The 576,716-nt window shown below is 42.4% G+C and overlaps 1 long non-coding RNA gene across 1 annotated transcript; it reads right to left on the bottom strand.

Annotated features, from left to right (window-relative positions):
* Nucleotides 1-100,343: 100,343 nt before the first annotated feature.
* LOC116974250 lies at nt 100,344-505,428 on the bottom strand. Its single transcript, XR_004412317.1, has 3 exons — nt 505,049-505,428; nt 255,742-255,786; nt 100,344-100,415 (listed from the first exon to the last, which is right to left on the bottom strand). It is a non-coding gene; the product is annotated as an uncharacterized LOC116974250 (long non-coding RNA).
* Nucleotides 505,429-576,716: the final 71,288 nt, after the last annotated feature.

Below are 576,716 nucleotides of genomic sequence, written 5' to 3'. Positions count from 1 at the left end.
CTTCCATTGACTCCATCTATACTTCACCCTGCCTCGGCAAGGCCACTAGCATAATCAAGGGCCAGTTAGACCCTGGTCACTTTCTCTTCTCCCCTCTCCCATCAGGCAAGAGGTGCAGAAGTGTGAAAACGCACACCTCCAGATTCAGAGACAGTTTCTTCCAAGCTGTTAACAGGCAACTGAACCATCCTATCCCTGTAATAAACTAAACTTAACTAAACACGATCAGCCATGATCGAACAACAGAGCAGAATAAATATTTCTATATCTTATGAAGATCAAAAATATGGTGTCAGTTAATTGGGCTTTCCTCCTCAGAGAGGTGTACTAAATCATGAGAGAATACGCACAGTCTCTTGATCAGAGTAGGGAAATCGAGAACCAAAGGACATAGGTTTAAGGTGAGGAGGGGAAAGATTTAATAGGAACCTGAGGGGTAATCGTTTCACACTAAGGGTGGTGGGTGTCCTAACCTTGAGTGCTGCTTGTGTGTTGTTTGCATGTTATCTCTGTGACCGTGTCATTTTTCCTCCAGATACTCTGCTATCCCTCTTGTGGGTTTTGTAAGTTAATAGGCCTCTCTAAATTGCCCTCAGGGAGGGCCAGAGCCTATATCCGTGCTGTATTTTTAAAATAAACTAAAATCAATATATGCTATTATATGGAAGGAACTAGGCAACGAGCCTTGTGGACCCAGCTACCTGCTGCAAAATCATCCATGAACCCTTACTGCTTACTATTGCGCCAATTTGGTACCCTATGCATTTTTAGCTATGACTAAAGACTGGTGAAAAACTGTAATACTATTTTGGTCCTGTTGTTGCTTGAACTTGCATTTGGCCAAAAAGCATGAGACTTGGAGTTTTGAACATTGTGCTACTGTAATAAGGAACATGTTGTGATCAGGGCTGGTTGCAGTAAGGCTTGTTGTAGATGTAGAAACATAGAAACATAGAAATTAGGTGCAGGAGTAGGCCATTCGGCCCTTCGAGCCTGCACCGCCATTCAATATGATCATGGCTGATCATCCAACTCAGTATCCCGTACCTGCCTTCTCTCCATACCCTCTGATCCCCTTAGCCACAAGGGCCACATCTAACTCCCTCTTAAATATAGCCAATGAACTGGCCTCGACTACCCTCTGTGGCAGAGAGTTCCAGAGATTCACCACTCTCTGTGTGAAAAAAGTTCTTCTCATCTCGGTTTTAAAGGATTTCCCCCTTATCCTTAAGCTGTGACCACTTGTCCTGGACTTCCCTAACATCGGGAGCAATCTTCCTGCATCTAGCCTGTCCAACCCCTAAGAATTTTGTAAGTTTCTATAAGATCCCCTCTCAATCTCCTAAATTCTAGAGAGTATAAACCAAGTCTATCCAGTCTTTCTTCATAAGACAGTCCTGACATCCCAGGAATCAGTCTGGTGAACCTTCTCTGCACTCCCTCTATGGCAATAATGTCCTTCCTCAGATTTGGAGACCAAAACTGTATGCAATACTCCAGGTGTGGTCTCACCAAGGCCCTGTACAACTGCAGTGGAACCTCCCTGCTCCTATACTCAAATCCTTTTGCTATGAAAGCTAACATACCATTCGTTTTCTTCACTGCCTGCTGCACCTGCATGCCTACTTTCAATGACTGGTGTACCATGACACCCAGGTCTCGCTGCATCTCCCCTTTTCCTAGTCGGCCACCATTTAGATAATAGTCTGCTTTCCTGTTTTTGCCACCAAAATGGATAACCTCACATTTATCCACATTATACTGCATCAGTGTGTAGGATAGTACTTGTGTATGGGGTTATTGCTGGTCGCCGCTGACTCGGTGGGCCAAAGGGTCTGTTTCTACGTTGTGTCTTTGAAGTATCTAATGTCTAAATTCCACAGTATACCACTACGTCTCTGTTCTATAACACTCCCAGTGCCTTACCATTTACTGTGTAGGATTTGCCTCACCAAGTTTGGCTCACCAATGTATCATTGCTTCTACATCTCCCACATGACCTTACCTTCCAGATCACCCTGCCATGCAGTCCCTTGTCAAATGCTTGCTGAAGTCCATGTGGCCAAGTTCATTGCACTGCTCTCATCGATATTCTTGATCACAACTTCCAAAAACCGAAAACATATTTGTGAGACATAATTTCCCATACACAAAACCATGTTGGCTATCCCACATCAGTGCTTGCTTTTCCAAATGCATATGGATCCTGCCTCACAGAAGCCTTCCCAACAATGTACCCACCACTGATGTTAGGTCTACCAGTCTGTAGTTCTCCGGCTTTTCCTTGCAGCCTTTCCTATATAAAGGTACAACATTAGCCTCACTCTAGTCTTCTAGCACCTCACCCATGGCTATTGATGGTACAAGTAGCTCTGACAGGCCCACACAATTTGTTCCCTAGTTTTCCACAATGTCCTCAAATATACATAACCATGTCTCAGCGATTTATCTACCTTTATGCGTTTTAAGACTCCAAAGCCTCCTCTTCAGTAAATGTGGACTATCTTCAAGACTTCACTGATTACTTCCCTGACTTTACCAATATCCACATTTTGTTTACACAATATAGAGAGATGAGAAATATTTGTTTTGATTTCACCCAATACTCGTGGTTCTACTCATAAATTACCTAACTGATCTGTAAGGAATCTTATTCTCTCTCTGTTTACTCGTTTGCCCTTAATATTCTTGTAGATTCTCTTAGGATTCTCAACCCTATCTGCCAAAGTTATCTCACGTCCCCTTTTTTTCACTCCTGATTTCCCTCATATGTGTACTTTCATACCCCCTATACTTCTCAGATGGATTAATTTTTATCTCAGCTACCTATATCTGACATTTAGTTTGGACACAGAGGCTGGAGTAACTCAGCGGGTCAGACAGCATCTTTGGAGAAAATGAATAGGTGATCTTTTGGGTCGAGACCCAATTACTCCAGCTTTTCAAACGTTCCAAAGGTTTCAAAGGTCTTTTATTGACACATGTACCATAAGGTACAGTGATGTGTGAATTACCATACAGCCATATGAAAAAAAAGCAACAAGACACACAACCACATAAAAGTTAACATAAACATCCACCACAGCGGATTCCCCACATTCCTCACTGTGATCGAAGGCAACAATGTCCAATCTCCTTCCTCTTTAGCACTGAGCACTATGTCAGTTCCACTTGATATTTTGTGTCTATCTTCATTTTAAATCAGCATCTGCAGTTCCTTCCGACACATTTGTCTCATTTTCCTTGACTGGACGCAAATATCTCGTCATCCTGGGTTACCTAATCCTACCAGCTTTGTCCTTCACTGTCATTAGAACCCGCTGGTCCCAAATTCTTGCATGTCACATTTAATACCCTCTCACTTATCAGATGTCCCTTTACCTGCAAACAGCCTTCCAATCAAACTTTAAAAGTTCCTGTCTATTGCTATCAAAATTGGCCTTGCCCCAATTTAGAACTTTAACTTGTGAATCTCTCTTATCCTTTTTTAGAACTATTTTGAAACTGAAGGAATGATGATCACTGGTCACAAACAGCTTCCGCACTAATATTTCAGTCGCCCGCCCTGACTTATTTCCCAAAAGGAGGTCTTTAGTAGGGCCATCTACGTATTGAGGGAGTTTTTTTAATACACTTGACAAGTTCTACCCCACCCAAGGACTGAGCACTACCAGTTGATATTTTGTAAGTTTAAATCCCCCACTATTACAAGCCTACTATTCTTGTAGCCTTGTGTCATCTCTCAACATATTTTCTCCTCTCATGCCTGCTGACTACTGGGGGACCCATTGTACTGTTAATATTGGCTAAATTGAAGACACCATAAAATGGAGGATCCCTGCACTTGACAGAATTGCTTAACCCTTGTCAGCTGAACTTTACAGGCTTTGATTGGCGCCAGCCAGTCTAGGCTTCAGACTGGTATGCAGGATGGTGAGGGAACCAGGTGTTCTCCCTGTTTCTCTTAAATTGATAACATGTATAGCGGTTTTGCAAACTAACCTTAAATGCATCATTTCTATTGGATCGCTGCAAAAGCATTGTAAACAGTATAAATAATGGTCATCCTGTTAATTGATGATTGGTCGAACTGTTGAGCCTTGGAGAAATTGTTTGAATATCAGGGCACATGTTTCAATGTTTGTTCTTGTTTGCTTCCTTCGAGAGTTTTCTTTCTTATACAATGTATTGAGCTGCTGTATTATTATGTTAGGGAAATGTCTGTTATGTATGGGGTTAATCAATATCTGTAATTGGATTATTAAGAGACCACTCCCATGTGGTTCAGCCCCTCGAGGTCCCCGGGACATATAAAAGTCCGCTACCACGAGGTCCAGGGTCGATCTTCTGGGAGAGCGTTTGGCACTGCATGACTTTCTGGAGTGTCTCTGCCTAAGCGAGGCCTAGAGGGCTTGAGAAGGCAGATACGAGGATCGAACCTGCAGTGGGATAGGTACAGTAGTTGAATTGTAATGCGCTTTTGTTAAAATAAAGATTAGATGTTTCAAGTGCTTGATTCAGTGTTTTTACTGAAACTAGACTGGGGGGAAGCTTAGAAACAAGCAATTTACAGTACAATTTCATCAAAGTGATCAACCTCTTCTTATTTTTCAGTTCCATCCATATATCCTCAGCTGAAAAATCCCTCAGGAATATCCTCTCCAAGTGCCATCTAGATGTTCCCCCTAATCAAAAAAGCAAGTTACCCCTTTCTTTTCCCTCCACCTTGATCTTTTCTGTGGCATCGGTACCCTAGAACATTGAGCTTCCAGTCCTCATGGATCCTCATCCATGTTTCTACAATAGTCGTAATATTCCAGTCGCCTGTACCTATTGTGGTGTTGAGGATGATGCCATGTTAACAATGACTACACCAACACACTGGTGGAAAATGCAGGCATGAGTACACTGGCTACTCACATGAGAATGCCAGAGTGTTTCATCCCTTCCGTCAGAAATCCCTACTTCAACTGTGCCAGTGTAGTCATTGTTAACCTGGCATCAACCCCGACGTCACACTATTCATACCCTAAATGTATCTCCTCTGCCTGTCAGGCTTCCTGCATTGAAATAAATGCAGTTTATTCCAAGAGTCTTCCATCACTCCCTGCCATGCTCCTGTCTTCCCTGCTCCTGTCTGCCCTGCCTCCTGAACTTCTCTTTTTAATTTCTACATTTGCCTCAGCCTTCCCATCCTCTCACATGGGATAAAAAACACCAAAGGGATTAAAAAAGGCCTGCACAATACTGGACTATTGGTTACTCTGAGCCAGAACAGTGAAGATTTGTTTAACTATGAGATTTAGTGACATCATGCAATGGTCATTGATAACTAGCAAGCTGCATGATCACAAAAAGCCATCTTAAGTGAAAGCAATTGTATATATAAGTAAACAACTTCTGAGCAGGTTGTTCAATTGAAATCAAATACAACCGAGGCAAATGATGGGTCTACTCACTGACATGCTAAAGGCATTGTAACTACTGATGGTTGGCATGTTTGCAACAAAATTAAAGTATTGCTCAAATCAACAAGTCTATTTGTGTTTTACTACTTTTGTTGATGTTGTTCAGATCTAAGCAATCCAGGATAGGGGAAATAATGTAATAACTTTGACAGACTCAGTTAGAATGACTTTTCTGTGGCCCGTCCATCATTTTTCAAAATGAAAACAAATGGCAAAAGAAACAGAATCCAAGCATTGTAAGTAAAATGGAAATTGAAAATGATTAGAATTGTGATTTATGAAGAGCTATACATTTAAGGAATTCTATCCAGAAAATGAGATCCATAAAATCATTCAAAACCCAAATAATATTTTTCAAAATCACAACATAGACTGAATTGTAAACCTGTCGGCAGCACATCTGATACATTTAACTTTCTTTTAGAAATGTTAAAATCTATTATTTGCAGAATGTGTCACATGGCCTAAGTGCAATATTGCGCAGAAAAATAAATGTTCTTGGTTTGATAATCTATTAGTTTGTGGATTATAAATGCCTATCGTTTATTTCCAGAGCGCTAAATTTTGCTGCAAAATGTCAAGAGCATTTCATTGCACTTTTCTAACTTGAACAATTCTGCCGACTGTTTTGACAGATTAACAATTCCAGACTTAACCATTATTCAGACCTCCCATTCTCGATTAAGCTGATAAATTCCACTCTGGGTGTGAATCAGTTCATTTTATGTACATTAATTGAAGGAATCAGTGAATAAACTGATGTCCTATCATAGATTCTCTTGACATTACAATTCCCTGAGATAATTGTGCTTCTTAAATTTTGGCCAGTGGGCACCCTTCATTTTAATTGCTGCATTACTGACATCCATACTTACAGCCATGAAGGCCCTGAGTTTAAGAATTTCTCAGCCCTTTCCCCCTCTCTTTCCCACTTTATGACTATCACTAATACTTCAGTGTTTAACCAAATCACTGCAGAAATATAGTTTTTGTAAAGCTGATTTCCAGACCCTTCCAACCAATAAACAACCTTTGAGCTGTGGTTCAATATGTATAGCACCAACATGAGGAATGGGCTTCAAAATGGGATGCAATGGGTGAGTTGTGGGTTCAGTCCAGACCAACAAGAGGCATCTTCCCAATTACATGGTGTCCCAGCAAGTTAAGCTTTTGTTATTTATTTACCAGGTCACCCTCATTTTAAGCACCAATTATTGCATTGCAATAACCAAACAGATCCACACCATCCCCAGAAATATTGGGCTTTAAAAATGACATTGGGTGAGAAATATAAAAAGGAATGAATTACTTCATCATTGAAATAAACCTACTATCTTAAGCCACAATTGAAGGTAGCCAGGGTGAAGGCAGTAAATAATACAGCCCCATTGAATGAACAGGAATGCATGACAATTCAAACAAGCCCCAGTTTACCTTGATACTCAGCTAGAAACTTAAAGAAATGCTTTCAAAGAAAGACACAATAAACTCTTTCCAGTGAATATCAGCAATTTCAGATCCCATAATTTTAGTGATCAGAAAGTGTTCTATTAAAATTTGACAGCAGGCAAAACAATAATGCCTTTATGTCAATGTTTCTACAGCCACTAATCAGTTTTAGCCATGTAGATTTTAATTTTTGCTCTTTGATCATGCAGTATTTACCATTTTGCAGCATTTTGAATTCTCTTTGTTGCATTATTAATAATTAAATTAAAATAAGTATTTTATTTATATTATGCATACAACAAAGGGAATGACCACAACAGAAAGACCATATAAACAAATGATTAACATGCAATGTGCAATCATGGAAGAAAAGGCAACTCAAAACTTGTCAGAGAATACTTCACAGAATCGCAGACATCGACCAGGGACATTCAACTAATTATGTCCATGCTGGATGACTAAAATGACTAATCCAACTCCCAAATCCCCAGTGTGTAGGTCTATGGCACATAGGACATCAAAGCTCTGCCAAACAATTTTAAAATGGTATTCAAGCTTCTGTCCCCAGCATTCTTTTGAACAATGAGTTCTAGATCCTCATTTCCTTTCTAATCCTCATATCCCTGTGTCATTTGATAATTGGTATTTCTGCAAAAGGAATACAACCTTTGCGGTCACCCTGTCTAGGATTTTAATGATTTGAAATCCCCAGAGTAACCCTCCTCATCTCCCTCTGTTGCAATAAAGCCATTGAGACATAGATAGGGTAGACAATCAGAGTATTTTTCCTCCGGTGGAAGCGACCAACACTAGATGTAAGTTGTAAGGTGAGAGGAGGGAAGTTTAATGGAGATGTGCGAGGCAGGTTATTTTACACAGAGAGTGGTGGGGGCCTTGAGCACATTGTCAGGGTTGATGATGGACACAATAGTGGCATTTAATAGGCTTTTAGAAAGGCATATGGAAATGAAAGGAATAGAGGGATATGGAAGGCAGATGAGATCAGTTTAACTTGACATCATGTGCAGCAGAACATGGTGGGCTGAAGAACCCGTTCCTGTGCTGCACTGTTTATTGTTCTATGTAAATCTGTCCCATTACTGGCCATCTGCAGGACTATCTACATTGTTCCAAATCCTCTTTTGTGCTGTCATTATTTTAATAAAGCCATTAAATTTGAAGATAGAAGAGTAATGACAAAACACTTCACGAAGGGTCCAGAAAGCCGGATGGAGCCAGCTAAGTGACACTGTCATCAATGATAGAATGAAGTGAGGAAGATTACGATGGATGTAGGATAGACGTAATGTACTGTGTGATCATGGAGGGAATTTCAAGAGAGTCATAGAGTCATATAGCGTGAAAACATGACCTTCGGCTCAACTTGCCCACGCCGACCAACATTGCAGTTACATATTCATACAAAATCAAATCAAAATGCAATGATATTTAAGGAGATGGTTCAAATGTTGATAGATAAGCCCTTAGAAAGCTTTTTTTTTTAATATGGAGAGGAAAAGGGTCCCAACAAAGCTGAGATCAAGGATGATTGAGTTGCCTCACAAAGGACATTTAGGAGTTGTTGGAACTAAACAAAATCTTCGTACAAAGGTATGGTGGCCAGGGATGGAAAAAGATGTGGAAGGGCATGTGAGGTCATGCCACAGATGTCAGATGGTAAGCAGACCCAATCCACCTGAGCCAATACGGAGTACATTGTTACCCACAGGTCCATGGGTAGATGTTGCTGTAGATTTTCTAGGCCCAATTCCATCAGGAGAATCAATAGTAGCTGTGATTGACAATACAGTAGATATTATGGGTATGCGATAATGAAATCTACAACATCGGAAAAGACTGTAGCAGATTTGATGGAAATCTTTGCAAGACATGGTCTACCAGTGACATTATATTAAGACAAAGGGCCTCAGTTCATTTCTCAGAAGATTGCTGACTACATGATGATCACAGGTGTGTACCATCACAAACGTACACCAAAGTAGCCACAATGTAATGGGGAAGTGGAACGTTGGAACCAATCTCAAGAGAACAGGATGAGAATTGACCAAGCAGAAGGCGAAGATTGGAAGGAGAAGCTATTCTCATGCTGTATGTAACTGCATATTGAGCTACACCAAACAGCACAACAGGAGTCTGGAAAAATAGTTGTTTAGAAGGAAAATCCGGTCAAGCATGCATGGGTCCGAGGAGGAGACTACACAAAACCAGATTTGAGATGAACTGGTGGAACAGGACATGACAGATCAGTATCCAGTACCAGCGCAAACGGATGTAGTGCTCAGACCAATGCTTTAGAGAAGGCCACCCAAGCGGTACGAGGACTATGAGGCATATTGACATGTGAAAATACTGCGTTATCAATGTAACGAACACCATATCCTAAAAGGTGTTGCAATGCTCAGTTTACAATAAGGTGATGTGGAAATCTTTTTTGTTTGACAAGGTGGGGATGTCATGTTAGTTGACGTCGTATTTAAATGTATCACGTGTTACTATGTCAGAAAGGTCAGAGGACACATGTGGCCGAGAGGTAAAGGAATTGCGGAGTAAAGTAAAGCGTTTATATTCAGTGTCTTTGAAGTACAATGACTGAAAGAATAGCTCTTTATGATCGAGTCACAGTGTGCAGCTATGCAAAGTAAATTGGAATTAACAAAGCCCAGAGACTGAATGACAACATTGAGTAGAAGGAAGTCACTGAGCTTTGCTGAAGATAGATGATGTTTAATAAATGATTTGTTTGATCATGGTAGTCAGTGGACACTGGCAAAATCTGTAACAATAAATATGTGGAGTCGGAGCTATGAATGATGAACTAAACATCTAATGAGGTCTCAACTGAATTGTCCAAAGCAACAACACAAAGACTAGATAGGAGGGCAAACATGGGTTGCAGTTTAGAGACATTAATGAAGAAACCTGTGCTTAGGAGAGGGGGGTCCTGATTGAAACTTACCAAACAGAGAAAGGTCTGTGAAGGTGATGTTTCCACTCGTGAGAGAGTATAGGACCAAAGGGCACAGCCTCAGATTATAAGGTTGTACCTTTAGAAAGGAGAAGGGGAGGATCTTATAGAAACACTAGATCACGTGCAGACCCATTCGGTCTGCTCCCCAACGCAAGATTCCACTACTCACCCGTTCCCCAACGCAAGCCGTTGCCCCAACGCAATATTGTACCACTCACGCATAGCCCCCAACTGCGCAGGCGCAGCTCATTTCTCCTAATCCCCAGCACTCCCTTCTCCTCCTCTTCACCCTCCCTCTTCAATCCTTAGAGAGGGAGGAGGCAGAGAGGGGTGGTAGAGAGGGGGAAGGGGTTGAGAGGGAGGGGGATGGGGTAGAGAGGGAGAGGGAGGGGAATAGAGAGGGAGGGAAGAGGTAGGGGAGGACCATAGAGAGGGTGAGGGGCAGAGAGGGAAGAGATAGAGAGAGAGGGAGGGGGTAGAGGAAGAGGGAGTCGGGTAGACTGGGGGGAGGGATGGTAGAGAGGGAGAGGGCGAAGGAGGGAGAGGGAGGCGATAGACAAGGAAGAGGTAGAGGGTGGGAGTGAGGGTAGATAGGGAGCGGGAATCTCCCTCCTCCACACCCCCCATCTCCATCTACCACCCCACTCCCCGCCCCATCTCTCTCCTCCTCATTTCCCTCATTCTCCCCCCCCCCCCCTCCAATTCCCTGCCCCAGGACCTACCAAGGTCGTGGAGCAGCGCCAGGGCCTGGAACTCGGCCTAGTTCTCGTACTCGACCCGGCCCTGGTTGTAAACTCCAGCCGTCAGCTTGGCTGCCGCATGGGATTTAGTCGAGGCCCCAACATCATCTCTGGGCTCGTCCTTGATCCCAGACCCAGGCTTGTCCTTGGTTCCAGCGACAGCTTCTTTTTCGGCCCCATCCCAAGCCACCAAGCTCGGCCCTCACTCCAGCTCCAGCACCACCCACCCCACCGGGTGTCGGGCGCCGGCAGCCGCCGCCACACGAACGCTGGAGTGCCCCTCCCTCCCGGGGTGTCCTGTCCTGCCTTGTGAGTGCATTATGACGTCATGGAAATGGGTGAGTTTTCAGGCTTTTTAAAACTTTAAACGATTAAAAAGTTCAGAAATATGTGGGAATGCGACGAGAAGATGTTTATCGTTTGGAAGAAACTAGGAAAATTAAGCAGATTGGCACACACACACACACACAGCCACAAACAAGACGAAGAGTTTTATTATTATACTAGACCAAGTGCAGACCCGTTGGGTCTGTTCCCGCAACACGCGTTTGCAAGGGGGGGGGGCGGCCTGACGTCATTGCGCAATGCCACGCGCTAGGCGTATGACGTCAAGATGCTGCGTACGGCCATCAAGACGCTGCATACGCCCTCAATGTGCCTGCGGGCCGACAGGCCGTTGACGCACGGGATTTTTGAACAGTGCTAGCCCGCGGGGACGGCGAAAATCAGCGGGGGACCAGCCGATCTGTGCCTTCCGCCAGCGTGACAGAGCCTGGCCGGGGGGGTGGGGGGGGGGGGGGAAGAGGGGGAGTGGAGGAGAGCCGGGCGGTAGCAGTGAAAATCGCTAGCAAAATGTGAAAAATGTCGGCGTTTTTGGAGGAGAGCCGGGCGGCAGCAGCCGTTATGGTGGCTGGCCAGCAGGAGGCGAAAAAATGAGTGAGTGGGGGGGGGGAAGGATTTTATTAAAAATGTGTACATAAAAACGACAACATTTAATGAGGAGTGGATTTGCGAGAGAGAGCAAGGGCTACCCGAAGAAGTATTCTCCAGCATTTTGTGGCTAACTAAAAAATTTATGGAATTTGACAGGCTAGATGCAGGAAAATTACTTGGAGAATTGAAATCCAAAGCTGTGCTGACCTGAGTCAACATTTGATCATGTGCATCCACATACAGCACCAAGATTAAAACAATGGCAAGCAAAAATGAATCAATATTTGAACAATTTGGCATTAAAATGATTTTTATGCTATTGAAATACAGAGTTTAAGGATAACATGGGGTTAATCTTTACTAAGATTTGAAAAACATTTTAAGGCACTTTTTTCCACTATGCAGCATGACATTTAATCAATAATATCAATTTATCACAGCCCATATAACAGTTCCTGCTGTGTTAATTCTCCCACAGACTGCTGTGCTAATTCTCCCACAGACTGCTGTGCTGCACTTCTTATAAATGTGCAGCATATCTACATATTAAACATGTAGGGTCCCTGTGAAAATAAATGGCATGCTGACTCTTAATTAGTATAAATAGATTAGATGGTCTTTATCACTTACAATGAATTGCATCCGTCACATAGAATTTTGTGATGGTTTTAGTATGGAAGCTCTGAATATTTAAAATATTATCTAATGGTCTCAGTTTTCAACATTTAATCTTGTATATTATTTTTTTCCCTATTATGATTGCATTTTTTCTGTGTGTCGAATGCAGCAAGGGAGCAATGACTCTGGCCCTGGGCAGTTGTTACTTTTCCTCACAATTGACCCCATTTGCTGCTGCCCTCTACATAACAGGTCATGGTGAAATATTAGTGAATCTGATGGAATTCATGGTCACAGAAGACTGTTGAGGCCAAGTCAATGGATATTTTTAAGGCAGAGATTGACTAGTATGGATGTCAGGGGTTAGAAGTCAGGAGTATAGGGTTGAGGGGGAAAGATAGATCAGCCATGATTGAATAGCGGAGTAGACTTGATGGGGCGAAAGGACTAATTCTGCTCCTTTCACTTATGAACTTATGATTCAGACAAAAGTATGCATCTCCATTCCCTGTCACCAAATTGAATGCAAGCCCATAAAAATAAAAGAGAAACTGTAAGAAAAAAAGTATGTCAAATATCATATTCTCCTTCAAGTGAACTATTGGATTGAAATGAAGCACATCATTGGATAGAGGTATGAAAATATTTGGACGCTAAACTGAAATTTAAAGTCATTTCATGCTGCAATATTCTACAGGAAATGGCTTCCTGCTGCAGAAGGACTTATTCATGACCTAAGCTATATCTGCAAATCTGCTACTACCAGGTATAGGTCTATCAATGCAAATTCCAGTTCTAACGTCACACAATTAGATGAAAGGAGCAAGTCGACACAGTTGGGAACTCTCAAGGTGGGAGAAGAGATGAGCATTGACATTTCTATTTCCTTCCAGGCTGGAACAGGAGACATTCTGCTCACAGTTAGCTAATTACTATTTCATCAGGGACTCTCTATTCAAGCATGCTGACGATATTTCATCCTCGCATGCAAGACCACAGGAGGCCGAGTGAGTGATTTGGCTTTGCTACATTACTGTGGCCTCCCAATGCTGTGGGCTGCCACTGACTGAGTGTGTCACTTAGCAGATGTTTGATCCCACCACTGCCTCAGCATTAATTTGGTGTGCGACCTGAAGTGACCAATTGTACAGGCATTATTCTCTCAGCCGTTAAATTGACTTCATTTTGAGCTAATCTGTTCTTCAACCAGATCGCCAATCAAAGGATGACTGCTAAATGGGAGGGTTATCTGTTGATGACATGTTCATGTTCATAAGTGACAGGAGCAGAATTAGGCCATTCGACCCATCAAGTCTACTCTGCCATTCAATCATGGCCAATCTATCTTTCCCTCTCAACCCCAATCTCCTACATTCTCCCCATAACCCTGACACCTGTACTAATCAAATTACTGATTAATTCAGTACAGATCCTACACATGGACAGGCAGCGTGCTTACAATTTAAATCTTGCTGCCACTTTTTAGGTTTGGGTGTATTATTCCCATGTGTACTGAGGTACAGTGTAAAGCTTTATTTTCCATGCCATCCAAACAGATCAGATGTACTTTACATAAATACAATCAATTCAAACTCAAGTACAGTAGACAGAGCAGAGATGAAGACACAGTGCAGAATATGGTTTTCATCATTGTAGTGCTTTGCAGCATATCTGTTCCATAGATAAAGTCAATCCTCTCCAGTAACTTGCCTACCTCAGCTGTTAGGCTCACTGGTCTATAGTTCTCAGACTTTTCCTTGCTGCTCTTTTTAAATAGAAGCACAACATTAGACACCCTCATTCTTCCAGCACATCACCCGTATCTAATGATGATTCTTATGTCTCTGCCTTCATACGCCTTAGGATGTCCGACACATCCTCGACCATCATGCAGACTGTCTTCCAGACAACTCAATTAACTCTCCCCTGTTCACCAATCCTCATGTCTTTCCTGATAATTGTCTCAGATATTGAGGCAGGGTGTCCTCCTATGCTTGGTGGGCTTCTTGCCAGATATTTTCGGCATGATATCCGCAGTCAGTTTAATTCAGAGCTACAAGTCCTTTGGCCCACCGAGTCCACACCAACCATCGATCACCCATTCACACGAGTTCTATGTTATCCCACTTTCTCATCTACTCCTGACACATAAGTAGTAATATTACAGAGACCAATTAACCTACAACCTGCACGCCTTGGGATGTTGGGGGAAACCAGAGCACCCAGAGGAAACTCACAAAGTCACAGGGACTGGTTATCATGCAACAAAAGCTTTTCACTCTACCTCGGCAGACGTGACAATAAACTAAAACTTAAACTGAAACTGAGAATATGCTAACTCCACACAGATAGCAACCGAGATCGGGATCGAACCTGGATCTGTGGCATTGTCAGGCAGCAGATTATCACCATAGAATTACGATCTGTTGTTGATATATTTTAAAAACATTTTTATAAGGTCCCACTTGCACTGAGAATATAGTTTGTGCTTTTTAGCTAAACTTATTGAAAATATTTTGTAGGATTTTATCCATCCAGGTCTGAGGCAGAATTATACCCTGTAACAATTCACCACCCAAAATCTCTACCAGACAGCAGGGTTAACTGCATTACGATAAACTTCAGGGATTTAATATGTACTAGACTAAGTGGGGACCTGTTGGAGGCCCATTGTTCACACGAGATGGGCTGGTCCCCCAACTGCAATATTCCACCTCTCTACAATTCCAATATTGGTGGCCATTGGGGGGGGGGGGCTTTTCTGGAGCGCTAGTATGCTGGTGTGTGGACATTGTGGGCCGATGGATTCTTAGGCTGGCAGCTCAGTCACTCAGCCTGTTGCTTTGGCAGCTCGTTCCACTCAGCCTGGTGCTGGCAGCTCATACACTCAGGCCTGGTGGGCTGGTAGCTCAGTCGATTCAGGGCTGGTGGTCTGACAGCTCTGTCACTCAGGGCTGGTGGCTGGCAGCTCTGTCATCAGGCTGTGGGCTGGGCTCTGTACTCAGGGCTGGTGGGTGGCAGCTCAGTTACTCAGGGCTGTGGGCTGGCAGCTCAGTTACTCAGGGTCGTGGGCTGGCAGATCAGTCACTCAGGGCAGGTGGGCGGCATCTCATAAATTCTGCCCAAACCATGTGAGGGACTGTGAGAGAGAGAAGGGGGAGATGGTGAAGAATCAATTTTAGACATTTTTCATCTTTTTCTACAGATCACAGCAATGAAGGAGGAAAGTCTATCCTGGCCTGGATCTCACAGGGAGCCAATGAAGGGAGGGAGAAAAATACTGGGCTGAGGTTTAATACTTACAGGGAGAACACTTACTGATGGGCTGAAGGGACTCCTCCTGGGCTAGTACATGCCTGATGGGCCAAGGGATTAAAATAAAATCTACCTAATTTTCTATACTATTACTGGGCAGTACATATTAAGAATATAATTTATTGGTTGGATAGTGCTGCTTAACAGTTGGAATGGATAAGAATGGAGAAAGAGGATTGCGTCCCCTACGATTTAGGAGCGATCATCTTTTCCCCAATAAAGCTGAATAATATGTTATATAAGAAGAACCCAATTATACAAAATACAATACGAATCTGGAAACAAATAAAATTAACTTTAAAATTAAGAAACCTATCAGTGCTAACACCAATAGTGAATAACCCAGTATTTAAACCATCTGGTGTGGATAAAACATATCAACAATGGGAAAGAGTAGGAATCAAAGAGGTAGGTGACTTGTATGATTTGGGAAATTTATTATCATTCCAACAACTAAAATCAAAATTGAAATTGAATAACAATCAATATTTTAAATACCTACAGGTATGTGATTTTATGAAGAAATATATACCAAGATCCCAAAGTTTAATTTTAGACCCACTGGAAGAAGTAATGAATATCAAGGCAGTCAAAAAAATTAATATCATACTTGTATAACAGTATTTTAAACATAGAATTACCATCAACAGAGGCAATTAGAGAAGACTGGGAAAAAGAATTAATGACAAGAATCTCAATAGAAACATGGGAAAAATATTTGATACATATCCATAAATGTTCGATCAACGCTGGACATAATTTAATTCAATTTAAAATATTACATAGATTATATTATTCCAAAACTAGGTTGAATACATTTTATCCAAATATTTCTCCCATTTGTGATAAATGTCTTTCTCAAAATGCCAATATTACGCACTCATTTGTCTCTTGTACAAAACATTATAAATTTTGGTGTGACATATTTGATATATTCTCAAAGCTATTTAAGATTTAAAAAATAGAACCTAATACTGAAATGATTATATTTGGAGTAAGTGGAGATGGGAACAAATTAAATACACACCAAAACTCATTTTTCAATTATGGGTTAATAACAGCAAAAAAAATTATACTTATATTTTGGAAAAATGCTAATATACCAACATTTAAAATGTGGATCAGTAATATGCTGGACACAGAACATTTGTAAGAAATGAGACTCCTCCTAATAAACATACAAGACCAATTCGTAATGAGTTGGTCCCCGGAAACAGGCCATCTCGGCCCTACAAGTCCGTGCCGAACAATTATTTTCCCTTAGTCCCACCTGCCTGCACTCATACCATAACCCTCCATTCCCTTCTCATCCATATGCCTATCCAATTTATTTTTAAATGATACCAACGAACCTGCCTCCACCACTTCCACTGGAAGCTCATTCCACACCGCTACCACTCTCTGAGTAAAGAAGTTCCCCCTCATGTTACCCCTAAACTTCTGTCCCTTAATTCTGGTCATGTCCTCTTGTTTGAATCTTCCCTATTCTCAAAGGGAAAAGCTTGTCCACATCAACTCTGTCTATCCCTCTCATCATTTTAAAGACCTCTATCAAGTCCCCCCTTAACCTTCTGCGCTCCAGAGAATAAAGACCTAGACATTTTATCGATTTATTGGATTCATGTGGTGACATAGTATCATGAAAACTAAAAGTTTCAGGTATGGGTGAAAGATGATTTAGAATATAACAAATTCATCTCCTTGTGGCGAATGAATAATCTCCCTCCTGCTTTCCTTCTTCACTTATTCCTTTTTTTCACTTTATCTTTATCTGTTTTTCACTCACGTTCACTAGTCTATTCTTCACTTTTCACAACCTCTTTTTCCTCTCTCTTTTCTCACTTCCCTCTTTAATAAAAAAAATTTTTTTTTAAAGGAAATTGAACGGAGAATGTAATATGTCAACATAATTTTTGTACCAATGCATTGTACTTACTTCTAATAAATAAAATTAAATTAAAAATTAATAAAAATACTTACAGGGAGAACACTTACTGATGGGCTGAAGGGACTCCTCCTGGGCTAGTACATGCCTGACGGGCCAAGGGATTATAATAAAATCTGAGTAAAATCTCAGTGAAGCATTTTTTGTGGACTTTTACTGGCTTGACATGAGCCTTTTGGGCCAAAGTGCTCCTTCTGGGCTAATACGGCCATTTTGGGCAAAAGGGAATGGTTTCTGTACTAAAGGAAGGCCAAAGGTGGGCTGCCAGTTCACTCACTCACGGCTGGTGGGCTGGCAGTTCACTCACTCGCTCACGGTTGGTGGGCTGACAGTTCACTTACTCATGCTGGTGGGCTGGCAGTTGACTGACTCATGGCTGTTGGGCTGGCAGTTGACTCACGGCTGGTGGGCTGGCTGTTGATGGATTGATGGCTGGTGGGTTGGCAGTTCACTCATGGCTATTCCTTGAAATTCCATTTCAAGCAGAGTGCTGGCTACCAAATTCATTTCATACCATTTCAAGCAGAGTGCAGGCCACCAAACTCAAATGCAATTTCATACCATTTCAAGCAGAGTGCAGGCCACCAAATGCAAACGCAATTTCATACCATGTGGGCATTATACTCCTGCTCCCCCCCCCCTCCCATCCGGAACGGGCATTACCTTCATCATAGTAAATGACTGGAGAGAGGACCAATCAGCTGATCTCAAGATTTTTTAAACATTCATAACTTTTTTTATTTTTAATCGATCGAAAAATTCCTCAGGGCTGCCTCAGCGGAGGAGGACTGTGAGTAAGATGTTCAAAAATCAAAGTGATATATGGTAGCGTTATTTCTAAAATCAATATAAAGCGCAGACAGGAAGTGGTCAAGTTGAGACTTTTAGTTATATATAGATAAGCAATACAAATCCTGAAAATCCTTGTGGAAATAAATAGCTTTCAGGTCCACAAAATATTTATTTTAAAGAAATTCCAGAAGAAATCTCCTGTGAGCCAACATCAATATCCAGGTCCAAGAGGGTAGCCAATAATTTGCATGATTATTCCAATCAAAACTGGACCATGGATGACTTGATAACCAAAAACCATGAAGAGATCAGTGATAATGACATTTAGAGAGCAAAGAACTGTAGTTCGCAGTTTACCTGAAGATAGACACAAAATGCTGTAGTGACTCAACGGGTCAGGCAGCATCTCTGGAGAAAAGAAATAGGTGATGTTTTTGTTCGAGACCCTTCTTCAGATTGAGACTCTCAGGCTGAAGAAGGGTCTCGACCTGAAACTTTACCTATTCATTTTCTCTAGACATGTTGCCTGACCCGCTGAATTACTCCAGTATTTTGTGTCTATCTTCAGCGTTAACCGGCATCTGCAGTTCTTTCCTACACACGTAAATTAGTTTCCTCTATTCTTTCATTCTCAAACATATTTAACTATTTACAAACCATATTCATAGAAACATCTATCTATCTGTACATAACTAAAACTCTGATCTTGTACTCTTCCGGTTTGTGCATTTTTTCTATTTGCGCGAAAAGGGTACACGATAGCGTCACGATTTTTCACCCGCTCACTCATGGTTCTCTTGTTAGTGAGGTTTAAAAATCTTAATAATCACACGTGCGCAGATCAATCTCCTCTCCTGCCAGTCAACGCCAGATTGGTCTCTTCTCCTGTCACTCCCCGGGACGGTCCACCCCTTCCTGCATCATCGCGTCTTTACTGGAGCTGAGGAACGCTGTGGATGGCGGGCGGAGGTCTCCAACCGGACACAATTTTCGGAGGGACCGGAAGCGGCACGGCGTGGTGCAGAGTCGGAGATGTCGCTGATGTCGACAAACGGAAAGCAGAGACTCTGATCCTGGCAGAGGAGAACGACCAGCGACCAGCGCGGCTGTGAGTCCCCATCGTACCGCCAGCTCCAACCCCTTCCCCTCTTGTCCCACTCGCTGGCTCCTGCCTCCCTCCCCTGTTTTACCCCCCTATTCCTCATGGCTCTCCCCCATCTTTTCTCTGAGCTCCATCCCCCACAACCCCCCCCCCCCACCACACACATACCCCTCCTCCCCCACAAACCCCCATGCCCACACCCCCGCTCCCCTCCACACCACTCCCACTAACCCCCCTTCCCCCACATAACTCCCTCCCTCCCACCTCCCTCCCACCCACATACACACCTCCCCCCCTCCATCACACCCCTCCTCCCCCTACACCACTCTCTCCCCCCTCCTACACACCGCCGCCCACACACACCCACCCTTCTCCCCACAACCTCTTGCCACACACCCCCTTCCCTCCCCCCCCCCTTTTCTCACCCCCTCCTCTCCTACACATGAAGTGGAGGGGGAGGGAGTGCTGGGGGATGAGGGGAAATGAGCTGCGCCTGCGCAGTTAGGGGCTATGGGTGAGTGGTGGAATATTGCGTAGGGGAACGGGTTGTGTTGGGAGAATGGGTGAGTGGTGGAATATTGCTTTGGGGAATGGGTTGCATTGGGGGACCAGGCCTCCCATGTGACTGGGACACAACGGACCCACTTAGTCCAGTAGAAAATAGGTGCAGGAGAAGGCCATTTGGCCCTTCGAGCCTGCACCGCCATTCATTGTGATCATGGCTGATCATTCACTATCAGAAATCCGTGCCTGTCTTCTCCCCATATCATTTGATTCCGCTAGGCCCTAGAGCTCTATCTAGCTGTATCAAATCATTTTTGAATTAGTCAGAGTGATACAGTGTGGAAACAGGCCAACAATGTCCCAGCTACACTATTCCCACTTGCCTGCACTTGGTCAACATCCCTCCAAACCTGTCCCATCCATGTACCTGGAGTAGACACCTGAGGTCTGAAGAAGGGTTTCGGCCCGAAACGTCGCCTATTTCCTTCGCTCCATAGATGCTGCTGCACCTGCTGAGTTTCCCCAGCAATTTTGTGTACCTTCCATCCATGTACCTGTCTGTTTCCTAAACAATGGGATAGTCCCATCCTCAACTACCTCTTCTAGCAGCTTGTTCCATACACCCACCACCCTTTGTGTGAAAAGGTTACCCCTCGGATTCCTATTAAATATTTTCCCCTTCACCTTGAACCTATGTCTCTGGTCCCCGATTCCTCTACTCTGGCAAGAGACTTTGTGCATCTATCCGATCTATTCCTCTCATGATTTTGTACACCTTTATAAGATCACCCCTCATCCTCCTCCGCTCCATGGCATAGAGACCCATCCTAAACCTCTCCTTATAGCTCACACCCTCCAGTCCTGGCAACATCCTTGTAAATATTTTCTGAACCTTTTCAAGCTTGACAATATCTTTCCTGTAAAATGGTGCCCAGAACTGAACACAATATTCTAAATGTGGTCTCACCAACGTCTTATACAACTGCAACATGACCTCCCAACTTCTATACTCGAGACTCTGACTGATGAAGGCCAAAGTGCCAAAAGCCTTTTTGACCACCTTATCCTAGGTATGTTGCAAAGCCTACCTGAAGCGTCGCTGAAAATCTGTCGCTGCGGGTGTGCGCGATTTTGGCGCCGTTTAGAGGGGGGCGGGTTTAAAACGCGATTTTCTCTAGGCTGTTCAAATCGAAGATGTTCAGCCTAGTTAATTATTAACGAAAAATCGCTGAAAGACCCCGTCGCAAAAGCTATTATTAGTTTTAAAGGCCTCGTATAATAGTTATAGTAGTTTAAAAATCAATCTCTAAACCCGCGACCACCAGCAACCGCAGGGTCTCATAAAGCAAATATCTGAAGGTATGCTGTATATTTTTACATTAAAAAGGGCTTCTAAAGATCCCTTTATACAAAGTTTAATATTGCGAGTAGCTCATTTTGGGCCCATTATATCCCGCAGTATTTTTCTGGGCATTTGAGGGCACAAATCTACCGCAATGTGAACGTTCTAAACCAGCGCGTTCACAGGGACCCACTAGAAAGCTGATTTAAATGGGCATTTATTTACAGCAATTGAACACTAAATTCCTTCCATTTGGTCTATAAATTAATGTAAATGAGATTTAAAAATCATGTTTTATTGTGAATTATTTGTGAATATTATTTGGACATTTAGGCTATTTAAAAATGTTAATCATTTATTAAGAAATGGATAGATGTTTAGATCTAGTAATTGAAGTCTGAAATTAGCTACAGTTAGGTAACTAACTAATTATATGCTTTAATTTCAGGTCATCCAAGTAAGATTATTTTATATTTGTTTCAGAATGCTTCAATCTATGATAACTGAAAATTTCATTCAGTTCTCTTAATTTTTAAGAAAGTTATGGGCTTTTGACTGTTCACGATCACAGCTTTTTTGTTATGTCCATAGAAAATCAATAGGGAACAAGATGCTCATTTCCCAGTATGAAAATGGCCATAACTTTTTAAATACTTGAGATATGAAAGTGAATTAGGTGTCAAATTAAACTTATTTTTATGCTTTATCTGATGGGATAAATTACAGGCTTGATTTTTAAAATCTCAACATTTTGTAACATTGCTACTTATCCACTTGTGACTCGACTTGATATAGATCATAAATTTTGTTCGGCATCCCACTGATACCGTTTCCCTCTATTAAAGCAGATATCATTTGTGGTCTATTGTTTTATTAAGAGGGATTGCAGTGGTTTAAAAGCGAGTCTCAATTTGGAGATGAGCAAAATAAAATTGCTTACCATGCCAACAATGGCCAGATGGAGTCATTGTCATAGCAATGAAAGGCCTTTTGGTCTAATTTGTCTCTTCCATCCAAGATGCACATCTACACTGGACCCACCTGCCTGAGTTAGGACAGTATCCCTCAAAACCTTTCCTATCCATGTACCTTTCCAACTGTCTTTTAAATGCTGTCATAGTACCTACCTCATCTATTTCCTCTGACAGCTCGCTTCATGTCCTCATCACCCTCTGAGTGAAAATGCTGCCCCTCAGGTTCCTATTAAATATTTCCCCTCTCGTCTTAGAAACATAGAAACATAGAAAATAGGTGCAGGAATAGGCCATTCGGCCCTTCGAGCCTGCACCGCCATTCAATATGATCATGGCTGATCATCCAACTCAGAATCCTGTTCCTGCCTTCTCTCCATACCCACTGATCCCTTTAGCCACAAGGGCCACATCTAACTCCCTCTTAAATATAGTCAATGAACTGGCCTCAACTACCTTCTGCGGCAGAGAAATCCAGAGATTCACCACTCTCTGTGTGAAAAAAGTTTTCCTCATCTCGGTCTTAAAAGATTTCCCCCTTATCCTTAAACTGTGAGCCCTTGTTCTGTACTTCCCCAACATCGGGAACAATCTTCCTGCATCTAGCCTGTCCAACCCCTTAAGAATTTTGTAAGTTTCTATAAATCCCCCCTCAATCTTCTAAATTCTAGCGAGTACAAACCGAGTCTATCCAGTCTTTCTTCATATGAAAGTCCTGACATCCCAGGAATCAGTCTGGTGAACCTTCTCTGTACTCCCTCTATGGCAAGAATGTCTTTCCTCAGATTAGGAGACCAAAACTGTACGCAATACTCCAGGTGTGGTCTCACCAAGACCCTGTACAACTGCAGTAGAACCTCCCTGCTCCTATACTCAAATCCTTTTGCTATGAATGCTAACATACCATTCGCCTTCTTCACGGCCTGCTGCACCTGCATGCCTACTTTTAATGACTGGTGTACCATGACACCCAGGTCTCGTTGCATCTCCCTCTTTCCTAATCGGCCACCTTAAACCTATGTCCTCTAGTTTTTGATTTCCCTACCCTAGGTAAAAGTGTCTGCATTCACCATATCACTTTATACTACTAGATTCGAAGGAATAAAATGCTAGCCTGTCTAACCTCTCCACATAGGTCTGGGAGTCTCTGCTTATAAGAGAGATGGAAGCAGAGGCAATCAGAGTTTTATAAAGGGAAATGGCTAAGCTCTGAGTGCAAATAGTTTGCAGGGCTATGAGGAAGGAATATTCACTTTCATATCTTGCTAATAAGTTAGTTAGCAGGATATTATGTCTTGTTCTGTGAATCAGTAATAGTTTTGAAGATGCTGCTTTCAGGGTTCCCGCCATGTTGACTTTAGTATCAGTTGACAACTTAAATGTTCCTCTAAATATTTTAAAATTTTCTTCTTTAATATTGAGTTTATATTTGGGTTTGTTATGCAATCAGGATAATTAATTAAAAATTGGAGGATAATAGAGCGGCATAGTGGTGCGGCTGGTAGAGTTGCTGCCGCTCAGCACCACAGACTCGGCTTCGAACCTGACCTTGGTGCTGTCTGTGTGGAATTTTCACATTCTCCCCTGTGGCTGTCGGTTTCTTCTGAGTGCTCCAATTTCCTCCCACATCCCAAAGACATGAGGGTTTGTAGAGTAATTGACCTCTGAAAGATTGCCCCCAGTGTGTAGGGAGTGGATGAGAAAGTGGGATAACATCAAACTAGTGTGTATGAGTGATCAATGGTCGGCATGAACTCAGTGGGCCAAAGGTCCAATTTCTATATCTCTTGTTTCCCTTATCCCTAACCAGTCTGAAGAGGGGTCTCGACCCAAAACGTCACCCATTTCTTCTCTCCAGAGATGCTGCCTGTCCCACTGAGTTACATTAGCTTTTTGTGTTTATCTCCAGTTCCATGATGTGTCTTTCAATCAATTCAATCAATCGATAATATAAATAGATATGCTGGACAGATGGTCAGCAGGAAAGGCAACATCTCTGGAAGGAGCATCCAAGCTCATGTTTCAGTCCTGGATCCTTCGTCAGAACATTCTGCGGATGGTTTGTCATTGGATTTGATGTGGATATGAGCAGTGGAACATCCGTGTCCTTGAATTCTTCACCACATACCCTGGAGAATCTCCCTGCTGAGCCTGTGATGGCTGTGCATTGTCTACCTTCAGAAACTACAGCCATTTCAATGGAGAGGAGTGGATGCCAATAAAGGTAGTGTCAAGCAATTTGGTCATTTTATCTGTACCCATACTATATGCAGTGCCAGTTGGATGGGGTGAGAATTATGCAGGACAGATATATTCCATGCTACTTCTTTAATAATGCATTAATACTCAAATTCCAAGCAATTCCTTTATTTTGGATTAATTGTCACTTAAAACAAAGAGATGATGTATGGTCTTATGAAGGAGTTACACCTACCTCAGGCATATTGAGTATTGCCTGTGCAATAAGTGGAATAGCCAACTGTTTGCAGAAGTCCAACATTCTGCATCCAAATGTGATACTGCAGTGGAGGGCCAGAGATGGACTTGGTTCTCCTGATGAAATTTGTTATCATTGCTCGTAAAAGACAAAACACCATGAAACAATTGTCAAACCCACAACATCCCCGCTGCAAATGCCACACATTTCTAACTTTGCAATATCTGTTTCCTAACCCCAGTTGCTAGCTTTATCACCTATAGAGTATTTGGAAGAGCCACTGGGCAGCTCAAATCACCCATCATGCTTGTATTTCACTCATCCAAGAGTGAACCATATCTTATCCAGCACTGTCCCCTGTCTTTCTATGCTGACTATCACTACTCCCTAATGGCCTCAGATTTAACATCTATCTACAGTGATTTTAAATTAGATCATCAAATAGGCGCGGTGGTTAAGTCCAGCTTCTTTCATTTAAGGCAGCTGGCAAAGGTGAAGCCCATTCTTGAGCGGCAGCATTTTGAAACAGTAATCCATGCCTATATCACGTCTAGGCTGGATTACTGTAATGCACTCTATTTTGGAGTTGCTCGATCTTCCCTGGCTCGTCTCCAGTTGGTTCAAAATGCTGCTGCTCGCCTTTTAACTGGAACTCGAAAGAGGGAGCACATAACGCCAATTCTGGCCTCCCTCCACTGGCTCCCGGTGTATTTTCGAGTTCATTTTAAGATTCTGTTATTTGTTTTTAAATCTTTAAATGGCCTCGCCCCGCCTTACCTCTCTGAGCTGCTTCATCCATACGCTCATGCCCGGTGCCTCAGGTCAGCTGATCAGCTGCTCCTGGAGGTACCGAGGTCTAAGCGGAAGCTCAGAGGGGATAGAGCCTTCTCTGTTGCTGCTCCGGCACTTTGGAACACTCTGCCATTGCACATCAGACAGGCCCCCTCACTGTCCATCTTCAAAACCAGTATTAAAACACATTTATATTCCTTGGCTTTTGACCCTGCATGAGACTTTGCTCCTGTTTTAGTTTTTAATGTTTTTATTTTTACTGTTTTTACTCTCTTTTTTAATGTTTTTATTGTCGTGTAATAATTTTTTGTCCATGATTAGTCATGTACAGCACTTTGTTGCAACAGTGGTTGTTTTTAAAGTGCTCTATAAATAAAGTTATTATTATTATTATTATTATTATTAATATTATTATTAATTATTATTATTTTTATTACTAAAAGTAAGATCTTGACCACTTCCTGTTTTTTGTTTCATGATTTTTGAAAAAACGCTGCCACTTACGGCTGTGAGTTTTGGCCATCTTACTCAGAGTCTTCTTCCGCTGCGCAGGACAAGAGGTTTTTCCCATTGATGAAAAATAAAAGAATTATTAATGTTTTTAAAATGTTGACATTCTCTCTGCTGCCCCTGCTGGTGGGAAGGGGGAGGGACTATAAAACCCGGGTGTGTTGTGCCTCACTCAGTCTCTGCAAGATGGAGGAAGCGAGAGGGTCACGTTTCTGAGCTGTGAATAACACTGAACACATGTCTAAGCAACTGTGAGTGCCCTTAATGCGGTTTAAAATGAAAATGTGGTTGCTTTGAAATGCTGCACTGCAAAAATGGTTGTTGTTGTTGGTGGTAACTGCCTTGAAATGCTGCACTGCAAAAATGGTTGTTGGTGGTGGTGGTAATTGCTTTGAAATGCTGCACTGCAAAATTGGCGGTTGTTGTTGGTGGTGGTAACTGCTTTGAAATGCTGCTCTGCAAAAATGGTTGTTGTTAGTGGAAACTGGACAACTTTCTGTTTGCACTGTGTATTGATTTTAGATAAAAACGCTACCACTTACGGCTGTGATGTTTGGCCATTTTACTCAGTCCGCCTCCGCTCATCAGGGGCAGAGGATTCTTCCAATCAATGAAAAATAAAAGTGTTATTAGTGTTTAAAAAATGTTGAGAATCTATCTCCTGTCATTCATGCAATGAAGGCCATGCCCCTTCCGTTTGGAAGGGGGAGGGATTATAAAACCCAGAAGTGTGGATGTGGCTCAGTCTCTGCAAGATGGGGGAGGGGGAGGGGGAGGTCACGACTTTGTCTGAGCTGTGAATCAACTGAACACACTGAATGTCTACTGAACAGTGAGTGTGATGTTTATGTGGTGTTTTGTGTGGTTTTATAGTGGTTTTATGGTGGTTTAACCCGGCTTGAAATGGTATGAAACTGCATTTGTATGTGGTGGCCTTGCACCTTGCATGAAGTGGCAGGAAACGGCACTTCAATTTGGTTGTCTTTTGTACCCTGTTTGAAGTGGTATTAAACTGCACTTGAATTTTGTGGCCTTGCACCCTGCTTGAAGTGGCATGAAACTGCACTTGAATTTAGTGGCCTTGTACCCTACTTGAAATGACATGAAACGACACTTGAATTTGGTGGCCTTTCACCCTGCTTGAAGTGGTATGAAACAGCACTTGAATTTGGTGGCCTTGCACCCTGCTTAAAATGGTAGGAAACTGCATTTGAATTTGGTTGCCTTACACCCTGCTTGAAATGGAATTTTAAGGAATAACCGTGAGTCAACTGCTATCCCACCAGCCGTGAGTGAGCTGCCAGCACATCAGGCTTGAGTGACTGAGCTGCCACCTAAAGAATCCATTTGGCCCTCAATGTCCATACTAGCCCTCTGGAAACCTGTCCCTTCAGCCCACAATACCCATACTAGCGCTCCAGAAAGCCCCCCCCACTGGCCACCAATATTGGAATTGGTGGAGAGGTGGAATATTGCGTTGGGGGACCAGCCCTCCCATGTGAACATGGGACCCAACGGTTCCCACTTAGTCTAGTACATGTTAAATCTTTCTATGATATGGCAGTTCCTTTTCACTGCCATCCTAATTAGCACAATGAATAGATTGGGTGGGCACACAGAGTCTCTTGCTCAGAGTGGGGGAATCGAGAACCAGGCAGCATAGGTTTAAGCTGAAGGGAGAAAGATTTTGTAGGAATTTGAGGGGTAACATTTTCATGCAACAGGTGGTGGGTGGATGGAACAAGCTGCCGGAGGAGATAGATGAGGCAGGGACTATCACAATGTTTAAGTAATTAGACAGGTACATGGATAGGACAGGTTTAGAGGGATATGGGCCAAACATGGGCAGATGTGAATAGTATAGATGCGGTATCTTGGTCGGCATAAGCAAGTTGGGCCGAAGGGCATGTTTTCATGCTGTGTGTCTCTATCACTCTACCACTCTGTGATTCTCTGCTTAAGATCAACTTATGCTTTTGGTTGTCCTCCCCTCATCTCTCTTTTCCAGCACCTGATTTTCTTCTGCAAGCCATTTTGAATTCCGACAATGTTTTTCCCCAACATTCAATGTAATATCACATCGATAAACGTTTAGTGAATTAATCGGACCTTTCTGCATATTAATTTGGCACACCTGAATATCAATTTTCAATTAGTTGTTTAAAATAATTTTGCACACCCTAAATGGTTCAACAATCTTCCCAAAAAGAACTACTGCTCTCCCTGTAAGAATGTTATCACTTTTCCTTCATCCTTTCCATAGTATGTCAGATGAATAAATTAGCCTACTTTATTAGCTGTGAATGACTGACAATGACATAGGAACAAACAGCTGCTGTTTGTATAAATTTTCTGTAGTGGCTTTTGCAATGATGTCCTTCTGGTGTGTACTTAAAAGACAGTGTAAGTATATTTTTTCACAGCTGTTTAAAGCATCTGCATGAATAACTGCTACGACTTAATTTCATCTGGAATCACAAAAGACTGCAAATGCTAGAATCTAGAGCAAAGCTCCATGATGCTGGTGGAACTCAGCAGGTCAGGCAGCACCTGTGGAGGGAAATGGACAGAAGACCTTTGGGACTGGGTCTACAGAAGTCTCACTCCAATATATTACCTGTCCATTTCCATTCACAGCTGCTGCTTGGCTTATTGAGCTCCTCCAGCCGTTTGCTTCTTGGTCTTATTTTCACCTGTCAGGTTTAATCTGCAAATACCTTGCCAGATATGGAGTTATAGAGATATACAGCATGGAAACAGGCCTTTCAGCCCATCTTGGCATACTAAGCTAGTCCCATTTTCCCACATTTGGCCCATATCCCCCAAAAACATTTATATCCAATTATCTGTCTTTTGAAACCTGTAATTGTATTTATTTCCTTATATGAGCTTCCTCTTGGCAATTCCTTCCTGATATGGACCAACCTCTGACTGAGAAAGTAACTCCTTAGATCTCTGTTAAATATCTCACCTCTCGCCTTAAGCCAATGCCTTCTAGTTTTAGGATCCCCTACTCTGAGTAGTAGATTGTGAGTATTTATTTTATCAATGACGATGATCTCGTACAACTCAGCAAGGTCACCCCTCAGCCTTCTGTGTCGGGCAGCATCTCTCGAGAAAAAGCATGGGTAGCGTTTCGGGACAGAACCCTTTTTCAGACTGGGACTATAGGTCTGTAGAAGGGTCCCGCCCCGAAAGTCACCCATCCTTTTTCTTCAGAGATGTTGCTTGACCCGTGGAGCACTTTGTATCTATCATCAGTACATTCCTTTTGAATGTATGTTAAAATAGATAATCATGTTGGGTTTTCTAGATCCAGGAAAAATATCATCAGATTCGAATCTACAAACAAAACGTGAAGTGGTAATATAAGCCTTCTTAATCAGCAATAACCAGCAATGGACCTTTGTGGGCTCCAGCTTCCCTGGGTCATCAGTGCTGGCTCTGATTTGTTCTTTACCTGTTCATACCTCTAGTTTCCCTCTTCCCTGACTCTTAGTCTGAAGAAGGGTCTCGACCCGAATCGTAACCTGTCCCGCAAAGTTACTCCAGCATTTTGTGTCTATCAGTATAAACTAGCATCTGCAGTTCCTTTCTACACAATCTTAGCAATTGGGACTTCTTTCTTTCCCAGAAATTATTTCTTGCAACCTAACATTTCACACCTTCCTGCCATTAGCTCCCATAAGATGCTGGTGGAAGATTTTGACCCTATGCATGGCGACCAACAACTACAAACCTCCTGAGTCTCACACACAGCTGATGTCTAGGCAGCTGGTTGCTTCCTCAGACCCTGCCTTCTGCTAATGTTTGAAATGATGCAGATTTAATGGTCTGTTAAGCACCTGTGTCTTTATAAAAAAAAGTCCAACTGTTTTATTGTCGCATTACCGTGCAGGCAGAATATCCTTAGAGAATATTTTTGCAATAAATGGGATATATTTGAAAATAAATAATGCATCTTACACAATGACACGCAATTCATGATAGCTATAAACTACCAACAGAGTTCCTGTTATTAACAAAAGAAAGTGGTTTCCCGAATTTATTCCACAAATACCAATACTGTATATCAGCATTTACCTCATTCCAGTTAAGTTCCTTCCTCCTATATTCTAACAATGTTAAACCCAGAGGTTGACGCACCCATTAAAATAATGTTGACAAAATTTCACATGAAAAGACGGGTCCTGACCTGAAGCGTTATCTGTCCATTCCCTCCACAAGACTATTCCATCTGAGTCTCCAGCACTCTGTTTCTCGTATCTCCATCAGTGTATTAACTTACTTCAGCATCTGAAAATATTCAGCATGCCCACGAAGATGCTCTCAAACCTATCAAATATACCATTGGAAGTATCCTGGTGGGTCATAGCTCAGCCTGGTATGGCAACTGCTCGATCCCTAATCACCTCAACTTACAGAGAGGGATGAAACAACCCAGTTCATCACAGGTCGTCACTTCCTTCCATCCAGTCCCTCTTCACAATACATTGCATCAGGAAGGTTGGAAGTATTGTATGGGAAGGAATTGCAGATGCTAGTTTAAACCAAAGATAGACACAAAAAGCTGGAGTAACTCAGCAGGTCAGCCAGGCTGGACCTACCTGAACTCCCGGTTACTAAACACTTTAATTCCCCTACCCATTCCCACACTGACCTTCCTGTCCTCAGCCTCCTCCACTGTTGGAGTGAGGTCAAACACAAATTGGAGGAACAGCATCTCATATTTTGCTTGGGCAGCTTACAACCCAGCGGTATGAACCTTGATTTCTCTAACTTCAAGCAACCCTTGCATCCCCTCTCTCTCCATCCACCCCCCTCACTCCCACCCGTCGTACCAGCTTCAAAGTCGTCTTGTTGGGTTGCATTTTCACCTAGCACACAGTTAATAAAGGCTTGTTTCTTTTAGTTAGATTTAGCTCTTCGGGCTAATGGAATCAAGGGATATGGGGATAAAGCAGGATAGGGATACCTACTTTAGATGATCAGCCATGATCATATTGAATGGCGGTGCTGGCTCAAAGGGTCGAATGACCTATTCCTGCAACTATTTTTCTATTTTTCTATGTTTCTATGTTTCTATCATTGTTAGTTTTTTGCTTATCTTTCATTAATTTGTTCTACATCTCTGTATATCACCGTTTATATCTTCCCTTTCCCCTGACTCTCAGTCTGAAGAAAGATATCGACCTGAAACATTACCTATTTCTTCTGGGAGAAGGTGCAAGAGCTTGATAGGCTGGATGTACAGGCTTCAGAACAGGTTATCCCCCACTGCTCTCAACTACTGAACAAATCACCTCTTTCAAAAACCCTTCATGGAGGTGCTGCCATGAACGCTCACTCTGAACTCTACTTCATTCAGTCGTTCCATTATTGCGCTTTGATTTTGTTTTGTACTACTTCAGATTGCACTGCAATCTCTGCACCTTTTTGCCACTTTGCATTTGCCATTGTATATATTATATTCTTCATTACCATATATACAGTTTACTCAATGTGCTTCATGTGAACAAGCAATTTCATTGCACCCAGGTGTATGTGACAATAAACCAATCTAATCTATGCAATCTAATCTAAAAAAAAGTCAGCAGGTTAAATTTGATTTGGGTCAACCTTGAAATTTTAGGAACACCATCAATTCTGTGCACAATTGGTAATCATCAAACAAAACAAAAACCTGCAGCGATTATATATTACTCTGGTGATGAATTATATATATATATATATATTTTGTTATTTAAAATGTTTTTACATCTGAGTGCATAATTGATGAATAGAAGGAGTCCAAAGATACAAGTGATCCAACTGAATAGAATTCCCTTGAACAACAACTAAAATAATTGCCTTTGGATGATAAAAGACTGCCGAGTATGTAGCAGAACTTTTATCTTTCTATTTGATTTTTATTCCTTCCCCAAGGTTTTTGTTGTAGTGAACGATGTGCTTTAGATAAATTAATATATTATTGAAAGAAAGATTAACCAATGCTTGGTCCGATGTAGCAAGAGTATTGCTGAATGCAATGTTTTGTTCTCTCGAATTAGTCTAAATGATGAGTCTTACTCTCAACTTTAAACGGAACACCCAATTTGCTCATGAGGCGAAGGCGAGAATTGGCAGGAAAAAAATGTGTCCAACAACGACATTCTTAATTTGGCACAATTTACAATGAAGAAACTCCTCTGTAAGCCCTTGACAAACATCAAGCCTTGCCCTAAATTTGCTATTTCAATAACCTTTCAAGTTTTATGCTTTTTTTTGTTGCTCTGAAACAAAAACTATTATGAAGCAAAGGATTACAGAGTTAAAACAAATATTTTTAAAGCATTGAAATCATATAAAACTCTGAAGAAAACATAAGCAATTAAAAAAATAATTAATAATTCTTCCCACTGTTCCACTTTATGTATTCATCATGGATGTAGTCAGCACGGATTTATGAAGGGGAAATCATGCTTTGGGGACTGGACTTTGTGCCTTCCCCCACAGTGGTATCCACTGTGGGAGGATGATTTTTTGTGTGTAAGTTAACATGTTAGCCTGTGTCCAAGATGGCTGTCGGAAGGGAGAGTGGGCTCTGGCGCGCTTTAGCTGCCGCTGCTCTCTCTTCACATTGTGTTTTTTGATTTTTTGATTTTGTGTCTTTGGAACGATTTCTATCTTTAATTTGTGTATTGATGATGTCCTTATTATTTATTTTTCTCCGACTATATGTTTTTTTTCTCTTCTGTTAACTTTTGTAAGGTGTCCTTGAGACTTTGAAAGGCGCCCGAAAATAAAATGTATTATTATTGTTATTATTATTATTATTATGCTTGACTAATCTTATGGAATTTTTTGAGGATGTAGCAAGTTGAATGGATAAAGGAGTGCCAGTGAATGTGCTGTATCTGGACTTTCAAAAAGCCTTTGGCAAGGTCCCACACAAGAGATTAGTGTGCATAATTAGAACACGTGATATTGGGGGTTGGGTATTGACATGGGTAGAGCACTGGTTGGCAGACAGTAAGCAAATAATGGGAATTAACAGTTTTTATTTAGAATGGCAGGCAGTGACTAGTGGGGTGCCACAAGGCTCAGTGCTGGGACCCAAATTATTTACAATGTATATTAACAATTGAGACAAAGGAATTAAATGTAACATCTCCAAGTTTGCGGATGACACCAAGCAAGGTGGGAGTGTGAGCTGCGAGGAGGATGTTATGAGACTGCAGGGTGACTTGGATAGGTTGGGTGAGTGGGCAGATGCATGGCAGATGCAGTATAATGTGGATAAATGTGAGGTTATCCACTTTGGTGGCAAGAACAGGAAGGTAGATTATTACCTGAATGGTGTCAGGTTAGCAAAAGGGGAGGTGCAATGAGACTTGGGTGTCCCTGTACATCAGTCACTGAAAGTGAGCATGCAGATACAGTTGGCACTGAAGAAAGCAAATGGTATGTTGGCCTTCATAGCGAGAAGATTTGAGTATCGGAGCAAGTTGGTACTACTGCAGTTGTACAGGGCCCTGGTGAGACTACACCTGGAGTACTGTGTGCAGTTTTGGTCTCCTAATTAGAGGAAGGACATCTTGCCATTGAGGGAGTGCAGCGCAATTTCACCAGGTTAATTCCTGGGATGGCGGGACTGACATATGATGCAAGAATAGGTCGACTGTGCTTGTATTCACTGGAATTTAGGATGAGAGGGGATGTTATAGAAATATATAAAATTCTTAAGGGATTGGACAAGCTAGATGCAGGAAAAATGTTCCCAATGTTGGGGGAGTCCAGAACCATGGGTCACAGGTTAAGAATAAGGGGTAGGCCATTTAGGACTGAGATGAGGAAACACTTTTTCACCCAGAGAGTTGTGAATCTGTGGAATTATCTGCCACACAAGGCAGTGGAGGCTAATTCACTGGATGTTTTCAAGAGAAGGTTAGATATAGTTCTTTGGGCTAATGGAATCAAGGGGTATGGGGAAAAAGCAGGAACGGGATACTGATTTTGTATGATCAACCATGATCATATTAAATGATCGAAAGGCCGAAAGGCTGAATGGCCTACTCCTGCACCTATTTTCTATGTTTCTCTCCCATCTACACCTGTCCCACCTGGCTGCATTTGGCCCATATTCTTCTAAACCTGTCTTATCCATGTTCCTGTCCATTTCTTAAACATTGCGATAGTACCTTCCTCAACTACCTCCTCCGGCTGCTCGTTCCATACACCACCACCCTTTGTGTGAAAAAGTTTCCCCTCAGGTTTCTACTAAATTTTTTCCCCCTCACCTTAAACCTATGTCCTCTGGTTCTTGTTTCCCCTACTGTGGGCAAGAGACTCTGTGCATCTACCTGCATCTGCACCTAAATAAGATCCCGCTTCATCCTCCTGCGCTCCAAGGAATAAAGTGTTAGTCTGCTCAACCTCGCCCTATAGCTCAGGCCCTCGAGTCCTGGCAACATTGTTGTAAATCTTCTGTGCACCCATTCCAGCTTGACAACAAATAACATGGTGCCCCTGAACTGAACACAATACTCTAAATGCAGCCTCACCAATGTCTTATATAACTGCAACATGACCTCCCAACTTCTATACTTGATACTCTGTCTGATGAAGGCCAATGTGCCAAAATCCATTTTGACCATCCTATGTATCTGTGGTGTCACCATCAATGAACTATGTACCTGCACTCATAGATCCCTTTGCTCTACAATACTACAGTAATTACAATTCAAAAGGATTCACAGATTTCGCATCAGGTCCCCGGCTCACATGTTGGGTAAACTAAATCATTTCCACGTCCATCACCTACCACCTTGCAAGGACCAGTTGGGGAACTGAGGGCGGAGCTGAGAAGTTTACGACTTCCAAGTCCTGAAATCTACTCCAAGCAGAACTGCCAACAAAACCCAGCAAAACCTGGCATATTTTGGTGATTGAATAGTTGATAGTGATTCATGTGGAAATGTCAGCTTGCCAAGAAAAAAAAATATCTATGTAATTGTCAAAGATCTTTAATTTTAAATGATGGCTGTCATTGGATTATCTTTGTCAGCAGTCATACTTTGAACTACAAAGCTGGGCTGGTGTTATAACTGCACGACAACTGAAGATGAAAGGATGTGCTTGGATTATTTTACATAGTTTGATTTTCATTCTAATTAATTTAAACAGCAATCCACAGAATTAAATGTATTTTGTAAGAGAAAACTGTAATTAACTCTAATTTACTGTGAATATATTATTGCAGTCGTCAAGCACGGATTTATAAGCAAGAAACGTTCTTAATTTGTTCAAACCAGTAACTCTCAGAGCAACTGCTGTTGTTAAAAGAAAATCTCATATTTGAAACAAATATGTTTGATCTTCAAGAAATAAGCTATGGTTATTCAGTAGACCGAGACACATCAAAAGATAAAAGACTGCATTTATAGCAACATCAGGGATGCGACTGGAAATGGTCAGTAAATTGTATGGTACGAGGCATTCAGCACATCTTCCCTGATCAGCAACATAAAATACATCTTTGGAGGATAGAACGTATAATTTTACTTTCAGTTTGAGAGAGAAGAAAATGGGTTCAGGACTCCATTGCAAACTTAAATAAGAACAACAGTGAAGGCATGAAAGAGAACTGGCTCAAACGAACTAGTAAACTAGGTTCAGGGACCAGTCTGTTGAGGTGCAGTAACAGACATTGAAGGATATCTTTTCGAATAAACAGGATGGATACAGTCCAATAACTAAGAAAGTTCCAATGAAAGGTCTCACATCTGTGTCAAATGAAAAACATTATTTTAAAGCATTGGTCAACTAAAAGTCTAAAAAAAATAAGCAATTAAAAAAAACCCCAAATTATTCTGAAACAACATATTATCAATTTCATAGGAAAAGCATAGCATATACCATCAATCAATGGTGGGTGAAAAGTAAAAAAATTAGGCAGATTATTAAAAAGGCAACCAGAAGATTAATTAGGAAGAAATAATTAGAATCAGAGACAAAGCTAGCAAGAAGTATAAAATAGATAATAAAATGTTAATACAAAAGTCGATTTGCAGTATCAAAGTCAGTCGGTTCTATAGTAAGCAAGTGTAGGAAATTGATCCCATTCCCAGAGAGGGGCCACACACATTCTAGAGGGACAGCACCGCGTATTCAGCTTGGGTAGCTCACGGGAGACAAGTGGAGCCAGATAATCAGACCAAACTGACCTATTGTAACACACTGTTGTTCCAGCAACACTATTACAGTGGTCATCTTGAATGGCTCGTGCATCTCCACAATTAAACCCTTTTCCCATTTACCAATATTGTTGGTATATGTGTGCACCCCCTGCAGGTTTGTCCTCAGTAACTCAGCAAAATGGGCAACATAGCTGCAGGTTTGTGTTGTTGGCTTTCATTAAACTCTATAGAATCCAATGCGCACGCATTAGTAAGGCCAACATATTTGTCAATCCCCAAGTATTCTTGAGAAGGCTGTCGTGAGCCATCTTCTTAACACTGCCACAATGTTGTTGGGTTTGTCCCATATTTAGAGTCAGTCATACAGTGTGGAAACAGGACTTTCGGCCAAACTTGCCCACATTGACCGACATGTCCATATATATTAGTCCCCTTGCCTGCGTTAGCCCCATATCCTTCTCAACCTGTCCTTTCTACGTACCTGTCTAAATGTTTCTTACATATTGCAATAGTACCTATCTCAACTATCTCCTCCAGCAGCTCGTTGCAGACACCTACCACCCTTTGTGTGAAAAAGTTACCCTTCAGGTTCCTATTAAATCTTCCGCCCCTCACCTTAAACCTATGTCCTCTGGTTCTCGATTCCCCTACTCTGGGCAAGAGACTCTGTGTGTTTACCCAATCTATTCCTCTCATGATTTTGTACACCTTTGGAGGTATCATCAGAGCAGTCTAACCAGGTAACTGCAGAGCAGTTTGTGGACTGTATGGAGTTTGAGCCAATCATGCGGGGAATTAAATGTTTTACATAGTGATAGCATGCTCATCAAAATGACTGCTTTGTCTTTAAGCATCTTGAACTTCTCATATAACCAACGGCATATTTATTTCAAAGTCTACCCACCAACCGCACAGACATAATTTATGTTCCTCTCCTCAATGAGATCTTCTAACTGGTGATGAGACAGGATATATTTTTCCCAGAAACCATAACAATATGTCGACAAACCTGTGCTTGTTCACGCCGATGTTGACAATCTTGCTCTGGTTAATTCTAATCCCAAACTGGTCACTAAATATTGCTTCTAATAACATGCCTGCGACACTTATGCATGGCTTAAAGTGATCAAAATGTGTGGTTTCAAAGGGTATTGGTGACATTTGTACTGAAACATTTTGAGAATTCTAGTTTAGTTTATTATTGTCATGTGTGCTGAGGTACAGTGAAAATAGACAATAGACAATAGGTGCAGGAGTGGGCCATTCGGCCCTTCCAGCCAGCACCGCCATTCAATGTGATCATGGCTGATCATCCCCATACAGTACCCCGTTCCTGCCTTCTCCCCATATCCCCTGACTCCGCTATTTTTAAGAGCCCTATCTAGCTCTCTTTTGAAAGCATCCAGAGAACCTGCCTCCACCGCCCTCTGAGGCAGAGAATTCCGTAGACTCACCACTCTCTGTGAGAAAAAGTGTTTCCTCGTCTACGTTCTAAATGGCTTACTCCTTATTCTTAAACTGTGGCCCCTGGTTCTGGACTCCCCCAACATCGGGAACATGTTTCCTGCCTCTAGTGGATCCAATCCCTTAACAATCTTATATGTTTCAACGAGAAACCCTCTCATCCTTCTAAACTCCAGAGTGTACAAGCCCAGCTGCTCCATTCTCTCAGCAGATGATAGTCCCGCCATCCTGGGAATTAACCTTGTAAACCTACGCTGCACTCCCTCAATAGCAAGAATGTCCTTCCTCAAATTAGGGGACCAAAACTGCACACAATACTCCAGGTGTGGTCTCACTAGGGCTTTGTACAACTGCAGAAGGACCTCTTTGCTCCTATATTCGATTCCTCTTGTTATAAAGCTTTTTATTGTGTGCTATCCTGTCAGTTTAAAGACTGTACATGATTAAAATCAAGCTATCCACAGGGTACTAACAGAGGATAAAGGGAATAATGTTTGGTCTCGCCAGCGGACCTGAATGAATTTGTCACAGTCGCTACAGACTTCATAAAGAAATGTGTGGAGGACTGCATCTCAACAAAAACCTTCCAAGTGTTTCCTAATCAGAAGCCTTGGATGAACCATGAGATCCACATTCTTCTGCAGACCAGAACCCGGGCATTCAGTTCTGGTAATACGGAAGTCCACAAGAAGTCCATATACGACCTTGGTAAGGCCAGCAAAAAGGCCAAAAGGGACCTGTTCCAAGCTGGAGGATGAGTCGGATGTTCGGCAACTGTGGTGGGTTTGAATGCCATCACCTCCAACAAGGCGAAATCAGGAGGCAGCTCAAATGTCAGCGAAACATCACTCATTAACGAGCTCAATGCGTTTTACGCGCGCTTTGATAGGGAGAATATTGATATGCATTCCCGAGCCCCCATTCGCCGTGATGGTATTCCTGTCACAGTCACAGAGGCCGACGTCAGAAGATCCTTCAGAGGGGTGAACCCTCGGAATGCGCCTGGACCTGATGGTATACCCGGGCGTGTCTTGAAAACCTGTGCGGACCAACTGACTTTAGTTTTTACGGACATTTTCAACCTCTCACTTGTGAGGTCTGAGGTTCCCACCTGTTTTAAAAGGGCATCAATAATACCAGTGCCCAAGAAGAGTAAGGTGATGTGCCTCAATGACTATCGACCAGTGGCACTAACGTCTGAGGTGATGAAGTGTTTTGAGAGGTTGATCATGGCGCAAATCAACTCATACCTCGACAAAATCCTGGACCCACTTCAGTTTGCTTACCGCCACAACAGATCAACGGTGGATGCGATCTTACTGGCTCTCCACTCTGCTCAAGACCACTTGGACAACAAAAACTCAGATGTCAGGCTGTTATTCATTGACTACAGCTCTGTATTTAATGCTATCATTCCCTCCAAGCTGGTTACCAAGCTATCAGATCTGGGTCTCTGCGCATCCCTCTGCGATTGGATCCTCGACTTTCTCATTCACAGGCCACAGTCTGTCCGTATTGGTGGAAATGTGTCATCCTCGATAACAATCAGCACGGGAGCACCTCAAGGCTGCGTGCTCAGCCCCCTGCTGTACTCACTCTATACTCATGACTGCATAGCCGGACATAGTGTGAACTCCATCATCATGTTCGTCGACGACACCACTGTTGTGGAACGTATCACTGATGGAGATGAGTCAAAGTATAAAAGCGAGATCGACCGATTGACCAAATGGTGCCAGCACAATAACCTGGCTCTCAACACCAGCAAAACCAAGGAACTGATTGTAGACTTCGGAAGGGGTAGGATAGGGTCCCACAGTCCCGTTTATATCAACGGGTCGATGATGGAAAGGGTCAAGAACTTCAAATTCCTGTGTGTTCATATTTCCGAAGATCTCTCCTGGTCCCAGAACACTGATGCAATCATAAAGAAAGCACATCAGCACCTCTACTTCCTGAGAGATTGCGGAGAGTCGGAATGTCAAGGAGGACTCTCTCAAAATTCTACACAGTAGCACAGTGCACAGTAGAGAGCATGCTGACCGGTTGCATCGTGGCTTGGTACGGCAACCTGAGCGTCCAGGAGCAGAAAAGGCTGCATAAAGTCGTAACCACTGCCCATTCCATCATCGGTTCTGACCTCCCTACCATCGAGGGGATCTATCGCAGTCGCTGCCTCAAAAAGGTTGCCAGCATTATCAAGGACCCACACCACCCCGGCCATACACTCTTCTTTCCGCTGCCATCGGGTAGAAGGTACAGGAGCCTGAAATCTGCAACATCCAGATTCAGGAACACCTTCTTCCCCACAGCCATCAGACTATTAAACACAACTTCAAACAAACTATGAACTATAACAACCTATTGCACTTTATCTGTTTACTGATGTGTAAATATATATATATATATATATATATATTCTATGGTATATGGACACACTGATCTGATCTGTAATTATGACTACAATATCCTGTTGTGTTGCAGCAATGCTATCTGGGACACATGACAATAAACTCTCTTGATTCTTGACTTGACTTATCCTGTATACAACAGGATGTTCCAATTTTCCAAACAGCCTGCAGTTTCATGCTATTGCCATTGGATGGCAATGTGGGTCAGATTTGTAAATCTGTATTCAAAATGTTTTGTTTATCTTTCCAACTTACAAATTAAAATTCCAAAAGAAAAATATGGCTTTAAATAACGTAAATATGATCATATATTTTGATTTGTCTTTTGTGTTATTTAAGTGACAGAGAATGAGGTTTCAATCACACAGGACCTTTAAGAGTTTCTACAGAATGCTCCTGAATGTAAATCATGTGCCAAAGGCTCTTGAAAACTTAAATGTTGTGTTGTTTAATCCTCGCTACGATTTGAGAATGTTTTTGCCTTTTTTTCTTAGTCTTAAACAAGCTTGTTATTGAGGACTAAAATGTTTCATTATACACGTATTGAGCTTGTAGAGAGCAAAACCTTCATGGACATCCCACAAAGATTCAATCATGAAACATGCCTAGAAAGCACTAGACAGTTCTCCCATCTTATGAAAGGTGGGGGGGTTCAGAGAAGGGGGTTCTACTCGATATCTTGCTCAAATTTACTTATGTAAGAATATCTTTGAAAGCAGTGAAATCGAGCAGAGTTATAATTGATTGCTGACTGCAACATGGGTTAGAGGTTATAAAAAAATTGAACTGAATTAATTTAAATCTAAATGCTGTCCTTGTAATTTTGTGGAGCAGAATTAGACCAATCAGTAATGTCAGCTGTGCTTAAAGAATTGATGAGCTGAATAAACTTTGAACTAACTCGAATGGAATTTGAAGTAGTTTAAAGTAACTATTGCATCATTAAAAGAAACAGACATAAGTACGGCTACAACTGATTGCTGAGCATAGTATTGGACTGTTGTAACCACGATAACTAAAATTTAATGTTGTGAGGACGCAACTAAACCTACTTCAAGAACATATTTAAATTCAGGAAATCAATATTAAATCGAAATGACGCAAAAGTGACCAAAATCACCATCTCAGTACAACATGAGGGACAAACGGAATTTTAAGGAGACCTGTTATATGGAGTATGTGGAAGAATCTGCAAAAAGTAGTCATTCTTAGAGAAACATGACTAAATGAAGGAAACAACTATCTTCTTTCTGTGATATGATTGTTCAGAGAATCTTCAGATCAACAGGATAACTAAACTGAGAACAAGGTGCCAATGCTCTTCCTCCCAAACCAATTGATGACAAGGATTGATTAACTCAAGAAAGGAATTGAAATACTTGGCTTATTTGGACACAATGATGCTATTGAGAGGGAGGCAGCTGCATCAATCAGTTGTTACGGACGTGCATTTTTCTGTTATAAAAATAATGTTTGGGAGCCAATATTTGATATCTTGTTAGAACTGCAGAAACGTTTGAACATCTGTACAGATGCAGGCTGTTTCGGGTGATCACCAATAGGAGTTGCATTCAGAGTTGAATGTAGATATGAGTATGGGATAAAGTTACAGTGAGGAATTAAATCAATGAAAAATTGTTAGAATATAGAGGCTTCACAGTCATGGTGTTTTGTGGTTAGATGCAGAATGTTCGAGTAACTCAGCGGGTCAGGCAGTCTCTCTGGAGAAAAGGAATAGGTGATGTTTTGAGTTGGAACCCTTCTTCTGTCTAACCTGCTGTGTTACTCCAGCATTTTGTCTATCTTCAGTACAAACCAGCATCTCCAGTTCCTTCCTACGCATGATATTTTGTTGTGGTATTTGACATTGTACAATTATTTTCTATTTTCCTGTAAAACGTAATGTGATTTTAGATATAATGCTTTACATTACATATGCTGTCATGATCACGTACTTTTAATAAAAGTTTTCATAGAGTAAGAATTCTTAGTTTTACTGCTCTGTGAATCTTGGCTTATTTTATCACCTCCCAAACCTAGTGATAGCTAATAGGAGGAACTTGCCAAGAAACCTCATACACGTACATGGAAACATTGCCACGTGTCCAATTATTTCTAAGTTCATGTCATAGGAGCAGAAGTCGACCATTCAGCTCATTGAGTCCACTCTACCATTCCAGTGGCGGCGCCTAGTGGCTGCGGCTCGCCTGCAATCCGTCTCTTTTTTCTTTTTTTTTTGCCTTGTTTGGATATGTTTATGGTTTATTTTTAGTTGTGTACCTTATTATTATTTGAGAGCTAGTACAATTCTCTTATTTTTAGTTGAGAGATAGTACAATTTGTGTGGTGCACAATAAAAAATACTTTAAAATGAACATAGTCGTGGTCTCAGTGAGCCAAATGATCTGAAAATCAGCTGGGGCAAAAGAGAGTCTGGAATCACTTCAATTTTCCACCAGTTGCAATCACAATTGTCCTTTGGAGTTCACAGTCACAATTCATATAATTATGTTAGCAGGAGTATCATGCAGTATGCCAATTAAGAAATAACATAATCGTCTGGAACATCCAGGTATTTGAGAACACTGAATAGATACTCTGCCTTGCAAATTAACCACTGACGCTATGGATTATATTAATATGCCACAAATAATGAGGATGGGATCACACATAGTTTATCATGGGAATTGATGACTCTGGCTTGGTAAGTTTACAAAGTTTGTAGAAGCATCATTGATTTTTCAGTCTTCCTGCTAATATTCATAAGGATTCCCATTTGTCCAGACAAGACTGACACCGACACGAATAATGCAGCATCCCATAGGCCAATAGTGACTACAGATCCAAGGTTTATCATTTGACCTTTGCTGATGAAAGGAATGAGACCACATGCCTGCCATGGGCCTGGGCATAAACAAAAAAGCTTCAGAATCATTCAGTTCATGAAGTTGTTGAATAGACATCTTTGTAAAGCAAACATTCTCATAGTTGTACAACCCTGGGGGACAGGTGGGCCCTTCGGCCCATCTCGTCCGTGCCTAGCTCATCTACGCCATCTACGTCAGCCCTATTTGCCTGCATTCAGCCTATATCCCGCGGAACCCTTCCTCTCCTTGTACCTATCTAAATGTTTTTTTATGTTGTCATTGTATCTGCCTCAATCACTTCCTCTGGAGACTCATTCCATATTCGTACAACCCGCTGTGTGATAAAGTCACCCCATGGGTTCCTATTAAATCTTTCGGCTCGCATTTTAAAACTATGGTGTCTAGTTCTTGATTCTCCAATCCTGGGAAAAGGACTGTGCATCCGCCCTACCTATGCCTCTCATGATTGTATATACCTTTATAAGATCATCCCTAGTCTCCTGCGCTCCAAGAAATAAAATCCCAGCCTGCCCAACTTTTCACTACAACCCAGACCTTTCCCTATCTCAGCCTCTTGAGACCTGGAGGTATCCTAATCTTTGTCCTGGAGTTTGAAGGAGAGGACATTGTTATGAGAACCATTTGCCACCCCTAAAACTATTGAAGAGCAACAATTTGCTTTCCTGTAATGTCTCACTCCCATTCCACAGATTCCATACAGCCACCACCTTTTGTGTGAAAATGTTACCTCTCATACTCCTATTAAATATTTTCCCCTTCACCTTAAACCTATGTCCCCTGTTCTCGATTCCTCTACTGTGGGCAAGAGACTGTGCATCCACCCAATCAATTATTCTCATGATTTTGTACACCTCTATGAGATCACCCCTCTTCCTCCTGCACTCTAAGGAGTATAGTCCCTTGCTGCTCAACCTCTCCCTGTAGTTTAGACCCTCAAGTTATGGCAACATCCACAAATATTTTCTATGCACCCTTTCCAACTAGACAGCAGTCAACTTGAGTTCTCTGACTGCAGTGTCAAGCGGCCTTTTCACGGGGCGATTTGACGCAAGAGTTAACCGGAGTTTAACATCGTGGGAACCTCGTGCGATAACAGTGCGGCATTCGTGGACCACCGTAGCGCTAACGGCAGGTCATCGTGTAACTTGGTCACTCGGGAGAAAATTCAAGAAAGTTTGAATTTCTCCAAGAGTGACTTGTACACTTGTGGTTGAGTATTGCAACATTATATGAACGTAGTGGCCAGTGCGATATCCGTAATAACTCTTGCGGGTACCGTGGGAACTCCTGCGAACGGTGAACCCGGAAGCTGGACAGAGGGGACAGAAGGTGAGTAAAAATTATCTTATGTGGGATTGAATTTAAAAAATAAATAAAAATAAAGATTTGCATCCGCATATGGACATCAACTTATTCATGAGTTATGTTAATGAGATTCAAGAAAATAACTATAATCTTTAAAAGGGACTTTAAAAGGGACTTTACTGAAAGGTTACGCATTTTTATGGTCCGTGAGAAATTTTTCACATGTACTTCTTTGAGAGATACAGGTCGGAGTCCTCGGGTCCAGGGGTCCGGAACGCTACCAATCAATGTTGTACAGAGACCCGTGTAAGGAGTGAACTGTACATGCTGGTTTAAACCGAAGACAGACACAAAAAGCTGGAGTAACTCAGCGAGTCAAGCAGCATCTCTGGAGAAAAAAAGCTGATGTTTCGGGACGAGACACATCTTCAGACTCAATTCCGATTAGGCTGTCTGAAGAAGGGTTCCGGTGTTGGGGGAGTCCAGAACCAGGGTCCCAGTTTTACAGTCTACCGTGGGAACTCTTTAACTCAGTAAAGTAAAGTAGCCTTTATTGTCATATCAGCGCACAGGCAGCAGTTGACTGTTGCTCTATTCAGTTTCCCAGGGGGTCGGGACGGGACTGGAGTTGGGAGAGAAAGGTGGGGGAGTCGAGGGAGAGGAGGGGGAGACAGATGGGGGTGTCTTCATTTACTGACGGCGGGTGTCTGTCACTGAAACAGGCAGGTGAGATTTCACATCCACCTTGTGTGTGCCTCTCTCTCTCTCTCCCTCCCTCTTACACAGGCTGAGAGACTCTGCCTCTGTGAGTGTACGTCTCTTTATCCCCCTCTCCCACACACAGTAAGACCGAGGTACTGTGCTCAGGGCCGGTGCTAGGAATTGCGGGGCCCAATTAGAAAACTGATGGCGGGGCCCCTACTCTCAGGGCAGGCCTTAGGGGGTGCGGGGCCCAATTGGTAACAATTTTGGTGAACCCCAGATTCCCAGCCAAGGTGTGTCAGCCCAGTTATTTAGTATATATTATGAAATTGTACACTAAGGTGTGATGGATTCTACACTGTGTGAATCTCTCCCGCTCCCTCCCGTTTCACTGTCAGTAGCTCCGCTGCTTCCAACCTTTACCGTAGCAGCTAATTACCATTAAACTGCATTATGTGATTGGACACAATGCCCTTGGAGACAGCGGCTGATTGGACGGGAGGAGATCTATTTGTGATTGGACGGGAATTTTAAAGCAAGCTGGTTGGTGATTGGATGCAACCCCCTTAGAGACAACGATTGATTGGCCGCCAAACAAAATTGTCAAATCTGTAACAAAAATCGCGGGTCGGTGCGAACTCAGTGGATCTGGTTGTATCTCCAAACTAATCTGGTTGTATCAACCAGACTATCTGGTTGTATCTCCAAACTAATCTGGTTGTATCAACCAGACTATCTGGTTGTATCTCCAAACTAAACAGTATAACATGCAGGTACATTCATTTAAAATTCAGTGATTATTTCACATGATTTCTCACTGTGTAAAGCTCAATATCTGACCAATTTCTGTTTAACACGTTTGGTCTGCCGTGAGCATTTTTCTCTCCCAAAATAGTTCACATCTAGCAAACCGATCAACGAACCAGACAGCAGTTGGATGCAGTCATAGAACCATAGACAATAGGTGCGGGAGTAGACCATTTGGCCCTTCGAGCCTGCACAGCCATTCAATATGATCATGGCTGATCATCCAACTCAGTATCCTGTACCTGCCTTCTCTCCGTACCCCCTGATTCCTTTAGCCACAAGGGCCACATCTAACTCCCTCTTAAATATAGCCAACGAACTGGCCTCAACTACATTCTGTGCCAGAGAATTCCAGAGATTCACCACTCTCTGTGTAAAAAATGTTTTTCTCATCTCAGTCCTAAAAGATTTCCCCTTTATCCTTAAACTGTGACCCCTTGTTCTGGACTTCCCCAACATCGGGAACAATCTTCCTGCATCTTGCCTGTCCAACTCCTTAAGAATTTTGTAAGTTTCTATAAGATCCCCCTCAATCTTCTAAATTTTAGCGAGTGCAAGCCGAGTCTATCCAGTGTTTCTTCATATGAAAGTCCTGACATCCCAGGAATCAGTCTGGTGAACCTTCTCTGTACTCCCTCTATGGCAAGAATGTATTTCCTCAGATTAAGAGACCAAAACTGTACGCAATACTCCTGGTGTGGTCTCACCAAGACCCTGTACAACTGCAGTAGAACCTCCCTGCTCCTATACTCAAATCATTTTGCTATGAATGCTAACATACCATTCGCTTTCTTCACTGCCTGCTGCACCTGCATGCCTACTTTCAATGACTGGTGTACCATGACACCCAGGTCTCGTTGCATCTCCCCTTTGCCTAATCGGCCACCATTCAGATAAAAGTCTACTTTCCTGTTTTTGCCACCAAAGTGGGTAACCTCACATTTATCCACATTATACTGCATCTGCCATGCATTTGCCCACTCACTCAGCCTATACAAGTCACCTTGTAGCCTCCTAGTTTAGAGGGGTTTAAACGGTTTAGAGGTGTTTAGAGGGCTTCAGATAGGTTTAGAAGTGTTCAGAAGTGTTGTAGAGGGAAATAGGGGGGGGGGGGGGATAGACGGGGTTTAGAGGTGTTCAGAGGGTCCCAGAGGGGTTTAGAGACGTTATAAGCCCCCCGTGAGAAATTGTATTTCTCTGAAATTGAAGATAGACATAAAGCTGGAGTAACTCAGCAGGACAGGCAGCGCGGCGACTCTGGAGAGAAGACCCTTCTTCAGACTGAATTGAACTCTCGTCGGTGAGAGTACTTGTGATTGTCTGAAGACGGGTCTCGACCAGAAACGCAACCCTCTCCCCAGAGCCCATGCCCGTCCCGCTGAGCCACCTTCAACTTCAGAGCCAAACAAAAAACACAGAGTGCTGGAGGAACTCAGCGGTCAAGGCGGCTGCCTCACCCGCTGGGTTTCTCCAGCATTTTTGTCTACCGCTAAACGTCAATGATTCCGGGAATGCTGAGGAGACAGGGTGATAGAGAGTGGGAGAGCTAGAGAGAGACGAGATGGTGAGCGGGAGAGAGAGAAGGAGGGAGAGAGAGAGCAAAGCACAGAGAGACACAACGTGGGTCGGTAGGTGAATGACTAACCTGCCCACCAGGAAGAAGCCCCTTCTCGCGGTCCGGGGCCCTCACTCATGATGGTGAGTTTAAAGAAATTCTCAATGTGTCATCGATCTACATTCCTCAGTAAATGTAATTGTGTTTTAAACAAGTATTTATGACGCCGCGTGAATTTTATAAAAAGGAACACGGCGTCATTAATACTCATTCAAAACACAATAACATTTACTGAGGAATGTGGATGGATGCAGATTGATATAACAACTTGTTAACAACTTCATGTTAAGAAGTGCTAACAGTACTAGTTAACAAATCGTTTGTGTCTGATGGCCGTGCAGCGGTTGTTATACATTGTCGTTTAAAAAAAAAATCCGCATGGCGAATTAAAAAATATAATCTTTATTTAACAAGGAGAATTCGTATTTCCGTACGAAATACGGAACATTAGTGCGGGGACCCCATTAGGCGCGGGGCCCAATTGGGGGCAATCGGTCAAATCGGCTTAAAACCGGCCCTGACTGTGCTCAGTCCATCTGTGTCTCCCACATACACAGTAAAATATGTCTCCAAATGAGCCAATTCAACCAAGGGAGAATATATATAGTGTGTGAAAAAAAAAGTTACATCATTTGTGTCACGTGTAGTTCACGATGTTCATTCAAGATTTAACGGGAAAGGTCGGGAAACGGACAAGTCACTCGCACAAATAGCAGAAATGCCGAGTACCGTGGGAACTCTTTATCTACTGCCGTTATATCGTGCGAGACTCGTGCTGGACCACGCCTCTTCACTCTGGTGACATCTTGCGTCAACTCGCCCCGTGAAAAGGCCGCTTCAGACTCAGGGAGTCCATATGTTACCAAGAATCAACCCCAAATATTAGGCACCTTCAATCATGGTGGAGACGGTGGCCAACTGGCCACACTGTGCCTGCCACGTTGTAACTAAAAGGGACAGCCTTAAAGTCTGCCATCAGAACCTGGCTCAGATAGATCCGCCTTAATGTTAAAAAAATGAAACTTCTCACACCAGGTTTTCCCAAGTCCAGTGGCACAGTGGTGCTGCAGTATAGTTGCTGCCTGACAGTGCCAGAGACCCAGGTTCGATCCCGACTATGGGTGCTATCTGTGTGTATTTTGTACATTCTCCCCGAGACCTGCGTGGGTTTTCTCTGGTTTGCCGGTGTTTTCACACAATCTAAAGGCATACAGGTTTTGTTGGTTAACACTGTACTGTATCTCTAGACTAAATGTCCTCTCCTCTCATCCCCCCAAACCAATCACAATCTTGCACCCCTGCACTGAGCAGCCATTTACAATGTTGGCCATCTGACCTGGAAGCCAATCATTATTGCAGCCTTATCACCACCAATACCATGGCCCATCTCTTCAAAAAGTCTTGATTTCAAAACCGAGCTTCTACACAAGCACCCTGCTCTGTGGCCAGGCACCTCTAATTCACGAACTGGGACAGCACAGTGGCACAGTGATAGTGCTGCTGCCGCACAGCACCAGAGAACCAGGTTCAATCCTGACAACAGGTGCTGTCCGTACAAAGTTTGCATGTTCTCCCTGTGACTGTGTGCGTGGGCTTTCTCCAGGTGCTCCGGTTTCCACCCACATTCCAAAGACGTGCTGGATTATAGGTTAACTGACTTCTGTAAATTGTCCCTAGTGTGTAGGATAGAGCTAGTGTACTGATGATCATTGGCCGATGTGGGCTGAAGGGCCTGTTGCCACGTTGCATCTCTAAAATAACTAAAGGAAAATGGATCCACAGCCCTCCCAATCCTTGCAGTGGTGGAGCAGGCATTGGAAAGAACTTTGGACACATTAGATTTTTGCAGTTGTGAGCCCTCAATAAAAGAGTTTGTTGGCCGATTCATAATGGCTATTTTATGTGTCAATTTACATAATACTCCTGTCCTTGTAAAATTTCCTTGTTAGTCTCCAGTATGTGATATGCTTTAACACCCAATGGTAACACATCCTTTTCCAAAATGATTCAGTGCTTATATATTAATCCAGTGACAATTTTATAACTGTGCTGCATTTCATCCCCCAATTTACTAGGCGTGTTTCTCATTCACCCTGAATCACAAGATTGTAATACCTACAGTTTTAACCTGGTTAAATTTCACTACCAGCAAGGAAGGTTAAAACCGCCAAGGGACCAAGATCCTTTCCTATGTGGCAGGCCCAAACAATTATTACCAATCTTTCTAGTATCTTGTTGGCAATATGCAGCATTAACTAAACCTGCCATTCTGGCAGAATTTGTTCGCCGATAATGAAGTGCTGTGATCTTCAAGGCCAAGTGCATTACTCATCTTTTCTGACATTGTTATCATTTTCCACATAGTACACCACTGCAAACAAGGCTAATCACAAGCAGCATCATATTCCCCTACCACCACTCCACTCTTCCTGAACCTGATTTGTATTGGAAGATATGGAAGCCTGGGACAGATCGAACTGCTAAATGTTTTTATTAACTATTGAATTTTCCATCATACCACAAAACAGTTTCCTGGCTGACTTCTTTATAAATCACTCGTGGGAAAGCTGAACATTCACTCAGATTTTTTTTGCCGCAGAATGATTCCAAAAATAAGAATCCACAATGAAATATTTATCAGTATTTTGAAGGGAAGAGCTGAGCCCCATGTAATAATCCAATTAAGGTAATTAGATTTGCTACATTTGGGATTCACACCCAAAGGGGCTGTCCCACTTGGGGGCCCTAATTGGCGAGTTTAGAAGAGTTTGAAAAAATGACATGTTGAAGACCTCCTTCGACTATGTTGAAGACCAGCTTCGACTAGCTACGACTAGCTATGACTACCTTCGGGAAAATTTTACACTGAATAGTGGAGCGTAAAGCCGACCTCCTTCGATCTCCTTCGACCTCCCTTCGACCTCCCTTCGACGATGAAGACTACCTACGACGGTACACAAAGATGCTGGAGAAACTCAGCGGGTGCAACATTTTTGTTTCTCCAGCATTTTTGTGTACCTTCGATTTTCCAGCATCTGCAGTTCCTTCTTAAAGACTATCTACGACTACCCTCGACCACCTTCAACTACCCTCGATTACCTATGACTAACATGATGACCTACTACGACCTACTACGACTAAACCTACGAGTTTAAAAAGTATTGATTTTTTCCATGGCGACCTTTTTTTACTCGTGGGCATTTTTTAACATGTTGAAAAAAACGCCGCGACCTAGCTGAGGCCTTGAGTACACGGGGACTACTTTCAAGCATGAAGGAGAGTTACGAAGACCTCCTACGACCTTGTGTTGAACATGCTGTGAGTATGAGTCGACAGAACTCGCGGATTAGGTCACCCAAGTTGGACAGGCCCTAAAATCTGAAAGTGCAGCTACATTCCAATGTTTGTTTTGGTGCCTTACTTTAGATTTTAGGCTTTAGAGATGAAGCGTGGAAACTGGCCCTTCGGCCGACTATGTCCGCGCCGAGCAGTGATCACCCTGTACACTAGCACTATCCAACACACTAGGGACTATTTACAATTTACAGAAGCCTGTATGTTTTTGGAGTGTGTGAGGAAACTGGAGCAACCGGAGAAAACACACATGGTCACAGGGAGAATGTACAAACCCGCACAGACAGCACCTGTATTCAGGATCGAATCTAGGTCTCTGGGGCTGTAAGGCAGCAACTCTACTGTTGCACCACTGTCCTGCATCTTTTACAATGACCGTTGAGGGCAGTCACTGAGATAGAAGATCAAATAAAATCAATATAGAATCAAAATGCTGGAGTAACTCTGCGGGTCAGGCAGCATCGTTGAGAAAAGGAATACCTATTCGTTTTCTCCAGAGATGTTGTCTGACCCAATGAGTTACTCGAGCATATTGTGTCTACCTTCGGTATAATCTGCAGTTCCTTCCTAAACAAAATGAATATATAGAAGGGCCCATTTATATTCGAATGGATGAATATCCTTTTCCATAATGATAGTGTTTTTATATCAATTCAGTGACAATTTTTAAAACTATGCAGCATTTTGTCCCGCAATTTCCTAGGCAGGTGTCAAATTCACATGGAAATCAGATACATGCCTGATCAGAAATCAAACTCTGATTCACAGCATTATAATGCAGCCAGTTTCTAGCAATTTTCTGGAAATGATTGTCAAAACAACTCCAAAAGAATACATAATCTGGATTTACTTAATCAGTGGGTGGAGATGTGAGGATTTAATCATGAGAAGTATGAAGTTCTGCGTCTGTCAACAGGAGTTTATGTGTCCAAATCTCGAGCAGGAAGAAAGGTTTAATTTAATACATTTGTATAGGAAGCAACTGCAGATGCTGGTATATACCGAAGATAAACACAAAGTGCTGGTGGGACTCAGCGGGTCAGGCAGCATCTCTGGAGAAAAAGGATGGGTGACGTTTCCGGTCGGGATCCTTTATAATAAATTTGTATCATTGTTCAGCTGTTATGATTACACGCACCTTCATTAAATTTAACATTGAGTCATCAAGTCATGCAGCGTGGAAACAGGCCCTTGGACCCAACTTGCCCAGGCCGTCCAACATATCCCATCCACACAAGTCCCACGTGTCTGCGTTTGGCCCATATCTCTCTCTACACCTGTCCTATCCATGTACCTGCCTAATTATTTTTAAAATGTTGCAATAGTCTCTCACTCCCTCCTCATATACCCACCATCCTGCTGAAGCAAAGCAAGAATTTCATTGTCCTATACAGGGACACATGACAATAAACTCACTTGAACTTGAACCCTTTGTGTGCGTGGATTAGAGGCATAACAACAATCAAATTAAAGTTTCTAGGTCTCACCAAATGATGACGGGGAGGTTCTCTTGCGCTGCATTGCAATACTGACCGGGAGCCCTTCAGTTTGAATTGTAACGTATTCACTTACACCACTAACCGCAGAAATTCATTCATGTCATTCCTCATCAATAGCAAAATGCTTCAAACTGCTCAGCATTTTTTTCTTTACATTTGGTGAGCTGAAGGTCTTTTTGACACAATTTTGTGATTGAACAAACTATCACACCAGGATTTATTTGCTGAAGCATAGGAGACCATTGCTTCATATTATACTTCCCCAATGGGATCATTGTGGATAACAGCATTGCTGCCTCGTCATCCTGCAACAGCTCAGTGCAAGTTGATGATTTTACCTGCTTAATCACTACTGGGATCTAGTGTAAATATTACACAGTACATCATACCTTTAAATGAAAATGTGACTCTTCTTGATGAATAGCTATCATGAAGAAATGTGTCTATCTGTTGCAATAATGACTGGTCTCTCAGTAATTACAATGATTATTAAATAAAATTGTTCCTAAATAGAAAAGTGCATGGTTGTAACTGGAGTGCGGAAAATATTACTTTTTATTGATTTTCTATGCCAATCAACTATTCTGTTTTTGAGGTTAAAGCTTCTTAAAACTCACTTTTATTTTCACAAAATTATTATGCGGAGTAACAAGAACTGGTAAAAAATTGGGTCATCAAATCCCAGCGTAGTGAAGCGCAGAAACAGGCACTTCATGGTGCTGGAATTGAATTCCTCTGGATTTAATGGTCCTAATTTTGGTTTGTAGGAAGTCTGATTATCCTAAATCCACCATAAAGTGATGATTGCCACTGAATTATCCAGTCCACTCGTTCAACACTCTCGTTTCACTCTCGCCATTGGGAAGAAGGTATAGGAGCCTCAAAACTGTAATGACCAGTGTATGTGGTGATCACTGGTCAGTGTGGACTCAGTGGGCTGAAGGGCCTGTTTCCATGCTGTATCTCTAAAGTCTAAAGCCCAAGGTCCTTTCTACAACCATCAGGCTATTAAACACTACAACGTCCAAATAAGCTCAAACTACATGGACTTGGGGCATTGTTTTTGTCATTTGCACTATTATTATTTGCTTGATTATAGACTGAACATGTTTTTGTTGTTTATTGTGGGTTTTACAGAGTACTACATTTACATTTCTGTTGTGCTACTGCAAGTAAGAATTTTATTTTTTCCGTTTCAAGACATATGACAATAAAACAAGTGTAGGAAATAACCTATCTGATCTCCCGGTTGCTCAGCACTTTAATCCCCCTCGCATTCCCAATCTGACCTTTCTGTCCTGGGTCTCCTCCATTGTCAGAGTGAGGCCCAGCACAAATTGGAGAAACAGCACCTCATATTTCACTTGGGTAGCTTAAACCCCAGCGGCATGAACATTTACTTCTCTAACTTCAAATAGCCCTTTCTTTCCCTCTCTTTCCATCCCCTCCCCCTTCCCAGTTCTCTCACCAGTCTTACTTTCTCCGACTACATTCTATCTCTGTCCGACCCACTCCTCTGACATCAGTCTGAAGAAGGGTCTCGACCCAAAACGTCACCCATTCCTTCTCTCTAGAGATGCTGCCTGTCCCGCTGAGTTACTCCAGCATTTTGTGTCTACTGACAATAAAACACTCTTGACACTTAAAATTACAAAGCCAGTGTACATTCATAATTTAGGAAGAAGGACATTAAAAATAAACATTTTTCTATCCTCCCAGAGCTTTTGGCTTCTCCAATCTGAGTGGCAGCATAATGTTTAATTTTCTGACACTCCTGCTCCATTGTGCCTCCCACTACATGGGCTGCTGGCTTTTATTTGAAATGAACTGGACCTTGAGAATGTTGTCACTGTGAACACATGTCTTCTGCAATCAGCTGGAAGGCCAGACTTCCCTGTACTTCCAGCTGGCGATCCATACTTCCAAAAATGTCGGACTTGAGATGCAGAAGGTAGAAAGGAAGTAGTAGCGCACAGGAAAGGTCATATTATATAATATGCACTTATTAATTATATTTTCTATCCATGTCAGCACTCTACCCCCAATTAGGGCACAAGGTATTGGGGGTAGTAGAGTGCTGACATGGATAGAAAATTGGTTGGCAGACAGGAAACAAAGAGTAGGGGATTAATGGGTCCCTTTCAGAATGGCAGGCAGTGACTAGTGGAGTACCGCAAGGCTCGGTGCTGGGACCACAGCTAGTTACAAAGATACAGCAATGATTTTGATGAAGGGATTCAAAGTAACATTAGCAAATTTGCAGATGACACAAAGTTGTGCGGCAGTGTGAACTGTGAGGAGGATGCTATGATAATGCAGGGTGACTTGGACAGGTTGGGCGAGTGGGCAGATGCATGGCAGATGCAGTTTAATGTGGATAAATGTGAGGTTAACCATTTTGGTAGCAAAAACAGGCAGGCAGATTACAATCTAAATGGTGTCAAGTTGGGAGAAGGGGAAGTAAAACGGGATCTGGGGGTCCTTGTTTATCAGTCAATGAAAGTAAGCATGCAGGTACAGCAGGCAGTGAAGAAAGCGAATGCATGCTGGCCTTCATTACAAGAGGAGATGAGTATAGGAGCAAAGAGGACCTTCTACAGTTGTACAGGGCCCTAGTGAGACCACACCTAGAGTATTGTGTGTTGTTTTTGGTCCCTTAATTTGAGGAGGGACATTCTTGCTATTGAGGGAGTGCAGCATAGGTTTACAAGGTCAATTCCCGGGATGGCGGGACTCTCATATGCTGAGAGAATGGAGCGGCTGGGCTTGTATACTTTGGAGTTTAGATGGATGAGATGTGATCTTATTGAAACATATAAGATTATTAAGGGTTTGGACATGCTAGAGGCAGGAAACATGTTCCCGATGTTGGGGGAGTCCAGAACCAAGGGCCACAGTTTAAGAATAAGGGGCAAGCCATTTAGAACGGAGATGAGGAAACACCTTTTCACACAGAGAGTTGTGAGTCTGTGGAATTCTCTGCCTCAGAGGGTGGTGGAGGCCAGTTCTCTGGATACTTTCAAGAGAGAGCTCGATAGGGCTCTTAAAGATAGCGGAGTCAGGGGATATGGGGAGAAGGCAGGAACTGTGTACTAATTGGGGATGATCAGCCATGATCACATTGAATGGCGGTGCTGGCTCAAAGGGCTGAATGGCCTACTCCTGCACCTATTGTCTATCATCTATTATTATCTATTATTATATTTAGCTTTTACAGTTCATCCCTGCCTCAGTTAAATTCCTACCTTGGAACCTCAGATCTCATGACATATTGTAAGTTTCCTCCTTAAAAAAAAAGTAATATTCTGGATTTAGGAATAGAGATGTTTCAGATACATAAGATCTTAAGACATTCGGGCCATCAAGTCTACTCCGCCATTCGATCATGGCTGATCTATTTTCACTTCTGAACCCTTTCTCATGCCATTTTCACTCACTCCTGACTAATCAAGAATCTATTCAGATTCAGATTCAGATTATTTAATGACCACACAGTCAAGCTGGTGGAATTCAGGTTCAGTACAGGATGTTACACAATAGGCTGATTCCCGTCAAACATAACATAAAACACAACAACATACAGTATACAGTACATGCACGAGGTGGCTATGTGATGTTGTCATAGAGTGTTCAGAATTCGAATTGCATGTGGGTAGAAACTGTTTTTAAATCGTGATGTTTTGGCGGGCAGTGAGCTGTAGCGCCTTCCTGACGGCAGCAGGTGGAAGATGTGGTGAGCTGGGTGGGAGGGATCAGAAATGATTTTCTTCACCCTTGACACGGACCGTTTGAGATTGAGTGATTCTATTGATGGGAGGGGAGTGCTGATGATTTTGGGTGCTTTGTTGACAATGCGCTGTAGTTTATTATGGGAGTGAGTGTCTAAACTGCTGTACCAGACTGTTATTGATGAAGTGAGCATGCTTTGGATGATGGCTGTGTAAAATCGGATTAGGAGATGTTTCCTCACTCTGAACTTCTTGAGCTGACGGAGAAAGAAAAGTCTTTGGTTGGCTTTTTTATAAATGTGATCTGAATTGATTTTCCATTTGAGGTTATTGCTTATGTGAGTGCCAAGATATTTGAATGAGTCAGTGGTGGATATGGGTTCGCCTGAGATGAGTAGGGGGGTCTTGGATTGTGCCTTACGTCTGAGATCAACGATAAGTTCATGTGATTTTGATGTGTTGAGTAGAAGGTTATTATCTGTGCACCAAGTGACTGCTTTGTGTGTTTGAGTGCGGTATTCTGTTTCGTTGTTGTTCGAGATGAGACCTATGATGGTTGTGTCATCTGCGTATTTATATATTTTAACTGAACTATACTGGGATGTGAGTTGATTTGTGTAGAGTGAGAATAACCAGGGTGACAAGACGCAGCCCTGGGGGGCTCCTGTACTGAGGTGCAGAGGGTGAGGTATGGTGTTATGTATCTTCACCCTCTGTTGTCTGTTCCAAAGGAAGCTATAGATCCAATGACAGATGCAGGGGTCAATGTTCATGTCCGTTAATTTATGGAAGAGTTTGACCGGGTTGATGGAGTTGAATGCCGAACTGAAGTCCATGAACAGGATGCGGGTGTAAGTGTTGGCGGTTTCCAGGTGTTGCAGAGTGTGATGAATGGCCAGGTTGACTGTGTCTTCCACTGACCTGTTGGCTCTGTATGCGAATTGATGTGGGTCCATGTTGGAGGAAGTGCTGGTTTTGAGGTGAGTGAGAATAATGCGCTCAAATGACTTCATGGCCACAGATGTAAGGGCAATCGGTCTGTAGTCATTGAGGCAGGATGATGTGTTAGACTTAGGCACAGGAATGATGGTGGATTGTTTGAAGCACTGGGGCACTGAACATTAGTAAAGGGAGGAATTGAAGATGTTGGTGAACACAGGGGCCAGTTCTGCTGCACAATGATGGAGCACTGCTGGGCTGATGTTGTCTGGGCCTGCAGATTTTATTTTTCTTCTGTCTCCTGAAGGTAGTCCTCACCTCGGTCTCCTGGATGTGGAATGGAGGGGGAGGAAGAGGAGAGGGGGACGATGGTGGAGGGACTGGAGACTGTTCAAACCTGCCATAGAAAGTGTTCAGTTTATCTGGGAGTTGATGATCATTGTCAGGGATGGGGGTGGATTTCTTTTTGTAGTTGGTGATTTCCTGAAGTTTTTTCCAGACAGTTCTAGTGTTGTTGGTTGAGATTTCTTGTTCTATTTTGGTGGCATAATTGTGTTTGGCTTTCCTTATTGTAGACCTTAATTTATATTTTGCAGCCATGTAGTCCTGCTTATTTCCAGATTTATATGCAGCATTTTTCTCAGTTCTTAATTGTTGAATTTCTTTTGTGAACCAGGGCTTATTGTTGTATTGTTTAACCGTTCTTGAAGGGATACAGAGTTGCTCGCAGAATTGGACATATGACGTCACTGTGTCCGTGTAGTCGTGGAGGTCACCAGCTGCGCGGAAAACTTCCCAATCAGTGCATGCGAAGCAGCCTTGCAGCTTTTCGATGGCGTCTGTAGACCACGACCTAACAGATTTTGGGCGAAGTTTTTGAGGATTTTATTTTTTGCTTGTACTTTGGGATAAGCAGCAGCATCGCGTGGTACTCCGGGGGGCGCTGTTCTGGCAGCAGCCATGTCAGCAGTGCGTCAGTTTTTTCAACGTTTTTTTTATTTTTTAGTATGTTTTAAAGTGTGTATTTAATGTTTTTTGTGTGTCTTGTGTGGGGGGTGGTGTGGGGGGATAAGGGGGAAACCGCTTCGGTCGCCTCCTCCATGGAGAGGCGACTTTTTCCAGCTCGCCTCCCCCGTGCCCTAACATCAAGGATCGGCGCGGCCTTTCCCGGAGACGTGCCCGGGGCTTCAGCGGCGGGCGCAGCGTGGACTCTCGGCGTGGAGCGGGTGAACCCTCGCTGGGGTTCGCTGGAGGGGAGCGCTCCGTTTCGCTGGCCCGGGGCAGCCGGCAGCCTGAAGTCGCAGCCTGAAGCCGCGGTCTGCAGAGCTCCAGCTGGTGCGGCGTCTACAGCCCGGGATCCCTCGCGGGGGACCCGGGGGAAGAAGAAGCCATCACTGCCGGCCCGCGGCCAACTTCTACCGCGGGGCCGGCATGGACTTGCCATCACCCCTGGAGGGGAGCTTCGACCACCGGCCCTGCAGTCTACGGTGCTTCTGGCTGCGGCGGGGACTTTAAATCTTGACCGTCGGCCTGCGGCCTACAACAATCTAAAGCCGCGGTCTCCGGTGAGGAAGAGCTGATCCTGGACTGACTCTGGACTCTGGTCCTGTCCATGGAGGAGGACTGGCCAATTTTTGTGCCTTCCACCACAGTGATGAATGCTGTGGTGGATGTTTGTGTTACATTTTGTGTGTTCTTTATTATTGTATCGCTGCTGACAACCCAATCCTTGCCGGGTCACTGCTCGTGCGGTCGACCGGTTGGTGCAGAGAGTAGCTTTGAATGTTTGTCTCTTCGTTGATTGTGTCCCTTTCTTTTTTTAAAAGCTACTGTAATGCGCCCTCTAAATTGCCCCTCGGGGATGAATAAAGTGCTTGATTGATTGATTGACTTGCCCAACGGAGCTCCTACAAAGGCACGGTAGGCCTCCTTAAACGTAGTATAGCAGTGGTCGAGCGTGTTGTTCCCTCTGCTGGGGCAGGTCACGTCCTGGTGGTAGTTTGGAAGCTCAGTGGACAGGCTGGTGTGGTTGAAGTCACCTAACACAATTATTGTTGCATCTGGGTATGAATTTTCTGTGTCGGATATGTGGCAGGCTAGTTCGCTCATGGTGGCGTTAGCATTAGCCTCAGGTGGAATATAAACACCGATTACAATGACCGATGCAAATATTAATCTCAACTTTAAAAATATCCTATGTCTTAGCTTCTACCACAGTCTGTGGCAATGATTCACCACCCTCTAGCTAATGAAATTCCTCCTCATCTCTATTCTAAAGGTATGTCCTTTTGTTCTGAGGCCTCTGGTCCTCGAATCCACCACTGCTGGAAACACCTGCTTCACATCCACTCTATCTAGGCTTTTTATTATTCAATAATTGAGGTGAGGTACAGGCTTAGTCTTTACACAACAGCCTGCTGGACTTTATTACAGCAGGACAGGTTTAAAAATTATTTATTCCATAATTTATTTGGGTGCAAGTTTCAATGGTAGCGTAAGGCCACAATTGTCCCTTTACAGTTTTTCAAAAATGTCATAGTCTTTAAATTTAGGTGTTGCACTAAACCTCTTCCACTAAGTCTAAAAAGTCGGTTAATGGAATCAATCACCTCATCCAACCACATCTGTTGTTCCAGGTGTGGACTCTTATATTTCGTCGAGACTATGCGTCGACTGGGCAATCGTATCGCTGAACACCTTCGCTCAGTCTGCCTTGGCCTGCGTGATCTCCTGGTTGCCAACACTTTAACCCCCCTTCGCATTCCCATACTGACCTTTCTGTCCTGGGGCTCCTTTGTCATAGTGAGGCTAAACGCAGAGAGTTATCTCCAAAACAAGGTGATTTGTGTAAGGAGAGAGCAATGGCTTGGGGAAAAAAAAAGACAAAATGGAAATTAAAGATGAAGTGAAGAATATAAAAATAAATTCAAAAGAAGTTTCAGTTGATCATCCCTTATAATCAATGAAATACTCGGATGCGTAATGACCAGTGTAACACATGAAACATTGGAGAAAAATATAATGCTTGCAGAATAAATATTGATCACGGCACGAGAGAGAGCACTGGCATTTCTACTGATTGTGTTTGCAACATTAAGAACTATGTACTATGTGGCATCACTTTGAATTTATTGCATCAATCACTGGTCAGTTGAAGTTTGTTTTCATCGATAAAGAATGCAGGTTACCTCTCTAAATGAACAGCAAAAAAGTGAGCATAGGCAGGTTATATGGGTGTGCCTGGAATATTACTGCTGCCTGTAAGTAAGTGTGAAGCAAAAAGGGGTCGGAGTTCTCTCGATAAAGAAGGACTGGCTGTAGGTCATGTACAAAGTGAATGTGTGGGCAAGCTTAAAAATATGAAAGGCAATGGCTGTTTGCTCTATCCATGGGACAGGTGGAGGTGCACCCTCCACACTCCATCCTCTAACAATGGAAGCTCAATACATATTTAGATAAATGTATTCTATGAATTAATAAAACAAAATAAATGTATTCTATCCAAGACCTCTGCTTCTGTGCATGGGTCATTAATTAGCACCACCTCTTACTTACTGCTTATCATAAGATCATAAGGCCAGAATAAGGCCATTCAGCCCATCAAGTCTACTCTGCCAGTCAATCATGGCTGATTTATCTCTCCCTCCCACCCTCCTAACCCCATTCTCCTGCCTTCTTCCCATAACCTCTGACACCTTATTCACTTATAGTGAATCAAATTTGGGTTCCCTTTTCGGGGCTTGAACCACCTCACCATTGTTTGTTGCCACCACTGACTCCCCCTTTCCTTCACCTGCCCCATTCACTAACAATTTCCCACCATTCCTCAGTCCACCTCTTTCTTTGCTCCACCATCCCTTTCTCACAATCAAACATTTGGATCTCTCTTCATTTCCCTTCACCATGCACCTCTCCTGCCTTATTTCCTATTGGTCTCCCTCCACTCCTTATGGGGAGAAGGAAGGAGAATGGGGTTGAGAGGGAGAGATAGATCAGACATGATTGAATGACGGAATGGCCTCGATTGGGCCAAATGGCTGAATTCTGCTCCTATGACATGAACTTCTCTCCACTGCGCTCTTACACTATCCGCCTGGCTCTCCACCATTTAGTGTTTTCCAGACTTGAGAAAAATGGTGGGTTAAGTTTAGAATATAGAAACAATGCACTGCAGATGCCAGTTTTCACAAAAAGGCTGAAAGTGATGGAGAAACCCAAAAAGTGAGGCAGCATCTCTGGAGAAAATAGATAGGTGATGTTTTGGGCTGGGACCCTTCTTCAGTCTGAAGAAGGGCCCTGACCTGAAACGTCTCCTATCCTTGTTCGCCAGAGATGCTGGCTGACTCCAGCACTTTGTGTCCTATTGGGTTGTGTGTTGTGCATTCAGTGCATGTGGTTATAATCTTGAGAAACAAAATGTCTCTGCTTACAATTTGTCTAAAGCAGCCGAGAGAATTTACTCTGTCTAAGATTACAAGCTGAGAGAATTTACTCTGTGACAAATTACAACATAACTTTATTTAATTCATCCAGTTGCAAAGATGATTATAGAGCTTTCAATGTCCAAAGGTCAAAACCCTACACGTCAATGAGTCTCAACTGATGAGAGCACATGGTGGAAGTGATTCACTCTTCCATCCAACAGCGGCGCAGCGGTAGAGTTGCTGCCTTGCAGCGCCAGAGACCTTGGTCCGATCCTGACTACAGGTGCTATCTATGCGTAGTTTGTACATTCTTTCTGTGATCGCGTGGGGTTTTTTCCAGGTGCTCTGGTTTACTCCCACATTCCAAAGATGTGCAGGTTTCTAGGTTGATTGGCTTCTGTAAAATTGTAAATTGTCCCTAGTGTGTAGGATAGTGTTCGTATATGGGTGATCGCTGGTCGGTGTGGACTCAGTGGGTCGAATGGACAGTTTCCATGCTGTATCTCTAAAGTTTAAAGCTTATTCCTGACCTCAACCTGAAGATAGAAATCTCGCTTTTAAAGTAAAGGGCTATTATACGTTTGCTAGCTGCCTGAATCTTAACACGGGGATCTACTTTCAATTTCTCATGGTTCTCACAAACTTCGGAGATTGAATCGCAATATATAAGTTTCTGGAAGGAAAATCCAATGACCAACCAAATAGTAACAGATTAGCCATCGCAGAAAACTCCTAGGCGAAAATACTGAATGATTAGCATCAATATTGACACGCTTAATGCTTCACAGGTAGTTATCTCTTAATACAGGTGAAGAATATGAAAAGTCACGCAGCTTTAATTTCAGGCATGGATAGAAATGCAAAAAAAAACATTATTTGTTTCCAAGCTCCATTTCCTCAAAAGAATGAGCTGCAACACTTCAAGATGATATTGCCTCTCGGTAAATGATGCTCATCAATTTGGTAAAGAAAGCTTTTGGTGTGCTGGCCTTTATAAATCAGAGCATTGAGTATAGAAGTTGGGATGTAATGTTAAAATTGTACAAGGCATTGGTGAGGCCAATTCTGGAGTATGGTGTACAATTTTGGTCGCCTAATTATAGGAAGGATGTAAACAAAATAGAGAGAGTACAGAGGAGATTTACGAGAATGTTGCCTGGATTTCAGCAACTAAGTTACAGAGAAAGGTTGAACAAGTTAGGGCTTTATTCTTTGGAGCGCAGAAGGTTAAGGGGGGACTTGATAGAGGTCTTTAAGATGATGAGAGGGATAGACAGAGTTGACGTGGATAAGCTTTTCCCACTGAGAGTAGGGAAGATTCAAACAAGGGGACATGACTTGAGAATTAAGGGACAGATGTTTAGGGGTAACATGAGGGGGAACTTCTTTACTCAGAGAGTGGTGGCTGTGTGGAATGAGCTTCCAGTGAAGGTGGTGGAGGCAAGTTCGTTTTTATAAATCATAGAATCATGCTGCATGCGCACAAGCCTTTTGGTCCATCACAACTATGCCGGTCAGTGGGCATCCATGTGTAATAATCCCATCCTGATTGATTGGGTGGAAGATACAGCAGGAAACAGCCCCTTCGGACCACTGAGTCCATGCTGATCATCGATCACCTATTCACACCAATTCTACGGTATCCCACTTTCTGATCCATTCTCTACGCATGAGAGGCACTTTACAGAGGCCAATTAACTTACGTCTTTGGAATGTGGGGGAGAAACCAAAGCACCTAGAGGAAACCCCTGCTGTCACAGTGAGAATATGCAAACTCCACACAGACAGCACCCGAGATCAGATTAAAACCCAAGTTTTTGGCATTGTGAGGCAGCGGCTCTATCCGCTGTGCCACAGAGCTGCTGTGCTCTTCCAGCACATGGCCCATAGGTTTCAATGCCTCGTTGACTCGTGTGCTCATACCTTTTTGTGAAATTCATGCTGTCAAAAAATTAACTATGATTAAAAATATGATTCAGTCATTTTATTTTCATTGTATCTATTGTAAGAAACTTTCCACAAAGTTTGCCTTTAGAACCGCAAGGAGAAGTCACGGGTGTATAAACTTAGTTTAGCTACTGGCAATGCAGCCTGAAGATGACTGGGGTCAAATGCTAACTCGAGCATCACCGCAACACAAACGAGGAAAATAGCTGAAATTAAAATCTCACGCTTTTATGTACAGTAACAGAATTAGACCAATTAGATGTTTGACCATCAAAAGAAGTGATCCTGCTGTAGCTATTTCATGTTTAACATATTTTGAGATTATTTTCTAAATTTCTACATTATACAAGTTCGGTGCTGGAAAATTTATTTAAATACTAGACCAGGTGCGGACATGTTGGCTCCCCCTCCCCCAACACAATATTCCACCACTCACCCATACACGAGGCGATGTTCAGTAAAAATGGCGATCCTGACCTGGGGATATTTTTTTTTTAAATGACGGCAACCATCAATGGCTGCATGACTTGGCTGCAGATCTTTTTAATGACACTATGAGATGGGGGGGGGGGGGGGGGGCGGGATGGGGGGAACGACTAATAGATTTAAGCCCGCTTCTAAGATTAAGTCTTTAAAATAAAAATGGTACTTTATGTGAGATGTGGAACTCTCCTGCAATATTAATGGAATACATACAAAGTAAACACTAATGAGATTGGAAGAGATCTGGAGTAATTTTCACTGCATTTCATTTGAACCTATGAAAGGTCATTTAATTCCATACCTTCCTTTGATTTTGTGATATGTTATTATTTTTGCGCAAGATATGACTAGCATCAATCGAGTACCCTTGTGATCTTGAAAGAGATTATTGTTCTCTTTATTTGAAGAACTTCACCCTTGATGGGTAAAATTACATCTGCAATATGTTGGCAAATGCACATTGCAACTTGCCAATAGAACATAATATCAGAGGGGTAACCCAATGTGCCATTACAGCTATATTGCATTTATGCCTTAGACAAGATTAATTTCTGATTCTTTTGATTTATGGCCCTGTGGCAATCATAATCATAATCATAATCATACTTTATTAGCCAATTATGTTTTGCAACATACGAGGAATTTGATTTGCCATAGTCATCCAATAAAAAGCAACAAGACACACAAAGTGCATTTTAATATAAACATCCACCACAGTGACTCCTCAACATTTCCTTGTAAAGTTATATATAAAAACTAAATTATAAATTAACAAGAGTATAAGCAATATGGAGCAATAAATTAACTATAACCTTGCAATTACTTAAAAAGGTCATCAACATCTTTTGATATTTTTTAATTGTGCAAAAGATTTACGCTATGTTTACAAATGATGAGGTAAAATTCCTATCTATAAAGTTGTGAGTCTGTGGAATTCTCTGCCTCAGAGGGTGGTGGAGGCGGGTTCCCTGGATACTTTCAAGAGAGGGCTAGATAGGGCTCATAAAGATAGCGGAGTCAGGGGATATGGGGAGAAGGCAGGAACGGGGTACTGATTGGGGATGATCAGCCATGATCACATTGAATGGCGGCGCTGGCTCGAAGGGCCGAATAGCCTACTCCTGCACCTATTGTCTGGTTATTGTCTATTGTATTGCAATTATTGTAAACATTACAAAGTCTTCATGTATTTATTTAATGTGTCTTTCTGTTCTAAATCATTGAATTTTAAAACGCATGCACTTTTAAGCTAAATTCCCTGTCAGATTATAATTGGATATATGAAACCATATGGAACTATAATTAAAAATTGTAGTGAGTTAAAGCAGATATACTAGGGCTTTTGGATGAAATGAGGAGTCATCTTTGTAATGTTAATAGACTTGATCTTCTGCGAGGTTCACCACCACATTGTGGTGGAGAAGCTTGCGTGTTGCTAAGCTTCTGAGAGCTAAACCGTCTCAAGCTTTGCTCCTGGCAGGATCACACATGGCGACATGGTTGAAGGGGAGGTTCCTAACAAAGTGCCACCCAAGAAGAAGACCTCAATGGTGAAACAGGTGCAGAATGGTGGGTGAGAAGGTGGAAGAAGGGTGCAACTGGGAGAGACTCCCAACCACTGGGGAGTCATTGCCAATGGACCCTAGCCTGTTTCTGTCAAGGACCTTGTGGTGGCTGTCCGTGCACCAGTCTACCCATGTTAAAAGATGCCATGCGAGGGCAACCACCTAGAGGTCAAGACCCACAGGGATGACAATCATACTTCAACTCCAAGCGATTGCTGAAGAATAGACCTGATGAGTACCAATGAGCTGCCTGGTTTCTACCATTGCACTATTGGTTTCCAAGGCAATCTAGGTTCACTCATCATTAGATGACTATGAATTATTATCCCAAATGGTGGATAGTATACAGACAGTGTTCACATCTACTGTTGTACCATTGTGAATTGAAGGTCATCAGAGAGATACAAGTAAAATTATTTGTATTTTTTAAATCCACTTCATGTCAAACCATAACAAGGACAAATACATCTCTGAAACAAATCCCCCTTAATTAGATGAAATAAGTAGATAAATGTAAATTGGCACATTTATACTGTGCGTCGAGGTTAGTCTTTGGGGTTTATATTGCCAGCATGCTCAGTTGTTAATTAAAAACATCGCTTAAGATAAATGAGCAAACTAAAGCTGTTTCTAAAGTTGATGAGGTTGAGTGAACAGATTGGATTTTGTCCGAGCTGTCAGGTCATTTGGGCAGGAGATATTGAACGATTAACACACCAGTCCATGATTTCACAAAAATATTGCCATCAAATTCATGAAAATAAATGTATCAATTAGTGTTTAGGCAATAGAGTGGTATGAGAAATATTTAGCCCAATCTTAATTGTACTAACAACAATTTGCATTCATTGTCCGTTCCTGGCAGATCGGGTGACTGCTTTGCAGATTTCAATCAGCAAGCGACCTTGAGATCCCTGTTGTCTGCCACATAAACTCTCCATCACATGCCCATTCTGACCAATCTCCCCGTGGCCTCAACAAGATCCAAAGTGGCTCAAGGAACAGCACCTTGTCTTCCATCCCGTTTGGGCACATCAAAATAGATTTGACAAATTTCAAATGACTCGTCTTGTCTTTGTCTCAGAACAATTTCTTCCATATCAGGTCAAGTCAAGAGAGTTTATTGTCATGTGTCCCAGGTAGGTCAATGAAATTCTTGCTTGCTGCGGCACAACAGAGTATTGTAAGCATAAATACAGAACAGTTCAGGGTGTCCATATAGCATAGACCATATATATACACACATAAATAAACAGATAAAGTGCAATAGGTTGTTATAGTTCAGAGTTTGTTTGATGGCAAGTTTAATAGCCTGATGGCTGTGGAGAAGAAGGTTGTTCCTGAACCTGGATGTACCAGATTTCAGGCTCCTGTACCTTCTACCTGATGGCAGCGGAGAGATGAGTGTGTAGCAGAACATAAGAACAATTGTATCAGATCATTTTCTTGATTAGTATGGGTGTCAGGGGTTATGGGGAGAAGGCAGGCGAATGGGGTTAGGCGGGAGAGATAGATCAGCCATGATTGAATAGCGGAGTAGATTTGATGGGCTGAGTGGCCTAATTCTGCTCCTATTACTTATGACCTTATGACCAGAACTGGTCAATCCTGTTGCCAAATTATCTATCCTTAAGGTACACAAAATTGCTGGAGGAACTCAGCGGGTGCAGCAGCATCTATGGAGCGAAGGAAATAGGCGACGTTTCGGGCCGAAACCCTTCTTCAGACTGATGGGGGGTGGGGAAAGAAAGAAGGAAAAAGGGGAAGAGGAGGAGCCCGAGGGCGGGCGGATGGGAGGGTGGGAGGAGACAGCTAGAGGGTGCGTACAGTTGGAGGGCAGGGGGGATCACAGAAGGTGTGCAGTTAGAGAGGAGGTTGTGAAACTGTCTCCGGAGAGAGGAGGAGAACTTCTTCAAAGTAGGCATACCTTGAAGAGATATCGCAGTGGAGTAGACAAAGTGTTCAAAAGGGAACTGCAGATGCTGGAATATCGAAGGTACACAAAATTGCTGGAGGAACTCAGCGGGTGCAGCAGCATCTATGGAGCGAAGGAAATAGGCGACGTTTCGGGCCGAAACCCTTCTTCAGACTGATGGGGGGTGGACCCCCCATCAGTCTGAAGAAGGGTTTCGGCCCGAAACGTCGCCTATTTCCTTCGCTCCATAGATGCTGCTGCACCCGCTGAGTTCCTCCAGCAATTTTGTGTACCTTCGATATTCCAGCATCTGCAGTTCCCTATCTATCCTTAATATTACCTCATGTTTTTTTTTTCTCTTTCCACAAACAATACCTGGTCTGTTGGGCATTTCCAATGTCCTCCTTTTCATTTCTGCATTCGGCTTCTGTTTTGACCTGCATTTCACTGCTTTTACAAGTCCACATGTTTACTTTTTCTCTCTCCAAATCTTTTTTTAAATCTATCAACCCATTGGTTGAAACAACCTATCGCCATAACAACTTGAAACAACCTATCACCATAACAACCCTGGCATCACCCTGCAATAGGTATTCCTTTTCTTCTATCTGGGTTTTGGTGAGACCACACCTGGAGTATTGTGTACAGTTTTGGTCTCCAAATCTGAGGAAGGACATTCTTGCCATAGAGGGGGTACAGAGAAGGTTCACCAGACTGATTCCTGGGATGTCAGGACTTTCATATGAGGAAAGACTGGATAGACTCTGCTTGTACTCGCTAGAAATTAGAAGATTGAGGGGGGATCTTATAGAAACTTACAAAATTCTTAAGGGGTTGGACAGGCTAGATGCAGGAAGATTGTTCCCGATGTTGGGGAGGTCCAGAACAAGGGGTCACAGTTTAAGGATAAGGAGGAATTCCTTTAGGACCGAGATGAGTAAAACATTTTTCACACAGAGAGTGGTGAATCTCTGGAATTCTCTGCCACAGAAGGTAGTTGAGGCCAGTTCATTGGCTATATTTAAGAGGGAGTTAGATGTGGCCCTTGTGGTGAAAGGGATCAGGGGGTATGGAGAGAAAGCAGATACAGGATACTGAGTTGAATGATCAGCCATGATCATATTGAATGACGGTGCAGGCTCGAAGGGCCGAATGGCCCACTCCTGCACCTATTTTCTATGTTTCTATGTTTTCTATCTATTTTGTCCATCCTCTCTGTACTTTAAAACCAAGTAAAAGCAAATTGCTTTCTCACTCTTTCAATTCTGATGAAGGCTGATCTGTTAACACTCTTTCCCTTTCTGCAACTACATGTCCTGCTGTTTATGCAGCACTTTGTGTTTATTTTTGGGCAGAAATTGGATTAAATAAAAGTATACTGATTTTAATGGATAAATCCAGCATTAAGTAACATTGATTCATATTTTAAAGTGTTTGCACCGTTTCCGGTGCAAGTCCCATTCATTTAGAATATATGCAAGCAATTTACCTCACATTGAGGCCATTTCAATTTTCATTCAGTAAACAAGGAGTAAACCATGCAAGTCACGAACCAAAGCTGAATTTAAAGGTGTTTGCTTGATGGCTGGTTTTAATATCACTTCACTAATTTCCTCATGCTGCCATTTTTTCCGAAAGATAGCACTGATAAAGATGGCAGCATCTGTGGCTTCCCAGAGTTAGATGTTGCGCCAGTGGCCCAATAGACTGCTCATTTGCAGGGGAATTCTCATCGCCCATTACTGCTTGACATAACTCTTCGCCCATTGAAATCCATCCTCCCTCTCTATATTCCCTCATCAGCATGGGGACTTCAACGTAACGATACTGATATACTTCCCAGCAGGCAAAACACAAATGAGCAATCTGTGCATCACCACTGGTAATTGGGTGGTACCCAAAATAACAACTCCTTAATGCATGAATTGTTCAATGTTATGATTTCTTTTTTCAGTCATCCCTGATTTGACATTAGGGCAAATCACAATACTTGCTTCGACATAACTTTAATAAGGAGATGACGAGGTTTTTTTTTGGTCAGAGGGCGGTGAATCTGTGGAATTAATTGTCACAGAAGGCTGTGGGGGCCACATCATTGGGTATGTTTAGAAACATAGAAACATAGAGGGAGTTTAAAGGGAGAAGGGAGAAGAATGGGGTTAAGTAGTAATAGATCAGCCATGGTCAAATGGCTAAGTTGGCTCGATGGACGGAATGAGCTTATTCTGCTCCCATAATTTATGAATTTATAAACTTAGCGCACCAAAAAATGGGCGAATTTCTATGTGATGGCTTCATTATGGAGAAACAGACCAGCATGATTCATTCCAATGTAACTGAGCAAAATGAACAAAGAAGAGGATGCTGGGAGGGATGACCAAAATCAAGGTCAGTTAGTTGAATTTTAGGAAGGTTCTCAGAGGAACCAGAGAGCAAAGAAATGGAGAGGGTATATTGAAGAGAATTTCAAAGTAACATTATATTGTAGAAATCACAATGAGGGTTTTAGACTGAAGGGTTGCAAGATGCACAAAGATGCAACTGCAGCAGATATAGATTGACAATTATAATCCAAAAATAAATTACAAAATCATGGCAGTTGCTGGGAATCTGAAATATAATGAATATGCTATAAAAATAAAATACATCAGGCATCAACTGTGCAAAGGGAAACATTGCAGGCTGATGATCTTTTATCATTTGTATCATATCATTTTTATCATGCACTGGCAGCAGCCTGTCGGCAGCGTGTCCGTTTTTTTCCAACTTTTTTTATTTTTTTAGTATGTTTAAAAGTCTGTTTTTAATGTTTCTTTGTGTGTTATGTGTGGGGGGTGGTGTGGGGGGGTAAGGGGGAAACCGTTTCGGCCGCCTCTTCCATGGAGAGGCGATTTTTTCAGGTCGCCTCCCCCGTGGCCTAACAGCAAGGATCGGCGCGGACTTTCCCGGAGACGCGCCCGGAGCTTCAGCGGCGGGCACAGCGTGGACTCTCGTTGTGGAGCGGGTGAGACCTCGCTGGAGGGGAGCGCTCCGTTACGCTGGCTCGCGGCAGCCGGCAGCCTGAAGCCGCAGTCTGCAGAACTCCAGCTGGTGCGGCGTCTACAGCCCGGGATCCCTCGTGGGGGACCCGGGTGGAAGAAGAAGCTTCCACCGCCGGCCCGCGGCCGTCTTCTACCGCGGGTGCGGCATGGACTTAACATCACCCCAGGAGGGGAGCTTCGACCGCCGGCCCTGCAGACTGCGGTGCTTCCGGCTGCGGCACGGCAGGTACTTTAAAACTTTGACCGCTGGCCTGCGGCCTTCACCAGCCTCAAGCCGCGGTCTCTGGTTGGGAAGAGCCGATCCTGGACTCACCTTGACTTTGACTTTGTCCCTTACCATCTGGACGCCCGCAGCAACGGCTGTGGAGGGTGGTGGTCCCGACCACGGGGGAAAATGGAGGAGGACTGGCCAAGCTCTGTGCCTTCCACCTGTGGTGGATGTTTGTGTAAAATTTTTATTGTGGTTGTGTTCTTTATTATTGTACCGCTGCTGGCAACCCAAATACCACCGACCTTGGTTGTGTGGCAATTAAATTATATCAATTATATCATTATATCATTTATGAATTTAACTCTTCGAGGTTGTATGAGTGACTTTATTGCCCAAGTTGTGCAGGTTTTGCTGTCACAAGCTTGAAGGTTCATGTATTCTTCCAATGTGTCCTATTTTATTATGAAAATAATCACTGCTTATCTTTGGATATGATAGCCAATTTAGTGTCAATATTTGCACTACTTTGTGAACTTGCATTCTCTTGGGTGCGGTTGGGAACATGCTAAATGCCCATGGGGAAACTTTGAAACTGGGAGAGACAGGAAATTTCTACCAATGTCCAAATGACAAACTGGAATTTAACAAATAAAATTATCATCCGCAGTATTATTGTAGCTATATGGCAATCACCCACCCAGTCTTTAACTTGGGATCACCACTAAGGAGTATTCCTAGACCACCACCAATATTTGCCTTTGTAGGTTTATTTTAAGAACTCTTTCGACCGCAGTTGAAAAAAAAAAGATTAATGAGTGCCAGGCTCAACCTCAGCACCCAGACTTGCCTCCCTCTGCTGGGTGAATCTCATGCATTTTCATCTCAGCGGTAGATTGCATGGCCCATGGAAGTGCTCAGCATATCCTTGATGAAGCACAAGAATATATTAATAGTAATTGCGAGAAGTATATGACTAGATTTTTTTCTTCACCAAAGGGGCAACTGACAGCACTGTGTTGAATTACAGGGGAAACTTTGGAACAGAGCCTCATTAAAATAGAGTGCAATGCCAATTGAATGCTTATCAATGTGGTCACATTTTCCACCTTCGAAGCCCGAGGGACTCGTAATAATCCTGTCATAGTTGGAGGTCAACGGCCCAGATTTTGCTGTATTAATGACAATGAAACTGTGTGTTCCCATTACTATTCCATGAATCTGGAATATCAGCGCATGTATAATTTAACATGCCAAATCCTCAAATTACAATCAATGATTCAATCTCCTTCATAAGGATTGTGTGGTTTGCAATCTTCTGTATCATAATCAAGGGGAGATACTTGAAATGCTATGAACGTAAGATAATTATGTACTAACCCCACTGTAAAATATCCTGAAATTGGTGGTTAACAGTGAGTTATATTCTTATATTCTTAAATATAATACAGTACTTCAATTACTGATGACACAATCTTTTTTCTAGGATACAAGATTGCATGAGGGAGATCTTGGCCTTTTCAGAAGCTGCAGTAAGCATGTTACAACAAGATCCATTGTTGAAGTAGCATTAGATATTAAAATGATGTGGAGAAAACCACTTTGGGATCAATTCATTCATTTCCCATGACTTTTACAGAATATATGAATTAAATAAAGCCATGCATAATCTAAGCAAGTAGGGGTTTAGAAGGATCAGGAGGGACCGGATAGTGAAAGTTCTGGATAGAGTGAATGTGGGGAGGATATTTCCACTAATGGGAGAGTCTAGGAGCAGAGGCCAAAGCTTCAGACTAAGAAACCCAAGTGTCTGGCACTGCAAAGCACCTAATCCACCACTGCGCCACTGTGCTGCCCTATCTTCTTAAAACTTTACTTACAACACAATGTTGTAAACTATTTGAAGAAACTTTTCTGCCATCTCTTATTGTCTCCACCATATAATCATGTTCCTTTTCTACTCAAGCACCAAATTCTGTAAGTTTAGTCCAACATTTGTTCCTTATTATTTCTTATCTATTTAATGCCTGATGTACTTCTTCACTACTTCAATCATGCATTCATATATCCTTTATGGCAGCAGGGGAAACATACTTATTTTAGGCCTTATATAAAAGATATGGGGCAGCTCAGTGGTGGAGTTGGTAGAGCTACTGCTTCATAACTCCAGCGACTCAGTTTCAACCCTGAACTCTTGTGGCGTAGAGTTTGTACACTCTACCTGTGACCACATGTGTCAGATTCAGTTCCCTCCACAGCCTTATGTGGCAAATAATTCCATAGATTCACCACCCTTTGACTAAAGAAATTCCTCCTCTTCTCCTTCCCAAAGAAACGTCCTTAAGCACGAGAAGAATTAAAAGGAATTAGTAAAAAATAGTCTAAGCGGGTGCTTGATGGGTATTTTACATATACTTAATGTATTATTTTGTTTTTGGTATGGTTGGCTGAGTCAATGGGGCAGTGATGTTGCTGCAAGCAAGATTCCTCTTTGTATCTGTACCGCGCTGTACTTGTGCATTTATAACATTAAACTTGAACTTGAACTGCCTTATGCCCAGTCCGTGGTGTTATGAAAACATCTCGTATGTTTTTTATCAGTTTGAAAGCCTTAAGTAATGCAGTTGAAAAGCAGATTTGAACAGCTTTTATGTATTTTTTAATTATCTTTCATTTTAACATGTTGCTGACATATATTATGCTTATTATTGACTATGTATAACAGTAAATTATTTCCCAAGCAATGAATTCCTCGTTTTATTCACTTAATTACTCTATTTCACTGTGTTGAAGTTATTGATCAGATTATATCAAATTAAACTTAATCTGTAATTACCCACATTGTGTGTAATGGCCTGTTATTAACAAAACAACTGAAAAATAATAGAGGGTTTTCTAATAATAGAATAGGATTCTATGCTCCCAATGTGCAGTTGCAATCATACGAATGTCCCAGTCAATTTTATAATTCATATTCCAATCAACTGTTCACCAGATGGAATTCATAAATCGACTGAAATATGATTCATTATTCAACCTAGAACAATATTATGCTAGATTAAAATGTGGAAAGCCATACTGTCATCATCAGGGGCCTTAGCAGGTATCTTCTTTTGTTTCCACAAGGATTTTGAGTAAATCATATGCAGCTCAGTGGCTGTTATTAATGAGAAAATGTTGAAGGTGCTTATCACCCAACTAGATATAAATTGGGAATTTTCATTCATCGTCATATTCCAACACTTCAAAATGGTAATTTCCAAAGGACAAACATTTATTGCACAGCAATTGAAAATTTGCGGCTTTGCTTAAAACTACTGCTGCAACAGTTTAAATACACAAGAGCAGGCTGCGCATATCTGAGCTTTCAGCAAGAAAAAGATCTTGCAGCTTGGTGTGAATAATCGGGGTAATCAATTGCATGACATATTTAATTTAGGAAATGTTACAGTATGTTTTTTGAGGTGGGCATATTTCTTTGAAAAAGTAGATATTTTGTCACAGCTCCATTTAATCTTAAGTAATTCCTTTAAATGTAAAAGGATGAAAGATAACAAAGTGTACTTTCCTTCAGGATTCTAAAATAATATTTTAAATTTCTCATGCTAATTTTTTGGAAATAATGATTACAGCACGCTGCTTATTTAAAGAATATTTAAAGAAACAATTGACATGCCATATTGAACAATGTTGAGTAAAGAACAAAGAGGAAGTAATGTAAACAAAATCTAATGTTGCTTCTGCAACATATGGTGTGTGCATCAACATATGGAAGAAATTATGTTATTGGGCGGGGGAGGGAGAGAGATAACTTTATACCTAGAAGTTGAAGACTTGGGAAGGCGTATTAACGAGATGCTGCATACAGACTACGGTTTAGGTTTAAGTTTAGGCTTATTATTGTCACGTGTACCAAAATACTATGAAAATCCTTGTTTTGTATGCTATCAAATCAAATCGTATAATACTGTAGTTTATTTCAATCAAGCCAATCTCAAGTACAATAGTTGGAATGAAGGGAAAGATATAGAGTTCTCAGAATATACATCTCAGCATTATAGCATTATAGCTCTATAGATCCAGAGACAAAGTTCAAAGTCCAATGTCCATAATGAGAAAGGTGAATCAGACAATACCCAGGGTATCCTTCAACAATACCCTGCCTTGTTGAAGGATTATTCAGAAGCCTAATAACAGAGTGGAAGAAGCTGTTCCCAGTCTGGTTATGTGTACTTAACCAGATACAGAAGATACCTCTGTATCTTCTTCCCCACAGGAGTGGGGAGAAGAAGGAATGACCAGGATGGGAAAGATCTTTGATTATGTTGGCTGCTTTCCTGAGGCAGCATGAAGGCAAAACAACATTTATTTGAAGGTCATCTGCTGCAAAGTTCGGGAGTGCGAAAGCCCCACCGCACCATAAAATCTCAATCATGTAGGAGAACATTCTGGATTGATAACCTGAAGGACAGAAAGACTGTGAAAGCTCTAAGCACATATCAGAGGCATCAAGGTTATGCAATTGGCTTGGGTCATGGGAATTGGTGGAGGATTGTGGTGAGTTTTGCAGTGGGTATGAAATCTGACTGTGAGATCAGTAGAGATGTTGGGCTTGGAGACTGAGGAAAACTAGGTTTGAGTAGGTATGGGTGAATTGCCACAACAGATAAGTATATTATCAATCTAAAGCAGGTTCCTTGTGCCATATTTCCTACTCGGGATCTTCGTCAGTTAGCTCCCCTCTAGTTAATGCCAAAATACACCTGACAGGCAGTTTGAAGGTCTGCTTTTAAAGGTCTATCTAATCTTGTTCACATATCTTGTGTATATTTCCCACATGGGTTTTTTTAACACATAAGTTCTGACTAGCTGGCATTGATTAAGAGCATAGAGCCCATTGAATGTCTGCTACCTCTCCACAAAACACTGAAAATCTTTACGGGGAGGAGTGAGAGAAAAGAAGGGGGAAAGAGACAAAAAAGAAATGGAAGAACAGGTGAGGATTTCACTTTAATTAATGCTACAGTGTCTTTCCCTCGTGTGGAGAGAATACTGTTTTTCCAGATAAGCTGCATAATAGGGAACTTCCTAATTTCATAAAGTGCTGGAGATTCTCTGTGGGTTATGCAGCATCTGCGGAGGGAATGGACAGGTAATGTTATTGGTCATGACCCTTTTGGCATCCATTGACTTCCACTGAATTATTGATTCCAACACGCAGTTCCCACTATGCACGTGTACTAACTACATGGAGGTAAATTATAAAAACTCGCTCTAAGAGCTGTCTTGCCTTCATGACAATTTTATGCTGTAAAAATGGCAGCCACTTGCTTATTGCTAACTATCTTTTCATAAGTCATTTTCATTCTTCAGGTCTGGGGTTGAATTTTTGGTCTGAATTTAGCTGTGAGGATCTCAGTAAACTTTAACATGCCAATAGTATTATCAAAGATTAAAATTCACTGTACATTCCTTGGCTGAGTGATATGAATCTCAACTCAAAGCCATTCTCAAGAAACTTGATGGTTTCTGCAGGTGAAGGTGTGGTGCACTGTCAGAAATGCCGTCTTTTGAATGAGACTCAAAGCAAAGCTTTTTCAATCTCTTAAATGGACCTACAGTATTTTGGCCAACAATTACTCCTCAATAATATCACTAAAATCTGTCAAATAGTTACATATATGAATTTGCTGTGTGAAAATTGGTTGCTACTTTTATTATATTTACCACAAACCATTATCAAGATTATATAATTGGCTGTAAAACAGTTTGAAACATCCCAGGTGTGTGAATGGTGATATTTAGATACAATATATTATCTTCTATTTTACTCATTTGCTTCTCATTTCAATTATAAATATTGCTCATGCAGACACAAAAAGATGGAGTTACTCAGTGGGACATGGCAGCATCTCTGGAGAGAAGGGATGGGTGACGTTACGAGTCAAGACCCTTCTGCAGTCTGCAGTTCCTTCTTACACAGTGCTCATAACATTCTCAGTGTTGAGGAATAGAAACCCTTCATCATTGAATGATTAACAATAAAACTTCCATTTCATCATTTAAGTGATTACCAGAAAGTCCACAGTCCTTACGTGTAAACATTTGACACAGTAAATTATTTCTCCCAAAGACATTGTTCAACAGCAGCGATCCCAAATGGGACAACATAGAACATGGAAGAACATCAAGGAGCATTGAGAGTATGAATAAATTACTTTCATTATCAATGTTACTCCAGTTATGTCCCTTTCACATATGAGCAGATTTGATAAATGTGTGTATATTTTTCCCTTTAATTCTAACAGTACATTGAGCTAAATAAAAGTATTGTGGCTGTTTTTCTTTTGGCAGATTTAGCCTAATAAGGTGACCTTGAGCATCTTGTGCCTTTATTTCAATTCCATTAATCATTGGTGACCCATTCCCACAAGAAAAACCTTAACTTATGTTGGTGCTTATTCAAGAAAATTATAATTAAACTACAGGTAATGTGCCATTTTATTTCAATACCACCTATTCCATGGAGAATTTCATGAATTTGCATGGCCTCATTAAAAAAAAATTATTAGATGATATAGGTAACACTGATATTTTTATTTTGAAGCTTTCTTTAAAATTTCGACGAAAACAGTGACTTTCTTCAAAATAATTTTATGCTATGCTGGACCATAGATATCATGGTAATGATAACATGAGATTTCTCCCTCCAGGGTGACAATGTTATTAGAAAATCTGCAGAATACAATTTCCACAATCCCTGCAGTAAATTTGGAGAAATCGTGTAAACATCAATTTATATCTGTTCCTCAGGGTGTCTGCAACAGACTGGGGGCTTTTATACAACATCCGCTCTCTGTTCTTTTGTTAAAATGGCTTACAGGAGAAAGGAGGAGTAGGATACAACCACTTGCTCCCACTAGCATTCAACATGGTTGATCTGATCTTCGACTCGAGCTCTACTTTCTACCCTGATCCCCATTACCCTAGATTTATCTGTGGTCCATAAATCTCCCTCAGCCTTTGAAATACTACAACTCCCTTGGGTGGGTAGTTCCAAGGATCCACCATCTATCAACGAAGAAATGCCTCACATTTTAGTCTTAAGTGCTTCAATAGCCCCTGGGTCATGACTCCATCACCAAGGAAAAACAACAAGAAACAACCAACTTAACAGGCACCCTCTAAATTGTCCATGGTTCAATCGTCTAAATCTCTGAGAGTTTAGGTCCATTACCTGAATGATTTAAGGGTTGAAGGGTTTCAGCCGCAACATTCAATACCCGACAGACAAGGGAAAATAATTTGCTAAGCTTCTGGAGAAAATAGAGGAGAATGCTTTCCAAATAGATAACATTGATGAACTTCATGGAATGAATGGTCTCCTGTGCTGTAAGTTATTGTGCTCATTCATTAATTCATTGTGCTCATTCTTTCTCCGTTGGACAACCTTCTCAGTCCAATAATCAATCAGTGTAAATCTTCACTGTACTGCCTCCAGGATAGTATATTTTCCCTTAAAAAATTAGACAAAAGCTTTTTGCATTAGTTTTTTGCCTATCCTTCATTCATTTGTTCTATATCTCTCTATATCATCATCTATATCTCTTGTTTCCCATGACTTTCAGTCTGAAGAAGGGTCTCAACCTGAAAAGTCACCTATTCCTTTTCTCCAGCGATGCTGCCTGTCCCGCTGAGTTACGCCAGCATTTTGTGTCTATCTTGCATTATCTGACTTACAAGCCCAAATTTATTGCCTATCCTTATTTTCCTGGAAGGTGGTGGACCGCTATTGTTTTGTACCAATGTAGTCCTCTTGGTGAAGGTGCTCCCACAATGGTTTAAGTAGAGATATCCATGATTTTGGTTTGATGAATATAGGGACAGGAATATACTTTCAAGTCAAGATGGTGTGCAGCCTGGAGGGGAACCAGTAGGGTGGTGATGTTGCCATACTGTTTTTGTCCTTCTTAATGGGAAAGTCTACAGGTTATGATAGGTTTAGAAGGATTCAGAAGGGTCTTGACCCGAAACATCACCCATTCCTTCTATCCAGAGATGCTGCCTGTCCCGCTGAGTTACTCAAGCATTTTGTGTCTATCTTAGGTTTAGAGGGATATGGGCAAAATGCAGGCAGGTGGGACTGGTGTCGATGGGGCATGTTCGTTGGCATCAACTAGTTGTGCCTGAGGGCCGGTTAAATGTTATATGACAAGATGACAATATGAATAATATGTTTATAGCACTCCGAAGAGTTTAAAGTACTCCGGACATGGTTTTGGGTGACGCATAGGGTGCCAATCAAGAGGGTTGCTTTGTCCTGAATGAAGTTGAGCTTCTTGAGTGTCGTTGAGCTGCACTCATCCAGGCAAGTGAAGAATATTCCATCTCCTTCCTGTTTGTGCCTTGCGACTTGGGGTGTCATGAGGTAATACACCTGCAAGACTCATCTCTGACCTGCATTTGAGCCACAGTATTTGTGTGTTTAGTCCAATTGAGTTGCTGATCAATGGTGACTCAGAATGTTGATGAAGGAGGACTCAGTGATGATAAATGGTTAGAAGCCCATTGGTTGACGATAGTCTTTCGCTGGCTCAAATGTTCCAGAATGTTATCTTGGTTTTTCTGATTGAGTTGTGGTTGGAATGATTGTGTAATCATCAACAATCATTCCCATTTTTGACCTTCTTGAAGAAAGAACATTTATAAGATGGTTGAAGATGTTCAAATCATTGGAGTCTTAAGGCAGCAGCTCCATTACCCACATCATTTTATCACCCCGTTTATAGCTAATTATTTCCATTATAACCATGTCCTCTTCCTTTCTATTAATTTTGCATTCAGAGAGACTTTATTCCTTCTTTACATTATTTGCTGCTTTATATCAGTGATCTCTTCTAATATGCATCTTTGGTTTTATTGATTGAGCAAGCTTAAATTATTTTCAGTTAGTTTTTTATTCAACACAATGTTTAATTTATTCTCTAAGCATAATTTTAGACAACTAAATCTCTAACTTCACTGTTTTTAATCTTTGGAAAATCTGGCAAATCATTTTATTTTAATTCCTGTCCTTCAAGAGAGTGTTGATTTTTTCCCATTAGAATGGTACTTAGGAAGCAGTGGGTTTATTCTAATGTTATATTTGTATATTATATTAGTATGCTATGTTAGTATACTATGTTTGTATAAATTGAAAGGAGTCACAAAGGCATTTGTCCCAAAATTTGATCCTGGGCTATTGCCTCGATTCTGTGCGAGATACTGTGTGAAAAATGCATGATGTTTCTCTATGTGCATCCATGAGATTATAAATCAACTAGCAGATTAATTCACGTGATTAAATTTTGTTTAAAACGACAATGTGATGACAGAATATGGGTCAGTTAGGAGCTTGAACAAATCGTGGGAGACGTGACATTCTGGGTTCAGGCCACATGGGATAGGTTGTGAATTGCTGGATATGCTTAGAAAAGAGGTATATGGATAAAGGGACAGGTCAGGCGGCATTCCTGGAGAACATGGATGGGTGAAGTTTCATGTCGATTCAGCTCCACTGCGATATCTCCTCAAGGTATGCTTATTTTGAAGAAGCGCTCATCCTCCTCTCATAATGGTCTCGATCCAAAACATCAACTATCCTTGTTCTCCGGAGATGCTGCCTGACCTGCTGAGTTACTCCAGCACTTTGTGTCCTTTGGTGTAATAACCCGCATCTGCAGTTCCTGAAGGATAATGGATTATGTGCATGTAGATGAGAGTCAGTCTTGGCATCATGTTCGGCACGGACATGATATGCCAAAGGATCTGTTCCATTGCCTTGCTGTTCTGTGTTCCCTGACGTGTTTCTGGGGATAGTGATTAGATGCAGGGAAATTTGCAGGTAGGATGAAGTAATGTGGTTAGATATCGCTAAGTAAGGCAAGGACATGGCCTATACTCTTCGATTTAGTGAAAAAGATTTTTGTTAATAACGTTAGCAGGGTGGAAAGCTAAATATAGTTCCACTAAAATCTATGTCTTGTTGCACACGTTACTTCTTTCTTTCACTCTACCTTGCAAACTCTACTCCATCACATCACTCTTCATATGCAGTAGTATAAAGTAACTCAGAGGAATTAATCTTCCACAGTAATATCAGCACACTGTTGAAAATGATCCACTTATGCACCATTGAATTTTGCACAGAAATGCAGAAGTCCCTTTTGGGTTCTTCTATTGCACAAACTTTACCGACCATTGTACCTGTACCATCCAAAGCTGGTGCAAAGAATTTCTCTGATTGTGGCTGATTGAGTTTCAGTGACTGGGAAAGGCAGGAGAGCAGGGTCAAAGTGACAGGGTCATTTGGCCAAGAAAGCAACCATGCACAGGAAATGTAGCTTCTTTAGTTTAGTTTAGAGATACAGCGCGGAAATAGGCCCTTCAGCTCATTGAGTCTGCACCAACCAGCGATCCCCGCATATAAAACATCGGCCTACACACACACTAGGGACAATTTACACTTATACCAAGTATACAAATCCAAGCTAATTAACCTACAAAGCTGTTCATCTTTGGAGTGTGGGAGGAAACTGAAGATCTCGGAGAAAATCCATGCGATCACGGGGAGAACGTACAAACTCCATACAGACAGCATCTGTGCTCGGGATCGAACCCGGGTCTCTGGCACTGAAAGCGTTATAAGGCAGCAACTCTACCATTGCGCCACCATGCAGGTTACTTCAAAGCCAATCCGTTCCAACAATCTAACACATGGAGAGGCAGAGGAGACAACTGAGAGAGGGAAGATTGGTCGGAGAGACAAAATAAAAGAGCAGGAAATGCAGTTATAGTAAAGATGGTAACTCTTCATAAATGGCATTGAGCTGGAAGCTATCAAGTTAGTCCTCATATTATCTTATGTGGCATTTGTGTTTCCTCATCTTTCTATTCACAAAACTTTCTCACACGTACTTGACCAGAAAATATACAGCAATTTGTATTAAACCAGCACTGCTGTTCGTTTGGTTACACAGAGGCTATCCACCACTTGACAGGAACCAGAGTGTTTTGAAATTCCTTTGTAGTGAACTGTATTTTGAGGATAAGCAGTTATAGCTGCTTCAAGAGTCAAGCCGTCTCCGTTATATATACAACTGAATGACCTGTGTGTTTGCTGTTCCTTTGTATCATAAAGGTAGAAATAACACCCTCTATATTCTTGTGTAGAAAGGATGCTGATGCTTGTTTATACCGAAGATAGACACAAATTGCTGGAGTAACTCAATGGGTCAGGCAGCATCTCTGGAGAAAAGGATCAGTGACATTTCAGTCTGAGGAGGGTCCCGAACTAAAACATTTTTTTGGCCAGAGTTTGACTGACCTGCTGAGTTGCTCCAGCACTTTGTGTCTATCTTCCTTTTATACTTTTTCACTATCGTGCCATGAATTTGAGGAGCTTTTAATAGAATTATTGCATGGCAGTACTCTGTTTATATCATTAATTTCAGTTACTACTTGCAAACCTCCTCTATCATCTCTCTCATTAAAGCCAGACCATCACAAAACACATGCATTACGACTAGCTCCTGGGAATCACCCCAAACCCACAAAAAAACGTTACCAGTGGTTGCACACCAGTGATGCATTAATTGAAGCAACACTATGTAGTTTACAAACACGGCTCATTGACCTGGACTACACACATTGCCACACGAGATAGGAAACTGAAAGGGAGGTTTATAAGGAATCACTAAGATTAATGAAGTAGCCAGTGTTAATATGCATTGATTCTCTTAAATAGTTCCTCAATGTGACTGCAGCACAACAAGCAAGAATCTCAAATATGTACAGGCACAATATGTAATGGACTAATGACACCACGAATAGCACCCTGAAACTGTGAGGCACAAGCCCAAATACTCACTCAGAGTTAAGACAATTTGTTTTCCTGCAAACAATCACCCTGACATAACTGTACATTTACATCCAGGCTTGAATGAGACATATTGTTGAGACCGGCAGTCTACCTGACAACCATTGATAATGTGTAGTCCCTAAAATGAGAGGAGACAAATTACTAAAAGCCTACCCTTCTGATGTGCTATACTCAGCTGTTGGAAGCATGTCAAGGAGATTGCACCTCTGACTGTAAACCCTGTTGTAGTGCCTCTTTGATGCATCACACCATCACATCACATCATTCCCTATAGCACTTTAAGGCTGTTGCTGATGATAAAACTGCTCCTTACCTTAAGTCCCAATTCCTTCAAAGTACCTATTCTGAACATGATACCAGTATTCCCACTAAATTGTTCAAAAATATCTGTTAGAATTAATGCATTCCTCTCTCTATTCTCTAATCTAGGCATCAATCAGGTAAACCTCCTCCAAATAGTCAGAAATTACTGACTATTTGGAGGATTAACTGACTATTAATAACTATTTAGAGGAATCAAAATTTGGCTTGCGACTGCAAGTAAAGAACCAGATCTAGTACATGTGCAACGATCGCTGAATGTTCAAGATCAATGCAGAAACTTATATGCCTCAGCTGATCATTAGTAAAATGTCAGTCTAAGTCAAAGGACCTTATTTTGACTATTTCGATTTCTGGTTGGAAAACAAGAGGAATATTGAAAATTACAAAAGGATTTTAAATGCTCGTTTAGTTAATAATAATAATAATACATTTTATTTATGGGCGTCTTTCAAGAGTCTCAAGGACACCTTACAAAGTAGAGGAAAAACATGCAAGCGGAATGAAATAAATAGTAGAGACATGACTAGTACACAAATTAAAGACAGAATTCAATTCAAAACACAATATGAGGCAATTCAAGCACAGATGAAAAGGGAGGGGGACGTGGGGCTAAGGATAGGCAGAGGTGAAGAGATGGGTCTTGAGGCGGGACTGGAAGATGGTGAGGGACACGGAATTGCGGATCAGTTGGGGGAGGGAGTTCCAGAGCCTGGGAGCTGCCCTGGAGAAGGCTCTGTCCCCAAAACTGCGGAGGTTGGATTTGTGGATGGAGAGGAGACCAGCTGATGTGGATCTGAGGGACCGTGAGGGTTGGTAGGGGGAGAGGAGGTCAGTGAGATATGGGGGGGCCAGATGGTGGAGGGCTTTGTAGGTGAGGACCAGGATTTTGTAGGTGATCCGGTGGGAGATGGGAAGCCAGTGAAGTTATTTGAGGACTGGAGTGATGTGATGCCAGGATTTGGTGTGGGTGATGAGTCGGGCGACTGCATTCTGGACCAGTTGGAGTCGGTTAATGTAGGTGGAGCTGATGCCAAGGAGAAGTGAGTTGCAGTAGTCCAGTCGGGAGGAGATGAAGGCATGGATGAGTCTTTCAGCAGCGGGAGGTGTGAGAGAGGGTCTGATTTTGGCGATGTTGCGGAGGTGAAAGAAGGAGGTTATAATTACATGGCGGATGTGAGGCTCAAGGGAGAGGGAGGAATCAAAGATCACGCAATAGTTAGTTTATTATTGTCACGTGTAGCGAGGTACGATGGAAAGCTTTTTTCTTGCATGCTACCCAATCAGCAAAAATACTATACATGATTACAATCACGCCGTCCAAAGTGTACAGATACAGGATAAAGGGTTTGGTGCAAGTTAAAGTCCAGTAAAGTCCGAATAAAGACAGTTCAAGGGTGTCCAATGCTAGAGGTGAAAATAGAAAATGCTAGAGCTACTCAGCAGATCAGGCATCTAAGACACAAAGAAACAACAGCAGTAGGCCATCATGTTATTCAAACCTGCCCTGACATTTAATATGATAAAGGATGATCCATGCTGGCCTCAACTCCTCCTATGCCAATTCCACACATCCCTCATTTCTTTGATCTTTCAAATATTTATCTATCTCACGGTATCTATCAGTGGTATCCACCACTCTTGGGGCAGAGAATCTGTTGAGACAGAATTCTGTGCCAGTGTCAGCCTCCTCAGGTTTAGTTTAGTTTAGTTTATTGTCACATGTACTGAGATGTAGTGAAAAGCTTTTGTTGTGTGCTAACTAGTCAGCGGAAAGACAATAGAATGATACAGTGTGGAAACAAGCCCTTTGGCCCAACCCTCCCACACCGGCCAACATGTCCCACCTACCTGCTAGCATTTGGTCCATATCTCTCCAAACCTGTCCTATCCATGTATCTATCCAACTGTTTCTTAAATGTTTGGATAGTCCCTGCCTTAGCCATTTCCTCTGGTAGCTTGTTCCATACCCCAACCACCCTTTGTGTGAAAAAGTTACCCCTCAGATTCCTATTAAATATTTTCCCCTTCACCTTAAACCAATGTCCTCTGGTCTTCGATTCATCTACTCTGGGCAAGAGACTCTGTGCAGGAGAGAACTGCAGATGCTGGTTTAAATCAAAGGTAGACACAAAATGCGGGAGTAACTCAGGAACTCTGGAGAGAAGGAATGGGTGACGTTTCGAGGTGAGACCCTTCAGACTCAATGAGTGATGTCTCGGGTCAATCTATTCATCTCATGATCTTTTACACATCTATAAGATCTTATACACTTCTATAAGTTAGTAAACAGTGTCCTTTGATAAGGACTTTAGTAAAGCATTAAACATGATTGCTGGCTTGAAAAGCCTCAGTGACTCAGTTAGAGTTAAGCATCTTGAGTGTACTTCATTTAAAACACTCCAAAAGCAATATAGAATAATTAATGAACAAGGCAGTGTCTACGTTGATAGATTATTTCCATTTTTCAGGTTGTCAATGGGGACTATAGGGGTTCGACATGCAAGTTGGTGGCCAAAATGAGAGAGCACAAACTCAATCTGAGTAAGAGTGCACAATTAGTCTATGGAACAAACCAGCAGATAAGAAGGTGGTTGTTCATCTCCATTTGCCTTAATGATACGACACGACATGATACAATATAATTTTATTTATCACAGGAGGGAAACTGATCTGCCAACAGTCATTAATCACAAAGTACATGAAACATGAAATTAAAGTAACAAGTGGAAAGGATTGGGGATGTGCAAAGATTGGGGGAGGGGGTGGGGGGAAAGGAGAGTCGGTCCACCCCACGACGGAAGCGGGAGGAGTTGTACAGTTTGCTAGCCGCAGGGAAGAAGGATCTCCTGTGGCGTTCTGTACTGCATCTTGTTGCTGAACATATTCCTCAGGTTGACCAGTGTGTCATGGAGGGGGTGAGCTGTATTGTCCAAGATGCTCAGCAGTTTGAGGAGCATCCGCCCTTCCAAGACCACCTCCCATGAATCCAACTCTGCCCCCAGGATGGAGCCAGCCTTCCTGATGAGTTTGTTGATCCTCAGAGAGGATCCATATGAGAGCTGGATTTCCCATGCAGAGTGGCAGAAATCTCCATGTAAAATGGATTTAATGATAATACCTCACCCATTTAATCTCTGAATTTATCGTGATTACCTGAGAAGATAAATAGGTTTTCCAAATTTAACAACTTTTTGCCTTACTTAGAAGAATAGACGGTGCAATAGTAATAAAATGCTTGTTGTGTGGATGAGCTGCCACTGTTTGTAATCGGATTGATGTCCCAACTCGTCTTTTAGTTTTGCTTGTAATTAGAATTAATGTCTTCAATTTATTTTTAAATATACCGACTAAATAGAACATATCATACACTTCCAAATACAATAATTTTCAACTTACTTACAGTAGAGGTTTTACCAGAATGCTGTCTAGATTAGAGGGTTTTGCCTATAAGAAGATTGAACAAACTTGGATTGTATTCTTTGGAATGGCGAATGTGGAGGGGAGTCTTGATAGAAGTATATAGTAGATCGGGTGAACAGTCAGAATCTTTTTCCCAGAGTGGAAATGTGAAGACTAAAGGGCATAGCTTTAAGGTGAGAGGGGCAAAGTTTAAAGGAGATACTGTATGTGAGGCAATTTTGTTTTACATAGTGGTTGGTGCCTGGAACTTGCTGCCAGAGTAGTGGTGGAGATAGATCTGATGACGGTATTTCAAAGTCTTTTTGGACAAGCACATGGATATAGAGGGAACAGAGGGATTTAGATCATGTGCAGGCAGAGGAGATTAGTTTAAATTGGCATCATGTTTGGCACAGATATTATGGATCAAAAGGCTTGTTCCTGAGCTGTACAATTCCTGCATATTAAATATTTCAAAGATGTTAGTAGATGGAGTAATAGTTATGGAGTAGGAGTACAATTGTATCTCAGTATAAACAAGGTGCATTGTGATTTTAGCAACCCAGTATAGGTGTGTCTAATGATTGAAGTCAAAATTAAACAGGTCATATTGTCATTATGTTGACTATAAAATCACAGTGCTGATACAGGAAGATTAAAAAGGACTAAAACGAAGAAATAGAAATGTAAGATATCAGCACAAACCACTACTTCCGTTTCATTTCTAAGCATCGTTTCCATGTACCAAACATTAAAATGTATCACTGAATAATATTGAAAATGGTCATTATTAGTGTGTGCCTTATTGCAAATACAACATGAGATTCATTCAGTGTTATCTACAAGAGAATTCTGACATTCAGTAAATTCATTTTCTAGTTGATTAACTGCCTGTGATGTATGGCCATTATGTTCTGGGTTCCTACAGCACGCAAGAGATAATGTGAAAGGGTCGTTAACAGCAGCACATTTGGCCCAATTTGTTGCAACCAACCAAAGGAATGGAGGATGACAAATGTCACTTGAATATCAAATTAATTCATAACAAAATTATGCTCTGGTAACTGCAGAAAATACTTGTATGTCAATTAGTTACTATAGTGATGAACAAGATAACACAACCTTACACTTTTAACCGCTTCATTCTGCAAAGTCCTTTTTTATTACAGAAGGTCAGAAATTCAACAATTGGCTATGCCACCAGCCAAATAGCAATGATTTAGTATACAATTTGTATTCAAATTTATCTCTTGACCTTTCAGCCAAGTTGACAGCCCCAAGAACTTATTTATTCCACTGGTGTGTGAGGAAAGCTATTAGCAGTGTTGTTCATCTGGAGATAATATAAATATAAGGAACTAAATAAGTACAATAAGAATAATGAGACAAGTGAAAAAATGAGGACGATAAAAGATTGGTTGAAGTTTGGTCCAAGGGCAAAATTCTAATCCATTTCTGACACCCGTAAATTAACAGTATGATATTCCTTAGTCAGAGAGTCATAGAGTCATAGATGGATACAGTGTGGAAACAGGCCCTTCAGCACAACTTGCCTACACCGGCCAACACGTCCCAGCTGCACTAGTCCCACCTGCCTGCATTTGGTCCATATCCCTCCAAACCTGTCCTATCCATCTTCTTGTATAACTGCTTCTTAAATGTTGGGATAGTCCCAGCTTCAACTACCTCCTCTGGCAGCTTGTTCCATACACCCACCATCCTTTGTGTGAAAAGGTTGCCCCTCAGATTCCTATTAAATCTTTTCCCCTTCACCTTAAACCTATGCCCTCTGTGCATCGACCCAATCTATTCCTCGCATGATTTTATACACCCATATAAGATCACCCCTCCTCGTCCTGCGCTCCAGGGAACAGAGCCCCAGCCTACTCAACCTCTCCCTATAGCTCGCACCCTCTAGACCTGCCAACATAGAAACATAGAAAATAGGTGCAGGAGTAGGCCATTCGGCCCTTCGAGCCTGCACCGCCATTCAATATGATCATGGCTGATCATCCTACTCAGTATCCTGTACCTGCCTTCTCTCCATACCCCATGATACCTTTAGCCACAAGGGCCACATCTAACTCCCTCTTAAATATAGCCAATGAACTGGCCTCAACTACCGTCTGTGGCAGAGATTTCCAGAGATTCACCACTCTCACCACGGTCCTAAAAGATTTCCCCCTTATCCTTAAACTGTGACCCCTTGTTCTGGACTTCCCCAACATCGGGAAAAATCTTCCTGCATCTAGCCTGTCCAACCCCTTAAGAATTTTGCAAGTTTCTATAAGAAATACCCTCAATCTTCTAAATTCTAGCGAGTACAAGCCGTGTCTATCCAGTCTTTCTTCATATGAAAGTCCTGACATCCCAGGGATCAGTCTGGTGAACCTTCTCTGTACTCCCTCTATGGCAAGAATGTCTTTCCTCAGATTAGGAGACCAAAACTGTACGCAATACTCCAAGTGTGGTCTCACCAAGACCCTGTACAACTGCAGTAGAACCTCCCTGCTCCTATACTCAAATCCTTTTGCTATGAATGCTAACATACCATTCGCTTTCTTCACTGCCTGCTGCACCTGCATGCCTATTTTCAATGACTGGTGTACCATGACACCCAGGTCTCGTTGCATCTCCCCTTTTCCTAATCGGCCACCATTCAGATAATAGTCTACTTTCCTGTAGTCTATTAGTAGTCTAACATCCTCATAAATCTTCTCTGTACCCTTTCCAGCTTGAAGAGATTGGAAGAGATTGATACACATTATAAATGCTGGAGAATTTGAGATTTGAGATTTCCCCTTTGCTTCATCAGAATCATATGCTCAACCTCTCTGTGATTTTCATGAAGTTTCTACATTTACAATTAATTAAACTCACCAGGAAACATTAGATTTAGTCATTAACAATGTAAGTACCTTTTTCAATGATGTGATAAGTGTTGATGACTCCCAAGAAAACTATTTTGCAGAGAAAATGAACAATCATAAATGTGTCAATTTATTCATTGGGTTATTAATTATGTTAAGGAGGTTTGAAAATTGGTCATTTTTTTATTTTCGGTTTCTTTCGGTTTCTTTCATTTTTTGTGTTTTCCAGTTTTTCCCATCCCTTTTATACAAAGGGTGGTGGGTGCCTGGAAGATGCTGCCAGGGATAATGGTGGAGGCAGCTACGATAGTAGCATTTAAGAGGCTTATAGATCGGCAAATGGTTATGCAGGGAATGGAGGGAAATGGATCACATGCAGGCAGATGAAATGCGCTAATCTTGGCATCATGTTCAGCACAGACATTGTGGACCGAAGGGCTTGTTCTGAGCTATACTGCTCTAGGTATCAATTTATTTCTCCTTGTAAGTTTAAAACAAGTCATCTATCTCATGTATTCCAAATTTGTTTGAAAACAGAAGATAATCAAACTCTTTAAATGTTTAACCTGTCATTACATTGTTATTTTCTTCCATCGCTTTAAATGTTCTTTTCTTTCTCTTCTTATTGAATTGTCTGGTACACTCATTCAACCAAACTAAAGTAACTTGTAGTTTGATATCTTTGGTTTCTATGGAAAGACTTTATAATATAATTCCTTCACAAATATGGACACTTTCAATGCTTTAAACTTATTTTGACAATTGGCTCAGGCAGCATAAGGATTCAACTGTTAACATTTAGATTTTTTTTTTGTATTTTATGAGCTTTTTCTTTTATTTGTAATATGTTCACATTTTGATCTCTCTGCTGAAAGCCTCACAAATATATCTCATCGTCCCAATGTCATGTCCAAAAGTAATACGAGGTTAAACGCTTATCCAACAAGCATATTTTTAAGCTAATTACTTACCTTTGAGATTTTATGGACTACTTTGCACTTTTTGTTCTTTGCACATCTCTTAGATTTTCCTTTGAAACAATTAGTCAAATTTGTTAGTGTTCCAGGTTGATATGTTCCACGAGGAGGAGGAGCCATCTTGGTGAACGGCTGCTAGCCAGCAGCCGTCCGTTTTAACTCGTTTTTTTAATAGTTTTTAGTGAGTCCTGTTTTTCGTTTGTAGGGGATATGGACTTTTTAATGTGGGGGGTAGGTCTCAACTTTATTTCTAGGTCCCTACCTGGTCGGTGTGGCAGCTTTTTCTCCGGGCTGCCCGTCGACACGTCCTCGTGGCCTACCAGCGGGCTTGGAGCGCCGTTTCCTGGCGGGGACCGCCCAGCGCCTCGGCCTGGGTGGCGGCACAGCGCTGGAGCGCTATCGCGGAGCGGAGTGGAGCGGGCGATGCCTTGCCTGTATCGCCGCGTGGAGCGACGTGCTGGAGCTCTGGACCGCCGAGATCAACACCTCCGGGCTGCGGGTCTGCGGAGCGGAGAGGCGGCGCCGACTTTAACATCGGCAGCCTGGGAGCTCCAAAACGGCGCGGCCTTGTCGGCTTCGGAAGCCGCGGTCTCCAGTTAGAAAGCGGCCGTTCCAGGTGGCCCAGCCGCCGAGAGGACTCTCCCGACGCCGGGGCAAGACCACCCGGTGAGAATGGCCAGGAACATCGGGCCTCCGTAGAGGCAATTGCGGTGGCCTCAATAGGCCTGACTTTGGGGTGAACATGGGGTGGGGACTGGACATTGTGCCTTCCTCCACAGTGCTATCCACTGTGGGGGGATGATTTTTTTGTCTAATGTAATCCTGTAAGTCTGTGTCCAAGATGGCTGCCGTGAAGAGAGAGTGGACGCTGGCGCGCTTTGGCTGCCGCTGCTCTCTCTTCACACTGTGTTTTTGATTTTCTGTTTTTGGACTGAATTCTGTTTTTAATTTGTGTCTCTGTGATGTCTTTATTACTTATTTTATTCTGATTATATGTTTTTATTTCTATGAATCTATGTAAGGTGTCCTTGAGATGTCTGAAAGGCGCCCATTAAATAAAATTTATTATTATTATTATTATTATATGTCTGGTTTTCAACCATGCAGATTTAATCAGAGGTAGAGAATATGCAATGCCTTAGAAGTCTGCTCCTTTTCACCCGCAACCATAATCTCATCCAACACTAATTCTGCCTAAGATACGACAAAATAGCTGGAGTAACTCAGCGGGAAGGAATGGGTGTCGTTTTGGGTCGAGACCCTTCTTGAGACCTTAATTCTGCCTCGTCTGCTAATGGAGCCAATGCATAAATAGAAAATATCTTTAGTTTAGGGGCAATTTTACGGAGGCCAATTCACCTACAAATCCACACAACTTGGGATGTGGGAGGAAAACAGAGCAAGAAGGGTCTCGACCCAAACGTCACCTATTCCTTTTCTCCAGAGATGCAGTCTGACCCGCTGAGTTACTCCAGCTTTTTGTGTCTTTCTTTCCACCTGGGGAAATCCACACTGTCACAGAGAGAATGTGCAAACTCTACACATACAGCTCCTGAAGTCAGGTTCAAACCTGGGTCTCTGGCACTGTGAGACTGTAGCTCTACCAGGTATGCCACGCTTCCACCCTATACATGGGTGTTGTGGAGAATGGAAGAGGTTTCTACTCTCCACATTACCCATGCAGTTCAAATACTTCCTGCCCATTTTTGCATATATTTTGGTCAACGCTTTGACTTATTCACTGACAACAAGAGTGATAGAGACAGAGTGCTACACACTGACTGAAAGCTAAATGCTAACCAAAGTGTACTATGCAGTAAATCTTCAAGGACTACGAACAGATGGCAAACATTTATTTAACTACTCAAATCAAAGCACAGCTAAATATAAGCCACAATGAGTTTATGAATTTTGCTTGGAGCAGTGCTTTAATATTTAATCTGATGAAACCTATACCGGTAGACTCATAGGTTACAGCGTTATAAATGTTACAAGATATCTAGTGTGAATGAAGATAGCCTGATTGCAAAACTATCCCTCCTAAATCCATACTTCAATTTCTTTCACTTTCTCTCTCTTTCTTTCTTTCCATCCCTTCTCCAACCCCATAGTCATCAGATGTGAATGATTCCTGGAGCAGGCCACAGTCGATGTTGCACCTTTCTTGACATTCCACGAAGCGCCCATTAAAAAATCTCCTCAGATACTGAAGTCCCAGAAATCCTTTGCAGAACACAAAATGCTGGAGTAACTCAGCGGGTCAGGGAACCCCTGTACCATTTAGGCCTGTCACTCCTTCTTCTACCCTGATCTATTCTTGATGTATTCAAGAGAGAGTTAGATGTAGCTATTCGGGCTAACAGAATGAAGGGGGTATGGGGAGAAAGCAGGAATGGGGTACTGATTTTGGATGATCATTTTGGATGATCAGGCAGAAGATTCATTGGTTTAAAAGCATTCAGGAACAACCTCTTTCATGCGGTCATCAGATTAAAGAAACAGCCATCTCATAAACTAAAGGTGTCCCAATCTCTCAATTTACCTCATTGCAACTCTTGCACTTGATTTTCCATCTGCATTTTCTTTATAACTGTAATGCTATAACACAGTAACATTGTATTCTGCACGATAGTTATTTTCTCTTTGAACTACTTGTTGTAATTGTGTAAGGTCTGATTATACTCAGGTATAGTATGATCTGACTGGCAGGGAGGAGATGGCTAAATTAACTGCAAAGGAGCCAGAGGCAGGTGCAGAGGCGGTCTATAATATCACTTAGGTTACCATTGCCATAGCCCCCATTAAATTGTGTGACCCGATGAGGTAAAATGGATCCAAAATTCTCTGAGGAACCAAGGGATGAAATTGGAAGAATTCTGGCACAAATCTTCCAGTAGTTCGGGAATACAGGGCAAGTGCTTGTGCTCGAGAAAGTCAAACGCCACCCATTTTAAGAAAATGAAAACAAAGTGAACCTGGAATACAAATACGCATATCTGTAATGTGAAGAATTATAGTCTCGTTCATCAAAAATGATTTAATGTAACAACTGGATGGAAGAGAGAACACACAAAAATTGCCTATTAGTATCTCCGTGGTCACAATGTTGCAGGTATTAAGCAACAATTGCAAAATGGAAAATCGTTCCCTATTGTACTGCACTCAATAACCACCAGATGGATTTATACCAATACATTTAGTGAACTGTGAAGGCAAAGCTTATGCAATATATTTTTCATGTTTTTATGTATCTAAATTGAAAACAAAATTAAATATTTCACAGCTGAACACATGAAGGAGCTTCATATTTCTCAAAAATATTCATGGGCTTGTTCCTATTTAAACAGTACCACACTCATTTAAAAGCAAACTCTGAATATTCTGGCTGTGAATAAAACATGTTTACAGTGCTGATATTGAAACAATCTTAGCCTTGCTCAGGGAAGGGGAAAATGAGCCTCTGTATTATTATTTTTTTACATCAGCCTTGTTGGGAATACATTTGAGAGAAAGGATGGTCTGGAATGGTCATATCCCATTAATGATTTTAGTTGTTTCCTGAAACAATTCATGAATTCTTCCACCCCTGATCTCAATTTTTTGCCACTCATGACATGAAGTAAAAATTTCAGAACAATTCTTTCCTAGAGTGGATAATTGGCACCTTGGTTTACCCTGGAAACCTTCAGAATTAGGTTTGTCGCCCTTATAACACAACCTATTTTCTAAATTCTCACACCCCTCCCCATCTCTTCCCTTCTCCTCTTGTTCTCCTCCACCTTGCACTCAATTTCCAACAAACAGAATGTTTCACTTTATTTTTAAACATGGCAAAAGAATTGCACACTTAAAACATTGAAGAAAATTATATCCTGTGTCCAGGGTGAAACAAATACAATCGCAATTTGGCAGAGGTAGGTTCAAATTAAGACCCAAAGTGCTTGAGTAACTCATCGGGGCAGGGAATATCTTTGGAGAACATGGATGGGTGCAGTTTTGAAACGGGGCCCTTCTTCAGACTGAATCTGAAGAATAGGTCCCGACGCAAAACGTCAATCAACCTACAAATCTGTACGTCTTTTGGAGAGTGGGAGGAAAACAGAGCACCCAGAGTAGCAATGTTACAAAATTTTGAGATTTAAAAAATCAAGTCTGTAATTTATCCCATCAGATAAAGCATAAAAATAAGTTTAATTTGACACCTAATTCACTTTCATATCTCAAGTATTTAAAAAGTTATGGCCATTTTCATACTGGGAAATGAGCATCTTGTTCCCTATTGATTTTCTATGGACATAACAAAAAAGCTGTGATCGTGAACAGTCAAAAGCCCATAACTTTCTTAAAAATTAAGAGAACTGAATGAAATTTTCAGTTATCATAGATTGAAGCATTCTGAAACAAATATAAAATAATCTTACTTGGATGACCTGAAATTAAAGCATATAATTAGTTAGTTACCTAATTGTAGCTAATTTCAGACTTCAATTACTAGATCTAAACATCTATCCATTTCTTAATAAATGATTAACATTTTTAAATAGCCTAAATGTCCAAATAATATTCACAAATAATTCACAATAAAACATGATTTTTAAATCTCATTTACATTAATTTATAGGCCAAATGGAAGGAATTTAGTGTTTAATTGCTGTAAATAAATGCCCATTTAAATCAGCTTTCCAGTGGGTCCCTGTGGAACATGCTGGTTTAGAACGTTCACATTGCGGTAGATTTGTGCCCCAAATGCCGAGAAAAATACTGCGCGATATAATGGGCCCAAATTGAGCTACTCGCAATATTAAACTTAGTATAAAGGGATCTTTAGAAGCCCTTTTTAATGTAAAAATATACAGCCAACCTTCTGTGGTTTGCTTTATGAGACCCTGCGGTTGCTGGCGGTCGCGGGTTTAGAGATTGATTTTTAAACTACTATAACTATTATTCAAGGCCTTTAAACCTAATAATAGCTTTTGCGACGGGGTCTTCCAGCGATTTTTCGTTAATAATTAACTAGGCTGAACATTTTCGATTGGAACAGCTTAGAGAAAATCGCGTTTTAAACCCGCCCCCTCTAAACGGCGCCAAAATCGCGCACACCCTCAGCAGCAGATCTTCAAAGACGCTTCAGGTAGGCTTTGCAACATACCTACCCAGAGAAAATCCGTGCAATCACAGGGAGAATGTACAAACTCTGTACAGACAGCACCCAGATTCAGGGTCGAACCCGGGTCTCTGGCGCTGTAAGGCAGCAACTTTACTGGTGCCGACCTGCTCTGACCACATTTAAGTAGTATCGATATGAGCATTAAATTTGCCAAGTAATTTAAAGGCTATGGGCCATGTGCTGGTTGATGAGATATGTAGGGAGTGGCAATTTATCGTCAGCATGGATATGATGGACATCTAAACGCTAAACATCTTTTTTTTCCATGTTTGGCTAATTGAGAAAAGGTGATGTGGTCTTACTTAAAGCAACCTAGAAATATTTAATACAATTATTCCATTACATTCATAGATTGGTATTCAATGATCCACTAATAATTTATGGTCACATTTACCTACGTGCAGTGAAATGGAAGCAGATTGCAGTAACACTCTGCCTATGCTGATAAGGCAAATTTTGCAGAACATGGCTAGAAGAGCAGAAGCTTAATATTACCTGGCAGGCCTTGCATCAACAATCAGAATCAATGCACTCAGCACAAGGAAACAATGTAGCCATTGGCATTCAAGGCATGTGCATGTGACTTTAAAACAAATAGCAGTACAATAAATTATGAGAAAGCGGCCACATGTTTTTTGAAATGTTAGTCCTGGCAATGCAAAATGTCAGCTAAAAGATATGAGCAATATATGTGCAGAACCCTTCTGTCCAACAGAGATCTGCTTTCTGTCCACATCGTTAAAAATTCAAATCCCCTTGGTTTGATTGATTGATTGATTGATTGATTGATTGATTGATTGATTGATTGATTGATTGATTGATTGATTGATTGATTGATTGATTGATTGATTGATTGATTGATTGAAAGATACAACATGGAAACAGATCCTTTGGCCCACCGAGTCTACACCAACTAGCAATCAAGATCCAGAGGACATGACATCACTTTGTTTGGTACTTTATCTCTTGGTGCTTTGCTTTAAGCTCCCACTCACTATCTAATTTCATAGAGTCATAGCCATACAGCGTGGAAACAAGCCCTTCGACTTAACTTGCCCATGACGACCAACATGTCCCATCTACACAAGTCCCACCTGGCTGTGTTTGGCCCATATCCCTTTAAACATGTCCTATCCATGTATCTGTCTAAATGTTTCAAAACACTTTGTGATAGTATCTGCCTTAACCACCTCTTCTGGCAGCTCACTCCATACACCCACCACCCTTTGTGTGAAAAAGTTACCCCTTCTGGTTCTCATTAAATCTTCCGCCCCTCATCTTAAACCTATGTCCTCTGGTTCTCGATTCCCCTACTCTGGGCAAGAGACTCTGTGTGTCCTTAGTATACCTCTATAAGATCACCCCACAATCTCTTGTGCAAGGAATAGAGTCCTAGCCTGCTCAACCTCTCCCTATAGCCCTCGAGTCCTGGCAACATCCTCGTAAATCTTCTCTGCACCCTTTCCAGCTTGACATCACCTTTCCTATAACATGGTGCCCAGAATTGAACACAATATTCTAAATGCAGCCTTACCAACATCTTGTATTTACTGCAAAATGACCTCCCAACCTCTATACACAATACTCTAACTGATGAAGGCCAATGTGCCAAAATACTTTTGACCAGTCTATCTACCTGTAGTGGCACTTTCAACAAACTATGTACCTGCACCTTCTATTCCTCAGCCCACCTGGCCAACCAATCAAGATTATGCTGCAACTATTGACAACCATTGGCAACATTTAGTAATTTTTGCTGTGCGGACAGAAACAATAAATTTGTTTAACATTCTGGAAAAAAAGAAATATTTACTCGTGGAATGGACAGCTTGAAGAGTCAAAATCTCAAAACACTTTCAGGTAGGATAGGAAGGTTGCACACAATTGTTCTTTGGTTATCTGTCAATGCATAATGTATGTGGCAGTTCCTCTTTAGTATTCAAGAACTCAAGAACAAAGGGGGGCCCGGTGTGAGGGGGGAGGGTACCGAGAACTAAGGGTACCGAGCCCGGCGTGGCATGGACAGAGATGGCATGAGTACTTTTTGTAACTTTGTCAATGCCTTTGTGTACTTTGTATGCAAAAGCAAATAATTTCACTGCACCTAGCTATGTACAAATGATAGTAAAGTATCATCATCATCATCATCACTATCACCATCACCATCACATGTATATGGGAGTCCACAGTTTGTGTGTGATTCCAGTGACTCACAGTGACACAAAATGCTGGAGTAATGCCATGGGTCATGGGGCATCGGTGCAGGAAAGGAATAGGTGACGTTTCGGGTCAAGACCCTTCTTCGGTCTGAAGCCTGAAGATGGGTCTCAACCCAAAACGTCACCTATTCCTTTTCTCCAGAGATGCTGCCTGATCCACTGAGTTACTCTAGCTTTTTGTCTCTATCTTCAGTGTAAACCACCATCTGCATTTCCTTCCTACACAGAGTGACAGTCAGCTTCAAACACCCCAAATCTGGGTCACAAATAACTGCAGGAGACGGTTTACTATTCAAGTGACAGCTGTATACAATACAATACAATACAATACAATACAATACAATACAATTTATTTGTCATTTGAACCCCATTGGGGTTCAAACGAAATGTTGTTTCTGCAGTCATACACACAAAAAAGAACCAAGACACAACACAATTTACACAAACATGCATCACAGCGCATCTCCTCCTCGCTGTGATGGAAGGCAAAGACTTATCTCTCCCCTGCACTTCCCATTCCCCTCCCGATGTCAGAGTCAAAGTCAAAGCCCCCGGCGGGCGATGGTAATTGTCCCGCGGCCATTTACGCCGCGCCGGGTGATGCAAGGCCACGCTCCGGGTCTTGGTGTTGGAGCCCCCGGCGGGCGCTAGCAAGGTCCCGCACCCATTCCAAGCCGCGCGGGGCAGTGATGTAAGGCCCCGCTCCAGGTACTCTTCAACCCCGCAACCCCGCATTTCAGGTTTACACTGGTTGATTGGAAAGAGCATTCAAACTATTTAGTATTTGTTCAAATCCACAAACACACGAGCGAGGCCCTGCTCCTGCTATCTTAATTATTCTTGCATTCATTTTAGGTTCATCAGTCTTATAGAAACATAGAAACATATAAAATAGGTGCAGGATTAGGCCATTCGGCCCTTCGAGCCTGCACCGCCATTCAATATGATCATGGCTGATCATCCAACTCAGTATCCTGTACCTGCCTTCTCTCCATACCCCCTGATCCCTTTAGCCACAAGGGCCACATCTAACTCCCTCTTAAATATAGCCAATGAACTGGCCTCAACTACCTTCTGTGGCAGATAATTCCACAGATTCACCACTCTCTGTGTGAAAAATGTTTTTCTCATCTCGGTCCTAAAAGACTTCCCCTTTATCCTTAAATTGTGACCCCTTGTTCTGGACTTCCCCAACATCTGGAACAATCTTCCTGCATCTAGCCTGTCCAACCCCTTAAGAATTTTGTACGTTTCTATAAGATCCCCCCTCAATCTTCTAAATTCTAGCGAGTACAAGCCGAGTCTATTATGGTATCTTCCAACTCATCACGTTTATCAATATTGATGGGGACAGCATGTGTCCACGACCTGAGGATCATTTTAATTCTATTTAATTAATCTATTTTGTTTTGCCCTTGATATCCAACCCTCTGTGAAATATTAGTGTTGTCTTTTAAGGGGAGAGTATCAATGAGACCAAGTGGAATTTGTGCCAAAATAGTCTTCTCTCCTCCCTGATCTTTTGATCTATCTTCATTGAAATATATATGATCTTACATTTATTCATGCTAAAGTCGAGGTTATATTTCTTAACTTATTTAATTGGTCTAAATCCTTTATGCATTATAATGATCAAAACATTCTTGGGGCCAAAATATTAAAAGGCAGAATAAGGTCAAAGTCAGAATAATTATGGCTCATTACTGGAAAAAGTAATCACAATGAAAAATTAATTTTAGATTTAATTGAGCAATATGCTCCCAAGTCTATTTCCATTGAATGATAGGGCAGAGCATTACTGCTGTGAATCCCCAGGCACCATCTCAACCAGGTCATTTGGATTGTTGGCAAGCAGTGGAACTGCATTGTTCATCATCGGAGATATAATGTATGAATTGTCAGAGGGAAGGAGAGTGAGTGTGTTCCGGGTGAGGAGCTGAATGGTCAGATCTCTGGTAAATGAACCGATTTGTTTGATCAAAATAGGCGGCAGGGCGTAAATATTGAAAACATTGATTAAAGTCTCAAATTCTCATTAATGTTGGCAAATTTTTCCGTTTTGTCTTATTCTCCAATCAATATCTGTCTGATTTCCTGATTCTGTTGCCTTTGAGGCTGTCAAAGAATGTTTCAAGTCTAAACTGAGTCCTTTCTTAAAGAGATCCTCTGGCTACATTTTATCACATGAACTACAGCTCATGGATTCAAGCATGCTAATATTGATGGTGTTTTCTGTTAATTGGAGCAAGGAGATGAAAGCACATTTTTCTCGTAAGCCTTCCATTTACCCTGCATACTTCTCCACAGATTATTACTGTTAACTTTGTTGCTCTGATCTTTAAAACGTGGTCTTTAAAACGTATGGATATGATTTTGGTCATGACAGGCTATCTATTGTTCCCTTTTCCCAATAGTTTATCGTTACTTTAGACTTCAGAGATACAGCGTGGAAACAGGCCCTTTGGCCCACTGAGTCCATGATGACCAGCGATCACCCCGTACACTAGTACTATCCTACACACTAGGGACAATTTACAATTTTTACTGAAGCCAATTGACCTACAATCCTGTACATCTTTAAAGTGTTGGGAGAAACCGGAGCACCCGGAGGAAACCCATATGGTCACAAGGAGGATATATAAAATCCGGACAGACAGCACCCATAGTCAAGATCAATCCCGCATCTCTGGTGCTTTGAGGCAGCAACTGTGCCACCCCATTGATTGCATTGACGTCAAGGAAATCCAATACCTGGAGCAAAGTACATCAAGCAGCTATCTGACACCCATTCAGGCTGAATTATGAATAGATTTTCCCTCATATCCATTTTGTTTGGACCTTGTTGACCATTCTGATATTGCACTTGGGGATAAAAGGTAACTCATAAGTTTGATTTCAGTTAGAATGAGAAACCTTGATGACTAAGTAATGTTACTGTACTCACATTCTACGTGTCCTTGATAGCAGACCGATCAAATAATACATAGTCAATGCACTGATAAATGAAGACATCAATATCTAACAAGAACCCAAGCATTACAACAGTGAAATATAAAAGGGCCATTAAACATATTGTGCTTTCACTTACCAGTTTTCAATCTTTACCTTTTCTCACATGCTTTCTTCCATAGATCTGACTGTAGGTGATGTGGAGCAAACCTATTAATAGGAACAAGAATTATTATAAAAATGGTAATATCACAGTTGTTTCAAAATTTATACTAGACTTAAGCAAGAACGTGAAGGAAAAAACCATTGGGCTGATTGTTAACTTATTGCCTTTTACTGAGCTTCAATCACAATAATGTTAGTGGTTCAGAACTGATTTGGATTTTTCCTGCAAAATAACAGTAAAAATTGATTGTGATCATCCCAGGATAAACATTTCTTATTTATCAACCAAATTTAAAACATGAGACCTTAACTTGTTTATAATTTAAATTGCTCCCAAATCCAATACTGGTTTGTTTAATTTTCTGTCAGACATGGCTTTGCAAGACAATTTGCAATGAAGGAAGCATCTTGAATGAAGCACCAGAATTTTCAGCTGTACTGATGGTGACACTGTCTTTATTCACTGCATTGCACTGTGAACGATACCATTGGAAATAATACAATTTAATATGAAGGAATGCCATAGGAAAGACTACACTAAAATATAGATACTATTTACTACTCGCAAATGGTATCTTTATTTTATCTATGGCATTCTTTCACATCAAATTGTATTTTTTCCTGTGGTATCATCCTCTGTTGTGCAATGGTGGTATTGTAGGTATGTGATTGCATCACTTAGCAAGAAGCCCAAATTTATACTCTATGGCTTTGCATTTCCAAACTCGTATGATTTAAAGAAAATCTTAACTGACTAGATATCGACAAAACAAGATTTAACCAGAATGTAATTTTTTCCACCTACTGATGTCTAACTTCATGTAACATTAAGTAATTCAAATTTTACCACTTTTGTTTAACTTCATCAATTATTTTACACAAAGATCATATTTTGAGTAAAGTCATTTCCTTTGCATCTATTTCAAGTTCATGCTGCACTAATTTTCATTTACTTCCTCATGCATTACATTTGTGGCCAAGTTCATAAATTCCTGTAAAAGGAAATCGCATGGAGAAAAAGAATATTAAAAAAAAGCATAGCCATCGAGAAAGAGAGCTGGATTAAATGAAGCGATTCAAATGGAGTAAATCATGGGTGCAGGCTTGATCAACCTAATATCCTGGGTTTGTGCTGCAGTATCCTATGTTTCTGCCTTGGAGAGTTATTGCAAGTCATTTTGAAGAGGAATTTGATACTGCACCCTTTGGTTCTGCTGGTAGGTCAATAATGAAATTTGCACTAAACTATTTAACTTTTGCTTTTCTGATTGCTTTTAAAATTACTCAATGATAATTTTTAAATAAACTTCAAATGGGGATTAAATAACTGCCGAGTCATGAATTACTTTAGTTGATGAAAACAACTCGTCCCAGGTGTGAATTTAAATATCTCAATTTAGTGATGCTGAAGAAATGAAGTAACTTTGTACATTTGTAGTTGCTGATTTTCCCACATGCTTGTCCTTCTGGCTAGTCAACAGCATTTGAGAGATGTTTGAAAGATATTGTGGTGAATTGTTGAAGTGATTTTGTAGATGGTTTGCATTGTGCATTTCAGCCACAGTAAGCCAGTGGCAGGAGTGAACATTTGGAATGAGGAAAAGGGTAGAAGTGAAGTAGGCTATTTTTACTTGGATTGTATCAAGTTTCTTGACTGTTGTAGGATCATGTGAGGTGGAGAATAGTCCATCACAATCTTCACAAGTGTCTGAATGAACGAGGAAAAGTCTTAATTAAAACAAATTGTCATTCAATAACTGCAAAAGAAAAAAAAAAAACTAGCATCTGATCTCCTCTTATAACCATGTCATTTGTGGTCCTGGATCAGTTAAAGTTATGTTGATCCCCAAGATGTTTATGGTGCGAATTTTAGCACTAGAAATGAAATTGAAAATCAGGAGGAGGGAGTTAGAATCTCTCTTGTTGGACTTGGAAAATTGCATGGCATTCATGTGGCATGTCTGACACTTGCTACTTAGTGTACGTCTAATTGTTGTCCTGATCTTGCTGTTGGCAGATGTGGATGGCTTCCTTCTCTGAGGAGTTCCAATCAAACCTGAACAGTAAGCAATTATCAGCAAAAATATTCCTTTTATTTTTAGGATAGTGTCCTAAAGAGGGCTTTCATCCTTTTACAGCCAGATATTCCAGCATTCAAACATAGAATACAGTGTTCCAGTATAGCACAGGAACACAGGAAAATTTATAACTTTTTGACCTAACCAAGGATGGTGGGTTCTCCCGTTGAATTCTTTTATTTTTTATTGGCATTTCTTCACCCTCAATTTTCAATGAGGAATAAAACAGTTACAACTTATCTTACAGCAGGTAGCTATGCCTGATTTTTGATGGCCTGACTAATGAGAAGAGCATAGAATCAAGGGTGATGCCTGGTTCGGGTGCATACCAATGTAAAGGCTTTTTACCAGAGGTGGACGTGGCATATCTCTGTTAAAACACCGACATGTGCAAGTCACCATGTCACTTGCCATACCACATGCTTATACTCATATTGCACCTCCAAAATGGGTCCAATTCCATGAGACTATGTCATAGGAACAGAATTAAACCATTCGACCCATCGAGTCTGCTCTGCCATTCGATCATGGCTGATCTATTTTTTCCTTCATTCTCGCATTCTCCAGCCTTCTCCACATAACCTTTGATGCCCTGACCAATCAAGAACCTATTGCAAAGCAAGTATCCCCTGTTGATATGTTTAAAGTCTTTAAGCAAAGCCCCATTACCCCTGCTCTGTTATCTCCTTCCTTTAATGAAATTCCAATATTTATTTATTTAACAAAAAAATATAAAGGAGAGCTAAAAAGAACTTCTCCTGGAACCTTATGAGGTAGGAAAGTACAAATTGTGAATTGCATCTTCACTCACAGTGCTCTGTATTTATTATCTGCGATGGATAGGTGTTCATTTCAAATAAGCTCTGATTCCTTCATTCAAATCACACAAGTTTTTTTTGCTAGTTGAATGAAAATTTCAAACCAACACCGAATATAGTATGGCCTCAGATCAGTTTTATTCTCCCTGAAACTCTACATCCTGGAGTGGCCGAAGTGTAATTTTTGCCCAGTGCAGGAGTGACACAGATATTAACGTAATTAAGCTTTAATCCCTTCCAACATATACATAGACTATCATATTATTTGTGTTGCCTTCTTTGATATTTTTGTTCAAATTTGATCTGCTATTCTTTACAAACTTTCAAGGGCTTCTGTTTGTTCATTGATGGAAACAATATCAATTTCCAAAGTGAATCTCTGGAATTCATTGCCACAGACAGTGGTGGAACACAAGACATAAGGTATTTTTAGAGCAGAGATTGATATGTTCTTGATTAGTAAGGGCACCAGAGGTTACAAAGAGAAGGATGTTGAGGGAAATGTAGATCAGCTGTGATCGAATGGCAGAGCAGATTCAATGGGCCGACTGACCTAATTCTGATCCTATGATCTTATGGTCTCCAAAATTAGCCTTTTGTTCCAGGTCAAGGTTTGGATTAATGACTGTCACAGATCGAAAATATTAGACTGCATTGCACCTGATTTTCTGCGGTGAACTGCTGGCCAGCTGCAGTCTGCATACCAGTGCATTCTGAGCTTTTGCACCTGCACATTACTGCAAGTCTGACCTCCTGCTCCACATCTGAACCATCATTGCCTCATCAGAAGCCCTGCAACTTACAGAGCTCATTACCAGATACATCCAGCAAAACCCCATTTATGTCAATCTGGTTGTGGCCTTCATTAAATGGGTGAGTAAAGAAAAGAGCTTATTTTCCAAACAGTATATTGATTCATATAAATATTTGTTTAATTTCCATTAGTTACATTTTATGTCAGATATTAATTTTAAATGTTTATTAATTTTGATATTGTAAATTGTGCTGCCTGCAAACAAGTCATAGATAGCTCTTGGTGAATAGAATGAGCACATTAGCAACACCACCAGTGCACTGAGAGCCAAGAAGGTTCTTAAAAGTACAGTAAAGGGCCTATCCCACTTGACGATTTTTTCGGCGACTGTCCGCATCATTGACTCACGTATCAGGTCACCGAAAAAGTTGCGGCGTGACACGACGTGATGACGTATTGACGAGCGGTGTTTCCTCAAATGTCACAACATTTTTTTTGTCGCCGCTGGATTTTGAAATGTTCAAAATCTTTCGGCGACCCTGACACCGGCAGTCGCCTAAATAATCGCCGTGGGACAGGCCCTTTGTGTGTCCATGAAGCTGAAATGGGCACTGGAGATACTCTGGCAGCCCTGTGTTATCCACCCCTATATCAAAGCAGTAAGAGTAATGAGCAGCACAGAGGAGTGTGATACCCCTTCACACAAGTTTAGTTTAGATAAGATGCTAGAATCTTGAACAAAACAGAAAGTGCTAAAGGAACTTAGTAGGTCAGTTGGGGCGGTACAGTGGTGCGGCAGTCGAATTGCTGCCGTACAGCGTCAAAGACCCGGGTTTGAACATGACAACGGGTGCTGTCTGTGCAGAGTTTGTACGTTCTCCCTGTGACCTCATGGGTTTTCTCCAGGTCCTCCAGTTTCCCCTCACACTCCACAGACATACAGGTTTTGAGATGAATGAAATTAAATTCTGTGATTTGTAAATTGTCCCTAGTGTGTCGGATAGTGCTAGTGTGTGGGGTGATCACTGGTCGACGTGGACTCAGTGGGCTGAAGAGCCTGTATCCATGCTGTTCCTCTAAAGTCTAAAGTAAAGTTTAGAGATACAGTACAGCATGAAAACAGGCCCGCAGTCCACCGAGCCCATGCTGACCATCTATCACCAGTTCACACTAGTTGTGTTATCCCACTTTCCCATCCTTTCCCATACACATTAGGGGCAATTTATTTTGCAGAGGTTGATTAACCTCAGGGAGGAAACCAGAGCACCCAGAGGAAACCCATGCAGTCATCGGGAGAACACACAAACTCCACACAGACAGCACCCAAGGTCAGAATTGAATGTGTCTCTGGTGCTGTGAGACAGAAGTTCTACCAGCTGTGCCACTGCCGCCTACATTATGACAACTTAATCAGAGCTAGAAGACACAATACTTCCAACTTTAGAGGCCATAGAATTGTGTTAGGATCCAGTTGTATTGTATAGATGCCTCGGGATCATCACCTGATCTTTAGAAATGTGTCTCAAAGACTGAAAGAGTCAGTCAATAGCCCAGCCAGTAAGTGAAGTATCTGAAGCCTTGAGTTTCTCTCCCCAAAAATCTGGCACAAAAGTAGAATTACTCACTTCATAGAAAACCACATTTTCTGAAAGTTTCAGATGAAAAGCTAAAATAACTTTATTCCTTCTTGCTGTATGCTGATCTTGTTGGATCAAGGCATTTGTCCAACGTCTGTCAGGAACTTTACTTGTGCAGCTTTGAATATATCTTGCTAACTAGTTCACCGAGACAGTAGCACTGGCAGATGTGTTGAAAACCAATTTATGAGTGTAGTCAAAGTATATATAAATATTTATGTACAAAGACTTACCAATGCTCATGATACTCGCACTATTTATGCTGAGGACCATTTCAGTTCACAATGCCTGAACCACTGTAAAGTCCACACTGGAGCAACCCACTGTAGTTCCAATTACTTCTCCCATCCTTCAGCATCATGATCCTTACATATTATATAAATACATTTCCATGTTCAAATCACATCTCTTTCTTTCTTACTGGCATTAATTAGTGCAACACAGAAAATGGCAGCAAGATGGCAATGTTCAAATGTATGGTGTACCACTTTAACAGAAGAGGACAGCTAATCTGAAACTGAAAATTGGATAGTGTTTTTTATGTATTACAGACATGTTCAACCTGATTCAGTCTTCATTTCAATTTGTCATGTATGGCAGTGTATCTTCTTTACATTTCTGGATTTTTTTTTTAATGAATCCAGATAACAATACAGATACCATTACTTCCAAAGAGTAAATAGTAAAAGAACTGTGCCTTTCTGCACAAACGGCAAAGTAGAAAGATTTTACAATTCCTAGTGATAATCCTTTGTGCTATGGAAAAGGAAATCCAAACATGAATATCCAGATCATATTTTATCAAATCTGTATAATGTCAATATAAAAGGAGAATCTAGAACCATAGAAAACAGCCTCAGAATAATAGGATGTACCTTTAGAATGGAGATGAGCAGGAATTTATTTCGACAGAGAGTGATGAGTCTGTGGAATTCATTGCCACAGATGGTGAATGACAATTCATTGGATATTTTTAAAGTGGAGATTGACAGGTTCTTGGTTAGTAAGAGTGGCAAAGGTTACGGGGAGAAGGCAGGAGTAGGCAGGAGAATGTGGTTGGGAGGGAAGAATAGATCAGTCATGTTCGAATGGCAGGGCAGACTCAATAGGCCAAATGGCTTAATTCTGGTATATGATCTTATGATGATGAAGGAAAATGTTTCAATAATACTAATGAAGACGTAGGATTTCAAGTAATGTCATTAAAGACACCCACAACACATTTAGGTTAATTTCCTTTAGACAAAATTAACTTGGTATTGTCAGTGATCAATGCAGTGAACCTTGTTTTCACATTTCATTTGCAGCACTCCACATGACAGTCAGTGAATTCATTGAGTAGTGAAGTGAGATTGAGGGTCAGAAAAAATAAGTAGCAGATGATAATATCAAAATAACAAATCTGGTTACCTCGCATTAAAAAGAGAAGAACTCCCAGCGTAGAATTAAATGAAATGAGACAGTTCTCATGTGCTTCAGGTGCATGTGTTATTACAATCTTGAGCATGAGCTTTAAACTTTAGAGATATAGCATTGAAACAAGCACTTTGGCCTACCGACCAGCAATCACCTTGTTCACTAACACTATCCTACACACTAGGGACCTTCTTTAAAAATTATCAAAGCCAATTAACCTACAAACCTGTACGTCTTTGGAGTGTGGGAGACAACCGGAGAACCCAGAGAAATCTGACGCTGGGAGATTCACTGAAAGATTCAGTCAAAATCTACCACGCTTCATCTACCATTGAATTCAAACAAATTGCATTCTATATGATCACAATTCAGCATTAGTGAGATATTAGATCCAGAGTCATGCCACTTGAAGCAAGGATATACAGGGGCAGCAGAACAGGCTCCCTGTTTTCTCAAACCTCTCTCCAGCTCCTCCCCATCACGCTGTGATGAAAACTCCAGGTATGGTTTGAAATATCGAACAGAATAACTCAAGAGCACCTTTGCTAAATTTACCGTGACTGAACCAACCATCAGAAAAGTGAACCATGGGGAAATAGGGTCAGTATTGTGCTGCTCACTCCCTCACCTGCAGACTTGGTCTCATAGCCCGAGGTTACTTTTCCTTCACTTTTATCCTATCTCCTTCACCTGAGGCCAAGACTGAAATTATCAAATAAACCTCCACACAGATGCGATAACAATACGATACGATAAAACTTTATTCATCCCTGGATGGAAATTGGTTTGCCAACAGTCACAACACACAAGATACACAAGAAATTCAAAGTGCAAAAAAAAAGGACAAGTGACTGTTGGCTGGGCACCGTGTGGACCTCGCCTAAACTGGAACAAACAACAAACCAACAAACGAACGCAGACATATCCCCGAGGCAGTGGATTCTAAAACTAAAGTGCCCCCACTTAAGATACAATACAATACAATACGGGTTTATTCGTCACATTGCACATAAAGTGCAAGTGAAATGAATGTCAGCAGCGATACAGTGAGAAAGAACACACAATACACAATAAAAATTTAACACAAACATCCACCACAGCATTCATCACTGTGGTGGAAGGCACAAAAATTGGCCAGTCCTCCTCCATTTCCCCCCGTGGTCGGGACCAGAGTCCAGAGCCAGTCCATAGTCGGCTCTTCCCCACCGGAGACCGCGGCTTCAGAATGGTGTAGGCCGCAGGCCGGCGGTCGAAGATTTAAAGTCCCCGCCGCGCCGCGCCGCGCCGCAGCCAGAAGCACCGCAGACCGCAGGGCCGGCGGTAGAAGCTCCCCTCCAGGGGTGATGGTAAGTCCATGCCGGGCCCATGGTAGAAGTTGGCCACGGGCCGGCGGTGGAAGCTCCTTCTTTCCCCGGGTCCCCCACGAGGGATCCCGGGCTGTAGACGCCGCGCCAGCAGGAACTGTGCAGACCGCGGCTTCAGGCTGCCGGCTGCCGCGGGCCAGCGAAACGGAGCGCTCCCCTCCAGCGAGCCCCAGCGAGGGCTCACCCGCTCCACGCCGAGTCCGCACTGCGCCCGCCGGAAGCCCCGGGCGCATCTCCGGGAAAGGCCGCGCCCAACCTCGTTGTTAGGCCACGGGGGAGGCGACGTGGAAAAAGTCGCCTCTCCGTGGAGGAGGCGACCGAAGCGGTTTCAATGAGATGAGAATTTTTCGATGAGAATTCGATGAGAATTTTTGTATAATTGTGTCAATTCTTATCTTTCAAGCGATACTCTAAAAAATGTTGGTAGCATCTTGCACCAGTGGTTCAATGGTTCTTTATTATCGCATGAACTGAGATACAGTGAAATTATTTTTTCATACAGTTTTCATCTCAGTTTAGGACTGAGATGAGGAAATGTTTTAATGTTTCTATAAAATTCCCTCTCATTCTTCTAAATGCTCCTTTATTCTGACATCTGCCATCGCCAACTCTCTCTACTCTACTCCCTGGTTGTCCGGTCCTGGGAGACGAGCAGGGGCCAGGCTCGAAGGCTTACTCTCCAGGTTAGGTTTCCCAGTTCCGCAGCAGGTGAGCCAAGCCTGCTACCAAGGGATAGCTGCAGCTACACGCCAAAATATACTCATAAAAATAAATACTTCTGCTATTATACTGACTCCAAAGCCTTTCTGCCAATTCCTACTTATGCTGAATTGTTTGCCTTCTGAAATATTGCATGCTTAGATACACAATTACAGTCCTGCAGCTGTCTGTTTTTTCCCCTTCTTTTTTATTATTTTTAGTTCGTTAAGTGTACAGTCAGGGGGTCTAAATCCTAAATCTTTTTATGTGTGGGGGGTGGTGGGGGGGAAGGGGGAAACTGCTTTTCTAAGTCCCTACCTGGTCGGAGGGGTTGCCTTCCTCCGAGCAGCGTCTTCGACCTGTCCTCGCGGCCTACCAGCGGGTCCTGGAGCGACGTTTCCCTGAGGGGACCTGGCCAGAACATCGGCTTTGGCGGCGGCGGCGCAGAACATCGGCTTTGGCGGCAGTGCAGCGCTGGAGCGCTATTGCGGAGCGGGCGATGCGTTTCCTGGGTCGCCGCGCTGGGACTCCAGTATGCTTGGTACCGCCGAGGAAAACATCGTGGAGCCGCGGTTCTGCGGAGCGGCCAGCTGCGACGTTGAACTTACATCTCGCCGAGATCACCAGTGTGCGGAGCTCCGTCTGGCGTGGTCTGTTGGCTTGGAAGCCGCAGGCTCCGGTGGGAAGGCGGCCGTTCCTGGCACCCCAAGCTGCTGGGGGTTCTCCCGACGCCGGAGTACCATCACCCGGCGAGAACATCGGGCGCCGTGGCGGCGACTGTGGAGGCCTCAATAGGCCCGACTATGGGTGGACAAGAGGATGGGGACTGGACTTTGTGCCTTCCCCCACAGTGGGAATCACTGTGGGGGGATGTTTTGGTGTTGAATTTCTTTATGAATACTGTGTTGTATTTTTATTAGTGTGCTGCAAGGACATCAGAATTTCCCCTGAATAAGGGGATTAATAAAGTATTTATCTATCTATCTATCTATCTACAGATGTACTGCCCATGATGATTGTGAGAGGCAAGCTTCGTAAAACATATGGGTCGGCACAATGGGGCAGCGGAAGAGTTGCTGCCTTACAGCACCAGAGAGCAGGGTTCAACTCTGACTACAGGTGCTGCTCTGTGGAGTTTGTACGTTTTCCCTGTGACCATGTGGGTTTTGTCCAGGCGCTCGTTTCCTCCCACAATCCAAAGACGTGCTGGTTTGTAAGTTCATAGAACCGCAGATGCTGGTTTATACCAAAGATAGACACAAAGTGCTGGATAACTCAATGGGTCAGGCAGCATCTCTGGAGAAAAAGGATGGGTGACGTTAGGGTTGCGATCCCTTTTCATACTGAACTCCAGAGATGCTGCCTGACGTGCTGAGTTACTCCAGCACTTTGTGTCTATCTCAGGTTTGTAGCTTAATTGGCTTCTGTAAATTGCCCCTGTAGTATGCAAAAGTGGGATAACATGGAACTAATATGCAGGTGATCAATGCCTGGCATTATCTCGGTGGGCCAAAAGCCTGTTTCCACACTGAATGTTTAAATTAAGCATTCAATACAACCCACACCAAACTAGATTTCTGTGTTTTAATATTGTTGGTCTAATATTGCAAAAGTTTCTACATTCCAAAGCAAAGTACTTTTCCACTTCAAAACCAATTACAGGAGAATTAAGAATGAGGTTCTAATGAAGCAATTGAGGAGAAAATTAAAATGCAGAATCTCATGACAACTAAAATTTGGGCTGTATGGTAATTAGCCTTTCAAGGCTTAAACAGGTTAAAAAAATTAAAACGTGGCTGCAGGTATGAAATCAAAGACAGAAGTTTTGATTCATGGGGCACTGGAATATCTACTAGAGAACGAGGGAATTAATCCCTTGGGATGAGTTCCATTTAAACCAGTCTCGTGACTGAATAATGTGGTAGGGCTTAAACATAAAGGTTGAGACAGGGAAAGAAAGGACTGATGAGGAAATAAACATTAAAAAGAATTAAAGATTGAAAGGTGATTCAAGATAATAAAACAAATTATTGATTTGTGCAATCAAGAATGAAGGAAAACGGGTCTAAACTCTGGAATGCCCTGCCCAACAGCACCAGATGGACTTTGATTCAAGAAGGTGGCTCTCCATCATTTTCCCAAGGCAATTACAGATTATGCAATGGCTATAAATGCCGGAGTTAGGCTCATATACTTACCTTTCTCCCTCAAAATCACATTACACTTCCAGGATTGACCTACATATCTATTGATCTTTTGGCCCAACCACTCAATCGATATCCCAACGCAACCATACGACTAATGCCTGACCCCCTCTATCAGACATCAGGCACAACCTCTTTACTCATCTCCTTAACCAACGCCCCAGACTAACCCTTCTACTAACCTCCCAGTCAGAACACTCACTGACCTCCCTAGTACACCCTCTCCACCGATGACCTTGTCTCCACTTCTTTTCCCTGTTAGCTCCGGATGTGGTTCCTGAATTCCTTTGTAGGTTCTGACATGGTATGCCTGTGAAGATAAAGTCTTTCGCAGGGGAAAATTGTTCAGTAGTACGCAAAACGTGAGGCTTCATAGACAACTGAAGTTTGATAGCACTGGGTACCTTTATAGGTCTGTCACTTCGTAATAGTTTAACACATTGGAACAAGCACCATTCAGTTTCCAGTTGGGAGAGAGGTTGAAACATACTACTGAGAGGGCCATCATTCCCATGCTGGCATTTCCATAAGTTTCATTATCACATTTCATTCACAAACCTGGACATTACTCATATTCAATATTTTTGCCAACTCACGTTTTGTTCAAGTATAGTGCAAAGACAAAGTATGGAAACATGCTCTTCGGCCCAATAGAGTCCATGAGACCATCAATCACCCTTTCACACTAGTTCTACCACATTTCCCTTTCTCATCCACTCTCAAAACATTTGAGGCAATTTATAGAGGCCAACTAACCTACAAACCCACATGTCTTTGGATGTGGGTGGAAAGGTGTAGGATATACATGGATAGGACCGGTTTGGAGGGATATGGACCAAATGCAGGCAGGTGGGATCAGTGTAGCTGGGACATGCTGGCTGGTGTGGGCAAGTTTGGACGAAGGGCCTGTTTCCACACTGTATCACTCTATGACTCTAAATCAGAGCAGCTGGAGGAAACTCGGGCTTTCACATGGGGAACATACAAACCTCCGAGGCACCCGGGGTCAGGATCGAACCTGGCCAGGTGCATAGTGCTGCACCAGGTGTATGGTGCTCTACCAGCTGCACCCACTCTGCTGCCAACATTATACATGAATGATCCAGATCTGAACAATGTGAGTGAATTTTTTCTGCTCATCTCCTACATGAATCCTATACCAATGGGCTAACTGAGAATTCTTTAATGTTACTTATTATATTCATTATTAATAGGGGAACAAAATCACTGTCATTTTAGTTGTGATATTTACTTACTTTTACAAGATAAAAAATAACATTAGGTTTGAATTAGGTAAATGTCCTGGTAACAATATGAATCTATAACTATAGTTGAACCAGCACACAGTAAAATTGTAAAAGACTTCAGACAATGGCAATGCACACAGAAAAATCATTTTCATTGTTAATGTATATGATAATAATCTCTGTCGCATAATACTTTACACAGTTTATTAAATCCTGTAGATAGTTTAATGTGAAGATGTGAGGTGATTTAAAGGGTTCTGACATTTGATCCAGTAGTTCCTGTGCTGGATCTCTGAAACACAGGGAGACACAATTCTTGACTCTTTCCCCAAGCAATTTTATCTTTTTGGTCTGCATTCCTCTCATAGATTTTCTTCCAAAATTCCAGCTGAAAGTCATGGATAGGATAGGTTTGGAAGGATATGGACCACGCGCAGGCAAGTGGGGCTAGTGTAGCTGGGATATTATTGGCCAGTGTGTGCAAGTTCAAGTTCAAGTTCAGGTTCAGGTTCAAGTTTATTTGTCACATGCACCAATTGGAACAGTGAAATGATTTTACCATGCAGCCATGATGGTAAAAAGCAACAAAACACAGAATGAACACAGTTTAACACAAACATCCATCACAGTGAATCTCCAGACACCTCCTCACTGTGATAGAAGGCAAAAAGTTTTATCTCTTCCCTGCTTCTTCTACCGCGGTCAGACAGTCAAACTGCCGCATCGAGGTGATCAAGACTCTAGATGTTGAAGCCCCCGCCGGGCGATGGTAGATCCCGCGGCTGATTTTAAGCTGTGGCAGGCGATGAAAGACCGCGCGAATGGTCCGATTCAAACCCAGCGATTCAGGGCACCCGAAAATCGGTCACCAACCAAAGACCTGCGAGCTCCCGATATTACCGTCCACAGAGGACCGAAGCCTCCGAAGCTCTGAAGTCAGGTCGCAGCCACAGCGCCACCACAGCCTCCGAGACCAGCCAGCTCCGCGTGGTAAGTCCACAGGCTCTACAACTGGAGCACTCAAGATCGATTCAAGTTAGAGGCCGCCAGCTCCACGATGTTAGGCCTCAGCGCAAACGGAGATACGACAAGGAAAAGGTCGCATCCCCGTTGAAGGAAGAGATTTTTAAAAAGTTTCCCCCACCCTGCACATATACACAATTAAAAATAGACTAAAACATACATCTAACAAGACAAAAAGAAGACAAAAGGAAGAAAGACAGATGGACTGCAGGCGAGCCGCAGCTGCTTGAGCAGCGCTGACAGGTGGAGTCCAACTCGTCCAAGTTTGGCCAAAGGGCCTGTTTCCACTGTTTCACTCTATGACTCTGTGACTCCATGACTTGACTCGTATCCCAACAGCACTGTGATGATTTTAAAAAATGTTGCCCTCTGGATGCTGATGTTCTTGTCGGGTGAGGGGCACTGACAAAGCGGTGAAGATTCAACTGTTTTCTTGAGTTTAGTTTGTGTTTGTGTTTGAGTTTAGTTTATTTGTCAGGTACAGTAAAAACCTTTTCTTGCTTGCTAACCAGTCAGCAGAAAGACAATCTATACGTGACTAAATGGTGGCTGACTAGGAAAAGGGGAGATGCAGCGAGACCTGGGTGTCATGGTACACCAGTCATTGAAAGTGGGCATGCAGGTGCAGCAGGCAGTGAAGAAAGCGAATGGTATGTTAGCTTTCATAGCAAAAGGATTTGAGTATAGGAGCAGGGAGGTTCTACTGCAGTTGTACAGGGTCTTGGTGAGACCACACCTGCAGTATTGCGTAAAGTTTTGGTCTCCAAATCTGAGGAAGGACATTATTGCCATAGAGGGAGTGCAGAGAAGGTTCACCAGACTGATTCCTGGGATGTCAGGACTGTCTTATGAAGAAAGACTGGATAGACTTGGTTTATACTCTCTAGAATTTAGGAGATTGAGAGGGGATTTTATAGAAACTTACAAAATTCTTAAGGGGTTGGACAGGCTAGATGCAGGAAGATTGCTCCCGATGTTGGGGAAGTCCAGGACAAGGGGTCACAGCTTAAGGATAAGGGGGAAATCCTTTAAAACCGAGATGAGAAGAACTTTTTTCACACAGAGAGTGGTGAATCTCTGGAACTCCCTGCCACAGAGGGTAGTCGAGGCCAGTTCATTGGCTATATTTAAGAGGGAGTTAGATGTGGCCCTTGTGGCTAAGGGGATCAGAGGGTATGGAGAGAAGGCAGGTACGGGATACTGAGTTGGATGATCAGCCATGATCATATTGAATGGCGGTGCAGGCTCGAAGGGCCGAATGGCCTACTCCTGCACCTAATTTCTATGTTTCTATGTTTCTATGTGACTAAAACTCTGATCTTGTTATCTTCCGGTTTGCATGTTTTGCGCAAAAACGGTACGCGATAGCACTACGATTTTCCGCCAGCTTACTCGCCGTTTTCCTGTGCTGCAAATAAACCAAATTTTGTTCTGATCGGTGGTCTAACGTAAAGGTTATCGAGGTTTAAAAATGTTTTTAAAATGTGCGTGCACAGATCGATCTCCTCTCCGGCTGTTCAGCAGCGCCTTCCTGCGTCATCGCATCTTTACTGGAGCGGAGGATGGCCTTGGAGGTTTTCAACTAGACACAATTTTCTGAGGGACCAGAAATGGCCCAGCCCGACACAGGAAATGTCGCCAAACGGAAAGCGGAGAATATAATCCTGGCAGAGGAGAGCGACCAGCGACCAACGATCAGCGACTGCTGTGAGTTCCCATCGCATAGTCAGCTCCAGCCCCTTCTCCTTCCCCTCCCCCTTTGGTCCCCCTCGCTGGCTCCTGCCCCCCAACCCCGTGATACCCCCCTCTCCTCCACAATCCCCGCAAGAGGGCAAGAGGCACAGTGGGGGAGTGAGGGGAGGAGGGGGGATCAGGAGTGTCACAACGGAAACCCGTCAGCCGCGCCTGCGCAGTTAGGGGGCTATGGGTGAGTGGTGGAATATTGGATTGGGGAATGGGTTGCATTGGGGGTCTAAGCCTCCCGTGTGACTGGGACAGATACATAATAAAGGGAATAATATGAATAACTAAGTGCAAAATAAAGTCCAGTAAAGTCCAATCAAAGATAGTCCGAGGGTCTCCAATGAGGTAGATAATAGCTCAGGACTGCCCTCTAGTTATTGGTAGGATGGTTCAGTTGCCTGATAACACCTGGGAAGAAACTAGAGGTGTGTGTTTTCACACTTCTACACCATTTGTCCGATGTGAGAGGGGAGAAGAACAAGCCGGGATGCGACTCATTCAGGAAAGTTGATCTCACTTCTGGTTTATGGGGACCTCAATGTTCATAATCACCAGGCTGGGTGCCCCTCCCTTATAGTCTGATAACCCATACATGTTGTCGTGGTGCCCATGTCCAAAGCCTGCCATCGTTCCCTTGAATCCAAAGCCAACAGCGTTGTGAATGCCTTTTTAAAGATTGTGTGAGGTCTTACACCAACAAGATCGAGGTGTTGTTTATGTTAAAATATCACTCCCTGCTGCCTCAGCCAAAACAATCTCCATAAAAATTTCTATCACTTAATGTGAACCAACAAGTTTGGAGGAGGAGCCATCTTGTCGTTTTTTCGGAGAAATGGACTTCTTATTGTGGGGGGAAGGAGGTAACCTTACTTCTAGGTCCCTACCTGGTCGGTGAGGCAGCTTTTTCTCTGGGCTGCCCGTTGACCCGTCCTCGTGGCCTATCAGCGGGCTTGGAGCGCTGTTTCCTGGTGGGGGCCGCCCAGCACCTCGGCTTCGGTGGCGGCAGAGCGCTGGAGCGCCATCGCGGAGCGGAGTGGGCGATGCCTTGCCTGGGTCGCCGCGCTGGATCGACGCGCTGGAGCTCCGGTGAGCTGGACCGCCGAGAGCAACACTTCCAGGCTGCGGGTCTGCGGAGTGGAGCGGGCGGCGCCGACATTAACATTGGGAGCCTGGGAGCTCCAACTCGGTGCGTCCTTGTCGGCTTCGGAAGCCGACAATCCCCTGCTAGGAAGCGGCCGTTCCAGGTGGCCCAGCCGCTGTGAGGACTCTCCCGACGCCGGGGCTAGACCACCCGGCTAGAACGGCCAGGAACATTGGGCCTCCGTTGAGGCAACAGCGGTGGCCTTAATAGGCCTGACTTTTGGGAGAACTGGGGTTGGGGACTGGACTTTTGTGCCTTCCCCCACAGTGGTAACCACTGTGGGGGGATGATTTTTCTGTGTGTAAGGTACTTTGTTAGTCTGTGTCCAAGATGGCTGTCGGAAGAGAGAGTGGACGCTGGCACGCTTTAGCTGCCGCTGCTCTCTCTTCCCATTGTGTTTTTTGTGATTTTTTGATTTTGTGTCTTTGGAGCGATTTCTATCTTTAATTTGTGTATTGATGATGTCCTTATTATTTATTTTTCTCCGACTATATGTTTTTTTTCTCTTCTGTTTAATCTTTGTAAGGTGACCTTGAGATTTGAAAGGCGCCCGAAAATAAAATGTATTATTATTATTATTATTATTATTATTATTATTATTATTATTATTATTATTATTATTATTATTATTATTATTATTATTATTATTAACAACAACTGTCTCAAACCATTTGTTAATGAATGGGATATTCTCAGGTTAATTTATTTGATGTTTATTGTTAACTGCATTCTTTTTCCTGAATTATTCATCACCTTCTGCTGCTGAAATTCTGTTGAACATGCCATGAAAAGTGGATGGGTGCCTCATTAAACATTCATGAAATGTATCTGTTGAATATTCTACTGACAATGCTTCATTGAATGACTTTGTATGTGATAAGTACAAGATCTCTTTTATGAGGAGAAACATGAAGCTTAGTTTAGTTTAAAAATATAGTGTGGAAATGGACCCTCCAGCCCACCGGTTTCACCGACCAATGATTGTCTGCATACTGGTTCATATTTTCCCACATTCGCAAATTACACTCCATGAGCAATTTACAAAGCCGACAAACCAGCATGTCTTTGGAATGTGGGAAGAAACCAAAACACCTGGAGAAAACCCACGCAGTCACAGAGCAAATGTACAAATTCTGCACAGACAGCATCGATAGTCAGGATGGAACCCAGGTCTCTGGCACTGCGGGGCATCAGCTATACCCCTTCACCACCATGTCACCACTTCAGAAGTGATTCACGCTTAAAGATATAACAATTTTTTTAAGATTTGAAAGACTTTTTGCTGTCTTCTCGGCTTTGACAGACCAATCGAAGGAATATTGAGACTAGTGTCAAGGATAAATGATGTAGAAATCCAGACATTACGCTATAAAATGGAGATGCATACGCAATAGGCTTCATATTCTATAGCTGTTACCTTTTCTTGCCTTTGTTTTGTTGTTAAAGCAAAACTACTGGACCTAATCCTTGCAGAGAGTTGCAGATGTAGCCCAATCCATCACACAGATCACACTTCCCAACATTGACTTCATCTAAATTCCCCACAGCTTTGGAAAAGTAGTCGACCTAGGAATCAAGGACTTGTCCCACCCAGTCATTCCTTCTTCTCACTACTTCCGACGGACTAAAGGTACAGAAGCTGGAAAACACATACCACCAGATTCAAGAATAGCTTCTTCCCCTCTGTTACCAGCCTTCTGAATAGTCCTTCCATAATGCTAGAGTTCCGTCTGATTCACCTCCACCACATTGAGGACATTGGATATTGTCTATGGAACTGAGTCATTATAATGCTGAGAACTCTATTCTACATTTCGTATCTTCCCCTTGCTCTATCTATTATACTTGAGTTTGATTTGATTGTATTCATATTATCAATACTATCTGATCTCTATGCACAGCATGTAGGCATGCAAAACAAAGCCTTTCAATGTACCTCAATACTCGTGACAATAACACACCTAAACCTATATATATGTTCAATGTTTCTTTCTGATTTTAATCATGTTGTTCAAGCATGTGTTTGTTAAATCAGACTGAAATGCTGATAATAAGAAAAGAATGAACTTGGATTCTTTGTAAAATGTAATACTTCAGATTTGGCCCCACCTGCAAGGCAAAAATCTGTGCTTAAACACGTACAACAAACGCTATCATTTGCCTTACCATTCAACAAATTCTATTCTTCCAGATTTGCTTTACCAAGTTCCAAGAAACACTTTTTTAATCACTTTGCAAGAGGTGAGATTCTCCATCAATGTCAATGTCTAGTTTTATGCACAGGTCAAGCTTATAGGAGCACTGCAATTGTGGCAGCTGCTTGTCTCAATGGCTCTCATGTGACAGTAATTCTACTTTCAGCAAGAAATGCTTCCCACTGTCAATCTCCATTTTGCAACAAATTGCTCAGCTGACAACCATTCCATTAATACAACAAATAACAGCGTTGGATGAATAATCTTGGGCATTGGCGAGAGTCCATTCTTTTGAAATATGGATTCCAAGCAAATAATTTTTGTTTCCACTAGTGTATATTTCTCTGTAAATGTAAACTATACAGTTGCTAGGAGATGGACATTTTACAAAATTGCTGAATATAATGTCATGCACAGGGAAGTACTTTCAGATCCCAAGGTTCGATTTAAGGAGATGAACAAGCAGAGTGCACACTACTCTGGAGGCATTTGCAAGAAATCTTGTTAGAGATGAGAGATATGTCATGGTGGTGGATTTTTCTACAAAACTACAGGTGCAGTGTCTTTATTGCATTAATATAGTCAAATAATTAATATTTATATGGCATTACACAAAATATTACTTAATGATTTGCTGCTTTGGTGTGAAAGTATGTGAAAAGGTTGTATTGTTGAGTAGCAGCCACACCACATAACGTGGTTTCCCATTGGGACCACAACATAATCTTGCACATAGATACACGTATAGACATATATTATGGCAGTAAACATTGAAAACAATCAATAGTTAGATATTGAATATATTATCCCACAGTAGAAATTAGGTAGATTTGATTATAGTTGAGAGAGAATTAAACACTCAGGAAGATATTGTGTGCAATGAAAGTCTCAGAAATTAGTTCAGTGTAAATAGTTCTACTGTGGAATTTGATACCATTTAGCAAAAAACATGTTGTGCTAAATGGTTTGCAATTGTGCTATAATGCCATGTTCTTTTATTGGCAGATAAAACATCAAGGTACTTTTTTCATTGAGGAAATACATTGGCATCAAAAGGAAGTTATTGAATAATGCATCTTCTGCTTTATATTTCCAATTGTATGTTAATTGATAAAGATGGAATCAATGCTGTTGAGTGAAACCATGGTCTAAAATCTGCTGAATAATTAATTATGTTGAACAATACTTTGAAGAAAGGTCCTAACCTGAAACGTTATCTGTCCATGTTTTCCAGAAATGCTGACTGACTCACTGTTACTCCAGCACTTTGTGTCTTCATTCCCTAACAGTACTCAATGTTGAAATATAAATGGGAGAATAACTTCCAGTGATTTCAAACTCACAGTTAAATATAACAAGCTGGAGATTACTGTTTGAGATGCCATTTTGCTCCAGAGGCTTCACCATTAAGCCAAACTGCTGAAAATATCCAACAATCAAACACATGGAAAGGCATGGTTGCTTTATTTGTTTGAAGATACCCATAAAATAGGAGAAAATTGTGACTTTAATTGTAAAATAGGAACATTTTCATGCCACAGTCAGTTTTAATTGCTATCAAAATGGCTAAAAAAATAATTTAATGTGATTACCAAGGTAACTCAATATACTTCCAATATTCTGTTACTGCTAATATCTACTTCACCTTTTAGCCTGCATCAAGTCTGAATCAAATCATCCTTGCTGAGCTACAGACTCGTCAACGTTCATTGAATCAAATTCAAACTGCTTGTCACTGATCTTAAATCACTTTGTGTCTATTATGAGAAAATTCAGAGCAATGTGGAAAAAAAACTAGCTTTAATTATTCAATTGTTACTCCATCAATATGGCTTACAATTCTGTTATCACTTTCTTTGTGAAGCCATTAAGGAATGGAAAGACAGTTTGACGCTGAAAAATTACATTAATTGGAAACTGAATTGAAATCTCCATTCCAAATCTATTTTAGTAATCTGAAATGCCAAACACTGATAATGGTACACAAATGGGAAGGACTGGCCATGTGTGCTCAGGATCCAATGAAGTCTCATTGCATCAACATATGGCAACTGTTTGCTTATAGTCCTCCCTGAAGTGTTGAATCAATGCTCCTCCACTTTGAACAACTGGGAAGAAGCGCTGAAACTAATACAAGTGCATAGCGTACTCTTGCTGCAGGAATTAAATGGCCATTACTAAGAGTGACTTGGCACTACCACCAACATACGTAAATCTTAATTCTAGTTTGCATCCTCACCAATGTACCTGCAACAAATGCTTCTGCCATGGTAGTATTTAGTTTAGTTTAATTTAGAGAAACAGTGTGGAAACAGGCCCTTCGGCCAACCGAGTCCCCACCGACCAACGATCCCCACACATTAACACTATCCTACCCAAAATGTAACATTTTTTATACCAAGCCAATCAACCTACAAACCTGTATGCCTTTGGAGAGTGGGAGAAAACTGAAGATCTTGGAGAAAATCCACGCAGGTCACGGGGAGAACGAACAAACTCCGAACAGACAGCACCCGTATTCAGGATCGAACCCGGGACCGGGGTGTTTGGTGCTGTAAGGCAGGAACTCTACTACTGTGCCACTGTGCCATAGATTGATGAAAGTGACTGCCCTAGAGTCATTGTGAAGACAAAGAGCTCATATATCCACTGCCATAGGAAGGATGTTGTTAAGCTGAAAAGATAAAGTGCAGAGAAGATTTACAAGGATGTTGCCTGGACGTGAGGGCCTGAACAGAGAAGTTGGGCATGGAAGGAGTTTAGTATGGAGCGCTATTATGGGTGTTGATGGCTGGGACTGGTTTCCAGAGGGCTAGTATGGACATTTTAGGTTGGATGGATTCTTGGGCTGGCAGCTCAGTCACTCAAGCTTGTTGTGCTTGCAGCTCACTCACTCACGGCTAGTGGGCTGGCAGTTGACTCACGGCTATTCCTTGAAATTCCATTTCAAGCAGGGTGCAAGGCCAACATATTCAAGTGCAGTTTCTTACCACTTCAAGCAGTGTGCAAGGCCACCAAATTCAAATGCAGTTTCATACCATTTCAAGCAGGGTGCAAGGCCACTAAAGACAGCGAGTCATGATCTCTCACTCCTCCATCTTGCAGAGACTGAGCCACACCCACACTTCTGGGTTTTATAGTCCCTCTCCCACCAGAAGGGGCATGGCCTTCATGGCGTGATTGACAGGAGAGAGAATCTCAACATTTTTTAAACACTAATAACTCTTTTATTTTTCATCGATGGGAAAAATCCTCGGCACCTAATGAGCGGAGGGGGACTCTGAGTAAGATGGCCAAAAATCACAGCCGTACGTTGTAGCGTTTATTTTTTTTTAATCAATGTAAAACGCAAAAAGGAAGTGGTCAAGATTAGACTTTTAATTATATAGAAGGCAATGCAACTTTAGTTAGGCAAGGCAACTTTAGTTTGACAAGGCAACTTTAATTAGGCAAGGCAACTTTAATTGGGCAAGGCAACTTTAATTCGGCAACACAGCTTTAGCATTTCAGGTTGAGACCCTTCTTCAAACCAATGCCAGGGGAGTGGGCGGGACAGAGATAGAATGTAGTCGGAGAGGAAGATTGGTGGGAGTACTGGGAAGGGGGAGGGGATGGAGAGAGAGGGAAAGCAAGGGTTATTTGAAGTTAGATAACTCAATGTTCATACCGCAGGGGTATAAAATATGTTACACCAAACAAAATATGAGGTGCTGTTCCTCCAATTTGCGCTGGACCTCACTCTGACAATGGTGGAGGCCAAGGACAGAAAGGTCAGATTGGGAATGGGAGGGGGAGCTAAAGTGCTGGTAGGTCAGGTAGGTTAAGGCGGACTGAGCAGAGGTGTTCAGCGAAACGATCGCTGAGCCGGCGGTTGGACTCACGATGTACAGGAGTTGACACCTGGAACAGTGTATACAGTAGATGAGGTTGGACGAGGTGCAAGTGAACCTCTGCCTCACCTGGAAAGAGTCTCTGGGTCCTTGGATGGAGTCAAGGGGGGAGGTAAAGGGGGAGAGGACGGTCTCTGCAGAAAGCAGAAAGGGGCGGAGAAGGGAAGATGTGGCCAGTGGTGAGATCCCGTTGGAGGTGGCGAAAATGTTGTACGATTATATGCTGTATGCGATGGCTGATGGGGTGGAAGGTGAGGACAAGGTTATAATCCTTGTTATAAATGTCCTTGTTATAGATGGGGGGAGGGGGAGCAAGAGCGAAGCTGCGGTATATCAAGGTGAGGACATCTCCGAAGACCTGGTATGGAAAACCTCAGCCTGGGCGCAGATGGAAGAATTGATGGAGGAATTGGGAGTTGGAAATAGAGTCTTTACAGGAAGCGAGGATGAAGCAGTGTAGTTTAGATAGCTATGGGAGTATATTTCAATAGGATGTTATGACAAGGGCACCAGGAATGGCGGCAGAGTAGCATAGTTGCTGCCTTGCTGTGCCAGAGACCTGGGTTTGATTCTAACTACGGGTGCTGTCTGTAGGGAGCTTGTTCATTCTCCCTGTGACAGAGTGGGTTTTCACCAGGTGCTCCGGTTTCCTTCCACATTCCAAAGCCGTGCAGATTTACAGGCTAATTGGCTTCTGTAAATTAACACTAGTGTGTAGGATACGAAAGTGGTATAACATAGAACCAGTGTACGGGTAATCGTGGACTCCATGGGCCGAAGGGCCTGTTTCCTAATTGTTCTAAACTAAATAAAACACCACTAACCGCACTTTCTCCACCAACTCATGTACCTTCCTAACTTGGAAATGTATTGTCGATCCTTCATTGTTCCTCATTGAATCTCATACCTTGCACTGTGGAATTAGCTTAATCTGAAGGACTGCAGTGATTCAAGAAGCCAGTTCATCACCTTCACAAAGGTAATTGGAGATGTCCATAATTGTCGGCCTTGCCAAAATTGTCAGATCCCAAAAACTGATAAATAGTAACGTAGTGACCTTTCTGCTTTGGATTGCAGTTTTATTCACAGATTTACATAATATTGAAAAATAACTGCATTATACAAAAATCACTGGAACATAGAACATAGAAATGTTCAGTACATGAACAGGCCTTTTGGCCCACATGTCTATTTGGCTTAATTTAAGGTACAGCATAGGCCCACCAAGTCCAGGCCGACCATTGATCACCTGTCCAGACTGTCTCTATGTTATCCCTCTTTTTCATCCATTCCCTACACACCAGGGGCAATTTTACAGAGGGAACTCTTCTGGTCAAAGGGAGAGCATGCGCACTTCACACAAACAGTACCTGAGGTCAGGATCGAACCCGGGTCGCTGGCGCAGAGGCAGCAGCTATACCTGCTGTGCCACTTTGTCGAATATAAAACCACGATAACTAATCTCATCTGCCTACACATGTCCATACCCCTCCATTCCTAACATATCCACTACTTCACAATTAATTCAAATCAATACTTCTGTTCATTTTAGATACGGTAGGGAGATCATGTTGCAGTTGTATAAGATATTGGTGAGACCATATTTAGAGTATTGTGTCCAGTTCAGGGCACCATGTTATATGAAAGATATTGTCAAGCTTGAAAGTGTTTGGAGAAGATTTACGAGGATGTTGCCAGGACTAGAGGGTCTGAGCTATAGGGAGTGGTTGAGTAGGCTGGGTCTCTATTCCTTGGAGCGCAGAAGGATGAGGGGTGTATAAGATCATGTGCGGACAGGACGTCGAAGAATGAGAAGCTGAAGCCAAGAAGTGGAAGCCAAGATTCTGAACGAACATCATGCCGAAAAGCCAAGATACCGAACGGACACCACACCGAAAGGATACGAAGCTGAAAGGATACCACGCTGAAAGGACAAGACGCAGAACGGACATGACATCGAAAAGCCGGCGAACGGACATGATGTCTCCGGAGACGGGATTTGTCCGAGACCTTGTCAGCGATTGGTCCAGACCCCCGCGTCCATCACATCACAGGACGCGGGGGAGATGGGAGGGAGAGGGGGAGCTTGAGCTTGCGTTTGTAAAATGGTGGCAGTGACTCTAAGCTGCTGCGATTGCCACAGAAGCTTTTCGACGTCATGTTCGTAAATAGTTAAATTGTTGTACCTTGCTACATTTTAAAATAGATAAATAATAAATTTGAGTATTCTTGCAGCAAATATAGATTTTTTAAAGTGTTTCAGTGTTTCATACCTATTTATCAGTATGGCTTCATGTGTGTTCAGCATCAGATTGTTTTTCGGCTTAACATCTGACAGGGAATGAACATGACGTTGAAAAGCTTCTGTGGCAATCGCAGCAGCTTGGAGTCAATGTCACCATTTTACAAACGCTAGTTCAAGCTCCCCCCCACCCTACCGTCTCCCTCTGGCCAGTGATGCACATCACTGCCTCTGTGGCAATCGTAGCAGCTTGGAGTCACTGCCACCATTTTACAAACGCAATCTCAAGCTCCCCCCCACCCTCCCATCATCCCTCCACCCTCCCGCCTCTCCCCCAGCCAGTGATGTGATGGACACGGGGGTCTGGACCAATCGCTGATAAGGTTTCGGACAAATCCCGTCCCAGGAGACGTCATGTCCGTTCGGCGGCTTTTCGACGTCATGTCCGTTCTGCATCTTGTCCATTCGGCGTGGTGTCCGTTCGTGTTCATATCCTTTTGGCGTCATGTCCGTTTGGCTTCGTATCCTTTCAGCATGGTGCCCGTTCGGTATCTTGTAGGTATGTTGCAAAACTTACCTTCAGCGTCGCTGCAGGTCTGTCGCTGCCCGTGTGCGAGATTTTGGCGCCTTTGAGAGGGGGGCGGGTTTAAAACGCGATTTTCTCTCGGCTATTCAAATCGAGGTTGTTTAGCCTACTTAGATGCTGATGAAAAATCGCTGCGACATTAGTTCGCTGCAGCTATTTTTAAACTATATTGGTTTATTTAATTGTTATAGTAGGTTAAAAATCATCCTCTAAACCCGTGACCGCCGCCAACGGGACGGATCTCATGTAGGGGACAACGCAAGGTAAGCTGTTTATCTTTACATTAAAAAAGCGCTTCTTAAGATCCCTTTATACCAAATTTTAAGTTGCGAGTAGCTGATTTGGGGGCCCATTAAATCCTGCAGTATTTTTCTGGGCATATGGGGTACAAATTCACCGCAATGTGAACGTTCCAAACCATCGCGTTCCACACGATCCCACTCGAAAGCTGATTTAGATAGCCATTAATTTACAGCAATTGAACACTAAATTCCTTCCATTTGGCCTATAAATTAATGCCAATGAGATTTAAAAATCATGTTTTATTGTGAATTCTTGTCTGAATGTTCTTTGGACACTTAGGCTATTTAAAAATGTTAATCTTTTCTTAAGAAATGGATAGATGTTTAGATCTAGTAATTGAATTTTGGAATTAGCTACAATTGGGTAACTAACTAATTATATGCTTTAATTTCAGGTCATCCAAGTAAGATTGTTTAATATTTGTTTCAGAATGCTTCAATCTATAATAATTGAAAATTTCTTTCAGCTCTCTTAATTTTTAATAAAGTTATGGGCTTTAGAGTGTCCTCGATCACAGCTTTTGTGTTAAGTCAATGGAAAATCAATAGGGAACAAGATGTTAATTTCCGAGTATGAAAATGGCCATAACTTTTTTAATACTGAAGATATGAAAGTGAATTAGGTGTCAAATTAAACTTCTTTTTATGCTTTATCTGATGGGATAAATTGCAGACTTGATTTTTTAAATCTCAAAATTTTGTAACATTGGCTTTTGGCTCTTGGCTTTTCGGTGTCGTGTCCATTCGGTATCTTGGCTTCGGTTTCTCGAACTTCGACGTCTCGTCCGGGTACCGTATAGGATTATGAGAGGAATAGGTCACGTAGATGCCATTATTAATTTTGAATCAAAGATCAATACATTATTGCCCCACATGGATATAAATGGCTATGGAGCCAAATAGGTGGGTGGAATTTAGATCCAAATCATTCATAATCACATTAAATGGTAGACTAGATGGAAGGACTGAGCTGTCGTCTCCTCCATTATGTGCAAGCTGGTACATTTAATTCTTGACACTTCAAGATCCCAGTAAAGAGTATTTGAACTCACTTTCCAAATTAAATGTATCATTTTATCTCAAAACTCACAAATAGCAGTAGGTTAAGAAGTGAAATTCTCAAACTGAATTGGTTTCATTGTTAATACGTAATTGCAATTAAAAATAAAAACGGCTATCAATATTCTGAAGGGACAATACAATACTGACTCAGATATATTCAGTAAGTTGTCAGTGAGCCATCCATTCATAGCACTTGCTCATTTTCATTATAGTTTGCATGCAACGTTTGGCAATTGCTGGAATTAAAATACCTGGGTTTTGAGCAATCAGGCTGATGTCAGAAATTCTGAAAATTGTAAGAAAAAGGAGTAGTTTGGAATATGCTTAACCCAAGAGGCTATAAAGTGGGGAAGCATGATGGGAAAAGAGGCCAACATAGTGAAGAGAACTTAAGGTTGTTAGGAAAGGCACTAAATTGATGTATCATGTGTTTAGATTCCAAGGCATAGCTAGCTGAAGTTAAAATAACGGTGGGGGTTGGAAACCAGGCCAACGGCAATACAAGTAATGCAGAGGTAAGGGTTATTTAATGCACTGATTGATTAATTATTTCAAGAATGTAACCATTGAAACATAGAATATAAGAGGCTGTGGGTGCTGTGAATTTTTGAAACTCTTTGGGTTCTCTCAGAGTGTTTCCCAGTGTGTTAAATCCCTGAATAAACCAACGTGTGAGAAACTCATCACTGAACTACTAGAGGCTCTTTGTGTCTGTTCCTATCTGCATCATCATTATGAGGGCGTGGACCCCACATGAAAGCCAGATTGAGGATGCAGGTTAAACAGAACATTCTTGCTGTCAATTGTGGCAGCAAGCCTTCAACAGAGGCCAACAATTGTCAACTGATCAGAATAAAAAACCCCAAAATGAATTGGATGAGCTCTGGACAACTGAATGTCAAATTAGTTGCTGCATTGGGAATTAGGAGAGATAAAATATTACAATTCACAAGAAAGGGAAAGTAGAGCAGAAAGAAAATTCAAACAAAATTTATAATGGACAATTAAGATGCATTGAATGAGACTGTGCATGCAATAGTTCATTTCCAGTGGCATTGAACATGACTGACAGTAATTAACACTTATCACATTGTTAAAATGGTACCTAAACTTGAAGCTGCCTGAAATTTTTAGTGGTGAGCTTCCTTCATATCTACTCTGTAATTAAGGAAGATAGACACAAAAAGCTGGAGTAACTCAGCAGGACAGGCAGCACCTCTGGAGAGAAGGAATGGGTGAAGTTTCGGGTTGAAACCCTTCTTCAGACTGAAAAGACCCCACTAAAACAAGTACAAATAATTAAGGAATCTAATGCTGATTTTAATGCATGTAAATCAGGATCAGCCCGTTAGATTTTATGAAGCTGATAGAGGATGGGTGCATCTTCAACAGCTTGAATTTCCGTGTTTAGTCACATTCGTGCCCTTTTTTGATGTTGCTATGACATTTGCATTTAAATGAGAGCAAGTGAATTCACTGCAATGTTATTTTGACAGCCCTTTTTCAGCCATTAGGTATTGCAAACATTTTGGCAAGGGATATTACCATTGACATTTCAAATCCCCAGGATTTATTTTGCATGTGGCTGCTGTTATATGTTCAAAGATCACAATAATAAAGGGCCTGTCCCACTGCAGCGACCAAATCTGCGAGTTCTGGTGAGTTTGCCCTCGACTCATACTTGCAGCATGGTCGACACGAGGTCCTAGGAGGTCTTTGTAACTCTCCTTCATGCTCGAGAGTAGTCCCCGTGGACTCGAGGCCTCAGCTAGGTTGCCCGCGAGTATAAAAAGATCGCCATGGAAAAAATTGATACTTTTTTTACTCGTAGGTTTAGACGAAGTAGGTCGTAGAAGGTCGGCATGTTATTCATAGGTAATCGAGGGTACTCAAAGGTAATCGAAGGTAGTCACACTTAGTCGTAGATAGTCTTCAACATAGCCGAAGGGAGGTCGAAGGGAGGTCGTAGGAGATCGAAGGAGGTCGTCTTCACTCTCTACTATTCAGTGTCCAATTTTCCCGAAGCTAGTCGAGGCTGGTCTTCATCATAGTCGAAGGAGGTTGAAGGAGGTCTTCTACATAGTCGAAAGAAGTCTTCAACATGCCTTTTTTTCAAACTCTCCTAAACTCTTCTAAACTCGCCAATTAGGTTGCCGCAGTGGGACAGCCCCTTAATAGATCTCTGTTCCAACGGTACCAGCAAAAGTCTCAGAATAGGTAATCTTTTGTAACTCGACTAACTGAAACGCCCGCACTAAAACAAGCACAAATAATATGGACTGACAGGCAAGACAAGTTAAGTAATGTTTATTGCTTATTCCATTGTTAATCGGGAATGTTAAACTTTTATGGGGCTTTCTCACGGGGCGACTTGACGCAAGAGGTAACCAGAGTTGAACATCGTGGGAACCTCGTACGATAACCGTACGGCATTCGTGGACCATCGTGGCGCTAACGGCAGGTACTCGTGTAACTTGTTGACTCGGGAGAAAATTCAAGCAAGCTTGAATTTCTCCAAGAGTGACTTGTACACTTGTGGTTGAACATTGAAACATTATATGGACATAGTGGCCAGTGCGATATCCGTAATAACTCTTGTGTTTACCGTGGGAACTCCTGCGAACGGTGAACCCGGATGCTAGACAGAGGGGACAGAAGGTGAGTAAAAAAGGTGGTCTCAATATCGCCAATGGAACATGTGTCCATCGAGGACGTCCCACCTCATTGTCATTGTTGGAGAATCTTTTTCACTGGAACACTTGCAGAGATGGCTCCCAGAAAAGCTCAAAGAAAGGGTGTAAAGCATGTCAGAAAGGTTTTTGCCATGCAGGAGAATGAGGAGGAGATGCAGCAAGAGAGACAGGTGGAGAGGCAACAGGAGATGCCACAGATAACACTGCCTGTGAGCTCCTTGGAGCAGGGAGAGGGTGAGCAAGGTGGATTTCAGATTGCCTCCCCAGTAGCCGTTGTAGGAATAGCCTCAACAGACGCGTATATAAAGGGAAGATGGCAGAAGGTAAGGCCATATAACTTCACCAGGGAACAAGAGGGGGAACTTGTAGAATGGTACCAATTCAACAAAATTCTTTACGATAAATCCAGAGAGGATTACAGAAACAGGGAGAAAAAACGGAACCTGCTGGAGACGAAGGCTGCGGAGTATCCCGGGTGCTCATGTGAGTATATATAACGATATATTAGTACATCAACAGGAAAACCATTTCATGTTATCCATGATTTAAAAACATACATTGCTATTGATGTAAATGTGCTGTTTTTGCAGTTAACTTAAACTTCTCTTATAAGTGTGTCTGTGCCCTGCAGCTGCAAAGTAAAAAAGTCGCAGACAGCTTTTACACGCTCTGTGTTTGAAGTTGGAATCATGTCTCCAAGAGCCATAAAATAAATTATGCATGAGGGCAGGCAATTTTCACTTGTAATGCTTGTCTTAAAAAAGGCTATCTGTATTTACAAACTTGTGCTCAGGTATCCAAGAAGCACAAGAAATACCACATTAAATGCGGAGGGCAGGCTCTTAAACAGGCCTCTATTTACTGTCCAGAACTTTTAATCTCCGTTGAAAGATGGGCTTCACCCAGTGAGACTTCCTCTTAAAAATCATTTTACTTTATCTCACCCTTCTGCCTTCACGCAAGCGTCCTCGATTCACATAGAGGGCTGCTGCATACAGCGCGTCAATGAAAAACACCACCATCCTGTACTCAAAACTACTTAGTACAGGCATGTCTCCAAATGAGCCAATTCAACCAAGGGAGGATATTTATAGTGTGTGAAAAAAAAAGTGACATAATTTGTGCCACGTGATGATTTAACAACACTTCACAGTTCACAATGTTCATTCAAGATTTAACGGGAAAGCTCGGGAGACGGACAAGTCACTCGCACAAATAACAGAAATGTCGAGTACCCGTGGGAACTCTTTATCTACCCCCCGTTATATCGTGTGATATCGTGCTAGACAACGACCACTTCACTCTGGTTACATCTTGCGTCAAGTCGCCCCGTGAGAAAGCCGCATTACTTCTTAGTATTAATCACTAAATGATATATGACAATTTTGTCGGAACCGACTGTAATCCAAAATAATTGTATTTAATTGATGTGTCTGACACATCTTCCACCAAAAAATTGAATACTCTTGAAGAAACACAAGTCAGTCGGAAGAAGGGACCTAACCAAAAACGTCAATGAACCAGATTCTCCAGACATGCAGCCTGACCTGCTGAGTTACTCCAGCAATTTGTGTTCTTTTGTGTAAACCAGCGTTTGCAATTTCTTGTTTCAACAAGAAACAAAAATACTATGAATGAGGAGGGTGGGTTGAGAAAAGATTGGGGAATATAAAAACATCTACAGAGCAGATGGCAATCTGTGCAGTGTTTGCCATGTAAACTACTAATCTGCTGTCACGATGCATCTTGAAAATTCAAAACAACTACCCCTAGTTAACGCTCCAGAAGGACAGGAAGATGGTTCTATGCTCACACAAGATGCCAATTATACAACAATTTTGCAAAGTGCGAGAGTGTCACAATCTGCTGCAGTTAATTTTGAATAGGGTTTTGTTGATCCCACAAAATTGCAAAATCAACTATTTGCACAATCAAGCTGAGTTTAGTTGATGCATTACCTGGCTTATCAAAAACAAGAATAAAAAAAATAAAAAAAATAGAACCAGTATCTGCAGCAATCAAATAATGAACATTTCATGGTGCCCAACCTCTTCTCGTGGTCGACCAAAGGTCAGAAAGATCATCAACTCAAAAATGAGTGTCCACACACAATGTTCACATATAATAGTCATACAGTCATACATGGAAACAGGCCCTTCGGCCCAACTTGCCCACATTAAACAACATGCCCCATCTACATTAATCCCACCTGCCTGCATTTGGCCCATATCTTTTTAAACCTATCCTATCCATGTACCTGTCTAAATGTTTCTTAAACATTGTGATAGTACCTGCCTCTGTTGTGATCGCACCTGCCTCACATAATAATGGAGAATTACTCAGTCAATTTTTTAATATATGTAATATAAAGCTGAGAGATTCTTTCCCAAAGCAATTCAGCAAAAGATATTATTACAGTTTGTTGGCAACATTTAGCAAGCAGCATTCAAACTTCAAAGAACCTGGGAAAAATACTGCTCAATAAGATTTGAGATTTCTAGGGTGACCATAAAACATCGCAAAGCACTACTCTTTAAAGAAGATAGACACAAAATGCTGGCGTAACTTAGCGGGACAGGCAGCATCTCTGGAGAGAAGGAATGGGTGACGTTTTGGGTCGAGACCCTTCTTTAGACTCTTTGAAGAAGCTCAGGGAATTCTCCTCATAGCTGAGGCTGAACCGGCATTAATAAAAACAAATTATCTGGTCATTATTGCTTTAGTGCTTGTGAAATCCACTTGGCCCCACATTAAGCACTGCCTTCTGGCATTACAGGATTGGCTACATTTCAGGAAAGCACTTGATTACATTAGGAGGTGATGTGGTTATGAAGTAGGATTATGTCCACATTTTTTCTTTCTTTCCAATTTCGGTGCATTCTTAAAACTCACCCAACAAATAAGATTCACACATCTTTCGCTGTACACCATTTTTTGTATGGATACATAATTCTGCTCCATTGTGAGTTGATTATAAATGTAATCTTTGGTAAGTTTTTGATTAACACCTTCACAAGTAAAATGGCCCCAGTTGGAACAGAAGGGTCAGCAATTTAGACAACAGAGCCATCTAGTGGACTAATCCGAGGACTGGATGAGGCATGACATAGGTAAATTTATTCTGAGATGTTGACGTGGCAATTTACTTCAGTAAATATATAAAGAATGTGATCAAAATGTATTTGAATTGCTCTTGGGGAGCTGAAGTTCCATGTGACTATTCCTGACAATGAACCAAAAGTTATTAGTAACCTGCAGTAAACATCCACATCAATGAATTGTTAATTAGCTCTAAAGACTCGGTGGTGGATATTTGTGTTTTCTGCGAATGGGCAAATTAATATGCACATCAATTTCCCCCAATTTTTCGGTGTGTTTACAACATTTTGGGAACAGCTCTACCCAAGAACGCAAGAAACTGCAGAGAGTTGTAGATGTAGCCTGGTCCATATCACAGACCAGACTCCCATCATTGTCTCTATTTACACCTCACAATGCCGCGGAAAAGCAATCATCATCATGAAAGTCTTATAATAGGTAACTCATTTTTCTCCCCACTCCCATCGGATGTAGAGTCACAGTTACACAGTGTGGAAACAGGCCCTTCAGCCCAACTTGGCCATCCGCTTTAAAAAAACTCTGCACTTTCTTCCTAACTGTCACATTATATTCTGCATTAATTTCTCTTTTTGCATCACCTGCTGGACTTGTGTACGGTGTGAGTGTACTCATACATGCATGATGCATCCGGAGAGCACACAAAACAACGGTTTCCACTGTATGTTGGGATACATGACATTAATGAACCACTACCAATACCGGTACTGCCTCGAATGAAGAATAGCATTGTCGGAGCATGCAACCGTTTGATCACATAGAAGCTAATCAAACCCAACTTCCTGTAATGCTCACGGCAACTCTCAAAGTGAGAGACCATTACCTCAGAAATGGATGGCGGTCACCTCATAAAGGAGAAGGAACATCCTACTGAATACCCCACTCTCCTGTATTGTATTTCCCAGATGAGTAGCATTGTCATTCTACTCCTGTTAATTCATAGATCACAATGTAATGCTAAAATGTAATGTTCAAGATCAATGAATGTTTGACAATGTCCAATATCTCAGCGCGTAACCTGGGATTTTACATCAAGTTCTGGCCCATCGTTTGAGATAACCCCATCTTTGATGGGCTGCCCATTCTCAACAGCAAACATGGATTTATCTTTTCCAGATGAACTGGTATTATTTTGTTACCTGCAATGTTGCACAAGGAAATGTTGCCCTGTAAGTGGCTCAGAACAAGCCCTGTCCCTGTCCACAAAGAGCAGATAAAACCTCTGCTGCAGGCAAGGCCCAGTACTGTTGGGATTCATCGTTGTTATGTTGAGAAGTTAGCAGTTGGATTTAGGTCCTATCAGACCTGATGCAGAATCAGATAACTTAATGAGTGGGAATTCTTGGCCTGAAGTTTGTTTTTTAATTATTGTGCTTACGTTTTATGCTGCATCTACGTGTTTTTAATGAACCTGGGAAACATGTGGAATAAATTGCTTTAAGTTATTTACATTAAATGTAATATTCATTTAAAAACTGTTGGAAGTAGTGACAGCTTTGACAGAAATCAAGATGTACCTCCTGCTACATACTGCCAAAGTCTTCCAAAGGATGGGTCCAAAGTCAGCACTCAAACCTGCCTCGACACAAAATTCTGGATGAACTCAACGGGTCAGGCAGCACCTCTGGAGAAAAGGAACAGGTGACATTTCTGGTCGGAAAAAGGGTTCCAACCCGAAACATCACCTTTTCCTTTTCTTTAGAGATGCTGCCTGATGCACTGAGGTGCTCCACTTTGTGCTTTTCTTCGGTATAAACCAGCATCTGCAGTTCTCTCCTACACATTCAAACGTGACTGTTGGATTCAGGGCTGCCATGCAAAGGGCCAGTGAAATAGCCCCTCTGCATCCAAAGCAGTTACCTGTGGCCATGCAATTTCGGATGGCTTGGTATTGGTCCAGCACAATGCATCTCAATGGCTTCTGTCTTTTCAATGCTCCTCAGGTTGTGATGCATAGTTCTGCTACACCTGGGCTTTCCCCAGGTAACATGCATCTATTACACCCATGCGCTCCCTTTTCTTTATCAGCTCCTTTCACAGGAACATCTGAGATTTAGATTTCTCAGATGTGTTGAAGTCCTTCTGTGGCCTTGCACCAACCATCATCTTTAACCTTCACCAGTCCATCAACTATCTGAGAACCCTGTTTTTCTCCAGTTCACACCTCCCAAGTCTCACAATTTTCCTTAAGACTCAGAACAACAATTGTTCTACAATGATCTAGGCATAAACTCCTCCATAAATCTCACTTGTGTCTTCCGCCCAACAGGAGAAGGGAGAGGAGAGAATGACCAGGGTACGGTCTGATGTTGGCTGCTTTCCCAATGGAGTGTGAAGCTTAGTATAGTATAGTATAGTATATCTTTATTGTCATTTTCCTGAGTACTCACATACCCAGAGGAAACAAAAAAAACGTTGCTCAACCAGTGTCCATTCAGTGTGCAGTAAAAAATAAATAGAAATAAAAATACATATATCATGAACAAATTAAACACTCTACTAAACATCAACAGGCATTCCGATCGGCAGCGGCACGACAGTGGCTCTGCTGCAGTGTGTCCAGGTTGGTGGTTGGTGTGCGATACTTTGGCAGGGGGCAAAGTCCGTTCATCAGTCTTATAGCCTGCGGGAAGAAGCTGAGGAGCATCCTGCTGGTTTTGCAGCCAGATGGCAGGATGGAGAATATGTGATGCGATGGGTGGTAGGGGTCTTTGATGATAGAGATGGCTCTGCTGGAGTCCATAGGAGGGGTGGTGAGTAACGAGCTCTATGGCAGACTGGGCTGCATCTACAACCTTCTGCAATATTTTGCAATCTTGGGCAGAAAAATTGCAGTACCAGGCTGAGGTGCACCTCGACAGGATGTTTTCTATAGTGCACCTTAAGGGTGGTGAGGTGGCAAAGTAGTAGAGTTACTGCTTTACAATGCCAGAAACCAGGGTTCGATCCTGACTACATGTGATGTCTGTATAGAGTTTGTGCATTCTTCCTGTGACTGCTTGGGTATTCTCTGGCTGCTGCGGTTTCTTCCCACACACCAAAGACGTGCAGGTTTGTAGGTTAATTGGCTTCTGTAAAATTGTAAATTGTCCCAAATATGTAGGGTAATGCTAGTGTACAAGGTAATCGCTGGTTAGCACGGACTCAGTGGGCTGAAGGGCCTGTTTTCATGCTGGATCTCTAAAGTAACTTGGTAAGAATCATTGGAGACATGCCAAATTTCCTTAACGTCTGAGGAAGTCAAGGCATTGGTGTGCTTTCTTGGTCATCATGTTAATGGGGATAAATGAGGTGATATCTCCACCTAGGAACTTGAAGCTCTCCACCATCTCTAGTTCAGCACCATTGATACAGACTGGGACTTGTACTCCACCCCACTTCCTGAAATTGACGGCAAGCTCCTTCATTCTGTTGACATCGAGGGGGAGGTTGGTGTCTTGATACAATTCTACAAAGCTGCCTATCTCGTTCCTGAACTCCATCTCATCATTCTATGGCATGCAGCCCATTGCAGTGGCATCATATACAAAGTTTAAAATGTAGTTAGAGCAGAATTTTGCAGCACCTTTGTGAGTGTATATTGGAAATATAATAAGGGGAAACATAGCAATGAATGTATGCATGGACTACGAAGATGAATGCAGCAAACACAGAGCGATGAATTAGCACTGTTGAAATGAAGAGGTTTTAGATTTGGATTTAGGTTTGAGCACACGATATGATATCTAGTGAATTCCCATATGCTGCTACCAGTGAGAAGACCAAGCACACAATTCAAAAGAATGGTACAAATGGTATTCTAAATTGCATTATAATTCCAAATAAAAGTAGTTATTGACTAAGACAGCCAGACCAATAAGCATTGAACGAATGGTGCAAAGGTCTAATTAACATGTGTCTTTTTTTCTCCAACTGTGATATTCTACGGTGTGAATCCAATCAGCTATTGTCATTGCCTGATGTATGTAATTTTAAAAAGCCCATTCAAACGAATGAGGAAAATGTGTTGATATCATCTCTTGCAGTCATGGCTCATTATTACATGTATTCACTTTATAAATTCTATTATATAGCGCAACTTTCCAATGTACCATGTAATGGGATTTTATCTAAAACCCGATTGCTCAATGCAGGCATACTTTATCATTTGCCTCTGCAGAAGCATAATTGCACAATTGTGTGACATGTGTATTCCAGTGTGGTAGAACATTGACTATCCACTATCCAACTCTTACTATACTATGCAAATACCACTAGTTTGACATACATTGATTGATTAATTGATTGATAGACTTTATTAATCCCCTTATTCTGGGGAAATTCTGATGTCCTTGCAGCACACTAATAAAAATACAACACAGTATTCATGAAGAAATTCAACACCAAAACATAAAAACATCCCCCACAGTGATTCCCACTGTGGGGGAAGGCACAAAGACCAGTCCCCATCCCCTTGTCCACCCAAAGTCGGGCCTATTGAGGCCTCCACACTCGCCGCCACGGTGCCGGATGTTCTCGCTGGGTGATGGTACTCCGGCGTCCGGAGAACCCCCAGCGGCTTGGGGTGCCAGGAACGGCCGCCTTCCCACCGGAGCCTGCGTCTTCCAAGCCAACAGACCACGCCAGACGGTGCTCCGCACACTGGTGATCTCGGCGAGATGTAAGTTCAACGTCGCAGCTGGCCGCTCCGCAGAACCGCGGCTCCACGATGTTTTCCTCGGCGGTACCAAGCATACTGGAGTCCCAGCGCGGTGACCCAGGAAAGGCATCGCCCGCTCCACGACAGCGCTCCAGCGCTGCGCCGCCGCCAAAGCCGATGTTCTGCGTCGCCACCAACGCCGATGTTCTGCGCCGCCGCCAACGCCGAGGTTCTGGCCAGGTCCCCTCAGGGAAACGTTGCTCCAGGACCCGCTGGTAGGCCGCAAGGACAGGTCGAGGGCGCTGCTCGGAGGAAGGCAACCCCTCCGACCAGGTAGGGACTTAGAAAAGCAGTTTCCCCCTTCCCCCCCACCACCCCCCACACATAAAAAGATTTAGACCCCCTGACTGTACACTTAACAAACTAAAAATAATTTAAAAAAAGAAGGGAAATAAACGGACAGCTGCAGGACAGGCAGCCGTTCAGGACAGCGCCTCCTCCGGAACTACATGAAGTGGTGGCAGAGGGAGGTGACATTTTGCAGGCAGATGAGTCTACTCTTCTTTTGTCCTTTCAAAGTTGAAATCTGTAGCTAGAAGTACAGCAGAATGGGACGGGCATATAACCCATTTAAGTGCATTACGGTCACCCAATAAACTCAGAACACCTGACCCTCTGGAACACAAGCACAGCACCTGAAAGAGTTGTGGAGTCCTCCATTGTATTATAAAACATGGTCACCAAGGAAAAGTAATCTGCCTCAATGATTACTGTCTGGTAGTGCTTAGATCCACTGTAATGAAATACTTGGTGTTGTTGCTTTTGGCGTGAATCAACTAGAGCTTCAGAAATGACCTGGATCTGCTTCAATTTGCCTATTGCCACAACAGATCAACAGCAGATACTATCTCTATGGCTCTCCATTCTGCTCTGGACCATCTGGACAACAGGGAGCAGTTGATGTTCATCAATTACATTGCTTGGCGTTTAACACACCTGCAAAGAATCACTAAGCTCCATGACCTAGGCCACTGTACTCCCCTTTGAAACCGGATCCTTGACTTCCTCATCAGCAGACCTCAATCAATATGGAATGGTAACAACATCTCCTTCTTAAGCGGCCTTTTCACGGGGCGACTTGACGCAAGAGTTAACCAGAGTTTAACATCGTGGGAACCTCGTGCGATAACAGTACGGCATTCGTGGACCACCGTGGACCACCGTGGCGCTAACGGCAGGTAATCGTGTAACTTGGTGACTCGGGAGAAAATTCAAGCAAGTTTGAATTTCTCCAAGAGTGACTTGTACACTTGTGGTTGAGCATTGCAACATTATATGAATGTAGTGGCCAGTGCGATATCCGTAATAACTCTTGCGGTTACCGTGGGAACTCCTGCGAACGGTGAACCCGGAAGCTGGACAGAGGGGACAGAAGGTGAGTAAAAATTGTCTTCTGTGGGATTGAATTTAAAAAATAAAGACTTGCATCCGCATATGGACATCAACTTATTCATGAGTTATGTTAATGAGATTCCAGAAAATAACTATAATCTTTAAAAGGGACTTTAAAAGGGACTTTACTGAAAGGTCCCGCATTTTTATGGTCCGTGAGAAATTTTTCACATGTACTTCTTTGAGAGATACAGCTCGGAGTCCTCGCCGACTAGCGATCGATGCCTTTCCGAAGCAGGGTTCGGAACGCTACCAATCAATGTTCTCCAGAGACCCGTGTAAGGAGTGAACTGCACATGCTGGTTTAAACCGAAGACAGACACAAAACGCTGGAGTAACTCAGCGAGTCAAGCAGCATCTCTGGAGAAAAATAGCTGATGTTTCGGGACGAGACACATCTTCAGACTCAATTCCGATTAGGATGTCTGAAGAAGGGTTCCGATTCGAATCGCCACCTATTCTTTTTCACCAGAGATATCAAGACCCTTCTGATATGCTGCTTGTCCCGCTGAGCTACATGTTGTGTCTATCTTCGTTTTAATCCAGCATCTGCAGTTCCTTCCTGGCCGAACCCGATTGAAAGATGAGAGGCTGGGCGATAGAGCACTGAGTGTGACAAGGATCAGGCTTCAGTAAGCAAAGTAAAGAGAGGTGGCAACGTTATGGAAATGAAGCGAGTAATCCGAGTGATGGCGAGACGGTATCCTCTAATGTGTCGGAAAGAACTGTAGATGTTGGTTTGCGCCGATGATAGACACAGCAATACTGGAGACAGACATAAAATACTGGACGGGCAGCATCTGGATAAAAGGAATGGGTGACGTTTCGGGACGAGACTCTGAAGAAGGGTCTCGAACCGAAACGTCACACATTCCTTCTCTCCAGAGATGCTGCCCGTCCCGCTGTGTTACTCCAGCATTTCGTGTCTATCTTCCGTATGCTCTGTGATGGTCATCTCGGGGTCAAGTGGCAACTCTGGTCTGTAGACACGAGGAACTGCAGATGCAGGAATCACGAGCAAAACACAGAGCGTTGGACGAGCCTGACCCTTTGAGTCCCTCCATCACTTTGTGTTGAAGTCAGGTCTGGACATTGCTTGGCTCAGTCTCAGGCGCCGGCTAACTAGGAAGGTCGAGTCAAAGTCCAGCACTAACACTCAAGAAATAACGTTTGTGGCCTGATGTTCCAAATATTTAATTGAAATCATTAATAAAGTAAATAAATAGATACCGGTCTAATCAGTATCTATGGGATTGGACAGGCTAGGTGCAGGAAGAATGTTCCCGATGTTGGGGGAGTCCAGAACCAGGGTCACAGTTTTACAGTCTACCGTGGGAACTCTTTAACTCAGTAAAGTAAAGTAAAGTAAAGTAGCCTTTATTGTCATATCAGCGCACAGGCAGCAGTTGATTGTTGCTCTATTCAGTTTCCCAGGGGGTCGGGACGGGACTGGAGTTGGGAGGGAAAGGTGGGGGAGTCGAGGGAGAGGAGGGGGAGACAGATGGGGGTGTCTTCATTTACTGGCGGCGGGTGTCTGTCACTGAAACAGGCAGGTGAGATTTCACAGGAGGCATCTGTAAAGACTCCATCCCCTACTCCCAATTCCTCCGCCTACGCCGCATCTGTTCCCAGGACGAGACATTTCATACCAGGGCATCGGAAATGTCCTCGTTCTTCAGGGAACGGGGATTCCCCTCCGCCACCATAGATGAGGCTCACACCAGGGTCTCATCCATACCCCGTAACACTGCTCGCTCTCCCCATCCCCGCACACGCAACAAGGGCAGAGTCCCTCTGGTCCTCACCTTTCACCCCACCAGCCGGCAAATACAACACATAATCCTCCGCCATTTCCGCCACCTCCAACGTGACCCCACCACTCGCCACATCTTCCCATCTCCCCCCATGTCTGCCTTCCGCAAAGACCGCTCCCTCCGCAACTCCCTCGTCAATTCTTCCCTTCCCTCCCGCACCACCCCCTCCCCGGGCACTTTCCGTTGCAACCGCAAGAAATGCAACACCTGTCCCTTCACCTCCCCCCTCGACTCCATTCAAGGTCCCAAGCAGTCATTCCAGGTGCGACAAAGGTTCACCTGTATCTCCTCCAACCTCATCTACTGCATCCGCTGCTCTAGATGTCAGCTGATTTACATCGGTGAGACCAAGCGTAGGTTGGGCGATCGTTTCGCCGAACACACCCGCTCAGTCCGCAATAACCTACCTGACCTCCCGGTGGCTCAGCACTTCAACTCCCCCTCCCATTCCCAATCCGACCTCTCTGTCCTGGGTCTCCTCCATTGCCAGAGTGAGCAACAGCGGAAATTGGAGGAACAGCACCTCATATTCCGTCTGGGGACCTTGCGTCCTTATGGCATCAACATTGAATTCTCCCAATTTGGCTAGCCCGTGCTGTCTCCTCCCCTTCCTTAACCCTCTAGCTGTCTCCTCCCACCCTCCCATCCGCCCGCCCTCGGGCTCCTCCTCCTCCTCCCCTTTTCCTTCTTTCTTTCCCCACCCCCCATCAGTCTGAAGAAGGGTTTCGGCCCGAAACGTCGCCTATTTCCTTCGCTCCATAGATGCTGCTGCACCCGCTGAGTTTCCCCAGCAATTTTGTGTACCAGGTGAGATTTCACATCCACCTTGTGTGTGCCTCTCTCTCTCCCTCCCTCCCTCTTACACAGGCTGAGAGACTCTGCCTCTGTGAGTGTACGTCTCTTTCTCCCCCTCTCCCACACACAGTAAGACCGAGGTACTGTGCTCAGTCCATCTGTGTCTCCCACATACACAGTAAAACATGTCTCCAAATGAGCCAATTCAACCAAGGGAGGATATTTATAGTGTGTGAAAAAAAAAGTTACATCATTTGTGTCACGTGTAGTTCACGATGTTCATTCAAGATTTAACACGAAAGCTCGGGAGACGGACAAGTCACTCGCACAAATAACAGAAATGCCGAGTACCGTGGGAACTCTTTATCTACCCCCCGTTATATCGTGCGAGACTCGTGCTGGACCACGACCACTTCACTCTGGTGACATCTTGCGTCAACTCGCCCCGTGAAAAAGCCCCATTAGTGACCATCAACAAGGGTAGACCTCAAAGCTGTCGACTTCACCCCCTGCTCTTCTCTTTTTACCCCCATGACTGGGTGGCTAAGCATAGCTTCAATGCCATCTACAAATTCACTGATGACACTACTGTTGTTGGGGGACTCACGGGTGGTGATGAGGCAGCAGACAGCAGAGAGATGGAACACTTGGTTGAGCGGTGCCGCATCAACCTCTCACTCTGCCCAAGGGATTGTTTCTATGCTGTACATTTCTATGACACTCTAAATGGCAAAAGTTAGAGGTTAGAAATTTTAAAGGGTAGGGAAAAGGTGGGGGTCGGTTGGGGAGAAGAGAATGAAAAGGTTGTAAGGCAGGTGTGATTAACTGACAAGAATAGTGATAAATGAGCACTAAAATGGAGGGTTAGCTGTTCTTGAGGAGAAAGGAAGGATTGGTAAGGCAGGTGATGTTGGCAGAGCAAATATGATGTAAATAGAGTTACATTATGATGTAAGTAAGGGGCGCTGTTGAGTATTGCTGCCCTGCCAGCAGCTGTTAGTCCTTTCACCCTTTTCTTTATTTTTAGTGAGTTAAAAGTGTTTGTTTTGGAGGTCTAATATTTTTATTTGGGGGGTGGGGGGAGGGGGAAGGGGGAAAGTCCCTACCTGGTCGGAGATGCTGCTTTTCTCTGAGCTGCATCTTTGCCCCTTCCTCGCGGCCTACCAACGGGCCTGGAGCGGCGTTTCCTGCCGGGACCGGCCAGGACTTCAGCTTCGGCGGCGGCACAGCGCTGAAGTGCCTTCATGGAGCGGATGATGCCTTACCAGGGTCGCCGTGTGGTGGCTCCGGAGTGCTGAGACTGCCGACTCCAACATCGCGGAGCTGCGGTCTGTGGAGCGTCCAGCTGCGGGGCGGCACTGAACTTTAAACACCGCGGAGCCTGGGATCTCTCGCCGAGATCACCAGTGTCGGAGCTCCGACCAGCGCGGCCCATGGACTCCGGGAGCCGCGGTCTCCGGGGAGGAAGCTGCCGTTCCAGATGCTCCAAGCCGCTGAGTGGGTTCTGCCGACGCCGGAGTTCCATCATCCGGCGAGAGGGCCTGAAGCATTGGGCTGCCGTAGCGGCAACTGCGGAGGTCTCAAATAGGCCCGACCATGGGTGAACAGGGATTAGGACTGGACTTTGTGCCTTCCCTCACAGTGGGAACCATTGTGGAGGGATGTTTTTATGTTTATTGTTAAATTCTTTAATGTTGTGTCTTTTTTTTATTGGTGTGCTGCAAATGGCAAGTCAAATTTCACTACACCAATTGGTGTATGTGATGATAAATGTTATTTGTCCTTGTCCTTAAAGTGGGAGAATGGAACAAACTTGTTCTATGGAGCTGTCTTTGAGGCACGATTTGAACACACATTGACTGGGTTTCATTAACCTTTCTTCTCAGGTGACCCTCTGATCTCCGGTTCACAAGCTGATTTCATCAAGTATGTCACGTTCACACTGTGCAACCAGCCTGATGTCACAGTTTCCGCACAATTACTGCTTCAGCAAATTTTGTGATCACTCACCTTTACCTCAATCACAGCTACTTATTTTGGTATCAGAATTCTTACAAACAGAACTGAAAGCAAAGGAGTAACACTCATTCTATATTTAAATATGCCTGTTCTGTGCAGCTACGTATGATTTTCATGGTGCACATTTTATAAGAGAAGCAAAATCAATATGCTTGTATATATTAACACAACGTTTAATTCAGTTCAGAGTTACAGCGGGGAAACAGGCCGTCTGGTCCACCTGAGTCCATGCCGACCATTGATCACCTGTTCACACTAGTTCTCTGTTATGCCACTGTCTCACCCATGACCTACACAATAGGGTGGTGGGTGTATGGAACAAGCTCCCAGAGGAGGTAGTTGAGGCTGGGGCTATCCCAACATTTAAGAAACAGTTAGACAGGTACATGGATAGGACAAGTTTGGAGGGATATGGACCAAATGTAGGCAGGTGGGACTAGTGTAGCTGGGACATGTTGGCCGGTGTGGGCAAGTTGGGCCGAAGGACCTGTTTCCACACTGTATCACTCTATGACTCTGTAACTAGGGACAATTTTACAGAGGCCAATTTACCAACAAACTAGCACGTCTTTGGGTTGTGGGAAAAAATGTGAGAATGAAATAATGGCTGAAATCAGCTCTTGGAGGACATCCAAGTGATTCCAGGGAGAACATGCAAACTCCACACAGATGGCTCCGGAGGTCCGGATCAAACCCAAGTCTCTGGCGCCATGAGGCAGCAGCTTTACTAGCTGCACCACTGTGCCGTCCTCAAATTCTTCCCAAGGTTGGATTTGAACTCTTGTTGCTGAATCAATAGTCCAGAGGTTTTGCTACCAGGCCAGCTGCTTAATCATTATGCCACCTCATTCCAGTCGGCAGTAAGATTATTAAACATAACATGAGTGGATGAAGTCATGAAGATGTCCATTAAATTCATTAAATTGTTTCAACAGAGGACACATAGTTCTACTCCTCTGATACGGGCGAGAATGGTTCATAAATGGAGCATCACATTTATTTAAGCAGAGAGCTGGGTTAAAGAAAAGCTGCACACAGTGTGGAAGCACAGAGTGCATCAAAATACTCACAGAGGAATCATAACGGTTAGTTAATGTGCTTTCTAAAATGCTATGACTCGTGTTAGGCAATGAACTCAAGTCCTGCGGGGTGTTATTTCTGCTGAATCCCATCTTTTCTGATGGCACCCTGAAAAATATCACCTACTGGCAACAAATGAGGTTTGGGAAATGGTTTCCAAACTGAGCTTACACACAAAGAATGAACATCCTATGGTGATTCGTGATTATCAGCAGTCACATACAGATTGCTTCCATCGTGGATTCCAGGATTTTTTTCTGATTTGATTCATTCTAAGGAGTCTCTATTTAAAATGGATTTGTCTGGATTTTCATTCTCTCGTCTCCAAAATTTAACATCTTAAAGACACGAGTATCAATCTACTTCTTGCATTGCAAGTTGTGGTATTTTAGTCTTACTCTCCCATTAACATTTAAGGATAATTTCTACTGCTGTCGTGAGCCATCCAGAACAATGACTTGGATCGAGCACATCATCTGGAACAACAACTGGATTGCTACTATTAACTATGCACCTGGTGTCATCAAGATTATCTTCTGATTTATATTTTAAATATGCTGAGCCTCTCCACTTTTTAAAATCATAAAATCCAACATTTTCTATTGGTGTTTTAGAAAAGCTATAAAATTGCTATTTCTATACCGATCAAAAATCATCTTCAAAACAAGGTCCAACTAAAAGAGGTTAAATAGATTCTTCAATTGTTTAGATGCAGTATGGCCAAGAAGTTTGATGTTTCCATTACTGAGACCCAATAAAATTTACATACATTTTGATAGAAGCATCCTGCTTACAATCACAATGAAAGGCAGGCTTCACCTTGTCATCACTGACTCTGTGATTTCATGACCATATTCTCATTTTTACAAACATGATAGACACAAAAAGCTGGAATAACTCAGCGGGACAGGCAGCATCTCTGGAGAGAAGGAATGGGTGACGTTTCAGGTCGAGACCTTTCTTCAGACTAGCCACAAAAAGCTGGAGTAACTCAGCAGGACAGGCAGCATTTCTGGAGAGTAGGAATGGGCACAAAAAGCTGGAGTAACTCAGCGGGACAAGCATCATCACTGGAGAGAAGGAATGGGCATGATGTTGTATATACAATACTAGACTAAGTGGGACCCGTTGGGTCCCATGTTCACATGGGGGGCTGGTCCCCCAACGCACAATTCCACCTATCCACCAATTCCAATATTGGTGGCCAATATTGGGTGTTGTGGGCTGAAGGGAATGGTTTCCAGAGGGCTAGTATGGACATTGTGGGACTCATGGCTGGTGGGCTGGCAGTTGACTCACAGCTATTCCTTGAAATTCCATTTCAAGCAGGGTGCAAGGCCACCAAATTCAAATGCAGTTTCTTACCACTTCAAGCAGAGTTCAAGGCCACCAAATTCAATTGCAGTTTCGTACCACTTCAAGCAGGGTGCAAGGTCATCAAATTCAGGTGCAGTTTACCTACACTTCAAGCAGGGTGCAAGGTCACCGAATTCAAGTGCAGTATCCGAACACTTCAAGCAGGGTGCAAGGCCACCAAATTCAAGTGCAGTTTCATACCATTTCAAGCAGGGTGCAAGGCCAATGAATTCAAGTGCAGTTTCATACCACTTCAAGCAGGGTGCAAGGCCACCAATTTCAAGTGCAGTTTCATACCACTTCAAGCAGGGTGCAAGGCCACCAATTTCAAGTGCAGTTTCATACCACTTCAAGCAGGGTGCAAGGCCACCAAATTCAAATGCAGTTTCATACCACTTCAAGCAGGGTGCAAGGCCACCAAATTCAAGTGCAGTTTCATACCACTTCAAGCAGGGTGCAAGGCCACCAAATTCAAGTGCAGTTTCATACCATTTCAAGTAGGGTGAAACCACCATAAAACCACCATAAAACCACACGAAACACCACAAAACCGGAAGTGGCGGCGCTGCCCTATCAGCAGCGGCTCGCCTGCAGACCGTTCATCTTTTCTTTTATTTATTTTCTTTTTGACCCATTGTCACAGTTTATTTTGGTTTATTTTAGTGTGTATGTGGGGGGGGGGGGGGAGAAACTTGTTCTAGTCTCTTCCTTCGGGGGGGGATGCAACCTCTTCTTGTCGTATCACCCATCTCCGTCTGCGCTGAGGCCTAATGGCGAAGCTGGCGGCCTCCAACTGGGACCGACCTTGAGGCTCCGGAGGCAGAGCCAGCCAGGACTTACCAATGCGAGGCTGGCCAACTTCGGTGCTGTGGCGGCATTGCGGCGGCGGCGACCTGACTTCGGAGCCTCGGAGGCTCTGCCGTGGGCCCAGTGGACGACATCATCGAGAGCTCGCAAGTCCCAGGTTGGGGACCTGTTTTTCCGGAGCTCCCGCAACAACAGCTTCGTCCACTGGACTGGAGGGTGGCAGCTCCGGCAGCTTCGACCGCCCCGGCCCTCGGAGTTTGAACCGACCCATTTGGGAGCTCGGATTCAGCCGCGGGACTTACTTACCATCACCGGGCGGGGTCCCAACACCGGAAGCCTCAACGCAGAGCAAGAACAAGGAGGGAGGAGAACAAGGGGAGAAGAGACAAGGACTTTAAATCTTTTGCCTTCCATTACAGTGAGGAGGGCCTGGTAGACTCACTGTGGTGGATGTTAATCTGTGCTTGTTGTGTGTTTTGTTATTTTATTCTATGTTATAACTGCAAGGCACGAAATTTCGTTCAGACTGAAACGTCTGAATGACAATAAAGGATACCTGATACTTGATACTTGAAAACACCACAAAACACCACACTCACAGTTCAGTAGACATTCAGTGTGTTCAGTTGATTCACAGCTCAGACAGAGTCATGACCTCTCCCTCCCCCATCGTGCAGAAACTGAGCCACACCCACACGTCTGGGTTTTATAATCCCTCCCCCCTCCCAGCAGAAGGGGCGTGGCCTTCATAGAGTGATTGACAGGAGATAGATTCTCAACATATTTTAAACACTAATAACACTTTTATATTTCATTGATGAGAAGAATCCTCTGCACCTGATGAGCGGAGGGGTACTGAGTAAGATGGCCAAAAATCACAGCCATAAGTGGTAGCGTTTTATCTAAAATCAATATAAAGTGCAAACAGGAAATTATCAAGTTTAGAATTTTAATCATTTGCCATTTCGAACCAACCACCACCAACAACCATTTGCAGTGCTTTATTTCGAACCAACCACCACCAACAAACATTTGCAGTACTTTATTTCGAACCAACCACCGCCACCAACCATTTGCAGTCCTTTATTTTGAAACAACCACCTCCACCAACCATTTGTAGCACTTTATTTTTAACCAACTGCCACCAACAACCATTTGCTGTGCTTTATTTCAAACCAACCACCGCCACCAACCATTTGCAGTGCTTTATTTCGAACCAACCGCCACCGACAACCATTTGCTGTGCTTTATTTCAAACCAACCACGACCACCAACCATTTGCTGTGCTTTATTTCAAACCAACCACCACCAACAAACATTTGAACAGCTTTATTTCGAACCAACCACCACCAACAACCATTTGCATTGCTTTATTTCGAACCAACCACCACCGTCAACCATTTGCTGTGCTTTATTTCGAACCAACCACCACCAACAGCCATTTGCTGTGCTTTATTTCAAACCAACCACATTTTCATTTTCAAACCTCATTAAGGGCACTCAAGGTCAGTAAACCACCCTCACAGTTTAGTAGACATGTGTTCAGTGTTATTCACAGCTCAAACTGAGAGACGTGACCTTCTCGCTCCCTCATCTTGCAGAGACTGACTGAGGCACTCAACACTTTTTATAGTCCCTCCGGAAGGGGCGTATCCTTCGGGAGAGAGAATCCCAACATTTTTAAAACTTTTTTAAACACTCAACACTCTTTTATTTTTCATTGATGGGAAAAATCCTCTTGTCCTGCACAGCTGAGGGTGACTGAGTAAGATGGCCAAAAATCACAGCCGTAAGTGGCAGCGTTTTTTCTAAAATCAATGTACAGATCAACAGGACGTGGTCAAGATCAGTTTTTTAGTAATATGGTAGTAACATGGTTTTTTTATTTTTATCTATTTTAGAATTAATTAAAAGATTAACAAAACAATTCGGCAGTGCCAGTTCAAAATACCAGACCAGATTACACTTTGCAAACATCGACCCCAACCACTGCTCAACACAGAAACACACACATATACACACACACCCACACATACACAAACTCACTCGCAAACAATACACCCACACATGCTCACACGCATACCAACACACACAAGGAAACAGGCCCTTCGGCCCACTGAGTCCGCACCAACCAGTGATCCCCACACATTAACACTATCCTACACACACTAGGGGCAATTTACACTTATACCAAGCCAATTAACTTACAAACCTGTATGTCTTTGGGGTGTGTGAGGAAACCGAATATCTCGGTGAAAACCCATGCGGTCACGGGGACTCTGTACAGACAGCACCCATAGTCTGGATCGAATCCAGGTCTCCGGTGTTGCAAGCACTAAGCAAATCTACCGCTGCACCACTGTGCCACCCACAAGGTTTGTAGGTCAATTGGCTTCGATAAAATTGTAAATTGTAAATTCTCCCTAGTGTATAGGATAGGGATCGATGGTCGGTGTGGACTCAGTGGACTGAAGGGCCTGTTTCCGCACTGCATCTCTGAAGGTATGGAAGTAGATAACATAGTGCGACCATTACTGCATTTAGCAGGTGGGCTAATATTAGTCCAAATTGAACAATCTAATTGGCTGACAACAACATCCTGAACCTGTGTGTGCACCTAATTATACCTTCTAGTAGGCAACTCTGCAATGTTTAAAATGTGTATTATGTTTCTATTATTGTTAAAAATAAACTGATCAGTATCTCACACACACATTTTATTTCACTATATGAAGCTTGAGTTGAAGTATATGATTTGTTTGCATCCTTTGCATTTCTATGAGTGTGCAATTTTTGAGATTTATCTCTTGAAAATCAATTCTGTCTGGACACGTCTCTGGAAAAATAAAACAATATAATGTTTGAAATAATAAATAAGTTAGTCAGATTTGCAAGATAGTGTCAAAATTGAAGGGGGAACACAATTGTAGGTGACAGATCCAATGTTATTGGATACGTCAGACACAATATCCAATGACAGATGAAGTTCCAAACACACAAATGGTGAAAACTTTGCAAAGCGGCAATTATGTTGTATTGAAATCGCAGAATATCTACCAATAATATCCACAGGGGAGCATACAAGCCTTCAGCTTTATGTAGTTTATTTTTAACAACATTTTAGTATTGGAAGCATTTTTTTTCTGAAACCTAATTTTTGTATTTCTTTTTGATGTAATTCTTCATGTTACCTTTCAACTTTGGTAACCAATTTGGCCTTTGGTCCTTATGCCTGATTTTGCCAATGAATACTTCACTGCAGTGATAATTTTAATTATCATTTTGTGTCTGCACTCGGTGTTGGACGTTTTTGGACTATGCACAGCCAAATCAATTATATTTTAATGCTCATGTTACCATTTTTGAATTGGTTACTAAATACTTTGCTTCGATGTATTGATATAACCCAAACAAACAATTAAATACTGCATGATGGAAAATGAGTTTTAACATTATACAATCATCATATGCTTGATGTAGTTGCTCATGCATTCATACCAGCTGTTGAAACAATATTTCTATAACATTAATAATTGTAGCCAGCCAATTAGATTGTTCAATTTGGACTAATATTAGCACCATACTATTCAACAGCACCTTAATGCTTCACTACTCACTTACTATTTTATTCCAGCGATTAGTACTGCCACATTTATCCATTGCTAAATGACTCCCTGCAGCTATTACTTCAAGCTGCCTCATCCAGACAAAAAAGTGTGACAATTTAGGTAATTAAAGTTAAACACTATTCAATGATTGCGATGTAAAATTGACCATAAAACAAGTGCACAGTGAACACTCTTCTCTGATCTACAGGGTAACCATACCTCCAAATGTGTAGCAAGGAACTGCAGATGCTGGTTTACACTGAAGGTAGACACAAAATGCTGGAGTAAATCAGCGGGACAGTCAGCATCTCGGGATTGGTGGATTGGGTGACATTTCAGGTTGAGACCCTTCTTCAGTCTGAGGAAGGGTCTCGCCCCGAAACATTGACAAGAGCATGTGCCACTTTTCATTTCCCTTGTAACACAGCTATTAATTATAACACAAACATGGTAAAATACAATGACTTTGCTAATCATATGATGTACCTATCAGCTCCAAGAAAAATAAAGGGAGAGGCACCTACCTCTGTCCATGGCCTTTCTCAACCCATCCAAGTTGCCCTGCACATCTCCTTTAAACTTTACCCATCTCACTTTATAGCTATGTCCTCTGGTTTATGACATCTCCAAAGGAAAAAGTTCAGACTGTCTACCTTGTCTATGCTGCGCATAATTTTAAATACTTCAATTAGGTTTCCCCTCTGCCTCTGACACTCAGAGAAAAATAATGCAAGTTTGTCCAATGTCTCCTTGTAGTTAATATCTTCTAATCCAGGCAGCAATCTGGTTTTCAATATTTCTTGCAACAAAGCTTCCTTACACCTCCAACTTCCCATTTATCCATAGGATCAGTGGGGAATTGTTCAATCTACAATGCTTCCTCAAAGTCATTCCAAAATCAGTATATGAGCTATAATATGTGGATTAAGTTTGTGTGTGCATGGATTCAGATTTGTTGACTTGTTCAATGATGCATACAAGAGGATGGGCATCGTGTTCAACTTCTGGATAACAGAGGTCCTCTACCAACCTGGCCCGACAGTACTATCTTAATCTGCAACAATAAAGGTCCATGATAAGACCTGGGAAAAGGTGTGATACTTCATACACCATGGGAACTATGCTGAATGAATGTAAACAGCAATGATAAAACCATCCTCAGTGCAGCAAGTGTCTTTGTCTATGAGAGGAAATGATTGTTGGATGATCAAGATTGCCATAATTTCAAAATATTCATCCACAAGTGGACAGTAGTGATCCTTTGGCTTCCTACATGATTCTGGGCCCTCGAATGCAGACAGAAATGATTGAAATATAGAAAACATAGAAAACTAGGTGCAGGAGCCAGCACTGCCATTCAATATGATCATGCCTGATCATCTAAAATCAGTACCCCGTTGCTGCTTTTTCCCCATATCCCTTGATTCTTAGCCCTAAGAGCTAAATCTCTCTTGAAAACACCCAGTGAATTGGCCTCCACTGCCTTCTGTGGCAGAGAATTCCACAACTCTCTAGGTGAAGACATTTTTCCTCATCTCAATACTAAATGGCCTACCACTTATTTTTAAACTGTGACCTCTGGTTCTGGACTCCTCCAATTTCGGGAACATTTTTCCTGCATCTAGCCTGCCCAGTCCTTTAAGAATTTTTTATGTTTCTATCAAATCCCCTCTAAATCTTTCTAAACTCCAGTGAATATAAGCCCAGTCATTCTTTCATTATATGTAAGTCCTGCCATCCCGGGAATTAACCTGGTGAATTAACCTCCCTCAATAGCAAGAATGTCCTTCCTCAAATGAGGAGACCAAAATTGCACACAATACTCCAGGTGCGGTCTCACCAGGGCTCTGTACAACTGCAGTAGGACCTCCTTGCTCCTTGGAGAGATACCACAGCTAGATACGTCTTGGAGAGATACCTCTTGGAGAGATACCACAGCAGTCCTGAGCTACCATCTACCTCATTGGAAACCCTTTAGACTGTTTTTAATCAGACATTACGGGGCCTTATCCTGCATTAAACATTATTTTCTTTATCGTGTAAGTGTACGCAGTGAACGGCTCGATTGTAATCACGTACAGTCTCCCGCTGACTGGGGAGCACGCAAAAAAAAAAAGCTTTTCACTGTACCTACGGTGTCAATTTGATAAAATTACATCTATTGCTGCTCCTGAACACAGTGAGGTAACCTGGGTCGTTGGGTGTTTCGGGTCTTTCAACATCAGACACCCTCACCCAGGCGACCCAGCTATGGTTGATCAGACCACGACTTGTGTTCAGGTGGCATTCGCTCCTCCCCATGGACCTTCTCTCCTGATCCAGAGCCATCTCGAGGCCTTCTCCACTGCCTCTGTGGTGTTCTTGATGGCTCTTCCCCTTGCCATTCCATTGATGCTCAATGCACTCAAGGCTTTGTAGAGCGATTGCCTTGCAAAACCTCTGCAGCCAACCTCGATGGGCATACACCTTGCCTTCCAGCCCTGCTTGCGGCAGTCTATAACCAGCTCTTCATACTTGGCCATCTTCCTATCGTGGGCATCCTCCAGACGGTCCCCCCACGGCACTATCAGTTCCAACAAGACAATCTTTTTGGTCACCTCTGAGACCAGGAGGATATCTGGCTTCAGGGTGGTCGTGGCAATGTGCTGTGGGAACTTCAGCTGTTTCACCAGGTCTACAGAAAGCTGCCAGTCCTGCGCAGTCGCCAGGATTCCTGACTGATCCCAGGCTGCTGTGATTCTTGGCAGCTCCACTCCGGCCTTCACGAAGGTGATCATCTGGGTGGTGGGGCGTTCTCGTCTGCAGCTGCTGATTCCCATGCTGATGGCATCTGCAATGGGTTTAAGAACCTGGTCGTCATGCCAGGTGTACCGGCCCTGCCCAAGAGCCTTTGGGCAACTGCTCAGGATGTGTTCCAACATCCCCTTGCCTGAGCATTGCGGGCAATCTGGAGATTCCGCTTTGCCCCAGATGAAGAGGTTCGATGGGCTGGACAGGACATCATACACTGCCTGGACCAGGAACTTGATGCGCTGTGGTTCTGCCTGCCTGAGCTCAGTCCATGTGACTTTCCGGTCCATGGCCTGCCCCCACCTTGTCCAGGCTCCCTGTGGCCTCAATCCAACTGCTCTGGTACACCTCTCCTCCTCCACCACTGCCCACACTTCCTCCTGGACCAATAAACTAAGCTAAACTAAACTAAAATAAACCGCACTAAATTAAACTAATCTAAACTAAACAAAGAGTTTCACTGTCGCAGACCACAGAACGGGCCCCTTCAGACCATCATGACACTCTCCCTTTCTCTTGGAACAATATAAACATACAATTATAAATTACTGTACTGTGAGAATTCAAGATGATAAAGTGGCTTTTCAATGGCTTCTTCAGTCTACCAGCACTTACAGTACATATGGTAGCCTTGTAGAACCCTTATCGGTTAGGTCTGCCCACATTGTATTTCATTCACCTCTGTTCTCACCAATCACTTATTTTCTCTAACAATCTATTATTTAAGCTCTGCCTTCTTTGATATTTCACCCCTTTAAATTTGGCATCATCTGAAAACCTGGCTAACCTATTTATGTGAAGGAAGCAAACTGCAGATGCTGGTTTAAACCGAAGATATTCACAAAAAGCTGGAGTAACTCAGTGGGTCAGGCAGCATAACGACAATAGACAATAGGTGCAGGATTAGGCCATTCGGCCCTTCAAGCCAGCACCACCATTCAATGTGATCATGGCTGATCATCCCCAATCAGTACCCCAATAGACACTTTTCTGGAGAAAAGAAATAGGTGACGTTTTGGGATGAGACCTTTCTTCAGACTGAGAGTCAAGGTAAAGGGAATTGAGAGTTATAGACAGTGACAGAGAGATGTAGAACAACTGAATTAAAAATATGCAAAAAGTAACAATGTTCAAGGGAAGATGGAGGCTACATTGTTGGCTATGGGCTCGGTGATAACGAATTATAAAGACAGTGAAACTCAACGGGATGACAGTGAAACTAGTACAATGATTAGGGTGGGGAGGGATGGAGAGAGTGGGGATGCAAGGGTTACTTGGTTGGAGAAATCAATATTAACACCGCTGGGTTGTAAGCTGCCCAAGCAAAATATGAGGTGTTGTTCCTCCAATTTGTATTTCCTCACTCTGACAATGGAGGACAGCATGGTCAGGATGGGAATGGGAAGGGGAGTTAAAGTGTTTGGCAACTGTGAGATCACATAGGACAAGGCAGACTGAGAGAAGGTGTTCAGCAAAATGATCGTCCAGTCTACCCATGGTCTCGCTGAAGTATAAGAATCTACACCTGGAACAGCGGATACAGTGGATGAGGTTGGAGGAGGTGCAAGTGAACCTTTGCCTAACCTGAAAGGACTGTCGGTATCCCTGGACAAGGGAGGAGGTATAAGGAAAGTGTGGCATCTCTTGCGGTTGCAGAGGAAGATACCTGGGGAGGGGGTGGTTTGGGTGGGAAGAGAAGGGTTAACCAGGGATTTGCGCAGAGAACAGTGAGTAACAGTGAGAACTGCGTAAAGTGGAAAGGGGTGAATATGGGTGAGCAGTGGTGGGATCCCATTGGAGGTGGCAAATTTCAAATTTTAAATATTTATTTTTTAATAAACTTTTTATTTTTGTTTTCCCCCTTACATAGTTGTCCTTGTCCTCTTTTTGTGCTTTATTAGACCCCACTTCCCCACCCCATCTTTCTTCTCAATCCCTGACATGTTGATTCCACTCTCACTGTAACCCCAAATGCTCATTGCCCTATTAATTTTAGCCCACATCCAGCAAAAGTATTTCCACTGCAAGCTTTGCTTAGTTTAGTTTAGTTTAGAGATACAGTATGGAAACAAGCCCTTTGGCTTACCGAGTCCGCGCTGACCAGCGATCACCCCATACACTTGCACTATCCCTCACACTAGGAATCATTTGCAATTTTTACCAGTCAAATTAACCTACAAACCTGTACATCTTCGGAGTGTGGGAGGAATCCGGAGCACCCAGGAAAACCCACACGGTCACGGGGAGAATGTGCAAACTCCGTAAAGACAGCACCCGTAGTCAGGATCGAACCGGGGTCTCTGGCGCTGGAAGGTCGCAGATCTACCGCTGCACCACTGTACCACCCCTTGGGCTGTGTGGTAAATATTCAATAGATTGTGCTCCAGCCTGCAGGCTCTTAATATCTCTCTCTATGCACTCCCCTTGCATTGCACAAGTGTTTTCCCCACACGGGCTGTCAAGGAATAGAATATTTATATCTTTATTTGCAGAAAAAATCTAAGAGGCATTTAACACTAATTGCCATCAAGGGAAATGCTGCAGGACTCACATAAGAGTTGCTAACTTTAAATGAGATTGTACGAAGCAGATTTATAACTGGAAACCACCAAAACTGTAGTAAAGATTGCTCCGAAGGGTCAGCTCTGCTTCTCTCTCTTCTGCACATATTATGTACAAACATGCACCAGTGTACATGGTTACTCTCTGCATTTTCAAAAACATGGCACAAGATTGAAATTTGCTCTTTTAAATTTTCTTCAAATTGCTTTTGGAAACAATTCACATTTGTCAAAGTTTACTGGTGCTCATGCAAGATGTGAATTGTGCTCACGTTCGGCTTTGGTCACAGGATTTCATTCAGCCATCAGTTTCACTACTCAAGCACAGTGTCAAATCTTAGCTCAGATTTCGGAGGAGGCCAAGGCTTCTGGGCACCGAATAAATTTGAGCTCATTCTGAAGAAAGAAAATTCACCTTTAATGACAGCTCTATCTTTCTCTCTGACCACACTACCTGATCTGCCAAGTATTAACTTTCTCAGTTTTATTTGCAGAATATGCTGTATTTCAAGTATTTAATTGTCATATGTACCGATAACAAAACAATGAAATTCTTACTTGCAGCTGCATTACATGCCGGTAAATGCATTGCACATAGATAATATATAACAAAAATCAATAGATTAATAACCACAGTACTGGTATAAAATACCCAAAGGTCCTAGTGCAACCTAAGACAGTCCACAGAAATTCATAGTTGATGTTAATGTTATGCCATTTCAAAAGCCTGATGGAGTCATAGAGTCATACAGCACGGAAACAGGCCCCTCGGCCTAACTTGCCCATGCCGACCAAGATGCCCCATCTGCACGTCCCACCTGCCCATATTTGGCCCATTTCTTTCTAAAGGTTTCCTATCAATGTACCTATCCAAATATCTTTTAAATATTCTTATAATATCTGCCTGAACTATCCCCTCTGGCAGCATGTTCCATCTACCCACCAGCCTATGTGTGAAAAACTTATCCCTCAGGTTCCTATTAAATCTTTTCCCTCTCAACTTAAATCTTTGACCCTAGTTCATGATTCCCTCCTCTGGGTCAAAGATGGTGAAACTACCTTATCTATTCCCCTCAAGATCTTATACACCTCGAAAAGATCACTCCTCGTCCTCCTGTGCTCCAAGGAATAAAGTCCTAGCCTGCCAATCTCTCCCTACACCTCAGGCCTTCAGGTCCTTGTAAATCTTCTCTGCACTCTTTCCAGCTTAACAACATATTTTCTGTAGCTGCGTGACCAAAACTGAACACAATACTCCAAATGTGGCCCCACCAACGTCTTGGACTGATTGTTGTTGGGAAGAAACTATTCTTGAAGTTGATGATCATGGTATTCAGACTGATACCTTCTACCTGATGGTAGGAGTACAATGAGGGTGTGGTCAGGGTGATGTGTGTCTTTTATTGTTATTGGCTGCCTTTTCAAAGCAGCACATCCTATGGATCCATTTAATGATGGGAAGGTCATTTTTCCTTTGATTAAATGTATCATGGATTTTTCTTTAAACCTTTTTAGAACTTGAAGGTCATTATCAAGAACAAATGGGCAACACAGTGGTGCAGCTGCTGCCTCACAACTCCAACCACCTTGGTTCAATCCTGATCTCCAGTGCTCTCCATGTGGAGTTTGCACATTTCCCCCATGTCCATGCAAGTTTTTTCAATGTGCTCTAGTTTTAGCCCATGTACCCAAACGTAGATTGGTAGATTAATTGGTCACTTTAGATTGTTCCTTGAGTGCAGGTGAGTGAAAGAATCTGGTGTCGTGGACAACATAGAACATTATAGGTAGAACAGTATGGCCCAGGAACAGGCCATTTGATCCATGATGTTTGTGTCAATCATGATGCGAAATTAAACTAATCCCATCTTCCTGCACATGTTTTACATTCATAAGTTTATGTCATAGGAGCAGAATAAGGACATTTGGCCCATCGAGTCTACTCCATCATTCAGTCATGGCTGATTTATATTTCCCTTTCAACCCTATTGCAACCCTATTTCAGCCCTTGTACATCAGTCGGAGAGTAAGCATGCAGGTACAGCAGACAGTGAAGAAAGCTAATGGCATGTTGGCCTTCATAGCAAGAGGATTTGAGTATAGGAGCAAGAAGATCCTACTGCAGTTGTACAGGGCATTGGTGTGACCACACCTGGAAGATTGTGTGCAATTTTGGTCCAATTTGAGGAAGGACATTGTTGCTAGTGAGGGAGTGCAGCATAGGTTCACCAGGTTAATTCCCGTTATGGTGGGTCTGACATATGATGAAAGAATGGATCGACAGCTTATATTCACTGGAATTTAGAGGGATGAGAGAGGATCTTATAGAAACATATACAATTCTTAAGGTATTGGACAGGCTAGATGCAGGAAAAATGTTCCTGATGTTGGGGGAGTCCAGAACCAGGGGTCACAGTTTAAGGATAAGGGGTAGGTCATTTAGGACTATGAGGAAAACTTCTTCATCGAGAGAGTTGTGAATCGGTGGGATTCTCTTCCACAGAGGTCAGTGGAAGCCAATTCACTGGATGTATTCAAGAGAGAGTTGGATATAGCTCTTAGGGCTAACGGAATCAAGGGATATCGGAAGAAAGTAGGGTACTGATTCTGGATGATCAGCCACAATCATATTGAATGGCGGTGCTGGCTTGAAGGGCCGAATGGCCTACTCCTGCACTTATTTTCTATGTTTCTATTCTCCTGGCATTCTCCCCATAACCCTTGACACACTTACTAACCAGGAATTCCTTTGTTTTGAGGATGAGCCTGTCTAAAAGCCTCTTAAACATTTCTATCATACCTGCTTCCATCACCACCCCTGGCATCATTATCCAGGCACCTATAACTCTCTGCTTAAAATATTAGCCTTGTAAATCTCCTTTTAACTTTCCCCTTCAACCATTGAAGTTATGCCCTCGAGTATTTGCTATTTCCGTCTTAGGGCAAAAGCCTGACTGGTTACTCTATCTATGCCTCATGATTTTTATATTCTCCCCTCAGGCTCAATTCAAGTTGTCACGTGCACAAGTACGGTGAAGTACAGATACAGAGAAAATCTTACTTGCAGAAGTTTTACTCAGGCATATAGATTCAGATAACACAAAACAAAATCATAAATTATACGTTAATAAATTAATTCAATGCTCCAGAGAAAACAATCCAACCTTGGATAGTCCAACCTCTCCTCATCTCTAATCCATGCAACATTCTGCTGAATCTCTTCTGCACCCACTGTGAAGCCCTCACAACCTTCCTGTAATGCAGCAAGCATGACGGTGCACAATATTCCAAATGTAGCTTAACTGAAGTTTTATTGGCATGTGACACGGCCTCCCAACTTTATACTTAGTGCCCTGACTGTCTAAAAACAAGCTGTATACTTTCTTTTCCACCCGACCCACGTGTCACGATTTTCAGGAAGTTGTGGACTTTCACCCAATATCCCTCAAAATATCAATGCTCTTGAGGGTAAGAAACACACATGTTAAAACAATCATAACTTTTCAAGAACCTTATTAATTGTGAATTACACTTAGAACATTTCATCAAAAATACAGTATATGTATCCATTACTAAGATGGATGCAGAAATGGTACAATCCAGTAACGCAGAAGTTTTCGAACTGATAAAATCCTTTGTCCATTTGCCATGAGAAATTGTTGGGGAGCAAATTACTCACTGGACACATTCGAGAAGAGATATAGGAAACTGTGGTGCACTTAGAAGATGCTTAAGCATTACCAAGTAGCAAAAGAGGAGGTGGTTTGATCTCACTGAAAATGCTTTATTGACATTTGGCACAAATTCAACCACCTGTGATCCCATTTCAGAGCAACAGAACAACTGGTACAGTTAAAGTACCTGCTCCTCCAAGCATTCAGAAGAGATTAGCTTGGCAGAACACTTTTTATGTTAAATTGAATACAGGAGTTGGTGTTTAACTGCTGAAAAATTATTGATTTTCCTAAAACCTGAGGGAACTGGTCACACTTGGAAGATTATTACCACAGATATTTCGATTAAAGCAGCAAAATGCCTCCATTCTATCAATAACCAATGTGGGAAATAATTGTATTCCAGGCACGCACAGATCATATGTTATGTACAACGGTGCTGGCTCTGGTGAAATTAAAAATGTATTCAAATGCAGAACAGAGAGTATTTTGGCACCTTCATTCTAGATGTCTTTTCCAGAAACATAACCAGATGCCACAGAATGTAGTTGAGGCCAGTTCATTGGTTATATTTAAGAGAGAGTTAGATGTGGCCCTTGTGGCTAAAGGGATCAGGGGGTATGGAGAGAAAGCAGGTACAGGATACTGAGTTGGATGATCAGCCATGATCATATTGAATGGCGGTGCAGGCTCGAAGGGCCGAATGGCCTACTCCTGCACCTATTTTCTATGTTTCTATGTTTCTATATTGTATCAATTGCAATGTGCAATACATAAATCACAAAAAAATGTTTAATCACTGGTGGACACTCACTGTCTTAGCAGAACAATTTGTCCTGCTCTTACGTTTAAGACAGCAAAGTTGCATGGTGCGTCAATTCCCAGTCAGGATAATAATTATTTTTTAATTGGCAAACTTAAATATCTGTTAGAGTGGTTTCTGCACAATTTCATGTGTAAAGATTTTACCCATGTGGTTCCTAAGATCATAGCTGCAGTGTCAGTGTCACCTCAATGCACAGTTAAGCAGGCATGAACTTAATGAAACCCTCCTTACATGGATCTATTGAACAGCTGCAAAGTAGGCTGCCATGGAGACTTGCGAAAACATTGGGGGAAAAGGGGAACTGGCTTCAGAGTGCCTGACCACATCAACATCACTACCAATATCTAAACAGATCTGCTGTGTGCAGCAAGTGGTTCACACTGTAGCAAGACACAGGCTGAACTCGCTGGCAGCAATCATTGTGTGTTTGTGCAGTGAATTATGTAGTATGGCTGTTATGGGTTCAGGGGCACCTAGCAATGCTGCTAGATATAAAGTGATGAAAAAAAATCAAGGCTAACACACCAAGAGGGAATGCAATCCATGGAACAGTGCGGTCCCTTTTATTCATATCTCCTTGCCAATATGTTGCAAGGTCATAGATTGCATATATAATATCCAATTTTTATTCGTAAACACAGAAATAAATGCTGAACACTGGCGGATGTCATAAGATGGGCATTCAATGTTCAATTCAAGAAAATGCCAAATGAGATACACACACAAAGTCACACATAAGTGAATCTAATTTCAAATCAATTGTTTCTAACACCCTTCAGCTAATCAAAGGTAGTGAAGATACTTATCACACATCAACATCTGAATCATTGAACATAATTTTTCTTACATTTCTTAAATACCTCAGATGCTGGAAGAAATTCTCACTAGTTCTTTTTCCATCAGAGGTATCCTCATCAGATCATTTGTTTTATCTTAGGCATGGTGTAACACCTTGCGTGTTTGGGATTATTTGGGAGTTATGGAATTATATGCAAAGCAGGCATTAGTACAAACAGGACCCAGTCTTCAAAAAAAACCCAGCTCAAAGATAAACTACAGACAGTAATCAGTTTTGAAATGAAGAAGACGGCTTTGTAAATGAGCAGTACTGTCTTCAGCTACAGCGAGACACCATGCAAGAGATTTGATTTGCAAACTGACATGACCATGAGAAGCTCCCATCAGTCAAATGTAAGAAATTGGGGGTATGTTAATTGGCCTACATTAAATCAGGCTGAGTTATCAGCTAAGCTATTAAGTGGTAACCAGCTAAGTTTTTTGCACTATTATGACCAAGTACAAGGAAAATTCCGATCCAAAATGATTTTCTCACTTCGCACATCGTACATGATTAAAGGCTTATTTGCTCGGTCTATGAATAATTGTAATACATGTGCATCCAGAGAGTCAGCCCTCACTGCATTAATTTGGGTGGGTTGGTGTGTCTGCCCTCAGAAGCTTTTAGACCATCTACATCACTTACTTTGGCTCAGCAAAGATGCTTGAGCATTCAGAGGTGCCTCTGTCATTTACAGATGACCCCCATTGTAAACGTGCAATTCAATGCCAGACTCAAAATATTGACGTAAACAATGTTGATTTAGCTGTTGAAATTGTATCTAATTACCTGCTTTTAACTTTTTTTTAGAAAGTATAAAACTTGATGTGTTTTGCGTTTGGGCAGATTTTGCCGAGGAGATCTCCAAGAGAATATTTACATGTCGCAATGAATAAAGACCTTTATATCAACCAGACTTTTGGATCTATCAGCTTCCTGTCACCAGTGACTCAGTCACAACACTAGAAAGCTAAACTAAGATCCCAAAAACAAAACGGGTCCTTTTACATGCCTCAATAAAATTAATAGTCAGAAAGCACAGTAATAGGCCCTATGGCCCAACTCAAACATGCCGACCAAGAGTCCCATTGCCACTATTGGCCCATATCGCTCTAAACCTTATCTATCCATGTGCCTGTCAATGCATCCTTTAAATGGTGTTATAGCACTTGCCTCAATTACCTCCTCTGGTAGCTTGGTCCATATACCCATCAACCTCTGAATGAAAAATGTGCCGCTTTGTTTCCTATTAAATCTTGTTCCTCTCAACTTAATGTGTTCTGGTTCCAGATTTTCCTACCAGGGTAAAGACTCTATGAATTTCAAATAATTGTCGAGGTTTGTAAGCACGAAGTAACAGTTTGTCAAAAATGCTAATATTTAGATGAAGGAGATTGAGGAAAAATAAATACACAAAAAATGATAATGATGGAATAAAATGGAGATTAACAGAGCTGAAGAGAAACATATTCTACGACAATTAAATTTTAGTACCAATAATTAAACTCTGAGAACAGGGATAAAATTTGAAACTGAAGGATAAGATGTGCGCACAAAATTTCATAATCAGAGGAGGGCATAAGAAGAGAATGCAAAAAGGTTTGGACATAATTCAAAAAGCTTGGGCAACAAGGTGAGACGTTAAAATCAAAGTCTATGAAAAATAAGGGTGTGTACAGACAGGGCCAATAAAGAATGTGAAAAATAACAGATAATAATTGGAAAAGGATGAATCTTGAACAGTTATTTTGCCTCATTATGTACTAAGGAGATTAATAAAGTAGGCAAAGATTTTAAGCTGAAAGCTAAAATGATATAATGGTACTTCAGGTAGAAAGATGAAAGGGAAGGGAAATGATAAACTAAGCAAAGCATTTTAAAGGAAGTGTGGGAAGAGATAGAGAGAAATTATTATTACTATATTAAAGTTAATTAGAAAAGGGAATAGTGGCACAGGACTGGCAAGAAGATAACATAATTCTGCATTTTAAAAGGCAAGGAAAGCAATTAACAATGTCTGGGACAGCAAAATACTAATGAAATCATTATTCAAAGATGAATAAAAAAGCGACTAGAAATAAAAATATGATAAAATAAAACAAAGGTTGGTCATCGCCTTACTTCTTTGAAGAGCAAATTAAGTCGCTGAGGATATTGTTACAGAGAGATTTTCAGAAGACTGTGTAACATCAATTCATGACTAAAGTTACAGTACATTCAGAAAGTATTCAGACCCCTTCACTTTTTCCACGTTTTGTTGCGTTACAGCCATATTTTCAAATGAATTTTTTTTTAAATTGTATCAATATGCACACAATACCCCATAATAAAAAAGCGAAAACAGGTGATTAGAAATTTTTATAATAAAAAGAAATAACTGAAATATCACATTTAACCATAAGTATTCAGACCCTTTACTCAGAACTTTGCTGAGGCACCTTTGGCAACGATTACAGCCTCAGGTCTTCTTGGGTATGATGCACACTTGTATTTGGGTAATTTCTCCCATTCTTCTCTGCAGATCCTCTCAAGCTCTGTCAGGTTGGATGGGGAGCGTCGATGCACAGCTATTTTCAGGTCCCACCAGAGATATTCGATAGGGTTCAAGTCCGGGCTCTGGCTGGGCCACTCAAGGACATTCACCGACTTGTCACGAAGCCACTCCTGCATTGTCTTGGCTGCTTGCTTAGCGTTGTTGTCCTGTTGGAAGGTGAACCTCTGCCCCAGTCTGAGTTCCAAAACGCTTTGGAGCAGGTTTTCATCAAGGATCTCTCTGTTCCATTGCTCCGTTCATCTTTCCCTCGATCCTGACAAATCTCCCAGTTCCCGCCACTGAAAACATCCCCACAGCATGATGCTGCCACCACCATGCTTTACCCTAGGTATGGTATTGGCCAGGTGATGAGCGGTGCCTGGTTTCCTCCAGATGTGATGCTTGGCATTCAGGCCAAAGAGTTCAATCTTGGTTTCATCAGGCCAGAGATTTATGTCCCTCATGGCTTTTGGCAAACTCCAAGCAGGCTGTCATGTGTCTTTTACTGAGGAGTGGCTTCCGTCTGGACACTCTAACATAAAGGCCTGATTGGTGGAGTGCTGCAGATATAGTTGTCCTTCTGGAAGGTTCTCCCATCTCCATTGAGGAACTCTGGAGTTCTGTCAAAGTGACCATCGGGTTCTTGGTCACCTCCCTGACCAAGGCCCTTCTCCCTCGATTGCTCAGTTTGACAAGGCAGCCAGCTCTATGAAGAGTCCTGGTAGTTCCAAAGTTCTTCCATTTAAGAATGACGGAGGCCACTGTGCTCTTCGGGACATGCTATGCTGCAAAAATAGTTTTTTACCCTTCCCCAGATTTGTATCTCGACAGTGGGATCACAGGTGTGTGACATTCCAAATCATGTCCAATCAATTTAATTTACACCTGGTGGACTCTAATCAAGTTGCAGAAACATCTCAAGGATAATCAATGGAAACAGGATGAACCTAAGCTCAATTTTCAGTGACATAGTAAAGGGTCTGTATACATATGTGTAAGTCCTGGCCAGAATGGAGCAGGAATAGAACCAAAATTTAGCAGAAGATTCATGCATTGCAAGACCATTTTGATCAAGTCTGTGTTTCTGTGTACAAAAGCCACAAGCTGCTGACTGGTGCCAGGAAGTCTAGGTCCCAGATCAATGTTGCATATAAGAAATGTATGAGATTCTTGCAGAGGACCTCCAAAGTATTGTAAATGTATGAAGTTGATTGGATTGCTGCAAAATAATTGTAAATAATGTAAATAATGTTGCAAGACTGTTACCCTGCTTTTTGTTGATTGGCTGAAGTGTTAAGCCCTGGCAGGATGTTTTAAGTTCCAGGGTAAATGTTGCATTATTCAGTTAGTTAGCTTCCTTCTAGAAGCTTCTCCAAGAAACAATGTATGGGAGACTCTGTAATTGGTTTGGGGAACTGTCAATAACATATTGATGTAATTAATATGTTTGATTGGACTGTAAAGAGGCCATCCCAATGTAGTTCGGCCCCTCAAGGTTCGTGGACCTATAAAAGGTAGCCTCATTTTAGATCGATGTCGATCTTCTGGAGGAACGGTGGGGACTGTGTGACCTTTTGTAGTGTGTCTGCTTGCATGAGGCTGAAGGGCTTGGCCAGGCAGAGACAAGGATCAAAGCCGCGGTGGTTTAGGTATCGTACAGGGGAATTTGCTGTTATCTAAATATAAAGTTTAGTTGTTCCAGTGCTTGAGTCAGTGTTTTTTTTTACTGAACTAGAATAGGGGGGTAAGCTTTAGAAGAGTGTATTTACATATGTAATTGTGATATTTCAGTTATTTATTTTCAATTACTTTACAAAAATTCCGAAACACCTACTTTTGCTTCATTCTGGGGATTGTGTGTAGATTGATGATAAAAAAAAAGAATTTAATCCATTTTAAAATAACTGTAACGTAACAAAATGTCTGAATACTTTCTGAATGCACGGTACATTTTATAATGTCAGTGACGGATAAGAGTCAAAAGTTAGTGGTTAAAAATTAACAACAGGGCAAAGGTGAAACAGAGTAGCCAATGGTGGGTACTACAATTCTACTTGGATCACTGCTGTCATTCTATTGTCCATAATTCACATGGTGACTTGGATATGTAATTGGAAACATAATGTATAAGGCGTATGTAGAATGAATGAAGAATTTGACAAAATCCAGAATACAGGCACTCCCCAATTTACATAATAGGTGACATGTAAACTTGTAGTTATGCAAGCAATTCTTTAAGCCGACTGCTTTATTTCCAAGTTTTTGTAGTCTCGGACATTTCTGCAAGCTGTCGTGGATGCTCTCATGTGGTCTTCATAAGTTCACAATTTATAGTAGTAGAATTAGGCTACTCGGCCCATCAAGTCTACTCCGCCATTCAATCATGGCTGATCTATTTTTCCCTCTCAACCACATTATCATGTCATATTCCCGTAACCTCTGACACCCGAACTAATGTTACAACTTTCGTAACATTCAACTTATGCAGGACATAACCCGAAGAGTATCTCTAATGTTAATGAACTTGGGTGGCACCTTGGTGCAGTGGTAGAGCTGCTGCCTCACAGCGCCAGGGACACCAGTTCAATCCTGACCTCGGGTGCAGTCTGTATGGAGTTAGCATGTTCTCCCTGCGACCGCGTGGGTTTACTCCTGGTGCTCCAGTTTCCTCCCACACCCCAAAGACGTGCAGGTTTTTAGGGTTTATTGCCCCCTGTAAATTGTCCCTAGTGTGCAGGGAAGAACAAGTGAACGTGTGATCACTGGTTGGCATGGAATAGGTGGGCCGAAGGGTGCTGTATCTCTAAAACAAAAATTGCAGAATAGCTGTGTGGGCAACAAATGAACTTGAATAAGTGTAAATCTAAGGTGGTGCAGTTTGGTCAGGTTACTGATGAGGCTACAATAAGATTACCTGGATAATAATGGCAAACATGATGCAGAGAGCTCTACATTTTAATCTGGACATTTAAAGAAAGGGGCGGCCATGGTGGCGCAGCGGTAGAGTTGCTGCACTTACAGTGCTTGCAGCACCAGAGACCCGGGTTCGATCCAGTAAGGAGTTTGTACGTTCTCCCCATGACCGCGTGGGTTTTCTCTGAGATCTTCGGTTTCCTCCCACACTCCAAAGACGTTAATTGGTTTGGTGTATGTGTGTAAATTGTCCTTAGTGTGTCTAGGATAGCGTTAATGTGCGGGGATCGCTGGTCGGTGCGCACTCGATGGGCCGAAGGGCCTGTTTCCGCGCTGTATCTCAAAAAACTAAATTTAAAAAACACAAAAAAACAAACTTCTCGAGTTCACTTTGAGAACAGATATGATAAATAACATGAAGCTATTTCAAACCTCCATCATATATTGACTTGCAGGACCATACAACAATTCTGGTTTCACTGAACATTCACAATGATACTATTAGGACTGCATGGATATTTGTCAATGGTCTAAAACTAAAGGTAAAAAGACAGGGTTTTTCTTTTCAAATTTCCCAAAGAATTAAAGAGAGAGATTTTTGTCAAAAATGGTAAGAATATGGAAACTACTGACACAGGCAGCCTTTGAGACAAACAAGTTAAGCATTTGAGGGAAAAATAATTGGATCCACTGTTAGAATGAGATGAAGAGTGTTGGAAAGAAAATCGCAAAGGACATAAATGCCAGGATTAATTGCTCGGCTAACTGCCTGATTCAGTGTAACCACAATGAGATGCATTTTAGAAAAACCACAATTATCTTCACGTTCAATTATTGTTATTATGTAATGACTCTTTGTAAGTCAATGCCAAATGTTATAGCTTTTGATAATTTTCTATGTTCAGCACTATTTCTGGTAGTCAGTGGTGAACACTGATTACTGACTCATTTATACAGCATGAGAACAGGCCCTTCGGCTCACAATGACTGTGGTGCCAAGACCATCAGTTAACTACCTGCATGTAATCATATCCTTCCATTCCTTGCCTTTCCTTAAAGGTCCTGCCCCACTATGGCAACCTAAGTTTCGAGTTTAGGAGAGTTTGCAGCATGGTCGACACTTGGTCGTAGGTGGTCACTGTAACTCTCCTTCATGCTCGAGAGGAGTTCCTGCATACTCGCGGCCTCAGTTTGGTCGAGGAAAAATTTTCAACAAGCTGAAAAATTTTCTGCATGTAAAAAATGGTCGGCATGGAGAAAATCGATTCTTTTAAACTCGTAGTGCAGTGGTAGTGGGGTTGCCATGTAGTTATAGGTAGTCGAGGTAGCCGTAGGTGATCTCCTTTGCTGACCGGGCATTTTAATTGGCTCACTGGGGGAAAAAAACGTAAGCATGTGTTTTCAGAACCAAGGAAAACAGACCGGTAATGTTAAATGCCTGCTCAGCTATGTAACTCTGGCTTATTAAAAAGTTGTCTGGCTTCTTAAAAGTGTCTCCACTCCTTCTAGCCCCTCCCCTCACTCTCCCTTCTCCCTCCTTCTCACCCTTTCTCCCCCCTTCTCTCCACTTCTCCCCCCTTCTCCCCTTCCCCCCAACCCGCTCTTTTAAAGGACTTACCGCACACTGTGCCAGCCGTCTTTAACCTTCCTGTTCATCACAGGTATCGCCTTGGCCTTGCACCCTGTGAATTTCAGACAGCGCTCACCTGCTTTCCCTAGCCCCTGCCTTTGCGATGTGTGTGTGTGTGTGTGTGTGTGTGTGTGTGCGGACGGTCGATCCAGCTCGCGGTTTCATTGCTGACGGTCGATCCAGCTCGCAGTTTTTCAGGCGAGTGCCCCCGAGCTTGAAGGTCGCAGACAGTTGCTGAAAAGTTGTGTGTGGGACAGGCCCTTAAGCCTATCCAAAGTCTTTTATATGCCAGTATTGCATCTATTTCAACTACTATTCCAGTTGTGCGTTCCAGGTACTCACCACCGTCTATATAAAAAGACATGCCTTGCACATCTCCCTTTAACTTTGCCCATCTCACCTTAAAGCTATGCTTAAAATTATACTTTATACCTAATGTTATGTTAAAGTTATATTCATCACTGCCTACTATTCAGATTCACAATTATGTAATGAATACTGTCCAAGTAATTCTAAAGTGCTTTACTTGAAGATAATTCAAATGTTTAACTATGATTCAACAAGAACTCCATGTTATTCTAATTCCTGAATATTATCCAGGATCATTAAACTAATGGGAATTTAACATATGTATCCATCTCAACAATAAAGAAAGTCTTTAAATTTACTGCCCCACCTGGTACATTAAGCTTTGAGATCAAACAATTCAATGATTCAATGATACTTTAATGTCACGTGTACCAGGGTACTGTGAAATACCTTGTTTTGCATATAACCTGCTAAAATCATACAGCAGTCCCCACCTTGGCAGTACACAAGAGTTTGCCATGTTTCTGGCTTCAACAGTTACAAAAGTTCACCGAACAGTCCAATCTTCTGCCTGCCCCCATCACGTGACAGCAGGTGGCGCCCCTCATTGTTGTTGACGGCCCATTGCCGGGTCAAGTAAAGGGCCTGTCCCACGAGCATGCAACTCCATGCGGCAAGCAAGATGGCGGCGCTGGCTTAACAGCTGCGGCCCACCTGCAGTCCGTCTGGTTTTTTTTCTTTCTTTTTGTTCCTTTGTCATGTTTTAGTTAATTTTGTTTTATTAAGTTGTGTATGTGTGTGGGTGGGGTGGGAGAAACATGTTTTGGTCTCTTCCTTCGGGGGATGCAACTTTTTTTCTGTCGTATTCCCCGTCCCTGTCTCCGTCTGCGCCAAGGCCTAATGGCGGAGCTGGCGGCCTCGGAGCTTTGGCGGCGGCAGCGGCAGCGGAGACCCGACTCGGCGTCGGAGCTGTGGCGGAGGCAGCGGCAGCTGAGACCCGACTCGGCCCCGAAGCTGTGGCGGAGGCAGCTGCAGCGGAGACCTGACTCGGCCCCGAAGCTGTGGCAGCGGCGGCAGCAGCAGCGGTAGTGGGGACCCAACTCGGCCCCAGAGCTGTAGCAGCGGAGGCAGCAGCAGCGGCAGCGGAGACCCGACTCGGCCCCGAAGCTGTGGCGGAGGCAGCGGCAGCGAAGACTGGACTCGGCCCCGAAGCTGTGGCGGCGACAGTGGCAGCGGAGACCACCCGACTCGGCCCCGAAGCTGTGGCGGAGGCAGCGGCAGCGGAGACATGACTCGGCCTCAGAGCTGTGGCGGTGGCGGCGGCGGCAGCGGTAGCGGCAACGGAGACCCGACTCGGCCCTGGAACCGTGGCGGCGGCAGCGGAGACCCGACTCGGTCTCGGAGCTGTGGCAGCGGCAGCGACCACCTGCGGAGTTTGAACCAGCCCGTTCGCGGAGCACGGCTGAGCCGCGGGATTTACCATCACCCGGTGGAGTCACAACATCTGGAGCCTGGATCGCCTCGGCGCAGAGGGAGAACAAAGAGGGAAGAGACAGAGACTTTAAGATTTTGCCTTCCACCACAGTGAGGAGGTGTTTGGTGAACTCACTGTGGTGGATGTTAAATTTGTGTTGATTGTGTGTTTTTGTCATTTTTTATTATATGTATGACTGCAGGGAAACGAAATTTCGTTCAGACCGAAAGGTCTGAATGCCAATAAACGAATCTAATCTAATCTAATCTAACGTGGTTGCTTGAACCGTACGGTCTCGCGGGGCCGGTCCCACTTCGATCTGCGGAGCCGTATGGAGTTGTGCTGAGTTGGTCCCGACATCGCGCGGGACTCCGAAAAACTGACGTGTTCAAAAATTCCGCACAGCAACGACTTGCCGGCCCGCAGCCACCTGAACGCCGTATGCACCGGGCATACGCAGCGTCTCGATGGGCATACGCAGCGTCTCGACGCCGGACGCAGCGTCTTGACGCCGAACTTCGCTCGAACTTCACGTCACTCACTCGACCTCCGCGCGGCCCCCGCTTCTGGTTTGGTCGCGCTCGCCACATGCAGTCGCATGCTGGTGGGACAGGCCCTGTACGGGGATCACTCGACCTCCGCACGGCCCATGCTTCCGGTTTGGTCGCGCTTGCCGCATGCAGGTCGCATGATCCTGGGACAGGCCCTTTAGTGTTGGTGGAACAGTGATGCATCAGGTAGAGCTGCTGCCTCATAGCGCCAGAGACCCGGGTCTGATCCTGACCTCAGGTGCTGTCTGTGTGGAGTTTTTACGTTCTCCCCATGAGTGCGTGAGTTTCCTCTGGACGCTCCGGTTTCCTCTCACATCCCAAAGATGTGCGGGTTTGCAGATAATTGGCGACTACAAATTGCCCCCTAGTGTGTCGGAAGTGGATGCAAAAGTGGGGTAACATAGAACTCGTATCAATGGTGATCGATGGTGGACGTGGACTTGGTGAGCCACAGGCCAGTTTCCATGATGTATCTTTCAATAAATTCAATTCAACGGCATCATTAGTTGAGCTGCTACTTCATAGTTCCAGTTAGTCGGGTTTAATCCTGACCCCCCCAGTGCTGTCTGTGCAAAGGTTTCCTGTTCTCCCTGTGAATATGTTGGCTTTCCTGAGTGCTCCAGCTTCTTCCCAAATATGTGCAGAGTGGCAGATTAATTAGCCTTTGTAAATTGCCATCCCATAAAATAGTTGTTCCTAAATATTTCAACGTCGTGCTGAATGTTTACTGACAAATGTCGAACAGAACCTAAGAATCCGGAACATATTGCAAAGGTACTAAATGAATAATGACATCCTTCCTTGAGATAAATTAATTTCCTCATTATCTTGCTTCATTCCTATCAGTGGTTGCCTTGGAACTAAACAAAATATCTATGTATTCCATGGCCTTGTTAAGTAATTGAAGAAGGCCTTCTGTCAGTAAGCTACTACAAGGTCCTTTGGAGACCCATACTCCAAAGACGTACAGCTTTGTATGTAAATTGGTCACCAGGTTATTTATTTCATCAGACTGAAGTCAAACACCTTAAGTAAAGAAGACGCATCATTCTGCATTTTAAGCAGTGTTTAAATTATTGAGAAGTAGCTATTACCTTAGAAAATGTAACTGGTTGAGTGAATGGGGAGAACCATTGGATGTGGTTTATTTGAACTTACAAAAGGCTTTCTACAAGGTCCCATATCGGACATTATTATGTAATGTTATAGTGCATGTGATTGGGGATAAAGTCCAGTCGTAGTCACAGAACTGATTGGCAGACAGGTAGCAAAGAGACAGAATAAACAGGTTATTTTATTGGTGTTTAGTTTAGTTTAGTTTATTGTCACATGTACAGAGGTACAGTGAAAAGCTTTTGTTGCGTGCTAACCAATCAGCGGAAAGACAATACATGATTACAATCGAGCCATTCACAGTGTAAAGGTACATGATAAGGGAATACAGTTTAGTGCAAGCTAAAGCCAGTAAAGTGGTGGGCAGTCACTGGTGAGATACCACAAGTTTCAGTGCTGGGCTCCTCCTCTCCCAACACCCACCACTATCTTCAGCAAAGAAGATTGCATGATAAATGAAAATAATGTTTGTCCGTATTGGTGGAAATATGTCATCCTCGATAACAATCAGCACGGGAGCACCTCAAGGCTGCGTGCTCAGCCCCCTGCTTTACTCACTCTATACTCATGACTGTGTAGCCAGACATAGTGCGAACTCCATCATCAAGTTCGCCTGTTATGGGACAAATCACAGATGGTGATGAGTCAGAGTATAGAAGTGAGATCGACCGATTGACCAAATGGTGCCAGCACAACAACCTGGCGCTCAACACCAGCAAAACCAAGGAACTGATTGTGGACTTTGGAAGGGATAGGATAGGGACCTACAATCCCGTTTACATCAATGGTGGAAAGGGTCAAAATCTTCAAATTTCTGGGCGTGCATATTTCCGAAGATCTTTCCTGGTCCCAGCACACTGATGCAATTATAAAGAAGGCACATGCGTGCCTCTACTTTCTGAGAAGATTACGGAGTGTCGGTATATCAAGGAGGACTCTCTCGAACTTCTACAGGTGCACAGTAGAGAGCATACTGACTGGCTGCATCGTGGCCTGGTTCAGCAACTTGAACGTCCAGGAGCGGAAAAGACTGCAGAAAGTTGTGACCACTGCCCAGTTCATTACCGGCTCTGATCTCCCCACCATCGAAGGGATCTATCGCAGTCCCTGCCTCAAAAGGCTGCCAACCTCATCAAAGACCCACACCATCCTGGTCACACACTCATCTCTCCGTTGCCATCGGGAAGAAGGTACAGGAGCCTGAAATCTGTAACATTCAGGTTCAGGAACAGCTTCTTCCCCACAGCTAAGAGGCTATTAAACACAACATCAAATTAGCTCTGAACAATAACAGTCTATTATTATTATTGCATTATATCTGTTTATTTATTGTGTGTATATGGTCTATGGTCTATAGACATACTGAACTTTTATCTCCCGTTCTGTATTATGTTTACATATTCTGTTGTGCTATCATTGTCCTATCTGGGACATATGACAATAAAACTCTCTTGACTCTTGACTAATGTTTTGATGGTTTGAATATAACAGTTAAGCTCATCCCGATTACTGTCCACATCTGATGCCATCATACGACATCAACCCTGTACCGCACAACTTGCTTAGATGGATGTAGACTTGACAATAAAAATGCTTAAAAATGATAAACAATAAATATGGCAGAGAGTAAAAAATATGTAAAATAATTTTAAATTGTTAAAGATATATTTAACATTTCAAAGTCATTGGGAGCTTTAAATTAAAGTGAAATATTGAAAAGAAAATATATCCATTAGTTTTTGTTTATCATGTTCATGGGTTACATGCAGGTGTGGATGTGATGGTCTTGGCATCATATTTAGCACAGACATTGTGGGCCGAAGGAGTTGTACCTCTCCATGATCTCCATATGGTTAGTTTAAGATTGGAGAGGCAGAATGCCTCATGTGATGTTGGAGAATTGCAGTAAGACTGGGCTCTGTCACAAATTTAACAAGTGGCTCCAGTGAGAGTGGTGTCATATACGTATGCGGTGCCACACCATATTACATCTGCCATGTATTTGCCCACTCATCCTACACATTCAAATCACCCCTGAGCATCACTTTTTCCTACTCACATGCCCACTCAGCTTCGTGTCATTTCCACACTTGGAGAGCTTACATTCCATTCCTTTATCTAAATAATGAATATACATTGTCGACAAGTGGACTCCAATCCGCAGTAAAGTACATGTCACAGACTGATTTTCCTTCTCTTTTTTTCCTGGTTGCCAACCAGCTTTGTATCCATGATAGGGTGGCACAATGGCGCAGCGATAGAGTTGCTGCCTTACAGTGCTAGAGACCTGGGTTTGATCCTGACTACAGGTGCTGTCTGCATGGATTTTGTATGTTCTCCCTGTGACCGCATGCGTGTTCTTCAGGTACTTCGCTATCCTCCCACACTGCAAAGACATACAGGTTTGTATGTTAATTGGTTTCTGTAAATTGTACCAAGTTCATAGGATAGTGTTGGTAAGGAGGCCAAGTTAGTGGGTATTTTTAAGGCAGAGATAGACACTTTCTTGATTAGAATGGGTGTCAAGGGCTATAGGGAGAAGGCAGGAAAATGGGATTTGGAGGCAGAGAACAGCCATGATTGAATGGCGGAGTGGCTTCGATGGGCCGAATGGCCTAATTCTACTCCTATAACTTGTGAATATGTGAAGTGTATGAGGTGATAGTAGGCCGGCATGGACTTGGTAAACCGAAAGGTTTGTTTCCACACTGAAAATCTAAAGTCTTAAGTCTAAAATTAAAAAAATACATTAGCGCCAATCCTAAGTACTTTAAGTTTGCCCCGAAATGTCAGATTTGTCCAAAAGCTTTCTTGGAAGCCTTATTCTTGCTGAGTAAGCCCAGGGTTTACAACTCAAGAATCAAGAGTGTTTTATTGTCATATGTCCTGAAACGGAATAATAAAATTCTTACTTGCAGCAACTCGAAAGATATGTGAACATAGTACTCTGTGCAAGTTTGAGGCTCATCAGCTTGAGAATAGCTGGATGCAATCGGTTCCCTTTACTTGTGCTCAATAAGATTCAGCCCATTATCCTCAATCCATTTCCAACTGTAAAAATGTGCGCTCTTTCGATTGCAGAAAGAAAAATGCAAATTCTTTCTAATGATGTGTAAGGTTTGTTTGTAATGAAAATCCCTGGTGAAAAGCCTGCATTGAGGAGAAGCAACTGCCTCTCTCGCAATTCTTGGACTCACAGTTTATAGGACCAGATAGTCATCTGGTGACAGCCATTGCACAGGATTTTGGTAAACAATGATTCTTTGCAGTTGTTACTGCCATTAATCAAAGTGAGCCTCCTTTAAAATAAAATTACACCTCATGCAAATTCATGAACATTTCAGTCACAGATGTCTCTTGCAGCTGGTGAAGTGGAGATGATAGGGATGCAAAAGAAAATTCTCCCTTGCATAATATAATAAAATCAACACTCTGTAGGCTAGTAACCTTTACTTAACTTCTGAAGCGTGAAGTATAAAAAGTCTTGTAAGGAAAGGGTGATGGCTACAGAGGGCTTTTACTAGTCCATGTAGATAATAAAGTATGCAAAAATGTTTCATCCAAGCAGCACATTATGGGAACATTAAGCTATAATTACAGTATTGAGAATTATTCATGCAGCAAGGTAATAGTAAAGCTGTGTAGAGCTGAAAGGTTCATCTGGTTTTTGAGAAGATAGTGTGCGTCAGGGATAAATGCTGCATTACAAAAAGATGTGCACATATATTAACACACTGATTGGAAATTCAAACATTGATCTTCCTTTTCAACTAGTTGTTTTTCAGATGTTTTTAACTCCAAGACATCATATGTGAGTTCCTAGGGTCCATGTAACTGGAGGGTAATCCAAGAGGGGTGGGTGATGAGCGGTGTGGGGAGGAGGTGCTGGGAGGAGGTGTGGGGTGGTGGTGTGGGCTGGAGGAGGTGGGGAGGAGGCATGGGGAGGAGGTGGGGGAGGAGGTCGGGAGAGGAGGTGGAGAGAGGAGGTGGGGAGAGGAGGTGGGGGAGGAGGTGGGGGGAGGAGGTGAGGGGAGAAAGCGTGGGGAGGAGGTGTGGGTGGGAGGAGGTATGTGGAGGAGGTGTGGAGAAGAGGTGTAGAGAGGAGGTTGGTGGAGGAGGTTGGAGGGGGAGGTGGGAGGACGAGGTGGGAGGACGTGGTGGGAGGACGAGGTGGGAGGAGGAGGGGGGGCTGTAGATGTGGGTTGGAGGTGGTCGAAAACAAACCTCCAACAGCAAAAAAAAAGCATCTCTGACAATATGGGGAATCATCTATTTTGACAAATGTATTTTTGTACGGACACTTGGAAGAGGAACAGAGCTCCCAAAAATACAGGTGCTGACGTCCTTAGGTCAGATTTCAGGAACTCCCTGTCATAATTGCCCTTTGCACAAGGAAATGGCTGACTGCATGCACTGATCTTCAGTCGTTGGTGCAGTTAGAAACTGCTTCCTGGGAGGACTCTGTCATCACCCTGCCCCCACTGTCCTCCCACACATTCTCCCATGTACTTGACCCTTACCCGTACTTCTCAGTGGCTGGAAGAGTGCTGCTTACATAATGCTGTGATCCTTTAGTATCTATCTCCTGAGTTTAGAACTGAAAAGGAAAGCATGATAGTGTGAGAACTTTGCCCTCTATTGCCCAGTGTTCCTTTAGCTAGAGTAGAACCAGACATGAGGGGTTTTAATAACGGGGATGGACTGGGAAAGCTGGAAGAGTTCTCATAGACAGAAATCCTGAGCATGGGTGGAGGGGGGTGCGTGGGCGGAGGAGGTGGGCTGGGGGGTGGACAGGGGCGCTTGTGGGGGAGAAGGATGTGTGGGCGGGGGTGGAGCAGTTGTGGGGGAAGAGAGGTGTATGGGCGGGGTGGGGGGGGGGGGGGAGTGAGCTTGGAGAAAAGATGTGGAAGAGTCATGGGGGAGATGGGGGCATCACGGGGGAGGGTGGGAGGAGCCAGCAAGGGGAACCACAGGGGTAGTGGCTGGAATTGGGGGTGCGATGGGGACTCACAGCGGGCGCTGGGAGCTGGCCGTTCTCCTCCATCGGGATCAGAGTCTCCGCTTTCCATTTGGCGACATCAGCGACATCTCCGACACTGGGCTGGGCTGAGTCTCTGACTCTGGGTTGAGCTAGGTCTCCTACACTGGTCTGGGTCGGGTCTCTGATGCTGGGCTGCTGCTCGGGGCGGGGCTACTGCTCGGGGCGGGGCTGCTGCTCGGGGCGGGGCTGCTGCTCGGGGCTGGGCTGGGCCTCCAACTCTGGATGAGCTGGGTCTCCCACGCTGGGCTGGGTCGGGTCTCTGACGTTGGGCTGCTGCTCAGGGCGGGGCTGCTGCTTAGGGCGGGGCTGCTGCTCGGGGCGGGGCGGGGCTGCGCTGCTTGGGGCGGGGCTGCTGCTCGGGGCGGGGCTGCTGCTCGGGGCGGGGCTGCTGCTCGGGGCGGGGCTGCTGCTCGGGGCGGGGCTGCTGCTCAGGGCGGGGCTGCTGCTCGGGGCGGGGCTGCGCTGCTTGGGGCGGGGCTGCTGCTCGGGGCGGGGCTGCGCTGCTTGGGGCTGGGCTGGGCTGCTTCGGGTCCCTCTGAAACTCCGGTTGGAAACCTCCGCCGGCCACCCTCAGTTCCAGTTAAGACGCGATGGCGCAGGAAGGGGCGGATCGTCCCGGGGAGTGACAGATGAAGAGACTAATCCGCGTGGTGCCGACTGGCAGGAGAAGAGATCGATCTACACACGCGCAGTTTTTATGATTTTTAAACTCGCTAACTTTTACGACATTCAACCGATCGGAACAAAACTTGCCGCACTCACAGCACAAGAGACCGGTGAGTGAACTGGTGAAAAATCGTAGCGCTATTGCGAACCATTTTTTTTGTGCAAATAGAAAGACCGCCAAACCGGAAGATAACAAGATCAGAGCTTTAGTTATGTATAGATATAGGAATGTTACAAAATTTTGAGATTTTAAAAATCAAGCCTGTAATTTATCACACCAGATAAAGCATAAAATAAACCTTTAATATTTACCTAATTCACTTTCATATCTTCAGTATTAAAAAAGTTATGGTCATTTTCATACTAGGAAATTAGCATCTTGTTCCCTATAGTTTTTATATTGAGTTAACACAAAAACTGTGATCGAGGACAAGCCTTGTCACAAGGGCCATTTTACACAGACATACATACAGATCAGTCATGGCTGCCTCCATGTTCAAAATAAACGTCCCATATACCTTTTGTTTTGTCCTGAACTTGCGATCCGTGAATTTGAAGGCCTTGAATTTGAGCCCTGACTTTCACAACCAGCGATTCAATAGACCAGCAACGTGTTGAAAAACAAATGTGAACGGATGACAGAATGGGATTTCCTCTACGTCATAAGCTTGTTGTATGAGGAAACGCCTCCCTGACAACAATGAAATACCTACAGTTTACTCACCCCCACCCCCCCCCCCCCCCCAATAGCCTCTCGAGTCCCGTGCACAACAGTAGGCAGATCTTGAGCGCCGCTGATTGCAGGGATATAACAACGCTAATAGATAGATACTAATGCGGACAGAGACAATGTGACAATTATTTTTAACCATTTACTTTTTCTAACAGGGGGGCATTGCCTGAAAGTTGCCGGAAGAATGACAGCCTTTATCAAAACAGTATTAGGTAAATACCTGAAGGGAAATATATTACAGGTAACAGTCGAAAGCAAGGGTTGGGATTAAATGGATGGCTCTCCCAAAGAGCTGCCATGTACCTGACATGATAAATGCTGAAGAAGGGTCTCGACCCAAAATGTCACCCATTCCTTCTCTCCAGAGATGCTGCCTGTCCCGTTGAGTCACTCCAGCATTTTGTGTCTACCTATGATAAATGCCCTTCCATATGCTAAGGTACTCTGGGTGAATTCTAATAACACTCGCCCACCTACAACATGTGGGGTTGGATGTAACCTTTCTTTTGAAGTTTTATTCCTGAACCTAACCCTTTTAAAATCCAGATGGATCTTATTATTCAACACCAGGAGAAGGTGTATCAAGCAGTCATTCACATAGAGCAGCCTTTCTCCACATTTACATTGCAGTTAATCCTGGTTAGAACAGTCCATGGGGGGAATGATGTCCATTGTTGTCGATTGTCCACTATAACCAAGTGTAGTATGTGGCATTTCATGTGTAGCGACCCAACAATGACATTTAGGCTGAGTGACAACTGCACTGAGAGAGGTGTCCTGTTTTTACATCTGAACCATTTTTAAGCCACAACCTTACCTGCCCCAAGCTACAAAACTCCAAGGTCTCAATACAGCAATACAGGTGGTGGTGGCTGTGGCGGCAGGCATGTCTGAGGAAGCAGCAGGGGGTAGTGTCGACAGGCACGGTCGGTAAGTTCTACAATTCAGTTTATTGTCACGTGTGCCGTGGTCTAGTTTAAAGCTTTTGTTGCATGCTATCCAGTCAGCGGAAAGACAATATATGATTACAATCGAGCCATTTACAGTGAGCAGATACTGATAAGGGATTAGCATTTAGTGAAAGGTAAAACCAGCAAAGTCCAATCACGGATAGCCCACCAATGCGATAGATAGCAGTTCAGGACTGTGTGGTGGGATGATTCAGTCGGGTAGGGAAGGCAGTGCGAGCTGAGGGTGGCTTTGGCAGCCCAGCTTGGAAGTAGCTAAAAAGGCAATGTTGGCCAGAGCTGGGGTTGGCAGCCCGGTGTGGCAGTGAAGTTCGGTCGGTCCGTGCGCCAAAACCGAAATCCATTATAAAAAGGCCCCAGAAAACAAGGGTTTACTGTATTTCAATTCTCAGTTGAAATCAGCTTCAGCACAGTTGCCGGCTGCCTTAACATACCATTCACCTGACCCACTCCACTAACAGCCAACAATCCATCAGACCCCGGTGACCATGCTCCATCCACCCTCCAACAAGCTCCAACGCAGAGGGTACGGGTTTTAAAAAATTGCCAATACCAACGGAGGCCACATGAAAAAAAACTTGCCAAAATTGAAGGACATTCAAGAAGGACACTTAAGAGATTCATTCACGCATTTCCAAAACAAAATCATGCCATGCAACAGCAACTTTGGCTTTACCAAGAGTATAGAAATGTGCAATTTCCTAGTTGTCTTAGCAACCGTCAGGAAATTTGTTTCCTAATTTTTCAATAGGATTTACATTCTCCCTTGCACCTTTGTTTTTCCAGCGTAAAACTCCCAGGAGTGACATCAGTTTAATTCAGATTAATGTGAGGTGTTACATTTTTGTAAGACAAACCAGGGAAGGACTGACACTGTAAATGGCAGGGCCCTGGGGAGTGCTGTGGAACAGAGAGACAAAGGGACTTGGGTATATAGTTCTGTGAAAGTGGCGACGCAGGTAGACAGAGTGATGAAGTAGGTGAACAAGCACTGTTCCTCACTGGCCTGTTTAAATCCTTCTAATCCTTTGCAGCCAACCATTTCCTCCTCACCTTTTCCCAGCCGCTTCCCCCATGCCAACTAGGCACGGTGGCACAGCGGTAGAGTTACAGCGCTTACTACATAGGAGACCCGGGTTCGATCATGACCACGGATGCTGTCTGTACGGAGTATGTACATTCTCCCCATGACCTGCGTGGGTTTTCTCCAAAATCTTCAATTTCTCCCACACTCTAAAGACAGATGTCAGCTGATTTACATCGGGGAGACTATGCGGAGGTTGGGCGATCGTGTCGCCGAACACCTCCGCTCAGTCCGCAATAACCTACCTGAACTCCCGGTGGCTCAGCACTTCAACTCCCCCTCCCATTCCCTATCCGACCTCTCTGTCCTGGGTCTCCTCCATTGCCAGAGTGAGCAGCACCGGAAATTGGAAGAACAGCACCTCATATTCCGCCTGGGTTGCTTGCGTCCGGATGGCATGAACGTTGAATTCTCCCAGTTTTGCTATCCCTTGCTGTCTCCTCCCCTTCCTTAACCCTCGAGCTGTCTCCTTCCATCCCCCCACCCTCGGGCTCCTCCCCCTCCCTTTTTCCTTCCTTCTCCCCCCCCACCCCCCATGTCTGAAGAAGGGTTTCGGCCTGAAACGTCGCCTATTTCCTTCGCTCCATAGATGCTGCTGCACCCGCTGAGTTTCTCCAGCATTTTTGTGTAATTCCAAAGACATACAGGTGTGTAGATTAATTGGCTTGGTATGAATGTAAATTGTCCCTAGTGTGTGTCGGGTAGTGTTAACGTGCAGGGATCGCTGGTCGGTGCAGACTCAGTGGGCCAAAGGGCCTGTTTCTGTGCTGTATCTCTGAAAGGAAGCTAATCTATCATAACTGCCGCATCCATTCATTTAACAGTGGCATTTCCCATAAGAGTGATGCTTGGATCATGGAATACTCTTAAGAGCTGGCTGCACAAACCTTGGACAACAACCTCAGCTCCAGGGTAACGTTAAACAGAATAACCCAGTGGGACAGCATGGTGGCGCAGCGGTAGTTGATGCCTGAGACCGCCAGCGACCCGGGTTCGATCCTGTCGGTCTGTCAGTGAACAGACTCCACTGTCTGTACCGCGTTTGTATGTTCTCTCCGTGACCTATGTGGGTTTTTCCTCCCACACTTCAAAGACGTACAGGTTTGTAGGTTAATTGGCTTTGGTAAAGATTGCAGATTGTCCCTAGTTCGTTGGATAGTGTTAGCATATGGGGATCGCTGGTTGGTGTGTCTCAGTGGGCCGAAGGACCTGTTTCCATGTTGTATCTCTGAACTAAACTAAACTAAACCCAAAAACAGTACTCTATAAAGTTCATCATTGAAATGGCCTGCATTGATACCAGGGGCAATAGGACTGCCTCTGTGTTGAATGACCCACATTTAAGTAACAATGATAAATGTGGGTGATTTTTCAATATCAACATTTACATTCATCCTGTTTGGTCACTCTATATTGCAATAGGGCTGGAGGAATAAAAATATGGGGATGGGTACAATGGTATGGTAGTTAAATTACAGGGCTCACTTCTAGAGGCCTGGATCAAGGATTCATAGCTATGAACCCCATCATTTCAGATGAGGTATTTCACAGCAAGAACTTATAAATCCTGAATATAAAGCCAATATCATTAAGGGTGACCATGAAACTATTTGAGTGTTGTAGAACCTCCTACAGTTCATCAATATTCTACAAGGAAATAATTCCACCTGCCTTACAGGTGTAGTCCATTGTGTGAATTCTGATTCACTATTAGTTCAGGGTCAATTGAGAATGAATAGCAAATATGCTGCCAAGATCCATATGAATTTAAAAAAAAATAATAACAAAATGACCTGTTGGGGGTGAAATATGCAGTCTTTCAGGCTAGCTTATTTTCCTTGCCATTCATAGAACACAGAACATAGACAGGACAGCACATGAACAGACCCTTCAGGCCATAATATCCATGCCAAATTCAACTCCTCTCATCTGCCTGCACATGATCCATATCTTTCCAATCTCTATATATCCATCTGCCTATCTAAAAGTTTCTTAAATGCCACTCTCATATTTGCTTCCACCACCACCCTTGACACTGCATTCTAAACAATCACCATCTTGTTTGTAAAAACTGGATCTGCGTGACTCCTTTAAACTTTGCCCCTCTCATCTTAATGCTGTGCCCTCTATTGTTTGACATATACACTCCAGGAGAAAGATTCTGACTGTCTCGGCATCTCATAATTTTATGCAATTCTATCATATCTCCCTTCAATCTTCCTCAATCGCCATAGATTCAATATTTCATCAGTCATATGTGATATTTATTCACAAAGAGCGGCAACTGATGCAAAACAGTCTGCATAATATAAAAATCAATAGATTTTGCTGGAAAGCACCTGTAATTTCACATTGAACTGTTTAAAAACAGTCGTAATTATTTGTAGTTGTTTTAAGATTAAATATTTAGAAGTGTTTGTAGCTTTTTCATTGCTTTTGATATCTCTAACAATTTTTAAATGCTTATTTATTTATTTCTCACACGTTAATCATGTCATGAGTATATTAAAATGCTCTGACAGCTTTGACAGACAGCAAAACTGCGGGTAGAAACAAAGAGCTGCAGACGCTGGTTATTCCAAAATTAAACACAAAGTGCTGGACGAACTCAATGGGTCAGGCAGCATCTCTGGAGAATGGGGGACCCTTCTTCTGAGGTCTGAAGACATTTTCAACCTCTCACTTCTGAGGTCTGAGGTCCCCACCTGCTTTAAAAGGGCATCAATTATACCGGTGCCCAAGAAGAGTAAGGTGACATGCCTCAATGACTATCGACCAGTGGCACTAACGCCGGTGGTGATGAAGTGCTTTGAGAGGTTGATCATGGAGCAAATCAACTCCTACATCGATAAAAACCTGGACCCACTGCAGTTCGCGTACCGCCACAACAGATCAACGGTGGATGCGATCTCGTTGGCCCTCCACTCCGCACTGGACCACTTGGACAACAAAAACTCATATGTCAGGCTGTTATTCATTGATTACAGCTTGGCATTTAACACAATCATCCCCTCCAAACTGGTTACCAAACTCGCAGAACTGGGTCTCTGCGCATCCCTCTGCAACTGGATCCTTGACTTCCTCATCCACAGACCACAGTCTGTTCGTATTGGTGGAAATGTGTCAGCCTCAATAACAATCAGCACGGGAGCACCTCAAGGCTGCGTGCTCAGCCCCCTGCTGTACTCACTCTATACCCATGACTGCGTAGCGAACCACAGTGCGAACTCCATCATCAAGTTCGCTGACGACACCACTATTGTGGGGCGTATCACTGATGGGGATGAGTCAGAGTACAGAAGAGAGATCGAGCAACTGTCCATATGGTGCTAGCGCAATAACCTGGCCCTCAACACCAGCAAAACCAAGGAACTGATTGTGGACTTTAGAAGGAGTAGGAGGGGGACCCACAGCCCCATTTATATCAACGGGTCGATGGTTGAAAGGGTCAAGAGCTTCAAATTCCTGGGCGTGCACATCTCTGAAGATCTTTCCTGGTCCGAGAACACTAATGCAATCATCAAAAAAGCACATCAGCGCCTCTACTTCCTGAGAAGATTACAGATTGTCAAGGAAGACTCTCTCTAACTTCTACAGGTGCACAGTCGAGAGCATGCTGACCGGTTGCATCGTGGGTTGGTTCGGCAATTTGAGCGCCCTGGAAAGGAAAAGACTACAAAAAGTAGTAAACACTGCCCAGTCCATCATCGGCTCTGACCTTCCTTCCATCGAGGGGATTTATCGCAGTCGCTGCCTCAAAAAGGCTGGCAGTATCATCAAAGATCCACACCATCCTGGCCACACACTCATCTCCCTGCTACCTTCAGGTAGAAGGTACAGGAGCCTGAAGACTGCAACAACCAGGTTCAGGAATAGTTACTTCCCCTCAGCCATCAGGCTATTAAACCTGGCTCGGACAAAACTCTGATTATTACCAACCACTTTCTGTTATTTGCACTATCAGTTTATTTATTCATGTGTGTATATATTTATATCATGGTATATGGACACATTGATCTGTTTTGTAGTAAATGCCTACTATTTTCTGTGTGCTTAAGCAAAGCAAGAATTTCATTGTGCTATACAGGGACACATGACAATAAACTCACTTGAACTTGAACTTGATCCCGACAAAAATCGTCATCCATCCTTTTTCTCCAGAGATGCTGCCTAATCCGCTGAGTTACTTCAGCACTAAGCGCCTATCTTTAGCAAAACTGTGGGCATAGATTTGCCAAAGGTTGTGAGAAAAAATTTGTGGGCCAGCCCTATCACCTAATCATATTAATTGTAAGGCTGCCTCTGTTCAGGACCTTCTCTCCATTTCAGAACAATCTGAAAGGTGGAGAATATGAATAGTATGTGCAGGCAGTACTGACATTTTTTTTTTTTATGCATGCAGATGCTGGAAATCTAAAATAGAAACAGAAAATTCTGCAGGTGTGACTTGACCTGTTGAATATTTAGAGCATGTTCTGCTTTATTTTAGCACCCAGGAAATTCCAGGGCAATAAAAAGAAAGAACTTATAAAATATAATTTCTTGCTGTATTTTTCTGGATATTCTGTCGCGTTTATCTAAATTTTCTTTTAACTTCGTACTTTCACAATGTATAGTGAGAAAGAGGAAGGTTCGTCAGCAAAACATTATTTATAACTATGACTTGAACCCTCCTGGAATCCACTGTTGCATTAACTGCATTTAATAATCCTCATACATCATTGTAAACAGAACAGTCATGTCCTCACATGTTTGCATTCATCTTATTTTTAATGCTTTACCAACTTACTGGACGCTAACTAAACAATTGGTTAAATACTGTGCATGAATCGGATGTTGGAAAAATGAATTGATCAGTAGCACATACCTGCTGAATTTGCAAACACTGAGATTGTTCTTCACAGCTCGAGTCAAGGTTATATTGTTGGCTGTTGTGATTTTAACTGAGCCACAGAGCGACCAGTGCTGTGTAATGGGACTTGATTCAGCACAAGCCAACACGCAGAAGACCACCAGTGGAAGATTATCCCAAAACTCAAAATGCATTGTTTTTAATCATTTTTATGTACAATGGTCATAAGGTCATCAGAGGCGATGTTGGCCAGAGCTGGGGTCGGCAGCCCGGTCTGGCAGTGAAGTTCGATCGGTCCGTGCGCCAAAACCAAAATCTTCTATATTACTAAAAGTCTGTTCTTGACCGGTTTTGGCCATCTGTGCTGCGATTTCCGAGAGAACGCTGCCACCTACGGCCGTCATTTTTGGCCACCTTGCTCAGAGCCCGCCTCCGCCGCATGTGTGCCGAGGATTTTTCCCGTCGATGAAAAATGACAGAGATATTAATGTTTTTACAAAATTCCCCATTCTCTCTGCTGTCCCCGCTGGAGGGAGGAAAAGGAACTATAAAACAAGGAAGTGGTGTGCCTCAATCAGTGTCTGCAAGCTGGCGGGCACTCTGAGCTCTGAATGACTGAACAAATGTCTACACAACTGTGAGTAAGCAATGCATGCAAATGGTTGTTTGGGGGGTTTGGGTTGAAGTAAAAAGGAATTCTCTCTCTCTCTCCTCTCTCTCTCCCCACATCTCTCTCTCCCTATCCCTCTCTCTTTCTCTCTCTCTCCCCCGTCTCTCTTCCTTTCTCTCCCCATCCCCCCCTCTCATCTCCCCCCCTCTCCTCCCCCCTCTCCTCTCCCCCCCTCCTGTCCCCCCCCCTCTCCTCTCCCCCCTCTCCTCTCCCCCCCTCTCCTCCTCCCCCCCTCTCCTCCCCCCTTCTCTCCTCCCCCCCCCTCTCCTCTCCCCCCCTCTCCTCTACCCCCCCCTCTCTCTCTCTCCCCCCCCTCTTTTTCTCCCCCTCCATCCCCTCCCCCACCGTCTCTCCCCTAAACCCCCCTCCCCTCCACACACCCCAACCCCCTTCCTTCCACCTTCCATCCACCGCCCTGCTCCCCACCTCTCCCCCCTCCCCCCTCCCCCCCCCTCTCCCCCCCCCTCTCCCCCTCCCCCTCTCTCCCCCCTCCCCTCCACACCCCCTACCCTCTTCCCTCCCCCTCCCTCCCTGCTCCCCACCTCATCCCCTCACCCCCCTCTCAGCACCCCCTCTCTATCCCCCTCACTCTCACTCTCTCTCTCTCTCCTCCTCCCCCACCTTTCCCCCCTCACCCACCCTCCCTCCCTCTTCTCCTCCTCTCCACCCCCCTCTCCCTCTTGCCCCTCTCTCTGTGTCTCTGTCTCTCTCTCTGCCCCTTCTCTCTCTGCCCTCACTCTATACCCCCCCCCCTCTCTAGATGTGACTGCAAGTTGGGGGCTATGTGTCAGTAGATAGGGTGGTTATGGGGTAAAAGGAGAAAATTAATAATATTAATATAATATCAAGGGGGGTAATTAGCGTGAGTGTGGGGGGGGGGGGATAGTTAGTGTGTGTGAGGCTGCATGCCGCCTCCCACCCCCCCCCCCCCCCCAACCACACATTGGGGGAACAGACCAAACGGGTCTGCACTTGGTCTAGTCCATTATAAAAAGGTCCCAAAAAACGAGGGTTTACTGTATTTCAAATCTCAGTTGAAATCAGCTTCAGCACAGTTGCCGGCTGCCTTAACGTACCATTCACCTGACCCACTGCACTAACAGAGCCAACAATCCATCAGATTCCCTACTCCCTGTGACCATGCTCCATCCACCTTCCAACAAGCTCCAACCCAGAGGATACGGGTTTAAAACAATTGCCAATACCAACAGAGGCCAAATGAAAAAAGACTTCAGCCAAAATTGAAGGACATTCAAGAAGGACACTTAATACAAGAGATTCATTCACGCATTTCCAAAACAAAATCACGCCATGCAACAGCAACTTTGGCTTTATCAAGAGTATAGAAATGTTGTGCAATTTACCAGTTGTCTCAGCAATTTATAAGGGATAGTAGAATTAGGCCTTTCGGCCCATCAAATCTACTCCACCATTCAATCATGGCTGATCTATCTCTCCCTCCTAACCCCAATCACCTGCCTTCTCCCCATAACCTCTGACACTTGTACTAATCAAGAAAATCAAAGATAATATCAGGTGATCAAATATAACGTTAATGATGAGAAATGCATGATTTACTGCAATATTTTGGGAGTGAATAAGTTGTACCACAAAATTAGACATTTTCAATGGTATACCAATATTGTACATCAATATTGTAAAAGCTTCTGAAGATAAAATGCAGGCACCCAATATATTCCTGCCTTTATCATTGATGAAGCTGAATTTTAGTTAAAATATAAGAAGATATTAAATTGGCTTCTGGGCTAGCTTACAGCTTATATTTAGTCTCAAATTAGGCTTGCCTCAGGTTGCGGGTGTGTGAGATAATAAATCCTATAACATTGTCTCCCAAGTGAGGAAGTGACAGAGAAAGAAACAGCTAGTCACATCTTTGAAGTAAGATGCCATAAACCAAATGGCCAATGTTTATGAGGGACCAAATGACAGAGAGGAAGCAGCGAAAGAGCTAGGGTGATCTCTGTGAAGATAAAATGGCATTATCCAAATAGCCAATGTTTATGAAGGCCGAGAGAGAAACCAGGGAAGTAGAAAGATAAAATGTCGTAAACCAAATGGCCAATGTTATCTTGTACTATGTAAACAAAAGGCCTTTGATGTGATGCATTCTGTGGAAACCTTTTCCTGTACCTCTGACCATGACTAATGTCTGTGAAATGTGCTAAGGGGACAAAAAAAACCTATTTAAGGCAATGTAATTCTGTTGTTCAGGAGAGGTGAACGGAGGACGGTCAAGTGTCTGTAATGGTTACTTGACTGGAGTTCTCCCTCCCTTCCATCGGCCGATAATAAGTAAAGTTTTGAACTGGTCTACCAAACAGTTTGTGTGGTGTCTGTTTATTAAGAAGCGAACCTGGTTTAGTAGTTAAGTAAGTAGCTTTTTCATTGGCGTAGTTATGAAGGCCTCGCTGGGACCACATCAATGGCTGACTGTGCAAGAGGTTGCAGAGGTTTCCGGGATTGGAAGGGAGATAACTGAGCTCTATCGGCCCCCTTGTAAGACCGACTCCCTAGAAACTCCCGGGAACATCTGTGATCCTTCATCAGACATTGAATTGGTTCCCTGCCGAGGTTCTTAGAAACAGACAAAGGTAAGACCAGTTAGGCTTTATATGTTTTTTTTAAGAAGGGATTGTGTATGTATTTTTAAGACAGAATTATGTATGTATTTTTGAGAAGGGATTGTGTATGTATTTTTAAGACAGAATTGTGCATGTATTTTTAAGAAGGACTTGAGCGGTTTCTCTGTCTATCTCTCTTTGTTTTCTCTTTTTCTCTATCTCTACTAAGGGCTCATCGGCCTTGTTGAGACATCCGTGATTTGTCGGGTTGAGATAAGGGGAGTTGAGGTGTGCATCTGGCTTATTGAGACATCCGCAGAGTTGTCTGATTCAGAAATAAGTGGCGTTGTATATTAAAGATTTAAGAAGTCTGCCAGGTTGAGAAACGGGGGTCCTGGTTAGTGGGTCTGCTTCGTTGAGACACTTGGGTCGTATATTAAAGGGTTAAAAAGTCAGCCAAATTGAGAAACTGGGGTCTCGAGTCGCGGGTCGGCCTGGTTGATATATTTGGAACGATTCGGAATTAAGAAGTCTGTTTTCTCTCTCTTTCTATCTATCTATGGGGAATGCTCTGGATAACAGTCCAACATATGTGTTATTTGAATCCTAGGTATAATAAGAAATTTAGAATGTTAAGTTACAAGTTGACCAAACGGTTGGGGGATGAAGCCTGGCCAGTAGGGGGCACATGGAATGTAGAGACAATTATATGGGAAAGGAAGGCAGGAAAGAAATGGAAGAAAGGAATTAAAACATGGGAAGCAGAAGCAGTGAAGAAGCATGAGGAGAGTATAGAGTTTGAAGTTAGATGGATACTGTATGTAAGAAGGGGATAGAGTTAAGAAACAAGGATAGCACTCGGAAAGGATGGAACGTATTGCAACTAGAATGCCAGTGGGCAGAGGAACAAGAGGAAATAATTAAAAGACAGACAGGAGGTGAGAAACAGGTGATGGTTAGTAAAAAATAAACCCAGTACTGGTAAATCCTCTGGAGGAGACTTCATGTCTGGCACGACGACCCTATTTGGTAATGAAGATGAGGAGTTAGATAATCTTGGGAGATGTCCACCTCCCTATGCCCTACCAGGAGCAATGGCATCTTTACCTGGGACAGTTCCGTCAGTAACATCCCTATACCTTGAAGTTCTGACCTTACAAAGCTCCCCAGGATTGGGAGCAGGGGAATGCCTTTCTGTGCGTAATTTGTTTAAGGCATTGGTGCTACTAGAACAGCTGGTCATTATTAAATGTACTGCACACACTGGTGCTGGGGACCCTATAGCAAAGGACAATGAGTTGCTGATAGTGTATCCAAACAGGCAGCCTGTACATCCAAATGCGTAGTGACAGCACGTAAACAGATGCTAGCAAATAGAACGGTCCTGCCAAACATGAAGGAGGTATGTACATTACAGAGGGACGCCTCTTATATATAATAATAACTATGGAAACAAGAGGGCTGTGCCATTGATTCAGCACACCCCGCTTGGACAAGTTGGTGTATTCGATACATTTTTACCCGTCTTACCCATGCTGGTAAGGAGGGAATGATAGGATAACAAAGGAAACGTGGTGGCAGGCCTCTGAATGTAAAATTTGCCAACAAAGTAATACAGGCAAATCAATTAGGGTACCCTCAGGGGTGAAGCCAATGCCATCACGACCGTTTGAATGCATACAGATTGATTTTATTGAAATGCCAAGGGCCCAGTGTTATAAATATTGCTTAGTGATTTTAGATTTATTTAGCAGGTGGAGTGAAGCTCTACCAACCACTAATAATACTGCTGAAACTATGGTAACATTGTTGTTAAGAGAAGTTATTCCCAGGTTTGGCCTACCTAATGTCATAAGCTCAGACAATGGTCCTCATTTTAACCACTATTAATAAGGAAATATGTGCACATTGTAATATTCAACAGCAATTTCACTGTGTACACCACCCACAGGCATCTGGGATGGTGGAAAGAGTCAATGAGGATTGCAAAACAAAATTACCCCGGAGGTAAATCCTTTTTCTGACAGGCAACTAAGTTATTAAAAAAATTGGGGAAGAAGGAAAATTTGATGGAGAAATGAGGATAAGGTAGGGAGACTGAAAAGTCACGGGGAGTCTGACTAATCATGATCTGGATCAATGCCCAATTAGGGTTAGGTAACCAGGATTTTGGTAAACTGAAGTCTTGTCAGAAAAAGGGAAAGTAAATTACAAAGAGACGTCTTTGAAGATGAAATTATATACTGCTGGTAAAACAATGTTTTTGTATATGTACTGATTGTAAAGCAATGTTTTTTGTATGTGGAATGTGTGAAATTCGAAGCAATGAGCAAAGTTGTGTGTCGCTTTAAGAAGTTTGTCCTTTAAAATGCAAATGGACAGTTTATGGTGTGCTCCGTTAAGAAACAGGCATGAATGGGGGGCGGAGCTATACTCGAATGATAAAATGTGTTGGTTGATTATAAATCTTTTGAACCAAGTTTAAAAAAAAGACTCTTCCCGATTAAAGTGTTAAATGAGATTGGAAATGTCAAAATTACAGAGAAAAAGAAAATGTATTATTGATTACTGATTCTGAGTGGGAAAGATTGTTTTGATATGATAACAGAGGTTGTCTTTTAAAATGCAAATGAAGCAAGATCACTGTTTTCAAGCAAACAAAAAGATGTTGAAGCATGTGCTGTGTGAGGGAAATTAGGTAGATGAAAAATTGTCTTATGACTTACAAAAGGGGGTTTGAGGGAAGTAGATTGGGGAAGAGAACATATTTGGAGAATTGAATATTTAGGTGGGGAGAGCCTCTTCGGATATTATCGAATTAAAGAATAAGTTCACAGGGAAGTGTTAAGAAGGAACTGAGATACTGAAGGATCAAAGGAAGACAAAAGTGCTGGAGAAACTCAGCTGGGAACAAGATTCACAACTTTTTATTGATACAGGAAAAGCTGCGGTGTCCACCCCCTGGAGAGTGGGGGGGAAGCCACCGACAGGCCCTGGGCAATTAACTAATTATGTATGGTCGGCAATTAACCCATGTCTTGCCAGGTCTACATTCCCAGGTTGGAGGAGTTTTTGCTGGAAACCAGTGACCAAGGCCATAAAAGCTATACGATGATGGTGCTGGGACAAGAAGAATTGAGACTGTGTTGAAAAGAACAACCAAGTGTTGCTAACAACATGAACTGCTGTAAAGATTGAAGATCATCGTCGCTGGATACATTTGATTGACTGTGAACAGTTTGTGGAAACAAGGACGATGGGCTATTGATGCTCCCTTTATTCTGGGGTGGCCCAGCCCACATGGACTGAACTTTCTTCAGAGTGGCAAGCTTGCGGACTAACCCACATTTAAAGGATGGTACACACCTCCTTTTAAACAAGATTGAAGTCAAACATGACAAGCGCAGCAAAGATACCCTGACTACAGACAGTAAGAGGTCTGCAAAGGCCAGTTAAATCTACCTGTTTTTGCCACAACCAAGGCACTGGTGTATTTTTAGGAAACAGTATATTTGTGACAGGCATTGTTATGTTGCAAATGCAGTGCCACACAAGAGAAGCATGAACCAGTTACACCAGCACAAGGGGAGTTCCAAGCGAAGCCGAATAAAGGCTGAGCAATTTTTATGATCCTTTTCCTGTCCTATGGTAGTATCTTAGTGTCACGTTCGGTGGAGGTTGGTGGCCATTTAAAATGTTTGGAGGGACTTGTGGAACGATTGTCCACTATGAAATGATTGTGTTACTAGTGTACTATTAATTTGTCTGATGAGATGCTTATGGTCTTTCGTATGTACTCAGCAAGGACTGTAGTTGTTATCAAAATTTTGATAAAAGGATGGAATGATGAAGCTGAATTTTAGTTAAAATATAAGAAGATATTAAATTGGCTTCTGGGCTAGCTTACAGCTTATATTTAGTCTCAAATTAGGCTTGCCTCAGGTTGCGGGTGTGTGAGATAATAAATCCTATAACATTGTCTCCCAAGTGAGGAAGTGACAGAGAAAGAAACAGCTAGTCACATCTTTGAAGTAAGATGCCATAAACCAAATGGCCAATGTTTATGAGGGACCAAATGACAGAGAGGAAGCAGCAAAAGAGCTAGGGTGATCTCTGTGAAGATAAAATGGCATTATCCAAATAGCCAATGTTTATGAAGGCCGAGAGAGAAACCAGGGAAGTAGAAAGATAAAATGCCGTAAACCAAATGGCCAATGTTATCTTGTACTATGTAAACAAAAGGCCTTTGATGTGATGCATTCTGTGGAAACCTTTTCCTGTACCTCTGACCATGACTAATGTCTGTGAAATGTGCTAAGGGGACAAAAAAACCCTATTTAAGGCAATGTAATTCTGTTGTTCAGGAGAGGTGAACGGAGGACGGTCAAGTGTCTGTAATGGTTACTTGACTGGAGTTCTCCCTCCCTTCCATCGGCCGATAATAAGTAAAGTTTTGAACTGGTCTACCAAACAGTTTGTGTGGTGTCTGTTTATTAAGAAGCGAACCTGGTTTAGTAGTTAAGTAAGTAGCTTTTTCATCATGGTATTGTGAGGGTGTCTCTTTGGATACACAAATAATACAACTATTGATTGACATAACAAATATGAATATGACCATATTGACATGCGAATGCTAAACGGTAAAATAGCCAATCTCGAACCACCCTTCATCTCATTCTGGGGCTGGAGACTGCTTTACCTCTTTCACAAAATGACAGATAAATGATCAAGATATCAGATGGCTGATTCGACGTGGTCCAATTATTATCTGTACAAATGGGCGGTGCATTTGAGAACGTCTCATGGTCATGTCCGTTTCCAAAGCATATCTCTTAGGTGGCCTCCTTCTGTGAAGGGTCACACAGTCTTCACAGAGAGCAGTGTTTGCTTATGCCACTGTCTTTGTACGTTTAAGTTCATAAGTTATACAGTAGTTCTACTGTGTTTAAATGGTTAATACACTTGATGGCCTCTAATTGAAATGAAACCAACCAAAATGAAAAGAAAAATAGTGCATGCACAGGCTTTCTTTAATCAAAATGCCCCAGTGGAGGGAATCTGCAAAAAACTGTGTGCGGGGCTGCTCACATAAATATCACTAGGTTTGGAATTCTTTCACATACACAAAAGTCCCACACTCGCTGGGTACTCTTTGGTGGTGATTCCAGTGTTGGACTCCTTGTGGAGTCCAGTGGAAGGACATTCAATTGTGATAATTCCCTTTGCAAAGGTATATCAGGGCGGTGCAGAGGCACATCAACAGAGTTGGTGCCTTACAGCGTCAAATCTGGGTTTGATCCTGACTACGGGTGCTCTCTGTACAGAGTTTACGTTCTCCCTGTGACCACATGGGTTTTCTCCGAGTGCTCCAGTTTCCACTTTCCCTTCACTCCAAAGAAGTACAAGTTTGTAGGTTAATTGACTTCTGTAAATTGTAAATTGTCCCTAGTGTGTACGGGGTGATCGCTGGTTGGCATGGACTTGGTGGGTCGAAGGGCCTATTTCTGCACTGTATCTCTAAAGTAAAGTCTAAAGTCCAAACAGTTCATTTCAATGGAAATTACCCACTGCAAGGGAGCAGGTTCAATGTTAGGTAATGGTGATTTTTTTTAAAGTAATTGTAATTTGTTCAATTTTCTAAAATGTTTTAAAAGTTTCTTAAGTGCATTTAGTGTTTGTTTTTTAAATTGATAAAATATTGATTGGTTTATTTCTGATTATCTTTTAATGTTTCCTGAATTGGAGACATCGAGAAATGCTCTAGGGCTTTGCAAGTGATTTTTAAACTGTGCTGTGAACCGGACCTGGGAGAGTTCAGGTCCAGAGGGCACAGCCTCAAAATAAAAGGATGAACCTTCAACATGGAGACAAGGAGACATCTCTTTAGCCAGAGGTGGTGAATCCATGGAATTCATTGCTGCAATTGAATCAAGGTCATAGATTTAAGGTAAGGGGGGAAATATTTAATGAGAATCTGAGAGGTAACTTTTTTACACAAAGGGTAGTGGGTGTATGGAACAAGCTGCCAAAGAGGTAGGAGAGGCAGGTACTATCACAACGTTTAAGAAACATTTAGACAGGTACATAGATAGAGTAGTTCAAAAGGCTATGGGCCAAAGGCAGGCAGTTGGGACTAGCTTAGATATGGCATGTTGGTCAGCGTGGGCTATTTGGGTCGATGAGCCTGTTTCCATGCTGTATGTCTCTATGTCTCTCATCGGCTGTGGAGACCAAATCATTGGGTACTTTTAAAGCAAAGATTGATGGGTTCTTTACTGGGAAGGGCATCAACGGTTAGGGGAGATGGCCAGAGCATGGGATCAATAGGGAAAACTAATGGCAAATCAATCCTATTTCATCTGTATCACCCTATTGCTTGCTACCCCTTGACCCACCCCCTCTCCACAAGCTCTTTACAATGGCTACTGTGCCTCCAGTCTTTTAGTGTAGATGAAGGGACTCAGAAATGTTTCCTTCGCAGAAGCTGCGTGACCCACTGAGGTTCTCATGCAGCTCTTAATTACTCAGATCTGGAAGGACCTTGTTCAGAGATTTGTTAAACTTGTGCTTAAATTGAACTGCAAAAAACTCTGATAATCCACGTGTGCAGTCGTGCCAATGGTTGGCATCCATCTCGCTGGGTATTTGTACTTGTGGCCTCTTTAATGTCAGCGGGACCTCATTTCTCACACTCCCTTTAAAGTTACCAGGCCCTGTTTCCATGCTAATTTTAAACTCCACAGGACCTAAGTTCTAAGTTTCCCTATAAGCTAAGTAGCCCTTGCTCCCCAAGTTCCTTCCAGCTCTCTGGGTTCACGGGAAACTTTATTACACAACTATGTAGCAGCTTTAGAAAAGTCAATGAAAAGTGCATTGAGGTATTAATCGTGAAAATATCTAATATTCTGGAAAAGTTTGCCAATCCGTTATCAAAGTTTTCAATATTAAATGATTAAATGATCCAGTGCTGGGTTATGAGTTTTTCAATATTAAAGAATACATTATAGTTGAGCAACGAAGAACCATAAGTTATAACTGTGAGAAGGATCTCTGCTAAATTGAATCCAGTTAGTTTCTTGAAAACATTGAATACATCGTGTGTGTGTGTGTATAAGGAGTAAAGAGGGGGCTGAGAACGCATGCTTGTGGAGTACCAGTGTTGAGGTGATGGGGTGATGATGCAGCCTCACTTGACACCAGTCTCCACTGCGTATGCACACATTTTTCCGATTATGTAGCTGAATCGTTTGTTAGGATGGTGACAGCAGACACAAGAATGGAGATGGATTTTTGTAGGCAGCCAGCTTTGAGAAGGGCCTGTTTCATAGTACCACAGATGGTAACTGCCTGCCTGTGGTACTTTGTCTGTTGGTAAATTAGCAACAGAAGGCAGCCAGAGCTAGCTGGAACCGCAAGTTGATTCTTTGCTATATATAAGTTATATGTCAGTAACTCCACAGGCCATGTAAAACAGAAAGATTGTATGAAATGAACCTGCTGCGATTCATTTAGTTGCTGCTCAGTTTCCTACCAGCCAGTGTATTAGTTTGAAACAACCTTTTATAGCAAGCTTGAAATTAGCCGAGGAAGCCAGCTTGAGCCAGGACCAAAACGCAGTTTCAAAAGATCATTAGCTATATTGTACAGTTACCTTTATATGATAAGCTGTCTGTGAAACTGTTGTTATCACATCATTGCAATTCCTGTGTTTTATGCTAAAAAGCATACATCCTATATTTTAACATTAAGCTGAAACTGTTTATATTTTCATTTGTGTAGAAAGGAACTGCAGATGCTGGTTTAAACCAAAGATAGACACAAAAAGCTGGAGTAACTCAGCGGGACAGGCAGCATCTCTGGAGAAAATGAACAGGTGACGTTTTGGGTTGAGGCCCTTCTTCAGACGTTCATTTTTCCAGTTCCTCTTGAGAAGGTATTGGTGAGCCAAGTTCTTGAAGGTTGCAGCTCTTGTGAGGAATGTTCACCACAGTGCTGAGGAAGAGTTCCAGGACATAGACCCAGCGACAATGAAGAAACAATGATATAGTTTCATGTCGGGGTGATTTAGTTTAGTTTAGTTCAAAGATACAACATGGAAACAGGCCTCTCAACCCACCAAATTCATGCTGACCATTGATCACCCATACACAAGTTCGATCCTACACCCGAGGGACTCTAAAGAAGATACACCCTAATTAACTTTAAAAAAACCTGCTCGTCTTTGGAGTGTGGGAGGAAATTCATGCAGTCACAGGGAGAACGTACAAACGCTGTACAGACAGTACCCGTAGTCAGAATCGAACACGTCTCTCGCGCTTTATGGGAACAGCTGTACCACTGCGCCACTCTGTTGACTTGAGGGGTACCTGGAAGTGATAGGGATTCCATGTGCCTGCTGCCCTTATTCTTCATGCTGGTGACCATTAAAGCTTAGGGAGATGCTGTTGGCGAAGCCAAGCCAAATAACTTTAGTGCATTTATCCTGAAAGCCACCCATTACCCCAGTGTGCATAGTCTATCCCACCAGTGGCAGTGGCAGTGTCTGTAAGCCATAAACTGCCTTCAGCCAATTCAGATGCAAAGACCCCCAGGGAATTCTTGTGGACCCAAGTCATTCTTGATCTGATGGTCTGTCTGTGAAATGAAGTAGCAGAAGCTCAAATGCAGCTCTTGCTGCATGCGCGAGTGAATGTCTTCTTGAAAATAAGTAAAAGATATTACTTGGCAATAGTAAAATTGATAAAAGCAAACAAAAGGGACCTGGTATTGGATTATGTGATTCTCCAGTCAAGGAGTGCAGGAAGAGGTATAGAAGAGATGGAATTATATATCAGCATTAGAGTGATCTGTACGCACTGATTTTCCTGAATACACTGGTGAGATGGCAATTGAACATTAATATCAGAGCTTTATTATTTATTCGAGGTTCGAACTGGCTGGATATACAAGTTGGGAAGGAAGGTTAAATGTAATCACTGGTGGAGCAGAGTTACTTAATAATCAGAGCTAAATGGTGAGTGACTTCAGTGACAAGAAAAATGGGTTAGTCAGCCATTTGAACTGTATTAACATAATTATTTTTTGAGCAACGAAAAGACTCGCTGCAGGCATTGGAAAAGTCAAATTGTCCTCCAGCGATGACATTTTCCTTAAATAAAAATTCCATTGCAGTCTCAATTAACTTCAGTGGAAGTATACAGACCCAGAAATTATCTCTGCAACTCTGGACTATGATGGAAATGCCTCGTTCATTTAAATCAATTTTAAAATTCATCCAAAATATTTGCATCTACCATAGATCAGTGTTGTTTAAAACCACAGATTTAATTTTGGAGGATTGTAGAAATGTTATATCATAGCACATAAACTATGTGATCATAGGACTGTGGAGGGAATGGACAAGCAGCGTTTTGTGTCGAGACCATTCTTCAGACTGATCGCTCCCGACCTTAAAGTCGATTCATTCTGATTCACGACTTGCCTTTAACAAGAAGGATGTTCATGTCCATGTACACATAGTTTTAATTTTGGACTAATTGTTCTGTGGTTACTTGCTTGACACTTCTCTCATGCTTGATCTTTACATGAACCATTTCCTGCTTTGACAAGTTTGCCACCTGATTCACAGAGGTAAATACTTAATCTTATACTGTTTCAACCTACATAACTGTCCACCTTTCACCCAGCTCTTTAGTCCAAGGGTCCAGGGCAACTTCAGAACTACTTGCACTATCATGGCCAGGATGTCATTGCCTAGTAGAGCCCAAAGACTAATTTCTGATTTTCCTAATAACTAGGCTACTTGCTCGATAAATTCACAAAGCTGCCAAAAAATACTTTTGTCGATGCAATATTCAACCAATTTACTGCTATCAACCATGTAAATCATTTGAAAAATTAATTTATTCTCATGATCTTCTTCCAGTTTAATTTGAATACAAGACATTTATATTTGTGTTTTGTCATCTCTACGATATTTATTTTGTTGTTTACTTAAGATTGAATTTTGTAAAGACAAATTATCTGGTACTCTGTAAACCAAATATTCATGTTTGCCTCACAGCCTAAACAATGCAAACTCGATATTCATTAATATTGCATTAACTACTGTAGTATTTCATAAGAGCTAACATTTGTTTATAAAATGCTACTGTGATAGGTAATTTATTACAGTAACTAGTTGATATAATCCAAGTTTTTGTTTAATTTTGAAGTGTTTGTGTTCCTCCCATAAGATAGAAGGCATAGCTTTTATCCATCTGCCATGCAAAATAAGACAGTAAGCAATTTATTTAGGGAACATTGACAACTGGACTTGAACTACAATATCAGATGAGTAATTTTCATAAAAGTATGCAGAAAGTGAAGATAAATAGAAACTCGATTTATAAAATGAAGCCTGCTTTTGGAGTATTTCTATCAAGGAGAACAGCGTTTTGAAATGATTTGCGGGTTAGCAGGGGTCAATTTAAGCTGTCAGTTTGTATTGCTGTAAAACAAATGTTTCGGAGTAACTCAGCAGCCTGGTCATGATCAGGGTCAGGCATTCAGTGCTGTGTGACTCTCTGTGGGAGAACACATTGCTTATGGGTTCAACACTTCATGGAGTAGAATTCCTGCATGAAACTAGACTAAAAGGGGTGGCCAGGGACTCTTTATAAAGGTTTTCATAGAGGCAATGCAAGCAGATAAAGTGCAAGAAAAAGTAAGCCTGTCCCTTTAACCTGTCCTCTTTGGACATGGTCTCAGAATAACCTTCATCCATCCATCCCCTTCACCTATCCGCACCAAATCCCCAATCACAATTTCAGCAAACAAACTAGACTTTCTGAGGAGATAAAGGTGCATGGAAATTGCTGTTACTCCCAACGACAATTTTTCAAGCTCTGCAGCAAAATATGATATAATAACTATGATTGTCCTTCCCTTTTAAAGTGTCTCGAAATGTTGCTGAATATCAGAATCTGCATTCAAGTAACTTTATTGAATGCTGATCCTTCATTCACTTGGTATAGCAATGTTACAAAATTTTGAGATTTTAAAAATCAAGTCTGTAATTTATCCCATCAGATAAAGCATAAAAATAAGTTTAATTTGACACCTAATTCACTTTCATATCTCAAGTATTTAAAAAGTTATGGCCATTTTCATACTCGGAAATGAGCATCTTGTTCCCTATTGATTTTCTATGGACATAACAAAAAAGTTGTGATCGTGAACAGTCAAAAGCCCATAACTTTCTTAAAAATTAAGAAAACTGAATGAAATTTTCAGTTATCATAGATTGAAGCATTCTGAAACAAATATAAAATAATCTTACTTGGATGACCTGAAATTAAAGCATATAATTAGTTAGTTACCTAATTGTAGCTAATTTCAGACCAATTACTAGATCTAAACATCTATCCATTTCTTAATAAATGATTAACATTTTTAAATAGCCTAAATGTCCAAATAATATTCACAAATAATTCACAATAAAACATGATTTTTAAATCTCATTTACATTAATTTATAGGCCAAATGGAAGGAATTCAGTGTTCAATTGCTGCAAATAAATGCCCATTTAAATCAGCTTTCCAGTGGGTTCCTGTGAACGCGCTGGTTTAGAACGTTCACATTGCGGTAGATTTGTGCCCCAAATGCCCAGAAAAATACTGCGCGATATAATGGGCCCAAAATGAGCTACTCGCAATATTAAACTTTGTATAAAGGGATCTTTAGAAGCCCCTTTTAATGTAAAAATATACAACCTACCTTCTGTGGTTTGCTTTATGAGACCCTGCGGTTGCTGGCGGTCGCGGGTTTAGAAATTGATTTTTAAACTACTATAACTATTATACGAGGCTTTTAAACCTAATAATAGCTTTTGCGACGGGGTCTTCCAGCGATTTTTGTTAATAATTAACTAGGCTGAACATCTTCGATTTGAACAGCCTAGAGAAAATCGCGTTTTAAACCCGCCCCCTCTAAACGGCGCCAAAATCGCGCACACCCGCAGCGGCAGATTTTCAAAGACGCTTCAGGTAGGCTTTGCAACATACCTACTTGGTAACGCCTCATTTGTTGAACTGTTCCAGCTGTTATTAGGGAGTCTCAGTGGGGCAGTGGTAGAGTTGCTGCCTTACAGCACCGGAGATCCGGATTCAATCCTGACCTCGGGTCCTGTCTGTACAGAGTTTGAACGTTCTCTCTGTGACCGAAAGAGTTTTTTCCCGGTGCTCCGGGTTCCTCCCACACTCCAAAGATGTACAGGTTTGTAAGTTTGAAAGTTAATTGGCTATGGTGAAAAAATTGTAAATTGTCCCTAGTGTGTAGGATAGTACTAGTGTACGGAGTGATCGCTGGTGCGCGCGGACTAGATGGCCCGAAGGGCCTGTTTCCGCACTGTATCTCTCAAGTCTAAAGTCTATTTGGTAGGGTTCTCGTGTAGGACAGAGGTACGTGAGAGGCTAGAAGTTGGTATGGAGGGTGTGGTGGGAAAGGTTAGTGGACAAAATAGTCAACGGGAATTAGAAGAACAAATGTGCCAGGAGATTGCAGACAGCTGCAGGTCAAATAAGGTTGTTGTAATAGGGGATTTTAACTTTCCCAATATAGACTTGGAAAATCATAGCATGAATTTAGATGAGGGTAGATGATTTTACAGAGGGGAAAGACAATAGGACAGACAAAATTGGAGCAGTCACTGGAAGTGTCTTGAGAGCAGTCAGGGTTACCGTTGAAGAAGTACTGAGGGTATTGTCGTGTTTGAAGGTAGACAAATCTCCAGGGCCTGATCAGATATATCTGAGGACATTGTGGAAAACTAGAGAGGAAATAGCGGGAACCCTGGTTGAAATTTATGAGTCGTCCTTAAATATAGGAGAGGTGCTGGAAGACTGGAGGATGGCAAATGTTGTTTTCAGTAAGGTCTGCAGGGAAAATGCAGGGAACTATAGGCCGGTGAGTTTAACATCTGTAGTTGGTAAGTTACTGGAGTGTATTCTGAGGGATAGGTTATACAGGCATTTGGATGGGCAAGGGCTGATTAGGGATAGTCAGCATGGTTTTGTCCGTGGGAGGTCATGTTTCACAAATCTGATTGATTTTTTTGAAGACGTGACCATAAAGGTCGATGAGGGCAAAGCTGTAGATGTGTACATGGACTTCAGTAAGGTCTACCATTTACTGTGTAGGTCCTGCCCTTGTTCGACATACCAAAATGCAACATCTCACACTTTTCTGTATTCCATCAACCATTCCTCTGCCACCTAGCCAATCGATCCAGATCCTGCTGCAATCTTTCACAACCATCCTCACCATTTACAAAACTACTAACTTTTGTATCATCAACAAACTTGCTAATCTTGCCCTGTATGTTCTCATCCAAATCATTGATGTAGATGACATACAGTAACGGGCCCAGCACCGAACCCTGAGGCACACCACTAGTCACAGTCCTCCAAGAAACTGCAGAAGCGGGAATCTTCGGGAAAGCACAAAGTGCTGGAGGAACTCAGCAGGTCGGGCAGCATCTGTGGAGGGAACGGACAGGTGTTTTTTCGAGTCAAGACCCTTCTTCAAAAGACTGAGTCTGTGCCGAAAATGGATCACCCATGCACTAATTCTATCCTACACACCACGGGCAATTTACAGAGGACAATGAACCTACAAACTTGCAAGTCTTTGGAAAGTGGGAAGAAACCGCAGTGCCCTGAGTAAAACCCACGCAGTCACATGGAGAATGTACAAATTCCGTACAGCCAGCACCTGTAGTCAGGATCGAACCTGGTTCTCTGGCGCTGTAATGCAGCAACTCAACCGCTGCTTCACTGTACCACCCCAAAGTTCCTCCAGCACTTATTTAACTTCCATCCTTGCCTCAGTGTCCCCCCATTCTTGACCAGCCCAGCCCTGGTCGCCATCGATCCCTTGATAAGGGAGATGGCCAGCGCTGTTAGTGCACTGGAGCGGGAGTGTTATGCTCCCTTGGTGAGCTTGCCCCAACATCGGGAGTATGCTTGAGGTACAGGATCAGGAAGAGCTGCTGGGTGTGAAGGCGTCTACTTAATGGTACTGGTGAAAGCTCGGGGGCCGCATGCCAGCCCCTGTAAGCCTTTTCAGGCCATGGTCCAGAGCGGGCCCCATGGAAAATGCGCCACCCCCCAACAACACCATCCTGACAGACAAGGCACCAGAAACCGAAGAAATGAACACACCACTAAACAACAGTGAAGGCAGATGAGTATGGTTCCTACCATCACATAAAAGGTGAAGGGTTTGTACTAACAGGGGGGGGGGGGGGGAAATCACACCTGGGTTTGGAAGCATGAAGAACTATCACACTTGGCAGTTATATACCAACAGTATTCAAGGATAACAATTGAATTAAGAAACTTGCCACCAGTTCAGCATGCACCCCAAAGGGGTTACTCTCCCACTAAAAAAGGAACATGAGGGACTAGCTAACTGGAGAAGATATACAAAGGGGTCATAAAGAACTCTAATATGAACCTTTGGTACCAAAAAACCCAAAGATGGTGAATGTCGCACCATCATTGACTTAACCACTTGAATATTTTCACCAGGTATACACACTTTATGGAAACTTGTAACTGCTAACCGTAGATTTCCTAGGATACTTTATGGTAGACATCGACTTAAAAGATGCATACTATTCAGTACCCATTCATAAAAGATCTTCGGAGATACCACAATTTACCTGGATGGGATAACTATGGCAGTATAAATTATTGACAATGGCTAAATATGAGCCAAAACTGTTTCCAAGATATTCAAACCAGCCCTGACACTATTAAGGAACATATCGTCATGGCATGTCTTTATGATATTAACGACAAACAAAACCATGGAAATAGCTAAATCAGCAGCATTAGCTACTAAAATGTATTTAGCCTGGGCTCTGTCATACAATCCAGATAGATCTACGTTGACACCATCCACAACTATGGACTATCTGGTATTCAATTAACTCTATCCACTTATCTATAACATTGCCAAAAGGAGAGTCAGCGTATGGCACAACCTGTAACAATTAATGGTAACAATCAACCAACCATTCAACATAGTGGCAAGAGTAATTGGGAATTAGTAGCAGCATTACCAGCTACTTAACTTGAACATTTCCATTAGAGCTAAGGTGCTAGTGTTTAAAAAAAATAACCCATACCCAGAACAGGTGGCAAATGGACTAATCTGGAGTCGTCATCACTACAGACACTGGGCATAAAACCTAGTTGGAAATTTTGAGTACGTTCTATGGGTAAAAGCATATTGTTCAGTAGTGCACCATTTTGCATGTTCGTTTATAAATTAACAACATCACAGTGGAGGCATATACCAAACCACTTGGGCGGAATAAAATCGGTTTCATGTGACAATTTATTTAACAATTGGTAACCGTATGTCGTCAAACATATTTGACCATCAGCAACTTACCTACCAGGTGAGCTAAATACTGTAAACAGGCATATTAAACCAAAGTATTTGCTGAAATCACAAAGCAATATGGAACACCAGATATCGATTTCCTTGTATTCCAATTGAATCACCACGTACCGATGTTTGTCGCATGAAACCAGACTTTGAGGCAGCGGCAATGGATACATTCCCGCTGAACTGATGGGGGGGGAATCTAATCTCGATGTTCTCCCCTTTTTCTACCTCATCAGTCAGGTACTACGGCCTCATCAGTCGGGTACTACGCAAAATACAGATGGACTCTGCTTCAGGTATTTTGATAGTACCCGACTAAACCTACACAGTCATGGTTCCCAGTGGTCCTCGACATGGTCATTAAAACCCTAATTATTTTCCCAGTAGCCCAGCCTTATCAACTCACCCAGTATCAGGCATAAGCCACCCATGCCACGATAAATTAAACTACTGGGTTGCAGATTTGAAAAGACCACTGCTGGGCCTGGGTTGCAGAATTGGGAAGACCACTGCTGGGCCTGGATTGTCAGACAGCACTATCGACACGGTGACAGCATCCCATCGCATATCCACAAGGCAACATACTTGGCGACATCAAGAAGTGGGAAGATACTGTTCAAATACAGGAACTACATATTCAACTACAACAAAACCTGTACTGGAGTTCCTGGCAGGTCTTCACCACAATGAAGGACTCAGCTACAGCGCCATTAATATAGCCAGAAGTGCTCTGTCAGCCTACTTAACTCAGGCACCAGGACAAGAGGCCATAGGGTACCACCCACTGGTGATCAAATTCAGGAGAGGCATATTCAACTCTAATCCCCCAGACCTAGGTACACCCAAATCGGGGATGTCAGTGTGGTCCTGACGTACCTTAGGGGATGGTCACCAGCCAGGTCCCTCACCCTGGAACAGCCTACCCTGAAGACGGTCATGCTGATGGCCTTGTCTCAGCACAAAGAGTCCAGTTCCTCCATCTACTACGATTGGACAAATATGGTTATAACACCAGACCGTGTCACATTTACCATTCAAGGGCTGGTCAAACAGAGCAGACCAGGAACATCAGGTCCAGTCATGGAATTCTGGGCATACCCACCTGAACCAGGGTTATGTGTCATGACCCACTTATTGAATTACATCGACACAATAAGAAATCCCAGAGGGAGAGAAAAGGCCTTATGGGCCAGCCACAAGAAACCTCATGGTCGGGTGATGAGCCAAACTATCTCGTCGCTCAAGCAGGTACTGGGAGTGGCTGGAGTAAATACTAACGTGTATAAATCTTACTCCACCAGGGCAGCATCCACATCGGTGACTAAGAGGATGGACGTGCTTATGGACCACATCCTGGCTACAGCGGGGTGGTCTAGGGATTATACGTTCCAAACTTTTATAATAAGCCGCTGGCAGAACCTGTATCGTTTGCAAAAAAAGTATTAGAATCTGCAAATATATAATTTAAGCCCGGGGGAGCATTTTGATCTTGTTATTGTTAATAACACCATTATTGTTTTACAAACAGATTCATGGTTGATTACGATAACATACTTCCTCCCTCGAATGACTTCGGCAGCGAGTGAAGTATGAACTGTTACACGGTTTGAAATCACAGAGCTTTAAAATCTTCACGTAGTCACTCACGTGACTCCGAAGTAAAATAGTAAGATTAAACGAGAACTTACCAGTTCGAAGTTTGATCTGTATTTTATGAGGAGTTACGATGAGGGATTACGTGCCCTCCGCTCCCACCCTCAATTATAGAGATCAACTGATATTTAAGTTCTCCTTTTCTTTACTATGTTTATTTCAATTATTGTGTCTTCTGTGATTCCACACCGCTGCTTTGAAGTATGTCGCGCATGCGTGCTGGACGGGTTCGTCACGTAATCCCTCATCGTAACTCCTCATAAAATACAGATCAAACTTCGAACTGGTAAATTCTCGTTTAATCTTACTATTATCCATCACATTATTCTCGACCTTCCCACTTCTTTGATGCCCTTTATTATACCATCTTTCTCCAAGCTCTCCTTACTTCCTAAAGATGCCTCATTCTAAGGTATAAAGTCACAGAATCATATAGCACGGAAACAGACCCTTCGGCCCAACTTGCCCATGTCGACTAACATGTCCCATCGACAGCTCCCACCTGCCTGCATTTGGCCCATATCCCTCTACATCATTCTGTTTCTCCTCATTTTTCACCACATTTTAAAATTTTACTTGTTACACAATACCAATTTTATTTAAACATATATTGAGGTGAGAGTGGGAAAAAATTAAGGTGAGAGGGGAAAAATTTAATAGGAACCTAAGGGACAACTTACAGAACAGGTGGAGGCAAGTACTATAATAACATTCAAAAGACATTTGGATTGATACATGGATAGGGAAGATTTACAGAAATATGGGCCAAACACAGGCAGCTGGGACTAATGCAGATGGGGCATTCTGTCGCATGGGCAGGTTGGACCGAAAGGCCTGATTCCACTATGACACATTGTCCCAGAGGTGGCACACAGGATTCTTCTGTCTTTGGGCCATCTTTGGCAACTGAATATCCCGCGCAAGGAAAAATATCCAGAATAATAATAAAATAATAATAATGTATTTTATTGTCATTGCACATCAGTGCAACGAGAACTGGATGGATAAGGAATGAAAGCTAATCGACCTGAAATGTCATCTTACTTTTATTCTTAGAAAATGTCTGATCTGTTTCCAATATGTTATCCTGCTCTGTGCTTTGTAATTTTATAAATGTAAACACTATTCTTTAAATTATCATTTCAATTATCTTAGTTTTAAGTTTCAATGATATAGCATGGAAACAGGCCCATCAGCCCACTGAGTCCACCTGGACCATCGATCACCCATTCAAACTAGTTTTATATTATCCCTCTTTGTCACCTTACGCACTAGGGGGAATTTAAAGGCCAATAAACCTGCAAACCCTCATGTTCTTGGAATGTGAGAGGAAACTGGATCAACTGCAGAAAACCCACGTGGTCACAGGGGGAACATGCAAACTCCACATGGACAGCACCCAAGATCAGGGTTGAACCCAAATCTCTGCTGCTGTGAGGCAGCAACTCTATCAGCTGTATAGACCTGTTATACCTGTTCTGAACTTGGTTTAAATGCAGCAATTTCAACCATACGACTAAGAATTAAAATACTGATATGTCATCAATCTACCTGCAAACTTTTTCATAACATGAACCATTTCCTCATTCCAGTACTCCATTCACTGCATTATTTGTTACAGATATAAATTGTTTTTCATGTGTCCCTGGGAACCAGCAAGCTGATACAGAAAAGTGCAAAGACCAACAATGTTTGATCTAACTACTGCCTTAAGGGCCTGTCCCATTTACATGTCCTTGGCACGCAAATTACGCGACCTCGTGGTCACGTTGAGGGCCGACGGTCCCGCGAAGGTCGGGCACGACTTCATTCGACCGCACAGCCGTCTGGAGCACGTGACGTTATTTGAAGATGGACACAAAGCTGGAGTAACTCAGCGAGACCGGCAGCATTTCTGGAGAGAAGCAATGGGTGATGTTTCGTGTCGAGACTCTTCTTCAGTCTGAAAAGAAGGGTCTTGACCCGAAACATCACCCATAGCTTCTCTCCAGAGATGCTGCCGGTCCCGCTGAGTTTCTCCTGCATTTTGTGTCTATCTCAAATTTTCTTGGCCCCACTCTGGGTGTCGAAGTGGGGGCGGATCCGGACGGCAACGGCCGTGAGCCCTAGACCGAGTTTGGCGATTGTTTGCCTGCTTCTGCTGTTGTTGAAGGCGAGACGTTGCGTCGCGCCAGGGTCTTGGGCCTGTCCCACTTTGGCCATCAGTTCTGCGACAGGCTGTTGGCACGCAAAGATTTTGTTCACTACAAAAATTTCGGAGCCCTGCGCGATGTCGCGCACAACTACATACCCCTCCACGTTTCTAAGTGGGACCAGTCCAGCACGGCCATACGATGCCCGTGCGCCTCAACGCGACCATGAGGTTGCGTAACTTGCGTGCCAAGGACACGTAAGTGGGACAGGCCCTTGAATTAAATGCTGCTTAATAATTATCAATTATTTAATCTTCTAAAGTACTTGTTTATTCCTGATAAAGAATACAACATTGCTATCGATTCTAAATCAGCTAAAACAATGACAATTACTTACATCAGGGAAGATACAGGTAACTACAATTCTAGCTACAATAGCACTTAGCTGTTTTATCAGGTAGCTGATAAAGTGATTTTGAAAAGACATCAAATACTTTCTCTTTAATTTGTGAATAGCGTTTCCTGCAAGATCTTCCAGTTTTTGTCAATGGATTATGTTACTCATTCCCATTAATGCCTGCCCATGTTTTATGACCTTCAATTTAGTTGAGATTAATTTAGTTTATTGTCACGAGTACCGAGGTACAGTGAAAAGCTTTTGTTGCATGCTAACCAGTCAGCAGAGAGCAAATACATGATTACAACACGATATGATAGACCTTACAATCAATCCATTTTTCAGTGTGTAGATACATGATAAAGGAATAACGTTTAGTGCAAGATAAAACCAGCAAAGTCCGATCAAAGATAGTCCGAGGGTCATCAAAGAGATAGATTGTGGTTCAGCACTACTTTCTGGCAGTGATAGGATGAGTCAGTTGCCTGATAACAGCTGGGAAAAAACTGTCCCCGAATCTGGTCGTGAGCGTTTTCACACTTCTATTGTCTCTCTGCAGTCACTACTGAAACTGCTGTAAGGATAGTTTCTGTATGCTGTTAGAGCATTGCCCTATACCTGTGGAGAGATAATAGCTCTGTTGATAGAGCCAGTATGAGACAGTGTCCCTTTACAATACCAAAATGGGAATTTGATAGAGGCATCCTTGGGTGTCAATTGCCTTCCAAAAATATAATGGGAAGAGAATTTCAGAAGACATTCACAGAGGGGAAGTGGGTAGTAGTCCGGAAAATTAGCTTCACTTGCAGCCCATTCATTGTCATAATTTCCCCTCACTTTTCTTTGTCCTTTCAAGTTCAGTAGCTTTCTTGCCCCAACACATTGGTATTTGTTCTTGTTTACTTATCAACTATCTTTTAAAAATTTCATTATATCATGATTTATCCTTCTTTCCAACAGCAAACTTTAATGATTCTTATTCCTTGATATAAAATAATATCTATAGGAAGGATAGTGCTGGAGTAATTGAGAGGGTCAGGCAGCATCCCTGGAGTACTCAACATCTGCAGTCTGAAGAAGGGTCTCGACCCGAAACATCACCCATTCCTTCTCTCCAGAGATGCTGCTTGTCCCGCTGAGTTACTCCAGCTTTTTGTGTCTATCTTCGGTTTAAACCAGCATCTGCAGTTCCTTCCTACACATCTGCAGTTCCTTGTTGTGGCTAACTAAGGGTCCCAACCCGAAACATCACCTAGTAAAGAGTCAAGAGTGTTTTATTGTCATATGTCCCAGATAGAACAATGACATTCTTACTTGAATTACACAACAGAATATGTAAACATAGCATACTGCAAATAATATAAATGAAAGAGAAAAAAAAGTTCAGTGTGTATATACAGTATACCTATCCATGTTCTCCAGGAAGGTGGCCTGACCCGCTGAGTTAATCCAGCATTTTGTATCTTTCCCTAGTAAAACAGCATCTGTGGTTGCTAATAGAGTAAGTATGAGTATGAGTATGAATAGTTCCTGGTTACTATATATATATTCTGCTCTTTAAAACTTACTTTGCAATCCCTGTTTGGATTTGAATACTAACTTGAATGACAAGTAGTCTCCCTCCACTTAGAAAGTGTTTATGATTTTTTGAACATTTTATACTGCCTACCTTGATTTGTTCAAGCCGTCATTCCCTGGAGACTGGCGGTTCTACAGTCAAACTGTTGAATCAGGCGACACAGGCATAAAAACTTATCTTGTGAATTGCTGAGCTGAATGGTAATCAAGGATGCATTTTAAAATGTTCCTTCTTATTTGCAAGTCCAACATGTGAATAACGCAAAGCATCCAGGTCTCGGATTTTGATAATTCAGTTGAGAAATATTACAAATAAAATGTAACATTAATGAATGCAAAAAATTGTAAACACAATAAAATTATGTTTAAAATGGCTCACTGTTTAAAGTAGCAATGTTTTTTTTATTATTTGGTTGTGCATCTTACAAAATGTCGTGAAATGCTAACCCTCTGGTACCCAGTATACCCTCAGTATGAGATTTCTTCTCTAATCCTCATGAGGGAACTACTCGGGATGTATCCATTAGTTTTATCGTTCAATGGCTGATGTTTGCCAGGACTGGTGAACCTGGCTGATTGATCTCCAACCCATTAGGTTTGCACTTACATCGTGCTGTTCATCAACAGTTAATCTGCAAGTCGAATCGGTAGTAAAGAAAGCATACTCAATCCTAGCATTTATTTCAAGAGGGCTTGTAAAGAAAGCATACGCAATCCTAGCATTTATTTCAAGAGGGATGTAATGATGAGGTTCTATAGGGTGCTGATAATGCCGCATTTGGAACAATGTGAGCAATTCTGGGCACTATATCTGAGGAAGGATATGCTGGCTCTGGAGAGGGCCCTGAGGAGGTTCAGCTGGTATAAGAATGATCCCAGGAATAAGTAGGTTAACCTATGATGAGCATTTGTCAACACTGGGCCTGTACTCACTGGAGTTTTGAAGAATGAGGGGGGACCTCATTGAAACATGCAGAATAGTGAAATGTTTGGATAGAGTGGATGTGGAGAGGATGTTTCCACTAGTGGGAGTCTAGGTATAGAGGTCATAGCCTCAGAATTAAAGAACGTTCTTTTAGGAAGGAGATGAGGAGAAATGTATTTTGTCAGAGGGTAGTGAATCTGTGGCAGCGATAGATAGATTCTTGATGAGTAAAGGTGTCAGAGGTTATGGGGAGAAAGCAGGAAAATGAGGTTAGGAGGGAGAGATGAGGTTAGGAGGAAGAGATAGATCAGCCATGATTGAATGCCGGAGAAAACTTGATGGGCTGAATGGCCTAATTCTACTCCTATCACTTATGACCTTATAACTGTCTCTGGCCTGGTCAGACAGGCCATGCACAGCCTGAAATAGTATCACCTCACATTGCATTTACAGGGAATTTGAGCAACACCTCTCACCCTCTTGCTTAATAAACTGTAAACGCTGTTGGTAAGTAACATAAATAAAAAGAACACAAAGTGCTGGAGTAACTTATTGGGTCAGGCAGCATCACTGGAGAATATGGATAGGTGACATTTCATGTCAGGTTCCTTCTTCATACTGATTATGGGGGTGGGGGGGAGAAAGCCGGAAGAGAGTTGGGGGTACGACAATGCATAGAGAGTGATTGGGGGATACAGGTGAGGAGGGTTGGTTAGCAGATGGTTGGACAAAGGACAGAGATGAATAAACAAAAAGTGTGATAGACAAGGATAGAAGTGAGAATTGTGAAAACAGAGAATTAATGCAGATGGAAGGAGAAGGGGGAAGGGAAGAAATACGTGTGAATCCAAGTAGGGCACAGGGAAGAGAGGGGAAAGGAACATTTAAAAAAATGAGAAGAGTTGTTTGTTGATTTGTTACCCCAAATTGGAGAATTCCATGTTCACACCATTAAGTTGTAGGTTACCCAAGCAGAACAGGAAGTGTTATTCTTCCAGTTTGTGTGTGGCCACACTCTGGCAATGGAGGAAACCCAGGACAGAAAGGTCAGTGTGGGAATGGGAATAGGAGCTAAAATGGTTAGTAACTGGGAGATCCAGCAGGCTTTGGCACCGAGCACGAGAATAACGAATGCTTGTGAATACATTCACAAACATTCATGGACATCCAAGTACTTAAATGTTTCCGGGGATGCACATCTCTGAAGATCTATCCCAGATCCAACACATTAATGCAATCGTAAAGAATGCCCATCAACACCTCTACTTCCTTAGAAGATTGAGAAGATGTTGTTCTTGAAGTACTGGTATACAGTAGAGAACATATTGACTGGTTGCATTATGGCCTGGTTCAGCAACGTGATCCCCAGCATCGAAGGAGATTGCAAAAAGTAATAGGCATTGCCCAGTCCATCTTGTGTACTGACCTCTCCAATGTAGAAGGAATGCTTATGAGGCGCTGCCACAAAAAGATAGCCAGCGTCATCCAAGTCACATCACCCTGGCCATGTTCTCATTTCACTCCTACCATTGCGAAGCAGGTATAGGAGTCTGAAAACCAAGACCACCAGGATTGTGAACACCACACTAACTGGTAAACGATGGACTCTCTTTGGCTGCACAAAGGAATCTGGGCTTATTTTTTGTATTGGCATTGAGATTTTAATTTTATGACTGAATGTTTATCAATATTATCTATGTATATTGTGTTACAGGCCTGCTTTCCTGCTGCAAGTGAGAATGTCATTGTTCTATTTGTCAGCCCATATGACAATTAAACTCTCTTGATTCTTGATTCAGTGCAGTATTTTTTAAATAAAATATATATTCCTTTAATTTAAAAAATAACTAAAAATCTAATTCAATAGGCTTAAGTAAATACTAATTCAGGAAACAGTTAATGGCATGAAATGTAAGTATCCTGTGTCATTCCAGTTAAGTGAACAGAGTTGCTTACACTATGCCTGGCCTAACTTCTGGTTTTTCAGGAAAATTCAGGTTCATAATTGCAATATTTATGTAGTGTGATATTTATTATAGTTTAGTATTATTGTCACCTTGGACTTATACTCGGCTGAAAAGACCCCAGATTGTTTTAAACTGTTTAAAGGAGGGAATGGTTTTCCTTAGAGAAGAAGCTGCATTCTTTCCAGACAATCTGTGGAAAGGTCAGTCAGACGACTATTCAGTTAAACAAGCCGCTTGATGGTTTATATGCACAAAAGGATATTTTAAGCATTAAAATGACTGATCCTGTAGATGTGATTCAAATGGGAAAAAAACCATCACGCCTGTGCCCCTGTCCAGAAAAAAAAAGATTTCCACATGCTGGGTATTGAAAGCAAGCCAACACTTTCATCCAGATTTAAAGCCTGTGGCATATTTGCTGCCTATTTCTTCCTTCACAGGACATTGTCAAAAGGTTTGACACACACCAGTTAATAAATCAGATAATTGCTGCTCTAACTTAAGTCAACAGGAAAACTGGCATGAAAAACTGATGATGTTGTCATCCATCATCCCCTTAGTACATATACCACTGACATCCAGAATACATCAAAGCTTCAATGTCATGCCTCTGATGACATAAGTTCATCTATTTACATAATATTTAATTCAAACATTAATCAAATATTCAAGCACCAGGGACTGTGCAGAAATAATGTTTTTCATATCTCCATAATACAGTTATAGGGCAAATTAACAATGTGATATTAATAGAAACATAGAACTATAGAAACATAGAACATAGGTGCAGGAGGAGGCCATTTGGCCCTTCGAGCCAGCACCACCATTCATTGTGATCATGGCTGATCATCCACAATCAGTAACCCGTTCCTGCCTTCTCCCCATATCCGTTGAGCCCCTAGAGCTCTATCTAACTATCTTTTAAATTCATCCAGTGAATGTGCCCAAGCTGACTCCACTCAGATAAAAATCTTTCTCTGTCTTTAGTACAGTAATCAATGCATTCCTCTTTCTTCAGTCGGCAGATTATTATCTTCAACGTTTAAAAAATGCAGTGTGGTGCTTAAATATTCTGAATTCATGTTACATTCCAGATTATTGTGGCATGCAGTTATTTTAGTTCTTTGAAAATGCTTATACTGCTTTATTCATCATATTAAAATATTACTTTAATTTAACAAAAGCAACTGGATCAATAAATCAATGCTTTGTATTGAAGATACCTCCAATTTTCAGGACCACAATCCCATATTGTGAACATTATATCTGTTTAATACTAATATTTCTCTTTGACCTCTTTAGATCAGCCTTATTGAATTAGATCTTGCTGAATAAGATTCTACTGTTCAGAAATGCCATCCACACTTCCACAAGTTCACAAGTCATTGGAGTAGAATAAGACCATTCGGCCCATCGATTCAACTCCTCCATTCAACCATGGCTGATCTCTGCCTCCTAATCCTATTTTCCTCCCTTCCCATAACCCTTGACACCCTTCTAATAAAGAATTTGTCTATCTCTGCCTTAAAAATATCCACTGATTTGGCCTCCTCTACAATTCTGCGGCTATGACCTCTGGTCCAAGACTCTCCCACCAGTGGAAACATCCATTCTACATCTACTCTATCTATGCCTTTCATTATTCTGTGCCTTTCTCCTTGGTGGTGTGGATGTACTGGTGAAATTGCATCAAGGTGCTGGACAGGTAGAGATGTGTTAAAGGCCAGTAAGTCCTAAACAGTGGTGGCATAAGGTCCTGCCCCTAACCCTCTCCACCGCACAATAAGGGCTGAGGGCAGAGATGTAGGGGAGGGGTGAGAGAGGGGTTTGTGGGGAGGGGATTGTGGGGAGGGGAGGGGGAGGTGGTGGTCTCCTGTCGTGAAAGAGTTGAAGTTTTTAAATATCTCTGATATTCATTGAAATTTTAAAGCCGTTCAATTATATGTCAATAATTCAGAAAATAAATGCTTCATTACATAAAATCACTCTCTAAACCTGTAAGGTGTTAAATTAAAATAAAATTAAAAACACGATGTTTGATGAATTCCTTATCTCCCTTATCTTGTTCCACATTTCGCTTTCAATACTTATCAAAATCTAGCATCTAAACCTCCTGTGTCTCCAATTCTCACTGTCCAGCCTTTGTTTCTCCCTCCACCCACATGGTTCAATCTATTCGCTCCTTATTTGTCTCTACCGACCACTCATCCGCTGCTGCCTCCCAGCTCCACCCCTTCCTCTCCCCTGCCTGGCTTTGTCAGCGCCAAAACGTGACGACACTTGGGTCCTAGTCCCTCTTTGTAGCATCAGTTTCCTCCATCCAGACTCACCATGTTCCTCTCTAAGAATCAAGGCATTCTCTCTTTTTCTTCTGCACCCTCTCTCTGGTCAATGGCAACTCACATGTATGTTGCTAGTTGGCTGGCTGCTGTGGGGACACTTCAGACTGAAGCCCCAATCTGCATGGCTAACCACTGACACCTGAATGAAGATTACAATGCAATTGTCGGGAACAACAATGATTGCAACATCAGGAAAAGCTTGTCACCACAGTTCTGACAATGAACCATTATCACAATCTTTCCATGGTGACCTGATACTATACTGCCCATTGTGCCATAAAATTAATTTTTAGCACCACAAAACTTGAGCAAAGCAACTTGTTAGCATTGGTTCATAGCAAAATAAAACAATCATTGTGTTTTATGTATCTAAAACTTGATTCACTTAGTCGATGAAGAAGGGTGTCGACCCGAAACGTCACCCATTCCTTCTCTCCAGAGATGCTGTCCGTCCCATTGAGTTACACCAGCAATTTGTGTCTAGCTTCAGTCCAACCAGGTTGTTGAGTCCAACATTTGATGTTCCATGCTTCCATTAATAATAATTCCAGCAATCTTCACACAAGGAATAGACACTGCAAATACCTTTCAAAACACTGTAGGTAAACAAAAAGCTGGAGAAACGCAGCAGGTGAGGCCACATCTATGGAGCGAAGGAACGGGTGATGTTTCAGGTCAAGACCCTTCTTCAGACAGTTTTTTCAAAACACTGTTAATATGAACTACTTTGAATATGCTTGCCTTTGACCAAAGTAAATTTAGTGTTAAGAATTGACATACTTAGTTCAAAATTGCACAGCTTCCATCCTCAATTCTGTCATTCATTCCATCCTAATTTTTTTCTGGCAGATAATAGATAATGGACAATAGACATAAGATTCTTAATTTTAGTTTAGTTTAGTTTAGTGTGGAAACAGGCCCTTAGGCCCACCGAGTCCACACCAACCAGTGATCCCCATTACACTAACATTATCCTACACACTAGGGACTATTTACAATTTTTACCAAAGCCAATTAACCTGCAAACATGTATATCTTTGGACTGTGGGAGAAAACCGAAACAATCAGAGAAAATCTACATGGTCACAGAGAGAATGTACAAACTCCGTACAGACAGCACCTGTCGGCAGGATCGAACCCGCGTCACTGGCGCTGTAAGGCTGCAGCTCTACCTACCGCTGCGGCACCATGCCAATGTTGACAATAATAATGGTGCATCATAAAAACTCTTTGTTGGAAGTGAAACTAAGAAACTATGAAAAGGCACTCAGGAAGGAGATAAATGTAGCAGATTTAAGAATATTAATGTACATATAATCTAACAATTTATTAACATTTAGGATGGATTTGGCATGCTTTGTGCAGCCTTGTGTAATTAGCTTTTGGAATCATTAACAGCTACCTGAGAGGGATGAGACTTATTTTGGAGTCCTGTGGGCTGAAATTAAGCATCTGCACAGTACAATGCATGACTGTTCATTAGTGAACAGATGGAGTTCCCTCAGGGCAAAAGCAGCTCACTCAGGTAGTTATTTAAAAGAAGTCACAATTTCAAGGATAGCTTACTTAAACAATGCTTATTTACAATGAAAATCTGTAAATGAAATCCTTGTACTATGAAACTATTCAGCACTAACTCAAGAGTTATGAGAATATCATATCTACTGCATGCAGCAGCTTCCACCTGGGAACTCATGAATTCATTAGTGAAAAGAATTCTATATTGCAAATCCTGAATGCAAACCATATTTTTTTTTCTAACATACCCATGTGCTGCAGCTCCATAGGATTCACTAGAGCTACAAGCTTGTAATCAGGCAGTGTTTGTAATGAATGGGATTTTGGTAAGAAGGTCTTTTGGGAGTTAGAAAAGGTGCTCTGGTTGCACAAGGTCTGGTTCACCTTGAGGAATTAGCTAAAGAATGGAATAGGTGGTGCCAGCATGAGTTGGTGGTATGGTCCAAAGTCATGGAAGTGATGAGTTGGAGTGAGTCAACAAGCTTCAAAGTTCCAAAATGGTCAAGGACACCATGGTCAAAGATGGAAAGAATAGTCCAACTGGTCTGAAGATGTGCAAAAGGTGAAACGTTATTTGGAGAGCTTAATAAAGGGTAGCACAGTGGCTCAGCTGTGGAGTTGCTGCCTTGCAGTGCCAGAGTCCTGTATTGGATCCTGACGATATGTGCTGTCTGTATGAAGTTTGCATGTTCTCCCTGTGACAGGATGGGTTTTCTCTGAGTGCCCCGGTTTCCTGCCACATACCAAAGACGTGCAGAATCGTAGGTTAATTGGTACCTAGTGTGTAGGATAGTGTTTATGGGTGATCGCTGGTTGGCACGGACTCAGTGGGCTGAAGGGCCAAAAATATGCTCCGAGTTACAGAGGCATGTACAGGCAGTTCGAGTCATACACCTGCAGCAACACCTGATTCAGGGTTGTAATATTCCTCCCACTCAGATAAAAGAGTGTCGGAGATGGTGGCACAAAATATGCTCCGTGTTACGGAGCCATACACATGCAGTTCAAGTCATAAGTTGTGGCAACACCTGGTTCAGGGTTGCAGTATTTCCCCCACTCTGTCGAGAAGAGTGTCAGAGATTAGTATGGAGCTGACTCCGAACATGAGTATGTGCCTGAATCCCATGCTTTAATGCATGATGTACGAGAGTCGCATAAGGAAGAGCTGCCTGCTTTTGCCTGTAAATTTGCTGTTCCCTCGGGGACGGGCAAGCCACTACAAGAGGAGTTGGCCAGCGACATCAACTACCTAACATCACACCAGCTGAAGGAGATGTGGTCAGACACTTCGCTGACGCTCCAACAAGCAGATCGACCCGGGTTCAGAGATGCTGGCAGGTAAGGTCTCTTTATTAACCTCCGTAAAACTCTGAAATGGAGCAGTCTGTCGGCCCAGGTTTGGGTTTACTGGCAGCATGGGCTGTATAGTATCATTTCAGTGTCTCTGGGATAGATCAGGTTGATGAAGAAACATTGGCAGGGTGCCTTGCATAGTAATCTCTGTAAGTTCCAAGTAGGAACAGTTTGGCTACCCTGGTTCAGGGTAGACCATCATGGAACTGGCTGGCCATATGGGTCATATTGACCAGGGAAGCACTGCCTCAACATGCTTGAGGTTATCAGGCTGCTCAGTAGAATGAAGTAGTTGAAGTCTCCATCAACACATTTTTAAATTTCTGCTCAGTTAGTGGAGTTGCCAGTTCATTGGAAACATCATTGCCATCCTCTCTGGGATAGGTAGCTACCTGCAGGAAGCTGGTCTGGCATATAATATTTTTATCTGACCTGCAGGTTCATGCTGTGAATCAAAAATTGATTTATAATAATCCATAGGCTCTCAATACCAGTATTCCTGATTGAACGGCGGGTCGAAGAGATTGTGTTGTGCACTCTGGCGACTCAGACAAGTGGTTTCAGTCAGAGGACTGCGAAGCAATTCCTGATTCAGGCTTGCATTATGCTAAATTCCACTCTGAGGAAGAACGCTGAGAATTCGTGGTAACTCTTATAGTCAAGAGTTGACAGGGAACTCGTATTCGCACATCAAGGGGAGACTGTGTTTTCAGCTCTAGTCATAGCGTTCTGATTATATGTTATCAGCAAAATGTATGAATAACTAGATAATGCATCTTCCGCAGCAAGAGAAGCCAAAAAATTTCCCAACGTATGGTCAATAGAGGAACAGTGGTTCCAAGTGGAATCAGTGACATCTCACGGTGGATGAGTGGTCTGCCCAAGAACAAGAGGGGTATATTTCTGATACTTCTCAAGATTACAGAAACATGGAGCATGCCGAATCAGGATTGGATTTGGCTAACCTGATCATGTGTTTGTTTACCCAGTTTAAGATGGATGATTGGCTTTCAGCAACTTAACTGATTTAGAGAATCGATCTTCGATGCACACTTTGCCATATCTATACACGTGAGGCACAGATTATCTGATGTTTTGATAACAAAGCCGGTGGTGGAAGCTAATGGTGCCTTACTCAGAGGGCATTGTGTCATCGAGTTTTAGATAATATGCAAAATTTGCAGCTGATAAAACTTAGGTGTTTATCAGTAGATACCTCTTGCGATATTAAGGATGAGGCAACATGAAATTTAATAGTGCCAACTTTGCCTATTCATTCAGGCCATGGTAAGGGGACTGAAGCAACTCCTATTTACTCGGTCACGTGTGAAAGCTGGGGCAGCCTGTCTTCTCGGGCAGCTAGCTCTGCACGATTGTATGGGAAGTTTGTGAACAAAATATGTGAGTTACTTTTAAACGAAGTAACAGAGGTTTGTGTGGCTTTCAGTTTTGGCCTAGAGAAGCGTTTGTGTGATAGCACAATTGACACTGCTTGTGCTGCTTTGTCATTCTCTATAGTACCATAAGTGGGACAAGAATGATTGGTTATTCACCCGCTGTTCACTAACGTTATGCATGGTGTCTTTTATATGACCACTCTAATAGCCTACACTAATTGTAGTGTGCGATGTGTATCAGTAAATTATTATGCAAATATTCTTCTACTATATTCCTAATGGGAGCTGTATTTTTAAGTTGATTATGCTTTCAGCAACTGATTTCAGCACAAAGAACACAGTCTGTACTCAATCTCTGGCTCAGTCTCTGGCTCATAACTGACATTAGGGTAGCTTGTTATGGGAATTATCTCATAAGCAATATGGGCATGATTGTGTACATTTGGAGTTAATGCATACCCACCAGAGCTGAGATTGGGGGTGTCATTAGGTATACATGTACACTGAGCTTGATAGTACCTATGAGATGAAAGATAGTTTCTTTATTGTTATTCAATAGTCTCAAGATATTGCTGATGGCTCATTAGCAGCCAATAGAATGGATAGTTCCCTTTCATCATACAGCAAGAGGCTTACATAGTGCGTGTTAATAAGTTATAACATTTGGTTGAATATGTCTGGATATTTGCAGATACTATTCTGCACAGTGTTGCATGAGTTATGGTCTAACTGAAAGTCAATTGGGACTATGGTCATGTATGAAAATTAAGAACAATGGCCATGAATGAAAGTTAGCATCATGGTATTAATAACCCAGGTTTTCTACCATTAATGGTTTATCTTTTTAAGTGTTTCACACACAGATTTGGTCACTGCATGAAACCACAAAGCTTTGAAGGCTTCATGTAGTCACTCACGTGACTTTGATATAAAATAGAAAGATTAAACGAGAACTTACCGTTTTAAGTTTGATCTTTATTTTATGAGAAGTTGAAATGAGGGAATACGTGTCCTCCACTCCAACCCTACTTCTCATAAAGATCATTCGGTAATTCTAAGGTTGTTAATATTTCTATTGCTTAAGTTCAGCAACTAGTCTGTGGTTTCATACAGCTGCTCTGAAGATTGACGCGCATGCGGGATGGCGGGGTCTTCATTTATTCCCTCACTTCATCTTCTCATAAAATAAAGATCAAACTTCAAACGGTAAGTTCTCGGTTAATCTTTCTATTATGTGCTATTAAAGTTGCTAGGGGTAAACGTGACAAAACAGGTTGGGAACCCCTGGCCTACAGATTATGAGACAGAAGTAATTAAGGTGCTGACAATAATGCAAGAAAAGCCTTCGATGGAGTGAGTTGCACCAAATGAGTGAATCTTATTCCTTCATTGCAGGTACATTGCAACCACAATATCGTTTTCCCCATATTTTTAGTAATGCTTGGTACACTAAGCAGTTAGGAGCATGGGCATCAGTAAGCAGAAAATCACATCTACATTTGGGTTTTATTTCATTTTAGCTTATTTCTCTCAAAACACAGCTTTGTAATTAAAGCACTCCAGAAACAGAGTGATCTCCTACATTGGCAGACGCCATCCTCACAGGAAGCACACCGAAGTATCAACTTTTGTTTAGTGTGTGTATTTTAGATTGCTTCATTCAGATTCAGCCAGTATCATTGCTGCCTGGAATAGGACTATCATAGGGTTCAGGGCACAGTTATTCCAGGCTGGCACTTCACTGCAATGTGGAGGGGGGTAAGGAATTAACGGCATTGACTTTTGGATGAGGTTTCAATCGGAAGCCTCATCCATCTTCTCAGGCAGATGGATAAGATCCAATTACACAATTTAAAGAAATGAGCAAGTAACCTTTTGCATTCTCCCGGCCAAAATTAATTCTGCAAACAAAATATGAAAGCAAATGAGTCTGATGAGCAAATGAGCAAATGAAAAAAGAGTCTGAAGAAGGGTTTTGGCCCGAAACATTGCCTATTTCCTTCGCTCCATAGATGCTGCTGCACCCGCTGAGTTTCTCCAGCATTTTTGTGTACCTTTGATTTTCCAGCATCTGCAGTTCCTTCTTAAACATGAAAGCAAATGAACTGATCATTTACCGTAGTGATTGTTGTCTCCAGCAACTTGCTGAATGTAAATCAGCTGGTGTATTTGTGTAAATAATTACAGTTATTGCAACTCAAAAGACAATTCTGTGGCTTTGATATCACGAGGGCACACAAAATGTCCACAGGCCTGGCAATATAATTAAGTAATTCCAAAATTCACGAATGGATTGAAAACATATAAAATAATTATTTTTAATTGTCATACATTTCTAGATATTTTTTCACAGAAAGAAACTAATTGCAAGTTGTTTCTAAACACATTTCAAAATTGAAGCTTGCTTTAAAGTGTTAGTATCTTAGGAAAAGCATGTGTTTAGATGCAAATTGAAGATAGATTAAACATGTCGCCAAAAGCAAAAATTACCAGTTGCTTAAAATTTCACAGAAACAGCTGCTTTCTTCTGTTCAACCTTTTGTTTCTTTTTAAATGCTGTTAATTTGCAATTATGTTCTTTGTTTCTTTAATGCTTTAATCTACTATTTAATGGGGGAGATTGTATGATGGTCCCTTCCTCAGTATTAACGCACTTCCCTCTTATTTTCCAGCCTGTGTCTGTGTGAAAAATTAACCCGTTTATTTCCATCACTAATGCTGCCTGTCTTGCTGAATATTTGAAACATTTCAAATAAAGCCGGCTCAGACAGCAGGGATTTATTAAAACTCTTTCCAGCAAACATTCAAACCATTGGGATTTAAATGTCCCTTCCTTCTGACCTTTTCACGAAAGTAATTGCAATACAGCTCTACGTCCAAACTGATTTATTTGGCATTACCTGCCGAAAGAATCCAGTGATAAACACCCCTTAGTTGGGGTGCGTCTCTGATTTGACGCATTCCTGATTATTTGATCATGTGGCACTCAATCCGATAACATCACTAATTTGCATGATCACGTAACATTGGAAGTTGTACCAAACACTGTAGCTAATACTGTTTGCAGATGGAATGTGACAATGACAAATTACAAATAAAGTAGTTGAGAGTGAGATGAGCAAGATAACAAATCAAATAAATATTCAAAAATCTATAAAGATTTCAGAAAAACAATTGTAAATAAATCTCTATTTCTGTTCAGGTACTTGCCTCTCAGCAACATCATTTGAAAGGAACATTAGCAGTCTCCATGTGTACACTGAACGTCAAGAGCAGAGTTCAATGCATAGCTAGTGTTCAAATGCTGATGGCCTTAGCAAGAATTTCCTCAATATTTATTTGTCACAAATAGAGTTCCCTAGACATTGTGTCATATCCCTTCACTGACAACAATGGAACAAACTGTTTGCAAACTTGATTTTATGTTTGAGCGGCAAAACTAAATTTGCATTGCATATTCCGGCAATCTGTTTGAACACCATTTAGCTTCATCTCTGAAACAGTGCCCAACTTAACCCGAGGCTCGCCTTTACCATCATCGATATTTGGTTGCCTCTAGATGCACCTATTCCATCACAAAGTTGTTGGCCTCTCATGTTATCCTCATGTCACAAATCTGCACATCACACAATGTGTGGTGGGTGTATGGAATGAGCTGCCAGAGGAGGTCGTTGAGGCTGGGACTATCCTAACATTTAAGAAACAGTTTGACAAGTACATGGATTGGACAGGTTTGGAGGGATATGGACCAAACGCGGGCAGGTGGGACTAGTGTAGCTAGGACGCTGGCCAGTGTGGGCAAGCTGAGCTGAAAGGCCTGTTTCCACATTGTATCGCTCTATGACTATGAGTAAATAAGACTATCAGACAGAAACTTCAAAAAGCAAAATATAATTCCTCCAGGAATATGGGTCTCCAGTGCTGCAAGCGCTGTAAGACAGCAACTCTATCACAGCACCACTATGCCACCCACATTTAGATGTTCCAGAGGTGAGTTTAAGCCCACGGACATTGTGTCTGCTGGAGACCTATTGCGATGGGGGTGTAAGCAAATTGCAGTGGATCCAGGCTGGCTGGGAGGCTGGAGTTAATTTGCACCATCAGCAGTCTTTCTAAGCATTTCATGATGATGGATATCAATGCCACTGGATGGTTGTCATTAAGGCGCGATACCTTATCTTTCTTTAGCACCAGGGTGACGGAGGTCTTCTTGAAGCAGATGAGAAATTAAAGATGTCTATGAATGCCTCTTCCAGATGATCCACACAGGGCCTGAGGATGCAGCCATCCAGGCCAGTTGCTCTCCTCGGATTCACTCTCAGGAAGGCAGATCTTACATCTACCACAGTAACAGTTAGTATAGGTGCACCTGAGACAGGTGGGCCAGTGATGTTCCACCACCAAACGTCTGTTAAAAGCGGGTGCAGAATGCAATGAGCTCATCAGGAAAGGACCCATTATTGCCAGCAATACTTGCTGCCTTTACTTAATCGCCCATTATAGTATGCAAGCCTTGCCACAATCGGAGGGTATCTATGTCAACACCTCAAGCAGCAGCATCAATGCTGTTGGCCACTATTTCAGATATCTGCAAAAGCACAGCAGAAAACTGAGAAGCAAATTGACAGCGTGTGCGAAATATGAGGTGATTATGAAATCAGCAGTGGAATTCCATTGTTTAGTGCACATAATAATTAGAAATATTTGTGCTAATAGAAATATTTATTCTAGCCTGAAGAGTGCCAACCTGAAATGTCAACTATCCATTTCCTCCAGAGATGCTGCCTGTCTCGCTGAGTTACTCCAGCACTTTGTGTCTATCTTTGGTATAAACCGGCATCTGCAGTTCCTTGTTATGAAATATTAGAAATTTGTTGCATTTTTATCTTCCATTGCTCATGTTTCTTCTGCCAACTCCGAGCCAGGTTATAGTTTTCAGTTATCGACATTTATTCCAGAATGCCTGTTGATCAAGAGATTGCAGCATCCTAAATAACTCATCCGCTCTTGATGATAGTAAGTGGACTCTTGGAAGTGTCTACAGTGTATTTTGCCTCCAACATTGTTCCACTGCTGCTACGACAGGACATGCACATTAGAACCATCAGCGTTAATTCCAAATCAGCTGATTCAGAAAGAACTATGATGTCCTCATCAAACCTCCAGAAGCAACCGAACAGCAAAAGTAGATGAACGTTTAAATAACACCAAGGTTCATAGCAATAATTAGTTTACTCACAAAGAACGAGTCAGGGGTACGGGTATGGCATTAGGCCAAGTGCCAGGTAGCAAAATGCCCCGTGACCTGCTTGATAAATGTAGTTAATTTAAATGGCAGCTGGCAACTTAACAATCCTTCAGGAAGCAGTTTCTAGCTCAAAGCTCATTAGTTAATACTGACACAGCTAAACAACATCAAGAGCCCACCTGAGCAGGTGTCCAGTACCTGAGGGATCCAGAGAATTGTTCCCTTTATGTATTCAAGTGTCAGATCAGGAGAGGAGCACCAAGCTCGAGAGAATGTTGCTGAGAGTCATAGAATTTTGGAGGCATACAGCGTGGAAACAGGCCCTTCGGCCCAACTTACCCATACCGACAAACATTCCCAGTCTACATAGAATCATGTCCCATCTACACTCTTCCCATAGTGGGTTGGCGGCGCGACCGACGTCGCAGCGGCCTCTGCAGTCCGTCTGTCTTTTTTTATTTTATTGTCCTGTTGAGTGTATAGTTTGTGGTGGGTTTTTGATTGTGTATGTGTGGAGGGCGGGGGGGTGTGTGAGGGAAACTTTTAGATCTCTTCCCTGTACGGGGACCCGACCTTTTCCCTGTCGGGTCTCCGTTGCCATTGGAGCCTAGCACCGTGGAGCGGCCTCCAACCGGAACGACAGCTCAAGTCACGGAGCCTGCGGAGCTGCGGAGCTGCGGACCTACCATCGTGGAGCTGGCTGGCTTCGGAGCGTGGAGAGCTGCGGTGGCTCGCTGCTGCGACCCATCCGGTGGATGGTGACGCCGGGGGCTCGCGGGTCCCTGGTGGGAGACTGCTTTGCGGGGCACCGGCAACGACGACTTCTCCCGCTCGAATTGCGGGGTTGAGGGTGACCTGGAGCGGGGCCTTGCATCGCCCGGCGCGGCTTTGGATGGCCGTGGACTTGCTGGCGCCCGCCGGGGGCTCCAACATCGGGACCCGGAGCAGGGCCTTACATCGCCCGGCGCGGCTTTAAGTGGCCGTGGGACTTGCTAGCGCCCGCCGGGGGCTTTGACTTTGACTTCGGGAGAGGAATGGAGAGCAGGGGAGAGACAAGACTTTGCCTTCCATCACAGTGAGGAGGAGATTCACTGTGATGGATGTTTGTGTAAATTGTGTTGGTGTGTGTCTTGGTTCTTTTCTTGTATGACTGCAGAAACCAAATTTCGTTTGAACTTCATGTGAGGTTCAAATGACAAATACACGGTATTGTATTGTATTGTATTTGGCCCGTATCCCTCAAAACATAACCTGTCCATGTACCTGTCCAAATGTTTTTTAAAAGATATGATAGTACTGGCCTCAACTACTTCCTCTGTCACTTCTTTCCATATACCCACCACACTTTGTGTAAAATAGTTGCCCCTCAGGTTCCTATTAAATCTTGCCCCCTCACATTAAATCTATGTCCTCTGGTATTTGATTCTCCCACTCTGGGAAAAAGACAGTGCAGTTACCTTATCTATTCCTCGCAGGATCTTACACACCTCCATAACATCACTCCCATCATCCTGCTGCACTCCAAGGAATAAAGTACCAACCTACTCCACCTCTCCCTATAGCTCAGGCCATTGAGTCCTGGCAACATCCTCGTAAATCTTCTCTGCACCCTTGCCAGCTTAGTTGGAGAAATTGACTTTTGGATGACCTGTTAATCTAAGGCTTATGTGCTCCATTATATGACTGTAAGAATTCTAACTTTACTCTTTGAGCAAGCAAAGCGACTTGTATCTCTTCAGGCCACCCATTATCCCATAAATAGAATGACTGTAACACCCGATCCACCCTTGCATCTCACTTACCATTTGTGGAACCTAACTTTGTACACAATTGCTGATCCTTTCCACGTTAGTATATTAAATAGGCTATGAATGTGAAATATGCTGTGTTCTTATTTCACTTGATGTACATTTATCATTCGTACATTCAACTGATTCCTTACTGATTTCATTGATTACTGTTAGAATCATAGACAAGGAAAATATCACATCTGCAGCCTTCAATTAAATTCATGTTGTTCCTTTTCATGTTTTAACATTTGATCCCAGATTCATTACTTTCAGGGAATGTGTCGAGTGATTTTTCTATCTGTGTTCTTTAGAGATTTATTCAGTAAGACCTCATGTTATATCTGTGAGGGATGTCAGTACAGGGGAATTAATTTTACTGTGCTCTTCATGTGTTGCTGACACTGAGCAGAGCAAAAATAATAGGGGCCGCACAGTGACGTAGTGGCAGAGTTACTGCCTTACAGTGCCAGAAATCCTGGTTCGATCCTGACTACGGGTGCTATCTGCACATAGTTTATAGATTTTCCCTGTGACCACATGGGTTTGGTCTGGATGCTCCAGTTTCCTCCCACACTACAATGACGTAGGTTTTTAGGTTAAATGGCTTTGGTAAAAAATTGTAAATTGTCCCTAGTGTGTAGGATAGAAACATAGAAACATAGAAAATAGGTGCAGGAGTAGGCCATTCGGCCCTTCGAGCCTGCACCGCCATTCAATATGATCATGGCTAATCATCCAACTCAGTATCCTGTACCTGCCTTCTCTCCATACCCCCTGATCCCTTTAGCCACAAGGGCCACATCTAACTCCCTCTTAAATATAGCCAATGAACTGGCCCCAACTACCTTCTGTGGCAGAGAATTCCAGAGATTCACCACTCTCTGTGTGAAAAATGTTTTCCTCGTCTGTGTCCTAAAAGATTTCCCCCTTATCCTTAAACTGTGACCTCTTGTTCTGGACTTCCCCAACATTGGGAACAATCTTCCTGCATCTAGCCTGTCCAACTCCTCAAGAATTTTGTAAGTTTCTATAAGATCCCCCCTCAATCTTCTAAATTCTAGCGAGTACAAACCGAGTCTATCCAGTCTTTCTTCATATGAAAGTCCTGACATCCCAGGATGGTGTTAGTGTAGGGGTGACCGCTGGTTGGTGCAGATTTGGTGGGCACAAGAGCCTGTTTCGTGCTGTATCACTCGTCTAAAGCCTAAATAATTTGCCACGGGGTTTTATGCTGCATTTACTGTTCATAAGGTCATAAGATCATAGGGATAGGAGTTGAATTAGGTCATTCGTCCCATCAAGTCTACTCCACCATTCAATCGTGGCTGATCTATCTCTCCCTCCTAACCCCATTCTCCTGCCTTCTTCCCATAACCTATGACACCTGTACTAATCAAGAATATATCTATTTCTACCTTCTGTGGCATATAATTCCACAGATTCACCTCCCTCTGAGTAAAGACATTTCTCTTCATCTCCTTCCGAAAAGAACGTCCTTTAATTCTGAGGCTATGACTTCTAGTCCCAGACTCTCCACTAGTGGAAACATCCTCTCCACATCCACTCTATCCAAGCCTTTTACTATTCTGTATGTTTCAATGAGGTCGCCCCTCATTCTTCTAAACTCCAGCGAGTACAGGCCCAGTGCCAGCAAATGCTCATCATTGGTTAACCTACTAATTCCTGGGATCATTCTTGTAATCCTCCTCTGATATGGTGTCCAAAATTGCTCACAATATTCCAAATGTTCCAAAAAATGTTCCAAAAAATTCCCAGAGCTATAGCGGCTCTGAACCGGCCCTGCTGAGTGCCCCCCATCCCACCTGGACTGTCTCCCTCAGATGGTCACGCCGCACAGTTTATTTATTTATTATTTTTTTGACATCGGTTGGAAGCTGCATACCAAATCTCGTTGCACTGATGTGCAATGACAATAAAATAGATTATTATTATTATTATTATTATTATTATTATTATTATTATTATTATTATTATTATTATTATTATTATTATTATTATTATTATATTATTAAGTGGCCTTATCAGCACCTTATAGAGCCTCAGCATTACATCCCTATTTTTGTACACAAGCCCTCTTGAAATAAATGCTAGCATTGAGTTTGCTTTCTTTACTACCGACTCTTGTTTGTCATCTACGTTAATGATTTGTAGTAGTTAATGTCGCGAGCAGAAGATGGTGGTATGGTGTACAGGGTGTGGACAGTAAGATTAAAAATGGATCTGGATCAACCAAGGCAGAATGAATTTAACTCTGACAAGTGTGGTGGCGCATATTGGTCAATCAGGTCAGGACTTACACAGTAAATGGTATGGCCCTGGAGACTGCTGTAGAGCAGATAGATAGGTAGGTGCAGATGCTCAGTGAAATTGGCGACATACGTGGACAGAGTGGTGAAGAATGTGTTCGGAAGGCTTGCTATCATCGTAGCAAGGTACCGAAACAGGAGTTGTGATGTATGGTACAGCTGTACAATACATTAGTGAGACCACAGTTGGATCTTGTGTACATTTCTGGTTGTCCAGCTATAGGAAGGATGTCATTAAAGTAGAAAGGGTGCAGACATTCTTCACCAGGATGTTAACAGGACTCAAGGGTTTGAGTTACAAGGAGAGGCTGAATAGGCTGGGACAGTTTATCCTGGAGTGTAGATGGTTGATGACTCAACTCATGGAAGCATATAAAATCATGATGAATGGAGATATGTTTCAAGCACTTTCTGCTTTTATTTTAGATTTCCAGCATCTGCATTTCTTTGACCTTCTTATGCCATACCATTCAATATTGAGTTGAATCCAAGTGGTGAGGAAGGTTCTAATGAATCAGAATTGTTTGTTTTTTGATAGAACATAGAACAGTACAGAAAAAAATGCCCATAACGTCTGTGCCGAACATAATGCCAAGATAAACTAATCTAATTTTCCACCACATGATTAATATCTGTCCATTCCCTGCATATCCATGTGTCCATGTAAAAACCTCTTAAATGGCATTATTGTATCTGCCCCCACCAGCCCTGGCAGCGTGTTCCAGGCACCTACCACCCTCTGTATTCAAAAAAAGACTTGCCCCTTAAATCTCTTTTAAACCTTGTCCTTTTCACCTTAAAGCTATCATGTTCTCCAATCTTTCATATTTCCACTCTGGGAAAAGGGTTCTGACTATCTGCTCCATCTATGTCTCTCACCATTTTATATACTTCTATTAGGTCTCTCCACAATATCTGGCATTCCAGAGAAAACAATCCAAATTTGTCCAACCTCTCCTTATGATCCAGACGTCATTCAGGTAAACTTCTTCTGCGCCCTCTCCATAGTCACCTCATCTTCCTGTCATGGAGTGATCATAAGTGCGTACAATATTCCAAATGCAGCCTAACCAAACTCCTACAAAAATGAAGCATGACTTCCTGATTCTAATACTCAATTCTGCCACCTCTGAACACAAGCATATCACAGACTTCTTTACCCCCCTATCTACTTGTATTACCGCTTTCAGGGAGTTATGGACTTGGACCCCAAGATCACTCAGTGCATCAGTCTGTTAAGGGTCTTGCCACTAATTGTATACTTTTTCTTCACATTCAACCTCCCAACATGCAACACCTCACACCTGCTCAGATCACACCTGATCTTAATGCAAAGATTATGGCAATCAATCATTTTGATCAATGTTTAATTCATCATTTTATGGTGTTAAGTCTGAAATATCCACATTGAAGATAGACATAAAAAGCTGGAGTAACTCAGCGGGACAGACAGCATCTCTGGAGAGAAGAAATGGGTGACGTTTCAGGTTGAGACCCTTCTTGACCCGAAACGTCACCCATCTGCAGTTCCTTCCTGCACATGTCCACACTGATGCATGTTTTTAATCACAGGATAGAATACAACATTATTAACTAATATTAATGAAATCAGCTGATAGGACTTCTTTTAACTGCACAAAATTTAAAAAAGTGCCGCTCTTTGCAACCTGCGTGTTTATTGAAGTATGTGAAGCTCATCATCACATTCATTGGATATTGTTACGTAAGTGAGTATCAAGATTCCTTACAATATTGTGAAAATCTGCTAATTTTCTTCAGCTTTTTAGCATTCAAAATCATTTGTAATTTGTTATTTCTTGCTTTAACGATCTGTTTTGCTAAATGATTGAAGTGTCTGCCGTGTTTCCGTTTGATGTTGTGCATCGACACTCCTCACTTCCTGCCAGCTTGTTGCCATCTATCAGTAAAGTCCCTCGCTTCTGTCAAACATATTGTTCAACTAGTTCTTTGGCTCTGATAGTTTCAATTACAATTAGCAGTCAATCGTTTTCTGAGATTACATAAATATAGATTATTTGTTCTTGGTAAATACCCCACATAAATTGCCGTTTATCCAACACAACTGCACAACTGTCCAACTGGACAACTTTTAATTATATCAGGTCCTTACTCAACTACCTGTATCATCAATGTCCATGTTCTTGATCCATTGACACCACCATTTAGGATTAATGATATTTGTAATTAAATCTGATTGTCACTTTGTCCTCCCCAAGTTTCCAACCTCCCCATTGCCATCTCCCAAATCTTCAGCTACTGGTATCCTTGCAACTCCATTCATCTTCCCTTGTGATCTCAGCTGCAGAGGCCTCTTTTCCCCCCTTATACCTGGTCAGTCTTCTTCTCTATCATTAAATCCTTCTGTGAAATGTAATCATTGGACCAAATGCTTGATCACCCTTTCTCAACATTGCTTTCTTTGATGCAGAATAAAGAGTGCCGAGAAACATTTTTTCACCAGAACACCAATTCATCAACATTCTGTTGTTAGATTTTCTGGTGTCTGAATCCTTCTTCAACTGAAGATGACAAAGGAATTAAAATTAAATGCAAATGAAAATCATAAAATGTTGCATTAAAAATTCTGCTAAGAGCACCAGATGCAGTTCATGGAAAATTGTTACTATGACAACATATGTTACAGACTTCAGATCTGTATTTATTTATTAGAGAATATGATCCTGTGAATGTCTATCCAAGACTAAAAATAAATTACCTGGTATTGTAATTATTTGTTAATAATGCTTTATTTTGATAAAGGCACAGAAAAAATCCAGCTATTGTTACCTGGTATGGTCTGAATAACACACAGATTGATAGCAATGCAATGACCTCTTACTTGTGCTCTTAAATGGAATTGGTTTGAACTGAATTGAATTGAATGACACAGTATGGAAACAGGCCCTCAAATCCCACAAAGTCCACGCAAACCATTGATCACCCGTTCACACTCTTTCTGTGTTATCCCCACTTTTGCATCCACCCACTGCACACGAGGAGCAATTTTTTTCAGAGTCAACCTACAAACATTTTTGGGATGCGAGAGGAAAACGGAGGACACGTTGGAAACCTATGCAGTCTCAGGGAAAACATGCAAACTCTACACAGGCAGCACCCAAGGTCTGGATCGAACCCGGAACTTTGGCACTGTGAGGCAGCAGCTCTTCCAGCCCAAATCATCTAGATATAGATATGACAAAGGCATGCCCAACTTAGTCAACTCTGAAAAGTCCTTTATATTAACAAAGTTGAGGGAGCAGTCATATAGTATGCACCATATTTATGCACTTTACTTATGTTAGTTAATGCCACCATCTACCCAATCACTTTCCCTGTGTTTACGAAGCCATTCACAAAAGTAATTTTTTAGATAACTCTTATTGGCAAAAGAATGGAGACTTTTTGAGCTAGAAAAAGCAAGAAGCCAGCTTATTGGGTATAACATGGAAAAGGAATAATAGGTCATTCAAATCTATATGAAAAATAGAAATAGGGAATGCTTAAATAGTGAGAAACTGGGTCATACGATGCAGAAAGTAAATACAAGGATCGAGAAAGATATTTGGGTGACAAAAGGTACATCGGTCTTTTTTCAATATGCTTCCAGTAAGATGTAGGAAATTCACATGCATTCTCAGAGGCCTTTCATGAGACCCTATCAGAGATATGATGTGCTGCTTAGGTATCTAAACCAAAGAAGCAAGCGAACAGGGACCAACCAATGTAAACTGATGATTTACCTCTTATACAAGTGATTAAACACATATATTAATGCTCAGAAAACCGTAACCATTAAGCCTGGTTCTTTATTGTCTTGTCCTTGCTGATGCACATGCTCCAATTTACATGAAATGTTTTTCAAGGGAAATGCACAGTTTTTTTAAAGCAGGCATAATTGCATAACACAGCAATATTAAGTTGGATTCTTGGACACAAAAGGACAGAGCAATCAGGTGATTGCATAGAGTCTGAAGAAGGTTCCTCTCTGTTATGTTGCCTATCTATTGTGTCCGATCCACTCATTTACTCCAGCACTTTGTGTTTTACTCAATATTCCAGCATCTGCTGGAGTTTGTACATTCTCCCCGTGACCTGCATGAGATTTCCCCGGGAGTTCCGATTTCCTCCCACACTCCACAGACGCACAGGTTTGTAGGCTAATTGGTTTGGTAAAATTGTAGCTTGTACCTAGTGTGTAGGATAGTGCTAGTGTACTGGGATTGCTGGTCGGCATGGACTTGGTGGGCCGAACGGCCTGTTTCCGAGCTGTATCTCTAAACTAAACAAAAATCTGCACTTCCTCGTGTCTCAATTGTATAGAAGGCTCTTTTTCTGCAATGGTATTGAGAGCTATCAGGCCTTGCAGAGCACCCTGGATTACTATTACCGCATCCTCCTTGCATCAGTGTTTCAGGGCTATCAAGTGTGCCCATTAATTTTTTTTTTTTTTTTTTTTTTTTTTTAATTTTTTCTTTTTTAATTTTTTTTATTTTTTTATTAAAAGATAGAAGTAAGGAAAGTAAAGAAGGTGCGCAAGAGTTGTGAAGTGCAGGAGAGTGTTGGGAAAAGAAAGCCCCTTAGAAAAGAAGTTAGAGAAGGAAGTAAAGTAAGAAAGTAGACCCTAGAAAAGAAAGAAAAAGAAAGTAAGGACAATCGCTCTATTATAACATTAAACTCCGCAGAAAGACTACCAACCAAGTCTGTTTTTGTTGTTTTATCTCCCAATGCCAGGTCCTGATACCATTTATTTATTTATTTATTTTTAAAATTACTATTGCACCTCATGCTTGTAATAGGTCCATAAACGTAGACCACGTCTTTTGGAATTGGTTTGCTTTATCTGCTAAGAGGAATCTCATCTCTTCCAGATGTAATGTTTCAAACATATTTGATATCCACATTTTTATTGTTGGTGTGGGCGCATTTTTCCAGAATTTAAGTATGAGCTTTTTTCCCATTATTAGCCCGTAATTGAGTAAATTCTTCTGATACACGTTTAATTCAGGGATACCTTCCGATATCCCAAAAATGATCCATTCTGGTTTTGGTACCAGTTTTATTTTAATTAATTTTGAAAAAATATCAAATATTCCATGCCAGAATTTTTGGATTTTTGTACAAAAAACAAAAGAGTGCGCTATGGTAGCTTCTTGACACAGACATTTATCACAGATTGGTGAAACATTAGGAAAGATTTTATTTAATTTAGTTTTTGAATAGTATAGTCTATGTAATGTTTTGAATTGGATAAGCGTATGTCGTACATTGATCGAGCATTTATGCACCTGTAGTAAATGTTTATCCCAGCTCTCTTTTGAAATTTTTATAGCTAATTCTTGTTCCCAGTCTCTTCTAATTCCATCTGTTGTGGGTATTTCTATGTTTAAAATGATATTATATAAGTACGATATTAAGTTAGCTGATTCCGCCTTTGTCTTCATTGCTTCATCCAGTAAGTTGGAAGGCATATTATGATAGTCTTTTGTGTATTTTTTCAAATAATCACAAATTTGAAGATATTTAAAATATTGGTTATTTTTCAAATTATATTTCAGTTGTAGTTGTTGAAATGATAGTAATTTTCCCACTTCATACAGATCTTCGAGCGTTTTGATTCCCATTCTTTCCCAATGTATAAATGATTTGTCTATGATTGATGGTTTAAACGATGGGTTATTGGCTATTGGTATTGAGAGAGATAGGTTTCTTAATTTTAGATTCTGTTTTATTTGTTTCCATGTTCTAATTGTGCTATGTATAATTGGGTTTTTATTATAATTTTTATTATTCAGATTTATTGGTGAGAGAATAATCGCTCCTATATTACTTGGGGAGCAATCCCCTTTTTCCATTACAATCCAGTCCGCCTGCTGGGCAGAATTGTCCAGCAGGTGAATCATATTTTTAATATTTACTGCCCAATTATAATACATAAAGTTAGGGAGCGCTAGACCCCCCCACTCTTTTCGTTTATTAAGGTGTGTTCTTTGTATTCTATGGGGTTTATAATCCCATATGAAATTTGTAATGTCTGAGTCCAATTTTTTGAAAAACTTTTTTGGGAGATATATAGGTATTGATTGAAATAGGTATAGAATTTGTGGTAAGAAAATCATTTTTATAGCGTTTATTCTGCCTATTAAGGACATCGGAAGTGTTTTCCAGAATTTAATCAAATTATTTAATTTCTTAAGTAGAGGATTATAATTGGCTTTAAACATATCCTGGTAATTTCTAGTAATTTCAATTCCCAAATATTTGAATTTTTCTGTAGCTATTTTAAAGGGGAATTTCCTGAGATGTGTTGAGTCTTTTGGTTTTATCGACATAATTTCACTTTTGTTCCAATTTATTCTATATCCTGAAAAGGATCCAAAGTCCTCAATTAAATTTAATATATTCGGTATACTAATTTGTGGTTTTGTGATGTACAGTAGTACATCATCGGCATATAGGGATATTTTGTTATTTGAATATTTTGTATTATAACCGTAAATATCCAGGTGTGTTCTTATTTTTTCAGCAAGGGGTTCAATTACCAAAGCAAATAACAGCGGAGATAATGAACAACCTTGTCTATTGCCCCTTGATAGTTCAAATTTCGAGGATAATATATTATTAGTTAGTATTCTAGCCGTAGGTTTGTTATATAATAGTTTTATCCATGCAATGAAGTTCTCTCCCAATTGGAATTTTTGCAATACTTTAATCATATAATCCCATTCTACTTGATCAAACGCTTTTTCTGCATCCAGTGAGATGATAGCTAACTCTTGGTCGTGAGATTTATGTGAGTGCATTATGTTAAGCAAACGTCTCAAGTTATTGAATGAATGTCTCTTAGGTATAAATCCTGTTTGATCCTCATTTATTAGTCTACTAACATACCTGCTTAGTCTACTGGCTAGTGTTTTCGCTATTATTTTTTGATCCGTATTTAACAAAGCAATAGCTCTATATGAACCTGGTTCTTCTATATTTTTATCTTTTTTAAGTATTAATATGATCGTTGATTCTGCTAGTGTTTCAGGTAAGCTTTGCCCAACTTAGTCAACTCTGAAAAGTCCTTTATATTAACAAAGTTGAGGGAGCAGTCATATAGTATGCACCATATTTATGCACTTTACTTATGTTAGTTAATGCCACCATCTACCCAATCACTTTCCCTGTGTTTACGAAGCCATTCACAAAAGTAATTTTTTAGATAACTCTTATTGGCAAAAGAATGGAGACTTTTTGAGCTAGAAAAAGCAAGAAGCCAGCTTATTGGGTATAACATGGAAAAGGAATAATAGGTCATTCAAATCTATATGAAAAATAGAAATAGGGGATGCTTAAATAGTGAGAAACTGGGTCATACGATGCAGAAAGTAAATACAAGGATCGAGAAAGATATTTGGGAGACAAAAGGTACATCGGTCTTTTTTCAATATGCTTCCAGTAAGATGTAGGAAATTCACATGCATTCTCAGAGGCCTTTCATGAGACCCTATCAGAGATATGATGTGCTGCTTAGGTATCTAAACCAAAGAAGCAAGAGAACAGGGACCAACCAATGTAAACTGATGATTTATCTCTTATACAAGTGATTAAACACATATATTAATGCTCAGAAAACCGTAACCATTAAGCCTGGTTCTTTATTGTCTTGTCCTTGCTGATGCACATGCTCCAATTTACATGAAATGTTTTTCAAGGGAAATGCAGAGTTTTTTTAAAGCAGGCATAATTGCATAACACAGCAATATTAAGTTGGATTCTTGGACACAAAAGGACAGAGCAATCAGGTGATTGCATAGAGTCTGAAGAAGGTTCCTCTCTGTTATGTTGCCTATCTATTGTGTCCGATCCACTCATTTACCCCAGCACTTTGTGTTTTACTCAATATTCCAGCATCTGCTGGAGTTTGTACATTCTCCCCGTGACCTGCATGAGATTTCCCCAGGAGTTCCGATTTCCTCCCACACTCCACAGACGCACAGGTTTGTAGGCTAATTGGTTTGGTAAAATTGTAGCTTGTACCTAGTGTGTAGGATAGTGCTAGTGTACTGGGATTGCTGGTCGGCATGGACTTGGTGGGCCGAACGGCCTGTTTCCGAGCTGTATCTCTAAACTAAACAAAAATCTGCACTTCCTCGTGTCTCAATTGTATAGAAGGCTCTTTTTCTGCAATGGTATTGAGAGCTATCAGGCCTTGCAGAGCACCCTGGATTACTATTACCGCATCCTCCTTGCATCAGTGTTTCAGGGCTATCAAGTGTGCCCATTAATTATAATGGACAATAATTCACTAGCTCCATATGCTGGAAGATTAATGGTGGCAAAACCATTGTCATTGCTCAGATCTGAATAAAATGACTAATGCTCCGATTTGCCCACCAGACTTGGCCATTATCTTAGCTACTTAATGGAAATGAAACAGCCTTGTCAAATTACATTAGATAATGTTCTGTGTAGCACCTTGAAAACCTCCACTGCATAAAGAACATAAGCTACCGGTGGCAGAAAAGGTCCATCGCCAATTAGAGTTTATCTATCTCTCTGCAAGATTAAATGTCATCACCGTAATTATATTCACTACCAACTACATTCTTTTTCTACCAACAGTATCCTTGAAGGTAACTATTGACCAGAAACTAGACAGTTAAATAAATTCATTGTGCACAAGTGCAGTTGAAAGATTAAATATTCAGGAGTGAGTGATCTCCTCCAGATTCTCCCAAAGCATTTTCCTTCGTGAAATATTTGACAGATACTCTCATCAAATGGGGCGTAAGAAAGTGACCCGCCACCAACTTCTACCTTCCCAAGGGCAATTGGGGAAGGACAATATGTATACGTCTTGCCCGTAATGCTTACATCCAATATATTTGAATAAAATAATTATTTGATTAATCAAATTTTTAAATTCCAGTCTCTATAAGGAACATTTTTTAATATTGTACATAGCTTGCATGCTTCCTAATAACGAGTACTTATTTAAAAACATTCAAATCTTTCTTCAATTCTTTAACATGCATCATTGATGACTTTGGCTGTCCCCAAACTCCTTATTTAATTGTCATTTTACTTCCAACCATTGTACGTGATAAGTACATTTTATCTTATAAAAAACTGTATTTATAAGCCAAATTAAATATCTGGTATAAATATAAAGGTTTCACTATGCTTTTCTAATATAAGCCAAAAAATCTCCTGAAAGGTTTTTGAAACATATACCAGGTTTGCTATATTTAGAATAAATGTGCCTTAACGCGCTAAATCAAAAGAATAAACATTTATACTAATGGATCATGCTGCTTAAAGTATTTGAGAGTGTTAAAACACCATGTCATATGTGTGTAACCTTTCATGAGAAAAGATTTTCATCAGCTCGGTGAACTATATTACTGATTTTGCTAATGATGCAGGTCTCAAGAAGCTCATCAATTTAAATTAAAAGCTCTGAAAGACCATGGCCTTATTTCCTTCTCCTTGAAAGGAAATAATCAGGTGTAATATAAAACTGAAAAAAATGGCTATAGTTATTAAAGGTGACTAATTTTGAATGATCTCCCAAGGCACCATATCACTGAGAATTTCAAAGGCACTGTGACATTGCCCAGCTTTAAAAATCTGATCAAAGAGGAACTGCATTTTTAAGTCCTAAATTTAGGAATAAGTCATGGTTATAGAAACATAGCATTTTGTTGGTTCACATGCTTGATCAATGGTGTATTATCATTAATGTTTTATTATTATTAATGTTTAGTGTTTTCTGAGTCATTCGTAACTGTCACTGTATGTCATGTTGTTACTTGTGTGCGGAGCACCAAGGCAAATTCCTTGTATGTGAATATTTGGCCAATAAACTTACTTACTTACTTATAGGAACATAGAAAATAGGTGCAGTAGGCCATTCGGCCCTTCGAGCCAGCACCGCCATTTAATGTGATCATGGCTGATAATCCAAAATCAGTTCCCCGTTCCTGCTTTCTCCCTATATACCCTGATTCCATTAGCTACTGTATATCTAACTCTCTCAAAGTTATGTTTTAATATGTAGTCTTAAATGTTTTTGTGCTTCTTTACTCAAAATCCAGTAAAACCAAAATAAGAAACATGGTCAAGTTCGTAAACAGTTAAATGTTCACATGGGTTTCAAGTAGTCAAATGGTAATTTGTATTCTGCTGATTTACCTTTATTAAGATACTTCGCATTTGAATAAGAGACCTGTGAAGTTTTATTCAAATTGCAGAACAGTCCTGCTAATTAGCATGTTGCTCCCATTAATTAAATACACTGCTGATCTCTAAAACAGCACTTCAAATAAAAAAATACAACATTTCAATGCCATTTCACATTATGAATCAGCATTAAATCATTTGAAGGTTGAAAGATTTAGTTGAGCCAAGCTAAATTTGAACCACTGCGTCTTTATGTGCATCCATTTCGTGATCAAGTTCTAGCTGTGTATGTAATATCACATCGAGACACATACAGACAAAGAAAACAGTATAACTATTCAGGTGAATAATTGGGTATGTACTTGGCTACAATTTGAATATGAAAGAAACTATCCATGGGAAAGAAAATGCACATTGCTATCTCTTGTCTGTCAACGGAGGTTGTGTGATCAAGGGACATCACTGTTAACCTTCACTCCTCCACAAACATTGAAGATGCAGTCCATACACTATCCTTTCTACCTATCACCCCCATTAATTATATTGATAACAAGTCCACCAATGTCTCCTCATTCTTGAGCTCAATTTCGTACATAACCTTCCTACTTTCCTAATAGAAACATAGAAACATAGAAAATAGGTGCAGGAGGAGGCCATTCAGCCCTTCGAGCCAGCACCGCTATTAATTGTGATCATGGCTGATTATCCCCAATCAATAACCCATGCCTGCCTCCCCATATCCCTTGTTTCCACCAGCCCCTAGAGCTCTATCTCTCTCTTAAATCCATCCATTGATTTGGCCTCCACTGCCCTCTGTGGCAGGGAATTCCACAAATTCACAACTCTCTGGGTGAAAAAGTTTTTTCTCACCTCAGTCCTAAATGGCCTCCCCTTTATTCTAAGACCGTGGCCCCTGGTGCTGGACTCGCCCAACATTGGGAACATATTTCATGCATCTAGCTTGTCCAATCCTTTTATAATTGTATATGTTTCTATAAGATTCCCCCTCATCCTTCTAAACTCCAGTGGATACAAGCCTAGTCTTTTCAATTTTTCCGCATATGACAGTCCCACCATCCCAGGGATCAATCTCGTGAACCTACGCTACACTGCCTCAATCACAAGGATGTCCTTCCTCAAATTAGGAGACCCAAACTGTGCACAACTGACCAATCCAGATGTGGTCTTACCAGAGCCCTATACAACTGCAGAAGAGACCACCAGCAAAGCAACAGAGACAAGACTTAGGAAAATGTAAACATCTGCAGGATTTAACTCCTCTTCCACAACTCCAGCAGTTGTTTACATTTTCCTAAATCTTGTCTCTGTTGCTTTGCTGGTCGTTTGCCTTTCAGTTGCAAAGACTGCTTGCACTAAATTAGAGAGAAGAATACCAAAGCAAAAGGGAGAAACAGTTTCATCTTATCTCTTTCTTAAATGGAAAACCACATACTTGTAAATAGTGACCCCCCCCCCCCTCCTCCATGACCTTCCATGAGAAAAATCATCCCATGCACATCCATCCTGTCAAGATTTCTCAGGAACTTGTATATTTCAATTAAGTTCTCTCTCTTCTAAATTCCAACAGATAAAGCCTGGCTTGCCTAAGCCTTCTAGAGACTCTCCAGTCTGAAGAAGGATCCCGACCCAAAATATCACCTTTCCATTCCCCCCACTGATGCTGTCTGAACCATTGAGCTACTGCAGCACTTTGTGTTTTACTCCAGTAAACCCTCTTTGAACTGCTTTCAACGACTAACATCCTTCCATAGAACATGGGGATCGATAGTGTATGCTATACACCAGATCAAGTCTCCCCAATGGCCTATGTAACTTAAACCATACCTTCCTACTTTGTTACAACTTGGAAGAAAATAGATTATTATTACTAAGCATTAGTATTTGAGGGTGACATGAATGTATTTATGTATAGTATTACCTGATCGAATTGGATAGTACACAAAACAAAACATTCCAGTGTATCTCTGTATACTTAACAATAATAAGTCCAAACCTTTAACTTTCCAAATTAGTTGATCTATATCATTCCTTTTCTACATCTCTTATTTTTTTGCCCCCTTTCAGAATGCTATTAAAATTACAAAGCCTTTGGTAATCTACTTTTGCAAAGGATGCTAGATTTCAAAAACTCCTGCAAAGAGCATGAAAAGTTTCACTGAGTTAAAGCACTTCATGAATGCAAGTCATTGCTAGAAAAGCCTTTAACTGTGCCTTTGACTTAGATTTGCATTAGTCTGATGTTTACATGTAAATTGTTCAGCTTAAATCTCAATTTGGTCTAAACATAATTGTACTCTGGAGATCTTGGAGAAAAGACGGGGGAAGAGTCATGGAGGAGAAGGAGGTATCATGGGGGAGGGGGGCAGGAGCCAGTGAGGGGGACCAGAGGGGACGGGGCTGGATCTGTGGGGCATTGTGGTGGCAGTGCGTTTTGGCCTCACAGTGGGCGCTGGACGCTCTCCTCCGCCGGGATCATGTTCTCCGCTTTTTGTTTGGCGACATCTCCCGCGAGGGGCCGCGCCGCTTCCAGTCCCTCCGAAAATTGGAGACTTCCGCCGGTCACCCACAGCGTCCCTCGGCTCCAGTAAAGACGCGATTATGCAGGAAGGAGCGGACCATCCTGCGAAGTGACAGGGGAAGGGACCAACCCACACAGCATTGACTGGCAGGAGAGGAGATCGATCTGCGCACGCTCGGTTTTTAAGATTTTTAAACCTCGCCAACTTTACCATATATACCACCGATCGGAACAAAACTTGTTGCACTAACAGCACAAGAGAACGGTGAGTGAGCTGGTGAAAAATCGTAGGGGTATTGCAAACCCTTTTTGCGCAAATAGAAAATCCGCGCAAACCGGAAGAGCACAAGATCAGAGTTTTAGTTATGTAAAGATAAGTAAATATATCATGGAGAGTCAAAGTCAGACAGAATAGAAACAAGTTATTCTGCCCCACACATCCATGATGATCAAAAAGCCCCAACTAATATCCTCCAAATAAACAATGCCTTTTAAATTCTGACGCCAGAGAAAGGCCAGTTTATTGAAGGATGTGGAGACATATGGGATCAATATTTGCATTTTGTAATGTTTCAAATGGAATTAAGAAAATAAATGTTTAAAAGGGAGATACAGAACCTTGAACCTTTGTCGGAGCTTTCAGCAGTAAAGGAATTTGTTACAAATTAATACACATGTCACAGGGTCCAGATGGCATACACTCGAGGCTGTTGAAAGAAGTCAGGACGAAAACATCATTGGTCATGGACATAATTTTTCATACTTACCTCAATATACAATTTGTGCTAGAGGGAGGAAAGTATTATTATTCATCCGAATGAGGAATAAATGAAGTGACTGCAGTCCATTTAGTTCAAAATCAGTGGTGGGAAAACTCAAAAAACCCTTGGCTTGAGATAATATCAGTAAGCAGTCTTCTTCTGAAGAAGGGTTCAGACCCGAAACGCGACCTAACCATGTTCTCCAGGGATGCCACCTGACCCGCTGAGTTACTCTAGCATTTTGTGTCTATCTTTCGTACGATTGTATTAACCTTCTACTAGAAGGTAAAATTGAGATATAAATTATTCTGCATATTTGCCATAAGTTAAGGGCCTTGGGCAACCTAATCTGCGAGTTTATAAGAGTTTGCCCTTGACTCAAACTCACAGCATGGTCGACACGTGGTCCTATGAGGTGGCTGGAACTCTCCTTCATGCTCGACGGAAGTTCCCAAATACTCGTGGCCTCAGCTAGGTCGCGGAAAATTGTTCAGCATATTGAAACATTTTCTGTGAGTAAAATTTGGTCGGCATGGGACTTTTTAGGGTCGTAGTGCAGTTGAGTGGGGTCGCTATTTAGTTACAGGCAGTCGAGGGTAACCATAGGCAATCTCCTTCACTGACCGGGCATTTTGATTGGCTCATTGGAGTTTCAGGACCAAGGAAGACTTACCGGTAGGGAAAATGCCCGCTAAATTTTATTATACTTCTTAAAAGTGTCTCTCCCCCTTCTCTCCCCCCCAAGGTGGAAATGTTCAATACTTGCAGGTGTAGCTTTAAGGTGAGAGGGGGAAATTTTAAAGGAGGTGTGTGGGGCAATAAAGTGGTGAGTGCCACATCACGTCTGAGCCTGCTCAACATCTCCCTATAGGCCGTTGAGTCCTGGCAACATGCTCGAAAATCTTTTCTGCACCCTTTCCAGCTTGATAACATTAAGCTGGTGTTTAAAAACACGATGAAACATGTGCCGTATCCAGACGGCATGCTTCCACTGATCTGCTGGATGGTTTAGAGATGCAGTGCGGAAATAGGCCCTCGACCCACTGAATCCGTGCCGACCAGTGATCCCTGCACACTAACACTATCCTACACACACTAGGGACAATTTACAATTTTACCAAACCAATTAGACTACAAACCTGTACATCTTTAGAGTGTGGGAGGAAACCAGAGCTTCCGGAAAAACCCCACGCAAGTCACGGGGAGAACGTACAAAGTCCGTACAGACAGCAACCGTCGTCAGCATCAAACCCTGTTCTGGCCCATTTGTTTCTGCTGTTGTCCCGGCAGCAGCTTGATGAAGGAACCAACCTCTAAAAGTCTTAACAGATCCCTGAGTGACAGCAGGGCCTTTAATGATGCTAATGGAATTACATCAGGTATTGTTGGACAGATGCCCAGAGCAAGCCTCGCCACAAGCAGCTGTAGAAAAATCCTTGACAGTTGACCAGACGTGACAGAAACGACAGAAATGACACAGTTTAACCCAATGGAGACTGGACCATTGTTTTACTCAGGTTCACATTGGCCTTGAACCAATTGAGGCTGACAGTGTCATGCTCAAATGACACTGTCCACTTATGATGAGGAAGCTGAAATGGTCTGTTACTTTGACCTCATTTTTTTTACCAGTGTGACTTGAAAGTAAAAATGTTTAATATTTAAATATTAGCCAAACGCACAGGAAATTTCAGAATGATCTATCTTCCACTTAATGCCATCGGAATCCTGCAGAGATTCTAATGTTCCTTTGGGAAATGTATTGGTATTTACATCAATTTTGCAATTAATGCATATTACGTGTAACTTTTCTCTCTAAATATCAGAATGTAACATGTTTGAATGCAGTCTCTCTTTATAAATCACAGTTGGATTAAAGCTCAAAATTGGATTGTGGCCATATGTTATACACTCACATCTCCCAGGCATTTACTGTTTTGAAGTTCTGATCTTAGTGGTTTTGTGCATTTAAACTTTTAATACCACAATTGACTAGGTTTATAAATAAAGATAATTATAATCCAAATGCTGCTTCAACATTCCTTTTACATATTACAAATGAATCATGCTTATTCTTGCAAGTCCTTCCATACTTTACCCATCTCTTTAAAATACAATTGAAATGCTCCAAGGTGGTTTCACACTCATGTTTTATAATCTTAATACAAGTTAACAAAACCTTACATTTCTTTTGCTTCAAAGTAATGACGTCAAAAAGTGGTTTTGAAAAGGCAAATGAGCAATTAGAACAAGCTATTCATTGCCAAGTGACCTGTTACTGTGTGGCAGTATTAACTTAATTTAACTCGACTTTTGCAGGGCAAATGTACAGAACACCGTGCACTGGGAGTAAAATCAACCTCTAATATAATTCAAGCCTCACAGGGGAACATGGTGGCAGCATCAATGCATACCAGCATTCTCCCTTGCCAGCTCACAAATCCAACCATAATTCTTAGAAAGGGAGAATTAAGGGCCTTTCCCATGAGCATGCGACTGCATGCGGCAAGCACGACTAAACCGGAAGCGGGGGCCACGCGGAGGTCGAGTGATCCTGTATGAGTTGATGTGAAGTTCGAGCGAAGTCCGCGGGAAGTTCGCGCGTGACGTACGGCGTCAAGACGTTGCGTATGACACCAAGACGCTGCGTATGGCGTTGAGACGCTGCGCACGCCCGTCGAGGCGGTGTGTATGGCCTCAATGCGGCTGCAGGCCGTCAGGCCGTTGCCGCACGGAATTTTTGGACAGTGTCAGTTTTTTGGAACCCCGTGCGATGTCGGGACCAGCTCCGCACAACTCCATACGGCTCAGGCGGTCGAAGTGGGACCGGCCCCGCGAGGCCATACGGCTCAAGCGACCATGCAGTCGCATGCTCATGGGACAGGCCCTTTACTTTTTGGTTGATTATCAGTCTCCTGTATACACTACGAGAATTGTAGAGTCATATGGAATGGAAACTGGCCTTTTGACACAACCAGTTGATGCCAGATAAGTTGCCTGATCTAAGCTTGTTCCATTTAGAGCAGCATGATAGTGCAGCGGTAGAGTTTGCTGCCTAACAGCACTTGCAGCACTGGAGACCCGGGTTCGATCCCGACTATGGGTGCTGTCTGTACGGAGTTTGTACGTTCTCCCCGTGACCACGTGGGTTTTCTCCGAGCTCTTCGGTTTCCTCCCACACTCCAAAGATGTACAAGTTTGTAGGTTAATTGGCTTGGTATTAGTGTAAAGTGTCCCTAGTGTGTGTAGGATAGCGTTAATGTGTGGGTGTCGCTGGTCGGTACGGACTCGGTGGGCCGAAGGGCCTGTTTCCACGCTGTATCTCGAAATGAAACTACATTTGCCCAAGTTCAACCCACATCCCTCTGAACCTTATAGGGCCTGTCCCACGTTCACAATCTAATTCACGACCTCTGCCGAGTTTGCCCTTGACTCATACTCGAAGCAACGTCGGCACGAGGTCGTAGGAGGTCGTAGGAGGTTGTAGGAGGTCATAGGTAGGTCATGATGCTAGTAGTAGGTACTCATGGCATCAAGTAGGTCGGGGCATTTTTCTAGCCTGATGAAAAATGTCCACGAGTAAAAAAGGTTGTGAATTAGGTTGTGAAAGTGGGACAGGCCCTTTCCTATCCATATATCTGTCCAAATGCCTTTTAAACAGTATAGTACCTGCCTCAACCACTTCCTCTGGCAGCTTGTTCCATAAACCTTCCACCCTCTGTGTGAAAATATTATCCCTCAAGTTCCTATTAAATCTTTTCTCTTTCATCTTAAACCTATGATCTCTGATTCTCGATTCCCTTACCCTGGTTAAAAGACTCTGTGCAATCCACCTATCTATGCAAACATTCCTCCAGCAGCTTGTGTTTTACTCAAGATCATCTAACATGTGAGTATTTGAAATGGCACTAACAGATCTCTATTCACCAGGTCTAAGAACAATTATCACCGTTTCTTAACTCTTTTAAACGTCCATGTCTTGCAAGTAATGGACACATTTTCAAATTAGCACAGTCAGCACTGTGAACATTTTAAAATTAGACAAAGACCAATTTGATTAAAAAAGCAGAGATAGAAAGTTGTGTTAATTAAAGACAATCAATTCATCCAAACAAAAAAGACATTTTTTTATTCCAACAAAGAGGTTATCTGCAAGCAGAATTGCTGAAACAAGACTTTCCATTTCAGAGACTAATATTGACTCTGAACTGAGTACTGCTCTTGACAGTACATTTTCTGAAGCTATTTTCCTTTGAGGTCAGTGTTTCTGAAGATAGACAAATCTGCTGTTTGTTTTCACATCTTATAATTGCAACCAGAGCATCCCAATATTTCAGTGAAGAGATACTATTATATAAAAGAGATAACAAAGTCTTGATTGTAGGAAATGAAAATGCATGTTTATACAATCAGGTTTAACGCAAGACATGATCAAGATTGTACATTGAGGTATCCAACATTTCCCCCCACCTCCCACCACAATCAGTCTAAAGAGAGGTCCGGAGCCAAAACATCACCTATCCATGTTCTCTAAAGAGGCTGAGTTACTCCAGCACATTGTGTTTTATTTTAAACTTCAGACATAGTTTGGAAAAGGTAAACTTGTGTTTGGAACTACAGGGTATTACAAAATTGAAACAATTTCGAGCAGCTGTACAAATCTTACCTGCTTGGCAGTTATTTTTTTTAATTCAATAGGTTTCACTCGATAAATTTACAGTTCACAGATTGGGATTAGTGACGAGCTTCAACGAAACAACCAGCACATTAAAAAAATAATTTGCCATAATTAATTGGCATTTGAAGAATTCATTTTAATCTCCTGCTGAGGAATGCAAATGCTGCCTGCCCTCCATTCTGATTAGAGGCACATCCCAAGCCCCTAGGTTAGGGCACAAACAACATCCCTTCAAGTGTGCTCTGCAATTTAATTTTTATTATTCCGTTTGTCATTTCCTCTTGACGATCATTCTATTGCAGACCAGTTCGGTGCATCTGATTCCTCAACATTTGCATTAAACAGCATGTTGATATATTGTTTGCAATGCAATATATGCCTTGCCCACCATTCAGCAACAAGGCTGTGTCACTATTTGAAATGTGCCACATCCACATAACCACCTTTTAATGCCAAAGTGAGATGTGCCTGCAGTTTACTGCTTCACATTTTCACTACATAACACCCTGTTTACTGCCTTGACCACTTGTCCTTCTCACCATGTCTGACTGGCAAACCATGTATTTCTCCCAGCGTGCTATCTCCAAGACCTGCTAGCATTACAAGATACCCCTGGCCTTTATTGCGGAAGGTAGTGGACAAGGCAAATTGCTGAGGCTTCAGAGTAACTAATCAATTTCTCCTGGCATCGGTAAATTTGGTACTCACAAAGGTTTCGAGTCTTCACCAGGATCGTAAGAGGACTGATAAACAGATCTCGGCAGTGTAGGTACCACTGAGCATATCAGTAAGAACCAGTTTAATGAAACAAACCTCACATCAAAACCCAGTCTCTCCCATCCTATCAATCATTCTGTGTGCTGCCTTCTCTACCCTTTCCAGCAACTACAGTATCATTGATCTTTTCTGCATCAACAAGCAATACACATCAAATTCAGACTCTGATAGTTTAGCCTAGTGTCAGGGTGATCATTGGTTGGTGCGGACTTGGTGAGCTGAAGAGTCCAGTCCATTCTGTATCTCTAAAGTAAACTAAACCCCTAATCCAGGCATAATTCTGATCATTCAGTCTCTCCTTGGTTCCACCTCTGTGCAACTTAAAGCTTGCTTGTTTGCTCACATTTCCAGTTCAGAAGAAAAGTTGATACTCTTTCTTTCTCCGTAAATGCTATGAAGAATTTTCTGTCATTATCTAAGACTTCTGGATTCAGCAACTTTTTTTGCTTGTCAAACTTTTGTTTCAAAGGTTATCCTTCCTTAAAAAAACAGTAACAATAAAAGTATTTAGTTTAGATTAGAGATATAGCGTGGTAACTGTCCCTTTGGCCCACCGAGATAACACCAACCAGTGATCACCCATACATTAGTTCTATCCTATACTCAAAGGGACAAGTTACAGAAGCCAATTAATCGACAAAACCTGCACGTCATTGCAATGTGGGAGAAAACCGGAGCACCTGGAGAGAACCCACAAGGTCACAGGGAGAACATACAAACTCTATACAGACAGCACCCATAGTCAGGATTGAATCCAGGCCTCTGGCATTCCAAGCTAACAACTCTACTGCTGTGCAACTGTGCCACCCTTTCTTCAGTTGTCAAATACAATTCCAATTTTAGTAACCTCTGGAAGCAATCATGCAGAGTATTCTTTGGATCGCCTCACTTCCTTCCTATCTTTAGTTCCTGATGAATGTAACCCTTTTTCTTTAACTCAAACATTGCATAGTTGTGTGATAACCCTGCTGGTAAGAACTTTACTTGTACCACAACTATTTTTTATCATGCTCTCTGTCTGCCATGACCTTCCATAACTGAAGGAAAGGGGTCAAATATAATTCTAACTTTTGCAGCTTGCACTGTACCATTGCAGTCTGCTTTTTATTTTCTATTGGCTTTAGTTTAGTTTAGAGATACAGTGTGGAAACAGGCCCTTCGGCCCAGTGAGTCTGCACTGACCAGCGACCCCCATACACTAGCATTATTCTATACTCTAGGGACAATTTACTATCTTTACCAAAGCCAATTAACCTACAAACCTGTACATCTTTGGAGTGGGAGGAAACTGGAGCGCCCGGAGAAAACCCACACTGTCACAGGGAGAATGTACAAACTCCGTACAGACAACACCCAAAGTCAGGTTCGAACCTGGATCTCTGCTGCTGGAAGAGAGCCATTCTACTGCTGCGCCACCATGCCGGCTTCTATTAATGATATAAATTTCAATATTATCTTTGATTTCTATTGCCCCATTTAAAGTGAAATCTTGCTTTGTTACACAAATGCTCATGCTGATTTTTTTTCAGGTTCTAAAAACAGTTAATTCCATGGACATTTCTTGTGTGGGATTTTGACAAATGCTTCTGTTTAGGGGTTGGAATAAAAACGCTGAAAACCATGAGTCAAGAACTTAAGGATCAATTACACAATGCTCTACTTCCCATCTTGACTTCATGAACATCAATAAATTCTGAAGTTTGGTGCACAATTCTTCTTTATGCCCCTTAAGTCCTGTCCCCATCAAATGTCAATGATCTCTGTGCCCCAGTGAATCACTTTCACACATTCTCTTTAAATACCTGCTTAGCTTCCTATCTGTTCCTGAAATTAATTGGCCAAAACACCTTCCCTGCATCATTTAAACTTTTCATTGTGGGTTTCTCTTTGTTTTAAGCAAGGAGGCTCGATTTCATTTGTTAATGCTTATTGAATTCTCGGAAATCAGTAAAGGAAAACGTCATTCACTCTTTTGTGCTTACGCCGTCCCTTTGCAAAAGCAAAGCAATTAGTCCCACTTCTGTACTCTTCTCACAGTTCTGAGTATGATTCCTGTTTATTTATCCAATTCCCTTGTGGAAGTTACAGTCGAGTCAGTTTCACCATCCTTAGGTGCAGAATCATTTCAGATTAAAGCTGTACTTTGCATGAAAAAAAATCTTCTAATCTCATATGCAGGAAGGAACTGCAGATGCTGGTTTACACCGAAGATAAACACAATATGCTGTAGTCATTCAGTGGGTCAGGAAGCATCTCTGGAGAAAAAGAATAGGTGACGTTTCAGACTGAAGAAAGGTCTCAACCCGAAATGTCACCTATTCCTTTTCCTCAGAGACACTGCCTGACCCACTGAATTACTCCAGCATTTTGGGTCTATCCTCTCATATTATTATAACTCTAAAGTTAGCATTTTTTTCAATGACATTCTCCAAAGTTTGTGCAAAGGACATTATATTCATTTTAAGCTGTCTTGCCTTTCAAGGGGCTTATTTTATATGTTAATGTCTGGGTGGGCGGCGCGACTCACGTCGCAGCGGCCTCTGCAGTCCGTCTGTCTTTTTATTATTTTTTGTCTCGTTTGAATGTAGTTTTTATTTTTTTTTAACTGGGTATGTGTGTGGGGGCGGGGAAACTTTTAAAATCTTTTCCCTATAAGGAGAACCCGACCTATTCTTTGTCGTTGGGGCCGAGCTCCGTGGTGCGGCCTCCAACCGGAACGACCTGGGGCTCCAGTCCCGGAGCCTGCGGACTTACCCACCATCATGGAGCTGGCACTCTAAAAGGAAAATGTGTAACCAAAAATTATTTAACTTTAGTTACTCCTTCTTAAGAAAAACAAATTATATTGCTCTTTTAACATCTTCAGAACATACAAAGCACCTCAGAGCAATTAAGTGGTTTATTATGTCGCCAGCTCAAGATTCCATAACAGCACAACTAAGATGGAAGAGTAATCCCAGTTAACCAAGGCTGCCATTCCTTGTTTTGGATTGATGCCCCTGTAATATCCAAGAGCTAACCAGCCAAGCACAAGCATCAACAGCGAAAGATAATATACCTGGAAATTCATCCGCCTTTCAGTAACAACGAAACAATACTTAGATACAAAATACTGGAGTAACTCAACGGGTCAGGCAGCATCTCTGGAGAAAATGAATAGTGACATTTGGGGTTGGGACATTTCTTCAGACTGATTGTGTGTGTGTGTGTGTGTGGGGGTGGGGGGGGGGGTACAAGAGAGGAAGAAAACAGAAAGAGCAAGAGAGAAAGGACAGGAGAAATGTTTAAGAAAGAACTGCAGATGCTGGTAAATCGAAGGTAGACACAAAATGCTGGAGTAACTCAGCGGGCAAGGCAGCATCTATTCGAAGGTAGACAAAATGCTGGAGTAACTCAGCGGGCAAGGCAGCATCTATGGTAAGAAGGAATTTGTGACGTTTTGGATCGAGGCCCTTCTCCAGTCTGATGAAGGGTCTCGACCCGAAACATCACCAATTCCTTCTCTCCATAGATGCTACCTCACCCGCTGAGTTACTCCAGTATTTTATGTCTACCCAAGGGCAAGGCAGGAGAAAGCCGAGCAGGTTTTAGGTGGATACTGGTGAGGGCTGGGGGTGGGGGTGATTGATAGGCAGATGGTTGATGTTTACGGTCGGGATCCTTTGAAGAAGTTACAGTTGTGCTTGCATGACACATGATGCCACCAAAATTCATTGCATTACAATTTTCCACCCTACTATATGTTGGATAGTTATATCCATAAAATACCATAGAACTTCTAAATCTTTGTTTGGGAAAGTATAATTCTCTATGTAGCTGCTGCACAACTCCCACAAGGCTCTCTGCAACTCTGCAACGTACTCATACAATAGCCAAATAAAATGTCCATAAGAAATGCACCTGTAAATCAGAAGCACCAGCATGAATTTTCATTGCCAGCTTTTGACACATGGGACTCACCAGCCCACGGATTCTTTGCAGTGGGCACATCAGTAGTGTCACCATTTCTAACTCAATTGCACGTAAAGCTGCTGGCCCTGATGGCATCCCCGGGCGCGTGCTCAGGGCCTGTGCTGCGCAGCTGACAGACGTCTGGACTGACATCTTCAACCTGTCACTTGCCCAAGCAGTTGTCCCCACGTGCCTTAAAACCACCTCCATCGTTCCAGTGCCAAAACACTCCACTGCGGCAAGCCTCAACGACTTCCGCCCAGTTGCACTTACCCCCATCATCACCAAGTGCTTCGAGAGGCTGGTCCTGGCACACCTCAAAAGCTGCCTACCCCCCACACTGGATCCCTATCAGTTTGCCTACCGCAGAACAGGAGTACGGAGGATGCCATCTCAACGGCACTTCACTCCGCCCTCTCCCACGTCGACAACAGAGACACTTACGTAAGAATGCTGTTCATCGATTACAGCTCAGCATTCAACACCATTATACCATCAAAACTGATCACCAAACTCGGTAACCTGGGCATCGACCCCTCCCTCTGCAACTGGATACTAGACTTTCTAACCAACAGACCCCAGTCTGTTAGGTTAGACAAGCACACCTCTTCAACCCTCACCCTGAACACCGGCGTTCCACAGGGCTGTGTGCTGAGCCCCCTCCTCTACTCCCTCTTCACCTATGACTGCACACCTGTACATGGTACTAACACCATCATCAAGTATGCAGATGATACAACGGTGATTGGCCTCATCAGCAACAATGACGAGTCGGCCTACAGGGAGGAGGTCCAGCACTTAGCAGCATGGTGCGCTGACAACAACCTGGCCCTTAACTCCAAGAAGACCAAGGAGCTCATTGTAGACTTCAGGAAGTCCAGGGGCGGCACGCACACCCCCATCCACATTAACGGGACGGAGGTGGAACGTGTTTCTAGCTTCAGGTTCCTGGGAGTCAACATCTCCGATGACCTCTCTTGGACCCACAATACCTCAACTCTGATCAAGAAGGCTCACCAGCATCTCTTCTTCCTGAGGAGACTGAAGTAGGACGACAGATGGCACAATGGGCTAAGTGTTCGGCTGGCAACCTGAAGGTGGCCGGTTCGAATCCTGCTTGGAGTGTGTACTGTCGTTGTGTCCTTGGGCAAGACACTTCACCTACCTTTGCCTGGGACTAGAGACGGAAATTAGCTACTGATTGGCTACAATCTCGCATATTTACATGTAAATGTTCATTAATATGCACTGTCCCTATAAACAAATTATTATTATTATTATTATTATTATTATTATTATTATTATTATTATTATTATTATTATTATTATTATTATTATTATTATTATTATTATTATCTGTCTCCTCAGATCCTGGTGAACTTCTACCGCTGCACCATCGAGAGCATCCTTACCAACTGCATCACAGTATGGTATGGCAACTGCTCTGTCTCCGACCGGAAGGCATTGCAGAGGGTGGTGAAAATTGCCCAACGCATCACCGGTTCTTCGCTCCCCTCCATTGAGTCTGTCCAAAGCAAGCGTTGTCTGCGGAGGGCGCTCAGCATCGCCAAGGACTGCTCTCACCCCAACCATGGACTGTTTACCCTCCTACCATCCGGGAGGCGCTACAGGTCTCTCCGTTGCCGAACCAGCAGGTCCAGGAACAGCTTCTTCCCGGCGGCTGTCACTCTACTCAACAACGTACCTCGGTGACTGCCAATCACCCCCCCCCCCTTATGCACTTATTATTATTTATTCAAATCATTTGCTATGTCGCTCTTCCAGGGAGATGCTAAATGCATTTCGTTGTCTCTGTATTGTACACTGACAATGACAATTAAAATTGAATCTGAATCTGAATCTGAATTGACTGACACCTTAAAGTTGGGATGTGTCTGGAGGACAGCAGAAGGTTGAGAACTTATTCAGACTCCACATGGATCTCCAGCATAACAGCAACACTTCCCCATCCTCCCCCATGGAAACTTTCATATTCCACTCTTCCGTATTGATATAGTTAACTACCAAGATTTCACCAGCAGAATGTTCATAAGAATATTTCAACAAATTTTAGCTCAGATTAACAAAAAGAAACAATGTGAAACAAACTAATGAATTATAAATACGCAAGTTTGTTAAAATTATTGAGGCTGCTATTGGAATTGTGATCAATAAATAGAAAAAACACCCTACATCATTCAAAATGCAACTACAAAATCAGACAAATAAGCACATAATTCCAACTATATCTCACCCTCTTCTTTAAATACTTTAATATCTTCCTTTCTGATAAGAACCCTTTGAAATAACTATGCTGAAGGCACCATTTAAATGCACATGGCTATAAATTTATACTCCTGAAATTTTAATATTAATAAAACTAATTAAAATTCCACAATTGGCAATCATATTGTCCAGGGACATTTCCCTGCCTGGAGTTGGTAGTAAAATTCAGCATCTCCGAACTGCACAGCATAATTTCTTCAGCAGGCAAGGAAAGCCTTCAAGTATCCTCTGCTAGGCAACCAAAGTATATTAGATAGTGTTGCACAGTGGAGATTAACATATGCTGCAATGTCACAGAACAAATCAACAAATAATATAAAGAAGCAAGAAATAATATGGTCACAATAATGAGACTTTGATGGGTTGGAGTGTGATTATTTCAATGCAAGGAGATGTGTGGAAAAAGCGGATGAACCTAGAGCTTGGATCAGTCCTTGGGTCTATTATTGGCTGTTTTCCAACTTCACAGAGCGAACCCTGAAGTGGAGGCAGCGGGGAAATCACGAGGTGGTGGAATATGCTTCAATACCAACCAGGACTGGTGCAGCAACATCACGGTACTGTCAAACTTCTGCTCTCCCAACCTAGAATCCTTCTTTATAAACTGCAAACCCTTCTACTCTCCAAGGGAATTGAACTCCTTTATTGTCGCTGGAGTTTACTTCCCCCCCCCCCCCCATGCCTGTGTACGTGAGGGGCAAACGCAACTCGCTGACCAGGTAATGAGGGTAGAGAGTGACTTCCTGGACTCCATGCTCATTGTTTTGGTGAACTTTAACAAAGTTAACCTCAGCCGTGATCTTCCAAAGTACAGACTTCAGGTTACCAGCCCACCAGAGGGGAGAGAATACTTGACCACTGTTACATGTCAATCAAGAATGCATATTGCACTGTTCCCCGGTTGGGTCTGGGTCTCTCTGTCTCGTTCACCTTATTCCGACCTACAGGCAAAAACTAAAATCTGCTAAGCCTATGGTCAGAACAACGAAAAGGTGGACAAGCGAGGGCATTGAGAACCTACAATCCTGCTTTGACTGCACGGATTGGAATATGTTCAGGGAAGCAACCACAAGCCTCGATGAGTATACAGACACTGTATCATCATACGTCTGCTTTTGTGGGGACAGTTGCATTCCAACTAGGACCCAGACCTGGTTCAACAATGACAAGTCCTGGTTTACTGCAGAACTCAGACAGCTCTGACAGTCTAAAGAGGAGGCCTACATGAGCGGGGATGCAGACCACTACAGACAGGCAAAGTACAAGCTGAGAAGAGGATTTCACTATAAGAGATTGCACTATAAGACCCACAATAGCAAGAGGAACAGATATGTAGACAGATTACCAAAAATTCCAAAGCAACATGGTTGTCTTAGTGGGTGCCTTTAACCTCCCCTATATTGACAGGGACTTGCTCAGTGCCAAAGACATAGAAGGGGCAAAATTTGTGAGGTGCATCCAAGAAGGTTTCTTGAAACGGTACATGGATAGTCCAACCTGAGAATTTTGGGGGGAAATGAGCCTGGCCAGATCACTAGTGTTTCAGTGGAAGTATATTTTGTGGAAAGTGATCACAACTTAGGGGAAGGTACTAAATGGGAGTACGGCAAATTACAACTTTATAGGCAGGAGCTCTGGAGGTTGCACCGGGAGCAATTATTATTGGATAAGACTACATCTAACATAAAATCAAATGCTAGAGGACAGAGCTTTCAGGTGACTGGCAAAGTTTAATGGAGACTAGACCAAGTGGGACCCATTGGGCAAAATTCCACCACTCACCCATAGTCCCCAACTGCACAGGCGCGGCTGATCTTTTTAAAGTTTAAAATAGCAAAAACGTGTGAAAAATAAGATCAATGTGAACGCATATCACTCTCCTTCTTCAGTCCCCTATTCCCCTCCTCCATTATCCTCCTTCTCCCCATCTCCACCACTGCTTCCTCCCCTCCACTGCTTCCTCCCCTCACATCTAAAATATAACATCAATCTGAACTAAACATTTTTAATTTACATCGCAGGACTATGCTGAGTAAGGTGGGCCAAAATTTGTAGTGCTATCATGTACTGTTTTGCTGGAGTTTCAGGCGAACACACACACATATATATATATAAACAAACAAACAAACAAGATGACAGTTTTATTAATATATAGATAGATGTGCGGCACAACTATTTTTACACAGGTGGATATGCAGGGAATGGAGGGATATGGATTTGGTGCAGGTAGATAAAATATATCACAAAAATCCTCTTGGATATGATGAGGTCAATAATAATCAACTATCAATAATCAACAATAATATTAATCTTTAACTGCAATGTTGCACAATATTGTTGTCGTCTTTTCTATAATGTAACTTGCAGATTACAGAACTGCCAATCAGCTAAATAAAGTGTTAAGTGCACTATTTAATGAACCTGAAGTAAATGTTCATTATTACAAATCTCAGTATATTGACACATTTGAAAACCATCTATCACGGCACAAATTTGATGCAGGAAAGTAACATGAGAAACAGATTTAATAGCCATACCTCATTCAGCTTCAATACATGTCGTAGCCCCAGGATTCTTGCTAACTGTTGAGATAAACAATTCAGGCCATTAATAGCTTCTCATTATAATGTTTTAATTTTAGTTTCTAACAGTAATTGCCATTTGTAAAACTCACACCAATGCAACAAAATGTCCCAAGGCATTTAACACAAACAATGCCGATAAAATCCATGAGCAACAGGAGTTTCCAGGGTGTATAACTAAAATCTTGGTCAAAAACAATGGTTCAATGGTATATTTTAACAGAGTAGTTTACCAAGGTACAGTGAAAAACTTTGTTGGTGCATGCTATCCAGTCAGTGGAAAGACTATACATGATTACAAACAAGTTGACCACAATGCATAGTTACAGGATAAAGGGAATAACGTTTAGTGTAACATAAAGTCCGATAAAGTCAGATTAAAGATACTCAGGTTCTCCAAAGAGTAAAAACATGAGTAAAAACATGGTTACCAATGGTAGATTGAATAAAATGGGAGATACACAGTGGCATGATTTTGTAGGCTTGTAGTGAGAAATTGGGAGCAATGGATCCTTGGAGGATAATGAAGACCGACAAGCAGAAAAGGTGAAGCTTGAACAAGTCATGAAATGAGCTAAAATTCAAGCGACAGAGTTGAGGGTGAACACAGTTTTACATACTGGAAGCTGGGAGGCTATGAGGTAGATCTAATGAGCACATGAATGAGTCATCACTACATATTCCTGAGGGCAATGTCTTGAACCCAACAAAGATGGTTGGTTCCATCCAAAATCATGTGAGGATGTTCATGGAAAATTGTGCAATATTAAATACCATTCACAACTCCTGACCAAATGAAGCAGACCATGCCTGCAAACAGGAATGCCCAGAGAAATTATGGAAGTCACAGAGTGATGGAGTAGCTCATCGGGTCAGGCAGCATATCAGGAGAACTTCAGACTGAAGAAGGGTCCTGATCTGAAACATTGCCTACCCATGTTCTCCTGAGATGTTGCCTGACCCATTTTCCAAAATGTGGTTGGGGAATGGAGCGGTAGGTACTTTTGATGGAGACACATTAAAACAGATGCCAGTTTACAAAAAAGGCACAAAGTGCTGGAATAACTCAGCGGGTCAAGCAGCATCTCTGGAGAACATGGATAAAAGACGTTTCTGGTTGGGCCCAATTCTTCAGACCCTTTGATGATTGTATAGCAGTGGTCAAGGACATTTGACCCCTAGTTGGACAGAAGATTTGCTAAGAGTATTTTGGTACTACACTCTTGAGGTTAGCCTAGGGTAAGTCCCAATATTATGACAAGATCTCGGGGTACTTTGATTCAAGACTATTGGTCGCGGCAGATTTGGACCGATGCCAATTTTATTGTAAGATTAAAACATTTTGGTTCTGATTAGTTATGGAACACAGGTATTTCGCACCATGATCAGCGTCACTCTGCATTCCATCTTGATATAGATAAATACAGTCTTTCTGCTCAGTCAAAATATATATATATATATATATATATATATATTGCCTGTAGTTTTTTCAACTTCCTTATTTGGATATTTTTACACACGTTTAAGGAGATATGCAGGACTTTGTTTTACACAGAAACCAGTGGGTGCTTAAAATATGCTGCCAGGAATATTGGTGGAGGCAGATATGATAGTGGTATTTAAGATGGTTCTGAATGGGCACATGGATATATAGGGATTGGGGGGATATGGATCACATGCAGGCAGGATAACTTAGTTTAACTTTGCATCATGTTCGGTGCAAACATTGTGGGCTGAAGGGCCTGTTCCACGTTCTATGCATATCTGACAATTGGCTGAAGGTGTGGTTCACATTTCTGCAATGAGATTCTCGGCCTGTTAACATAGTCCACTGTATAGGCTTTGTTTTCCACACAATTATTCATGCGGCATCCTTTGCACTAAATTTTGAACATTCGTGTTAAATAAACTTACGCAGTAGAAATTAGTTGGAGATTTAGCTGAACACAGATGGTTAACTGTTGTTATATCAAGCTGGGTTATGTTCATTTTTCAAACTCAAGGTCAGCTTTAGGAAAATATCATGTATTAGTGGGTGTGCACTCAATCTAATTTAATGTACAGATTTTTAAATTACCACCTACAGTTCCATTAGCTAAACCTTTCCTTTTACTTTAGCTAACAATGTGAAAGGTGTTGGGGGCGTGCTCATTTTCTTTCTGGTGTATCATTATCGAGAGAAAGGAACAGTCTATTCGTTCTTATTATCTGCCCCTTTTATCAAATGAAGAGTTTCAAAAAAATTGTCATGAAATAATCCTCTGTGTTATAGTTCAACTTGGAAGTATTGAGGTGAGCATTCTCTGGAATGTTCTGTGGAAATGGAAAATGTGTGTTCCTCTTGGAAAACCGAAAGATAGGAAGATCTGTTGACAGGGGTCATAGTTCAACCACTAAAGGACACAAAGTGCTGGAGCAATTCAGATGAGATGGTGCCTGTCTTGCTGAGTTACTCCAACAATCTGTGTCCTTTTGTGTATTAATCAGCTTCTGCAGTTCTTTGTTTCTACAGTTCAACCACTGTCAGGTTTTTTTTCCAAGCAAAACGATTTTGTGTATATCAATACCTGAAAATTGCTCTCAACGTTAATAAAATCATGGAAATGACTGTTGACTTTGGAAGAGGAAGATCAAAGATCCACAAACCTGTCTTCATCGACAGGACGGTGGTGGAGAGAGTCATAAACCTCTTTTGCTGGGCATGCATATCTCTGAATATTTGTCCTGGGCCCAGCGCATTGATGCCTGCATGTGGCCCATGTCCCTCTAAACCTAGTCTCTGCATGTACCCGTCCAAATGTTTCTTAAACGTTGTGATAGTTCTAAGGTATTTTGTACGATTGATGATAACCTACTTCCACTCTCGCGCGTTGTGAGGCGGCCATTTAGTCTTCCACTAATGGGATGGAGGGTCTCTGAAGGGTCAGTCTATGAGTTTGTGCACTCCTTCCTCCTATGTGCTCATGATGTACAACCTCATAGTTCTCAGTACCATCCTGAATGCTTCATCTCCTCTTTTGACTGGTCATGGCCAAGAGATTCTGTGTAATTGGAGGGGATTTTGCAATTCTTCAAGGAATCATTGAGCATGTCTTAGAATTTTTTTTTCGCTGCCCACCTGATAATCTGCTCCCAAGACAGAGCATGGAATAGAATGTTTGCGCCAAGAGTCTGATGTTGGGTAAGCGAGCATCATAAGCACATCAAAACACCAGCTAAGAATAAGTTGGGCCATAATGCTGAGGATATTGGCCTGGGAGAGAGTAATGTTATAGCTTCACATTATCAACAATATTTTATTTTGCCTTATATGGACACAAAATGCTGGAGTAACTCAGTGGGACAGGCAGCATCTCTGGAGAGAAGGAATGGGTGATGTTTCTGGTTTCTGACATTATCAATTCCTTCTCTCCAGTGATGCTGCCTGACTCGCTGATTTACATCCAGCATTTTGTGTCTACTTTTGGTTTAAACCAGCATCTGCAGCTCCTTCCTACACATTTTATTTTGCCTTCTTCTACACTTAATTCTTTCACTTGAAAACTAAATCTACAATAAATCTGTGTTTAGTCCATATCCCTCGAAACCTATTTTATCTATGTAATTTTTTTTGGACATCCTCACAGAAGGTTGCATGTCACCAAAAATAATTGTCAAACTGGGATGTCTTTGCTTTGAGAGAGCATTATCGCAATTCATTTCCTCGAATTGTTGAAACCTGACTTTGCATTTCACATACACTGCTTTTCCCGAGACAGTCGGTAGCCACAGTAATAGTTCTCTGACCCCCAGGAACAGCTCTGTGACGTTAAGAGACCTCTGAGACTGCCATCTGAAAGGAGGTCAACTGCTGGCATTGTGACCTGGCATGATCAACTGACACTGTGGCACAGCGGTAGAGTTGCTGCCTTACAGCGCTTGCAGCGCCAGAGACCCGGATTCGATCCCGGCTACCGGTGCTGTCTGTACGGAGTTTGTACGTTCTCCCTGCGTAGGCTTTCCCCAAGATATTCGGTTTCCTCCCACACTCCAAAGAAGAACAGGTTTGTAGGCTAATTAGCTTGGTGTATGTGTGAATTGTTCCTAGTGTGTAGGATAGTGTTAATGTGCGGCAATCGCTGGTCGGCACAGTCTCGGTGGGCCAAATGACCTGTTTCCACGATGTATCTCCGAACTAAACTAAACTAAACTGGAGCGGTGGTTTCTGAAAAACAATCCAAGAGGTGGGAATGTGGGAGAATGGGCTAACAGTGCTTGGGTTTCCTGAGAAAGAACAGGCCTATCTGGAACAGGCTGACAAAGGTTGTTAGCTGGAGGTCCTTTGACCCTCTGCCATCAGTGACAACATCAGATCACAGATAGCATGATCTGTGAGCTGCACGCATTGACGCACCAAAGCCCCAGTCTGTAGCAGGGCTGCTGGCAATTAAGATTTATGGCATACTTTGCTTGGCAGATGATCATCAACGGATAAAATAATATCCTGATGGACACGTTAAATCACAAAGGTTTCATTATTTCCTGCATGGACTCCCATGTTGGAATGCATATTAGCTGTGTAAGCCATAAATTACTGACTCTTAATCCTATTTCTGTTGCCACATAAATAATATCCCCTGCGAGCATTGTTGATAATATTATTATGGCAAAATACAATGGGGAAAATAAATTAGCTTAGGGTGAATCGTGAAAATAAGTATCATCTAATTTTCTAACAGGCAGGACATCACCAGTAAAGGCACAGTGGTGCAGCGGTAGAGTTGATGCCTCAACGCCAGGGATCCGGGTTTGAATCTGACTACGGGTGCTGTCTGTACGGAATTTGTCTGTTCACCCTGTGATCGCTTAGGTTTTCTCCAGGTGCTCCGGTTTCCTCCCACACTCCAAAGACATAGAGGTTTGTAGGTTAATTGGCTTTGGTAAGATTGTAAATTGTCCCTAATGTGGAGGACAGTGTTAGCGTACAGTGTGATGGCTGATCGACATGGATTTGGTGGGCCACAGGGCCTGTTTCCACGCAGTATTTCCAAGGCCTAAAGTCTAAAGAATTGTGTCTGAACACTCCAAAATGTGTTTTAAATTGAATATTATCAACTACTAATAAATTGAAAAAGCTGCAACGTCATAAAATTATGTTAAATAACATGGAAACAGGCCCTTTGGCACAACTTGTCCATGCTGACTAAGGTGCTTACCTGAACCAGTCTAATTTGCCTGTACTTGGCCCACATCCCTCTAAACCTTTCCTATCCTCGTACCTGTCCATGTGTCTTTTCAATGTTATACTTGTTCCCGTCTCTATGATTTCGTTTGGTAGCTCATTCCATAAACCCATGCACTCTGTATGGAAAACGTTGCCGCTCAGGTCTCCTTATGTCCCTTGTGATTTTATACACCTCTGCAATGCCACTGCTCAGCCTCCTTCGTTCCAGGGAAAACACATTTTGCCAGCCTATTCTGTCATTCCTTACAACTCAAGTCCACCAGTCCTGGCAATATCTGTGTGAATCTTTTCTGCTCCCACCTTAGATTCATGACATCCATTCTGCAATAGGGTGACCAGAACTGCACACAATACTCCAAGTGGTGTCTCACTTGTACATCTGTAAAATGATATCGTAACTCTTGTATTCAGTACACTGATCAACAAAGGCAAGCTTCTTCACCATCCTCTATTTTATTTGTATTTTGTTTTATCCAGTTTCAAGAGTTCTGGAGTGCACACATCATAAAAAACATTAATGCTTGAGTTAATCTGGGTTTGTGGAACTATTGAAAATATCTGAGAGCATTGCAATAATACATCTGACAAAGACATGAGACTTGATCTTAATTCCCCTTTCCTGGTGTAAACTGATGCGACTATTCGCTCGATAAATGACATGTTCCAAGGATATGAGCAGCACGCTGTCTGGTGAATTCCTCCTTAAATGTGCAGTTCAAGGTTGAATGACGTAATGTGAAGAACTGTGTGATTTTAGCCTGTGAACAAAGCATATAGGAGAAGGCTTTGCTCTAGACTACATCAGCCCAAAACTGGGCTCTGTGCTCAGAGGCCCTGCAAAGTACGTTTATAATCTACTCTGGATCAGCCCTACGCTTCCACTGATGTGGCTACTGGGGACCGATCCCAGGATATTACGTTGTGATCTGCTTCTGCACCATGGGCAGCCAGTAATTCCTCCCCATTTTGACTGAACATTTAGAGTCATAATATCCTACATTATGAAAACAAGCTCTTTGGCCCAACTGGCCCATGCCGATCAACACATCCCAACTACACTAGTTCCCCTGCCCATGTTTGGCTCATATCCTTCTAAACCTATCCTATCCATTGACTTGTCCACATGTTCATTAAACGTTGTGATAGTACCTGGCTCAACTAACTCCTCTGGCAGCTCGTTCCACATACCTACCACTCCTTGTGTAAAAAATGTCGCCCCTCAGATTCCTATTAAATCTTTCCCCCTCCCGCTTGCCCGCTGGTATTTGATTCCCCTACTCTGGGTAAAAGATTCTGAGCATTTATGCTATCTATTTCTTATTTAAGTAGGGGACAAATCAAATCTCTCCGGGCTTTCTGATGAAGGATTGTGGCTGTGACTTAACCAGGCTCCTTGGACCCACTGTTACCACCTAGGTTCAGAGAAATCTGCAATGTTTGAGGATCCTTAGGACTGGAGCAGGCAATAGAAATGTTTATTATTCCCAGCGAGCAATAATTTTGATCAAGAGATGAGGAAATATATTTTCACTTGGTAGGTGGTAGGGATCTGAAACTCACTTCCTGAAAGAATGATTGAGAAAGCCTTGCCATGGTACAAATGTGCACTTGAAGAGCTATGATCTGCTATTTGGTTGAAAGCCCTTTTTCAAAGGACACAGATATAATGGGCCAAATGGCCTCCTTCTGCACTGTTGATTTTTTTTTTAAGATTCTATGATTCTAGATCTAATCTGGTCAATTAACAACCAATTTGCTCCAATTCTAATCATGAGGAAAGGCAATGCTCATCAAAAATGCTGCTTGGCAGCAGCTGTGAACCTAGAATTTGCTGAGGAATACTCAGTTGGCCTCGGTCACAAATAACTTAGCTTTGGATATTATTACAGCCTTGGACCAAACATTGCATGTGGTGAGAGTGACTGAAAGTATGTCAGTAAGAAGTATGAACACAACCAACGTCAATGGGGTCAGATGGACAACTTTCAGTGGCTTGAATAATTGCTAGTTGGAAGGAAATATGGAGACTGTTCCCCTGAGCACACTGTTGGTGTTCAACTGGACAACTCATGGTCTAATTACTTTTAGTTGCTCCCTCAATGAATTTCCTTCCATTGTAAAGTAAAACGCTCCTTCTAAATATTAATGTTCACCTCCCCTTGTAACCCTGCAAATAAAATTCTGCAACTAAACTTCAATGGGGAAATTACTCATGGCACAAGTGATGTAAAAATGGCAAGTCCCACAAAAGAAAAACAATCAACTCCTCTCCACATTCAAAAAGTCCTGCTGTTGCCAACTTCCTTACCAAACATGTCTTGTGAAATTTGTGGTGTCACCATTGACCAAAAGCTCACGTGAACAACCAGCTGAATAAATCCTGCACCTCCAAGAGCTAATCGGTGGCTGGGTTGTCATCAATGCTGGAGTAACTCAGCGGGTCAGGCAGCATCTCTGGAGAGCATGGATAGGTGAGGTTTTGGGTTGGGACTCTCCTTCAGTCTGGGTATTCATTCCTTGCCTTGCCAAAGGTCTGCACTGCCTTCAAGACTCACATCAGGAATGCGATGATTTGCTCAGGAAGAGATCAAGTATTATCCACTTGAAATGAAGACGGCTGCAAACATTTCTGCTTTTTTTCCCCTCCACTTACATACTGACCTTTAGCTTTGTTGAGGAGAAGAATGGTTACACGCTTCTCTCATATTATGTGCTTGACTGTCCATTGACGTTCATGACTGGGTGTACAGTTTCCATCTACTAACTGTGGTATTGGTTTTCACTGTGGACAGCAACTGCTTGTGCTGCTTAGCATGCCTGTCGTTCTTAGTTCAGTTCAGAGATACATCGAATCCGCACCTGCCAGCGATCCCCGCACGTTATCACTATCCTACACACACTAGGGACGATTTACACTTATACCATGCCAATTAACTTACGAACCTGTAAGTCGTTGGAATGTGGGAGGAAACCAAAGTTCTCGGAGAAAACCCACGCGGTCACGGGGAGAACGGACAAACTCCGTACAGACAGCACCTGTGGTCAGGATCGAATCCAGGTCCACTGGCGCTGTAAGGCAGCAACTCTACTGCTGCACCACCATGCCACCCTTCTGGGTTGCTTTATCATCAAATTGCCATTTATTGTTCTAGTTCAGCCGCGTTGCTCTTAGCATAATTTCTACATCTTGTCCTAGTTGCCCAGCTGCGTTATAAAATAAGACAAGGCTCAGTCTGTGGCTTAATGTGCAAGATAGCAGGTCAGAAACACACAAGGTATCAGGTCAACACAATCAACCCGTTAAATGTTAGTGGTATTTTTTTAAATTAGATCTGCCAATATTCTAGTGCAAAGCTTCTCAGCTATTTATATCTTACATTGCAAACTAGCTTTGAGAACATCTCACCATAAAATCATTCAGATTGAACATTAGGCCCTTAGCTGCATTATGAGAAAATTACATAAACATATTGGCGCAGTGCCCAATAAGCACAAGGCACCCCGTGCTCACATCCACGCCCACGTTCCTCCCACATCCTGCAACAAAACGTATTGAAAGTATTGTCAGGAAAATAATCCCCTCACTTATTAGGCTCTTGCATCCCTTCCATTCTTTACACTTAGGGGAAAAATACTTAAAGAAATGTCAAACTGACAATAAGAAATTGAAAGAACCATTTATGCTTTCAAGTGTGGGTAGAGCTTTTAAGCAATCATTTTATATTCTCATGCTTGTGATTTCCTAATATCACACAAGCTTAATATTACATATGCATCACCAATCAGTCAACAAACATCCTACTCTGAAACTCAATGAAACTCATGCACTCTAATAGCGCTTTCTCACGGGGCGACTTGACGCAAGATGTAACCAGAGTGAAGTGGTCGTGGTCTAGCACGATATCACACGATATAACGGGGGGTAGATAAAGAGTTCCCACGGGTACTCGGCATTTCTGTTATTTGTGCGAGTGACTTGTCCGTCTCCCGAGCTTTCCCGTTAAATCTTGAATGAACATTGTGAATCCCCATTCATAAAAGAGAAGGTAATTGCGCTGGAGGGTTAATAATTGACAATCTGCTGCTGCCTGCCCGCTGAGTTAAAAAGTTCCCACGGTAGACTCACGATATACAGTGTATCGTGAGTCTTGCGTGGGAACTTTTTAACTCAGCGGGCAGGCAGCAGCAGATTGTCGCTCCCTTCAGTTTCACCCCACCTACACCCCTCTGCTTCCCGGCCATGTGTGTGACCCCTTCCCTCCCCTCTTCAGCTCCCCGCCCATTGCACCGGCGCGGGGGCTTTGCACTGTCTTCACGTCGGCGATGCCAGCAGGTCAGTGCCAGTCACCGGAGACGTCAGGACCAATGGGACACCGACCCCCAGGCCCACTGCAAGCACTGAGATCCCAGAGACCCACAGCCAGCAGCAGCGCAGCCCCGTTCCAACTCCAGAGGAACACGCTCCCCGTAGGGACAGAAGCTGATGGAGTGCAAGGTACGTCTTGTTCTTGGGATTGCGGATCAGGGGGTGCAGCTCGGGCTGTGACGTCTCCGGCCACCCCCCTGTACAGGAGCTGAGATTGGGAACTGTCGGGTTGTTTGCAGTTGCAGAGGGAGGGGGCAAGGGCGGTACAGTTCACAGTCTCAGCTCCAGTCCAGGGGGTGGCCGGAGACGTTAGGACCAACGGGACACCGACTGCAAGCACGGAGATCCCTTGTCGCTTGCCACTTGTCGCCGTAGCACCCCATCGGGGAGCGGATTCCTCTGGAGTTGGAGGGACAGGGAGACACAGCGGCTTTTGAGAATGGTGGGCAATCACTTCCAAAGTTCTGCCCACACAGTCAGTACACCTCTCCTACACTTGTCTCCCGCACTAAGATCATCTCGCAGAGAATGATCCCAGCCTAACAGCATGTTCATTCCAGATTACTCACCTTTTGTCCTCTCTGTCCAGCTTCCGGGTTCACCGTTCGCAGGAGTTCCCACGGTACACACAAGAGTTAATATGGATATCGCACTGGCCACTACGTGCATATAATGTTGCAATCTTAACCCACAAGTGTACAAGTCACTCTTGGAGAAATTCAAACTTGCTTGAATTTTCTCCCGAGTCACCAAGTTACACGAGTACCTGCCGTTAGCGCCACGGTGGTCCACGGTGGTCCACGAATGCCGTACAGTTATCGCACGGGGTTCCCACAATGTTCAACTCTGGTTAACTCTTGCGTCAAGTCGCCCCGTGAGAAAGCGCTTTAATGCTAAGAGTACAAGATGGAAATTGTGTAGAAATATGAAATTGCAGGCTGGTTTATAACAAAAATGCACGTAAAATGCTGGACTAATTCAGCGGATCAAGCAACACCTCTAGAGAACATGGATAGGTGATGTTTCTGATAGTGGGAGGGATGGGAGAAAGCTAGAAGAGAGGAGGGGAAGGACAATGCATGGCAGATAATAGGTGAACACAGGCCAGAAAGGTTTTTCACAGGCAGATAATTAGACGAAGGCCAATAAATGAAAAAACAGATGCGAGACAAAAGGAGTGAAAAGTTGCAAATTGTGAAGCCAGAGGAAGGAATGTAGGTGGAGGGGAGAAATAATTGGCAATCATGTGAGGAAGAGAAGAATAAATTCATGTAAGCTCTTATGACACAAACAAATACTACTGAGGCCAATTTGCATCTCCGATTTAGCACATTTTCATTTGAATACTTTCTTATGCAAAGTGAGAAAATCACTTTTAATTATATCTGCTTGTTTATCTACTTCTATCTAGTTTCAGTACATTTAAATTTAGACTGTAGCTTCTGGTGCAGAAATGTGAACATGTGGATGTGGTTTTCACGAGCATTGTAAAATTTTAATTTATGGGGTTCAATTGTGTTAATTACTGGAGCTGCGATTAGCATGCTTGCATTAGTGTTATGTGTATGACTGTGAAGAAAACTGCATTACAATTCCGGATAAGATGTGATTAACAAAGATTTTTGGTAGTTCATAAGAGGGATGCGATAAATTGAGCAGTGGCTGAAACGATGAATGCAGTTGTAGAATATGTGGATTCCACATGGATAGGATAGGTTTAGAGGTGATATGGGTCAAACGCAGGCAGATGGGACTAGTGTAGATGGTGCAGGTTGGCCGGTGGGGGCAAGTTGGGCCTATTTCCACACTGTTTGACTATGACTCTAATAGGTCACTTGAAGACGTTGTCCCATTTATGACTCAAGTGAGGCTGTAAAACTTCTTCCTGCACCTCGTCCATTCTCACCATGTTCAAAGAAAACATGAAATTTGAAGAAGGATATTCTTGCTATTGAGGGAGTGCAGCATACGTTCACCAGGTTAATTCCCAAGATGGCGGGACTAACATATGATGAAAGATTTAATCGACTGGGTTTATATTCACTGGAATTTAGAAGGATGAGAGGGAATCTTATAAAAACATATACAATTTTTAAGGGATTGGACAGGCTAGATGTAGGAAAAATGTTCCATATGTTTGGGAGTCCAGAACCAGGGTAGAGAGGTTAAGAATAAGGGGTAGGCCATTTAGGACTGAGATGAGGAAAATCATTTTCAGCCAGCGAGTTGTGAATCTGTGGAATTCTCTGCCACAGAAGGCAGAGAAGGCCAATTCACTGGATGTGTTCAAGAGAGAGTTAGATATAGCTCTTACGGCTAACGGAATCAAGGGATATGGGGAAAAAGCAGGAACAGGATACTTGATTCTAGATGATCAGCCATGATCATATTGAATGGTGGTGCTGGCTTGAAGGACCGAATGACCTACTCCTGCACCTACTATCTATGTTAATATGAAGTGTGGGAGGAACTGATTGGGTCATGCAGCATCTGCAGAGCAAATGAACAGAATACCTTTTTGATCATGTCCCTTCTTCAGTGTTTAAGGAACCTTATTTCTGTTCTTCATGCCTACTTCCAATTATCTCCTGACCATGTGTATGAAAATATCCCTACATGTCTCTGGGTGTACCATCCTCCATTTACCTGTCCAACAAGATGTCCATCAGATGTAATATCTGGCCAGCAACAGATGACATCAGGAAGGGTGGAGGCCATAATGGGCCATATTGTGCTGGAGAAGATGTGCTAATGAGAGGGATTTGAGGATATGTACAGTGGAACTGGTAGGACACAATGATGCAAACAATGGAACTGGTAGGATAGTTCCTTATTCTGGTACATGAATCAATTATGAAAAAGGTGTATAAAATCATAAGGGGAATTGATAGGGTGAATGCATAGAGCATTTTACCCAGGGTAGGGGAATCGAGAACCAGAGAACATAGGGTTCAGGTGAGAGAAGAAAGATTTAATGGGGACCTGAGGGTGGTGGGTATATTGAATGAGCTGCCAGAGAAGATGTTTGAGGAAGGTACTATAACAGCATTTAAAAGACACTTGGACAGGTACGGGGATAGGACAGGTTTATGGACAAAATGCAGGCAAATGGGACCCAGCTTCGATGAAGCATTTTGTTTAGCTTGTTTCCGTGCTGCATGACTCTACGATTCCAAATGAACAACACAGGTTGCACTGGCTTCAGAAACAATTTAAAAGAGCAGGCAGCATGAATTTCTTCCCCAAAGGTTTTCATGTAAAGAGGTGTTTAGTATTCATCCCCAGCAGTCATATCTCATCAGACCACAGGGTGATCATTAACAATTGAATGCAGAATAATTCTATATTTAAATTGGAATATTTTGTTATGTCAGCACTTGCGCGGAGGGCAAATGCTACTTCAAGGAAACATAATAGAAACAGAGCCGAGTCAGAGCTAGAACAGGGGTGGCACAGTGGCGCAACGGTAGAGTTGCTGCCTAATGGGCCTGTCCCACTGAGGCGACTTTTTAGGCGACTGCAGGAGACTATGCAGTCACCACATGGTCGCCACATGTTCACAGGGAGTTGCCTTCATGGTCATGAGAAGTTCCCACATTCAGGGAACTCGTCGCGGCCTCATTATGGTCGCCATGAATTTTTCAACATGTTAAAAAATTAGCGGCGACTAGAATGAAGCCGCCATGGAGAGTAGCGAGAATTCTCGTGCCGTAGGTGGGTTGCTAGGAGGTCGTAGTAGGTTGCCAGGAGGTTGAAGGTTCTCATAGATTCTCGTAGGTTGTAGCCGGTGCTTACCGGTGAATTTCATTGGGTCATTGGGAAATAAAAACGTAAGGAGTAGTTTTCAGAACCAAGGGTAACCGACCGGTAATGTTAAATGTCCGCTGAACTTCACAGCTATGTATCTCTGGCTTCTTAAAAGTTGTCTAACTCCTTCTCCCTCCTTCCCCCCCCCCCCCCCTCTTTTAAAGGACTTACCATACACTAGCGTGCTAACCATCTTAATTACAGCGTCAACCTTCCTGTTCATCGCGGTGTGTGTCTGTATCACCTTGGCTTTGACAGTCGCCTGCAGTCGCCTGAAAAATTGCCTAAGTGGGACAGGCCCATTACAGCTTTTACAGTGCCGGAGACCCGTGTTTGATCCCGATTACGGAGTTTGGACGTTCTCCCCGTGACCACGTGGGTTTTCTCCGAGATCTTTGGTTTCCTCCCATACTCCAAAGACGTACAGGTATGTAGGTTAATTGGGGTATGTGTAAAATGTCCCTAGTGTGTGTAGGATAGTGTTAACTTGCGGGGATCACTGGTTGACATAGGCTTAGTGGGCCGAAGGGCCTGTTTCTGCGTGTATCTGTAAACTGAACTAATAGACTTCTCTGCTAATCAAATGGCCATCTTTGAAAGATCTTTAAATCCTTCCTTAAATGCAATGAATCAGTAAGGATAACATTAAATACTTCCGATAACTGCTTTTTGCTTGTTTTCGTAGCTTCCTCAACCATCTTCTCTGGCAGCTCATTCCATAAACCCACTGCAATCTGGCTTGTTAAATATACACGTGGCACCCAAATCAATTATTTTTTTGCAAACTTGTCATATTCGTTCATTGTCCCATGATAGGAAGTGAGTTTTTCCATCAGACTGAAGAAGGGTCTCGACCCCATTCCTTCTCTCCAGAGAGGCTGCGTGTCCCGTTGAGTTACTCCAGCATGTCCATCTTGAGTTTATCCATCATCCCAGAATTTTGTTCCAGATATCCAGGATAAATAAATAAAGACATTGTTTTCATTTCTACCAGACCTTGTAGTAAGGTCCAGTGGTGCAAATTCAGCAAAACCAGAGCCATTTTAATGTCAATGAGTTAAGCTGATGGACATCACCAACTTCTGCTCAGATCCAAGGGCAGCTAGGAGTTTGCATCAGGGGGCCAGAGTAAACTGCAGAAGTTTGAGGCCAAGCTCGAATGCCACTGACCCAACTCGATCACCATCCCCTTCACAATCAATCCTGAAGGTGCTTGAGATCTGGTTCAGAGGAGCAGAAGCATGCAACAGTATTTGGCTGAAGCAAACAGGCAAGGTTCCAGGAAAGCTGATGCTGTCAAGAGTGGAGCTCCATCTCAATGACCACTAAGATCCCGGTCATCACATGCGAGGTGTTCTCAGTGTTGATGTACTTGGTGTAAATGTGGCCTGTACCTTGTTCCTCCATAAAGGCAGTCACCCAAGCCAATTTCTATTATAAATATAGATATAGAACGGTTCAGCACAGGAATGGGCCCTTCGGCCCACAAGGTTTGTACCAAACATGATGCCCAGCTAAACAGATCTCGTCTGCATGTGAATGCTCCTTATCCTTCCATTCCCTGCAAATCCACGTGGCTACCTAAAAGCTTGTCACATCCCACTATCGTATCTACCTCCACCTCTGCGAACACCAGTGTACAAAAACTTGCCCCGTACATCTCCATTATATTTTACCCCTCTCACTTTATAGTTATGCCACTAGCGTTGGACATTTCCACCCTGGGAAAAAGATTCGAACCATCTATACGATCTGTGGATCTCAGGATTTTAGAAACTTCTATCAAGTCTCTGGATTTGCAAGGAATGAAGGGATATGGATCACTTGCAGGCAGATGAGATCAGATGAGGCTTTATTGTTACATGTACCGAGGTACAGTGAAATGCTTTGTTTTGCATGCAACCCGTCAATGTAGCAAACCTCACCTAGGCAGTACACAAGTGTCGCAACTTTTTGGTGCAGACAAAGTTACAAACGATCACCGAACATTTCGATCTACTGCCTGCCAGCGCACATGGCATCAGGCCCCCCCACCGCCGGGTCCCCCCTTCATTCTTGATGCCCACTCCCGACCCCAACGTGGGTCCCCCCCTTCATTCTTGATGGCCACAGATGGAGATTGTGCACTGCTGATATAAATAGGTTTTTGTTTCGTGATACGCACTTTTTCAGTTTCTTGTTGAACAACGGCATGTTACCAGTCAAAAACGTTGCAAATATATGTCCATCTTATTATGGTGACAAATTGCTCTGTTTCATTGCAACCTTCAGGATTATGATTATGCAAGCACATTTTATCAGAAACCTCAACCATAACTTAATCACACAAGTTGTTGTGTTTTTCTGTGCAATTTCCGGACAGTGTCGACAACAGGAATTTAACCATAACATTAACTCCCACCGTATTCCTAAATTGCTTTATTTTGAAGGCTATATCACATCTCTACTCAAATTTATTTTCTTCAGCAAGAATAGGTTTAGCCATTTAAAACTTCCATGACTACTTAAACCCTGAAACATTAATGTCTCTTGCTCTGACCCATTCTTTACTTGAAGTATAGGAAGCATCGGTTTGATAATCTGGTGCCCTAATAATAAAAGTGGACTTGAACTCTGACATGACATACCAGTAAGGCTCATTCATTGTCTAAATATAGAGTCCTTGTTAACATCAGTTATTTTGTGAATAATTGTGAATAATTGCCTAGCGGGCAAGACTTCTGCACCCAGCTGAGATAGTGGAGTTTGAAGGCAGCCTGAAGCAACTACATAAATCAGCAAAACAGCTTGTTATAATTTTGGCCTGCCACAAAATGGTTGAAAAGTAAAATTAACTTCTACACTTCTTTAACACAGAAGAATTAACCACATTTTCCCTTTACATCTATATTACTAAAACTCTGTTCTTGACCGCTTTTGGCGATCTGTGCTGCGATTTCCGAGAGAACGCCGCAACCTACGGCCGTCATTTTTGGCCACTTCGCTCAGAGCCCCCTCTGCTGCATGTGTGCCGAGGATTTTTCCCGTCGATGAAATATGACCGAGATATTAATGTTTTTACAACATTCCCCATTCTCTCTACTGCCCCCGCTGACAGCAGGGGGAGGGAGGGGCTATAAAACCCGGAAGTGTCCTGCTTCAATCACTTTCTGCCGGACCACAAAGTGAAAGGGTCACGGCTCTCTGAGCTGCAGCTCTACTCCAAGGTGAGTCCCCTGCATATGCTTTTTCAGCCAATTGATATGTATGTTGTTCACCATTCACCATGGTCTGAAGTTTCATGGCATTTTGTTGGAAAGAGTTTGTAAATTTGTCTCTCTATATTGTCTTTGAAATGTGTATTGAAAATAAAAAGCATTTGCAAATTTGTCTATCTATATTGTGTTTGTCTATCTATATTGTGTTTGAAATGTGTATTGAAAATACAAACCATTTGTATATTTGTCTATCTATATTGTGTTTGAAATGTGTATTGAAAATAAAAACCATTTGTATATTTGTCTATCTATATTGTGTTTGAAATGTATATTGAAAATAAAACGCATTTGTATATTTGTCTATCTATATTGTGTTTGAAATGTGTATTGAAAATAAAAAGCATTTGTTATTGTTATAAAGCGTTTGCAAATTTGTTTCTCTTGGGTTTTAAAATGGTTGCACCTGTTTTCAGGTAACTAAAGCATGATGTCTTTGAAATGTTGATGTAAATTGAAATGCATTTGTTGCAACGTTTTCAGGCGAGTAATGCACGAATAAAGCTTCATATTTGGACCAGAACTGTGTTTAAATTTAAAATTGGCGCTCATTTTGTGATTTTGGCGGTTGCAAGATGGCGGCGATGACGTCATTTCCGGTGATCGGTAAGCCGATGGCGATGACGTCATTTCCGGTGATCGGTAACCCAGCGGCGATGCCGTCATTTCCGGTCGGAGGCGAGATGGCGGCGATGACATCATTTCCGGTCGGAAGCAAGATGGCGCTGCCTGCTGAAGACGGAGTGCACGAGGTGTTGAATGATTCTTCAGAACTGGTCAATGTTTGTGTGTTTGTTGCAGCCATAGCGACAATTGTGTTTCAGCAAAAGAGCTGCATTGTCTTTCAGCCACAGACTACAACAGGATTTGAAGATTCGTTCAAATATTCGGTTGCTTTCTCTATGGTAAGTCTGTGTTTGTTGGACGTTATTTAAAAGCAGCATTTTGTTTCAGCAAAAGGCTCTACAGCAGGATTTGAATTTTCGTTTTGCACAGTGTATTTTAGTGTTGTGTGTGTGAATGTGTGTGTGTGAATATATATATATATGTGTGTGTGTGTGAATATATATATATGTGTGAATATATATATGTGTGTGTGTGAATATATATATGTGTGTGAATATATATATGTGTGTGAATATATATATATGTGTGTGTGAATATATATGTGTGTGAATATATATATATGTGTGTGAATATATATATGTGTGTGAATATATATATGTGTGTGTGAATATGTGTGTGTGTGTGTGTGTGAATATGTGTGTGTGTGTGAATATATGTGTGTGTGTGAATATATGTGTGTGTGTGAATATATATGTGTGTGTGCGTGGATATATGTGTGTGAATATATATGTGTGTGTGTGTGTGAATATATATGAATGTGTGTGTGTGAATATATATGAATGTGTGTATGAATATATATGTATGTGTGCGTGAATGTGTGTGTGTGTGAATAGGGGGTTGCACGTAAGGTCACAAGGTCATAGGACTTGACGCACGGAGCCGCTCAATTCATCTGGAAGACATCCGTCACTTCCAGTATATGTTATTAATGCAAGAAACGCATACTTTCCTATCTGTTAAAAACCGCCAAAATGTTGAATTTGTGCTCTGAAAAAAATTGTGGAAGTTGGGGTAAGTGTGAGAGACATGTACCCAACATTAGAATTCCAAACGTGAAATGAAATGAAGGTAAAGAGAAGCGAGAATTGAAGGGACAACAGCAGCTAAAGTGCTTGGTAAACATTGGCTGTGCAGATATCGTAATTGAAAATATCAGAATTATCGTGTTTGCTCACTGCATCAACAGTAAGGCATTATTCGTGTTTTTTCTTGATTCCTTTGGTACCTAAAAATTCTCAGAACTGATAAATCTGGCTGTAAATTTTTCTTCAGATGCGTTTTCATTTTGTATGTAAAAACCTACTTGAGAACCATGGGCGATTTAAAAAAAAAAAAAAAAAAATACAGCCAGATTTATTACTTCTGAAACTTTTTAGTTGCCAAAGGAATCAAGAAAAACACAAATAATGCTTTAGTGTTGATGAAATGCAGTGAGCAAACGGCCAATGTTCGCTAAGCATCTCCCTGGAAGATGGAGTTGGAAACAATGGTAAGTGCCTACCAGCAGTACATAGCGTGTAATCCATTTGGTGTAGCGTGACCCGACTGCCGTGAAACCTCCCTATCTGTGTGTGTGTGTGTGTGTGTGTGTGTGTGTGTGTGTGTGTGTGTGTGTGTGTGTGTGTGTGTGTGTGTGAATATCTGTGTGTGTGTGTGAATATGTATGTGTGTGTGTGTATATGTGTGTGTGTGTACATGTGTGTGAGTGAATATATGTGTGTGTGAATATGTGCGTGTCTGTATATGTATGTGTGTGAGTAAATATGTGTGTGTGAATATGTGTGTGTGTGTGTATATGTGTGTGAGTGGATGTGAATATATATACGTGTGTGTGTGTGTGTGTGTGTGAATATGTGCGCGTGTGTATATGTGTGTGTGCATGATTATATGTGTGTGAATATGAGTGTGGGTGTGTGTGCATATGTGTGTGAGTGCATGTGAATATATATATATATGTGTGTGTGTGTGAAATAATATAGTATTTCGTAGTTCAGAGCTTATTTGTTATGTTTAATAGCGTGATGGCTGTCAGGAAGAAGCTGTTCCTCAATGTAGATGTTACAGTTTTCAGTTTACAAAAGTCGGACGTGACTCCAGAAGTCGGGCATCAGTCAGTCCACAAGCTGTGAGAGTCAGTCCAAAGGCCATGAGTTAATCCCAAGGCAGTGAGTGAGTTCACAGGTCATGAGTAAATCGCTCACTGCCCCCCTCCTCCACTGACATCCCCCACCTCAAGACGCTGCCCTCCGCATGGCTATAGGATGCACCCCCTACTGAAGCCGTCCACATCCCCTGCATCATCAGTTCTCATCAGTTCACGACAACCCCCGCCTGAAGCTGTGCCCCTCCCTTGGCTGCACAATGTTTACCACCCCCCACCCCACCCCGACAGCCCTTACCTCAAAAAAATGTTTTGCACAAAATCTTCAGTGTTCATTAACTGAAATTGTCTTTAGGCTGCTTTTTCAACATCATGTCAGGAAATGTTAGAGGTCAAGCTGATGTGGCTATTGCTGTAGTATCCTCTAGGATAGCAGATACATTTCTGGCTGGTGGAAGAACTACACATTCTCGATTCAAGATACCCATCCAAGTGGCCGAGGATACATTGTGCAACATCGAGAAGAACTCTAAGACGGCACATTTCACGAGGCAAGTGAAAGTAATTCTTTGGGATGAATGTCCAATGATTAGTAGAGAATGCTTTGAAGTTGTGGACAGAACTCTTCCAGATGTCTTCAGCAACACCAAGCATTTTGGTGCCCCCCCCCCCCCCCCCCCCCCCCTGCCAGTACAGGCCTCAGTGACTGAGCTGCCAGCCCTCAGTGACTGAGCTGCCAGCCCTCAGTGACTGAGCTGCCAGCCCAAAAATCCATTCCGCCCACAAACTCCATACTAGCCCTCTGGAAACCAGTACCTTTGGCCCAACATACTAGCTCAACAGAAATATGAAGGGAAATGTCAAAGGTTTCCTGAAGGATGAAACATCGCCCAAGAATGTTGTCATTAATAGCGTGCTTCGTTGAATGATGGCTTCTGAGATATTCTCAGATTTTCCTTCTTAAAATTTGACCGCTGACTTTCTCTATATTAAAATTGTCTCTTTTTATCAACAGGAAATAGTCATCAAGAGGCAGTGAGCAGCAGAACACAACAAGACGCAACAAGACACAACAAGTAAATATGTAATAAATCTCATCTTTAAAATTTAAATTGTTCTTATATTTTAAGAGTCATTCACATTTTAAACTTTAATAAAACCTTTTTGCACTTTTAATGCCTGTGTGTTCTTTACCACAATAGAACCTAATAGGCAGGAATGGCTGCTCTGTGGGAGAGCAACTAAGAGTGCATGGGGGGGGAGGTTGTTTGGAGATGCACTGAATGTGTGGGTGTGAGGGGAATGGCAAGGAGCAGAGTGGAGGGGGGGGGGGGGGTTGAAGGTAGGCGGAGTGACTGAGTGAACTGCCAGCGTACCATGCGTGAGCGACTGCACTGCCAGCTCATGAGCCGCGAGTTAGTGTACTGCCATCCCACCAGCTGTAAGTGACTGAACTGCCAGCCCAATAATCTATTCAGTCCACTGTCTTCCCCCCTTCTCTCTTACATTCTGTCACCTGTTTTGGGCAGAATTTCAGAATTGGGCATGTTTTCGGAGAGATGTTGTCAAGTGGAAATGGGTGCAGAAAAGATTTACAAGGATGTTGCCAGGACTCGGGGGCCTGAGCTATAGGGGGGTTGAGCAGGCTGGGACACTATTCCTTGGAGGGCAGAAGGATGAGGGGAGATCTTATAGAGGTGTACAAAGTCATGAGAGGAATAGATTGGGTAAATGCACAGTCTCTTGCCCAGAGCAGGGGAATCGAGAACCAGAGGACATAGTTTTAAGGTGAGAGTGGGAGGAAAGATTTAATAGGAGCCTGAGGGGTAACTTTTTCACACAAAGTGGGTTGGGTGAATGGAACGAGGAAGTAGTTGAGGCAAGGATTATTATGACATATTATATTAAGGCAAGGAAAATTAGATCTACTATTAACGAAGTTGAACATGTGGAAAATCATCGCATTCAGATTGTCACCTCATCTTTCTGAATTACATTCTGTGTAAGACATCGTTTTACTGTTTCTCAAGTTTCTGTAATTATCTATCTACCTTATTCTGTAATTATCTATCTACCTCCCACTCACCTAACATCAGTCTGAAGAAGGGTCTCAACCCAAAACGTTACTCCAGCATTTTGTGTCTATCCTCTGTAATTAAGACCTCATTTTACTGTTTATCACATTTCTGAGCAACATCTCGTTTTATTGTTAGTCAAGTTTCTGTAATTAAAACCTCATTTTACTGTCACTTTTCTGAGTAATCTGGTCGTCTGGAAATATAAAAGCTTTACCAAAGTCACACTTGGGAGATCAGCTTTGACTGGTCTCCTGGTGTGCACCAGTTTTAATAAATCGCCCGTTACTTCAAACACCAACTCCACGTGGCCTTTCCATTTTGCTCCTACAGCCTGTCTCCACACTATATCTCTGCATTAAATTAGAAAAAATGATCCCCATGTAACTGTTAAATTAGTTAAGTACAAAATGCTCCCCAAATGCTAAGAATTCAACAGCAAACAGATATAATAATGAAGATAAAACTTGCAAATAATTCATGAACTCTTTCCATTAACACTGGCAGGGGAAATGTAGTCCTTTGTGAATTGTAATGTTATGTTCAATGGAAAACTCCCAAGTTGAGGTTATATGCTGCAACAGGAATGTTAACTCCTGGTATTCCCAGATCAATTCTAAGTTATAGATTAAGACCAAAATCTATGTTTTTTATTACGTTTATGTTCTGACTACAGACCACATGCTGCCAAGATTTACACTGCGGGTTTATTCGACATAGAATACATTAATGATGATTTACAATGAACACAAAGTTGGATACTTGCACAGCTACGACAATGTTTACTATTCATTTGTGCAATCCTGTAACTGTCGTCATTGAAAATGGCCATACTTATAACAGATCAGTGGTGTACATTGATAAACGTCACAATCTGATCATTCTTCATGATGCAAGCGACTGCTTTCCAACATAAAATCAACAATATGATTGCTCATCTTGAATGCCATTTTTTAATATTAGGATGTGAAAAACCATCTAAAAACACAATTTTAAAAATAATTTCTCACCCCTTATCTGTAAAACAATGAACAAAATAACGGACTTGGTGGGCCGAAGGACTCGTTTCCACGCTGTATCGCTAAACTAAACTAAAATAAAACTATCATAGGTGAAGATTAAACTGCATTTCAGCAATGACCTGTAACAGGAAAATGAATAGACAAACAACATTTATGCGTGAAAATTCCCCTGAAGACTTAGAAGAGGGAGAAAAATCACTTAAGCAAAAAAGGAATTTAAAACTAATAAGGTAGAAATTTGCAATGGTGACTGAAAGCAATTTGCCAAAACACAATGTTTTAAAGATGGAACAAGAAACTGTGAAAAAGTGGAATAATTTGAGAATCAAAGTGGAATTGATGGAATGGCAATAAACTAGAATGAAAAGTTCTATTGTGTGATACATGATTATTGTGCGATGCACAGTACAGCTTTTTTGAATGAAAGTTTGGAAGATAAATTTGGCAACTTATACATTCTGTGAAGACCGAGATAGTTCTTCTTCGTTTTCTATATATCTGATGCATTGATGCTCCAATGCAGCAGTGGATGAAATTTCTGCAGTTTTTATCCATGCATGTCTAAAAATAAGTGGCTCCTCAAGGAGCCACTCATGCAGAATCAGCGTGAGGCCAGAGACAAAGTTCATCAAAGCAGAGTAAAGGGGGCCAACTCATGCAAGATTGTCATCAAGTTGATCAATTTTACATAATTACCCAGGCAACAGATTTCCATACAGTCCATATCCTTCAATTTCTAGCCTGACCCTTTCCAAATTACTAATATGACAATTGCTACCACCCTTCCTCAAATGATTCAACCTAATTATTGAAGTTCCAATGTCACCAGCTACAGATGAGGTGCTGAATCACCACAGAAGGGATCACTTTCTTGATTATCTAGACATGCAACATAACCATTTTCCGTCATGTGCTTCACAATAAAAAACTTCCAAGTGTACAAAGCATGCAAAGCCTGATCAGTGGCACACAATACCTTGGGTCTCATGTATGACACAATTGAAAAGGAAAATAGCTCATTGGCCATACCAAGACCATTAATTCAACTTGCCATTTCAGGTGCCATGGAGCCATTAGGTTGCTGATTGAAATCAATGAAAACTAATTTCAGAACCAGAATTCAATGCCCATTTGTTAAGGGGCTGTCCCACTGTGGCAACCTAATCCGCGAGTTCTGGCGAGTTTGCCCTCGACTCATACACGCAGCTTGGTCGACACGAGGTCCTAGGAGGTCTTTGTAAAGCCCCTGTCCCACTGTACGAGGTAATTCATGAGTCCTCCCGAGTTTTCCCCTGATTCAAACTCGGAGAATGTCCGTGGTGGGTCTGTAGGAGTCCGTGGATGTCTCGTAGCGGCTCGTATTGCTAACGGTAGGTACTCAGGCCATCCGGTAACTCGTGACATTTTTTCATCCCTGCAAAAAATGTCCACGAGTAAAAAAATACTCGTGATGAAAAAAATTGTTACTTTTTATAATTACCGTTAGTATTACGCGCTGCTACGAGACATCGATGAACTCCTTCGCACCCGCTATTCGGTGTCCAATTTTCCCGAAGCTAGTCGAACATAGTCCGAAGGAGGTCAAAGGAAGTCTTCTACATAGTCGAAGGAGGTCTTCAACATGACATTTTTTCAAACTCTCCTAAACTCTTATAAACTCGCCAATTAGGTCACCTCAGTGGGACAGCCCCTTTACGACACTTCACAAATTGTGCAACTGGGGACGAATTTCTCCCACATTAGTTGTGCAAAGAATGATCAGCAAGCCAAAAAGGTCAAGTTGCCGGATGTAAATGGGGTGTGAAAATGGAGTGAGGCAGAACCATGAATTAATTCGGAACTAAGAACAAAGATTTTATATTGTGTATTATGGAAAAGAAGAACCTATAAAGGTTGACTGATGGGCATAGTTATAGAGGACTGCCAGCCATCAAGCTGAGCAAAGGACATAAATGGATATGACAATAGCAGGGATGAAGGATCCAAGTGCAACAACTTAATGAAGTGATCATTAAGCAAGAAAGTTTCAGCATAAGAGAAATAAGATTTAAGAGCAGGAATTTCATAAACTGCTGAGTCCTAGGAGCTGATTATTTTTGTTCACCATAAGATAAGAGGTGAAGCTGCCCCAACCGACGTTGTGATACCTTTGATCGGTTTCTTTGACTTTGAGGTATTTAGCTTTGGTGTATCAGAATATATATATTAAAGATTCTTCCAGAATTTAAAAAAAGATCCTCTGAAAAATTAAACTTTTTGCTCATTTGTGCCTGGGAATTATTTAAAAATTCATGATGAGAATTTGAATATTTTGAAAAGCCTTTCATGTTCAATAAATAAGCTCATGGTCTGTACAAAGTAACTGTACAAAGTAGATACTTTAAAGCAGCAGAACGTTCCAAATTAAAATGCAATTAAAAAAAAAACATTTTTACTTTCACTGATCATCCTTATATCCTCTGACCAAGACATAGCAGAGCTTCCAAATATCTCATGCTGCAAAGAAACTGCTCTCTAACTGAGTACGATCACATGTAACAATTCTTAACACGATTACATAACTCCTTTCCCCGGTAGAGGAATTTCTACCACCTCTAAGTGGTCCGTCATAGTGAGAGCATTCCATAGTTCATGATTTGCACATTCCGACTTTGCCCAAAATTGCATTATTATGGCATATGGCCCTTGCAATGGGTTGACATTTTAAAACTCTCAAGATTCTGTAATGAAATTAGCAGAAGAAAAATGCAAGATGAAACTACATTTATGATGCATATATTTTTACTGGGGATGCAATCAAAGGTAAAACTTCCATGTAAGTTGCAGCCACCACCCTCCTCACCTCCAAATGATGCCACAAAACACATTGTCATGAAGGGTGAACGAAAAAAGGCTCATTGGCGGCACTCCAGTACTATTAGATACGATTAACAAGATCCACACATCTCACAGTGACATTTAATGCACAACGGACCATGAGAAGAATACCAACATGTGTCCTGTTGGAATGAGCTGAGCAGTCAAGCTTGCCAGCAGCCAGAAGAAAAATAAACCAACGAACAGTGCAGCACAGGAATGTTTGTGCCGAACATGATGGCAAGTTAAACTGATCTCACCTGCCTACACATGATCCATATCTCTCTCTTTCCTGCATATCACGTGCCTATCTAATAGCCTCTTAAAAGCCACTGTCATATCTGCCTCTATCACCACCCGTAACAATGCGTTCCTGCCCCCCATTACTCTGTGTAAAAAAACTTGCCCCGCAAATATCCGTTAAATATTCCCCTTCTCATCTTATTGCTATGGCCTCTGGCCTTAGGCATTTCCACCCTGGGAGAAAAGGCTCTGACTAACTATCCTATCTATGCCTCTCATAACCTTGTATACTTCTATCTCTAACTAAGACTACACTTCCAGCAGCATAGTTGAAATGACCAATGGAGTCACCACTAAAGACCAGAACATGACACATCTCCAAAGATCTAATTCGGACACCCACAGCTAGAGTGCGCACTATAAATATAAAGTACAATAAGCTTACAATCTATTGGAATAAGTAAAAAGATACCCTGAAAACAGGATTTAAAATCTGAAATGAATACAGGAAGGGTCGGAAATATTCTGTAGGTTAGGATACATGTGTGGACAGGAAAACGACAAGAGACAGTGTTTCAAGTCCAAGGCACTTAATTAGAGTTGTTTCTGCCAGACCACAAGTTTCTCCAACAATTATGTTTTTTTTAAAAATATTTCTGATCTCCAGCAGTTGCCAGTTTTTTAAAGATTTAAAATATATTCTCAATGCTATTCTCTGCACAATGGATAAAATAGCACACCCCGCTTGCTAATAGATATAAGTACATTTAAGATTTAAGTGTAAAAAGTCTGATCCTTCTTTTCCCCTCTCCCATTGGGCAAAAGGTATAGGAGAGTGAAAATGTACACCTCTAGATTCAGGAACAGTTTATTCCCAGCTGTTATCAAGTAACTGAACCATCCTATTACCAACTAGAGAGCAGCCCTGAGCTACTATCTACTTCATTGGAGACCCTCAGACTATCTTTAATCAAACTGTACTAGACTTGCACTAAAGTAAACATTATTCCTGTTATCCTGCATCTGTACACTGTTAACACTTGATTGCAATCATGTATATAGTCTTTCCGCTGACTGGATGGCACGCAACTGTGGGCCGAAGTGTCTGTTTCCATGCTGTATCTCTACACTTAACTAGTTTATCTCACTGGTAATATCCTCTATTTATTCTGTTATTAATTTTACAGATATTCATGATTTTTACCTCTATCCAGTGATGATGGAAGGATCAATTTGTAGCAAGTTGTGTATAGGTTATTCAAACCACGTGTTTGACTGGTATCCAAAGCGGGTATATCATTCAACGTTGCCTATTTCCTTTGCTCCATAGATGCTGCCGCACCCGCTGAGTTTCTCCAGCATTTTTGTCTACCGGGTATATCATTTAGTCTGGCTAGTTGCTTCTGAGAAGCATTTTGCAAATCTGAAAAGCAGGAGAGCCCCTTCATCCAATGGGAAGAAGCTGAAAGTCAAATAGCTTGGTATTGTAGTTAAGAAAAAAAACCTCTAAGAGCTGACTGCAGCAGTTTCTGCCTGCTTGTTAGTTTTTGAGAAGACAGTGACATTTAATAATGTCCTCAAAAATTGTGGTATCATGAATGTTGTCCATGTAATCTTCTACTGCTTAATACATCTGTTTAGTAGTAAAGACTTAACACAAAGCCTGATGTTATATTATTTTTCCATCACCCAAGTCAAGACCACTTAATAAATGATGAAGCCAGAAAGTCAAACTAAAGTGAAGACAGCTTTCCATTTTATCCTGGGATTATTGTTGATTCACTTGGATAACTGGGACAGTATAAATACTCTGGAGAGTGGGAGGATTAAGGATGTATCCATGCAAGTAGGTGAAACACTGAACCTGCAAAAGAGTCGAATAAGAAAAGAATTGCGGCTGTTGCTTATCTATGCAATTCAGAGCTCTACGCCAGCTGTGGGCACTGATCTTAACTTTCAGGGCCAAATGGACCTGGAGCATGCAATGCACACTTTATCCATTTGTCCAGATAATAGAATTCTCCAGTCCTTCAACATGCCCAAATTATTTGAAATAACACTGACTATGTCCTTCCTGTCCCAGAAATACAGGACTTGTCCGACACAGTTAAGGGCCTGTCCCACTTAGGCGATTTTTCAGCGCACTGCCGGCGACTGTCAAGTTCGCGGCACTCGCCTGAAAAACCGGGAACTGAAACGGCAACTGTCAGAGTGGAACACACACACACACACACACAAACATCGCAAAGGCAGGGGCCAGGGAAAGCGGGGGAACGCTGTCTGAAATTCACATGGTGCAAAGCCAAGGTGATACAGACACACACCACGATGAACAGGAAGGTTAAGACGGCTAGCACAGTGTACGGTATGTCCTTTAAAAGGGGGGGGGAGGGAGGAGCGGGGAGAAGTGGGGAGAAGTGGGGAGAAGGGGGGGAGGGAGGGGGAAGGAGTGGAGACACTTTTAAGAAGCCAAACAACTTTTAATAAGCCAGAGATACACAGCTGTGAAGTTTGTCGGGCATTTAACATTACCGGTCGGTTATCCTTTGTTCTGAAAACTTGTATTCAGAAGTTTTTTTTCCCCTATGATCCAATGAAAATGCCCGATCAGCAAAGGCGATTAAATAAAACTACCTACAACTACCTTGACTACCCATAACTACATGGCGACCCCACTACAACTGCACCTATGACTACAGGATTATCCATTTTCTCCGATTTTTAGTCGCAGAAAGTTTTTCAACATGTTAAAAAATTTGCGGCGACCATACTGAGGCCGTGACTAGTTCCCAGAATCCGGGAACTACTCGCGACCATGAAGGAGACTCACCAGAGACCACCAGCGACCATGTGGCGACCATGTGGTGATCATGAGGCGAGCGCCGAGCCTCCTGCACTCGCCTAAAAAGTCGCCTAAGTGGGACAGGCTCTTTGCAGTTATTTTATGGTAAGATGGTTTAACATGAAAATACAAACTACGTTTGAAGAATGTTGCAAATTTGTGATTAACAAAGATCAAACAGTAGTAAATTCAACCTAAACAATAAAAATAATAGTTTCCATTAAAAAAATGCTGGTTTACAGACAGAACACAGCAACACAGTGATACCACAAACATCTCCATAAGCCCTGATGGGTGTCAGGAGTATAGAGTAAAGACGGAAAATATAGATCATCCATGATTGAATGGGCGGAGTAGACTTGATGGGCTGAATGGTCTAATTCTGTTCATATCACTTATGCACATGAACTTATAAAAGGCAGCAGATTCGCTAGTAAATAGAGCTGTAAAACAATGATCTCCAAATTATCATCCTACTACATCCAAATATCCCCAATAGGGGCTAGTGGAGTCAAGGGATATGGGGAGAAGGCAGGCACGGGTTATTGATAGGGGACGATCAGCCATGATCACAATGAATGGCGGTGCTGGTTCGAAGGGCCGAATGGCCTCCTCCTACACCTATTTTCTATGTTTCTATGTTTCTAAATGTTTTATGGGACAATCTGTGGGTTGTGATTGTTTACTTCAATGAACCAGAAATATACCTTGACTGAGATTTTGCTTTGGCCAATGTGTTCCTAGGAAAGAATGTGAAATTTGAGGCGACTTAAAACCATCTAAATGATCAAGAAGTGGTGTCCATGAATCCACCCAGCCTCCGATTCTTGAACAAGTTTGTCATTTTGCTCAATCTTCTAAACACCAGAAATATTAAGAATTCTGTCAACTTGTATCCAGGATGGTCTACATACAAACCAGTGAAACAAAGTCTTCAGAATGTAACAATGTCCACAGCATTTTTACTTCCTTAGGTGTCTGAGAAGATTTGGCATGTCCACAATGACTTCTGCAGATATGCTATAAAAGTATTCCGACAATCTGGCAACTGCTCTACTATTGGCTGCCTGAAGCTCCACACAGTGGTGAACAATGCCTCGTCCCGAAGATAGACACAAAATGCGGGAGTAACTCAGCGGGACAGGCAGCATCTCTGGAGAGATGGAATGGGTGACGTTTCGGGTGGAGACCTTTCTTCAGACTGATGTTGGGGAGAAGGAGGTACATAAATAAGGAAGTGTAAGGGAATAGAGATCAACGAAAATGTAGAATAGATCATTGTTAGCTGGAAGAAGTTGTTACCTTCTCCCAGCTAACAATGATCCATTCTACATGTCCCTTGACCATTCCCTTTATCCTGTTTTCACACCTTACACTTCCTTATCTATTTATCTCCCTACACTCTCCAGAGATGCTGCCTGTCCTGCTGAGTTACCCCCGCATTTTGTGTTTATCTTTGGTTTTGAACAGCATCTGCAGCTCCTTCCTACACAATTCCTAGTCCAGCACAGGCTCATCACTTCTTTCCACCCAGTGCATCTTCACTGTGTGTTGCATTGGGAAGGCTGGAAGTATCTCAAGGAAGCCTGCAACCCTGGCCTTTCCCTCTTCTCCCGTCTATCTTCTGGGAGAAGATACAGGAGTTTGAAAGTCCGGATGCCGGACTTAAGAACAGCTTCATACACACTACTACAGACTGCTGAACCAATTATCTCATTCACATTTCCTTTCCAGAGGTGCTACCATGTATCCTCACGCATAACTACCTTATTTGGTCATTCCATTGGTGTACATTAATTTATTCTGTATACCTATAAATTGCACTGCAAGTTTGCACCATTCTGTTTTCATTCACTGGTGTATTTATTCTGTGAGCTTCATATGGAAACAAGGAATTTCATAGCATCCTGGTGAATATGACAATAAGCAGCTGAATATTAATCAGATTCAATTTGTTTATGTACATTTGTATATTAATTCCGGTACTTTGTTATAATAAAGGACCTCATGTTCCGAACTTCGCACCAGTCTATTTTCTTTTTATGATATTGTTGCCCTGTTTGACTTCAAGTAGTGTTTTGGAACTCACATCCTCTCGAGCAGAACAACCATCAGATTTCATCATTCCAATTCATGCTTCTCTCTTCTGGTCTCTAGCATTGACCTGACCAGGCTCCGAGCCATGACTGAAGATAAACACAAAGAACTGGAGTAACTCAGCGGGTCAGACAGCATCTCTGGACTAAAGGAATAGGTGATATTTTGGATCAAGACCCTTCTTCAGGGAGGGGGGAGGGGGATGTGGGAGGAGAACAAAGGTAGACCTGGCACAGATACTTTGTAACTTTGGAAGCGCCCTTTATGTGGCGACTATTTGCATACCACTATGACTTGTCACATGTGACAATAAAGTATTAATTCATTCATTCATTCAGTCTGAGTTACTCCAGTATTTTGTGTTTATTTTCGGTTTGAACTAGTATCTGCAGTTCCTTCCTACACTCTGAGCCACTACTGTGTTGCTTTTACAAAGTAACCTCCATGCCCATCCACTCCAGCCTACATTAATTCCCTAATGCCGCAAGATTTCAAATGGTTACCTTTGTGCTCAAATGTTTTCAGGATTCTTTTCTGCAAACCTCTCCAGCTACCCGTGAATTAGAACATAGAATGGAGTAGGAACAGTCCCTTTGGTCCACAATGTCCATGCCGAACTTGATGCCAAGGTAAATAATCTAATTTGCATGCATGAAGGATCCATATCCCTTTATTACCTGCATATTCATATTCCTATCTAAAAGACTCTTAAACACCTTTCCAGATACCCACAACCCCCTTGAAAGCATCCTTGCGGACCCTGCGCCATAACAGTACAGTACAGCACAGCAATAGAGTTCACAATGTCCTTGCCGAACATGATGCCCAGTGAAACTAATCCTGTCTGCCGGCACTTGATCCTTATCCCTCCATTCCCTGCATGCCCCTGTGTCTATCTAAACGCCTCTTTAAAGCCCCTTTTGTATCTGCCTTCAATATCACCCCTGCAGCATGTTCCATCCTCTGCAAAAAAAAACTTGCCCTGGATGCATATATATACATAACTTTTGTGTTCTTATTCTAGGTCTGCATGAAATTTGAGAGTTTGGAAGAATGGGCTGAAAGATGGCAGATGGAGTTTAATGCTGATAAATGTGAGGTGCTACACCTTGGCAGGACAAATCAAAATAGGACGTACATGGTAAATGGTAGGGAATTGAAGAATGCAGTTGAACAGAGGGATCTGGGAATAACCGTGCATAGTTCCTTGAAGGTGGAATCTCATATAGACAGGGTGGTAAAGAAAGCTTTTGGTATGCTAGCCTTTATAAATCAGAGCATTGAGTATAGAAGCTGGGATGTAATGTTAAAATTGTACAAGGCATTGGTGAGACCAAATCTGGAGTATGGTGTACCATATTGGTCGCCCAATTATAGGAAGGATGTCAACAAAATAGAGAGAGTACAGAGGAGATTTACTAGAATGTTGCCTGGGTTTCAACAACTAAGTTACAGAGAATGGTTGAATAAGTTAGGTCTTTATTCTTTGGAGCGCAGAAGGTTAAGGGGGGACTTGATAGAGGTCTTTAAAATGATGAGAGGGATAGACAGAGTTGATGTGGACAAGCTTTTCCCTTTGAGAATAGGGAAGATTCAAACAAGAGGACATGACTTCAGAATTAAGGGACAGAAGTTTAGGGGTAATATGAGGGGGAACTTCTTTACTCAGTGAGTGGTAGCTGTGTGGAATGAGCTTCCAGTGGAAGTGGTGGAGGCAGGTTCGTTGGTATCATTTAAAAATAAATTGGATAGGCATGTGGATGAGAAGGGAATGGAGGGTTATGGTATGAGTGCAGGCAGGTGGGACTAAGGGAAAATAATTGTTCGGCACGGACTTGTAGGGCCGAGATGGCCTGTTTCCGTGCTGTAATTGTTATGTGGTTATATGGTTATATGGTTGAGAGTCTTCAAGGTACAACAGAAGTCTTTAATATGTTACTCAATGCTGGCAGCGACAACACAAAATGGCTGCAGACAGAAAAAAACTACATGCAAAACATTGTCCTGTGCAGCGCCACTTGCTGCACTGGAGGAGCAACAGGTCATCCCACCGCACAGTCCACCAAACATCATCTTAGCGCTACGACTTTTGGCCCACCTTACTCACCATTGTCCTGTGCTGCAAATGAAGCAAGTTTTGTACAGATTGATGGTATATTTTAAAAGTTATTAACTTTAAAAAAAAACTTAAAACAGCGCCCCCATTCGTACATGCGCAGTTGGGGGAGAGTTCCCATGCTTATCTTTACTGGCATCGCAAAGTCCTTGCCGAACATGATGCCCAGTAAAACTAATCATGTCTGCCTGCACTTGATCCTTATCCCTCCATTCTCTGCATGCCCATGTGTCTATCTAAAAGCCTCTTTAAAGCCCCTATCGGATCTGCCTCCAATATCATCCCTGCAGCATGTTCCATCCTCTGCACAAAAAAACATATATTCTGTCTGTCTGTCTGTCTGTCTGTCTGTCTGTCTGTCTGTCTGTCTGTCTGTCTGTCTGTCTTTACATAACTAAAACTCTGATCTTGTTGTCCTCCGATTTGGTAGTCTTTCTATTTGCGCAAAAATGGTTCGGAATAGTGCTACAATTTTTCGCCAATCCATCACCGTTCTCCTGTGCTGCGAATGTGCCAAGTTTCGTTCCGATTGGTTAAATGTCATAAAAGTTAGCGAGGTTTAAAAATCTTAAAATCCGCGCGTGCGCAAATCAATCTCTTCTCCTGCCAGTCGGCGCCGCGCAGATTAGTCCCTGCCCCTCACTCCCTGGGATGGTCCACCCCTTCCTGCATCATCGTGTCTTTACTAGAGCTGAGGGTGGCCGGCGGAGGTTACCAACCAGACTTTCGGAGGGACCCGAAGCAGCTGACACGAAGCAGCGCAGCCCAGCCACAAGCATCCCAACCCCGCCCCAAGCAGCAGCCCTGCCCCAAGCAGCAGCCCCGCCCCAATCCCCCCTCTCCCATGATGTCCCCTCTCCCATGATGCCCCCCTCTCCCCAAGGCTCTTTTCTCCGAGCTCACTCCCCCCTGCCCACACCCCCCCCACACACACCCACCCCCGCCAACACACCCCTCCCCCCCCACAAACCCCCTGCCCAAACATCCCCACCACAAGCTCTCCTGCTCACACACAACCCCCCCCCCACGCCCCCACAACCCCACTCCCCCATGCCCCCTCCCCCACAAACCACCTCCCCATAACCCCCTCAATTCCCTAAAACCCCCACAACTGGCCCCATAACACCCCCCCTTGCCCCAACAACCCCTCCGCCCCAGAACCCTCTCCCGCTCACACACCCCTCCCCACACAACCCCTCCACCCGCATCCCCCCCTGCCCACACACACCACCCACACACACCACCCCCCACACACACACCCACACACATCCCTTCCCACACACACACCCTCCCCCACACACCACCCCTCCCATATCCCTTCTCGCCCCCTCCCACACCCCTCCCACACCCCTCCCACACCCCTCATGCCCACATACACAACTCCTCCCCACTCCACACACCCCCGCCACACACACCCCTCTGCCCAAACCACCCCCTCCTCCCCCTCCTACACATCCCCATCCACACACACCCCTCCTCCCCTCCCACCCCACACCCCCGCCACACACCCCACTTTCCTCCCCACTCCCACACATGAAGAGGGGGGGAGGGGGTGCTCGGGGATGAAGGGAAATGAGCCACACCTGCGAAGTTAGGGGTTATGGGTGAGTGCTGGAATATTGCGTTGGGGGAATGGGCTGTGTTGGGGGAACGGGTGAGTGGTGGAATATTGCGTTGGGGAGTGGGTTGCATTGGGGGACCAGTGTGACTAGGACCCAACAGGTCACACTTCGTCTAGTTTATTTTTTTATATATTTATTTGTTTTTATATATATAAATAAAACTCTCATCTCGTTATCTGCAGTTTTGCGTTGTACCTTTATTTGCACAAAAACGGTACACGATAGCGCTACAATTTTGGGCCAATCCTACTCACCATCGTTCTGTGCTGTAAATGACACAGTCTTGTTAGATTGATAGTATATTTTAAAAGATATTAAAGTTTAAAGAAAAATAACTTAAAACAACGCCCCCATTCGCACATGTGCAGTTGGGGCAGAGTTCCCATGCATATTTTTACTGGCGTCAGAAAGGGCACCTAACGGGTCCTCAGCCACGCTTGCACAGTTGAGGCCTTTCCAGAATTCAGATCACCATATTTTTTTCACGACGACGTCACGGGGAAGATTACTTCCATTTTATTGTTGCTCTGGGCACGCGGGGATCTGCTGCCTTAGCACCGAGTCTGGGGCTGCGTCTGCGGGCGGCGGCAATAAGCTCTGGGTGTGGGGAGAGGCCACGCTGACGACCGGGGCCTGTGCACTGAGGCTGGCACTGAGGCCGACGGCTGCTGCTGCTCCGGGCACGCAAGGAGGGAAAGGAGCGGCACCCTCGAGATCCTGGGGGGGTGAGGACGGAGAGTGGAGGGATTGAGAGAGAGGAGGTGGTAGGGAGGGAGAGGGAGGGAGAGGGGGGAAAGTGGGGGAGGTGAGGAGGGAGAGTGGGGGAGGAGTGGGGAATAGAGGGAGAGGAGGGAGGGAGAGGGCGAAGTAGGAAGTGGGGAATAGAGGGAGAGGAGGGCAGTGGGGGAGATGAGGAGGGATAATGGGAGGACAGGGGAGGTGAGGAGTGGGGGAAGTGGGGGATTGAGGGATAGGAGTTGGGTAGGGAGGAGAGAGGAGCAATGAAAGGAGGGAGGGAGGGAGTGACTGATGGTAGGGGAAAGGAGATTGAGGGAGAGATGAGGGGGGGTTGGGGAGGGGAGGAGGAGAGAGGAAAGAAGAGGGAGGATGAAGAGGACAGGGAAGGAATGCTGGGGGATGAGAGAAAATGAGCTGTGCCTGCACAGTTGGGGGCTATGAGTGAGTGGTGGAATATTGCATTAGGGGTTGTGTTGGGGGAACAAGTGAGTGGTGGAATATTGCGTTGGGGGAGCAGACCCAACGGGCTGAGACTGTGCCGAGGATCCGAGCTCAATGGGTCTGCACTTAGTCTGGTCTCCTTTAAAGTTCTCCCTCAAGTTGAAGTTATGTCTTCTGGTCTTTGAGATTTCCATCTTAGGGAAAATGGTTTCTGACTGTCCACTCTTATCTATACCTCATAATTTTATATACTTCTCCCTTCAACTTCCATCCTTCCAGAGGAAACAATGTCTTCATCTCTTAAGGTTCTTGTCCATTCCGGAATATCTTTAATTGTGTTGTAGTTTAATTCAAGCTATATTTAGAAATCACTTCAGCGAAGAATTTTCACTTCTGAAAATGTACTAATTTGAAAGGAAAAGGCTGCAGCAGGACTTTTCCCACATAATTTATTCATCCTTTATTCATTAGCTCAAAATAATTTGTACTCTATCGCCATTGCCTAATGATGCCTGGACCAGCATCCAAAGAGCAATTGCCAGCTCATTGGCTCTGTTGCTGCATAATGTCCTTTGAAATTACACTGTGGCAGTAAGTGATCCACTAGTCTTCTCAGTCCCATGGGCTCAAGAATACTTGTTTCCACTGCAGTTCTGTGTGTTCAGAGGCGGTCAATGATGTCAATGTGCAATCTGCAGACTTTTCAACAGATGGGCAGCGTGTGCTTGATCAGGAAAGCAAGGAAGGAATTTGTGAGGCAGTGTTTCATTGCATGCTTAAATAGTTGTAAGGCAATAGATGCAGAGCGAAAGGGAGATGTGCGGGACAAGTTATATTTTAACTCAAAGGATGGTGGGTGCCTGGCATGCGCTGCCAGGGGTGGTGCTAGATGGAGAAACAATAGTGGCATTTAGATCCTTTTCGAAAGGTACGTGGATATGCAGGGATTTGAGGAATATAGATGTATCTATATCCCTCATTATCCGAGATAGGGCAATGACATTCTTACTTGCTGCAGCACAACATAATATGTAAACAGTACATAACGGCAGAAGAGAAAAAAAAGTAAGTATATGTAAACACATGCACACGTACTCAATAAATAACAAATTTAGTGCAATAATAATAATAATAATAATACTCTGTTGCAGTTCAGCCTTGATGTGCTCCCGTACTGATTGTTAATGAGGATGAAGTGTTTCTGCCAATTCAAACTGACTGTGGTTTGTGGATGAAGAAGTTGCGGAACCAATTGCAGAGGGTATGCATCATGATTAGCACAGACATTGTGGGCCAAACGGCCAATTCCTTCACTGTACCATTCTATGTTTTACATTCTATGTGTTCTTGCTGCCATTAATACTGGCCGTACTCTCAACAAGTGATTCAAGATTCTCAGTGTCATCCCAAATGGTCCTTTTACATTTTGAATGGTCGTGGTCCAGGGATTCCCAGTAGTTAGTGCGGATGTTACACTTTCTCTTGAAAGCTTTGAGAACATCCGTGCATTGTTTCCTAGCTATAGTAGAGCTCAGATTTGAGTGCCTATTGCAGGATTCCAGTGAGGGGTATGTGAGCAATGTAGTCTGCACTCTGAAGAAGCCAGCATTTCACACAGTATCCCCATAATTATCACCTCTTCCACAGCCAATAATGGACCATTGTGTGCTCCACCTTTCCTGAGTCATCAGTGCTGGCCCTAATTTGTTCTTTACCTTCTCATGCCTTTAGTTCCCCTCTCCCCTGACTCTCAGTCTGAAGAAGGGTTTGTTCGGAAATGTCACCCATTGCTTTCCTCCAGAGATGCTGCTTGACACGCTAAGTTATTCCAGCATTTTGTGTCTATCATCGGTGTGAACCAGCATGTCCAGTTCCATCCTAATGTAATTAAGGCTTGTGGATGGAGACATCGACTTGGAAGAGGGTGATGACATTGGTTAGCTTATCCTTCCAATGGATTTGGAGAGGTTTATGGAGCCTGCATTGGTGGCATTTCTCCAGCGCTTTGAGGTGCCTCTTGTAGGTAGTCTATGTCTCAGACATATGTGGAAATGTAAAGATCACTGCTGCCCAGGAGACACAAGCTTTGTGCCAATTTTGATGTGGTGACCTTCAAATACTCTTTTCTGTAGAAGGACGAAGGCTGTGGTTTTGCATTTTGCACTCGATGTATTTATCATGACGTTTTATAACGTTCACTTTGCTAGCAATAAACTAATCTGAATCAACACTAGCCCCGCTATTTCATATGTTTTCATTATTTATTGTTCAATCAGATTCTCTTTCTTCCTCTCTGTCTCACACGCGACCCTTCTTGTTCCTTCCCCCCCACCCCCCCTCCCCTCCCCTCCACCCCCCCACACAGAGACATGGCAAAACCTCAAATGCTAAAGAGATCATCTGCTTGACCCCATTGGCAATAATCAAAGTGATGAGAGTAAGGTTCCAGTGGAGTAACAGCTTTGCATTGCACCAGTTGTTGAAATTAATATCATCACATCATGATTAGTCAATGCTGGAGCTAATTAATGCATGGCTTACATTTGCTATTGTGGATGTATTTAGTTTTAACAATATCTTACAGACAAGGTTCTCCGAGCAATTGTCTGCCATTCAGGTTCACACGAGAAACTCGGAAAGAGTGAGACGCTGGGAGGTGATAAGGCTCATTTATTTTATAGTCTTCATCAGCAGTTTCTTTTTGCTTAAAAGCTAACAATAGAATCCACTGATTTGGATCAGTGTCATATCAGAACTTAAATGTGAAATTCTGAAGGTGAATGAATGGCTGAAGGGCAGTCTGCCCATTTGGTATCAAATAATTATACTGACACCAAATTAATTATGTTATCCATCTTTAATTTGTTTCATCATTTCATGCAGAAATATATGTGTTGGTTTACTGATATATTTTGGCAAAGAGCATAGGAAATACAAATTCTTATCAGACAGACACAAAATGCTGGAGTAACACAGCGGGACAGGCAGCATCTCTGGAGAAAAGGAAGGTGTGATGTTTCGGGTCAAGACCCTTCCTCAGTCTGAAGAAGGGTCTCGACCTGAAACGTCACCCATTCCTGTTCTCCAGAGATGCTGCCTGTCCCGCTGAGTTAATCCAGCATTTTGTGTCTATCTTTGGTTTAAACCAGCATCTGCAGTTCCTTCCTGGACACTACATTTTGTTAAACACCCTACTCAAGAATGGGAGAGAAAACTGTTTACAATATGACCTATTCTTGTTGAATATATAACTTGCTGCATGTTCATATGCGATCACTTCTCATTGACGTGGATAAGATGGTTAGAAAATTAGGCTACAGGTTTTACAGCATGATATCAATTTTGTTTACACCTACCAATCAAACTTTTCGAACATCAAAATTAGAGAATCCAATGTTCATACCACTGGCTTGTAAGCTACCCAAACAAAATATAAGGTGCTATTCTTCCAATTTGCATAAACATTGAACTGATCAGTCAGCGTCTGTGGGAGAAACAGAGCTAATCTTTCAGGTGAAAGATTCTTCACCTGTTCCAAGTATTCCCAGCATTTTTTGTGTTTTTCTCGCTGCTGTATGTCTGTGTTTTTCTCTTTACAGACATACAGCAGCTTTTTGATTTAAATTATGAAGTGTTGACATTTTTTTGGATGTCAGGTGTGCAACAAATCTTTTAAGCTATTTAGGAGGCCAAGTCACTGGATGGATTTAAGAAAGAGTTAGATAGAGCTCTAGGGGCTAGTGGAATCAAAGGATATGGGGAGAAGGCAGGCATGGGTTATTGATTGGGGACGATCAGCCATGATCACAATGAATGGCGGTGCTGGCTCGAAGGGCCGAATGGCCTCCTCCTGCACCTATTTTCTATGTTTCTATGTTTCTATGTAGGATGTGCCATTAGGTTCTTTTGAATTAGCTGTGATAATATTAGAGATTGCCCAATGAAATATAATGCAAACATTTTTATAAATTCAGTTTGTAAAAGCATTCATTTTAATTTTATCTCGAGTCCATTAGTTTTCCATCCAAAAATTATTTATTTTTTTCTGGAATTTGTATAAGATCCTTTAAGAAGACCGGTGGTGTATGCCTGGGAAATCAAATCAGTCACAGCAGTGATCACGATCACTGCATGATTATGGGATTAACGATCACGAACATCGTTAATCCCATAACTCCTGTAACGTTGAATAACACAGATATTTATGGTAATACTTTTCCTGCTTCAGACAACTTAAAAAATGAAGCACATCACCCTCACTAATTCCATTATTTTTCTGCAAAAGTGGATTATAAAAATCCATAAATAGAATGATAACAGGGTATAACTTTAAATAACAGCTACTGCACAGTTACTTAATACATTATAAAAACCATTAAAGCCTACCTTAGCTTGAAGCAATATTCCGCAGCTAACACTTTTTATATCATTTAATATCTTACATCAATCTACAAGGCCTCTTCTCATTTATCTTTCAAAGCTAAAGAGCCCCTTAATGTTCCATGTTCAGTTCTCAGCCACTGTGGATTAACCTCTTGTTATGTTTTTGCATTGACATTGGCATTGTCAGGCTGGTGGGAGCAACATTCAATGATGCACAAAGGTTGATGCAAAAGCTATTCGCTCTCGTATGCCCTGGAGGGCTGTTAAGGTTCAGCCGTTAAGTTGATTCTGAACAAGGGTCAACAGATTCTGGGATATTGAGGCATTAAGGGATATAGGAATAGTGCAGGAAGATGGATTTGAACTAAATGATCACCCATGATCTTGATGAAAAGTACAGCATGCTTGAATGATCATATGGCTTACTCCCGCTCTTACTTCTTCAGTGAGAAATATTCTTCTTTCATTGATATTAAATGGAAATAATTATAACACTGTTAATTTGCAGATTTCCTAGTCCAGATCTTAGGCTTACTTTTCTTATTCAATGTTTTACTTTTGTTAATATAATTGTACTGTTGATACAATTTTGTTAATATAAGGACACGAGGAGGAATTCCTTTAATCAGAGGGATGTGAATCTGTAGAATTCATTGCCACAGATTACTGTGGAGGCCAAGACAATGGATATTTGGCTTCCACAGCCAGAGGTTCACAGAACCTTGATTAGGAAGGGACAGGGGTTGTGAGAGGAAGGCTGGAGTATGGGGTTGGAAGGAAAAGGTAGATCAGCCATGATTGAATGGTGGACTAGACATGATGGGCTGAATGGCCTAATTCCACTGCTGTGATTTATAATAATAATAATAATAATAATAATAACTTTATTTATAAAGCACTTTAAACAACTACAGTTTCCACAAAGTGCTGTACATGAGAACTCATGAACATGATTTATTGAGTTCGAACTCCTTCGAAAATACCTCCCAATCTCCGTTGTGCTCCAGCACTGGGCAGCTGCCTGCATTTCACAGCCAGCATTTTGCAAATCACATTCCTCTTCTTACCACGTAAATAGCACCTGTTTCCAGGCAGGTGATTGTTGTTGACCATTAAAGTCTGTTACGGCTGTTTGTCATATTTGTGGTAAAATCTTCTGCCACATAATATCCGGGATGTCAGGCTCATATATCCGAGGATGGATGGGGTGGCATTGGAAGAGATCAAGAGGACATTTCCAAGAATGATCCCGGAGATAATGGATTAACTTATCATGAGCATTTGACGGCTCTGGGTCTGTACTCGCTGGAGTTTAGAAGGATAAGAGGAGTGGGGGGGGGGGGGGGGGGGGGGGGGGATCTCATTGAAACCTACCAAATAATGAAAGGACTAGATGGAGAGGATGTTTCCACTAGTTGGAGAGTCTAGGATCAGAGGGCACGGCCTCAGAATAAAAGGACGTACCTTTAGAAAGGAAATGAGGAAGAATTTCTTGGTGGTGAATTGGAGGAATTCATTGCCACATATTGCTGTGGAGGCTAAGTCAATGACTATTTTTAAAGTGGAGATTGATAGGTTCTTGATGTCAAAGGTTGTGGGGAGAAGGCAGGAAAATGGGGTTGAGAGGGAAAGATAGGTCAGCCATGCTTGAATTGCGGAGTGGACTCAACGGGCTGCGGTCTAATTTTGTTCTCATGTCTCATGAATCATGAACTTATGATATTGTGCTCTTGAATCTCTGTCCAGGGGCACATCTGCTAATCTGTCATTACCCACGCTAGACTCCATAGATCTCAGCTCCCCACTCTGCAACTGGATCCTTGACGTCTATAGTGTAGAAAGGAACTGCAGATTTTATATCGAAGTCACGTGAGTGACTATGTGAAGACCCCGCCATCCCGCATGTGCGTCAATATGTCGACGCATGGCGCGGGAGTCGAGGTAGTTCGAAATTGCTCTGGCAGGTAAGTTAATTTTGTTTTCAGCGGGCTGCTGCGGGCTCCGAGCGGGAGCAGGTACAGCGGGCCCGGAGTAGCTGACGGGCGCAGCCTGTGCGGCTGCCGCCGTTGGAGCTCCGAACGGGAGCATGCGACCGGATTTGGAGGCTGCCGTGTGGTTCCATAAGGAGCTAGGATATGATATTGCGGCTGCCGGCGCAGCCAGGTCAGTGATCGCTGAAAAAGATTAGCAGCAGCCGGTGGGTTAAAAATAGCCACGGCCAGGAGCAACCGCCAAGTAAGCTCAGCTGCCGTAGCACCGAGCAATTTTAAACATAGATGCTGCCGGCTGAGATCGGCTCAGCTTACGCTGGAGCACCGTATAGTGTATGCTTTATTTTTAGGGCGGCTATAAATAGAGTTGGCAGGTTTTTAATAGCGGTTGCCACTCTGTCACGTTTGTGACTATGGTAGCAGATAGCATACAAAGGTCATGTTTAATACTTTGACAATATAACAATGTATCTTATCATGTCAATAAAGTTTTAAATTGAAAATGAATTAAATTGAATACAAAGGACATTTATATATCACTTACACCAAATGGTGTAGTGAAATTTGACTTGCCATTGCAGACCAGAGCTCCTGGCTTAGGAAGCCTTTTTTGAGCTGTGTCTATCAGACACCTGTGGAGCTACACCTGGTTCAGGAGAATCATTCATAAGAGACTCCAACTATGTGGATATCATAGAGCAGTCGAATCGCTGATCTAATGGGGATATGCTTCTTTTACTCATATGAACAAACTATGCTCCGTGTACTGGAGGCATTAACAGACGGCTCCAGCCATATGCCTGTGCTAACACCTGGCAGGGTTGCAGTATTTCTCCCACTCTGTCGTGGGGAGTATCAGAAAGAGGTGACTCCGATTATGATGCCGGCTCATCCAGGTCATATGGGGGCCAGAGGCCTGAGGTAGCAACACCTTGTGCAGGGTTACACTCTATTTTACTTCGGAGTCACATGAGTGACTACGTGAAGAACCCCGCCAGGACGCATGCGTGTCATATCGCTACACGCAATGCGAAACGTCAGGCGGGGTGGAACGACGTTCCCCCGCAGCGGCAGTTTAAAAAGCCGAAACCAGCAGGTAAGAGTTTACTCTGCGGTCTTTTTGTGTGTTTCCTATACCAACTTACAGGTGGGAAGCATGGACAAGTCAAAGAAAGCAACAAGGGCTGCGACAAAGCTGGTGGGGGAGGACCGCAGAGTAGCGGGCAGCCAGCAGCGGCCAGCGGCACTTGAATCACCGATAATGGGATCAGCTGTGCCCGATATCGCCTCCGCACCAGCCAGATCCACTCCTCGGCCGGGCGGTAAGGCAAGACAAAAAACTAACAAAGTCGTGGACTCAGAGGAGTCCGACTTTGAGCAACCGCGGGCGGCCAGCGACCGTGAGCGCTGGAGCCGGATGGAGCGGTATGTGGAGCATTTGCTCCAACGTCACAGGCTCCGGGAGATGGAGTCAAGTCACTCTGGTCTCTATGGAAAACCCACAGCAGCACCTCTTGTAGGGCTGCACAGTGCTTCTCCCTCATCAGAAAGGAGCACTGGGGGTCAGTGTTCAAAAGGGAACTGCAGATGCTGGAATATCGAAGGTACACAAAATTGCTGGGGAAACTCAGCGGGTGCAGCAGCATCTATGAAGCGAAGGAAATAGGCGACGTTTCGGGCCGAAACCCTTCTTCAGACTGATGGGGGGTGGGGAAAGAAAGAAGGAAAAAGGGAGGAGGAGGAGGAGCCCGAGGGCGGGCGGATGGGAGGGTGGGAGGAGACAGCTAGAGGGTTAAGGAAGGGGAGGAGACAGCACGGGCTAGCCAAATTGGGAGAATTCAATGTTGATGCCATAAGGACGCAAGGACCCCAGACGGAATATGAGGTGCTGTTCCTCCAATTTCCGCTGTTGCTCACTCTGGCAATGGAGGAGACCCAGGACAGAGAGGTCGGATTGGGAATGGGAGGGGGAGTTGAAGTGCTGAGCCACCGGGAGGTCAGGTAGGTTATTGCGGACTGAGCGGAGGTGTTCGGCGAAACGATCGCCCAACCTACGCTTGGTCTCACCGATGTAAATCAGCTGACATCTAGAGCAGCGGATGCAGTAGATGAGGTTGGAGGAGATACAGGTGAACCTTTGTCGCACCTGGAACGACTGCTTGGGACCTTGAATGGAGTCGAGGGGGGAGGTGAAGGGACAGGTGTTGCATTTTTTGCGGTTGCAACGGAAAGTGCCCGGGGAGGGGGTGGTGCGGGAGGGAAGGGAAGAATTGACGAGGGAGTTGCGGAGGGAGCGGTCTTTGCGGAAGGCAGACATGGGGGGAGATGGGAAGATGTGGCGAGTGGTGGGGTCACGTTGGAGGTGGCGGAAATGGCGGAGGATTATGTGTTGTATTTGCCGGCTGGTGGGGTGAAAGGTGAGGACCAGAAGGACTCTGCCCTTGTTGCGTGTGCGGGGATGGGGAGAGAGAGCAGTGTTACGGAGTATGGATGAGACCCTGGTGTGAGCCTCATCTATGGTGGCGGAGGGGAATCCCCGTTCCCTGAAGAACGAGGACATTTCCGATGCCCTGGTATGAAATGTCTCATCCTGGGAACAGATGCGGCGTATGCGGAGGAATTGGGAGTAGGGGATGGAGTCTTTACAGGGGGCAGGGTGGGAAGACGTGTAGTCCAGATAGCCATGTGAGTCAGTGGGTTTGTAATGTATGTCGGTCAGGAGTCTGTCCCCTGCGATGGAGATGGTGAGGTCAAGGAATGGTAGGGAAGTGCCGGAAATCGTCCAGGTGTATTGGAGTGCCGGATGGAAGTTGGTGGTGAAGTGGATGAAGTCAGTCAGTTGTGTGTGGGTGCAGGAGGTGGCACCAAAGCAGTCGTCAATGTAGCGGAGGTAAAGGTCGGGGATGGGGCCCTGGTACGCCTCGAACAAGGATTGTTCAACGTACCCGACAAAGAGGCAGGCGTAGCTGGGGCCCATGCGTGTGCCCATAGCTACGCCTTGTGTTTGGAGGAAATGGGAGGAGTCAAATGTAAAGTTATTGAGGGTGAGGACCAACTCCGCTAAGCGGAGGAGAGTGTCAGTGGCTGGGTATAGGTTGCTCCTCTGGTCGAGGAAGAACCGGAGGGCTCTGAGGCCATCCTGGTGGGGGATGGAGGTGTAGAGTGACCGGACATCCATGGTGAAGATGAGGGGGTGAGGGCCCAGAGAGTGGAATGCGTGGAGGCGGCGGAGAGTGTCTGAGGTGTCTAGAACATAGGTGGGGAGGGATTTGACCAAGGGGGATAGGATGGAGTCAAGGTATGTGGAGATGAGTTCGGTGGGGCACGAACACGCAGAGACAATGGGTCTGCCGGGAGAGCCGGGTTTGTGGATTTTGGGGAGAAGGTAAAAACGGGCCGTGCGGGGCTGGGGAACGATGAGTTTGGAGGCTTGATCAGGTAGGGCGTGGGAATTGATGAAGTCGGTGATGGTGCTAGAAATGGTGGCCTGGTGCTCGTCAGTGGGTTCATGGTCCAAGGGTAAGTAGGAGGAGGTGTCCGAGAGTTGGCGCGTGGCCTCAGCTTTGTAGAGATCGGCGCGCCAGACTACCACGGCACCTCCCTTGTCGGCTGGTTTGATGACCCAGTCTGGGTTTTTGCGGAGTGATTCGATGGCAGTGCGTTCAGAGGGGGAAAGATTGGAGTGAGACAGGGGAGTGGAGAAGTTGAGGCGGTTGACGTCGCGGCGGCAGTTCTGAATGAAGAGTTCCAGAGCCTGGGGGTCAGTACTGGGCTGATCCTGAAGAGAGGTTCGCAGAAGGAAAATTAAGTGTGCAGGGGATGCAGGAATGAGAAAATCTGCTGGACATGGTGTCCAACTTCATACAGCCAGACCAGACTGGCCAAAACCTGGAGCAAAAGCTTGCTGCCAGTATAGACTATATGTCTTTTAACCAGCTACAAGAATGAATGGATGTTGAATAAAAAAGTATTTGCTGATATTACAGCACGATATGGAACACCAGATAACGATCTATTCGCATCCAGGCTTAATCACCAGTTATCAAATTATGTTCCCTACAAAATACAGGGAGCATGGAGGTTGGGGGGAGATTACACTCCTTTCTGGATGCATGGAGCATGTTAACTACCGATACTTATATTTTAAGCAGTATCCAGGGATATACAATAGAATTTATACACAAGTACAGCCCTCCAGTTCAACATATACCGAACCAAATGTTCGTACTTTCTGGTAAAGAGAAATCAGAAGCGCATGCTGAACTGGAGAGGCTTTACGCAAAAGGTGTAATTGAAAAATCCCAACACGAACCGCTAGAATTCGTGTCCAATATATTTACCAAAAACAAAAAAGATGGTGGTTGTCACATCATCATAGATCTGACCAAATTGAATACATTTGTACAATATATTCATTTTAAAATGGAAACCTTTGTTACTGCTAAACAATTGATTTCCAAAGGTTACTTCATGGCTAGCATTGATTTAAAAGATGCTTACTATTCAGTGCCTATACGAGGTGACCACAGATGTTTCTTAAAATTCAACTGGATGGGACAGCTCTGACAGTATAGAGCGCTGCCAAATGGATTAACATCAGCCCCCAGGCTGTTCACAAACATTTTGAAACCAGCCCTAGCGTTTCTACGGAAACGAAAACACATGGTCATGGCATATCTAGATGACATACTTATTGTGGGCAAAACTTTGGAATTGGCCAAACAAACTGTAATAGCCACAAAACAGTTATTTGAAAAACTGGGGTTTATTATCCATCCAGTTAAATCTAAATTAATGCCTTCCACTACAATGGACTATTTGGGGTTCACCATTGACTCAGTTCACATGTCGGTGACTTTGCCAAAGGGAAAGGCTATAGACTTAACAGAGGCTTGCAATAACCTCATTGACATCAGTAAACCATCCATCAGATTGGTAGCTAAAGTAATTGGCAAAATGGTGGCTGCCTTTCCAGCCACACAATTTGGACCTTTACATTACCAAAATTTACAGAGAGCAAAAATACAAGCACTCAAAATCAATGCTGGTCATTTTGACAGATCAATGAAGCTACCAATCAAAGCTATAATGGAACTAAAATGGTGATTAGATAACATTTGGCTTTGTTTCAATCCAATCATTATCAGCAACCCTTCAATGGTGCTACAAACTGATGCTAGTGCACTTGGTTGGGGTGCCACTAATTCCATCTCCAGCTGTGGAGGTAGTTGGACTGCTCAGGAGGCATCATTATTACTCACACTGGGCATAAACTACCTGGAAATGTTGGGTGCATTCTATGCCCTAAAGTCATATTGTACTGGGTCATATCACCAGCATGTTAGACTACAGATTGACAATACCACCGTGGTAGCATATATCAACCACATGGGTGGAAACAAGTCAACCATGGTTCCCAGTGATACTGAACATCGTATTAGAACCATGTATCACCATCCTGAATAGACCAGACTTGTTGGTTCATCCCGTAACAAGGGATAGCCACCCATGCCATAACTATTTGAATTTATTAATTTGTAGAGTTTAAAAATACCTCTACTACAGCTGGGACTGACGGACCGAACAGTGAACATGATTTCAGCGGCCCAAAGATAGTCCACCAAAAAACAGTATCTGGTCTATATCAGGAAGTGGGAGATGTATTGTAACAAAAACAGCATCACCTACAGAGATATGAACATCCCGTCTGTTCTGGAATACCTGGCAAGCCTCCATTATGATGAGGGGCTCAGTTAGAGTGCCATCAACTGCGCCAGAAGTGCCTTATCAACTTATCTATGGCAAGGAACAGAGTGTCACTCTGTTGGAACTCACCCACTGGTAACAAAACTTATGAGGGGAATTTTTAATACCAATCCCCCAAGAACCAGGTACTCCCAAATATGGGATGTGAGTATTGTCCTGAAGATGCTCAGGAATTGGTCTCCAGCAACAGCTCCGTCCCTACATAGACTGACATTAAAAACAGTCATGCTAATGGCATTGGTCACGGCACAAAGGGTACAGTCATTACATAAATTAAGACTGGACAACATGACTTCTTCATCTGAAAACATTACGTTTCATATTTATGAATTAGTGAAGCAGAACAGACAAGGATCAGCGGGCCTCAATATCGAATTTAGGTCTTACCCTACAGATGATTGTCTCTGTATTGTAAAACATTTGTCGTTATACATGGACAAAACGAAAATCATCAGAGGCAATGAGAAGGCACTTTTAGTCAGCCATAAGCAACCACACAAAAAAGTGTCGGTCCAGACCATCTCAAGATGGCTGAAACAGGTTGTAACACAGGCTGGGGTGGATACTAATATTTTAAAATCTCATTCCACCAGGGCTGCAGCTACATCGGCAGCTATGCAGTTGGATGTACCAATGGACCAAATCCTCAAGGCAGCAGGATGGTCAGGGGAAAAAACATTCTAACTATTTTATAATAAACCAGTCATGAAACCTGGAACGTTTGCAGAAACAATTTTAAGTTCTGTACTCTAATTTACCCCATAAATAGGGGTTATAATTTGTGTTAATAAATTTCATGGATTTTAATGTCGGATTCATGTCTAAATTATGTTGACACAATTCCTCCTACAGTCATTAAGGCAGATGTGATGCATGGACTCGTTTCCACGGCATGAAATCACAGAGCTTTGAAATCTTCACGTAGTCACTCACGTGACTCCGAAGTAAAATAGTAAGATTAAATGAGAACTTACCAGTTCGAAGTTTGATCATTATTTTATGAGGAGTACGTTGAGGGAATACGTGCCCTCCGCTCCCACCCATGATCATATACTCAACTGGTATTTCTTTCTCTAATCTTACTATGTTTAAGTCATTACAGTTATCTGTGATTTCACACCGCTGCTTTGAAGAATGACACGCATGCGTCCTGGCGGGGTTTTTCACGTATTCCCTCAACATACTCCTCATAAAATAATGATCAAACTTCGAACTGGTAAGTTCTCGTTTAATCTTACTATTTCCTCCCCTGATATACTCCGTTGAGGCTCCACAAGGGAGCAAGGACTTGGAGTCACTAACAGGTGCAACCTGTCTGTTAAGTACAATTAATAATGATGATTTATACTGACAGCAGAGGACCACGGCAGTGTGGAAAACCAATGGCCACTTCGGAGTCGCTGGCACCGCCGATCTGCACAGCTGGTTCCAATTCGGCTCACAGAGGGGGCAGCTTGGCAACCCCGAGTCAGGGCAAAGCCAAAGCCAAGTCTGTGAGACAAGTCCTGTCGGACGATTTGGGACAAGAGGTTTCTGTCCCCACATCTATGGCAGATTGGCCGTTTGTCTCAATTGGAGCATCTGATGGGTCAGATTGTGGCACAAAATATGCTCCGTGTTACGGAGGCATACCCAGGCAATTCGAGTCATACGCCTGTGGCAACGCCTAGTTGAAGTGAGGGAATACGTGCCCTCCACTCCGAACCCTACTTCTCATAAAGATCAATCGGTAATTCTAAGGTCGTTAATCTTTCTATAGCTTAAGTTCAGCAACTAGTCTGTGGTTTCCTACAGCTGTTCTGAAGATTGACGCGCATGCGGGCTGGCGGGGTCTTCATGTATTCCCTCACTTCAACTTCTCATAAAATAAATATCAAACTTCAAACGGTAAGTTCTCGTTTAATCTCTCTATGTTGGTTTAAACCGAAGATGGACACAAAAAGTTGGAGTAACTCAGCAGGACAGGCAGCATCTCCGGAGAGAAGGAATGGGCAACGTTTAGGGTCGAGACCCATCTTCAGACCAGTCATCCATTCCTTCTCTCCAGAGATACTGCCTGTCCCGCTGAGTTATTACAGCTTTTTGTGTCTATTTTCCTGATCAATAGACCACAATTGGTGAAGTTAGTTGACAAAACATCCTCCCTGGTAATTCCCAACACTGGTGCCCCAGCAAGGATGCATTCACTGTACTCCCAATAGGCTCATGACTGTATGGCCAAATTCTACTTTTAACTCCAAATACAGGTTTGCAAATTACATGACTGTAGTGGGGCAATCTCCAAAAGCGATGAGGTGGAGTACAAGAAGGGTAACAAGACAACAACCTGCCTTTTGATGTTAGGCAGATGAAAGAGCTCGGCTTGGACCAAGAAACAGGACGTGGACATGCCCAGTCAGCATCAGTGAGATCACTGAAGCTGAGATTGTCAAGAACTTCAAGTTCTAAGGCATAAATATCACCAACAATTTGTCCTACACGAACCACATTATCAATGGTTTTCTGATGCAACCCATCAACCCAACGTCACTACCCATAAACAAATAAAGACCTTCCCTAATCAGAAGCCGTGGATGAGCAGAGAGGTCAGACTCTTGCTGAAGGCTCGCGATGCCGCTTTTAGATCTGGCGACGCTGAGGGATACAGCTCATCCAGGGCCAACCTGAAAAAGGTAATCAGGAGCGCAAAACTCAAATACAAACGGCAGATCGAGGAGCATTTTCAGAACAACTCCGATCCCAGACGCATGTGGCAAGGCATTAAGTCCTTTACCGACTACCATAAAGTTAACCCCAGACAACGCCTCCCTTCCTGACGAGCTGAACCACTTCTATAATAATAACTTTATTTATAATAATAACTTTATTTATAAAGCACTTTAAACAACCGCAGTTGCCACAAAGTGCTGTACATGAGAACTCATGGACAAAAAGTTATTACAAACCATTAAAAACCGTAAAACGAAGGACTAAAAAACAGTAAAAATTAAAAGACATTAAAAGCACTAAGAACAGGAGCAATGTCTCAGCCAGTGTCGAAAGCCAGAGAATAAAAATGAGTTTTTAGGGAGGATTTGAAGATGGACAGTGAGGGGGCCTGTCTGATGTGCAACGGCAAGGTGTTCCAGAGTGCCGGAGCAGCAACAGAAAAGGCTCTATCCCCTCTGAGCTTCCGCTTAGACCTTGGTACCTCAAGGAGCAGCTGATCAGCTGACCTGAGGCACCGGGCAGGAGCATATAGGTGGAGCATCTCAGAGAGGTAAGGCGGGGCGAGCCCATTCAACGATTTGAAAACAAATAACAGAATTTTAAAATGAACTCGAAAGTGCACTGGGAGCTAGTGAAGGGAGGCCAAAATTGGCGTAATGTGCTCCCTCTTTCGAGTTCCGGTTAAAAGGCGAGCGGCAGCATTTTGAACCAGCTGGAGACGAGCCAATGAAGCTCGTGCGACTCCAGAGTAGAGTGCGTTACAGTAATCCAGCCTAGATGTAATAAAGGCATGGATTACTGTTTCAAAATGCTGCCGCTCGAGGATGGGCTTCACCTTTGCCAGCTTCCTTAAGTGAAAGAAGCTGGACTTAACCACCGCGCCTATTTGTTTATCTAGTTTAAAATCACCGTCCATCCTAAAACCCAGGTTTAAAACTGTTGGCTTTACGGACAATGCCAGTGGACCCAAGTCAACAAAGGGAGGTTCACGGCAGCCATTGGGGCCAAACAAAATCACCTCTGTCTTTTTTTCATTAAGTCCCAGAAAGTTTAAGGCCATCCAGGACTTAATGTCCTCAAGACAAGACAGAAGTGATTTTAGAGAATAGTCGTCTTCTTTCCTGAGTGGCATATATAACTGGCTATCATCTGTGTAAAAGTGAAAGGAGATGCCATGCCTTCGTAAAATTGAGCCCAGATGAAGTAGGTATAGAGAGAAGAGCAGGGGCCCTAAAATTGAGCCCTGTGGAACCCCATATGCCAAGGGAGTGGAGGAGGATTCAAAGCCAGCAAGGCTTACACGCATGGTTCTGTCTGCCAGATAGGACCTGAACCATTCCAGGGCACTGCCACAAATGCCCACTTGGCGCTGTAATCGGGAAATTAAAATTCCATGGTCCACTGTATCGAAGGCGGCAGATAGGCCCAGCAAGACAAGAACCACATAATTACCGGAGTCGTTTGCCAGGAGGATGTCGTTAAAAACCCTTAGCAGAGCCGACTCTGTGCTATGCATAGCTTTGAATCCAGACTGGAAAACCTCCCGAATCTATGCTCGTTTTGACCAGGACAACAAAATACCAGCCATCAAAACTACCCCACCCCCGAACGAACAACCGCTCAGTCTCTCCACCTCTGCTGTACAAGGCGCACTGAGCAGAGTAAATGAGCACAAAGCTGCCGGCCCCGATGGCATCCCCGGGCGTGTGCTCAGGGCATGTGCTGGACAACTATCCCTGGTCTTCACTGACATTTTCAACCTGTCACTGGCCCAGGGTGTCGTTCCTACTTGCCTCAAGACCTCAACCATTGTGCCAGTGCCCAAACAGTCAGCTTCAGGGAGTCTCAACGACTTCCGCCCAGTGGCACTCACCCCTGTCATCGCAAAGTGCTTTGAGCGGCTGATCTTGGCTCACCTCAAAGCCAGCCTCCCCCCCACACTGGACCCCCACCAGTTTGCCTACCGGACCAACAGGTCTACAGAGGACGCCATATCTGCGGCCCTACACTCTTCTCTGACCCACCTGGACAACAACAACTCCTACATCAGGTTGTTGTTCATCGACTTCAGCTCTGCCTTTAACACTGTCATCCCTCTGCAATTGGACACTGGATTTCCTCACCAACAGACCACAGTCTGTTAGGACCAACAACCTCACCTCCTCCACTCTAACATTGAACACCGGCGTGCCACAGGGCTGCGTGCTCAGCCCTCTCCTCTACTCCCTCTTCACCCACGACTGCATCCCTAAGTATGGCATCCCTAAGTATGGCATCATAAAATTTGCCGATGACACCACGGTGGTAGGACTGATCAGCAACAACAACGAATCAGCCTATAGGGAGGAGGTCCAGAATCTGGCAGCCTGGTGTGCCAATAATAACCTCGTCCTCAACTCTAAGAAGATGAAAGAAATTATTGTTGACCAGGAAGAACAGAGGGGGCAGACATACCCCCATCCACATAAACGGGACTGAGGTGGAGCGCATCTTCAACTACAAATTCCTCGGGGTACACATCTCAGAGGATCTGTCCTGGTCCCTCAATACCACCAAATTGATCAAAAAGGCGCAGCAGCGCCTTTACTTTCTGAGGAGGCTCAAGAAAGCTCACCTGTCCCCCCAGATCCTGTCCAACTTCTACCGCTGTACCATTGAAAGCATCCTGACCACCTGCTTCACGGTATGGTACAGCAGCTGCACCACAGCTGACAGGAAGGCACTGCAACGGGTGATGAAAACCGCTCAGCACATCATCGGTGCCTCGCTCCCTGCCATGGATGCCCTCCACCGAAAACGGTGTCTGAGACGGGCCGGGAAAATCATTAAGGACCCCTCTCACCCTAACCATGGACTGTTTGCCCTCCTCCCATCAGGGAGGCGGTACAGGAGCCTCAGGTCTCGCACAAGCAGGCTGAGGAACAGCTTTTTCAACAACACCATTACACTGCTGAACTCCGAGTCCCGACGCTAGCCATCCTTAGACTCTCACACTTGTATACAGTTATCTGCCTATGTATCAGTTTTAATTCATCCACAATCCACACATTGTTAACCAGTATTTTTTTTAACTTTTATTGTATGCCAACTTTGTATTTTTATTTTTACTTCTACTATCTTGCACTATGACTATGACCAGACGCTAAACTGCATTTCGTTGTACCTATACTTGTATTTGTGCAATGACAATAAAGTTGAATTGAATTGAATTGAATTGAATTGAATCATGGAATCCATTTATCTAGTAATCTATAAATAACATTTATCTCATTAAGTCCTTGCAAAAACAAAGTGCTGTCGGAACTCAACAAGTCAGGCAGCATTTGCAAAGGGAAATAGACAGACTGCGTTTCAGGTGGGGAGACTGAAGCGGGGTCCCGACTAGAAATGTTGTCTGTTCATTTACCTCCACAAATGCTGCCTGGTCCATTGAGTTCTTTCAACACTGTTTTTGCTTAAGATTCAAGCTTGTGAAGTCGATTGTTTCCCCATTGGATCTTGCATTGCTGCCTCCATGCACTTCAATTTCATCTCAGTACTTTAGTAATCCAGCTCCAACAAAAACATTGAGAGAAAGAGTTGGCAATAAATGCGTCAAACAGCTGAAACGAGCATGGAGGTTAACAATAGAGTTGAAATAAAAATCGTTCACTTGAATTTTTGTTTCAAGATATTCACAGAACTGATACTATTTCCAATCTTAGTGTTTTGTTCTGGCTTTAAAGAAATGTATTGTTTCATTAAATTAAATGTTATATTATTATTAGGAATAGGTTTCAATTGTGCTGGTAATGTTCTCTCTAATTAGTTTGATTAAAATCAGAATTTCTCAGTTATCAAATCAAATCAACCTTTATTGTCATCTTGCAAAGCAACAGTTGTACAGTGCAAAATGAGAAGAAGTTTCCCAGGGAATACCGGAGCATCGCACATGAAATTTAAAACATTTCACACATAATAACAATAAAAAACAATCCAGTCCCTGATGAAACAGGATAAATAGTTAAAAGCAGGTAAAACAGCAACATTAAAATACAGTAAAACCAATCATTAAAATGTCCAGGGCAGCTGATTTGAGTGGCCAGTGCCAGAGTATATAAAATGTCAGTGCAAAGCCGCAGAATCAGGTGACTGTGAGTACAGAGTGACTGTTTAGCAGCCTCACAGCCTGTGGCAGGAAGCTGTTTAGCAGTCTTGTAGTCCGGGCTTTGATGCTACGGTATCTCTTGCCTGATGGCAGGAGATCCAGGTGTGTGTGGAGGGGGTGCAGTTTGTCCTTAGCTATTCTCAGAGCTTTTTTCAGACAGCAGCTCTGGAACAGTTCTTGTACCGAGGGTAGGGAGACGCCAATGATCCTCTCTGCTCCCCTCACTACCCTCTGCATAAATTGCTGAATTGCAATTCATAACTAGATATTAAAGAAAGATTTTCATTTTTATGTACTTTCACACTCTCAGGACATTGCAAACTACTTTACTGCTAATTAAATTGAAATGCAATCTCTGTGGTAATGCAGGAAATGAAATCCCAATTAAATACAGCCAGGTTAAAGTCATAATCAATTTTTTAAGCAAGTGGCTGAGGAATAAATATTTTCCAGAATATTTCAGACATTTTCACTACTCTTCCTCAAATTAGTGCCAAGGAAGAATTAGTCACATCTAAAATTAGGCTCATCTTTATTTTGTCCCATTCCCTTCGCACAACAATATATGTAATGTAAACACAAGGAACTGCAGGTGCTGGAATATTGCATAGAACACAAAAGTGTTGGAGTAACCAGCAGATCAGGCAGCATCTCCAGAGGAAATAGATAGGTGACAACTTGCGAATGAAGAAGGGTCCCGAAGTGAAACTACATGTCCTCCAGAGATGCTGCCTGGCCTGCTGAATTACTCTACCAATTTGTGATCTATATATATATAAGGAATGCATCCATAAAATGGTTAAAAGGTGATTCACAAATCAGCAATCAATGAAAATAGATGTCAATGCATTGTGGATGTAAATAGATGTCATCACATCGAAGTAGAAAGTCCATGTGGAAGGAAACAGTTATAGTTTCAGGTCATTAGCAGGGTCTGATGAAAGTTCATCCGCTCAAAAGGTTCAAAGCTCCCCTCTCCCCACAAACTGCCTTGCTGAGGATTTCAAGAATGGTTCTATTTATTCTATGCAGGTTCAGAAATCTTGATCAAAGAGATGGGTTTTGTGGCAAAGGCCTGTTGAGTCTATTTCACTTTTGGGAGGGATTCTCTGAATATGTCTGAAAGCATCCCCTGTAATAGTGGGACAACTGGAGATATGGTTACACAGAAGGCCAGAGGTGAACGTACCAAAGTGTTTAGGAAAGGGCGATGGACGTGGAAGATTCAATTACACTTTATTGTCACATGTACCTGAGTACAGGGAAATGCTTTGTTTTGTACACAACCCAGTAAAATCATACAGCAGACCCCACCTAGGCAGTTCACAATTGCCACCACATTTTGGTGCTTACAAATTGACAAAGGTTGCTGCAAAGAAAAAGAATAGCCAGGCCACAAGGCAATTAAACATAAAAGATATAATGGGTATGTGATCAGTTTGGCGGCATAAACTTAAGCCTTGAGGTCAGCTTTTCTTTGTGAACTGACATTAGGGTGTCAGTGCACAAAGCTTAAGCTTATGCCACCAAAGACCAATGTGGGCAGGTGAGGGCCATGCATAGTGCCTTTAGAGGTACCACTACATAGCTGGAGATGCTTGGGCTACTATCTGAAGAGAAATAAAGGAGCAGGAAACAGTCTACTTGCCTAGAATATAGATGGTGTACGTGGTGAAAATAAGCTGGAATGGCCGTATGTGTCAATGCTTTCTGGCAGTTGAGGAGGTGGAGAGGAATAATAAACCACCATCACAGACATTGCAATGTGTAACTGTGCTAAGGATAATACAGAAAGCCAGATGGATATGGCTTTACTTCTATGGAAGGCTGTAATCAATGACTAAACAAAATATCTTTATTTATTTTCGCTACTGGTGGTACCACAATAACTCTTCATGCACCTCTCTCAATCATCAGCAGACTGTTCTGTATATTGTTTCTTTTAAGTGAGGGATAGTGAAAGTTTAATTTATTACTTCACTGAGAAAGGAACTACAATAGCTATAGGCTGGTTGGATTGTCGAAAAAATGTGTCTTGCATTGAGTACCTTCCAATTCTTTCTTCATTCATTCCCTCAAACCCCTTTCACTCATCTTGCTGACTATGCATCACCACCTTCCCACCACCCGCTCCATTCTATTAAACGTTTGATTCCATCATTATCAATCTCTTTTCAGTGAATTTTCAACTCAGTCAGCATACCTTCCCCTTCCAGGTACCCCTTTGTAACTAATCTGACTTCACTCTCTATCATTTATTCATGGTCCTTCCAAGGCCCAACATACAAATGCATATGGAGCATCATTGCCTTCTATTCTGTTCTATTTCTCATCTTCTCCATGTGCGTCCAAAGACACTTTAAAAATTCAACAAAAATACCCATCAAAATGAGAAAAAACAGTTGGCCATCTAATCAGAATGAAAATTAGTCCATTTATCTTTAGTCTAACACTAACTTTCTGGGGAGGCCCAAGGTTTAGAAGGATATGAGCCAAACGCTGGCAGGTGGGACTTGTAAATGGACATCTTGGTTGGCAAGGGCAAGTTGGGCTGAAGGGCCTGTTTCCATGCTGTATGACTCTATGATACAAGAAACTGTAAATGATGGAATCTTGAGCAAAACACAAAGTGCTGGAGTAACTCAACAGGTCAGGCAGCGTCTGTTTTTCTACAGATGCTGCCTGACCTACGGACTTCCTCCAGCACTTTTTGTTTCAATCTAACCTTCAGTCTCTGACCGGGTTTCACCAAGAGTCTTACTCTTGTTGAATGGTGTTAGGTAATTGATTGTTTGCCCCAATGCTTCATGCTGGTCTTTGCTGTCAATGTGCAAAGTTAGAGAAAGGAAGTTGTCTTAAAAGCCTTTTGTTTATTTTCAAATTATTGAGAATACATAAAAGAACTAAATTTTCTGGAGCAGAACTTTCATTTGTCTTTGCACTTTTTGTCACAAACTGCCTGTTTTAAAAAAATTAAAAGCATGCAATAAAAGGTCTCACCTGAGTAGTTTTTGACATTTATCTTCATGTTTTAACTGGTTAAAAAGTGCTGGAGGAAAGCAAATATGTCCCTGTGGTCCTGATGCAGCTTAGATTAGGCAACCCAGGTGCAGCTCAAAACATCACACCTCTGGATAGAAACTTCAAGGAGGAACTCACAATTTTTGGGAGAGATTGAAAACTTAAAGGAAAACCTCTTAAGAACATGGCAAAATACATTTTTACCATATGATTGCAATTTCTATCCTTTACCCTACATTTTGGAAATGAAAAATATACAAAGAAGAAAATAACTTTATATTATTTGTGCAAATTCAGTTTAGTTTATTGTCACGTGTACCAAGGTACAGTGAAAAGCTTTTGTTGTGTGCTCACTACTCTTATGAAGATATTGGAAATTCAAAATTTAGACAAGTACATGGATAGGAAACATTGTCTTTGAGTTGAATCGGGGTTCCATGTTCTCCAGAGATGTTGCCTGACCTGCTGAGTTATTGAAGCACTTTGAGTCTATTTTTTTCTAAACCAGCATCTGCACTTCCTTGTGTCAAATATTATATCTCTTTGTTTTATTTTTGCTCAAATACAGAAATGACTGTGTCCGTTCGTCGCTTGAGTGTGACCCAACCCAGAGTATCATCTGTCCATTTTCCTCCACAGATGCTGCCTAACCTGCTGAGTTCCTCCAGCCATTTTATTTTTGCTGAAGATATCAGCATCTGCAGTTGCTTATATGGAGAAACAAGAATCTGCAATGTTGGTTTACAAAAAAAGGACACAAAGTGCTAGAGTAACTCAGTGGGTCAGGCCAGACCCATCCATGTTCTCCAGAGATGTTGCCTGACCCACTGTTATTCAAACACTTTGTATCTTGCCTTGTAAAATAGCATCTGCAGGTCTTTGTATCCATAGAAAAGTACAGTACAGTACAGTATGGCCCCGATATCTGTGCGCAACACAATGGCATGATAAACTAATCTCCTCTGCCTGTGCATGATCCATATCCATCCATATCCACGTGTCCATAGAAAAGCTTCTTAATGCCACTAACATATCTACCTCCATCACTACCTCTGACAGCTCAGTCTGCAAGAACACAAATGAGGATAAAAGAAAAGTTCAGAATGCCAAAGAATAAACAGAGCTAGTGGTAAAACATAAAATGTATCATTGAAATGACAATAGGGAAATGCAGACTACTAGACTGTTGCTATGGAAGATCACAGAGAAAATGCATAAATCCAGTCAAGTTTATTCGTCACATACGCATACAAGATGTGCAGTGAAATGAAAAGTGGCAATGTTTGCGGATTGTGCAAAAAAACTACTAAACAGAATGGAACAGAATCACATATTCACATATTACATGTTTGTGGGAGGAAAAAAAAAGAAAAAAAGAGCAATTTTAAAAAGACACCACACAACAGTAAATAGGTACAATAAGTTAGTCCCTGGTGAGATAGGTGTTTACAGTCCTAATGGCCTCTGGGAAGAAACTCCTTCTCATCCTCTCTGTTTTCACAGCATGGCAATGGAGGCGTTTGCCTGACCGCAGCAGCTGGAACAGTCTGTTGCCGTGGTGGAAGGGGTCCCCCATGATCTTGTTTGCTCTGGGTTTGCACCTTCTGATGTATAGTTCCTGCAGGCGGCGAGTGTAGTTCCCATAGTGCGTTTGGCCGAACGCACTACTCTCTGCAGAGCCTTCTTGTCCTGGGCAGAGCAGTTACCAAACCAAATTGTGATGTTTCCAGACAAGATGCTTTCCACATCCACTGAGTAGAAGCACTGGAGGATCCACAGAGACATTCTGAATTTCCACAATTGCCTGAGGTGGTAAAGGCGCTGCCTTGCCTTACTCACCAGTGCGGCAGCGTGTGATGTCCATGTCAGATCCTCTGAGATGTGGACTCCCAGGTATATAAAGCAGCTCACCCTGTCCACAGTATCCCCATTTATCTTCAATGGTGTGTACGTCCTCGGATGTTATGCCCTCCTAAAGTCCACGATCAGCTCCTTAGTTTTTTTGACATTCAAGAGGAGGCTGATGTCCTGACACCAGAGTGCCAGATCAGCCACCTCCTCCCGGTAGGCCTTCTCATCGTTATCAGAGATCAGGCCCACCACCACAGTGTCATCAGCAAACTTGATGATGGAGTTGGAGCTGAACCCAGCCACACAGTCATGTGTGTACAGGGAGTACAGTAGGGGTCTGAGGACGCAACCCTGTGGGGATCCTGTGCTCAGGGTGAAGGACTTTGATGTATTTCCTCCCATCTTGACTACCTGGGGCCTGGCGGTGAGAAAGTCCAGGACCCAGGCACACAGGGGGGTGTTGAGCCCCAATTCCAGCAGCTTCTCAGCAAATCTGGTGGGGACTATTGTGTTGAAGGCTGAACTGAAGTCTATGACAGCATCCTCACATAGCCCCCCTTCTGGCTATCAAGGTGAGAGAGAGCGGTGTGCAGAACCTGGGAGACCGCATCGTCCGTGGATCTGTTTGGACGGTATGCAAATTGTAGTGGGTCCATTTTGCGAGGGAGGAAGGCGCAGATGTGTTTCTTGACCAGCCTCTCTAAGCATTTCATGACTACCGAGGTGAGGGCCACCGGACGCTAGTCATTCAGACAAGCTGGGGATGGCTATGACTATGACTATGGCTATGAGGGAGAGAATAGATGCAATGGGGATGAAAAGAATCTACAGCACACAAAACTAAAATATAATGCTGAAGGCACTATGAAGATGAGCCTCCAACCATCGTTTTCAAATGACCATCTTTGTTGAGTTTTACTTATTTCAAAGTGAATTACTTAATAAAATTGCTGTTCTTGTCACAAAATGTACCTGTATCCATGGTGGTTTATTGTGGCCACAAGCGCCTGCTAGGTTTAGGTTTATTATTGTCACGTGTACTGAGGTGCCGTGAAGTGCTTTGCTATCCAATCAGATTAGATAATACATGCACAACATACATACATCACTATACATAAATAGAATCAAGCCAAACTGAAATACAATAGGTGGAGCAAAGGGAAATATACAGAGTGGAGAATATAGTTTAAATTTCAATTTCAATCCAGAAATCCAAAAATCCAGAGTGCAGAATATGGATTAAATTAAATCCAGAAAGTAGAACAACAAATTGGAAAACCATACCCGTAAACTCATTCTTTCAAATACTTTAATTTATCTGCTGATTTCTTAATAATTGTTGTTTATTGACAATTGCCCCATTCTAATGTATGCAGTATTGATCCATACATTTATTTAATCAGTAGAGCATTGCGAATCTCTTTAAAAAATAAGTTTACAACATACTTTTAACTTTTTAGAATTTATAGGAGTGGAATGATTTTAATCCATTCCTTAATATTCTGCTATTATAGTTTAAAGAAATAATATGCTATAGAAATGATGCATTTAATGCACAAAATCTGAGATAATAACACAATATGAATTGATCAGTGTACCAAAAGCTGATGGGTGTCCTTTCTCAAATTTAAATTACTGCCAAAGATAAAGGTCTTAGTCTAAAACGGCAGGCAGCAGAGCAAGGGTGCACACAGTGTGAAAGTGCATGGTAATAATGAGCTTTACTACAGCTCTCCCCAAGATATAAAGTGCTCCTTATTATTGCCATAATTCTTTTTATCCCTACTCAATAATTTGAAAATGAGTCTCAAGTCTTACATCTTACTCGCAGAAGTATAAATTAGTGATAACGTTTTGGGCAATCAGTAGATAACTTTTCTGAAGAGTTCTAATTCTCTCACATGTATTAGCGCTGAACATTGTTCAAGCCGCAGAGATAGGGTTGCAAATGAATTTCACCACGTCTCATAATGAGTCTTTAATTGACCTTGATTTCTGGTATTACCCGAACTAGCTTATGTCTTCTATGTTTTGGAGTAATGATACATTGAGAAAGATTTATTGAGTTAGCAATGAAAAGGTCAGCTTCTTTGTCTACATTATGAACATTGCAACAGGGTCAAAGAAATATTAAAAATGTGACCTTGAGAGTTAAGCATAGAGTTCGAATAAAAAGGACAAGTTTACTTAGGATGTCCTCACAACTATGATACAGAGGCATGCCTGCCCAGGGAAATAGTTTACTGCAGCTGGACATCTATTCCAATGCTGCTGCAATGGAATCAATTGCACAATTGCACAGAGCAATTTCACAAGCTTCTGAACGCTATGCTTCACATGACAAAAAAGTAAACCTCTGCCTTTGATGCAGTCTCACTGAGATTTTAAATTACACTTTCCAGGAGCAACCAATAATTTTTCCCCTTGACCGAGCATAGTTTTATCTGCCAAATAATGAATGGTTGTTTCTGTCCGTCTCTAAAAAATAACATTGAAAACTGCCCACTTGTGCTGTTGAATAAACACAGCACAGAGGCTGACTGTTTTCTCTACCAGTGAAATGTATTTCAAGTCATCATGTGTGGGTGAAAGGACATGTCACACAGAAATACACATACACATGCTGACAAGGCACATTCCTCCCTTTGGGATATTATGTCTGATTTGTGGCCATCAATTTATACCACAAATTATTCAAATTGATGTTTTTATTGTTTTTAATATTCCTACTTTTAAGTTGAGGGAGAATATGGTATTTTACACTTACACCAAAGGAAATTAAAAGAAAAACTTTTGTAAAATATCCTATAAAACTAATGTAATTTTGCTGTTTTTCATGAGGGAATCTGAGTCAAACACATGGCTTATACAGAAGGGTCTACACCCAAAACGCCACCCATTCCTTCTATCCAGGGATGCTGAAGTTACTCCAGCATTTTGTGTCTATCTTTGGTTTCAACCAGCATCTGCAGTTCCTTCTTACTCAGCAGTTGAGTTGAGTTGTACCGAGGTAGAGTGAAAAGCTTTTGCTGAATGCTAACAAGTCAGCAGAAAGACAATAGATGTTTACAATCGAGCCATCCACAGTGTACAAATATAAGATAAAGGGAATAACATAGATAACCTTTAGCGCAAGACAAAATCCAATGAAGTACGATCAAAGATAGTCCGAGGGTCTCTAATAAGATAAATAGTAGTTCAGGACTACTCTCCAGTTGTTGGTAGGATAGTTCTGTTGCCTGATAACAGCTGGGAAGAAACGCTTCCTGAATCGAAGGTGTGCGTTTTCCTGTACCCTGTACCTTTTGCCTGATGGGAGAGGGGAAAAGAGGGATCATAAGAGTGGAGAAGGGAGTAGGTCAGGATCCAATGATAGCAGGTAGAACTTTTGATTCCACTCATTCAACCTAGTCTTCAATCTCATTTTGAAATTCCATCATAACGCAGTGAAAAACAAAATGGAGGGGATCTTGACAAAATTGATTGAAAGGGACGGCATGGTAAAAAAATAAAGCAAGAAAAATTGGTTCCATGACAATCTCGCCCCACACCAGGGACAAATTACTATTTTACCGAAGTCAATGTACCTACTAACCTGCACGTCTTTTGTGCGGGAGGAAACCGGAGCGCCCGGAAAAACCCCTCACAGTCACAGGGAGAACATGCGAACACCGTACAGACAGCACCCGTAGTCAAGATCAAACCCGGAGCTCCTGCGCTGTAAAGCAACAAATCTACTGCGGTGCAACTGTGCCTTCTTATAATTCCTTCACTGTGTTCATTAATTGTGACAATTATACGATGCAGATGTATTTGATTGGAATGACAAAAAATCAGGAATTATGGTTCTGGGACAATTACATTTAGCTCGAGAGAGATTTTTGATGCATGATGAGAGAATCCAAGTTATCAAACATGAAATCTTAATGTGAAATATGCATAACTAGCCATTAATTCTGGCTAATCTACAATGAAATCTATACATTAAACAAATGACTTCATGCAAGAATTGTTGAAAGGATTTACATCTCATTCCACTGAAAGAATTGGTGAGGAAATGTGTAGATTCCTCACAGAGATTGCTTTGGATGTTTTTCTTTAACTGGAAGTTAAAGGGGTGAATCTTCAGGACAGCACAAAAGTTCTTAATCATTAATGTCAACCTACGTGGTGTGTGGGCTTTCAGTCCAATAGCTAAAAGGGTACTGAGATGCTTTTCTTTTATTCCGGTAGGTCAAAAAGTAGCAGAAACATAACTGCTGCTGTCATAAACAAAAACATTACAAATAAGGATGCTTTCTTCCTGACCGATGATTTTCTTTTGAGTTTCAAGTTTAGATATGCAGCGTAGAAACAGATCCTTCAGCCCACTTCAGCCAACCAGCGATCCCCATACACTAGCACTATCCTGGTGAATCTGTGGAATTCTCTGCCACAGAAGGTGGTTGAGGCCAGTTCATTAGCTATATTTATGAGGGAGTTAGATGTGGCCCTTGTGGCTAAAGGGATTAGGTGGTATGGAGAGAAGGCAGGTACAGGATACTGAGTTGGATGATCAGCCATGATCATATTGAATGGTGGTGCAGGCTCGAAGGGCCGAATGGCCTACTCCTGCACCTATTTTCTATGTTTCTATGTTTCTATCCTACACACTAGGGACAATTTACAATCTTTACCAAAGCCAATTAACTTCCAAACCTGTACGCCTTTGAAGGATGGGAGGAATCTGGAGCCAACAGAGAAAACTCACGCAGTCACGGGGAGAACGTATAAACTCCGTACAGACAGCACCCATAGTCGCAGCACCCACAGTCGCCACTGTGCCGCCCGGTTCTCTTTGGGTTGATATTCAAAGTTACAGGAAGGAAGTCATATATTCAACCCAAATTGCTCGACATTTTATATGTACACATTTTGAATTATTGTCATTGCTTTTATAATGCTTTCCCTTAGTGTTTCAATCATGTACCGCTGGGAAAAAAATAGGGAGAAAGGTTGGAATTACATGAAACAAGTTGTAGAAAGACAGCTACATTATGATAATAGGATTTCAGAAAATGCTTTTCTGAAGTTTCTGGACGAGAGGAGGGGAGTGAGAGGGTGGCGGAGTGTGTGTGGGGGGGGAGGTGGCTTTGAAGTCCTGATGTGTTCCTATTTTACATCCTGGTAAATGTTCGAGCTGAGAATGGGAATTTTGAAGATCTGCTTTTCGTCGACCAACAGCTCAGGTACAGAAATGCTTTGACAGAACCTTTGTGAACTGTTTCATTGGTGGCCGTCATTGGTCCTTGCTAGTTAAATGTTTTTACATTCATTGTGTTTGAGTTACAAATGTAGAATTGCAGCCAATGGATGAAAACATGATGGATACTTTATCCAGTGCAAGGACAGTAATGTGTTACAGGATCGGTCCATTTCCTGGCACAGATGCCTCCTGACTTGCTAAGTTCAACTATTTTTTTTTAAAGGCAAAATGTATTTAAGGCAAAGCATTAGTATTATTTTTAGATACGGCAGAATTACAAAGGAACAGCATGGTTTGAGCATATGCGGTCATGCAATTTTCGTTGGAAATAACATTCAGACAAAGCAACTCCAGCACTGACCTTACTGCAAATAATACGGTTAAGAAATTTAAATGGAACACCTGATGGCTTTGCAAGTTTTCCCGTCACCCTCTTAAATTATTGGGTCAGACATTTTAAATAGTCAGCAGTGGACAGGTTGTGAAAATCCAATTATAATACGACCAGCGGTAAGAATATAGATGGAAGTTGCAATCGGCCATTTAGCCCCTCGTGAGATTTTGGCGGATCTGCGATCCAGCTCTATTTTCCCATCTTGGCCGCAATTCCCTGAATATGTGTGCCGAACACAAAGCTATCAATCTCACATTTAAAGTGCAGCAAGGAACTGCAGCTGCTGGTTTACACCGAAGATAGACACTAAATGCTGGAATAACTCAGCGGGTCAGGCAGCAACTCTGGAGAAAAGGAATAGGTGACGCCGCCTATTCCTCATCTCTCGAGATGCCGCCTGACCCACTGAGTTACTCCAGCACTGTGTCTAACTTCACATTTAAGTGAGCAGGCAGGCCAACCACAGTTGCCACTTATAAACATTCCACATTGCGAATATCTTTCACATGTGATTTCTAACTTTGCAACTGATGGTTCAGCTCTCCTTCATATCATGAAAATTATTATCAATTTAACTTTCTAAATGTTACAGTTTTGAACGAAAGAATAATATTACATAATCTTAGTTTAACCCTGCATTTCTGAGCATTATTCTGGTACATCTGAGCTGTACATTCTCCATGGCCAATACATCCTCCCTCCCATGTGGTGTCTTGAACTACTCACATTATTTCAACATTCAGTTTAACTATAGCTGGGGTGTAACTTCATCCTGCTAGTCCTCTCGACAATAACATTTGCATTCCATTAGCTTTTTTATTTAGTTTCTGTGTTTGCCTGCAACATCTTAATGTTGGTACTCCTCCATATTTAATTTTTCACCAAGTTGGGATGGCGCAGCAGTGGTGTTGCTTCTTACAGCGCCAGAGAACCGGGTTCGATCCTGACTCCGGACACGGAGTTTGTACGTTCTCCTTGTGACTGCATGGGTTTTCTCTGGGTGCTCTGGTTTCCTCCCACATTCCAAACACATGCAGGTTTCTAGATTAATTGGCTTCTATAAAATATCCCTAGTGTGTAGGGTAGAACTAGTGTACGGGGATTGCTGGTGGGAGCAGACTCGGTGGGCCGAAGGGCCTGCTCCCACACTGTATCTCTAAACTATTCTGTTCTATTCTTTATTGTACAAAATAAATGGCTTTGCATATGCCTCTAATAAAATCCTTCAATATTTTACCCTTTCCATAATTTAAAAACACTTTATAATTTAATTTCTTCAATGCATTTTGCATTGCTGAATATTTTTGTATCATTGCAAAGTATAACTAGTCAGCCTTCTGTCATTCAATGTGTAAATTAACAAACACAATGATGAGTTGAAGCCCAACAAACGCTCATGCGAAAGACCACTGCTTACTACACGCTGATTCAATTATGTGCTCTCTGTTTTCAGCCACTCACTCTAAAGGGCCTGTCCCACTGTACGAGCTAAATCAAGATTTCTCCCGAGTTTCCCCTGATTCGAACTCGGAGAATTATGGCAATAGCCACTCGTAGGTACTCGGGGCTCTCGTGGACATTTTTCAATATGTTGAAAAATCTTCACGGGTCATCACGAGCTTACCGCGTTTCCCAAGTACCTGCCGTTAACGTTACGAGCCGCTAAGCGACGTCCCGAGCTCCGACGTACCCGCTACGTACATTCTACGTGCTTACCACGAGTTTGATTTTCTTTTTTTAACTCGGGAGAGCTCTTGAATGACCTTGTACAGTGGGACAGGCCCTTAACCTGGACAAAGATTTGCCTTCAGGTCTATGAGACTCCTGTTTAGCTAACAACTTTTCTTGTGAAAGTCAAATATAATCCTGCATAACTCACAACTAAAGACTGTCCTCAACTTTATTCACCTCTTCAAATAACTTCAATCATATTCATCAATCACTGTTGTCTATTGCATATCCAAACTGACTCTGTCCGATAAACAGAATATTTTCAGGGTGTTCAAATTCCCTATGTTTATCAATGAATGTTCCTGACAGAAAATGTCTGATTAGAATTAATCTGCTTCCTTCTCCACTTTACCATCCTCTTTCCCTCCCCTTCAACCCAATCCTAACCGCTCACTTCACCAACTAGTCTTTGACCTTTCCAACCTGGGGAAAAAGGTTCTGACTGTCTACCCTCCTACGCCTCTCATAATTTTACAAACTTCTATCAGGTCTCACCTCAACCTCCGACGCTCCCAAGAAACCAAACCAAGTTTGTTCAACATCTTCTTGTAGATAATACACTCTAATCCAGGCAGTGTTCTAGCAAACTTCTTCTGCACCCTCCAATGCCTTCACATCCAATAGAACCAAAACTCCATTCAGAAAGTTTACCACTCTGTCACAGTTTGGTAGGGGTGGAACAAGGGATTAGTAGCTTTGAACCACTGTGCTAAACTGTCGTGAGAATAAAGAACCATTAACTTGATACGTCCATAGAAAGCCAACTGTTCTGCACAGGTCTACCACATTCAGAATCATTGATGTATGAAAATTCACTGCTACCATGCAGAGATAGATGTAGAGGCGTTGAAGAGGGTGCAGAAAAGGTTTACCTGAATGTTGCCTGGATTAGTGGGTAATAGCTACAAGATGAGGTTCTGGATCTGGAAGTAGTACGCTGAAAAGCTCTAGGTAGAGCATCACTCAGCACTCAGGTTGAACAAACTGGATTTGTTTTCTATGAAACTTCAGAGGCTGAGGGGAGACCTGGCAGAAGGATGTAAAATGATGAGAGGATTAGATGAGTTTAACACTCAGCTTTCCATTCATCATTCTACTCATGCCTTTGGCTTCTCTGCATCGCACGTCCATTGAAAACGTGAAATAAGATTTCTAAAAATCTCTCTAGTCTCAGCAAAGTTTCTGTTTCTCGGTTGTTATCCGGGAAAAGATTCTTCAGAGTATAGGTTCATGAAAAAAAATCAAACAAAAGTACTTCTTCATCCAACATACGATCTAAAGCATTTAAAGAGCCAAACTAAAGTAACGCCAGCTGGCAATCCCTTTTCTTCTTATGATAACAGAGGCACTGAAAAGGCACAAAAGATGCACCAGGATAGTTAGTCTGTATTATTCTATTGTATTGGATAAGCAAAGTGCAACTTTCTAAATATGTAACAATATAACACCAGATTAAATGTTTGACATTCATTATTCTGGCTCTAATCATTTCTATCATTTCCGACTTGAAGTTCACATTTCTTTTGGAAATTGAATTATGATTCGAACATCAAATATATTCTTGAGAAATGAAGTGATTGAGAAATGATTAACACTTCAATCAGCCTTGATTTTGCATTACATCCAAGAGTAGCATTTGGGGGCTTAATCTAGTTTGATACTTCAATGCTCTTTTGAGATACAGATGAAAATAACATACTTGAAATAAATCTTGAATCAAGACTTCATGTGGAGTACAATCCCAGTGTGGTATTCAAAAACAGTCAGGTGAGTTCCCATAGTCAACATTTAGTCCTTACTGAAACCCCCACTGGAATAGATGGTAATAACTACATTGCATAGGAATGTGTAGGCAGGAACTGCAGACGCTGGTTTACACCGAAGATAGACACAAAATACTGGTCAGGCGGGTCATGCGGTATCTCTGGAGAAAAGGAATATATGACGATGCTGCCTGACGCGCTGAGTAACTCCAGCATTTTGTGCAACTTCATTGTAGTTTGTTGTACCTTGGTCAGGAAATGAGACCAAACTTCCAAAGCAAGATATACAGATATACAATGGCATCCAATGCATGTCATTTTGTCACTCCTTCTGTGATTATCATCCATATGTATGTGTATATGACTATTTTATCTATCATCAACCCTTACATTTGACATAATATGTTAAAAAACTGTAAAGTAAAAGTTTAATTTGCCAAGATATTATGGCTTTTATACAAATTTTATATGTCATCTACTCTTGATCATTCAAAGCTATTGCTGATGAAAAAAATAAATATTGCAACAAACTGAATTAAATATGGTAAGGGCAACACTGAATGTAAAAGATTTAGTGTTAAAGTAAATAACTTAAACAAAACGGAGTCGGCAACTTTGTTGGAAAAAATTAAATCAACAAACAGCACAATGGTACAGCTGCTGCCACACACACACACACACACACACACACACACACACACACACACACACACACACACACACACACACACACACACACACACACACACAGGCCTGAAGGGTCCGATCCTGAGCTCGGGTGCTGTCTATGTGAAGTTTACATGTTCTCCCTGTGACCGCGTGGTTTTCCTCCAGGTACTCTAGTCTCTTCCCACATCATAAAGACATATGGGAGTTTGTAGGTTAATATGCCTCTGTAAATTGCCCCTAATGAGTAGGGAGAAGAAGTGGGATAACATTGAACAAGTATTAACGGGTGATCAATGGTTGGCAAGGACTCAGTGGGACAAATAACCTGTTTCCATGCATTATCTCTAAACTAAACTAAACCACTTTTGTGCATGTAGAAACTGCAGGTGCTGGTTTATGAAAACTAGACACAAAGTACTGAAGAAACCCAGCGTGTCAGGCACCTTCTCTGGAGAACATGGATTGGTGATGTTTCGGGTCGGGACCCTTCTAGCGCATATAGACTTTACTGCAAAGATGTATCACTTTATAATAATTCATGAAGAACAAAAGTGTGATAAAGCAACCTCACTTTTCATGCATCACATGAGAAAGTCTGGCTCCCTTGAAAACAGATTTCCTCTTCTAGAAATGTGTAGGAAGGAGCTGCAGATGCTGGTTTACACCAAAGATAGACACAAAATGCCAGAGTAACTCATTGGGTCAGGCAGCATCCTGCCGAGTTTCTTCTTATATAATTACTTTCACAGCCCATTTCACACAAGCAACAATTAATAATTAATATACCTATTTTGAATTGAATTTAAAAAAAAATCAACATATTTAATTGATGGAACTTCATTCTTGCGCCCGGCAGGGATATTATTGAAACATGCTAAGTGGTATTTCAGAGAACATTGCTCTTAAGTCTACAAATCTTTGGGTGCAAACTGCCCACGCCTTCCCTTACAGATATCCAATGTGAACTTGCAGCAGAGAGAAAAGCAGAGCACTCCCCCGATGCCCGCAAATAATTACTTTTTGGCAAAGATTCAGTAGACTATTGTTTTGGTGTAAATCAGATGAACAGTTTTGAAGGTGCAGCTATTAAGAAATGTTCTTGTTGCTGTTTTACCAATAGGTTTGACTCCATGCAGCACATCATTTATCACAATACAACGTAGTTCACTGTGTTAATAAAATGATTATTATATTGACCTGCAATACAATATTAATCTAATAGTGGTGAAGAACACATTTCATGATTGTGATTTACCTTTACAATCTTCGAGAATAGTCTCGACCATTTATACTAGGTATGCATTCACATAAGAGTTCATGATTAATTGCAGCGTCTTATCTCAAGCAATGAAAAATGTGAAATACAAATCCAATCAATTACCCCAGCTTGGAGTAAAAAAGTTATCTTCAAAACATTATCATGTCACATATTTAAAACGTAATGGCAATATTACCTTTGGGTTTTGGGAGTCATTACAAGAGATGCTCATAATCTGCAGGCTGTCATGGTGCATATGATACAATGGTTCTTTCCAAATTTAACTGAGAGCAGACACTGTGCTGAGGAGAGGAACTGTTGTGAGTTGGAATCTCAGTAGAATGAATCTCCATGCTTCCCAGGGTCCCTCTCCCCTGCAATGTCTGTTGGTACAATAAGGGGTGTAAGGGGTGACCTTGGCTGACAAGGGAAGTCAAGGACAGTATAAAAATAAAAGAGAAGTATAACATAGCAAAGATGAGCGGGAAGCCAGAAGAATGGGAAACTTTTAAAGAGCAACAGAAGATAACTAAAATGGCAATACGGGGAGAAAAGATAAGGTACGAAGGTAAGTTAGCCATGAATATAAAGGAGGATAGTAAAAGCTTCTTTTGGTATGTGAAGAGGAAAAAAATAAGAACAAAGTTGGACCCTTGAAGACAGAAACAGGTGAATTTATTATGGGGAACAAGGAAATAGCAGACGAGTTGAACAGGTACTTTGGATCAACCTTCACTCAGGAAGACACAAATAATCTCCCAGATGTACAAGTGGCCAGAGGACCTAGGGTGACGGAGGGACTGAAGGAAATTCACATTAGGCAGGAAATGGTGCTGCGTAGACTGATGGGACTGAAGGCTGACAAATACCCAAAGCTTGATGGTTTGCATCACAGGGTAGTTAAGGAAGTGGCTCTCTAAATTGTGGATGCATTGGTGATAATTTTCCAATGTTCTATAGATTCAGGATCAGTTCCTGTGGATTGGAGGGTAGCTAATGTAATCCCACCTTTTAAGAAAGGCAGGAGAGAGAAAACGGGGAATTATAGACCAGTTAGCCTGACATCGGTGGTGGGGAAGATACTGGAGTCAATTATAAAAGATGAAATAGCGGCACATTTGGATGACAGTAACAGGATTGGTCCGAGTCAGCATGGATTTACGAAGGGGAAATCATGCTTGACTAATCTTCTGAAATTCTTGGCGATGTAACTGGGAAAATGGACAAGGGAGAGCCAGTGCATGTAGCCTTTGATAAGGTCCCACATAGGAGATTAGTGGGCTAAAATTAGAGCACATGGTATTGGGGGTAGGGTACTGACATGGATGGAAAATTGGTTGGCAGCCAGGAAACATAGAGTAGAGATTAACGGGTCCCTTTCAGAATGGCAGACACTGACAAGTGGGGTACCGCAAGGCTCGGTGCTGGGACCGCCGCTATTTACAATATACATTAATGATTTAGATGAAAGGATTAAAAGTAACATTAGCAAATTTGCAGATGACACAAAGCTGGGTGGCAGTGTGAAGTGTGAGGAGAATGCTATGAGGATGCAGGGTGACTTGGACAGGTTGGGTGAGTGGATGAGTGGGCGATTGCATGGCAGATGCAGTATAATGTGGATAAATGTGAGGTTATCCACTTTGGTGGCAAAAACAGGGAGGCAGATTATTATCTGTATGGTGTCAAATTGGTAAAAGGAGAAGTACAATGAGATCTGGATGTCCTTGTTCATCAGTCACTGAAAGTAAGCATGCAGGTATCACAGGCAGTGATGAAAGCTAGTGGCATGTTGACCTTCATAACAAAAGGAGTTGAGTATATGAGCAGAGAAGTCCTTCTGCAGTTGTACAGGGCCCTGATGAGACCACACCTGGAGTATTGTGTGCAGTTTTGGTCTCCGAATTTGAGGAAGGACATTCTTGCTATTGGGAGAGTGCGGCGTAGGTTCATGGGGTTAATTCCCGGGATGGCGGGACTGTCATCTGGTGAGAGAATGGAACGACTTGTCTTGTATACACTGGAATTTAGAAGGATGAGAGGGTATCTTATTGAAACATATAAGATTATTAAGGGATTGGACACGCTTGAAGCAGGAAACATGTTCCCAATGACGGGGGAGCCCAGAATCAGGGGCCACAGTTTTAGAATAAGGGGTAGGCCATTTAGAACGGAGATGAGGAAAAACATTTTCACCCAGAGAGTTGTGAATCTGTGTAATTATCTGCTTCAGAAGGAAGTGGAGGCCAATTCTTTGGATGCTCTCAAGAGAGAATTAGATAGAGCTTTTGAAGATAGCGGAGTCAAGGGATGTGGGGAGAAGGCAGGAAGGTACTGATTGTGGATGATCAGCCATGATCACAGTTAATGGCAGTGCTGGCTCGAAGGGCCGAATGGCCTACTCCTGCACCTTTTGTCTATAATGTTCCTGCATCTCCTATCTCACCACCATCCAGATACCTAAATAACCCTTGCAGGTGAAGCAGAGATTTACTACCACCTCCTACAATCCTGTCCTTTGCATTTGGTGCTCTCGATGTCGCTTCCGGTACGTTATTAAAACCAAGAGCAGATCAGGCAACCATTTTGGCAGCCACCTTGCACTCTGGATCTCTCGATTGCAAGCCATTTTAATTCCTCTTCTCGTTCCAACACTGACTTATCTGTCCTCAGGCATCTTCCAGCGGCAGGGCAAGGCCAAAATCAACTTGGATCCGCTTGGTTATAACTCAATGGCATGAACATTGGATTCTCCACTTTCAGGTAAACTTCTGCCTCGATGTGTTTTATTCTCTTGTTCTGATCAACCGAGGTCCTCTTACACATATCCTTCATTTCAACACCCCTCCCAGTCCATTATCAGCCAATTTCTTTCACTCCCACATCAACTTGAATCTGACCATAACCCACACACTGCGCCCATCTGGCTCCCTCTCCCTACTGTTCCCATCCGCCCACCCTTCCTCCCTCATTTACCATCTCTTGCCCCTCGCATCACTTTATTCTGGCTGTCTCCTTAGTTAAGGGTGGAACAGTGGCACTGCTGGTCGAGTCGCTGCCACATAGCGCCAGAGGCCTGGGTTTGATGGTGGAGTTTGCACGTTCTGTGAAAAGCAAAATTACAGCTGGATTTCTGAAGATATCATTTGTACAGATGTCACAATGGAGAGGGAAATACAACATCATCTTCTGCCTCCCACTGCGGCTATTGCTTTATGCCTGTAGGCAAATTGACTTTGAAGAGGCAGGGGGGAAAAATGAGCCTATTACCAATAAGAACAAAAAAGCTGAGAAAAATGTCTTCTGAATAGTTCTGATCCAGTATATTTTCTTACTACTTATACAGAAGTATTCTCCAAGGCTTTGCTCCACAAAATACTTTATAGCATCAGTACAAAATCAATTCTATATTTCTGCTGGAGGTCACCAGATCCAATCCTTTTAGTTGTTAGAAAAGATTTTATTATGCCTTTTCGGAATACATGAGACATCGATCCTTTGTAAGGATGCAAACAAAAAAAATGTTGATGAGGTATTAAACTAACACACAGAGCCATGCTCGAGGCTATAATTGACTTCAGTATATATTCTGTAGTCACACAACACAAGACTGATCCAGGTTATTAAACTAGCATCAGAGAAAGAAAAATAAAGGCGGCAAAATACATTTACTTCCCTTCTCCTGGCGTCTATAAATGCTCCTTCTCTTGACTGCATTGTCCCCAATTTGCATTGTGTAATGAAAAATGTAGCAAGATCCTTTCTCCATACTGACTTAAATTGCATACTTAGTGAGTGTTTTATTCAACTGTGACTCCTATTTTAAAGCAAATCATCGCAATAAAACGTGGAATAAATTACAAAGGACAAGTTGCTGCCTAATAGATGCACATGGCCAGGATGAACCGTAATGTATCTCACAGACCATTAAAGAACAAATTCCTTCATATTTCTAGATAATATTGCTTTAAATAGTTGTCCTTTAACAATCATAGCTCATCTGCAAGGGGACTGTAGTTTGATGGAAGAAAAATACAATATAGATTTGGGTAGAGCCAAGGTAACAGAAGGATTAAAATACAATGTTGAAAGTTTTACATTTGAAACCAATGTTAGTTAGAGGGACAGGGTGGCAAAGAGCGCAGCAGTAGAGCTACGCTCCCTTATGATGCCAGAGACCTAGGTTCGTTCCTGACTGTGGATGCCGTCTGTTCGAAATTGTACGTTCCCAATAGGTTGTCTCTGGGTGCATCGCTTTCCTCCCACACTCCAAAGACATACAGGTTTCAGGGTGAATTAGCTTTGGTAAAATTGTAAATTGTCCCTAGTGTGTAGGATAGTGCTTGTGTACGGGGTGATCGCTGGTCAGAGCAGATATGGTGGGCCGAAGAGCCTGTTTCCAAGCTACATCTCTAAACTAAAAGCCTTAAGACACCGGAGCTTGGGGAAAAAATCCTGTAATGTCCTATAATTGTTTCATATTTGGATTAACTGAAACTCCCAGAAAGTGAAATACAGGAAGCAAAATTAAATCAGCATTTGAGTAATTAAGAACGGTCTTGAGAAACACAAGCTTGGGAATGCCAATATCACATGAAATGATGAATGAGGTGGGACAGTGGACTTTGTTACAGTTGATATTGTCCGTCGGTCAACTTGGCCTCAGTCAGGAAGAAGGTTCTCGACCTTTTTCTCCAGAGATGTTGCCTAACCCACTGAGTTACTCCAGTACTTTGTGTCTCTCTCAGTCAGGAAGCCAGGTTTGGGAACAACTTCATTCAGGTAGCCTCTAGTTAAGTGGTAGAGATGGAGAGTGTGTCCTTTGGACTGTAAACTATGGCTCAAGTTGGTCAGATAGACAGCTGGAGGAAATTATAGCACAAGATTAGATGTCAGTTTAGGGCTCCAAAAGAACTTGGCAACAAAAGTTTTCAAAGATGCTGAAGAACAAGGGTGGAGCCAGGGAAACTGTTTTTCAGGGCTCACTGATCAAAACTGTAAAACTCTCACTAACTCGAGAGAATTCCTGGCTGGTGGCAGGTCAAAATGAAGCATCTAGGAAGGCATCAAGTAGTTCATAAGTTATAGGTGCAGAATTAGGCCATTCAGCCCATCAAGTCTACTCCATCATTCAATCATGGCTGATTTATCTTTCTCTCAACCCCATTCTCATGCTACCTTCTCCCAATAACCTTTGACACCCTTCCAAATCAAGGACCTATCAAATTTCCACTTTAAAATTACCCAATGCCTGGACCTCCAGTTATCTGTGCAATGAATTCCCCAGATTTGCACCCCTCTGGCTAAAGAAATCTCATCTCCTTTATAAAGGTATATACAATCTACTCAGTTGCAGCACATGGAAGCCCAGCATTACAGCAGAAAGGATGTACCATCTTTCATACAGACCATCTACTGAAACCATCAAGCATGTTCTGCTTTCCCTGTCTGTGGATCCACATTGGCCTCAGCAACCACTTCAGAATAGGAATGGAAGCACGTTATTCTCAACCCCAAGGAACAAGGAATTGCTGAGAGGAAGGAAGGCTTAAGACATAGATGTGGCTGCAGATAGTGGACTCACATGACAAAACAGTAGCAACAAAGTGATTAGGGCCGAGGTTTGTGCAAACAATTACTCCCAGGCTCCTTCTACAACATGCCACAAAGAACTAGGTGAGTATCTCCACAATGATTTATTTAATACTTCGTGATATAGGCAGAATTGCATCAATGCTTCTGAGAAAGCCAAGCTAAGAGTTAGAACTTAGTCTAAGGACAATCATGGGTGCAAAACGAAGACCGGTTGTTACGGGAATGCATTCAGACATTTTGTTAAAATTTCCACTAAATAACTACACAAACAATTTCAATGTAAGATGCAGCCGAACAATAAAGTTTAATTTCTTAGAAAAGTATCAAAATATTGCTGAAACATGTGCCGACTCCTGCAATGAACCAAATTTGACACGAACACGTTATTTTTCTCCAGAAAAAAAACAATACAATGACATACATTAAAACTGTAATTATATGTCAAAATATGTCATAGTTCCCACAATAAATGATCTATTCTATAGCTGTGCTGTAGAAAGCATTTTATTGGGATGCATCACAGCATGGTTTGGGAACAGCTCCATCCAAGATCGCAAGAAATTGCAGAGTTGTGGACATAGCCCAGACCATCACACAAACCAACCTCCCTGCTATTGACTCCATTTACACTGACGCCACCTTAGCAAGTCCAGGAGCATAATCAAGGATGAGTCTCACCCTGGTGACTCACACTTCTCCCTCTTGCATCATCAAGAGGTCCAAAAGTTTGAAAACACATACTTCCAAATTCAGGGACAGTTTCGTCCCAGCTGTTATCAGGCAACTGATCAGTCCTCTCATCAGCTGGAGTGTGGTCCTGACTTCCCATCTACCTCACTGGAGATCTTTGAGCCGTCTTTAATCAGACTTTATCTCTCACAAAATGTTGTACCTTTATCATTTATCTGTACACTGTGGACAGGTAATTATATTTATATGTAATCTTTTCTTTGACTGGATAGCATGCAACAAAAGCTTTTCAGTACACATGACAATAAACTAAACTAACTTAACTATTATTTACAGAGACAGTGAAAAATGTGGGAAGCATTCTTTTGCAGAATAAAGCATTCTGTTAACAACAGCAACAAGGAGAATGCAATACTTTGTTAACAGCAACATTTGAATCAATGAAGAAGAGTTGGCCCTTACATTGAACAACATCCCGTTCATGAAAATGTCAAAATATTAGTTATTTTCAGTTGAAAGTGTTACTACTTAAATTATTTAAATTATACACTATTCTAGCTTAATTGTATGAGCATGTTCAAATACACAATTGGAGTTCTCGTAATATGTTTTTCTTTTTGAACTTCTGACTTACCTAAGAGAACTCTTCAGAGCAGTCGGAATGTGTAGGAAGGGTTGGTTTACAACAAAGATGGACACAAAATGCTGGAGTAACTCAGCGGGACAAAATGCTGGAGTAACTCAACATCCCGTTCTTCGTTAAATTCATTCTCTCAATCAATCGAGGATTCCCTTAAGAATGGCAGGTGGCAGAAAAATGAAATGTTCTATTAAATGTTTCCAGTACATTGAGCAGAAGGAAAAGGCTAGTTTCCATCTCCCTTGGTGTGGGATCAGAGAGGGAGTGATCCCTGCAAAATACAAGGCACAGAATGTACTCATGACACCAAATATTCATTCATCAGAAAATGTCAACTTTACCCGAGCATTGCTGAAGCCAAAGTCAAGCAATAATTCAGTCTGAAGTCTGATCAAAGTAGCTAACTTACTTAAAGATGCAAGTGTTTGTTTCAATTTGAAGAGTACAAATATGAATAACATTTGTTACAAAATGTTAATGACAATGTTATGCCGAAATGCAACTAAATTACGGAAAGAAAAAAAAGAATTTTAACAAGTAACTAAAGTGGCTCATTCTATTTTTTTTCTCACTTACCATTACATTTATTGTCATTACTTAGTGCACTGTTTACTCTCTGAGCTTTATGCAAACAAGGAATTTCATAGCACACTGGTGTATATAACAATAATCCGATCTGAAACTCTTCCCAGCGACAGTCGACCATCACCCATTCCTTCTCTCCAGAGATGCTGCCTGACCTGCTGAGTTACTCCAGCATTTTGTGCCCATCTTTGGCTTAAATCATCATCTGCAGTTCCTTCCCACACATAGTCCAACTACCTTATGGGTGCCTCAGGGGAGATTAAGGCTGAGGAAGTTAAACCTTAACAGAAATTCCCCATAAATACCCAGCTGCTCAAAAGTGCTAACTTATCTCAAGTCAACACAAGTTGTTTGGGTTGAATTGTACTTTGTGCCAGAGACGAAGCTACAAAGTAAATTGGAGCCAAGGCTCACCACAGGTACAGTCCCTCACTTACGCTGGCCAAACATGCAACAGTGAGAGTGGATTATCAGCCACAACAGACAATAAGGCAATCAGTTAAGCTCAGCAGTGGAGAAAGTGATATAACCCCTCCAAGGAAGGTGTTCAGCTATAAAGCAAAAGACACATACAGATTAAATAACACATTGAAATGGCATTCTCCATCGCCAGGACTCTCAAAAATGCTTCACAGCAGTGAAGTACATTTGAAGTATATCTACACTCACAATGCAGCCAAACACAGTGGGCAATTTCAGCACAGCAAAATCCTGTAAACGACCATAAAATTGACTTTGGCGATATTGATTGAGGCCTAACAGTGGCTAAGGTACTCTAACTCTTCACTGAATTGTACTTATATATTTTTATATCTGCCCGAGAGGGGTGTCAGGGTCTCAGTTTAATGGTTCACATCAAAAGCAGCTCCTCAGATAACGGTTCACTCAATCAGTACAGCAGTGGAACGTCTATTTAATCTCTGTTCCAATGAGGAACTTCAACTCATCATCTTCCGAATCAGAGGAGAGAATACAGTCTCTGATCAAAGGGTTTGACCAAATGAGAATTGCACTTTATAAATATGCACAAAAATCCACTACATTATCCTGTTAATAGTTGTCTATATTGAGGTAAAGTGAATAACGAATAGAAATGGAAATATTATATTCCACGTGCAGACTATTCAATCCATCACAATAGCATCAACAATATCCCCCCACCAGCCTCACTGCCCTATACACCCAAGTCTTTTAATATTCCTCAATATGAAACAATCTTCCATTTTCTTAACAACAATTATATACTTTGCTTTATCTGGGACCAGTGGAGAAAAAGTCAAGATCATAGGAAAAAAGTTTGGATGCAGGAACTGCCTAAATGACCGTTGGATTCTCTCAGATTACCGATGCAGTTCCACTCTTTAGATTTTTATACTTTAGAGATACAGCGTGGAAACAGGATCATTTGGCCCACTGTGTCCACACCGACCAGCAATCACCCCGTACACTAACACTATCCTACACACTAGGGACCATTTACCATGTACAGAAGCCAATTAACCTACAAACCTCCATGCCTTTGGAGTGTGGGAGGAAACCGGAACACCCGGAGAAAACCCACATGGTCACAGGGAGAATAAATACACACTGTACAGACAGCGCCCAGAGTCAGGAACGAGCCCGGGTCTCTAGCGCTGTAAGGCAGCAACTCTACCGCTGCACCACTGTGCCGCACACTCCTGGTTATCTCTGGATTTTCTTCTGTAGTTGCATTCACCCAGATAAAGTGGGGAATGTTTGTCAATGTTTACTTACTCAGCTTTATTCTCTCCCAAGGTATCCAGAAGGATGTTGGACAACTTGCTGTAGCTTCAGATACTGATTCACATCAGTTTATAGTTATACACACCAGTGTGCTATGAAATTCTTTGTTTGGATATAGTTCAAAGAGTAAATGGTTTATGTGGCAATAACAATAAATGCAATGACAAATGTAAAGCAACAGAATGGTGCAAAGAATGTGGTGCAAAATACTAAAATACTATCATAGAATAATCAAATCAGGCAGAGTTAAGAATAAGAGTACGTGGCAGCAACTACAGGAAGGGGTGGGAAAGAGGTGATTAGTTCAGGAGTCTGATATTGAGGAAAAAGCTGTTCCAAATTTTGGATGTCCTGACCTTCAGGCTTCAGAACCTTTGACTGAAGGTAAAAATGAGAAAAGGGAATTGGCAAAGGGGTTGGCACCCTTGATACTTCCAGCTTTCTTGATGCAACACACAGTAAAGATAGACTGCAGAAATAAGGAACTACAGATGCTGTTTTACCAAAAAAGACACAAAGTGCTGGAGTAACTCAGTGGGTCCATCTCCAGAGAACATGAATAGGTGACGTTTTGGGTCAGGACTCTTCTTCAGACTGATTGTAATGGAGGGGGGGGGGGGGGTGAAATCTGGAATAGAGGAGGGGCAGGACCAAATGTGGCAAGTAATAGGTATACACAAATGAAGGGGAGGTTTGGTAGACAAAAGCCAGAGAAGGAAAACACAGAAGAAAGTGTGAGAGAAAAATAGATTGTAGAGTTGTGAATTGTAAATCCATAGGAAGCAAAGTAGGTGGAGGAGGGATGGAAGGGGAAGAACAGGTGCAAGTCCAATTGGGGCACAAATGGATTGGAAGGAAGGAAGTGATGAGCCTGGAATGGCTTAGGCGGTGTTCAATCTCTCTGCCGGTTCAGGCAGTCAAGAGCAGAGCAGTTGCCATACCAGGCTGAGATACATCCAACAGAATAGGCGGCACAGTGGTGTAGTGGTAGAGCCACCCCCTGTGGGTCACAGGGAGAATGCTCCTCCCATGTTCCAAAGACATACAGATTTGTAGGTTATTTGGCTTTGCTAAAATTGTAAATGGTCCAAAGTGTGTAGGATAATGTTAGTGCATGTTGTGATCGCTGATCAGCGCGGACTCGGTGGGCCACAGGACCTGTTACCGCACTGTATCTCCGAAGTCTAAAGTAAAGAATAATTTCTATAGTGCATCTGTAGAGCTTCAGAAGAATCTTGGTGGACATGCTGGATCTTCTCAGGCCCAAGAAAGTAAATTCGCTGATGTGCTTTCTTGATCACCTCATCACTGTGAAGGGTTGCTACTGTTTCTTTTTCTGATCAAAATATTTACAATGGTCATTCCTACTTTGCCATTAACATTATTCATAACGATTTTAGTTATCAACCATCCTAAGAGCTAATCTTGGAGAATCTATCTTTGCACACTTAACTAATTGAAACAGTTACAATTCTAATTAAACATTTGCATTAATCACCCAGTTTGCTGATACGACAAGTTACAGAAGCCTGGTATTTAAAGAGGTTCTACCATGTCTAGGGTAATTTTAATATATATATATGTTTTAAACTCTTAGTATCCACTACTTTGCTATTGTTTTATTCCATTACTTTAGGAAATATTCCATCTGCTCAAAAGCCTAAGAATGTTATGGTGCAGCTGTTAATTGGTGCTTATTATGCAATGAAATGTATTTCAAAAATCTGGTAATCCAATTAATACTTTCCAGTTAATAATATGCACTCATTTGCAATCTTGCGTAGTGAAAATAAAATCTGATAATGCAATTAAAGTTGTCCAGGACTAAGTAAGCACACTTTTTGAATCTTAATCTAGGTTATCTTTTGTATAAGAACAAGTGCACGGAGCACACATGCCAAGAGCAAAGAGCATACATTTCCTTGGACTATATTTGACTGCAAACACAAGACCCTCAAACTGCCTGCACTTTGAACACTGAGCAGATCCTAACTAGGTGGTTGATGCCTGCTTTGAAAATCGTTAATGGCCCATTTTTGCTGTGGGCACCAGATAGGAAATCCAAGACATCCATCTTCCGACTTAATTATGTTTTATAGTTGTTGATAAAACTCGGGGAGAAGAAAGGAAAAAGGAGGAGGAGGAGCCCGAGGGCTGAGGGAGAGATAGGAAGGGGAGGAGACAGCAAGAGCTAACAAAACTGGGAGAATTAAATATTCATGCCACCAGGATGCAGACTTCCCAACCAGAATATGAGGTGCTGCTCCTCCAATTTCCGGTGGTACTCGCTCTGGCCATGGAGGAGACCCAGGACAGAGAGGTTGGATACGGAATGGGAGGGGGAGTTGAAATGCTGAGCCACCGGGAGGTCAGGTAGGTTATTGCGGACTGAGCGGAGGTGTTCGGCGAAACGATCGCCAAGCCTACGCTTGGTCTCACCGATGTAGATCAGCTGACATCTAGAGCAGCGGATGCAATAGATGAGGTTGGAGGAGATGCAGGTGAACCTCTGTCGCACCTGGAACGACTGCTTGGGTCCTTGAATGGCATTAACTTAATATCATACCAATAACTTAGTATCATGTTCAACACAGGATTGGTAGGCCGAAGGGCCTGTTCCTGTGCTATGGTGGACTGTTCTATGTTTATCACGTGTGGCACGCAGAGAAATTATGTTCCTCTGTGAAAAGTTGCAAACTCACAAAAAAGAATGAACTTTCAGGAATCAGAGGGACTAACACACGAAAAAGTCCAGACACTCAATATCAGCTGGCGTACATCATTTGTTCACTAACAGAAAATAGACCAAATCCATGGTACTGACATCAAAGAATCAGTTTACTGGATCAGTTAATGGACCAAAGTATACCTGGAATCTGGAGCAAAACAGAAGGTGTCAGAGGAACTCAGCAGGTCAGGTGTCTATAAATGAACAAGCGATTGAAGGAGGGTCTCAACCCGAAACGTTGTATGTTCAGTCGCTCCACAAATGCGACCTGACCGACCAAATTCCTCCAGCACTTTGTGTCGTACCTCGATAGCTCGCACAACACTGCAAGCAGCTACATAGTATTGTTGCCACATTTTGATTCTAGATTAACCTTACTGTTAGAAAGGTAATAATTTGGCAATGCTACTGTTATTTTAATTGTCTGAAGTCAAACAGACTTCCCTGGATAATTCCTCGTGTCAATACATTTTTAATGAAGAGAAAATTGCTCACCTTTAAGAACCAAACTCTCCATTAATGGAATTCAGGGAATACACCACACACAAAATATAAAACCTTCTCCTCCTTCAGGCTGATCGGTAAATCTTTGCCAGCTACTCATACTGAATACATACTTCCCATATCAATTATTTGACAGCTAGACAGTTAAAGAATCGCATTTAGCAAACCTGTTTTCTATAGTAATGTTGGGCAAGGGTTAAATATTGGCTAGGATATTGCAAAATAGATCAGGACACTACACCCTATATTACAGCAGAGATTGCACTTCAACAACACCTTTATTGACTGCATGGCGCACTGGGACAGGTTATGGAATACACTATATAAATGCTAATCTTTCCTTTCAATTGTCTGCTATAAAGCATCGAGTTTCCTTTGACTTGTTCATGAATGATAATATTTCTGGTAGCCATAAAGAATTGATTGCTGTTATCCACAATTCTCATTGTGGGAAGTTAGATTATATGGTTGTGGCCTCAAACTCTCAAAGTGTCATGTGAGGATAACTATTACACCCAAACACAGGGACCAATTGATAAAATTGATCCATATTTTTTAAAGATTTCCCTCCCCGAGGGATAAATTGTTGGGTTGCTGTCTTAGAATAAGAGACATGTTAAATAATTCCATCTGTATATTTTAACACTTTCGTAGCATAGATCAGTACAGGAACAGACCCTACAACCCACAAACTCTGCACTGGACATGATCCATATCCAGATGCTCCAATCTCTGCATATTTACATATCAATCTAAACGCCACTATCCACTAACGCCACAGAAGTCTGTGGAGGCCAAGTCAGTGGATATATTTAAGGCAGAGATAGATAGATTCTTGATTAGTAAGGGTGCCAGAGGTTCTGGGGAGAAGGCAGGAGAATGGGGTTAGGAGAGAGAGATAGATCAGTCATGATTGAATGGTGGCATAGACTGATGGGCAGAATGGCCTAATTTTGCTCCTATCCTATATGCTTCCACCATCACTATTGACAGAAAAGGACCCAAGTTAGTCCAACCTCTTATTGAAGCTAATATCCTCTCATCCTGTAACATCATGGTAAACCACTTCTGCTCCATCTCCAAAGCCTCCACATCCTTCCTGTAATGGAGGCAATCAGAACTACACACAATACCCCCAAATGGAGCTAATCCAGAGTTCTTTAAAGCTACGACATGATGTATAACTCTTAACCTGATTGATGAAGGCAAGCATACCATATTCCTTCTTTATTACTCCACTCATTTACCTATTTACTAGAATAATACCTGGATTGTGGGGTAATATGTGCAGATAACTACAGGGAGAGTTTGGACACTTGGATTGTTTTCTGAGGAACACTGGAGGCTATGAGGAGACATAATAGAAGTATATAGAAATATGAGGGCTATAGATAGGGTAGACAGTCAGAACCTTTCTCCCATGATAGTAAAATCAAATACTAGAGGGCATAGCTTTAAGGTGAGAAGGGCAAAGTTTAAAGGAGATGTGTTGAGCTAGTTTTGTTTACACAGAGGGTAGTGAGTGCCTGGAATGCACTGACCAGGGTGGTAGTTGTGGCAGATAAGACAGTGGCATTTAAGATACTTTTTGGTAAGCATATGGATATGCAGGGAATGGAGGAATATGGATTATGTGCAGGCAGATAAGAATTGGGCTTAGCATTATGTTCATCGCAGATAATGTGGGCCAAAGGGCCTGTTCTTGTGCTGTTATGTTTTATGATGCAACTTTCAGGGACCTATGGACTTGACCCCCAAGATCCCTCTGTACTTCTATGCAGTTGAGGACTTCGCATTAAATGCAATTTCTCAAAGTGTAACACCTCACACTTGCCGATTAAACTCCATGAGTTTACTGGGAGGAAGCTTCAAAAGAAAAAGCATAATCAGTCATGCATTGCAAACTTAAAATCTTGTGCATCTTTGTTGATTACAGAAGATTCAAGCAAAAAATAGTAATGTTATGTACTTTTCAAATTTTTTTTTTGTTGCTTTGATCATTAAATCATTTATTTTTTCCCCATTGAAATCATATTTCTGTTTAGTATCAGATTTAACGGTTAGATGGGCTTGAGATACGACCATGAGGGTGAGCTATTGTGAACTTTTCCTGCACGTTTAAACCCAGGGCCAATTTGGAGAGAGTTTCTCCAATTTGGAGAAATATCAACCTGGCCAGAAAGTTGTTAAATCTAAACTATGAATAGTATTCAGTGTTTCAACTCAAACTCTGATCAGAGTGTGAAGATTCTAGTGCACATGATCAATGTTTTTTAATCGACATTTGTCCTTGCGTTTACATCCCACGTACTTCAAAACTGCAGTTGTACAATATCTGGTCACTTGGAGAACATCTCCCAATCTGTGGTCTCTGCCACCAAGGAGGACAAGGACAGCAGGCATTGCTGCTGTAGGTCCCTCTCCAAGTTGTACACCATCTTGACTACATCCAGAATATGTTACTTTCTGCCATCTCCAAGAACAGACCTGAATCTTCTTTCCCTCTACCACTGAGACTCTGTCCTTCATTGACGTGCTTATCCTATGCTTAGTATTTTCAGTTCCGGCGGCACAGCTGTCGAGTTGCTACCTTACAGCGAATGCAGCGCTGGAGACCCGGGTTCGATCCCGACTATGGATGCTGTCAATATGGAGTTTGTACGTTCTCCCAGTGACCTGCGTGGGTTTTCTCCGAGATCTTCGGTTTCCTCCCACACTCCAAAGATGTACTGGTTTGTCAGTTAATTGGCTTGGTAAATGTAAAAATTGTCCCTGGTGGATGTAGGATAGCATTAATATGTGGGGATCGCTAGTCGGCATGGACCGGAAGGGCCGAAGGGGCTGTTTCCATGCTGTATCTCTAAACTAAATTAAGTTCCATGGTCTGTAGCTGGGTAATTTTCCTGCAAGTCTTCTTCCGCCCCTGCTGTTGCAGACTCCAGGAGTATCTTTCCATTATCTGTCATGGGTTTTAGGGGTGCAGCGGGACTGTTTACAGACTAAGCCACTGGTGCAATGAGGTGTTAACCCATAACAGCTCCAGCGGGGTCTATTCCCTCCTGTCAGCTGTCTTTCTAAGTTATCACACAGACTTTCCCTAGTTGCCAGCTGCTCTCTTCACAGCCATCACTCGCTGGACTAGATGTTGAACTACTGTTAAAACACAAAGTAGTTATGCTGTAACAGGCTGGCACAGTGGTCAGGTTGCTGCCTTACAGCTCCTGACACCCGGGTTCGATCCTGACTAATGTTGCCGTCTGAAAGGAGTATGTACGGTCTCCCCGTGACCTGCGTGGGTTTTCTCCAGGAGCTCCGGTTTCTTCACACACTCCGGCGATGTACAGGTTTGTAGGCTAATTGCCTTGGTAAAATTGTAAATTGTCCCCAGTGTGTGTAGGTTAGTGTTAGTGTATGGGGATTGCTGGTCGGCGCGGACTCGATGGGCCAAAGGACCCGTTTACATGCTGTATCTCTAATCTAAATTAAACACTTGGATAAATGCTCAACTGAGAAAACCAAGCCCAATGCCAAAGTAATATCTATCTATAGGTGTTAAACTACCTATACACACTTATGCTATAGGACAATAACTACATTTATATTCAATAATGAGTTACCTACATATTAACAAGCATGTAACAAACATTGCCACTCCAGCATTGCTGGGTCTATGTCCTGCAGCTCCCAAAAGCATTGTGGGAGTATCTTTATGCAAACAACCACAGAAAATGAATAAAGTTGCTTTCCTTAAAGGGTAAGTAGGGTGGATAATAAGGGCTGACAATGCCCACGCCCTAAAAATCGATAAATGAAATGGATAATCAAACCATCATTGCCTTGTCCTGTGTACCCAACCACACTGCCACAAAACATTAATACGCGACACTTGAAGAAAATGACAGGTAATAAAACAATTCTTCCAGTCAGATGAAACCACGATTACAAAGTCTTATAATGGGAGCTAAATATCATGCTCCTTTATGTCATAAAATCCATGCCTGGCCTAGTGGTGCAATGATGATAAAATTGTCGTCTCCAGTGCAATTTTTCAATATTTCTTGTCTGACTCGTGCAAATGCATTATTAAAAATATACAGGCAGCAATAAATCTTTTTGCTGAAAATTACGGAAGGAGGTTTGGACATGGAAAATAAAAGGACATTAGTTGAGTTAGCAATGGCCATAATATATAATGTAAAGGAGGCTGTGCACTTCAATGGGTCTTCTGGGAATGATTGCAACAATGTTACTCTCTTATATTATCCCATAAATAATGTTGGTAAAGGAAATAGAAAGGACTGACAAACAATTTTGATTGTGCGACATTGCCTAAATAACTGATAGATTTCTTTGGAAAAGAATCACAATTGTAATCTTCTTGCCCGAATGGTAATATCAAATTAGTTTAGTTTAGTGGCACATCATGGAAACAGGCCCTTCGGCGCACCGAGTCCACGCTGACCAACGATCCCAGCACACTAACATCATCCTAACCACAAGGGAGAATACACAATTACACCAATTAGCCTGCAAACCTGTACGTCTGGAGTGTGGGAGAAAACCGGAGAACCCGTAGTAAACCCACGGAGGTCACAGCGAGAACGTACAAACTCCGGGCAGGCAGAACCCATAGTCAGGATCGAACCCGGCTGTCTGTAGCTGTAAGGTAGCAACTCTACTGCTGTGCCACCCTTAAATGCATAAAATATGATATATTTATCATGTTATCTAAATAGAATGAGCTCACTACACACCTGTCAATAAAGATGCAACGCTGGAGCATCTAAATACAATCTGGATGTCAAAGCAGGCAACTGCTACTGCCTAGAGATAGACACAAAAAGCTGGAGTAACTCAGCGGGACAGGCAGCATCTCCAGAGAGAAGAAATGGGTGACATTTCGGATTGAGACCTTTCTTCAGACGTGTCTTCAGAAGGGTCTCGACCTGAAATGTCACCCGTTCCTTCTCTCTGGAGATGCTGCCTGTCCCGTTGAGTTACTCCAGCTTTTTGTGTCTAAATTTCGGTTTAAACCAGCATCTGCAGTTCCTTCTTCCACAACTGCTACTGCCTTTTGAATTATTGAAGGGGTCAACAGATTTTCACTCAGGATAACTGCTGACGTCAGCAGCCTGATCTACAATTTCATAGACTTGGGCTGTTAGTCTACTGTAAATTTTGACACCTGAGTTTTAATCCATTACACCCTGGACAATATTAACGCTGAACTCTCCTGTGAATAAAGGGGTTGCAGGATGAACCTGGGTATTCATGGTTACCACAGGGACCCAGACCCATAATAGCAAAGACAAAGATTACAAGGCCAAGTGTTTGTCTTTAATTGTAGCAGGAGTCTCATGCTATTTGTGGTTTGTATCCCTTTGCATTGAAGGGAAAAGAGGACACAAAGAGGACAAAGTCACAGAATCCAAAGAAAAGCCATTAGTTCGTATTATCGCATAAAGAATAATCCTCTTCCATTCTCAAAACAGTAGGGACACAGAATTTCCTGCTCTTACTTCATCAAATCCATTTTGTCCCATCATCTCAAAATTAAAATTAAAAATGCATTCTTATATTCACTGGAAGATGAATATTAAACAGTTTATACCTATGGAAATAATAGATATTTCCCCCTGTCTTCAGATGATTTACAGAGTAATATTAATGAATCATGGAAGACTATTACTATGCAAATACTGAAACTCAGACATAAAACAGAGATGGCTGGAAATGTTCAGCAGGTCAAGTAGCATCAATAGAAAGAGATGTTAATGTTTCAGGTCAAGAACCCCTTTACTGTCCCCTTCATCTGAAGGAGGGACTTCAACCTAACACCTTTGTTCTGGACAAACATTAAATGGAATAATGTATATTAGCTAAAGTGAGATTTTTTTAACATTTACTCTTTAGAAGGGAGCAAATTGTGCCAATTCTACTTTTCAATAGAATATAGCAATTGTAATTTTAGTTGCATCGGAAGCATCCTAGTGTCAATTTTGCATAATCTAATGTGTCCTTCTTTCATTGGTGTTCTGCGAGAGGAAAAGGCTCAGTTTTACAACGGAAGGATGAAAGGTTATCAGCCTGAAGCATTCACTTGTTTTTTTCTCTATCCACATAAGCTGCCTGATCTCCTGAATGTTTCCACAATGGTCTGTTTCACGAGAATTTTGTTTCCCAAGTGTTCAGTTGTCTGATTCTTATTAAGAAGTCTTCAGATGCTAGTCAAAACTTAGCCCTGCCCAATTGCAGGTCAGTCCACACTGGAGCACATTAAAGCCACAGAACAGGACTGTCATTAAAAACATGTGTTAAAGCTTTAACAGATACTAAATGAAATGAATGGTAACTACTTTATCTTGAATATTTTTACTGATCAACAAATAACAAAGGCCTCACCAGGGCAAGCTCCTCAATTCACAATTTGTATGTAATTTGCACAGTCAAGTGATTATCTGTATATCCACATTCATATTTAAAAATCTGATATAGATCAATGATCATGTGAATATAATGTCTATTTTCTTCCCTGGACACAGGGATGAATTCAGATACACAAACTCCTCAACATCAATCGTACATGGGTCCTCTGGGTCCATGTGCACGAACACCAAGCAGTCAATCTACAGGCACTGAGGGGAGGACTCCACCATCAACTTTGAATTGCTGAGACTGATCTGCAAAATAACTAAAATCAATTTCCATCATATGCTTCTGACTGTACTGAGGCAGCAGGTGAGGAATAGCTATTCAAAACAATTCAAACTTTTGCCAGAAAAAACCTGAACCAGCCTGACCGCAAAACAATTGTTCTTCAATCCAAGGGGATCCAGTCATAGATTTAATTCCAATTGACTTTATTTTTGTTTTAGGGTTCTCTTATTTTATTTAGATGCAGATACATTTTCCAACTTTCATACACTTACTGTTTAATTTGATAGTTTAAATAATTCAGAATTACATAGCACAGAAACAGGTCTTCGGCTGAACTTGTCCATGCCCACCCAAGGTGCCCATGAGATGTACAGATCAGGTAGACACAGAGTCTCTTGCTCAGAATAGGGGAAATTGGGAACTAAAAGACATAGGTTTAAGGTGAGGGGGGGAAAGATTTAATAGGAACCTGAGGGGTAACTTTTTCATGCAAAGGGTGGTATGTGTATGGAACGAGCTACCAGAGGAGGTAGTTGAGGCAGGTATCTTCACAACATTTAAGAAACATTTAATCAAGTACATGGATAGGACAGGTTTAGGGGAATATGGGTCAAATGCAGGCAGGTGGGACTAATGTAGATGGGACATGTTGGTCAATGTGGGAAAGTTGAGCTGAAGGACCTGTTTCCACTGAAAGACTATCTGAGCTTGTCCCATATGCATGCATTTGGCCCATGGCCCTCTACAATTTCCTATTCATGATTCTGTCCAAATGTCTTTTTAAAATTCTAATTGTACCTGCTTCTACCATTTCTCTGGTTCCACATACCCACTACCCTCTGTGTGAAAATCATGCCCGTGGTTCCAATTAAATATTTACCCTCTCACCTTCAACCTAAGCCCTCTACATTTCAATTCCCCTTGGAAAAATACTGCATCCATCCATTTATCTGTGCCCCTCGCCATTTTGTAAATCTCTGTAAGGGCACCCCTCACACAGAGCCTATCCAGTCTCTCCAGAAAACTTAAGCTCTCCAGTCCTGGCAACATCCCCTCTCCTCCCTGCCCCTCTCTCCCCTCCTCTCTACCCCCCTCGTCTCTCCCCCTCCTCTCACCCCCCCTCGACCCCCTCCCCTCTCCCCTCCACCCCCTCCCTTCCCCCCCTCTCCTCCTTCCTCTCTACACTTCTCTCTCTCCCCTCCCTCCCCCTCCTCTCTCCCCCCTTCCTCCCCTCCCTCCCCTCCCTCCCCCTCCTCTCTCCCCCCTTCCTCCCCTCCCTCCCCTCCTCTCTCTCACCCCCTCTTCACCTCTCCCCTCTTCCCTCCCCCTCTCCCCTCCACCTCCCCGTCCCTTCCCCCCTCTCCCACACTCTCTCTCCCCCCTCTCTCCCCCCTCTGCCCTCCCTCCCCCCCTCCCCCTCTCACACCCCTCTCACCCTCCTCCCCATTCCCCCCCTCTCACCGCCCCTTTCCCCCCCTCTCACCCCCATGTGTGTGAGGGGTATTTAGTGTGTGTGTGACGCCGCAGCCCCCACCCCCCCACACACAACCGCGTGTTGAGGGGACGGGACCCAACGGGTCCCCCTTGGTCTAGTCATATATGAATATTGCTTGAAACTGTTAGTGATAAATTTGCACTGGACAGTGATAATTAAAGAGATATTTGAGTAAAGGTGAAACGAAAATCAAATGGTGTAGCAATTTGTATGGTTTTTCCAAATGTTGAAACACAGACTTAAAATATTTCCTCCATTTTTGGTTATTTATATAATCCACATTTCACAATTGAACATGGCAAGAATGAAATGAAAGCATGTTCCTCATATTATTGAGAATATTTGCTGTAATAATGAGTAGAATTATGTAATAATGAGAATACTGAATTATTTTAAATCTCACGTATGGACTGTCAGACACATGCAATGCCGATTATTTTTGAGGCAGAATTAGTTGCACAGAAATGAAGTGAACAAAATTTTAAACAATTTGCAATTCCTTTCTCCAGGGAAAAATCTGATTTATGTCAAAAATGCCCTGATGAATATAAGAAGGATTCATAAATACTTTCAAAAATGATTACGAAGATTACATGAAATCAAAGCAATCTGAATCCTAGAAATGCAGAAAGTGTATTTCCTATTTTCTTTTTCTTAACAGTGTCCAGGGTTAAAAGAAGCTAAGAATTGTTAAGATTTTACATTTTTATTTACTTTTCCCAATCGTCAACGAAAGGGACCATTTTTACTTTGGATCAATGAAAGCAAATAATAGAAATAAATAGTGCATGATACTGGCTGTGCTTTATGAAGGGCTCGGAATAAAGATCTGCACTTCATTTAAAGTAAGTAAATATTTAATGGCATGCATCCATAATTCATGAATAACTCATGAAGGTGCTTTTTTTATGGTTATTCCTTTTCCAACCTCAGTGGGAAGTGCAAGTCAGGCTGCGGATAAGGGGGAATCCTCGGTGAATTTATCGATCACCACTACGATCTCATGACAGCAAACACGATAAAGTTGAGTAGAGGATTGTGGTCAATTATTTGTGAGTGCACTTTCGTTACAATACCACTGCTGCAGCATTAAATGATCCTGCTTAATGAAGCTCAACTATTAAGCTGAGGCATAGATTTTTTAGTTTTAGTTTTAGAGATACAGCGTGGAACCAGGCCCTCCAGCCCACCGAGTCCACGCCGACCAGCGATCCCTGCACATTAACACCATCCTACACACACACACTAAGGACAATTTACTCTTATACCAAGCCAATTACCCAACAAACCTGTATGTCTTTGTAGTGTAGGAGGAAACTGGAGAAAACCCACGCAGGTCACGGGGGAGAATGTACAAATTCTGTCCAGACAGCACCTGTTGTCTGGATTGAACCGGGGTCTCTGGCGCTGCAAGCGCATTAAGGCAGCAACTCTACCGCTACACCACAGCCGCCCCTAAGTTTTTAAGGTGAGACGGGCAAAGTTTAAAGAAGTTTTTTTTTAGGTGGGTGCCTTAACAAGCAGGCAGGGGTGGTGGTGGAGGCCGATACAATAATGGCATTAAGGAAGCTTTTAGATAGGCACATGGAAATGCAGTGAATGGAGAGATAGGGATAATGTGCATGCAGACAAGATTAGTTTGTCTTGGAATCATATTCAGCACAGACATTGCGGGCAGAGGGCCTGTTCCTGTTCCTGTGCTGGACTGTTCTCTGCCCTAATGCATTTGTGAGCGGGGCCATGGAATGCAATCATGAAAATTGTCCACTGCTATCACAGAGTAATTGAATTAGGAAATGTGCAGCAGTAAGGAAAGTGTAATCATCTATATCTTCTATTTCAATAGTTCCTGCTAGAAAGTCACATTTATAGGGCTGGTTGAATAGCTCCCTCTATTCACACATTCGAACACCTTCTACAGTAAGACAACAGAGCCGTTATCTCCAGCAGGTTCCCCCAGAAGTTTGGAAAGAATACAGAAAAATCAGTTGATGTAAAATGTTGGTCACTGCACCATTTCCTGCTTTTACTTCCCCATCCCCAAAAAGGTCCAACTGAGATATTCTTAATGTTGTTACAGAAATATGGTATACAGAGATTTGGGTGGCAAAATGGCATGGCAATGGCAAGAGCTGCTGCCTTACAGCGCCAGAGATCCAGATTAGATCTGGACTGTGGATGCTGTCAGTACAGAGTTTATAATCTGGTTTCCTCCCACACTCCAGACACACAGGTTTGTAGGTTAATTGACTTCAGCAAAATTGTAAATTGTCCCTCATGTATAGGATAGTGTTAGTGTACAGAGTGATCATTGTGGTGGGGGACATGGTGGGGGACATGGTGGGCCTGTTTTCTCCAGAGTCTAAAGTCCAAATATACAAATTGATTCATTTTGCAATTGTATTGCATCATGGAATTACTCGAACATAAACATTACTGTAGCATAGATAGATAAAGAGCACCACAGTATTGTACATAAAGTAAAGTTTAATGGTCGTGGGTAAAAATTACAATACACCAGCATGCTCATGTGAAATATGTTTCTGCACACTTCAATCCTGGTTGCTTTAAGTTATTTAATACCTGCTGCCTCAGCACATAAGAAATAAGCTGATCAGGGCTCGATAGAACCTCATTAGGTCTTGGATCAGGCATTAAAAGCTGTCTAGGTACATTCAGTACCATTTACCACAGAAAGTAAAATGTTGCAACAAGCTTAAATATACCGAGGCATATTGTCATTATGCTCCCACATTTTAAACAACACTAGACCAAGGGGGACCCGTTGGGTCCCGTCTCCTCAACATGCAGTTGTGGTGTGGGGGGGCCTGCGGCGTCACACACACACATTAACCATTAGCCAACCCCCCCCCCCCCATACACACACACTAACCATCACCACCCCACGCACACACTAACCACCCCACTTGATATTATTTTAATATTATTTATTCGCTCCTTTTACCCCATCCCCGCCCTATCCACTCACGCATAGCTCCCAACTCGCAGGTGCGTCTGGAGAGGGAGGGGGGTAGACAGAGAAGGCAGAGAGAGAGGGCAGAGACAGAGAGAGAGGGCAGAGACAGAGAGAGATGGGGGCAGAGACAAAGAGAGAGAGGGAGAGACATGGAGGAGAGAGAGGGGGAGAGAGTGGGGGAGAGAGAGAGGGAGAGAGGGGGGAAAGGGGGGTAAGGGGGAGAGAGGGGGGGAAAGGGGGGTGAAAGGGGGAAGGGGGGAAAGGGGGAGAGGGGGGACTTTAGTGGGGGAGGGGGAGAGGGGGGGGAGAGGGGGGAGAGAGGGGGGGGTTGTTTTTCTGGAGAGAGGAGGGAGAGGGTGAGAGAGGGGGAGAGCGGGGGAGAAGAGAGAGAGTGGGGGGTGGAAGAGAGAGGGGGAGGAGGCCCGGGCTGAGGCGCGAGCATGCGTCGACCAAAGCTCTCGGGAGGTCTCGGGAGCTCTTGGGTATAGGGCCCGAGTTGAGCCGAGCCGCGAGCGGGCGAGTCACTCGCAGTGTGAGCAGTTGGCAGGCAGGCAGATCCTTTGTTATGTCATCAGCGAAAAACAGGCGTTTTGATTTCAAAGTTTGATCAGATTTATGAACATTTTCATATGTGAAGAAATAAAGCATGAAAAATTCAGACAAGATGATTTCGGACACCGGGGGGTAAATCTCTACCATAATATGTAAAAATTCTACCGTTAGAGCGACGTTTTTTCGAGAAGATGTGACAACACACAAACAAATAAATACACACACACACACACACAAGATCAGAGTTTTATAGTTATAATAAGGATAGCAGTGCACATACACACGACATTAAACTAAACTATCAGTCCAACTGCTGTGTGATGATCTGAGGATAATACTACAGTATAAAATCTGCTGGACAAATAAATATTAAAAATGTTCAAGAAAAGGCTGACACCTCAATTTTCAAAGTTATTGTTTAGATATATTAACACATAGCATAGGAGCTGATAGAGAATGTGCAGGTCTATAGAATGAAGAGAATCTTACCGATGGCAAGGACTGTTTATTTGTAACTAAATCAGTAAAGAGCAAACACGCTCATTGCACTGTTTAACAGACAAAGCAACAAATGTTCAACCTGTTGGTTTTGCATATTGAAAAGATTGTGATTTTACATTGTCTCTGCCTCAATTACCTCCTCCAGCAGCTCCTTCCATACCCCCACCACCCTTTGTGTGAAAAAGATACCCCTCAGATTCCTATTAAATCTTTTCCACTTCTCCTTAAACCTATGTCCTCGATTCAGCTACTCGGGGCAAGAGACCCGATCTCTTCCTCTCATGACCTTATACACCTCTATAATATCACACCTCATCCTCCTGCATTCCAAGGATTAGAGTCCCAGCCTACTCAACCTCTGACTATAACTCAGACCCTCTAGTCCTGGCAACATCCTCGAAAATCTTCTCTGTACCCTTTCCAGCTTGACAACATCTTGCTGAAAACACAGTGCCCAGAACTGAACACAAGACTCTAAATGCGGCCTCACCAATGTTTTATACAACTGCAAAATAAGTTTTTGCTCAACAAACACACACACTCACACACAAAATTAAGGAAAGTCTTCTTCACTAAAATAATGAATAGCGATAGCATTAGCTCTTACATACACACCGATGCATACACACAAGATATGGCAAATTGAACATCTCAATACTTAGTCGAAATAACCATTGATCTGGTTCCCACAGAAGGATTTCTTCAGGTGTCCTAACTCCAGCCAGACATGTGAGGTTCTGATTAGCTTAGATTAGCTTAGATTAGTTTAGAGATACAGTGCAGAAACGGATCCACCTAGTCCGTGCCAACCAGTGATCCCCGCACTATCCTACTCACACGAGGGATAGTTTACGATTTTTACCAAAACCAATTTACCGACAAACCTACACGTCTTTGTAGTGTGGGAGGAAACCAGAGCACCCAGGCAGAGAACCCACGCAGATCACGGGGAGAACGTATAAACTCCGTACAGACAACACCTGTAATGAGGATCGATCCCGTGTCTCTGGCACGGTAAGGCAGCAACTCTACCGTTGTGCCACCGTGCCGCATTTGAAAATTTCAAATCGTGCCTTTCCAATCACGTTGTAAGCCCTCCTCACAAAATTGCTTGAAAGCAAGACTGGCCACTCTCCCCCTTCTTATAACTGGCAAGGCTGCCAAAGAGATTGATGTTTTTTGTGAAAACTCTGACTACAAAAAAAACGATTTAAAAGTGTGTCATTACAAACTTTTCAAATAGAATGCAAATAGTCGAGAAAGTGCTTGAAAGGTTTACCTCGGCTAAATAAATGGAAGAATGGAGATTCAAGGAACTGCATGCAGATGCAGGTTTAAAAAAAAAGACAAGGTGCTGAAGTAATTCAATGGTTCAGGCAGCATCTCTGGGGAACATGGAGAGATGGCATTTCGGGTCAGAACCCTCCTTCAGATTGATTGTGATGGTTAGGTTGGGGGGGTGATAAGAAAGCTGGAAGAAAGGTGGTGGCCAGTCTGAGCCTGGCAAGTGATTGGGTTGGGGGGGGGGGTAAGGGGGAGGGACTTGATAGGCAGATGTTTACACAAAGGCCAGAGATCAAAAGACAAAAGCAATGAGATAAGGATAGCTGGTAATAAATTGTGAAGCTGATAGTAAATTGTGATGGCAGAGAAGGAATATCGGTGGAAGGGGAGGGAGAGGATTTTGTACTAACCTTTCTTCCACATCCCCATTGTTCTCCATTTTAATGAATGTTCCCTTGATATGGCAGGTCTATGTTGGTGCAGAGTCAATGGCCAGGCTTACCAGAGTAGCAGCTGAAAAATCCATAGAGGTTCTCCCTGGCATTCCAGATTCCCCAAGCAGCTTAGTGATAGAGCACAATCAGTAAATCCCAGGAAATCCATCATGTGGGAGCACAAGAAACTGGACACCTTGGTTGGCAGCTCTTCACGATCAAACAACGTATTTTTAATTAATGAATCAATTCATTGGGATGAACCCAGCATCCTCATTGCCATGCACATAAATTATAATGGTACAAATTACCTTTGATCATTGCCTAATTACTGATTTAGTGGTGGAATAATTATTAAACAATACAGAAGCACAGACCCTTATGATTTCAAAGCTCAGGTGTTTAACAAACACCAATAACAAAACAAAATGCTTAAAAGCATTAGACTAGAAAAGAACTTCAGGGAGCTTCAAACACTTAATGGTCGTTTATTGGAATTGTATTAAGGTAGCTAACCGTACCAAAATAGAAAATCTACATAAATTGCAACACACAATTAACAGGATAAAGAACTTTGATCAGCTGATAACCATATAACCATATAACCATATAACCATATAACAATTACAGCACGGAAACAGGCCATCTCGACCCTTCTAGTCCGTGCCAAACACGTATTCTCCCCTAGTCCCATATACCTGCGCTCAGACCATAACCCTCCATTCCTTTCCTGTCCATATAACTATCCAATTTATTTTTAAATGATAAAAACAAACCTGCCTCCACCACCTTCACTGGAAGCTCATTCCACACAGCCACCACTCTCTGAGTAAAGAAGTTTCCCCTCATGTTACCCTAAACCTCTGTCCCTTAATTCTCAAGTCATGTCCCCTTGTTTGAATCTTCCCTACTCTCAGTGGGAAAAGCTTTTCCACGTCAACTCTGTCTATCATTTTAAAGACCTCTATCAAGTCCCCCCTTAACCTTCTGCGCTCCAAAGAATAAAGCCCTAACTTGTTCAACCTTTCTCTGTAACTTAGTTGCTGAAACCCAGGCAACATTCTAGTAAATCTCCTCTGTACTCTCTCTATTTTGTTGACATCCTTCCTATAATTAGGCGACCAAAATTGTACCCCATACTCCAGAATTGGCCTCACCAATGCCTTGTACAATTTTAACATTACATCCCAACTTCTATACTCAATGCTCTGATTTATAAAGGCCAGCACACCAAAAGTTTTCTTTACCACCCTATCTACATGAGATTCCACTTTCAGGGAACTGTGCACAGTTATTCCCAGATCCCACTGTTCACCTGCATTCTTCAATTCCCTACCATTTACCAAGTACGTCCTATTTTGATTTGTCCTGCCAAGATGTAGCACCTCACACTTATCAGCATTAAACTCCATCTGCCATCTTTCAGTCCACTCTTCCAACTGGCATACATCTCTCTGTAGACTTTGAAAATCTACTTCATTATCCACAACCCCACCTATCTTAGTATCATCTGCATACTTACTAATCCAATTTACCACACCATCATCCAGATCATTGATGTACATGACAAACAACAGTGGACCCAACACAGATCCCTGTGGCACCCCACTAGTCATTGGCCTCCAACCTGACAAACAACCATCCACCATTACTCTCTGGCATCTCCCATTCAGCCACTGTTGAATCCATCTTGTTACTCCACCATTAATACCCAACCATTGAACCTTCTTAACCAACCTTCCATGAGGAACCTTGTCAAAGGCCTTACTGAAGTCCATATATACAACATCCACTGCTTTACCCTCATCAATTTCCCGAGTAACCTCTTCAAAAAATTCAAGAAGATTAGTCAAACATGACCTTCCAGGCACAAATCCATGTTGACTGTTCCTAATCAGATCCTGTTTATCCAGATGCTTATATATATTATCTCTAAGTATCCTTTCCATTAATTTGCCCACCACTGATGTCAAACTAACAGGTCTATAATTGCTAGGTTTACTCTTAGAACCCTTTTTAAACAATGGAACAACATGCGCAGTACGCCGATCCTCCGGCACTATTCCCGTTTCTAATGACATTTGAAATATTTCTGTCATAGCCCCTGCTATTTCTACACTAACTTCCCTAAATGTCCTAGGGAATATCCTGTCCGGACCTGGAGACTTATCCACTTTTATATTTCTCAAAAGTGTCAGTACTTCCTCTTCTTTGAATCTCATAGTTTCCATAGCTACTCTACTTGTTTCCCTTACCTCACATAATTCAATATCCTTCTCCTTGGTGAATACCGAAGAAAAGAAATTGTTCAATATCTCCCCCATCTCTTTTGGCTCTGCAGATAGCTGTCCACTCTGACTCTCTAATGGACCAATTTTATCCCTCGTTATCCTTTTGCTATTAATATAGCTGTAGAAACCCTTTGGGTTTACTTTCACCTTACTTGCCAAAGCAACCTCATATCTTCTTTTAGCTTTTCTAATTTCTTTCTTAAGATTCTTTTTACATTCTTTATACTCCTCAAGCACCTCATTTACTCCATGCTGCCGATAATTATTGTAGATCTCCCTCTTTTTCGGAAACAAGTGTCCAATTTCCCTTGAAAACCATGGCTCTTTCCGATTTTTACTATTTCCTTTCAACCGAACAGGGACATAAAGATTCTGTACTTAAAATTTCACCTTTAAATGTACTCCATTTCTCTTCCACATCTTTCCCATAAAACAAAATGTCCCAATTTACTCCTTTTAAATCCTTTCGCATCTCCTCAAAGTTAGCCTTTCTCCAATCAAAAATCTCAACCCTAGGTCCAGTTCTGACCCTCTCCATAATTATATTGAAACTAATGGTATTGTGATCACTGGTCCCGAACTGTTCCCCAACGCATACCTCTGCCACCTGACCCATCTCATTTCCTAACAGGAGGTCCAGCACCGCCCCTTCTCTAGTAGGTACTTCTATGTATTGCTGCAAAAAACTATCCTGCACACATTTTACAAACTCCAACCCATCCAGCCCATTTACAGAATGCGTTTCCCAGTCTATGTGTGGAAAATTGAAATCTCCCACAATCACTACCTTGTGCTTACTACTAATATCTGCAATCTCCTTACATATTTGCTCTTCCAATTCTCGCTCCCCATTTGGCGGTCTATAATACACCCCTATAAGTGTTGCTACCCCTTTCCCATTTCTCAGTTCCACCAAATAGCCTCCCTAGACGAGCCCTCTAATCTATCCTGCCAAAGCACTGCTGTAATATCTTCCCTGATAAGCAATGCAACACCTCCACCTCTTGCCCCTCCAATTCTATCACACCTGAAGCAACGAAATCCTGGAATATTTAGTTTCCAATCACAGCTCTCCTGCAACCATGTTTCACTGATCGCCACAACATCATACTTCCAGGTGTCAATCCAGGCTCTAAGTTCATCCACCTTTCTTACAATGCTCCTAGCATTAAAATATACACATTTAAGAAACCCACCCTCTCTTATTCTCTGTTTATTGTCTTTTTCTTCTCTCTCCCCTACATTTTGGGTCAGAGTGCTACCATTCTCTGCCTCCTGCCTCACACACTGACTGCTAGCTTTCCCAATTTGAGTCCCTCCCCCCAACCATACTAGTTTAAAGTCTCCCCAGTAGCCTTTGCAAATCTTCCCGCAAGGATATTGGTCCCCCTCGAGTTCAAGTGCAACCCGTCCTTTCTGTACAGGTCGCACCTTCCCCAAAAGAGGTCCCAATGATCCAGAAACTTGAATCCATACCCACTGCACCAGTCCCTCATCCACTCATTTATCCTCCACCTCGCTCCATTCCTACTCTCACTGTATAAGATAGTACCAGTTGTTATTTGGATTTTCCTTGATATTCATTAATTGGCTCAAGATATTGAGGAAGGTGATGAGGAGAATTATCTTTAGTCAGAGGGTGGTGAATCTGTGGAATTCTGCCACAGAAGGCTGTGGAGGCTACGTCAATGGATATTTTTAGGGCAGAGATAGATAGATTCTTGATTGGTACATTTGTCAGAGGTTATGGGGAGAAGGCCGGAGAATGGGGTTAGGATGGGAAGATAGATCAGCCATGATTGAATGGCAGAGTAGACTTGATGGGCCGAATGGCCTAATTCTACTCCTATCACTTATGAATTGACGACACTTATTTTCATTCACTTTGTAAAACGTGATCAATTTAAAATATTAGGAACATGTTTGGACTTTGGGATTTGGTGCAGAATCCCAAGTATAATATTAAAGCAAAATTCTGTGAAGGATTTCAGGTGAAGTTGTTTCTTTTAACCAGGTTACTTATTCATCTACAAAGATATTGTTCAATGGGTTTTCGAATTCTGCATTAGTGCACATACTGGAAGCCAGATGCTAGTCACATAGTTCAGACTCAGCAAGGGTAGAGAATTGCTGAGCTGAGGCACACGTTGTAGCTGGCCCTATAACATTCCGTCGATGTGTCAAGTGTTGGAATAGAAAAGGTAATCGGGACTAAGTACTTTATATCTTTCTTCTTTATTTCGCTTAATCTAAATGTTTTAATAATTTTACTTCAGCAAAATGTGTTTTTAAATCAATCTATTATTTTTAATCCTTAAATTGTTTTAATGCTTGTAAATGTCTCCGATTATTAGTGATTTTTTTTAACATAGATCAGTACAGCACACAAAGTAAGTAACTAAGTAAGTAAGTTTATTGGCCAAGTATTCACATACAAGGAATTTGCCTTGGTGCTCCGCCCACAAGTAACAACATGACATACAGTGACAGTTACGAAGGACTCGGAAAATACTAAACATTAATAATAATAAAACATAAATGATAAAACACCATTGATCAAGCATGTGAACCAACAAAATACCAGATCAAAGGGAGGCTTCAGATTTTTGGCTGTTGAGTAGAGCAACTACTCGTGGATAAAAACTGTTTTTATGTCTGGCCCTTTGAACACAAACTCCATGCTGAACATGATGCCATGTTAAACTAATCTCCTTTGCCTTCACATGATCCATACCCCTCCATGCCGTCCATGCCAGATGCTTTTCTAAAAGCTGCTGAAATACCCTCATCATAACTGCCTCCACCACCACTCCTGGCAGCGCATTTCCGGCACCACCACCATCTGTGCATAAAATAAACTTGTCCCGAACATCTAGAAATAGTTGAAAATATCCCACACTGATCATTCTGTCCGGGGTTTCCTCCGCTGTCAGAGTAAGGCCACATGCAAATTGGAGGGTCAGGACCTCGTATTTTGCTTGGGCAGTTTACAACCCAGCGGTATGACATGTTTCTTAATTTAAGGTAACCCCCAAATTACCTCTCACTCCATCCCTCCCCTAGTCGTCCTGCCAGTCCCACTGTTAGCATCCATATATCTCTACCTCTTCCTCAGCCAACAATGGACCATTGTGGGCTCCATCTTATCTTGGTCTTTGGTACTGGCTCTGATTTGTTGTGAACCTTTTCATAATCTAGTTTTCCTCCCCCCTGACTCTCAGTCTGAAAAATAATTTTGACCTGAAACATCACCCATTCCTTTTCCCCATAGGTGCCGCCTGACCCGTTGAGTTACTCCAGCATTGTGTGTCTATTTTTGATCTGCCCTCAGGAAAGTGTTACAGGTCCATCAAATCACACACCACAAGATTAACAAACAGTTTCTACCCCAAGGCCATTACCACTCTGAACTTTGCACTCAACAGACAGCCCCCATGGCCAATGTTTTGTACTGCCACAACACTATTGCACATTATTGCACATTATGACTACGTTTTCTTGCTGTTTTTGTATTCGTTATTCGGTATTATTATCAACCACTCCCTACACACTCGGGGCAATTTACAGAGGCCAATTAACCTACAAACCCACACGTATTTGGGATGTGGGAGGCAACCAGAACACCCGGAAGAAACCCATGTGGTCACAGGGAGATTGTGCAAACTCCAGCACATTCAGCACCCAAGGTCAGAATCGAACCCACATCTCTGGCACTGCAAGGCAGCAGCTCCACCAGCTGCACCACTGTGCTGCCCACAGTTTATAGAACTGAGACCAAGCTGACCTTGATAGATGCTGTTGGAAATAGGCTGAAGAAGCAGTAGTTTGGGAGAAGTGACACTGGGAGCTTGGACATCAACATATTCCTATCTGTAAATCCATCATCTACAGAAGCCCACAGTAAGGTTCACTCATTCTGTATTCAGCAGACCTTTTCCTCATTATGGGTCCACTTTGACTACATTTTAGGTACATACTGTTGGGAGCAATAGCAAGACAAAAACAAAATCCTTTATGTTTACTGCTGATAGAAAGTTATTATGTTTCTCTTCAGCATGCTGTAAGGCAAGGATACATGCAATATTATTCATGTCTGCAGACAGATTGCCATACTCGTTTCCAAATGTTACCAGGTCTCAGGTGCCCGGGAGCAACTAATGGGTTTCTGACATCAATTGCTGGCTTAAGTCAAGGAGAAAGAAAGGATGACAAGGTGTGAAAAGCAGATATTTTAGGATCTAATCCAGAAGAACTAAAATGGGCCACTAGGGTAAGATGCAATTTGACCATAACATGTCCCTGTCTATATGGTTGAGCAGGAAAAAACAAAATTATCACACAGAGATTGAGTTGGGCTTTTATTGCTGTCAACTGCTAAACAGGTTTTGTTTTTAGAATGCTTTATTAATTCACAGCAAGCATTAGCACCGAAAAATTTAGCCCAGGTCACTCACACTGAAAGTGCTGCAGAACTGTATCACTGCATTGCTCTCCATAGAGTCATACAGAGTAGAAACAGGTCCTTTGGCCCAATTTACCCACGCTGACTAACATGCCCCATCTGCGTCCCACCTGCCTGTGTTTGGTCCATATCCCTCTAAACCTATTCTATCCATGTACCTGTCCAAATGTTTTATAAACATTGTGATAATACTTGGCTCAACTACCTCCTCCGACAGCTCGTTCCATATACCTACCAATCTTTCGGAAAAAAAGTTACCCCTCAGGTTCCTATTAAATCTTTTCCCCCTCACCTTAAACCTAAATCCTCTGGATCTTGATGCCCTTACTCAGGGTAAAAGATTCTATGCATTTACCCTATCTACCCCAAATCTCTTAGTTTCAAAAATTTTGGGTCAAGACCTTTCTTCAGATTGAAAGGGTCTTGGCCCGAAATGTCACCCGTCCCTTCTCTCCAGAGATGCTGCCTGTGCCGCTGAGTAACTCCAGCATTTTGGGTCTGTCTTCGGTTTAAACCAGCATCTGCAGTTCCTTCCTGCACAAGGGAATCAGGTGTGTTTAACCTGTTCAGTGCCACCCCTGAGTATACTTGGGTCATGGCCAATGGTGTAAAAAAAATACTTGGCAGTGAACAGGTTAAAGGATACTTGGCTGATTTCTCAGCTCAACTCTGCCTATCAAGTTCTCATGACCTATTGTTAACTTCCATTAAATATTCATCATTAAGAATATCGAATGATCACATTTAAATTGTGTAAAATGATCCTACTTCCAAAATATATTTTATCTCCAGTTTGTAAATGGACCCATATCAGTCCCTTCCCTTCCTCACAGCCATCATCCATTTCTTTGTGGTTGGGTTTTAGTCCTGTTCCAACTGAATATATTCTTAGCATGACTGTTGCATCTTAATGTTTCCCTTTTTTTGCGCTCGAAGAAAGCAATGTCATCAGGAATGTCATCTCAATCTGTGGACAAAATGTAATCTAAAACACTCTACATCAATGAACATCTGTCAAGCTGCAGACACAAGGGCTATATAATATTCTTCTTTTCAGATTTTATTTCATATCAGCACTCAACAAAAAAGGATGGAATTCTTGCAGTGCTCTTGATGCGCTGAATGACTCTTGCCTTAGTTATTTAGAATTGATTTGCTTCAAAGCACTCGTGTAAATCAAATCAAATACCACGCACAAAATGTGCAACTTGCACTTTTCAGAATACCAGCTTGCTCTGTATTTTGAGCTAGGAAATATTAGATTGTTGAATAAAATAGCTCCATCAGTTAACTGTCAACAGCAACAGGACAATATTAATTTATAATATATTCCTGCAGTTCGATACAGCAAGGACAATTTTTCAAGAAAAAAAGTCATATCTGATCACCTGTATTTTGAAGTGATACATTGGGGTAAGTACAATAATCGGTACTTTTCATCAAATCTAATGAAACCGGAGCTGGCCTTGACTGCTACAACCTTGGAAATCTCTTGAAATTCATCGACATCTCAACCAATACTCTCTCTCACAGTAATGCATTGTTGTGTTTTATTCCGCTGGTGAAAAGCAGTGTTGGAAAAGAAAGAGGTTAGTTTAATTTAGAGGTACAGCCTGGAAAGAGGCTCTTTGGCCCACCAAGTTCATGCCGACCAGCAATCACCCCATACACCAGTTCTAACCTACACACTAGGAACAATTTACAAAAGCCAATTAACCTACAAACCTCCTGTATACCTGAAGTGTGGGGGGAAACCAGAGTGCCTGGAGAAAACCCACTTGATCACAGGGAGAATGTATAAACTCTGTACATACAGTACCCATAATCAGGATCAAACTCAGGTCTCAGGCGCTGTAAGGCAACAACTCTACATCTGCACCACTATGCCACCCTTGTGGAACCAAATGTCAGAAATCTGCCATTGATTCATAAGCACAATATATGATATTTGAAACAAAGAACTACAAAACGTAAAAACTTGTAAGTGACAATATGCATTAATTTGCAAACTTTTATGATTACTGTAATGGCAATATGAAACAAGGTGGATCATCTGAGCCACTGAGACACCCAATGCATGCTTTCATTCACCACCCAAGGTATTCAGTATAAGAGTTGCGAGCTTTTGTTACAGTTGTACAAAAATTGGTCTGGCCGCATTTGGAGTATTGTGTGCAGTTTAAGTCGCCACTTTCCAGGAAGGATGTCATTAAACTAGAGAGGATAACGAAAAGATTCATAAGGTTGTTGCCTGGATTGAAGGCCTGAAGTTATCCTGTTATCCCTGGAGTGAATTGGACTAAGATAGCCAGTGTCAGTTCTGAACTAGAGGGCGTGGATTAAGGTGAGAGGGGAGGAGGTTTAATGCAGACCCGTGGGGTAAATGCTACAGACAGAGTCATTGGTATTTGGAATAAGTTACCAGAGGAGGTGGTGGAATCAGGAACAGTAACAACATTTAAGAGGAATCTAGACAAGTATTTGAATGAGGAGGGCATGGAGAAATATGGAATTAATGCAGGCAAATTGGATGAATGAATGAATGAATGAATGAATGAATGAATGAATGAATGAATGAATGAATGAATGAATAAGTTTATTGGCCAAGTATTCACATGCAAGGAAGATGGATAGATGTGATGGTCATCATAGACATAGGCTGAATGGCCTAATTATGTGCTGTACAACATAACTGTGATGCTATCTACATGGATGTATGCAAAGACTGGAAAATAACTAGAAGATTATTTTTTTTTAAGAGTATGAAGTTATCCAAAAGATCTTGAAATAAAATATTACAAATCTCAAGGTGCTGGAGTTACACAGTGGGTCAGGCAGCATCTCTTGAGAACGTAGATAGAGACATTTCAGGTTGGGATCCTTCTTCAGGCTGATGTAGAAAGTGATGAGGGGGCAGGACAAAGTCCAGCAAGAAATAGATGAATACAGGTGAGGGGTGTTATGGATCAGAAAAGGTCAGAGATGTTTGGACAAAGGTCAGAGATGAAAAGACAGAAGATTTAGTTTAGTTTAGAGATACAGAGTGGAAATGGGCCCGTCGGAACTACCAAGTCCATGACGACCAGTGATCACTTGTTCAAACTAGTTTCATTCAGAGAAACAGGCCCTTTGGCTCACCGAGTCTGTGCCTAGCAGCGATCACCCGTTCACGCTAGTTTAGGTTAGACGTACAGTGCAGAAACAGGCCCTTTGGCCCACCGAGTCTGTGCCTACCAGCGATCACCCGTTCACGCTAGTTTAGGTTAGACGTACAGTGCAGAAACAGGCCTTTCAGCCCATTGAGCACGCCGACCACTGATCACCCGTTCACACCAGTTCTAACTAGGGATAATTTACAATTTACTGAAACTACAAAACTGCACGTCTTTGGAGTGTGGGAGGTGTGAGACTGAAGGTTTGAAGAGTTGCAAATTGTGAACCTAGAAGGAATATAGGTGTAAGGGAAGGAGGAGGAGGGGAGAAAAAGGTGCAAGTCCAGGTGGGGTCACAATTCACAACTCTCCTACCTTTTGGTTTTGAAACTTCATCTTTTCATCTCTGGCCTTTGTCCAACCTATCAAAAACTACCCCTCACCTGTATTCACCTATTACTTCACCTATTATAACAGACTTTGTCTTGTTCCTCCTCTCTTCCAGCTATCTCCCCACCCCTTCACACTCAGTCTGAAGAGTCCCTCCCTGGAATGTCACCTATTCATGTCCTCTAGAGGTGCTGCCTTACCAGCTGAGTTAATCTTTTTTTTTTAAACCAGCACCTACAGTTCCTTGTTTAAGAAGGAACTGCAGATGCTAGAAAATCAAAGGTACACAAAAAAGCTAGAGAAACTCAGCGGGTGCAGCAGCATCTATGGAGCGAAAGAAATAGGCAACGTTTCGGGCCGAAACCCTTCTTCAGTCTGAAGAAGGGTTTCGGCCCGAAACGTTGCCTATTTCCTTCGCTCCATAGATGCTGCTGCACCCGCTGAGTTTCTCCAGCTTTTTTGTGTACCTACAGTTCCTTATTCCTCCCAAAAATAATATATGTTACATTAACTTTCATATCTAGGTGAAAAATAAATTACACCAGCTTTCTGGCATATGACTAAAATGAAAATAAATTCTGCAAGCAATGCTAAATGGTATCTGGTCTAATTAGGGATTGTCTGGCAGGTTACAATGCACCTGCATCCTCAGTTCAGCTAAACTTTTGCTGAATTACTGCTCGTGCTTTCAGATCAAGATTATGCTTGGATCCAGGAATGCAGGATAAATATAGCCAATTTAAAAAATATATGTAACACAACTAATCTAATTATTCTTACAAGAATGAAATCTAAATAAGATTGGACTAAGAAAAGTTATCTGATCCCACCCGAACTTACCTCAATAAATTCAAATAATTGGGGAAGCAGTTTGAACCAATACATCAATGTGACTGCAGACTCTTTCGATGAAGCTTCATTCCTAACATTATATAATGTAAAAGAGAAAATTATATCACTAAATAAACATTAAAATGCAGATGATGCTATTCAGCATTATCTGGTACATTTGATAACGTATCGATGAGTAGAAATGGATCCACCTGTGCATGATCTATATGTGTAAATCTTGCATAAATCTGATTTTTGTATGTTATACGTAATAAGTTAATTTCCATGGGCAGTGGAGAAAAGATTTACCATTGGATAGACACCAGACAAGTGTCAGTGAATCACATCCGGAAGGGCCTCAGCCAATTTTCCTCAGCAGGCTGGAAATGAATGCCAGTGCAATATATCATACACAAATCACCTTTCATGCATTACTTGCATATATAAATCATGCACAGGTGAGTCCATTTCTAGGCATTTATACGTTATTCATTGTACCAGGTAATGCTGAATTGCCCAGTTTGAAATATCTTTCTCCCTTTCACAACAGACATTGTGTTCAGTTGCAGCTAGAGCAATGATTTGGGGGTTACCGTAACATGATAAATTAGATGGTAGAGTCATAAAGTCAGAGTGTCATACAGTGTAGATGCAGGCCCTTCGGTCCAATTTGTCCATGCCGACCAACATGCCCCATCTACACTAATCCCACCTGCCTCCCTGTGGTCAAATGCCTCTCAGCCCACCCTATCTATGTACCTGTCCAACTGTGTCTTCACCATTGTGACAGTACCTATCTCAACTACCCCGTCTGGCAGGTAGGTCGTCCTATATACTTACCACCATTGTTTAAAAAAAGTTGCCCCTCAGGTTCCTATTAAATCTTTCCCCTCTCACATTACATTTATGTCCTCTGGTTCTTGATTCCCCTACTTTGGGTAAAAGACTGTGCATTTACCCTATCTATTGTTCTCACGTTCTGATACACCTTTATAAGATCACCCCTCATCCTCCAAGGAATAAAGTGCTAGCTTGCTCAACTTCTCCCTATGGCTCAGGCCCTCGAGTCCTGGCAACATCCTAGTAAATCTTCTCTGCACTCTTTCCAGATTTGTAGTAGCCACTACAGATAAGAGGATATTCTAACTATTTTCAGTTCATTTGAAGAAGGTAAATAAGCAATCGATGACTGACGTTAAACCGTTGTGGAAAATGAATATATAAATGAAGGTGCTTGAACTACATTTTTTTCAAAAAAGGGATCATCAGTTTTGATGTTCCAAATGGAACTGAATAAGCACTTTATAAGAAACGATTTGCAGGGCTAAGGAGAAAGAACTTTGTGGTGGGACCAGTTGAATCACTCCGCATTGAGCCTGCATCAGTTCAATGGAATCAATAACTTCCTTCAATGCTTTTGAATTTCTAAGATTCTATAAATTAAATATTATCATCTCACATATTCCATAAACAAAAAGTAATAACAAATTTGTAATGTTTACAAAAGAATCATACATGCAGTGGCACAGCTGGAAGAGCTGCTGCCTCACAGTGCCAGAGACCTTCCACCCATATCCAAAAGATGTGTGGGGTTGTCGGTTAATTGCCCTCTGTAAAATTGCCCCTAATGTATAGGGAGTGGATTAGCAAGTGGGATAACATGGAACCTGTGTGAACAGGTGATCAATGGTCAGTGTGAGGTTGTTAGGCCAAGGGGCAGGTTTCACTGTTCTATTACTAAACTAAACTACCAGCCTGTCCTCTTTTGGTCAAACGTTTCCATTTCATCCTCCGCTGCCCTCAGGTGCATAACCAAAACAAAGTTTTAAAATAACAATGCGAATAATGTGATATTCCACAAACCCTTCTAAATATTTTCCTTCCTTTTCTAGTTAAAATGTTTAGTTAAGATTGTTCAATTGTGAAGGAGGAAATGATTGTCACAGGAGGAGACATGAATAACGTGAAAGGGAAGCTAATGTATGAGGATATGAAAAGCAACGTATCAACTTGTTTTGATGCCTTATCAAGGCTAACAAAATAAAGGCACCTGGAATTGAATGCAACTGAGGAATTATTTCTCTTTCAGCATCGTGAAGTCTACTAACTCACATAACAATGATGAAGCACAAATTCATTTCTCTTCATTTATATCCAGTGGTGTGTTTAAATGATTCTTTCCGTCATCTCTCTGGCAGTGTTAGAATTCAGCTTGGAACCAGCCACAACCCCACATTTATAACTGATCAAAAGTACCCCGCATTTATGTAAAATTTAGATTTTATAATGAAAAGTTTCAAAAACTAATGGCCTAGATTTTGTCGCAGTGCGCTTAGGGTATTGTGTGCAATTCTAGTTGTTAGCACTACAGGAAAAATGTGATGAAGCCAAGGAAGGGACATAAAAGATTGTTGCCTGGATTGGAAGGGTTCAGTTATCAGGAGAGATTGGAGAGGCTGGGATTGTTTTCCCTGGAGCAAAGGAGATTACAAAGCAACATGGCAGAGGCATATAAAATTATGAGGCATACAGTATATAGGGCAGGTTGCCAGAGTCCTTTTCTTTTTGGGTAGAGGATTCTAAAACTAGAGGGTGCAAGTTTAAGGTGAATGGGAGGAAGTTTTAAAGGGGACCTGAGAAGTAAACTGTTCACGCAACAAGTGGTTAGTGTTTGAAATGATTTGCCTGAACAGATGGTGGAGGCAGAAGCCCTCTAGCTCAAGCCCTGGTAACATACTCGTAAATCTTCTTTGTACTGTTTCCAGCTGAATAATCTCTTTCTCTAGCAGGTTGACCAAAACTGAAGACAGTTCTCCAAATGTGGCCTCAACAATGCCTTGTACAACTGTAACATAATATCCCAGATTCTATACTCAATACCCGGACTGTTGAAGGCCAATGTACCAAGAAGGCTTCTTGACCACCTCCCTACCTATGGTGCCACTTTCAAGGAACTGTGTACATGCACTCCTAGAACCCTCTGATCTACGACATTCCCTGGGCCCTATCATTTATGGTGAAGTCTGTTATAAGTACATTAAGGGAAAGAGGATAACTAGAAAAAAAACAGGGCTTCTCAGAAAGAAAAATAGTCATCGCTGCGTGAGATGGGCAACCCTCTCGATGCATGTTTCACTTCTGTTTTTCCAGTGGAGCAAGACATGAAGATTGGGAAATTTGGGACAATTAATGGAAATGTCTTGAGGACAGTCTCCATTATGATCGAGGAAGTGCTGAACGTCCTAATGCATATGAAGATCATGGTTCTTTGGAATTCCTTAGCTTACAGAAGAAATACATTGAAGGATGAGATGGACAGGTTTCCAGACAAAATGGTTACGGGGATCAGACAGCAAAGTGGAACCAAGATCAGATCAGCCATAAGGTTTTATCAAAACATAATAAGGAGTCTACCACTGGGATTGGTGTGGAGTTTCAACATTTTACAATATACATAAATGACTGATGAATGGACTGAAGTAATAGCTATTAAATGTGTTGATGATAATCCTGCTTAACAGGTTTAAGCAGTTGTAAGAACAATCTTTACTTGCTTCTTATAACATCAGAGCATTCTAATTCAAAAGCAGGACTGCTCCTGACTGACCAAAAATAACAGAATTACTCATATAAAGTATTTTAAACGTAACTTTGGTACCATTCCTCGCGTATGACCCACTGCCCAAGTTTCTCACAATCACTCACATCTCACTGAAGGGATCATGGAAGCTGGAACTCAAAAAGACAGGTGGTATCAAAAATCCACACTACCCTGACGACTCTCTCATTTCACAACTGCAAGCGGGAAGAAGGTACAGCAGCCTAAAAAAACCATAACCACTCGGTTCAAGATCAGCTTCTTCCTAGCAACCATCAGGCAATTGAATACTACCCAACACTAACTTCAGGTAGTATGGTCTTCAATGGACTGTGTCTTTCATTGCACTATGGTTATTAGTTTAGTTTTAGCTTTAATTTTGTTTAGAGATACAGAGCGGAATCTGTCTGCATCGACCAACAATCCCCGCACATTAACACTACCATCCACAGAGTAGATTATAGATCACTGTTTTTTTTTTGTTTTTTTTAAAGGGGTTTCCCATTTCAGACAGAGATACGGAAACATTCTGTTAAATGTTTGAATGTTTGGTATTCCCTGCTTCAAGGGCAATGGAAGCAGAGTCTTCTTAATATTGGTAAGAAGGGGTTGCACGCATTCTTTGTAAGAGTGAGAAAGATTACCAGAGTTAGGAGGCATTGCAAAGTAGAGGTTACAAATGGATCAGCCATGATTTCACTGAGTGACATAGCAGACCTAAGAAGCTTTCTGAGCTACACCCTTTCTAATTGGTATGTTTGTGCACAGGCAACTCAACGTTGTAGAAACAAGGAACAGCAGATGCTGATTTATACCAAAGATAGACATAATGTGCTGGAGTAACTCAGTTGGTCAGGCAGCATCTCTGGAGACAAAGGATCATGTTCTGCTCTCTGTTTTGCAGGAGAGACAGACTTTTCGTACAAGGTAGGTTCAATACACGTGACTCATGTTCAATACATGTGACAATACATGTGACTTTTATAAATCCACAAACTGTTAATACACAATTTAAGGAATTATGTCAAACTGCATGTACTTTATATGTAAAGTTAGGATAAATATTGATTTGATTTAGAAAGAGAGAAGTAAAAGTAAACAGATATTGCTTTGTATCTCCAAATACATGTGTAGGAAGGAACTGCAGATGCAGGTTTAAACCAAAGATAGATACAAAAATGCTGGAGTAAATCAGCGGGACAAGCAGCATCTCTGGAGAGAAGGAATGGGTGATGTTTTGGGTCAAAACCCTTCTTCAGTCTGATACTTCAGTCTGATGAATGGTCTCAACCCAAAACTTCACTCATTCCTTCTCTCCAGAGATGCTGCCTGTCCCGCTGAGTTATTTCAGCATTTTGTGTCTGTCTTTCTATAAATACCCCTTTGTAGCATTAACAGATCAAATTATTATGACAAGAATTGCATGACAGCAAAGGACAGGCAAAAATGGTAGATATCCGTTTTGCTGATGTGATCAATAAAACAATGTCAATTAGAAAGCCATAATCTTCAGATATTTTGTACGTTGGGCAGGTCGAGTTAACAATGTGCTCCCACAGGATTCTCATAAGATCAAAACTCATTGCCAGAGTTTGTATCCTCTTCCTTTTTTCCCCACCAACCACTGCAAGGATGTCTTGCTTTGACCTCCCTGCTTGTCCTCCAGAACCAGCAGGCCACAACCAAAGAAGATGCAAACTGCTGGAGTAACAGCGGGTCAGGCAGCATCTCAGGAGAATGTGAATAGGTAACTATTCTGGTTGGGACCCTGCTTCAGACATTATAGAAACATAGAAACATAGAAATTAGGTGCAGGAGTAGGCCATTCGGCCCTTCGAGCCTGCACCGCCATTCAATATGATCATGGCTGATCATCCAACTCAGTATCCCGTACCTGCCTTCTGTCCATACCCTCTGATCCCCTTAGCCACAAGGGCCACATCTAACTCCCTCTTAAATATAGCCAATGAACTGGCCTCGACTACCCTCTGTGGCAGGGAGTTCCAGAGATTCACCACTCTCTGTGTGAAAAAAGTTCTTCTCATCTCGGTTTTAAAAGATTTCCCCCTTATCCTTAAGCTGTGACCCCTTGTCCTGGACTTCCCCAACATCGGGATCAATCTTCCTGCATCTAGCCTGTCCAACCCCTTAAGAATTTTGTAAGTTTCTATAAGATCCCCTCTCAATCTCCTAAATTCTAGAGAGTATAAACCAAGTCTATCCAGTCTTTCTTCATAAGACAGTCCTGACATCCCAGGAATCAGTCTGGTGAACCTTCTCTGCACTCCCTCTATGGCAATAATGTCCTTCCTCAGATTTGGAGACCAAAACTGTACGCAACTATTTATCGCCTCCCACCTACATTCCTTCCTATGCCTTCACGATTTGCAACTCTTCAACCTATATAGAGGAAGAGAGGAAAGTCAAGACAAAGCATGGTAGATAATAGGTTGATAAAGGTAAGGAGGGCTTTTTGATAGGCAGATAGTTGGACAAAGACCAGAGAAGAAAAGACAGAAGGTGTGAGACAAAAAGGATTGAAGAGTTGCAAATCGTGAAGCCATAGGAAGGAATGTAGGTGGGAGGCGATAAATAGTTGTGTCAGGGTTGGGCACAGGGGACAGTGAGCTGGGGGAAGAAGGTGCAGTTTGTTTTGAAAGATATCCAGTTTTCAGCTCAAATGGTTCACTGCGGTTGCAACCACTCACATCTGCTCTATCTGACATCCACAATTGGAAAGACGTTGATGGTCCCTCATTTAGCCTCCAGAGATGAAAGGCTTATTCCTGATGTTGAGATTTGATTTCCTGTGAGGTAATTAAACATCAGTGAATCAACTTAGCAAGGGAGGTATCCGTGGCACCCAAGCAATGATGCATGCTCTGGTAGCACACACATTGTGAGCAGAAAGCCTTTCCAAAGTGGGCCTCATCTTACAGAGTACCCACGACAAGATAGCAATCGCACATTTTCATCAATTTATAATCTAATATTACCCCTTCGTGCTTAAGTAGTTAAAAATGATTGAACTTTAGGTACATTGTATTTAAAGATCTTCAACATAATTACTTTGAACATGCACTCTCACTCCTTTTTCTTTCCAAAACTTTACTTCACAATTTTTCATATTAAACTCCATCTGTCACCACCTGAAAAATTACATCAAATTGTCTTTGGCTCAAGTAAAAATATTAATAGCCTCCTTGCTGTTCATTTATTTATCCTCTTTTAATACTGGGAAAGGTTCAATGTTATCCTCACTGTGCCTGTCTAAATAAATCTAATGCAGGGTATCGACCCAGAATGTCAACCATTCATTTCCACCCACAGAGGCTGTTAAAGCGCCGAGATCCCCTTTGTTGGTTCCTGTAATTACCATCCTCATACACATATAAAGATACAACATATCTTTATTAAACACTTACAAACTGCAGCATAACTACCATGAACGTGGGGCGGCACGGTGGCACAGCGGTAGAGTTGCTGCCATACAGCACCAGAGACCCGGGTTCGATCCTGACTACAGGTGCCAACTGCAAGAAGTTTGTACGTTCTCCCCATGACCTATGTGGTTTTTCTCCAGGATCTCTGGTTTCCTCCCACACTACAAAGATTGGTATAATTCTAAATTGTCCCCAGTGTGTGTAGGATAGTTAGTGTGAGGGGATCGCTGGCCGAAGGGCGCTTTTCCTCGCTGTATCTTTAAACTAAACTAGTAGTGCACCCCGTAATCACTCTTCTTTAGTCTGTATAATGCTCATTTACACAAATATTTGTATTCATGCTGTGCTGATCCAATTTCTTGTTGTGCTGATCCAATTTCTCCTGTACATCTGATTACAACCATACTCGTGATTCAGAATGATTTTCCCCCATATGCGGCACGATATGGTGGAGCAGCAGTGAAAGACATTAACAGCTACGTTTGGCCATGTTGACCCTGCAATGTCGCCAAGACAACCAGCCTTCGTGGTCAGGTTAAGAAACTCTGCACTGACAATCATAATCATAATCATAACAATCATAATCATACTTTATTAACCAAGTATGGTTTGCAACGAATGGAACATGAAAATGGAACCAAATCTGGGGACTCTTGTATATTGTTTTAGTGTGCTATTTCTATATACTTGCACTGTACCTAACACGTGCTTTTCTATGGTAATACTAGCAATGCAAAAAAAACTTCACTGTACCTCGGACTGAAAGTCTTTCAGTCTGAAGAAGGGTTTTCGACATGGAAGGTCACCTGTTCCTTTTCTCCAGCCTGACCCACTGAGCTACTCCAGCACTTTGTGTCTATATTTAACATGCCGAGCAGGCTGATGAATGGAGGACACTTCCCCGGGCTGGGAATTTACAACAGATGCTCAATAAAATGAGAGGTCAGTTCGAATTGAACCATGGAGTAATTTTGCTCAGACTAGGGAATACAAATATTTGGATATGCTCCACCATGTTGGAAGAAATGAGTAATCATAAAGCGATACAGTGTGGAAACAGCCCTTGGGCCCAACTTGCCCACACTAGCCAACATGTCCCAGCTACGCCAGTCCCACCTGCCAGCGTTTGGTCCATATCTCTCTAAACCTGTCCTATCCAGTTGGCTGTATTCAATGAAGTGACTCAGAGGTTTGCAAATGTGGGTAATCACACAATATGGGGATGGTGAGAGAAATTAACTTTAAGCAAAAAGTCAGCCACAACCAAATAGAATAGTTGACTTCTCATGGGCCAAGTGGACTCTTACTCAAGTTCCACATATTCTTATTGTACCATAACTATTCTGTTACAAGCCGTGCAGGGGAGAGATAAGTCTTTGCCTTCCATCACAGCAAGGAGGAGATGCGCTGTGATGGATGTTTGTGTAAATTGTGTTGTGTCTTGGTTCTTTTCCTTGTGTGTATGACTGCAGAAACCAAATTTTGTTTGAACCTCAATGAGGTTCAAATGACAACAAATAAATTGTATTGTATTGTATTGTATTGCTCCAGCCATTCAATATTCATAAGGCAGGTATGTATTCAAACAGTAGTTTCCCATACAAAAAACCTCTGCCAACAATCAAGAGTGTTCAAACGAAGTTCCAAAATGCCTCCTTCCATGCATGTCATAACGTCAGGAAACATAAAATGTAAAAAAATTGCCAACCAACACCCATACACTAGTTCCATCCTACACACTCAGAACAATTTGCAGAAGCCAATTAACCTACAAACCTGCCCATTTTTGGAATGTGGGAGGAAACAGGAGGACCCGGAGAAAACCCACACGGTCACAGGGAGAACGTATGAAATCCGTACAGACAGCGCCCATAGTCAGGATCAAACCCAGGTCCCTGGCGCTGTGAGGCAGCAACTTCACCGCTGCGCCATTGGGCCACCCCAGTGTTCAATTTTTTCCTGGTGCCTTCATTCATCTTTACAAATGCAATGTGCAATACTAACAGATATTTTGTAAGTTAAACTTAACTAACCTAAGCCAATGAACAATGTATATACAATATAATGTATATTGTTAGATGCAAGTCAAGTTTAAGAAGCACAACTGTGTGCCACGAAATTTGCACATGAAAGAAAGATGGTGTCATATATGCCATTTACATCAGCAGGAAATGTTGGGTCCAATAAATAGGAGACAGCATTCTGGTGACAGTGAATTATAGTGGTTCCCTCTGAAGCAAGACAGACCCATAACTCAAAAGAGTTTCGACCATGAGCCCAATTCTTTTGCACACCTGAATGAACACCTGGAATTCCCTGTGTGCTGAAAAATTCTACTAGGCTCTCCCGGCTCTCTAGAAATGAAAGATGGAAATCACTGTGTACTATTCACAAATACAAACTATGTTGGTTAGTTTAGTTTCGCTTATAGTTTCAAGATACAGTGCAGAAACATGCCCCTTGGGCCACCGAGTCTGCACCGACCAGCGATTCCTGTACACTAACACTAGCACTACACACCAAGGAGAATTTACAATTTTTACCAAAGCCAAATTAACCTATAAACCTGTACTTCTTAAGCATGGGAGGAAACTGCAATGCCCGGGGAAAACCCACGCGGTTACAGGGAGAACGTACAAATTCCGCACAGGCAGCACCTGTAGTCAGGATTGAAACTGGGTCCCTGGGAGCTGTAACTCCCTAACGCTGCCCCACCCTCATTTAGGCAAATAAAAGATGATCTAATCTGCAGACCATGAAGATTAAATTAAACTTCTTGTTGAGAAAATATTAACTAATTAAAAATCAGAAAATGTTAAAGGTTGACCCACATAATGCTCATGCAAATACCACTCAGTATTAATTGCAAACAATCCAAGAGTCTGGAGTGTTTCATTACATGTCCCCGAAACCGAAAAATGAAATTCTTATCTGCCACAGCACAACAGGTATTTAAACACAGTACTCAGTAGATAGCATAATAAAGAACAATAACTTCAATAAGTTTAAAAAAAAATGTTTTTTATAAACCTCTACAAATGTCGATTTAGGAAATGAAAAATTAACAAAGGCATGGTCGGCTTATTTTTAAGAATTGCCCCACATATGGCTAGTAATTGGAAAACGCAGATGGCAGTGCATCAGTGGCTTTCTGTTCAGTTTCAGATGCTTTGACCCCGGCGACAATAAACCACTTAATAATTCTGTGGAATCATTATCACAGGGGAATATAGGTCCAGAGGAACTGATTAAACCACAGGATGAACACAGACAAGCAGAACTCAAGGAATCGTAAAGGAAAGGAAGCAACCCAACAAAGGAATCAATCACATTCAAATCTTTATCACAGCAGTTTGATTTTTAATCCCTTTTTTTTATGTTCTCTCCTAAATCAGTGTACACGTTGGAGGTAGAATATGCACGCACTTATTTTTTTTATTTCCCCAGCCATGTACTAATAAAATACAATTCATAAAAGAGGATGGGACATTACTGTGGAAAATTTTAAAAATGTAAAATAATTATTAATCACTGCTCTGCTATGAATGTTTAAAATTAAATTGGATGTGTATATATAAATTAGATACCATCTCAAAGCTTTTGAACAAATTATCAATTTTTAATGTAAAGATGGAAATTAAATTACTCCAGGAGATAAAAGTGGGAGGTGTAAGATGGACAAAACAAAACATTTAGACAGCACCAACACTTAAATCTGAAATAGATTTATGACTCTTTCGTTTCTAGTTACCATCTTGAAATTTCCCCCTCTATCACCTCTCAAAATAAAATCAGCTTCGCTTTTTAAATGTTTTGACTTTCTCATTCATTCTTTGAATGTTGGCTTTGCTTTTTGTTCCTTTACGTTATCTCCCATTGAAGCTTTCAGTGTTTTTACAGATTCTCATGCTCTTAACAAAATGACCATACTTTTTAAGATTAAAATTGCTGCATCGAGAAAGCAGTGCAAGACCATGAACGTAGATTTGCAAACAATTGCAATTAAGAGAAATTCATAATGGTGATTTATTCAGTATGGGAGCACAGCTAGTTTTGTAAGCTATGTGAGCAAACTGACTAAGATGCGGGTGGATGCTCCGTTGGTGTCCTGGATCACCAACTAACAGACTGGATGACCACAATATGTCAGGCAACAGAACTGTGTCTCAGATATGGTAGTGAGCAACACAGGGACCCCACAGGGGACGGTTCACTCTCCGTTCCTGTGATCCATGTACACCTCGCACTTCAGATATAACTCGGACCCCTGCCACCTGCAGAGGTTTTCAGATGACTCTGCAGCTGTGGGCTGCATCAGTGAGGGGAGGGAAGCTGAATACAGAGGTGTAGTCAACGACTTTGTTGAGTGGTGTGGGCTGAATTACCTGCAGCTCAACACTGACAAGACTAAGGAGTTAGTAGTGGACGTTGGAAGGAGAGGAACACCCCTGTTACCTTCAATCGTGTGGATGTGCAGTTTACCAAGGAATACAAATACCTTGGAGTGTACCTGGATAATAAACAGGAAAGCTGAGGCCCTGTACAAGAAGCCGGCTGTACTTTTTTAGAAGGCTCAGCTCCTTCAACGTCAGCAATAAGATGCTGCAGATGTTCTACCAATTGCCAGTGCCAACTTCTCGCTGTCGTGTGCTGGGGCAGCAGGGCGAAGGCCGTGGATGCCAATAGGGATAACAAGCTCATCAAGAAGGCTGGCTCCATCCTGGGGGCAGAGTTGGATTCATGAGAGGTGGTCTTGGAGGGGAGGACAATACAGCTCACCCCCTCCATGACACACTGGTCAACCTGCGGAATACCTTCAGCAACAGACTGGTTCCACCAAGATGCAGCACCGAATGCCACAGAAGATCTTCCTTCCCAGTGGCTATCAAACTGTACAACTCCTCCCCCATCTGTAGTGGGCTAGACTGACTCCAGCGAGAGTTAGACTGACTTCAAGAGAGAGTTAGTTTAGCTCTTAGGGCTAACGGAATCAAGGGATATGGGGAAAAGCAGGAACAGGGTACAGATTTTGGATGATCAGCCATGATCGAATGGCCGACTCCTGCACCTATTTTCTATGTTTCTATGATTCTACCACTCTCTCACACTTCCATCCACTTTCTCTCCATCTATGTATTTATTTATTTATTTCTTTATTCATTCTTAAAATATAATGTGGTCTCTGGTTTAATTATTAATCCTCAGCAATATATTCTGCACTACTAAATCCATCTGTATAAAAATGTGGTTCTGGTTCTCAAGACTAAAGCGGGCCTTTAATCACTGATCTTTGCCACTTCATGCTCGTCATCTGAGGCACAAGAAACAATGTTGCCAGCTCTTCTCACCCAACTCTGTCATAATAAACATCCCAATCAAATCTCATCTATATTTTAATTAAAAAGTCTCCATTCTTTCGGAATCATATTTATAATGCTTCATACCTGGCAATATTCAATTTTAAGAGCGAGACATAAAGGAACTGTAGATGCTGGAGTTTTGAGTAAAACACCAAGTGCTGGAGTCGCTCAGCAGATCAGACAGCAATTGAGGAGGGAATGGATAGACGATATCTTGGATTGGAACCCTTCTTTAGGCTTGTCCTGCACATCTCCTTGAAATATTGCTACCCTCAAGTATTTGATATTTCCTTCCTGGTTAATAAAATTCTGACCGTCTACCTTATCTGTGCCTCTCATAATTTTATATACTTCTATCAAGTCTCCCTCAACCTCTTGTGTTCCAGATGAAAGAAATCCTGTCTGTCCAAACTCACCGTGCAGCCAATACGTTCCGAACCAGGCATTATTCTTGTGAACCTCCTCTGGACCCTTTCCAAAGCTTCCTGTATTGGGGAGACCTGAACTCCACCCAATACTCTAAGTATAGCTTAACCAAAGTCCTATAAAACTGCATCATAACTCCCTGACTCTTGTACTCAATGCCCCAACCAATGAAGCCATTCTATCTAATTGTATACAAATCTCAGGAAGTTAAGGACTTGGACCACAAGGTCTCTGTACATCAATGCTGTTAAGGGTCATACCATTAATTGTATATTTTCCACTAATATTCAACCCTCCAAAGTTCAACACATCACACAAGTTTAAACTCCGTCAGCTATTTCTCCACCAAATCGCATGCTCGTGGGACAGGCCCTTTAGGTCGCGCTTGCCGCATGGAGTCGCATGCCCGTGGGACAGGCCCTTTACTAAGCAACCCATCTACATTTACGTCCAAGTCCACAAATAACAGAACTATCAGCACAGGCCCTGTGGAACTCCACTGGTCACAGACCTACAGCCTAAATATCATCTCTCCGCCCTCTGATTTCAATCAGGAAGCCAGTGATGAATTCATATGATCAAGTCACTGTTAATCCTGTGCATCTTAATTCTCTGGACCAGGCTACCATACGGGACTTTATCAAAAGCCGTACTAAAATCCATGTCGACTACATCTCCCACCCTGTGTAAAAGAGTCAGGAAGTCATAATGCAGCTTTACTACAGTATGGTTATGCCATATTTACAGTATTGTGTGCAGTTACGATCAAGTTCAAGTTCGCTTTTACTGTCACTTAACCAATAAGGGCCTGTCCCACGAGCATGTGACCTGCATGCGGCAAACGCGACCAAACCAGAAGCGGGGGCCGCGCGGAGGTCGAGTGAGTGACGTGAAGTTCGAGCAAAGTCCGCAGGAAGTTCGCGCGTGACGTATGGCGTCAAGACGTGCGTACGGCGTAGAGACGTTGCACACGCCCGTCGAGGAATTTTTGAACATGGTCAGTTTGTCATAGCCCCGCGCGATGTCGGGACCAGCTCCGCACAACTCCATATGGCTCTGGCGATCGAAGTGGGACCGGCCCCCACGTGGCCGTACGGCTCAAGCGACGACGTTAGGTCGCGCTTTCCGCATGGAGTAGCATGCTCGTGGGACAGGCCCTTAAGGAACAGTGAAATTTGAGTTACCATACAGCCATACTAAGTGAAAAGCAACTATACCATTTAACACAATTTAACAGACATCCACCACAGTGGAATCCACCTTCCTCACTGTGATGGAAGGCAATAAATAGACAATAGACAATAGACAATAGACAATAGGTGCAGGAGTAGGCCATTTGGCCCTTCGAGCCAGCACCGCCATTCAATGTGATCATGGCTGATCATCCCCAATCAGTACCCCGTTCCTGCCTTCTCCCCATATCCCCTGACTCCGCTATTTTTAAGAGCCCTATCTAGCTCTCTCTTGATGGTACCTCTACCTCTACCTGAGGTAGAGAATTCCACAGACTCACCACTCTCTGTGAGAAAAAGTGTTTCCTCGTCTCCGTTCGAAATGGCTTACTCCTTATTCGTAAACTATGGCCCCTGGTTCTGGTCTCCCCGATCATTGGGAACATGTTTCCTGCCTCTAGCGTGTCCAAACCCTTAACAATCTTATATGTTTCAATGAGATACCCTCTCATCCTTCTAAACTCCAGAGTGTACAAGCCCAGCTGCTCCATTCTCTCAGCATATGACAGTCCCGCCATCCCGGGAATTAACCTTGTAAACCTACGCTGCACTCCCTCAATAGCAAGAATGTCCTTTCTCAAATTAGGGGACCAAAGCTACACACAATACTCCAGGTGTGGTCTCACTAGGGCTCTGTACAACTGCAGAACGATCTATTTGCTCCTATATTTAATTCCTCTTGTTATAAAGGCCAACATGCCATTCACCAATAAAGTTCAGTCATTTTCCTCCTTTGTTCATCCGTGGGGGTCAGGGCCTTTGATCCCTCAGCAGTCGCCGCTACCGACGGTCCGATGTCCGAAGCCCTCGCATCGGGATTATAGGCTCATTAGCCTGTAATTATCTGGATTCTCACACAAAGGAGCAACATTAGCTACTCTCCAGTCCTCCAGGACCTAACCTGTGGCTATAGAAGATGCAAAGGTCATTGTCAAGGCTCCTGAAATCTCCTCTCTTGCCTCTCTCAATAACCTGGGATATATTCCATCAGGCCCAGTGTACTTATTCAACTTTGAGAGCCTCAACACCTCCTCCTTATTCAAACTGCCCTTGTATGTTAGTAGTTTTAGTGCCTTGAACATACTGCCAGGGTTAGTGGTGGAGGCAGATACAATAGTGGTATTTATGAAACATTTGGATAGGCACATGGACATGTAGGGAATAGAGGAATACAGATTCTGTGCAGACAGATAAGAATTGGTCATGGCATATGTTCAGCATAGACATTGTGGGCCAAAGGGCCTGTTCCTGTGCTGTACTGTTTTGTGTGTGTGTCACGTTTATTCACATTAAATTTAATCTATCAATCTTTTGCCATTCATCAATTTTTTTTGTAGTATTCTTTGTCCACAGAATTGTTTGGATCCAGTTACCTGCAGGCAAGTCACTGATGTACATAGTGATGAGAGACATTTCCAAGAAAGAGCCTTGAGATACAGTGCGATCTGTTTGCATAAATAGAAGAATTCCCACTAAAAATTATGATTTCTATCCTTCTGAGGAAAATAAATCCAATTTACTACCAGACCTTGAAACAAACACTACTTAATGCGGTTCTTCCCTAATTACAGACACTTACTGAACAAATTCTTGCTGCAATGTAGGTTTTTATTTACTTTCATCCATCTTTCAACAATCATTTCATTCACTGCAATGTGGAAGGGAGGAAATTTTGTATCTCAGAAAGAATCCACTCCCGCAGCAGTCACTCACATTTGTTTGCACAAAACAATCTCAGAGCATCAGGTTAGAAATATCAGCATTTCGCATGCATCTGCATCGCCCGGGGGGAATCGCCTCAGCGCAGAAGGAGAAGAGGAGGGAAGAGACTGCAGCCCTAAGACTTTTGCCTCCATCACAGTGAGGAGATGTTGGGTGGACTCACTGTGGTGGATGTTAAATATGTGTTTATTGTTGTTTTTTATTGTATTGTATTATATGTATGACTGCTTAAATTTCGTTCAGACTTCGGTCTGGATGACAATAAAAGGCTATTCTATTCTATTCTATTCTATTCTAGCAGAGCAAAGAACTTCTATGTGCCCATCCAATAGGTATGGCATGCAGCTGCCAAGCATCAGCTGAAAAGGGGCGTTACTACACTGGAAAAAAACTGTAGATTGTGAAAACGGAGGACAAAGAGATGAGAGAACATTTAATATTGCCTGGGCATTTGGCATGGCATAGTAGATCATGGTTATCGTTTTGAAAAACATAAGAGCAGTGGGGAGGATGGCACAAACGTCAGTGGCTGCCGGTTCTTGTAGAGACATCACGTGAGGGAGAGACAAAATGTTGGAGCAAATCAGCGGGTCAGGCAGCAACTCTGGAGAAAAAGGAGCAGGTGACGTTTCTGGTCGGAACCCTTCTTCAGACTAAAGGATTCCAATGGAAAATGTCACCTGTTCCTTTTTCTCCAGTTGCTGCCTGGCCCGCTGAGTTGCTCCAACACTTTGTGTCTATCTTCATTATAAACCAGCATCTGCAGTTCCTTCCTACACATGTGAGTAAGAGATTGGTTGATGTAGGAGTGATGGAGAAGCTGTTGGGTTCATGGATTGAGGATCACAATGCCGATCATTGCTGTCTCTCTTCCAACATCATCCAAAAGAATGCACAAGTCATATGAGAGGACTTACAGCAGCAATGTGGTGGGCAAGTGGATAACATCTTGTTGTGGCGCAGCGGTAGAGTTGCTGCCTTACAGCACCACAGACTCGAGTATGATCCTGTCCACAGGTGCTGTCTGTACGTTCTCCCCTTGACCTGTGTGGGGATTTTCCAGGAGCTCTCGTTTCACACTCCAAAGACATGCAAGGTTGTAGGTTAATTGGCATCAGTAAAAATTGTAAATTTGTTCCTGGTGTGTGTGTGGGATATTGCTCGTGTGCGGGGATCGCTGGTCAGCTTGGACTCATTGGGCTGAAGGGCCTGTTTCTCCATGAATCTTTAAATTAGAAACAGCCAGCATAAGTGACTGTTGCTCACCATAGGTTGCTTCATGGTTTTTTTTGCAAATGTTTGCATCGTGCTTGGCACAAACTTGGCTGAAGAAACAAGATGGCGGCACGACCGGTGTTTGTAGCAATGTTACAAAATGTTGAGATTTTAAAAATCAAGTCTGCAATTTATCCCATCAGATAAAGCACAAAAAGAAGTTTAATTTGACACCTAATTCACTTTCATATCTTCAGTATTACAAAAGTTATGGCCATTTTCATACTCGGAAATTAGCATCTTGCTCCCTATTGATTTTCCATTGACTTAACACAAAAGCTGTGACCGAGGACAGTCAAATGGCCATAACTTTCTTAAAAATTAAGAGAACTGAAAGACATTTTCAGTTATTATAGATTGAAGCATTCTGAAACAAATATGAAACAATCTTACTTGGATGACCTGAAATTAAAGCAATACAATTAGTTAGTTACCCAATTGTAGCTAATTCCAAACTTCAATTACTAGATCTAAACATCTATCCATTTCTTAAGAAAAGATTAACATTTTTAAATATCCTAAGTGTCCAAATAACATTCACAAAGAATTCACAATAAAACATGATTTTTAAATCTCATTGACATTAATTTATAGGCCAAATGGAAGGAATTTAGTGTTCAATTGCTGTAAATTAATGGCCATTTAAATCAGCTTTCGAGTGGGATCCTGTGGCACGCGCTGGTTTAGAACGTTCCCATTGCGGTAGATTTGTACCCCATATGCCCAGAAAAATACTGCGGGATTTAATGGGGCCCCAAATTAGCTACTCGCAACATTAAACTTTGTATAAAGGGATCTTAAGAAGCCATTTTTAATGTAAAAATAAACAACCTACCTTCCGTTGTCCGCTCTATGAGATCCGTCCCGTTGTCGACGGGCGCGGGTTTAGAGGATCATTTTTAACTTACTATAACAACTAAATTAACCAATATAGTTAAAAAATAGCTCCAGCGAACCAACGTCCCAGCGATTTTTCGTCAGCAACTAAGTAGGCTGAACAACCTCGATTTGAATAGCCTAGGGAAAATCGCGTTTTAAACCGCCCCCCCCCCCCTCTCAACGGCGCCAAAATCACGTACACGGGCTGGGACAGATCTGCAGCGACGCTGAAGGTAGGTTTTGCAACATACCTAGTGTTTGCAGCGGCCTCTCTCAGTGAAAATTCAGTGCTTTCGCGTACACTGAATGGAAACTGATCGAGCAACGTTTTTTCGTTTCCTCTGTGTAGGCAAGTACTCAGTGAAAATGATATTAAAGAAATACTGAATACTGAAACATGGTGGGTGGAAAGGTCTTTTTGCTGGACTGTTCTACATTTCATGTTATAATTTCAATTCAATTAAGATAGCTGGAAAGACTGTCAGTGTAGATGTTGCTTTTATTCAACAATATCTTGAAGGCATGCAGAGAATTACAAAGAATGGCAAGTCTGCAACCAAACAAGTGCTAAATTTAAAAGGGAAAGGGCTTAATTGGAAGAGGTTACCAGAACATGCCTATATCTTCCACCTATGGAGTTTATCCTGGGATTTAACGTAACAAAGGGCTATTTGACCCTTGCTCTTAGGGACATTGGAGATCATGGTTTCAGATTCAGAAGTCCTATCTGAAATGTGGAAGCATTGGGGTTTTGAAAAAGGGCTGTCCCACTCCGGCGACCTAATCTACGAGTTTAGAAGAGTTTGCCCTCGACTCAAACTCGCAGCATGGTCGACACGTGGTCCTATGAGGTCACTGGATCTCTCCTTCGTGCTCGATGGAAGTTCCCGCATAATTGCGGCTTCAGTTTGGTCAAGGAAATATTTTCAGCATGTTGAAAAATTTTCCACGAGTAAAAATTGGTCGGCATGGTTCTTTTGAACTCGTAGTGCAGTGGAGTGGGGTCGCTATGTAGTTACAGGCAGTCGAGGGCAGCCGTAGGCAATCTCCTTCACTGACCGGGCATTTTAATTGGCTCATGGAAGTTTTGAAGACTAATGAAAACCGCCCGGTAGGTTAAATGCCCGCTAAACTTTATTATAAGTTGTCTGACTTCTTATGTGTCTCCACTCCATCTTCCCCCTTCTCCCCTCCTTCTCTCCCCTTCCCTCCGCTTCTCTCCCCTTTTCCCCCCTCTTTCCCCTTCTCTCCCCCCCCCCCCCCCCCCCCCCCGCTCTCTAAAGGAATTACCACACCCTGTGCATAAGTCTTTTACCTTACTGTTCATCGCGGGTGTGAATTTCAGACAGTGCTCCCCCACTTTCCCTGCCCCCCGCCTTTGCGATGTGTTTGTGTGTGTGTGTGTGTGCGCGACGGTCGATCCAGCTTGCGGTTTCATCGCTGACGGTCGATCCAGCTCGAGGTTTTTCAGGCGAGTGTCCTCGAGCTTGAAGGTCGAAGACAGTCGCTTAAAGGTTGCGTCAGTGGGACTGCCCCTAAAGGCTTATCAAAGACTTCTCTACAAGTCTAATAATAATGTTTAGATAATAACAAGCATATGTTACAACGACTTGAGGGCACACACTGGATATGAAACAACTATCTTAGAGAGAAAGGTTTGGATAACGAGGCTTAGATGATTGTTAATAATGACTCTGACCGTCTTGTGACCATGTATATAGTGATACAAGGTGGTTTTTTTTGCTTAACACCACAAGCAATATTGCAACCTCTGGACCAAGGCACCCTGTCAACTTGCAAAGCTTGCTCTTGTGCCTTGTGGTGTGTCATGTAATTAAGGAAACAGAGAAGGATGATCGATTGAAACTCATTGCTCTTTGGAGAAAGAACACCAGAAAGATGCAATCGACAGTGTATTAGTTGCTTGGAATGAGGTGAAGCAAACAATGATAAATGGTCTTTGGTAGAAGTAATGGCCTGAAGCAGTGCCAACTGCAGTCTTCCCTCATACAATCAGCATCATGAATAATACTGTTTTCCTATCAGGAAAACAGTCATTCACGTGGAAGGTTCTTACCTCATGTTGCCAACTTGAACTGAGGATATTTAACAGCTAACAAAGGAACAGGCATCACCTGAGTTAGAAAAAATCTCAGGATCCTCCAAGAAATCTTGGTGTGAAAATATTAATAGGATTTTTAAAAATAAAATAGAAGACTTCTGCAATTTGCAAATACATTGATGTCGAAATGAAACATAGCATAAAGTCATTGGGCCAGACATTTACTGCACAGCGTAAAGCAGTGAAAATTATGCCAGCCTTCCCTTGACATTTGCCTTACATCATCAACGTGTGCCTGTTCAGGATTGTTAGGCATGGTTATATTTCAGGATTTATGGGACAGGGGTAGCAATACAAATGGGAATCAATCTTCAAAACAAATTCTGTTTACAATGTAACATATTTTTTGTCATTGAAACTAAGCTTTGAGCAACAATCCACATCTACTGTAGCCATTATGTCATGAGACACAAAAATGTTGTGGGTGCTGTGAATCTTTAAAACACTTTGGTTTCTCTTAGAACGTTTACCAATGCATACTGTTACGGCCTTGAACAAACTGACTTGTTTGAGAAACTCACCACTGTTCTAAGAGATGTTTTAATATGTGTCTGTTCCCATCGGGGCCATCATTACGAGGGCCCTATGTAAAAGGCAGACTGAGGTAAACACAAAATTCCCTCCTGTACCCTACATATCATTTGTCTTCCTAATTACCTGCTGCATCAACATATTGGCTTCCAGTGACTAATATATTCATGCTTTTGTGCTCCATGCATTGAAGTGGTTCATGTCACATTTTTCCAAATTATGTATTATCTGCCATGTCTGCACCTATTCACTTAGACATTTCAAGAGGTTAGAGGGGATGTTGCAGCTGATTGTTCACATTGAAGAAGGACAATCTATTGTAGGAAGTGGAGGGCGGTAGATAAAAGGTGAGGTCAGGGAAAAATGTACTTTTGTTCTGAATGTGAGACGAGTGTTTTCAGAGCAGAAACGTGGGAAGTGCTTTCACCAAAACCAACTGAGACCCATGTTAGCAATGATAGAGGGAAAGTCATCTTTCAGAGAAAAAACGAAGATATCTCTAAAACTAGAATGGAGAAGTCAGGGAAGTCAATCCAGCATTCATATAGTCAACAATGTGCAGCAAAGAGAGGCGAGAAGAGGGGCCACAGTCAGACTGAAACAAAGAGTATAGGAAGGAACTGCAGATGCTGGTTTAAACCGAAGATTGACACAAAAAGCAGGAGTAACTCAGCGGGACAGGCAGCATCTGGAGAGAAGGAATGGGTGATGTGTCGGGTTGAGATCCTTCTTCAGACTGGTTAGGGATAAGAGAAACGAGAGATATAGATGATGATGAAAGGGTGTTCTACATATCCCACAAATACTGATTGAACATAATCATAGCTTATGAAAATTCTCATTTTTACCTCTGTGGTTTGGAGAAAGTGAATGCACTTAAAACAAAACCTGTCCAATGTGAGGTAAATGAGGGAGGTGGACACCCATCGTGAAAATCAAGTAGCTGGAATTCAGCAAATGGAAAATGTTAAAGTGGCAGAGGACAGCAGATATGTCACAGATGCAAATGGAAAGAGACCGGACAAGGAGAGAAACAAATGAGTCAAGGACAGAACATAAACTCTAACAGACTTATAGGTTGAAGGAGAGGGGGGAAAGATTTAATAGGAACCTGAGGTAGCATTTTCTTTTTTACACTAAGGGTGGTGGGTATATGCAATAAGCTGCAGGAGGAGGTAGTTGAGGCAGGTACAATTGCAATGGTTAAGAAGCATTCACGTAGGTACATGGATAGGACAGATGTTCAAGAAGGAACTGCAGATGCTGGAAAATCGAAGGTAGACAAAAATGCTGGAGAAACTCAACGGGTGCAGCAGCATCTATGGAGCGAAGGAAATAGGCAATGTTTCAGGCCAAAACCCTTCTTCAGACACTTGAAGGAACTGCAGATGCTGGAAAATCGAAGGTACACAAAAATGCTGGAGAAACTCAGCAGATGTGGCAGCATCTATGGAGCGAAGGGAATAGGCAACGTTTCGGGCCAAAACCTTTCTTCACGTATTTCCTTCGCTCCATAGATGCTGCCACAATCGCTGAGTTTCTCCAGCATTTTTGTCTGCCTTGGATAGGACAGACAATGCCTTGCCATTAGGTTTAGAGGGATATGGGCCAAACGCAGTCAGGTGGTACTAGTGCAGATGGGGTATGTTGTTCGGCGTGGGCAGTTTGGGTCGAAGGGCCTGTTTCCATGCTATAAGACTCTATAACCCTAACAACAAGGGCACCCGGATAGTCCCATGTGTGTATCTTGCAGAGGAAGTGGAAGCAGAGTGTGTATGGTTGGGGCTGCAGAAGCAAGGTCTGACAATGAAATTAAGTCAGTGACAATCGGGTTGGGGCATGATACAGACAGGTGCATAAGGAGATGTCAGATAACTGGAATTCAGCCTTGTGAAGTGGAGATCAGTTTGCTAAACAACATGTGTCATCCTTGTCAGCAAAACAATGGCTAGTGTTTGTACCAACAATGTATGTAAACTTACGGCTCAGAGATAGAAAAAGGCAGATGGTAACATGGAAATATAATAGACCAAGAGAAATTAAAAGCCATCAAAAGACTGGAGTACAAAGTTCATGGATTACATTGATGTAATTAATGGCAGCAATCCACTTAAAGGTAGCTTTCTGGAGATTGTAGATAGATTATCAGTAATAAAAAAGTTACTGATTTTAAATAACTTTTGGTGCAATTGCTAATTTTGGTAAAATGTAAATAATAGATCTGAGCTGTATTGGAACTTGCAAGCACAAATATAGAGCAGTGCAGCACAATAAAAGACCCCTTGGGCCCACCATATCTGTGCCGATGCCATGACCAAATCTTATGTACCAACACATAATCCAATCCCTCCACTGGCTGAATATCTATTGCCTACCCATAAGCCGCTCAACCACCCCTATCACACCACCACGCAGCACAATGCCATAGCGATGGAGCTGCAACCTTACAGCGCTAGAGGCCCGGGTGCGATTGTGACCTTGGATGCTGTCTGTAAGGCGTTTGTACCTACTCCCTGTGACCACGTGAGTTTTCTCTGGGGTCTAGTTTCCTCCCACACTCCAAAGACATGCAGGTTTGTAGGTAAGTTGGCTATTATAAATTGTCCCTAGTGAGTAGGATTGAACTAGGGTAAAGTGATCATTGGTTGGCGTGGACCCAGTGGGCCAAAGGGCCCATTTCCACGTGTCTCTAAACTAAACCAAACCACCAGCAACGCACTCACCACCCTCTGAGGTTGAAAAAAACCTTGCCACGCACATCACTATGAAAGTAAGCATGCAGGTACAACAGGCAGTGAAGAAAGCGAATGGCATGTTGGCCTTTATAACAAGAGGAATCAATTATAGGACCAAACAGGTCCTTCTGCAGTTGTATAGAGCCCTAGTGAGACCACACCTGGAGTATTGTGTGCAGTTTTGGTCCCTTAATTTGAGGAAGGACATTCTTGCTATTGAGGGAATGCAGCGTAGGTTTACAAGGTTAATTCCCGGGAAGGCGGGACTGTCATATGCTGAGAGAATGGAGCAGCTGGGCTTGTACACTCTGGAGTTTAGAAGGATGAGAGGGTATCTCATTGAAACATATAAGATTGTTAAGGGTTTGGACAAGCTAGAGGCAGCAAAGATTTTCCCGATGTTGGGGGAGTCCAGAACCAGGGGCCACAGTTTAAGAAAAAGGAGTAAGCCATTTAGAATGGAGATGAGGATACACTCTTTCTCACATAGAGTGGTGAGTCTGTGGAATTCTCTGCCTCAGAGAGCGGTGGAGGCAGGTTCTCTGGATGCTTTCAAGAGAGAGCTAGATAGGGCTCTTAAAAATAGCGGAGTCAGGGGATATGGGGAGAACGCAGAAACGGGGTACTGATTGGGGATGATCAGCCATGATCACATTGAATGGTGGTGCTGGCTCGAAGGGCCGAATATCCTACTCCTGCACCTATTGTCTATTGTCTATCTCCTTTAAACTTTCACCTCTTGCCTTAAAGCTATGCATTCTAGTTTTTGATTTTTTCCATTCTGTGGAAAAGGTTCTGACTGCCTATTCTGTCTTTCATAATTTTATATGCAGGTTACTGCTAAAGCCCAGAAGCAAAACCTGCAGGATTAGTAAACTGTGCTGGTGTGAGTGTATATATTTGCACAATACATGGTTCTAATGGTTTTATTCCATTGTTAGAATGAGGCTAAATGCAAATTGGAGGAACAGCATCTCATATTTCGCATGGACAGCTTACAGCCCAGTGGTCTGATTATTGATTTCTCAACTTCAAGTAAACCCAGCATTCCCTCTCTCTCTATCCCTCCTGCATCCGTCGCACCAGCTTCACATGTTTATCCAACAAACAGCTAACAAAGGCTTGTTTCCTTTATCATTGTTACTTTTTTGCATATCTTTCATTCATTGTTCTTTATCTCTCAACATCGTTTATATCTCTTGTTTCCCTTATCCCTAACTACTGAAGAAGGGTCTCGACCCAAAACGTTACCCATTCCTTCTCTCCAGTGATGCTGCCTGTCCCGCTGAGTTACTCCAGCATTTTGTGTCTATAATGGATTTACTTCATGTGCTATACACTATTATCTTCATGTTAATGGTACAACATTTGCATTTAGGAACAGCAGGTTAGTGTTTTTTGATCATTTGATTGTCGTTGTCTCATTTAATCTGGTAAATTATACATCAAGCTCAGGAAGGCTCATTACAATATAGACATTCAGACTGAATACATGTTAATATTGGCTATATTAAAGACAACATAAAATGGAGGATCCGCTGCCATGAGGTCCAGGGTCGATCTTCTGGGAGAGCGATTAGGACTGCGTGACCTTCTGGGGTGTCTCTGTTTGAGCAAGACCTAGAGGGCTTGATCAAGAAAACACGAGGATCGAACCTGCGGTGGGATAGGTACAGTAGTTGAATTGTAATTGCGCTTTGTTAAAATAAAGATTAGTTGTTCAAGTGCTTGATTCAGTGTTTTGTGACTGAAACTAGACTGGGGGAAGCTTAGAATGAGCAATTTACATACATAATAATTTAAAGAATCATTCCCCATGTTTGTGTATTTCGGACAAATAAAATGGAAATCTGAGCACACAGGTCACATTTTTACACCCTTTCATCCCGAGTCTTTGGCAAACTTTATTTTACATGTTAGCTGGTTTTAGAAGTGGATTAAATAGTTCAGATGATAGGTAGACACAGGTAGATAGGGTGGTGAACAAGGTGTTTCGCCTTCAATGGAAATGGTAATGAATTTCTTCATTCAGGTCTCATGTTGCAGCTAGACAAAACATTGATGGGACCATAGACAATAGATAATAGGTGCAGGAGTAGGCCATTTGGCCCTTCGAGCCAGCACCACCATTCAAAGTGTTTCCTCACCTCCGTTCTAAATGGCTTACACCTTATTCTTAAACTGTGACTCCCCCAACATCGGGAACATGTTTCCTGCCTCAAGCATGTCCAAACCCTTAATAATCATATACGTTTCAATAAAATCCCCTTTCACCATTCTAAAATCCAGAGTATACAAGCCCAGCCACTCCCTTCTCTCAGCATATGACAGTCCCGCCATCCCGGGACTTAACCTTGTGAACCTCTATGCTGCACTCCCTCAATAGCAATAATGTCCTTCCTCAAATTTGGAGACCAAAGCTGCACACAATACTCCAGGTGTGGTCTCACTACGGCTCTGTACAACTGCAGAAGGACCTCTTTGCTCCTATATTCAATTCCTCTTGTTATGAAGGCCAACATACCATTCGTTTTCTACTTTGCCTGCTGTACCTGCATGCTTACTTTCATTGACTGATGAACAAGGACCCCCAGATCCCATTGTACTTCTCCTTTTCCCAACTTGACACCATTTAGATAATAATCTGCCTTCCAGTTTTTGCTACCAAAGTGGATAACCTCACATTTATCCACATTAAACTGCATCTGCCACGTATCTGCTCACTCACCCAACATGTCTAAGGCACCCTGCATTCTCATAGCATCCTCCTCACAGTTCACACTGCCACCCAGCTTTGTGTCAACTGCAAATTTGCTGATGTTACTTGTAATAACTTCATCTAAATCATAAATATATATAAATAAATATATAAATATATTTAATATTGCATGCAGTTCTGGTCGCTTTGCTGTGGGAAGTATGCCATTAATCTTGAAGGCATGCAGAAAAGATTCACCAGAATATTACTGGGATTTGATGGCTTGAGTTATAAGGAAAGGTCAGTTTGGCTGGGATTTTTTCGCTGAACCATAGGAGGTTGAGAGACAACCCAAAGGAGGTATAGAAAAATAATGAGAGAAATAAAGTGCATGGCCATAGTCTTTTTCCCCCATGGTAGCTAAGTCCAGAACTAATGGGCTTAGGTTTAAGGAGAGAGAAGCAAGAAATGCAATATACCTAGGGAGCAATTCCTTCATACAGATTGTAGTGCGCACACAGAATAAGCTGTCTTTACAGAAGCTGTGACGCCAGGTACAAAAGCCATGTTTAAAAGATATTCAGATAAATACATGGATAGGAAGGTGTTAGATGGAGACAGGCCAAGCACTGGCAGATGGTTTGCTCAGCTATAAAAGCTGGTTGGCATGAACGGGCTGGGCCAAAAAACCTGTTTCCATGCCGTATGACACTTTGTTAAATCACAGAAAGAGTTAACTTGTAAACAGGGACAAAACTTGGATTTTTTTTAACCCTCTGTCCTTATTCTTCCTGCACTTACATCTTCTCCTGACAGATCAGCTACTATTAACAGACTATCATTACCTTCTTTCAGCTGGTGCTGTCACCACTTGTGTTATTCCATCACCTTTGGTTTCTACTCTCTCCACTCATTCTCTACAACTTAAAATATGCTTGATTTTCCTTCCAGAGACCTGAAGATTTACTTTGTTTCTCTCTTTCCCTCGGTTTCCTCCCACACTCCGAAGATGTGCAGGTTTGTAGGTTAATTGGCTTTGGTAAAATTGTAGAATTATCCCTAGTGTGTGAGTTAGTGCTAGTGTAGGTGGTAATCGCTGGTCAGTGTGGACCCGGTGGGCCAAAGGGCCTTTTTCCCCACAATATCTCCAAACTCTAAGGCGTACCTAATATTTTGAGAGAAAAAGATGATTACAAATTTCTCACTCTGGTACATTGGAATTGTGCAGAGTGCATTTATATTGGAAATGAACAATTATATCACTAGGGTGGTGTAAAAATAAGAAAAAGAAAATCCTAAAAACACTCAACTGCTCAGACAGAAAGAGAAACAGAGTTACTGCTTCAGGTTGAAACAATTTGTCAGAAAAATCTTCATATGTCCTTCACCATAAGTGTTTGATGAGGGTGACTTGAGGGGGTGAGTTATAGGGAGAAGTTGGACAGGCTAGGGCTATATTCCTTGGAGCGCAGGATGATGAGGGGCGATCTTATAGAGGCGCACAAGATCATGAGGGGAATAGATAGGGTAGATGCACACTTTTATCCAGAGTAGGGGAATTAAGAACCCGAGGACATAGGTTTAAGGTGAGATGGGAAAATTATATAGGAATCCAAGGGGCAATTTTTCCACACAGAGAGTGATGGGTAATTGGAACGGACTACCAGAGGAGGTATTTGAGATAGGTACTATAACAACATTCGAACAGGTAAATGGATAGTAGAGGAATATGAGCTAAACAGAGACAGGTGGGACTAGTGTAGATGGGGCACCTTGGTTGACATGGGCAAGTTGGGTTGAGGGCCTTGTTTCCATGCGGCATGACTTTATGATCAGTGTGGAAGCAAAGTGCTCAAGGGCCCCTTTCAGTGCTGTATCGATTTGAGTCATGTACAAGTTGTAGCCATTGCTCTGCTAAAGTCGATAGTTAATTGGTGCAAAATAATTTGTGACATCTATGTACCTAGAAATAAATGTAGCTGTGTCAATTGATAAGTAGTACATAATAATAAGATCACAAAATGTTGGTCCAATCCCAAATTAATTAAGGAGAGCAGTCAACCGAGGAATATTATAAAATCTTTGACAGGATCGGCTCACATCTATTATAAAAGAAGATAAATATTTGAAAGGAAAATCATAACAATGTTATAGATCAAAAAAAAAAATGTTTCTGGTGGGAAGTCCAGAAATGTGGATCTTAGCAAAAGTATAACAGCATGTGAAATCAAAATTTGAAGCTTTTCACTAAGGTAAATGACAATTTGCAACACCAATCTCTGCAAGTATAATAAGTTTATTAAAATTTCATGAATACAGTATTGCAGTATGAAAGCATATGCAGTGTTTTTTGGACTTAATATCAACTTTAGGCAACTCTTTTTTTGTATCAGGACTGGACATTTTTAACTGGGATCATTTTAGCAGAGTTTTTCTACCAGTTTAACCTAGCCTGCTGGGATAACCCCACAACCTTGCTTTTAACAACACGTTTTCCAGCTGATGAAACATGTGCAGGAAGGAACTGTAGATACTAGTTTAAACCAAAGATAGACACAAAAAGCTATTAATGAAACATTATGTGCTTGTAACTGCTGTCTAACCACTCTATCCGTCTGAAACTACCAGTGATAACCTCATGGCTCAACCCACTTCTTCCTCACCTTCTCTGCCATGTTCTTTCACTGTTATTAATACCGATGAAGTGCTTTGAACCTGAACTGTTCTTTTCCACAGATGCTGCCTGACCTGCTGCGTGTTCTAGCATTTTCTGTTTTTATTTAACATTTCCAGCATCTGCATTCATTGATTTTCACTTAGTGAGTAAAATGCACGCACTTTCAAAATAAAATATTCCACAAGGAACAGAATGGGTTTTGTAACTACTCCAGCAGTTAATTCAAAACTGTTTTGTTGGCAATATCGTATTGCAAACGTTTTGTAGACAAATGCCACTCAAGGTGAGTAGATTCAGGATCTAATTTCATGCTTTACTCTTTACATGGAAGTTAAAGATCTTTATATTGTCACCAAATTATTTTTTAAATCATTCATTTATGAAAACTATTCATTTCTTTCTCACCCTGCAAGATTCAAACCCTGCAGGCCCCTTTTACAGTGAGCGTTTATATCATTATATTGGATCTGTTTAATTTCTCTTTTGTGGCATGCAGATTGTGCAGCGAGCTGTATAATTATTAATGTCACATCATAGACAGTGGTAGAGAGAGTTCACACACAACCTGACTTCCCATTGATTTGCTATTTAAATAATGCGTTGCTTAAAATGTGAAGAATGGAGTATAATATAGGAGCTAAGCAAATTAATTTTAAATTTATGATCGTGGCATTTTAGTTCATTAGATAATAATCTTGGATCCATTTACATTCAGTAGGTCATGATAAAAACTGAGAAATGCATCTATGGAACTAGTTTATTTTCAATAAGCTATGAGAACACAGACATACAGTGGCTTGCAAAAGTATTCATACCCTTTGAACTTTTCCACATTTTGTCACGTTACAACCACAAACGTAATGTATTTTATTGGGATTTTACTTCGGAGTCACGTGAGTGACTACGTGAAGAACCCGCTCAGTGCGCAGGCGCGGCATTACGCCAGCAGTGCAACAGCGGCAGCGGGAGCTAGGCACTCCCGCAACAGATGAAACGGACCGTCAGGTGAGTATCCTGAGGTCGGGTTTCTTTTACAGGGGAGCCCCTTTTTCTGCTTGTGTTTTACAGGCAGAGAAAAAGGCTCTGGAACAAAACTGTCCCCCGTTCGAGGAGGAACGTTTCCCGTCAGGGGGAAGGGGGGCAGCAACAGGCGGTAGGAGCGACCCGGTGTTCCTCTATTCCCCGACATTGTGCTGAGCCCAGCCCGCTAGCGGGCTGGATGTATAGCCACCCGAAGAGGCATCCGGCAGGTGTTCCCGATTTGGGACGGGACGTCTCTCCACCCGCACGGGGGGAGAGAGAGCCGCCTGAGCCGCTGGAGCGGCTCTCGGAGCAGGTGCCTGCGAGACGCGCTGCTTGAGGGGCGCTCTCGCTACTACAAGGCACAAAAGCTCCAGAAGAAGGCGGTAGGAACATTTAACCGGGCGTTCCGCTATCCCCACACCGCGCCGAAGCCAGTCCCGCTAGTGCCTGAGCTGCGGGCTGGATGTCTAGCCATCCGAAGAGGCATCCGGCCGGTGGCTTCCGACTTGTCGGAGAGGACGTCTCTCCACCCGCAGGGAGAGAGACAGCCGCCTGAGCCGCTGGAGCGGCTCCTGGAGCAGGAGCTCCTGCGAGACACGCTACGTGAGGGGCAGTCTCGCTGGAGGGTTCAGGCATACCCTCCACAGTGCCTAGGCACTGCCCATCGCTTCCTCCTTAGTGTGGTTAGCTTTGGGGTGACCAGTGGCTGGGCTGGTCATGAAGAGGGGTCACTGGCTGAACAATATCGGGAGTATGCTTGAGGTACAGGATCAGGAAGAGCTGCTGGGTGTGGCCGCTATGTGGCTCCACCACTAGCGAGATGGCTTTTCAGTCTCAACTGATGGCCAGCTTACTACCTGTCTTTTCCAAAAAACCTCTCCAAGACAGGTAGCCATGAGGCGTTGGTTTTATCACGCCTCCCCTAAATTGCATTTACTCAAAGTGCCCGCCATTATTGGGGGATACATTGAGCAGCGCGTTTAACCTAAATATTTTAAAAATGCATTTGGTACCCTGACGTCGGCTATCATGTCAACCTGCTCATTCCAGAAGGGCAGGGTAGTATGGCAAAACACCTGACCCTACTGTTCAACGGTATACCTCATAACTTCTGAAATGAACTCACAAACCTGCCCTCAATCTATGAAATTAACAGGACTATGAGAACGCCGACCTCATAAGCACAGATCCTGCTACCTGGCACTTACCAAACCAGTCCTAAAAAACTGGACGAAGTGTTCAAACTATTCGGCACAAGAGGGCAGAGTCTGGAATGAGCACCACACTAAACCAGACAGCAGTACCTCTACGTGTCCACCAGGGGCGTCTACCTCATGGTACTGGTGAAAGCTCAGGGCCTGCATGCCAAACCTGTAGCATTTTAGGCCACGGCCCAGAGCAGGCCCCAGGGGAAAATGTGCCACCCCCCAACAAACATTGTCCCTACAAGAACAAGGAACCAGAAACCAAAGAAAACAACAATGAAGACAGATAAGTATGGTTCCTACCATCACATAAAGGTTAAGGGTTGTACTAACAAGGGGTGGATGAATCACGCCTGGTTAGGAAGCTATCACTCTTGGTAGTTATATACCAAAAAATAAATACAAGGGGAATAGAATTAATATCTTGCCACCAATTCAGCAAGCACCCCAAGTGGTCTACCCTCCCACGATGGTGAATGTCGCACCATCGTTGATAAACCACTTGAGTATTTCACCAGGTATACCCATTCATGGGATAGACCAACACAAAGTGGCGCATAATTGTGAAGTGGAAGGAAAATGATACATGGTTTTCAAATTTTTTTCAAATAAAATACTGAAAAGTGTGGCATGCAAAAGTATTCAGCCCCCTTTACTCTGATACCCCTAAATAAAATCCAGTGCAACCAATTGCCTTCAGAAGTCACCTAATTAGTAAATAGAGTCCACTTGTGTGTAATCCAATCTCAGTATAAATACAGCTGTTCTGTGAAGGCCTCAGAGGTTTGTCAGAGAACATTAGTGAACAAACAGCATTATGAAGCCCAAGGAACACACCAGACAGGTCAGGGATAAAGTTGTGGAGAAGTTTAAAGCAGGGTTAGGTTATAAAAAAATATCCCAAGCTTTGAACATCTCACGGAGCACTGTTCAATCCATCATCCGAAAATGGAAAGAGTATGGCACAACTGCAAACCTACCAATACATGGCCGTCCACCTAAACTGACAGGCCGGGCAAGGAGAGCATTGATCAGAGAAGCAGCCAAGGTAACTCTGGAGGAGATCCACAGCTCAGGTGGGAGAATCTGTCCACAGGACAACTATTAGTCGTGCACTCCACAAATCGGGCCTTTATGGAAGAGTGGCAAGAAGAAAGCCATTGTATTGAAAAAAGCCATAAGAAGTCCCGTTTGCAGTTTGCCACAAGCCATGTGGGGGACACAGCAAACATGTGGAGGAAGGTGCTCTGGTCAATGAGACCAAAATTGAAGTTTGTGGCCTAAATGCAAAACGCTATGTGTGGCGGAAAACTAACACTGCACATCACCCTGAACACACTATCCCCACTGTGAAACATGGTGGTGGCAGCATCATGCTGTGGGGATGCTTTTCTTCAGCAGGGACAGGGAAGCTGGTCAGAGTTGAAGGGAAGATGGATGGAGCCAAATACTGGGCAATCTTGGAAGAAAACCTGTTAGAGTCTGCAAAAGACTTGAGACTGGGGCGGACGTTCACCTTCCAGCAGGACAATGACCCTAAACATACAGCCAGAGCTACAATGGAATGGTTTAGATCAAAGCATATTCATGTGTTAGAATGGCCAAGTCAAAGTCCAGACCTAAATCCAATTGAGAATCTCTGGCAAGACTTGAAAATTGCTGTTCACAGACGCTCTCCATCCAATCTGACTGAGCTGGAGATATTTTGCGAAGAAGAATGGGCAAAAATTTCAGTCTCTAGATGTGCAAAGCTGGTAGAGACATACCCCAAAAGACTTGCAGCTGTAATTGCAGCGAAAGGTGGTTCTACAAAGTATTGACTCAGGGGGGCTGAATACTTTTGCACGCCACACTTTTCAGTTTTTTATTTGTAAAAAAATTTGAAAACCATGTATCATTTTCCTTCCACTTCACAATTATGCACCACTTTGTGTTGGTCTATCACATAAAATCCCAATAAAATACATTTACGTTTGTGGTTGTAACGTGACAAAATGTGGAAAAGTTCAAGGGGTATGAAAACCTTTGCAAGCCATTGTAGCAAAAGAACTGAATTCTTTATTGGGGGTTTTTTGATCCCACAAAACTGAACAAGACTGTCACCTTTGGTAAAAGACCACTGCTAGAGGTCAGTATAAGACAGGGAAAATTCAAAATCCCTTTGATCTCGAAAGAAAAATAAAACATAAGTGGATGGCATAGTGGCACAGCTTGTAGAGTTGCTGCCTCAGTGCCTGGGACTCTGGCTCGATCCCATCTTCGGATGCTGTCTGTGTGGAGTTTGCACATTTGCCCCGTGACCACAAGCGTTTCCTCCGTGTGTTCTGAACTAAACTGAGTTAAGGGCCTGTCCCACCAGCATGCGAAAGCATGCGTCTAGCGCGACCAAACGTGGTCGCTTGAGGCGTACGGCCTCGCGGGGCCGGTCACACTTCGATCGGCAGAGGCGTATAGAGTTGTGCGGGGCTGGTCCCGACATCGCGTGGGGCTCCAAAAATTTTGCACTGTCCGAAAATCCCGCGCGACAATGGCCTGTCAGCCCGCAGTCGCATTGAGGCCGTACGCAGTGCCTCGACGGGTGTACGCAGCATCTTGATGTCGTATGCAGCTTCTTGACATCGTACGCAGCGTCTTGATGGCGTACACCTAGCACGTTGCGTTGCGCGATGACGTCACTGCCCGGCGTGCCGTTGCACGATGACGTCACCGCCCAACGCCGTGCGACGTCTAAATTCACTCGGCCCGCCTCCTGCCCAGCTGATTGGTGAGTTTGATGTAAATTACGTCACGCGCGAACTTTGCGCGTACTTAACACGAATTTAGCGCGAACTCTGCTTCCATTTGGTCGCGCTAGATGCATGCAATCGCATGCTGGTGGGACAGGCCCTTTAGAAAGGCAGTGAAGACGATAGAATGGGTTTTGCAAGGTTTTTATTTCCATAAATGGCTGAAAAATAAAGGTATGAAAGAAGAAACATCTGACAGTGCAGAGCACAACTGAACATAGACACAAAAAGCTGGAGTAACTCAGAGGGAATGCAAGGGTTACTTGAAGTTAGAGAAATCAATATTCATGGCATACAACAAAATAGAGTAAAACTGAACTGTCTTCACCCAATAGTCAAAATTTGTGTGATGCTTTACAACTGCAAAGATGACGCATGACCTTATTTATTAATGCAGTCTATGTTTGATTTTTCATGTTGTTGCCAAGATCAATATCGGCAGTTGAGCCTTTATTGTGCAATAAACCTTCAATAAAAATCTAAATAATAAAAATGAAAGTCGTAATTCAATCTCAGTTCTCAAATAGCATTGAAACCAATGGTTTATGATGCCTTGCCCCTCAACTGAACTGCAACTTATCTGATTCACAGGTATAATTGCATTCAACCATTATACTCCCTTCAGCTCTAAGAATTGTGAATAGGTTGAACATGTCTATGGTGTTAAGAAGGTTTGATCCAAGCATTAGCCAGTTCATACACATGGAAAAACATTGTAATACTAAAACCTTTTGATCAGATTAAGCGGTAGATTCATTCTGTACTACCATACAAATAGCAGTTTCAGGCGTTTGTTGGATATGCCAATGGTAGATTTTATATCGAAGTCACGTGAGTGACTACGTGAAGAGCCCGCCAGTCCGCATGTGCGTCAATACGTCAAACGCATGGCACGAGGTTTGGCTGGTGGGAACGTCGGTCTCCCCAGCGGTAAGTTTAAAAACCTTTCAGTGTTTGGTGTAATTTAATTCCAACGTGTCTCTAGGTTTTTACTATGGAGAAGCCTAGGACAAAACCAAGACGGGCCGCTGTAAAACCGGCAGCAGAAGACCGTGGCAGTGCGGGAAGCCGGCGGCTGTCCATTTCTACCTCAGAGTCGCTGGCAGCTCCGGTCTGCTCAGCTAGCTCTGATTTGGCTCCTAAAGGGAGCAGCTTGGCAGCCCCGAAGGGGGGGAAAGCCAAAGTTAAATCAATGAGACAAGTCCTGTCGGGCGATTCAGGCCAGGAGGATACTGCTCCCACATCTATGACAGATGTGATAGGCCGTTTTTCTCAGTTGGAGCATCTAATGGAGAAGATGCTGGCACATAATATGCTCCGTGCTACAGAGGCATACACAGGCAGTTCAACTCAAAAGCCTGCGGCAACTCCTGGTTCAGGGTTGCTATATTCCTCCCACTCAGACAAGGGGAGTGTCGGAGATCAGTATGGAGCTGACTCCGAATATGAGTATGTGCCTGAGTCCCAAGCTGTAATGCATGATGTGCATGAATCGCATGATGCAGAGTTGCCCGCTCTTGCCTCTAAATTTGCTGTTCCTTCGGGAACGGGCAAGCCACTTCAAGGGAAGTGGCCAGCAGCATCAGCTACCTCACATCTCACCAGCTGAAGGAAGAGACTCTGGTGGAAATGGCTGCAAGATATCCCAGTCCTGAGAATTGCAGGACCTTGAATGTGCCCATAGTTAATGCCACTATTTGGGAAAACATTGGGTCCTATACGAGATCCAGAGAAATGAAGCTACAACGGATCCTGAGACTATTGTCCGCAGGTATCACAGCCTTTGCTAGGTTGGTGGATGAGGTTCAGTTGTCAGAAGTTCAGCAGGATGCAATGGCACTGCTGTGCAACGCTCATTTCGAGATCAACTACTTCCGAAAGGACGTCATCAAGCCAGAATTGAATCCCAAGTTCGCACATTTATGCAGGCCCAGCAATATTCAGCCTCCTAAATTCCTCTTCGGAGAAGATTTGAACAAGCAGGTCAAGGATTTGCAGGAGGAATTAAAGGCTGCTGGCATGATCAAGTCATCCTATACGGGCAAGACTCCCCTCCTCCGGCGTCATCACCCCTACGCCTCTACCAGCAAGAAGCAGTTCTCTGAGGCTGGTGGGAATTTCAGATCTGCCCAGTTCCTACCCAGTCACAGGTCTTTTTTAGGCCAAGACCCATCTCGTCCATCCTAGAAGATGCGGCAGCCTCACTTCCCAACAACTCAAGTTTTCAGAGCGAAGGGGAAAAGACCGAACCGAAATTATGGTCTGCTGGCTCTAGTGTTAAACCACCTCAGACCTTTGAGGCAGGTGAGTCTGTTTCCATCAGTCACATGGGGTGTGCGGAGGAATTACAAGTCGATGGCAGGTTAAGTTTGTTTTTGCACGAATGGCGTCAGATAACCTCGGACCCGTTTATATTGCACAGTATAATGGGTTTCAAAATTGAGTTTTTGCTTAACTCATTTCCACCTAGACAAGATACGCCGAGTCGGGCATATACTCGCTCCAAAAAAAGACACTTAGGATATGTAAGCAGAAATAGACGCATTGCACAAAAAAGGAGTAATTGAGAGATCAATTCATGAAAAGGATCAATACATCTCTAACATATTCTCCAGGGAGAAGAAAGATGGTGGATGCTGTATCATCCTTGATTTGGCAAACTTCAACTGACGTGCAGTATAGACATTTAAAAATGGAGAATTTGCTTACTACTAAGCAGTAAATTTCCGAGGGCAGCTTTATGTCATGCATCGATCTCAAGGATGCATATTATTCGGTTCCGATTCCCAAGGATCACCGGAGATATCTGAAGTTTAGCTGGATGGGACAGCTGTGGCAGTTTAAAGTGTTACCTAATGGTTTAAGCTCAGCCCCTCGGTTATTTACCAAACTGCTTAAACCAGTGCTTGCCCTGCTTAGAGCTAAAGGGCATATTATTGTGGGCTATATAGATGACAGTTTAGTTCATTGGGAATACAAAATGCATCCACAAGAATAATTTCTGACATAAAACTCAACTAAATATTTGAGATGAGAAGAAATAAACAGAAATATTCAAAAAACACATTCCAATATGGCTTCTAGGTTCCAAATGTCCTTCCTCCATAAAAGAAGTTGAACCAATTATTTCATCAATAATTTCTGAAAACTATGTCATACATTTTAGTTGTAAATGATTCAGCCATTTCAATTTTCATTTCTTTAATATATATTATCTCAAATTAACGAACTTGTCTTTGTGCAGACTTTGAACATGCATCACATCACAAAATAGCTATTTCAATTTTAATAGCATTAGTTATTTATCGGCTGTGAGCAAAGATAATCTGGGCAAGCTTTAGAAGGATTAAAGCACATCCCTCCTGAAATTATTATCATGATTAATGAAAATTAGTTTGCTCAGGTCTTTAAAATAAATGAAATAATTACAAATTCTAGGTCAATTAAATAAAGTGTTTTGCATTCAAATCATGTTCCAATGAACATTGAATAACAGTTATATTTTAATTAGTTAAGTACTTCCATGATTCTCAAGATAATTAGAACTTGACGTACACCAAGACATTTTCCTTCAAAATTAAAGTTGCAGTAACAATGTTCAATCTGGGAGCTCTCAGCTATGATTGGGTTGAATGGCAAGAGACAGACCTTGAAAACCTGGAGCAAAATATAAACTGCAGGAAGAGCCCAAGTGCTCAAGCAGCATCAAGAGTGGTCATCTTGTATTTATCTGAGTTCCAATGTCCATTGTTACAATTATGCCAAATAATTCAATCGGCTGAATCATTTTGGATCTGAAGCACTGCCTGAATTTGCCACCTAACGAGCCTGCTCACCCACATTAAACCATTCACTTATGTAGGGTTGGCTGAGATGACCATCCATTTGTAGTTTCGTTTAGAGATACAGTATGGAAACAGGCCCTTCGGCCCACCGAGTCCGCACCGACAAGCGACCCCCGCACATAAACACTATCCTACACACACTGGGGACAATTTGCACGTAAACCAAGCCAATTAACCTACATTCCTGTACTTCTTTGGCGTGTGGGAGGACATCAAAAATCTCGGAGAAGACCCACACGGTCTCTGGGAGTGTTAATCCTGGTCAAATTGGGGAGGCCAGGGCCCTAAAATTGAGTAAAGGCTTCAGGGCTCTTGAACCATTTGGTCAATTTAAAAGTGCTTTCTGTAGAAATGGGACAAGCTGCAGAATGGTGCCAGTTTGTCTAGAGCCTAGATCAGAGCTGCAGGAAGAGAATGGAAACATCTGTAGATACTGACAATTAGGTGCAAAATGCATAGAATGTATTGGATGAATGCAAACTAGACATACACCTTGTAAACGATGTTGCAAAGCTTTACTTTGGTGAATGTTAATTGGATTAAGTATTGAGCCTTGTCTGGTTTTCTTGCATATCAGGGCAAATGTTGCGATGTTTCTTTCCTCTGAGAAACACTCTTTGAATACAATGTATAAGCCACTGTATTATTGGGTTAGGGAAAGGTCTGTCATGTATGGGGTTGATCGATATCTGTAATTGGATTGTGGTGAGACCACCCCCATGTGGTTCGGCCCCTCGAGGTCCGGGATTCTATAAAAGTCCACTGCCACGAGGTCCTGTGTCGATCTTCTGGGAGAGCGCTTAGGACTGCATGACATTCTGGAGTGTCTCTGTTTGAGCGAGGCCAAGAGGGCTTGATCAAGCAGATTCGAGGATCAAACCCGTAGTGGTTAGGTACAGTAGTGGGAACTGTAATTGTGTTTTTGTCAAAATAAGTTTAGATGCGCAAGTGCTTGACTCAGTGATTTTTGACTGAAACTAGACTGGGGGGGAAGCTTAGAACAAGCAATTTACTGGAGAATGTACAGACAGCACATAGTCGGAATCGAACCTGGGTCTCCGGTGCTGCGAGTGCTGCATGGCAGCAAAATTACCAATGCACCACCTGTCGCCCTTAAGTATCTGAAAGGTGTCCAACAAAAGGGAATGACAAGACATTGTGTGGACAACCTAGGGTAACAGATCGTATCCCAAACCACACTGACGGCTATTGAAACAGTTACAAATAGTTCAAATGCATTTAATTTCATTTAAAATAATCTTCAGACGAAAATGTAAAATAGAAAATGTAAATATTTTAATGTTAGGGTATAATTAAAAATATTAAGTTATGTACACAATTACCAGTACATCATGGCAACAATATTTATTTTCGACTAACGAGTGACATTTCTTTCGCATCAGGAGAATAAACAAAAATAGGAGAACAAAAATAGGCTCATAAAACTGCTGTTAAATGTTGTACTTAGATACTTGAATGGAGATACCATGGCTTTTGAAAAGAAAACTGCAGCAATTTAAACAAATGGACAAACATCAGTACATCTCAGTATAATTAGTGGTTGTACTCTGCTGCTATCACCTAATGCTGCCTGGTTTTTATCTGTAAAGCAATTGTCAAATCATTGGTTTTGAATTTTAAATATACAGAAAAATTGTTGGATAAAAGATTCTATGGCTTCACAATGGTCCTCGAAATTACACTTTGACAGTGACAGCCCCACTGTTACATGTTTGTAAATAATGGTTGTGCTTGCTATATTGGCTGCTCAATAAGAATTTAATTTTGCATCTAATCAGTGCCAATCAGCAAACCAAGGAGAAACAGGTCAAATGGACCAAATTTTGCTTCTGCCACTCTTCGCTCGCACACAAACTCACACCTAAATATATGCTCATGCCTGTATACACATAGACTTGCTTGCACACACGTTCATGGACACATGTACGTGCACATACACACAAATTGGTTTCAATTGATTTCTGTAAATTGTCCCTATTGTGCAGGATGTGCTAGTGAGATAACATAGAACTCGTGTACAGGTGATCGATGGTCAGCATAAACTCAGTGGGCCGAAGGGCCTGTTTCCACGCTGTATCTCCAGAACAAACTAAACTAATAATTGACCTTTCACAAGTGTGTGATGGCATTAATGAAAGAAAGTCATTGTAGTCATCTTTCAGTCCATCATCCTGAGAAATTGTGCTTAAATACAACACAAATTTTATTTTTTTGCAGAGTTTGGATTGCTGAAGTCACTCATTCATGGGTTAGCCTGGCTCACCAAAATTATTTACAAAGCAAACCAAAAGAAATAAATTGGCTGTAAAATAAGCTCCAATGATCGATGACACAGTGAGATTGATAGCAGGGTCAGGGGAAATAAATAAAGTACATTTTTAATTAGTTTTATTTTTTGGGTTAAACGAGGCCAAAATGTCACATGTCCATAAGAAAGTATATGATTTTGTTTAGAATTAAAATGACTGGGTCAATGAAAATGTCTGGGTCATTTAAAATAGTTATTGCTGCACAACGACAAATTCATGACAACATAATAGCAAGTTGAAAGTCTATTCCATAATCCCTTGATAAATGTATGCTTTAGTTTTACAAGCCGCATTAAGAAAGCTTTAATAGCATTTGTCAAAAAGGCTGGTTGTGGCACATATCAACTCCTACCTCAACAGGATATGATCTTGTTTATCAACACAAAATGCTGGAGTAACTCAGCGAGACTGGCAGCATCGGTGGAAGGAAGGAATGTATGACGTTTCGGGTAGAGACTCATCTTCAGACAGTCTGAAAAAGGGTCTTGAGCCAAAACGACACCCATTCCTTTGATCGTGTGATGCTGCCTGTCTGCTGAATTTGGCATTTTGTGTCTATCTTCGATGCAATCCAGCATCTGCAGTTCCTTCCAACGCACATGATCTTGTTGGCTCTCCACTCTGCACTGGACCACTTGGACAATAAAAACACATGTCAGACTGTTCATAGACCACACCTCACACCATCACCCCCCCCCCCCCCCCCCCCCCCAAGCTCAGGGAACTGGGCTTCTGCACATCCTTCTGCAACTGGAGCCCCAACTTCCTCATCAACAGAACCACACTTAGTATAAATTGGCAGAAACACTTCCACCTCAATAACCATCAGTACAGGAGCACCTCAAGGCTGTGCTCAGTCCCCTGCTCTACTCACTCTACACCCATGACTGTAGAACTGGACACATTTCCAACTCCATCTTTAAATTAATCGATGGCACCATTGTGGAGTATAGGAGGGAGATCGACCAACTGTTGCCAGACTGACAACCTTGCTCGCAACATCAGTAATACCAAGCAAATGATTATTGATTTTAGAGGAAGAAACAGAGGATTGACAAGCCTGGCTTCATCAACAGGTCGGCGGTGGAGAGTCAACAACTTCAAATTCCTGGGCGTGCATATCTCTGAAGATCTGTCCTGGACTCAACACATTGATGTAATCATAAAGAAAGCCCATCAACAACTCTACTTCCTTAGAAGATTGAGGAGTTTCACAAAAACCTGTAAATGCAGGAAGTGAGGTAATGATGACAAAGGCCAGAGATTTACAGCATGTGACACAGGAGGGAGAGAGCGATAACATTGTTGGCTATGAACTTTGGGATATCCTGAGGTCATGAAAAACATGCACCAAATGCAGGTCTCCATCTTTCTCTTTTTCTTTAAGTGCCATTGAATCCTTAGTTCTACTTCAGGTATTATCAGTTGAGATCTTCAGCTGAAAGGCATCAGTTTTGATCAGACATCATCTAACACTTTTGCCGCCATCAAATATGAATGTGCATGATATGCTTGCTGCCAAAAGCTTATATATCAAAAGGATAAATAACAGTGCTACAAGGACAGATTAACATGAAACAAATGTGTAACATGGAAAGACATCTCCAGATATTGCAGGAAATGACAGCAGTTGTATACATACAATGGAAAACTTACAATTCACAGTTTTTTTGCACAAAAACTTAGAACGCTTGAACTGACTGCCAGTTGTTCATCAGCATTGTCCTGAGTGTATTCCGGAGATGACTGCTCAGCATGAAGAAGGGTTTTGCCCCAAAATGTCACCCATTCCTGCCTGTCCCGCTGAGTTACTCCAATTTTTTGTTTTTCTGCTCAGCAAGGGCAGAGGAAGTCACAAAATAATAATGCCAGGGTAGCCAGCAGAACTACTCGCAGTTGGTTAGATCCGCCACTTGAAGAGACTCTCCATTCACTTGGGGCTAAGGAGCTGAGACGACCACCCCCCCAGAAATCCGAATTAAAAATGCTTTGGATAAGCACAAAGTGCTGGAGTAACTATAGAAGATTAAAACAAGTTACTTCTTATTTTTACTTTTTGCACCGTTTGTATCTTTGTGTGTAAACATATAAACCAATATTATAAACCAATATGTTTAAAACATTTATCATAGCCCGTAGATGTCAGCTATTTTATGTAATCAGACATCAAGGCACTAAAACAAGTTACTTCTTATTTTTGCTTTAGCTGAAACATAATGGTAGCTGAGAGATTAAAGTTAAAGGGCAAGGACATAGCTGAGAGATTAAAGTTAAATTTAAGGGTGGCGAGTCGAAGAGAGATATGAGGGGAATATAGCAGAAGATAAGGCTGAAACTGTAATAAAGAGCAGTATTTTTCTGTGAAGCAGAGAGCAATTAGAGAGCGGACAAGGGGTGTCATCTCTGAATGTTCCAAGCTGAATATTTGCAAATAAAGACTTTTCGTCTTCTTGAAGAATTCTCCGTGTCTGTGTCATCTTATCCAAACTTTGAGTCTTAAAACCACGACAAAATTGGCGCTGCGAGCAGGGTCGGTAAGAGACCATTAATTAAAAGACAAACAGCCTAGGGCCTTCCCAGCCCCTTATGTGGCTCTTAAGGACAACAGGACAAAGGTGGCCACCTAAAAATTATGCGGTTTTCCGTTTCATTTGGACTAATAACCTGTTGAACATGGGAAGCCATTGGGGACACAGAAGTGCCTAGGTAGTTAGAAGGTCTCTCTGACCCAAGAATCTGGCACGAAATTGTTCTAAATAGGTGGCCCGGAGGATTGTCTGAGAAGGCTGCCCTGTGTGCTGAGTAATAATATTTGTGATAAGAAAGTAATGTGATAGTATTAAGAGTTTATTGAGACCTCATGGATACCACCTGAGAGGTCAGGGGTTGCACGGACGAGGAAGGTATTAAAACCTTGTGGATACCACCCTGATAGGTTAGGGGTTGCATGGACGAGGCAAGTATTCTGTGGATACAACCCTAAGAGGTCAGGGGTTTGTACGGGCAGAATAGATTATTCTGTGGATACCACCCTGAGAGGTCAGGGGTTTGTACGGGCAGAATAGAGTATTCTGCGGATTCCACCCTGAGAGGTCAGCGGTTTGTACGGACAAAATAAAGTATTTTGTGGATAATGCCTTGGGCAACTGAGGGCTCTAAGGGCAAAATACGAATTTAAGGTAAGTGCGTAACAGAAAATGGTGTACACAATGATAAAATATTGTAGAATAGCAGAATAGCAATAAGAATAGTGTAAGGTTATATTGCAATAAGAATATATTAAGGTAATATAGTGACTACAAGGACGGAGGAGGTGTAAGGACTGAGTTTCTTAACTGTTTGTGGAGATAAATTTGCTGCATTCTTTCTGCTGTTTGGTCTTTCAGCATTCTTTCTGCTGAGAGATCAAGACGAAATGTGTTTCCTTTGTTTGGAGGAGTGGGGTGTGGTCAGATGTTGAGTGACTAAGATTTCGATTGGTTGTGATCTTAGTGGGGTGTGGTTAGAATTTGAGTGACGGTGAGTCTGACTAATCACGATCTGAATCAATGTCCAATCACAGCGCTCAGGAACCTGACTGATAGGGGATTAGACCATCCTATTTTAACTTAAACGGGAGATAAGAATTATATAAATATTAATTTTGAAACTTTAATCCGTGTAGAAAATTGCCTAATTTCTTTGAAGTAAGAATGGAACGAATGTGATGTGTGTGTAAAAACCGGTTTTGAATGAATGAGGAAGTTCATATATGTGATCATTCTTTTGTTTGTTGTAGACCACTTTGTAAGGGTAGGTGTGTGTTTCTTTAAGAAATTGTAAGCAATGGGGGAAGGTTTACGAACAGCTGTAAGGTAACGATTAACTCTTTGTATCCTCGTAACTTAAAAGGGGAAAGTTGGAAAATGTAGGTTGCTTGGTTTTTTCTGATGTTTCTTTTAGATTTCGTTTCAGTAAAGTTAAATTGGAAAATTGTTACTAGTACTAGGAATTGGAAATTTAAAATAGTGGTGAGAATGGATTGAAATAATTGGAAATAAGTTAATTGCTGAAACATGACCAGCTTTTATGGTTTGTTGTTTTATGGTAAACATTCTGGTTGGAGAAGGGTAATGATTGTTTGCTGAGATTTTAAGAAAAAGTTGTGAGGAAGTGGCCCAAGGAAGACACTTTCAAGATAAATGTGTGACAAGATGGAAGTGTTAATTGTGAATTATATGCCCACTGATAAGTTGGAAAGGTGGGAAAAAAGGAAAGGAAATGAATTAGATACTTAGGCAGTTTAGAAAGAAAGGAGAGAGAGGCAGTTAGGAGATAACAGAAGTAGGAAACGACAGGGGTGAAAGTAATAAATCAGGAGGAGTCAGTGGAAGATTTAAAAAAAGAAAGGTGAATGAATTTGCAAGGAGGCTAGAATATCCGAGAAGTAAGAAATTGAGTTTAGAATAAGAAAGAAGGCATACCAGAAAGGATTAAAGTGGGAAGCAGAGCGATAAATTGATGCGTGCTTTAAAAAGAAAAGAGCAGGACAGACACAGATTATCCTTTGGGGCACCCATAACCTGAGAGGGCTAAAAAAATACCTTACCCAATATTCCTGATGGGGCAGGAAATGGAATAGGGCTTTGGAGGAGGAGAACGTGGGACGATTATTGGCTATGGGAGATTTAAAGGCACTGTTGGTGAAAGTGATAGGAACCACTAAACTAACAGAACTACTGAAGATGGCTGGTATAAAAATGCTGGGAACAATGTAATAAACAATGGCATGCTGTTTGACATAGTCAGGCAGAGGATATGGCAGGCCCTCAGACAATGTTACCCATTTAAGGTGGACCCCAAGGAATAAAGGGGAGATCCACTAGGAGAGGTAAATAATCCAGCAGCCTATCTGGAGAACCAGCTGAAAAGGTGGAGACTTGAAAATGAACAAGAGATAGAAGGCAACCAGTTAATGAACACTATATTCTGACCACTGTGGTGGATGTCATTCCTCCTAAAATCAAGTCTAGATTGGAGGAGGTGGTGGGATTGTCATCTATTTCCCACCCCCGATTCAGCGATCATTTGGTCTCTTGCAAACCAACAGGAAGAGGTGCAGAGAAAAATAATGCAAATGTAACTTGAAAAGCTTAAAAAGCAAGAGCGTGAAAAAAGAAAGACAATGTTGTCAATAACAACAGACCTGGTTGAAAAGACTGAAATAAGTGATGCACTGACACACAGTGAGTCCTCTGACAGAGCCAAGCAGGGGCCAGAGAATTACATGCCAATAATAAATGTCTTTGGGGGAGCGTTTCCCCAAAATGCCCTATCAGGAGTGAAATAAATCTGGATATAAGCCCAGACAGGACTGGGGTCCCCAAGGGAGGGAGGGATCTCAAGGAGGAGGTCAAGAAAGGCTAGCATGGAGACAGGTAATGGGTAAGGTGTGTTGGGGATGTGAACAGGTATGGTAATCAGGAAATAATAATAATAATTATATTAAGATAGTGGTGAACATAGCTATGGTAAGAACATTAAGAAGAGGTATTAAATACACCTAGGCTAGGATGCGGCAGGGTTTTAAATACTAGCCCCATGTTTTTAATCAGATGTTAAAGGCAGATTTGGAAGGTCTACCCTTTGAAAGTATTTGATACAGTATGTGGATGATTTGTTGGTTTGTTCCACAAGTGAGAAGTAATGTGAGAGAGCCATTTTAATTCTCTTGGAAAAGATGGCATAGGAGGCCATATAGTATCCAGGGAGAAGTTGTTGTTTTGTCAGCAGCAGGTAGAATATTCAGGACGAATAATATCTAAAGAAGTTAAAGCTATAGCGCAGGATCAAATTGAAGAGATAATTGAAGTTTCCAAAACCTCAGACAGTAGGACAGATGATGACCTTGGGAACGGCAGGATATAGTTCAGACTAGATTGGAAAGTATGTTGAAATTGTGACGCCATTGAGAAAGATAATGAAGGAAGCAGGACAAACAAGCCTAAAGACTGTTTTACAGTCAGAGCTTTTGGATGAAGGAGACAAAAAGGTTTTGCTTGTGAACGTTTCTTGTTAAAGGGATCATAATAGCAAGTATATAGGGTTGGAAGTGGTGCATAATGATGAATTAGACTTTAAGGTAATTAAATTGGAAGCCTGCAATCTTGCTTAGCTCAGTTGGCAGAAATTAAGGCTTTAAGAGCAGCATGTGACATGAGGGAAGATGAGAAAGCTGAAGTTTATGCCGACTAAGCATATGTACATGGGTTCTGTCACATGTTTGGTGCAGTAGGGAAACAGAAAGGCTTTGAGAAAAGCAACGGAGACCACATGAAAAGTTAGCAGAAAGTTAGACCTGATAAGGGCAATATTGAAGTCAGGAGCACTAGCTGTCATTAAATGCCAAGCACATAAGAAGGGAAATTAAAGTGCAGACGAAGCAACCTGAACAGAATCTGGAGGATGATAAGCTGTTATTACGTCTAGGGTAACTTTGGATCGATTTAGGTGCAAAGACTGCAGTGAAGTTTCTGATGAATTAGGTAATCGAGAGGTTTGGTAGACCTACAGAAATCAGCTTTGACAACGTATTGTTTACATTCAGAGAGTAGTCAAGCTGGCGCTACAGGCCCTTAGAGTAAAACACAGATTGGGTGTGTTACACCTGCAGTCACAGGCATGGTGGAAAGAATAAATGGAACATTGTAGGTTAATATAAATAAGATTTGTGTAACTGCAAAGTTGAATTGGATCGATGCCCTGCCATTGGCACTGAAGAGATGTTGCATGCAAACTAACCGAATAACCCACATAACACCACATGAGATGCTTACTGGCCGACCTATCCAGGTGGCACAATGGAGAGGTCCCTACAAGAGACCGAGTTTGGAACAGTTAGAGGTAGAATTTAAGAAGTATATGCAACAGTTAATTATGATTTACAAGTCTATTTATGCACAGGAAAAGTAAAAGCAGTTGGAGGTGGACCAGGAGGAAGGACCTTTTTAAACCTGGAGACAAGGTGTATGTATGAGATTTCCGAACCACCCACCGATGTTCAGGTAGAAGGCTGATCTACCTGGTACAATTTCAATCCTTACATGAGGGCTGTCCCGCAGGTACGAATAGATAAAAGCCCTGAGGTAAGTGAACAGGAGGACAAAGAAGTGAGAGAAGAGCAGAGTTCTAACAAGAACTTTGTTTGACGTCAGTGGTGGGCAAATTTATGGAAAGGATACTTAAAGATAATATATATATAAGAATCTGGATAAACAGGGTCTGATTAGGAACAATCAACATGGATTTGTGCCTGGAAGGTCATGTTTGACTAATCTTCTTGAATTTTTTGAAGAGGTTACTAGGGAAATTGATGATGGTAAAGTGGTGGATGTTGTCTATATGGACTTCAGTAAGGCATTTGACAATGTTTCACATGGAAGGTTGGTTAAGAAGGTTCAATTGTTGGGTATTAATGGTGGAGTAGCAAGATGGATTAAACAGTGGCTGTATGGGAGATGCCAGAGAGTGAAGGTGGATGGCTGTTTGTCCGGTTGGAGGTCAGTGACTAGTGGGGTGCCTCAGGGATCTGTGTTGGGTCCACTGTTGTTTGCCATGTACATCAATAAACTGGATGATGGTGTGGTAAATTGGATTAATATGTATGCAGATGATACTAAGATAGGTGGTGTTGTGGATAATGAAGTAGATTTTCAAAGTCTACAGAGAGATTTAGGCCATTTGGAAGAGTGGGCTGAAAGATGGCAGATGGGTTTAATGCTGATAAGTGTGAGGTGATACATCTTAGAAGGACAAATCAAAATACGACGTACATGGTAAATGGGTGCGAATTGAGGAATGTGGTTGAACAGAGGGATCTAGGAATAACTGTGCATAGTTCCCTGAAGGTGGAATCTCAGGTAGATAGGGTGGTAAAGAAAGCTTTTGGTGTGCTGGCCTTTATAAATCAGAGCATTGATTATAGAAGTTGGGATGTAATGTTAAAATTGTATAAGGCATTGGTGAGGCCAATTATGGAGTATGGTGTACAATATTGGTCGCCAAATTATAGGAAAGATGTCAACAAAATAGAGAGAGTATAGAGTCACTAGAATGTTGCCTGGGTTTCAGCAACTAAGTTACAGAGAAAGGTTGAACAAGTTAGGTCTTTATTCTTTGGAGCGCAGAAGGTTAAGGGGGGACTTGATAGAAGTCTTTAAAATGATGAGAGGGATAGACAGAGTGGGCGTGGATAAGCTTTTTCCGTTGAGAGTAGGGAAGATTCAAACAAGAGGACATGATTTGAGAATTAAGGGACAGAAGTTTAGAGGTAACATGAGGGGAAACTTTTTTAATCAGAGAGTGGCAGCTGTGTGGAATGAGCTTCCAGTGGAAGTGGTGGAGGTAGGTTCGATTTTATCATTTAAAAATAAATTGGACAGGTATATGGACGGGAAAGGAATGGAGGATTATGGTCTGAGTGCAGGTAGATGGGACTAGGTGAGAGTAAGTGTTCGGCACGGACTAGAAGGGCCGAGTTGGCCTGTTTCATTGCTGTCATTGTTATATGGTTAAGATAATGTGAGTTTTTTTGAGACATTAGTGACTATGAGATTGGTGTAAATAAGGTCAGAATAAGGGGTGTATGTGTCCTGTTTGGGGAACAATGCTTCACCTTCATACGTAATAATACTAGCCCGGAGGGGTCTTTCACTAAAGCCATGGATAAGTTAAAACCTAAGGAGTGAGGTTAAAAGAAACGTAGAGTTCAGACATCAAATGTTTGGGTGGCTGGAGAGCATGTTGGGGGGTTTGGGGAGCATGGCTGGTTAAAATTGGTCTGACCATTGGCGTCGTACTACTTGCGGTGGCAATAATGTTGTGCTGTGTTTTCCCCTGTATTAAGTCCCTCCTGGAGAAAGCTACTGTGAAACAACTGCCAATGATAACGGGTGCAGACAAATCCGGCCCTAAAGGAAAGTGGACCTCGGTGATAGAATACTACTACGATGGAGAAGAAATGTTAGGAAAATGTTAAATTAAGTCTGTAAGGGAAACTGGATCTTTTTTCCTGCCTCACATAATGGGGGTGGGTTATTGGCCCAGTTTCTCAGGGAGCCAGAGAGAGAACACTACACAGCATTACACTAAATTACTTGAAAGAACCTGCATTTTTGGGTTATATGGGTGATTCGACCTGGGGGATGTGTGTGTAGTTTTCTTTGTCTTTTGAGACTTAGTGAAGTCTCAGAGGAGGGAGTTATATAGAAGATTAAAACAAGTTACTTCTTATTTTTACTTTTTGCACCGTTTGTATCTTTGTGTGTAAACATATAAACCAATATTATAAACCAACATGTTTAAAACATTTATCATAGCCCGTAGATGTCAGCTATTTTATGTAATCAGACATCAAGGCACTAAAACAAGTTACTTCTTATTTTTGCTTTAGCCGGAACATAATGGTAGCAAGGATATAGCTGAGAGATTAAAGTTAAAGGGCAAGGACATAGCTGAGAGATTAAAGTTAAATTTAAGGGTGGCGAGTCGAAGAGAGATATGAGGGGAATGTAGCAGAATATAAGGCTGAAACTGTAATAAAGAGCTCTCTTTCACTGTGAAGCAGAGAGCAATTAGAGAGCAGACACGGGGTGTCATCCCTGAATGTTCCAAGCTGAATATTTGCAAATAAAGGCTTTTCGTCTTCTTGAAGAATTCTCCGTGTCTGTGTCATCTTATCCAAACTTATCCGAGTCTTAAAACCACGACATAACTCAGCGGGTCGGGCAGCATCTCTGGAGAAAGAAGATGGGTGATGTTTTGGCTAGGAACCCTTCTTCAGACAGAAAGTCGAAACTATTAAAAATGCTGTGTTACAATCTGAAACATTTTAATGATTTGAATACTTCTGATTATTTTACAACATTTGGAATGAATATGGAATTCAGAAATATTATCAGTTAAACATATCTGATTACAAGCTAAAAAAAGTGTGGCACAGATTACTGTCACTGTTTATTACAGCACTAACGTGGGAATGTGTAGGAAGGAACTGCAAATGCCGGTTTACACCGAAGATAGACACAAAATGCTGGAATGACTCAGCGGGACAGGCAGCACCTCTGGAGTGAAAGGGGTGGGTGATGTTTTGGCTTGAGATCCTTCTTCAGACTGATATCAGGGAAGAGGGAGATACATAGATAAGGGAGTGCAAGGTGTGAAAAGAATGAAGTTCGAAACATAGAAAATAGCTGCAGGAGTAGGCTATTTGGGCCTTTGAGCCAGCATCGCCATTCAATATGATCATGGCTGATCATCCAAAATCAGTACCCCGTTCCTGCTTTTTTCCCCCATATCCCTTGATTCCGTTAGGCCAAAGAGCTAAATCTAATTCTTTCTTGAAAACATCCAGTGATTAGAACATGTAGAATGGAACATTGTTAGCCCACCGTTTTGCCCTCTCCTTGAAGGCCCTGTCCAACTGCAGGACCTTACCACTGAAGGTTAAAATCACCTCAGGAATTCCACACGAGTTGAGAACACTCTGCATGGGTGACTTGCAGCAAACAGCAAAAGTTATAAAGAATTTCTATTTTCGCCAAAAATATCTGGAAAGTTCTATGAAATATGTTAAAACCCTTTTTTTAAATAATCAACAGATTTTATAAAACCTATTTACATCTTCAGGGGTCGTGAAAAGCACTCAACAAAATAGCACACCAATCCAAATTAGCAGGAGGTGGTGTTCAGGAAATGGAGATTAGCTTTGAAACACCCGACTAACACCCTTACAGAAAGGACTCTAATTAAATGCATTAATTATATCAATAATTATTAATTTTGGCAGGAGTTTTGAATTTTGGTTAATGAGAGGAAACAGACACAAGTAGATGTATGGGTTGATCAGTAAATTTGTCACCGTGAAACATGAAGGACCCACTAGCAGAATGCAGTTAATGACCTTGTGAATGATTGTAATATCAAGACTGATGGATTTAGCTTTCATAATGCATGATCATCTTGCACAGATCTTATGGTGATTAGTTAAAGTTCCTTTTAAATGGGTATCATTATCACAACTCAATAAATATATTGAAAAGACAAAAAAGTCAAAATGAAAGAAAAACATGCCAAAAATAGCTTCATTCATTTTGATCATAATATTATGTCTTTTGAATACTAATTGAAGTTAGGACAAGAAACACAATTGAATGGGGGGCATACTTCACATATCATGTGTTTGAATTATTGTACGAATGTCTAACTGGTTTATCAACCTACATGCATTTTTAAACTATTCATCCATTTTTTCAGAATCTATGTTACTCGCAATCTTGGCATTTATTGCCCATTTCCATGCCTAATTAGTCTTCAGAACCATCTTCAACTGCTGCAGACCTTCTGGGAAAAGGCATTCCAACACTGAAGGATTTTCCTATTAAGTGATGCAATGACACACAGAGTTGACAGGAGACAACTGAAGTTAGTTGGTATGAAATGGATTTCATTACAAACTTCTAGAGAAGCATCATAGAAAGGGTACGGTCAGGTGGCATCACAGCTTAATTTGGGAAGCTTTTGAGCCAGTGAGGCCAAAAGAAAGCTGGAGGAACAGTACCTCATTTTGCTGGGGCTGCTTACAACCCAATGGTATGAACATTAAATTCTCCAGTTTAGAAAACTACCAATCTACCCACCCTACCTTTCTTCCCCCCCGTGCAACAAACTATTTCCCCCCTCTCCCTACACCTACATTCCTGCCTATTGCTTCACAATTGATTCCATTTGTCTCACACAATTCAATCCATTGTCCAACCACCTGCCCATCAATACTCCCCCCCCCCCCCCCCCCCCCCCCCCCCCCCCCCCACATCTGTATCCACCTGTTACTCTCCAGGCTTTATCCTGTCCTGGTCTGGGAAAAGCTATCCCCATGTCCGCAAAAATGTAAAAATGTGTAGAGAGTTGTACATGCAGCCCATCACACAGACTAGACTCTCCTCCATTGACATTTCATGCTCCCTCGATAGAGCAAGAAATATAATCAAACCTGGCCAAACCCAGTCATTCCTTCGTCTCCCCGCTCCCATCAGACGAAATGTACAGAAGCTTGAAAGCACACACCAAACTTAAAAGCAGCTTCTTTCCCTCTGTTATAAGGCTTATGAATGGTCCTTCCATAAGCTAGGGTGCCGTCCGATTTACCTCAACCCCATTGCGGAATTGGACTTTGTCTAAGCAACTAGTCCTTGACCTTGCAGAGAACTACTTTCTGCACTCTTTCCCCTTGCTCTATCGTACTTAAGTTTCACTTGATTGTGCTGACATATAGTACTAGACTAAGTGGGACCCGTTGGGTCCCATGTTCACATGGGAGGGCTGGTCCCCCGACGCAATATTCCACCTCTTCACCAATTCCAATATTGGTGGCCAGTGGGGGGGGCTTTCTGGAGTGCTGGTATGGGTTCTTGGGGTGGCAGCTCAGTCCCTCAAGCCTAATCTGCTGGCAGCTCACTCACGGCTGGTGGGTTGGCAGTTGACTCATGACTATTCCTTGAAATTCCATTTCAAGCAGGGTGCAAGGCCACCAAATTCAAATCCATGTTCCTAATATTTCAAACAGGGTGCAAGGCCACCAAATTCAAGCGCAGTTTCTTACCACTATGAGCAGGGTGCAAGGCCACCAAATTCAAGTGCAGTTTCATACCACTTCAAGCTGGATCCAAGGTCACCAAATTCAAGTGCAGTTTCATACCACTTCAAGCTGGATCCAAGGTCACCAAATTCAAGTGCAGTTTTTTACCACTTTCAGCAGGGTGCAAGGCCACAAAATTCAGTGCAGTTTCATACCACTTCAAGCAGGATGCAAGGCCGCCAAATTCAAGTGCAGTTTCATTCCACTTCAAGCAGGGTGCAAGGGCACCAAATTCAAATACAGCTTCATACCATTTTATGCAGGGTGAAACCTCCATAAAACCACACAAAACACCAAACCCACAGTTCAGTAGACATTCAGTGTGTTCAGTTGATTCACAGCTCAGACAGAGTCATGACCTCTCCCTCCCCCATCATGCAGAGACTGAGCCACACCCACACTTCTGGGTTTTATAACCCCTCCCCCTCCCACCGGAAAAGGTGTGGCTTTCAGGGTGTGATTGACAGGAGAGAGATTCTCAACATTTTTTAAACACTGACAACACTTTTATTTTTCATTGATGGGAAGAATTCTCTACACCTGCTCAGCAGAGGGGAGACTGAGTAAGATGGACAAATATCACAGCGGTAAGTGGTAGCGTTTAATCTAAAATCAATATACAGTGCAAACAGGAAGTAAGTGCATTTGCAGGAGTGCCTTTTACCTTCAAGCCAAATCACCCAAGCCGCCATTTGCAGTAAGTGGTGCCTTTCAACTTCAAGCCAAAGCACTCAAGCCACCATTTGCAGTAAGTAGTGCCTTTCAACTTCAAGCCAAAGCACCCAAGCCACCATTTGCAGTAAGTAGTGCCTTTCAACTTCATGCCACCATTTGCAGTAAGTAGTGCCTTTCAACATCAAGCCAAATCACCCAAGCCTTCATTTGCAGTAAGTAGTGCCTTTCAACCTCAAGCCAAGCACCCAAGCCACCATTTACAGTAAGTAGTGCCTTTCAACCTTAAGCCAAGCACCCAAGCAACCATTTGCAGTAAGTATTGCCTTTCAACTTCAAACCAAAGCACCCAAGTCACCATTTGCAGTAAATAGTGCAACTTCAAGCCAAAGCACCCAAGCCACCACTTGCAGTAAGTACTGCCTTTCTACTTTACGCCAAAGCACTCAAGCCACCATTTGCAGTAAGTAGTGACTTTCAACTTCAAGCCAAAGCACCCAAACCACCATTTGCAGTAAGTAGAGCCTTTCAACTTCAAGCCAAAGCACCCAAGCCACCACTTGCAGTAAGTACTGCCTTTCAACTGCACGCCAAAGCACCCAAGCCACCATTTGCAGTAAGTAGTGCCTTTCAACTTCAAACAAAGCACCCAAGCCACCATTTGCAGTAAGTAGTGCCTTTCAACTTCATGCCACCATTTGCAGTAAGTAGTGCCTTTCAACATCAAGCCAAATCACCCAAGCCTTCATTTGCAGTAAGTAGTGCCTTTCAACCTCAAGCCAAGCACCCAAGCCACCATTTACAGTAAGTAGTGCCTTTCAACCTCAAACCAAAGCACCCAAGCCACCATTTGCAGTAAGTAGTGCCTTTCAACCTCAAGCCAAGCACCCAAGCCACCATTTACAGTAAGTAGTGCCTTTCAACCTCAAACCAAAGCACCCAAGCCACCATTTGCAGTAAGTAGTGCCTTTCAACCTCAAGCCAAAGCACCCAAGCCACCATTTGCAGTAAGTAGTGCCTTTCAACCTCAAGCCAAAGCACCCAAGCCACCATTTGCAGTAAGTAGTGCCTTTTAACCTCAAGCCAAAGCACCCAAGCCACCATTTGCAGTAAGTAGTGCCATTCAACTACAATCAAAGCACCAAAGCCACCATTTGCAGTAAGTAGTGCCTTTCAACTTCATGCCACCATTTGCAGTAAGTAGTGCCTTTCAACTTCAAGCCAAAGCACCCAAGCCACCATTTGCAGTAAGAAGTGCCTTTCAACTTCAAGCCATAGCACCCAAGCCACCCAGTGCCTTTCAATTTCAAGCAAAGCACCCAAACCACCATTTGCAGTAAGTAGTGCCTTTCAACCTCAAGCCAAAGCACCCAAGCCACCATTTGCAAGTAAGTAAATTTAAATTAATTTTTTTTAATTTATATAGCACATTTTTAGTCAACTTGCATTGACCCCAAAGTGCTTCACATAATTACATCCACACACACAGGCAAAGGTGGGTGAAGTGTCTTGCCCAAGGACACACACAGGCAAAGGTGGGTGAAGTGTCTTGCCCACGGACACAACGACAGTATGCACTCCATGCGGGATTCGAACCAGCTACCTTCCGGTTGTCAGCCGAACACTTAGCCCATTGTGCCATCTGTCGTCCTTTCAACTTCAAGTCAAAGCACACAAACAACCATTTGCAGGCAATGCATTTTTACCTCAAACAAACCATATTTTCATTTTCATTAAGGGTACTCACAGTTGTGTGGACATTTGTTCAGTGTTATTCAGAGCTCAGAGAGACGTGACCCTTGACTTCATCCATCTTACAGAGACTGGGTGAGGCACACCACTTCCTGGTTTTATAGTCCCTCCCCCTCCCTCCAGCCGGGGCAGCAGAGAGAATGGTGAATTTCTTAAAAACATTAATATCTCTCTGATTTTTCATCGATGGGAAAAATCCTCCGCACCTGTAAGGCGGAGGGGGGCTCTGAGCGAGGTGGCCAAAAATGACGGCCGTAGGTGGCGGCGGTCTGTCAGAAATCGCAGCACAGTGGGCCAAAAGCGGTCAAGATCAGAGATTTAATAATATAGATTAAGGGCCCACCACCAATTTTCCAGCAACAGATGGTCCAGCACCTCCTTTAATCCAGACAAAATAACATAAGTGCACTTGAAATCCCCACCAGAAGTCCCCCTGAAAATGTGGCACCTGGGCCGGTTGAGACGACAGATCAACCTCATTGGGACTTCTGGGGCTGGATTTTCGATAAGCAGGTCAAAATTGTTCCCTGCGGCTGGGGCTCTGGAACACTGGTATGGCCGGAACCTGCAGATTTGTTGCCATAGCGGATCTCCGATTCGGACTCTGCGGGCTGCTATCGCAGCCTTGCGGCAGCCTCTGTAAAGGGCCTGTCCCACTTATGCGACTTTTTAGGGGAGTGCAGGAGACTCTGCACGCGCCTCATGATCGCCACATGTTCGCTGGTGGTTTCTGGTGAGTCTCCTTCATGGTCGAGAGGAGTTCCCGCATTCTGGGAACTAGTTGCGGCCTCAATATGGTTGCAGCAAATTTTTCAACATGTTGAAAGATTTTCTGCGACCAAAAATTGGTCGCCATGGAGAGAATCGATACTTTTGTAGTTGTAGGTGCAGTGGTGGTGGGGTCGTTATAGTAGTCGAGGTAGCATTAGGTAGTTTTAGTTAATTGCCTTTGCTGACCGGGCATTTTCATTGGCTCATTGGGGGGGAAAAAACATAAGCACGAGTTTTCACAACCAAGGAAAACCAACCGGTAATGTTAAATGCGCGCTAAACTTCACTGCTGTGTATCTCTGGCTTTCTAAAAGTTGTCTGGCTTCTTAAAAGTGTCTTCCCCCTCCCCCCCCCCCCGCTCTTTTAAAGGACTTACCGTACACTGTGCTAGCCATCTTTAACCTTCCTGTTCATCGTGTTGTGTGTCTGTATCACCTTGGCTTTGCATCATGTGAATTTCAGAAACTGCTCCCCCGCTTTCCCTGGCCCCCGCCTTTGCGATGTGTTTGTGTGTGTGTGTTCCGCTCTGATGGTCGCCATTCCAGTTTGCGGTTTTTCAGGCGAGAGCCTCGAGCTTGTAGGTCGCAGGCAGTCCGCTGAGAAGTCGCCTGTGGTACAGGCCATTTAGTCTGGCACAATGGATAATCCAGCAGGGCTCTGGAACCAAGAGTGCTGGGAAAATCGGAGGTGGACCTGCATATGAGCTGATTGGCTAGCATGCAAAACAAAGCTTTTCACTGGATCTCCGTGCACATGACCAGAATAAACTTGAACCCAAATCTAAACCTAAATCTCCATGCTGAGATAACCATGTGATGTGGCTGAAGTGTTGACCACGCACACTGATCTATCTTGGTTATCCCTTCACAGCCATCATTAGGCCAGGTATTTACGTTTTTGATCTGCCACTTTGATTTCCATATTCCATTTCAGGGCGATAGACACACAAATCTGGAGTAACTCAGCGGGACAGGCAGCATCTCTGGAGAGAAGGAATGGGTGATGTTTCGGGTCGAGACCCTTCTTTATCCCTCCCTGTGATTCCATTTTAGGGCTACCATTCATTCCCATTCAAACCACTTGTTTGAAGTATGTCTTCCAGAACAGGAGATAATATGTGCAATCTTGCACAACACTTATGACTGTGCGTCTTACTAAGCAAAATAGCATTAAAGATGTGGGATTCACTATGCTTGTACACACAACTGTTTGCAGGTATTGATAATGGAAAATCAATGTTCTTTAGTTACTCAAGTAACCCACTGTCGGCACAATGAATTATTCAAACATGTTTCTGCATTCTATGTAGTTTCTTGCCCATAGTATCAATTTCTGCTAAAACAAAAATGAAAGCACTGAATTGAATGATTTTAATTATCAACATGATTTTGTTATAAAACTACTTAAATTACTAATTATTAATTGCATATTTTTGTTTTCTGATGACTTAATGTAGCTATATTAAACCATTCGCAATGCAATAAGATTTGGGTGTTCCATGACAGCTCTGTCAAACCCAAGACAAGTGTGATTAAAAATCGGTTGGAGAAAATACATTTGTTTAATTTATTGTCATGGGTACTGAGATACAATGAAAAAATGTGTGCATGTCAACCTGTCAGCTGAAAGATAATACATGATTACAATTGAGCCATTCACAGTGTGTAGATATACAGTATAAGGGAATAAGGTTTATTGTAAGAAAAAGTCTGATCAAAGATAGTCCGAGGGTTTCCAATAAGGTAGATAGTAATTCAGGACTGCTCTCTAGATGTAGGATGGTTCAATTGCCTGGGAAGAATCTGTCCCTGAATCTGTAGGTGTGCGTTTTCACACGTCTATACAGAGAAGGAGGAAAATGAGGGTAGTACGTTTAGTTGAGTTTAGATATACAGTGCAGAAACAGGCCCTTCAGCAACCATATGCGCGCTGACCAGCGATCCCCGCACACTAACACTAAAATTTTACCTAAGCCAATTAACCTACAAACTTGTATGTCTTTGGAATGTGGGAAGAAACTAAAGCACCCAAAGAAAACCTACATGGTCATGGGGAGAATGTACAAACTCTGTTCAGACAGCACCCGTGGTCAGGACCGAACCAGATCTCTGATGTTGTAAGGCAGCAACTCTACTGCTGCGCCACCGTGCCATTCCGTAGGGAAAAAAAATAGAGGAGAGAATAAGGAGCAGGATTGGTTGTCAATATTACAGAGATTAATGATTGTTGGCTTTAAGTATCTGCAAAGAGAACACAGTGGTGTAGCAGTAGAGCTGATGCTTCACAGTGCCAGAGACCCACGTTCGATCCCGACTATGGATGCTGACTGTACGGAGTTACTGCATGGCTTTTCGCCGGATGCTCCGATTTCTTGCCACACTCCACAGTTCTGTAGATTAATTGGCTTCAGTAAAATTGTAAATTATCCCCAGTGCGCAGGATAGTGCTGATGTACGAGGTGATTGCTGGTCAGTGTGGACTCTTAGGGCTGAAGGGCCCGTTTCCATACTGCATTTCTAAAGTCTAAAATAAAGTCTAAATGAACTTCAGACCCAGTTGACTGGATATATACCAGTATCCATGCATTGCTGTTCAAGTTGCTTCCCTCCACTGTTATCTTCACATTTTATTGTGTACCTCTTCTTTAATTGACATAAAGTTGCTGTGCTTGTTGGCAAAGAACAAGAACTGCTGCAGGTACTTGGGGTGGTAATGACTTGCAATTATGAACTCCACTCAGTCCCACTGGGACCAATGTTTTTTTTATACATGTGAAGGGTCATTCTTTTGCTATGAATCGCTAAGAGAGATTTTTTTTTAAAGACCAAGCTTCATACTTCAGAAATGTTCAACAGCTTTTCGTACCTATGTTTTCCAATCTTGCTCTTATTTAATGTATTACTATTGGCCATTTTTAATTCATCTCCTTTTACAGCTTCCCTTGCACATCATCTTTAAAGACTTTGCCCCTCTCACCTTAAAGCTATGCTGTCTAGCCTTTGACATTTCCACCCTGGGAAATAAGTAATATATTGTTGATACTTTTACACTTTATATAAGGAACCTAAATGAAGAAAACTAAGGAATGGTCGTCAAATTTGCCGATGATACAAAAATAAGCAGGAAAATTAGTTGTGAAAAGGCCATAAGGAGGCCACATGTGATATAAATAGGTTGAGTGGGAAAAGATTTGACAAAATGTGGGAAAATGTGAAATCATCAATTTCAGCAGGAAAAAAAATTAAAACACATCATCTTTAATAGTATTTGATTGCAGAGCTGAAAGAATCTTATGCAGCATGGTAGACACGAGGTCGTAGGAGGTCTTTATAACTCTCCTTTATGCTCGAGAGTGTGTCAGCCTTCGATAACAATCAGCACGGGAGCACCTCAAGGCTGTGTGCTCAGCCCCCTGCTGTAATCACTCTATACTCATGACTGCGTAGCTGGTCATAGTGCAAACTCCATCATCAAGTTCGCTGACGACACCACTGTTGTGTGACATATCACTGATGGGGATGAGTCAGAGTATAGAAGAGAGATCGAGCAACTGTCCATATGGTGCCAGCACAATAACCTGGCCCTCAACACCATCAAAACTAAGGAACTGATTGTGGACGTTGGAAGGAGTAGAATGGGGACCCACAGTCCTGTTTATATCAACGGGTCGATGGTTGAAAGGGTCAAGAGCTTCAAATTCCTGGGCGTGCACATCTCTGAAGATCTTTCCTGGTACAAGAACACTGATGCTATTATTAAGAAAGCACATCAGCGCCTCTACGCCTATGAAGATTATGGAGAGTCCGTTTGTCAAGGAGGACTCTCTCTAACTTCTACAGGTGCACAGTAGAGAACATGCTGACCGGTTGCACCGTGGCTGGGTTCGGCAACTTGAGCGCCCTGGAGAAGAAATGACTGCAAAAAGTAGTAAACACTGCCCAGTCCATCATCGGCTCTGACCTCCCTTCCATCGAGGGGATCTACCGCAGTCGCTGCCTCAAAAAGGCTGGCAGCATCATTAAGGACCCACATCATCCTGGCCACACACTCATCACCCTGCTACCTTCAGGTAGAAGGTACAGGAGCCTGAAGACTGCAACAACTAGGTTCAGGAATAGCTACTTCCCCACAGCCATTAGGTTATTAAACTTGGCTCGGATAAAACTCTGAACATTAATAACCCATTATCTGTTATTTGCACTTTATCAGTTTATTTATTCATGTGTGTATATATTTATACAATGGTATATGGACACACTGATCTGTTTTGTAGTCATGCCTACTATGTTCTGTGGTGCTGAAGCAAAGCAAGAATTTCATTGTCCTATCAGGGACACATGACAATAAACTCTCTTGAATCTTGAATCTTGAATCTCTTGAATCTTGAGAGTGTCTCCGCGTACTTGAGGCCTCAGCTGGTCGTGCCGTTTTTCTCAATATGTTAAAAAATACCTGTGAGTAAAAAAAGGTCGCCATGGAAAAAAAAAATCGATACTTTTTTCCTCGTAGGTTTAGTCGTACTAGGTCAGCATGTTAGTCGTAGGTAATCGAGGGAAGTCAAAGGTAGTCGTAAATAGTCTTCATCATAGTCGAAGGGAGGTCGAATGGAGGTCGAAGGAGATCGAAGGAGATCGTCTTCACTCACCACTATTCGGTGTCCAATTTTCCAGAAGTTAGTCGTAGCTAGTTGAAGCTGGTCTTCAACATAGTCGAAGGAGGTTGAAGGAGGTCTTCTACATAGTCGAAGGAGGTCCTCAACATGTCATTTTTTCGAATTCTCCTAAACTCTTCTAAACTTGCCAATTAGGTCGCCCAAGTGGTACAGCCCCTTTAAGCTATTGCTTTTACTTGGTTATTGAATACAAAGATGATGAGGTTATGCCTCTGTTATACAGGGTATTGGCAAAATCATATCCAAACCTCAGTGTATTGTACCAATATATTTTTAAAGAAAAAAAGTGCACTTGAAGCATTTCAAAGGATATTTTATTAGACTGATACTTGGAGTGGGCAGGGTGTCTCTTGAAGGAAGGTAGAAAATGTATACTTTTATCTGTTCTAGTTTCAAACAGTGGCAACTTACAAGATCTCTAGGGAATTGACAGGTAGGTGTAGAGAGGATGATTCCGCTTGTAGAACAATTTAGAATTATAGATTACTGTTCAAACACAATGATTGGCTATTTCCTGATAGAGCATTTGTTTTTCCTCAAAGGATCGTGATAGTTTTGACTTCTCAAAGGGCAATGAATGGAAAACCTTTGAGTATTGATAAGGCAGTGGATAGGTATTTGGAGAAACAGTTAATACATATTTTAAGCATGAGAGTAAAATGTTATCAAGGGCAGTCAGGAATGTGGGTGCAATTAACAATGATCTTATTAAATGGGAGAGCGAGCTTGAGGGACTGTGATCTACTCCAGCTCTCAATTTTGTCTCATATTTATGCATGCTCTTATACACTACCCACTGGGTGGCAAAGACTGAATTTGAATTTTGATTTTGATTCTTGATTCTTTGACAATGATATGAAAATAGATAGCTCTTTTAAATTAAAAAACGTTTAAAACGTTTTCATTAATAGTTTTCCTATTAGCAGAACTTTCAAATACCACTTGAAGGATGCCCGAGTGATTTCTTCATTTATTTTGCTCCTCGGGCGACTTCATTGCTCACTCTATCCTGTTAATTAACTCTTTACATAAAATACTCCCTGAATCTAAAATTCCAAAGTCAGATTTTTTTCCCCACCATAACAATGCAAGAATATGACAATGAGTAAATGAGAATATGAGTAAAGAGCACATCATTCTCCCCATGGGCTTGTTCCTCCATTCACTACGATTGGGGTTGACTCTACTTCCACTTTGCCTTTTCATTCTTTCCCACTATTCCTCAGTTTCTATTTCTATGTACTTGAGGCAGGTACAACAACGATATTTCAAAGACATTTGGGCAGGTACATCAATTGGAAAGTCTTGGTTGGACACTGGTCAGACAAGGGCAAAGTAAAACTAGTTTAGATGAGCATCTTGGTCAGCATGGACAAGTTGGGCTGAAGTACCTGTCTCTGTGCTTTATGTCTCTTTCAACAACTTTCTTAAACTTGTGCTCAAGTGTAATCCATGGGCGTCCTCCAGTCTGGGGTAAAACATTCCAAAAACACACTAATTTTACTGAAGGAGTTGCCTATCCTCGTCGATCTGATTGATTTATCACTAGTGTCTGATCTCTATTTCTAGTCTTCCCAATCACAGGAATCAACCCTGCCAAGCAATGAACAATTTTACATGCTTCATTGTAATCATATCTCCTCACAATAATTATTTGAAACTCGAGGAATATAGTTTCAGTCTACTTAACCTCTCCACATTAAACAATCCAAACCATCCCCAAAAATCAGTTTGGTGGATCTTCATCTCCCTCTCTCGCAAGTAATTTAAGCAAGGACACTATACAGCAGCTTAGGCTTCTCTGGAGCTTTGTTTAATTGAATCCTTAACCCAAATTATTTTGTAATAAAAGATAATATAGATTTTGCCTTCCTAATTTGTATTTGCAAAATAACTTAGTGTTTGGCAGGCAAATCTTATTGAATACCGATATCTCCTGGTCTCAGATCATTTAACAACAGTCAGGTTTTCCCACAGTGCTTTTTTTTCTACCTAAAATAAATACTTTCTCATTGTTAACATTCTAATTGCCATGCATTTGTCTATTCACTTGATGTCTTTATATATTTTGTGCCCTCTATGCATCCTTTTCACAATTGTTTTCTTTAAGTTAAACTGTGTTCAATCCCCTCATCTAAGTCATGAATAAAAGCTGTAAATCACTGAAGTTTAAATAACAATCCTGGTGATACTACACCAGTTACAGCCTTAAACCACAAAAGATCACCAGATGATCCCTACTTTCCATTTACTTTCCAATTACCTATCTGTAATCCACTGGAAAATGCAGTCAGTCTCAAGGCTTAATTCTGTGCAATAACTACGATCAACCAGATCCATTATCCTTAAGATTCATTATATTCACGCATTCCTTTATTTACTCTCTAGTTATATCTTCAGATATAGACAATCAAAAGTTCACTTTTCCTTAAAAGTTAAAATCCTTTTCATTGACATCAGAAAATTAACAGTTGGTGATAAAAATAAGTTAAAAAATTTAGAAACATTTGGTGTGTTCATTTAGCAAGAGGCAAACTGCAGGAGGAACTCAACAGGTCAAGGAAATGGACAAGCAGGTTTCAGATCGGGACCCTTAATCAACTGGGATAGAGGGAAGATAGTTGGTGGAAAGAGGCGGGGGGGGGGGGGCGGGGAGGAGTGGGTGAGTAGGCCGGGGGGGGGGGGGGGGGGGGTGTAAAATGTTGCAGGGAGAAGGCGGGAGAATGGGGTCGAGAGGAAATATAAATCACCCATGATCGAATGCCGGAACAGACGCGTTGAGCCGAATGGCCAGATTCTGCTCCTATGTTTTACGATCTTTGGGTTCAGCTGGCAAGTGATAGCTGGAGACACAAGGAGCTGAAGATGCTGGTTTACCAAAAAGACATAACGCAGGCGTAGGCCATTTGGCCCTTTGAGCTAGCACCGCCATTCAATATGATCATGGCTGATCATCCACAATCAGTAACCCGTTCCTGCTTTCTCGCCATCTCCCCTGATTCCGCTATATTTAAGAGCTCTATCGAACTCTCTCTTGAAAGCATCCAGAGAATTGGCCTCCACTGCCTTCTGAGGCAGAGAATTCCACAGATTCACAACTCTATGTGACAAAGTTTTTCCTCGTCTCCGTTCTAAATGGCTTACCCCTTATTCTTAAACTGTGGCCCCTGGTTCTGGACTCCCCCAACATCGGGAACATGTTTCCTGCCTCTAGCGTATCCAAACCCTTAATAATCTTATATGTTTCAATAAGATATCCTCTCATCCTTCTAAATTCCAGAGTATACAAGCCCAGCCGTTCCATTCTATCAACATATGACAGTCCCGCCATCCTGGGAATTAACCTTGTGAACCTACGCTGCACTCCCTCAATAGCAAGAATGTCCTGAAGTGCTGAAAGTGCTGGAGTATCTCAACAGGTCAGGCAGCATCTCAGGAAAACATGGACAGGCAACATTTTCAGTCAAGAAGTGGTGATGGGTGGATCCCAACAAGGAGGGGTCGATTAGCAGTGTAGTCAGGTGGGGGAGAGAACGATGGGAATAATCAAAGGTTGGAGGTGATACGTGAAGGTAGAGAGGCTGCAGAGGGTGGAATCTGAAAAGGGAGTTGAGAAGTGAAACTGGAGGGAAGGTCTAAAGGGGGAAATGTGGGGCCAGAGGGGTTAGAATTGGCTGATGAGCACAAGGAGGAGTTGGAGAAGGGGGAAAGAACAGGATGGCAATCAAGAGGTTAGGAAACAGATTGTGTGGTAAGAAAGTCATGCAAACCTGGAAGATCCACTTAGGTAGCCTTCAACCTAACCACACAAAATTGAATTCTCCATTTTCAGGTAATCCCCGTCTCAACTCCTTCTGATCCACCTTGGTCCTCTCACACATTTCTTTCCACCACTCCTCCCACCACCACACTTCCCCCGTCACACAGTTCCAGGTTTTTTATTTCCACACCTCCAGTTCCCCTCTTCCCACCAACCCTCCCTCTGGTTCAACACTCCACTCATCTTCCTTTAAAAAACAATCTAATTCTACCATCTGCAGCCCTTGTCACCAGCAGCCATCCTTACCATCTCCACCCTGGTCTCCCCACTTCACTCCTCTGCCAATCCACCCCAACTTCCCTGGATCTATCCATCACTTGCCAACTCTTGCCCCACCACTTGCCCTCATCTCTTTCGATCAGCATTCTCCCACTCCACTCCAGTCTTGAAGGAGGCTCCGGACACAAAACATTGTGTCTACATTCTACCCCATAGGTGCTGCCTGATGTGTTGAGTTTCTCCACCAGTTTGTTTTGCTCAAGATTCCTGCATCTGCAATCTCCATTGTCTCAATGTGTTAATTCCTTGATTTTTAATTCATAAGGAATTACATCCATTGTATACTTTGTCAACAACTTAAGTCAGTAGGCATTCTCTTGACAGAGACATTAGTCATGTCATACAAGCTCAGTGATGGAGGCCAGAGTAGAGAGAGGGCAGAGGAAGCAAGTGAGACAAATGACTGAAAAAGGGAGGGAAACTGGTGGATGACAGTCATCACCTCAGTTATATGTAGGGAGAGGGCGAGCGAGATATTCTTTTATGGTTCTCAGAAGGTAGGACAGATTTCCAGTAATAATTATTGTAGATTTGAACCGACTGTGCCTATAACTTCCTGTTGTGTTAAGAATTGGGATAGAATTATTGACATGCAGAGACATTAGGGGGTGTTAAACTCAACTGAATAATTAAAAGGTAGCCTTGATATATTTTTCATCCAAGCAGAGTGATCAGAGACACAGTCACAAAAGTAACCACGTGATTATCAAGAGAGGGATAGCAAAATATTATGTCACTAGTACACAAATCAACATGGCTGACCACTGCTTATGCAATTGTCTCAAACATTTGTACAAGGCAATGGAAAATTGTCCGATTCTTTGCAAGTTCACGAATAGATAATCAGGTCTTTAAAAACCAACAATAAAATTATTAAGCAGGTATTTGCGCTGCATGCAAATCTCTAATCATACAATCACTTGAGAGGTGTAAAAAAAGAAGCAGGGATTGAAAAGGCCGGCCATCCCATTGGAAACTCTGCATCATGTTGGTCCTTTGATTCTTCCTTGCACTCAGAGGGGATGTAGTTAAATACTAATTTGCACTACACCATTGTTTCTATCCACTTATGAATTTACTGCGCTGGATAAATCTGCTTGATAACTCATGGGGAACATAATAGGAATGGGGGAGAACTGATAACTTCAATGTTTATGCTGCAATCTCCCTCGATAATCGATAATGCAAGTGCGTGCGATGTCATCAGGAAAGCAAAAATCATTGGCAGGGATTTTCTGTTCAATGCTCCAGTACAGTACAAAATCAACTAGATGCTGGGCAGGTAAAGGCAGACTGTGTGCAATTATAGTAAATGGCTCCTCTAGGAATGATCCAAGGCAGTGAACCCGAGAGAAGTAGCAATTTTAAAATCCTCACATCATCACCAATTCCATTTTTTACATATCCAGAATTAGCCCACAGGTTTCAACGCTTATTCAGCTAATTGTTTTAAAATTATTTTTACCATCTTAATTGAAAATTAGTCTGAGCAGCCTTCCATCAATATTCAGCATAACACCAAAAAAAAAACATACAGGTCTAATCTATTTTTAAAGACCAGTGTCCTCTTTTGGGAGGTGCTAATGCAATAATAGTATCAGCTTTGAATAACCAAAGCTATTACTTACCAATAGCATCTGCATAACATTATCCTTAACGCCAAACTACTTCAGTGAAAAATAATCATGAAACAGTATGCTCAAAAAAAGTGTATTTTTAAAATGATAAAATGTGTGCCAGCTAGGAAAAGGCCAGAGGGGTGACCGAAGGTGGAGACTGAACGTGCAGACAAGAGAGTAGAAGACCATGGCCATGAGTGGCAGATTGAGAGAGTGCTTGAATGAACAATTCAAATTTACCAATTAAGTCACGTGGGACTGTGGTAGAGCTGCTGCCTCAAAGCCCACATGATACGAGTTAGATTCTGATCTCCGGTGCTGGCTGTGTGGTATTTGTATGTTCTTCCTGTGACTTCACGGGTTTCCTCCCAAATTCCAAGGGCATGTGGGTTGGTCAGTTAATTGTCCACTATAAGATCAATATTCCATTCAATGGTACTTTACTGTCACATGTACTGGGCGGAGGCAAAAAATATTTTTTGTTTTCAGTTCAGTACAAGTATCATACATACATAAGTTCATAAGTGATAGGAGCAGAATTAGGCCATTTAGTCCATCAAGGCTACTCCGCTATTCAATCATTGCTGATCTATATCTCTCTCCTAACCCCATTCTCCAGCCTTCTCCCAATAACCCCTGACCCCACACTAATTAAAGAGGGGTATGGACCAAATGTGGCCAAATGGGACTTCTTGGATGTGTTGGGTCAAAGAGCCTGTTCATAAAATCACTATATATAATGACTTAGATACGCATCTCAGATACAGTACAAGTGTATAGTAGTAGTACACCGAGACAGTATACAGAGTCACTAATGTTTGTTTTCAGTCTGAAGAAAGGTCTTGACCCGAAACATCACCCATTCCTTCTCTGCACAGATGCTGCCTGGCCCGCTGAGTTACTCCAGCATTTTGTGTCTACATTCACTAGTTTTTGGTGCCATTTCTAAGTCCCAGCTGCTGCAAGTGCAGGGTTCGTGGCCTGACCACAAAGGTCTGTTGTCCTGATGGCATTACAGGGTTGACCTGGCCAAGCGTAGCTGCTGGTGTCCAAATTGCCCATTGTGTGCAAGTGAATGATAGAATCAGGGGGAGTGGAGGATGCATTTGCGAAGAATAAAATATGATGATTGTAGGATTAGTATAAATGGGTGCCTGATGGTTAGTGATGAATGAGTGGGCCGAAGGGACCTGTTTTTGTTCTGTATGATTTGGATTTAGTTGAAAGAGAAAGAGGCACTAAGCACAAATTCATTGCAATACTCAGTTTGCAACACTACCTTTCTGAGCACCGAGTTAGTTATTCATTTCCAGTTTTCCCCAAAACAGACGTTACAATATGATCATGACGGCTGACTGCTCAGTATATTTACTCCGGTGAATGTCTCCTAATTTCAACGTCTCCAAAACTAAAACTGCAATATTATTGCAGTTATGTTGGTGGACGAAATGAATATTTGGCTGCACTTTGTGATTATGAAGTTTTCCGAGTCCAAAAATCAATACATTTGTGCTTATTTATGAGTCATAAAAAGATAACTGGAAAGAACTGAAAACCCCAACGTAATAGATCATATTGTGTCAGGTCAAGAAATGTAGCATGGATACAGGCCCTTCGGCCCACAGAGGCTGCACCGACCAGCAATCAACCGTATACTAGTTCTATCCTACACACTAGGGACAATTTACAGAATCTAATTCACCTACAAACCTGCCTGTTTTTGGAGGATGGGGGGGAAACCCGAGCACCCGGAGAAATCCCATGCCATCACATGGGTAACATACAAACTCTGCACAGACAGCACTCATGGTCAGGATCGAACCTGGGTCTCATGCGCTGCAAGGCAGCAACTCTACCACTGCTCCACTCGGTGTGGCCAGAGAATTCCTGAGGAGCTGCCATCATTCAGCTGCTGGCATGTTAATATATGCAGATGATATGTCCAGATGATGCAGTGACTAGTGCTTTGAATTATATTGGAGACGCGAGGAACTGCAAATGCTGGAATCTTGAACAAAGCAGATTGTTGGAGGAAACCAAAACATGTTCTATCCATTCCTTCCACAGATACTGCCTGACCAAAGTTGCTGCAGCACTTTGTGTTTTGTTTTGAATGTTATTTCTTGTGCCCAAACTTCCTGCTGCAACCTTTCCCCATGAATCGAATGGTGATTCATTGTTGTCCTAGATTATAGCAATGTCTCAATGAATTCAGTAACAAATGACTTACACCTTAGGTGAATCAGGCATAGGATTCGAAGTACATAATTATTTTAATCAATGCCAGAGTTTATATGTAAGGTCATTCAACTATTGTGAAACTGGAGTTTGACACCACATTGTTACAATTGGAACCAATTATTTATTCCATGCTCTCTCTCCTCTGGTTCCACATTAACAAAATACTGCAAGTTACGATCAATTAGTAGAATCTGTCATTGGGTGCTATATTTAATCATTCTATGGGTGGCTTCTGTTACCTTCATAAAGTATGCTTTTGCTATTTTTTTGTTATAAGCCATTATTTTTCAGAACTTACACAAATGTAAAATGACAGGATAGAGAGTACTTATCAAGAAAAACTAAATTTAGAAAACTTAAAAGCAAATTATTTTGTTGACGTGACAATACAAAGTTTAAGAACGTGTCCTTCAATAAATCCCAATCAACAAACGCATTAGCCCACCAATTAAATGCAATTAGAGAGTGCAATCAAAGGCAATTAATGACACAGACTAATTGTCCGTGCCAGTGTTGTAAGTCAGATTGGGAATGATATAAAAACTGGCATTAATTACAGAGCATCAAAACCATTGATTAAAATGGCAGAGGAATTGTCATAATTACTACCTAATGGAATTAGTGAGGGCAATCATATAGCAGAGGCATTTTGGGGAAACCGAAGGACATTAGGCAATGGCATGTCACCTATTCCACAACATATTTCATGTCCCCAAAGACCCAACTAATGACGATGTGCTATTGTAATGGTGAAAAACCACAAGTAAATCTGGTCTTTAGTCCCAGATCCTGCTGCCGTGGGCAAGCTCTCTGCCTTTGCTACTACTTCGCATGGGTCACACAGTGGTCCAGAGACCAGAGTTTGATCCTGACCTCGGGTGCTATCTGAGTGGAGTTTGCACGTTCTCCCTTTGATCGCGTGAGTTTTTCCCCGGGTGCTCAGAGTTCCTCCCACACTCCAAAGAAAAAGTTTGTCGGTTAATTGGCTTTGGGAAAAATTATAAATTGTCCCTAGTGTGTAGGATAGTATTAGTATATGGTGATCACTGGTTGGTGTGGACTCGGTGGGCCAAAGGGCCCATTCCGCACTGTATCTCTAAACTAAACCAAGTTTAACGAGCACTTTAAATACATTAAATTGAATTGAATTGAATTGAATTGAATCCTTTATTTGTCATTCAGACCTTTCGGTCTGAACGAAATGCTGTTGCCTGCAGCCATACATGTAATAATAACAAAACACAATAAACACAAATTAACATCCACCACAGTGAGTTCACCAAACACCTCCTCACTGTGATGGAGGCAAAAGTCTTAGAGTTACTGTCTCTTCCCTCCTCTTCTCCCTCTGCGCCGAGGCGATACCCCACCGGGCGATGGTAAGTCAGTCCCGCGGTTCAAGCTCCGCGGCCCGGGGGGTGGTCGAAGCTGCCCGCAGCTGTTGCAACGGGTGCTCCGGAAAACAGGCACCAGCCTGTGACCTGCGAGCTCCCGACATTGTCCTCCATTGGCCCGCGGCCGAGCCCCGGATCCAGGTCGCCGCCGCCAGAACGCCGCCTCAGCCGCCGTAGCACCGTCTCCGCTCCGCACCGGGCCGCCCACAAGGCAGCGTCTCAGCCCCGCACCGGGCTGCCCCCACGGAAGCACCTTCCAGCTGGGAGCCGGTCAGCCCACACGGCAGCGTCTCAGCCCCGCACCGGGCTGCTCACACGGGAGCGCCTTCCAGCCGGTAGCCGGTCCGCCCACACGGCAGCGTCTCAGCCCCGCACCGTCCGCCCTCACCGGAGCGCCGAGTCGTGCCGCTACCCGGACGTCGCCACAGCTCGAAGACGGCCAGCCTCGCGTTGGTGAGTCCTGGCTGGCTCTACCTCCGGACCCTCGAGGTCGGTCGCAGGTTGGAGGCCGCCAGCTCCGCCATTAGGCCTCAGCGCAGACGGGGGAAGAGAAGGGGGATACGACAAAAAGTCGCATTCCCCCGAAGGGAGAGACAGAAAGCTCTGTTTCACCCTCCCCCCACCACATAACAACACCACATAATATGACCCGAGTAATATACAAGCATCCTTGACAGGATTTAGCTCCTTCATGATTTTCTTGTAAGTGGTCAAACTAACTTCAATTCAAGACCCTGCATCAAAATCTCAATTCTACGATTAATTTAGGTATTCCCTGATCATATAGTTTTTCCGAGCTTCTTTTGGGGTCCCGTACATCACATCACTGTCTAATGTGTAGACCATTAGTTAACTATCTAAATACAAATTTCAATTGGGCTGTTTGAAAGCACAGCATGACTCAGTTTACTGCACTTACTGCTATCTGAAAAACCTGCCCATGCATATGGACAACTAATTAAAAGGATAAATAATGCAAAGTGCTGGAGTAACTTAATGGATCAGGTAGCATCTCTGCAGAACATGGATAGGCAACATTTCGGGTCAGGACCCTTCTTCAGACACTGTGTCCTTCTTTGTTAACCAGCATCTGCCATTCTTCTTCCAACTAATTAAAAGGATATTTGATTTCATATTTTATATATATAATCAATAAAAGTTGATAATGATCTCAATAATTCCTTCAGAAATGTTTATTGAACATTGCTCTATATTTTCCTGTAATCTTTCATAACTATATATAGGCTTAGGACAGTGACAGCAATTAGCCAAAAACATAACATTCATTTAAAGATCACATTTGCATACCCCATTCAGGGAAACTCGTTTTATTTGAACAACAAATTCCCTAACGTTTAGTGTATTGGTGCTCATTAACTGTTCGGCTGAGTGACCCAGTGTGGCAGCTCATCTAATTATCTTCTATGCTAATACAATGACGAAAACACCCTTGCAGAATCAAAGATATCTGAGCATCAAAAGGCACAAGCTTGTAGCTTCATTATTACTCTAATCTAACCACAGAGCCTTTGAATAAATTATCCTATGTTCACAGGGAGATAAATTGGAAGCAAGAAACTAAAGAATAAACTCCACCACAACTTCCACCTCATTGCATGGTGTGGCCATGTGGAGGTTTATCATGTGAAAATTTGAAAACATAATTCTAGTGAGTTAAAATGGCTTTGAAGGGATCCATACACAGAATACAAGACACCACCGTATTTCTGCTTGGCAGGTGAACTGCTGCAGTGACTGGGCATTCAGTTCAATGACTCAAATATGTCACTGATCAAGGTATCGTGGACTGGTAAGCATCGCAATATGTGCCCATATTTATGTCTTGAAATAGCGTGCATCATTCACAGGATGCAACAATCCTGAAACGATTAGAAATGACTTTTAATTTACCAGATTCATGCAAATGGACAAACACAAAATAAGAATGGTAGTGGTGCATTCCTAACTCTTGGGTACACAAAGGAAGATAACTAGTTGCAACATTAAAATGTTGTAAGATGATCAACATTGATAAGTACCTCAGTCAAACTCCAGAATGCAGAGTTTTTTTAGCTCGGGAATGTATGAGACATCATTTTCTACGGCTTTTTAAAAGCAGATGATGCTGCAAGCAATTGGAAGGTATTAAATCTTTAACTCCAATCAATAAGAAAACAAATGGTTTCAGCCAAGCTCCCTGTTGTTTACTCCACATCTAATTATAGATAACATTGCAAAGTTGGCCATTAAAAATCTGCAAAAGTGGCTAACCAGCCTCTTGTAGAAAATCATTTTATAAACTGCAGATGTTGCAAATCCAAATTAAAAAACAGAAAATGTTGAAATGTGTAGGAAGGAACTGCAGATGCTGGTTTAAACTGAAGATAGACACAAATAGCTGAAGAAGGGTCTCAACCCGTAACGTCACCCATTCCTTCTCTCCAGAGATGCTGCCTGTCCCGCTGAGTTACTCCAGCATTTTGTGTCTATCCTTGGAAGAGAAACAGACTTCACGTTGCAAGACAAAGAACCTTTAAATGAACATGGAAACTTGGATAACAAATTAGTTTTAAGTTACAGGGAAAAGTGGAATGGAAAGGGCAAATTGGAATGGAAAGGGCAAATTGGAATAACTCTAATGGGTTACACTAGGACACAGTGGTGTTTACCATGCGGACAGATTTTTAGCAACCAGACTATCAGAAATATTCTTCAGTATGCTTGAAGAGTCCCAACTTGAAAACAACGGCCATCCATTCCCTCGTAAGATCTTGCCAGTGTTATTTGAATGTCCAATGGTATTTGAAGGTTTGAGGGAGTAAGGAGGGAAATAGTGAAAATTAAGTAAAAATGTCAGAAACATTTTTCATGTTTAAAATATGAGAATTTGGAAGCCATTACCACAAAATGATTAATGAAGCAGAATCAAATCAATTTTTTGGAGGGCACTTGGAAAACAAAATCAATATTACAAAATGCATAGTTAAACCAAAGCAAATAGGACAAGAGTAAATAGCTTGCATAGCGATGTGACAGGTACAATTGCTGAAATTATCATCGCAGTGTATGATGTTCCTGTGATATGACAATATACAATTCTCATTCATAAGAGGGAGGGGGAGAAGGGAGGAGGTACTGATGTTCAGGGATGCGAGACAAAGTTGTCAGCGAATGTTCTAGGTGTAGTTAGGTGACACACATACAGATGAGAAGCGGCATGTAAATCACCAGTCATGGATCCAGTGGGAAAGCTGTTAAAATGACTGCAACATGAATAATTTTATTTTTGCAAATTACAATTGCACTTCACATAGCAGATGTAGAATTACAGCTGACAGCAAATGCATTACTTCTTCGTGCACTCAATACATTTCCATTTCACTTTCAATAGTTGCAGACAGACAGTGATCACTGTAACTTCTGGAGCAAAGTAGGGCATGATTAGCCATTGTTTAAAGACTTGAGCCAGGGCTTGCCTTTTCAACAATTAACTGGCTAATAAGTTCCAACAGCCTTATGTTGTGCAAGTCAAATAATCACCACACGTAAAAAGCAGCCGAGCTTGGTTGACTGAAAATGCCTTTAAAGTCTTATCTTGAAATATTAAAAGGCAAAACCTCAAATGCATATTTAATGGAAAATTAAGCACAGTAATTACTGAAAGGAAAACTTAAAACAGCAATTAGTTTATATAGGTGACCAGAACATTGAGTCATGAAAATAAAATATGCTGAATAATTCATAAAACAGCTACAAAATTGTTTACATTAATCCTCTTTGCTGAAGCACAATGCTTTGTTTTAGCCCCAATTAAGCAGAATTAATCTGGCTGCAATCCAACATTACAAGTTGAAATTCAATGAGATAGGTTACTTCATTTGCTCGTGGCACTGGAAGCAATAAAATGGTTACAACATTTACCAAAGAAAAATTAGTCTTCTAGACAATAGATGCAGGAGTAGGCCATTTGGCTGATCATCCCCAATCAGTACCCTGTTCCTGCCTTCTCCCCATATCCCCTGACTCCGCTATTTTTAAGAGCCCTATCTAGCTCTCTCTTGAAAGCATCCAGAGAACCTGCATTCACCGCCCTCTGAGGCAGAGAATTCCACAGACTCACCACTCTCTGTGAGAAAAAGTGTTTCCTCGACTCCATTCTAAATGGCTTACTCCTTATTCTTAAACTGTGGCCCCTGGTTCTTTGCATGAATAATGATGGGACAGATCTTACAAGTCAACGGCCAATGGTTTCAAACAGTCACACCACTATTTACCGACACCTTGTCCAGGTCTTCTACATGTGGGCTCCCAAACGTACTCATTGATCATGGATTGATTGAAAGACACATCATTGAAACAAGCGCAGTATGGAAACAACTACCGCGTCCACACTGACCACAGTTCACACTAGTTCTATGATATCCACTCCCTTAACACTTGGGCCAATTTTACAGAGGGCAATTAACCTACAATACAAATGCCTTTGGGATGTGGTCACAGGGAGAATGTGCAAACGTCACACAGACAACACCGAAGGACAGGATTGAACCTGGGTCTCTGGCACTGAGAGGAAGCAGCTCTACTAACCATGCCACTGCAGGTCATGTAAGCATGTTGTTCCATGCACTTTGCCGATCATTTCTTCAGTCCAGCAGTGAGACTGGATGTAGCCAAATGCTGGAGGAAAATAAAGTCTTCTGGATCTACAATCCCCCAAAAATGTCAATGAATATGGGAAACCTTTTGTAAAAAGTTGATTAGTGTTTTATTATTTGGAAGTGGTTTCCTTACTTTAAAAAAGTTTAAATTCTTGATTTCATTTTTAATAATGCAAAACTTTTCAGTATGCACAGGCTCAGCTCTGTTGACATTAATGGGATTAGGGGAGGGGGGAAAACCCCTTTATTTAAATAACATCTGGTATATTTAGACTGCCAGGTTATTTCAAGAAGGCACCATGTGCATCGTTTCAGTCACCACCCTCCTATTCCCAACTCCCAATCAGTCCCTTCATAAAGGTCCCTTGAAATATTTTTTACCAATCCCATTTCTGTCATTCAATAGGTCTGTCAGGCATGACCTTGCAGTTTCTGACCCAACTAAACCTTTTTTTAGATGCTGATTACCTGTTTGGAATGGCCAGTGAATGCACCCAAAGCAAAGTAGAAGCAAGAAGGGAAGGCAGAGTGCAGTTTATTTGCGTCCCAAGCTCTAATGGATTATTCTGTACTCCTAGGCACAGTGTTACAGTTGTTAGTGCTACAATCTTAGCCTCATTTTATAGTTTTACAAACAAGGGTCGCTGCAAATGTACAATGTTAAAGCAACCAGCTTAGTGCTTCAAATAAATGTATTAGAAGTTATTTTAGATGCAATCATTTTATGTGAAGCAGAAATACCTGTCAATTGATGTGGCCTGAAATGTACATTGTGGGCTAAAACTAAGATATGAAGAGATTCCTGCTTTAAAAGGAAAACCTAATAAACCTCTTGTCCCTTCTAATTTGTACTCTGTTGAACACTGTAGCTATTGTTTACCAAGTTTATTACTATTTTTTTCTGGGCATTTTTTAAAATTACTACCCAAATAAATGAGATTTCAGTGAGGCATTCTCACCATCAACTGCGTGGGGAAATATGTTGGAATTCCTACATAATGAACTAGCTAAAGGCATTGAGTTGGGTTGATGGTGATCATTGAATACAATGCTACAGTGGCCTCACTTCCTCCTGAGCAGTGTTTTGAGAGCAACGTTTCCCCTTACTTTGACCCTTTTTATTGGAATGTTTCATGGGTACCAATAATTAATCCATTATATGCATTTTAATAAGAAGTTTATAATAACTAGGGTTAATAACTGCAAGACTAAGCAATGGAGATCTTCAAGAAAGATTACACCATTTTATAAGCTCTAAATGAGACCACAACCGGCTGCAAAAGTTAATTAATTTATGTCACAATTAGCATTAAGTAATTTGGATAATTCATTTCTGGAAGCAAGCAGTTACACAAAAAGTGAATTCTAATGTGCTCTTGTAAAAATCAGTTAGGGTTTGAGAATATTGGGCATGGATAATCTGAGAACTAAAACAAAAATGTTAAAGAAACTAGAGAACACAGAACTAATAGTCATATTTATGATTCAAAGGTAAGTTGGTTTAGTCAAGAAGGGTCTCAACCCGAAATGTCACCCATTCTTTTTCTCCAAAGATGCAGCCTGACCCTCGGAGTTATTTCAGCATTTTGTGTGTATCTCTTGTTTAACCATGATACTGATGGAGTTGTAAGTTTCATGAGTAGGAATGTTGGTAGGAATAGGGTATGGAATGGATGGCGGGGATAGGGAACAAAGGGCATTTGTGAAGATGTAATAACAAGGAACTGCAGATGCTGTTTTATACCAATGAGGGGCACAAAATGTTGGAATACCTCAGCAGGTCAGGCGGCATCTCTGGACAAAATGGATAGGTGACAAAGAAGAGTTCTGACCCGAAACATCACCTATCCATTTTCTCTAGAGTCGCTGCCTGAGTTACTCCAGCACTTTGTGTGTATTTTTGGTATTTGTGGAGTGATATTTTGCCCCAACCTGCAGTGAGATGAAGAACATATTTTACTCTCCGACTGCAGGGAATATACTGTAATAGGACAGAAGTGTTCTCCTATTATAGGGGGAGGAGGGAAGCTCCATTAGTGAACAGGATAAGAGATGGCTTATTGGGCATGTGGCAGTAGTCAAGGTATTTTGGGGCATCTTTAGTTATCTATGGAATAGTCTAATCTCTAATCATGCAAGAGTTGCTGAAACACAACACAACCACCCAGATAGCATAAATGTAGGCCTACAGTTTTATTATGATACATAGATCAGTCCTGTGATTGCTAGGAGTGAATTGGTTATCAATGTTGCAATTGAATACGAGATCTTTGAGATCTCACACTTTTCCCATGAGACAACATACATTTAATTTAGACTTACAGCTTGCAAACCGGTCCCGTGGCCCACAACCGACCGGCGATCACAATACACTAGCACTGTCCAACACACTAGGGGCAGTTTACAGAAGCCAATTAACCTACAAACCTGAATGAAGGAACTGCGGATGCTGGTTTAACAAACCTGCATGTCTTTGCAATGTGGGTGGAAACCCAAACGTTCAAAGAAAACCCACGTGGTCACAGTGAGAATGCACAAACAGCACAAACCTGGGTCTCTGGCATTGTAAGGCAGTAACTCGACCACTATGCCACTCACACAGTGCGTCACCATATGCATGAGGAATAGAATCATATCTTTTAACGAAACGTGTTATAGCCTCGAGGACTCAACATGGCATTCAACTGTTTCAGATAACAAGCCTTTCCAGTTTATATCAGAATTGACCAGTCCAGAGGACAGCTTGAGTCAATGGAAATCAGTTTTTCCTCCCTCCACACAGATGCTGCCCGATCACCTGTCTTTTCAGTACTTTAAAAAAAATTGTCAACCAGCAACGACAGCATTTCATATCTCAGTTTCAGCATTGTATTCCTCTCTTCCTGCTACCCTCATTCATTTGTCGATTTACACCTCCTTCACAAGTAGGTCTCAGACTTCTGTGCAAACTCGGCAAACACACGTCCAAGATAACTGGAGATCACATGCCAGTGTTTTTTGCCACTGGTCGAAGCACAGAACCCAATGGCAAGACACTGATGTACTGAGGAGATTGACGAAGGTCATGCCCAGCACAACTAGTATAGGACACAATCCCAGTGGCAACGGTTTAGATGATTAAACCTCATTTATTAATTGAAAGTAAAATTTTACTTCCACAAAAATACAACCATGTCAAATGAGTTTTAATTATTTTAGTATTTTATGGTGTTCATGATTCATTTTTTAATGGTTTATACACATTAATGTACAAATGAGGGCAGGAGAATGTCACCAAGCCCTTCCAGCTGCTCCCTCAGTCAAACATTACGGTTGATCTGACTGTAGCACTGCTGACGGAGCTGCTGCCTCTCGGTACGAGACCCAGGCTCGATCCTGATCTCGGGTGCTGTCTGTGTGGCGTTTGCACATTCTCCCTGTAACTGTGCAGATTTCCTGGAGTCCTCCAGACCACTCCCACCACCCTAAAAACGCATGGGTTTGTAGAGTAATTGTCTTCTGTATATTGCCCCTCGTATATAGAGAGAGTGGACGCGGAAGTGGGATAACATAAACTAGTGTGAATAGGTGGAGTCAGTGGGCCCATTTCTATCAATCAAAACTCTGCATTCCAGCCTGTACTTGGTAATCCATCCTCTTGATAATCAAGTATCCATGCACTCTTGCCTTAATTTTTTCAAAGACTCTGCTTCGACTGCCCTTTAGGGAAGAGAATCCCAAAGACATGCACTTCGCAGAGAAAATAAATCTTTGTACTAAGTGGGTGATCCTTTATTTTTAAATTGTGACCCCAATTTCTAGATTCTCCCAAAAGAGACATCGTCTTCACATATACCCCGTCAAGAGCTCTCAGGATCTTGCATTTTACAGTCAGTCCCCTCTCACACCTTTAAACTCCACCAGATGTGTCCAAACATTCCTCATAATACAACTTCTCCATTCTAGCCATAAATTTAGAAAATCATCTGTGAACTTCTTGCAGGACTTACCCAATTATTTGCATACCATCTTTTTGAGAGTCACATTATTAGACTCCCAGATCCCTCTTCTCTCAGAGTTCTGCAAACTCTGGCTATTTAGATAATCTGCATTCTTTTAACAAAAATCCCAAGCAAAATAGGCAAGTTCTCTCGCATTATATTTCACTTGCCACATTTTTCCCACTACACTAAATCTCCCTTACCCCTTTGGAGTCCCTTCACAACGTTGTCTCCCGCATCTTTGAGTCAGGCTCAGAAAACATGAAGAAAAATTGGGCTTTCTCTCTGGAAGAAAATAAACTATAGCTTTCTCTTATGGTTGATGTTAGGACTGGAGCTTTTAGTACACGTTCATAAGACATAGGATCAGAATTAGGCCATCAAGTCTACTCCATCATTCAATCATGGCTGATCTATCTTTCCCTCAACCCCATTCTCATACTTACGCCCTGTAACCTTTGCCACCTTTACAATCAGGACCTATCAAATCTCTGCTTTAAAAATACTCAAAGACTTCACCTCCACAGTTATCTGTGGCAATGAATTCTACAAATTCACCGTCCTCTGGCTAAAGAAATTCCTCCTTATCTTCATTCAAAAGCTACGTCCTTTTATTCGGAGTCTTCTGGTCCTGGACTCTCCCACTAGTGGAAACATCTTCTCCACATTCACTCTATCCAGACCTCTCATTATTCTGCAAGTTTCAATGAGATACCCTCTCGTCCTTGTAAACTCTAGTGTATATCGGCTCAGATCCGTCAAACGCTCATGATATTTTGGTATCCTCATATATTCTTGGCTAGCTTACCCTCAAATATATAAACTGTAATTGTGTACACAATATAATTGTAAGACACCATTGTCAGCTATGAGGATGAGAAAGCCATGGGGGGCACAAATAGATGAGTAAAATGGGCATTCCAATTCAATGCAAGAATGTGCAAATTGATACATATTGGTGGGAACAAAAATAGAGATACAATGAGATAAATTGTACATTTTTATCAAGAGCTGCAAAAAGTAGAAACACTATGTTGCATATAATCAGATCTGCGTAGGTGGGAGGACAAGTTACCGAGGCAGTTGAAAAAAAAGAGGTATTTTTTGGCATAATCAGTCACAAAACATATTTTTTCAAAAAGGCCATATTAAATCTTTCAGAAAATATAGTTTAGACCTCATATTATGTATTTTCTTCAATAGATTTCAGTCTGATGTTCCGATCAGATGTGTCACCTATTCTTTTTCTCCAGAGATGCTGCCTAACCCACTGAGTTACTCCAGCATTTTGTGTCTGTCTTCAATATGGGCTTTAAAAGAAGGTGCAAGCGATTTACTAAATTGATAGCAAAGATGGGATGATTAGCACTTCCAGCAGTGGGGTTGTTTCCCTGTGAGCAGAGAAACTTGAAAGTAGTTTCAATAGAACTGTTCAAAAAATGTATAATTTTTTTAGTAAATAAGATTTTGAAATAAGAAACAGATTTAAGGTCTGAAGAAGGATCTCGACCCAAAATGTCACCCATCCCTGCTATCCAGAGATACTGCCTGTCCTGCTGAGTTACTCCAGCCTTTTTTGTTTATCTTCGGTGTAAACCAGCATCTGCAGTTCCTTCCTGCAACAGATTTAAGGTAGTTGTTGGAAGAGCTAGAGATGAGATAGTGAACTGCTTATATAAATCCACAATGAATTGTAATCTTGAATGGACTGCTTGAAAAGAGAGTTGAACAAATACTTTATGAAAATATTACAGGACTATTGATGAAAGAAATGAGGGAGTGTCAAGATTGGATATTATTGTCAAATAGCTTGCATGACAAGTTCAAAGACTTCCATTTATATTGCAAGATTCCAAAATATAAACTTTTAAATGTGATTTTAATCTTCAAAACAAGGATGGAGTGGATAACCATGAGAAAACCTCACTCACCAATGAGATTTAAAGGTTGGCAAAGAATGACTAAAATAGAGAGCGAAATGTAGAGATTGAATCAACTGCAAATCAACTGCAGAATCAAGTCCAAATCCAGAAAGTGAAATAGAGAGAAAAGGAAAATTAGTTTAAATTTTAAAAGCAGAAAAATAAATACAATTTTAAATCTCCACACAAAATTGCAAAACTTGGAGGGAAACACACACTACCCTATATCAGTTAGTTTTCCAATGTCAGAGAGGATGATTGACATTAATTAACAATTAGCACATCATTAAATGGAGATTTGTGCAAGTAATTACTAGTTCTAAATACACGCTGGAGGGTTTCATTCATACCTCCTGCTCAAAGAGCAAATTCACAATGTTCAATGCATTTCAGCAGTGAGAGACAGCAGAAGGCACTGTGTTTCCAAATTAATGATAGAGCAACTTAATGCATATTTGCATTTAACTGTGCATCTTCTCCTTGAGTGAAGTTTGTGCAGATTATGTATAAATATGGAGAGGCATAGGCATCTTTGTGATTTAACAAAACATTATGGCCCTTTGTCTTCAGAAATCCATTGACATTTCCTAAAAATGGTGCAAGGAATTTTCCATTCTTTTATTTTAATAGCCCAAATAAAGAGAAGACAGATCTGCCAAAATCATTGGGATTTAATTTAGAGCCTTAGACCATTGTAGAAATTGGAAAATAAGATTAAAATGTCATGCCATGAGATAATACAAAGAGCGGTTTCCGAGAGATTTCCTTCAGAGATGTTCAAAAATAGTGGTAGTAATAATTTCCACTGTCTTAATGTTCACTTAGGGCATAATTATTATTAAAAATGTTAAGAAACATTTTTATATATTTCAATATTTATATTGCGGGGTGGCACAGCACAGCTGGTAGAGCTGCTGTCTTACAGCACCCGAGACCCAGATTTGACATGACCTCAGGTGCTGTCTGCGTGGAGTTTGCACGTTCGCCTTGTGACCATGTGGGTTTCCTTTGGTTACTCTGGTTTCATCCCGTATCCCAAAGATGCACAAGTTTGTATGTTAATTGACCTCTAAAATTAACCCTAATGTGTGGGGAATGTATGACAAAGCAGGATAAGATGGAACTAGAGTGAATGGGTGATCGATGGTCAGTGTGGACTTGGTGGGCTGAAGGCCCTGTTTTCATGCTGTATCTTTAAACTAAACAATGCATTGCAAGCCCAACATGAGTGATGGTTCTAGTTAAAGCAGATCACTGCATGTAATGGTGATAATCAAGTTAAATTTAGCATAGATATTGAAAGTTACTGAAAGATAGACTAGGGGAAATCTTTTCCAAATTGTAACAAGATCAGCTGATGTTTGGTGAACTGGAATCACTACTTAAATGAGCATCATTGATAAACACAATCTGAACAGTGGAAACTCGATGTACCTCCCGAAGGTGAAAGGATAGGATTCCCAAAGCTGGACCAACAACCCACTCCATCTTCCATTCCACCCACCCCAACTTCCGTCGCACATCCTTCCCGTCTCCTACGTGTTGAGAAACATTCAGGTTATGACAAGATGCAAAAGAGAAGCTTGTATCCAATGGTACACAAAATTGCTGGAGAAACTCAGCGGGTGCAGCAGCATCTATGGAGCGAAGGAAATAGGCGACGTTTCGGGCCGAAACCCTTCTTCAGATACTGGGAGCTCAACACTGCAGAACCTCATTAAAAGTGAAGAAAATTCAGTGAAATGTTTGAAAAACAAAGGAGCATGTAAATGGATTGGTATTTAAGCTTAACACGTGTCATTAATGCAAAGGATCACAAAGAAAGAACACGGCCTATAGCAGTAATCTGTATGTGGAGGAGGAAGACGGATAGGATGTTAATTGAATATTTTGATGTGGTTGCACATTTAGTCAGTAAATTGAATGGAAACTATCCCACGAAGAAAAAAAGTTAGCTCAACGAGCATTTACCATGTGCAGTCATTATAGCAGAGCTATTCGTGAAGTAAGCACAACAGTGCAATATATTGCTCAATTGTTCAAATCTGAAGCCATCACGCTGAAGTTATATATTACTCGAGTCATGCTGTATTCACTTGCAGTCTTCAAGGCGTTAGAACTACAGCTAGAGAAATGTTTGAGTGTTAATCCAACACTGGCAAGGAGAAAAAAAGCTGACCTAATATCAAGGACCTATTGGAGAGAATGGTTCTGAGGCAAACGCTTGGTGGCAGAAGTAGGGATGGTGAGGTGGAGAGAGGGAGGGGATGGTTCTGAGGGAGAGGTAACTTGGGGTTTACTCAAATGAAATCCCAAGTTTGGAATAGCAATAATAAAACAAAATGGTGCAGGAGTTTCCATTGACAGCCCCCCCTGGTTCAATGTGCATCAAAAGGAACATTGCAAAGGGAAATATTTATTTTGATGCACATGTACACCTGATGTGATCATTGATCATTGCTCAAGACTTGAGGGAGTATCACAACTAGGAATGACAGGCAATATGAAACCTGATATCCATCAGAATTTCTAGGTCATCGTTCATTTAATTTATTTTCAGAGACACTGCATAGGAACAGCCCCTTGGGCAAACCAAACCCATGTTGACCATTACTCCCACGTTCACACTAGTTATCCCATTCCCACATCCACTCCTTTCACGTTAGGGGCAATTTTAAAGGCTAATTAACCTACAAACCCACATGCCATGTGGAAGTGGGAGGAAACTCATGCAATCAAAGGGAGGATGTGCAAACCACACAGACAGCACCCGGTGTCAGGATTGAACCCAGGACTCTGGCAGTGCGAAGCAGTGGCTCTAGCAGCTGCCATGGAATTTGCTGAGATGCTATGTAGCATTGACTTCTGCATGTCTTTGCAGGCATTAAATGGCACATTTAATAGGAAATTGAACAGGGAATGCATGAGCTCACCTGACGAAATGACCCAATGCTAGTTTTCTTCCATCCTCTGATCAATTTATTATACTTGCACTGAATTAACTAATCAGTCAAATACCTTGTTGGGCACCTTGAAAAGACTTGGGTGGGTTCTCAAAATTCTCTTCTTACCTGTGGCATCACTGGGAATTTAACTGCCATAAATTGATATTGCAAAATATGTTTTTGATAGTTTTGACTGTCTTGGCTGTGTGATGGGCATGGCTTTCTGTCGAACAACAAGGCGAAAATCTGGAATTATGCCAAAATGTCTTCTTTAGGTGAAAATTAATAGCTCCATTGGCAATGCTGGTTCCTGCAAGATGTTAATTTCTTGCAATAGAATAATTATCAGCACATTCATGTAATAAAAAAAAGATTGCTCATATCGTCATAAGTCAAAAAAATAATGAACTTAATTTCCCAAGTGACTTGACGGGGCAAAGAAATGAGAAGCCGACGGAAATTTATGTGGGTAGAAAGAAAAGGCCTTTATTTCTCAGTGTACTTCAATAGCAAAAGTAATCTATCATTTTTATTAAATAGGACCCCCCCCCTCCCCCTTCTCCCAAAAAAACATTTTTGAACTATACAAGTAGAAAGTTAATTGCAGTCATTACGATCGTGGCTGTCTAATGGTTTAATTTATGTTTGCATGCGAAGCTATTAGTGTAATTTGGGAAGGAAAAGCCAGTCACTCAGCCTCTGTGTCGCTGTCTGTGTAAGCTTTCTGTAATTAACCACCAATGTCCAATACAATAACTGTTGTGGATAATGGCCTTGGCCATCACAGGGAAAAGCATGTGAATATTGCAGGTTAAATCTAATGCACCATGGTCTGTCAAGCTAATGGAAAATGGTCAAATTACTCAGTAATTATTTAGTGCAAAGGCAGAAAATTAATATTCAGTTCCCAACACAAAGTATCTGTGGGCATGTAGCTGGTGGGTTTATATTTGATACCAGAGGGTGCCTTATGGCAGTGTTCATATTAAGTTAGATAATGTGCTACTCAATTAGTGACAGAACCCTTAGCCGCCCCCCCTACACCCCCCCCCCCCCCCCCCCCCACACTCCTATTTCTCTTCAGCTACTTTTTAGTTTAGTTTAGAGATATTGCGCAGAAACAAATCCTCCGGCCCACCAAGCCCACGCAGATCAGTGACTCTCATGCACTAACACTATCCTAGGGAGAATTTAATCAAGCCAATTAACCTACAACCCTGTATGTCTTTGGAGTGTGGGAGGAAACCGGAGCTCCCAGAGAAAACCCACGTAGTCATGCGGAGAACGTACAAATTCCGTACAGACAGCACTGTAATCAGGATCCAACCGCAGCAACTCTACCCCTGTGCCACCGTGCCACCCCCTTTAGCTTTAGAGAAAGTATCTCAAGGATAGTGCACAACTGTTACAGACTGGCAGATATTTGATTGCAATTTCCAGATCAATGTTCAGAAGGGAGAAAAAAAAGCTTATTTAATGCACCTAAATGCAACATCCTCAAAAGTGCAATACAAATAAAATGTATTATATCAGCACATGAAAGGGATACGTGTTTCTTTCATTAGCTCTTACTTTTATGCTGCTTTTACTCTTTGCTACATAATTTAGATTGATTTCTGTGATTACATAACTTCCCATTTTGCTCACCGACTAGATTTGCTTCTCCAAGTATTCCCACAGACTTGAGTTGCTTCTATGAATACTTTCAATACTTTCCCATGCAACTGCAGGAGATGCAATGCATGCCCATTCATCGGTTCACTTCCCACATCCAAGGGCCCAAGCAGTCTTTGCAACTGAAGCAATGATTCACTTGCATTGCCTCCAATAATAGTACATTGCATTCTGTGCTCACGTCACCTCTTCTACATGCAGAAGCCAAATGGAGATCCAGTGATCGCTTTCTGAAGCACCAGTGTTTGGTCAGCCTACTCTTGCCTGCTTCCTTAATGTTCCATTCCACTCCTATCCTGACCTATGCCTCTGTGGTCTTCTGCTCTGTCACAATGAGGTCCAAAGCTTGCAGTCACAATGAGGTCCAAAGCAAGCTCGAGGAACAATACATCTTCTGTTTAGGTAGATGCAACCTTCTGGACTCCATATCAAATTATCCACATTCTATACCTTCATCAGAATTGGCCGTTTCTGTTGTTCATTATTCATCTATTAATTACTCAATTTTCCCTCTCCAAATATATATATATTTTATATATATTATATCTCCAAATATTATATATATTTTGTTTTAATTTATTTTTAGTATAAACTGTGGAATATGACATAATACATTTATTGCACAGCTTCAGTTTTAATTTTTAGTTAAGATGAAATAGAAAAAGAGAGAGAAAGCACAAAAGAGAGAAAATGAAAGAGAAAATGAATGTGTAAGAATAGAACCCCTAGACAACCAAATAGGTGTAGTCGAAGAGTGAGTAAGTAAAAGAAATGAGAAAAACGTAAACAAATAAAAAGACAAAAACAGAAAGAAAAACAAAAAGTGATGATATACCTGCGTCATATCTCTCCCCACCCATCACCCAACCGTAAGTCGGTTTAATTCCGAAGTTGTGTTGCACCATACTATCCTTGTAATAAAACAATGAATGGAATCCATGTCTTCGAAAATTGCTCTGGTTTTACTGCTAAGACAAGTCTAATATTTTCAAGGTGTAGCGTCTCAGACATGTTTGTAATCCACATTTTAAGAGTAGGGGCAGATGTATTTTTCCAAAAGTTAAGTATTCGTTTTTTTGCCGTTATCAGGCCATAATTAAGGAAACATCTTTGAAATATTGATAGCTCAGGGCAGGCTTCTGATGTTCTGAAAATAATCAGTTCCGTATGGGGGTCCAGTTTTGTTTTTAATGTTTTTCAAAAAATGTCAAAAATTCCTTTCCAAAAGTTACGTAGTTTTATGCAAGAGGCAAATGAATGTGTTATAGTTGCTTCTTGAAGGAGACATTTGTCACAAATAGGAGGTATATTTGAAAAATTTTTATTCAGTTTAGTCTTTGAGTAGTAGTCTGTGCAGTGTTTTAAATTGGATTAAAATGTGACTAACAATAATCGAACAATTGTGTGTATATAAAAGATTTTTTTCCCCCATCTGTCTTTGGAAATTTTTAGGCCTAGTTCCTCCTCCCAGTCTCTTCCAATTACGTCTGATGATGGAATTTCTATATTTAGAAGGGTATTATACAAGTATGATGTTAGATTGTTTGATTTTGAGTTTCTATTCATACCTTCATCTAATATATCTGGCAGCAGAGTTTGATAATCATGGGTATATGTTTTCAAATAATCTCGAATTTGAAGATATCTAAAATATTGATTACCTTTCAGATTGTATTTCGACTAATTTCTGAAATGACAGGATATTTCCTATCTCGTAGAGATCTCCAAGTTTTTTTAATTCCTAGTCTTTCCCAATAAGTAAACGTTTTATCTATAATAGATGTCTTAAACGAAGGGTTATTAGCTTTTGGTGAAAGAAGAGATATAAAAGTTGATAAAAGTGAATAATCGGATTTTTATCATATAGTGTATTCTTCAACTTTGTTGGGGAGAGAAGAATCGCGCCTATATTAAAAGGCGAGCAATCCTCTCTCTCTCTCTCTCTCCATTATTAACCAGTCTACCTGTTGGAATACGTTATCCATAGAAACATAGAAAATAGGTGCAGGATAAGGCCATTCGGCCCTTCGAGCCTGCACCACCGTTCAATATGATCACGGCTGATCATCCAACTCAGTATCCTGCACCCGCTTTCTCTCCATACCCCCGATCCCTTTTGTCACAAGGGACATTTTTAATATTTGTTGCCCAATAATAGTATAAGAAATTGGGGAGAGCCAATCCGCCCGTTTCTTTGGGTTTGCATAGATGTCGTTTATGATTTCTATGTGTTTTATAATCCCAGATAAAGCTTGTAATCTGAGAATTCTGGAAGAATATCACACTCCATGATTCTGATCAAAGGTTCCAAAATGTTCTTATTGAAAATTTTAAAAGTACTGTAGTGATTGGAAATCCAAAATTAAAAAAAAACAAAAACAATGTTGGAAACAGTAAGCGGGTCGGGCAAAGTCTGGTAAAAGTAACGGTTAACATTCCAGGGCAGGGACCAGTGTCGGTGCAGAGGAAAAGAGAAAAATATTTTTTTTAGTTACAGAGAAGGTCATCTTCAGGATCGTATAGAAGAAGTAGATACTGATTTAAGAGAAGAAATTAAACAGATTGAAGAAGGTCTCAGTAAAAAGCTGGAGCCCGTTCTCCTTACTTCAACAGAACAAAACAAAGCTATTAAAGATCTGGAAACTGAGGACATGTCTGAAGCGATGTGAAGAATGAAAGAAGATCTAGACCGAGTTTCTGGGCAACTGGCCAGAATGACTGACAAATGCCTTGATCTTGAAGCCCGGTCCAGACGGCAAAACTTAAGAATTGTTGGAGTGAAAGAAGGGAAGGAAACTGGAATAGACCCTCGGGATTTCACTGCCAACAGCTTTTACAATGAAAATTCTTATTTTAACATTACCTCCAAGATCAGAGTCCAAATCAAGAGATTTTAAAGAAACACATGCCACACCCAGAAATGTAATGCATAACTGATATACTATTCAGTTTAGAGATAGTGTGGAAACAGGACCTTTGACCTACCAAGACAGCACAATCAATGATCACCCTGTATGCTGGTTCTATCCTACACACCAGGGACAATTTACAGAACCCAATTAACCTACAAACCTGCATGTCTATGGAATATGGGGGGGAAACTGGAGCACCCAGAGAAAACCGGCGCGGTCACATGGAGAACGTTCAACGGTGCTTTATTTGTCAAATATTCAATACTCCCTGCAGACTCTATACAGACAGCTCCCATTGTCAGGATCGAACCCGGGTCTCTGGTGCTGCGAGTCAGCAGCTCTACCACTGCACCGCCCATATATAGAAACATAGAAACATAGAAATTAGGTGCAGGAGTAGGCCATTCGGCCCTTCGAGCCTGCACCGCCATTCAATATGATCATGGCTGATCATCCAACTCAGTATCCCGTACCTGCCTTCTCTCCATACCCTCTGATCCCCTTAGCCACAAGGGCCACATCTAACTCCCTCTTAAATATAGCCAATGAACTGGCCTCAACTACCCTCTGTGGCAGAGAGTTCCAGAGATTCACCACTCTCTGTGTGAAAAATGTTTTTCTCATCTCGGTTTTAAAGGATTTCCCCCTTATCCTTAAGCTGTGACCCCTTGTCCTGGACTTCCCCAACATCGGGAACAATCTTCCTGCATCTAGCCTGTCCAACCCCTTAAGAATTTTGTAAGTTTCTATAAGATCCCCTCTCAATCTCCTAAATTCTAGAGAGTATAAACCAAGTCTATCCAGTCTTTCTTCATAAGACAGTCCTGACATCCCAGGAATCAGTCTGGTGAACCTTCTCTGCACTCCCTCTATGGCAATAATGTCCTTCCTCAGATTTGGAGACCAAAACTGTACGCAATACTCCAGGTGTGGTCTCACCAAGACCCTGTACAACTGCAGTGATTACATTTTTTTTAATCCAAGTTCTTTGTTTTCTTTGGTATTTACAAATTGTAAATTTGACTTTAACAGATCAATAACCAAAATTTACAGGAAGTTGCTAATGACTCATTTAAATTATAATTCTGCTGGTTTCCCCAACACACAAGACATGAATTTTGTCCTTGTGCAATTCCTTCATTTTATTTTCTCTGGAATGTTTAATGTATCACAGAAGCCAATTATGCAGTTCCTCTGCAAAGGGATATCAATAAATGTAGGTTTAGTAGTCAAACCTTGCCATAGGAAATTGTCATTATAATCACTGGACTATGACCCTTAGTCACATTGCTCTAGGCAATGCAGATGTAAATGAAACAAGCTTTAGAGCTCCTTCCTTGATAGCCATGCTGTGAGGAACAAGATGTGCAGGAACACCTAGAAGGAAGATCACCCTATGGGGGATAATGGAATCATTGAACAATATAATATGCTGGTCCAATGCCTCAATGTTACATCACAAAGTGTCAAAACTAACCCACAGTTACACAGTCAACACTTTGAGCATTTTTTAATAATTAAACATAGCCCTAGATGAACCATGGCACACACACTTTCCAGTGATAAATAAGCTGCTCTTTTAACAGGCATATTCAAACGGACAAACACATTCTGGGCAGCATTACTGTAGTTTCTAGCAAGCCTGTTAATGGTAATTGTTTTCACACAACTGAAGTCAAACATGAACCCTTTGACATTCTGCAATACCACATTGAAATGTTGACAGGTGGCAAAAATAGTGACTGGAACTAAAAACAAAAGAACAAGGTTTGTTGGGACAGGATCTCATAGTAAAAGGTGGTTCTTGTTCTAGATAGAATTTAAGTTTTGGATTAGGATAAGGCCTTCAATATTAAGATCAGTCTGAAGAAGGGTCCTGACCCAAAAAATCATCCATCCATGTTACTTCAGCACTTTGTCATTTTGTGTAAGCCAGTATCTGCAGCTCCCCAGTTTCTACCTTCAATGTTATGTTTGGAATCAACTGAATGCAAGACCATAGAATAAACTGTGCTGACCCGCCATCAGAAATGTTCACTCTAATAGGGGAAAAAAAGCACATAATATCATTCAATCGTCAGACAAGAAGTACGAGTTGAAGAGATTTATTGGGAGAAAGTGGATCAATTTTTTGTTTTAAACATTTTAAAATACAAGCTTAGACTAACAAACTCTAGACATGCAGCGTATCCTCTTTGTCCCATCACAGATCCCAACCTACCCAGACACAGTCACGGTGGCACACGGTAGAGTTGCTGCCTTACAGCAAAATGCAGCGCCAGAGACCCGGGTTCGATCCTGACTACGGGTGCTGTCTGTATGGAGTTTGTACGTTCTCCCCGTAATCTGCGTGGGTTTTCTCCGAGAACCGGTTTCCTCCCACTCTCCAAAGACATACAGGTTTGTAGGTTAATTGGCTTGATAAAAATGTAAAATTGTCCAAGTTGGCGATATGCCGAGTACTGCCCTGCCGACTACAAAATTCAAAAGGTTCATCACAGGAGTACACAACCAGATAAAATTAAAATAACTTTGGCCCTGATTTTTGTTTCTGTGTTGTGTAATATCTTCATACACTGAGTGACAAAACAAATGAAGACAAATGTAGGTCCTTTACAATCAGAGACAGGTGAATTTTTAATGGTAAACAAGTAAATGGCAGAACAGTTAGATGAGTACTTTGGTTGTGTCTTCACCAAGGAAGACACAAACAATCTCCCAGAAATACTGGGGGACTGAGGATCTGGTGAGAGGGAGGAACTGAAGAGAATCCATATTAATCAGGAAATGGTGTTAGGTAAACTGTTGGGACTGAAGGCGACAATGAAATCCCCAGGGCCTGATGGTCTGCATCCCAGAATACTCAAGATGATGGCCCTAGAAATCGTGGATGCATTGGTGATAATTTTCCAATGTCCTATAGATTCTGGATTAGTTCCTGTAGACTGGAAGGTAGCTAACGTAATTCCACTTTTTAAAGAAAGGAGGGAGAGAGAAAACTGGGAATTATAGACCAGTGGATTATTCCAACCTTCTCCTTTGCCCCGATTGCAAATAACTCCCGATGCCCTCCTTCACACTCAGTTCAGTTCCCCTCAGGATTGAGTAACATCTCCATTCTCCTCCCACAAATGACAGTTGTGTATTTGTACATTCAAGTTCCTCATCTTCCCCCCACATAACTGAGAAAATAATCATGGCCCGAATTATCCTCAAGGGGTCTGACCATCTCTACACAATTCCGAGTCTTCCACAACAGCCATCCAAGTCCCCTTGCGAGCCCCTCTACATCAAAGTATGTAAAGTTCATTCTATTGCATGTACTATAATAAAATCAGCTTTGTATACTGTGGAGCTCATGGTCTGTTATATAATGACAGTGAGGGTCCCAGAACCTCTAATTTTGTATGCAAAAACCTGAGCTTGGGGAAATATTTTGCTATTGAGAATTCTTCCACAAGCAACACAGACTGCACAGCATATAGAGATATTGTACCCATTCTAATAGATTTGTGTTAATGAACTTATTAATTCAAATTGAGATTGATCAACATCAATTGCAGTGATCACATCTGCACACAAGTAAAAACATTCTATTAACCTCTGGCCTCATCTGCAATTTAGTATTTTTTATTCAACACTCATCCCCTTCTCATTCTCAACCCCACCAGGCATTCTCCATCGGCACAATTGTGCAATCACAAACCTCACTAAATTAACTGCTTACACTTATTTGGATTGACTGGTAAACATAGCTGGAAGGAAGCACAGCCTAAACTTGATATTCCACTCTTCCCTACACCCTCCACCCCAAAAACTTCAACCCTATTCTGATCAATTGTTAATTTCTATTAAGTTACAATTGGTAGAAAATGAGGTAATTGCAAAGTTTGATGTGCAAAACATTTTAGCTGATCCCCTTACTCATCTTTCCCAGGAAAGCATTATTTTGTCGCAATGTCTATATTATTGTTGTGAATACAAATCAATGTTTGTATTATTTGAAGTCACATCTATAAAGTAATTTGCATAGTTAATTAGGCGACAATGTGTTTACTTTTAAGCAGTTGTATTTGTACAGCAAATTAATGCTCAATAAACACTTACTACGTTGTGCAGTAGAGCAGCAGGTAGAGCTAGAGACACTGGTTTGATCCTGATCTCCAGCACTGCCAGTGTGGAGTTTGCCCATTTGCCTTGTGACTGCATGGGTTTCCTGCGGGTGCTCGAGTTTTCTCCACATCAAAAAGATGTGACCATAATATGGTTGAGTTCTTCATTAGGATGGAGAGTGACATTGTTAATTCAGAAACAAGGGTCCTGAACTTAAAGAAAGGTAACTTTGAGTGTATGAGACGTGAATTGGCCAAGATAGACTGGCAATTGATTCTTAATAGGTTGACGGTGGATATGCAATGGAAGGCATTTAAAGACTGCATGGATGAACTACAACAATTGTTCATCCCAGTTTGGCAAAAAAATAAATCAGGAAAGGTAGTGCATCAGTGGATACAAGGGAAATCAGGGATAGTATCAAAACAAAAGATGAAGCGTACAAATTAGCCAGAAAAAGCAGCCTACGAGAGGACTGGGAGAAATTCAGAGTCCAGAAGAGGAGGACAAAGGGCTTAATTAGGAAAGGGAAAATAGATTATGAAAGAAAACTGGCAGGGAACATAAAAAGGGACTGCAAAAGCTTTTATAGGTATGTGAAGAGAAAAAGATTAGTTAAAACAAATGTAGGTCCCTTGCAGTCAGAAACAGGGGAATTGATCATGGGGAACAAGGACATGGCAGACCAATTGAATAACTACTTTGGTTCTATCTTCACTAAGGAAGACATAAATAATCTGCCGGAAATAGCAGGGGACCGGGGGTCAAATGAGATGGAGGAACTGAGTGAAATCCAGGTTAGCCGGGAAGTGGTGTTAGGTAAATTGAATGGATTAAAGGCCGATAAATCCCCAGGGCCAGTAAGGCTGCATCCCAGAGTACTTAAGGAAGTAGCCCCAGAAATAGTGGATGCATTAGTGATAATTTTTCAAAACTCTTTAGATTCTGGAGTAGTTCCTGAGGATTGGAGGGTAGCTAATGTAACCCCACTTTTTAAAAAGGGAGGGAGAGAGAAAACAGGGAATAACAGACCAGTTAGTCTAACGTCGGTAGTAGGGAAACTGCTAGAATCAGTTATTAAAGATGGGATAGCAGCACATTTGGAAAGTGGTGAAATCATTGGACAAAGTCAGCATGGATTTATGAAAAGTAAATCATGTCTGACAAATCTTATAGAATTTTTCGAGGATGTAACTAGTAGAGTGGATAAGGGAGAACCAGTGGATGTGTTATATCTGGACTTTCAGAAGGCTTTCGACAAGGTCCCACATAAGAGATTAGTATACAAACTTAAAGCACACGGTATTGGGGGTTCAGTATTGATGTGGATAGAGAACTGGCTGGCAGACAGGAAGCAAAGAGTAGGAGTAAACGGGTCCTTTTCACAATGGCAGGCAGTGACTAGTGGGGTACCGCAAGGCTCAGTGCTGGGACCCCAGCTATTTACGATATATATTAATGATTTGGACGAGGGAATTGAATGCAACATCTCCAAATTTGCGGATGCCACGAAGCTGGGGGGCAGTGTTAGCTGTGTGGAGGATGCTTGGATGCTGCAAGGTGACTTGGATAGGCTGGGTGAGTGGGCAAATGCATGGCAGATACAGTATAATGTGGATAAATGTGAGGTTATCCACTTTGGTGGCAAAAAACAGGAAAGTAGACTATTATCTGAATGGTGGTCGATTAGGAAAGGGGGAGATGCAACGAAACCTGGGTGTCATGGTACACCAGTCATTAAAAGTAGTCTATCCAGTCTTTCTTCATATGAAAGTCCTGACATCCCAGGAATCAGAGAAGGTTCACCAGACTGATTCCTGGGATGTCAGGACTTTCATATGAAGAAAGACTGGATAGACTCGGTTTGTACTGGCTAGAATTTAGAAGATTGAGGGGGGATCTTATAGAAACTTACAAAATTCTTAAGGGGTTGGACAGGCTAGATGCAGGAAGATTGTTCCCGATCTTGGGGAAGTCCAGAACAAGGGGCCACAGTTTAAGAATAAGGGGGAAATCTTTTAGGACCGAGATGAGAAAAAGAGTGGTGAATCTCTGGAATTCTCTGTCACAGAAGGTAGTTGAGGCCAGTTCATTGGCTATATTTAAGAGGGAGTTAGATGTGGCCCTTGTGGCTAAAGGGATCAGGGTGTATGGAGAGAAGGCAGGTACAGGTTACTGAGTTGGATGATCAGCCATGATCATATTGAATGGCGGTGCAGGCTCGAAGGGCCGAATGGCCTACTCCTGCACCTATTTTCTATGTTTCTATGTACAGATTTGCAAGTTAATTGGCCTCTTTAAATTGGCCCGAATGTTTAGGGAATGGATGACAACGTGGGACAACAGAACTGGTGAGATTGATGGGCTGAAAGGCCTATTTCTCTGCTGCATCATTTAACAAAACAATATGTGTCTTTTTACCAATACTGCACACAATAATGTGACAAACGGGGCCAAATTTCAAATTAGTTGACAAGAACTTTATTGGGTTCATGACTAACATATTATCAATAAAAAATACGAAAAGACAGCATGTTGATGGCTAGTTTCCAAAAATGGCATCACAATACACAAATACATTTTGTGTAATGGTGGTCTCATGGTGTCCACCAGTGACCTGGTTGGCACAGTAAGTGCACGTATTTCTTATTCCTTTCTATGTTTATGAATACCACATGGAAGAATAAAATTGCAAACACCGTTTCCACTTCATTCACCAGATCAGGTAGTAGAATACTGCATCCATCTGAGTGGACACCACAACGCGCGTTGCACATCATACGCACAAACGTACATTTCGGTGGACGCTCAAAGGTTTGGTGACCCAGAAAACGAACGTTACATTATTGGCGAAAACCAAACATTTTCACCAATGTGATCTAAACGGTACATTACCTTATGGATTTGAGCTATAGCGATGGCCGATGATTCGTCAGAAGGTTTGATTTGGGCTGATTTTTTACTAAGTAAAATGTCTCCGTAACAGTCATTGCGGAGCTTCCAGAAGTCGACACGAAGGAATGAAGTTAGCGACTTGGTCCGTACGAAAGGTAAACAAGAGACAGTGTGTGTTGCCAAATTGAAGATTGGCTCAGTTTCTTAGTTTTGATGATCACTTTATGTCCAAAATGTTTTTAATTGATTTTAAAAAGTCAGAAAAAATATCGTAAATGGTCATTGTGTTTTTGACAACACGATGTTTTTGATATTAAATTGGAAAATAAGAAAAAAAATTATTAACTCGCCAAAAATCGCTACTACCATAGGATACCTCATTGGGTTTTTGAAAAGCATCGGAGGTTTGGAGCCTACGTGGTTTAACTTACATAGGTACCGACCCCGATAACGGTAGTTGTGACTCCAAGCACAATGACCGTCAGGGGCGGAAAACCCGGGGGGGCCAGAGGGGACACGTACCCCCCATGTTTTGAGAGGTGGGGGACATCCCCGCCAGGTTAACCTGCCTGGGCTTGAGGGAAATATGGCCAGTGCGGAGAAGCAGTGCTGGTGTCCCGTCAGTCCAGACAGGGCTGTAGTTAACCCGGTGAGACAGGCACAGTTGAGCTCAAAGATCGTATAGCGGAGCTATAGGATCTTTGGTTGAGTTGCATTTAGCGCTGGATTGAGCCTCCAAAGCCATGTGTGTGTGTGTGTGTGTGTGTGTGTGTGTGCTTGCGCGGCCGCCAAAAAATTTTGTCCCCCGTCCCCTCCATGTTTTGATAGTGAGTTCCGCTCTTGATGACCGTTACGGGATCTTCGCTGGGCGGAATACCAGACATGTTACTGTATTTTCCTCCTGGTATTGATGAAGATATTTCCCTTATCAAAACGTATATGATGAGGGGCCATGAAGTTTATCTATTAATTAAATATTCATGATTAAATGTGGCAGAGTTTTTAATATCACATTTTGTGTCCAAAATGGTGGTAAAACGATGAAAATTTGTCTGTTATGAAAAAAGTTTGTGACCTTCGGTCTTGGATATCTAATTTATATCTGTTATTTGTTAGGTTTCACATGATGGGTAGATTTTTGTTAAGAACAGTGTAATGGTGTAAAACCTGAATAATAATCTCGTTCCTCAAAATCTCTCCAGTATTGGAAAAAGACACATATTCTAGTTATCAAAATGTCATTTACTGATCTATCTTCCCTCAATCGCCCAATTTTTTGGAATTCAAATGTGTCCAAGTGAACTCAAACTGCTTTGCCAGCAATACGAGCAGCAACAGTAGATGAAGCAACATGTGGTTTTCCAATACAACCCAACTATATGAGATGTGGCACAAAGGATCAAGTATTACCAAGTGAGGTCAGAATTATCAAGGCAGGTCAGAATTATCAAGGATAATATATCTATATTACTAAAAGTCTGTTCTTGACCGGTTTTGGCCATCTGTGCTGCGATTTCTGAGAGAACGCCACCACCTACGGCCGTCATTTTTGGCCACCTCGCTCAGAGCCCCCCTCCACTGCAAGTGTGCCGAGGATTTTTCCCGTCGATTAAAAATGACAGATATTAATGTTTTTACAAAATTCCCCATTGTCTCTGCTGCCCTCGCTGGCGGTAGGGGGGAGGGACTATAAAACCAGGAAGTGGTGTGCCACACAGTCTCTTCAAGATGGAGGAAGGCAGAGGGTCACGTTTCTCTGAGCTGTGAATAACACTGAGCACATGTCTACTCAAATGTAATTGCCCTTAGTGGTTCTAAAGCTTGCAAAAAATGTCTATTGGTTCTAAAGCTTGCAAATAGTATCTCTATTGGTTCTAAAGCTTGCAAAAAATGTCTATTGGTTCTAAAGCTTGCAAAAAAATGTCTATTGGTTCTAAAGCTTGCAAAAAAATCTCAATTGGTTCTAAAGCTTGCAAAAAACTGTCTATTGGTTCTAAACCTTGCAAAAAATGTCTATTGGTTCTAAAGCTTGCAAAAAATGTCTATTGGTTCTAAAGCTTGTAAAAAAATGTCAATTGGTTCTAAAGCTTGCAAAAAAAATGTCTATTGGTTCTCAAACTTGCAAAAAATGTCTATTGGTTCTCAAGCTTGCAAAAAATGTCTATTGGTTCTAAAGCTTGCAAAAAATGTCTATTGGTTCTAAAGCTTGCAAAAAAATGTCAATTGGTTCTAAAGCTTGCAAAAAAAATGTCTATTGGTTCTCAAACTTGCAAAAAATGTCTATTGGTTCTCAAGCTTGCAAAAAATGTCTATTGGTTCTAAAGCTTGCAAAAGGTGTCTCTATTGGTTCTAAAGCTTGCAAAAATATGTCTATTGGTTCTAAAGCTTGCAAAAAATATGTCTATTGGTTCTAAAGCTTGCAAAAATATGTCTGTTGGTTCTAAAGCTGGCAACAATATGTCTATTGGTTCTAAAGCTTGCAAAAAAATGTCTATTGGTTCTAAAGCTTGCAAAAAAAATGTCTATTGGTTCTCAAGCTTGCAAAAGGAGTCTCTATTGGTTCTAACGCTTGCAAAAAATGTCTATTGGTTCTATAGCTTGCAAAAGGTGTCTCTATTGGTTCTAAAGCTTGCAAAAATAATGTCTATTGGTTCTAAAATGGTTCATACTAGCTCTACAGAAAGCCCCCCCCCCCCTCCCCCCTCCGCCCGGTTGGCTTGGCTTGGGTGTATTACTGCAAATGGTGGTTTGGGTGCAATGGCTTGAAGTTGAAAGGCATTACTTACTGCTAATGGTGGCATGAAGTTGAAAGGCACTACTTACTGCAAATGGTGGCTTGGGAGCCTTGAAGTTGAAAGGCACTACTTCCTGCAAATGATGGCTTGGGTGTGGCTTGGGTGTGGCTTGAAGTTGAAAGACACCACTTACTGCAAATGGTGGCATGAAGTTGAAAGGCACTACTTACTGCAAACGGTGGCTTGGGAGCTTTGACTTGAAGTTGAAAGGCACTAATACTGCGAATGGTGGCTTGGTTGCTTTGGCTTGAAGTTGAAAGGCACTACTTACTGCAAATGGTGGCTTGGGTGCAATGGCTTGAAGTTAAAATGCATTACTTACTGCAAATGGGGGCGTGGGTGCATTGGCTTGAAGTTGAAAGGCACTACTTACTGCAAATTGTGGCTTGAAGTTGAAAGGCATTACTTACTGCAAGTGGTGGCTTGGGAGCTTTGGTTTGAAGTTGAAAGGCACCTTACTGCAAATGGTGGCTTGGGTGCTTTGGCTTTAAGTTGAAAGGCACTACTTACTGCAAATTGTAGCTTGGGTGCTTTGGCATTAAGTTGAAAGGCACTGCAAATGGTGGAATGAAGTTGAAAGGCACTACTTACTGCAAATGGTGGCTTGGTTGCTTTGACTTGAAGTTGAAAGGCACTACTTACTGCAAATGATGGCTTGGGTGTGGCTTGGGTGTGGCTTGAAGATGTAAGGCACTACTTACTGCAGATGGTGGCTTGGGTGCAATGGCTTGAAGTTAAAATGCATTACTGCAAATGGGTGCGTGGGTGCATTGGCTTGAAGTTGAAAGGCACTACTTACTGCAAATTGTGGCATGCAGTTGAAAGGCACTACTTACTGCAGGTGATGGCTTGGGAGCTTTGGTTTGAAGTTGAAAGGCACTAACTGCAAATGGTGGCTTGGAGCATTGGCTTGAAGTTGAAAGGCACTACTTACTGCAAATTGTGGCATGAGGTTGACAGGCACTACTTACTGCAAATGGTGGCTTGGGTGCATTGGCTTGAAGTTGAAAGGCACTATTTACTGCTAATGATAGCATGAAGTTGAAAGGCACTATTACTGCACATGGTGGCTTGGTTGCTTTGGTTTGAAGTTGAAAGGCACTACTTACTGCAAATGGTGGCTTGGTTGCTTTGGCTTGAAGTTGAAAGGCACTACTTACTGCAAATGGTAGCTTGGGTGTGGCTTGAAGTTGAAAGACACCACTTACTGCAAATGGTGGCATGTGGTTGAAATGCACCACTTACTACAAATGGTGGCTTGGTTGCTTTGGCTTGAAGTTGAAAGGCACTACTTACTGCAAATGATGGCTTCGGTGTGGCTTGAAGTTGAAAGGCACTACTTACTGCAAATGGTGGCTTGGGAGCTTTGGCTTGAAGTAGAAACGGCACTACTTACTGCAAATTGTGGCTTGGGTGTGGCTTGGGTGTGGCTTGAAGATGTAAGGCACTACTTACTGCAGATGGTGGCTTGGGTGCAATGGCTTGAAGTTAAAATGCATTACTGCAAATGGGTGCGTGGGTGCATTGGCTTGAAGTTGAAAGGCACTACTTACTGCAAATTGTGGCATGCAGTTGAAAGGCACTACTTACTGCAGGTGATGGCTTGGGAGCTTTGGTTTGAAGTTGAAAGGCACTAACTGCAAATGGTGGCTTGGAGCATTGGCTTGAAGTTGAAAGGCACTACTTACTGCAAATTGTGGCATGAGGTTGACAGGCACTACTTACTGCAAATGGTGGCTTGGGTGCATTGGCTTGAAGTTGAAAGGCACTATTTACTGCCAATGATAGCATGAAGTTGAAAGGCACTATTACTGCAAATGGTGGCTTGGTTGCTTTGGTTTGAAGTTGAAAGGCACTACTTACTGCAAATGGTGGCTTGGTTGCTTTGGCTTGAAGTTGAAAGGCACTACTTACTGCAAATGGTAGCTTGGGTGTGGCTTGAAGTTGAAAGACACCACTTACTGCAAATGGTGGCATGTGGTTGAAATGCACCACTTACTACAAATGGTGGCTTGGTTGCTTTGGCTTGAAGTTGAAAGGCACTACTTACTGCAAATGGTGGCTTGGGAGCTTTGGCTTGAAGTAGAAACGGCACTACTTACTGCAAATTGTGGCTTGGGTGCTTTGGCTTGAAGTTGAAAGGCACTACTTACTGCAAATTGTGGCATGAGGTTGACAGGCACTACGTACTGCAAATGGTGGCTTGGGTGCATTGGCTTGAAGTTGAAAGGCACTATTTACTGCTAATGGTAGCATGAAGTTGAAAGGCACTATTACTGCAAATGGTGGCTTGGGTGCTTTGGCTTGAAGTTAAAAGGCACTACTGTAAATGCACTTACTTCCTGTTTGCACTGCATATTGATTTTAGATAAAACGCTACCACTTACGGCTGTGATTTTTGGCCATCTTACTCAGTCCCCCTCCGCTGAGCAGGTGCAGAGAATTCTTCCCATCAATGAAAAATAAAAGTGTTATTAGTTTTTTTTTAAATGTTGAGAATCTCTCTCCTGTCAATCACTCCATGAAAGCCACACCTTTTCCGGTGGGGGTGGGGGTGGGGGGGGGAGGGGTTATAAAACCCGGAAATGTGGGTGTGGCTCAGTCTCTGCAAGATGGAGGAGGGAGAGGTCACGACTCGCTGTCTTTAGTGGCTTTGCACCCTACTTCAAATGGTATGAAACTTCACTTGAATTTGGTGGCCTTGCACCCTGCTAGAAGTGGTAAGAAACTGCACTTGAATTTGGTGACCTTATACCCTGCTTGAAATAGAATTTCAAGGATTAGCCGTGAGCCAACTACTAGCCCACCAGCCGTGAGTGAGTGAGTTAATAATAATAATAATAATAATACATTTTATTTATGGGCGCCTTTCAAGAGTCTCAAGGCCACCTTACAAAAATTTAGCAGGTAGAGGAAAAACATGTAAGGGGAATGAAATAAATAATAGAGACATGACTAGTACACAAAGTAAAGACAGAATTCAATACAAAACACAATATGAGGCAAATAATGCACAGATGAAAAGGGAGGGGGACGTGGGGCTAAGGATAGGCAGAGGTGAAGAGATGGGTCTTGAGGCGGGACTGGAAGATGGTGAGGGACACGGAATTGCGGATCAGTTGGGGGAGGGAGTTCCAGAGCCTGGGAGCTGCCCTGGAGAAGGCTCTGTCCCCAAAACTGCGGAGGTTGGACTTGTGGATGGAGAGGAGACCGGCTGATGTGGATCTGAGGGACCGTGAGGGTTGGTAGGGGGAGAGGAGGTCAGTGAGATATGGGGGGGCCAGATGGTGGAGGGCTTTGTAGGTGAGGATTTTGTAGTTGATTCGGTGGGGGATGGGAAGCCAGTGAAGTTGTTTGAGGACTGGAGTGATGTGATGCCAAGATTTGGTGTGGGTGATGAGTCGGGCGGCTGCGTTCTGGACCAGTTGGAGTCGGTTGATGTAGGTGGAGCTGATGCCAAGGAGAAGTGAGTTGCAGTAGTCCAGTCGGGAGGAGATGAAGGCATGGATGAGTCTTTCAGCAGCGGGAGGTGTGAGAGAGGGTCTGAGTTTGGCGATGTTGCGGAGTTGCCAGCACAACAATCTTGATTGACTGAGACGCCAGCCCAAGAATCCATTTGGCGCACAATTTGCATACTAGCCCTCTGGAAACCAGTCCCTTCAGCCCACAACACCCATACTAGCGCTCCAGAAAGCCCCCCCCCCCCCCCCCAACTGGCCACCAATATTAGAATTGGTGGAGAGGTGGAATATTGCGTTGGATGACCAGCCCTCCTGTGTGATGCTGGGACCCAACGGTCCCACTTAGTCTAGTATAATATATAACTGAAAACTATATTACTTGTACTTTGCCCGACGGGCCGCGACTGTGGACAGGGAACGTGGCCGGAAGCGCGGTCTCGATGCCTCCCGAATCGCCGCATAGAAGCCCGGGTCGGCACCATAGAGGCATGAAGTGGGGCATCGACAGCTATGAGGCCTCGATGGTGGCATTGGTGAATCCTCGCGACGATGGGGTCTCGGCAGTGGTGAAGCCTCGCGGTGGCGACAATGCCTCACGGGTCGACCCGTGGTCGACGAGAGCATGGAGGACCACCGTGAGGAGGGAGGGGAAGAACAATGGAGGACCCGGCGTGTGGGGGGCGCAATTGTGAGGGAAGTGGGGGGGAGAAAAACTAAAGGAGGAGCTGACGTGCTTTGAAACTTTGTCAGCTCCGTATGTGTCTGCTATTTGTATACATTATGTATGCAAGCAAAGAATCTCACTGTGCCTAGTCGCATGTGACAATAAAATATTCCTATTCCTTTATAGTGCAGAATTAATTCACTCTGGCAAATCTGGCATTTTCAACAACAACAAAAATCACTAACAGCAATTTCTCCCTCTAATAGACTTTCAGGCAACCGCTCCAGATTTTTATAATTTTGTTATTATGCAAAGATATTTTTCCAAACAAAAATAAATCATTTTGTTGCCATAGTTAGCAGTACAATTCATCCACCAAACCAGTTATCTTAGCCTCAAATGTTTCACCTCAGTTCTGACAGTTAATCCAGACCATATAACCTTATAACAATTACAGCACTGAAACAGGCCATTTCGGCCCTACAAGTCCGTGCCGAAACAGAACAGGAAAGGTTGAACATTTGCTGCAGAATTCTCTATTTCCATGTCATGAGCTTGTCGTGACTCGAGGAAAAAAGTAAAATTTCTAACAATTTAGTGTTAATGTAAAGAGCTAGGACGTTATGTTGCAGAAGCACAAAATTAAAGTTTGGCCAAAAAGTATTGTGTTTAGTTCTGGTTCCCAAGTTTCAAGAAGGATGTGGTAGCAAGAGAATTCACAGTTGAGATTCTTCATGGAATTGTTTAGAATGCCTGAGGTAGTTATCGGGTGAGATTGGATAGGTTGAGCTAATGCTCAGTAGAATATAGGAGGCAGGGAAGCGAGTTTATGAAGGTTTACAAAGTTATAAGGGTATAGATAGGACAAATGGTCAGAATATTTTTCCAGGAAAAAGTAGAGGGGCTCAGTTTTAAAGCAAGAGTGAGGAAAGTTAATGGCAGTTTGAGGGGTATGTTTTGCACACAGGGTGTTCGGGCGAATATTTAGAATGAGCTATGGAAGACAGATACCATTACAACATTTACATGGCAACCAACAGGTACTTGGATAGGGAAGTAGTTGAAGGATATAGGCTAAATGCAGGCAAATGTGAGTAGAGTGGAAGAGCATCATGATTGGCATGGGCAGGTGGGCCATAAGGGCCCATGTCTGTAGTGTACACTTCTGTGACAAAGTTGGAGGAGAACGTGGGTTCAGCTATGGGAACAGAACACAATGAGAAATTGATATAGCAGAACTTGCCAAATGTTCTGCCAACATTGAGCAGTCACCAAAATCTGTCTGCAGCACTCACCACAAACCAAAGAAATTTCCTCAACTACAGTATAATAACCGGAAAAAAATTAATATTAAAATTTTGGAAAGGCCCTACAACCCCCACAATTAAAATGTGGATTACGGAAATGTCGGAGACCCTATACTTAGAAAGAATTAGACTTGTCTTAATGGACAAACAAGATCTTTTCCATAAAATTTGGGCTCCATTCATTAACTATCTGAAGGGATAGATTGGCACAGCACGAAGACCCAACTGAAACTTGAACTCAGGAATAGATGAAAAGCTATACTTTATAACCTACGAACCTATCTCCATTGACGTATTACAGGTAACCCATTCCACCTCCCTTGTTTTTCTGTTGTGTTTTTTTTTTCTTTCTTTTTTATTTGTAACTTTCTACCCTCTCTTTTTCCCTCTTTCTATAAAAAATAAAAACACTAAAAGCAGAAGTAATTGATAATGGAAAATTTTAATAATGTATGACTGATGTATATGAAAAGTTTTTTTACTATAATATGTAACTACATTTTATAATATGTCTACTTCTAATAAATAAATAAAAAATAAAAAAATAAAAAAATCTGTCTGCAGGTTGCATCAGTGTATGTGCTGTGATGAGAATCAAGATAGACAGGCAATTTGCTCAATTGCGTACAATAAGGATTAACACCTGTTGTGACCTTTATAAATAAAATGGTGCATAGTGCAAGGCACAGTTTACTCCAAAGCTGACATTTATCATGACTAATAACACATGCCGAGCTGTATCAAATTCTTTATGCACTATTAGATAATTTACCTTGAGAAGTCAAGACACTTGGATAGGTTGAGACACTTGGCTTCTCCCTATCAGCCCACTTCTATGCCCTCAGCTTCCTTGCCTTTGAAAGAATGAGGGCTCCTTAATGTTTGGACTGAAGGGCTTCTTTACAATTCAGTCACAGGATGTAATTATTACTGCTAAGTCAACATTCATTTCCCCACCCCAAATTCTATAGAATTTGATTAGAGCATGTTAAACAGGAAGATTGAAGTAAGCCATGTTGCTGGAGAATAGCAAGTCCAAAACTGAAGAGGAAAACAGATTTCCTTTCATAAAAGAGATAATATTGATTAAAATTGATTTTAAACATAATTTAATGTATTCATGGTCACCAATACAATTGAATTAATTTAATTTCTCCAATTTCTGTGGTGGGATTTCAGTTCATACCTTCAGATCTTTCGCCATGGCCACAGATTAATAGCAGTTTCTGCAGCAATATTATAAATTTGCCAAATACCATTTTAGTGTATAAAAGTGCAGAGTCTTTTCATTTTTAAAGTAACGCATTTGCTAAATAATCAACCAAATTGAATTCTAATGCAATTATGTGCTTGATTCAATAAGCGAGTTTGGTATTCCATCTGCGCATGCCCTGGTCAAAGATCACTATGCATAACCAGCCCTGGAAAGCAATGAAGCAGTGGACCTTCATTTCTTCCGGTTTTTCCTGCTTTGATTCTTCTAGGTAAGAAAATTCTGCTTTCAAACTATGAAATAGTTGTATTTATTGTTCCTTTGTTAAAAGCTAAGATGTTGTCGTTTTTATTGCTTTATGTTTTTGAGTGAGCGAGATCCTGCTCGTCCGTGGTTGGTATTGGGCCCGGGTCTGTTGAGTTGCTGCTGGGCCATCCCCGTCCCCTCCAGGGTGTCCCGCCATCCCTGTCCGGGGGCGGCCGGAGGTGTCGGGCCGGGCTTGCAGCGGGCGAGGGGAGGAGGCCGAGTTGCTGTAGCGCTTTGTGTGTATGGCTGGGGCCGCTGTCGGGGAGCGGGGTTGGGTTGGAGTTGGCACTTCTTCTCCGTGCTGGCTGTGGGCCTGGAGCCTCTGGTGTCGCCGGTCCAGGGCTGTCGGTTGGCCCGGCGGGAGTTGAGCTGGGGTTGGCTGAAGAATTCCATTGCCTTTCACTATTCTGCTAATTTCAAGGCAATGGAATTTTTCAGCCAACCCAAGCTCAACTCCCACCGGGCCAATTGACAGCCCCGAACCTATGACACCAGCGGCTCCAGGCCGACAGCCAGCGCGGAGAAGAATCGCCAACACCAGCCCAACCCCGCTCCCTGATGAGCCGGGGACCGCCAGCGGCCAACCCCCCTTTGAGCCGGCAAAAACCGACCACCAACCATACACACAAAGCTCAGCAGCCCGCGCCAGCTGCATGCCCGGCCAGACACCTCCAGCTGCCCTCGGACTGGAACGGCGGGACACCCAGGAGGGGACGGGTACAGCCCAGCAGCAACACAACAGACCCGGGTCCGACACCTACCAGGACAAGCAGGATCTCGCTCACTCAAAAACATAAAGCCATAAAAACGACAAAATCTTAGCTTTTAACAAAGGAACAATAAATACAACTATTTCATAGTTTGAATGCGGAATTTTCTAACCTAGAAGAAACAAAGCTGCAAAAAACAGAAGAATTGAAGGTCCACTGCTTTCCAGGGCTGTTTATGCATAGTGACCTTTGACCTGGGCATGCATAGTCGGAATAGCAAACTCGCTTATTGATAACATTTTCACCTTAAAAAACAATGCGTTCTAAACCTATTGCAGGAGCCATTTATGTTTAGGCTAGCTACTGTTGGCATATTATATTATTTTGTCTAGATATATCCTGTAGTATTATTTTGGACACTTGGGAGCAGTCATTAGATGCACAGAGGGGTATACATATGGGCATAGTGGACATGTGGTGATCAGACCAGGCACAGGTGTGGAGAGTTTACAGTTCTCACCAGATTGGGGAGAAGAGAAAGCTACAACTTACATGCAGAATAAGGAAAACCTGGTATGTTCATTTCTTTGTTTGTACAACTACTTCACTAAAGAACTGGAAAATCCGTTCTTTTTGGTCTGCGTGAGATCACTCCAACTGACCTGTGTAGTAATGGTAAAGTAACGTTGGACACTGGAAGAATTGGAAATTTGCCATTACACCTATATTCAGAATTATATTTTTTGTTTGCTTATATTTTAGCAAGTTATGGAAGAACTATAACATTTGAAATGATAACTTACCCATTTACTATAGATGTTCCAGTGTTCACCAAATAGAGAAAATTCCCTATGTTGCCCAGTAGATTATATGTTCTAGGAGCAGAACTGGGCCATTCAGCCCATCAAGTCTACTCCGCCATTCAATCATGGCTGATCTATCTCTCCCAACCCCATTCTCCTGCCTGCTCACCATAACCTCTGACACCCATACCAATCAAGAATCCACCTATCTCTGCCTTCAATATATCCACTGAACGCCAAATCAACTTCATCTCAAGTTTCAGGATCATTGCTGACAATTAAAACAGATTTTCTAAAACAAGATCCACATGGATGCAAACATGATTTCTGACAGGCACATTCCAAGGTGTGGCAGTATATACAGAGGGGTGCACTGGAGCTCTGTGCAGCCACTGCAAAACCCATTTGGGAAAGATCACAGTCTCGTGCCCTACCACAACAGGAATTTGAGAGGCCGTCTAATAGGAAAATCCTTCATAACCGAAGGGGTCATCCCCCGCAGTGGCTCTCCAAAGAACAAAGGACATTTATTGTCACATACACCAATTGGTGCAGTGAAATTTGAGTTACCATGCAGCACACAAATAATTTAAACACAACACTATAGAATTTAACATTAAACATAAAAACCAGTGATGTGTAAAAACAGATGTGCTAACACTGCCATGTATAAAACCAGTAAAACTGAATATATAGAAAAACACAAAGTCGGAAGAAGGGTCTCAACCCGAAACATCACCCATTCCTTCTCTCCAGTGATGCTGGCTGTCCCGCTGAGTTACTCCAGCATTTTGTGTCTAAAACCGGCAAGAATGTTTAGTTTAGTTTTTAGTTTAGAGATACAGTGCTGAAACAGGCCCATCAGCTGACCAAATCCATGCCGACCAGCAATCCCCATGCACCTGCACTATCCTGCACACCCGGGACAATTTACAATCTTTACTGAAGCTAATTAACCTACAAATTTATGCCTTTGGAGTGTGGAGGGAAACCCAAGCACCCAGTGAAAACCCATGCGGTCACGGGGAGAGTGCACAAACACCACACCCCTAGTCAGGATCGAACCCAGGTCTCTGGTGCTGTAAGGCAGCAACTTTACCGCTGTGCCGCCCCTTGTAATCAAGCTTTGCAGGGTTTCTTTTTGGTTTTTAAAAAAGGACAAAAATATTTCAGATTAAAAAAATATTCCAGGAAGCCGGAACGCATATTAGAGATGCAGTGAAACACCTTGCAGCTGCTGCAGAGGTTCGATGGGGAAGAAATACAATCTAAATTCCTGCTACACTGGGTACTTGGGACTTCCACACTCCACCTGCATGTGGATAAATAGCTTCCTGTCGGGTCGCAGCCAGAGAGTCAGAGTGGGCCATCACACATCCACGGCCCTCAGCCTCAGTACCGGCTCTCCACAGGGCTGCATGCTGAGCCCCCTGCTTTACACCATCTACACACATGACTGCACCCCCGCCCACCACAGCAACACCATTGTCAAATTTGCGGATGACACTACGGTGGTGGGACTCATCTCCGGGGGGGACGAGTACGCCTACCGGGATGAGGCGGAGCAGCTGACAGTGTGGTGTTGAGAAAATAACCTGCTCCTCAACACCTTAAAGACAAAGGAAATAATAATAGACTTCAGGAAGAATAAAACGGACATGGTACCATTAATTATCAGAGGGGACTGTGTGGCGAGGGTGGCGGATTTCCGCTTCCTGGGAATCCATATTGAGGAGGACCTGACGTGGAGCGTGAACACCTCTGCGCTGCTGAAAAAGGTCCAGCAGAGACTGCACTTCCTGAGGGTGCTCAGGAAGAATAACATCACTCAGAGACTGCTGCTGTCCTTTATCGGTGCTCCATTGAGAGCATCCTAACATACTGTGTATGCGTATGGTACACCAGCTGCACAGCGGCTCAGAGGAAAGCGCTCCAGAGGGCCAATGACAACGCCCAGAGGATTGTCGGCTGCCCTCTCCTTACCTTGGAGGACTTACACAGTTCCCGCTGCATCAAAAAATCCCAGAGTAATATAAAGGACATTTCCCACCCCGGACACTCCCTGTTTGAACTGTTGCCGTCAGGCAGACGGTACAGATCTACAAGGACAAGGACAAACAGACTTAAAAACTGTTTTTACCCCACTGCTATAAAGGCACTAAATGTAGCCGCCAAGGAACGCAGGGGCGATACATACTAAGGGACTGTGGTACACTGTGAAATCGACAGAAGGATGTAGGGTTGGGTGTTTATGCGTGCTATTTTCATGATATTTATTTTAGTTGTTTATCTTTTTAATATTTTACCTTGTATGTATCGTTAGCTTTTAGAAATGTTTGAATGGTGCACTGACTGGCTGACATTTTTAAATTTTGTTGTACATGGTTCATGTTACAATGACAATAAATAAACTATTCTATTCTATTCTGTACTGAGGGGCAGAGTTCTGTGCAGCAGCCTTTCAAATAGTTCATGGCACAAAGGAGTTCATGCTTCAAGTTCAGAAGCACAAAGCCTGTCCAATCTGCAGTTATGATGGTGCAAAGTATGTATTCAATAGCAAAATACTAATGATCCAAATAATGGCTTGGATTTTGGAGTCATAATGATGACAGGGAAACATCTTTGAGGAGGTTTTTTCATTAGTACTTTAATTGCCCATTAAATACACCATAAAATGTTAAGTCTAGTAATTAACAATAAATACTCTTTTAATGATGATAGTTAGCGTTGTCAATCACTTTTTTTTTTCACTCAGACAATTGAAAATATAAAGGTATTTTGCTCATACTGTGAAATATGGTTAGACATTTTCAAAAGGGTCAAATTTATATTTAAATAATCTTACTTTAGCTTTTGTCTCATTTTTGAATGTTGATGGAATGCAAGCATCACCAGCAGGTGGTGGTGATGGACCATTTTCTTGATTCATTGTGGTGGACATTTGGTTGACTTGCAGACAAAACTGGAAGCCACCTTTTCTTTGGCAGATTTTACTTCGGGGAGCCTAGAATACATCTTGCAGTCTGCAATCACTGTGTGCCAGTGGGATTCAATGCTTAAATAGTAAAACGATACTCTACCTAAATGATACTATACCTTGCATGGTAGAGGACTATTTTTGCAGATGTTTGAGAATAACAAAAGGACACAAAGTGCTGGAGGAACTTAGCGAGTGAAGCAGCATCTCCGGAGAACACGGATAGGTCACGTTTCAGATCAACACTCTTGTTCATGTTCTCCAGAGCTTGGCCGCGGAGATATTCAAGCACTTTGTGTCCTTGTGTAAACTAGCAACTTGTTTCTAGATGTTTATGAGTGTTGGAACTCTACTCAGAAATGGAGCGTAATCTATGTTGCTCCCGAATTGTTTGTTATTGGCGATAGAAACGTTGTGCAAGTTAGGAAGCAAAGTACATGCTATAATCTTGGATTTATTCCTGTAGCCAAAATATTTATGCCTCTGATTAGTCTGAAGAAGGGTTCCGACACGTCACATCACCCATTCTATTTGAGGAAGGACATTCTTACTATTGAGGGAGTGCAGCATAGGTTCAACAGGTTAATTCCCGGGTTGGCAGGACTGTCATATGATGAAAGAATGGAACGACTGGGCTTGTATGCACTGGAATTTAGAAGGATGAGAGGGAATCTTAGAGAAACATATAAAATTATTAAGAGATTGGGCACACTAGATGCAGGAAACATGTTCCCGATGTTGGGGGAGCACAGAACCAGGGGCCACAGTTTTAGAATAAGGGGTAGGCCATTTAGAACAGAGATGAGGAAAAACTTTTTTACCCAGAGAGTTGTGAATTTGTGGAATTCACTGCCTGAGAAGGCAGTGGAGGCCGACTCACTGGATGCATTCAGAAGAGAGTTAGATAGAGCTCTTAGGGGTAGCGGAATCAAGGGATATAGGGAGAAGGCAGGAACAGGGCACTGATTGTGGATGATCAGCCATGATCACATTGAATGGCTGTGCTGACTCGAAGGGCCCAATGGCCTATTCCTGCATCTATTTTATACTAGACTAAGTGGGACCCGTTGGGTCCCATGGGAGGGCTGGTCCCCCAGCGCAATATTCCACCTCTCCACCAATTCCAATATTAGTGGCCAGTGGGGGGGCTTTCTGGAGTGCTGGTATGGGTTCTTGGGGTGGCAGCTCAGTCCCTCAAGCCTGATCTGCTGGCAGCTCACTCACGGTTGGTGGGCTGGCAGTTGACTCATGACTATTCCTTGAAATTCCATTTCAAGCAGGGTGCAAATCCACCAAATTCAAATCCATGTTCCTACCATTTCAAGCAGGTTGCAAGGCCACCAAATTCAAATCCATGTTCCTACCATTTCAAGCAGGGTGCAAGGCCACCAAATTCAAGTGCAGTTTCTTACCACTATGAGCAGGGTGCAAGGCCACCGAATTCAAGTGCAGTTTCATACCACTTCAAGCTGGATCCAAGGCCACCAAATTGAAATGCATCTTCATACCATTTCATGCAGGGTGAAACCACCAGAAAACACCAAACTCACAGTTCAGTAGACATTCAGTGTGTTCAGTTGATTCACAGCTCAGACAGAGTCATGACCTCTCCCTCTCCCATCATGCAGAGACTGAACCACACCCACACTTCTGGGTTTTATAAACCCTCCCCCCCAGAAAAGGTGTGGCTTTCAGGGCGCGATTGACAGGAGAGAGATTCTCAACATTTTTTAAACACTAATAACACTTTTATTTTTAATTGATGGGAAGAATTCTCTGCACCTGCTCAGCGGAGGGGGGACTGAGTAAGATGGCCAAAAATCACAGCCGGAAGTGGTAGCATTTTATCTAAAATCAATATACAGTGCAAACAGGAAGTAAGTGCATTTGCAGTAGTGCCTTTTAACTTCAAGCCAAATCACCCTAGCCGCCATTTACAGAAAGTAGTGTCTTTCAACTTCATGCCACCATTTGCAGTAAGTAGTGCCTTTCAACTTCAAGCCAATGCACCCACGCCACCATTTGCAGTAAGTAGTGCCTTTCAACTTCAAGCCAAAGCACCCAAGCCAACATTTGCAGTAAGTAATGTCTTTCAACTTCACGCCAAAGCACAAAAGCCACCATTTGCAGTAAGTAGTGCCTATCAACTTCAAGCCATATCACCCAAGCCACCATTTGCAGTAAGTAGTGCCTTTCAACTTCATGCCAGCATTTCCAGTAAATAGTGCCTTCCAACTTCAAGCCAAAGTAGTGACTTTCAGCTTCAAGCCAAAGCACCCAAGCCACCATTCGCAGTAGTGCCTTTCAACTTCAAGTCAAAGCACCTAAGCCACCATTTACAGGAAGTAGCGCCTTTCAACTTTAAACCAAAGCTCCCAAGCCACCATTTGTAGTAAATAGTGACTTTCAACTTCAAGCCAAAGCACCCAAGCCACCATTTGCAGTAAGAAGTGCCTTTCAACTTCAAGCCAAAACTACCCGCCACCATTTGCAGTCAGTAGTGTCTTTCAACCTCAAGCCAAAGCACCCAAGCCACCATTTGCTGAAAGTAGTACCTTTCAACTGCATGACACCATTTGCAGTAAGTAGTGTCTTTCAAGTTCAAGCAAATCACCCACCACCATTTGCAGTAAGTGGTGCCTTTAAAATTCAAGCCAAAGCTCCCAAGCCACAATTTGCAGCAAGTAGTGCCTTTCAACTTTAAACCAAAGCTCCCAAGCCACCATTTGCAGTAAATAGCGACTTTCAACTTCAAGCAAATCACCCACCACCATTTGCAGTAAGTAGTGCCTTTCAACTTCAAGCCAAAGCTCCCAAGCCACCATTTGCAGTAAGTAGTGCCTTTCAACTTGAAACCAAAGCTCCCAAGCCACAATTTACAGGAAGTCGTGCCTTTCAACTTCAAGCCAAAGCACCCAAACAACCATTTGCAGGCAGTGCCTTTTTACTTCAAACAAACCATATTTTCATTTTCAAACCACATTAAGGGTACTCACAGTTGTGTAGACATTTGTTCAGTGTTATTCAGAGCTCAGATAGACGTGACCCTTGCCTTCATCCACCTTGCAGAGACTGAGTGAGGCACACCACTTCCTGGTTTTATAGTCCCTCCCCCTCCCTCCAGCAGGGGCAGCAGAGAGAATGGTGATTTTTTTAAAACATTAGTATCCCTCTGATTTGTCATCGATGGGAAAAATCCTCCGCACCCTTAAGGCAGAGGGGGGCTCTGAGCAAGGTGGCCAAAAATGACGGCCATAGGTGGCGGCGTTCTGTCGGAAATCACAGCACAGCGGGCCATAAGCGGTTAAGATCAGAGATTTAGTAATATAACCATATAACCATATAACAATTACAGCACGGAAACAAGCCATCTCGACCCTTCTAGTCCGTGCCGCACACGTATTCTCCCCTAGTCCCATATACCTGCGCTCAGACCACAACCCTCCATTCCTTTCCTATCCATATAACTATCCAATTTATTTTTAAATGATAAAAACGAACCTGCCTCCACCACCTTCCCTGGAAGCTTATTCCACACAGCCACCACTCTCTGAGTAAAGAAGTTCCCCCTCATGTTACCCCTAAACTTCTGTCCCTTAATTTGCAAGTCATGTCCCCTTGTTTGAATCTTCCCTACTCTCAGTGGGAAAAGCTTATCCACGTCAACTCTGTCTATCCCTCTCATCATTTTAAAGACCTCTATCAACTCCCCCCTTAACCTTCTGCACTCCAAAGAATAAAGCCCTAACTTGTTCAACCTTTCTCTGTAACTTAGTTGCTAGACTAATTGGGACCCGTTGGGTCCCCGCATCACACAGGAGGGCTGGTCATCCAACGCAATATTCCACCTCTCCACCAATTCTAATATTGGTGGCCAGTTGGGGGGGGGGGGGGGGGGGGGGGGGGGTGGGGGGAGCTTTCTGGAGTGCTAGTATGGGTGTTGTGGGCTGAAGGGACTGGTTTCCAGAGGGCTAGTATGCAAATTGTGCGCCAAATGGATTCTTGGGCTGGCGTCTCAGTCAATCAAGCCTGTTGTGCTGGCAACTCACTCACTCACGGCTGGTGGGCTGGTAGTTGACTCACGGCTAATCCTTGAAATTCTATTTCAAGCAGGGTATAAGGCCACCAAATTCAAGTGCAGTTTCTTACCACTTCTAGCAGGGTGCAAGGCCACCAAATTCAAGTTCAGTATCATACCATTTGAAGTAGGGTGCAAAGCCACTAAAGACAGCGAGTCGTGACCTCTCCCTCCTCTATCTTGCAGAGACTGAGCCACACCCACATTTCCGGGTTTTATAACCCCTCCCCCCCCACCCCACCAGAGTGCTTCAACACTCATGCCACCATTTGCAGTAAGTGGTGCCTTTCAACTTCAAGCCATTGCATCCAAGCCACCATTTGCAGTAAGTAGTGCCTTTCAACTTCAAACCACACCCAAGCCACCCTTAGCAGTAAGATGTGCCCTTCAACTTCAATTCAAAGCTCCCAAGCCACCATTTGTAGTAAGTAGTGCCTTCCACCTTCAAGCCAAAGCAACCAAGCCACCATTTGCAGTAATAGTGCCGTTCAACTTCATGCTACCATTAGCAGTAAATAGTGCCTTTCAACTTCAAGCCATTGCATCCAAGCCACCATTTGCAGTAAGTAGTGCCTTTCAACTTCACGCCACCATTTGCAGTGCCTTGCAACTTCATGCCACCATTTGCAGTGCCTTTCAACTTAATGCCAAAGCACCCAAGCTACAATTTGCAGTAAGTAGTGCCTTTCAACTTAAAGCCAAAGCACCCAAGCCACCATTTGCAGTAAGTAGTGCCTTTCAACTTCAAGCCACAATTTGCAGTAAGTGGTGCCTTTCAACTTCAAGCCATTGCATCCAAGCCACCATTTGTAGTAAGTAGTGCCTTCCACCTTCAAGCCAAAGCAACCAAGCCACCATTTGCAGTAATAGTGCCGTTCAACTTCATGCTACCATTAGCAGTAAATAGTGCCTTTCAACTTCAAGCCATTGCATCCAAGCCACCATTTGCAGTAAGTAGTGCCTTTCAACTTCACGCCACCATTTGCAGTGCCTTTCAACTTCATGCCACCATTTGCAGTGCCTTTCAACTTAATGCCAAAGCACCCAAGCTACAATTTGCAGTAAGTAGTGCCTTTCAACTTAAAGCCAAAGCACCCAAGCCACCATTTGCAGTAAGTAGTGCCTTTCAACTTCAAGCCACAATTTGCAGTAAGTAGTGCCTTTCAACTTCAAGCCAATGCACCCACGCCCCCATTTGCAGTAAGTAATGCATTTTAACTTCAAGCCATTGCACCCAAGCCACCATCTGCAGTAAGTAGTGCCTTTCAACTTCAAGTCAAAGCTCCCAAGCCACCATTTGCAGTAAGTAGTGCCTTTCAACTTGAAGCCAAAGCAACCAAGCCACCATTTGCAGGAATAGTGCCTTTCAACTTCAAGCCAAAGCTCCCAAGCCACCATTTGCAGTAAGTAGTGCCTTTCAATTTCAAGCCAAAGCAACCAAGCCACCATTTGCAGTAAGTAGTGCCTTTCAACTTCATGCCACCATTTGTAGTAAGTGGTGTCTTTCAACTTCAAGCCACACCAAGCCACACCCAGGCTACCATTTGCAGTAAGCAGTGCCTTTCAAGTTCAAGGCAAAGCAACCATTCGCAGTAATAGTGCCTTTCAACTTCAAGCCAAAGCTCCCAAGCCTCCATTTGCAGTAAGTAGTGCCTTTCAACTTCATGCCACCATTTGCAGTAAGTGGTGTCTTTCAACTTCTAAGCCACACCCAAGCCATCATTGCAGGAAGTAGTGCCTTTCAACTTCAAAGCTCCCAAGCCATCATTTGCAGTAAGTAGTGCCTTTCAACTTCAAGCTAAAGCTCCCAAGCCATCATTTGCAGTAAGTAGTGCCTTTCAACTTCAAACCAAAGCTCCCAAGCCACCATTTGCAGTAAGTAGTGCCTTTCAACTTTATGCTACCATTTGCAGTAAGTACTGCCTTTCAACTGCAAGTCAAAGCACCCAAGCCACCATTTGCAGTAAGTAGTGCCTTTCAACTTCATGCCACCATTTGCAGTGATAGTGCCTTTCAACTTCAAGCCACAATTTACAGTAAGTAGTGCTTTTTAACTTCAAGCCAATGCACCCTCGCCCCCCATTTGCAGTAAGTAGTGCCTTTCAACTTCATGCCACCATTTGCAGTAAGTAGTGTCTTTCAACTTTAAGCCACACACAAGCCACACACAAGCCACACCCAAGCAACCATTTGCAGTAGGTAGTGCCTTTCAACTCCAAGCCAAAGCAACCAAGCCACCATTTGCAGTAATAGTGCCTTTCAACTTCAAGCCAAAGCTCCCAAGCCACCATTAGCAGTAAGTAGTGCCTTTCAACTTCAAGCCAAAGCAACCAATCCACCATTCGCAGTAAGTAGTGTCTTTCAACTTCATGCCACCATTTGCAGTAAGTGGTGTCTTTCAACTTCAAGCCACACCCAAGCCACCATTTGCAGTAAGTAGTGCCTTTCAACTTCAAGCCAAAGCAACCAAGCCACAATTTGCAGTAAGTAGTGCCTTTCAAGCTTTAGAACCAATAGACATGTTTTGCAAGCTTTAGAACCAATAGACATTTTTATGCAAGCTTTAGAACCAATAGACATTTTTTTGCAAGCTTTAGAACCAATAGACATTTTTTGCAAGCTTTAGAACCAATAGACATTTTTTTGCAAGCTTTAGAACCAATAGACATTTTTTGCAAGCTTTAGAACCAATAGAGACACTTTTTGCAAGCTTTAGAACCAATAGACATGTTTTGCAAGCTTGAACCAATAGACATTTTTTTGACAGCTTTAGAACCAATAGACACTTTTTGCATGCTTTAGAACCAATAGACATTGTTTTGCAAGCTTTAGAACCAATAGACATTTTTTGCAAGCTTTAGAAACAATAGACATTTTTTGCAAGCTTTAGAACCAATAGACATTTATTTGCAAGCTTTAGAACCAATAGACATTTTTTTGCAAGCTTTAGAACCAATAGACATTTTTTTGCAAGCTTTAGAACCAATAGACATTTTTTGCAAGCTTTAGAACCAATAGAGACACTTTTTGCAAGCTTTAGAACCAATAGAGACACTTTTTGCAAGTTTTAGATCCACTAAGGGCACTTACATTTGAGTAGACAGGTGTTCAGTGTTATTCACAGGTCAGAGAAACATGACCCTCTGCCTTCCTCCATCTTGAAGAGACTGTGTGGCACACCACTTCCTTGGTTTATAGTCCCTCCCCCCTGCCGCCAGCGGGGGCAGCAGAGACAATGGGGAATTTTGTAAAAACATTAATCTGTCATTTTTAATCGACGGGAAAAATCCTCGGCACACATGCGGCGGAGGCGGGCTCTGAGCGAGGTGGCCAAAAATGACGGCCGTAGGTAGCGGCATTCTCTCGGAAATCGCAGCACAGGTGGCCAAAACCGGTCAAGAACAGACTTTTAGTAATAATATATATAATATATATATAGATATAGATAGATATACGCCTGCCTCCCTCATCTAATGTCAACAATTGGTTCTTTGGTTTTACTGATGTTGAGAACAATGATATTCTGGCACCATTCAACCAGAGATCAATCTCTCTCCTATGCTCTGACTCATCATTATCCTGTAATTCATCAAACAATGGTGGTGTCATCAGCGAATTTAACGATGTAATTGAAAAAAATAGCTGCACAAGATTGGGTATAGAGTTAGTAGAGCAGGGGACTGAGCACTGAACCTCTGTGCTGATGGGTATCGAGGAAGAAGTGTTGCCAATTCATACGGATTATGGTCAATTGATGAGGAAATTGACGATCCAGTTACATGGGGATGAGCAGAGACTCAGTTCCCTGAGCTTGGTAACAGGTTTGCAGGAGATGATGGGGTTGAATGCAAAGCCATCGTCCAAGAACGGCCTGGTGTATGTTTTTTATTGACTGTGTGTTCCAGTGGAGAGCCAGCGAGATTGCATCTCCATTGATCTATTGTGGTGGCAGGCAGGTTTGTAGTGGGTCCAGGATCTTGCTAAGGTAGGAGTTCAAAGGTTCAAAGGTTTTTTTATTGTCATCTGTACCAATTAAGGTACAGTGATATTCGTATTACCATACAGCCATACTAAAACAAAAGCAACAAGGCAAACAACTACATAAAAGTTAACATAAAATCCACCACAGCGGATTCCTCACTGATGGAAGGCAATAAAGTCTAATCTTCTTAACCCTTTATTCTCTCGCGGTCGGGGCAGTCAAACCGTCCGCAGTCGGGGCGATCGAAGCTCGTGCGTCGGGGCGATTGAAGCTCCCACTTTGGGACGGTCGAAGCTCCTGTGGCTCGGAGTTCCCGAAGTCGGTCTCTAACGAGGGACCGCGAACTCCACGTTGTTAAAGTTTGCAGGCTAAAGTTAAAGATTGGAGCTCTGAGATCGATCCCTGGCAAGGGGATTGCAAGCTCCACGATGGTGTCCACAGGCTCCTACGGGTGATTCACGAAGTCGGACTCCAGCAGAGGCCACCAAATCCTCCATGTTAGGACGCAGTGCGAATGGAGATATGATACGGAAGAAGATCACATCTCCGTCGAGGTAAGAGTTTAAAAATATGAATGTAAGAGGGTACGCCATTTAAGCCGATCCCTTACTTCCCCCCCCCCCCCCTCTCCTATCCCCCCTCCTCCCCCTGGTTGGCTTGGCTTGGGTGTGTCTTGAATTTGAAAGGCACTACTTACTGCAAATGGTGGCATGAAGTTGAAAGGCACTACTTACTGCAAATGGTGGCTTGGGAGCTTTGGCTTGGTTGAAAGGCTCTACTTACTGCAAATGGTGGCTTGGGAGCTTTGGCTTGAAGTTGAAAGGCACTACTTCCTGCAAATGATGGCTTTGGTGTGGCTTGAAGTTGAAAGGCACTACTTACTGCAAATGGGGAGCGTGGGTGCATTGGCTTGAAGTTGAAAGGCACTATTTACTGCAAATTGAGGCTTGAAGTTGAAAGGCACTACTTACTGCAAATGATGGCTTGAGTGCTTTGGCTTGCAGTTGAAAGGCAGTACTTACTGCAAATAGTGGCTTGGGTGCAATGGCTTGAAGTTGAAAGGCATTACTTACTGCAAATGGTGGCATGAAGTTAAAAGCACTACTTACTGCAAATGGTGGCTTGGTTGCTTTGGCTTGAAATTGAAAGGCACTACTTACTGTAAATGGTGGCTTGGGAGCTTTGAAGTTGAAAGGCACTACTTACTGCAAATGATTGCTTGGGTGTGGCTTGGGTGTGGCTTGAAGTTGAAAGACACCACTCACTGCAAATTATGGCTTGGGTGTGGCTTGAAGTTGAAAGACCACTTACTGCAAATGGTGGCATGAAGTTGAAAGGCACTACTTACTGCAAATGGAGGCTTGGGAGCTTTGGCTTGAAGTTGAAAGGCACTACTTACTGCAAATTGAGGCTTGAAGTTGAAAGGCACTACTTACTGCAAATGATGGCTTGAGTGCTTTGGCTTGCAGTTGAAAGGCAGTACTTACTGCAAATGGTGGCTTGGGTGCAATGGCTTGAAGTTGAAAGGCATTACTTACTGCAAATGGTGGCATGAAGTTGAAAGCACTACTTACTGCAAATGGTGGCTTGGTTGCTTTGGCTTGAAGTTGAAAGGCACTACTTGCTGCAAATGGTGGCTTGGGAGCTTTGAAGTTGAAAGGCACTACTTACTGCAAATGATGGCTTGGGTGTGGCTTGGGTGTGGCTTGAAGTTGAAAGACACCACTTACTGCAAATGATGGCTTGGGTGTGGCTTGAAGTTGAAAGGCACTACTTACTGCAAATGGTGGCTTGGGAGCTTTGACTTGAAGTTGAAAGGCACTACTTACTGCAAATGATGGCTTGGTTGTGGCTTAAAGTTGAAAGGCACTACTTACTGCAAATGATGGCTTGGGTGTGGCATGAAGTTGAAAGGCACTACTTACTGCAAATTGTAGCTTGGGTGCTTTGGCATTAAGTTGAAAGGCACTGCAAATGGTGGCATGCAGTTGAAAGGCACTACTTACAGCAAGTGGTGGCTTGGGAGCTTTGGTTTGAAGTTGAAAGGCACTACTTACTGCAAATGGTGGCTTGGGAGCATTGGCTTGAAGTTGAAAGACACTACTTACTGCAAATGGTGGCTTGGTTGCTTTGGCTTGAAGTTGAAAGGCACTACTTACTGCAAATGGTGGCTTGGGAGCTTTGGCTTGAAGTAGGAAAGGCACTACTTACTGCAAATGGTGGCTTGGGTGCTTTGGCTTGAAGTTGAAAGGCACTACTTACTGCAAATTGTGGCATGAGGTTGACAGGCACTACTTACTGCAAATTGTGGCATGAGGTTGACAGGCACTACTTACTGCAAATGGTGGCTTGGGTGCTTTGGCTTGTAGTTTTTTTTTGTTTTTGTTTTTGTTTATTTTATTAGAAGTTAATACAATACAAAACAATACAGTGGCACCTAATTTTAGGTGCCAACTATGTCATACCGTAATCCATTCCATGTACAACCTCTAGTTTTATGTTATGAGAAGGAAGTAAGCAAGACAAGAAAAAGAAAACAATAGAAAGGGGAAAGAGTGGAAAAATAGATGGTAGAGAGTAGAAAAATGTGAAGTGTGTATATCAAAAATAAAAATAAAAAAAGAAAAGAAAAGGTGGAAAGTAGAAATAGAAGAGAAGGCCCCTTAAAAGAGAATTTTTCAAATCTATATTCGGAGATGTAGATCTATCCACGTCATGAACTGAAATCAGCAATCCTTATGGTACCGCTGCATCACATGATTCCAAAAAGTCGATGAAAGGAGACCAACTCCTTAAGAATTGGTCATATTTATCTATTAGTCGGAGTCTCATTTCTTCAAGGCGTGCTATGTCCATCATATTCTTAATCCACATTTTAACAGTTGGTATGGTTGTATTTTTCCAAAATTTAAGTATCAATTTCTTTCCAATTATTAACCCATAATTAAAAAAAACATTTTGGTCTTTATTTAAATTGGTATCTTCTCCTATTATTCCAAATATAATCCATTCCATTTTGGGTTCTATTCTTGACTTGAAGAGCTTTGTAAATATATCAAATATATCACTCCAAAATTTATTCAACTTTGTACATCCTACAAATGAATGTGTTATATTAGCGTTTTGAAACAAACATTTATCGCATCTGGGAGAGACGTTTGGATAAAATTTATTCAACCTCGTTTTGGAATAATATAGTCTATGTAATAATTTGAATTGAATTAAATTATGTCTTGTATTAATAGAACAGTTATGTGTATTCATCAAATACTTTTCCCATCTATCCTTCGAGATCTTTATCATTAGCTCATGTTCCCAATCTTCCCTTAGTGCTTCTGTTGAGGGTGATTCCCTATATAATATATTATTATAAAAGTATGATATTAATTTTTGTGAATCAGCCTTAATATTCATTGCTTCTTCTAAAGGGTCTAAAAATATAGTTTGAAATCTATGTGTATATTTCTTCATAAAGTCACATACCTGTATATATTTAAAATATTGATTATCCTTCAATTTAAATTTTAATTTTAATTGTTGAAATGATAACAGTTTGCCCAATTCATACATATCCCCTACTTTCCTAATCCCCAGTCTATCCCATTGTTGATATGTGTTGCCGATGAGAGAAGGTTTGAATGCGGGGTTGTTCAATAGTGGGGTTAGTACTGATAAATTATTTAATTTCAAGGATACTTTTATTTGTTTCCAAATTCTTATTATATTGTGAATAATTGGGTTCTTCTTATATATTATACTATTCAATTTTATCGGTGAGAGCAGGATCGTTCCTATATCGTGCGGATAGCACTCCTCTTTCTCCATTCTTATCCACTCCAACTGCTGAGTGGAACTATCCAGCCAGTACGTTATGTTCTTAATATGCACTGCCCAGTAGTAATACATAAAGTTAGGTAATGATAAACCCCCAACTTCTTTAGATTTGCACAAATCCTTTAGTTGAATTCTATGTGTTCTGTAATCCCATATAAAATTAGTGATAGTGGAATCTAGTTTTTTGAAAAAATATTTTGGAATATATATTGGGATCGCTTGAAACAAATATATTAATTGTGGTAAGAAAGTCATTTTTATAGCGTTAATTCTACCTATCAATGAGAGCGGAAGTGTTTTCCAAAATTTAATCATATCATTCAGTTTATTTAATAGTGGTATAAAATTGGCACTAAATAATGATTTGTGTCTTCTCGTAATTTGAATACCCAGATACTTGAATTTTTCTGTTGCAACTTTGAAGGGGAATTTTAGTAAGTGTCTCGAATCCTGTGGTTTTAAAGACATAATTTCGCTTTTATTCCAATTTATTCTATATCCTGAAAAAGAGCCGAATTCCTCAATTTGTGTTAATAAGGTGGGTATACTCGTTTGTGTATTAGTGATATATAAAAGAATATCATCAGCATATAATGACATTTTATTCTTTGAATCCTTAATGTTATATCCGTGAATATTCGGGTGATTTCTAATCCTTTCGGCCAACGGTTCTATCATAAGGGCAAATAGCAATGGTGATAAGGCACACCCTTGCCTATTACCCCTTGATAAGTAAAATTTTGGAGATAGCGTATTGTTAGTTAATATTCTTGCCGTAGGTCTATCAAATTATTAAATGATTGTCTTTAGAGTATAAATCCCGTTTGATCCGTATTTATTAAATTGTTAATATAATTATTTAGCCTTCTAGCTAGAATCTTTGCTAAAATTTTCTGATCCGTATTTAGTAGTGAAATAGCTCTATAAGAACCCGGTTCATCTAAATCTTTATCTTTTTTTGGTATAAGTGTTATTGTTGCTTCTGCTAGGGTTTCTGGTAGTTTATTTTCAGTATAAGCCTGCGTGTATAAATTGAATAATCTTGATATAATTGACTCCTGAAATCTTTTATAAAATTAATTACTAAAACCGTCTGGTCCTGGGGTCTTCCCATTTTTCAGTGAGTTTATTATTTGTTTTATTTCTTCACTAGTAATCTATGCTCCTAATTGCTCTTGTTCTAAACTATCCAATTTTGGGAGCTTGCAATTATCTAAAAAAATTTGTGATTTTACTTACATCTGTATTTATTTTAGATGTATATAAATTGTGATAAAATTGGGCAAACCTCTTATTAATATCCTTAGGCAGTGTTAAAAACTCACCCTTATCCGATTTAATTTTAGTAATAGTTTTTTCCTTTTCTCGTTGCTTCAGTTGCCTCGCTAGTAGTTTATGTGGCTTATCCCCAAATTCGAAGTGTGCTTGTTTTGTAATTTGGAATAATCTTATTACTCTAGCCGATAGTATTCTATTGACTTTATATTTCAATAAAATTATCTTATTATGTTTTGGCTTGAAGTTAAAAGGCACTACTGTAAATGCACTTACTTCCTGTTTGCACTGTATATTGATTTTAGATAAAAAGCTACCACTTACGGCTTGTGGCTTGGGTGTGGCTTGGGTGTAGTTTGAAGTTGAAAGGCACCACTTACTGCAAATGGTGGCATGAAGTTGAAATGCACTACTTAGCTGGAATAAACTTCCTGAAGATTTAAGACTTGCCTCAACTTTGACCACTTTTAAAACAAGACTGAAAACTTTTATGTTTACTTTAGCTTTCAGCTAAATCTTAACTACATTGCACTTTTAACTTTTGCACTTTTTATAATGCATTTTTAATTTTGCTTTTCTTTTCTTTTAGTTCTTCTATTTTATTTCATTTTATTATTTCATTTATTGTATGACATGTTTTTATGTGAAGCACTTTGAGTCTGCCTCGTGTATGAAATGTGCTATATAAATAAAGTTGCCTTGCCTTGCCTACATACGGCAAATAGTGGCTTGGGTGCTTTGGCTTGAAGTAAAAAGGCACTACTGTAAATGCACTTCCTGTTTGCACTGTATATTGATTTTAGATAAAACGCTACCACTTACGGCTGTGATTTTTGGCCATCTTACTCAGTCCCCCTCCGCTGAGCAGGTGCAGAGATTTCTTCCCATCAATGAAAAATAAAAGTGTTATTAGTTTTTTTTTAAATGTTGAGAATCTCTCTCCTGTCAATCACTCCATGAAAGCCACACCTTTTCCGGTGGGGGGGGGGAGGGGTTATAAAACCCGGAAATGTGGGTGTGGCTCAGTCTCTGCAAGATGGAGGAGGGAGAGGTCACGACTCGCTGTCTTTAGTGGCTTTGCACCCTACTTCAAATGGTATGAAACTGCACTTGAATTCGGTGGCCTTGCACCCTGCTAGACGTGGTAAGAAACTGCACTTGAATTTGGTGACCTTATACCCTGCTTGAAATAGAATTTCAAGGATTAGCCGTGAGTCAACTACTAGCCCACCAGCCGTGAGTGAGTTAATAATAATAATAATACATTTTATTTATGGGCGCCTTTCAAGAGTCTCAAGGACACCTTACAAAAATTTAGCAGGTAGAGGAAAAACATGTAAGGGGAATGAAATAAATAGTAGAGACATGACTAGTACACAAAGTAAAGACAGAATTCAATACAAAACACAATATGAGGCAATTAATGCACAGATGAAAAGGGAGGGGGATGTGGGGCTAAGGATAGGCAGAGGTGAAGAGATGGGTCTTGAGGCGGGACTGGAAGATGGTGAGGGACACGGAATTGCGGATCAGTTGGGGGAGGGAGTTCCAGAGCCTGGGAGCTGCCCTGGAGAAGGCTCTGTCCCCAAAACTGCGGAGGTTGGACTTGTGGATGGAGAGGAGACCGGCTGATGTGGATCTGAGGGTTACCGTGAGGGTTGGTAGGGGGAGAGGAGGTCAGTGAGATATGGGGGGGCCAGATGGTGGAGGGCTTTGTAGGTGAGGATCAGGATTTTGTAGTTGATCCGGTGGGAGATAGGAAGCCAGTGAAGTTGTTTGAGGACTGGAGTGATGTGATGCCAGGATTTGGTGTGGGTGATGAGTCGGGCGGCTGCGTTCTGGACCAGTTGGAGTCGGTTGATGTAGGTGGAGCTGATGCCAAGGAGAAGTGAGTTGCAGTAGTTCAGTCGGGAGGAGATGAAGGCATGGATGAGTCTTTCAGCAGCGGGAGGTGTGAGAGAGGGTCTGAGTTTGGCGATGTTGCGGAGTTGCCAGCACAACAATCTTGATTGACTGAGACGCCAGCCCAAGAATCCATTTGGCGCACAATTTGCATACTAGCCCTCTGGAAACCAGTCCCTTCAGCCCACAACACCCATACCAGCGCTCTAGAAAGCCCCCCCCCCCCCCCCCCAACTGGCCACCAATATTAGAATTGGTGGAGAGGTGGAATATTGCGTTGGATGACCAGCCCTCCTGTGTGATGCTGGGACCCAACGGGTCCCACTTAGTCTAGTATTAGTCTATATATTAATGCAGTTCAATGAATCTTTAAATTTTCAAAGGGTTAAAGCTAAAAAAGGAAATCAGAAGGGCAAAAAGGGGGCAGGAAATAGCTGTGGCAGATAGCATTAACAATAATCCAAAGAGATTTTATAAGCACATAAAGGGTAAAAAGGGGAACCAGAGAGAGATTGGGACCTCTCAGGAATCAGTCAACTCTGTGTGTCGCCACAGGAGATGGGCAAGGTCATCAACATGTATTTCTCCATTGATTTTACTGTGAAGAACGACAGGAGGACGGGATCTTGAGGTAGTATGTAAGAAGGAACTGCAGATGCTGGTTTAAACTGAAGATAGACATAAAAAGCTGGAGTAACTCAGCGGGACAGGCAGCATCTCTGGAGAGAAGGAATGGGTGACTTTTCAGGTCTCAACTCGAAACGTCACCCATTCCTTCTCTCCAGAGATGCTGCCTGTTCCGCTGAGTTACTCCAGCTTTTTATGTCTAACTTCGATCTTGAGGTAGTCACTGGAAGTGTCTTGAGAGCAGTTAGTATTACAGTTACGGAGGTGCTGAAAGTCCTAAAGCTTATGAAGATAGACAAATCCCCTGTGTGAGCAGATATATCCGCAGACACTGTGGGAAGCTAGAGAAGAAATTGCAGGAGCCCTCCGAAATTTAGAGTTGTTGTTAAACTTAGGCGAGGTGCTGGAAGAGCGGAGGAAGGCAAATATTGTGCCTCTATTCAAGGGCTGCACAAAAAGGTCTGGGAACTACTAGCCAGTGAGCTCAACATCTGTGGTCGGGACATTACTGAAGAGTATTCTGTGGGATAGGATATACATACACTCGTATGGACAAGAGCTGAATAGGGGTAGTCAACATGGTTTTGTACATGGGAGGTCGTGTCTCATGAATCCGATTGAGTTTTGAGGATGTGAGCAAAAAGGTTGATGAAGGCAGAGCTGTAGATGTTGTATACATTGATTTTAGTAAGGCATTTGACATGATTCCACATGGTAGGCTGTTCTGGAAGGTTAGATCGCATGGGATTTAAGGAGAGAGAGTGCCGAATGTATAGAAAATTGGCTTAATTGAAAGAAAATGGGAGAAATCACACTGTGTAGCTGGAATATAAGGGGTATTAATGAACCAATTAATAGGGGCAAAATACTAGCTCAGTTGAAATCATATAACACGGACATTACTTTTCTACAAGAAACGCACCGTAAACATCAAGATCAGATGAGATTGAGGGCGAATTGGATAGGCCAAACATTTCGCTCCTCATATACTTCGAAATCCAGAGGCACCGCAATTATTATTCGCAAAGGAATACCATTCAAATCAAAGAACATTATATCAGATAAGGAAGGGAGATATCTTATAGTTACAGGAGAGATCCATGCTACGCCAATCACTTTGGTAAACATATATGCGCCCAATTTTGATAATCCTCAATTTTTTAAATAAAATCCTGAATACAATCGCAGAATTTAACTACCAAAATGTTATAATTGGAGGAGACTTCAACTGTGTTTTAGACCCGTACTTAGATAAATCAATGCAAAAACAAAGAGGTAATATGAAATCTAAAACTAGTGAACTCTTAAATACATATATAAAAAATACAAATATAGCAGACGTCTGGAGGATCGCGAATCCGACTGGAAGGGAATACTCGTTTTATTCAATGGTACATAAAACATACAAAACTAATCCCTTATACTATGAACCCTAAATATCACACCAATACGATTTCAGATCACTCCCCGCTAACTTTCGTTTTAAAATTGGAAGGAATGTCTACAAACAAATCGTTCTGGAGGTTTAATTCGCAAATTCTGAAAGACCCACAAGGGAGTATATATCTAAAAAAACAGATGGACCTATTTTTTGAGACAAATGACACACCAGTTATATCGCCCACTTTATTATGGGAATCCTTCAAAGCATTTATTAGAGGAGTCACTATCTCATATCAAGCTTTTCAAAACAAAAAGAATAAGAATGAACAAAGACAATTAGAAGAACAAATCAGACAACTAGATATAGATAACGCTAAAGACCCAACTATGGATAAACAATTAAATTTTAATACTGAAATTTAAGCTAAATAAATTATTATCAGAGAAGATTATAAGATTATTCCAAATTACAAAACAAGAACATTTCGAATTTGGGGATAAACCCCATAAACTTTTGGCACGCCAACTGAAAAAACGGGAAAAAGATCATACAATTTTAAAGATTAAATCAGATAGAGGGGAATTATTAACACTACCTAATGATATCAATAAAAGATTTGCTCAATATTACAAGAATTTATACACATCGAAAACGCTAATAGACAATAATAAATTTTCAGAATTTTTGGACAATTGTAACCTTCCAAAACTAGAATTGAAGGAACAAGAGGAACTGGGAGCACAAATTACAGCTAAGGAATAGAAGACACAATAAACACACTTAAGAATGGAAAAACACCAGGACCAGACGGATTCAGTAATGAATTTTATAAATGTTTTTACGACATAAATATTAGTAAATATTAAAAATATGATTCACCTGCTGGACAACTCTGCCCAGCAGGTGGATTGGATTGTAATGGAGAGAGAGGACTGCTCTCCGTGTAATACAGGAGCGACTCTCCTCTCACCAATGAATCTGAATAACAAAAATTATAATAAAAATTCAATGATACATAACACAATTAGAACTTGGAAACAAATAAAACAGAATCTAAAATTAAGAAATCTATCTCTTTTAATGCCAATAGTCAATAACCCGTCGTTTAAACCCTTAATTATAGATAAATCATTTACACAATGGGAAAGAATGGGAATCAAAACGCTCGGAGACTTGTATGAATTTGGAAAATTATTATCATTTCAACAATTACAACTGAAATATAATTTGAAAAATAATCAATATTTTAAATATCTTCAAATCCGTGACTATCTGAAAAAATACACAAAAGACTATCATAACATGCCTCTAGACTTACTGGATGAAGCCATGAAGACAAAGGCTGAATCAGCAAATCTAATATCATACTTATACAACATTATTTTAAATATAGAAATACCTACAACCGATGGTATTAGAAGAGACTGGGAACAAGAATTAGCTATAAAAATTTCAAAAGAGAGCTGGGATAAACACTTACTACAGGTGCATAAATGTTCGATCAACGTACGACATACTCTAATTCAATATAAAATATTACATAGACTATATTATTCAAAAACTAAAATAAATAAACTTTTCCCCAATGTCTCACCCATTTGTGATAAATGTCAGTCACAAGAAGCTAACATAGCGCACTCTTTTGTTTTCTGTATAAAAATTCAAAAATTCTGGAACAAAATATTTGAAATCTTCACAAAATTATTTAAAATAAAACTTGTACCAAAAGCAGAATGGATCATTTTTGGAATATCGGAAGGTAACCCCGAATTAAATGTGTTTCAAAAGAACTTACTTAATTACGGGCTAATAATGGGAAAAAAGCTTATACTCAAATTTTGGGAAAATGCTCCAATACCAACAATAAAAATGTGGATTTCAAACATGTTCGAAACACTACACTTGGAAGAGATGAGACTCCTCCTAGCAGGCAAAGCAGACCACTACCAAAAGACGTGGTCTGCATTTACGGAACTATTACAAGCATAAGGTGCAATAGTAATTTAAAATAGAAATGGTACCAGGATCTGGTAACGGGGGGTATAAAATATATATATCTTTTTAAACACGGTTGGTATATCCTTTTTTGCGGAGTTTTGTGTTACAATAGAGCGATTGTTTTTCCTTTTTTTTTCTTTTCTTTCTAGGGTCTTATTTCCTTTCTTTACTTCCTTCTCTAATTTCTTCCCCAATGGGCTTTCTTCTCCCAACACTTTCCTGCACCTTCACGATTCTTGCTCACTTTCCTTACTTCTTTTATTTCTACCTTTTTTAAAGCTCGAAAAACGAAGTGGTACAACAAAATGTAATAAGATTTATGTGATGTGTATTACTGTAATTTACTATACTTCTAATAAAAATAAAAAATAAAAATATAAAAAAAATTAAAAGAAAGAAGCGATGGTGGAATGTTGCTTTTCAGACTGGAGGCCTGTGACCAATGGCGTACCGCAGGGCTCGGTGCTGGCCCCATTGCTGTTTGTCGTCTAATTCAATGATTTGGATGAGATCTTACATTGCATGGCTGGCAAGTTTGCTGAGGATACAAAAGTGGGTGGTTTTTGCAGATAGTGAAGATGGTTGTGAAAAATTGCAGCAGGAGCTTGATCAATTGGCCAATATTGATGGAATTCAATACAGAGAAATGAGGGGTTGCATTTTGGAAAGTCTAACATGGGCAGGACCGACACGGTGAATGTTAGGGCTCTGGGGAGTGGTGTAGAGCAGAGGGATCTGGGGGTACAGGTACATAGTGCATTGAAATGCCATCTCAGGTAGATAAGGTGGTCAAAAAGGCTTTTGACACATTGGCCTTCATCAGTCAGAGCATGGAGTATAGAAGTTGGGAGACCCTGTTGCAGTTGTATAAGACAATGGTGATGACACATTTAGAGTATTGTGTTCAGCTTTGGACAGCATGTTATAGGAAAGATGTTGTCAAGTTGGAAATGGTACAGAGAAGATTTACGAGCATGTTGCCAGGATTTGAGAGCCTGAGCTATAGTGAGTGGTTGAGCAGGCTAGGACTTTATTCCTTGGTGCACAGGAGGATGAGGGGTGATCTTAGAGGTGTACAAAAGCATGAGAGGAAGAGATCGGGTGGACACACAGTCTCGTGCCCTGAGTAAGGGAATTGAAAATCAGAGGACATGGGTTTAAGGTGAGGGGGGAAAGATATAAAATGTTCCACGTAAAGGGTGATAGGTATACGTAATGAGTTGCTGGAGGAGGTAGTTGCAGCAGGTACCATCGCAATGTTAATGAAACATTTAGACAGTTACTTGGATAGGACATGTTTAGAGGTATATGGGCCAAATGCTGGCAGCTGGGAATAGTGTAGCTGGACACGTTGGCTGGTGTGGGCAAGTTGGGCCGAAGGGCCTGTTTCCATGCTGTAAGACTATGACTCCAAGGATTGCCGACTGCTTAAATGAGCGAGCAAGAAAATAGAATATCAAGTAAAATGTGGTGCAAATATGTGGTTTCTGTATAGTGAGACAGTGCACATTTTAGTGTACAGAGCAAACTTAGTATGCTAGTTCATGAGGTGCGGAAAGTAAAGATGAAGTTACAGCAAGAAGTTACAAAGCCTAAAAGTATGTCAATTGCAAGTGGGGGTTGGAATATAGCAGTTGGGAAAGGTTAATGCCGTGCACAGGGTTTGACAGCACACCCAAAATACTGTGGGCATCTTTAGCATCCAAATTCAAGGAAGGATATCCTTGGCTGGGACTCTCCAACAGGAGGATCCCTGCAATGCAAGGATTGAAAATGAGGAGATACTGCGACAATGATCACTGTAGCCTTAAAGAAAAAAAGAGGCAAACTTATTGAGACATCTTTGTTTTTTATTTTACCTTGCACCAAATGTCATTCCCTTTATCATGTATCTGTATATTGTGAATGTCTCTATTGTAATCATGCATTGTTTTTCTACTGACTGGTGAGCAGGCAATAAAAGCTTTTAAGAAGGAACTGCAGATGCTGGAAAATCGAAGGTAGACAAAAGTGCTGGAGAAACTCAGCGGGTGCAGCAGCTATGGAGCGAAGGAAATAGGCAAAGTTTCGGGCCGAAACCCTTCTTCAGACGCAATAAAAGCTTTTCACTGTACTTTGGTATACATGACAATAATCTAAACAAAACTAAAAACATCAGATTCCGATTGAGTCCAATGGAATAAATGGCAGATCACTTTCTCCAACTGGAAAGTTGAGGAAGAGAGGGCTGCAGCTTTTTGAAAACCCCCGCCTCCAAGGCCCATAGATACTTGGCCATTCAAAGCAATTGTTAATTTTTTAGACATTCAGGGGAAATGGGGATGGGGCAGGAATATGGGCTTCAGATCAGTCATGATGTTATTGAAGGCTTGAGATGTCTCTGGAGAACTACTACTTTATTTCAGAAAGCAAAACTAAACTACGAATGCTGACAATCAGAAAGAAAATGTGATTAATATACAGCAGGTGAAGCACTACCTGTAGAGCGAGAAACTGAGGTAATGTTGCGGTTTGATAACATCACATCAGAAACAATGGCTCTGCTTCTTCATCAACAGATGCTGCCTGACCTGTTCAGTTTCTTGTATCTTCTGCCTCTTGGTTTTTATTAGCCATAATAATGCTTAAGCAATAATGCTCAAATTTCATCATTATCCACTTCCAAATACAGGTAAAATGTTCATTTCAAAGTTGTATGACAGAGAAAAATGCATCTTTGATTAAACTGATAAGAAAAAGTGTGTTACATTCAATCAAATAATATTAAAGTTTGAATACCTTAGCTAGGAACTAATCATCAAAATAAATAAGAGATCTTTAGGATTAAGACAGAGACTTTAAGATTTTGCATTCCATCACAGTGAGGAGGTGTTTGGTGAACACTGCGGTGGAGGTTAAATTTGTGTTGATTGTGTGTTTTTGTCAATTTTTGTATTATATGTATGACTGCAGGGAAACTAAATTTCGTTCAGACTGAAAGGTCTGAATGACAATAAAGGAATCTAATCTTATTGGATTCTTAATGTCCCTGTCCCACTTAGGAAACCTGAACGGAAACCTCTGGAGACTTTGCGCCCCACCCAAGGTTTCCATGCGGTTCCCGGAGGTTTTTGTCAGTCTCCCTACCTGCTTCCACTACCTGCAACCTCCGGCAACCACCTGCAACCTCCGGGAACCGCACAGAAACCTTGGGTGGGGCGCAAAGTCTCCAGAGGTTTCCGTTCAGGTTTCCTAAGTGGGACAGGGGCATAAGGGTTGGCATTTACAATCTGTTTCTGTGTTCTTACTGTCAGATCCAGATCGGCAGTGGTTTTAGGAGCAATTTCCCAGGCAAGGGAGCAAGAATTAAAATTCCAAAATGCCAGAATTGGTTGTTAGTCACTGGTCTTCCACAGTGTAAATAAAGCAAAACATAAATAACTTACTTCCACTTCTATTATGTGACAATAGATAGTCTTCATTACAGAGCAGTAATGCAGACGTTTGGTTTCAACAGTAATTGCCTGCACTGGAAGATAATAGTTTCTAAAATAATTCGCCGCATAAACTGTGTGGATGTTAAGTCCATGATCATGTGCTTAGAGATACAGCATGGAAACAGGCCCCTCGGCCCACTGAGGCCACACTAACCATCGATCACCCATTCACACGAGTTCTATTTGCTTATCCACTCTACACATTACAGTCAATTTACAGAGACCAAATGATCGACAAACCTGCACTTTATTGGGATGTAGGAGGAAACCAGTGCACCCTGAGGAAACCTATACAATCACAGGGAGAACATGCAAACTTCACATAGCACTAGAGGTCAGGATCGAACCCGGGTCTCCAGCAGGCGAGGCAGCAGCTCTACCAGCTGCACCACTGTGTCGCAGTCCTGTCCCAGAAAAACTATTTTTAAAGAGTTGATAGAAAAGTGGGTGAGGAGTGTCAGACAGGTTCTTACAATGTTTGCTCTTTGTACAAGGTAAAAAAATGTTCAAACTTTATGACAAAGATTTCCATTTGAAATTGTACCACTGATCAGCAAGTGCAGTCTAGTTGTCATATTGACATTGTTGCTGCATAAAATCTATGTTGTCATTTACTTGCACTGACTATTTACCAAGGGAAAAACAAAATACAATGATTTTCTGATGGTTAATGAAAGAGGTATTTGAAGAGGATTACATTTTTTTTAAATCCCTGGAGCATATTGCCTCAAGGAATGCGTAGGAAGGAACTGCAGATGCTGGTTTAAACCAAATATAGACACAAAACGCTGGAGTAACTCAGCAGGACAGGCAGCATCTCGGGAGAAAGGGAATGGGTGACATTTTGGGTCGAGACCCTCAGAACTGGCACAATGCCCAACAGCAGTGACCAATGAAGATATCAAATTTTCATTCACTTCTCATCAGATAGGGATAGTGTAGGAATAGTGTACCAAACTAAACTTTGTAACTATTCCTCCACAACATAAGGTTTTTAAATCTGAGGAGCACCGAAAGCTCGAATCCACATGTTACAGGAACAGAATACGTCATGACAAGGACCACCACTATCAGCGAGATTCTTTGCTTGTTTGGATATCATCATTATCCCTTCAGAGAAACAGAAGTGTTTTTATAAACTACCAAGGTTATACAGAGAATAAACAAAGTCCAAATCACAAATATCATCAGAAGCAGCACAGAGGGTGACGTTCTCCACATCCCTTGCAGAACAATTGAAAATGACAGCCAGCAAACATGCATCAACCCTCAATGATCATTCAAAGAGCACAAATGCCAGTTTCAAAATGTTATTTCAAGAGGCTGGCAATATATATATTTTTAATTTATATACAATTTAATTCTATATTTCCAAAATTGCAATTAATTTCCTCAGGGCCTTTGCTTCTGGTTTCAGAGTGGCGAGTAAAATTATTTTGATGGTTTTGTAGCCTAATGAACCACTTTACTAAGTGCACCTAGTGTGCAAGGAGTGAATGCAAAAGTGGGATAACATAGAACTTGTGTGACTGAGTAATTGACGGTTGGCGTGGACAGTGGGACAACGGGTCCGTTTCCATGCTGCATCTTTCATTAAAACCAAAATAGATGTTTAAGCCACATTTATTTTCAATAGACAATAGACATAGGTGCAGGAGTAGACCATTCAGCCCTTTGAGCCAGCACCGCCATTCAATGTGATCATGGCTGATCATCCACAATTAGTACCCCATTCCTGCATTCTCTCCATATCCCTTAACTCCACTATACCTAAGAGCTCTATCTAACTCTCTTGACAGCATCCAGAGAACCAGCCCCCACTGCCCTCTGAGGCAGAGAATTCCACACACTTACAACTCTCTGTATGAAAAAGTTTTTCCTCATCTCCGTTCTAAATGGCTTACCACTTATTCTTATTTTATGGCCCCTGGTTCTGGACTCCACCAACATTGGGAACATATTTCCTGCCTCTAGTGTGTCCAAACCCTTAATAATCTTACATGTTTCAATAAGATTTCCTCTCATCCTTCAAAATTCCAGAGTATACAAGCCCAGCTGCTCCAATCTATCAACATATGACAGTCCCACCATTCAGGGAATTAACCTCGTGAACCTACACTGCACTCCCACAATAGCAAGAATGTCCTTAATCAAGTTGAGACCAAAACTGCACACAATACTCCAGGTGTGGTCTCACTAGAGCCCTGTACACCTGCAAGAGGACTTCTTTGCTCCTATACTCAACTCCTCGTGTTATGAAGGCCAACATGCCATTCGCTTTCTTCACTGCCTGCTGTACCTGCATGCCTACTTTTAGTGACTGATGAACCATGACTCTCAGATCGCGTTGTACTTCCCCTTTTCCCAACTTGACACCATTTAGATAATAATCTGCCTTCCTGTTTTCCCAACAAAATGGATAACCTCACATTTATCCACATTAATCTGTATCTGCCATGCATCTGCCCACTCACCCAACATGTCCAAGTCACTTTGCATCCTCACAGCATCCACCTCAGTTCACACTGCCACCCAGCTTTGTGTCAACTGCAAATTTGCTAATGTTACTTTTTATCCCTTCATCCAAATAATTAATATATATTGTAAATAGCTGCAGTCCTTGCGGTACCCCACTAGTCACTGCCTGCCATTCTGAAAGGGTCCCGTTAATTCCTACCCTTTGTTTCCTGTCTGCCAACCAATTTTCTATCCATGTCAGCACCCTGCCCCCAATACTCTAATTTTTCCCACTAATCTCTTATGCAAGACCTTATCAAATGCTTTCTGAAAGTCCAGATGCACCACATCCACTGGCTCTCCCTTGCCCATCATCCTGGTAACATTTTCAAAAAATTCCAGAATATTAGTCAAGCATGATTTCCCCTTTGTAAATCCATGCTGACTCGGACCGATCCTGCTACTGCTATCCAAATGTGCCGCTATTTCATATTTTATTACTGACTCCAGCATCATCCCCACCACCAATGTCAGGCTAACTGGTCTATAATTCCTTGTTTTCTCTCTGCCGCCCTTCTTAAAGAGTGGGGTAACATTAGCTACCCTCCAATCCACAGGAACTGATCCTGAATCTATACAACATTGGAAAATGATCACCAATGCATCCACGATTTCTAGAGCCACTCCCTTAAGTACCCTGGGATGCAAACCATCTGGCCCTGAGGATTTATCAGCCTTCAGTCCCATCAGTCTACCCAACACCATTTCCTGCCTAATGGGAATCTCCTTCAGTTCCTCTGCCACCCTAGATCCTCTGGCCAATAGTACATCAGGGAGATTATTTGTGTCCTCCTTGGTGAAGACGGATCCAAAGTACCTATTCAATTCATCTGCCATTTCCTTGTTCCCCATAATAAATTCACCTTTTCGGTCTTCAAGGGTCCAACTTTGGCCGTTACTATTTTTTTTCTCTTCACATACTTAAAGAAGCTTTTATTATCCTCCTTTATATTCTTGGCAAGCTTACCTTCGTACCTCATCTTTTCTCCCCGTATTGCCTTTTTAGTTATCTCTGGCTTCCCGCTTATCTTTGCTATGTTGTACTTCTTCTCTTTAATTTTTATACTGTCCCTGACATCCCTTGTCAGCCACGGTCACCCCTTACTCCCCTTGGAATCTTTCTTCCTCTTTAGAATGAACAGAACCTGCACCTTCTGTATTATTCCCATAAATACCTGCCATTGTTGTTCCACTGTCATCCCTACTAGGGTATCTTTCCAGTCAACTTCGGCCAACTCCTCCCTCATGGCTCCATAGTCCCCTTTGCTCAACTGTAATACCGACACAACCGATTTACCCTTCTCCCTCTCAAATTGTATATTAATACTTATCATATTATGGTCACTACCTCCTAATGGTTCCTTTACCTCGAGTTCCCTGCTCAACACCAAATGTTGAAAATATCCGGGTGGTGTGGGGAGGGAGTCATCATTAGTTTTTCCAGATCAGTGTAGATCTTTCTTGTACTGCTCTGGTCGATATCATTTGACCAGAAATGTTAATTCCCTTGTCTCACATGTTGACTGTCAATAGGAATTGTTGGCGTATGTTTCTGTTTTTAAGTTCAGATTTCCAGCATCTGTAATATTTGGATTTTTGTATTAATTCCATTGAGATTAATGGATTGAAAAAAGAAAACAGCAGATTTCACAGAGTGCTCGCAATACATTGCCCCAACATACAGCCTGGAAAATTATACTATAATTTACTCCAGTGCTTCCAGACCTAAACCTATTCATATCTGTAAACAATGTATTATAGATGGATTAGCTCATCTTGTCACCACAGCTGGTGATTCAAGCACTTCTGCTCAAGTTCTACAAAATAACTCAAAAATATTTTTTTCCTTCTTTCTGCAAAATGTTCAAGCTTCAAGACGACAAACTGCACGGCAAAAATTTGGTCAGGCCATTAATTGTCACATATAAGTTATTTCTAAATGTACAGATTTTGTGACAATACGATAAGCAAGTCTGAAAAAGGTGGCATTTGTTATTAAAAAGTGTAAACTACCTGGCCCCTCTCCAGGCACCTTCAGAGATGTAACACTTGGCCCTATGCCTCCAATCTGACTCCAATCTCCAGGGACCCCAACAGCCCATCCAGATGAGACAAAGGATCTTGTGTACCTCTTCCAACCTCATTTAATGCTCCCGATGTGGCCTCCTCTACACCAGCGACACCAAACCTAGACAAGGTGACCATTTCACCAATCACTTGTGCTCCGTCTGCCAAGGCCTGCTGGAGCTCTCGGTTGCTCACCATTTAAGCACCATTCCCAATCTGATCTTACTATCCTTGGTATCCTCCATTACCAGAGTGAGGCCACATGCATCTTGGAAGAACAGCATCTCACATTCCATTTGGGTAATCTACCACCCAACAGTACGGACATTGAATTCTCCAATTTTAAGTAATGCCACCTCTCCTCCCACCATTACTGTGCACACGTTTATCCAACCATCTCTCACTATCCTAGTCACCCTGTTCCTTTCCCATCTTCTGTATACTCTTCCTATCCACAAGTCTCATATCCCCCATGTATCCCCACTCTTTCCCCTTTCCACCCTATCTCAACCTCCTGTTTTACATTTCACTCCCCCTCTTCTTTCCTTATCTGACAATCTTTTCACCTGTAGCTTTTGTCACTATCACTACCCATCTCTCAATCATTCCTCCCCCTCGCCTGTATCCACCTGTCACGTGCAAGAAGGAACTGCTGCTTTACACCAAAGACGGACACAAAGTTCTGGAGAAACTCAGCGGGTCAGGCAACATCCCTGGGGAAAAGGAACAGGTGACGTTTTGAGTCACGACCCTTCATCCATCCATCTCTCACTTATTAGACTTTGTCCTGTATTCACACATTACTTGTCATACTTATTCCTTCCCCCACCACACTTTTCCTACCCTGCTCTATCAGTCTGAGAAAGGGCACCAACTCGTAACATTAACTGTTCATTCTCTCCACAGATGCTGCCTGACCTGCGAGTTGCTCCGACACATTGTTTTGTGCTGCCAATTAATCCCCTGCAACAGTGGCCTAGTTCACTTTGATTGATAAATGTACCAAGAAACAGCCATCATCTATTTTACTAATCTCAAAGCTTCCCAAGAAACAGGGAAAAATAGTAGGCAATCAAGGCCATTGTTCCTGGCTACTCATGAATAGGAGTAGAATTGGCCTTTTCGGCCCATCAAGTCTACTCTGCCATTCAATCATGGCCAATCTATCTCTCCCTCCTAACCCCATTCTCCTATCATCTTCCCATAACCTCTGACACACGTACTAATCGTCTAGGCCTTAAAACTAACCACTGACTTGACCTCCACAGCCTTCTGTGGCAAAGAATTCCACAGATTCACCACTCTGACTAAAGACATTTCTCTTCATCTCCTTCCTAAAAGAACATCATTTAATTCTGAGGCTATGACCACTAGTCCTAGACTCTCCCACTTATGGAAACATCATCTCCACATTCACTATCCAAGGCCTTCATTATTCTGTATGTTTCAATGATGTCCCCCTCTCATTCCTCTAAACTCCAGCGAGTACAGGCCCAGTGCCGACAACCACTCATCATAGGTTAACCTACTGATTCCTACTCAATTGAAATTCTGGCTTAGTCAAAATCTAAGAGGACACATGAAAGAAAAATGTATTCACCTAGTACTTCATTCACCAAAAATCAAATCTGAGGATTTTCCACCATCAGTAATGGTCAGCACCTCAAACAGTTCTATGCAAACCACAATAAAGTTTTCAGAACAGAAAAAAGTCACGACTTACTAGGAGATCTTGCCAAAAATTGTTTTGAATAATATTTAGTCAGCATGAAATTCAGTTTATGAAATAAAGAAATAAGATTTTACAATATAAATTTGTGACATATTTGAAAACACAGAAATTATAAAAATCTAAACATCATAACATGTATAATTTGAAAGATAATTCACAAGGTTTATATGTCAATAACGGACAACATTAACATCTACTGCAATGCAAACATTTCTAAAGTGTTTGCTTTTATTCTCCAAAGTTTTTTGATTTCTTAATAACTTGAAGATACAAGAGAATTTTAATTGACACCTGTCACAGGTGTTCTAGAACTTTTACCACTTTCCAGTTTTTTTCCTTTGAAATAACCTTCATGCCTGACACAGATTCTACTTACAAGCAATGCTTGTCAGTTTACTATAATTGAATAGGAGAAATTTAATTTGATTATGTGACATTGTAGGATCTTTAATAATGTTAGGGTGTTACATTTCATGAATCATCCAGGCATGAAATCTGGTTAATGAGGGACTATCAGATTCTGGTCTCGTTAAGAACTTCATGGATTCTTATTCATTGTATATTGACTTGGCATTTGTTCAAATCATTTGAATTGCCTGCTGTTGCCATAATTATTTATTGTCCTATCAAGGTAATTGCATTAATAACAATTACTAATCCATTTACTGGTCAGGAACCCAGAGCAGGTGACAGCAATCAACACTGACCCTTCAATCAGATTGCCAAATGAGAGAGTTCAACAAGAAACTTTGCCTTGCCCCTGCCAAGAGTAATTGACAACAGGCATGCAGATAGTCAAAGTCAAGACCAATGCATTTCACCTGATGAAAGTATTGTATGAATGAAGATGACAAACTAGGTCATCAACAGGGGAATAAAAGAGTTAGCTTGCTGAAAATTACTTCAAATTCAGAAAATATGCATCTGTTGCTCTGTGCCAATATTTAGTAAACATTAAACCAAAAGGAATTTTTACTCCAGATAGAATAAATGCAAATTGTAATACAGTTTGTAATTTATATTAGAATTCCATCCTAGCTATTTCATTGTTTCTTGTGCACATCTTGGGAATAGCTTTAAATATCCTTAATTTGTAGCCGTCTCCTGAAAGAGCTGTTGACTATATTTCATGAAATGAATCCAGTTGCATCCAGGTAATTGGTTCCAAATCACAACAAGAGACTGGTTTAAGTTTTGGATAACCTTCCAGATCTCAATATTTTTTGAAAAAATTAAGATGTGTGAAAATAAATTTAATTTCTGTAAGGTTGCCACATTTCAGACCTGGGATTTGCAGGAATCGTCTCTGCACTAAATTGATAACCTCCCACAAGACTCAATAAAATGCTCGTGGCTGGCTGATTGAGTCTAATACAACGAGCTGATTAATAGATTTGTTTTAAATAAAAGGACCAAATCTATAATCTCAACTGTGTTTGCACCTTTTTGTAGATGGGATATTTTTCTTTCTCCTTATTTATATTCTGATGCTGCCTTGCTTTGCTGAAAAATGCCAATGTGCAGCAGTCACTTCAACACGAGTTCTCCGAACAGCATTCAGTCTTCACCATCAGAGGAAGGTGGTTTACCTTCTGCCCACTCCCAATCACCAAATTAATCCATACATAGGCTAACTTGTAACTAATTGTCATCAAAGTCTACATAGGTATATGCTATCGGCATTTGGTTTTATATATAACGAAAATGATATTGTACATTCAGCACACTGGCAAGTATTGATTATTAAATAAGGAGCGCAGGGACCTCGTTTTGGTTGAATAATGACAGATAATGAAATCATAATACTATTGAAAATGGCTGCACAACACTATTCCTGCAGTCTGCTTGTTGAGAATGAACAATATTTGAAATAACTCAGATTTGCCACAGCAATATTTTATCATTGATGAGACATGGAATGTCACACAAAAAAACCCACAAAACTAAATAAAATTACATTAATTCACAACAATTTGGTTGTATCACTATCAACTGGTAACCTATCCAAAAGTGACGCCCATTTACTTGGTAATGGTTATAGCCAACTAAACTTATACATCTCGGTGTAAAGCTCTTGATGAAGTCGATCAGTTTGCCAAAGGAACCATAAAACATCTTGTGCTCAGAACAATGATTAAGAGATTTGATTTAGTGCTGCAAGTCAGATTGTTCACTGACAATGCATGCTGCATTTGCAAAAATATAGTACTTATTCTGAGACATTAATTTTGTATAACACCACTCACCAGAACTGTAGGTAAATACTGCAATGTTGCTTTTAAAACGTCAGACTTACTGCACTAGGAGGTTCTATATAAAACATGAAGACAATTCCACTTTATATTGCTTGGTTAACTTGGTGGAATGTTCCTGATACTCTGGGTGACGTCTCACGTTTTCATTATGTTAATTGAAGTCGCAGCATATCGACAATTTCACCGTGAAGCATTTACAATAAAATGCATTTTGTAAGTTATTTACTGTCATGTCAAGCAGGCACGTGTTTAGTGATTCCGTACATTCTGATTTTCAATAAGAAATCAGATTAATTACAGCCAGTGAACAGAGTCCACCCAGAAACTGAAACAGGACCGATGTGTCCTTTGCCACCTCCTGCTCACTTGTTACTTCGGGAAATTAGAAGTGACAGCCCCATGCAACACAATCTAATCGTGAAATTACGAGATTACCCGAGAAAGTTAAATGCAAACGAGAGAGGTCCAGTTTGAGCTGAAAACTTTCCATTTCTAAACAAAAAGGCGGGGTGGCCAGCCACTTGACAGGCAAGGGGAAAACCTGGCGACAGGACTTCCAGCTGACCAAGGCATCTCGATCTCAGTGGTGACCTTGCCGCAGGTGAGCAGTTATTGACCATTGCTGGTTGCGGGCGGAGGGGGAACGCCACGCCGCCCCGCTCTCCCATAATACGAGCGAGCGGCGGCACATTTCCATTGCACAGGAGGGGAGTATTAGCGGAGAGGCGCAACTGAAACATGTGTTATTTACAAATCCACAGCCGGGGCATATTGATGCATTCCGCAACTGTGAAATATCACTCTGCTCACAGCTATTTAGAGAGAGCGGCAGTAAACCAGTGCAACTGCAAGGCGATTATTTTGTAAATTGTAGCAATAAATATGGCCAACCTGCTTGGGATGCGAAGATGTTTCCCCCCAGCTGGCCGCATTTCTTTAAACCTTGGCCGTTGGATGCATTCCGTCAAACTCGCTACGAGTCTCATTGCCTTACACACACCGGGGCTTAAAACAGTTTAAAGCTCACCCAACGCTGGAGCGTGTCACAGGTATCATTGTAGCAGAGAGAGGATCGACAGGTACACGCGTGGAAGCTCCCGATTAACATTGGAGTCTCATCACCTACCTGTCATAAACTGTTGACTGCCAGGTACAGCGACGTCTTCCACACTCTGCCCGGTGCAAGTCTCAGTCAGCGGCTCACTGCCCTGCACATCTGCATCCGACAGATGTGATCACCTCTTTGCAACGCTGACACCAAGGGGTGGCGTCCTCTTCCTCCGGGCGCTAGTAGTTTATGCAAGTAGGACTGGAAAGGGAGGAGCGGTGCACGGCCGCCGCTGCTAATGCTCTTCACCAGAAACAACTCCCTGGCGCTCTCTCTCGCTCTACATAAGCTGCCGGCTATGGTCAGTGCAATGTGAAGTGCAATGTGACGAGCCGCGCTGAAGACCACTAGCTCCCGGAGCCCACCCTGGCCATGGCTGTTGGTAATTACACGCAACCCACCTCCCCGGCACACAGCAAGCAGGCGGGTGGAGGCAGCGTTCCGCTGGCCAGTCCCGCCGCACGCCACGGTGGAAGGCAGCGCTCGATGCAGTGTGAACGCCTGCACTGTTGCAGAATTTCAACAGTGACTGTGTCAATAACGAAGCCCCGCTATTTATGAGCACAATTAGTGGTCCTGGCCACCAAGCACGTAAAGTAAAAATTAAGCCATGCCGTGCTCTTTAACATAGCACGTCTGGAAAACAAAACCCATGAGCCAATAGCTTTAGATCCAGCAGAGGTAACTCAGTGGATGGGTTTATATTTGTTCGGTTGAAAGCTATGACTAAACCATGAAGAGCTCCATAAACTATAAACGGAAAGAACTAATGCTGGCAGTGCTAACTAGGAATGAACTTCAGTGGGAGTCTCGGTCCATTTCACGTTGTGCTGTGAAATAAAACGAAGTCGAAGAACTTCCACAGTTTGCCAAAGCAAACGTCCCTCCAACAAATGCCAAGAGCTTCCTAGATTTATTCCCCCCAATATCCTTGTTTGATTTTATTGGGGAAATCCCGTTTTACCGAAATCTTCTTTCGAATAAGTATATGTTTCTAGAAACACACAGAGGTGTTGGCGCGCAGGTTAAATGAGAAGACGGAGGGAAATGTTGGAGACGAGTGTCACGAGTCCATCTTTTTATAGTAGGAAGGAACTGTAATTGTTGATTTACAGCGAAGATAGACACAAAATGCTGGAGTAACTCAGCGGGTCAGGCAGTATCTCTGGAGTAGTGTTATTTCTGCACACATATAACCCATGACATACTATAACTAATGGATAGCTAAATAGAATAGCTTCATGGAGACAAAAGAAACTGCAGATGTTGGTTTACAAAAAAAGGCACAAAGTGGTGGAATAACTCAGCGGGTCAGGCAGCATCTCTGGAGGACACGGACAGTGACGTTTCGGGTCGTTATCCTTCTTCGGGTTTGTTCATAGTATTGTAGCTATTCTATTCTATTCTATTCTATATAGATTAGGATTGATCACCTTTTGGCCCAAGTTCAGCCGCACTCTGCAATTCTGGATATTGTGGCACTGGGCAATGATGAGGACCATTATAGATGTCATTGGACGTGACATGAGATAATGGGTTGCTGAGGCATTTAACTACTTCAATTGAAACAGTGTCTTTAAAAATGCGAAAACCTCTCAGGAATAAAACAAAACAACTCTGTTGCTGTCCAGAAGCAGTGCTAAAGTCACCTCTTTACTGGTAACAAACGGTAGCACACTGTTTAATTGAAATGATAGTGACAATTGCAACTGAACCACCTTTTAATACAGACAGAGAATTGCAGTTACTGGAATCTTGAGCGAAACAGTAAGTGCTGGAGAAACTCAACGAGCCGTGCAGCATCTGTGGAGGGAACGGCTAGGCGACGTTTCGGGGTCGGGACTCGGGAACGTCTGAAGAGGGGAACCGAACCGAAACGTCGTCTGTCCATTCCATCCACAGATGCTGCCCGACCCGCTGAGTTACTCCAGCACTTTGTGTTTTACATTTTAATGGAATAAAAGTTCTAATAAAATTCACGGCCCCTGAAAATCTATACAAAAAAAACCTTTCCGTTTGGAAAACAGCAACATTGAAAGATGGTGGACAAGCTGATATAATAAGAAAAAAGCATAGGAATTAAGCGAGGAAAAAGTATTATTGACGTTATTTGCGGTGAAAATAAAGATATCTTTTCTTTTGAAGAAGATAATGAGCTACGTCTTTGCAGCATGATTACTCAGAAATTTTGGTGTCAAATGTTTCTACCTTCTAGATATTTTCAGTCCATCGATCTACACCTCCATTGTATCAGTAACAACATTTCTCATGAACTGAAGGAAGAACAAACTACCTTGAGCACTCTGAAGAGATGAACTGCAGGTGGCGTGTGATTTATATTAAGTGTTTTTATATGGAGGACTGATTTTTTTTAATTTTAATTGAGGACTTATCACCGTTACACAGCTGAACGAGACACGAATGGCAAATCTTTTTGTGACTAAGGGAAAATATTTTATCCTTTTTTTATGTTCCAGTGGAAGAAACTTCATTTACATAATCTGAGGACACCATTTAAAATTTCAAACAGGTCATTGCCCTCTGAAGAAGTGCTACAAAGATTCACAAGGCCTTGAGAAAAAAAAATATTTGCCTTATCTCAGTCCTAAATGAATCTGTCTCAAACATCTTACCGTTTAACAGTGCCTTTTAGTTCTAGATTCTTTCTGAAGAAAAAAAACCCAGCCTTTTCACATCTGCACTGTCAAAAACCCTCTGCATGTTATATGTTTCATCAAGGCACCTCTCATTCTTCTAAACACCAGTGAATACAAGCCTTACTTGTCCATCCGGGCCTTGTATGACAACTTATTCAATGTACAAGTCCTTTAATCATTAAATCACATCCAATGCATTTAGATAAGTCACAAAAAAGGAACAGCAGTAAGTGGTTTCCAAATAAAAAAGGACACAAAGTGATGGAGTAACTCAGCGGGTGACGGTTCTGAAGAACAGGAATAGGTGATGTTCTGGGTCGGGACCCTTCATCAGACTTCTGAAGAAGGGTCTAGACCCAAGATGTCACCTATCCAGGTTCTCCAGAGATTACACAAAATGATACAGAGTGCTGGAGTAACTCAGCAGGTCTCATGGTATATCAGGAGAAATGCATAGATGATGTTTTGGGTTGGGACCTTTCTTCTGACTCGCTGTGGAAAAGTGTGGCAGACAATGCCAAACTAAACTACAAGAGTTACTGGAAATCAGTTCCTCCTGGAGAGCGGCACAATGGTGCAGCAGTAGTGTTGCTGCCTTACAGCACCAGAGACCCTGTTTCAATCCTTTACGGAGTTTGTACGCTCTCCCTGTGACGGTGTGGCTTTTCACACGTTGCTCCGGTTTACTCCAAAAACGAAGTTTTGTAGCTTAATTGGTTTCAATACAATTGTAAATTGTCTCTGGTGTGTAGGATAGTGCTAGTGTATGGGGACAATCGCTGGTCGGCGCAGACTTGGTGGGCCGAATTACCTGTTTTCACACTGCATCTCTAGAAGCATGTGTGGCAAAAACTGATCTTTGAGTTTCAATGGTCCATTATGGAGAGTTACAAGATCCAGGTGGCAACGCCTTAAAACCATTTCATGGTGATGTCAGTCAGCAAAAGCCAAGTCTCTGCTTTCAGCTGAAAGAAGTTCACAGGCTCACTTTATCACTTTCTCTTCATTATCACTGGGTAAAATCTTGGAATAATCCTGGGTGATTGTTATTCATTGGCATTCACTTCACCAATGAACCTCACCAAGAGGACTTCAACCGTCTTGAGAGGTAGCTTACAAAATTTTCTTCTGAACACTTAAGCTGGGCATTAAATTGTGATCAAGACAACAATAGCCATTTTATATGAATAAGTACCTAAAAAGGAAATAGTTATGACTTGCTTCAAAATGGGGTAATGGTTACTTTTTTCATCCATTGGGCACGAGAAAATACATAATTTTATTTTTGAAACTCTCATCTTGGTTGAGTAATTGGTGAATGAATTCAAAATTGCCCCCCTATGATTTTCCTTGTTTGGGCTCACTTGAGCAGTTGCCACACTTGATTAGGAATACCATCAAAATAAAGTCTGCAATTGTCCATAAGCAGTATGTAGAACCAGTGGTCACAAGTAAATATAGAATGAATAGAATGCCATTTTATTGTCACTATACACATGTACAATGAGATTAAAAGCAGCTCGTACTCAGTGCAGACATGTAATTAGTTCAAAAAACAAAAAACAAAACAAAAGGGGTGGGATAAGGTGCACAGTTCTGCGGCGCTATATACATATCTATAAAAAGACAATGAGTGAATAGAGTGAATAAATAGGATTCCTATATACAGTATGGGATATTGCACATATTAAAAATTACAGTTACAGTACAGTTACAGTACAAATTACAGTAGGTGGATAGATGGAAGCCCGGGGGTTAGGCTGTGAAGTCAGTGCATGTGTGAGTTCAGAGAGGATATGGCATTTGGAAAGCAACTGTTCTTGAGTCTATTTGTCCTTGTTCTGATGCACCTATAGCGCCTCCCTGAGGGCAGCAGGTCGAACAGGCCAAACGCAGGATGGGAGCTGTCCTTGATGATGTTCTTCGCCCTGCTGAGGCAGCGGGAGGTGTAAATGTCCATCAGGGAGGGGAGAGGGCTGCCAATGATCTTCTGTGCTGCCCTAACTACCCTCTGAAGCCTCTCCCTGTCTGCCATGGTGCAGCTGCCGTACCATGCTGTAATGCAGTATGTCAGCAGGCTCTCAATGGACGAGCGGTAGAAGGTCAGCAGCAGGTTGGAGTCCAGGTTATGCTTCCTGAGGACCCTCAGGAAGTGCAGCCGCTGCTGAGCTTTCTTGATGACCGCTGTGTTGTTGTCTGTCCAGGAGATGTCAGCGGAGATGAGGACGCCGAGAAACCGGAAGGTGTAGACCCTCTCCACACACTCGCCGTTGATGTATAGGGGGGCTAAGTCGGTGCTGTGCCTCCTAAAGTCGACAATGAGCTCAAATATGTATGTTGGCTAATGTACTACAACCTTCTTGAACAAATGTAATTTAAATCAAATTAAATATCTATGCACTAGGGTACGACCCTGTTCAAAATCCATGTTAATTTGAGATAAATTATAACATTAAAATCTACAATGCAACATATAGTCCCTCGGTTGACCTTTCTTCAGTGATGCATATTTCACAACTGCTAATTAGACACCCTGACCTAGACATTCAATTGCTTGATGCAAGTGTTCTTTATATGCTATGCCATTGATTTGAAGTGCAAAGTCGATCACAATAGGCGACTGGGATAACATGTAGCGCAAAAATTCAATCACTGGTTTCCATTTGTGTGATGTGCCTCTGGTCAGAAGCCATTAGGTCTCGTAGCAGGCATCCCAACCCCTGCTTAACCTTTGACAATGATAAAGGAACTGCAGTATTTTTAATTTTGGCTATAAAAGGATGATTGTTGCTATTAAGATTATTATCGCTTTAAAAACATTGTTAAATGATCAGTAGGTAGACACAAAATGCTGGAGTAACTCAGCGGGACAGGCAGCATCTCTAGAGAGAAGGAATAAGTGACGTTTTGGGTCGAGTTCCTTCTTCTGGCTGATCAGTTCTGGATTGTCACAGGCCTTTGTCGAGGCCTTCAGAATAAGCAGTCACGGTGAGCTGAGCATAGAGTTGTGATTCTATTTGGTTGTTTGCCATGTATCAAAGAATGCAGGCATTCTAATTAGTCCCTATAGAAATAATCCTTAACTGTTGCCACCAGGATATCTACAGTGAAAAGTAAAGTAAAGTAAAGTAAAGTAGCCTTTATTGTCATTCAGACCTTGCGGTCTGAACGAAATTTTGTTGCCTTGCAGTCCTACATATAGTAAAAAATGGCAAAAACACACACAAAAAACACAAATTAAAATCCACCACAGTGAGTTGAATACTCCTCACTGTGATGGAAGGCAAAAGTCTTAAGTTTTTGTCTCTTTCCTTCTTATTCTCCCTCTGCGCCGAGGCGATCCAGGCTTCGGATGTTGTGACCCCGCCGGGCGATGGTAAGTAATGTCAGTCCCGCGGCTGAATCCAAGCTCCGCGAACGGGCCGGTTCAGCTCCACGGCCCGGGGTGGTCGAAGCCGCCGAAGCTGCGGCCCTCCAGTCCAGAGGACACAGCTGTTGTCGCGGGAGCTCCGCAGAACAGGTCACCAACCTGCGAGCTCCCGACGATGTCGTCCACCGGGCCTGCGGCCGGTCCTCCGAGGTCGGATCGCTGCTGCCGCTGCCCGCTCCGAGGTCTGGTGGCTGCAGTCGCTGCCCGCTCCGGGGTCGGGTCGCCGCAGCCGCTGCCTGCGCCGAGTTCGGGTCGCCACTGCCGCTTCCCACTCCGGGGTCGGGTCGCCACTGCCGCAGCCCGCTCCGGGGTCGGGTCGCCACTGCCGCTGCCCGCTCCGGGGTTGGGTCGCCACTGCTGCAGCTCCGAGGCCGCCAGCTCCACTATTAGGCCTCGGCGCAGGCGGAGACGGAGACGGGGGATACGACAAGAGAAGTCGCATCCCCCCGAAATAAGAGACCAAAACCATGTTTACTCCCCCCCACCCACACACATACACAATAAACCAGAAATGAACTCAAACAGGACAAAAGAACAACACAAAAAAGAAAAAAAAAAGACGGACTGCAGGCGAGCCGCAGCTGCTAAGGCAGCGCCGCCATCTTGGGATGATGGTAATTTCTCAGGTGGACCAAATCTCTTCAATATCCCAGGGAAAGTCATCTTCTTTCTCTGGGAATGCTTCAACCACTTTGATGCTTTGTCCCAGTGTCCACTGCCAAATACGATATGTCTATTCGTCTGTCAAAAAAAAAACACATTCCTGTACCCTACCTTTCCTTCCCAGTACAAATTGGAGGAACAGCACCTCATATTTTGCTTGGGCATCTTACAACCCAGCTGGAAGAGTATTGATTCCTCTAACTTCAAGTAACCCTTGTATCCCCTCTCTCTCCATCCCTCCCCCACTCAAGTTGTCGTATTAGCTTCAAAGTAGTCTTGTTGAGTCTCATTGTCTGTAATTAATTTTCACTTCGCTCACAGCTTATAGTGGCCTGTTTCCTTTAACATTGTTACTTTTTTGTATGCCTTTGTTACATTTGTTCTATATGTGTCTACACCACCTTCTATATCTCTCATTTCCTTTTCCACCTGACTCTCAGTCTGAAGAAGGGTCTCGACACGAAACGTTGCCTATTCCTTTTCTCCAGAGATGCTGTCTGACCCGCTGTTACTCCAGCTTTTAGTGTCTATCTTCAGTTTAAACCAGCATTTGCAGTTCCTTCCTCCACAAATTTGTCCCATTCAGGACATCAGTCATCAGGCAAGGTTTGAGCTTCTTGATATTTCACGTGTTTATTGTGCATAACCAATTGGACTTGCGCATCTGACTAATTTCACAGATTATCTGTAAGAAAGTCAATTCCTCATGTTTCTGGCAGGAGATGGCACGAATTCTCAGTATCATGCCATTTAGTGAATACATTTATGGCTTTTATTGCTCATGTGTAACAACTGTTATGGACCCCAATGATGCCAGAGAAACTCTGGAGTGACAAAGCTGGGTCGTGTCCTTTACTTCCACTGACAATATCACTGTGCAAGAGGTAATGGTATTTCAACTAACAAACTTTCCTGGGGCAACACATTACCAGCTTTAATGCAAGATAATTAGAGGTCTAGAGAGTTAATTTTCCTGGTTGTAACTTTTACAAGTAATGTTCGGAAGGGTGACAGTAATCATGAAAGATTCTATTACAGTGCTAGAACATGATAATAACATCAATGCTGGTTGATTGCATCATAGTCATACAGCACAGAAACAGGCCCTTTGGCCCAACTCATTCATGCTGACCACGATCCTGCATCTAGTCCCATTTGCCCGCATTTGGCTCAAATCCCTCGAAGGCAGAATGCTGATCAATAGGGAATGCTGGGAATGGGAATGCTGCTGTTCTGTGTAGTGCACAATGATCTACAAATAGCCGAAGGGCATGTAAGAAGAATCAGACAATGATGTTCAATAATAAGCCAAACAAGCCACAGATACAGGCTGCAAAAACACAGATTTAGTAAGGTGTATTCATATCAGGTGAAAACATCCTTGCATGTCTGAAACAATGAGGGTAATGGCTTTTAACAATAAATATCAGCCAGCATTCAGTAGCCAATGAAATAAAATACTCAACAATGCACAATAAATCAGACATGTTGAAGAAAGGCTAATTTATTGGCAATGCCTTTCCCCTGTGCTAGAGAATGAGTTTCCATCCCAGTCACAAATTGTTCTCAATTAAACCCATTGCTGGATTGTGCTGCCTCACAAGAGATTTTTATATTTTGGCTTGGTGTTAATGATGACAGAAATCTGAGCATCTCGAAGAATAACTAGCAAAGGCTTTAATGCAATTTGAGTTTATTTTACCAATTATGTTCATAAAAACTCCATAATAGTGTACATAAAATATGAAAAATGATTCAATGATATTTCAAAAAAATTCTGATCAATGCTGGTTCAAATGTTCAACTAGTTTCTCTTTAAAATAAATTAAAAGTAAAAATTACATTGCAATGTTAAAGTACAAATGGCAATACCCAACATACTGATAACGCCAAGAAAAGGACTGTGGGGTATTGACTGCTTAATACACCATGGAAACAGGTTCTCTGAACCACCGAGAACATGCCGACCATTGATCACCCGTTCGCACTAGTTCTATTTTATCCTACTTTCGCATCCACTCCCTACACACCAAGGACAATTTATAGAGGCCAATTAGCCTACAGACTCAAATGTCTTTTGGGAGGTGGGAAGAAACTGGAGCACCCGGAAGAAACCCATGCAGTCACAGGGAGAACATGCCAACTCCACACAGGCAGCACCAGAGGTCAGGATTGAACCTGGGTCTCTGTCAGTTTGAAGCAGTAGTTCTAGTGGCTGTGCCACTGTGAGCTCCTTAATTTCCTTGAGGAGGAGGTGATATTTCACAGTGTTCCTAAAACCTGCCTGCCAGCCAGCTAGCCCAGACTGCTACCACTCCCAGTGAAATTGTGCAGTCCGCGTCCAGAGCTACTTGCAATCGCCATTCACCCCGATCTTGAATCCTTCCTCTCCATAGAAGCAGCCATCCACCAAATTAACACATGGGTGCTCAATCAATAATTGCTTGGCTGGGCTCCAGATTAGATGTATAAATTCTAAACATACTGAATTGCTTAATTATGGAATAAATGATCTGGGCTTAAGTGAATACAAGTATTTGCCGAGTCATGAGCATTTGAGTGATGAATTATTGCTGTTATGTTAATGAGTCTAGAGATATGCCCTTTGATTTATGAATATATACTTTACTGCAATAAATAATGTGTCAATCTCCACCCATACTGTAGGAATGCACTGCATCAAAATATCTGGAACTCCACTTTCCATGGCTATTCCAATTTACCAAATGTCACTTACTGAAATGTTTTCCAGGAACCCAACGCTTCTGTATATCAAGGAATAACTGCGGAGATGATCAGTAATAAAGAAATGCAGTATGGGAACTGTGACACTGTGGAGAACAGAACATCTATTAATTCATTACAATTCCTGACTGCTGGGCATATTTTGCTTGTAGTACGTGTGAATATGAGTGAACTTTTAAGGACTGTGCATCATGTCTCATTTCTAATAGATTGTTGTACTTACTAGGCACTGTTGTTGGTTGAGAGTTGACCACTTTCAATAAAGGATGCTTTGAGGACAGTTCTATCTTTGTTACCTGCCTTGGGGAACATCAACATAAAACACCTAATGGATATAATGTTGATCATTCTCTTTTGCATAGCGGGAAGAGTCTTCCACTTGATGTACTACAGCTTTTCCACTTTACAACAGGAACCACACTTCAAAATAACTTCATTTATGCAAAGCACTTTGAGACATATTGATAGGTGGACATATGAAATCCACGTCTTCTTGCAGTCAGGGAATAGCGTGGTGGCACAGCGGTAGAATTGCTGCCTTACAGCGCCGCAGAACCGGGTTCGATCCTGAATATAGGTGGTGTCTGTTTGGAGTATGTGTAGGAAGGAACTGCAAATGCTGGTTTACACCGAAGATAGACACAAAATGCTGGAGTAACTCAGCGGGACAGGCAGCATCTCTGAGCGCTCAGTCTGAAGAAGGGTCTCGACCCGAAGTGTCATCCATTCCTTCTATCTTGAGATGCTGGCTGTCCTGCTAAGTTACTACAGCATTTTGTGTCTGTCTTCTGCATGGAGTTTGTAGTTTCTCCCTGTGACCTGCGTGGGTTCTCTCCTCTCACACTCCAAAGACGTATAGGTTGAGAGGCTAATTGGCTTGGAAAAATAGTAAATTGTCCCCACTGTCCCTTGGTCTCTATAACTTGCCTCCAGTGTGTTGGGAGTGGAGGAGAACTGAGAAAGGGAGAAAGCAAGGTTGTCAAAGTGCTTTCAATTGCCACATCCCAGAGTACTGGAATTCTTCATAGTCTTACCTTCCTCAGCTCACCTCTTGGATTTGCCCCTTCCTGTTAATGTTAGACTCCTCCCTCCTATGCAACATCAAGGTTGTAGACCTAACTATAATGTCATGGCAACTATAATTATAATGTCATGGTAAATCAGCCGTTTAAGAACATATGAACAAGGGAAGGTCACTAACCTTGGATGCATGCATTAAGATCACGGCCTAAGTTCTACCTCTGCTGCATCTTTTGCAACGGACTTCATACCTCCATGTCCTAAACTCAAAGAAGTACAAATCAATGTTATGCCATTTTGGGCGGCACAACTGGTAGTGTTGCACCTTTGCACCTTCAGCCACCTGGATTCAATCCTTTGATGCCGTCTGTGTGGAGTTTGAAGTATGGTGGAGTAAGTGTGTGGCGTTAGTGATCACATCAGTTTTCACTCCAGTTTCCAGAAGACACTCCAGTTTCCTCCTCCATCCCAGAGCCACACATGTTAACAGATCAATTTGCTACTGTTAGCTTCCCATTGTGTGTCGGTGTGTGTGGTGAGATGTGGGGGAGTTGATGGGAATGTGGGGAGGTACAATGTGTTTGATGAAGGACTGGTGTAAATAGGCTTTTGATCGTTGGCACAGATCAGCGGGCTGAAGGGCCTGTATTCAAAGGTACACAAAAATGCTGGAGAAACTCAGCGGGTGCGGCAGCATCTATGGAGCGAAGGAAATAGGCGATGTTTCGGGCCGAAACCCTTCTTCAGACTGATGGGGGGGCGTATTCATGCTTTCTTACTTTATGACATCACTTTAATTTGTTTTTAATTATTTTTTTCATAATTTCTTATTTTAACTCTTTTTGCTCTGATATATATCTGTCTATTATAGAGTGAACCGAACAAAGTTAAATGGTCTGAAAAAGGGTCTTGACCCTAAACGCCACCCATTCCTTCTCTCCAGCGATGCTGCCAGTCCTGCTGAGTTACTCCAACATTTTGTGTCTATCTTCCAAGTTAATGGATCCTGATGCATGGGCGGTATGTGGCACAGTAGTAGAGTTGCTGCCTTACAGCGCTTGCAGTGCCAGAGACGCAGGTTTGATCCCGACTACGGGTGCTGTCTGTACGGAGATTGTACGTTCTGCCCGTGACCGCGTGGGTTTTCTCTGAGATCTTCGGTTTCCTCACAAACTCCAAAGACATACAGGTTTGTAGGTTAAATGGCTTGGTTTTGTATACTTGGTATAAGTGTAAATCATCCCTAGTGTGTGTAGGCTTGTATTAATGTGTGCTGGCCAGCGTGGAGTCGGTGTGTCGAAGGGCCTGTTTCTGTGCTTTATCTCTAAACTAAACTGAACTGATCACAGTACTCTGGATTGGGTCTAGCTGGGGCTGTGTGCAAACAAAACATCACGTGCACTTTTGAATCCTAACTGCTTTGAGATGAAGGCAAGCATCTATCAGGTATTGTATGTTGTTTGTACCTCTGCACCCGCTTTCAATGCCACATACATGAACACTTAAACATTTTGTAGCTTCTAGTCTCTTGCTGTTTAAGAATTCATCTGATCAGTCTTACTTGGTTTGAGAGATCATCAAGTTCTTTCCAACTGCCATAGAAACCATCAATTATTAATCAACATCCCTAAGAAGTTGAACATGTTTAAAGGGAGTGAGGAATGGCAAAACATGCCAAGTGGAGAAGTGGAATGCAGGCTGCGTTGTGAGGTGAATCAATACTGTGAGTGGAAGGATATGTTTTTAGGCAGGAACAAGAATGAAAGAATGCAGTCTTTTGTTCTGTTGTAACAGTTGATTCCTTTGCAAAACAGACAAAAATGAGCATGAGTGACACCTAGACATGACATTCAAAGCAAATTTGTCTTGAATACCCATTATAACATAACCAATAAAAGGCTAATTTTGCCACTGACAATTAAAAAATGCATTTGCAACTTGTGGGGCTAGTTCTTGCATTGATTCTGATTTTTTTCCATCCCTACATGATTCTGTTTGGATGACTAACATACACCTGCTAAACAACCAATTTACAATTGGGAGAGACATATCATGTAATATATGCATACACTTGGATTACCACAAGTGGTTTGGCCCCTTGTCTAATTAAACAGAACAAACTGGTTCATTTAACAGAGTGGCAATTAGACCATTGATTCAGGGATGTGAGCCAGGCAATAATCAAATAAATTTAAAATTAACATCTATAGTTAGTTCCAATAATGTTAACCATGAAACCACCAGGTTAAAATTAGGATCTATCTTATTTGTTAATGTCCCTTAAAGAAGAAAATGTGTCATCTTTATCCAGTCTTGTTTACCTGTGTCTTCAGGCTACCAATGTGGTCGACTATTTGAGGTGTCCTCTATTCAGGGCAATAACAGATTGTAAACATTGCCGTTGACATCCGTATCCTGTGAATGTATTAAAAAAAAACCTGTTGTCTTTTGGTGGGGTGGGATAGGGGAAGTGTTGCAGGTGTGTGCTTCACGCTAGAACCAAGTTGGTACAATGAAGGTTGAGGGAAGTCCTCCCCGGAATGTTGGAGGTTGAGCAGAGACCTGATAGAAGCACATTAAATTATGAGAGGTATAAATAGGGTAGACCGTAAGAAACTCTTCCCAGGGTAGAAATGTCAATGACTAGAGGGCATAGCTTTAAGGTGAAAGGGCCAAAGTTTAAAGGAGATGTACAGGGCAAGTTTTCAACACAGAGAGCGGTGGGTGCCTGGAACATGCTGCCAGTAGATGTAATAGAAGCAGATTTAACAGTGATATTTAAGATGCTTTTAGATAGACTCATGGATGTGCAGGGAGTGGAGGGATATGGATCATGGGAAGGCAGAGAAAATTATTTTAACTTGGCATCATGCTCAGTGTGGACATCATGAGTCAAAGGTTCAGTTTCTGTGCAGCACTGTTGTATGTTCTCTGTAAATGTGGGTGGGGAGAGCAATTGACTTATTTTTTCTCCTCTTCCCAGATGGACCATTATTCGAAGTTGGTCTAATCATAAGATTATGGTTTAAGATGTTGGTCTAATCATGTCTTGCATCTATTCTACATATTCTTGTCAAGTGTTAGGAAAGTACACGGTATCCTAACGAGCAACTTTGGGAACAATCTCATCCTGATCCCCTTGGGCGTAGAAGGAAGCAAGTTCCTCTTTAACCGGTGTCAATTCTAGGGCTACCAATCTGTAGCAGCTTTCCGTGTGACACTTTGCTGATTCTAACCAAGGCAGGACTTAGTTACTGACCTACTCTTTATATAGTTCACTTGTAAGTCTGTCGATAGACATCATGTAACTTCATCTTCTCTGGAGTGTAGGCGCTAAATAAGATGGTTGCTATTCACGAAAATGAACATGGGATGAAGCAATTCATCCATATTGTGTTGGTCGTGAAATACACAAGCACATTCCTATGGATTTTTACATAGCCTTCCTCTATAAACCCGTGACATTTTATTCTGTTTTTAATTATTTCCTGCATATGGCTCAATCTCCCCTTCTTCTTATGAAGAAAAAAATGACCTGAAAATCTGAAAGGTGACTTCAGTTAAACAATCAGATAAAAGACCTAACATTTTTTTTCAGTTTTACAAATTGAAGAATCGTTGAGAGCTTGCAAATAATAATAATAAATTTAATTTTTATAGCGCTTTTCTAAGACTCAAAGTCCCTTTACAATAGTAACAGACAATAGCAAACGGAGAAGCGGCGAACAAACAGCGCCAGCGTCCTCTCCGTGCAGCACATAAAGAAAGAATACAGACATAACAATAATAAAGACATTTAAACATAAAAACATCCCCCCACAATGGTTCCCATTATGAGGGAAGGCAAAGTCCAGTCCCCATCCCCAGTTTACCCATAGTCGGGCCCATTGAGGCCTCCACAGTTGCCTCCATGGAGGCCCGATGTTCCAGGCCATTCTCGCCGGGTGATGGTGCTCCGGCGTCGGGAGAATCATCACAGCGGCATGGGAACCCTGGAACGGCCGCTTCTGTGCTGGAGACCGCGGCTTCCGAAGCCAACAAGGCCGCGCCGGATGGAGCTCCACAACTGGTGATCTCGTCGAGAGATCCCAGGCTCCCGATGTAAAGTCAGCGCTGCCGCCCGCAGCTGGCCGCTCCTCAGACCCGCAGCTCCGCGATGTTTTTTATCGCCGGCATACCGGAGTTCCAGCGCGGCGACCCGGGCAAGGCATCGCCCGCTCCGCGATAGCGCTCCAGCGCTGTGCCGCCGCCGAAGCCGTGGTACTGGGCGGTCCCCGACAGGAAACGCCGCTCCAGGCCCGCTGGTAGGCCGCGAGGACGGGTCAAAACTGCAGCCCGGAGAAAAGCTGCCTCTCCGACCGGGTAGGGACCCTGAAGGACAGTTTCCCCCTTCCCCACCCCCCACCCCCCACCCCTCACATAAAAAAAATTTAGACCTTCAAACAAAACACTTTAACTAACTAAAAAAAAAAAAAAAAAGATGAAGAGACAGACAGCTGCTGGCTGGGCAGCCATGCACATGAAAATGTTTTTTTTTTTAAATGTAACATTTTCAGAGATGAGTTCTCTAATGTCTGATAGACAAGTTGAATGTTTTCCAAGCTTGATGATACAGTCTAAGGTTTCTGTCTTATCCATTTGATGCAGGACCGTATCACTTGCAATTCATTAGCAGTAAAGCAGAGTTGGTGTGGGTGATAGTCCAGTGATAAACCAATGCTGCTGTCCTTTGTCATTGTGCCTGTGTTCCGTACGCTCCTCAGTAAACAGAGGCTTTGGACAAATCATATTCCATTTGAGTAGTTGCAAGAAAAATGCCACAAAATATTAGTTTTGATCCTACAAACTTATCTCAAACTTTCCATGTGTAGCTCAATAGTGTAATTCAGTAATCCCAAAGTCAAATTCTTATTGTCAACTTTGCTAAATTGGGGGAATAAATTTGCTAATCAACACGTTATATATATTTTATGTCTTAATGCTGTTGCTGCAAAATTGAATATGAAACTGTTAATATTTGAGAAGTGGGTGCACTACAACACATAAATATGTGCACACACACACATCCAGCTATGGGCATGAATCACATCATTGTTTCAACTTCCTCTGGGGAGTAAGGAAGTTCAATATGTCTCCAATGGCTCTTACCAACTTCAAAAGATGGACCACGAAAACATGATATCGGGTTGCATCACTCCTTGGTCTTGGAACAACACTGCGCCAAACTGCAAGAAATTGCAGAGATGTAGATGTAGCTCATAACACAAGCCAGACTTCCCACCATTGACTCAATCTACACTTCATACTGCATCAGGAAAACAGCCAACATAATCAAGGATCTATTTCATCCCAGCCATCCCCTGTTCTCCATTTTCCTGTCGAGCAGAAGATGGAAAAGCTTGAAAGTATGCACCATCAGACTCAGGAACAACTTTTTCCCCCTCTATTTTCAGACTGCTGGTCAGTCCTTCCATAAGCATCTTATTGTGGATATTGGACTGTCCTCTAGAAGTGTAGCTCTGGTATTTTTCTCTCTTTACACTATCTGCTGCACAATACAATATACGATACAATACGGGTTTATTCGTCACATTGCTCATAAAGTGCAAGTGAGATGAATTTGTCAGCAGCGGTACAATGAGAAAGAACACACAATACACAATAAAAATTTAACACAAACATCCACCACAGCATTCATCACTGTGGTGGAAGGCACAAAATTTGGCCAGTCCTCCTCCATTTCCCCCCATGGTCGGGACCAGAGTTCAGAGCCAGTCCAGAGTCGGCTCTTCCCCACCGGAGACCGCGGCTTCAAGATGGTGTAGACCGTATATGTCTTGATTGTACCCATGTGTAGTATGATTCTGATTTAATTGTATAACACACTGAGGTTTTTCACTGTACCTCAGTACATATGACACTAATTAAGCAATAGCAGTACCAATATTCCATGCTTAAAAAGGCAAAGTTCACAGGAGGATTTGGTGGGCCTGGGTTTGAGCCATTTTGGCTTTTGACCTTAATGAAATGGAACTGTTAAGAAGCACATATCAAGAGATGTTCCTCTGTAGATCAGCACCTGAGAGGGCTAAGAAATTTCATGGATGATTATATAACTCGAACGGTAGTACAGGTAATGTAGATCAGATCATGTCCAAGGTTTCGTAGTAGGTGTTATCCTGGGATGAGCACAAGGGTTTTTGTGGCTTAGTTATAAACATACAAGATTTCCCTGAAGATCCATTCTGGGTCATTAGTATACAGTAACTGGACTAACAGCATAAGCTTCATTTATTGTGAACGGAATGTCACGCATGGATGCCAACAATTAGCACTGGACTTCACTTTTTTATATCAAAGAATCTTAACCTTTGTTTTCAACATTTTAAGCAGTCAGTCAGCAATACATTCCAACAATGCCATCTGATCCAGACTGGACATCCAAATCAATGCATACGTTTTAAAGATCTGATGCATCGTCTACATATACAATGATGGTTGGCAGAAATTGTATTTTCTTCTAATATTTGAGATACTAATCAAAAATAAAAACCATAAAGGAGAATTGCCCATTTTATATGTTTAGGAAGGAGTTCAGATGCTGGTTTACACCGAAGATAGACACAAAATGCCATAGTAACTCAGTGGGACAGGCAGCATCTCTTGAGAGAAGGAATCATCCATTGACCATGTTATTGATCAACTCATCTATCTAGAGTATTTTCACAATCTCTGATCCAAGCATATTATTTTTGTCTAGGAATCAGTTAAACTGTTCTCATATTTTGAATTCAATATGATAGGGATTGCTTTAAGTCTTAAACATTTAATGCACCGACGATGTATCACAGAAGATAGACACAAAATGCTGGAGTAACTCAGCGGGACAGGCAGCATCTCTGGAGAGAAGGAATGGGTGACGTTTCGGGTCAAGGATGATACAAATGATGTACCACAATTTTCTTTCATTTCAAACAAAATGCTATTTAAACATTTTAAAGATTTATTACAATTCCTTTGCTTTGCACTCTCTTGACCTGAACATTATTGTCCAAAACTTTTCATGTAATTATAATTATATGCATCTTTGTATTTATCCATTGAGAAAATACCTATGAAGTAAAATTCTAAACCAAGGCCTCCCGTATTGAAACTTCAATTGATTGGCTTTGATTTAAAGGTTTCATGAGAGTAACTGCATATCTGAAGCACATCACACTAACATCTTTGAAATAGCTTTTGACACAAGAGTCAGAGCGAATGAATGTGTACAACATTTTGAAGATAATATGTTCGACTCAGATGAACATTAGTGACCTTTAGCAAAGACTACCATCCACAAGGGCAGTATCAGAGGCACAGGGCGAAAGCAGTAGTATTTCAGTCCAATTACCGAGTTACTGCATGGTCCTGCTCCATCATTAATCACCAGACAAAGCTGCAAAGGCTAACAAGTGGGGAACAACATGGGAAGCAGTAATGCCGAATGCAGCATGTGCTCCTGGAGGTCACGGGGAAATCCCTTCTTGCACTTTTCTAACCAATACGATCAGTGACAAAATCAAATTCATTCCTTTGCTTGACTGAATTGTTTAAAACAAGGGGCTGATTTTGCAAACGGACAATCACTGCCAGGGAGTGATGGGTTGAAAGAGCTGCAAAGAATGATTTCTGTTAGGGATTATTCAAAAATTATAAAATTGGGTGGATTTAGTAGGCATCAACTCAAACAAGAACCAGTCTTCAGAAAACCTGTTCTAACGTACATTGCAAGCAGCAATCAATTTGAAATTAAAAGGACACCCGTCGTAAACAGTGCTGTTTTTTGCATTAGTGAAAGGAAACAGACTACGCAACCGTTTCGCTGAACACTTGCGCTCAGTTCAACAAGACCTGCTGGATCGCCCAGTTACTAAATATTTAAAACTACCCTTCCCAATCCCATGCTCACGTTTCTGTTCTTGGTTTCCTCCATTGTCAGGGTGAGGCCACACGCAAACTGGAGAAACAGCATCTTATAATCTGCTTATAACTTAATGGTATGAACATTGAATTCTACAATTTGAGGTAAATAATCTGCAAACATCTCCCCTTCACACACATCCTGTTTCCCCCTACCACTCTCTTACCTCTGCCCCATCTGGACACACCTATTTCTCCCCTTTGCCCCTCTCCCATCCGCTTCCACCTATATTCATTCTTTCCTCTGGCTTCACATTTTGCACCTCTTCTATCCCTTTCTCACGCTTTTTGTCTTTTCATCTCTGCCCTTTGTCCAACCACCTGCCTATCAAAACCCTCCCTCACCTGTATCCACCTATCACTTGCCAGGCTTTGTTTTGCCCCCCACCACTCTTCAAACTATTTGCTCCCAAACAAACTGAAGTGTCCCGACCCAAAACATCACATATCCATGTTCTCCAGAGTTGCTGCCTGTCCTACTGAGTTACTCCAGCACTTTGTTTGCATTGCTAAATTTGTCTTTCTATCAATAATTAAGGTTTTTGTGCACTCAAGAGCGTCAGCCCTCACAACACTAATTTTGGGTGAAAAAAAAGTGCTGGTGAAACTCAGTGGGTCGGACTGCATCTGTGGAGGGAAGGGGCAGACACGGTTTCAGATTAAGATGTGGTCTATCCATTCCCTCCACATATGCTTCTACAGATGCACCTTAGAAATCATACTGTCAGGTTCATCACAACTTGGATTGGGAAGAGTTGCCAATGGAACTGGAGCATTATAACGCTGAGAGCTACTGTATATTTTGCACTCTGTATCTCCCGCTTTGCTCTATCTATTATACTTGAGTTTGACTAGATTGTATTTATTATCAGACCATAGAGCATACAAAACAAAGCTCTTCACTGTCCTCGGAGCACGTGACAATAATAAACCTACCTAGCAACCAGAACCACATGAAATTGTGGATGTAGCCCAGTCCATTACACAGACCAGACACCCCACCAGTGATGCCATCTAAACTTCCCAATGCCTCAGAAAAGCAACCAACATAATCAAAGACTTATCCGACCCTGTTCATTCCTTGTCCCTGCTCCCATCGGGCAGAAGATACAGTACATAAGCTTGAATGTGTGCACCAAGAGACTCCGGAACATCTTCATCCCCTCTGTTAGCAAGTTTCTGAATGGTCCTTTAGGGTAGTGTCTGAATCACCTCTACCCTATTATGGATATTGGATGCTGTCAATGGAACTGGTGAACTACAATACTGAGTATATTCTGCACTCTGCATCTTCCCCTTTGCTCTACATATCGTACTTGAGTTTGACCTCATTGTATTGACCTAAAGTATTATGATCTGATCGTATAACATTAAAAGCAGAGGTTTTCACTGTGCCTTAGAAAACATGACAATAATAAACTTGAGCCTGCCGCCTGCCCATAGAGTTCCTCCAGCATTTGTTTCTTTGATCAAAATTCAAGCATTTGCAATTTCCTGCATCTCCACTAATTTTGGGGTGACTGAATTCTCTATCGTAAGAAGCTTTTAGACCATCCATATGAATTTGTTTGTTCCTGCAAAGGTATTTGAACATTCAGTGGTGGCTTGTCAGATATGCTGTGCTCACATTGTAAATGTGCAATTCAATGGAACTTTTTGTCAGTCTCATAATGTCGATGTATGAAAAATCATTGCAGGTACAGGTATTGAAATTATACCGAATCATCTGCTGTTATCTTTGAGTTTCGGACCATAAAAGCTTGACGTACTTTGAACATGAAATATTCCATTGAGAAGATCTCCAAGAGAATGTTTGTTTCTCTTGATGAACAAAAACCTATTATATCAACCCGCTTCAGCTATTGAGTATCTTAGATCACAAGTCACAACAGTTTGGAAGAATGTACAAATATATTTTTTAGAGAAATTGCTGATTGTTAAGGTGAAGATAAAAGAGCACCAAACTCATTTAAGTATCAAAAGCAAATGCCAAACCAATTGATTGTAAATCTAAACTTTTGCCAACTGTAGTGCAATCTCTGGGGTAAGAGGAATTAGGCAAAATATTAGAAACAGCCAATTTGATGGCATCTAAGAGCCTTTGAAGAGATTATGAGAGCAATGGATGACCAAATTTTCCTTCACCTTGATCTTAAGCTTCTATGCTGCGTTGCCAGGTGCTGTTCTTCACTAAATCAGATCTATCTTACACCCAAGTTAAAGTACACAAGTAATCCAACATTACCTGAAATGTAATTCGCCTGTGGTGATGGTGGGGAGTGTGGGTTGCCAAGGAACAGTGAAAATCTTTTTTGTTGCATACTATCCAGTCAACGGAAAGACTACACAGGATTACAAGCAAACCGTCCAAAGTGTACAGCGTTGATTGTGAAATCAGGATGGCATTCCAATTGGGAAAACACAGGGGCTATCTTATCATGGACGCTGTGATTGGCCTAACAATCAATGGTGCATAAAATGATAGCAGTTGTGATACTGCATAGAAGAGGAGGCAGGATGAATGGGTGTCATCATTGAACTTGAACTTGCAGCATTCCTGCTAATCAATTGAAGAAATCTATACAATGCTGTAGGAATGCCAATGTTCAGATGGCTCAGGACATGGGTTAAGATTTATTCAGCCTGATTAAGGAGGATAAATGGTTGACATATAGTAAGCACTGTACAACCAACTGCAAGACAGACATAATGGGGTTCTGGGGAAGAGTATGTGGCTGTAAAAATTATCTTGAGAGGGTGGATGAGAGATTCTGCAAAACTCAGGTGAATTACTTCATTCCAACAAAACATACAGGAAAGGCAGATAGCTGCATGAACAAAGATGTTCTTGAAATGACTTTCACAGTGGTTCAAGTGGAACCTACACATAATATTTCTGACAAGAAACAAGAGAAAACATTTTATTTAGTCCAGACATGGTTGATAACCAGAAAATATCTGATAAATCTCAGAGTTCAATAGAATTTCTAGCAGCAACCACATACTGAGCAAAAAGTTAAGCCTTGGTTAAACTTAATAAAAGTTGCGCATTTGTTATATGTCAGTTTTATTTTGTAAGGGAGTAGAAACAGTGCGGTATGTGTAATACCAGTTGTGAACAGTGGCTGCTGACTTAATGATGTCAACCACTTTAGAGTGGATCATGCCAGGTATAACAATCTTCTCATTGGGCTGCAACTGTACAAGATAGAACAACAGTGTCGCACAGGAACGGGGCCTTCAACTCACTATGTTTATGCCAGGTTAAACTAACCTCCACTGCCTGCACGTTATCCGTATCCCTCCCTTCTTTGACTATCCGTGTACCCATCTAAAAGTCTCCAAATTCCTTTATCATACCTACCTCTGGCAGTGTATTCCAGATACCTACCACTCTGTGTGAAAACTAGCCCTGCATATCGCCTTTACATTTTGTCTCTCTTACCTTAAAACTATGTCCTTTAGTCCTTGACATTTCAATGCAGGGGATAAGGTTCTGATCGTCTACCCTGTCTATGCCTCTCATAATTGTATATGATCTCCCCTTAGCTTTCTGTGATGTATGCATAGAAACTGCTGCCAGCTGCCTGTGCATGCACACTCCTTGAATAAATCTCTCGCACTTAGTTTTAGCCCTTTGGTCCTTATGTTATTGGCTTTATAATGGGCTCACTCAACTTTACATTCATTTTTACTATTTCAGAGACATAAAGTCCTTTGCTGGATCAGACAATTTTGGGTACAGGACAGGAATGGACAAGTTTCCATTGAAACCATGTATTCTTAATATGTTTAATAAATAAGAAAATCAATAGCTGTAGTTCAAAATTCATAGTAAGATTGTCCAAACTGAAAGTACTGACATTTTGAATATTCAGAATCAATTGGAATTTGTACCTATCATATTTACTAGAAGTGCCACATATCTGTGTAAAACATCCATTTTAAACCCCACAGTGCTTTCCATTAACTTCAATGGACCATAGCATCGAGTAATGTTTAAAACTTATTAGATCTGATCTTATCCCATTCCCACAATACAGATTGGGTTGACAAAATATAACGTAAATTTGTTACAGGATTAATCAAAAAATATCCGATCCTTTAAATGAAGAGAGATTAAGCAGATTAGGCCTATATTCCTTGAGTTGAGAGAATGAAAGGGGATCTCAACAAAATCTGCAAGGCTTGGCAGGTTAAATGTGAGGATGCTGTATCTAGAATCAGATATTGCTGTCTCAAAATAAACGGGTGGAAAGAGAAGAGATTAAAAAACTCAGGTGGTGAATCTTCTGAATTATCAGCCCAAGAGGATCTCTGTGAAGGCTCAGAAAGTGAACACATTCAAGACAGAGATCAGTGGATCTTTAGATATTAAAGGAATCAAGGGATAGACTTTCGGGTTAAAGAGGGAAAGTAGTGGTGAGGTATAAGCACATCCATTTATTGTGCATTTCTCCATGCAAATGCGATTAAATATGACAGAGGTACTGATTGCATGAAGTCCATGTACCATAACACTGCATGGCTAATGGCAAGCACTGCAATACATCAGTTTTCTATTATTTTAATTAACTTATTAACTTAACTATCCTAATTGAACTTATTATCCTAAACTGCCAGATAATACATCACACAAAGTTATCTTTGATAAATTTACAGGTTTTGTAATACCATGGCCAATGTGCTAAGTTTTTGTCAATGTTAAACTACTCAATGTAATGGGCTCATTCAGCTTTACATTCAGAATATATTTTCTCTATTTCAGAGACATAAATATTTTTGGATGGATCAGTTGATGCTCATCACAAAGCAGAAATGTACAACTCAATGGATCTAGCTCTTGGTGTGTAGTTTCGTTTAGAGGTTCAGCATGGAAACAGGCCCTTTGGCCCACTGTCAACATTGACCATCGACCACCTATTCACACTAGTTCTATGTTATCCCTCTTTCTCATCCGCTCCCTACACATCAGGGGCAATTTTATAGAGGCCTATCAACCTAAAAAAACCCACACAAGTTTGGCATGTGGGAAAAAACTGGAGCACACAGTGGAAATCGACACAGTCACAGGGAGAACGGGCAAACTCCACACAGACAGCACCTGATGCCAGGATCAAACCTAGGTTTCTAGTACTGCGGTACAGGTTTACCAGCTGTGCCACTGTGCCACCCCTAGCATTATGTTCCCTGATTGTGAATCCGAACTGTGGAGGTGGGAGTACCGAATTCTAACCACTAGTCCACCAGGGAACTCTCATTTTACCAGTGTAATTAATGTTTTAATAATTTCTAATTAATTTATGATGTTTGCCAATGTCAGAGACATTTACAGTCATTCAAAATCAGTTGCCTGTTAGACATCCTATAGACCTGTGAATGTAACTTAACTGATTGTTAAATAATTTCTATATTCCTGGTTCCAATCACAAACTACTGCCCAATAATGAAGTGCAGGATGGCTTCAACTGCCATTAGCCATCTTGGGCCCTTGTCAGCACCCAAGAGTTGTGAGCATGTGATAAACGATAAGATCCTGGGATGTCAGGACTTTCATATGAAGAAAGACTGGATAGACTCGGCTTGTACTAGCTAGAATTTAGACGATTGAGGGGGGATCTTATAGAATGGCGGTGCAGGCTCGAAGGGCCGAATGGCCTACTCCTGCACCTATTTTCTATGTTTCAATGGTTCTATCACAAATAATAGGGTTACCATGGGCTGCCAGCTAAATATAGTTACTAAGGTTGTAGCACAGACTTTATGTATGTTCCATCCAAGGTGGGAAAGTTATGGTTTAAACCTTCATAACAATCACAGTGCCCACTTTAAAGCACTATCCAATTTAAGCCACTTTACCTCAAGTTAGATCAGACATAGAAGTCAATGGGAATTGGATTCTCGACTGTAATGCCTTGTACAAAGGGAGTTTTTTGAGGTGGTTCAACCCAAATGTTGGTGGAATCTATTTGCAGTGGTCTTGGGTAAGCCATCATCATAATTTTATCATAACTTCAATCTTAGGGTGACGATGATTGTTGATAGCTGCATTATTTGCAATTCCATAAATAGCTGCTTGGAACTTAAAGCAGCCCATAACTTCATGCAGAAAGAAAGAACCAATATTTCACACAACAGCTATAAATAGCAGGTAACATTGAATGCCAGGGAATTATCATCATCAGCCTAAGGGAGCATAAACAGGCATCCCATTCAATAAAATTACCATCACTTGACTATCTTTAACTTCATTTGAATCCATCTTTAAGGCAGAGGCAGAAAGAGTCTTGATTACTACGGGTGTCAGGGGTAATGGGGAGAAGACAGGAGAATAGGGTTAGGAGGGAGAGATAGATCAACCATGATTGAATGGCAGAGAATACTTGATGGACCAAATGGCTTAATTCTGCTCCTATTACTTATGACCACATGACTCCTAATGGTTACCACTTACCAGAAATGTAACTGGACCTAGCACATAGAGACAATGCCAACATAAGCAGAACACAGTCTTGGTAGATTGCATAAATGGACCATTTCTATGCTACAAAGGCTGAGATTTTTTTAAATTACACAACCCAGTTTCAGATTAGCCAGAATTGGAACGATTTATAATTTCGATCACTTTTCTAAAACTTTCCTTAAGTATATTAGGAGGTCACAGTAGAATTTTCCAGTTCTTCTAAATTCATCTCAATGTCTGTTATTCTGGTTTTATTTCCTCTTCCAAAGGAACGAGGTGGTTCGAGGTTGGAACAATGGTCAGAAAGGGAGCAACATGTCACTGATGCAAAGTGTGCACTGAATTTATTTCCTGTCCTTTCACAAACTCATTTTAAGCCCCCGCGTCAGCTGTGCTTGATTTGAAACTAATGAACAAATTGATTGTTTTCAGAGTGAATTGTGAGTAGACCATCATTAGGTCACTAAATTTATCAATATCTTCAGGGCCGCATCCAGTGATTCATATTTAATCTCAGAATAATCAATCACAATGCGGTAACAACCACGTGGTTGGTGTATAATTGATTTTATGTCCTCCTTTTCCCACCAATTTCCGGCTCACCCCCTCTTCTTGTTCTGAGGGACATTGACTGTGCATGTCCTTCAGCAGCTTGCCCGTGACCATTCATGTGTGAATTTAGAATGGGATCATTGACATTCAGGAGAGGTGGATAGTAAATTAACCCCTCCTAATCCAGAGACACCTCAGCCAACTCAAATTCCTCCTGCCCTATTATTGTCCTTGCCATAAACTAAACATGATATTCTTCAAATTTGCTTGGATTATTCAGCATATTAATCCACCATCACATTAAGGAATCCCCACCGATTCTTTGCAAAGCAGTGACATGGTTTGCCGACAGTAATCCAAGAATTTCAAACGGTTAGCAAAAACAAATCATATTTTAATGTCCCAAACTGTGCATCAAAAAATGCAAAGGTATACACAAAAAGAATGCCTGCAGATGAAAGGAAAATAGTTATTAACAATGTCGACACAAGGAACTGCAGATGCTGTTTACAACAACAAAAACGAAGTACCAGAGGAACTCAGTGGGTCTGGCAACATCTGTGGAAATCATAGATGTGGCATTTAGCGATGGGACCCTTCTTTAGACTAATTGCAGTGGGAGGTGGAAAGCTGGAACAAAGGTGCGGGCAGGACAAAGCTTGGTAAGTGACAGGTAGACACACTTGGACCCATCTATCACTGGTGGTTACGGTAGTGGAGGTCATGATGGCGCAGCAGTAGAGTTGACGCCTTACAGGAAATGCAGCGGCGGAGAGCCGTGTTCGATCCCGACTACGGGTGCTATCTGTACGGAGTTTGTACATTCTCCCCGTGAACTATGTGGGTTTTTTCCGATAACAAATAAAACACAAAGTGCATGAGTAACTCAAAGGGTCAGGCAGCACTCTTGAGAACAAAGGTCACCTAACCATGTTCTCCAGCAATGCTGAGTTACTCCATCACTTTGTGTAGGTCTGTTACAAAACTTATCTTCAGCGGCACTGCAGTTCTGCCACTGGCCGTGTGCGCGACTTTGGCGCCTTTGAGAGGGGGCCGGGAATAAAATGCCGCTTTCTCCTTGTTAGGCGCTCCTCCCCTGGTGAATGCTATGTACTTACCTTTCTCTGTTTCTCTCCCGAGTACAGGCCTCGTGGCTGTGAGTCTGGAATCAAGGGGTTAAAGGCTCCTGTACCCGATTGGCCAAGCTGCGTCAGGTGATGGGTGACTCATCTGAAGCTTAAATACCAGAGTTTCCTAGGATTCTCTCTCTTCTTCGTAGACCCTGACTTGCGAGCAGCCTGCTGGTGTGAGCTGAGGAAGGCCTGGCCACATGGCATAGAACTTTGTGTACTTTCACCATTACTTGTTAACAAATATTGAATTGGGACGGATAAGGGCTGACCTTAGTGTTCTCGGGTATTTTGTTTCAGGGTTATATCTCTTTAGGCAGGTTTTAGAGTCTCTGGTTCGACGGTCCATTACGTGGCTGGCTGGAGCACTGTTTAATTGTTTGTTAGTCCATCCATATCCCTGACTGGGTTGTTTGAATCAGGTTTGGGTTTTGTGTTCCATTGAATAATTAAAACTATTTTTGAACTTGAACCTGATTTTTGAATTATGTTACGCGGCTCTGAAGTACCTGCATTCGGGAGTCGTAACAAAATGGGGGCTCGTCCTAAGTTTTGAGGACCCTAGACGTTTTGGGGGGGTTTTTTGGTAGGCTTCTGGAGACTGAGGAAGTCTGTGAGTGTGAGGGAATTTTTTCTTCCCTGCTTTGAGGAAGTCTGTGTGTTGTGAGGGAATTTTTTCTTCCCTGTTTGTGGTAGCATTGGTGCCCAGGGTTTAGCTGGTGGTTTGGTGCTACATTTGATATGGAGTTTAAAGGGAAGGACTTTATTGAGGCTCCTAGTCGGGAGTTGTTTGATAAATGTACGAAGGAGCATTTGATTTTGCTGGCAGAGAACTATGACGTGCCTATTGTCAAGCATTCGAAGAAACAGTCCATTAAATCGGTGTTGTGGGCTGCGTTGGTGGAGGGTGGGGTTTTGCCTGGCTGTGCAGACAGTCCCCCACCTTCTGTTCAGCTTGGTCAGGACATGGAGGCAGTCATTAGGTTGAAGGAGTTAGAGCTGGCAATGGCAGAGATTAGGCTGCGGGAGAAGGAATTGGATGCCTCCCGGGTTTTTTCTAGGGAACGGGAGTTTGATATGAGCAAGAACATCCGCCTGGTTCCCCCGTTTAGTGAGAAGGATGTGGACAAGTTTTTCACAGTGTTTGAACGGGTGGCTTTGTCCTTGAAGTGGCCTAGGGACATGTGGACCTTGCTATTGCAGTGTGTCCTTGTGGGTAAAGCACGGGAGGTGTACTCGTCTTTGTCTGTTGAAAGCAGTCTGGACTATGAGTGTGTGAAGTCTACAGTATTAAGGGCTTATGAATTAGTTCCAGAGGCGTACTGGCAGAAGTTCCAGCGCTTTAGGAAGTTTGATAGTCAGACTTATGTGGAGTTTGCTAGGGAGAAGGAGGCACTTTTTGACAGGTGGTGCGCTTCTCAAGGAGTGAAGGATATTGGGCAACTGCGGGCCTTGATGATTATGGAAGACTTTAAGAACTGTCTCCCTGAGAGGGTTACTACTTACCTTAATGAGCAGAAGGTGAATGAGGTGTCTAAGGCCGCGGTGTTGGCAGATGAGTATGTATTGACTCATAAAACTGATTTTGTTGGGCGATCCTATAGTTTTGGTGCACGGCCGGTTGATCGTGGTGGTGTCGCCGGTGGCAGTGTCAAAGCTGTTTCTGTGCCTGCAAGTGGCAGCACGTTGATACAGGGGGAGGTCCGAGCTGATAAGGTTGACGGAAATTTGAGGACTAAGGAAGGTCCTGTGTGCTACTATTGTAGAGGGAAAGGGCACATGTTAAAGTCGTGTCCCGTTCTGAAGCAGAAAAATGCAAAGCCTGTGGCTTTGGTGGGTACACAGAAGGCACCTGAGGTGCCTGAGTCTGATGAGTGTGCGAATTATTCTGCGTTCATCATGAATGGTTTTGTTTCTCTGGAGGATGGGGGTGATAGAGTTCCAGTATCCATCTTGCGTGATACTGGTGCTACTCAGTCCTTTATATTGGATAGTGTACTGCCGTTTTCTGGGGAATCATCGGTTGGGTCAAGTGTCCCAGTGGTAGGATTCGGGATGGATGACATGGTAGTACCTTTGCATACCGTGAGTCTCGAGTCCGAGTTGGTTTCAGGCCGGGTGACTGTTGGGTTACGGCCGTGTTTTCCCGTTGAGGGAGTTTCTGTGATTTTAGGGAATTACTTGGCAGGAGGTAGAGTTTTAGTTACTCCTGAGGTGACGGCTGTTCCGATGGTGCAGAGTCCTGATAGATTGGCTATGCAGCATCCGAGGGTCTTCGCAGCTTGTGCTGTCACGAGGGCTATGGCTAAGAGCCAGGCGAAGTTTGAGGATGTAGTGGACCTGAGTGAGAGCATTTTTGGGGATCAGGATGATAGATCCTGTGTTGTGAAGGGTGTTTCTACATCTCAAGATGGGGTAGTGTCTGGAAATGTGCCGGTGTCGCTGTCACGTGACCGGCTGGTTGAGGAGTAAAAGAGTGATCCAGGTTTATCTGATCTGTTCGACTGCGTGGTGCCTGAGGGGGATATGGATTCCACAGCAAAGGGGTATTTTCTAAGGGAGGGCTTACTGATGCGAAAGTGGTCTCCCTTGGATATATCTGGGCATGATGATTGGAGCGTGGTTGATCAGATTGTGATACCTCGTCGGTATAGGGACGAGTTTGGCTCATGATGGTCCTCTAGGTGGACATTTGGGGGTCAATAAGACATATGGCCGTATCTTACGGAATTTTTTTTGGCCAGGGTTGAAAAAGGACGTGAAACAGCAGTGCAGGTGTTGTCACATTAGCCAGGTGGCAGGGAAGCCGAACCAATCGATTGTTCCTGCGCCTTTATATCCAATCCCTGTGGTCGGTGAGCCGTTTGAGCGGATTCTAGTTGATTGTGTGGGTCCTCTACCTCGGACAAGGGTGGGCAACAAGTTTTTATTGACAATTATGTGTGCGTCTACCCGCTTTCTGGAGGTGGTCCCTTTGCGTAGAATTACTGCACCTATCATTGTGAAGTCTCTCACTAAGTTTTTTTCGTTGTTCGGTTTGCCCAAGGTTGTGCAGAATGACCAAGGTTCCAACTTCATGTCGAAGGTTTTTGGTCATGTAATGAAGTTGTTAGATATTAAGCATTGTTACTCCAGTGCGTATCATCCTGAGAGCCAGGGGGCTCTCGAGAGGCTTCACCAGACTCTGAAATCTATGTTGAGGACTTACTGGAGTTTGAAAAAGACTGGGATGAGGGTGTTCATCTAGTTATGTTTGCGGTGCGTGAGGTCGTGCAGGAGTCTTTAGGGTTCAATCCTGCTGACCTGGTGTTCGCGCATACTGTAGGTGGTCCGTTGAGGGTCCTGAAGGAGAAATGGTTGCAGGAGGATACAAAACGTAGTATTTTAGACCACGCCTGTACTTTTCGCTCTAGACTGAGGAGGGCATGCGAACTGGCAATGGGTAATCTTGCTTCTGCTCAGTCTAGGATGAAGGACTGGTTCGACAGGAAGGCTTCTAGTAGGAATTTTTCTCCAGGTGACAAGGTCCTGGTGTTGTTGCCTATTCCTGGTTCCAGTCTGCAGGCTCGGTATAGCGGTCCCTATCAGGTGGTTAAGAAGGTTGGTGAGAGGGGTTACATTATTGGTACCCCTGATCGGAGGCGCAAGACTCAGCTCTGTCATGTCAACATGATGAAGCAGTACCATGAGCAGGAGCCTGTGGAGGTTGATGGGGAGGAGCTGTGTCCTTCGGTTTCGTCTAAGCCTGTTTTGGCTGCTCCCTGACACGGGTGGTGATGTGGGTGAGACACGGTTGTCTGTGGCAGTGACGCAGGGAAAGCTGAGTAACTCTGAGGCTTTGGAGTCGCTTCCCTTGCGGATGTCTCATTTGACTGAAAGTCAGCGGGGTGATCTGCTTGCTTTGGTAGTGTCAAATGGGTCACTGTTCTCGGATGTGCCTTCTTAGACGTCTGTGCTGCAGCATGACATTGACGTGGCCGGTGCTGCGCCAATTAAACAGCATCCGTATCGGGTCAACCCTGACAAGCGTCATCGTCTAAGGAGTCAGGTTGACTATATGCGGCGGCATGGCATTGCCGAACCTAGTTGTAGTCCGTGGAGTTCTCCGTGTCTACTGGCTACGAAGGCTAATGGGGAGGACAGGTTTTGCACGGACTTTCGGAAAGTGAATGGTGTAACTAAGCCGGATTGCTATCCTCTTCCACGGATGGAGGATTGCGTGGATCGTGTGGGAAGTGCATCTTTTGTGTCTAAGTTGGACTTGTTAAAAGGCTATTGGCAAGTCCCTTTGACTAGGTGGGCGAGGGAGATCTCTGCGTTCGTTACGCCTGATGACTTTCTTCAGTACACGGTAATGGCATTTGGGATGCGCAATGCGCCGGCAACCTTCCAACGGTTGGTGAACATTGTATTGTCTGGTTTGTCCTTCTGTGAGGCATACTTTGATGATTTGGTTGTGTGCTCCAGGTCGTGGATCGAACACATCGGTCATCTGAAGGAGGTATTTCATCGTCTAGCGGAGGCAAACCTAACGATCAATCTGGGGAAGTGTGAGTTTGGCCAGGCCACGGTAACGTATCTGGGTAAGGTAGTGGGCCGAGGACAGGTTCGCACTCTCAAGGAAAAGGTGGGGCATATTGTCGCATTTCCTGCTCCAACCTCTAGGACTGAACTCCGTAGGTATCTGGCTATGGTTGGGTACTATAGAGGATTCTGTCCAAACTTCTCTGCGGTGGCTGCCCCTTTGACGGATTTGCTGAGTCCGAAGGTAGCTTTTGTGTGGTCCGCAGTGTGTCAACAAGCCTTTGATCATACTAAAAGTCTTCTGGTGCGCGCACCTGTGCTTGCGTCACCTGATTTTGAGCGTCCATTTAAGCTGGCAGTGGATGCTAGTGATCGTGGGGGGAGTTCTTCTACAGGATGATTCAGATGTGGTGGAGCATCCAGTTTCGTACTTCTCTAAGAAGTTTAATCGTCATCAGACGTGGTACTCCACCATTGAGCAAGAAGCCCTTGCTATTTTAATGTCTCTGAATCATTTCGAGGTTTATGTTGGCTCCTCGAATGTCCCAGTCATCGTACTCACGGATCATAATCCTTTGGTATTTTTGCAGAGTATGAAGAATAAGAACCGGCGGTTAATGAGCTGGAGTTTGCAGCTGCAAGACTACAACCTGGAGGTCAGGCATGTCCGTGGCAAGGATAATGTCTTGGCTCACGCCTTGTCGCGCCAGTAGTGTTTTAGCTCCTGAATAGTTTCTGGGATTTGGTGGTGTTTTTTTTTTCTCTTTTATTCCGAAACTTATTCAGTATCTTTGGGTGGGGGTGTTAGGCGCTCCCCCCCCCCCCTGGTGAATGCTATGTACTTACCTTTCTCTGTTTCTCTCCCGAGTACAGGCCTCGTGGCTGTGAGTCTGGAATCAAGGGGTTAAAGACTCCTGTACCCGATTGGCCAAGCTGCGTCAGGTGACGGGTGACTCATCTGAAGCTTAAATACCAGAGTTTCCCAGGATTCTCTCTTTTCTTCGTAGACCCTGACTTGCGAGCAGCCTGCTGAGGAAGGCCTGGCCACATGGCATAGAACTTTGTGTACTTTCACCATTACTTGTTAACAAATATTGAATTGGGACGGATAAGGGCTGACCTTAGTGTTTTCGGGTATTTTGTTTCAGGGTTATATCTCTTTAGGCAGGTTTTAGAGTCTCTGGTTCGACGGTCCATTACGTGGCTGGCTGGAGCACTGTTTAATTGTTTGTTAGTCCATCCATATCCCTGACTGGGTTGTTTGAATCAGGTTTGGGTTTTGTGTTCCATTGAATAATTAAAACTATTTTTGAACTTGAACCTGGTTTTTGAATTATGTTACAACGGCTCTGAAGTACCTGCATTCGGGAGTCGTAACACTCCTGCCTGTCGGAGTCGATGTTTCACAGGCTGTTCAGCTGCTGCAGAAAAATTGCTCCGACATCCGTTCTCTGAAGTTTTTGAAAAGCATCGCTTGACAATTTAATCGCAGGAGTAAAATAAAAATCTACATCTAACGCCGTCAACGCCGACAACGGGACGGATCTCCCGTACGCCACAGATAAAGGTAAGCCGTTTATTTTGCATATAAACTTGCTTCTTAGGATTACTTTAATCCAAATTTCATCAGCGAAAAGGTGATTTAGGCCCCATACGAACCGGCAGTATTTTTCTTGCTGATCTGGGGTTTAAATTCACCGCAAACTGCAACATTCCAAACGATCGCGTTCCACAAAATCCCACTCGCAAGATGATTTAAATGACCATTAATTTACGGGAATTAAACACTAAATTCCTTCTATTTGGCCTATAAATTCATGACAATGAGATTTAAAAATCATGTTATATTGTGAATTCTTGTGTGAATGTTATTTGGACACTTAGGCTATTCAAAAATGTTAACCTTTTCTTAAGAAATGGATAGATGTTTAGATCTAGTAATTGAATTTTGCAATTAACTACAATTAGGTAACTAACAAATTATATGCTTTAATTTCAGGTCATCCAAGTAAGATTGTTTCATATTTGTTTCAGAATGCTTCAATCTGTAATAACTGAAATTTTCATTCCATTCTCTTAATTTTTAATAAAGTTATGGGCTTTTGACTGTCCTCGATCACAGCTTTTGAGTTAAGTCAATGGAAAAGCAATAGGGAACAAGATGCTAATTTCAGAGTATGAAAATGACCATAACTTTTTAAATACTGAAGATATGAAAGTGAATTAGGTGTCAAATTAAACTTCTTTTTATGCTTTATCTGATGGGATAAATTGCAGACTTGATTCTTAAAATCACCATTTCCCAACATTGCTACTTTGTGTCCTTTTGATGGTGCAGCAAGTGTTGTAGCAATGTTACAAAATTTTGAGATTTAAAAAATCAAGTCTGTAATTTATCCCATCAGATAAAGCATAAAAAGAAGTTTAATTTGACACCTAATTCACTTTCATATCTCAAGTATTTAAAAGGTTATGGCCATTTTCATACTCGGAAATTAGCATCTTGTTCCCTATTGATTTTCTATGGACATAACAAAAAAGCTGTGATCGTGGACAGTCAAAAGCCCATAACCTTCTTAAAAATTAAGAGAACTGAATGAAATTTTCAGTTATCGTAGATTGAACCATTCTGAAACAAATATAAAATAATCTTACTTGGATGACCTGAAATTAAAGCATATAATAGTAAGATTAAACGAGAACTTACCAGTTTGAAGTTTGATCTGTATTTTATTAGGAGTTACGATGAGGGATTACGTGAAGAACCCGCTCAGCGCGTAGGCACGGCATACTTCCAAGCAGCGGTGTGGAATCACAGATAGACACAGTTATTTGAAGTAAACATAGTAAAGATAAGGAGACATCAATTTATTAGTTTGATCCATATAATGAGGGTGGGAGCGGAGGGCACGTAATCCCTCATCGTAACTCCTCATAAAATACAGATCAAACTTCAAACTGGTAAGTTCTCGTTTAATCTTACTATTTTACTTCGGAGTCACGTGAGTGACTACGTGAAGATTTCAAAGCCCTGTGATTTCAAACCGTGTAACAGTTTCATTTCACTCACTGCCGAAGTTCTTGAGGGAGGAAGTGTTATCGTCATCAACCAATGAGTCTATTTGTAGAAAAACACAATGGTATTTTTTAAAACAATAACAACAAAGAATTAAGTTGCTCCCCTGGGCTTAAATTAAATATTTGCAGTTCGTAAATCTTTACTGCAAATAAACCAGGTTTTGCCAACGGCTTATTATAAAATTTCTGAACGGTCTTTCCCCCCCCCCCCACCATCCTGCTGTAGCCAGGATGTGGTCTATAGGCATGTCCATTCTTTAGCCGTCGACATGGATGGTGCCCTGGTGGAATAAAATTTGTACATGTTAGTGTTTATCCCAGCAGTTTCTAGCACCTGCTTGAGCCATCTCGCAATGGTTTGGCTCGTCACCCGACCATAAGGTTTTTGTGACTGACCCACAAGGCTTTTCATCTCCCTCGAATATTTTGGTTGTGTCTATGTAGGATAGTAGGTGGGTCATGGCACATAACCGTGGTTCTGGTGGGTAAGCCACGACTGGATTAGGTGTTCCTGGTCTGCTCTGTTTGATCAGTCGCTGGATAACGACAGATCTGGTCTGGAGCTGTGATCATGTTGTCCAGTCGCAATAGGTGTAGTGACTGGACCCTCTGAGCGGATACAAGTGCCATCAACATGAGCGTCTTTAGTGTAGCTTGCTCGAGGCCGAGGTATCTGGCTGGTGGCCATTCCCTGAGATATGTCAGGACCACACTGATATCCCAAATATGGGTATACCTGGGCTTAGGGCTTGATATTGTAAATGCCCTTCATCAGTTTTACCATCAGTGGATGGGATACCATCGCCTGTTGTCCTGGCGCTGGCTTGAGATAAGCAGTAAGAGCACTCTGCGCTGTGTTGATGGCACTGTAGCTGATCCCTACATCGTGGTGTAGATAGGCCAGGAACTCCAGTATGTTGGTGGCTGTGGCTGTTGCGTATGTTGTCCCTGTTTCCTGGCAGTACTTCTCCCTTTTTTGATGCTGGTTAAGTACTGCCTCTTGGTGGATGTTCGAAGGGATGCCGACATGGTGGTGATGGTTTGTTTGGACAATCCCAGTTCCAGGTAAGGTCTGTTCAAACTTGCAACCCAGGCGTTTAATTTTCTCATGGCATGGGTGTTTAGCTTACCTGGTAGGTAAGTAGCTGATAGCCAAATATGTCTTTCGACACACCATTGCCAAATCATGTTGACCAATTTGTCGCTTGATAATGATTTTATGCCACCCATATGGTTAATATAAGCCATCACCGTAGTATTTATCAATTTGTAACCGAACATGCAAGTGCTGCATATTAGATACATATGCTTTTAAACCATAAAAGGCGCCCAACATCTCTAGATAGTTAATGCCCAGTGTAAGTAGTAATGATGACTCTAGGTTAGTCCATCTACCACCTGTGCTGGATATGGAGTTAGTCGCTCCCCAGCCTTGAGCACTGGCATCTGTTTGAATAACTAAAGTAGGGTTAGTGATAAAGATAGGGCTGAAACTATGCCAAACGTTTTCTGCCCACCACTGTAGCTCTGATATTGCTTCAGTGGGTAAGTTCATGACACGATCATAGTGACCTGTATGTCGTTTTATTGCCTGTACCTTTGCTTTCTGTAAATTTTTTGATAGTGCAAAGGTCCGAATTGTGTAGCCGGAAATGCTGCTACCATTTCCCCAATTACTCTTGCTACTTGTCGAATAGTTGGTCGCTCGTTGACCATTAAATTGTTGCATGATTGTGCTAATTCAACCATTTTTGCCTTTGGCAAGGTAACAGTCATACGGACATTTTCAACCTCTCACTTCTGAGGTCTGAGGTCCCCACCTGCTTTAAAAGGGCATCAATTATACCGGTGCCCAAGAAGAGTAAGGTGACATGCCTCAATGACTATCGACCAGTGGCACTAACACCGGTGGTGATGAAGTGCTTTGAGAGGTTGATCATGGAGCAAATCAACTCCTACATCGACAAAAACCTGGACCCACTGCAGTTCGCGTACCGCCACAACAGATCAACGGTGGATGCGATCTCGCTGGCCCTCCACTCCGCACTGGACCACTTGGACAACAAAAACTCATATGTCAGGCTGTTATTCATGGATTACAGCTCGGCATTTAACACAATCATCCCCTCCAAACTGGTTACCAAACTCGCAGAACTGGGTCTCTGCGCATCCCTCTGCAACTGGATCCTTGACTTCCTCGTCCACAGACCACAGTCTGTTCGTATTGGTGGAAATGTGTCAGCCTCAATAACAATCAGCACGGGAACACCTCAAGGCTGCGTGCTCAGCCCCCTGCTGTACTCACTCTATACCCATGACTGCGTAGCGAACCACAGTGCGAACTCCATCATCAAGTTCGCTGACGACACCACTATTGTGGGGCGTATCACTGATGGGGATGAGTCAGAGTACAGAAGAGAGATCGAGCAACTGTCCATATGGTGCCAGCGCAATAACCTGGCCCTCAACACCAGCAAAACCAAGGAACTGATTGTGGACTTTGGAAGGAGTAGGAGGGGGACCCACAGCCCCATTTATATCAACGGGTCGATGGTTGAAAGGGTCAAGAGCTTCAAATTCCTGGGCGTGCACATCTCTGAAGATCTTTCCTGGTCCGAGAACACTAATGCAATCATCAAAAAAGCACATCAGCGCCTCTACTTCCTGAGAAGATTACGGAGAGTCGGATTGTCAAGGAAGACTCTCTCTAACTTCTACAGGTGCACAGTCGAGAGCATGCTGACCGGTTGCATCGTGGCTTGGTTCGGCAATTTGAGCGCCCTGGAAAGGAAAAGACTACAAAAAGTAGTAAACACTGCCCAGTCCATCATCGGCACTGACCTTCCTTCCATCGAGGGGATTTATCGCAGTCGCTGCCTCAAAAAGGCTGGCAGTATCATCAAAGACCCACACCATCCTGGCCACACACTCATCTCCCTGCTACCTTCAGGTAGAAGGTACAGGAGCCTGAAGACTGCAACAACCAGGTTCAGGAATAGTTACTTCCCCTCAGCCATCAGGCTATTAAACCTGGCTCGGACAAAACTCTGACTATTACCAACCACTTTCTGTTATTTGCACTATCAGTTTATTTATTCATGTGTGTATATATTTATATCATGGTATATGGACACATTTATCTGTTTTGTAGTAAATGCCTACTATTTTCTGTGTGCTTAAGCAAAGCAAGAATTTCATTGTCCTATACAGGGACACATGACAATAAACTCACTTGAACTTGAGTTAATTGTGAAGCCCAGGTAGGCCATGATAGTGGATGGCTTCAACTTAGATTTATCTGGATGTAGGACGAACCCCAGAGTTTCGAGGAGCTGTTTTGTAGCTGATACTGCTGCCACAGCCAATTCCATCGTTTTCCCTACTATCAGAATATCATCCAGATATGCCATGACAATATGTTTTTGTTTTCTTAGTATTGCCATGGCTGGGTTCAATATTTTGGTGAATAATCTTGGGGCTGAAGTTAGCCCATAGGGCAATGCTTTGTACCATCCAGATAAATTTTAGGTATCTGCGATGATCCTTGTATATGGGTACTAGATAGTAAGCATCTTTAAGATAAATGCTTGCCATGAAGTGTCCTTTGGAATTCAGTTGTTTGGCAGTAACATATGTCTCCATTTTGAAATGTATATACTTAACAAATTTGTTTAGTGATGTTAAGTCAATGATGATGCGACAGCCACCATCTTTTTTGGTTTTAGTGAATATATTCTATACAAATTTCAAAGGTTCATGTTTGGTCTTTTCGATGACCCCCTTTGTGATAAGTCTCACCAGTTCAGCTTGTCCCTCACGTTTCTCTTTGACGGAGGGAGAAATACCCTTTGGGGCCAATGTTGAACTGGCGGCATTTTTTCTGACATGAATTGTATTTTATATCCACTAATGCTGTTGAGTATATACTTGTCACTCGTGACCATACCCCATGCTTCTTTAAACAAGTGTAATCTCCCCCCTGTTAATAAAGCACCCTTATTCTCTATATGCTGGTAGGGACCAGACCCTTCATGGTTATTGGCGATTCTGTTTCTTCATTTTCCTGAAGGTTTTGTTCTGACGTGCTGGCGATGTTGGGGGGAGGCGCATTTTCCAGAGGGTCCGCTGCGGGCCCTGATCTAAAAAGATCTTTGGGGATAATGTGCGGACCCCAAGCGTTCACCAGTCCCATATTGCGGACGTCAACTGGTGGATGCCGTGGGGTGCTGCCGCATGGGTATCGGAGGTCTTGGTTTGCTCGTCTCGGGGCCTGCCCTCATTAGGCCGAAGGTTTTTGATGCTTCCTCCATCTCCTTCAGTTTTTTATTGAGATCTTTCCCAAATAGCAGCGCGTCCGTCTCCGCAGCTGGGGCTTTACACAAGCCAGCAAATTTGGGATTGAGGGCAGATGTTATGTTTCCCTCCGGAGATTGTTGATCTCAAATTGTGTGGTACACATTAATGCCAGCACATCCTGCTGGCAGGTATCCATCTCCGTGGTCTCCACGGAACGAGCAAAGGCTGTGATGGCCGACGTCAGGAGCCTTAGGATCCGCTGTAGCTTGAGTTCTTGGGTCCGGATGTGTGACCCCACATGCCCCCAGATTTGGATGTTGACACTTTTTACTTTGAGGGCCTCACAGTTTTCTGGTGCTGTGTGTTGTTTCAGCACCTCAGCGAGCACCTTTTCCAGTAATGGTTTATTGGATAGATGGTTGATGCTGGCCGCCATTCTTGGTTCCAGCGGTGCTCCAGCCCGTGGGGTTGCTACAAAGCGGTCCACCACACCCAACAGCTCTTCCTGTTCCTGCACCCCTGGCATACTCCCGAATTCGTCCGCCTGCCCCTGTTCCAGACCAGCCCAGCCCTGGTCACCAATGCTAGCCTCCAGTAATGAGGGAGCAGAGGGCAGTGCATGAAACACTGTGGAGGGGGTGCCTGACCTTCCTCCGCGAGAGCGCTCTTTCTGCGCATCTTGCTGGAACTGCTCCAATAGCTTTTGGATGCAGCTCAGGCGGCTGTCTCTCCTCCATTTAGGTGGCGACATGTCCCCGTCCGACGAATCGGATGCCACCGGCCGGATGCCTGTTCGGATGGCTAGACATCCAGCCCGCAGTTCAGGCACTAGCGGGCTGGGCTCGGCACGGTGTCGGGGAATAGAGGAACACCGGGTAAACGCTCCTACCGCCTGTTGCTGCCCCCCTCCCCGACGGAAAATGTTCCTCTTCAAACGGGGGACAGTTTTGTTCCAGAGCCTTTTTCTCTGCCTGTAAAAAACACAAGCAGAAAAAGGCTCCCCTGTAAAAGAAACCCGACCTCAGGGTACTCACCTGACGGTCCGTTTCATTCTGTAGCGGGAGCGTCTGACTTCCGCTGCTGCCGCTGTTGCACTGCTGGCGTAATGCCGCGCCTGCGCGCTGAACGGGTTCTTCACGTAGTCACTCACATGACTCCGAAGTAAAATTAGTTAGTTACCCAAATGTAGCTAATTTCAAACTTCAATTACTAGATCTAAACATCTATCCATTTCTTAATAAATGATTAACATTTTTAAATAGCCTAAGTGTCCAAATAATATTCATAAATAATTCACAATAAAACATGATTTTTATATCTCATTTACATTAATTTATAGGCCAAATGGAAGGAATTTAGTGTTCAATTGCTGTAAATTAAAGTGCATTTTAAATCAGCTTTCTAGTGGGTTCCTGTGAACGCGCTGGTTTAGAACGTTCACATTGCGCTAGATTTGTGCCCTCAAATGCCCAGAAAAATACTGCGGGATATAATGGGCCCAAAATGAGCTACTCGCAATATTAAACTTTGTATAAAGGGATCTTAAGAAGCCCTTTTTAATGTAAAAATATGCAGCCTACCTTCTATTATTTGCTCTATGCGACCCTGACAGCTGCCGGTGGTCGCGGGTTTAGAGATTGATTTTTAAACTACTATAACTATTATACGAGGCCTTTAAAACTAATAATAGCTTTTGCGACGGGGTCTTATTCATTAATAATTAACTAGGCTGAACATCTTCGATTTGAACAGCCTAGAGAAAATCGCGTTTTAAACCCGCCCCCCTCTAAATGGCGCCAAAATCGCGCACACCCGCAGCGACAGATTTTCAGCGACGCTTCAGGTAGGCTTTGCAACATACCTAAGTGTTGGAGTGGTTGGATGCACATGAGCCCTGGTTCTCCTTTGCATGTACATAAAACAAAAGACAATAGAAACAGGCTTACCACCTGGTGTAGGAGCAGAATAGATTGGAATGACTGAAAACTGAACAGCACAAACCTTGAAAATAAAATAAAATAAAATAAAACTGGACCCGGCCACCGCCCAATCCACAACCCCCCCTTCTTCCTGGAGGCCCAGCGGATGTCTCGGCTCTGACAATTTGAGGGACCTACCCAGTAACAACATTAAGAGCAGTTCCGGGCCGCCACGCTTCCCGACTGGCATCGACACAACACCTAACTGACACACGCTCCATCCTGCGCTGAGCTTGCTGCGTGCCGGATACAATCTTGTGGCGGGCCGGATGTGGCCCGCGGGCCGTAGTTTGGAGACCCCTGGTGTACGCGTTACGTACGTACGCATGATACGGTAATTACAGTTAGCACTGGCTTAATTGGGAAGAGTATAGGGATAGCTTCCTTCCGTGGTGGGTCGGAGCACATAGGGGGGTAATAGGCCTAAGTTGCGTTTTGACATGCAAGAAAACATGGGGGGGGATTGTCCCCCATCTCTCAAAACATGGGAGGCACGCGTCCCCCCCATACCCCCCACCCCGGGATTTCGTCCTCATTTGGCTAAAAAAACATTTAAATGCACTTTGTCAACCTCTGACCTTATGAATATTGAGGAGTATTAATATGTTGTTGACCAGATGCTTCTGCAGATAGCAGTCAAAAATCCCAATCAAATGAACATTGAAGGCTGGAGCCTAGAGTTGGATCAGACGGAACACAGTGAAGAAAAGGAGAGATGAAAAGAAAGACAAATTGAAATTAAAGCCACTGTACCACTTGGGCGACCTCCACCGCGACCTCTGGTGAGTTTGCCCACGACCCATAGTCGAGGCAAGGTCGCCACGACGTCGTAGGAGGTCTTTGTCACTCTTCTTCATGGTCAAGAGTGGACTCCACATAGCTGAGGCTTCAGATAGGTCGCCGCGTATTTTTCAAAATGTTAAAAATTGACCATGACTAAAAATAGGTCGCCGTGGGAAAAATTAATATTTTTTTAGTCGTAGGTCTAGTCGAAGGTCGTGATGCTAGTCGTAGGTAGTTGAAGGTGGTCGAAGGTAAGAGCTCCGGGGTGAAAAAAAAGGTCAGTAGAAAAAAAAAAGGTTATTTAAACAGCAGAACGTCACCTCTTTCACTCCAAGGCATGTTCATTCATAGCTGGAGAGTCTTTTGGAGAGGAGACTTGTGTTTTAGAGATGGCACCAAAAAAGCAGTGGTGCAGGGGGAGGGCACAACCCTAAAAAAAAATGGCCATGCAGGTGTTGCCCACCCAGGAGGAGGAGTGGCAGGAGGTGATGCCACAGGAGGTGATAGTGCAGGAGGAGGTAGCCCTGCATGAGAGACCCCTGGAGGAGGAGACCAGGGTGGTAGTATATGTCCCCACCACCACCCCATCCTTCACTGCCTCATTTGAAGCCAGCAAAGCAGCCCTTTCTCCTGTCTGAAACAGCGTCAGAGGCAGATGCCCCATTGGTGGTGAGGGAGGGCTGGAGGAAGGTTATGCCCTACACCTTCACCAGGAAGCAGGAGGTGGACCTTGAGGAATGGTTCCAGCAGAATGTCATCCTGTACGAAAAGGAAAATGAGGGGTACAGGGACAGGGACAAGAATGCCATGCTTGTCATCCACTGTCCCACATGTGCGCTTAAAATTCCATCTTTTGTCAAAGCCCAGCGCCACTCTCTTCCAGTCATCTGGTGTACTGGGACAGTCCATCACATCAACTCCATTCACCCATTGAGACCTCTTCTTGTGCTTCCTCTTCACCCTTGCTCTTCCCCTTCTGCCTTTCTTAAAAGGCTGCTGAAGCAAAAGAGCTACTGCAAACAGCAGTAGTTGTATTTTTACTAACATCCTCCAAACTAGTTCCTTCCTTGCTTGCATGGTTCAGAATGATTTTTTAAAAAAACCTGGGAGGCATTTTTTAGTGAGAAAAAAATGCAGACATTACATAATTTTATCATTTGCGCTGTAGACACTTGTCACTGGTCGTTGTTGGTTTTTGGTGTGGTCCTCTGAGGTGGAAGGGGGTCGATCTCATTCACGGACCTATTTGCCAGAGACCATCCTCGAGTAAAACGTATATGGTCGAAGCCAGTATTCAACATAGTGGAAGGAGGTCGAAGTAGGTCGAAGGAGGTCTTCTTCATAGTCGAGGGAGGTCTTCAACATAGTCGTAGGAGGCCGTACACATAGTTGAGGAAGGTCGTAGGAGGTCATAGGTCACCACGACCTTGATTTTTTTTTTAGTCGCGTAAGGTCGCCAGAGGTCGCGGTGGAGGTTGCCCAAGTGGGACAGGGGCTTAAATGTGGATTAAAATCAAGGTGCAGATGATTTGTTACTGGAAAAAGGACAAAGAGCAGGTGCAACAACTAAGGCAAGAAATTGTCAACGGCCTGGAGAACATCAATCAGACCCTACTGCCTGGGAAACTGAAGCTCTGGTGCCTACAGTTTGGACTCCTTCCTCGGACAATGTGGCCACTGACCGTTTATGAAACCCCAATAACAACTGTGGAGAAGATGGAGCGAACCATAACTTCATACGCGAAGAAATGGCTCGGTGTCCCACGATGTCTAACTAACATCGGCCTATATGGCAAAGGGGTCCTGGAACTACCTCTCACTAGTCTAACAGAGGAATACAAGTGTTCTAAAGTAAGACTCCAGATGACACTGAGGGACTCTAGAGACAAGACCATCAGTGCTGTTGCGCCGCCCCTAGTAACTAGCCGGAAGTGGACACCATCTGATGCAGTACAGCAAGCTTCATCAGCCCTGAGGCACAAAGATATCGTGGGGCAAGTCCAGCAGGGAAAAGGAGGCTTTAGCCTTACGACAAGTAAACCAACTTGGCGAAAGGCCACAACATCAGAGCGGAGGATATTGGTGGTCGAGGAGGTGCGGCGACAGGAGGAGGCCGCAAGAAGTGCAAAGGCGGTCTCTCTTGCCAAACAGGGGCAATGGATGCAGTGGGAAGGTGTGGAGCGGAGGAAGATCAGCTGGAAAGAACTATGGGAAATGGAAGCAAGCAAGATCAGCTTCATCATCAGAGCGACTTATGACATGCCTCCATCACCAAAGAACCTCCATCAGTGGTACGGCGAGGATCCAACCTGTGCCCTCTGCCCAACTCCAGCGACCCTCAAACACATCATGGTAGGCTGCAAGACCAGCCTCACGCAAGGGAGATACATGTGGCGGCATAATCAGGTACTAAAAAGCTTGGCATCAGCCCTTGAGAACAGGCGGTGTGCGACCAACTCCTTGCCACCGAGAGCAAGCAACCCCCCCCCCCCCCCCCCCCCCCCCAAGGGCAACAACCTTTGTCCGAGAAGGACAGAAAACATCTAAACATCCTTCCACCAGATCAGAAGAAGGAAACCTATGCAGGGCCCGTGACTGGAGGATGCTGGTGGACATCGGCCAACAACTAATTTTTCCACCTGAAATTGCTTCCACCAACCTCAGGCCAGACTTGGTGTTCTGGTCCCCTTCACAGAAGACTGCTTACATCATAGAGCTCACAGTTCCATGGGAGAACTCCGTTGAGGAGGCCTATGAGCATAAGAAGCTACGCAGAGCTTGCAGCAGAGGCAACGCAGTGTGGCTGGAACACCAAAGTCTATCCAGTTGAAGTGGGATGCAGAGAATTTGTTGCGTCATCTACCATCAGACTGCTGAAGGAGCTTGGAATCCACGGTCAGGCTCTGCGGAAGACCATAAGATCACTCTCAGAGGTGGCTGAAAGAAGCAGCCGGTGGATTTGGCTCAAGCGGAAAGACCCATGCTGGGCCCCAAGTACGTCAGGGTGAATCTTTGGGACGGTTTGACACGGGACACGCGCTGAGGGCTGATCATCCTGCAGCGGGCCGCCCTTGTGGAGGGTGTATAGTGTTAAAAGGCCGAAACACCCAGTGATGCAAGGGTACACTACTGATGATGTGTCCTGTGCCCAACTGTCCTGAAGGTTACCCAGGCCAAGATATACGTATCCCCCCCCCCGCCCCCCACCGATGTTGAGCGTCTACCACTCTCAACAATCAACGAATGTCGTGAAATGCTCCCCACCTATTGGCACAAGGGACTTCTTAACATCTTGTCCTGTGTACTTGATTCTTTCCAAGTTGCAGATGATTTGTCACTGGAAACATGACACAGTGGGACAGGAAACAGTCATGGAAAAAGCTTTGTTTTAATATAAAATAAACTGAAATCAAACTTTCAAAATCTCAAAACCATGCAAAAAGAGTTTGGGCCTACAAAATGTAAAAGCTAATTCTTGCTCAAGGCATATAGAGATGTAGACCCAACAAGTTCAAGCTTGTCTGATAGGTTGTGGAGATCCAAGCTGGATTTTAAGAAATCAGAATCACACACTTGGCTCATACATAGATACATAGACAATAGGTGCAGGAGTAGGCAATTCAGCCCTTCAAGCCAGCACCGCCATTCAATGTCATCATGGCTGATCATCCACAATCAGTACCCCGTTCCTGCCTTCCCCCCATATCCCTTGATTCCGCTAGCCCTAAGGGCTCTATCTAACTCTCTTTTGAATGCACCTAGTGAATCGGCCTCTGCTGCCTTCTGACGCAGAGAATTCCACAAATTTACAACTCTTTGGCTAAAAAGGTTTTCCCCCATCTAAGTTCTAAACCACCTACCCTTCATTCTTCAACTGTGCCCCTGATTCTGGATCCCCCAACATCAGGAACGTGTTTCCTGCATCTAGTGTGTCCAATCACTTAATAATTTTATATGTTTCTATATCCTTTGAAATTCCAGTGAATACAAGCCCAGTAGCTCCATTCATTCATCATATGACAGTTCCGCCATCCCGGGAATTAACCTCGCGTACCCAAGCTGCACTCCCTCAATAGCAAGAATGTCCTTCCTCAAGTTAGGAGACCAAAACTGCACACAATACTCCAGATGTGGTCTCTCCAGGGCCCTATACAACTGTAGAAGGACCTCTTTGTTCATATACTCAACTCCTCTCGTTCTGAAGGCCAACATGCCATTAGCTTTCTTCACTGCCTGCTGTAACTGCATGCTTACTTTCAGTTACTGATGTACAAGGACACCCAGGTCTCATTGTACTTCCCCTTTTCCTAACCTGACATCATTCAGTTAATAATCTGCCTTCCTGTTCTTGCCAGCAAAGTGGATAACCTCACATTTATCCACATTGTACTGCATCTGCCATGCATCCGTCCACTCACCCAACCTGTCGAAATCACCCTGCATTCTCATAGCATCCTCTTCACAGTTCACACTGCCACCCAGCTTTGTGTCATCTGAAAATTTGCTAAAGTTACTTTTAATTCCTTCATCTAAATCATTAATGTATATTGTAAATAGCTGCGGTCCTAATACCGAGGCTTGAGGCACCCCACTAGTCACTGCCTGACATTCTGAAAGGGACCCGTTATTCCCTACTCTTTGTTTCCTGTCTGCCAACCAATTTTCTATCCATGTCAATACCCTACCCCCAATTCCATGTGCTCTAATTTTGCCCGTCTAATCTGCTGTGTGGGACCTTATCAAATGCTTTCTGAAAGTCCAGGTACTCTACATCATTGGCTCTCCCTTGTTCATTTTACTTGTTACATCCTCAAAAAAATCCAAAAGATTAGTCAATCATGATTTCCCCTTCGTAAATCCATGCTGACTTGGACCAATCCTGTTCCTGCTATCCAAATGCAGTAACATCTTTAATAATCGACTCCAGCATCTTCCCCACCACTGATGTCAGGCTAACTTGTCTATAATTTCCTTTCTAAAAAAGTGGGATACCATTAGCTACTCTCCAATCCACAGGAACTGATCCAGAATCTGTAGAACATTGGGAAATGATCACCAAGGCTCGATTTATCTTTGAAAATTAAATACTTTTCCACCTTTAGAAAAAGCTACAGATTTTAATTTCCTCTTTGTATCTGGCAGAACATACTATGAGGAAACAAATGAAAATAGTGTACGATCATCTCCCGTCGGAGTGGCCCAGCCCGAGGGAGGAGCGGCACTCCCGTCGGAGTGGCCCAGCCCGAGGGAGAACGGTACTCACGTGAGGGCGATCCGGCTCGGGGCTGGAACGGTGCTCCGGTGGCTGGGACGGCGTTCTGGCGGCGGTGACCCAAGTCCTGGGTTCAGCCGCGGGCCAGCGGCTGCGTATGCTGGACTGGAGGGCGGCAGCTTCGACCACCCCCGGGCCGCGGTGTTTGAACCGGCCCATTTGCGGGGTTCGGTGAGCCGCGGGACTGTTGTGCCATCGCCCGGTGGGGAATCGCCTCAGCGCAGAGAGAGAAGAGGAGGGAAGAGACGGTAACCCTAAGATTTTTGCATCCACCACAGTGAGGAGGTGCTTGGAGGATACACTGTGGTGGTGTTAATTTGTGTTTATTGTTGTTTATTATTGTATGATTGTATGTATGACTGCAGGCACGAAATTTCGTTCAGACCGTAAGGTCTGAATGACAATAAAGGTATTCAATTCAATTCAATTCAATTCAAAAACAAGGTGGGAGAGTCTGCAATTGCCACCCTATGTGTTCAAGCCAAACCAACCATATTATGCCTGATCTGAACAGCCATGGATATGGACGTTTAACATTTAATTTTATTCCTCAGGTCCTGCTGGCTGGTCAAGAGACTAGCCTGTCTGATGAAGGCTCCAGACCCCTAGCATCACCTGTCCATGTTATTCAGGGATGCTGCCTGACCTGCTGAGTTGCTCCAGCATTTTGCATCTTTCCTTGGTAAACTAGCAAGAGACACATATTTAGTTTAATCTCTTGGTGCAATGACAACCTTATGTGCGTTTCAACCAAAAATGTCTTGTCTACAAAAATATAGTTTTTGAGTCCATTGCACAATAAACGAAAAGTGTCTTCTTCTGACATCTCGGCAATATGGAGCTGGGTGATATGTGACATTTCACAAAAGGGAGTTGATACTCATTGAAGAAAAGACATGTTATATCAAACTGTGTGGAACATTTATAGAAGAAACATTTCAAATCATTGCTTTGATGAACAAAACCAAGATTCAAAGACGATCTTATACTGGATATTCAAGTGGCAATAGTGACTAAACACAATGAACAAATTGCTGGGATGAATTGGTGCTGAAATATGTTTGGTCACCCAATTTTCAGCTCATTGTGTGGCTGCATTCTGCCAGAAGGACTAGGCTCATCAAGAGAGAATCACCCCTTCTTACTGAACAGCCCTAACAAGGCCAAAAGATGGAAGAGTATCAAAGCAATGTGCTATCATTAAATCAATTCATTTCACACATGTTGAAGAGTGAAAAAATGTCAAAGTTTGTTAAATTAATCTGGAGATAGATAATGGTTATTCATTTGTCAAGTCATTGGATTTGATGGATACGTACCATTAGTTAATATTAATAATGATGGATTCCTTGACAAAATGAAACACAACAATATTCAGTTTTCTGTAAATGTATAATGATATGAAGATTGAGATACTAATAAGGGAAAAACATTTTAATTTCTGTTTGATTTCTATCGTCTTTCATATATCCCCTCGCTTCCACTTTTGGAAACTAAAGGGCCTGTCCCACTTAGGCTATTTTTTAGGTGACTACAGGGGACTAGGCTGTTGCCACATGGTCGCTGGGGTGTTGCCTGTATGATCGTGAGTAGTCTCCTCTGTCGCCCAAAGAGTCGTAGCGTCTTTCTGGTCACCGCTGGCTTTCAACATATGGAAACATTTTCGGAGACAATCGGCAACAGTGGGTTTAACGCCAATGAGCATAGCTTGACTTCTCCTGATGTAGGAGCAGTTGTAGTTGTCGCCAGGTTAACGTAGGTTGTCACCAGGTTAGGTGATGTAGGTTGTCGCCGGTGCTGACTTCATTTTCTTTTTGTTGTTAATGTTTTTTATTCTATTTTTAAATGTTATGTTAAAGGGGGGTCCAGTCGCCGGTTTTTCAGCGATCTGCTATGAATATGACATTCGCCAGCAGTCGCCTAAAAATAGCCTGTGGGACTGGCCCTTAATGTATATTTTAATTTTAATCCTCAGATGGGACAAAAGAATGTTAAAATATCTTGAAATCACTTAAATAAGCCTTAATTTTAGCTTTTTAAAATAAAAACAGATAAAAAATAGTTGGCTATATATCCATGTACCTATTTAGTAAATTTATGTAATTCAATATTACGACTAACTGAGCTTCCAACTATCCTTATTTATACCAACTACCCGTATTTCCTGGCAATAAAGACGCTATTTTTTATTCAAAAATAAGGCACGAAAATTTACCTGCGTCTTGGAGGCCGAAGGTTAGGTTGTTAGCCAAGAAAGATAGACTTAGCTATCCCTCAGTACGGCAACATCAAGAACGATGTTGCTGTACTGAGGGATAGCCAAGTCTATCCCTCATTGCTGGCAGCTGATGGGAAGCGGCTGTAGAGTGGGAAGCAGCTGTAAAAGGACAGCGCTGCTGGAGGGGGAAAGTTCCTCTCACAGTGTGTTGGGGGTCTGGCCCGGTCAGCACGGGCAGGAGCGTTGAGGAGAAGGGGGTTGGGGATCATGCCAGCAACTCACTCACCGCTGCCGCGGCGCTCCGGGTGCGGAGCCACCGCATTGTGGCTGGGGAGGGAAGTAGCTCGGGTGGCTGCGAAAGGCTGCCGTTCCTTAAATTCCGACTGCTGCCGGGAGCAGGACATGGCCTCACTTGCTGGTCCCCTCACTTCCATTGAAATGCCATGCAGTGTCACTCAGCGCAGCAAGTGAGGCCATGTCCTGCTCCCGGCAGCAGTCGGAATTTAAGGAACGGCGGCCGCTTGCAGCCACCCGAGCTATTTCCCTCCCCGGCCAAAATGCGGTGGCTCCACGCCCGGAGCACCGTGGCAGCGGTGAGTGAGGAATTTGCTGGCATGGTCCCTGACCCCCTCCTTCTCAACGCTCCTGCTCATGCTGACCCGGGCCAGACTCCCCACACGCTGTAAAAGGAACTCTCCTCCCAATTGGTCCCTTGAACTAGTATTGTCATTCAATAAGATCACAACTGAATCAACTTGTCCGGGGGTGTGCTCCCGTTTTTCCCACCATCTCTCCACCTGCCATCACCCTCCACCCCACGACAGATGGCACAATAGGCTAAGTGTTCGGCTGGCAACCGGAAGGTAGCTGGTTCGAATCCCGCTTGGAGTGCATACTGTCGTTGTGTCCTTGGGCAAGACACTTCGCCCACCTTTGCCTGTGTGTGTCCTTGGGCAAGACACTTCACCCACCTTTGCCTGTCTGTATGGAAGTAATTGTGTGAAGCACTTTGGGGTCAATGCAAGTTGACTAAAAATGTGCTATATAAATAAAGACATTATTATTATTATTATTATTCAGAATGGAGGAGATCTGCAAGCCTTGGACAAATTCAATTGTTACTTTATTTATTAATTAACTAAATGTCCTGCCAGCCTTTTTTCAGAATTTAACAACTCAAAATGGGGGTACGGCTTCGACAAAGGTGTGTCTTCATTGCCGGGAAATACGGTAAATATTAGTTTTTAGTTTTTCTACCTTTTGTTGAACCGTCCAACACCAGATTTATCTTGCAAAAGAAAAATAATTTCTGGTTGACATATTAATGAATTATCCTGTACTCTATTTCTCAATAACCTCATCATGTCCACTGATATGCTTCTTGGTTCATGATTTGATGAAGATGATTAGACTTGGAGAAGGGGAGAATTATGTTCTGTGATAATTTCATTTCTTATTGAAAGGCCATAAAGGAGGCATTGACATCAGTTTCCACATTGGTGTCGGTTGTTAATTATATCTTCATTTGTCAGCTTCCAACCCATTACCTGTTTAATTAATAAATGTATCTAGTGTATCGCACAATTAAATCTTATGAACTAATAAATAAGTTATATAACTTCTCAGAGCTGCAAGTGTCTAAAATTGCTGTCCACTGCTGACTTTACATCCCAGTCTGGTTTTGCAGCTTGTTTTCAATCGTTCCATTCTAGAAATATATTCAGTTCTTGCAGCAATAGTTTTCTTTAATTACATATACTCCCCGAGGAAAGCAAACAGAAAGCTTGATGTTTGCAACATTCATTGATAATGTTGTTAACCATTTGTGTTGTGTTTCCAGGGTTTCTGTGGCCATCAGGCTAAAGAATCTGCAACATGAGTGGGAGAACTCCCATGGATATTCACTCCTCCTTTCCATGCAAACCACGCAATATTACTCTGTTTCTAAATGTGATCTATCCTTGTCAAGCCCATGTTCTATTGACATTCTGAATACATATCGTACCAGCAGTAAGTGCTCAATGTCAGTCAGAAAATGGTAAACATAAAAGCTGGATAATGCTGTATTGGTGCAGGTACTTGGTAAACTATTAGAAGGAGACTCCGATGAGATTAAATTAAAAAGGGAAATCTTGTGTTATATGGTTACCATATTCTGCAGTATTCTGTCTTGTTCTTCCTGCTGGACCTGCTGAAAGGATCAATTGCTTAAACATTAACTTCCTCTTAGGAGGAGACAGCAGGGCGAAGGCTGCCGATGCCAATAGGATCAACAAACACATCAGGAAGGCTGTCTCCGTCCTGGGGGCAGATTTGGATTCATGGGAGGTGATCTTGGAGAGGAGGATGCTCCTCAAACTGTGGAGCATCCTGGACAATACCGACCCCCTCCATGACATACTGGTCAATCTGAGGAGTACCTTCAGCAACAGACTGGTTCCATCAAGATGCAGGACAAAATGCCACAGGAGATCCTTCTATCCTGTGGCTATTAAACTTTTCAACTCCTCCCCATTCCGTCGTGGGGTTGACTGAAACTGACCCCCCTCCCCCCCTCTTTCCCCTCCCCCCTCAATCTTTGCACATCCCCCAAGCCTTTGCACTCATCACTTTAGTTTCATGTTTCACGTATTCTGTGTTTTGTGTATGGGGCGTTTTATGACTATTGCTGGATCAATTTCTCTCCTGGGATAAATAAAGTTCTATTGTGTCTTATCGTAACGTATTGTAACATATTGGATGTTGCTGTGCAGAGATTGGTTGCCATTATCAGAAACTACCTGCATTTAAAATGAATTTGATGCAAAGCCAGAGTGAAGAAGAGTCCCGACCCAAATAATTACCTGTCCATTCCCTCTCCAAATGCAGTCTGGCCCACTCCAGCACACTTTTGATGGAAATTTGTCATTTGAAGGAAAGCCTACCTTCGATTTTCTGAAATTATGATGATGCACTTTAGATTGATTAAGAAATAATATATTATTTTCCACACTAAAGTGCCTGAGTAAAATAAAAGAGAAGGAAATTTTAGAGGGAGGATAGGAGTGAATGCCAAAACTTGAATAAAGTAGCCATTAGATCTGTCATGATTTGCACCTTGTGACCCCATCTAGTCCTGCTTCAAGAGACAGCAGATACAGAATGAATGAGCGCTTAATTAGGAGCTGAATCACAACCTTCACAAATTAACGCCCACAGATTGCAGATGAGGTTTAGTTTAAAAGACTGGAATAACTGCATCTATTGCAGGGGACCATGAAATAAATAATAGCATCACTGGTAAATGATCAATGAAGATATGTGATCAACAGTGAATTTAGGAATCACTTGGTACTCATTTTAAAAACACATTTGTTTCCAACAATGCTCTTCAGGTGTTGACACCACATCTTAGAGCAAAGATCTGGTTGATGCCTTGCTGCTCTGATGTGCAGTTCCACAGGTCTCTCTCCTTATAACTATATTGGTCAAAACTCTACAATGCACTGAATTCCATGCGTCTAAGGGCACCCATATCCATAACCATACTACCAATGACTGAGAGTTGCTGATCCCAATGACATGTTTAGTTCAACACAGTAAACTATGTTGTAATTGTAGGATTTCATAGCTTCATTAAGTAGAACTGACCGCAGTTTTACGAGGTTTTTCATCGGGAGGACCCCACATGAGAGAGTGAATTCACCTCAGTGAAAAGAATTTTGGCTCCCACAACCATTCTGCAAAGTAGTTCTAATGCCTCCAGAGAGTCACCAACGTTAAAAACTGAAATCAGGGGGGCACATATTCAGTTAGCTTTGCATCAGTCCAATGAAAAGAATAAAATGAGAATGAACCAGGTCCAATGATCATATCAGCCTAAAAGGACACAAGTGCTGGTGTAACTCAGTAGGCCAGGCTGCATCTCCAGGGAACATGGGTAGGAGATGTTTCAGTTTGTGACCCTTCTTCAGACTGCGAGTCTTTTTATTATAAAGTGGCATCTGCAATTCTCTGTGACACCATTAATCATATTTTGAAATTGAGTATAAATCTGTGCACAGCCTGCTCTTCACTCGAACAACTCAAACAAGTTCACCACAGCTGTTCCTCATTGACAGCTCTGGTTGGTGATTAAAAGGATCTGTCTTTTCTGATAGACCAATTTTAGCGGTCATTCATTCAATCAAGCTTTTATTTAATTGTTTCAAACGTGTTTTGAGAGTATTTCTTCTGCTAATTGCATAACCTTTTGTGTTTGACTGCTCATTTGAATGGATGAATGTAACACCAATCTTGAGCATTTTGTGGAGCTTGAAAGCTTGATTTCAATGTTGACTCGTTATAATAAACTTCTTTTTTTGCCTTTGGTCTATAAACATCTTTAGACAACTCCAAAACAAGTGCTGTTTGTTGAAAACTGGACCCATTACATGTACACTAATTTTGCACACAGTTGGTGTCCTCTCACCCATTGGGAAATTTGTCTTGGTTGGATTTCTTTTTGTCAACAGAAATATTTTCTATCTAAACCTTCTAAATTGATGTGCAACACATAAAAATCATCTGCAATTAGATTTTCACTGCATTCTATTTCTAGTGTTAAAATAGTCTTACTGATTTCCCGAATATTTGAAAGACTAAATATAAATCAAGAAATGTGCTAATTCAATCTGAAGAAGGGTCCCAACCCGAAACGACCACCTGCTTTTTATCCAGAGTTGCTGCCTGACTCGCTGAGTTACTCCAGCACTTCTTGTCTATCTTCGGTGTAAACCAGCATCTGCAGTTCCTTTGTACACATTAGGTTTGTGCAGTGAGGTTGAGCCTGATGGTTGAAGGGTTAAACCTGCATGTCCTACAAAGTTCAACAATGTCTGTAACGGCACTAGATAATATCTAATGCGAAGCCTAAGACTTTTACTCCATGTTCGTGTGCAAAGCTTGCAACCAAGGACTAGTAATTATCCTAATTATGATCCTGTCTCTGGATTACTCATGACATTGTACTGCACACCCACACTCACTTCAGATGGATGAGAATATTACAAACAGATCAAAAAAAGGCTGAAAGAACTAACCCAATATCACAGTAACATTAAGTGATGCCGAAAGAAATGCAGCGATTTTGACCAATAATTGTGTCGTAGACAATAATAATTTATAATAAAGCATTCACCAGAGCACCGATTGGGGTGTTTACAACAATTACTAGGAATGAGAAAAACATTGAAGCATACAAGCAAAAACGTATTGGAACACAATGTACTTTATCATAAGTACTGTAATTGAACTGCTTGGATATGAATGAGATAAATACAAGTAAAAATGTTACATAAGAGTATAGTATTTGGAAAAGAATAAGAAAATGTGATGAATGCCACCATGTTTATTGTTCTGCTTGTGCAAGAAATGGCCAACTCCACAATGATATAATTCCATTTAAATTTCTATAATTCCATAAAATTAAGCACAGTGCCAAGTACCAGTTAAAACTTCTTGTACCCTTTGGTAATCAAATGGTGCTAAGGATTAATTCTATCTAATGTTGCATGTGAATTGCAACATCAATGAACAGTTCCCCCTTTCCTCTCCTCATTCTGTTCGGTCTAAAGAAATGGCCCCGACTCGAAATGTCATTTTCTCCAGAGATGCTGCCTGACCAGCTTGAGTTTAGTTTTGTTTAATTTAGAGATACAGCGCGGAAACAGGCCATTCGGCCCACCGATACCCGCACATTGACACTATCCAACACACTAGCGACAATTTACACATCCAACAAGCCGATTAATCTACATACCTGTACGTCTTTGGAGTTCCTCCACATTTAGATTAGATTAGATTAGATTAAACTTTATTAATCCCCTTATTCAGGGGAAATTCTGATGTCCTTGCAGCACACTAATAAAAAATACAACATAGCATTCAAAAAGAAGTTCAACACAAAAACATCCCCCCACAGTGGTTCCCACTGTGGGGGAAGGCACAAAGTCCAGTCCCCATCCTCTTGTCCACCCAAAGTCGGGCCTATTGAGGCCTCCACAGTCGCCGCCACGGCGCCCGATGTTCTCGCCGGGTGATGGTGCTCCGGCGTCGGGAGAACCCCCAGCGGCTTGGGGTGCCAGGAACGGCCGCCTTCCCACCGGAGACCGCGGCTTCCAAGCCAACAGACCGACCGACCGCGCCGGACGGAGCTCCGCACACTGGCGATCTCAGCAAGAGATCCCAGGCTCCGGGATGTAACGTTCAGCATCGCAGCTGGCCGCTCCACAGAACCGCGGCTCCACAATGTTCTTATCGCCGGTCCCAGCATACTGGAGTTCCAGCGCGGTGACCCAGGAAAGGCATCGCCCGCTCCGCAATAGCGCTCCAGCGCTGCACCGCTGCCAAAGCCGATGTTCTGCGCCGCCGCCAAAGCCGATGTTCTGCGCCGCCGCCAAAGCCGATGTTCTGGCCAGGTCCCCTCAGGGAAACGTCGCTCCAGGACCCGCTGGTAGGCCGCAAGGACAGGTCGAAGTCGCTGCTCGGAGGAAGGCAACCCCTCCGACCAGGTAGGGACTCGAAAAGCAGTTTCCCCCTTCCCCCCCACCACCCCCCACACATAAAAAGATTAGGCCCCATAATTGCACACTCAACGTACTAAAAATAATAAAAAAGAAGGGAAAAAACACGGACAGCTGCAGGACAGGCAGCCGTTCAGGACAGCGCCTCCTCCGGAAAATGTGTGGTGCCAACAAAGTTTTAAAGTTCTTAAGAGTGCAGTCTTATCTTGGCCTTCAAGGCTTGTTGTCGTGTTGGCACTGATCCTCAAATCCATCCGCCGCCATCTTGCAAACGGCCCTTTGTCCAGCCGTCGCAGTCCTCCTCATACCTTTCTTTAGACTTTAGAGATATAGCACACCGAGTCCACGCTGTGTAGGATAGTGCTATCCTACACACTCAGGACAATTTTCAATTTTACCTAAGCCAATTAACCTACAAACCAGTATGTTTTTGGAGTGTTGGAGAAAACCGGTGCACCCGAAGAAAACCCACGCATTCACGGGGAGAACGTACAAACTCCGTACAGACAGCACCCATGGTCAGGATCGAACCTGGGTCTCTGGTGCTGTAAGTCAGCGGCTCTACCGCTGCGCCACCGTGCCACCGTGCCACCCCACTTTCATCAGAAGTGCTTCTCAGAAAAGTCCAAATATATCATAACTTGAAACCATATTCCCACCAGATTCTATGGACTGAAATGGTATCTCAGTTTCTTCATTTGCAGATGTTGCCTCACCTCCTGAGTCTTTCCAGCATTTTCAGTCAGTATTTTATCTCCAGTTCTGAATTCCTGCTGCAGTTATCTTTTTAGTTCGTTGAAGGTCCACATTACTTGGGTAAATGCTCTGTGTGCTGCCTTCACCATTCATATTTGCCTGCCTCAGTGTTACTTGACTCAAGGCCTTTCTGAGCAAATGTGCATAAAATTGTGATTCTGATCAGCAATGCTTTGCCCCACCGATTTTCAATTGGAAGTCAATTTCTCCATCATATGCGGGAAGAGCTGTTGCCAATGTTCAGAAGCTGTTCAGGAAAGAATGATTGGGTTTTGGACACACAAGGAACTGCAGATGCTGGAATCTTGAGCAAAACACAAAGTGCTGGAAGAACTCAAAGTGACTCTTTACAGGGGCATGGTTTCTCAAAAGCTGTGCGGTTGTACAAAGTGATGAGTGGGAGCTCGTAGACATTTAGTTCAGATGCCTTTGGAGATATGAGGATGATCTTAAATTCACATTTGCACTGACAGATATCAAACATCAGAAGGTCATGCCATGTCTTATGCTGTTGTCTTTGAGATCTACCTGTCATTGAAAAGTCACTGTTGTTTGAAGAATCACTGAAGGGCAGAGTTAGACATATCTGTTTGAAGCACTTCATTGCACAACTATTATGGTGTGTTTCTTTTGCCAAAACTTTATGGACGGAATAGTCAGCTATGCAATTTGGTCTTGTATATCAATAAAGTGATCAGCAAGATAGACTGCATCATTTATAATTTGGTGGCAACTTCATTAACCTCTAACCACATCTACTGCAACCAGTGAGGGCTCCTGTACAATGGCGAGATCAAACTTAGACTCGGAAACTATTTCACTGAACACTTATGCTCAGGCCCCCTAGCCGACGGGAATGCCCGATTGCCAACCATTTCAACTCCTCTTCCCACTCCCATTTCGACCTGCATCTCCTTCATTGCCAGAGTGAGGCCTCACACAATTGGAGGAACAGCACTTCATGTTTCTTTAGGGTAGAGAGAGGTATGAACATTGAATTCTCTAATTTTAAATAACCTCTACTTACAATCCCTTCCCTTCCCCCCTCCATCCTTGCCCCCTTCCTCCACCCAAGTCATTTTGCCAGTTCCACAGTTATCCACATTGTTTCCCACTTGAGATTACACATTCCCTTGCCACCAAAGGGCTTACCAGGCACATGAGGCCATTTGTGGCCAGTCTGTATTGGTCCTGGTCTTGCCTCCAGATCTTTGTCCACATCTTCCACCACCCCCTACTTTCAGTCTGAAGAAAAGTCCTTACCCAAAACGTCATCCATCCATTTTCTGGTCAAAACGTCACCCATCCAGGTCAGGTGCTGCCTGACCTGCTGCATTACTCCAGCACTTTGTGTCTATCTTTCAAATGAGTGTGTTAGGCTACTGGGTGTGAAGTAATCAAGTGAAGCAATGATCATTTCTAACTGCTGCTGTGCATTCAATTGAATCAATAGATTTATGAAGTGCCCTTCTGACCACAACAAAAAACCTTGCTCTCTTGCCTGCCATCCAATTGATCAGAAATCTGATTTGGCATCTGGCTCATCAGGCCCTGTTTCCTGAGGTCCCTTTAAACTCGTTGATGCAACATTTCTCACATTCCTTTTCAACACATTGTGATCCCAAGTCCCATGTTCCATTTAGAATCATTAAAGATTCCCATGCTCCATTTAAGATGACCGGATTCTGTTTCCTACGTTCCTTTTGAACTCACCTGGTTGGCCTAGGTTTAGCGTTCACTGTGATGCCCTTGGTGTCTAAGTTGCCAGACCTCACTCATCAGACCAAATTTGTCTCCATATATATTTAGGGTGGCACAGTGGCACAGTGGTAGAGTTGCTGCCTTACAGCGCCAGAGGCCCGGGTTTGATCCTGACTACGGGTGCTGTCTGTACAGAGCTTGTACGTTCTCCCCATGACGACGCGTGTTTTCTCCGGCTGCTCCGCTTTCTTCGCACGCTCCAAAGATGTGCCGGTTTGGAGGATAATCGGCTTTGGTAAAATTGGTTTGTTAATCTTTGGTTAATTGTCCCTAGTGTTTAATGATCCCTAGTGTTTACAGGGATCGCTGGCCGTCGTAGACTTGGTGAGCCGAAGGGCCTGTTTCTACCCTGTATCTCTGAAGTCTAAAGTAAATTATGAAGTGAACAACAAACCACAATAATTTGAGAGATCCTGGCTATTGAACACAGCAGAGCACCCGTCACTTTGCTTCACACAGTGGAGCTGAATGTTCAGCAGCTCTATTGTTATTCCATCAAGCTTCTGTTCGAGGCATCACTGACATTACAGTATCACTCTGCAGGAATGTATGGAGCTCTGAGCAGAATGTGCAGCCATTTGAACAGAGATAATCATTGCATCCAGTACCAATCCTTGGGGGCACAGTGGCTTCTGAACAATAAAAAGAAGCATCGACTGCCTAAGAACGAATCAGTGGGCTGTCAGTACACCTGGGATTGATCCTTAGAAAGGTTATATGATGATTCACTACCAAATGGATGTTGAGAGGATGGCATCATCCTCCTTGCCATCAGTGGCAAGGAATTCAAGATTCATCACCCTCTGGCTGAAGAAATTCCTTCTTATCTGCATTCTAAAGATACGCCTTTTAATTCTGCCTTCTGGTCCGAGACTCTCCCACGACTAGAAACATCCTCTGCATGTCCATTCTACCTTGGCCTTTCTTTATTCAGTAAGTTTCAATGAGATATCCTCTCATCCTCCTAAACTACAGAGGCCCAGTGCCATCAATCGCTCCTCATATATAAACCCAATTATCCCTGGGACCATTCTCATAAACTTCCTTTGGACCCTCGCCAATGCCAGCACATCCTTCCTCAGATATGTGGGCACAAAACTGCTCATAATACTCCAAATATGGCCTGACCAGCATCTTACAGTGCCCTCCATAATATTTGAGACAAAGACCCATCATTTACTTAATTGCCTCTGTATTCCACAATTTGAGATTTGGATTAGAAAAAAAAACACATGTGGTTAAAGTGCACATTGTCAGATTTTATTAAAGGCCATTTTTATATCTTTTGATTTCACCATGTAGAAATGACAGCAGTGTTTATACATCAGCCAAACCTTAGGCTTACCAAAATCAACTGTTTACCAGAAATTCCCACTCTTTTCCTTCAGCCAGGTCAGCCAATCTTCCATCCATGCTAGTACCTTGCCTCAAATACCATGGGCTCCTACCTTGTTTGGTAGCCTCACCTTGGTGTGGTACCTTATCAAAGGCCTTTGGAAATCCAAGTAAACAGCATCCACCAACTTTCCTTTGTCTATCCTATTTGTTACTTCCTCAAAGAATTCCAACAGATTTAGCAGTCAAGATCTCCCCTTAACAAAACATGCTGACATCGGCCCGAAACATCACCCATTCCATCTCTCCAGAGATGCTGCCTGTCCTGCTGAGTTACTCCAGCATTTTGTGTCTACCCACACTACCTTTTCTGTCCTTGGCCTCCTCCATTATCAGAGTGAGGCCAAATGTAAATTGGAGGAACAGCAACCCATATTTCGCGTGGGCAGCTTACAACCCAGTGGGATGAATATTGATTTCTCTAACTCCAAGTAATTCTTGCCACCCCCCCCCCCCCCCCCCCCCCCCCATCCCATCCCTCTCCCACCCAAGTTGCACCAGCTTCAAAGTTGTCTTGTTGAGTTTCATTGTTTATACTCATTTTCACCTAGCACACAGCTAACAGTGGCTTGCTTCCTCTATCATCTTTACTTTTTTGCACATAGAAACATAGAAATTAGGTGCAGGAGTAGGCCACTCGGCCCTTCGAGCCTGCACCGCCATTCAATATGATCATGGCTGATCTTTTAATCGTTTGTTCTATGTCTCTCTACATCACCATCTATATCTCTCGTCTCTCTTACCCTTAACTCACAGTCTGAAGAAAGGCCTCAACTCGAAATGTCACCTTTCCCTCTTCTCCAGTGATGCTGTCTGACCCACTGAGTTACTCCAGCTTTTTGTGTCTGTCTTCGAACCTTGCTTCATGTGGTTTGTCTTGCAACCTTCCAGTAGAGGGTGCAATCTGCTGCTCTGCACATATTGATTGGCTTGTAACCAGGCTACTGGGCTGATAATCTTGATAATAACATCACTGCTCATTGGATGCTTTTCATTTTGCAGCATAATTAAAGATGTATATATTAACATTTTCAAGGGGAATTCAAACAATTGCTCTTCCCGTTCCTTTCCTGCAGTTGGAAGTGAATGTTCCTTACGAATGCCTGAAAGGAATGTAAATTGAAGTCGTGGAGAAACAATTGCTAAATAAGATATAAGTAAAGCTAGATACTGGGAGGTTGCAGAAAAAGCCAGATCTTTGGTTAGATGGGTTGATTATGTGCAACTGGGTTTTAATTCAATAAAATCGATACAATGTGCTGGATAACTCAGCAGATCAGACAGCATCTTTGGAGAGCACGAATAGTTTCAGGTCGGAACCCTTCTCTGTTTTAACAGTAGAGTTGCTGCCTTGCAGCGTCAGAGAACCGGGTTCGATCCTAACCATGGGGACTGTCTGTATGGAGTTTGTACATTCTACCTGTGACCTCCTGGGTTTTCTCTGGGTGCTCCAATTTCCTCCTACACTCCAAAGCCATACAGGATTGTAGGTTAATTGACTTTGGCAAGTTCTAAAATAGTTCCTAGTGTGTGTGTAGGTTAGTATATGGGATGATCGCCGGTCTGTGCAGACTCAGTGAGCCACGGGGCCTGTTTCCGCACCATATCTTTAAAGTCTAAAGTCATCCGTCCCTGTTTTCCAGAGATGCTGCCTCACCTACTGAGTTACTCCAGCACTTTGTGTCTTTTTTTGTAAGTCCACATCTGTAGTGCCTTGCTTATTCAATTAATAATGTTACTTTGTTTCTTAGCACAATTTAGCAGTCACAACATTTGGATTGTGCTCCCCTGAGTAATCATTGAGTCTGAAGAAGGGTCTTGACTCGAAACATCACCCATTCCTTCTCTCCAGAGATGCTGCCTGTCCACTGAGTTACTCGAGCATTTTGTATCTATCAATGATTCTGTAAGGTCATTTCAGGTAAAGTGTTATTTACATGAAAGAGTAAATTTTAATTTAATTGAGTTTTAAGCGTTATTTGGATTTCTAGCCTGTGAAACTGAATCAAAATGAGAATAAAAACAAATCCTCATTCCTGTCGCAGAATGCAGAAATTGCTTCATTTGAGAATTGTGTTAGAAAACGTTTCTTCAGTTTACCAAGCAATGTTTTGTTGCTTGGTAAATGCAGTTCCATGCGTAGGATACATTTAACCCAGCCTTTTCAATTTATGAAATTTTGCTAAACAAACATTTTGTAGGATTGCATTTCTATTTCCAATGTTCATTTACAAAATGTATTTCAAGAATAACTGATTTGGGAAGATTGGGTAAAGCATTGCCATCCTTTTAATAATTTCCTAGTTAATGTGTACATAAATTGTTACAAGGTCCACAGATGACTCTGATACTCAAATTCCTCATTTAACTTTGTTGAAAATGATATATCAATGTTTGATTTAGATGTCTGTGGAAACCTTTAAGTCAGTCTGGAAATTAAATCTAGAGCTACTTTATTTTACTTAATATTGGTAAAATATCATAGGTAAAATATGATATTTGGATGCAATTGACAATCCAAGCACTAAATGTTACTCAAAATATAAATGGATTTAGAATTAAATTTTTTCCCGTAATTTATGCTCTATGTACACTTTGAGAAAAGCAAAATACGCTTAAATAGTCTAATTTAAGCATTATTTTTATTTTTATTTTAATCTCTCCCTCAATGACAGCAAGATGAAGGAGCTAGTTATGGACTTCAGGAAGCGTGGTGGAGTACATGCCCTAATCAGCATCAATGGTGCCAATGGTTGGGAGTTACAGACTTCTAGGCACAAATATCACCAACCATTTGTCCTGGACCAACCACATTGAACACTGATACTCCCACTTCCTCCGAAGACTTGGGAAGTTCAGCATGTCTCTATCGATTCTTACCAACGTCTACAAATGCACCACAGAAACCATCCACTCAGATGCTTCACAGCTTGATTTGGCAACAGCTCTGCCCAAGACGGCAAGAAATTGCAGAGAGCTATGGATGACGCCCAGTCCATCACTCAGACCAACCTTCCCATCATAAACTCTCACACTGCCTTGGGAAAGCAGCCAACATAATCAAGGACCTTTTTCATCCCAGTTATTCCTTCTTCCATCTCCTATCAGATGGAAGATACAAAAGCTTAAAAGCATGTACCATTAGATTCAGGTGTACCGTATGCAGTGACAAGCTTTGTTTGTGTGCTGTCCATTCATATTGTACTGCACATGAGTACAATCTTGTTGTGCACAAGTATAATAGGCTGTGCAAAGAGAAAACTACCAGTGAGCAAACTTCTTCCCCATTGTTAGCAGACTACTCAAGTTCAAGTGAACTTATTGTCATGTGTCCCTGTATAGGACAATGAAATTCTTGCTTTGCTTCAGCACACAGAACATAGTAGGCATTTACTACAAAACAGATAAGTGTGTCCATATACCATAATATAAATATATACACACATGAATAAATAAACTGATAAAGTGCAAATAACAGAAAATGAGTTATTAATAATCAGAGTTTTGTCTGAGCCAGGTTTAATAGCCTGATGGCTGTGGGGAAGTAGCTATTCCTGAACCTGGTTGTTGCAGTCTTCAGGCTCCTGTACCTTCTACCTGAAGGTAGCAGGGAGATGAGTGTGTGACCAGGGTGGTGTGCGTCTTTGATGATACTGCCAGCCTTTTTGAGGCAGCAACTGCGATAAATCCCCTCGATGGAAGGAAGGTCAGAGCCGATGATGGACTGGGCAGTGTTTACTACTTTTTGTAGTCTTTTCCTCTCCAGGGCGCTCAAATTGCCGAACCAAGCCACGATGCAACCAGTCAGCATGCTCTCTACTGTGCACCTGTAGAAGTTAGAGTCTTTCTTGACAAACCGACTCTCCGTAATCTTCTCAGGAAGTAGAGGCGCTGATAAGCTTTCTTGATAATTGCATTAGTGTTCTCGGACCAGGAAAGATTTTCAGAGATGTGCACGCCCAGGAATTTGAAGCTCTTGACCCTTTCAACCATCGACCCGTTGATATAAATGGGGCTGTGGGTCCCCTTCCTACTCCTTCCAAAGTCCACAATCAGTTCCTTGGTTTTGCTGGTGTTGAGGGCCAGGTTATTGCGCTGGCACCATATGGACAGTTGCTCGATCTCTCTTCTATACTCTGACTCATCCATATCAGTGAAACGTCCGACAACAATGTTGTCATCAGCGAACTTGATGATGGAGTTCGCACTGTGACTGGCTACGCAGTCATGAGTATAGAGTGAGTACAGCAGGGGGCTGAGCACGCAGCCTTGAGGTGCTCCCGTGCTGATTGTTATCGAGGCTGACACATTTCCACCAATACGAAAAGACTGTGGTCTGTGAATGAGGAAGTCGGGGATCCAATAATCCCATAAGCTAGGGTGTATTCACTATCTTCCAACCTACCTTGGACGTTTTCTCTGTAAGTAACGCTGTAATACTTGTGGCGTCAAGGGTACGACATTGTGACCACACCGACGCTCGCAGTTGGAGGAACTCACATGGTTTAATCTATCTAGAGTGGCTGGAAAGTCCAAGACCACACGGGGGCGCTGTCCCTCGCCATCAGAGTGCATGTGCGATGATGCTGGTGATCTCAGGCTTGTCCCAGCACCTTAGTCCTGGTCTTCAAAGGAGGAGGTGTGGCGATCTCAGGTTTCTTAGATGCTGCTGCACCCGCTGAGTTTCCCCAGCAATTATGTGTACCTTCAGGTTTCTTCTTGCAGTTTGTCCTTGCCTCGAGAGGAGTGGCTGACAGCATAGGTTTCTTCCTGGCAGTTCAGCTTTGGGTTTGGAGAAGCAAAATTGGTGATCTCTGGAATATCCTTGCAGCTAGTCTTTGTGTGTGTGTCTGTCTGTCTGTCTGTCTGTCTGTCTGTCTGTCTGTCTGTCTGTCTGTCTGTCTGTCTGTCTGTCTGTCTGTCTGTCTGTCTGTCTGTCTGTCGCTTACCTTAGGTAGAGGCGCTGGCTGTCTAGGGCTTGTTCTCCCAGCAGTCCAGCCTGTCAGTCCCTGTCCCTAGACCCGTATCTTACTTGCCCTGGCTCAATAACCAGCATGCAATCTATTTGGCAACAATGCAAGGCAGTTGGAAGCATGTTGACCTCAAGTGAGGGTTCTGTAAACAACCTTGTGAGACAACCTTTCACAGAACATACAGAAGATACAGCACAGGAATGGCCCCTTCACCCCACAATGTTTGCACCAAACATGAAGCAAAGTACAACTGACCTCATCTGCCTGTATATGATCCATATCCATCTATTTCTTACACATCCATGTGCATATGTAAAAGCCTCTTAAATGCCACTATTGTACCTGCCTCCACCACCATCGCCCCTGGCAATGCGTTCCGGGCTGGGTCCTACTGCTCCCCCCTTCCAACAAGGACCCTCATTACTGACACCGGGCCACTCCCCGCTGCCCTATTCTAACCATGTTACTTCTCCTACCCCCCATCCTTACACCATCCATCATATTCCCCCTCCCCTCTGGTCCCCCATCCTCTCCCCACAGTACCCAGGAGAGAGAGGTCACATGAGGCAGCTTGGAGACCCCCAGCCTGGGACTGGGCCTGGAACACAGTGAGTAATTACAAAACTTAGTTTTAGATCGAAGGGAAAGTTACTATTTTACTTTGAAATTAGAGTGTCTCAACCATGAAATCAGTGCAGTCAGGGAAAGGGGGGTGGCTTGGTGACTTATACGTGTCATGTCCATTTGGATTGTTAGCAGATTAACCCCTAGTATGGGTACAACTAAGCAGACGCAGAGATAAAGGGTGTATAGTGTCACAGAGAGGGTCAAACAGGCCCTTCAATCCAACCTGCCCACACCAGCCAACATGTCCCATCTACACTAGTCCCACCTGCCTGCATTTGGCCCATTTCCCTCTCAACCTGCCTACCCATGTTGCTGTCCAACTGTCTCTTAATCGTTGTGATACGCCCATTTGTTATATTAAGATATTAATATTATAATATATTATTATAGTAAGATCATGGTCATCTTTCAACCTCAAGTAAAGCTATATCATCAAAACAAGGAATTAATTTTTCGTTGTCATTTTTTACTACATTTCCTTGCTCTGGATTTTTGCACAATTAATGGTAATGTAGTCAAAACATGACCATGGGAGGTAGGCGGCAGAGACAGCGGGCCTGCTGATCGATATTCTACATATATCCAGGATTCCAGTTAATTTTAAGGTAGGCATAACCTTATATGGCTTATTTTAATGATGGTTTCACCCAAAATGTTCATTTATATTTCTATTCCAAATACTTACTTTTCTGTTCATTAGCTATTAGCATTGATAATTTCCATACTTGAAGTATTTTTCACATACCCTGGGAACTTGGGTTACATGGGATTCTTGTGTTACGCTAATTTAGTGGAAGTTCTGTGCCTTCGGTTGTGCATTCCCTGAGCTTCTTAATAATTCAGCCTTTATTTCTGCCTGCACTTCTTTAATGATTTGTCTGAATAGCTGGAATCCATTTTGTCAATACTAACTTCTTTTTCAGGCTGAAAGTCTATTCTGCCAGTTTAATTTTGTCTTCTTCATTGAGTTCTTTGGTGGAAGATGCAGCGATAAGGTGTCAAACTTCTTTATGCACAGTCAGTTCTTTTGTTCCAGAAACCACTGCTTGAAACCTTAGTGGAAGCAGATTCAAAATAGGTTTCAAGTCGAAAACACACAGTGCAGAAGCAACTCAGTGGGTCAGGCAACATCTGTGGAGGGAATGGATAGGTGACATTTTGCATCGGGGCCCTTCTTCAGAAACATCAGCTATCCATGTTCTCCAGAGGTACTGCCTGACCCACTAAGTTCCTCCAGTAGTTTGTGTCTTTTTGAGTGGAATTGAAAGTTAGCTGATGGATTCGCTGGGCTGAATGAATCGTTTGATGGATTCCTTCTGTCTTGCAGCAATTCTCTGATTCTATGAACTGATAAAGGCAGATTTAATAATGTAACTGGATGTTGAACTTCTAGCTTTAGGTAGCAATCAAAAGAACAGTGTTGACTTTAATTAGCCCTTATAATGTAAAATAATGCCAATTATTCCCAAACCCTGCTCAGTCAGGGACCCTTCTTCAGACTGGTTGTAGCTGGGAAATGAAAGCTGGAAAAGAGCTATGGGCAGGACAAAGCAAGGCAAGTAATGGATGGAACTTCTTCGGTATCTATTTTAAGTAATGGATGGATACAGGTGAGGGGAGGGGTGACTTGCAGATGGGTGGAGTAAGCGACAGAATCTAGAGATGAAAAGGAGACAAAAGGGTGTCGGATAAGGAGAGAAGAGCAATGTAAAGCTAGAGGGATGGGATATTGGTGGAGGGGACAGGGTCAGCGGAGGTGAAGGAGGGATGGGATAATGGGAGACATGGATGCATACTGGAGTAGGGGGTTACGCGATCTTTACAGGCAACATGTTGAAAATTCAGCAGCGACCAGAAAGACGTTACGACTCTTTGGAGACCTCTCAAGACCATAGGAGACCTCTCACGACCATACAGGCAGTGAGAGGTCTCCTATGGTTGTGAGAGGTCGTAAGTCGCCAGGGGTCACCTGTATGGTTGTGAGGGGTCTCCTGAGAGGTCTCCAAAGAGTCGTAGCATCTTTCTGGTCGCCGCTGAATTTTCAACATGTTGAAATTTTGGCGACCTATAACAGGTGCCGGCAGTCGCCTGTAAAGGTCGCGTAAGTGGGACAGGCCCTTAAAGCTCGAGGGAGGGGGAGGAGGACAGGGTCAGGAGAGGGGAAGGAGGGACAGGATAGTGGGAGACATGGATGCATACTGGAGTAGGGGGAGGCATAGGAGAGAGAGGAGGAAGAGAGAGCACTACTTAAAATTGGAGAATATAATGTTCATACATTTGGGTTGTATGCCTCCCAAGCAGAATATGTAGTGCTGCCCCTGCAGTTTGCATCTGGCCTGAATGAAAGAGACCCAGACCCGAAGGTCAGTATGGGCACAAAATGCTGGAGTCACTCAGCGGGTCTGGAGAAAAAAGGTCGGTATGGGAATGGGCAGGGGAGTTAAAACTGTTAGCGATAGGGATCTAGCAGGATTTGGATGACTAAGCGCAAGTGTTCGGCAAAACGATCGTCTAATCTATGAATGGCCACTCTGATGTAAAGAAAACCACATCTAGAGCATCGAATAGTGTAGATGAGGTTTGAAGAGGAGCACGTGAACCTCTGTTCCACATGGAAGGGCTGCTGGGGTCACTGAATGGAGGTGAGGGAGGAGGTGTTTTGGGACAGGTGTTACATCTCCTACGGTTGCAGAGGAAAGTGCCTGGGGATGGGGGCGGGTTGGGTGGGAAGGAATGAATGAATCAAAAGTAGTGTCAATTGAGTCAAATGAAGAATCTGAGTAGTGAAATACAAAGAGAAAACTGAAAACATATTTAAAAAGTGACCTTTTCTTGATTTTTCTAGTCAGTAGGTTTTCTCATTGTCAGTGCTATGTAATTAAACAAAATATTCCAATGGATTTTGGCCAGCATTGCAATTCTCCCATTACAATTACATCTGTCAGAAGATCACACCTCACATCCCATCTACCTTCCCCCACCTGCTGTTACTTATTCTGGTAATACCTTTGCAATCATGTCATCTTGTTATTGATGTGTTATAGAACATTTACACTTATGAGATAGGTGATAGCCTTCTGAAAACAACAATATAAAAAAACACATTTTACTTACTGTCTTAGAAGATTTAGCTTTGTGTTCACTGATTTCCCTGTTTGAATGCGAGCCAAACCCTTGTAACTCCAGCCAACGGTTTAAAAAATATTCCACTTCAAGTGGCTGCTACATTGCAGTGCGAACAGTGTCTTGGCATTTAGAGAAATGGAGACCGTCTGAGACTCTTTCTTGGAGTCTCCCTTGGTACAAACTGATCCCCACCCAAACCTACTATTTTGCCAGGAAGTCAGCTGAGCCTAACCAACAGAATCATATGCATGAGATTCCATTATATTCCCTCACCCAAGAAATTGTCTAATCCAAGCCCAAACTATTTGTCTCAACCTTCATTGCCCACAGATGAAATTTGTAGGAAGAAACTGCAGATGCTGGTTTGAATCGAAGATAAACAAGAAATACACTAAATGCTGGAGTAACTTAGCGGGACAGGCAGCATCTCTGGAGAGAAGGAATGGGTGACGGGTTGACTGAATGGAAGAAGGATCTCGACCCAAAACGCCACCCATTCCTTCTCTCCAGAGATGCTGCCTGTCCTGCTGAGTTACTCAGCATTTTGTGTCTATCTTCATTGCCCACAGTCTCATCATCAGGAATAGTACATCAGGAAATCAGGATATGTAGCTATATCTCTCCTACAAGCACAATGTATGGTTTCTCTCACAAAATACTCACATTCAAACATACTTTCTTGAAAAACTAATTAATGAAAGTAGAATAAGTTAACGATTCTACCAACTTGGTCAGAAGAGCATAAATGGAAAAATTATGAAGTTTATAGCAGCATATAAAATGGAAGCATAGGAATTATTCAATAACTGCCTAAATTGCATGAACTCAGCTGCAGATGAGATTAAAAAAGTGCTGAATGAATTCATCTTTTTGATATTTATAGAGGAGCCCTTGAGCAGACTCTCAATTTTAAAGTTCAATTTCTGGATTGAAGACCAATGTGGTGAAAATGCCAAAATAAATGGAAATTTCTGATCGTCAGTCAACAAAAGGTTAAAGAAAATGAAGGCAAAGTCAAGGGTGCTCTAGTATTAAACATGTAGAGCACATGGAGCTCAATCAGTTTGGTGCAAGACTACGAAGGTGTCATCTTTTATCTTGCATGACCCCCAAATCATTGTACATTCCAAGCCAACAAATCCCATACTCATCGCTGCCACCTCCACCAGCACAACATCCTGTTTGTTGCTCCAGATAGCGGTGCCTGCCGTCTCTGATGCCTCCTTGGCATTATTCCATCCTTTTTCCCTTTATCGATGGTTCAGAATTTAATGAACACAGGACAGTGGTCCAACAAAGTGACTATGAACAAGATTTGGTGAGTCGGATTAAAGAAAATCCCAAGTTTTTTTAGACATACATTGAAAACAAGAGGGTAACCTGGGAGAAGGTAGGACAGGAATTAGTGCATGGGGTCAGAGGATGTAGGCGAAGGACTTAACAAGTACTTTGCAACTGTATTCACCAAGGGCGTGGAGGACAGTTGAATCAGTGTGGAGAATACTAATGTTCAAAGGCAGTTTGAGATCAAGAAGGACATTGTGTTGGGGCTCTTGAAGAGCATTGGGGGATACATCCCCAGCGCCTGATGGGATTTATCCCAAGTTTTTAAGAGAAGCAAGAGAGGAGATTGCGGTAGCCCTGACAAAGATGTTTGCAACTTCTCTAGCCACAGGTGAGATCTCGGAGGACGAAAGAGTAGCTAATGTTGTTCCTTTATAGGAGAAGGGAAGTAGAGAGAATCCACGGAATTATAGGCTGCTGAGCCTCATATCAGTTGTAGGGAAATTATAAGCGAGGATTCTTTGAAATTGTGTGTGTGTGTGTGTGTGTGTGTGTGTGTGTGTGTGTGTGTGTGTGTGTGTGTGTGTGTGTGTGTGTGTGTGCGTGCACATGCGTGCATGGCGCTAAGAAATTGTGTTCCCCCCCCCCCCCCCATGTTTTGATAGCGATTTCCGCCCCTGGCTGGAATTGCAGAGTGACAAAGGCAGTCAAAGTATATGGTGGGATATACATCAGCTACAGAAATGGGTATAGAAATGGAAGGTGGAGTTTAATCCGAGCAAGTGTGAGGTGTTGCATTTGGAAGGTCGAATGTGAGGGGAAGTATCCAGTTGATTGCAAGACCTACAACAGCATTGCTGTACAGAAGGGTCTTGCAGTTCAAGTCCCTGAAAGTGGCAACACAAATAGGTAGATGGTAAAGAACGTGTATGGTATGCTTGCCTTCATTCATCGGGGCATTGAGCATAAGAGTCAGGAAGTCACAATGCAGGTCTATACATCTTTTGTTAGACTGCATTTGGAATATTGCTTGCAGTTCTGATTGCCCCATTACAGGATAGATATGGGAGCTTTAGAAAGGATGCAGAGGAGATTTACCAGAATGTTAGACACAAATTGCTGGAGTAACTCAGCGGGACAGGCAGCATCTCTGGAGAGAAGGAATGGGTGACATTTCATGTTGAGACCCTTCTTATCCTTTGCCAGAATGTTGATTAGATTAGCTACAAGGTGAAATTGGACAAACGTGGATTGTTTTCTCTGGATTGCTAATGGTTCAATGGCACTTTATTATCATGTGAAGTAAGTGCAGTGAAATTCATTTATAGCAGACAGTTCAGTGACAATCCTGCTACACATTTGTCATAATCATACTAAGTTTAAGCGTGTTAAATAGCAGACCACACTGAGTCAGTACACACGAGTCATCAAGTTTTAGGCACCACCTTGTACCCTTCATGTCAGAATTTTTTTTTTATGTGAGAGACTTAGCTTGGCCATGAAGGCCTGTTGTCCTGGTGGAAACACTGGGTTTATAGTTGCAGGGATTGGCCAGAAACCCCTGCAACTTGCAAGTTGAGAGATGATGGAAGTGTATAAAATTATGAGAGACATAGTAGCCAGTCAGAACCTTTTCCTCAGAGTGGAAATGTCAAGGTCTAGAGGTCAGAGCTTGAAGGTGAAATAGGCAAAGTTAAAAGATGTATGGGGGATGTTTTTTACACAGAAGGTATGTGTGCCTGGAATGCACTGCTAGAGATGGTGGTGAAGGCAGATACAATACAGGTGCACAACCTTTTATCCGGAGTTCCGGAAACCGAAAAACTCCGAAAACCGGCCATTTTTTCCATGATGTCGTCTGCACACCAAAGCTCGCGTTTGGCGCCAAACTTGACCCGAAACGACCCACGGTCAACCCAGGTCTGTACTACTGTAGCGGCTGCCTCCACCCCGGAGACCGGGGAGACACTTAAACATCTGTAAATCATTGCTTAAATGTTAGTCAGTTAGTTTGGAGGGCTTTTATGTGAAGGGGGAAACTTTAATTCTTAGTCCCCTACCTGGTCGGAGGGGCGGGGAGCGGTCAATGCCTTACCGGGTCGCCGTGCAGTAAGCTCCGGAGCGCTGTGGCCGCCGACTCCCAGCTGGGGCTGCGGGCGTCCGGCCGCGGGCGGCGCCGGTTATAGCTCCGACCCCGGCAACTCTACCCCTGGCTGCGCGGCGCTCCAAATCCAGCGCGGCCCACGGCCGGACGCCCGCAGCCCCAGCACCGCTGTGGCCGCCGACATGTTGTGTGTCGGCGGCCACAGCGCTCCGGAGCTTACCGCACGGCGACCTGGTAAGGCATTGCCCGCTCCCCGCTGGTATCCCAGCGCTGCGACGCCGCCGACTCCCAACATTGCGGCGCTGGGGCTGCGGGCGTCCGGCCGCGGGCCGCGCTGGATTTGGAG

The sequence above is a fragment of the Amblyraja radiata genome, chromosome 6 (genome assembly GCF_010909765.2).
Source record: "Amblyraja radiata isolate CabotCenter1 chromosome 6, sAmbRad1.1.pri, whole genome shotgun sequence".
Lineage (NCBI taxonomy): Eukaryota > Metazoa > Chordata > Chondrichthyes > Rajiformes > Rajidae > Amblyraja > Amblyraja radiata.
This window is presented reverse-complemented; position numbering and strand designations above follow the sequence as displayed.